The sequence below is a fragment of the Puma concolor genome, chromosome A1 (genome assembly GCF_028749965.1).
Source record: "Puma concolor isolate L17-30 chromosome A1, mPumCon1.1.hap2, whole genome shotgun sequence".
Lineage (NCBI taxonomy): Eukaryota > Metazoa > Chordata > Mammalia > Carnivora > Felidae > Puma > Puma concolor.
The window spans coordinates 97842455-98419170 of record NC_141667.1 but is presented as its reverse complement, the minus strand read 5'-3'; the positions used below and the strand labels follow the sequence as shown (position 1 = coordinate 98419170).

Below are 576716 nucleotides of genomic sequence, written 5' to 3'. Positions count from 1 at the left end.
ACAAAACCACAAAAAAGTAAATGAAGTCCAGTAGGTATATAACTACCAAGCCAAGTAATCTAATAAAAGCCTGATTTTTGATGTATAAACAAATAAACAAACAAATGATCCAGTAGCACACTAAAAAATAAAGACTTGTTTACTGAACTTACATACTTTTAACCACTGTTTAAAAAAAAAACAAAAAAAACCCATGATTTTTGTAAGGTTTAACATACCGCTGCATTCCTACTCTGAAGTAAAGGCTTTGTATTCCGAATTAAAAGTCTATGGTCTGGATCCATAGTATATGACTTCTTCCTTTTGTCAGTCTTTTCCTTCTGGTCATCATCAGAGTCATAGAAATTCTTTTCATCGTCTTCTAAACCGTCTTCCTATAAGAAACAAATAAAAGAAAACTTTCTTTTTACCATCTACTCTAGTATTTTACTGAAGAATATTACTGTTAAAGAGATTTGAAAATACTATGCTACCTGTATAAAAGAAAGGCCTTGCTTTTTATAACAATGTAACTGTCTTTTAGTGCTATAGATAATACTTCTTTCATATTACATAATAATACTTCTTTTATATTACATAGTAAACCTCTGAAAATATTAAATCCTCACAGATATATCTATAGGTGACCAAAGGCAAAACTTGAACATGAGACTCTAACAAAGCTTATAAGATGAGACTACCTAAAACCTGAAAACTATCTCCATGCATTATCAGTCAGTGTATAACTGGATCAAAGGGTCAGAATAAAGAGAAGTGTTTCAACTGCAGCACACATAAAAGAAATCGCAATAAAACTTGACAGGTTAAAAACGAGTGATTAAGTAGCAAGTCTCTGTGTTGTCAGGAAAAACTCTGTTTGATACCTATATATATCCAGAGGTTGATTCTATATTTTTGACTTGTACTTTTAATTTGAATGCATTAGTATCTCTGCCAATAAAATCTGCCTAGAGGCATTTAGTCTTAAAAACAAACAAACAAACAAAAAGCATACAAAGACAATAATATCCACCTCGATCTAATCCAACGATTGTTTACAGGTAATTTCTATTATCACACTTTCTACTGTTGAAAAGATGGGAGCAGATGTACTTTTTCCTATTCCTCTCACTATGTACAACTAGAAACTGGAGATGTTACATATGAAACAAACTTAAGCAGGGAAAGGAAGAGAGAAGAAAGACTAGATATGGACCCCATGACCCAAAGAATGAAACAACAGTAAGTTCCTTGGATTTTCATTTTTAGTCATATATCAAAGAAGCTGAGTGCTAGAGAAGCTGATAACCCAAAAACGCCAAGCACAGATGAAACAAACCCTCCAAAAGCCTACTGTCTGTAGCCAAAGGACCAAAAAAAGAAAATCTAGCACGACAAAATTTTTCAGAAAATAACTGCTCTCGTACAGCTACTGATAGAGGGAAAAAAAAAACTAAGGCCTCATTCCCACCCCTACTGGCAAAGGGTGAGGTGGGAACTTCCCCAGCTGTAATGAGATGCCTCAATCAACCCACTGGGGTGATGTCAGAAAAGGCCTCCACAGCCCAAGACTTTAATCTCCACCAGGAGACAACAAGGCATCCCCAAGGTGTCAATAAAGACAAAGCAGGTTACTTGCATATCTAAGTCCTCCCATCAAGAACAAAGTGACCTCAACCCTCCCTATTGAGCTAGTGTTAAGAAAATACTGAGGACACTCAAGACTTATAGCACCACCACCCAGTGGTAACAAGGACACTACCCAGGAAACATGGGGAACAACGAGGCATTTCTATCCCTCCCCGCCTGAGAGCAATCAGGAGAGAATTAGTAAGCAGCCAGAAATCCCCCATTTACCCACAGTAACAGCGAGTGCAACCTCCCCGAGGTATCAATGGAGGCTGAGTGGGGAACCCGGACTGCTACCATGATTAGCAGTAAGAAGGCGGCACGCACTCCACCTTTCCTTAATGAAATAGTATCAAACAAACCCAGCTAAAACAGAAGATCTGAATAAGATCCAGAATCTCATGATATTCAAAATGTCCAGGTTTCAATAAAAATTATTCATCATTCCAAGAACCAGGAAGATCTCAAACTGGATGAAAAAAGATAACCAGTAGAAGCCAACACTAAAATGATAGGAATATTAGAATGATCTGATTAAAATTCTAAAGCAGCCATCATAAAAATGCTTTAATGAGCAACGAGGAACACTCCTGAAACAAATGAAAAAACAGAAAGTCTTAGCAAAGAGTTAAAATCTGAAGAAACAGAATATATAAAGATCTCACGGTTGGTGAAATCAAGCCCCATGTCGGGCTTTGTGCTGACAGCGTGGAGCCTGCTTGGGATTCTCTCTCTCTCCCTCTCTAAAAATAAATAAGTAAACTTTAAAAAAGAAAAACACAAGAATCAAAATTAAACAATGACTACAATCAAAAGCAGTATTAAGGGAAAAAAGGAACTATCAGTGAACTCAAACATAATGAAATAGAAATGGCCCAATCTGAACAACAGCGAAAAAACAGACTGAGGACAAAGAAAAAAACAAAAACAAAACTTAAAAACAGAACTTTGGGGACCTAGGGAACTATAGCAAAATAACATCTCTTGTCATCTGAATCTTGGAAACAGAAGAAAAAGCGTGGGGCTGAAAAAGTACTCTGAGAAACAATGGCTGTCTGCTTTGGATTCTGTGTCTCCCTCTCTCCACCCCTCCTCTGCACACTGTCTCTGTCTCTCTCAAAGATAAATAAACTTAAAAAACAAAGAAAGAAAGAAAGAAAGAAAGAAAGAAAGAAAGAAAGAAAGAAAGAAAGAAAGAGAGAGAGAAAGAAAGAGAGAGAGAGAGAGAGAGAAAGAAAGAAAGAAAGAAAGAAAGAAAGAAAGAAAGAAAGAAAGAAAGAAAGAAAGGCTGAAAAAGTACTCTAAGAAATAATGGCTGGAAAATTCCTACATTTGGCAAAAGTAGTAAAACGACAGATTGAATAAGGTCAGTAAAGCTTAAGTAAGGCAGATATAAATCCATAACAAGACATATTAAGTCAAACTTCTGAAAACTAAAGACAAAGAGAAAAAATCTGGAAAGCAGTAATATAGAAATGACACTGGAGAGGATGAGGTAATGAATCAGAGTGATTAGCGATAAGGATGAAAATGTCAGATAGGTTTAATAACTACTCAGAGGCTGAAATCAACAGGATGCACTGAGTGAATGTGAAGGAAGAAATAGAAACACTTAATGAGGATGCCCCAAATTCCTAGCTGGGATAACCGAGCAGATCATGATGCTACCAGGTAAGCTAACCTTGTCCAGGAGGGAAACAGTCTCTCTCTTTTTCAAGGCTGCTTGCTATATAAACATCCTTAAAATATAGTCCAAAATAAAACCTACCAATGCTTTTTACTCAGATGAGCTGTAAAAATGAGGAAAACCCATGAAGGACCATCTCCTAGAAATTTCTTTTGTTCATGACTAACCTGCTTCTATTCTTCCAAGTGAATGTTCTTTCTGTAAATTCACAAATTCCCCGCGGCAAAAGAAAATGTATAATTTTTGTGATCTCTAATCATTTTTACTTTAACATGGCAGAACAGTTTTTAAAAATTATATAGTTAAGTAAAGAGTTCCTAAACTTGACACCAAAAGCACAGTCAATAACAGAGAACATTTGGATCTCATCAAAATTAAAAACTCTTGCTCCATGAAAAACCCTCTAAAGAAGAATAAAAAAATTCTAGACCGGCAGAAAATATCTGCAACCACATATATGACAAAGGACTAGTATCCAGAATATAAAGACAACTCCCAAAACTCAACAGTAAGACAAAAACAAAAACAAAAACCCACAATGAATTCAATTTAAAAAGGGGCAAAAGGTATTGTTATGGACTGAACTGTACTTCTCACCCTCCAAATTCACATGTCAAAGACCTCATTCTGGAAGTGACTATACATTAAACTAGGGCCTTTAAAGGAGTAATTAAGTGTAACTGAGACCATTTGGGTGAGACCCTAATCCAATAGGACTGGTATCTTTATAAGAAGACACCAATGGTGGCACAGAGAAAAAACAAATGTGAGTACATAGTAACAGGACAGCCATCTGCAAGCCAAAGAGAGATGCCTCAGTAGAAACCAAATTTGCCAACACCTTGATCTTTAACTTCCAGCCTCCTAGAAGAACTATGAGAATGTGAGAAATAAATGGATTCATCAAGTCACCCAGTCTGGTATTTTGTTATGTCAGATCTAGCAAACTAATACAGACATCAACAAAGAACTCTTTGGAAACAAAAGGAGTTTTTTTTAAATACCCACCTTCAAAAGTAAACTAGAAATTGTAACATTATCTGTACTTCCCTAATGATAAGCACTGCTGAGCATCTTTTCATGTGTCTGTTAACCATCTGGATGTTTTCTTTGGAAAAGTGTCTATTCGTGTCTTCTGCCCATTACTTAACTGAGTTTGCAGGTATGTCGTTTGCAAATATCTTCTCCCATTCCATAGACTGCCTTTTAGTTTTCTTGACTGTTTACTTCACTATTTGAATGCACAATTCAAAATAAACTACTTCAAGTTGACCCTTGAACAACATGGGGTTTAATGACCCACACACAGTTGAAAATCTGAGTATAATTTTTGACTCCCAAAACACGTCACTACCGATAGCCTACTGTTAATTGAAGCCTTATTGATAACATAAACAATCAATTAACATATACTTTGTATATGTATTACATACTGTATTATTACAATAAAGTTAACTATATAAAAGAAAATGTTAAGAAAATCATAAGAAAAAATACACATACAGGACTGAACTACAGTTACTGAAAAATACCTATGTATAATTGACCTGCATGGTTCAACCTGTGTTGTTTGAGAGTCAATTTTACTTCTCTCCCAGTCCTTTAAAAGAGAGGAAAATAAAAAAAAAGAGAGGACTGTAATTGAAATAAGTACTCTTTTTTTTAATTTGCATTTATTTTATGCAGAATTTACTCCTGGCACCTAAGTTTTTGTTTCTTCAGTTTCTTCTGGGGTGTCTTTTTCTTCTGCACAACCTCCTCTTCTGGTGTAGAAACAATCTGATCTTTTATAGTAAATATCATGTCAATGTGGAAGGGACAGCTCATGTATGGGTTAATCTGACCATGAGCCCGGTAAGTTCTATGTTGCATCTTGGGGACTTTGTTCACCTGGATGTGTTCAATGACCAATCTATACCTAAACCCTTAAGCTCAGCAATACTCTCTGCATTTTTAAGCATGTGCAGTAAAAATTATAGCACTCTTTTTAAGCCAGCGACCCTGTGTCCAGCCCCACTATTTTTGGCCTGGGCACACCTACCAACTCCATCATCGTAGTGATGGAATGGCACACATTGCTTCTGTGAAGTGATATTTTTCAGATACTTGGTGGCTTTTTGGATATGCATACCCTTGATGACCTGGGTAGTTTCATGTGTGTTCTTAAAGTGAACACGAAGACTTGAATCTCTTGATCTGCATGACTTTGTAGGGTTTTCTGGGTAAAGTGAATAATTTTCAGTAATCACCTCAGGCCACTTATAGAAAGAGGTGATATACTCTTAAATCAAGGCCAGACTTGAATGACTATTCCTTTATGGAGCTCCAAGCCAAACCAGTTCTGTTAAGTGCATTAGTAAACTAATATAATGATACCCAAATAATCATGTCCTCTAAGCATAAGCACTCACCTACCATCTTTAGTCAACTTTAATCAAACGTTCAAGCTCTACTTGAAATTGATATATGATGAAAATGCTGTATTAACACCCTCTACTACCAAAATCCTCATGCACATAAAAAGCTGCTTTCACTAAGTATTTACTCATTTCATGTCTCCTTCATTATTAATTAACACAGTTTATTAAAGTTCAATTATATTATTTTAATAAAAGACATATTTGCATCGCTTAATTGATAAATGAAGGGCTGATGTTTTTATGAGGTTAATGAACAAGACAGCGCTTCCACACAGAATGGGAACCAATCTCTAATAATTTATATCTGCATCTGTGCTGCTGCTGGCTATATTTTCACCGGTTTTCAATCCATCAGAAGAGACATTAGCCCAAAAAGAATGGAAGCTAGGTGCATACAACCAAAATGGGTATATACTACATCATACCACTTCTCTAACAGTGCTGGCTCTATGACCATGCCAAATCACTTGACCTCTCCTTGTCTTCATTTACTTGTCTATAAAAGGGAATAAAAGAAGTATCTGTCATAAAAGTGTTTATAAAGATTGATTCGTTTAGTGGAGATTATACAAGGCACACAATGCCCTGTGCATATGAAACACTCCAATAGTAGCTATTACCACTGCTTTGGTTAACAAATTTTCTTTCTGGTGGCACTTGGGTGGCTCAGTTGATCAAGCAACTGACTTCAGCTCAGGTCATGATCTCGCGGTTCATGAGTTCAAGCCCCAGACTGGGCTCACTGTTGTCAGCCTAGAGACCCCTTTGCATCCTCTGTGCCCCTGCTCTCTCTGCCCCTCCCCCCACCTCAAAAAACATTTTTTAAATTAAAAAAATAAAATAAAAAGAAATTTTCTTTCTAGAAACCACATAAAAAAAAAACATTAGGGGCGCCTGGGTGGCTCAGTCAGTTAAGCGTCCGACTTCGGCTCAGGTCACGATCTCGCGGTCCGTGAGTTGGAGCCCTGCGTCGGGCTCTGGGCTGATGGCTTGGAGCCTGGAGCCTGCTTCCGATTCTGTGTCTCCCTCTCTCTCTGCTCCTCCCCCATTCATGCTCTGTCTCTCTCGGTCTCAAAAATAAATAAACGTTAAAAAAAATTAAAAAAAAAAAACAACCATTATCCTCAAATCAAATATCCCAACTTGCCAAATATAAAGAAAACTTTATCTCCAAAATTTCCCTCAGAAAAGAAATTGTCTTGTATTTGAGAATTTACAAATATAACATAAAGCTCTTGTGCAATGCTTCATTTTGACCATGATGTACTATTTGGAGAATTCATTACAGTGAAATAACTTTAATCAATGCTAGATATAGATACTTAAAAGAAGTCCCAAATTCTGGTGACAAAAATTTCATCATAAATAAAGTCTTTAAAGATCACTTTTTAAGTTTATTTAAGAGTGAGTGCACATGAGCAGGAGTGGGGCAGAGAAAGACCAAGGGAGAGAGAGAATCCCAAGCAGGCTGCCAGCACACAGCCCAAAGGGTTTAATCTCACGAACCATTAGATCATGACCTGAGCTGAAACCAATTGCAGGATGCTTAACTGACTGAGCCACCTAGGTGCCCCTAAAGATCACTTTTTTAAAACAGGTAATACAGGATTATAGAGTTCTGCTTCTAATAATGGCTGAATAGGCAATATGAAACAAACCCTTCTCGTAAGAACTAGAAAAGCTAGGGTGAAAACATGAAACATATCTGAAGGTACTAACAAGCTAAAAGAACAGGGATGAATTATGTAGGCAAGACCCAGAAGTAGTAAATATAGAAATCCAAATGAGAATTGCAATTGCTTTCCCCTAAAACCATATAAACACATGCTATTACCTAATAGGAGGCTGAGAGGCCTAGAATCTGAGTAGAGTTTTCAGGAGACTCACAAAAATACAGAAACAAAAACTGGACGTCAAGATCCCCCCAAAAGCAAAGTCCTAATAACTCTCCCAACTCTTTAGTTTAAAAGCCTGAGAGTCTTAAAAATTAATTAATTAATTAAAATAAGCTAAATAAATAAATAAACAAATAAAAGCCTGAGAGTCTTTTAGAGAATAAAGATGCTAAAATTAATGCCCAGTTTTTAATTATCACAATCCATAACTGAAATGATAAAGTAAATCAGATTGTTGATACCCTTACCCAGTAATATTCTACAAGCAAACCAAAATTCATCATCTAAAGCTTCAAATTAGTTCAACAATTTTCATAAAGTAAAGAAGGAAAAGGAGGAAGGAAGAAAAGACAATGTCCTTCAGGGTAAAGATTCTGTTTCCATTTCAAAAGGCAAACATGATATTAAGTAAAAAGTGGGGGGGGGGGGTGCGCCTGGGTGGCACAGTCGGTTAAGTGGCTGACTTCGGCTCAGGTCATGATTTCACGGTCCGTGAGTTCAAGCCCCAAGTCGGGCTCTGTGCTGACAGCTCAGAGCTTGGAGCCTGTTTCAGATTCTGTGTCTCTCTCTCTCTGACCCTCCCCCATTCATGCTCTGTCTCTCTCTGTCTCAAAAATAAACGCTAAAAAAAAAAAAAAAAAGTGGGGAAAGAGGGGCTTCTGAAATACATTTGTAATTTCTATTTCTTAATTTCTTTCTTTATTCCCTGATAAAGCCATTTGCTTCTGCCACATGTACATCACATATTTCTACTTCAATAAAAACTTTTAAGGGGCAGCTGGGTGGCTCAGTAGGTTAAATGTTTGACTTAGGCTCAGGTCATGATCTCACAGTTTGTGAGTTCAATCTAGGTAGGACTCTGGGCTGACAGCTCAGAGCCTGAAGCCTGCTTCGGATTCTATATCCCCCTCTTTCTCTGTCCCTCCCCCACTCGCACTGGGTCTGTCTCCTAAGTAAACATTAAAAAAAATACAAACTTTTAAAAATATGCATATAAGAAAAGACACAATGATGTGAATATAAATCAAGAAAAAATATAAAAACAGAGGAGCACCTGGGTGACTCAGATGGTTGAGCATCTGACTCTTGGTTTTGGCTCAGGTCATGATCTCATGGTTCCTGAATTTGAGCCCCGTGTCGGGCTCTGTGCTGACAGCACGGAGCCTGCTTGGAATTCTCTGTCTGTCTCTCTTTCTGCCCCTTCCCTGCTCACACTTGCATTCCCTCTCTCTTCCTCTCTCTCAAAATAAATAAAAAATGTTAAAAATTAAATTAAATAAATAAATAAATAAATAAATAAATAAACAGAGAAGAGAGAAAATGGAGATAATAGACAAAAATGTAACATGGTTATAAAATAACTATGGATAATAAGTTCAAGAAATTGAGTGAATAAGATCGAGAGTCTGAAAAGGAATTCAACACAGTTATCTTTCATAGAAAAATGAAATTCACTTTTTAATATCATTATGACATAAGGTGTTACAACTTCAGCAACTACTTGTAGAGTTAATACAGCAATCTTTTGAAATCTGACTAACTTTACATTTGCCATAATTTCAACAGATCAGAAAGAGGAAAATTTGTGCTTAGAGATAACAGCCCAGATAATAAACTTTAAATATTTCCATGCGTATTTGAAAGCAGTACTTAGAAATATTTTATTTTTTAGTATCTATTTTCAATGAAAAAAATCTTTTCAAAAAAAATAGAAGAGTGGCACTGTTTTGGTTTTTGGGGGGTATAGCTGAAACACAACATCACACTAGTTTCAGGTATGCAATATAGTGATTTGACTATGCTACCCTCGCCACAATTCCAGCTACCATTTGTTACCAATATATCATGATTACAATATCACCAACTATATTCCCTATGCTTTGCCTTTTATTTCCAGGACTTATTCATTCCATAACTGGAAACCTCTATCTCAAGGTCCTCCTAACCCATTTGGTCCATTTTGCCTATCTTCCTTCCTCTCTCCTCCCCTCTGGCAACCATCGATTTGTTCTCTGTATTTATAGGCCAGATTCTACTTTTTCTTTGTTTGTTCATCTGTTTTTTTTTTAGATTCAAATATGAATGCAATCATATAGTATTTGTCTTTCTCAATCTAATTTCACCTATCATAATAACCTATGGTCCATCCATGTTGTCACAAATGAAATGATTTCATCCTTTAAGAGAGTATAGTATTTCTTTTTTTTTTTTTTAATTTTTTTAACGTTTATTTACTACTGAGAGAGAGAGAGAGAGAGAGAGAGAGAGAGAGAGAGACAGAGAGAGAGACAGACAGAGCGTGAGCAGGAGAGGGGTAGAGAGAGGAGGAGACACAGAAGCCGAAGCAGGCTCCAGGCTCTGAGCTGTCAGCACAGAGCCTGACCCGGGGCTTGAACTCACAAACTGCGAGATCATGACCTGAGCCGAAGTCGGTCACCCAACCGACTGAGCCACCCAGGCGCCCTGAGAGTATAGTATTTCTATGTGTGTGTGTATGTACACACACATCCTTGCCCATTCATCTATCAATGAACCCTCAGGTTGCTTCCATGTCTTGGCTATTGTAAATAAAGCTATAACAAACACAGGAGTGCATATAACTTTATGAATTAGTGTTTTCATTCTCCTTGGGCAAATGCCCAGTAATGGAATTATTTGATCATATGGTATTTCTATTTTTTAATTTTTTAGTCAAATTGTTTAATTTTTGTAACTTATTCTTTACCTTCTAATATATTTCTTATCTAAAAACTGACATGAAGCAGTTTATGTAATACATCTACGAATACATTTATGTAATGCATCTGTGAATTTAGAACTAAGTAGAAAGGCCTCTCCTACATAACTGAGGGGGCTATTATGAAGCCTTTAAAAATTATCCTCAAGTCCTTATTCAGAGTATATTATATATATAATGTTAACCATCTTAATAATCTGGTTTTCTGATATACAGATAATTAAAGGTAAAACTTAGAAAGAAAAAAGAAAATATTGTATCTTTCATTCTCTGTCAAGGAACAGGACAACAGAAATGTATTTTTTCAAGTGTTTACATCAATATGATTTAAAAAAAGAGGATTTATTATATATATTATTTCTATTGAGCCTGGAGAAATGCATTACCACAATGGGGTTTCTAATGGATGGTAATTAGATCATTTTATATTGTGGTTTATGTCGGCAATTTTTCAAACCACATGGTCATTGAGTAATTTCACTTTTACTTGAAAAAGTTGCTGAAATGACTTATAAAAAATAGAAACATTTCAAAGAAATCTGACTTATATATAAAAAAAAAATCAATGAACCTTTAAAAACCTGTTCTTTTGCACATTGGGAAAATGGATGGTTCCAAAGTTGAAGAAAGTAAAAAATAATTTAAACAAACAAACTCCCTGAGGCCAAAGCTGAAAAATTTGGGCAACAAAATAAATAATAATAGTATTAGCTTATCACCCACAGAATAAAATAAGTATCTCTATGTCCATAGTTATATAAATAAATAACTAAAAAATACATGAGAAAGAAAAATCAGGTGTTTTTACAGAAGAACAAATAATGCCTTTGCTAATATCAGGTGAATGTGTACTGGAGACTTGAATTGTTATTTCCATAAGAGCACCAAGGTGATGAGCATCTCAAACAACTGACAAAGAATTAAGGATACTTTCCTAAGAAAAACTATTAGGTGACTCAAAAAAAAAAAAAAGCCCTAGTTATCAAGAAGCAAATACATAAAATGTATGTGATAAAATTCATAAAATGAGTATTATAAAGCTGTATCTATAAATGAATTCTACATTTTCCTGAGTTTACAATATGTGTGTGTGTGTGTGTGTATAAAATAAAACTATGTATCACAATAGACTTTCTCTATCTTCCAAAAAAAGTATACATTCAACCTGAACCCTCGCTCAAAAAAAAAAAAAAAAAAACTTTAACTCTCTTTTAGGAGAGTTAGAAGTGGAAAGGGGGATAAAATTAAAACAAGAGTATGATGACTAGATGATGCATACAGGGGTATCCAATGGACTGTTGGCTACCTTTGTGATTCTTAAATTTTTTCATAATTAAAAATTTAAAGTGAGTTTGACTGCATGATCTACTATAAAGCTATAATCAAGTAATATAAAAGTAAAAAGTAATTAAGGCAATCCATTTCTAGTGAAATAGACAGATAAACGTGACTCAACAGAGAACATAAAAATAGACCCACATGCATGTGGGGTCAACTGATATTTGACAAAGGAGAAAAGTCAATACTATGGGGAAAAAGGTAGTCTATTCAACAAATGTTGCTGGAACAACTGAACATTTACATGAAAAAAAAAAAAAAAATGAAGCTAGAACCAAACCTAATACTCCAAAAGCTCATTCAAATAGGTTTACAGGCAATTAGAAACAAAAAACTGTAAAATTCTGAAAGATAACATGCAAACTCTAGATGAACCTGGATACAGTGATGACTTTGAGATAAAACACTAAAAGAAGTAATTCATGAAGGTGGATTTATTTAAAATCAGAAATATATGCTTTGCAAAAGACAATGTCAAGAAAAAGGGAAGACAAATCACAGATCTGGAGAAATACTGGAAAAGACACGTCTGATAAAGGGTTGTTATCCAAAACAGGAAAGGCTTTTTTTATTACTGATTTGTACTTAACATACAATACCATATTTTCAGGTGTATGACATAGTGATTCAATATTTTTACCCTTTACAAAATGATCACCTCATACTACACAAACTTATTACAGTAGAATTGACTACAAACTCTATGCTTATATTACCTCCCCATGACTTATTTTATAATTAGAAGTCTCTACCTCCTAATACCCTTCACCAATTCTATCCATCCCTGAAACTTGCCTCTCTCTGGCAACCACCAGTTTGTTCTATCTATAAGCCTGTTTGTTTTGTTTTGTTTGTTTTGGTTTTTACACTGTATATGTAAATGAAATCATACAGTATTTATCTTTCTCTGTCTGACTTATTTGAACTCAGCATAATACTCCCTAGGTACATTCATGTTATCACAAATGGCAAGGTTTCATTTTTTTATTAAGGCTAATTATTTCACTCGTGTGTGTGTGTGTGTGTAAGAGAGAAAGAGAGAGAGAGAGAGAGAGAGAGAGAGAGAGATCTTTATCCATTCATCCGCTGATCAACACTTTTAGATTGATTCACTTTTAGATTACTTAACTGGCTATTGTAAACAATACTACAATGAACTTAGGGGTGCAGATATAACTTTGAATTAGTGTTTTCATTTTCTTTGGATAAATTTCTCAGAAGAGAAATTTGCTGGAACATATGTTGATTCTACTTTTAATATTTTGAGGAACCTCTACACTGTTTTCCACAGTGGCTGTACCAATTTACATTCCCATTAATAGTACATTAGAGTTTCTTCTTCTGCACTTCCTCACCAACATGTGTTATTTCTTTCTTTTAGATAATGGCCATTCTGACAGGTGTGAATTGGTATCTCATTGTGGTTTTGTTTATATTTCCCTGAGGATCAGTGACAGTGAGTATCTTTTCATGTGCCTGTTAGCCATATGTATCACTCTGGAAAACTCTATCCAGGTCCTCTGTCAATTTTTTAATTGCATTTTGTTTTACTACTGTTGACATGAATTGAGTTCTTCATGTATTTTGGATATCAATACTTTATCAAATATATCATTTGCAAGTATCTTCTCTCATTCAGTTATGTTGCCTTTTCTTTTTGTTGATGGTTTCTTTTACTGTATAAAAGCTTGTTAGTTTGATGTAGTACTTTTTTTTTTTTTTTTTTTTGCTATTGTTGCCCTTAACTGATGAGACACACATCCCAAAATATGGTTGCATCTGATATCAAACTGCATATGTTTTCTTCTAGGAATTTAATGGTTTCAGGTCCTACATTTAAGTCTTTATTCCACTTTGTGCTTATTTTTGTATATGATATAAGAAAGTGACCCAGGTTTTTTTGTTTTTTTTTTGTAGCTGTCCAGTTTTCCCAACACCATTTACTGAAGAGACAGTCTCTTTCCCATTGTAGGTTCTTGCCTCCTTTGTCACGAATTAATAGACCAGGAAAGTGTGGGTTTATTTCTGGGCTGTATTCTGTATCACTGATCGATGTGTCTGTGTTTGTGCCGGTACCATACTGTTTTAATTACTATAGCTTGTATAATAGTTTAAAATCAGGAACCATGATTCCTCCAGCTTTATTCTACATTCTCAAGATTACTTTGGCTACTCAAGGTCTACAGAGGTTCCACACAAATTTTAGGATTATTTGTTCTAGTTCTGTGGGAAATGCCACTGGTATTTTGATAGGAATTGCAATAAATTTGTAGATTGCTTTGGGTAGTTTGGATACTTAACAATATTAATTCTTCCAATCCATGAGCAGAGTATATCTTTACATCTATTTGTGCCATATTCAATTTCTTTCACTAATGTCTTAGACTTTGCAGAGTAGAGGTTGTTCAACTCCTTGATTAAGCGTATTCCCAGGTATTTTATTCTTTTGGATGAATTTGTATATGGGATTGTTGTCTTAATTTCTCTGCTGGCACATTGACAGTGTACAGAAACAACAGATTTCTATATATTAATTTTGTATCCTGGAAGTTTAGTGAATTTATTTATTGCTTCTAACAGTTTTTTGGGAGCCTTTAGGGTTTTCTATCTAATATCAGGTCATTAGCAGTACTGACAGTTTTACCTCTTCCTTTCCAATTTGTATGTCTTTTATTTCTTTTTCTTGCCTGATTGCTGTGGCTAGGACTTTCAATACTATGATGAATAAAAGTGGCAAGAATGGGCATCTTGCCCTTATCATGGAGAAAAAGCTTTCAGATTTTCCCTCGAGTGTGATTTTAGCTGTGGATTTGTCATTTATGGCCTTTATTATATTGAGGTATGCTCCCTCTATACCCACTTAGTTGAGAGTTTTTATCATAAATTGTTCTCGAATATGTTCAAATGCCTTTTCGGCATCTGAGATGATCATATGAATTTTAACCTTTGTTTTACTAATGTGGTATGTATCACAATGATTAATTTGTTAAACCATCCTTGCATCCCTAAAATGAATTCCACTTGGTCATGGTTTTATAAGCCTCTTATATATTGTTGGAATTTAATTTGCTAATATTTTGTAGACGATTTGTGCATCTACATTCAACACAGATACAGCCCCCCCCCCCTTTTTTTGTAGTATCTTTGGTTTTGGTATCACAGTATTTCCGGCCTCATTAAATAAATTTGGTAGTTCTCCTTTCTCTTCAATTTTCTGGAATAAGTTGAGGAGGACAGGTATTAACTCTCTTTTCAATGTTTGGAAGAATTCACCTGTGACATCTTCTGACCTTCTGGACCTAGACTTTTGTGTGTCTTTGATTACCAATTCATTATTTATGATTGATCTATTCTGATTTTTATCTCTTCATGATTCAGTCTTCAAAGATTATTTCTAGGGAAATTCCATTTCTTGTAAGTTGTCTAATTTGTTGGCATATAACTGTTTATAATATTCTCTTGTCATCCTTTGTATATCTGTGGCATAGGTTGTAATTTCTCCCATTTCTAATTTTGCCTATTTGGGCTCTTTTTTTTTCTTCTTGATGAGTCTGGCTAAAGTTTGTTGATTTTTGTTTAATTTTTCAAAGAACATGCTCTTAAGGTCATTGATCTTTTCTATTTTTTTAAAGTCTCTGATTTATTTCAGCTCTTTATTATTTCCTTCCGTTAACTTTGGATGTTGTCCTTATCTAGTTCCTTTAAATGCAGAATGTTTGAAATTTCTTTTTTAATGAGGTAGACCTGTATTACCAAGAACATCCCTCTTAGAACTATTTTTGCTTTGTTCCAAATATTTTGGAATGCTGAGTTTCCATTTCATTTGTCTCAAGGTATTTTTTTATTTGGTCTTTGAATTTTTCAATGACCCGCTGGTTGTTTAGTAGCATGCTGTTTTGTTGCCACATGTTTGTGTTTTTCCCAGTTTTCTTCATGTAATTGATTTCTAGCTTCATACCATTGTGGCCAGAAAAGGTGTTTGTTATGATTAAAATCTTAATTGTATGGAGACTTGTTTTGTGGCTTAGTTTTGATATTAGAGTACTACTACACTAACATTTTTTCATATCAGTTTGCATGGCATATGTTTTTCATCCTTTCACTTTCAGTCTGTATATCTTTAGAGAAGTGAGTTTCTTATAAGCAGCACTCAGAAGGGTCATGTGCTTTTATCTGTTCAGCCACACTATGTCTTTTGAATGGAAAATTTAGTCCATTTACATATAAAGTAATTAGTAACAAGTATGTGCTTATTGCCATTATGCTAATTGTTTTCTGATTTTGCAGTTCCTCTCTGTTCCTTTCTTCTCTTTGAGAATTGTTAAATTGATCACTTTCATTAGTGTTAATATTTACATTCTCTTTTTTCATTTGTGTATCTTTAAGTTTTTTTCTTTGTGGTTACCATGAGATTCCCATATAATTTTTTTTTTTTTTTTTTTTTTTACAGAGGGGAAGGAACAGGGGTAGAGTAAGAAGGAGAGATAGAAAGAATCTTAAGCAGGCTCCACACCCAGCATGGAGCCCAATGCAGGGCTCAATTTCACGAGCATGAGATCATGACCTGAGCTGAAATCAGGAGTCCAAAGTTTAACCTACTGAGCCACCCAGGCACTCCTTCCATATAATAGCTTATGTATGCAAGTCACTTTTGAGAGTAAATTAATGTTGAGCACATTCCAGAGCTTTATATTTTACCACCAGCATTTAAAATTTCTGTTGACACATTTTACATCTTTTTATTTTAGGTATCCCTTAACTAGTTAATGTATCTTTAATTAATTTTACTACTTTGTCTTTTAACCTTTGCACTTACTTTGTGTTTGATCCACAACCATTATTATTTATTTACTTTTTCTGGAGATTCTTACTTTTGTATATTTTATTAGTAATTAGTGCCTTCTCTTTTTACCTCAGAGAAGTTTCTTTAACATTTCTTGTAAGACCAGGTTAGTAGTGATGAAATCCTTTGGCTTTTGCATATTTGGAAAGGTCTTACTCTATCTTTGAATTGTAAGTGATAACCTTATAGAGTTAAAAACATTCTTGGTTGGCAATTTTTCCCTTTCAGCACTTTGGATATGTCAAAACTAGTCCCTTCTGGCCTGTAAAGTTTCTAGTGAAAAATCTCCTTATGGTCTTACAGGGTTTCCTTTATTATAATGTGTTGCTTTTCTCTTGCTGCTTTTACGGTTTTCTCTTTATCTTTAGTTTTCACCATTTTAATTATGTTTCTCAGTGTGTTCATCTTGTTACTCTCTGGGATTCCTGGACCTAGATGTCTCTTTCCTTCCCCAGATGAAAGAAGTTCTCAGGCATAATTTCTTCAAATAATTTTTCTGACTCTTTCCCTCTCTTCTCCTTCTGGGACCCCTATAATGAAAATGTTACTCTGCATGATGTTTTTAGAGATGTCCCATAGGGTATTTTCACTTCTTTTAATTTTTTTTTCATTTTGCTGCTTTGGCTGCTGTTTTGCATTGCTTTGCCTTCTAGCTTGCTGGTCTGTACTTCTCTTTCAACCATTCTGCAGCTGGACCTGTCTAGTGTATTTTTCAGTTAAGTTATAAATTGTTTGGTACTAACATTTTCTATCTTGTTGTTGAAGTTCTCACTGTATTTGTCAATTCTTCTCCAGAGAACAGTGAGCACCTTTATCACCACTGCTTTGAATTATTAATCTGGGGGGCGCCTGGGTGGCGCAGTCGGTTAAGCGTCCGACTTCAGCCAGGTCACGATCTCGCGGTCCGGGAGTTCGAGCCCCGCGTCAGGCTCTGGGCTGATGGCTCAGAGCCTGGAGCCTGTTTCCGATTCTGTGTCTCCCTCTCTCTCTGCCCCTCCCCCGTTCATGCTCTGTCTCTCTCTGTCCCAAAAATAAAAATAAATAAATAAATAAATAAATGAATTATTAATCTGGTAGGTTGCTAATCTCCATATCATTAATGTCTTTTTTCCAGGAATTTACCTTGTTTTTGGTTTGAAACATGTTCCTGTTTCTTCATTTTGCCTTCATTTTGCCATATCTGTTTTTCTATAGGTTAAGGAAAATGGCTATCTCAGTCTGAGGACTGGTCATGTGTATAAACTGTCCCATGTGGATCAGAGATGTAATCGCCATCTGGCGATCAGAGCTAGTCACTCTTACAGGCATCATTTACATAGGCTGCATGTGTCCACTGGCTTTCCACTGATAGGGCTGTGGCTGCTGCACAGGGACGTCAGTGTTGGAAACACTCACTTGACTTGGGGGTGGCTCAGTCACTGTGTAGGGTGAGCAGAGTTCAAGCTGCTAGATCACCCCAGTTACAACTCAGTCTCTACTTGGGGTGAGCAAGGCTAACGGCTTTAGTCTGGCCCAGTTTTGGCTGGAATACTGCACATGAGGGTGGGGGTGAGGATGCTTGCCTGGCACTATTGCACCTTAGGTGCTAATGGGGTGAGCAGAGTGTGGGGTGCCTGCATAGCCTAGTTACAGCCCAGGGTGGACAGAGCATTCCCTCCAATGGTACCTGAGTAGAGGGAGAGCACCAAGAACAATGTCCGTCTGCTCTATCACCAGAAAGTTAAGATGAGATTGCAAAAATATTATCCACTAACACTTCCATCCCCAGATAAAACCCCTGAATTCCTATCTCTCTGGCAGACACTTTAAAATAAGTGGCAGGGTGGCTCAGTCGGTTGTGTCTGACTTTGGCTCAGGTCATGATCTCACGGTTCCTGAGTTCAAGCCCCATATCAGGCTCTGTGCTGACAGCTCAGAGCCTGGAGCTCGCTTCAGATTCTGTGTGTGTCTCTCTCTCTCTGCCCCTTTCCCACACCCCCCTCCCCACTCTGTCTTGAAAATAAATATTAAAAAAAATTTTTTTTAAATAAAATGAGTAAGTGGGTCTCCCTTGTTTGTGGTATGCACTAGCAAACTGTTGCTTTTGCACTTGATCTCAGGGCAGGTATGGTTTGCAACTGAGCCCTCTAAGAGCAACATCTCTCTTCCCTATAGCTCTTTGATCACTACAGTTTTTTTGATTCTTTTGGTCTTAGTCCACATTGATTTTCAAAACCAGATTATTTTGGGGGCTTGTCTTTCTGGTGCCAGCCCCTAGGGCTAGGGTGCCCAAAATGGGATACTCCTCAAGGGAGAATCTCATATATGGGGGACCTTCCTAATTGTGGTGTCACCACATCTGGGACAGGGTCATGGGTGAGGCCATGTCTTGGCCTTCCTATCCATCTTAATATGTGTCTTTTGTCTTTTGTTGTGGAAGTGTTAGACACCCAGTTCTCATGTTCTTTTCAGAGGAAAATGATTCTATTTATAGCTGTAAGTTTGCTGTGTCTGTGAGAAGAGCTGAGTTCAGGATCTTCCTATGCTGCTGCCATCTTCAATCCCCCTAAATAAAAAACTCTTAAAACTCAACAATAAGAGAGCAATCAACTAAAAAAGCAGAAGACCTGAGCAGACAACTCACTAGAGAAGATACATAGATGGAAAATACACATATAAAAATAAGTTTAACATGAAATATAATTAGGGAAATGCAAACTGAAACAATAATGAGATAACACTACACTCCTATTAGAATAACCACAATCCAGAACACTGACCACAATAAATGTTAATGAGGATGTGGAGCAACAGGAACTCTCAATTCATTGCCAGTGGGGATACAAAATGGTACAGCCATAGTGGTACAGCCACTATCAAAGACAATTTGGCAGCTTCTTACAAAATTAAATATATTCCTACCAAATGATCTAATAATCAAGATCCTTGCTTGGTTCATATTCGAATGAGTCCACATAAAAACTCAAACTCAAATGAGTCCAACATAAAAATCACACACACAAAAAGCTGGTTTATACCAGCTTTATTCATAATAACCAATTCTTACAGCAAACAATCCTTCAGCAAGTGGGAAGGATGCATACATTGTGGTACATCCAAACAATGGAACATCAGATGGTACTTAAGAGAAATGAGCTATAGAGCCATGAAAAGATGTGGAGAATTCTTAAATGAGTATTACTAAATGAAAGAAGCCAATCTAGAAAGGCTACACAGTGTATGATTCCAACTATATGACATTCAGGAAAAGCAAAAGTATGGAGATAGTAAAAATTATTGATTGCCAGGTTGGCAGAGGGGAGAGGGACAACTAGGCAGAGGACAGGATTTTTAGGGCAGTGAAACTATTTGCTATAATACTACAATGGTGGAGTCATGTTATACAGAAAATGCAACACCAACAGTCAAAACTAATGTAAACTATAGACTTTGTGTGATAATTGATGTATTAATATACATTCACTAACTGTAATAAATGTACCACCATGGTACAGAATGCTGATAATGGGAAAGGTTGAGTGTATAAAGAAAAAAGGAGTACAAATGACCCTTGAACAACACAAAGCCTGGGGCACTGAACCCTCACACAGTTAAAAATTCCAAGTTTAACTTATGATTCCCCCAAACCTTAATGACTAATTGCCTACTACTAATCAGAAGCCTCATCAATAACATAAAGTCAATCAACACATATTTTGTACATTATATTGCATTATATACTGTATTCTTACAATAAAGTTAGAGAAAAGAAAATGTTATTAAGAAAATCTTAAGGATGACAAAATACATTAACAATATTGTAATTACCAAAAAAAAAAAAAAAAAAAAACAAACAAACATGTACGTAGAACCACGCAGTTCAAACCTGTATTTATCAAGGGTCAACTATATTTGGGAACTCTCTGCATTTTCTGCCCTCTTTTGTTATGAACCTAAAACTGGTCTAAAGAATCGAGGGTAATTTTAAAAAAGAACCAGAGGAGGGAAAAAGAACCAGTGAATTTACTACGTGAACCTCTCTCATATGAAGATAGGTCTCTCTTCATTTTGTATGGACCACACCAAATGGTAATATAAAAACATCAGAATAAAATAATCTTTTCACTCTGGTCTAAAATATTTACTTTCAGTAAAAAGAAATGTTATTAGTTTAAATATTAACTTTATGAAGGCAAAAAATACCTTCTACTCCATAAAGTGTATTTATAAAGGCATAGTTTATACATCTTTAAAGTACTGTGATTGGGGCGCCTGGGTGGCGCAGTCGGTTAAGCGTCCGACTTCAGCCAGGTCACGATCTCGCGCTCCGTGAGTTCGAGCCCCGCGTCAGGCTCTGGGCTGATGGCTCAGAACCTGGAGCCTGTTTCCGAATCTGTGTCTCCCTCTCTCTCTGCCCCTCCCCCGTTCATGCTCTGTCTCTCTCTGTCCCAAAAATAAATAAACGTTGAAAAAAAAAATTAAAAAAAAAAAAAATAAAGTACTGTGATTATTATTACACAGACTCACGGAATAAAGAAAAGTGTAAAATTATACTTAAGTAGCAATACTCTATTTTTTAATCTGACACTCCAAACACAAATGTTCCACAAAAACTGTAATAAGTCAGTGTTTAAACCCACAATTTTTTACTCCGAATATAAGCTTTGATTTTAAGAGATCTTAGGATACGGAGAGACTTGCTCATTTTATCTCAATGGATTTACTACGAAAGAAACACAAACTATGATCTTTATGTCAGTTCATAAGGAATAACAAAATATAAAGAAAAAAATAAAATTGACAAAAGTTAAGAACTGCATAATGTAAAATCTGCTTATATATAAAAATTGATGAAAGAATCAAATATTCCTGAAAAACATCTACTTTTGCAACATGTGACCAGTAACACTGGAATCAGTAGAAATAAAAAGCAACTTCAGCTGAGGTAGTCCATGATGTTAGTAAAGCACTTTCACAAGTATCTTACTGGATCCTTAAAACAACCCCATGAGGTAAGCAAAGCAGGTATTCACCATCTTTTTCACAAGATGAAAGACCTGAGGTACACAAGTTTGTATGAATTTATCAATAATCTCACAGACTGAAAGTGGTGGGGCCAGGATTTTACCTCAGAATCATTATTCTTCATCTTGTCATCTTTCTCTCTTTTATTACCTTGGAATTTACAGTAGTCAAGAAAAAGACACTGAATATATCCACTCGCCTTCTGAATTCAGTGATAGCCTGGAGGGCACTAGCACCATCTAAGATTTGTACCAGGACAAAACAATCTACAATCTGCTGTGGACACAGACTATCACCTCATGTTTAAAAGCTATGCAGGGGAATACAACATGACATTCTCATGCAATCCATGATAGCTGTATTAGTATAGTAACAAAATACCACAGATTGGGTGTCTTAAGCAATGGACATTATCAGTTTTGGAGGCTGGCAAGTCCAAGATCAACATGTTAGCATATTGGGGTTCCTGGTAAGAACCTACTTCCTGCCTTGCAAATGGCTGCCTTCTCATTAGGCCTTCACATGGCAGAGAAAGAAAGCAGCAGCTCATTGGTGTCTCTTTAAGGACACTATTCCCACAGTGAGACCTCCTACCCTCACAACTTCATTTAAACCTAATTATTTCCAGGGGCACCTAGCTGGCTCAGTCAGTAGAGAATGCAACTCTTGATCAGGAATGTAAGTTCAAGCCCCACAATGGGTGTAAGAGACTACTTAAAATAAATAAAATCTGGGGTGCCTAGGTCGCTCAGTCGGTTAAGCATCCGACTTTAGTTCAGGTCATGATCTTGGGGTTCATGGATTCGAGCACCACGTCCGGCTCTGCTGCTGACAGCTCAGAGCCTGGAGACTGCTTCAGATTCTGTGTTTCCCTCTCTCTCTGCCCCACCCCTGCTTGCACTCTGTCCCTCTCTCTCTCTCAAAATTAGTAAAAACATTAATATATATATATATATTTTTTTTTTTTAATAAAATCTTTAAAAAAAATAAAGCTAATTACTTCCCAAGTCCTCACCTCCAAATACCATCACATTAGGGGTTAGGACTTCAACATATGAATTTGGGGGAACACAAACATTCAGTTCAGAGATACTATAGCAATATACTGGTGGTATATCTCTAGGATATTGGGTTAGATGTGCCTAGCAAGACCAGAGCGGGTAGGTGATTAGCAATATCGTACTGGCTTAGTTAAATGAGCTATTCAGTATGGATAGCACGCCTTACCAGAGAAATGCATTCACTACGGAAAAAGGGTCACGTTTAATAAAAGTTTAAATTTAAGATTTTTCTCAAAGGAAAAAAAGAAGTCATCTCCCTCCCCCAAAATTAGGTCTATATAAAACAAACCAGGATATGCATAGTGGTTTGAGACTTTTTTCCTTTCGTGTGGTAAATGCTATGCTCTTCACTTTACATGTTTTATATCACAGCCCAGTGACCACTATGCCACACAGGTGGAAGTGTGGGTTTGAGGACCATTGAACACTGAATCTGCCCCCATACATCACAATTACAGAAACACCTGTGCCCAGTAACTTTCTGTTGAGCCACTATGAAAATTCACAATGTTCAATTGCCCACAGCACTTTTCATTTCTTATGACTAAATGATCAGCTCCAATACATAAGAAACAAGCTTTCTGAATGCAGCAGTTTCCAAACTTTGTTACTACGGAATCTAGATCTATATAAGGCATTTTTTCAAAGTTTTCTGAAATAAAATATACTTGTGACAAATGGGGAACTTAAGTAGGGTTCCAAGACATGAGAAAGAATGGTCCTAATCATCTGAAAACTAACTAATCCCTATCTAATGATGGGGAATAAATATTAATTGCTTTTTTGTTAAGCAGAATACATTTTAGAGTGGTTCTCATTCAATCATAAATTATGAAATAAAATTAAAATCAACCTAAGTAGAACTAATCATGACTCCTCATGTATTCATTCTTTCTTTACCTTAACCCCTGAAATAGAGAAAATACACTAGAGAAGGTAGATGTCTACTGAACTGAAACTGAAAAATGTAATTCTCCTTTACGACAATGAAAAAGAAGAACAGGGTTAGAGCAGAGGTTATGAAGTATTTGTGGACATTTCATGGAGAAGGCAATAAATCAGTAAAGTTTCTGTTTTTTTTTAGTCTTATGGGGAACTCTAAAATGTAAACAGAAAAAAAAAAACTATACCGTAGATAAAGTAAGGTAGATAGGGATCCAGAAAACAACAATTTAAAAACTTTAAAAAGCAAAAAATCTAGGTTATAAAAACTCTTTAAATAGAAAATTTTAAAGGGACCACTTATTTTTCATTAACTCCAAAATATTGATATACCTAAATTAAGTGATATCCTTTGAGTCACTGCTAAAAGTTATGTAAGCAAGTTGTTCTAAAAATAATATATGGATAACCGGTCAAATACAGAGCTAACAGTTAGAAGTGACTGCTTAGTGAGTGGAAAGTGGAGATAAGAAGGGGGAAAAGAATATATTTATTACACAATGCAGCAATTCCACTCTTACAGAAATAAAAACATACGTCTACACAAAGACTTTGTGGCACTGTAGGCAAAGGTTACAGCTTCCTGGGTGTACACAAAAGTTTAGAGTTCAAGCGTAAGTACAATCTATGACTGCCAGAGACAAAGAGATAGATAATTTGTGTGTTTATGTGTTACAAAAATTGTATGTTAAATAAAGAAAAAAAAGAAAAGGAATAATTTATAATATTTACCCACATATATACCATTTCTTTCATTCTTTATTCTCTTCTATAGTTATGAATTACCATCTGTTACCAGTTCTCTTGAACCTAAACAATTTCTTGTAGTATTTCTTATATATTTCCCATGTATGAATTTTTCAATTTTGTTCATCTGAAAATGTATCCATTCCATCTTTATTTTTGAAGATTAGATTTGTTCAATACGGAATTCTTTGTTGACAGTTTTTCCTGTCAATAATTGAAAGATGATATTCTATTGCTTTTTAGATTCCACTGTTTCTGATCAGCAGTTAGCCATATCATTGTTCTTCTATATATAATGCAGTTTATCTCTGTCTCTTTCATTGTTTTCTTTTTCCCTTTTGGTTTCAGAAGTTTGACTATGATGTATAGAAGTGTGACTTTTTACTTGTTTTGTTGGAGAATTTGATAAGTTTCCTGGATCAGTGTGCTTGGATTTTCCCCCTTCAACTAAATTTGAAAATTTTCAGTCTTTATTTCTTCAGGTATTTATTCTGTTTCATTCACATTCTTTACTCTCATTCTGGAACTTCAGTTAGAAGCATTTCATTCTGTTTGATATTATTCCACAAGGCTCTCAGACTCTCCACTTGCTTTTTCTGTTTTTCAGACTGAAAAATTTCTACTGATTTACCTTCAGGATTCTTGACTCTTTTACTGCCTCCTTTCAGCTGTTAAGCCCATCTACTATACTTTTCATTTAATCATTGTATTTTTCAGCCCTATATTTTCCATTTGGTTCTTTCTTTTTTTAACTTAAAAAAAATGTTTATTTATTTATTTTCAGAGAAAGAGAAAGCGAGCAAGTGAGGGGCAGACAGAGGGGGAGAGAGAGAATCTCAGGGCAAAGTCCAATGCGGAGCTCAAACTCAAAAACCCTGAGATCATGATAGGAGCTGAAACCAAGAGCCAGACGCTTACCTGAATGAGCCACCCAGGCGCCCCTCCATTTGGTTCTTTCTTATGAAGTCTTCTGTCCTGTTAAGATTCCTCATGTATTCATTCAACACACCGATGTTGCTTTTAGTATTTTGGCCATAGATATAACTGCTTTTATTTACCTGTAATTGCCTTTTCTTGACTATCCTGAGGTGACTTTCTACTTGACTGTTTTTTCTCTTGAGCAGCAGTTATTCATTTGTTTCTCATGTGCACTGATTTTTTAAACGTACATTCTGGACACGATCAACCACACACTATAAAAGTCTTCCTTACAATGTACTGAATTCTTCTGAAGTATACTGATATTTGTTATAACTAGTGTGCTACTGATCTCAAACTCCAAACTCTGTCTGTCTTAATGTGGCCAGCAAGGGGAATGTCCACTTAGCTTTTTTATCTTCCAGGAGCTGCTTTTTTACTACATCCACTAGAGTCTTTCTCATACATCTCCACTTTATTGTTCAGCCAAGGATTTGGATGCTATTCACATGCATTTCCAGGGGGTTCATCCTTCTGTGGTTCCCACACCCTTCTGGAACTTCCTCCAAAATGTTAGGTATTCTGCCAGTCTTGAAGTCTGTTCTCTGACAGGTGGGTAAGCAAGGCTGTGGCTCTTTCCATTACCATGTGAGTTACAGGAGTGACCTTAGACAAAAACCTGCAAACTCAAAAATCTCACACCTTGAAATTTCAGCCTTTCGTATATAGAATCCTCTCTAGTTTTTTCCTACTTGTGGCTGCCTTACAGTGACTTTAGATAGCTGGTTTTTGCAAAACATTTCTAGAGAGTTAACCCAATCAAGGCATTCTATTAGTAGAAGCTGAAACTCTTAAGTTCATGAGGTACTATATCTCAACTGCAAGTCAAATGTCTTGATGCTTTTTATGTGAAAGTACACCTTTTTCATATACCCCCTCCACATATCAGTTTTCTCATGCCTCCCATTACATCCCATTAGCCAGAAGTGCATTATATGCCCATTCCTAAACCCATCACCTACGAGAGGAATGTAATTATTAACATTAACTAGAGTACATTAGGCTCAAGAGCAACATGGCTTCTTCAAAACTATGCAGGTGCTCAATCTCTGTAGAAAATGTTTGCAGGGAAGATCTTTCAATGGGGGGGTGGCTGTTTGAGACAATTAACAGTGCTGCATTCTCTACACCACCTAGACAACAATACACTGGCAGAATCTGTCTGATGTGACTATTTTAGAACTGTGGAATCTACTGAAGGCTTGCTACTTCCAGGAAGACTTCAATGATTTTAAGATATGTCTCAGACATCTAAAGTCTATACATAGACACAACTAAATGAATCACAGAGTAGAAGAAAACTGGATGTTTCAAATTACATTATTAGTTTACAGAAAAGCATCTTTTCTCAGGTGAATACAGAAACTATTAAGCAGCAAAATCACAAAATTAAATGTAAATAAGTGACTTGTCAGGTGATTCATTATTAATTATATCCACTCCTTTATGCTAGAATAATAAAACTAACACAGAGAAAAATATGAGGAAATGAATGGATGATACAGTCAAGAGACATTACAACAATACAAGTATCTATGGGAGAATATAAAAAAAAAGCTCAGAGAAAAGAGGAAACTTAGCAGACAGATATCAGAGAAGGGCAAAAGAATGAATAACCTTTCTTAACTCCTTAAACTCTAAGTCTCTCCTCCTAAAATTCAGTTGGTACATGTTAAAAGTCATAAAATACTTAAAACTATGAACATTTTGAGACTTCTAGGAAAGGATGGTAAAATAAAGACAGAGAATGCAATCTCTTTTCCCAATATAAAAAATGTGAGGAAAATAAAAATATTAAAACTAGCAAAAAAGAGTCAACTGTAATGGAACAAGTGTCATAATCTATTGGCACAAACTTTTTTTTTTTTAAACAAAGCTTTTTTTAAACAGCAGATTTTAGAAACACATATTCCATGCTTCCTGAGAATGTTCATTAATAACCTTCTCCTCCCCAAATTTAGAAGAAAACAAAGAAGAGTGATTCTTATCTTTTCAATCTAATGGGTGGGTAGGGTGGTGAGGGGGGTTAGTGGTGAAAATAGGTGCTGAAGAGAAGCACACGGCAGAGTAAACAACAAAGCTGGCTCTCCCTGAGAGAAGTGAAGACTCTGGAGCAACACTGCCCAAAAGAAACTTTTATGGTAAAGGAAATGTTTTATATCAGCACCATCTAATAAGTAGGCACTAGCCATGTGCGACTACTGAGCACTTAAAATGTGGCTAATGCATCTGAAAAATTGATTTTCGATTTTAGTTAAAACAGTCACATGTGGCTAGCAGCTACTTTATTGAGCAACAAAGTTCTTGGATGAAGCAATGAATAACAGGAATTAATTTAAAGATCAAGAATATCTTTCCATAGGAATATACTAGGTGGTACGAATACTAATAACGAACATTGAAGAAAATTCCAGAAAAACTGCTCAGGCATTCTAAAAAAACAACTTCAATCTCTGCTGATGCTAAATTTACTACCCCCAAAATTACTCCTTTCCCCAAATGCCCTAAGGCTACCACTAATTATACAAAAAAGAGTATGACATAAAATACACACACCTCAAATTGAAAATTGAGAGGAAGAAACAAACTATCTTTAGGTGTGGGTACAAAACTAAGAAGTCACACTGTGTCAGAATGAATGTCTGTACCAGAGTTTCCCAAGTATTTTCAATATGAAGAGAGCACAATAACTATGCTACATATTCACAGCACACATTAAAAATACAAAAGACAAATCATTCTGGAAAAAAATATTCCCTATGTATCGAAAGTAAATTCTCCAAGAGGTTCTCAAGTTCTTGAACATGAACTCAAGAAAATGGAAGTTCAAAGATGAGATGATAAAACTATATAATAAAGGAAATGTAAGACTGAAACTTGAATAAGTAAAATCCAAAGCGGGTGCCTGGGTGGCTCAGTCAGTTAAGTGACTCTTGATTTCGGCACAGGTCGTGATCTGCTGGTTGATTAGATCAAGCCCAAATTGGCCTCTGTGCTGGCACAGAGCCTGCTTAGGATTCTCTCTGTGACCCTCTCTTGTGGGAGTGCTCTCTCTCTCTCTCTTTCTCAAAATAAATACACAATAAAATAAAACCCAAAGCAGTATCATTATCAAAGTAAACAAAAACTGTTAAAGACAGATAAGATCGCTGAAAATCAGATTACTGACAAAAAGACTTGAGGGGTGCCTGGGTGGCTCAGTCAGTTAAATGTCTGACTTCAGCTCAGGTCATGATCTCACCGTTCACAGGTTTGAGCCTCAGACTGGGCTTTGTGCTGGGCCTACTTCAAATTCTCTGTCTCCCTCTCTCTCTGCCTCTCCATCACTCATGCTCTTACCAAAAAAAAAAAAAAAAAAAAAAAAAAAAAAGACTTGAGAAATACAAATGCAAATAAAAAGACAAACACTGAAGCAATTTTTTTAAAGGTGACAGAGAGTACACAAAGACTGTAAAATAGCATAACTGGTATTTATGAAGCATATAAAAGACAAACGGAGCAAGAAAAAAAAACTTGGAACATCAAAGAAAAGAATTCAAAAAATTCTACAAAATACATGAAGAAGTAAATATGTAGATCAGATAGAATGATCTGCATCAAGAGGCAACTTCACTAATCTTTATAGAATTGGAAAAAAAACAGCTTTCTGGGATACAAACAAAAAAAACAAATCACCTGCAAAGGAAAAAAATCTGTGCCTACAAGGAGAGCTCTCTGAAGAAGAAGAAAAAAAGGTGTGACCCAACAGTATTATATCCAACCAAGATGTCAAGTAAAAAAGTAACAAGACGGGACACATGGGTGGCTCAGATGGCTAAGCTTCCGACTCTTGGTTTAGGCTCAGATGATGATCTTACAGTTGGTGGGCTCAAGACTCACATCCAGCACTGTGCTGCCAGTGTGCAGCCCGCTGGGGATTCTCTCTCCCTCTCTCTCTGCCCCTCCCCTGCTGCTGTGCTCTGTCAAAATAAATAAATAAACTTTAAAAAATTTGTAAAAATTAAAAAATAAAAGTAACATGGCATTTCAAATACATAAGCCCCAAGAGAATACTGATGCCACCAAAAAGGAGTTAATAATGTTACTATACAGAAATAATATCTGCAAAGTCATAATTAAATGAACAATATACAATTATTTAAAAATTCTAATAAAACTATATTGCAAAGATGGAATAGGGACAGAGTGAAACTATGAGATAATATATGACAAGAATGCCAAATCTTCCATTTCTATAATAGGAAGTCATTCATAAATCAAGAAACAGCAATATGTGCGTATTACTAAAAAATATGCATATTACTGAGAAACGGAGAAAGTTAAATACACACGTGTCTAAAAGAATTGGAGGTAGCTAAATCCAGGCATGGGGAAGGGTGGAACAGGAAAATGTTTCTTACAAGCCAGGTGGTATTATGTAATTTACTTTTTTAAAGCACGTACATGTCTACTTGGATAAAGATAAAAATATATTTTTTGTTTTTTTACTTTTTATTTTTTTTGAGTGAGAGCGTGTGTGGGTGCAAGTGGGGGAGAGGCAGAGGGAGACAGAGCATCTCAAGCAAACTCCACACCCAGCATGGAGCCCAATGCAGGGCTGGATCTCACAACCCTGAGATTTATGACCTGAGCCAAAACCAAGAGTCCCACGCTTAACCAACTGAGCCACCCAGGTGCCCTAAAATATTTTTCAAAAGGAAACTTCAGGGGCCCCTGGGTGGCTCAGTCAGTTAAGCGTCCGACTTCGGTTCAAGTCGTGATCTCACGGTCTGTGACTTCGAGCCCCGCGTTGGGCTCTGTGCTGACAGCTCAGAGCCTGGAGCCTGTTTCAGATTCTGTGTCTCCCTCTCTCTCTGACCCTCCCCCGTTCATGCTCTGTCTCTCTCTGTCTCAAAAATAAATAAACATTAAAAAAAAATAAAAAAAATAAAAAAAAGGAAACTTCATAGATTAAAAAATCCAACCAAAAATAAATTATGAACAAGAATAAGGAATCTTTAAGATAAATACTTCATAACTAATGGAGAGAGGGAAACCCCATTTCAATATCTGCTAGTGGTCCACAGTTTCCCAATAAACTGCATATTGAACTCTTTATCAATAGGTGCCTGAAAAAGTGCACAAAAAACTTTTGTATTTGAATTGTACAGCACGGATCCTACCATAACTCCTCCCTACTGTTATTTAAAAATTACGCACAAGAGATTCAAAAATAGTTCATTAGTAAGACACAATACAAAATTTATTTTACAAAGAAAATTAACTTGTAAAGAAAATTAAAACTGAATAAAAAATAATCTCTAACATGTAGGTCCTGGAAGACAGGACATGGTGGACTCTCACAGTACCTTTGTATTTTCAGAAAATTGCCAATCAAGAACTACGTATATGAATTTTGTGTTCGGATTAGTTCTTATTTTACAGCTGTCCCTAAAAAACTTAAGGAATTTATCTCAAAAATACTTTAAACGAAATTCTAAACTGGAACTTTCTTACACCCACCTAAGGTTTTATAATTGAAATACAGATATACTGAGAGAAATAAAAGTAAATTCATCACTCCAAATTTCAAAATGGCATGCATAATGCCACTAGAATTATATTAGCTGGATTCATATGCAAAAAGTAACCGCGAGTACATAAAGTTTGAAGTTCTAAATCATGAAAGTAAAAAAAATTGATAATTCTTGCAAAACTGTCATCTCCTAGAGAAAGTTTAAGGTTAAAGAGCTAAATTCATAAAATTAAAAACCTTTCTCAGGCCCCAGAACCCGAACTTTATTTTGGTTTATAATTAATACCACTAAAGGGTTTTGGGTTTTTTTTAATACTCTTAAAATTTACTTAGTGTTTTATAACATTTATTTTCTAAAATTCATTTTTTCTACAAAAGTAACTTTAGTATTAGAGGTTTACATTTATGCTTCAAGTATTCTCCCATAATAGGCTTGAATGACACAAAGAAAATCTTTAAGTAATTTTATATCCTTGAAAATTATACAAACTTGACCTAGAATAAAAAAAAAAAAAAAACACCTACATGTACTGTAAAGAGTAAGGTAAATTTGAGAAAATAAAAATGCAAATATGCATTTTAGCAGTCTCTTGAATTTATTAACCTAAAAGGTTTAATTTCCATTTTCCTGCATCAGCTTTATTTATAAAATGTCGTGCCCTATAAATACGCTGTTATTTTCTATAGTCAAGCACCCTCTTAACAAATCTTCTCATTAATATGTAAATTTAAAGTCAATCGGTCTTCTCCCTGACAGCCCCATGAATTCCTAGTGCACTGTATAATCGGCTTTGACTTGGCATCCACTATTTATCATCAAAGATGTCAGTTAGAAAAATTATGGAAAATGCACTGCAATTGATATGACTGCAATCTACTTTGTCAACACTTAATTGTTCCTCAAATCATACATTTACATATAAACAGCCTAAATACTGATCTATAATGATGCAAATAAACTAAATTAAAAATCTCTTCTGCCCCGAAGAAGCTTGTTTGTATATGATGTGTTCATCTGAGAACTTATTGACAAAAGCATGTTACATCAGCTCATCTCAAAAAAGGTTTCTACTAATTTTCAATCCCTCAAAAAAAAAAATTTGCTACCTTTCAAGTTTATAAACAAATATTTTAAAAATTCAACAAGAAACATGATTTTTCTCTCTGAAAAGCAAATTTAATTATAGTTGTTAGCTAACTGCAATATCTAAGCACCATGGATTGGGGGGGGGGGGGCGGGGCGGGAAACTTCAAAAATGGCTTCAACCAGGATGCAGTAAACAAAAAGAGAAAGTTATTAAAGTAAGCAAAAAGATACTTTAACTTAAAAGTCAAGGGGCGCCTGGGTGGCGCAGTCGGTTAAGCGCCCGACTTCAGCCAGGTCACGATCTCGCGGTCCGTGAGTTCGAGCCCCGCGTCGGGCTCTGGGCTGATGGCTCAGAGCCTGGAGCCTGTTTCCGATTCTGTGTCTCCCTCTCTCTCTGCCCCTCCCCCGTTCATGCTCTGTCTCTCTCTGTCCCAAAAATAAATAAACGTTGAAAAAAAAAAAATTAAAAGTCATGAGGTAATAGAATACATAGGATATATATCAAAATATAAATCTGATCCAGGCATCAGATTACTCTGTTTATATTTCTGGTTCCACATTTTATAAGCAATATTATCTTCTATGAGTTGTTAAACATTATATGCCTCAGTTTCTTCATCTATAAAATGGGTCTAATAATCGTTACCGTCCTATCTCAAATAAAATACTACAAAGTACAGCAAAATAATAAACTGTTAAATTTAAAGTATCACAGTATTATTTTTCATATATTATCTTAGTATCTGAGAAACCCCTTGATTTTAATAAATTTAGTATTTAAAGGCAGTTTTTTCCTTTAAATAACTTTTAAATTAATCTATAATTTTAGTGAGACCGTTTTCTCATTTGTAAAATCTTTTACTTCAAGACAAATGACTCTTTATATATCATAATATGGTGTTCATATAGCATTTATAGAAGTGACTTCTGCCTGTATGTAAATGGGGATGAGGTGCTAGAATGACCACCTGTATATTCTGCTAATTGCATGGAAAAAAAAAACCACATTCAAGACCTGAAGGTGAAAAGATAAAAAAGGATTTTAACAAGTCAGCAATGACTATGCTAGCATACTGATCCACTTTGTCTTTCTATCCCGTAACATTCTTAGCAGTTCTTTACCGCATGATAGGCTTTCTACAACATGAGAACTGAAAAATGAAAGCAGATATAAATGCAGAATCCTCCTAAGTTTCTTCCAGCTTCATGATTCAGGCTGCCAAATTTTAAAGTTAAAATTACCGTGTACAGTCCTAAAAAGATGGATGCAAGTTAAAGTGTAAGCCATAAACTCTCCAAGGCTACAAGTGCCTGGACTGCTCCCTCAAAAGTTGCTCAGTGAAACAGAATTCTAACAAGCCACAGAGAAAGTCTGAGACGGGTTAACTCAAAGAGTAAGCATGAACATGGTCTAAAATGATGATAACCATTTGAACTTTAATTTTATAAAATGTATCTGTGCTAAAAGTCTAACATCTTGGACAATCCCTTGCTTCTAATACTGCAATAAAGAATGACCCTGTCAAATCTTTCCTGCTGGTACCAAACAGAATACATATGTATACAAAGAGACACAAGCCTGTTATCTTGATTATTTTGGAATCAACTGATACCACTTTAAATTAACAAATAAAGTGAAATATGTTATCCAAAGTAAAATTTATAACCACTACAACAACGGAAATTAAGCAGTTGCCTTTAAGGGGTCAACCAAGAGGTTATGATATGAGAAGGACGACTTCGCTTTTATTTCACCATGTGCCTGACCTCGTTGTACAATTAAAAAAAAAAGTTATGTTTATAGTTACCTAAACCCTTAGAAATCTTCTATTTTTAGTAAGGTTTTCTTCTTGTCTTTTTTTTTTTTTTCTTTAAGCCAAGGAATCTTTCTCAAAGGAAGCCATATTCAAAGCTGTATATGAAGGGCGGACAAAGATGAAGGCTGCTCTGTCTGGAACAGAAGCAAGAACCCAGAGAGCTGCAGAGTCTAGAGCACCACTGTCCCCCCGCCCCCCACCACCACCCCGGGGTCGTTCCTGTGGCAATGTTACAGCATCCTGAGGCCTGAGGTGCACATCTGAAAATGAGTGAATTAAGTCTATTAACCACATAATGTAGAGAAAATGCCAAGGTCAGAATGCAAGTAAGTGGCAAAGGTAAGAAATTACTGAGCCCAGTTTCAATGTACCCAGGACAATGACGGGATTCCATCCCATGTTTGTAATAATTAATGTCCAAAGAATCCACATGTGAAAACACAAGGAATACATATAGCCCCAATTTGTCAAATTATCTGTCAAAAGAGTAAATATATATGGCAGTACAAAATTTAACTTCCTGGCTTTGTAAATAGCTTTAAACATGACTTTTATGTAAAATAACATGAAATATAATTCAAGGAACAGAAACACAAATAGACAAACTACAAAAATAGAGATTTTAAAGTCTGTTACATATTTTTAGAAGATATGGCAAGGAAAGATTTTAACTGTAATTTCTACATAATAACACAGCAAAGGATCATTTGCATACAGATACTGAAAATGATTTGGTGACCGGGAAGTAAAATTTAAAATCTTATCAAAGAATGACAGTGGTTAGATAAGGCAAAATTACTTTATAATAACCTTACAACAGGAAAACAAAATATCTAAAGAGCACTCTGGAAAAGGACCGGCTGAAATCAAACAAGCTATCATTAGCAACAAAATTCTCTCGTCAAAGTTATCATTTACATGAAAGGGCCAAGACTTTTATAGCACTGGCATGTCGTTGCTTAATCCAGCAAAAGTGCCATCAGAAATTTACTTTGCTCAATGATTAATACAATTTATTTTATATAAAAAAGCAATCAATTTAAGAGTCTTATATGGCATGAGACTTTTATATATGAATAACTCAAAACATACTTCAATTTTAAATAACCTAAATACTTTCTTAATATTAAAATTAAGATGGAGTCAGTAATACAGATAGTCTTCTGGATAAAGATACACTTTAAAAATTTTTAAATACTTTTTAGTATGAATAATACTTAGTTACCGTAAAAAGCACTGATGAATATTTTAAACATTTAAACTTCTTTAAACATCTGAAAGTTTAACATGACATCTTAAAGTATGTACTATGAACATTCCTCCATTCTACATACGTTTTCCACTTCCTTTATTTCTTTTTTTTTAAATTTTTTTTTAACGTTTTATTTATTTTTGGGACAGAGAGAGACACAGCATGAACGGGGGAGGGGCAGAGAGAGAGGGAGACACAGAATCAGAAACAGGCTCCAGGCTCTGAGCCATCAGCCCAGAGCCCGACGCGGGGCTTGAACTCACGGACCGCGAGATCGTGACCTGGCTAAAGTCGGACGCTTAACCGACTGCGCCACCCAGGCACCCCTCCACTTCCTTTATTTCTAAATAACAAAAGTGAAATGTAGTAAGCACTCAAGCCCTACGCTTGAGTTTCTATACAAACTATTATGACATAATTGGGGGATTTTTGATCTTTTACTTTTTACACAGTTGATTTTAAAAATCTACTATAGATTTTACTTTTAAAAAAGTATTATACCTTTTTTTAATTTAAATGTAGTTGACACATGTTCCATTAGTTTCAGGTGTACAACATGGAGATTCCACAACTCTACACATTCTGCTGTGCTCACCAGAAGTGTAGCTACCATCTGTCACCATACAACACTATTATGATACTACTGAATATATTCCCTGCGCTGTACCTTTCATCTCCATGACTTATTCATTCCATAATTGGAAGCCTGTACTTCCCACTCCCTTTCACTCATTTTATCCAACCTCCCTCCCACCCACTTCCACCTGCTTTTGAAAAAGACAAAAAAGAAATATCACAAGATGAGAATGAATGTGCTAGTCTTATAATATTTAATGATTTCTTTTTTTAAACAAGCTTAAAACTTACACTTAAATATTAAATATATACACACAGAGATCGCTATTGCAAACTATGCAGTAAAATTTTTTCAATCGTCAATAAAGTAACAAGAAGGTATGTGTCTAGGTAGGTATACCTCTAATGTTAATATGCACAAAGAAAACAACTTCTTTTTAAGGCATATTTAATTATTAATTTTACTAAAATTCTATTAGCTTAAGTGAAAAAAAGGAAAACAAACATTTTAAAATACAAAACTAGGAAAAAGTACTTTAAAGGTCAGTAATATTTACCATTAAAGGCAAGATATTCTCTTAAATTTACATGTGCTAGAAGCACATTACCCACTTGTACGACTGAATCACTTGAGCAGTTGAGACTTGAAGATATGAAAGCAACAAACTGCAAAAAAATCCATGATTTGGCAATATCCCTGAAAACACTGTATCACGCTGCTGCTCCTAACAAGGGCCTCCTGCCAGGTATCATGCTAAAAGTTTATACACTATGTCATTAAAGACAGGTCAATCGGTACCAAAATAACGAAAAATTATCCTTGCATTTATATTTATTTTCTGCTTTCCAAAAGAACATAAGAAAAAAAAGTCCTCCATAAATATGCAGACTTCTATTATCTTACTCCTATACACATTTTTAAAAGCCCATCCATGTTCTTAATCTTCATTAAGTGGAAGATTGTTCAACACTTACCTCTTTCCAAGGACTGACAAACTGTGTACGAGCATATCGAGTTAGCATGTGGATTATGACAACCTGCCCCCACTCTTCTACATCAACTAGTAAATTACAGAGCTTGCGGTAATTCTTGTGAATCAGATCTATTCTATCCGGGCATACTTCTTCAAAAGCCATCACAACACTGCCAGCTACCAGCTAGAAAAGAAAGAAATAGTAACTCATTAAAAAATGTCTTCCTCCCCATCAAAGAGTCTATTTAGGCATTACAGAGATACAATCAGTGTTATGACAATGAATGTTTAAAGAATTCAGTTATTTAATTAACAAAATGATTGTTTAAATAACAAATTTTAAGTGTCACTCACTCAAAGAATTTTTATAGCTATAACATGTCTGAAAAGCTAATACCTTCCTGAAGTATTACAATTAGAGAAGTATCAGTACTACAAATCCAACAATTTTTTTGTCACGTTAAATATCAATGAATTGTTCACACATGGATGGACTCAACATATTTGTCATGTACATTTTTCATTTTTAAGCTAACCTAAATTCCAATCTAAAGATTTATTATTTAGTACATAACATTCAGAAAAATCAAGACAATAACAAAGACCACATCATGTCAGTTTAAAATGAGAATGACAATGAATTCATCTTAAAGTGTTTGAGGAACTTGTAAGTGTTTCTGGTACAAAACACTTTCAAATCTTCAACATTTTAATCCACCTGTTAATTTTTACCAATATATTTACAAAGAAAATACAAAGGCTAAAATTTTATATAACCTATATAACAATGTGTATAAATTGAAATAATATATTACCAACAAAAGACAGCTCCCTCAAAGACCAATTAATGAACCATAAATGCTGTTTTGTAATTGTCATACAAAGTGGTAAAATTAAGATATCTTTGGTATAAAGATACAAGCTAAGCAGAATACATAATATACAAATACTTCTATATATGTACCACTGATATATGTGCAGTTAGCCAAAATGTAATACTGTTGAAAAAATAAATTAATATCATATTCTTTCTAAACACGAGGGATCTTCATTTTAGTGTCTAAAATTTCCCCAATGACTTAAAATAAGCAATTAAATAGAAATGTAACTTACTGAAATGGTACTTTTTGAAAAATATTAGATACAATGATATTCGTATTTTTAGTGTTTGTCCCTCTACTTGGCTGACATTTAGTTTATTAATATGCAACCAACAATACAATTGAAAGAAAACAGCTCAGAATATAGACTTGCTATTATGCTAAACAAGTTTCCAGTCCTGTGGGGATTTTATGAATTACCAATCAGTATAAACGTGAAGCCGCATTTATTGACTCCAGCCCTGCCCATGTACTGGTGCCTGCTGGTCCCAGCATGAATGCACTTCAATCGAAAAAGCAAAGAATTGATTATTTGTGTGAACTAAATAAAAAATGTATTATACATATAATTTCCCATTTGCTATTGATATGGAAAGGATGTTAAGTTCATGTTTTCATCTCCACATTTTGATACTTTCTGCATAAATCACTCTTCAAAAATTATATTCTGTGATAATCATATTTCTAAATGGTTAGAATTAGTATTATTTAAAAATCCCTTAAAAACAACAAAGTTTATGACCTCAAACTATAGAATAACTTAGTATTTGTGAAATAGATCTATCCATGTATATATTTTATATTTAGGCCAATCTTACATTAAGACACACATATGAATTGGTAAAGGATATTAAAGTACAAAAATAAATAATACCGCTTAGAATACAATAGTCAGTGAAATTGAAGCAGCAATCCAACAAAGTTTCAATTAAAGAAATACTATGTAAAATCAAGTTATTTTGCCTAACACTACCAGATTTTTTTCTAAGTGTTTAGTAGACACCAAACAATTAAAAGAAAAATCAGCTACCAAAAGGTATTAAATTTATTACACCAAGAGCTATAGGTACAACATAATTCTGAAGTATTAACAGAAAACATGGAAAAAGAAACTAATTACTTAAGTACAAATAAAGTTTAAGAAAACAAAAATAATTAGGAAGAATATAAAGAAAAGAACCTTCACAAAATAAAGCTGACCATTTTAGATATTTTATCGTATGGATTTAACAAACTGACCCTAGGCTAACCAATGCCAGAATCGATAATTTTGGTCTACTAAATGTTCAATATTCTATAAAACTTCCAGAATTAAAATAAAATGATCTACTCAGATTTTAAAACCAAAAATATTGGTTTCCCAAAAACACACAGTTAATTTCCATTTCACTGTGTCAATAGTAGCTTTTTATATAAGGTGAAAAATAAATCACTCCAACAAAACTAGCAATGAGCTCATCAAATTCAAATGCAGTTTTCCATTTATGTATTTTTTATATTAAAGCTATAAACATGGTTCATTTATCTTCCCTTGGTTGCCACGTTTTTCTGTGCTGTTGCTATGAACTTCAGCCATTAGCTGTGCTCCAAGGTAAACTACATGAACCATCAACAAAAGTGACACCCCATCTATGGAGTTCATATTTTCTCCAGATTATCTATGCTAGTTGACAAGCTGGTAATGAAAAAAATCACACTAAGCAAATGGTTCCTCTAATAACAATAAATTTTCTATAAAATTATGAAGGGTACAAAACGTTTCCTTGCATCTATTTTGTCATGAATTCTAATTAACGTTGCAAAAACCTGAGAGTGCTGGGTCATCACAAGAAGTGCATCAAGGTTTGATTGATAATATGGTATAAGTTGGCCAATGCTGCCAAGATTTTCTTCTCTTAAATTAATGGCCATCCAACCTGCCCTAATCATACAGCCCAAATGATATTCCCCTTCTTATTTCAATTTTCTTGAGGCATGGAAAATGGGAAAGATCAGTCATTTATCTTCTAATAGCTGGATAATAGATCTATCACAATAAAACATCTGCACAAAATCAGAGGTGTGGGGTTTTTTTTTGCCCACTACAGTGAAGCTTTTACCAACATTAAATCAATAACCTATAAAATGGTGTCTTACCCCTATAATTTAGTTATGAACTACCAATATATTCATTAAACATCATTTTGTAAATTAGGGAGAAACTCTGTCATAAAAAATATATATAAACAACTAAGTTTTCCAGTAAGCAATGACCTAATCTGTGTTCTTAAGAAACTCTGTTTTCTATTAGAAAGTTAAATGCTATGAAAAGGATTTCTTTACAATTAACCTGAAAGGAAAAGGAAATAATACCACCCTGCTTTTGAGGTATTCTAAATAAAAGATGTCCACTGCTATGTTTAAATTGTTAAACAAATATGATTTCTACCTTAAAGAAAAACCAGAGAAAGTATTAAAATTTAAAAATGAATTTACAATAGAATATCAGAAAAGGTATATAGTAAAGAAGAAAAGTGTTCAAGATATGTTAAATAGAGAATATAGGATGAAAATAGTAACTCTAGAAATATACAATAAAGAAATAACGTAAAAAACATCTTGTAACTGTTGTAACAAATTGATATTTGTCAGCAGCAATAGCAATGTCAACATGACAATAATAATCCCAAAAAGCTCCTGATGATAACAAATAAATTTTCAAAAATTTGGAAATGTGGAAATAAATCAGACCTAGTTCCCTTAAATGGGAAATTTTTAAACAAAAATTATTTGGAATTCTTACTGTTTTAAATGTCAATACCGATACTAACTTGGGAGAGAGAGGAAATACAGCTGTCTTCCTTCAACAAAGAATTACAAGAAACAAGACTAAGTAATAATAAAGCTAAAATCCCTATACATATGCATAAATACCAGAATATTTTAAACCTTTCTACCACAGAATGTAATCATACAAAGGAAAAAATTATCACAAAATATTCTCAAAACATAATTAATTTAAATAATGGGTAAGCAAGTTAATGGTACCTAGGTAAACATGAATCTCCCATCCCAAAGCCAGAAATATCAAAGATGAAAAACTGTCCTAAGCATAACTTAAAAACAAAGAATCCCCAAACTTCAAATTACATGTAAGTAGAAAAATAAGCCCTAAATGCCAGAGAGTTATCTTTCATGCTTATATCATAAAAACTCATAAAGACCTGTGGCAGTCAGGAAAAAACTGCCCTTACCAAAACAGTAAGAAGTTGGTGGTGAGCCAAAGAAAGAACTAAAATCAATAGGAGGAAGAGAAAGAGTATTCTAAGTGTAAAAATACTATCTAAGATTCCTCATGGATCACAGTGGATTACAAAGTAGAAATTTCAAGGGGGTAGGAGATGGAGGGTAGATTCAATGAGATTGTCTTGGAAAAGAAAAATTTCAAGAAGAAAACAGTTAAAAAAGAGGTAGAGGAAGAGGAATTCCTTAGAAAATGTAAGGTGACAGAAAAAAAGAAATAAGAGGAGGAAATTCAGAAGAACAACAACAAAATCAAAATAACTTTAGGACATACACCCCTTCCTACATGCTTTCCCTCAAAACAGCCATCTAATAAAAAAGCATACTGTGATATTCTGTCAGAAACGGTATTCTTGTGCTAGGAATCTTGCAAACTACCTCAAACTCAAACCACGAACCCTGTCCAAAGAAAATGTAAAGATGTGAGTAATCTACAAGTGTTGAAAACAGAAAATGAAAATCAAAACAATTCAACTGATGAAAATTGCCCACACAAAAAACAACAAAACTAACACAACACTCCAAAATGAAGTACCCTCAACGAAGCATAAGAAGATCAGAAAAATGAACGTAATCAGAAATTCATAAACAGAGAAAAGAAATAAACAAAAGACATCAGGAAGAAATGTAACAGGAGTTGACTGAAACCAGGAAAGAAAGTGAGAGGGGAAGAAAATAATCAGACATGATGATTAAACTGCAAGGTGCCCCTGCAAGAAAACAGCTGAATGAAAATTTAATAAGGGGAATTAAAGAAAAGTAGGAAAAAAAAAAAAAAAAAAAAAACAGTGGTTGAAATGTAAGACAGGCAAAGAAGATCCAACCTATATAAAATTTAAATCCCTGAAGAAATAAAAGTAACAACTAAGCAGAAGTAATATTTAAAACTATAATCTTAAAAAAAACAAAACAACAACAACAACAACAAAAAAAAAACTTTGCCAGAAATAATGTATGTTCTAAACCTACATTTTAAAAACATTCAATGAGTACCAGGAAAAAAAACTAACCCACATCAAATAACCCTGAGACACCATTTAAAACCATTAGGTCTCAAAGATACAGAGGAAATCATCAGGGTGAGCATCTTACTTAACGCAGACACATTACGGACACTTTCCTTTAGACTGAAATAAGACAAGGATGCCCACGATCTCCACTACTACTGAATATTATACTAATACTAGTAAGTACCCAAGTATATAATTACACAAGAGAAATTAATTAGTAATTAGAGTTGGAAAAGAAGAAGTAAAATCACTCTATTAGCAGACATTATATTTTCTAGAATAAACCATGAATAAAATAATTAAATCAAACAATAAAAGAACTTGGTAAAGGAGCAGGATATAAAATTACCATAGAGAAGATCAATAGCCCTTTTTATACACCAATATAACAAGTTCAATGATATAAGGATGAAGCAATTTCAATTTACAATAACATCAAAGAAGACTACATATCAATACAACTCTAAACCAATATTTAACTCAATTAGCAGTCCACATCTCACCACTTCCCACAAAGGCACATGCTAGCAATTCTGAAACACTTTGTCTGCATCTTGGGATGCAACAAGTAACTAAATATATTGTCAATAATGAAAGCCACATTTTTTAATGTTGGAGAAGGAAGCTGAAAAGGCAGGAGGCTAGAAGGAATCCTGGGCTGTTGTACTGGAATTACAGGCATCTGTGTAAACTTTGCCACTTAATACAGATAGAAAAATAGATATAGATGTCCTTTTAATTAAAAACTATATAAACATGTAAGTAACACTTTAGGAAAAAGGAGTGCCTCATATAAGAGACCATCAAAGCCCCCAAAAGATCTGCTCGTGAACACTGAATATGATGTATACCACTTGGGAAGCAAAATACTAAAAATGATAGTAAACCCATAATTACCATCAGCAAAAACGTACCAAATTAATTCCACAACCATTCGACAAATATTAAATACCTACTATGAACAAGTACTCAATGTTTTCTACTATATTTTAGAAATAAATGGTCAGAAATCAATAACCGACTATCTCAAATTTACAAAAAATATATATCCTTTACATTCTTTTTGTGTCATTTATTTCTTACTTGGAATATTTATTTAACCCCCTTTTACAGCACAAGGCACTATAATGAGGGTTTTACATACAACAGCTCTTTCAACACAAATAAAACTTTATACATTAGAAATTACAAGCCACACAAATTTGGGAACTGAAATTTATGAAGGCTTAATACATAGCTACCACGGGGCAGAAGTGTAGGACAAACCCAATTCTGTCTAATTCCAAAGACTGTAATTTCTGGCTGTGGCGTATCTTGTTTGGGAAGACATGCACACATTATATACATTTCATTCATGATTTCATTCCTGGGCCATGCAACAAATTTCTTTTAGTCTATAATGCAAGAGAAATCATGGTAAATTACATTAAAATAAAGGATCTGTTTCTTATAGATCTTACTCTATTCTCCACGGTTTATACCAAATGTCTTGCATATCAAAGAAATAAATGTTTTTATATTATTAATAAAACCAAATTAACCATAATACTGATTTCTAATCTGGGTCCTAGAAGAGAGTAACAAGTATGCCACACCGAAGACCAAAAAAGAGGGGTATCTGGGTGGCACAGTCAGTTGAGTGTCCAGCTCTTGATTTTGGCTCAGGTCATGATCTCACGGCCATGGGATTGAGCCCCACATTGGGCTCCATGTGGAGCCTGATTGGGATTCTCTCTCTCCTCTCTGCCCCTCCACACACTCATGCTCTCTCTCTTCTCTCTCTCTCTCAAATTAAATAAACATTTTTAAATAGGAATCAAATTTCTTTTCTATCTTCATTTATTGGGCAAATCTATACTTGTTTACCTCCTACATTACATCAAACAGTATAGAAGAAATACAATGAAGATTTCTATTACATTATAGACACAAAAAAATGTGCTGGATGGGTTAGGATCCCACTCATAATTTCAAGTAAAATACAGTATTTTCAAAGTACATAGTGGAAAAAAAAAAGTACGTAGTGAAAAACTTACTAAAGAAATTAAAATGTTCAAAAGAATATATTTACTTATAAAAAAAAAGTAGTAAAGGAGGAACAAGGTAAAAAAAGGTAGGATACAAAAAGCAATAAACAGCAGCTATAAATTCAACTATGTTAATAACATTAAATGTAAATGGATGAAACCATGTAATCAAAAGGCACATAGTGTCACAGTGAATTAAAAACTATATGGTGTCTATAGGAGACACATATTAGATTCAAAACTACTAACAGGTTGACAGTAAAAGCAATGAAAAAGATATATAATGTAAACAGCAACCATAAGGAAGCTGAAATGCTATAAATAGACAAAACAGACTTTAAAACAAAAAGTGTTATTAGAAATAGAGAGACATTTATAATGACAAAAGGAAGATTAAAAACAATTATAAATATACATGCACCTAACATCAGGGCTCCTAAATATATTAAACACTGACAGAATTGAAGGAGAAAACAGACAGCTCTACAATAATAGGAGACTTCAATACTTCACTTTAAATAATGGATACAACCACCAGGCAAAAGATCAATCAACAGAAGACGTGAACAACACTATAAACCAATTAGACCTAACATGTATCTACAGAAATACTCCACCCACCAACAGCAGATTATACATTCCTCCCAAGTGCACAATCAACATTTTCCTGGATAAACCATATGCTAAGCCATACAACAATAGCTATATGAGGCTAGTGGCTACTCTATTAGCTGCTATGCACAGATACACATGCTACTTGATGACAGCATCCTAGGACACGCAGAAATCCTTTTCCTTGATAGTGTGAGCTGCGGGGGTGGGTACAGAAGCCTCCATCGAAGATACCAGATCCTCCAGAGGTCGGCTCACAGAACCCATGGGTCATCACTATTATGAGATCTCATTATCACTACACTCAAAGAATAGGAGTGGGGAAAGGAGGAGGAAGAGATACATACATTCACAAAAGATGACAACATTAGCCAGTAAGCTCACTCTTACCAGAAATAAAACAGTCATGCACATATGAAAATGTTTCAGAATATTTTTAAATAGGCTCTATGCCCAGTATGGAGCCCATAGAGTATTTTTTTTTAATATTTAAAATATTTAAAAATACACATTTATAATACTAAAACATACTCCTCTAAAAGAGGTATTTTTTAGTATTTCTTTAATACTTCTTAGTACTTCATTTTAAAACAATTATTTGTTTCCAGCTGATTCAACCTTTAAAAATCCTAATAAATCATCGCTTGAAATAAAAACTTTGGCACTAAAAGCAGTCAACAATTCGGCCACAGATTAAAGAAAGGATTTTTGTTTCCAACTTGTTCTTCTTCAGACTCTGATGATGAAACGTGTAACAAGCTAAAATTCTAAATGTAATACTTCTCTTCATAAAGTCATTTTTTTCCTTCACGGATTTTAAGAAGTCCCATTAATATTTACACCATTTTCAAATCAGTAAGAATAGTTATATCAAATATACAGTACAGTAAAATTATACTATACAAATAAAACACAGTTTTACTGAGGCGCCTGGGTGGCTCAATCAGTTAAACGTCCAACTCTTGATTTCAGATTTCAGCTCAGGTCATGACCTCACGGTTCATGAGATCCAGCCCCACAATGGGCTCTGCACTCAGAGAATGGAGACTGACTGGGATTCGCTCTCTTCCTCTCTCTCTGCCCCTTGCCCACTTGCACACGCATACACACCCTCTCTTTCAAAATAAATGAACTTAAAACACACACACACACAAATTCTACTTTGATATAAAAAAAGATATCACTTACTGTACTTTTATCCTTTAAAAGTTTTTCAATTACTTCAATTAACATTTCCTTCTGCTCTGGGTCAAGGCTAAAACATAAAAAGAAAAGAACACACATTAAAATTTTTCCCTTTAATTCTAATTTTAAATGAAGCTAATCATTTCAAGAATATTAAGAAATTTTTTTAGGGGGGAAGGAGAGCAAGAATTATGTGAAGATAGAAAACAAATCTGAAATAAAATGGGATGTTTTTCTCCCAAATGTGTCCTAATCTTTTTCTTTAAAGTTGCTCATATTGGGGCACCTGGGTGGTTCAGTCGGTTAAGCTTCCGACTCTGTCTCAGGTCATATCTAGCAGTTTGTGAGTTCGAGCCCCAAATCAGGCTCTGTGCTGACAGCTCGGAGCCTGCTTCAGATTCTGTGTCTCCCTCTCTCTCTGCACCTTCCATGCTCACACTCCGTCTCTCTCGCTCAAACATGAATAAACGTTAAAAAAAAAAAATTATAAAGTTGCTCATATTAACTAAATCCAGATACTAATAACATTAAGACAGTATCAAGTTCAGGGGCGCCTAGGTGGCTCAGTCAGTTAAGCCTCCAACTTCAACTCAGATCATGATCTCATGGGTTCGTGAGTTTGAGCCCCACATCAGGCTCTCTGCTGTCAGCTCAGAGCCCGCTTCAGAAACTTTGTCCCCTTCTCTATCTTCCCCTTCCCCACTCATGCTTGCTTTCTCGCTCTCAAAATAAATAAACATTAAAAATAAATAAATATCAAGTTCACTTCTAAAAAACAGTTGGAAAATCTTAAAAATGTAATTACAAGTAGATAAAGTACAAATTCTTTTTTTAACTGAGGGAAAAAAGTTAATAAGACAGTGATCATTGTTGACTATGGATATACTACGGTCAAAAACAAATACAGAGAATTCCCAAATAAGAATTTTGTTATCATTTTAGTTCAGTAATGAACTAAATGTATTACAAAATCTGACATCTAAAACCAAAAACTTTGTATATATGCAAAGGCATATATATATATATATATATACATATATATATGTATACGTATACATATATATATACATATATACATATATATACATATATATGTGTGTATATATACATATATACATGTATATATACATATGTATACATACATATATACATATATACACATATATACACATATATGTATATATATATACACACATGTATATACACACACACATATATAAAAAATTAGGAAATGCCTCCTATTAGTAGCTCTAAGCACTGAAATATTGACAATATAATTTCTTCCTAACATGTAAGTCAAATGTTGTCCATTTACTGAGAAGCTGAAGAATGGGAATATAAAGGTAAATAAGACTGCCTAGCAAAGAAAGTCCCAAACATAAGCATACCACATAACAGAGATATGTATAAGGGATTACAGGAATAACAAGAGCACCAATGGAGGCAGGAGGGTTTCTTATAAAAAGTGACATCTCAGATGAATCTTAACAATTTGACTTTAGAACTAAAGAAAGGAGAAAGTTTTCCAGGTAAAGACTAAACAGATGGTAATAAGATAAAAATATTTTATGTAGAGGACTAATAGCCAGTACCAAGCTACTCAATTCCAGGCAAGGAGAATAAAGGCTGAGGCTGGAGAGGTAAAACAGGGTCCAGTGATGGACTTTTAATCCATCATAGTAAGCTTGGATCTTATTCTGCAAGCATGTAAAAAGAAAAGATGAGTGATAAGTATGATATAACTTCGACAGTTAACTTGAGTTAATGAGTTTTTACTTTTTATACACTTATATAAGTTTATTGCTAACCATTATAATTATCTGAACAAACCTTTTAATTCTTTCAAATGCTAGCTCTGGTCTCCCTTCTCCAAGCAGTCTTTCCTAACCCTACTTCATTACATCTTTACATTATGAAGCCACATAATGTAAGCCTGGAGTGGAGCCTGCTTCAGATTCTTTGTCTCCCTCTCTCTGCCGCTCCCCCACTCGTGCTGTCTCTCTCTCAAATATAAATAAACATTAAAAAATCATGGCCTTTGTGTGCATGTGTGCATCATATGCTAATATCTTATTTAATTATAAATTGCCTTTCATTGGTATCTGTTTTATTTTTTTCATCAAATATGTGTTAATACACCCTCTACCATTTTCATACACCTTACACATATAACCTGACACCAAAACCACAAAATGATCTTGATAAAAGCTTATGGAATCAATGGTAACAGAAATTAATACCAAATTATTACAGATAATAACTCTTTTACTTAAGCAATTTGTTTTCCACAAACATCGAGGCATCATATGATATTTTAATAAATATTATACAAATATGGTATGGTGCTGTATTTCAAAATGAGCATTTTAAAATTCAATAAAATACCTCTAGACAAGAATCAGGCAAGGAAGGGAACATCAGAAAGCAATGGAAAGAAAGATGGAAAAGGTGGAAGAAAGGAGAACAAAGTAAGCTGAAAAGATAATACACATAAGATTCTACCCTATAATGAACAGAAAAAAATCTTAAGTTTCTCATAATTTATGTGTATGTGTACATGACAGACACACTACATAAATGACAATTAAAATTCCATTCAGTTTTAAGTTATAAAATCTATACATTATCACAGGTCCTAACAGGCTCACAAGTAAAAACCAGGATAGGGTCTCTATAACCAAATAAAATTAAAGATGTCTAAAGAATGTGAGGAGAAAAACAGTCACTGGGTTTTGCTTAGTATAAGGACAGACTAATTATAAGGCTAATAAAATAAGCCTCCATGGGCTATAACATTCCATATAACAGTTTTGCTATTATTAACAAAGCACCTACCTGTACAATTTCTGTATTGCATGGGCTGCATTCTTCCTAACATATGGTGATAAATCAGCAGAAGCCTCCTTAATAGCAAGCATCATAATAGGTACAATAATTGGTACTCTAATACTTGACAGAACTCTCAAAGCACTTGCACGGATTAGTTGATTTGGGTCCTAGAAAGAGTGCAAATATATGATCAAAATCTCAAGTTTAGTATTTCAAAGATATCTCTATGACACAGCTAACAGGTGCTCACAGGATTCAATGTAACAACACACATACACACACACACACACACACAAACTATTTAAAGAACCAGTATATGAACACTGGATAAGAAAAAGAGTTAACTAAATGTTTATTTCTTTGAACAAGAAAAGTAATGGTTATAATTCTAGTTGATCATTCATTACTAAACATGTTGGGTTTTTAGAGTTTCACAATGACACAACACTGCAGGCTATAAATTTTCTCTTTAAAAAGTCACAACCCAACTAAGGGTTGATGGGGAGTGGGAGGGAGGGGAGGGTGGGTGATGGGTATTGAGGAGGGCACCTTTTGGGATGAGCACTGGGTGTTGTATGGAAACCAATTTGACAATAAATTTCATATATTGAAAAAAAAAAAAAAAGTCACATCCCGGGGCACCTGGGTGGCTCAGTCGGTTAAGCATCTGACTTCAGCTCAGGTCACGATCTCGCGGTCCTTGAGTTCGAGCCCCGCATCAGGATCTGGGATGATGGCTCAGAGCCTGGAGCCTGCTTCAGATTCTGTGTCTCCCTCTCTCTCTGACCCTCCCCCGTTCATGCTCTGTCTCTGTCTCAAAAATAAATAAACTTAAAAAAAAAAAAAAAGTCACATCCCCTCATTGCACACTTTCAACAATTAGGTATAGTGATGAAGAGTTCTTGGGTGCATGATAAGGATTAGGAAGAACATAAAGGAACATGTAGAAAATGAAACAGAGAGAAAAATCTAGTTGGTTATATACATATTATTTTCTGAGGACACTGAATGGGCAACGTGAGAGGCCTTTCAAGTCTTTCAAAACAATACTGCGCCATTTAGTAAATTACTGGTCCACTTCTTTAAATAACACACCTTCAGCTTTGCACAAATCTTGTAGCTATTTGCTGGCTCACTCTACTATTTACCTTCAGAGCTCGCTGAAAAGTGCTTATGGACAAGAGTGCCAGATCCTGCTGTTCTTCAGCATACCGGACCAGGTAAACATACACTAACTTCTTGATCTGTTAAAAAAAAAAGAAAAGAAAAAAATCACGTAATCCTAGCCAGAATGAAAATTAAAAATTCATTATTTTGTATACCAAATCCATTCTCAATTTTTGTGAAATAAAATAACTGAACCTGGTCATAGCTTATATTGTGATATAAAGATAATATACTGTAGCATGAGGAATGGCAACAGAAAAAACTTGTGAAATAAGCATTTTGATAATCCAATCTATAACAGCAACACGTTGTTCTGTAACAACATTCCAAAAAGTCTTGAGGGTTAACTTACTTCAAGCTTATATACTCCTTGCTTGCTGACCTAAGTCCCTTTGGTCCTGAGATGAACTAACCTACTCTTCTTGAGATCTGCAGATCACCGGCCTTAAGGAGAGAAGGACCAGGCTTTCCCAAAAGAGAAGTCCTGACCATATTTGATGCCAGCAGGTCTGTTTGGGGTCCTGTCGACATACGCCATTCCCCCAGGCACCATCTCCTCCTGCAGACAGCCTACCCCCAACCCCCAAAACCCCACTTAGAACCTTTCCCTTTGAAACCTTCTGGCTTTGCCTGGACAGGAAAGATGGTCTCTGGGACATGAGTCCACCATCTTCCCAGGCTGCTGGCTTCCTGAATAAAGTGACATTTCCTTTCCCACCATCACTTGTCCTTCTACTGATTTTCAAGCAGTGAGCAGGTGAACCTGAGTTCAGAACCAGTTCTCTGTCGGGTAACACTTTCTCTCAAAGGGAATAAAAAAAATCCCTGAGCAAAACTCAGACAAGAATATTAAGGGGCGCCTGGGTGGCTCAGTTGGTTGAGTGTCTGACTCTTGATTTTGGCTCAGGTCATGATCTCATAGTTCATGGAATTGAGCCCCGTGTTGGGTTCTGCGCTGACCTCACAAAACCTGCTTGAGATTCTGTCTCCTTCTCGGTCTGTCCCTCACTGGCTCTCTCTCTCTCTCGCTCTCAAAATAAACAAAAATAAACTTAAACAAGAAAAAGAACATTCTTTAAATGTTATATTAAAATGTAACTGAATTATAAAAGTATTTTCAAAATGAAGGATAAAAATACTAGAAAGAACTTGGATTCTATCCTCCAGCTACATGGTATATATATGAACTTATGTCTCCTCATCAAAAGGTGTTGGAGCCGCAACTCTGATTGTATGGTAATACTCACATTCACATTCCAATATATATTACATGATATTTTCAGCTCAGTAAGAATAAGGTATGACAATACCAATTTAATGTGATAAAAACTCCATAAGACTGGGAGTATCTGACAACTGTTCTAAATGGCAATTTAATCAGTTAAGTCTAAAACAGCATTATGATGAACAGAAAAATTAAATAAAAATTAAAATGTGAGTCGAAATTCATCAACTGCTTCCTTCTGACATAGCTCATACACTATAATCTTCCTTCTGAAATATCTTCAGATACCACTGCCTGAGTAGTTTTTTTATGCATCAGCAGAGTACAGACCTATAAGTTTATGGAATGTTCAAAGAGCACAGGAAATGAGGGGAAGTAACTGGAAATAGCTGGAATTGATGCTAGAAAGGAAAAAGAGTGCTACACCAGGCCATATTTTATGTCATACTAACCAATATGAACTTCTTTAAAGACAACTACTTCCTTCATACTCCACTTTCCTTTGACACAACATAGTTTTGTTTTAAGTAAGCGCTAGGCCCAACGTGGGGCTTGCACTTACAACCCAAAATCAAGAGCCGTGTGCTCTACCAACTAAGCCAGCCAGGCACCCCAACACAGCATAGTTTTGAGTTCCTTCACTATCCTGTTTGCTTTCTTCTGAACTCACTCCAATTTGTCTATATTTCTTTCAGTGTAGAACCCCAAACTACAAATGAAGTTTAAGTAGAACAAACAAGTTAAGGCTACGTTCCATGTAAGGTGCTTCCACTGACACAACTAAATCTTAAAAATAAAAACATACATTTTCTAAAAGTATACTGACTACATTAAGCCATATCTGAGTAAATATCCTGGTGGGGTTTTTCTCTTTTAAAAAGAAATGGTGCTACACACACCATTTTAAGTTGATACCAATCCATTTTTCTATACTATATAGACAGAGTTATAGATGAAAGTAACAAAAAAATTATCTCCAAATACTCTTCAGTGGTGAATGGATCGACAGAGTCCTAAAAACAAAACTAAAACCCTTAAAAAATTAAAACTCAGTGCCCAATGCAGTCCATAATCTGCCCCAAAATTCCTTTCTTTGCAAGCAGGTATTTAAGTTCCTAAGATTACAACATTGCCAAAAGGCAATAAACACTTCCTAGCTGACTGATTTGTAGCATTTTCAATATACCAAATCAACACACAGACACATGTAAGATATTTCCCAAATCCATCTTAGGATGAACATGGGGCTACTTAATGCAGGAACCATTCCTATTCACCTGTATATTCGCAGAACCTATCATAATGGTTGGCATGCAGTAAGAGCTCAATAATTAGCTGAATGAAACATCATAGCCCAGTGGTATACTGAAAAAATTTAAGGCTGTTCTCATTAGATTGCTATATCAGGAATCTAACTTCCACCAGTGGTTATAATTCAAATAGATTCCTAGATAAAACACCAACATACTGTGAGGAAATGACGCATATTAAGAAGATTGTCTCCAAAAGTCTTTAACTTGTAAATTATTGTTTTGCTTTGATAGAGAGCACAAGAGCATAAGCGGGAGAGAGGGGCAGACGGGGAAGGGGAGAAAAGGTGAGAGAGAGAGAGAGAAAGAGAGAGAGAGAGAGAGAAAGAAAAAGAGAAAGAGAAAGAGAGAAAGAGAAAGAGAAAGAGAAAGAGAAAGAGAAAGAGAAAGAGAAAGAGAAAGAGAAAGAGAGAGAGAGAATCTCAAGCAGGTTCCACGCCCAGCAGAGAGCCCGACACGGGACTCAATCCCATGACCCTGGGACCATGACCTGAGCCAAAATCAAGAGTCAGACGTTCAACCGATTAAGCCACCCAGGCACCCCTAACTTGTGGGATTTTTAAAAATTAATCATTTAAAATGTTCTTTCTTCATATTAATTATATTCAGACCCAGTCTACAGTTCTCTGGAAAGTTTTGGAAGAAATAGGTTAGAGTCCACCCATCCCCTCATCTTCCTGTGATTTATTTCTCAGCAACACCTTTATTTACGAAGTAACTGTACAGCCAACTTTTAAAGCTGAATTATGAACTCCAGAATATATCCAGGGGTTTATACTGGCAACACTGAAACATTCAGAACCACAGCTGAGCTAGCAGGCATTGCTGTAATTACTGACTATTGGAGAAGGACTTTTGTGCCTGTTATAGCAAAAAGCATAACAATATTAAATCACAGAAGGTTGCAAAACACCAAATTTGTTCTAGTTCTGTTATAAGAATCAATCAATATTGACCACAAGAGGCCTGTGCACTGACTGGCTGCAGGTGTGCAGAGAAAGCCTAGTTTCCCTGAAACCATTCTGTGACCAGAAATGGGAGTACTTAAAGCTCCGTGACTACACCATTCTCTGATCAGTTACCTCCATTCAATGTTACAACACTCCTTGCTGTAAAGCTAATCATAGCAGAGCCCCAGTAGGCTGGCAGAACACAGGCAGATCTGTTTAATTAGTTTATCAATACTAGTACATCAAACTTCATGAGTTATTGACTAAACCTTTGATTATTTTTGTACTATAACCACTGATTGCTTACTAGGTAACTTTTGGTATCATTTGACATCAAATGGAAGATGACGTACAGCTTAACTGTGTGTCTAAGGCAGCATGTACTTATAAAAATGAAATTTTGCACTTGATAGCAATGAAACATCAGTCAATTCTCTAAACATAAATTTTAAAAAGTTTATGTCAGTTTTCTCACATTAGAGGATTAAGCATGTTTCAAAAAACAACATAATTCAAGAACAAAAGAAACCCAAACAAATACACCAATAATTATGTTTATAGGGACATTTTTGTTGCAGAACATTACACAGTATATGAGAATCTGAGTGTAAAGGGAAGAGATGAACAAATAGGAAAGTTCTATTATAACTACCTGAACAGTACAAACAGTTTTGGATGAACAATAAATAACATAGAATTTTCTGTTTACAAGAAGACTAGAAGTCCAGGGGGAACTAGTTAATTTACTACCAATTTCTAAGGACTTCCTCATTTCTACCCATCTCTAAGTCATAAGAATAGTTATATCAAGGCCAGATACCTCCCAAAGGATAGCTAATACCAGATGTTGATAAGGGGCCAAAGTCACTAAGGGAGAGGAGGAGGAAGAAAGCATCAAGCAGGAAGGATGGCTCTAAAAAGGGGAATGGTCTAAGATGGGTTCTGAAGCCAAGCCACCTGGCTTTGGATTCTGACTGTGAAATATGACCTTGATCTGATAATTTAACCTCTCTGTTACCTTGTCCTCATATATAAAATATGGGAAATGACAGAATCAACCTCACAGAGTTATTTGTGATGATAAAATGAGTTGATAGATGTAAGGTACTAACAACCTCGCACAGAAAGCATCTTTTAATGCTTTCTCTAGCATTTCTCTAGAGACTCTAGTCCTAAAACACTAAGGTAACAGCTCTACCTATATCTCACAATTTTTCTAAGTCAAATCTCAATTTTTTTCAGATACCTGCACTTACATCAGAAGCCATAAAACTACATCAAATTAGAAGCTCAGATAGCATGACCATAATATATCAAAGAGAGTTTAACTCTTGATATTATCAATTCAGAAGTATATAGTAACAAGCATACAAATGTTGTTTAATAAATATCTATTAAATTAATGACAAGTCAAATTTGCAAATACTAGATTACATACATATAGCCTACATTTCTCCTATTTTTTTTTTCAACGTTTTTTTTTTTTTTTTTATTTATTTTTGGGACAGAGAGAGACAGAGCATGAACGGGGGAGGGGCAGAGAGAGAGGGAGACACAGAATTGGAAACAGGCTCCAGGCTCCGAGCCATCAGCCCAGAGCCCGACGCGGGGCTCAAACTCACGGACCGCGAGATCGTGACCTGGCTGAAGTCGGACGCCCAACCGACTGCGCCACCCAGGCGCCCCTACATTTCTCCTATTAATTGGACTCTTAGAAAGAATGGTTTATCAAGTTAATTTAAGTCCAATATTAAATTAATTGTTTTGATTTTAATTTACCCGAGTCAGTCAAATTGATTTTATGATGACTAATCATTTTGGTAGCAAAATTCACCTATTCCAAATATATAATGTATTTATTATCTAATAAAAATTTATGTATTCTTGAATAAGTTTCTAAAAAGGGGTTTGAAGTATATATGTTTAAAACCCTATAATATTTTCTAATAATGTTAAAATGGTGAAGGAAAAATAATTATTTTTATATAAGTAAATGTGTACTCTAGAAATGTATAAAATATACTTCGCTTTATTTTTCCAGATCTTGAATATGTAAATGCAAGATTATTTAAACTAACTTACCTTATACGAGAAAAAACTATTTATTTTTTTTAATTTTTTTTTTTAACGTTTATTTATTTTTGAGACAGAGAGAGACAGAGCATGAATGGGGGAGGGTCAGAGAGAGAGGGAGACACAGAATCTGAAACAGGCTCCAGGCTCTGAGCGGTCAGCACAGAGCCCGACGCGGGGCTCGAACTCATGGACTGTGAGATCCCGACCTGAGCCGAAGTCGGCCGCTTAACCGACTGAGCCACCCAGGCGCCCCGAGAAAAAACTATTTAAATTACTAGTATACTTTATATTAGAGACATAGTAACACCAATTCACTGTCATAGTGTTAAAATAATATCTAAGAGTCCACTTCACGTCAATCTTGTATTTGTATTATACACAAATGAAGTGTGACCTAGCTACTCCTATTGCTGTACTTAAAAAATTCATCATTCTCATCATGATTATTTTATTCACTCTTATTCTTTCCTGTACCTAAGCAATTGTTTCCTTTAAAAAAAAAATGCCCCGTTTTTACAACTAAAAATACTTAAGCATTGACTATAAAGTTGCTAATGGTACATAGCTCACTCAGTATATTCTGGCCGTAAAGCACTAGAAGACACTGCTATAGAAGTCTGATACAGAGACTGGAAAAGATGATGAAAGTTTTCAAGTACGTCACCACTTATAAATTGAAAATTCCACACAGAAAGTAGGGAAAGCTGAGCCTAATGTTTCATTTGATCAATAACATTCCATGTATTTTTAAGGCTTTAGAAACAGTTACAGATTTTGATGAAGCTGTAATTTAGTAATAACTGAGAGACCTGATTTACCCTCCTGCCTTAACCAAATAGAATATCAGGAGCAGGAAATGTAACAATAGTTTCCTATGTTGGACAACAAGCAGTACAGAACTGTGAACCCAGAGAGACGGAAAAGTCAAGCTGAGTACTATCACTAAGCATAAGTCTACCAGCACAGGGGGGCAACTCAAACAGAATTCAGAAGATTCATTGTGCTGAGGAGACAAGAGACGAAAGTTCAGAGGCCAAGGTTGCTCAAATTTGCAGAGCAAAAAAACAAACAGGAGGAAACTTCACAGAGACAGTGAGAGGGAGAGAGAGAGCACACACACACTACAGAGGACCACCATCAAGTCTTAAACGAAGCCCTGACATGCACAAGAAAGAGTGACATAAAACTACCTGAGGCCAGACCAATCAATCAATCAATAACACCAAAAACAAACACAAGAAAAAAGTACACATAAGATATCTTAAAGATCACAAAGAACTAGGATTAGTTCGTGCTCCTACCAGCCAGAGAAAATGTCTCATAAATACACAGACTGTTGAGTAGAATCCCAAGAAGGCATCACTTTAGGAGTGGGATTAAATTAATCTATAAAAATATTTCTGAGCTCCCTAATAAAGCTTAAATGTATGCTTTGAAAGAATCAAATAATTCCACATAACTGTGTGCCACAAACAAAAAAAAGCCAACACAATTTAAAGGAATACAACAAAATCCACCAGCCAGCCACATAAATTTCACAATGTTTAGCATACAATTAATTAAAAAAGTAGGAAAATATGAATCATAACCATGAGAAAAATCAATCTATAGAAAAAGACTCAAGTGATAGAAAGGATAGAAGTAGCAGAGAGGCGCCTGGCTGGCTCACTCAGTAGAGCATGTGACTCTTGATCCTGGGATCATAACCTTGAGCCCCATATTGGGTGGAGAGTTTACTTAAAAGTAAAATCTTAAAAAAAAAAAAAAAAGGAGAAGGGCTTTACAGTAACTATTATAAATATGCTCCATATGCCCAAAGACAGACAAAAATATGACTATGTTGAGGAGAGAATCACAAGATATAGAAGTGATCCAATGAAACATCTAGAGATGAAAAATGTAACAGCTGATTTGATAAATACACTGGAAGAGATGAACAAGTTAGACACAGCAAAAGGTAAGGTCAGTTAAGTATACAGCAATAAAAACTATCAAAATGAAGCACAGAGAGAAAAGACTGGGAAAAAACTGACGATATTATCAGTGACCAGTAGGACAACATCAATTAGTCTGTATGTGTACCAGAAATGCCAAAAGGAGAGAGAAGAGAGAAAATATATTTGTGATAAACTAATGGCTGAAATTTTAAGAAAACTATAACCCACAAATATAAGATGCTCAACAAACCTGAAGCAGAATAAACATGAAAAAAAAAAATATGTCAAGGCATATGGCAGTAAAATTGAAAACCAGTGCTAGAGAGAAAATCTCAAAACCAAGAAGAGGTAAGAAAGACACATTGTACACAATGAAACAGAGATTAACAATGACAGTAAACTTGCAGGACAGAAAACAATGAAATATTTTTTTAATGTTTATTTATTTTTGAGAGAGACAGAGAGCAAACAGGGGAAGAACATAGAGAGAAAGAGAAAGAGAGAGAGAGAGAGAGAGAAAGAGAATCCAAAGCAGGCTCCAGGCTCCGAGCTGTCAGCACAGAGCCTGACACAGGGCTCGAACTACAAACCGTTGAGATCATGAACTGAGCTAAAGTCGGACACCATAACTGACTGAGCCACCCAGGCACCTTGAAATACTTTTTATTTTTTTTTTATTTTTTTTTTCAACGTTTATTTATTTTTGGGACAGAGAGAGACAGAGCATGAACGGGGGAGGGGCAGAGAGAGAGGGAGACACAGAATCGGAAACAGGCTCCAGGCTCTGAGCCATCAGCCCAGAGCCCAACGCGGGGCTCGAACTCAGGGACCGTGAGATCGTGACCTGGTTGAAGTCGGACGCTTAACCGACTGCGCCACCCAGGCGCCCCTGAAATACTTTTTAAATACTGAACAAAGAAGACTGTAAACCTAGAACTGTAAATTTTACTAGGCAAAAATATTTTCAAATTGTAAGCAAAATAAAGACTTTTTAAAACAAAAGCTGAAAGAATTCATTATCAGCAAAACAAAAGAGATGTTAAAGAAAGTCCTCTAGTCATAAGGAAAACGATACCAAATAGGATATTTGGACCTATACAAAGGAATGAAGAGGGCCATAAATGGTAAACATGAGAGAACACATGAAAGACTTTGGGGGAGAGAGGCAGCTCATTTTTATTTTTTATTTTTAATTAAAAAAATTTGTATTTACTTAGGAGCATTCAGAATGTCAACAAAATAGCTGCAACTTTTTTTTTGTTTGTTTGCAATTACAGGGTGGTATTCAGTTAACAAAACAATTATTTCGTATAAGCTGCATCAGAGACAAATGAAGATGAAAAACAACTATCCCCATATAAAATTAATTTATGCTGTGCACTAACAAGGGCCTGCTTTAAATGTCCACACCAATTTACAACCCCCATACTGTACCATATAAGGCTGGTGGCTACTGAAAACACCACTGGGACAGGACTATCTAAAGACACATTCGGTAGTGTGTTCACTATACAAAAAACGACACTGTACAGTTTAAAAGCAAATCTTACACAGCCTTACATTTCAATTTTTTTCTTTAAAAGGAGTGAGTTGTATAAAGGGGTTTAAATGCTTTACAGACAAAAAACAAAAAACTGCTCTCGAACCAACATATTCATCCTCACCATCTTCTTCATCTCCCTCCTCTTCCTCATCCTCTTCATCTTCCTCATCTTCCTTCTCTTCCTTGTTTTTCTTAGCCTTGACGACTCCTGTTTTTGCTTTATCAGACTTTCCTTTAACTCAGTATGCAGCAATATCCTTTTCATATTTTTTCATCAGCTTATTAGAAGCCTTCTTGTCATCTGCAGCAGTGTTAGTCCACATCTCTCCCAGTTTCCCTGCAACATCACCAATGGACAGGCTGGGATGTTTGGAATGTTCTCCTTTGATTTCTGGGCGATTATCAGAACAAAACAAGAAAAAGGCCGAAGGAGGCCTCTTGGGTGCACTGGCATCCTTGAACTTCTTTTAGGAGGGATATCAGTTTTCATTTCTCTTCCGTAATGGGACGTTTCTGCCTTTGCCATGTCTTCAAACTTTCCTTTCTCTTTAGCAGACGTGGTCTACCATCTCTCTGAGCACTTCTTAGAAAACTCTGAGAAGTTGCCTGCAGCAACGGGGTGCTGCTTCTTGCACTCTTCTCGGTAACTTTGCACAAAGAATACATATGATGACATTTTGCCTCTTGGCTTCATAGGGTCTCCTTTGAGACAGCTCATTTTTAAAACTCTTTAATAGATAAGTAAACTGGTAATTTTGGAATAAAATTGTACCAGAACAATCTCCCACAGAAAACTTAAAAAAAAAAAAAAAAAAAAAAGGACATATTACAAAAGCACTGTGGCCCCTGGTGGTGAAACAGCAGCAGAGTGTGGTTAGGAGTATATACTCAAAGGTGACAAGAGAGAGAGTAAATTCCTCATTCCCTTGGCTTTCTGATGAGGCCAAGCGAATACTGGATGAAGTGCAAGTGGAGGCACTGATGGACAAACCACTCTGTCTCTGGCCAAAGGTGCCAAAATATTGAACCTACAAAAATCATGGCCACTGAAGAAAACAGGGGAATCCCAGAAGGGAAAGGGCTGGAGATGGGCTCCTCAAATAGTCTCTATCCACATCTCTGACTAACTCCTGAACCATGCAAGCAGAGAATAGACTCAAAGTAGTTCAGCAGAAGACAAAAAATATGACATGAGACTGACTGAAGCTGCTGCTTAAGAAATAGAATTTACAATTTGAACTCGTCAAGGTAAGCACCTTCAAAATACCACCTGTGATGTAAAAATAAAAGAATACAGAATCTCCATGATAATATAATGGCAAGAACAGAACTCAAAATTGCCCAATGTAAGAGAAACTCAAGAAATGGAATACATACATACACGCATATATATAAATATATATGTATACACACACACACACGAAAATCAACCAAATGTAAGTTTGAGATAAACAAGGTATTGGAACCAGCAGACAATTTTAAAGCCTACTATTACACATATTCTTAATGAAGTAAAAGAAAATGTGCTCTCAATTAGAGAAAAATAAAGCATATCTCAGCAAAGAAAAAGAAAGAACCAAGGTGAAATTCTAAAATGAAAAAATGTTCACTGAATGTACTCAACAATCAGATGGAGATGCCAGAAGAATAAGTGAACCTGAAAAAAGGTGAATAAAAATCCAATGGGAAGCACACAAAGAGATGTAAGAAAACCAACAAAGCTTCACGCACTTCAAACAATATACATGTTGTTGTTTACAATAATACGAGAAGGAGAAGAGAATGGAGCAAAATATTACCTGAAGAAATAATGGCCACTCTTATGTTTATAGCAGCATTACTTACAATAGACAAGATAGGGAAGCAGCCCTAGTGTCCATCAATTGACAAATGAAGAAAGAAGATGTGGTACGCGTACACACACACACACACACACACACACACACACACACACACACAGTGGCTTAGCCAACAAAAAGAATGAAATCTTGGGGCGCCTGGGTGGCTCAGTCGGTTGAACGTCCGACTTCGGCTCATGTCACGATCTCACGGCTTGTGAGTTCAAGCCCTGTGTCCAGCTCTGTACTGACAGCTCAGAGCCTGAAGCCTCTTCAGATTCTCTCCCTCTCTCTCTCTCTCTCTCTCTCTCTCTCTGCCCCTCCCCCCGCTCACACTCTGTCTCTCTCAAATAAACATTTAAAAAAAATTAAAAAGAAAAACAAGTCAGAAACAAAATTCAGAACTCTTTAAAAAAAAAAAAGAATGAAATCTTGCCATTTGCAGTGACATGCGTGGAGCTAGAGAGTATAATGCTAAGTGAAATAAATCAGTCAGAGAAAGACAAATGCTCTACGATTTCACTCATATAGGGAATTTAAGAAACAAAACAAAAGATAAGAGAGAGAGAGAGACAAGACACAGACTCTTAATTATAGAGAACTGGTGGTTACCACAGAGGAAGTGGTTGGGGGGATGGATTAAATAGGTGATGGGGATTGAGGAATGCATTGGTCATGGTGAGCACACAGTAATGCATGCAAGTGTTGAATTATTATATTGTACACTGAAACTAAAAAAGAAGAGAAATAATCACCAAAATTTCCCTAATTTTGATCAAAGGCAGTAATTCACAGATATAAGACATTCAATAGACGCCAGGCCAAATGAACACAAAGAAGCGCAAACCAAGACAACTCAGAGTTAAAGATGAAAAGCAAAACATGAAAGCATCATGAGAAAAATGACAAATTACATAAGTGGTATCAATTACCCAGTTAACAGGGATACTGCATAACGAATCACAGAGGATCTTTAAATCATCTCTAGAGTGCTAAAAGGAAAACAACAACAACAACAACAATAACCCATATAACCCAGAATTCTATGACCAGTGCAAGGATCCTTTAGGAACAGAGGTAAAATGGAAACACTTTCAGAAAAGAGATTTCAGCAGCAGCAGATCTGCACCACAGCAAAAGCCAATGCAAGATTTTAAGGCAGGAAGATAATGATACTGATAGAAATGTGCAACTTTACAATACAAAGAGAACGCTGGAAATAAGTGACAAACACTTTTTTCTGTTTTCTTCTCTTAATTTCTTTATAAATCATGAAAATTTAAAGCAAAAATTGCACTGTCTTGAGACGTTTTTAATCTGACACAAATAAAGCTAAACAAAAGACAGAAGGAATATGGATGTATACGGTTGCAAGATTTCTATATTTTAAGTGAAGAGATACAGTATTAGATAAAACTGACTGCAAAAAGCTACAAATGAATACAGTAGGGTCACCTGGGTGGCTCAATCGGTTAAGTGTACAACTCTTGATTTCGGCTGAGGTCAGGATCTCACGGTTCTCGGCTGAAGGCGCCGAGCCCTGCTTGGGATCCTCTCCTCTCCTCTCTCTTTACCCCTCACAAGCTCGCTCTCTCTCACTCTGTCTCTTTTTTTTTTCAACTTTTTTTTTTTTTTTTTTTTTTTTTGGGACAGAGAGAGACAGAGCATGAACGGGGGAGGGGCAGAGAGGGAGACACAGAATCGGAAACAGGCCCCAGGCTCCGAGCCATCAGCCCAGAGCCCGACGCGGGGCTCGAACTCACGGACCGCGAGATTGTGACCTGGCTGAAGTCGGACGCTTAACCGACTGCGCCACCCAGGCGCCCCTCACTCTGTCTCTTAAAATAAATAAATAAACTTTAAAAAATAAAAATAAATACAATCAACAATTTTAAAAAAAGTGCAAAGTAAACAGGTTAAAAATAAAAACAAGAAAATTTTAAATGGGATTTCCTCCAAAGCAAAGAGAAGAAAGGAAAAAAGAAAACAAAAAAGACAAATAGAAAATAAATAGTATAATAGTACACTCAAATCCAAACATACCAGTAATTACATGAAGTATTAAAATAATAAACAATCCAATTCAAAGGCACAGTTTGACAAAATGGATGGGGAAAAGATGGAACTATGTTCTGGCAATAAGAGATGCACAGGACATTCAAAGACACAGACAGGCTAAAAGCAAATAGTTGGAAAAAAGATATACTGGACAAAGGGATGAGAAGGCTGGAGTGGCAACATGAATAACAAATCAAATAGACTTTAAGACAAAAAGTGTCACCAGAGATAAAGAAGGACCTATTCTAGGGTAAAAGGGTCAAGTCATTACGAAGACACGCAGAGTGAGGCATGATGGGAGTGCTTTAAAATTTATGCAAGAAAATGACTAAATTAAAGGGAGAAATGAACAATTTCAGAATCACGACTGGGAGATTTAAAATCCCCCTCCTAGCCATCAGTGGAACACTAGACAACAGGTAGGTAAAAATAATTTTAAAAATCTAAACACTAACAACCCACATTTAAGTAACACGGTTAGAAATGTATATCCAACAATAGCAGAATACACATTCTCTACACCAACTGCACATGGTATGCACACCAAAATAAACTATGATGATCTATAAACAAGTTCTCATAAATTTTAAGAATGAAATAAAACTAAATATGCTTTAGGACTAAAATGGAAGAATGTTACAAAGCAATTAATAGTAAGATCATTCAGATAACCCTTCCACCCTCAAAATGAGGAAATTAAACAACATACTTCTAAATAATCCATGAGTCAATAAAGAAATCATAAAGTAAAAATATTTTTAACTAAACAATGAAAATCTATAAAATTTAATTTGAAAAATGCAAATGAAACAATGTTTAGAAGAAAATACATAGTATTTTATATTAACCAAAAGTTTTGATCTGCGTTTCCAACTCAAGATATTAAAAAAAGAACCCCACCTTAACTATGTCTTTTGCAAATTCAGGTCCCAATTTCAAAATAATAAAACTATTTAGACTTTTTTTTACATGTAAATAATGCTTCCATTTTCTAAATGACCACTAAGTAACATAGAGATTTATCCCCTTCGTTTTTAAAAGGAAGCATGTTAAAAATAATTCGCTATTTTGACATTCTCTAGATGTTCGAGCAGCTCAATATTGTTAGAACTGTCCTGGTTATTTTTGTTTTCAAGAGGAAAAAAGTCCGCTTTCTTCGGTGCATTTTATACAGGTAAAGGACATTCATATATTTCAGTTTTCGTGTTTTTTCCCACTTCAAGAAAAACATAACCATGTTCATGTTCAAAGACTGACAAAGTAATTGTCAGTAAATTAATTTTTAATATTAAAAAGGAACCCCAGGGGCGCCTGGGTGGCGCAGTCGGTTAAGCGTCCGACTTCGGCCAGGTCACGATCTCGCGGTCCGTGAGTTCGAGCCCCGCGTCAGGCTCTGGGCTGATGGCTCAGAGCCTGGAGCCTGTTTCCGATTCTGTGTCTCCCTCTCTCTCTGCCCCTCCCCCGTTCATGCTCTGTCTCTCTCTGTCCCCAAAATAAATAAACGTTGAAAAAAAAATTAAAAAAAAAAAAAAAAGGAACCCCAAATTATGTATAAATCTGAAGTATAAAAGATAAATACAAAAGTCAATAATCATTTAAAAAATCAATGACATACAAAACAGAAAAAAGTAAATGGATAAAACTAAAAGCTGTTTTTCAAAAGGTCAATACAATTGATAAGCCTCTAATTTGATCAAGAAAAAGAGAAGACAAAAACTACCAAATATCAGGAAGAGTAAATATCACTGCAGAAGGTACAGACATTAAAAAAATACTAAGGGAATATTTTTAACAATTTCATGTTACTAAACTGACAACCCGGATGAGATGGATAAATTTCTTGACTGACAAATTACTAACAGAGATCCAAGAAGAAATAGAAAATCTAAATAGCCCTGTGTTGGGGATCCACCAAGACCATCTTCAGGTTGGATGACTGGCTAGAAGGGTTTATAGCACTCAGAAAAGTTGTCATACTCAGGGTTATGATTCATTACAGCAAAGGAATACATAGTAAGATCAGCAGAAGGAAAAGGTACATGGGGTAAAGTCCAGAGGACACCAGGCACAAGCTTCCAAGAATCCTAACAGTGGAGTCACATAAGACCTGCTTAATTCCTTCAGCAACAATGTATGACAACATGTACAAAATGCCACCAACCAGGGAAACTTGACAAAGAAAGACTATCCAAAGTATTTATTAGGGATCAGTCATGTAGATCCTGTACAACTACACATATTGTCATCACTACGTAGGAGATCAGTAACTAAAGCTCCAGAACAGGAAAAGAAAAAGCAGGTGTTTACCAAAAAGTGATAAAACACTTTTATCAGACAGAACAGTCCAACAGCTCAGTTTGACCAAGCCAGACAACGAGCAGTCATGAAAATGTATCTTTTGGGGGAATGTACGGGGTTTGAGCAACCCAAGTCTGCTGAGTTAACTATTTCCCACAGTGGTTTATACCAAATAAACAATTTGAACTCATAATTTAAAACCTTACTATAAAATAAACTCCAAGCACACTTGACTTCACACTAAGAATAAAATAATACCATATTAGGATAAAATAATTCTACACATACTCTTTGAGACAGCAAAGGAGAAATACATCCCAAACTCATTTTACAAAGCCAGTAGTAACCTGATTACCCTGATATCAAAACAAAAGCCACTGCAAGTAAAATACATATAGACGCAATAACATATAGACGCAAAACTCCTTAATAAAAAGATGGCAAACCAATTCTAACAATATAAAGATTTAACACAAGACGACCATGAGGGACCTACCCCAGGAATAAAAAGGTTTAACTAGTGAAAAATCAATCCTAGTCATTTACCACTATCAAGAGAATAGAGAAAAATCATATAATGTCAAAAGTTACAGAAAAAGCACTTGGAAAAATTCAAAACTCATTTGCTATAAAAACTTTTAGCAAACTATGGGTAGAAAGAACTTCCTCAACATGATTACAGACAGCTGCAAAAAAAAACCTATAGCTAATATCATATTCAAAGATAAAAGGCACAGTGCTTTCTACATGAGAAACAAGGCAAGGGTAACTATTCTCATCACTTTTATTCAATACTGTAATGTACAGTGTACTCAATGTAATATGACAAGAAGAAAAAAGAACAGAAAAGTAAAATTACATTTGTACATGATATGATCCTTTATGTAACAAAGCCTAAGAAATCTATAAAATAGCTATCAGAGCTAATAAGTGAATTTAGCAAAGACACAACACAAGATCAATATACAAAAATCAATTCTTTATGCTAGCAATAACCAATTGGAAAACGAAATTCAAAAGACAATGTTGTTTAAAATAGCCTTCAGGGGTGCCTGGGTGGCTCAGTCGGTTAAGCATCAAACTCTTGATTTGGGCTCAGGTCATGATCTCACAGTTCATGAGCTCAAGTGGCCTCCTCCCCCTGTATCAGGCTCAGCACTGACAGTGTAGAGCCTGCTTAGAATTCTTCTCTCTCTCTCTCTCTCTCTCTCTCTCTCTCTCTCTCTCTCTCTCCTCTCTCTCTCTCTCCCCACCCCTTCATCTCTCTCCACTCCTCCCTCCCTCACACTCTTTCTCAAAATGAATAAACTTAAAAACAAATTTTATATATTTTTTAGGTTTATTTCTTTTGAGAGAGAGAGAGAAGGCACACGCACCAAAGGGGCAGAGAGGTGGTGGGGGGGGGGAGAGAGAGAGAATTACAAGCAGCCTCCACACCATCAACAGAGTCCGATGCGGGGCTGGAACTCACAAACCACGAGATCATGACCTGGGCCAAAATCAAGAGTTGGACACTCAACCAACTGAGCCACCCAGGTGGCCCTCAAAATAAATGAACTTTAAAAAAATAAACAAAACAGCTTTCAAAACTACTAAAAAACAAATTTAAAATACATGCAAAACTTGAATACCAAAACTATAAAATACTGCAAAAGGAAATTATAGAAGACCACATTTGTGGACTGGAAGACTTAATATGGTAAAGACAGCAATTTTCCCCAAATTTGATCTATAAATTCAATGCAAACAAAATCAGTCCTAACAGGCTTTTGAGGAAACTGACACGCTAATTTTAACACTTCCATAAAAAGACAAAAGACCCAGACTAGCCAAAAAAAGGTTAAAAAAACAAAACCAGGCTGGAGTGCTTACACTACCTGACTTCAAGACTTACAACGTGACTATCCAGTAAACAAGGCAGTGTGGTATGGCAAATAGATCAACGGAAAAGAAAAGAGTCCAGAAACATACTTGCACTTACATGATCAAGAATTTTTCACAGAAGTAGCAAGGAAATTCAAGGGGGAAAAGACAGAGTCTTCTTAAAAAGTGATACCAGAACAAATGAATACCCAGAAAAATCAATAAATAAATCTTGAACCTTACTTACCTCACATCACACACAAAGTCTAATTAAAATGTGCTGTGCAAGAAAAAGTTAATAAAGCAGGCCAAAGAATGCTATCCTTAGAAAGTCTGCTTTCAAAGTTGGCACTGACTGGGATCCGGGAACTTGAATTTTAGGGGTATTCCCACAATTCCCTGATAAGGGTGGTTTACAAACAATATGGTTTATGCTCAACATTTGCTTTTTTTTAAGGGAGTTTGGAATTTTGGTACATGCTAGGCAGTTAATGCCTCCATGAACAGCCCCCCAGTAAAAGACTTGGGCACTGAATCACTAATGAGCTCTCCTAGTGGACAACACCTCACACTTTTTGTCACAATTGATGCTGGAGGAATTGATTATCACTGGGAAAATCACTGGAGAAAGATACTTGGAAGCTTGCATCTGGTTTCCTCTTGACTTTACCACAAGCACCTCTTTCAGGGACTGATTTTATTATGTACCTTTCATTGTAATAAATCATAGCTATGAGTATGACTATATCCTAAGTCCTATGAGTCCTCCCAGTGAATCATCGAACCTATGGATCACACACCTATGGACACTGGATCCAAACATGAATCATTGACCTAAATATAATAGCTACAACTATTAAACTTTTAGAACACACCAGGAAAAATCTTTGACATTAGGTTAGACAAAGATCTCTTAAAAAGGTCACCAAAAACCATGAAGTACAACTGAGAAAAAAACAGATAAAATGGACTTTATCAAAATCAAATGTTTGTTTTTTAAAAGATAGTAAGAAAACAAAAAGGCAAGCCACAGACCAAGAGAAAATAAATAATAATAAATAACCATCTATCTGAGAGAAGACTAGAACCAGAATTCTTACGCTTTAATTATAAAACAAAAAAGATATGAACAGACATTTTAGAAGAGATATGACTAACCAACAAATCATGAAAAATGTTCAACGGCACTAAATATAGGAAAATGTAGGGGTGCCTGGGTGGCTCAGTCAGTTAAGTGTCTGACTTCAGATCAGGTCATAAACTCACCGTTGAGTTCAAGACCCACATCGGGCATTGTCAGCAAAGAACCCGCTTTAGATCCTCTGTTTCCCTCTCCCCCAGCCCCCCTCTCAAAAATAAATGAACATTTAAAGGAAAAAAAAAAAAAGAAAATGCAAATACATGCACAATGAAATACCATTATACAGCTACCAAACTGGCTAATGTTAGAGTCTAATAAGGTCAAGTGTTGGAAGGGATGTGAACCAACTGGAACTCCCATACAATTGCTGGTGGGAATGCAAATGATACAGCCACTTTGGAAAACTCTATGACACTATTTCCTAAAAACTATACAGGGGCGTCTGGGTGGTTCAGTTGGTTGAACATCTGGCTCTTGATTTTGGCTCAGGTTATGATGTCACGGTTCGTGGGTTCCAGCAACACAGGGCCTGCTTGGGATCCTCTCTCTCCCTCTCTGGGTACCGCTCCCCTGCTTGCTCTTGCACTTTCTCCCTCTCAAAATAAATTAATAAACTTAAAAAAAAATTAAATATACATTTCCCAGACAATGCAAATTATCTATCCCTAGGTAATTAGAAAAGAAAAAGTTAAAGAAAATTAAAATACAAGAAAAATTAAAAATTAATTTTTACATGACCACATACAGCATTTTATTCAGGTGTATTTCAAAAGGTAAATGTGAAAATTGAAAAAATATCAGATTGCAGCAAAAAAGGAACAAAATGGGAATACATGAAATAGTACAGATGAATCTCAGATTTGAAGGTAAAAGGAGTCAAATTCAGGGCACCTGGGTGGCTCCGTCGATTAAGCATCCAACTTCAGCTCAGGTCAGGATCTCGAGGTTCGGGTTCAAGCCCTGCACCAGGTTCTCTGCTGACAGCTGAGAGCCTGAAGCCTGCTTCAGATTCTGATTCTCCCTCTGCCCTTCCCTCCCTCTCTCTCTCTCTCAAATATGAATGAATGAATGAATGAATGAATGAATGAATGAAAGAAACATTTAAAAAATAAGGACTAAAACTCAAGAGACATCATACTGTACGGTTTAATTTATAAGAAATTCTAAAAATGACAAAACTCGTAACCAAAAGCAGATCAGTGATTGCATGGAGACTCAAAATGGATCACAGCCCTATATATAAAAGTTAAATCTACAAACTGTTAGGAAAAAAGACAAATATAAATCTTCATGACCTTGGATTAAGCATCCATTTCTTAGATATGACACCCAAGGCATAAGGAAACAAAGAAAAAATAGAAGTGGAATTCATGAAAATTTACAATGTCTGTGCTTCAAAGGACACAATCAAGAAGATGAAAAGATAATCCACAGAATGGGAGAAAATATTTGCAAATTTGACAACAGATAAGAATCTAGTATTCAAAATATATAAAGAACTCTAACAATAAACAACAGAAAGAAAACCCAATTATAAAACGGTAAAAAGATCTGAACAGACATTTTTTCAAAGAAGATGCAGAACTGGCCAAGAGACAATCAACAGTTTTTTATTAGAGAAATGTGAATCCAAATTGCAAAAAGCAGTAATGAGATTCCACTTCATACCCTTTAGGATAACTCTAATCTAAAAGACAGTAATTTTTTTTCAAAAAAGAAAAATTAGTATTGGTGAGGATGTGGAGAAATTATAACTCACATACAGTATTGATGGAAATGTAAAATGATGCAGCGCTGTGCAAAAGAGTTTGGCAAGTCCTCAAAAAACCATACAGTAACCATATCACAGTAACCAGAAATATCACTCCAAGGTACACATACGAGAGAAGTGAACACATAGGTACACACACAAACTTGTACAAAGTGTTCAGTACTATTCATGATAGCTAAGAAGTGGAAACAACCGAAATGTCACTGGTGAATGAATACACAAAATTCAGTATGTCCGTACAACGGAGTATTATTCAGCAATAAAGAGAAATGAGGTATTGATGTACACTACAACATGGGTGGACTTCGAAAACATTATGCTAAGTGAAAGAAGCCAGATACAAAAGTCACACCCCGTACAACTTCATTTATATGAAATGCCCAAAAGAGGCAAATCCATAGAGATAGAAAGTAGATTCATAGTTGCCTAGGGCTGGGGGCACAAGGAGTGACTGCAGATGAAAGCAGGATTACTTTTTGAGGCGATAAAAATACAGAAGAAGGAAATGGCAGTGATGGTTGTACAATCTGGTAAATCACTGAATGGCCCACTTGAAAAGTTTATGGCATGTTAACTATATTTCAAAGAAAAATGACTTTTAAAAAGCAAAAATAATAACCATATATTTTTCGGCGATTTTAGCATTATTTAGAAGTAAAATGTATGATAACTTAGGAAAAGGTAGGAAGGAGAAAATGGAAATTTACTGTCATAAGGTTTTCAAAGTATACATGAAAGGTTATAATGTTGATTAAAAGTGAAAAAGTCCCTTATATCCTTAATTTCTATTTCTTATAATCTACCTATCTCTACCTAAAACATCTGCTCTGATGACACTTAGTCCTTGAAAATATTTTTCAGTGAAGACTGCTACTCCTACCAAACTTTCCAGACTCAAAAAGAGAATTAAGCATATTCCTCAAACTGTTGGCAACAGGCAAAGAAGAAGCATGTGTGCTGGCATTTTCATTCTCATGTATATATCACTACTTCCTACTGAGTAAACATGATCCTCCAATCACTACCTACATCAGTTGACAGCGAAATCCATGAGAGATGTGGTCATTAATTCTCTTCATTCCTACCTTCTACTGTTTTGAAATACAAGCCGTTTGCTCAGATCAATCTCTCATCCCCTTCACTGAACTCTTCATCCTACTCATCTTACTCAATGGCTTCTACATTGGCTCATATTTTTCTTTTGCACTCTATCAAAAGTCACGAGTCCATTTGACCCAACATTACCTTTGCCTCAAAGTGCTTTGAATTCCTGATTCAAACACCACGTGTAAACCTACACAGAGACAAGCACTCAAAGGCTCACACTACATCCTGCCTTCTGCTCACCTCCTACTGTACAGAGGCAGGGTATACCATGTTTCAAAAAGAGCCCTAGATTTGGAGTGATAATACTTGGGTTCAAACACTATCCTACTACTGAATGAACTTAGGTCTATTTCAATGGACATGTGCTACCTTTTTTTTTTTAAGTTTATTTATTTATTTTGAGAGAGAGCATGAGTGGGGTAGGAACAAAGAGAGACGGGAGGAGAATCCCAAGCAGGTTCTGCACTGTCAGCATGGTGTCTGACACAAGGCTCAAACTCACTAACCATGAGATCATGACCTGAGTCAAAACCAAGAGTTGGACGCTAACCCAGGTGCCCCTGGATATGTGCTATCCTAATATTAAGTCCCGAGAGCAGAACACCAACTCAACTGGCTTCTACGAATATACAAGTTACCATCATTCAACCAGGTGAATTAATTTCAATTTATTTTTCACATTCCCCATCCAAAAATCCAAATACTGTTTATTCTATTTAAGACTATGAACATTTTACTTAGAGCAAAAGAAATCTAGTGATACTTAAGGATCTTATGTCACATTTCAAAGTAACAAAAAGTATATGATTCTTTTACAACAGAAAGAATTATGAAAATTATGAATCAAAACAATACCTCAATATTTTTACTGGCCACATTCTTCACAACAGCAGGAAACAGTTCAGATGCATTTTTCCCTTTTGCAATCATCTGAAGAATAAAAGTGGAGTATTAGAGTTGAAATCTTTTATAGTCATTTGAAAATAAAACATAAATTCTACATACATTAAATATTTAGAAAATTGAATCAGCAAATAAGCTATGGAATTCACAAGCTGAAGTCTTTTTGAATCATTTTACTTATCCCAATTATCTGTATCAAAGAACAAATAAAGTCTTGAGTATCAATATAAATATACAAATACACAGACACATTAAAGAAGAAATATATAGTAGTTCAAGACATACAATAAAACATTTACAATAGTTTTCTCTGGCTAATGAGGCTGTAAATACTTTAAAAATATTTGTACTGTTCTTTATTTTCCAAGCTCTTATATTAAAGTTATACATTGGCAATGGGGGTGGCAGGGAATAAACGTTATTTTGGACAAACTATTTCCCCCTTGGCTTTCATTTCATAGGTTTCCCTATCTCCAACCATTACATTTCAAAGTTCTCTTCACCAAGTCCTCTCCTCTGCCCGCTAAGTTCTGTATATCACCATCTTTTCAGGCTACACTATTCTACAATCTCTGAAACTCGTAACATTTCATTCACCCTCATGACTTAACTCTCACACTATAGGGATCAATTCCCCAAACTCTAGCCCTAACTCTGGGTCCTAGTTACACTTCTGTAACTGGACATCATTAGATGTCTCCCTCATCTCAAACTTGCTAAAACCAAACTCATTTTTCATGATAAAATAGCATTCATGCTAGAACTTCCTATTTCCACCAATTTTCCCAGATACCAGAAACCACAGATTTATTCTGGTCTCTTCCCACATGTACAGAGTAACTAGGTCCTGTTGTGATCTCTTTGTACTATCACATTAATCCTTTCTCACTGTTACTATCCTAAAATAGGTCAATATCATCGCACAAAGGTCTTTTCCAACAGTCTCCTGCTCCTGTTCATAATGTACCACACTGACAGTTTCACATGCTTAAAACACTACTGTGTACATGTCAGCCCCTCTCAAAGATTTCAAAAGCCCTTGGCTGCCTAAAAGTCCAAACTATTTCACTTAATATTAAATGCCCTCACAATTTACAACATCCCTCTTGAGCACAGCAACAATTACTGTTCTACACCAACACTATTATCAAAGTAAACTGACCCTCTCACTACCAGAACATTCTCTGGCTACTCTATGCCTTATCACACCCCCAAGTCAATTCTTTTTACTTTTCACAATTCTCTAAAATTCTAATCATTCTCCCTCCCTAGAGCCACCCAAAAATACCTGGCCCACATTGTTGTCCAATTCTAATTTCCTCTAAAATTTTTAAACTCACACTCTTCATTTGTGCTGTTTTATTTCTATTTACTGTAGTTTTATGTCTACCTGTATCCCCATTTCCTTCACTCTCATTCTCGGAATATATCTTTATGTCGTTTAATAGTCTACACTTTGGTAGATACAAAATAAAGTTTAACAACAGGATCATTTTCTGGAAAGGGATTCTTCATGAATTATACACCATATCTAAAAACTATCTTAAAAAAGATGGAAGGTATTAGTTTTATAAAATCATGACAAAAGTTTTATTATACACTATGTGATATTTTAAGCATTCAAATCCCAATTAGCAATTTTTCAATAAGATCTTTCTACATAACAGCTTAAAAACACTCCAATATATGCTAATCCTTTCATATTCTGTTTCCTTACCTGTCACATTATGATTTGAATATTCTGTGAAACCTACTGCACATTACAGAAGGTTCACAAATAATGCAGCTAAAACATCTTTATTATGATTTTTACACCTCCCTCAGTTTCCTCACCTGTAAAATGAGGAGAGAGGGAACAAATGTTTTTGGGCCCATGCCTTCAGTTATCCAATGAATACCTGAAGTTGAAGATCCTGTCCTATTATATCCTATTCCAAGGATTCCCTAACTGTTCTACAGGAGGTTATTCAAAAGGATGTTAATACATGAGGGAAGAAAAAAACCCTACAGTCAAGTTCATTCAACAAATGTTTGCTGAAAGGACACTACATGCCAAGAAGTACTGTAGGCCTTGGGGATACACCTTGCCCAGTGGAGCTTACCTTCTAATGCGGGCTAGGAACAATAAACAAATAAATACAATGTGTGAGATGGTAAAATAGAGTACTATGGAAAAAAATAAAGGACTGTATGAGAAATGGAAAGTGCCAGGGTGGCAGTGGTAGCTGCTCTTTTATGTTTTGTTTAGTGTTTTCATAGTATGTATTTCCCATCCTTGTATTTTTAATCTATGTATTTATATTAAAAATGGGTTTCTCCTATAGAACATACAGTTGCATCTTAACATTTTCAACCAATCTGACAATCTCTTTTAGTTGGTGACTTAAGATCACTCATATTTAATAAAATTACTGGTGTCGTTAGATTCAGGTCTACAATTTTTTCTTAAGTTTATTTATATATTTTGAAAGAGACACACCAAGTAGGGGAGGGGCAAAGAGAGAGGGGGGCAGAGGAGCCAAAGCGGGCTCCGTGCTAACAGCACAGGGCTCGATGCAGGGCTCAAACGCACAAACTGTGAGATGATGACCTGAGCCGAAGTCAGACACTCAACCAACTGAGCCACCCAGGTGCCCCCACGTCTCCAATTTTATTATCTGTTTTCTGTTTACTGTGTGTGTTTTGTTTGACTGACCTCTGTCATTCCCATTATTTGGGAACTTGTTAGTATTTGGTATTTTAATGTTTACATTAAACATTAAACATTGATTTTTTGTTTATATCTTCTTGAAGAACGTTTAGTGGTTCTTCTAGGGATTATTAGATGGACAAATTAAGATTCAACAAACCTTTCACAGTCTACTTAGATTTAATATTGTACCAGGTCAAATAAAATGTAGAAACCTTACAACCAGACAGGCCCTTTTAATCCCACCTCCCGCTAGCCTTTATATTATGCTATCCTATATATCTACACCTATTTAAAACCTCTCAGACATGTATAACTTAAGAAGAATAAAATTAGGCCTTTATGCTTGCCAAATACAGTGGACCCTTGAACAATGCAGGGGTTAGGGGTATCAATCCCCTGCAGTTTCGAATATCCATGTAGAACTTTTGACTCCTCCCACAAATTAACTACTAATAACCTACTTTTGAACGGAAACCCTTCAGATAACATAAACAGTTGATTAACATATATTCTGTATGTTACATATACTATATACTGTACTCTTCTTACAATAAACTAGAGAAAATATTAAGAAAATTATGAGAAAAAAAGATCATAAGGAAGAGAAAATACATTTACAGCACAGTACTCTATAACACATATAAGTGGACCCATGAAATTCAAACCTGTGTTGTTCAAGTATCACCTCTATTTTCTTTCAGTACTTTAAAGATGTTCCACTGACTTCTGGCTGCCATGGTTTCTGATGTTATTAAAATCACTGATCCTTGTATGTAATATATCATTGTTTTTCCAGGTACTGTCAAAATTATTTCTTTATTTTTGGTCTTCTACAGTTTAATTGCTGTGTGTTTATGCACGGTTTTCTTTGGGTTTATCCTAATTGGGATTCAGTGAACTTTTCATCTATAAGTTTACATCATTCATTCATTTGGGTAGTTTCCAGCCGTTATTTCTTCAAATATTTTTACTGCCCCAATCTCTCTCCTCCTTTTGGACATATTTGTTAGATCTTTTGATATTATCCAACAAAACCCTGAGGCTATGTTCAGTTCTTTTCCTTTTACTAATCTATTCTTCAAACCAACTAAGTTCTAGTGATCTGTCTTCAACTTCTGGCTCTTTTTTCTCTTATTTTGCTATTGAGTCAATCCAGGATGTATTGTATTTCAGATACGATAAAAAAGATACCAGATTATTTCAGATATGATAGAAATTTCAACAAATTTCTACATGATGTAGTTCACTTAAGATACTTTAGTAAAAAAAACTACCTATTAGTTTCTACCTGGGGAATAAGTGGATATAGGAGAACCCCTTCCTATATGTTGGGGGGATGGCTTTTTACATATTTGAAAATATTTTTTTCCCATTCTGAGGCTTGTCTCATCACAATGTTGTGGTATCATATGATGCACAAAGATTTTAATTTTGATACATCCCCTAATTATCCATTTTTTTCTTTTGTTGCTGACTTTTTGGTTTGTAGCTAAGAAACCTCTGACAAATCTCATGTCATGAAGTTTCTGCCCTATGTTTTCTTCTATAAGTTTTACATTTTTACGTCTAACATTTAGGTCTTTGATTCATTTTGCCTTATTTTATATATAGTATGAGGTAGGGGTCGAAATTCATTTTCTTGCAGGTGGTATCTAGTTTCCCAGCACCATTTGTTGAAGACTATAATTTCACCATTGAACGGTCTTGCACCCTTGTCAAAAATCATTTGACCACATAGTTAAGGGTTTACTTCTGCATGCTCTGTTGGGTATATATGTCTGTCTTTGTGACAGTTCCACGCTGTTTTGATTACTGTAGCTTTGTAATAAGTTTTCAGACCAGCAAGTGTGAGACTTATAAATTTGTGCAAGATTATTTTGGTTATTCAGGATCTATATGAATTTTAGGATAGATTTTCCTTTTTTTGCAAATAATATCACTGGAATTTTTATAGTAATTACACTGAATATATAGATCGCTTTGATACTGACATCTTAAAAGTATTAAGTCTTTTAATCCATGAACATAGGATACCCTTCCATTTATTTGTGTCTTCTCTAATTTCTGTCAGCAACATTTTGCAGCTCTCAAGGTACAAGTCTTTGCCCCCTTAGTTCATTTCTGGTATTGTATTCTTTTTAATGCTACTGTAAATAAGACTATTGTCTTAGTATCTTTCTTGAATTGTTCATTGTCAGGGTATACAGACGCAAGTAACTGTTATGTAATGATTTTGTATATCGCAACTTTGCTCAATACGTTTATTAGTTTTAAAACTTTTCCATAAAATATTTAGTTTTCTATATATGAAATCACGTTGTCTGTGAATAAAGATAATTTTAGTTCTTCCTTTGCAATTTGGGTGCCTTTTATTTCTTTTTCTTGCCTAACTGCTCTGGCTAAAACTTTCAAAAGTATATTGAACAGAAGAGACAAAAGCAGGCATCCTCTTTTTCCTTATTGAAGAAAACCTTTCAGAATTTCACTGCTGACTAGGATGTTAGCTGTGAGTTTTTCATACATGGCCTTTAACATGTTGAGGTAGTTTCCTTCCAGTCCTAGTTTGTTCAGTGCTTTATCATGAGTGTTAAATTTGGCCAAATTCTTTTTCTCTATCAATTGAGATGATCATGTGGGTTCTTCCCCCTTCATTCTGTTAATGTGGTGTATTATTATGATTGATTTTCATGTTGCTCGTGTTTTTTTATAAATAATGAGTAATTATCTAGATCCAAAAATCCACATTAATTTTTTAAACTCAGGGAAAAAAAGAGGAGAAATTGTGTTTTTCTAAACTGTAACTGGCTTCATTTTTCACAGTAACAAAGATGGTTTATTTTAAAAAGTTCAAAATTTCTGATTTTATAAATACTGGTTAATTTACAAGGAAGGAGAGAACAGAGGGAAGGACGGTGGGGAAGGAAGCAAGAAAGGTAGATCTTACAGAGTCTCAGACCCAATTCCAGCTCTTAAAAATCAGCAACCTAGAATAAATGAAGAAATAGAAAATGAACTGATCCTTGATTTATATTCCATAAAGTAACAGTGGAGCAAAATTGACAAAAAACAGGCTAAGGTATTATATTGCTAGTAAAAACTCAGACCTGCTTATGGAACTGGTCCTGATGTCTATCAACATGGCAGAAAAATCTTGGCCCTTTAAGCAATTTCCAACCCAAGAACAACAAGATGCCAGCATCATGCACAAGGTGAATCTTTTAAAGCACACATACAACTGAAACATTTTTGTTAAAGGAAAGAAGAGAGGAATGAACAATGTCTAGAAAAGTTTACACCAAAAATGTTTATCATACATGAACACATTATTAGTTTCTTTTTCTTACATGGATTTTCTCAATTATCCAACAATAATAATGTACCACTTGTATTTAGTTTAAGATCTTTTCAAAAATATTTACAAAAACATATGGAACTTTGAAATTACTTTTACTTTTCTTAAGGTCAGTACTATCCAACCAAATACCCTGTAAGATGAATGGCTATGAAGATCACATACATCAGTAATTTTACCTTGGCATTTTAAGAATCGTATCAAAGAAAGGTTCAGATTTGCTCACTATCCCATAACTACAAAGACAAGTAAACTAATCTGAGAAAAACCTTCAACATTTAACACTTACTAAAAGAAAATATATGAAAGATTCAATACAACACAGATTTCATTACAAATATTCCATTCCTCCAAGGACAACTCATCAGTATTTTAGCTAAAAAACTTATTTCTAAATTCACTATATGAAACAATACATTTCAAAGTCTCCTTAGTTCACCACATTTCACCAAGCCAACATAAAACATGGACATGTGCTATAAACACAAGACAGGTATTTTCCAGAAATATTAAGAAAAATAATGTATGAGTTCTTCAACTTGAGTCTCGCTGTGTGAGAGGTGACCACAAGATTTTGAAGTAGGTGGTTTTTTCCCCCTAGGAATGCTTTGGCATACATGAGACTTTATTCAACATAATAAACACTGGAAACATTACCCCATGATACTAAGTAAGTCTCAGATATTACCAAAGAAAGATAATAAAATAAACTGTGACTACCATCATGGTTTCACACTGGTAGATATTGCTGAAAAAATTCTCTACTGAATCATAGGACTACCTAGTACGAAAGACAGTCAGATGTGCACTGCTAACACTTTGATATATTTGAGAAAAAACTTGGTAAAATACCCATTTAAAATCTTAGCAGAATAAATTTAGAAATGTTTCTAACTATGATGAAAAGAGCTTAAAACTACTCTGCAATTGTATAAAGTGACAAAACCCCATTTTCAGGGCTCAAGGAATATTAACTATAATGAGAAATTTAAATTTTAAAAATTACTTTAAGAAAATATAAGAAACTTTAAAGCCAATACAAAAGTCTAACTGACTGGCTCCAGTGAACTACTTCTAGCCAAAAGATGTTTTGAAATGATACATACTTACATGAACAGAAAATATTTCAAATGTTTGAGTAAGGTTCCACATAGAAATGTAGTGCTACCTAGAAATATTAAAAACTGGACAAAGGTAAGGGGGAACAAATGATTGCTATAATAGCTCAGCGGGAAAAATTCAAAGTAAAATAACTATTAGTTACTTAACAAAAGGGGAAGTTAGTAAAAAATAATTGTTGATTGAAAATTGAAATATATCATTCAATAGCATCAAAAACACAAGATATTTAGAAAAAGTATTAACAAAATAATAGAACTTAAAATGTAACACTATGGGAATGCAAGCTGGTGCAGCCACTCTGGAAAACAGTATGGAGGTTCCTCAAAAAACTAAAAATAGAACTACCCTATGACCTAGCAATTGCACTACGAGGCATTTATCCAAGCCATACAGGTGTGCTGTTTCTAAGGGACACATGCACCCCCGTGTTTACAGCAGAACTATCAACAATAGCCAAAGTATGGAAAGAGCCCAAATGTCCATCGATGGATGAATGGATAAAGAAGATGTAGGGGCGCCTGGGTGGCTCAGTTGGTTAAACGTCCGACTTCAGCTCAGGTCATGATCTTGCAGTCTGTGAGCTCGAGCCCCGCATCAGGCTCTGTGCTGACAGCTCAGAGCCTGGACCCTGCTTCAGATTCTGTGTCCCCCTCTCTCTCTGACCCTCCCCCATCTGTCTCTCTCTGTTTCAAAAATAAATAAACATTAAAAAAAAAAAAAGAATGAAATCTTGCCATTTGCAACTATGTAAATGGAACTTCAGGGTATTATGCTAAGTGAAATTAGTCAGAGAAAGACAAAAATCATATGACTTCACTCATATGAAGACTTTAGGAGACAAACAGATGAACATAAGGGAAGGGAAACAAAAATAATATAAAAACGGGAGGGGGACAAAACAGAAGAGACTCATAAATATGGAGAACAAACTACGGGTTACTGGAGGGGTTGTGGGAGGCGAGATGGGCTACATGGGTAAGGGGCACTAAGGAATCTACTCCTGAAATCACTGTTGCACTATATACTAATTTGGATGTAAATTAAAATAAATAAATAAATAAGTAAAAAATAAATAAATAAAATGTAACAATAAAAACTATAATACGTTGTTGAAAGAAATTAAAGATGACCTGAACAAGTGAAGAAACAGAATCATGATCATGGGTCATACAGCAAAATACTGTAAAAATGTTAATTCTTTCGGGGCACCTGGGTGGCTCAGTTGGTTAAGCGTCTGACTTTGACTCAGGTCATAATCTTGCAGTTCATGGGTTTGAGACCCTCATTGGACTCTGTGCTGACAGATGAAGGCCTGGAGCCTGCTTCAGATTCTGCGTCTCCCTCTCTCACTGCCCCCCTCCCATTTGTGCACTATCTCCCTCTCCCAAAAATAAGTAAAAATTAAAAAAAAAAAAAAAAAAGTTAATTCTCCCAAAATTGATCTACAGAGTTAATCCAATTCCAATACAGATCCCAGTAGGCTTTTTTTTTTTCATATAAAAATTAGTTTAAAACATTTGAAAACAAAATATAAATCTCTTATAACTTCCAAACAATGTAATTTTCTACCCGGAAAATCCAAACTTAGAAACTGAAGAACAGTTAGAGCTAAGAAGAGAGTTAACTGAAAAGACCAGATGCATAACAAAGAAAAGTCACTTATTTTCCTATACACCAGTAATAATTAATATTAAGAATATAATGAAGGGGACCATTCATAATGGCCACCAAGATTTAAAAATACACAAATTAATCTAACAAGGAATAAGGAATGTACAAGATTTCTAGAATAAAAACTACAAAATATAAATACAATGTTACTGAAAGACAAGGAAAGAGGGATGAAAAGAAGAAGGTTAAAATATAAATTCCATATTATCCTTATCAAATTTCAAAAATAATTTTGCTATTGATAGTAATGGAATTTGACAACCAGAAAAAAAAAATGCTTACAATTTTCAGGCCTTTAAATGACAAAAAAAAATCCTTTAGTTAATTAGTATCCCTCTTTGTGGGAAGTCAAAATATTGTTGTACATAATCTTATTTTGTCTTCAAAATGATTAGCTTTTCCTACCTCAGGAGAAATATCTTGATATTAGAGACAGGGAAATAAGAACTCAGAAAAAAGGAATTAAAACTCAAGCTTCTGAATTGTGACACTCCAAACTTCTTCCAAAACATTTTACACAGGCTATACTAAGCAAATATTAAAGGGAAATGGCATGTTTTAATATATTATTTAATACATACTTAAAATAATCACTACGTGTCCATTTTCCAATATTAAAATGATCTACTTTACCTACCCCAACAATCCGTTTCATAGCATCCAATTTAGCAGAATCTTTGTTGCTCTCCAACATTTGCTTTAGATCTTCATTCCTATACAAAAGAAAAGAAAAAAATCCCTATTTCAATCTTGTACATTATAAAGCTATTAAAATATATCATTTCTTAAGAATTAGAAACAATAGGGGCGCCTGGGTGGCGCAGTCGGTTAAGCGTCCGACTTCAGCCAGGTCACGATCTCGCGGTCCGTGAGTTCGAGCCCCGCGTCGGGCTCTGGGCTGATGGCTCAGAGCCTGGAGCCTGTTTCCGATTCTGTGTCTCCCTCTCTCTCTGCCCCTCCCCCGTTCCTGCTCTGTCTCTCTCTGTCCCAAAAATAAATAAACGTTGAAAAAAAAAATTAAAAAAAAAAAAAGAATTAGAAACAATAATGAGCAGGATGCCTGGGTGGCTCACTTGGTAAAGTGTCTGACTCTTGATTTGGGCTCAGGTCAAGATTTCACAGTTTGTGACATCAAGCCCCTGCATCAGGCTCTGTACTGAGCATGGAACCTGCTTGAAATTCTCTCTCCTTCTTCCTCTGCCCCTCCCACACACCTGCTCTCCCTCTCTCTCCTCTCTGTCTCTCTCACTCTCACTCTCTCAAAATAAAATACGTTAGTAGGAGTATGATGTTAAAAGTGATTATGATGAGATCTCAGATGGAAATGAGCAGTTATTGGGAACTGGATGAAAGGTAATCCTTGTCTCAATTTTCTTCCAATGTCATATGAAAAGTGGAAGTTGAAAGTGATGAACTTGGATATTTAGCTAAGGAGATTTCTAAGTAAAGTATTAAAGGCACAGCATGATTTTTCCTTGATGTTTACAGTAAAATGAGAAAGATAAACTAAAGGAACTGTTAAGCAAAAAGAACTAGAATTTGAAGATTTGGAAATTTTTCAGCCTATCCATATTGTAGAGTATTAAGAATGCGTTTTCAGACCTTTTTTCAAAAGTGTGGCTGGAAAATTACTTGATTAAGAGATCACAGGTACCACTCATGAATATAATCAGATGTCATAACAAAAGCCAGGAACAGAAATGGGATTATATATCAGAGACACTGCCAGCTTGGATTAAAAGGGAGAAAAGGAACAAAATGAAGGCAGTCTGTCAGACTTCTGGACTGTAGGACAGGACAACGTGAGGACACAGAGAGAAGGCAGACATCTGTAAGCCAAGGAGAGAGCCCTGAGGAGAAACCAAACATGCCTATAGTCTGACGGTAGACTTCTAGCCTCTAGAAGAGTAAGAATTAAATTTCTGTCAATCAAGCCACTCGGTCTGTGGTATTTTGTTATGGCAGTTGTAGCAAACTAATACAGACGTTGACAAACAATTCACTGAAGGAGACACAGAAATGCCAAAAAGTACATTTAAAGATAATCAACTTCATTAGCTATTAGAGAAATGCAAATTAAAACCACAGCAAAATATCACTACACATGTATCAAAATGGCTCTCATCTAAAATAAAAAGAATAGTAACAACACCTAATGATAGCGATGTCATAGAGGAAATGGACCACTTATATACTGCTGGGGCGGGGGGGTGGGGGGGGAATTTAAAAGGGTTACAGCCACTAGGCAGTTTGGCAGTTTTATAGAACCCTGGAATTCTCATACAACCAAGTGATTTCACTCTTGGGTATTTATCCCCGGGAAATGGAAATTAATACACAAAACCTGCACACAAGGGGTACCTGGGTAGCTCAACTGGTTAAGCATTAAACTTCAGCTCAGGTCATGATCTTGCAGTCTGTGAGTTCAAGCCCTGCTTCCAGCTCTGTGCTGACAGCTCAGAGCCTGGAACCTACTTCAGATCCTGTGTCTCTCCCTCTCTCTCTCCCTCTCTCTCTCTCTCTCTCTCTCTCTTTCTCACTCCGCCCCTCCCCCACTCACACTCTCTCATAAATTAATAAATGTTAAAAAAATTTTTTAACCTGCACAGAAGTATTCACAGCAGCTTTTATTCCTATCAGCCAAAATGGAAACAACACAGATGTCCATCAATGGATGACTATTTCAACAAACCGTGGTACATCCATAGCATGGAATACCACTCAGCAGTAACAATAAACTACTGATACACATGACAACTCTGATTAATCTCCACAGAAATATGCTGAGTGAGAAAAGTTAATTCTAAAAGGTTACATACTGTATGACTCCATTTATATAACACTCTTGAAGATGGCCAACAGGCACATGAAAAGATGCTCAACGTCGCTCCTCATCAGGGAAATACAAATCAAAACCACACTCAGATATCACCTCACGCCAGTCAGAGTGACCAAAATGAACAAATCAGGAGACTATAGATGCTGGAGAGGATGTGGAGAAACGGGAACCCTCTTGCACTGTTGGTGGGAATGCAAACTGGGGCAGCCACTCTGGCAAACAGTGTGGAGGTTCCTCCAAAAATTAAAAATAGACCTACCCTATGACCCAGCAGTAGCACTGCTAGGAATTTACCCAAGGGATAGTTATGCTACGTGAAATAAGTCATACAGAGAAAGACAGATGCCATATGTTTTCACTCTTATGTGGATCCTCAGAAACTTAACAGAGGACCATGGGGGAGGAGAAGGGGGGGAAAAGTTAGGGAGGGAGGCAAACTGTAAGAGACTCTTAAAAACTGAGAACAAACTGAGGGTTGATGGGGGATAGGAGGGAGGGGAAAGTGGGTGATGGGCAATGAGGAGGGCACCTGTTGGTATGAGCACTGGGTGTTGTATGGAAACCAATTTGACAATAAATTTCATATTAAAAAAAATAACAAAATTAGAGAAGTGGAGAAAGATTAGTGGCTGCTGTGGGTTAAGAACAAGAAAGGGAAGGAAGGATATAAAAGGGCAACAAAAGAGATTCCTGCAGTGACGGAGCCATTATGTATCTTTACTATTATGACAACTACACAAGTCACAAAACAGAATAGATCTCTCTCTCTCTCTTTCTCTCTCTCTCTCTTTCACACACACACACACACACACACACACACACACACACAAATAAATACAAGTAAAATTGGGGAATCTGGACACGAACTGGTGTCAACACAGTGTCAACATCCTGGCTGTGATATTATACTATACAGTTTACCATTGAGGAAAACTGGGAACTTTATAGAAGTTAAGCCAATCAAAAATTAAAAGGTAAAAAAAAGAATGGGTGGCCAAGGGGCATCTGGCTGGCTCAGCTGGTGGAGCTCTCACTCTTGGGGTTTTAAGTTTGAACCCCACATTGGGTGAAGAGAGAATTTAAAAACAAAATATTTTTAAAAACAAATGAATGGGTGAAATTATGTGAACAGACATTTCATAAAAGAACAGGAATGCCAGTAAGCCCATGAAAAAATACTTAAGATCGTTAATTATCAGGTAAATGCATATTAAATGAGGTATCACTACACATCCATTAGAACGGCTGAAATTAAGAGACTGACAATAACAAATGTTGTCAAGGCTCTGGAGCAATTAGAACTCTCATGTATTGCTGGTGGGGATGTAAAAAAAAAAAAAAAAAAAAACCACTTTGGAAAAGTTAGGCAATTCTTAAAAATTTAAGAATCGTATGACCTACTCATTCCACTCCCCAGAAAGATAAAAACATATTTCCACATAATGACTTACATGAATATTCACAGCAGCTTTATTCATAATAGTAAAAAACTGGAAAAAATATAAATGTTCATCAGTTAAATGTGACTTAATGGCCAGCCACTGGAATACTACCCAGCAATGAAAACAAATTAATTACTGATACATGCAACAAGGTGGATGAATTCTCAAAATCATTACTCTGAGTGAAAGAAGTCAGACACAAAACAGCATGATTTAAGTCATTTAAAATTATGGAAAATGCAAACTAATCTGTAGAGACTGAAAGCAGAGCAGTGGTATCCTGGGGTCATGGGGTAGAGTGAGAACTGGACAGCAGAGGAACATCAGAAAATTTTATTCCGTAAGATGACAGAAATGTTCTGTATCTTCTTAACTGTGGTGGTGACTGAACAGGTGCATACATCAAAACATCTAATTACAATCTTTAGGGGCACCTGGGTGGCTCAGTGGGTTAAGCGTCCAGCTTCACTTCAGGGCATGATCTCAAGGTCTGCAAGTTCGAGCCCCACATCAGGCTCCGTGCTATCAGCTCAGAGCCTGGACCTTGTTTCGGATTCTCTATCTCCCTCTCTCTCTGTCCCTCCCCTCTCGCTCACTCTCTCTCTCTCTCTCTCTCTTTCTCAAAATAATAAACATTACAAAAATTTTTTTAATTACAATCTTTATATTAACTTATTGTATGCAAATTATATCTCCATGAAGTTGATATTAAAAACTTTCATAATGTTTTATTCACACGTGTAAATAAAATACCGAGTTCTCCAAAGAAACCTACAAGGCATACATCTATTTTGAGAAAAATCACTGAATATTATTTTAGCACATCAAAGGAAAATCCTCTCAACTGACTCTAAGAAACTGACAGGAAACTAAGACTGTACTATTACATATTTTAACTACCTGCAATAGTTATTAGTTTATGGTTAGCAATCTTTCATACTTTTTACAATAAAGTCTGCAGAAAAAAAGAAAGCAAATTTACTCTACATGGCTCCTTCATGAAATAGTTCAAATACCAAAAAGAAAGTATCAGAAGCCCTTTCATCTCATCTTGAGGCTTAAGAGTAGATCAGAAGAGCTTCCTTAACTACAAATAGAAAGCCCGACACAAAATTACTTTAGGTTTTGCATATTTTACAAATTTAAGCCTAACACAGGCAGTAAGCACTTCACAAGAATGATTAATCAGGTGCTATTATAGGCTAAGTTGTGTCCCTTCCAAAATCCTATAAAGTCCTAACCCCAAAGAATGTGGGTATTTGGAAACAGAGCTTTTAAAGAGAAAATGAGGCCAATATGGGTGGGACTTAATCCAACACGGCTGATGTCTTTGTAAAAGCAGATTAGGACACAGACACACAAAGACCAAGGGAGGACGAGGTGAGAACACAGCAAGAAGGTGGCCATCTGCAAGCCAGAGAGAGAGGCCTCAAAACAAATCAAAGTTGCCAACACTTTGATCTTAGACTTCTAGCCTCCAGAAAGTGGGAGAAAATAAATTTCTTTTAAGCCACAGTCTGTGACATTCTGTCACTGCATTATAATATATATATTTTTTAGTATATATATTCTTTCCAAAAAGAGTAGAAGCAATGATATTTATTATGAAAAAAAATTATTGTTCCTTTCCAAGCAGCTCATGAAATTAAATACAATGGGTGATCATTAGTGGGATACAAAAATAATTAAATAATTAAAAAACAGACTTTTCTCTATTAATTACACATACACCTAGAAATATGCTAGTAGAAAAGGCAATATATAAAAACTATATCTGATGATATTCAACTACCAAATATTAAAATACTATATATATTCACCAGAATACATTTAGAATCCCTTCTTTTTTTTTGTTTACTTTCCAGAGCGCGGGGGAGGGGCAGAGAGCGAGGAAGACAGAAAGTCACAAGCAGTTTCTGCACTGACAGCAGACAGCTTGATGTGAGGCTTGAATTCAGGAACCAACCGTGAGATCATGATGACCTGAGTCAAAGCTCGACACTTAACCGACTGAGTCACCCAGGCACCCCTAATCCCTTCTTAAAACTTCTCACTCTTCCACACAGCAAAGGTAACTGAAAAGGGAGAAAAAATAATGGAACCCCGCATGAGGGGTTTTTTCCTTCTACTTTTTGTTAGTTTTCTATTTTACTCAACGACCATGTATATACTTTTATAAATGAAAAATCTAAACCCCTCCCCGCCCCCCAAAAAAGCTTAAAAACCTTATTAGGGGTAAGAAAGCAAACAAACTGAAGTAATTAGATAGGGAATAAATAGAACGAAAATGTGATCACACAAACATGTGCCAAATGAAAAAAGAAAATTCATTCTCTAGTGTCTGTCCCCAAGAGTTTTCCACCATTCTCCACCAGTGTTAGAGAAGTGAGCAATGAAGAATAACAAAATGTCAATTTTTAGGACAACACAAACCCTCAAACCCTCGGAGTAATTTTATTCATGGCCTACTGGAAACTTGGTTTGTTTCTTTTAAGCTTGAGAAGCCAAAGTCCCCTTCCCAGCCATTTTTAGGTAATGACCCACTCTTTCAAATCAAGAAAAAGAAAACAAGATCTCAACATTAAAGCCAAAGATTGCGCTGTTCATGTTTAACATAGTCTTCAACAACAAATATAAGTATCTTTTGTGTTAACATGGGCAGATAGCTAATAGTTTGAGGTTCAGAGAAAAGCCACCAGAAACAAAGCCACAAGCATTGTTTCCACCTGATGTAATATTCAACTTCACAAAGATGTCATGAAAACTATTGAAAATCCTGATATAAATTACAGATTTCTCCTCAAATTCCTCTTTGCTTGTCACCAAAACAGTAGATTTGGGAGTTAATACCATAATACCTCATTTACCCTCAAATATGTACACTTGTACTGAACCACTTTAGGTCTACCTCCTTCCTTATGTGGATTCAAATGAGGCCTATTAATATGTATCACTTACAGCATCAATCTTAGACATTAAGAAATTCTTTTTTCTAAACATTAAAAGAGTTGATTCAAATAACGCTGCATTGGCAGTATTTTCACTGACTGCTGAAAAATCAATGCTAGTTTCAAAAAAAAAATTTTTTTTTTATTTATCTAGTTCTTCACTGATTATTGACCTGTAGCTTTCCAGCTTAGAGAACCAGGATACCAACTTTATTTTTACATAAGTGACATCTTGTGGTGGTAAGTGGTATAACTTTTCCTTTCATGTTCAAAATACGTTTTTTTATAGTTTCAAAGAAAATATGTGACTGGAATTAAAGAAAATCTTATTATTATCAGAAAGTCACTCTCAGCACCAGTAAAAAACATCAACCATAATCAAAAACCAAAATTTTACCCAGTTACATATAAGAACTTAGGAGGTAAAAGAGCTTTTACATAGTATACATTACCTCTTTTCTAAAAAGAAAAAAAAAAAAAAGTCTTTAATCCAGAGGCACCCAGCTGGCTCAGCCAGAAGAGCATGCAACTCTTGATCTCAGGGTCATGAGTCTGAGCCCCATGTTGCGTGCAGAGATCACTAAAAAAATAAATAAACTTTAAAAATACATAAATAAAATTAAAAGTCTATGAGCCACAACTCATTTAAACCTTTCACTCCTTTTAAAAACAACAGAGAGGGGAAAAAATACATCTGTGTAGCATCATACAGTATATCTGTGCTACTGAAAGTGTGATCCAAGAAAATCCAGTCCAACAACCATCACCAATCCACAAATTTTTGTTACTAACGCAGGAGGAGATACGTACAGAAACTGAGAGCAAGCAAAGTTAGAAATCTGACAGAGTAATTTAACAGTATAAAGTCCTATCTTTTGAATATAAAAAAAGGGGGATTTCATTTTACATGCTTTTTTTCATTCCATTTTTCTACTAATTTACTTTCTATTGTATTTCACCGAAGATCCATCCATGGACTGAAAAAAAGGCCCTTCATCTTTCATCAGTTTGCAAGCACTGCAGTATACAATTACCTTCTTTTTCCTCAAAACGCTCACCAAAATTCATGTACCATAAAAAGCAACACCTGAAACAACACATTGAATCCAGGAATGTTGGACTGGAAAACATGATACAGAATAGCAATTTCCAGTTGGAGGTATGTCCTCAAAAGGACAAATTAACATTTTGAGAGGAAGGTGGGCCTTTTTCAAGCCCTGCCAAAAAAATTTTACACAGGCTCCTCTGCATGCTTTAAGAACCACTTAAATGAAAAACGCTTCTACTTTTAAGTGTTACATTGTACACATAAATAGGTATGTAGAAAAAAAAAACGGATGCAAACAATTATCAGAATGTACTTTGTTCTAGGGCTAAGCAGCTAAAGGGATTGGCCTTCATAATACATTTATGTGCAAAATATGAAAGCTTTGGAACTTTCAGTCCAGTTAGGGCTTATATTTCCCTTGGATGACACTCAGATCACTGTACAGTTTTTGGCACAAAGTATTCACTTAATAAATACAAACATAAGTGAAAACAGAAAACTCGACTACCTAATCATCCATCTATTAACCCCCTAAAAACTTTAAGTATAAATTATCCAAGTAAATATGAACTCCTCCTCCTATATTGTTCACAAAATTAAAAAAGGAATAGTCTACAATTGCTACCTCCACTTCTTCAATCCTTGGTAATCTTTTTTTCTCTTATTCCTCCATTAAAACTTCTCTCACAAAGGTAACAAATAACTTGCTAATTTAAAAATCCATGCAAAATTCCATGAATACTTTTAGATTATTCCTCTACATTTAATAAAATTAACCCACTATGCCTCCATCTTAACTCCCCTTTGCCGTTAGATTCTGTACTCTATTCTCATCTGCTTCCCATTTACATTTGTGACACACCAATGGACAAAAAGACCAAAATCCTTGCCCTTGTATAGTTTTCATTCTAATAACCAAAAGAGACAACAAACATAATAAGGGAGTAAATTTTAAGTCATGAGGTGATATGAGGGAAAAAACAGAGCAAAAGAGAAAAGGGAAAGGAGGAGGGAATTTCAAATAGGGTGGTCAGAGTAGGCTAAATAGACATCTCAACAAAGATTTCCAAGTAAAGGAATTAGCCATGCAGATATGGGGGGGGGGGGGGGCAGCAAGGAGGACAAGCCCTGTAGGTAAAAGAGACAATGAAAGGGTACATAACACTAAAGGCTTTGGTGTTTAAATGAAAAAGAGGAACCACTGAAGCGCTTTGAATAAAGTCATGGTCTACTATATGTAACAGAATCATCCTGGCTGTTACGTTTACAATATACTGCTAGGACTTCCAGATCTGCCCATGGTTCTTAAGAAACTAAGTCTGCCACAAGAAAATAACTATAAAGGCTGGAAGAAATAACTAACTTTCTGAAAGCACCGGAGATCAACTAACACGGGCAGGACTTAAAGGGGCCAAAATCCTAGAGAGAAGAGAAGTACACAAAGTGAGCTCTTATTCACACCAGTTTTTTCCCTGAGTATATTTCCCAAACTGCTATTTGGGAGACTAGAATCCAATAAGAAATGACAGTTTTAACAGACTGAGGAGACAAATGTTGAAGTTCGTACCTAATAAAGGGACTGGAACTTGAAGAGCAGAATCCCAGAGGAAAGAACCAGTGAAAAGGTACAAAAATCTCTTAAGGTACTTAGCTATATTTTCACAGGGCAAGATTCCAGGAAATCCAGCAAAAAACAGCAGTTCAGAGGTTAAATACCTGCGTATGGATTCAGCAACTACAAGGTGCTATGAAGAGAAGCTGAATTCAAGCCTCTCCCAAGTACAAAGACCTTGGTAAACATCCCAGCATTTCAATTAAGATCACAGAAGGGCCACAAGAGAAGAGTTAAGGATATACCTTAGTAGTATAAGAAAATTGTGGGGCATTCCAACCGAGTGGAGGCTGGAGGTGTGGGTAGAGAAAGAATTCACCCAAGGCAGAACAAAGGAGATAGAAGTTTGATGAATACATTGCCAGAGAGCAGCAAGCAGGACAGACAGCACAGAAGAGACTGTCTGCCACAAAGTGCTGGTGAGAGGTCAAATTATAGGCCAGAGTGAGGAGGTATGGGAAAGAATCGAATTTTCCCTATTTTGGTAACTGTGCCTGGTTGTAAGTAATCCACTGGTTATTTAGGGTCTATTGGTTATTTATGCTATTTCAAGGTGGGTCACTTAATGAGCTTACATGCAGCTCAGTGGTCACTACAGGACCTTTTACCTTGCTCCATTGATCAAGTCTGTTGCCTACAAGCAGCCGCTACAAAAAAGTGAAATAGACAAGACCTTAAAAAGCTTAAAACTGATCTTACACAAGATCAAAGTGATAGTACTCTATCTGCCTGTCACCCTCTTTGGATGAAGATATCATCTAGAACTTTATCCGTGTTTTTATTCTAAATATCAAGTATATGACTCAAAATTTATGAGACATGCTAAAAACAGGAACAATGACAAAAAAAAATTTTTAAAGAAAATAGAATACAAAACAGATCCGTGGGTAATTCCAATACTATAGTTATCAGATAGACAAAATAACTACAATTAACACAGTCAGGAAAATACAGGAAAAAAATGGACAAAATAGATGGAATGTAGAGAATGTCAACAGTAGAATCTATAAAAGATAATCAGATGGACATTCAGAATTGAAAAATACAATATATGAAATTAAGAACTCACTAGGCTGGTTTAACAGCAGACTATTAATACAGAAGACTGGATTACTGAACTTGAAGGCAGCTCAAGAGAAAAACATACATTTAAAGCACTAAGAACTAAAAGAATAAAAACCATAGAACAGACCATCAGAGACATGTGGGACATAGTCAAAATATCCAACATACCTCTTAAGAGTCACCAAAAAGATGGGGCACCTGGGTGGTTCAGTCAGCTGAGCGACTGACTTCGGCTCAGGTCATGATCTCACAGTTTGTGAGTTTGAGCCCCGTGTCGGGCTCTGTGCTGACAGCTCAGAGCCTGGAGCCTGCTTCTGACTCCGTGTCTCCCCTTCTCTCTGTCCCTCCCCCACTCATGCTCTGTCTCTCTCTGTCTCAGAAATAAACATTAAAAAAAAAAAAGAAGGGTCACCAAAAAGAGAAAGAGAGAGAAAGGAACAAAAGCAATATTTCAAGTGACAATGGCTAAGAATTTTTGCAAACTGAGGAAAGACATAAACCCACATATTTAAAAACCTGATGAAACAGAAAAATAACATAAAACTACACTAAACATAGCATGGTCAAGCTGATGAAAATCAAAGACATTGAGAAAAATCTTAAAAGTATGCAGAGAAAAAAGACATTTCCTTAAGGAAAAGGACAGCATATCCTTTCAGTAAAGGACCAAATGATAAACTTTTTCTTAATTTGTTTTTTTTAAGAGCTTGTTTTATGTATGTACGTATGTATGTATGTATGTATGTATGTATGTATGTATGTATGTATTTAGAGAGGTTACAGTTGAAAGACAGCAGCATGGGGCTTGGGGGGCAAAGGGAGAGAAAAAGAATCTTAAGCAGGCTCCACACCCAGAGTGAGCCCAACAGGCTCACAGTAAGATTATGACCTGAGCCCAAATAGAGAGTCAGGCCTTTAATGGACTAAGTCACCAGGTGCCCCTTTTTCTTTTTAAATAAATTCTACACCACACGTGGGGCTCAAACTCACAACCCAAGATCAAGAGTTGCATACTCTACCAAATGATTCAGCCAGGAACCCCCAGACAATAAATATTTTAAGCATTACAGGCCACACCATCTCTACCATTCTACCATTATACAGTAAAAGCAGTTATAGACAATACATACATAAATGGGCATGGCTAGGTTCTCACAAAACTTTATTTTTTATTAACAGGCAGAAATAGTGTGCCTGTTTATACGTATATGCATATATATGTATATATACGTGTTATATATGGCATTATAACCCCTGCCTTAAAAGGACCAACAATAATACCAATAGCCAGCTTTTCAACAGACATTATAGAGGGCAGAACACAATGGAATAACATCTTTAAAGGGGTGAAAGGGAAAAAAAAAAAAAAGGCCAAAATACAATTCTATACCCACTGAAAATATCTTTCAAAACTGAAGGTGAAATAAAGTGGTTTTCAAACAAATAAAAGCTGAGGATCTGCTACCAGAACATAAAAGGGCATCATTTCAAAAGGAAGACAAATCTAAATTTATACCCAATTTATATGTATTCTAAATTTATAGTGTCCATCTATAAAGCAAAAGCTGACAGAACTAATAGAAGAAAAATACATATCCACACTCATGACTGGCAATTTTAACACACCTCTCAGTAAGTGACAGGACAGACAAAAACTTTACTAAAGATGTCAAAAACCTAAACACCACAACCAACTTAGCCTGACAGGAACAGAACACTATAGAGAATAACTGCAGAATAAGCATTCTTTTCAAGCGCATATAGAATATTTACTAAAATAGACTATATGCTGGATATCAACAAATTTTTAGAAGTCTACAATCATACAGAGTATGTGGTACAGAGTAACAAGAATTCAATAACAGAATAATAACTAGAAAAGGTCCAGATGTTTGGAAAAAATAAGAAACACACTTTGACCTACAGGCCAAAGAAAATGAAATCATTAGGTAAATTAGAAAAAAATTCAAGTGAGTAATCATACTGCAACATTTAACAATTCATGAGATGCAGCTAAAGTAGTATTTAGAAGTAAACTTACATTTCTGAACGCAACTTAAAAGAAGAAAGATTACAAATCAAAATCTAAGTTTCCAGAGTGCCTGCGTGGCTCAGTGTGTTAAGCATCTGACTCTGGATTTCAGCTCAGGTCATGATCTCACCATTAGTGAGACCAGCCCTGTCAGGCTCCGTGCTGGCCATGGAGTCTGCTGGGAATTCTCTCTCTCTCTCTCTTCCCCTGAACCTGTGCTTACTCGCTCTCTCTAACAATTAACTAAATAATTAAAAATAAATAAAAAAATGTAAGTTTCTTTCTCAATAAGAAAAAGTATAGCAAACTAAACTCAAAGAACAAGTAAGAAATAAAGGATAAGAGAAGAATTCAACATAATAGAAAGTAAACTACAACAGAGAAAAATCAACAAAAAACTTAAAGTTAGTATATTTCAAATAGGTTGTATGAAAGCTTCAAGAGATCATTGTGAAGCACCCATCACTGGGCCTCACAAGATCATTTATTCAGTATTCACATGTGCCAGGAATAGTTCAAAATACTGGGAACCCTGACCTCTTGGGACTTACATTTTAAGTGAGAATGCAGGGTGGGTGGGAGTAAGGGGAATGACAGAAATGACAGAAGAAGGAAAGAAGAAGGAATGAGGGAAGAAGGAAGGAAAACAAAGAAAGACCAGAGTAGTACTGAAAAAATTAAAATAGGGTACTATAATAAAGTAAGACTGGGTGATCACAAAAGACTTCCATGGGTAAGTGATGATTTAAGCTGAGGTCTCAAATGATGAGAAGGAGCTAACCAGAGGAACTCTGCAAAGATAATATGGCAGGAATGAACTTGACAAATGAGGACTCAATATAAGGTCTATAAAGGATCTATAAATGAAGGCTATGGTTTTTTTCTCAAGCACTAAACTCCCCACAGACCCACAAAAGGTATACAATACATGTTAGTTCAAAGGATAAATGAATATAGGCCGTATACTAAACATGTTTCTTAGAGGGAAACAGAAAAAACTCCAAACTTTCACGGGAATCTCAAAACAGTTCATGACCCTAATAAAGGTTAAAAACTACGATTACATCTTCCAAGTAAACATCCCATGCATAGGGGCACCTGGGTATCTCAGTGGGCTAAGCACCTGACTTCGGCTCAGGTCATGATCTTGCAGTTTGTGGGTTCGAGCCCCACATCAGGCTCTGCGCTGACAGCTGACAGCCTAGAGCTTGCTTTGCATTCTGTGTCTCCCTCTCTCTCTGCCCCTCCCCAGCTCATGCTCTGTCTCTCTCAAAAATAAATAAACCTTAAAAAATTTTTTTAAACATTCCATGCATGTAGTTTTAAAAACCATGACACCATACATTTACCACCATGTTTGCCAAACTTTTTATCAATGTCCTCAGCTACTTGTTTTCTTAGCAGGCAGCAAAAAGCAAGTTCTCCTATTCCTCAGGATATTAGGAATGTCTTCATGCAGAAGGATGAAACTAGACCACTTTCTCACACCATTCACAAAAATAAACTCAAAATGGATAAAGGACCTGAATGTGAGACAAGAAACCATCAAAACCCTAGAGGAGAAAGCAGGAAAAGACCTCTCTGACCTCAGCCGTAGCAATTTCTTACATGACACATTCCCAAAGACAAGGGAATTAAAAGCAAAAATGGACTACTGGGACCTTATGAAGATAAAAAGCTTCTGCACTGCAAAGGAAACAATCAAAAACAGTAAAAGGCAACCAACGGAATGGGAAAAGATATTTGCAAATGACATATCAGACAAAGGGCTGGTATCCAAAATCTATGGACTCACCAAAACTCCACACCCAAAAAACAAATAATCCAGTGAAGAAATGGGCAGAAAACATGAATAGACACTTCTCTAAAGAAGATATCTAAATAGCCAACAGGCACATGAAAAGATGCTCAATGTCACTCTTCATCAGGGAAATACAAATCAAAACCACACTCAGATATCACCTCACGCCAGTCAGAGTGGCTAAAATGAACAAATCAGGAGACTATAGATGCTGGCGAGGGTGTGGAGAAATAGGAACCCTCTTGCACTGTTGGTGGGAATGCAAACTGGGACAGCCGCTCTGGAAAACAGTATGGAGGTTCCCCCCAAAATTAAAAACAGATCTACCCTATGACCCAGCAATAGCACTGCTAGGAATTTACCCAAGGGATACAGGAGTGCTGATGCATAGGGGCACTTGTACCCCAATGTTTATAGCAGCACTTTCAACAATAGCCAAATTATGGAGAAAGCCTAAATGTCCATCAATTGATGAATGGATAAAGAAGTTGTGGTTTATATATACAGTGGAATACTATGTAGCAATGAGAAAGAATGAAGTATGGCCTTTTGTAGCAACGTGGATGGGACTGGAGAGTGTTATGCTAAGTGAAATAAGTCATATAGAGAAAGACAGATACCATATGTTTTCACTCTTACGTGGATCCTGAGAAACTTAACAGAATACCATGGGGGAGGGAAAGAAAAAAAAAAGAGGTTAGAGAGGGAGGGAGCCAAAACATAAGAGACTCTTAAAAACGGAACAAAATGAGGGTTGTTGGGGGTGGGAGGGAGAGGAGGGTGGGTGATGGGTACTGAGGAGGGCACCTGTTGGGATGAGCACTGGGTGTTGTATGGAAGTCAATTTGACAATAAATTTCATATTTAAAAAAATAAGAATAATAAAAAAATAAAAATAAATAAAAAATAAAATGTGAGGACTCATCCTTAAAGTTTTAAAATCTCAAGGGAACCTGAATGGCTCAGTTAGTTAAGCATCTGACTCTTGGTTTGGACTCAGGCCATGATCTCAGGTTTTGTGAGTTTGAGCCCCGCAATCAGGCTCTGCACTGGCATCAAAGAGCCAGATTAGGACTGACTCTCTCTCTCTCTCTCTCTCTCTCTCTCTGTCTCTTCCACCAGTGCTATCTCTGTCCCTCTCAAAATAAATAAACATTTTTGAAAAATAAAAATAAGAAAATCTCACAGAGCATTGAGCTAGTTGAGTGTATATGTGCTGAGACAAAAAATCGGTTGGCACTGGGTAAAGTTCTGTTTCACTATAAACCAAAAATGCCACTTTCTATAAAAGATTGGGGTGGGGGGAAGATTGGGGGAGTCTCAGAAGCGAGAAAAGAAAAAATAAACACAGAAGGTTTTAAAACTTTTACACTTAAAAACATGCCATAAACTAAGTCCAAAAAATGAGTAATTTTCTTAAAATATGAAGAACCCTTAACTAATCAGTAAGAGTTGATCCAACAGGGAAATGGATAAAAGACATTTAAAAGTATTTACTGAAAGAATAAACCAATAAATATGAGGAAAAAGACTCACTGCAGTCACAATTATGAAGACTCCATGTAATAACATTTTGCCCCTATAAGATTGGCAAATATTATGAAATTGGATGGTACCCAGTATTGGCAAAAGTGCAAGGAAAACAGACTTTACTGTTGGTGGAGGGATAAAACTGGTGCAACCCATCTGGAAGGTAATTCAGCAATATCTATCATAATTTAAAATGTGGTAACCTTTGACCTACAACTCTATTTCTAGGTATTTTTGCTACAAATAGATAAATCCTCATACCTATGCAAAAAATTCTGTTACAGTATTGCTTATACTCAATAAAAAGTGAAATCAATCAAACGCTCTTCAAAATAATTAATTAAATAAAAAGGAATACTAGGAAATACTACACAGTGGTTAAAAACTCTGAAATAGTCTCAGATGCTAATATGGAAAGGCCTCCAAGATGTATTAAAGGAAAAGCAAGATACATTAGAGAACAGTATATATATTATCATTTGGCTTAAAAAAATTTTCTGGAAGGATACCTAAGAACTTTTTCATTGTGGTTATCTCTGGGGGTATAGGAATGAGAGCTATGTATTTTCTACATTACTGACTACCTTGCCATTAACATGCCTTGCATTTATAACATAATTAATTCATTTTAGCTACCTGATAATGGTATTGTTTTCTAGAACCTATCACACCATCTTATTTTAGTATCACAAACTCTCTGTGAAGCATGTGTGGCTTTATTATTCCCATTTGATAAATAAACTGAAGCTCAAAAATGTAAGGACAACATACAAGCAGAAAATCATACACACATAAGAAATTCTAAACTCACACAACTTTTTTTTTTAAATTTTTTTTTTTTTAACGTTTTATTTATTTTTGAGACAGGGAGAGACAGAGCATGAACAGGGGAGGGTCAGAGAGAGGGAGACACAGAATCCGAAACAGGCTCCAGGCTCTGAGCTGTCAGCAGAGCCCGACGCAGGGCTTGAACTCACGGACCGTGAGATCATGACCTGAGCCGAAGTCGGCTGCTTAACCAACTGAGCCACCCAGGCGCCCCATAAACTCACACAACTTTTAACTGTACTACCACAGAACCAGGAAATGGCAAAGCAAGCAATTAATCTTGAGTCTTGTTTTGAAATTCAACATTCTTCCCTTTTACCACCACACTGCTGTCAACTTGTTATAATTCAAGAATTATAAAGTAATATCCTATACATATAAAATCCATAACCTACATTACCATAGTACTTCCTCTCTGATCTACAATCTACCACAAGAAAATTGTATATTTTTTCTCTTAAATTCACAATTTTTATGAAAAGAAAACTGACCATGGAACCCTAATAAACACTCATTCTAACTATTCTCACTAGAAGTCTAAAACATCTGTGATACACTTCCGTATAAGTCAAAATAAATTTTATTTTCACTGACATTACTTTGACTGTATTTGGTTAACTTTATTTCATGTAGATTCATCAGCTCAAAATTAATTAGTATTACAGAATAGCGTATTCCATCCAAACAATTCATCTTTGTTGGCTCTCATGCCTCACTGCTACTGGCATGCCACCACAATAACGGGCATGGTGCCACAGTAACAGATGGGCACAAACACAGATATGCCAAAGAGTCTGTATGTGCATCAAGTTTGGGTATTAGTATTAGATTTTCCTCCAAGAAATTCATAAACTATAGTAGAATAAATATAAGTGTTCTACAACTGTGTTAATAAGATATGCCAACTCAAAGCTAGATTAATTTTTAAATTCTTAAACAAAAAAAAAACCCCACACACACAATTTTCCAAGGCCACAGAAGGCAAGTTTTCCATCTGATGAGCTTGGATCAGCCTTCTGTGTAGGGAATTGAGGAAACCAATATGCAATCTCTACCTTAGATAAGCTTTGTCCCTGAAGCACTTAAAAATCTCAGTAAAAAATTCAGTTTTTAAAAGTCACATGGAAGAGTTACAAGATGTAAAAGTTGCAGAGATCTATTATATGATGGTGTGAATACACTTAACACTACTAAACTGTACACTTAAAAGTGGTTCAGGGGCGCCTGGGTGGCACAGTCAGTTGAATGTCTGACTTCAGCTCAGGTTGTGATCTCACGGTTCGTGGGTTCGAGCCCCGCATTGGGCTCTGTGCTGACAGCTCAGAGCCTGGAGCCTGTTTCAGATTCTGTGTCTCCCTCTCTCTCTGCCCCTGCCTCTCTGCTCTGTCTCTCTCTGCCTCTCAAAAATAATAAAAGAAATGTAAAAAAAAAAAAAAAAAAAGTGGTTCAGATGACAGGGAGCCTGGGTGGCTCAGCTGGTTAAGGGGCCAACTTCAGCTCAGGTCATGATCTCACAGTCTGTGGGTTTGAGCACTGTTTTTTATCAGACTCTGTGCTGACAGCTGAGAGCCTGGAGCTGCTTCAGATTCTGTCTCCCTCTCTCTCTCTGCCCCTCCCCCGCTCACGGGCTCGCTTTCTTTCTCTCTCTCTCAAAAATGAATAAACATTAAAAAAATTTTTTTTAAGTGGTTAAGATGTAAATTTAATGTTATATATTTTTTACAATTTTTTTTAAAAATCATGTTTCCTGATGAAGGCCATGTAAGCCTTGAAACAGAAAAAAAGGGGGCACCTGAGTGGCTCAGTCGGTTAAGCATCTGACTTGCACTCAGGTCATGATCTCGCTGTCTGTGAGTTCGAGCCGTGCATCCAGCTCTATGTTCACAGCTCAGAACCTAGAGCCTGCTTCAGATTCTGTGCCTCCGGCTCTCTCTCTCTCTCTCTCTCCCTCTCTGTCCCTCCCCTGCTTGTGCTCTGTTTCTCTCTCCTAAAAGTAAACATTAAAAAAAACAACAACAAAAAAAGGTCCTACAAATTCCTATTTGACAGGAATAGAATCTAAAAGTGCAAATCACCGAAATTAACATGATTAAATTTTGCCATCTTTTGAAGAGATTGTCATCTATAACTGTCATTTTCAAAAAATTAACTTATTTCCACATGTTACTTTAAAAATTTTTTAAATATAAAACATACTACTGACCAAATTACATTGAATATTTTTATAATTTTTTTACTACATTAATGAAGTTTTAAAATACTAAGAATGTTAAAGAAAGTAAGAAAAAATCATTTGTGGTCATTATCATCCAAAATCATTTGTTAAGAAATGTACAAGTTACCAATATATACAACACTGTGCGCGCGTGTGTGTGTGTGTGTGTGTGTGTGTGTATAAACAAAAACTATCTCTGACTTCCAAGTGAGTAACCACATTTTCTCTTTAAAGAACTGTTCAAGTATCTAATCACCTTGAGAAAACCAATCTGTTATTTTGTAATTGTTGATATCATTAGATAACCAGAAACTATAAGAACTATGTGTTTTTAAATTTATTTACTTTTAATTATCCCTAGCATTTCTACAACATGTACTATTAAATAAGAGTCATCTATTTTGATTTTATTAAAGTACATACAGTGTTTGTAAAAATTCTTATGACTGTTCCCAAAGGTTCTGAGTTCATATATTCAGAAGTGTCCCATACTTCTGGATTTCTAGAATTAGGTAAAATTTCAACAAAAATTCATTTTCAGCATGCCAAATAAAAATATAACAAAAATTACTCTGTTGTCACTATTATTTTATAAATGAATGTAGGAAGGGTACTTGCATTCCTTTGATTACTAGTGTAGCCATTTATATTCCTTTAGTAATCTAATTGTTCACACTATTTGGTGCTAACATTCTTTAGGGGCTATGTTTTCCTTTTTTTCTCATTCCCAAATATTTGGGGGCCAATGTTACATTAACCTTTCCAATAACCACAAACATATCTCAAGAGCAGATTTTTGACAGAATTTGATTCAATCTCATGAAAAGTGCATTTAGTCATAGACAAAATAAATGTATTGCTCTCATGCCATCAAAACATTCTCAAACATCTATCAACAGTTTAATTCAACATCACCAGTGAAAATGTCCTTTCACCTCCCCAAATGTCCTCTCAAGCCTTCCCCATTTCAGTCAACAGTCCCCAAATTCTTCTAGTTAAAACCTGAACCTCGTGATTCCTTCCTCCCTTCAACCAAACCCTGTGAGTAAGACCTATAAATTCCCCCTTTCACAATGTGCTCACAATTTACTTCCTCTTCAAACCCACTTACACCAACAAATTCCAAACTATTATCAAATTACTCTTAGACATTTCTAACCATCTCCATTTTGGTCCCTCTGTCTCCAGTTTCTTTTCTCCAATCTATTCTCCACACAATTCCAGATTAATCTTCCCAAAACACCACTGCAGTAATCACTTGTATTATTCCATTTGACACTAGCAAGTACTAACTTTTTTTCTTAGTGTTAGCATTCTGAAACCTCAACTAGAAATTTTCTAAGGCCCTCTTAGCTCTGGTTTTATGAAATATGTGAATGTAGTATTTTCATCAATAAAATTTAACACATTAAAGCATCAGTTTAAATGAGAACACTGTTATGCAAATAAGTTATTTGCCACATGTTGTAATGATCCTGTTTTGAATTTGTTTCAATATCACTATTTGAAACATGTCAATACATAAGGGGAAGGAAAGGAGTATAAACGAGTCAATACATTTTTAAAGTAGATTTTATGATTTAGCAGACATTGCATCTTAATGTAAGTCACTAATAAAACTGTGTCCTTGGGGGGGGGGGGGGAATAAAAAATGTTTTGCAAACTGATACCTGGATACATGACCAACAGAAAACTGTTTTCAAAGAACAAAGGTACAAGTCCCAAAGTTCCAAAACCAAGGAAGTATGAGGGAATAGCACCCATGAACTCAGATAACATGGGAACTATTTCTCTATTTTGAAAACAAAGATACCCTATAGACAATTACACATATTGGACCATAAGAGAACTTAGAAAAACGGAGAAATAGGGGCACCTGGATGGCTCAGTCAGTTGGGCATCCAACTTGAGCTCAGGTCATGATGTCACAGTTTATGAGTTTGAGCTCCACATCAGGCTCTGCGCTGGGAGTTCAGAGCCTGCTTGGGATTCTCTTTCCTCTCTCTCTTTCTCTCTCTCTCTGCCCCTCCCCCACTGGTGCACTCTCTCTCTCTTGCTCTCTCTCTCTCAAAATAAATAAACTTTAAAAAAAATGAAGCAATAGTACAAGTATGTAGGCATGGAGTCCTGTAAAAATTGAAGATGGGATCCAAAACAAGTGAAAGTACGAGTATATGGATAAGAAAGTAAGAGGATACAAAATTAGATGGGGTGAAGAGGCCATCCATACCCATGGAACACAAGAGTCTTATATGCATTTAGTGCCAATAATCAAGCCAAAAGAGGCCTGGGTTAAGGAGGACCTGGAGATCTCTGCAGCGTGGGGTGTAAGGAAGGAAAAAACGAGGCTCAAAGTCTAGAGACAATGGGTGGTTTTGAACAGAAAGAATTTAGACTTGATTGTCACCAAGGTTTAGCAGGCAGGACAGAAGACGGGACTAGTATGTTACTATGAAGACTGGGAGACTTATGAAATCTTGAGGTATATGGGGTGGATGCCAGAAAGCCATAGAAAATAAAAGTAATATAAAAATATAAGGTGTTACTACTGTTATTATTACTATTATAATGCTGGTTTGTGTCTCCTAACTCAAGAACAGAGGCTAAACAGTGAAGCCACTCAATAAATGTTTGGCAATTATGGTGATGGTGGTATGGAGTAGAAGCATGAATGACAAAAGTAACTGTTAACTCTCCCACAATTACCTAGGTGTATTTACTTATGTATTGCCCTGGTCCCCAACTTGAATTTAAGGGGGATAGTCAATTATTCATAATATGGAGCAACACTTTAAAATTTTACATGGGGATAGGAACGCAAGCTGGTGCAGCCACTCTGGAAAACAGTAAGGAGGTTCCTCAAAAAACTAAAAATAGAACTACCCTACGACCCAGCAATTGCACTACTAGGCATTTATCCAAGGCATTCCGGTGTGCTGTTTCGAAGGGACACATGCACCCCCATGTTAAGAGCAGCACTATCAACAATAGCCAAAGTATGGAAAGAGCCCAAATGTCCATCGATGGATGAATGGATAAAGAAGATGTGGTATATATATACAACGGAGTATTACTCGGCAATCAAAAAGAATGAAATCTTGCCATTTGTAACTACGTGGATGGAACTGGAGGGTATTATGCTAGTGAAATTCGTCAGTGACAGAAAGACAAAAATCACATGACTTCACTCATATGAGGACTTTAAGAGACAAAACAGATGAACATAAGGGAAGGGAAACAAAAATAATATAAAAACAGGGAGGGGGACAAAACAGAAGAGACCCATGAATATGGAGAACAAACTGAGGGCTACGGGAGGGGTTGTGGGAGGGGGGATGGGCTAAATGGGTAAGAGGCACTAAGGAATCTACTCCTGAAATCATTGTTGTACTATATGCTAACTAATTTGGATGTAAATTTAAAAAAAAATAAAAAATAAAACAAGTTAAAAAAATTGTCTATGGGGAAAGGAAAAATAAAGGAATTAAAATAAAAGAGTAAGGCTCAAGTCAAAATGCATGGCACAAAGCTCCATATACCTGCTAGTTATACATCACAAATTGTGTTCTAAGTTTTCTAGCAGTCATTGTATAAAGGAAACAATGATATGCACTGATGATAAAAAATAATAAATTCTTTCTGATACTAAACTCAATACATCCATAGGAAAAAAATCTTCAACCACTGAGTTTACCTACTCCTTTTATCCTTGCTGTTAACATTTGCCAATCCTCTACACAATTAACACATTTTAGCCACTAGGGATTATTCAGAGTGATTTTAACATCCACTTGGAAGCCCATCCAGTGTCCTTCTTTTAGGAATTTCTAAATTCCTTAGCCTAATCTTCTTTGCTGATCTCAGCTCCAGACAACTTTCAGCCATTAAATGACACAGTCAAACCGTAAATCACACCCAAACCTTGTGAATACCTGAAAGTACTCAATCTCTGATGATTATATTATTACAGCTCTCTGATGATTATCCTATCCTTCCAGCACTCTCACTCAGGTATTCGCACAACACCTATACCTTTAACTCCTTAGACACCCTGGTTCCCTGACCTTCTGTTTTTGTCTTCCTATCAGCCCCCTACTACCCTTTGCTTCTTTCCCACTCCAATTTAGATACCATCTTTAATTACTTCCACATCTTTTTTTTACCGATATCCTAAATTTCCTTGCTGAACTGTCATTCATAGCGCCCACCAAGCAAAACTCGATCCCACTACATGAATTGACCATTTTCTTCACATTTATGCAAGGACTGCTGAGAGCTGCTGGAGAATAAGATCAGAGTGTTGACAGTATAAATGAATGGTATCTAACATCCACTAGGCAAGCCCTCAATATCATCCAGCAAGCCTTCCCGGTTTTCTGTCAGGACAACAGGCCTTAACCTATTGTCTACAGCAGCTACTTCAGACTTCTCGAACTTTTACCCCTGCCACTTCCTCTCCCACTCTCATCAGATGATCCAACCATTTTTCCCCTCTCGTTAACAAAACACTATACACTTACCCAGACTGCAAATCCAACCTTTCTTCCTTTTCTCTGTTGTATAGTTCTCTCTCTCTTGTTTCCGAACACCATTCTCTATTGCCGCCTTCCAGTCAGCATTTAAACATTCTCAACTCGGGGCGCCTGGGTGGCGCAGTCGGTTAAGCGTCCGACTTCAGCCAGGTCACGATCTCACGGTCCGTGGGTTCGAGCCCCGCGTCAGGCTCTGGGCTGATAGCTCAGAGCTCAGAGCCTGGAGCCTGTTTCTGATTCTGTGTCTCCCTCTCTCTCTGCCCCTCCCCCGTTCATGCTATGTCTCTCTCTGTCCCAAAAATAAATAAACGTTGAAAAAAAAAAAATTTAAAAAAAAAAAAAAAAACAAAACAAAACAAAAAAACATTCTCAACTCTTCCAACCCTTAAAATAATAGCTCCTTAGATTCCACGTGTCCCTGCAATTCCATCCTCTCTCCTCCCCCTGAAAGCCAAAGATCTTCAGGGAAGTGTAGTCCTTTCCTCACTTCTCACCCTTTTGTCAATCCACTGCAACCTGATTTCCCCTAACACTGTTGTCAGTACCACCACCGAGGTCACCAACAAGTGCCTTATCACGAAATCCACGAAATATTTCCTTTGACTTCGTTTTACTGGACTAATCACCACAGCAGCTCACACTGCTGACCACTTACATCCTTCCTGAACACTCTCTTTCTTTGATTTCTGTTATAGCAAAACATACATAAGTTCCTTTTCTATCAGGAAAAATGAGAAATGAGCTCCTTCTGTAAGAATAGACGTTTTAAAAGTAATAGAATATCCACAAGACTGGAGGTTAAATAAAAAGTTTAAAACAAATACGTTTTTACTCCCTTATAACAATCTATAGTCATTATTCCTAAATCCTTGATATCCACACAGAATTCACCTAGTGCTTATTAACTTCACTTGCTTTTATGTGGTACAAATTAAAGATATTTTATGTAATTTAGTAGTTTTAAATGCTTGTGGATTAGAATTCAAAAAACAATAGTGTGAAGTTTAACAATAATTTGAAATTTAAAATATAAAGCAGTGGTTAATATGAAAACTAATAATGATTCTAAAATTTTAAGTTGAAAAAGTACACTGTATTAAAAACAAAACTTTAAGAAGTTCGGATGACCTTAATGGTGTTAAAAGAGTAACGGTAATTACGTGCTTGTTATGTGTCAGACGCTGCTGACTGTTTACATGTGTTAAATCTTTTAATCCTCACAATAATTTAGAGAGTGTAGGTATGATTATCCTCATCTCCATCTTACAGATAAGGAAACCGAGGGCACAGAATGGTAAACTAACCTGCCCAAATACCACTTATTAACACTATGACAAGTTTTCATACCAAGAGAGAAACTGCAGGGTAGATGCCCTTAAGCATTATGCCACACTGCCTCAACAAACCATAATGGACAATTTATCTGCCATATTCCTCCTACAGAGGTGGCTTTCACTCTTTTTCCATACCTTAAACACAATGCAAAAGCTCTGTCTGTATAATCAACTTTGAGGGTTTCCCCAAACTTCATTCCCTCTTTTTGGTCTTCTAGAGGGGCTTCAATTGCCCCATTTCTTTCAACGTTAATTTTACTAAGATTCCTCCTTGGCCTTCCCTTCACATACCACACACCTTCCCTTCAATGGCTTCCAAAATCATCTACTGATTGTTGATTCCCAAATCTATTCTAGCCTAGGTATCTCTACTGAACGCCACATCCATGTATCTAACTGCTTAAAGGATGCCTAACTATTACCTTAAACTCAACAGGTCCAAACTGGAACTCAACACTTTCCCTCCTCAATCCAAGACTGCTCTATCTTCTGTGTTTTTAATACCATTTACATCGCTGACCAATCCAAACACCCAGTGGAGGCAGAGTGACCTTCCTAAAATGCAAATATCACTCTGTTGCTCCTCTACTTAAAAATCCTTTGGAGCCCCTTACTGTGCAAACCACCAGGACAAAGTCCAAATTCCTGAGCATGGTATGTGAGACCCTTCATAATATGGACGCTGATTACCTATCAATCATCTTTTACCAGTTTCACCTCATTTCCACTCTGTGCTCCAGTCACATAGAACTCTTTCTGGTACCCTACATAAGCCCTAAATCCTTGCCTGTAAACCAGCAGCGTCCAACAGAATATCCTATGATAATGGAAATGTTCTTTATCTGCACTATTGAATATAGTAACTGTTAGTGATGTGGCTAGTGTGACTCAGAAACTGCATTTTAAAATTTTAATTAGATATTTACATTTGGCTAGTGGCTACCGTATTCAACAGCACAGCTGTAAACACATGTATATACTATTCCCTCAACCTAATATACACAGGTGTGTGTGGAAAGCCCTGGTCATTGCCACCATCTAACATCATCAGTATTGATTCTTTTGTTAGATAATTCCCTTTATTTCTGTGATTAATAATTAATAAGGTCCCACTCTACACAAGACACTATTTAAAACCTGAAGTGAAACTAGCTATATAATTTCACTTGTAAACTGCAGCAGTTCATTTTTCTAAAAGTTTACTGCTTCTTTCAAGATAGCGGCTTAATTACAATTTGTCTTAAAAGGACTAGCCTTTAAGAAATGAACAGACTCCATGTATTAGTAAATGAAAAAAAAATCATAATGCTATATTACACTACAAAAGCATACACCTTTGCTTTTAAAATACAGAGCATGCATATATGCAAAAGAAAAAGGACAAGGAAGATCTGTAATATGTTAATTGATTCTCTTTGGGTGTTGAAATTAGGGTTGTTATTTTTTAGCAAACTTGCAATTGCCAAATTTTCTATAAGGAAAAGAGCTAACAGCCCAGTGATTCTCTCCTCTTTGTTACATCATCAATTTTTCCTCCTGTACATCAGACGGTTCCATCACAAAACAAGATAAAATAGTTTTTCCCATTAAAAAAAAAAAATCCTTTGTCTTAACATCCCCTTCCAGGTACCATTCCATTTTTCTGCTCCCCTTATACTTTAATACATACTAATAGCGATTCTTCTCCTTGCTCTCTTAAACCCACTCCAGTCAGGTTTTCAGTCCTACCTCTGCATCTGAACTGCTTGTCAACATCACCAAAATCTTCCACACGTACAAACTCACTTGTCAGTAATCATGTTACTTGACCCTATTGGTACTGTTTGACACAACTGCTCCAGGAATGCCCTGGGGCTTAGTACTCTGACCTTTTCTCTTTCTCCTCAGTGCCTCGTCCAATCCATGGTATTCACTACCATCTAGAACCTGATGACTCAATATATATCACTACTCTGAATCCTCCCTTAAGCTCCAGATTCATTCATCCAACTGCCTATTTAATATCTCCACCTGGATGTCTAATAAGCATCTCAAACTTTACATGCTGAAGCTCTTGATTCCCCTCCCCTTTAAAAACTTCCTCATCACACATCTTGATTTTAGTGGACAGCCAATTCCAAACTTATAGCTACTTAGGAAAAAAACAAAAAAAAAAAACAAAAAAAAACAAAAAAAAAACAAAAACCTTGTATCCATCCTTGATACCTTTTTCTGTCATATACCCAAATCATCAGCAAAATCTCACTGGCTCTACCTTCCAATTTAACCCTTTCTCTCTATTACCACCAATCTGATTTCGTCATCATCTTCGCTTGCCTGGATTACTGCATTAGTCTCCCTGCCAGTCTCCCTGCCTTAAATCTGGAGTCTATTCCTGGTTCAGGAGGCAAAGCGATACATTTAAAAGGTGAGCTGGATCACCTCACTTCTCTGTTCAAAACCCTCCAATAGCTTCCCTTCTCAGTCAGTAAAATCAAAGTTCTTAACAATGATTTACATGGCCCTATGCAATCTGGTTCCTTACGTCTCTGACTCCTCACCTACCGACTTGCCCCCTCCTCTTCACTCACTCTGCTCTAACCATACTGGCCTGTCTGTTGATCCTCACACAGGTCCAAAATTCTCCTACTTCAGGGCCTGGGCAGTTACAATTTCTTCTGATGCAATACTCCCCCCAAGTGTCACTGCTCACTTGCTTCAGGTCTGGGCTCCATTAACAAATTCTCAAGGACATTTTCCTGACCTTGCTATTTCAAACTCCAACCCAATCTCCACCCTAACCGTCTGTCCTCTTTCCCTGCTTTATTTTTCACCACCGCATTCCTTATCACCAAATGACCAACCATACATTGACCTCTTTGATTGTCTTCCATGAAAGCAGGCATTCTGCCCATTACTTAATCCCCAGCATCAAAAACAGTGCCTAGCATACTGAAGCCATTAATATATGTTAATTCAATAAATTACTTCTGTAATTTTTTTTTAGTGAATAAACACTGGACATGAACAAGCAGGTTCCAAGTACCCCACAGACTATAATCTTCTTGATGCATGAAATATAGATGGCACACAACAGGCACTTAATAGTTACTGATGAACTTTTAAATGCCCAATCTGCTCAAAACCTTCCGATTGCTGCTCCTATGATTCAAAGTTAAATCCAAAGCCCCTACACAATCTGGCCCCCTACCTCTTTGCCCTCATAGTACTAATTTCCCCCTCATCCTTCATGACCAAACTCTTAATCGAGGCCTTAACATATTTTGAGAAAATCCATTCCTAGAGTAAAGCTGGGTAAAGTGTAGCTCAGCCTACTTCCAAAACTCATGATTTTGGAATTGGCATTATTCATGAGTCTCTCCCTTGTCCAGCTGCCATGCCACCGCACTCAGCTGAAAGATTAAGGCACTGGCCTTCTAATTAGGTCAGTTCCTATTAGCAACACAAACAATCATCCCATCAATAGCAGACATTGACTATAAATTGTTCATTTCTGTATACCTATGAACTTTTCCCAGCTGATATGCTAAATAAGTCTTCCCTAAATACACAAACCAATGAACGTTACTCATAATCATATGAAATAAAGGAAAATCATTTCCTTCTTGATTATTCTACTTTGGGTGCTTCACTTTAAATTCTGAATTTGGACGACGGGCAATTTGTTTTTGTCAGTAGTTCATTTATATACACAAATGCAATACTGTCAAATTATTTCACTATAATACATTTGTCATTCCATGATCATTTGTAACTTTTGATGCAGTAAAAAAAAGAACATTTCAACCAACCATCTGTCTTCTTTTTCTGTTCTGTTTTAATCATTCATTCTAGTAGTGTTGCTCTAAATTCTAAATACTTTTTAGAAATAAGGGACGCCTGGCTGGTTCAGTTGGTAAAATGTGCGACTCTTGGTCTTGGGGTCATGAGTTAGAGCCCCACACTGGGAGAAGAATTTAAGAAAAAACAAACAAGGGGCACCTGGGTAGCTCAGTCAGCTGAGCATCCTACTCTAGATTTTGGCACAGGTCATGATTTCACAGTTCACAAATTCGAGCCCCTCATCAGGCTCTACACTATGTGTGTAGAGCCTGCTTAGGATTCTCTTTCTCTCTCTGTCTTTGCCCCTCCTATGCTCTCACTCTCTCTCTCTCAAAAATAAATAAATAAATAAAATTAAAAAAAACAAAAACAAAACAGGGGTGCCTGAGTGGCTCAGTCAGTTGAGTGTCAAACTTCAGCCCAGGTCATGATCTCACGGTCCGTGAGTTTGAGCCCCACATCAGGCTCTGTGCTGACAGCTCAGAGCCTGGAACCTGCTTCGGATTCTGTGTGTGTCTCTCTCTCTACCCCTCCCCTGCTCATGCTCGCAGTCTCTCTCTCTCTCAAAAATAAACATTAAAAAAAAAAAAAAAAAAAAACCTGCCTAGAAATAATGCAATATAACACATCTTGGGAGTTAACTGTAAGGCTTGAAATTTAAATATTCCAGATTTTCTCCCTGGATTTCACCAGATCAGTGATCTTAAAATAACATACTCTGTATCAAAGATGAATATTTCGTGGCTGAATATTTATTTTTTATTTATTTTATTTTATTTTTACATTTATTTATTTTTGAGAGTGTGAGGCAGAGCACGAGAAGAGGAGGGGCAGAGAGACAAGGAGACAGAGAAATCGAAGCAGGCTCCAGGCCCTGAGCACTGAGCCCAATGCAGGGCTTGAACCCACAAACCATTAGATCATGACCTGAGACGAAGTCAAACACTTAACTGACTGAGTGTCTTGAGCCACAGATTGAGCCACACAGGCGACCCTTGGCTGAATATTTATTAAGATATATAGTAAAAGTCAGAACTGACTCTCCCCCAAGAAGAACAATAAAATGGAACACTTTTATAATCTGTTGGAAAATAGGAATCTGCTTACAGACACTATTTCATCAATTTTCTTGTACAATGTGGTAAAATTTTACTTGATTTGAAGTATATTTCAAGAATTAAATTATAGGAACCCTATGTACCAGTGAAATGACAATTTTTAACTTGAGTAGTTGGTCTTATAAAACTAGCAATCTTATTGGGGCGCCTGGGTGGCTCAGTCGGTTAAGCGTCCGACTTCAGCTCAGGTCACGCTCTCACGGTCCACGAGTTCAAGCCCCGCGTCGGGCTCTGGGCTGATGGATCAGAGCCTGGAGCCTGCTTCCGATTCTGTGCCTCCCTCTCTTTCTGCCCCTCCCCCGTTCATGCTGTGTCTCTCTCTGTCTCAAAAATAAATAAATGTTAAAAAAAAAACTAGCAATCTTATTCATGTGAAGACAAAAACAACTAGCTCATCTAGCTGGGAATGCACTGCAGATACCATTACACAGTTTCTTCTTCCATTAACTGCCATCTTGGGACACAGGGAATTAACCAAGTCAAAGATCAATAAAACACTGACATTGCCTAGAATTTTATGTGCCCTTTACAAATAAAAAAGGTGAATCCAACTTACACACATAACATGGCAAATATGTTGTTAAAAACAATAATATATTTGGACATATGTCCTTCAAACATAACTGAAGCACAACATCATGCTACAGAAATCATTAGTGGAATCTATTTACATACTTGCAACCCTGGACTTCTGAGCACAAAAGAAAGGAATTAACAATTGGAAGTCTATGCCTCTTCCTAATATGCTGACAAACCAGGGCTCCAACACTTGCAGCATCTCAAACTAAAATATCTGACATATCAAAATTGCAGCATTTCCATTTTGTTCAGTAAAGTACTGTTTACATAAGTAAAGTCTTAAATATCTTTTGGTTAGAAATATCACACTGAAAAGCTGAGAATTATGCAATTTAACATTAATTATATACTCGTATTATTATTAGTTCACTTTTAGCTTTATCTCACCAACTAAATTTGAATTTGTTTTTCAATGTTTATTCATTTTTGAGAGACAGAAACAGAGCGTGTGCAGGGGAGAAGAAGAGAGAAAGGGAGACACAGAATCTGAGGCAGGCTCCAGGCTCCAAGCTGTCAGCATGGAGCCCGACGCATGGCTCAATCCCAGGAACCATGAGATCATGACCTGAGTTGAAGTTGGATGTTTAACCAACTGAGCCATCTAGACGCCCTAAATTCTAAGTGTCTTCAAAGCAAGATAAAGGTCTTATAATTGTTTTGTATCTTTGTGCTGAAAACACGTAAGAATGAACTATACATATGGAATAATCCCTAACGTGCAAATAACTGGCTTGTGTTCTTCAAATGTGCCAAAGTAGCAAAAGACAAAGGTTAAGGAACTATTTTGAAGAGTGGAAGAGAGACAAAAAATTTCTGATTGTGGGGCACATGGGTGGCTCAGTAGGTTAAGTGTCCAACTCTTGATTTCGGTTCAGGTCATGATCTCAAGTTTGTGGGATCAAGGCCCACGCTGGGCTCTGTGCTGAAAGTGTGGAGCATGCTTAGGATTAGGTCTCTCCTCTTCTCTCTCTGCCCCTCCCCCACTCATGCTCGCTCACATTCTCTCTCTCAAAATAATTAAAACACCTCCATGATGTTTCCAAGTCAGTTAGCCCTAACACAGTAAAGATTCAAGCAATGCCATAAAGAAAATGGCTGTTCTGGAACTATATACAATTAATTTCAGGGTGATGCAATAACACATCAATAATGTACAATACAATAAGGATACCAGACCAGGTTTCCTTCTCTATATGGTCCAATGAATCAGTCATGCTTTATTTTTTTTAACTACACTAATCACAGAAACAATAAATATTAGTAGAATCTGAATCATTCAATTGAGTAAAGGATGTGAAAATATTATTAAGAAAAATTGTAAGATAAACACTTTGCTCACAAATTATTCTTTCACATAAAATATACCATCTAATAGTATGTATGTGAAATAGACATTCTTTTATACAATATTCAACAAATATTTGTTGAGTAACTACACAACCGAAAAATACAGGGTGACTTAATGAGATACAATTATTGGTGAGAAATACTAGGACAAGTGAAAACAAAGTAGAGCAAGCTTTGAACAACTGGAACTATAAAAAAGCATTAGGGGCACCTGGGTAGCTCAGTCAACTGAGCATCTGACTCTTGATTTCAGCTCAGGTCATGATCCCAGGGTTGTGGAATCAAGCCCCACATTAGGCTCCATACTGAGCATGGAGCCTGCTTGAGATTTTCTGTCTCTCTCTGCCCCTCTCCCCTGCTCGTGCACTCTCGCTCTCTCAAATAAAAATAAAAAAAGTTTTTTAAAGCATTAAATGAAAAAATAATAAAAATATGATATAATCCCTAATTAAAATTAAATAATATAAATAAAAAATGGAAACAGTCACACAAAAAAGTTTAGAACCTTGTATGAGACACAATGACTCTTTGACGTATGTCCCAAATAATAAGTTACTATTATTACAGCACTGACATCTGGGACCGGTTTATCTTTATTTTTAATAAAGTACACTCAAGAACATCCCTATAAAAAGGTTACTTTTGTTCAGCTGCACTTCCATATGCTTTTTTGAACGAGAGAACAAGTGACAGAGATAAGGTTAGATTTGCTGTAATTACATAGAAACCACAGACCCATGTAATCTTCCTAGGGGACGCCACTAAGAAACACTGATATGAAGGATTAAAATGTTATATATAATCTTCAAGACTGATGTTGTAAAACTGACAATAAATAAAACTTAAGTTAAAAAAATAAGCTAGGCTTTACTCACGCAGTACAAATACAATGATGCAGTACTGACTACGATGTATCACAGGACATAGTATGACTACAGGAATGCATGGCAGCCCATTTGGGGTCTAAATCAGCTCTGTGAATCTAAACAAATGAAAAACCCACCCCCATTTCAACAGAAACTTAAAAATGCTATTTTTTAGTGTGTATGAGGGGGTACTGCATTGCTAAGTTACTAGTTACTATGGTTCTCTCTTATTATTAAACCCAATGGCCTCTTTTCAGGCTTCATTCTATTTATCTTCACTATGTAACTCCTAACATAGGTGACCACTTCCTCTTATTAACTTTCCCCTTAGCTCTGCCACCCCCAGTTTTGTTTTTTTTTTTGTTTGTTTGTTCTTTTAAACCTTCCTCTGGTTTCCCACCCATCAGAGCATGGTCTCTTTCCCTAGTTCCAACCTTAAATGTTGGTATTCCCTCAGTCTATGTCTAAAATGCCTTCTTTTCTAAACAAGAGAAGTTCTCTGGCAGGGGCAGGGGTGATGGAGGAGTCGTTCGCCCATTCCCAAGCTTAATTACTGCCTACAGCTCATAAATATCTATGTCTCATCTGAACATGCACGTTTTTTTGCAACTCTCCTGGTTTCTACATACTTTGCTTGAGGAACTCCCACCTTCCTCCACCTGGCAAAAAAAACTTCCTAGGCTTTAAGAACTAAAATGTCACCACCTCAGTGCAGCTTCCACTAGCTTTTCCAAATACTGTTAATTAATATTCTAGTTTAGAAATCACTTTCAACTCTACCATCTTATGAGAACCTCACAAAATAGGCAAGTATCATCACCTTTCTAGAAAAGAGGATACTGAAGTTTCAAGAGATCAAGCAGGGGCACCTGGGTGGCTCAGATGGGTTAAGTGTGGGACTCTTGATTTCAGGTCAGGTCACACAATCTTACAGTTCGTGAATTTGAGCCCCACATTGGGCTCCGTGCTGTGTGGAGCCTGCTTGGGATTCTCTCTCCCTCTCTCTCTGCCCCTCCCCTGCTTATGCTCTCTTTCTCAAAACAATAAATAAACTTTAAAAAAAAAAAAAAAAATGAAGAGATCAAGCAAAGTGAACAAGGAAACATTACTCCAAGCAGAAAACAGGAACTTAAACCCAGTTCTCACTCCAGGTCCAATGCTCTTTCTAATACACCATGATACTCTCAAAGAAGATTCAGAAATTTAGTAGTTTTACCATCGTTAAGAAAAATACGTCTCCTGTTTCTTTCTAGAAATTGTTTAATCTAGAAATAAAATTATTAAAATTATTTTTTAAGTTTATTTATTTCGGGGAGAAGGGGCAGAGAGAGATGGAGAGAGAATCCCAAGCAGGATCCGCACTGTCACCACAGAGCCCCAATACGGGGCTCAAACACACAAACCATGAGATCATGACCTGAGCTAATACCAAGAGTCAGACACTTGACTACTAAGCCACCCAGGCAGCCCAAAAAATTATTTTTAATTGTACACACACAGCCAAACTGGCTAAGATAAAAGAAGAACTTCTTTAAGATAAAGCAGGAAAATAATTTAGGAAAAAAACTAAGAGCAATAAAAGTTTACAACAATCCCAAAAGAAAGAAATACAGAAAGAAAAAAAAAAAACTTTACATTTTAAATGGAAAAACTGAACATCTTGAAACCAATAATCTACTATACAGTCTTGATTAACCAATAAATGACGTACAGGATCTGCTTTTATAAAATGATCTAAAAGTCCACAATTCTGGTTTTTTTTAAAGGAAGAAAGGCACACACAAAAAATTGATAAATAAGATTAAATTCAGAAAACAAAAATCATCAGTAATTCTGTCACTAGGAAGTGACAGGCATCCCTGAGGTGGTTAGTGAAGGATCAAAGGACACATAAAGCTTTAAGACAAGAGGCCAAAGAACAGATTAGAAGAAGTGGGAGAGGTGGAAATCAACACTTTGCTGCGATTGCAGTAAAGAATGGCTCAGGAGACTCATCAGTGGTAGCTGCATCTAGGAGATGGTGGGTTTAATAAGGAGCAAGACATGTGCACATCTCAAAGTATCCCCCCCATAGAAAGACTACTGGAGAAAAAAAATAGAGGACAACGTTTTTACACTCTGCCTCCAGATGCAAGTCTGAGAACGCCACATCACTATGGGAGTTTTCTAGCCAGAGGTACGTAACACGAATCTAAACATGAGGAAACACCAACAAATCCAAAGTGATTAACATGCTGTAAAATAACTGGCTTGTATTCTTCAAATGTGCCAAAGTAGTGAAAGACAAAGGTTAAGGAACTATTTCAGATTTAAAGGAGATTAAAAGAGATACAACAACTAAATGAAGTGCATGACCCTGGATTGGATCCAGGATCCAATCATGCTGTACTAGACAGAAAAAAAATACTAAAAAAAAAAAAAAGTATTTATTGAGACAAATTATTGAGACAAATGACAACATTCAATTACAGACTACAGACTGTACTGATATTAAATTTCCTCAATATAAAAATATTGTCCTTAAAACAATGAAAAATGTAAAAAAATCATTGTTCTTAAATACATACCAAAGTATTAAGAGTAAAGAGACAGAATGTATACAACCTATTTTTCAATGGATCAAAAACCAAAATATTAACGTATATGTGTGTATGTATGTGGAGAAAGAGAAAAATAAAGCAATGTAGCAAAAAAAAATTTTAAGTGATGACTCTACATAAACGGTAGGTCTTTGTTCTATTCTTGTAACTTTTTTGTAAATCTGAAATTATTTCAAGGTGAACCATCAAAAATTAGAGCAGAGTTGGCAGGTGAATGGATGGAGAGAGTCAAAAGGGGTAACTTCCAGGTATGAAATAAGTCGGTCATGGGATGCTCTGTAAGCTTGGTGACTACAGTCAATAACACTGTATTGCGTATTTATTTTTTTTTTTTTAATTTTTTTTTTCAACGTTTATTTATTTTGGGGACAGAGAGAGACAGAGCATGAACGGGGGAGGGGCAGAGAGAGAGGGAGACACAGAAGCGGAAACAGGCTCCAGGCTCCGAGCCATCAGCCCAGAGCCCGACGCGGGGCTCGAACTCACGGACCGCGAGATCGTGACCTGGCTGAAGTCGGACGCTTAACCGACTGCGCCACCCAGGCGCCCCTGTATTGCGTATTTAAAAGTTACTGAAAATAAATCTTAAAAGTTCTCATCACAAGGAAAAAAGAAAACTGTAACTATGTATAGTGACTGATGTTAACTAGACCTATTGTGGTGATCATTTCTGAATACATACAAATATTGAACCATGAAGTTATATACCTGAAACTAATATCATGTTACATGTCAAGAATACCCCAGTTAAAAAAAAAAAAAAAAAAAAAAGGAGGGGAGGAATAGGATAAGCTTTAAGTTTTTTTACTTAAATTTTGTCATTTGGTTGGGAAAAAAGTCAAAAAATATCACCATTTTAAACAAGAATGTAGGCTGAAGAGAGATTAAAGGAACACTTCCAGAACAGAGGTCTCCTTGCTCATATACAATCCCACTAGGTTTGCAGTTCAATGACCAAAATGTTTCTAATTCCTGGAAACTTCAAGGTAATACATGGCCTACGGCTACTTTTCAAAGTTTTAGACTTTTAATATGTTGTATGCATTCTCTAATAAAAGCACCATAAATGTCATCAAGTGGTAAGTAGTATATAAAGAACTTGAGAGAATGGGCTCTGAGATTAGGCCTGTGTTCAAATTCAGAGTGTAGTGTTCAAGCTCTGTGATCTTGGACAAGTTTTAACCAGTTGCGCTCCAATTTCCTCATCTGCAAAATGGAATCAGTCAAGTATCTGGAAACAAGCCACTGAACTACTAAGGAGGACTGAATAAGATAAATGTAAAACAGTGTGCACAAAAGCACAAGCACTCAATAAATATTAGCTATTTTTACTTTTTCTTCAATGTTTATTTTTGAGAGAGACAGAGACAGAGTGTGAGCAGGGGAGGGGCAGAGAGAAAGGGAGACACGGAATCTGCAGCAGGCTCCAGGCTCGGAGCTGTCAGCACAGAGCCCGAGGAAAGGCTAGAACTCATCAACCTAGACCATGACCTGAGTCAAGTTGGGCGCGTAACCGACTGAGCCACCCAGGCGCCCCTTAGCTTTTTTTATTTTAAATCCAACCCGCTTGGTCACCTCAACAGCACTGGTCACAGTCAAAGCCATACATGGTTGTCCAAACCAGGCCCAAATGTGACAAAATAGGAAGTCAGAAACTCTAAGAGAAAAACATCTTAGATGTTAACAAACCATAAAAGTAAGTTAATCGTAAGCAAATCACATGCAAAGAAGACTGAGGCTGACTTACAGGGTAATTCACCAGCTGAACATTTTGCTAACAGAAGTGTGCAACTGCAACAAGCTCCCCATTAGAACAATCCATCATTCTAAATGCACTGAATGAAAAATGAAGAGAAATTATCTTACCTGAGAACAAGGGGAAAAAAACTGTACTCCACATGCTGTATATAAGATTTCAGTCAGCTTAATACAGTCAAAATGTAAACCCAATTTCAACTACTAGCAACCTTCCAGACTGCCTGTTCTTGTTAGTAAAAATTTAAATTTAAATTATACTCTTCTGACATCTACAAGGCCATCAGCACAGCTACTTTAGCTTAATTTAGCATGAATCTAGTGACAGCCTATTATGTGACCATAGTCTAGTACTGAGACATTAAAAATAAGAGAAATGTAAAAATGATTACAAGAAAATTTAAAGTTACCAGAATTCTGTAAGTTTAAAATCCCTCCCACCAAAAAGTTTGGGGGTGTTTTCCTTCCATTTTTCCGTGGTACTCATTTTTCCTTTTACAAAACTAAATGCACACTGTTTAGTATTTGTCTTTAAAATTCACATTATTTGGGCGCCTGGGTGGCTCAATGAGTTAAGTGTCTGATTTGGACGCGGGTCATGATCTCATGGTTCGTGGGTTCGAGCCCCTGCATCAGGCTCTGTGCTGACAGCTCAGAGCCTGGAGCCTGCTTTGGATTCTGTGCCTCCCCCTCTCTCTTCCCCTCTCCCGCTCATGCTGTCTCTCTGTGTCACTCAAAGATAAGTATTTTAAAAAATTAAAAATAAATAATAAACTCAAACTCGTTATTAATTTGTAAAACCTAAAGATTTGTTCACAGTCATACTTTTCTCTACTTATATGCTTATTACTTTGGTATTGCGGGGTTTTTTTCCCTTGTAATGCAAAGGATATTGTCCAAAAACACGAATGTTCGTATAAAATAGTTTGTCCATTCATAAAGCGCCTAAAACACCTACCTCCACGCTCCTACACTCCAGAGTGAGAGAAGAGTTTCCCATACGCAACAAGCACTCTAACGCGTCCTCTCAACTCCTCAAACACCTTTTTCACAATAACGCCCAATTCTCCCAAATTTGATCCAGCAAATATTAAGTAAGCTAGAAGTGTTTGTTCAAAAATCAGATTCCGGTGCCCCAGAACAGACCAACTTAATGAGAGTCTTGGGGATGAGACCTGAAGCTCTCCAAACGGTTCTTTCCTCGCTAAAGTTTGACAACGACGAGGGACCCCTACACACACTCCAAACTCTCCCCCACAACTCCCACCACTCCCAACTGACTCAACCCCACCCACCAGCGGGAAACGCTACCGCCCGGCTCCCGTGCGGTCTCAAAACGCCCCCACCTTTCCTGGGGTCCAATCCCAAACCCGTGGCCCGCTCCTCCGGGGTCCCCAGCTCCTCATTCCCAGCCCCACACCCCAAACCTTCTTCCTCACTTCTTCAGATCGCTGCTAAAGAGGCCAAAGGCGCCGGAGGGGGAAATGGTCGAGGTCGCCTCCTGACCCAGCTCCGTCGCCTCCCCTCCGCCGGACTGCTCACTGTAAGCGAAGCTGTTGCTGGACATTGCTGCGGTGCTGGCTGGGGTCGGGTTGGTCCTGCCGGGGCTTCTGCCCGAAGAGCTCCTGTCCAGAGGACGCGGAACAAAACTAGTTCGCGAGCGGAGGGGCGCTAGCTAGCGCTTCCGGACTCGTCACGGCTCCCTTAGACGACCTGGCGGCCCACCCCCTGCGCATGCCCAGTGTGCAGGCAGGCCGGAGCCCACCCCTCCCAGGCCTTGACTGGATTTGCCTTCTCCGGGTTTTTGAGGTGGTTGAGTGGCTCCGTCCCAGGCGGTGCGGAAGGGAGTCGGTGGGCGGAACCAGAAGGGCCTCTCGGCTTTTAAAGTTTTTCGGAGAGAAATACCCATTGTATCGAATTTGATCCCTTAAGGAGGTTTCCCCACCCGGGACACTTTTACTTGATTCCTTTAGTAAACCAATAGCTTTCAGATTTCTTCTGAAATGCCATTTAACACACCTGATCAAGTGTCCTAAATGTAAGACGATCGCTTTTCCTTTCGTGGGCTGGTTTCTGCTCCACTTCCTCCTGCCAGCATTGCCTTACTTTCACAGCAGTCCCACGCAAGCCCTTTCCCTGAAGACTGTGCCTTTGAGAATCCATTGAGAAGGGTTCGTTCCAGTGAAAGGTTTGAACGAAAATCCAGGGCCAGCAATTCCCAGGGGCTAAAGGAGCGCTTCCTACTGGCCTCTGACCACCAAAAATAAAATCAAATAGAGCCACCTCGGGCGCCAGGTGTACTGTATTATCTGGACACGTCTTTACTTCTTGCTTTCCCACTGTCAGCACTCTCTAACATCTGCTAGGGAGCTAACGCTGAATGTTGCCTGGCCTCAGAGTAGCACTTGGTAAAGCCTCTTTCTGGCATAAGGTCCCCCCAGGATGCCAGCTCAGAGAGGTTCCAGAGCCTTCCCTACTTTTCCCTATTCTTTTCCCCTCTAAGTTAGCCTTAAGACCCAAAGGCCAGAAACAGTTAGGACCTAGTGAAACACAAATTGGGGCCCAGCCCCTCTAGGAGGAGGGTGGAGCCTGTTCAAGGATCAACTCCTCAAAAGGCCACGCAGAAAATAATGAAATACCAATGCAAACCTGCTAAAATAAAACCTGGAAGACTTAAAAACTCTAAATGTGACAGATAGGAACTCTCATTACTCGCAGGAATGCAAAGTGCTACAACCATTTGGAAGATACTTTGTCAGTTTCTCATAAAATTAAAAATATTCCAACTATATAATTCAGCAATACCAACCCTTGATATTTGCAGGGGTTAAAAATATGCCCACCCCAAAACCTGCACATGGATGCTAATAAAAGCATTATTCATAATTACCAAAACTTGGAAGCAACCCAAATGTCCTTCAGTGGGTGAATGGATGAGTAAACTGTGATCTATCCAGACAATGTAATATTCCTCAGCGCTTCAAAGGATATGAGGTATCAAGCCAAGAAAAGACCTAGAGGAAACTTAAACGCACATTACTAAGAGAAGCATATCTGAAAAGGCAACCTACTATATGATTCCAACTGTATAACATTCTGGAAAAGGCAAATTATGGAGACAGTAAAAAAAAAAAATCAATAGTTGTCAGGAGTTGGAGAAGGGAGAGGGATGAATAAGCAGAGCACAGAGGATTCTTAGGGCGATGAAAATACCCTGTCTGATACCATAATGATGGATACATGTCATTATACATTTGTCCAAGCCCATAGAATATATAACAACGAGGGGCACCTGGGGGCTCAGTGGGTTAAGCATCATAATCTTGATTTGGGCTCAGGTCATTATCTCACAGTGGTGAAAATGAGCCTTGTCTGGCTCCACACCTAGTGGTGTGGGATTCTGTCTCCCTCTGTCTGCCCCTCTTCTGCTCCATACACAGCTCTCTCTCTCTCAAAACAAAAACAAAAACAAAAACAAAAACAACACTATAAAACACCAAGAGTGAACCCAGATGGGAACTATGGACTTTGGGTGATAATGATGTGTCAACGCAAGTCATCAGTTGCACCAAATGTACTACTTTGGTGAGGATGTTCATGATGGAAATGTTACGCATGTGTGGGGGTAAGAGGTGTGGGAAATCTCTGTACTTTCCTCTCCATTTTGCTGTGAACCTTAAAATGCTCCAAATAAAGTCTTAATTTAACAAATGAAAATTAATTTTAAAAAAAAGGTGGCACTGTTACTGTGAAACACCCATGACCAAGACCCAGTCTTTAGGTGGAGAGGAGGAAGCATCCTCCAAACTTCACAGTCTGGTCAAAACTTGACAGGTTTGGGGGCATCTGGGTGGCTTACTTGGTTAAGCATCCGATTTCGGCTCAGGTCATGATCTAGCAGTTCCATGGGTTCGAGCCCCCCATCAGGCTCTGTGCTGACAGCTCTGAGCCTGGAGCCTGCTCAGATTCTGTGTCTCCCCCTCTCTCTGGCCCTCCCCTGCTTGCACTGTCTCTCTTTTCCTCTCAAAAGTAAAGAAACATTAAAAAAAAAACTTGACAGGTTTTGGGGTGCCTGGATAGCTCAGTTGGTAGCTCCAACTCTTGATTTCAGCTCAGGTCATGATCTCATAGTGTGTGAGATCAAGCCCCATGTGGGCTCTGTGCCAACAGCACAGAGTCTATTGGGATCCTCTCTTTTCCTCTCTCTGCCCCTTGCCTGCTCTTTCTCTCTCTCAAAATAAATAAATGAACATTTTTTTTAAGTGACAGGTTTTTATTTCAGCTGTTAAAATGATGAAGTTTATGGGGCGCCTGGGGGGCTCAGTCGGTTGGGCATCCAACTTCGGCTCAGGTCATGATCTGGCGGTTCCTGAGTTTGAGCCCCACCTGGAGCTCTGTGCTGACAGCTCGGAGCCTGGAGCCTATTTCAGATTCCATGTCTCCCTCTCCCTGCCCCTCCCCGACTCATGCTGTGTGTGTGTGTGTGTGTGTGTGTGTGTGTGTGTGTGTGTGTCTCAAAATAAATAAACATTAAAAAAAATTTTTTAATGATGACATTTATTATTTTATTGATGATACTGGTCAATTTATGGAATGTTACCTATTGCTAATTATTCATGATGATGATAATGGTGGTAATAATTACAGATGTACTTAATAGATGGCTTAATATGTACTAAGCATGTAAGTGATTTACATATACAGTATAATTCATTTAATAGTAAAAGAAGCTATCTTTGGTTTCCTTTATCTATAAAATGAGGACACTGATAAATACATACCTTAGAGACTCTCTGGCATATATATCTGGGTGTAGAATATCTTGAATGTAGATTACTGAATAGCCACTTAAAATTCTCTTAATTTATTTAAGAATTTTAGATGGCTCTAATCTCAGAGACAAAGGTTTAAGTTATATAAAATGATCTTGTTGTTCTACTTTTTCTCATATTCCTAATACATTGAATATTTTGATTTGGTCTCAGGTTTTGGAAAAAGGTTAAGTAGCTAGGTAATATGTTTAGCAAGAGAGGCACTGCTGAAGGATGGGTCCACTGGAAATCTCTTCTATTATGCCCCGTGTCTTAGGCTCACTTACAAAGTCAGTAAATATAACGTTCTTTTCTGCCATATTGTTTTCACTGAGAGAACAACAGCCAGATCCAGGTTTGAACCCCAACTACGTCACTAGCTAAGATCTATGTAAGCAGGCAAGTTATTAACCTTTCTGAGACTTAAAGCCTCTAAAATTTATTAATTCTTATTCTTATTTAAAAAAAAACTCTTGGGACACCTGGATGGCTCATTCGGTTAAGCATCCGACTTGCGCTCAGGTCATGATCTCATGGTTCGTGAGTTCGAGCCCCGCGTCGGGCTCTGTGCTGACTGCTCAGAGACTGGAGCCTGCTTTGGATTCTGTGTCTCCCTCTCTCTCTGCTCCTCCCCCGCTACTACTCTCTCAAAAATAAATAAACATTTTTAAAATTTTTAATACTAAATAAATACATACATAAATAAAAATAAATTTATGACTCTTTTTGGGGTGCCTGGGTGGCTCAGTTGGTTGAGCATCTGACTCCTGATTTTGGCGCAGATCATGATCTTACAGTTCGTGAATTCCAGCCCCAAGTCGGGCTGTGTGCTTACAGGGTGGAACCTGCTTGGGATTCTCTCCCTCTCTCTCTGCCCCTCCCCTGCTCGTGTTCTCTCCATCTCTCAAAATAAATTTTAAAAAATAAAAATAAAATTCTTTTTTTAAAAAAGGAAAAGAAAATAATATTTTCAGCATACTGTTCCAGGTAGAAGTTAAACTACCTAACTTCTTTTGTAGTTTTGTCAACTACCTAACTTCTTTTGTAACATTTGGATTTGCCCCTAAATGTTGAAATTATTAAGTGTTGTATACTCACATACTCTCTTAGTCACCAAAAAGTACTCTCTAGGGGCACCTGGGTGGCTCAGTCAGTTGAATATCCAACTTTTGCTCAGGTCATGATCTCATGGTTCATGTGTTTGAGCCCTGCATCGAGCTCTGTGCTGACTGCTCAAAGCCTGGAGCCTGTTTCACATTCTGTGTCTCCCTCTCTCTCTGCCCCTCCCTTGCTCACATGCTGTCTGTCTCTGTCTCTCTCACAAAAATAAGTAAACATTAAAAAAATAAAAATAAAACTACTCTCTAATTGGGGTGCCTAGATGAGCCAGTCAGTTAAGCATCCGGCTCTTGACTTCGGCTCAGGTGGTGATCTCATGGTTTGTGAGATTGAGCCCTGTGTCGGGCTCTGCCCTGGCAGCAAGAAACCTGCTTGGGATTCTCTCTCTCCCTCTGCCCACCCACAATAAATAAATAAGACTTAAAAAAAAACTGTTCTCTGATGATTAAAGCTCTGAAATTATATTTATAGGCAGAGAGGAATCTGAATTTTTATTAATTCCATTAACAAATGCCTATGGAACTTGTCTTGTGCATGGCACATGCTGGAGATCATGCAGGACACACACTTGAGGAAAAGCCAGGCTTTGTCCTCAAAGACATTTTAATAATAATAGAGGAGATAATCCTCCACGTGCGTGTGTCTACTACTACAACACAGGCAGTGATGGTGAAAATATTTAATGTGAATATGTTAAAAGAGACTTAATTTTTCATTTTTTTGAATTATATCATTTAATATCATTTATTCACATCTCATTGTTGTGTTCAATTATTTTATTAGGGGCCAGGCACTCTTTTAAGTGCCATGCATGTTATCAATTCATTCGATCTTCAGAGAATCGTGTGGTAGTTATCACTAGCATCCTCATTTCACAGGTGAAAAAATTGAGGAACTGGGCTTGAGACAAGTTACACAGCTAATAAATAGCAGAGCCTGACTTCAACCCTAGAGCAGACCTCAGAGTCCACACTTCTTTTTTTTTTTTTTTTTTAAGATTATTTACTTTTTTTTTTTATTTTTTTAACGTTTATTTACTACTGAGAGAGAGAGAGACAGAGAGTGAGCAGGAGAGGGGTAGAGAGAGGAGGAGACACAGAAGCTGAAGCAGGCTCCAGGCTCTGAGCCATCAGCACAGAGCCCAATGCGGGGCTCGAACTCACAAACCGCGAGATCATGACTGGAGCCGAAGTCGGTCACCCAACCGACTGAGCCACCCAGGCGCCCCCAGAGTCCACACTTCTAATTCTCTGCTATACCACTTATTCAAATAGTTAATTCTATTTCTTGGCGATTGTGCCATATCAGTATATACAAACATTTTTTCTTTTTTATAGCTGCATAGCATTATATTTTATGGCTATATTATAACTCATTAAACCAGCCCCCTATTGATGAACTTTTGATTTGTTTCTAATCTTTTGCTATTACAAACTATGCTTCCATAAATAATTTGATGTTTATATATTTGTATTATACTGCTACCTGTGAGTCTCTGAAAGGTGAGTCAATAGCTATTACAGGACCCTGAAGTGGCACTGCTCCCATTATTACATCACCTTTGATAGATAACGGGTAGATTAGTAAGTATAGCGAGAGGTGAAAACAAATTGCAAACTGTGTAATAAAAGAAATCACACACAAGACAGTAACATTTGTACGAGATCTTAAAATACGGAAAAGTCAACTTACGCAGGTAAATGAAGTATATATAGACTTCATGGTAGTGAAAAATTGGAGCCATTTTTACAGACATTAGGATGACAGAGTAATTCTATATCTTAAGTGAATGTAGAGTTCTGAATGCTTCAAACCAAACAACATTGTTTTGGAGGAAATCATGAAGTAGGCTCTACAAGAGTCAGACGTAAATCTTCATGATACCATTAAAATGTTCCTAAAGCAGTGACGTACACACTAACGCATTCAAATGTGCTCATGGAGCTGGAGCTACAACGGTTGGGAGAATCACAGATGGAATGATTATAATGGAAGTCAAAAAGCAAAAGGGGATAAAGTAAAACCAAATGGCCTCCAATCAGGTGGCAAATCACTCACTTTTAAATCTTATAGTTCAGATCGGGCCGCCTGGGTGGCTCAGTCGGTTAAGCTTCTGACTTCAACTCAGGTCACAATCTCGCGGTCTGTGAGTTCGAGCCCCAAGTCGGGCTAAAGCAGATGGCTCAGAGCGTGGAGCCTGCTTCTGATTCTGTGTCTCCCTCTCTATCTGCCCCTCCCCCGTTGATGCTCTGTCTCTCTCTGACTCAAAAATAAATAAACGTTAAAAAAATAAAAAAAAAAATAAATTCAGAATTCAACCCAAGGCCCATGTTTGAGGAAACTAATGGAAAATCTACTAGAAGTCATTCAAAAGGCACTGGAAAAGAAAACTGTATTTATAACAGAAAATATTTCAAATCACTTTAAAGTTCAATGTTAGCAGAATAGTTATGAGACAAATGGCAATACAACTTGAGGACATATCAGCCATTGAATGTTATAAAAATAAATACTAATTTTTTTTTTGTTTTGTTTTAGAGAGCAAGAGTACAAGTGGTGGAGAGGGACAGAGGGAGAAAGAGAATCCCAAGCAAGCTCCACACTCAGCACAGAGCCTGATGTGGGGCTTGATCCTGAAACACTGGGATCATGACCTGAGCCAAAATCAAGAGCTGGATGCTCAAGCAAGTGAGCTACTCGGGCATTCCTACTATTTTCTTAACCAAGCCTCTTTTTGTTGCAAGTAAAACAATACCCATCAAACCAACTTAACAAAAAATAAATGAATAAAATAGGATGTGGAGGAAGAGATTTATTGACAAGGGTTGCACTGCCCTCAGTGATGAATGGGTACAAGGACTCACGTGGTACCACTAGGATTTCCTCTTCCATTTCTCAATTCTGCTTTCTGTCTGTGTTGACTTTATTCACCTAAACTGTGGGTAAGCGAAGAACATAACTGCAAGGAGCTTCACGGTACATCACAGTTTAGGAACCCACACAAAGTAGAACCTTTCCTCTAGCAAATTCTCAGAGGAATTTTCTTGCCTAACTTGGGGGTCATGTACCTATCACTGACAGTAAGTATTGTGGCTGTGGAGATGAATTATTATGATGGCTTAGGACTGGGTCAGTTGGTCATACCTTGACAGAAGGAAGGACCCTAGAATCAAATGATTTGGGTAAGGGAGGCAGAGTTCCAGAATGGACCAAGTTCTGCCGATACTACAAGGGGGAGCAGGGATGCTAGGTAGGCAAAAATAATAAATGTCTATGTCATACAACAGCAGTAAAAATGTTTATTACAAAATGTTAACTAAACATAGTAAAATCAAAATTATATCTATGTTGTGATTACAACAGAAAAATTTGAATTCCTGTTTACCTGGAGTAAAAGGAAAGCTCATAAATAAAACAAAAACCACTGCCCAAATAAGAACCATTTGACAGTGGTTCTTGACCACTGAAAATTTGAATTCCTGTTTACCTGGAGTAAAAGGAAAGCTCATAAATAAAACAAAAACCACTGCCCAAATAAGAACCATTTGACAGTGGTTCTTGACCAGAGGCAATTTTGTATCCCTCTATGCTCACCTCCACCCTGGGACATTTGGCAATGTCTGGAGACATTTTTGATTGTCACAAATGGAGAAGTGTTACAAGCATCCAATACTGCTAAACATCCTACAATGCAGCTCCTCACAACAAAGGATTATCTAGCCCAAAATATCAATAATGCTGCTATTGAGAAACCCTGGCAGAAGTGATTTGTCTTCTTTAAAAAGTTCTGTTGTTGTTTACTCAATAGAAGGAAGGAGAAAATGGAAGGAAAAGAAAGGTGGTTATAGAGGAGATGACGAAAGAATCAGGGACACAGGATATTGAAAATCAAGACACCTTATCTCTAGTCCCATCTTTCTAATTAACTGCTGGTGTGACCTTGGCAAATCACAGACTCTTTGAGTTTGTGGTTTCCTCACTGGTGATATAAGGAATCAAGCTAGTTAACTTGCCTCTGAAGTTCTTCCAGCTCAAAAATTCTAACATTTTCTTGGATAGTTAAGGAGACCCAGGAAACAATAATCAAACTTTAATGAGCTGTGTGTTCACAGTAGTTTTAAATCCTGGCATTCCTTGCTTTTATGGACACATCATAGGGTTTCTTCTTTTAATCAGCATTTTTGGTATAAAATGAGTCACACTGGGGCACCTGGATGTGTCAGTCGGTCAAACGTCTGAATCTTGATTTTGGTGCAGGCCATGATCTCATGGTTTTTGATCAAGCCCACATCAGGCTCTGTTCAGGCAGCACGGGGACTGCTTGGTATACTCTCTCCCTCTCTCTCTGCCCCTCCCCCGCTTGCGTGTGCTCTCTCTTTCTCTCAAAATAAATAAACATTTAAAAATATATTAAAATGAATCACATTGCTAAACTAAAGAATTTAGGCCCAATATTTAGGCTCTTTCCCAGGCACTGGCAACAGAAAGCAGTAATACACAGTCCATTTACCAGTGTTCTTTTTTTCAAAATTCTAATTTTTGTATTAAGAAAGAACACATAACTCTGGACTCTTCAAAAAACTCTACGGTATGAGTGTAAAGAGGCAAGCGAACCACTTTCAAATAAAAGAGACTAAAGGGAAAAAGCCAAATGCAATGTGTGAAATTTGATTGGATCCTGGATTTAAAACAAAAACACCAGCCTAAGTGATATCTTTGAGACAATTAGAGAAATGTGAATATGGACTGTATATTACATGATATTATGGAATTAATGTCACCTTTTCAGGTATCGTAATGGTATTGTGGTTATGTAGGATAAAGTCCTTGTTTTTAGGATATGCACACGGGAACATTGATGGGTCAAATGTGATGGTATATGTAACTTACTTTCAAGTGGACCAGCAAAAGCAAGTCTCAAAAGTATATATATATATATATATATATATATATATACACACACACACATATATATATATATACTGTGTGCATGCATATACACAGTAGATACCACATATATACATTTTATATATATATATGGAAAAAATGTGGCAAAATGTTAATATTTGGTGAATCCAGGTAAAGAGTATACATGTATGTATTAACTGTTCTTTCAACTTTTCTAGAAGTTTGAAAATTTATTGTGAAAACAAAAAGAATAAAGAAAAACCACTATACTTAGAATCCCAAGCTTGTAAAAGCTTTTAAAGTTCTAACAAACTTCTTCAATGTACCTAATTGAGAATAGATTGCTGTATGAATTGGAAAGCCTCAAATGACCTGCTTCACCCACATAAACTGCTGATCTGTGGTAGTGCACATTATGTTGTGATACCACTAATATCATTGATAAAGGAAATGAGTTATTAACTTATAATCAAATGTGATTATAAAAGAAATTTGATAGTCACGTAAGGCTTTATTACCAAGTAAACAAAATAAACTAGAAAGATACACTTACGGCATTTTCCTAGGGAAGGCATTTACCCAATAATCCCCATTACTTACTTCCATATGCCCAACTTGGAAGGGACAAAATTATTTTCCCTCACTTTTCTCAAATTCAAGCATTGAAAATCAATGTAAAACATCTCAAGATATCAAGTACTTTTTTATACTAATATAGGATGAGTACTAACGTACACTATATTAGAAAACTTGAACCTTGTACATGATGTCTACATCATGGAAATGTTAAATCGGTTTTCACATATAAAACTGATTTAGAAATACACCAGGGGAGGGGTGCTTGGGTGGCTCAGTCAGTTAAGCCTCTGACTTCAGCTCAGGTCATGATCTCATGGCTGGTGGGTTCGAGCTCCATGTCGGGCTCTGTGCTGACAACTCAGAGCCTGGAGCCTACTTCAGACTCTGTGTCTCCCTCTCTCTCTGCACGTTTCCTGCTCTCTCTTTTTCCCAAAAAATAAATAAACATTAAAAATTTGGAGAAAAAAAAAGAAATACATCAGGAGCATAGAATACATTATAATTTCAGCACTATTTGTCTTCCAGGTTAGTTACGAAGAGAGGAAGGTGAGATACTATGGTCTGCTAAGGCAAGTCCATCATCCTATTCAATAGAGGATTTCTTGAAGCCAAAGACATTGAGACTCTGTCCTCTAGTGTAGCAGCTGGAGCAATAAAGTGCTACAAGTGATAGTCAGACTGCCAGTCACTTTCAGAGAGGGACTTGAACTGCTCTTCCATGTCATCCAAATAAAATGCACAGAGAATTAGTGATCCTCTAGGGATCAATGGATTTCACTCCGTGCAGAAAGGTAACTACTGACACCTGTACCATCTTTCAAAACTTATGTGTATCTCTTAGCAAAGGTAGAAGGTGGAATTTATTTTAACATAACTGAGTCCAATATCACTCCCTTATGTGTCCCCACTGAATGATTCTAATAAATCAGAGGATTAAATAAATTATTTTCAACTAACTTAAACGAACTGGAATGTCTCCATTTAGATTATAAATTTCTCAAGGGCAAGGACTGTATCTTACACCTCTTGATGTCTCTACCTAGCACAGTGCCCTAGAGAGTCAGTAAATGCTATTGGTGATCATGTTTGCAACCATGATGATGTTGATGATAATTTCTTGCAATAAAAATAAAGGAAATTGCTAAATCTATCAGCCCAGTGGAATTTTTGGAAGATAATAAAGTTCTTTATAATTATTTATATTACCTGCATAAGATTCTATTGTTTGAAGAGTTTAGCGAAGGTTATAAAATTTAATTAACTCAAAGAGAGTGAAGAATACTTGAGAAGATTTTATTTTCCTTTCATAATTGCAATCGATATGATAAAATTGTCCTCAAGCAGTCATTCCTGTCACATTAGCATATACGGTTAGTCTGAAGTCCCAAATGATATATTCTCCCGTTGTTCCGTGTTTCTTGACTGTTAAGGTTAATAGAAAGGGCCTGCCTTCATTAGAATAAAATCGTACTAAAAATACAATCTGACCCAATTAGTAAAAGAAGCTTTTGTCTGATATAAGTGATAATTCCAGTTGTAGGCAGCAGAGGTAGTTGTTTTCACAGAAAACACAAGGTACTAATTGTTCATATATACATTTCTCTCCTAATCTTAATTTCAAATGTTAAAATCTTATAAATTACTGATGTTAAGTATCAACATTCCTTCTCTCTCTCCTTTTTTTTTTCTTTCTTCACCAAGTAAGTTTTGCTGTACAGGTCAACATTACCAATTATTTTTTTGTTTATTCAGTTTTTAATTCTCTAACTGAGGTCTTCAATTACTATGACAAGCATAAATATCCCAGGGTGGGCACTATTCTAATTACACCACTATTGAAAATAACTGCCTCTTGTTGCTCTTGTAAGAAGATTTTAAATTAAGTTTAACAAACATTTATTGAATAATCACAATGTACAAAGTACACAAGAGGTTTAAAGCAAGAGTCTGTGGATAATGAATATAAGATAGTCACCTCTGAACACTATTTAACTCCAAATCTTCTCTGCCTTAGGGCCGTAGTGTCCTGAGATAAGACACTAGTGTCAACATTTAAATGGACAAGGCCAAACCATGTTGACCTATTTACTACCTTCTTTCTCCCCCACTAATGTTCTTGCTGGAGCAGGTAGCTCTGCTTAATGCATAATCAGTGGCACTCTGGGTGAATTTTTAAACTATTCTTACCTTCAATATCTCCAACAGTAAAATGAAGATAATCGTATGAACTTTAGAAAATTATAGTGTCAACAAATGAGATGGAATGTGAAAGTATCTCTACGATGACTGGCACCTATAGATGCTCAATAGGTCTTTTTCTCTTTCTAAATGTCTCCCAACAGCACATTTACCAGATTGGAATGTCAACAATTTGGAGCACAAGGGGGGAGGGCAAAGATAAACGATAATGTTAAGCTGATGCCAGCGATAATTTTAGCTGCTACCATTAAGATTCTGACTTTGAAGCTTCAATGCCAGATAATTTATTCTATTTGTTTCCTTTTCCCTTGCTTCTCTCACTCCTCAGTCCCTGCTGTACTCTGAGAATCCCAACATACCAAGTTTCTTTTCCCACTGAGTGCTCTCCTTTTATAAAGTTTAGCTGTTTAAAAAAGTTGGAGATAAAACACAGCAAAGAACACAAACTTGATAAAGGAACAATTTAGATGGGTGCCTTGAGAGCAAACACAGGAATAACAGCAAGAGCAATTTAATATATTTCATTTTTCTGATATGTCGAAAACTGGGCAAGATTCCTAAGAGAAAACAAAGAACTTTAATCACTTTAAGTACGGTAAAAATCGTTTTAAGACATTGCCAAAGAGTCAAAAGATGTGGTCTTGCCCTACTAAACTAGGTTGTATTTGTTTTATCATATCCACGATGAATTGTAACATTTTTACACGTGATAGCAGATACATAAGTATGTGCTATCTTCGTATCTTTGAAGCCGTAGGCAAATCAGTAAGAATAGCCCTTTGTTTTGACTATCTTTAAAGAGAGGGAACAAATAAATAATTCAACCAAAAACTGGTGTCTGTTACACCGATCACGAGTTCAACTAAAAATAAATACAGGGGACCCTCACTGGCTTAGCCAGAAGAGCATATGACTCTTAATCTTGGGGTCAGGAGTTTGAGCCCCATGTTGGATATAGAGGTTACTTAAATAAATACATAAAAACTTAAAAAAATAAATATAGAAAAATTTGTGGAATATACAACATGAAAGGTATATTGGGGCTATATTGGAGAAAACCTATGTCTTGTCATAATTAAAGTAAAAGAATTCTACAAAAATTGAAGTAGCAAGGGTTAATGTAAGTATAAACTTTTGGCATATATTTTTCAAAAACATACTTTCCTGGAATGTTTTTATTCAGTAAATTTTTTTTGTCTAACAAGATAATATTTTACAGTGAAAAACATATGACCTGATTTTATTTTTTCTGCTGAACTCAAGAGAATACAATTAAACCTAACAATTAGTAGAGTTCAGTAATACTAAAATAACTAAATAGTTGAAGTTGTATTGATTAATTATTCACGAAAATGTAATTTTGATGCTAATTTAACATTATTTGGTAAAGGGCTTAATTTCCCGCATAAAAATTATTATTTCCAATTAGAAAGTCTGACTCCAAATAATTTTGAATTTTCTTATGCAGTAGCAAAAAATTACTTGAAATGGCTGGAGGCAGAAATGGAATTACTCTCTGAGCCCAGCAAATCATAACATTTCAATATAGTCTAATGAGTAGAGTGAATCAGTAATGCAGAATCATTGTCAACTATTTCTGCTCTTCTCCCTGGCACTACAGTGAAGCACAGAGATCGGAATATTGAGCATTTCAGGCAAGAGCCAAGGTAATTTAAATTTTTATTGCTACATTTAGTCCTTGGCTTTAAACAAACCAAAAAAAGAACCCTTAAAAAAAGTAATTTACTAAATCATGGTACCAATCAAATCATGAACAATCAAAATTGCAATATTTGGCTTTCCTTAGGTTTCCTTTGTGTTGCTAAGTCATTAGACAAGTCTGACTGACAAGCAGTATTTTGCAGCAAAGAAATTCAAAATGCTCTCTTGGCAAGGCTAAGGATAGGGGTATGTATGGAGACTGAGTCTATCTTCTTATTTTGTAACTAGGATGCCTTTGCTGCATTTCCCTCTTGCTTTACTTGCCTTTGGGATGATTAACATTGGTTCCTAACTCCCAGTCCGCAAGCTAATTAATTTGGTGAGGTTCCAATAAACCCGCTAGGCAGCTTGGGTCAATGGCCATCAAAAATTCTATGATTCCTTAGAGGAGCCATCAGTGAATCAAAATGTTGGTCATCAGGGTAACACACACACACACACTGCAACAGTCCTTTTTAAGCATAGCATAACCTTTGTCTCCAGTTGAAATCTTTTTTTTTAAAACATGTTTTTGGTTTATTAAAAAACTTTATTTATTCAAAAGCAATAAATTCTGTAGAACATAAAACAGGAGTATAAACGCATGTGGAGGAGGGTGGGAAGAGGACAGGGAGGAATCATATAGAGATGATTTTAAGCATTGAAAGAACAGTTAGACAAGATAATGTTGGAGTCTACTCTAGTTTGGGGAATTTAAGATTAATTCTTACCTTAATAAAAATAACCACTATAGTCATCACAATCTCAGAAGAGAAAATTAAATCTGGCTTATGATAAATTAAATCCAATGAAAACACAAAAGTTTTGTCATTGCTTTCACATTCACTTTTTATTCTGTCCTCTTTCATTTTCAGAAATAAATTCATATGAAGCAAATCTATAAAGGAGAGCAGTAGAGTTGAAAATTTCACGGAAAACCAGTAGTTTGACAAGTAAACTCATTGAGTTGAGACAAGTGTGAAACTCATTACAACCTGAATTTCTCACACGTCTCAGTTTCTCCTTCCTTTTAAACTTCCTAATAGAAAAAGTTCAATTCGCATTATTGGCAACTCCACTATTTGCCCTCACTTCCATCAAAAAGTAAATAAATTAGAAATACCTCCTTTTCCACATTTATTTTAATCTAGAATGTTGAGGCCTCTCAGGATTTATTTTATGGTTTCTCAAAAGACCACATCTTGGAAATCTCACTCTTAAATCCATGGGGAATATGTCTATTTCTACTTTATTTGGGCAAGTGAATTGAGAGGGAATGGAGTTTGATTTAATATTTGTTAAATTCTGTAGACTATGCATTAAAACTGTTGGAGAAATAGTAAATACCACAATGAAGTTTTATTTTATTTCATATTGGAAAGTAATGTTGCTGACCATTGTATTATTTGTATATCAATGAAACTGGGAAAAATAAATTTTATAATCTCATCAGCCTTTATCAGTGGTATATTCTTCTTTCTCTGATAAAACAGTTTTGCTAACTTCTTAAGGGCAGAAAAAATGTTTTTTGAAATCATTAAATCGCTAACAAATCACAAATCACAAGTAAAATAATGGTGATTTATTGAGCACCTCTTTTGTGCCAGGTAATTTATATACAGAGCTTTCTGTTATCATCAAACTGCATTTTATTTATGCCTGAGAAATTCAGTGCTTAGGGAGTTTTAGTCACCACTTTTCTAAGGTCACAGGAATAAAAATTTGCAGGTCCTGGATTCGAAGTCTGGTTTCTGTTACTCCATCCAGAACTCTTACCTACTATGTTATACTCCCTACAAAGCATGATGGGGCAGGGTCTGTTTTGCTTACCAAATTATCTATTTTCTCCCTGTTCCTTATTGTAACAGAAACTCCAATTTTAGCTGAACATGTTGCTCTGCTGTTGCTTTTCAGTTTCCCTTGCAGCTAGCTATGAGCGTGTGACAAAAAAGTATACAAAATATGTAATAGGTAATATGAAAACAGTATTTCATAGCACTTCTTCCCCCCTACTCCACCCTTGCTTTACGAAATGTGGGTATGATGCCTGGAACTTTAGCAGCCGTCTTGACTTATCAGATGACCTTGAGGATGGATACCAAAGCTGGAGATGGAAGAGCATACCCTAATGTTCCCTAAGTACATCGTGGAGTTGCCATGCCATTTCTGGTCAGATCAAGAAGTAAACTTTCACCTCCTTGAAGCGAGGTGAATTTAGTCTTAACTCTTAGACATAACACGTCATGCTCACTATCATTTTAGGGAATTAACTTTGATTCCTCCTGACAGTCTCTCTTTTTCATATATAACTGTATTTTTTAACATAAGTAGGCTGTACACCCAACGTAGGGCCCAAACTCATGACCCAAGATCAAGAGTAGCATGCTCTGCCAACTGAGTCAGCCACGTGCAAACCACCCCCACCCCCAACATACTCTTGTGCTGCTTCTCTAATCTCCTTCCTTTAAAATTTTGCTTAAATTCTAACTAGCCTCTAAAGCCTTCCCTCACCACCATTTTATCTATAGAAAATAAGAATTTCAAATAAGTTCCCAGACATTTGTAATTATATTTTTTTTATAGAAAAAAATTTTCATTATAGAACATTTCAGGGTCACCGGGGTGGCTCAGTTGGTTGAGTGTCTGACTACAGCTCAGGTCATGATCTCTCAGTTCGTGGGTTTGAGGACCACATTGGCTCTGTGCTGATAGCTCAGAGTCTAGAGCCTACTTCGGATTCTGTGTCTCCCTCTCTCTCTGCTCCCCTATCCCTGCTCACGCTCTGTCGCTCTCTGTCTCTGTCTCTGTCTCTCTCAAAAATATACATATATATTTTAAAAAGTTAAGAAGTGGTGCCTGGGTGGCTCAGTCGGTTAAATGCCCATTTCTTGGTTTTGGTTCAGGTCATGGCCTCACGGTTTGTGGGTTCGAGCCCGTCATCAGGCACTGCACTGACAGTGTGGAGCCTGCTTGGGATTCTCTTTCACTCTCCCTCTCTCTCTGCTCCTCTTCCACTCTTTCTCTCTCAAAATAAATAAATAAACTTTAAAAAAAAAAAAAAGGAAAATTTCAAACATGTACGAACATGGGATAACGGATGACATTTTTACAAAGGTTGTTACCCTATTAGTCATAAGGGTTGATTGGCTTCATAGACTGAATTTCCCCATGTCACTCTTCCAGGTGCATCGTTCTGCAGTTCTGGGTTTAGATTAAGAGGAAGCCTCTTCTAGATATTTACAAATAGGTAGCTTTAAAATATGTTGGAAATACACTATTGTTTGATCTCTCTCTCTCTCTCTCTCTCTATATATATATATATATATACACACACACACACACACATATTTAAATATTTATATTTTATGGTTGTTAATAGCCATTTTATATGGCTATTATTTTTATGGCTAATAATAAATAATAAATATGATAAATATGATATGATAAATATGACAAATAATAAATACACACACACACACACACACAGCAGATAGTTTAATAGTTCAAAAAAAGTTAGATTAGGTAAAACATTATGGAAATTGGCCCTAGTAAGCCCAGTTAGGTGTGGACCAGTCAAGGCTGAAATGTAAGAATGATATTTTGGAAAATGCTCATGTTAGTAAATAAACAGATGGAGGATGATATTGTCAAGAGACGACAGGGATTATAGTTAAAGACCTGCTTTCAAGTCCTAACTTGGCCACTTCACGTTTCTTGGACTTCATCTTCTCACTAATAAGATGAGAGAGTTGGAATTGGCCATGTTTTATCTCATGATTCTTGTTTGAATCTCTGCAAAGAGCAGTGCCAAACAGCTGATGAACAAACAAAATGTGGCTTATCCATACAATGGAGTATTATTCAGCCATAAAAATAATGAAACCCTGAATCCTATTACAACATGGATGAATCTTGAAAACATAATAGTATGTGAAAGAAGCCAAACACAAAAGGCCACATAAATTATTTGATTCCTTTTATATGAAATGTTCAGAATAGGCAAATCCATAGAGACAGAATATAAATTAGTGGTCATCAGGGTTTAGGGATGGGAGGAATGGGGAATGACTGCTAATGGGTACAGAGTTATTTTAGGGGTGACGACAATGTTCTGGAAATAGATAGTGGTGATGGTTGCATAAACTTGTGATATACTAAAAAATCGCTGAATTAAACACTTTATTTAAAAAAAAATTTTAATGTCTATTTATTTTTGAGAGAGACAAACAGAATTGCGAGCGGGGGAGAGGCAGAGAGAGAGAGACACACACAGAATCCAAGGCAGGCTCCAGGTTCTGAGCTGTCAGCACATAGCCTGTCTTGGGGCTTGACCTCATGAACTGTGAGATCATGACCTGAACCGAAGTCAGACGCTAAACTGACTGAGTCACCCAGGTGCCCCCCAAATTATACACTTTAACATGTTTATAGCACGTGAATTGTATTTCAACTTAAAAAATACTGTACATAAATAATTCCATATTACTACAGGCATTTTTATAAGATAAAATCCCAGAAGTGGAATTGGTAGGTCAATGTCATATGTGTTTTAATTTGTGATTTTTATAGATTTTCATGAATTTTTCTCCTTGTGTTGTACTAGTTTGCACTCCCATCAACATGTATAAGAGGGTTTGTTTCCCCGTAGCCTTGCAACAGACTGTGTTGTCAGACTTTTAGAGTTATATCAAACTAATAGATTTAAAAGTGATATCTTGGTGTAGTTTTAATTTGTTGCCCTCCTATCATAAATGAAGTTGATTGGTTGTATTTGTTTGCTTGTTGCCAATTTCCTACAAGACATATTTAATTCAATGGAAACGCTTCCTTGTACTGCCATGTTTTGCTATGCAGAATCTAATTCTTACGGCAAGAAGGAGTTTGCTCTTTTTCTAACCCTCTCAATCAACCCCAATCTCAGTTCTACCCTACAGTTAAGTATGTAATTATTCAAATTAGCAATGATTCTCTCTGGCAACAAATTGAACCTCTACAGAAAATGAACAAGCTACCATAAAAGGAAAATAAAAGCTGAGTTTTTAGCCTTTGAATCTGAGCTTTTGAAAACCAAACAAAAGGTTGCAGCCTCTCCAAATTACTGATTACATAATAATCTCTGAATCCTGACATCTGATGTTTTTTTCCCCAGGGTTAAACCAATGACTTATAACTCTTTTCTTCTAGCTAGAAAAATAGACCATATAAATACTGTTCGTTCCTTAAATACATGTATTTGCATAGTTCCTTCCATAACTGAAGGTTAATTCTTCTGTGTAATAACGTAATAACTCAGATCACAAATTGTGCTCATTTTGGGGGTAGAAAATGAATTCTGATGAAAATTCTCATGTTGAGATCAGTGGCAAGGCTGCCTTCCAATAACGACTAGCTATATGAATCTTCAATAGCAATACTTTAGCCTCTACAGTATTAAAACAGATATTTTTGGTTCCATACAAATTTTAGAATTTTCTAGCACTGTGAAGAATGCTGGTGTTATTTTGATAGGGATCGCATTGAATATATGCGATTCAATTGGGTTGAATTGGGTTTCTTTGGGTAGTATTGACATTGCTCTGGGTTGTATTGACATTTTAACAATATTTGTTCTTCCAATCCATGAGCATGGAAAGTTTCTCCGCTTCGTATCATCTTCAATTTCTTTCATAAGCCTTCCATAATTTTCAAAGTACAGATCTTTTACATCTTCGGTTAGGTTTATTCCCAGGTAGACCCCAAATAGTCTCCCCCCAAAGTAATGTTGAAAAAGTAGACCAAAGCTGAAGGCATCACAATTCCGGACTTCAAGCTGTATTACAAAGCTGTAATCATCAAGACAGCATGGTACTGCCACAAAAAAAGATACACAAATCAATGGAACAGAATAGAGAACCCAGAAATGGACCCACAAATGTTTGGACAACTAATCTCTGACAAAGCAGGAAAGAACATCTAATGGAAAAAAGACAAGTCTCTTCAGTAAATGGTATCGAGAAAACTGAACACCAACATGAAGATGAATGAAACTGGACGACTTTCTTACACATACACAAAAATAAAGTCAAAATGGAAGAGAGACCTAAATGTAAGACAGGAAACCCTCAAAATCCTAGAGGAGAAACAGGCAGCCTCAGCAACTTCTTACTAGGCATGTCTCTGGAGGCAAGGGAAACAAAAGCAAAAATGAACTTGTGTGACCTCATCAAGATAAAAAACTTCTGCACAGTGAAGGAAACAATCAACAAAACTATAAGGCAACTGACAGAATGGGAGAAGATATTTGCAAATGGAACATCCAATAAAAGGTTAGTATCCAAAATATTTAAAGAACGGACACAACTCAACACAAAAACCAAATAATCCAATTAAAAAATGGGCAGAAGATAAGAACGGACATTTCTCCAAGGAAGACATCCAGATGGTCAGTAGACACATGAAAAGGTGTTCAATATCACTGATCATCAGGGAAACACAAATCAAAACTATGAGATATCACCTCACATCTGTCAGAATGACTAAAATCAAAAACACAAGAAACAATAAGTGTTTGCAAGGGTGTGGAGAAAAAGGAATTGTCTTGCCCTGCTGGCAGGCATGCAGAATGGTGCAGCCACTCTGGAGAACAGTGTGGAGGTTCCTCAAAAAGTTAAAAATAAAACTACACTGTGATTCAGTAATCGCGCTACTGGGTATTTATTCAAAGAATACGAAAACACTAATTCAAAGGTATATATACACCCCAGTGTTTATGGCAACATTATTTACAATAACCAAACTGTGGAAGCAACCTAAGTATCCATTGACAGATGAATAGATAAGGAAGATGTGGTATATATGCAGTGGAATCTTGCCATTTGCAACAATATGGATGGATCTAGAAAGTATAATGCTAAGCTAAATAAACCAGTCAGAGAAAGACAAATACCATGTTTCACTCATATGTGGAATTTAAGAAACAAAACAAAATGAACAAAAAAGGGGGAAAAAAGAGAGAAACCAAAAAACAGACTCTTGACTATAGAGAACAAACTAATGGTTACCTAAGGGGAGGTGGGTGGAGGGATGGGTGAAACAGGTGAAAGGGATTAAGAGTACACTTATCTTGGGGCACCTGGGTGGCTCAGTTGGTTAAGCATCCAACTTCGGCTCGGGTCATGATCTCGTGGTTCACAAGTTTGAGCCCATGACAGGGGCTAGATGTCATTGGAAGGCAGCCTTGCCATTGATCTCAACATGAGAATTTTCATCAGAATTCATTTTCTACCCCCAAAATGAGCATAATTTGTGATCTGACTTATTACGCAGAAGAATTAAGCTTCAGTTATGGAAGGAGCTCAGAGCCTAGAGCCTGCTTCAGATTCTCTCTCTCTCTCTCTCTCTCTCTCTCTCTGCACCTCTCCTGCTCATGATCTGTCTCTCAAAAATAAATAAACATTAAAAAAATTTTTTAAAAAGGGTACATTTATCTTGATGAGCACAGAGTAACATATGGTATTGTTGAATCACTATATTGTACACCTGAAACAAATATAATTATACTAATTATAATATACTATATACTATATTATATAGTATATACTATAATATGCTAATTATAATATACTAATTAATCCAGTATAATTATACTAATTATACTGGATTTAAAATAAAAAGCTAGTAATCACTATATACCAGGCACTGTTGTAAGAGCTTTAGATAAGTTAATTAATTGAATCTCAAAATAACCTCGCAAGGTAGGTACTATTATTACATTCATTTTACAGAACATAGAACCTGAATAACAGTGAGATTAAGTAACTTTCCAAAAATAATTTATAATGTTTAGGTGCTGCACTGTCAGATATGGTAGGCACAAGCCACTGTGGTTATTTAAACTAAAATTAGTTATAAGTAAGAAAAATTCAGTTCCACTTTTGTATTAGCTTTATTGCATTAGTGTACAAAAGCTACATGTGGTTCACAACTGTCATATTCGATAGTGCATATAAAATGGTTCCATCATTACAGGTGGGACCAGCTTTGTGGGTGTGTAACCTGTGCAACTGCACAGGGCCCCAAGCCTCGAAGGCTCCATATTTGGTTTAATGCTTTGCTGTTGCTGTCTTGCTATTATTAACAATTTTGAAACAAGGGGCCCTGCATTTTCTTATGCACCGTGCCTAGCAAATTATATAGTGTGTCCTGATAGCAGAAAATTGTACTGGATAGCACTGCTATGCATCAAAAAAGTAAAGAATACAGACTGTAACTGAAATAGAACTTACTGAAGAAGAAGACTTGAACTTCTCAGTGTGGTCAACAGCTAGCTTCTCAGACTGAAGTGAAAACACTTTTCAGCCTCCCCTCGCCTCAAAGTGCCAACCAGATAAACATCTCCAAATAGGATTTATATTCATATACAGTCTAGTTGAGTCCTGCCCCCTTGGAACTGCCTTTTGAACTGACCAGCATTCTGTCCTTAAAAAAATCTAAATTCAAAATCAGTGAACAAGTTTTCAAGTAGAAATAATACTCTTGTGGGCACAACTATCATTTGAATCCAATCTTCCCATTGCCTGAACCCTCCCAAATAAAGTATCAAGATGAAAGATAAGCCCGTATCCAGATTCATAGTGGCCCCATAATCTGCAACAACTGAAACATGCTGACTTATCTTAACCACAACACCAAACCTTAAAATTTCATTTTCCCATGCCACAAAGTTTTCAGTCTCCCACAAGAGAGGTGGGAATGTTTTATATTTCCCCCTGGTTTAACAAACAAATGCTAAGATTTGTTTTTCACTTAATAGCATAGTAAATAAACTTACTCATTATGGTGACAATAGCTTTAAGAGAAACATGGAGTAACGGATCATAGCAGCTCAGATCTTTCTGAGGTGCTTTCCTTGACTTTTAGGGGTTACAGAACTAACATTTGTCAAAGAGAACACAAGGATTTCCAGATGTAAATCATTGGTGAATTTATCTCAAGGGTTTCTGGGAAATAAGTAATGGAACCAGAATAAGCCAGGTGCCCGGGAGGAAAACTTCAGGACAATAACTGCCAAGATTATAATGAAAACCAAGTGGTAATTAGCTCCACTGGTGAAACTAATTAAGTGACAAAAAAAATACCTTTAGAAAATAAAATTTCAGATGTTTAATATTAAAGCAGTTTTACTACAATTTCAGAATAGCTTTGAGAACATGTAAGTGCAATTTAGAGGATAGTTCTGTCTATAATGGAGTGGGAGAAGTAGCAGTAAATGAAGTAAAAAGCCCATTGAAAGCTGTGTGTAATCCACAAGTCCATCCTTTGTGTTAAGTATGCCAGAAGGTGCTGTGTTTAATGTTATATTTGACTCTTCATAACGTTGTTTCTCCTTCCAAGTTTCTGTGATTGAAAACCATAGTTTTGGGGCGCCTGGGTGGCGCAGTCGGTTAGGCGTCCGACTTCAGCCAGGTCACGATCTCGCGGTCCGTGAGTTCAAGCCCCGCGTCGGGCTCTGGGCTGATGGCTCAGAGCCTGGAGCCTGTTTCCGATTCTGTGTCTCCCTCTCTCTCTGCCCCTCCCCCGTTCATGCTCTGTCTCTCTCTGTCCCAAAAATAAATAAAAAACGTTGAAGAAAAAAAAAATTAAAAAAAAAAAAAAGAAAACCATAGTTTTGGGCTGAAGTTAGCCCAGAATGTTTTTCCCACCAAAATTATTGAAACCTGTGCTATCATTTCTCAACACACACACACACACACACACACACACACACACACACACACAAAGATGTGCCTTATTTTGAAATTATTTTATACTTTCACAACTAAACTTTCCTGGATGGAGACCCTATATCAATATATTTATCCATTTATTCGTTTGTTCATTTGCTCATTCATCCAACACTTGGATGTCCACCTATTCTTTGCCAGGCACTGACCTAGGACTTAGGGTTATAAAAATAGGATAAGGTCCCTGTCATCAAGTAGTTTACAGTCTGGTTGGAGGGGACGCATTTCTAAACAAATGAAGGCCACTATTATCATGGCTTCAGGGTTATAAGTACCTACAGGCTTTGGCGGCGTGTGAGAAAATGGATGGGTATGGTGGGGGGCAGGGAGATGGTAGCTTATAGAAAAGGAATTGCTGGAGCTTTGGTCTTCCTCCCCTTTTGTCATTCTGTTCCCTCTCGCAAAGAGACCATTGCTTCACCTCTTCATCGGGCTTAAACTTGCTCAAAACTTAAAAAAATCACGTACCCATTTTCCTAACCAGTTATACATGAATGCATTTCAATTTTTTTAAATATTAAAATATAAAAATATATAAATAGTGGAAGTCTTTCTCCACCCCGCTCCCCATTACTCTTCTACTTAGAGGTGGCACTTTTAACACATTGCATGTATGTTTCCAGACTGTTTCTGTATGTTTATACATACTCATATATATTTACATTTGCATATACACATGTATATATATATATGTGTGCATATGTAATTATATATCAATGGTAAAATAAATATTGTTTTTCAATTGTTTTCACTTAACAATTTAACACAGGTTTTGTTGTATTACAGTACTTCTGCATCAAAACCCACAAGTTGGGATTATCATATTTATTTAGTTGACCCCCTATGGATAGAAATTTTGTGCTATTTTGTGCCCCCCCCCCCCCCCCCAGCAGCGAGTGAGAGTTCCAGCCTCACCAGCATTAGGTGTTGGTAGTGTTCTGGATTTTGGCCATTCTGGCAGGTACGTCATGGTATCTCAATGGTGTTTTAACTTGCAATTCCCTAGTGACACATGATGTGGATCATCTTTTCATATGCTTATTTGTCATCTGTAGATCTTCCTTGATGAAATATCTGGTAAAATCTTTGGCTCATCTTTAAACTAGAATTCTGGGGGTGCCTGGGTGGCTCATTCAGTTAAGTGTCTGACTCTTGATTTCGGCTCAGGTCATGATCTCATGGTTCCTGAGATCGTTCTGGTGTATGGCTCTGCACTGATGGTGTGGAGCTTGCTTGAGATATTCTCTCTCTCTCTCTCTCTCTCTCTCTCTCTCTCATTCTGCCCACCCCCCTGAACACACTCTCTCTTACTCTCTAAATAAATAAATACATAAACAAACAAACAAACAAACATTAAAAAAATATTTAAACTAGGGGCACCTGGGTGGCTCAGTCAGTTGAGCGTCTGACTTCGGCTCAGGTCATGATCTCACAGTCTGTGAGTTCGAGCCCCGCGTCGGGCTCTGTGCTGACAGCTCAGCCTGTGTGTGTCTCCCTCTCCCTCTCTCGGTGTTTCCCTCTCTCTCTGCTCCTCCCCTGCTCATGCTCTGTCTCTCTCTCTCTTTGTCAAAAATAAATAAACATTAAAAATATATATTTAAACTAGAATTCTGTACCCTGAAAAATTATCCTTCAAAAGTAAAGGAGGGAAAAATGACTTTCACAGACAAACAAAACATTAAGAGAATTTGTTGCCAGTAGACCTGCCTTGCAAGAAATGTTAAAGGAAGAACTTTAGAGAGAAGGAAAATAACAGAGGTCAGAAACTGGGATCTACCAAAAAAAAAAAAAAAAAAAAAAAAAGAAATAGATGAAGGTAAAAGGAAAACATATTTCTTATTTTATGAAGGATGTAAGGTCTATGCCAAAATATTTTTTTAATTTTATTTAATTATTTTTTTGCATGTGGATGACCAGTTCTTCCAGCATCATTTGTTGAAAAGATTATCTTGGGGCGCCTGGGTGGCTCAGTCGGTTAAGCGTCCGACTTTGGCTCAGGTCACGATCTCATGGTCTGTGAGTTTGAGCCCCGCGTCGGGCTCTGGGCTGATGGCTCAGAGCCTGGAGCCTGCTTCCGATTCTGTGTCTCCCTCTCTCTCTGCCCCTCCCCCGTTCATGCTTTGTCTCTCTGTGTCTCAAAAATAAATAAACGTTAAAAAAAAAAAATTAAAAAAAAAAAAAAGAAAAGATTATCTTTTCTCCATAGTATTGCCTTTGCTGTTTGTCACAGATCCTTGACTATATTTATGTGAGCCTATTTCTGGCTCTCTATTCTGTTTCATTGACCTATTTGTCTATTCTTTTGCCAATACCAGGCTGTCTTGATTACTGTAAGTTTATATTAAGTCTTGAAATCAAGTAGTGTCAGTTTTCCAACTTGATCCTTCAACATGGTGTTGACTGAGTTGATAAAATTATAATATATTTAAAGTATACAACATGATGTTATATGTATGCTTGTGGAAGGATTCCCAATTGATGGTGTTGTTGAGTTTTTGCTATGTCCTTACTGATTTTCTTACTGCCAGATATGCCCATTTCTGATAAAGGGGCATTGAAGTCACTGAGTATGATTCACTCCAAATGGATTCATCTATTTCTCCTTGTGGTTCTACCATTTTTTGCCTCATGTAGTTCGATACTCTATTGTTGGGTATCTACATGTTAAGGATTGAATGTCTGTCTTCTTGGAGAATTAACCCCTTTGTAATTATTTAGGTCCCTTCTTTACCCCTAATAACTTTCCTTGCTTTGAATTCTGCCCTGTCTAAAATTAATTTAGCTGTTCCTGCTTTCTTTTCTTTTTGTTTCTTTATTAGCATGGTATATTTTTCTCTATACATTTATTTTTAATCTTTACATGTCTTTTTATTTAAAGTGGGTTTCTGAAAGACAAAAATAGTTAGGTTTTGTTTTTTTCATCCAATCTGACAATCTCTATCTTTTAATTGCTGCATGTAGATCGTTGATCTTCAAAGTGATTTATTGATGTATCTTGATTAATATCTACCATATTTATTACTGTTTACAATTGTTGCCCTTGTTCTTTGTTCCTATTTCTGTCTTTGACTCTTTTTTGTTTTTTTGTGATTTTTTAAAAGGGTTTATTTATTTATTTTGGGGGTGAGGAGAGACAGAGAAAGAGGGGGAGAGAGAGAGAGAGAGAGAGAGTGAGAGAATCCCAAGCAGGCTCCATGCTATCAGCCCAGAGTCCCACGAGGGGCTCTGTCTCACAAAGTGTGAGATTATGACCTGACCTGAAATCAAGAGTCAGATGATCAATCAAATGAGCCACGCAGGCTCCCCTCAGTCATTATCATTTCTAATATTCCTTCTGTTCTTTTATCTTCTTCTCCTTCAATTATTCCAATTATGCATATATTACATCTTTTATTTATTTACTTTTATTTTTTTGATATGGAATTTATTGTCAAATTGGTTTCCATACAACACCCAGTGCTCATCCCAACAGGTACCCTCCTCAATGCCCATCACCCACTTTCCCCTCTCCCCCACCCCCCCATCAACCCTCAGTTTGTTCTCAGTATTTAAGAGCCTCTTATGGTTTGCCTCCTTCCCTCTCTAACTTTTTTCCCCCCTTCCCCTCCCCCCTGGTCTTCTGTTAAGTTTCTCAGGATCCACATAGGAGTGAAAACATATGGTATCTGTCTTTCTCTGCCTGACTTATTTCACTTAGGATAACACTCTCCAGTTCCATCCATGTTGCTACAAAAGGCTATATTTCATTCTTTCCCATTGCCAAGTAGTATTCCATTGTATATATAAACTACATCTTCTTTATCCATTCATCAGTTGATGGACATTTAGGCTCTTTCCATAGTTTGGCCCCTATGCATCAGTACTCCTGTATCCCTTGGGTAAATTCCTAACAGTGTTATTGCTGGGTCATAGGGTAGATCTATTTTTAATTTTTTGAGGAACCTCCACCCTGTTTTCCAGAGCAGCTGCATCAGTTTGCATTCCCACCAGCAGTGCAAGAGGGTTCTCATTTCTCCACATCCTCACCAGCATCTATAGTCTCCTGATTTGTTCATTTTAGCCACTCTGACTGGTGTGAGGTGATATCTGAATGTGGTTTTGATTTGTATTTCCCTGATGAAGAATGACATTGAGCATCTTTTCATGTGCCTGTTGGCTATTTAGATATCTTCTTTAGAGAAGTGTCTATTCATGTTTTCTGCCCATTTCTTCACTGGATTATTTGTTTTTTGGGTGTAGAGTTTTGGTGAGTCCATAGATTTTGGATACTAGCCCTTTGTCCGATATGTCATTTGCAAATATCTTTTCCCATTCCGTTGGTTGCCTTTTAGTTTTGTTGACTGTTTCCTTTGCAGTGCAGAAGCTTTTTATCTTCATGAGGTCCCAATAGTTCATTTTTGCTTTTAATTCCTTTGCCTTTGGATATTACTTTTTTTATACCTGTCCCCCAGTCCTTGGATATTGTGCTCTGTTTTCTCAGTCTTTGTTCCACTTTCTTTTTAGTTTTAGAAGTTTCTATTGATATATTCTCAATCACACAGATTCTTTCCTCAGTTGTGTGCAGTCTACTCATAAACTTATCAAAGGTAGTCTTCATTTCTGTTACAGTGTTTTCGATCTCTAGCTTTTCTGTTTGGTTCTTTCTTAGGATTTCCATTTCTTTGTTTACTGTGCCACTCTATTCTTATTTTATCCATTAGAGCCCTTGGCATATTCATCAGAGCTGTTCTAAATTCCTGGTTTGATAATTCCAACATTCCTGCCATGTTTGGTTCTGATGCTTGCTCTATCCCTTCAAACTGTTTTTTGCCTTTTGGTGTACCTTGACATTTTTTTGATAGTTGGACATGATGTACCTCATAAAAGGAACTGCTGTAAATAGGCCTTTAGTAATACAGTGATAACATGTAGGGGAGAGGAAGCATCCTATAGTCCTAGGATTAGGTTTCTGTCTTTTATTGAGCATATGTCTCTAGGGTGTGAACCTTACAAGTGTTTCTCAGGATTTTTTCTCCCCTTGTAAATGGGACAAGATGGATAGGCTGGGCTAGAGTTGGCTGTTTCCCTTCCTCCAGGTCAGTTAGGATCTGATAATACCCCAGCAGAATAGGGATTAGGGTATGGTTAATTAGTTTCTCCTGAGGGCAGACGTTGCGAAGAAGGACAGAAGGCAGAATGCTCTGGCATTTCAACCTAGTCTTTGCCCCCCTCTATTGCCTCCCCCTCACTCCCCTCCCCCTATCTCTTACCAGAAGCATGAGAGAATTTTTCTCAAATATTCACTGTGAAAACCTGGTTAAGGTCCTGGAGGCAAAAGTAACAAAAGCATGGGCGCTCCCTTACAAGTGAGACTGGAGATTTCAACTCTCAGATTTGTTCACATTGAGTCCCCAGCAATTCTTCAATTACTTTTCCGGTCTTCCTACCCTGGCACTGGTTCCCCTGTCAGTTTCTGCTTGTGAGTCCTGCTCTGGGAAGCCAGGACACCCTAAGTTCTCTAGTCTGTCTCTCCAGTCTTGGGGGCAGTGGTTTTCCCTGTGTCTTCTTCTCTTACGGATCCAGGAAGAATTGTTGATTTTTCAGCATGTTCAGCTTTTCACTTGTTAGGATGGAGGAGCAACCTCCAAGCTCTGTACATGTAGAACTGGAAACCAGAAGTAGACTATTTTAAATAATTTAATATTTTGATTGTCAGATAAGGGGAAAACTCAGTATTTTCATTTTCACTTCCTTGACTTCTTGCGGGATTGAACATCTTTCATATATATTCCTTTGAATTTACTCTTAAAAGATGAGTCAGTGTTCAGCAGAGGGAAAGGTGGGAGCAAAAGCATAGATCTATTAATTGCACAGTGTCAGCATGTCTTAGAGGGACTGAAATTATTTAGTTTAAGGAATGAGAGGGTGGCTTTAAGAAAAACAAGACTCAGAGAAGTAGATAGGTGTCAGGTGACAGAGGCCCTACATGCCAGGTGTTTAGACTTTATCCTGTCCCATTATGGAGAGCCATGGAAAGACTTTAAGCAGGGCTGAAAAAGGCCAAATTTGTTTTTAGAAAAAGTAATCTTTTAGCTGTAAAAAAATGTGCAATGAGGCGAAAACGCACAGATGGAAAGAGGAGAGCAAACTCAGAGAACTGTGGTGCCCCCTGAGGGAGGACAGTTGTCCTGGGCCTGGGGGTGGAGGAGAGGAGGGGCAGACAGGAGACAGATTAGCAAGACAGGAAGCATGGCACCACGTGTGCATTGTCTGTGACAATGGGGAAGCCGGAAGCCAGAACACTGGCAGTTTGCCATGGAGAGCATTGGTATGTGGGACGCCTGAGTGGCTCAATCAGTTGAGCATCGGACTCATGATTTCATCTCAGGTCATGATCCCAGGGTCTTGGGCTGAGCCCCGCGTCCAGCTCCGTGTTGAGCGTGGAGCCTGCTTAAGATTCTCTCTCTCTCCTTCTGCTCCTTTCCCGCTTGTGTTCTCTCTCTCTCTCTTTCTAAAATAAAACATTTTAAAAAGAGTTTTGGTATGAATTATTGTCCAGAAAACTTCTGCTATAGCCAAAAAACCCCAAAAATTACAGAACAGTTCCATCTAAACTACTTAAGTCTAATTTCATTAAGGTTTCTACAGAGATGAACATTTAAAAGAGAATCAGGAAAAAAATGCACATTTACTTGAGAGAGAAGATACTGGTTGAAAAGAGCCGGTAACAAACAAATCTGCAAGGAAGGATAAGAGAAAAATAAGAAGAGAAAATATTTTTTAAATGGATGAAGGAAAGAAAAAGGAGGTGGACAAAATTTTGAATGGAAAACTGAGGGTTTTAAGTTATTTTTACATTTTATTTTACATACATTAACATTATGCTTTGAAAATAATATATTGAAAATTAGAGCATTAATTCGTGGAAGACAGTAGATTCTGAACTACATGTTTCGTGAAATCTCAAAGTGACTGCTAACTGCTGCTAATAACTGTTGTTACATTCTTGTAAGAAGCAAAATTTCCCCACGTAGCACTCTTTTAGCCTCCTGACTTTATTTAACCTGAAAAGAAATCATTATCCCTACTTTATAGAAGCAATCTTAAAGCATCAATAGGTTACTTGTACATGTTACCAGTTAGATATTTGAATGTCTTAGCTACTTACTATTAGTCATTTATTTGATTGCTGGGGTAATTTTCATGGGGGTTCTGAAATGCCCCAACATTCCAGCTCTTTCTTCTCGACTAAGTTTGCGCTCCTCAGAATTTCTTTCTAGACACAGCATGTGTTGCTGCTATTTCCTTAAATTTGTACACACCAGTCCTTAAATAAATAATGATTTATCTTCAAATCAGTGGTACTTTTTTTTTAACACATGTCTGTAAAAACCATCTTTGGTTGAAGGGTTGTGTGTAAAAAACACAATGCTTTGGTATTATCATTTTCATAAAACAGCCATGGAATAAACAAATATTAACATAGAAGGAATCTTTGTGTCCCCCCTCCAAATTCATATGCTGAATTCCAGATGTCCAAGGTTGGTGGTATTAGGAAGTGGGGCCTCTGGGAGGTTCCTTAGGCTGTGATGGAGTAGCCTTCATGAAAAGAATTAGTATTCTAACAAAGAGACACCAAAGAGCTGCCTCACTCCTTCTACCATGTGAGCACACAGCCAGAAGGCGCTGGCTGTGAACCTGGAAGAGGGCCTCACCAGATGACCATGCTGGTGCCTTGAACTTGCACTTTCAGCCTCCAGAACTGTAAAAAATAAATTTTTGTTGTTTATAAGCCACTCAGTTTTTGGTATCTTGTGAGAGCACCCTGAACAATTTAAATTAGCACAAAGATGGGGCACATGGGTGGCTTAGTTGGTTGAGCATCAGACTTCAGCCCAGGTCATTATCTTGCAGTTCCTGAGTTCAAGCCTCACACAGGGCTACCTGCTGTCATGCAGAGCCCACTCTGGATCCTCTGACCCCCCTCTCTGCCCCTCCCCACTTGCACTCTCTCAAAACTAAATAAACATTAAAAAAATAAAATAAATAAGCACAAAGAAAAAAAAATCACCCATATTCCCAACAACCAATCACTATTAACATATTAGCATATTTCCCTCCACATTTAAAAAAGAAAAAATTAGTCTATTCTCATACTTACTGTAAGAATTCCAATAACAGAATGCACACAGTTTAAAAAGTTGAAAAATCACTTCAAATCTGACACCCAGAAATGAGCTTTATTAGCTTTAAATTTTTTTAATGTTTTATTTATTTTTGAGAGAGAGAGAGAAAGAGAAAAAGAAACAGTGTGAGCAGGAGAGGGAAAGGGAGACACAGAATCCGAAGACAGGCTCCGGGCTCTGAGCTAGCTGTCAGCAGAGAGCCCGAAGCGAGGCTCAAACTCACAAACCTGAGCCTGAGCCGAAGTTGGACACTTAACTGATTGAGCCACCCAGGCACCCCATATTAGCTTTAGATTAATATTATTCTACACATCTTTCTAAGTATACACACAGAAGGAATACCTTCTATAAATATGGGATCACACTATATTAAATATATTAAACTTAAACTTATTCGATTTTTAAAAAAATTTTTAATGTTTATTTTAGAGAGAGAGAGAGAGACAGAGTGCAAATAGGGGAGGAGCGGAGAGAGAGGGAGACACAGAATCCGAAGCAGGCTCCAGGCTCTGAGCTGTCTGCCCAGAGCCTGATGTGGGGCTCCAACTCACGAACTGTGAGATCATGACCTGAGCTGAAGTCAGACACTTAACCGACTGAGCCCCCCAGGCGTCCCTTACTTGAAGTTTAAAAAAAATTTTTAAGTAAGCTCTCGGCCCACTGTGGGGCTCAAACTCATGACACCAAAATCAGGAGTTGCTTGCCCTACTGATTGAGCCAGCCAGGCATCCCAATCATTTGAATTTAAAAAAGAGGTCTCCAAAGGTTTGGAGAGAAACTGAAGGAATTGTTGAATTCCAAATAAACATTTCTTTAACACAAGATATATTATTTTCTAAAGGATTCTAAATGCTCTAAAATATTAAAAGGCTGTATTCAGTGTGCTTTTTTAATAACCACATATTTTGATTATATGTATTATCAATGAATCAGTGACTCCCTGCTTTAATAGACGAGAACATCAGCGTCCTCACATTCCCACCCGTCTCTTTGTCCTTCCCTCCATTCAAAATAGTCACCTCCAACTTTGCCATCACAATTTTCATAAATTTTAGCAGGCACAGATAATGTATTAAAGAATCCTTTGTCTATATGTCTTTCATTCTCAAACATGGAAGCAGTTGCTCCTGAAAACTCTCTCCCCCACACTGTCAGTTCCTAACCAAAAATGCCCATACAACTCCACGCCAAAGGCTCTAGACTTCCTTTCCCCTACCCCCAACTCTCTAGTAAGGCCCAAGAGAAAAACAAGTGAGAAGTGAGAAAATGCTTAGAGAATGAACAACACCAGAATCTTACTTAGCTTGTGGAGAGAGAGCAAGAGAACACTGGGAACACTGATGCATTAATAATTATGACTTTTTAGAACACCGGAATTCTCTGGAATGACAGATGTGAACAGTAGAACTCAGATGACACAACTGACTTCTGAGAACTTACTGAGGAAGTCGGGGCAGGAGTTCCAAGGAGAAAAGGGTCAAAAGACAAGAAGTGATGGGAATGGCATCTTTCCCATTGTGAGAGAGCCTGGCAGAGGGGCTGTACCCCCATCTCAGAAGAGTGCAGCCAGTATCTACTCATCTCCGGGCTTCCTACCCATTTAAACAGAAAGCTCAGTATTCAGAGCTAAACATCTGGCTTGACAGCAGGGAACACTCAGTTAATGGTAGTTCAGAGGAATTGCTGTGTTTGCAGCTGTTTCTTCTTGATAAAATAATTGTTGTTTCAAATGGGAAATTATTATGTAGAATTGGAATGGAATGAAAAAGTGGTGTCTTATCACAGCTTGATTTAGTAGTATATAAATAGGTTATGGGAAAGGAAGGTATAACATTAAAAAGTGAGATTACAAATGGTGGATAAACACTGCCTCAAAGAGCAAGAGAGAACAATGCCAGGAAAACACGGCATGTGACTGAAGAGGCACAAGTCACACGTCAAATCAATGACTACACATATTTTTTAACCCTATTTCTTGGAAAACACATACACTTAAGAAATGGTATTTGGTAATCTGCTTTGCCCAGAATGAAAGCTCAGTGATTACTGGAAGGCACAGGAAAGTTGGTAGGAACAGCTATGTGTATGATTTAAAAGTATTTCAAAGGTCTTGTGCCAAGTGTCCAACTATAATTCGTCTGCAACTGACTATTGACGAAAAGAAGAAAGTGTGATGCATCTTTTTTTTTTTTTTGGCCTCTATCTGCAAAAAGTAATTGAGAGAGAACAGATGACTAAGTCCTAGAGCGAGAAGGGGACCTGGGGAACCTGAAAAAGAACAGCAATTGAAATTGAATGAAAGAAACAGAGCCTGGGAAAGAGATTTCAGAACATGCTGCAAGACTGGATACCTGGCAGTGGTAAAGATCCTAAGTGGGCTATATGTAAAACATTCGTAGGTCCTATGTTAAAGGAATAGAACAGGAAGGGTTGAATAAGTGTAGGGTAGCAAGAATTTTAGAACCTGGAAAGCCCAGACATGCAACCTGGGTATAATATAAACTCTTTCCAGGCACAGATGTGGCACTGCTGGAAGGGAGACCATAATTCTCCTTAGGGTCCTTTATCAGGGCCACATTGGACTCAGAGAATTCCTTATGTTGTGTCTCCACCCTGGCACATCACAAAAAGGATCAGAAAGAAGTCATTAGAAGGTCTTGTTCACTCCAATGGATCGTTTGTTTATCCCACTTGCATTTCACTTTGACTTTTGATAAAATTTATCATAAAACAAATCATGGTGTGTGGATTTACTTTTTATAATTCCATTCCCAAACTTGATCTCGTCAGACCTGGCCGTGAGACACCTAAAACCCTCTTCTTATTTTTAACTTGTGATCAATGTAGATTAAAAATACTATACACTCCTTTCTTCATTTGTTAATAGTACTGTTTTACCCTGTTCTTTCTATATTCTGTTGGGTTTCTTGAGATTGCCTTTTTTTCCTCAGTGACAAAATTAATGGAATCATAGGGCTTGGCCTTTAAAAACTGGGATCACTTGTAGCTACTCCCTCTCACTGCATCTGAAAAGAAAAGCAAATAGTATTTTGCAACATAAAACTGTCCTTGCAGAAGTTATTTCCGTCAAAAGAATCTTCTTTTTCTTAAAGGGCCAGAAAGTAAATATTTGAGACTTGTGGTCTTTGTTGCAACTACTTAATTTTGCTACTGCAGCATGTAAGCAGCCAAATGAATGGGCATAGTTGTGTTCCAATAAAACTTTATTTACAAATCAGGAGGTTGGACTGGGCAGTAGTTTGCTGATCCCATTAGCTGCCAACTCCTATTAGACATCTGAACTCCAGAGATTGTTGCTATGGCCTGTGAAAGTAATCTTTAATCCTTAAAAGGTTGTAAACTGGTTGTCTTACTTAATAATGTGTTGCCTAGTAATAAATACTTAAGTTGACATCCCTGTTTTCCAGAAGACATAAATACTTGAGAATTTTCTTTGTTGAACAGAAGAGGATTATTGGCTTTTTCTCTTCTCCCTCATGCATGAAGGTAAAAGAAAATGATTATGTTACAGGTTAGGTTCTCTGGAAGCAAAAGATGAGGTAGAGCTTTGGGAGGAAGTTGTTTCGTAAGGATCAATACTTGTGAAAAGTAGGCAAGGAAACAGGACCTGGCAGAGAGAGAAGTAGAACTACTATACAGGTCCAAAAACTTTGTTGACCATGGCTTGGAACCCTGGAAGAATAGGGCTCCAAGTGGCCAAGTCTATAGCCCTACCTTGCTCAGTCACCAGATGTAGACTGCCCTAAGAAGAGAAAGGCTTCAGGCAAAGCAGCTCTCTGGAAAAAGCGCATAGCTAGAAGCTGTGTGCTGGCTTCCTCCCCACTGCTTAGGCATTAAGTCCTTTCTTGAAGGGGGTCTGGACAGAGAATTCTTCATACTTATCACAGACAGCTAGTTTTTTTTTTTTTAATGTTTATTTATTTAACTAATCTCTACACCTAAATGGGGGCTTGAAATAATGACTCCAAGATCAAGGGTCACATGTTCCTTTGACTTAACCAACCAGGTGTTCCAGGTAGTTTCTTTTTCATTTAAACAAAAAGTCTGAAAACGTATCTCATATGTTAACACCAGTGATGGAATAAGAACAGCCATAAACATAATCCTTTTGATTATGTTTTCACTCTTTATGTGTATAAATATGCCTTTTCCTGTGGGAGAAAAGAGTGTAGGACACAGACATCATAATGAAGAAATATCTGGGCATCTTTTTTTTCCTCCTTTATTTCTTCTTTTACCTTCCCTAACTAGTTATCACTTACCTTCTGTTCTGCCTTCTTCCATTCTACCTCTTACCTTCTGGTTTTTCCATGCTTCATTCACTAACCCCTTAAATTCTACTCAAGGTTGTTGAATAGCTTCATATATAACGCAATGCCTAGGGCTCGTAATGGCAGACAATTTCACACACCACATTCAACGTTTTCTTGTGTTGAACACTATCTATAATACTGCTATGAATATTCATGTACAACTTTTGTGTGAATATATGTTTTCAACAACTATGGTTATATACCTATGAATGGGATTTGCTGGATTATATGGTAACTCTATGTTTAGTCCTTTGAGAAACTGCCAAAATGTTTTCTAAAGAGGCTGTACCATTTTACATTCCTACCAGCAATGCATGAGGGTTCCAATTTCTCCACATCCTTGTAAATGCTTGTTATTGTCCATCTTTTTTCTTACAGTTATCCTAGTGGATCTGAAGTTGTGTCTCATTGTGGTTTTGACTTGCATTGCTTCAATGACTATCGATGAGCATCATGCCTTGTTTCTTTTACTGTATCTTTTTTGAGTTATTTTCTTAGTGGCTGCCCTCTAAGACACTAATTGTAGTAAATGATAATTAGTATCATAACTTGCAACAGTCAAATTTGGGTCAATATCCACTTAATTTTAGGAATAAACAAAAACTTTGCCTCAATATAGCTCCATTCTCTTCCCCCTATTTTGTGTTATTACTGTCTTAGGGATTACATGTCTATGCATAAACCTATAAAGACAATCTTATAATTATTGCTTTATGGAACTGTCTTTTAATTTAAATGGAAGAAGAAAAGCATTACAAACAGAAACATATTTTTATGATCTTTTATATTTGCCTATAATGTTACTGGTGCTCTTTATTTCTTCAGGTGAATTTAAGTTACCCTCTAGTGTCCTTTCATTTCAGCTTGGCTTCCCTTTAGTATTTCTTGTAGAGCAAACCTGCTGATGAAATATTTGCTGTTTCTTTCTTTCTTTCTTTTTTTAATCAGAAATTCTGAGTTTCTCCTCATTTTTGAAGAACAGGTTTGTTGGATATAAAATTCTTGATTGACAGTCTTTTTCTTTCAACACTTTGAATATGTCATCTCACTGCCCTCTGGCCTCCACAGTTTCTGATGAGAAGTCAGTTGTAAATTTTATTGAGTAGTTTTTGTACTTGTGAGTCATTTTTATCTTGCTGCTTTCAGGATTCTCTCTTTATCTTTGGACAATTTCTCTGTGATGTGTCTAGATTTGGATCTCTTCGAGTTTATCCTTTGTTGTACATCTTGGATGTGTAGATTAATGATATTCTTCAAATTTGATTAGGGAATATTATTTCTTTCTCTATGTTTCTTTTGGTTTTTTCCTTTCTTTATGGAAGTTTTATAATGCATTTTTTGGTTTGCTTTATAATATTCTGAAGGTATCTTAGAGTCTGTTCATTTTGGGTGGTGTCTGGCTGGTTTATTTGGAAAAGCATGTGACTCTTGATCTCAGGGTTATGAGTTCAAGCCTCACATTGGGGTAACGATTACTTAAGTAAATAAATAAATAAATAAATAAATAAACTTAAAAAAAGAGGAATCTGGTCATTTTTCTTCATTCTTTTTTCTTTGTATTCCTCAAACCAGATAATCTCAACTGAATGATTCATTCTTTTCAACTCATTCATTCTTCTGCCAGCTCAAATCTTTTGAATCCCTTGAGTATGGTTAATAAAATTTATTTCATTAAAAAATATTGATATATGTGTACCATGTAAGCAGTGAATACTTACTTTTTTCACATGGCCCTGAAATATTTACCAAAAAAAAAAACACAACAGGATTATATTTTAGGTCAAAAAGAAAATATTGTAATTTAATTTATGTAATTAATATTGGCTACATCCTCAGATCACAAAATGCAGTAAAAATTAACCACTTTAAAATTAAAGAACATTTTCTTAAGTAACTTTTGGATCTACCCCCAAAAAAATTAAAGTGGAAGTTAAAGATCATTAGAACATTAATGATAATGAGAATACTACACTGAAAACACATGAGAATGTTTTCTATGTTTAGAAGCAAGTTTTTAAATAAACTAAATATCCGTCTCATGAATCTAGGAACATAAATGCAAAATAAACTTTAAAAATAGAATTAATAGGAGTGCCTGGGTGGTTCAGTTGGCAAACATCCAACTCTTGATTTTGGCTCAGGTCATGATCTCATGGTTCATGGGTTCGAGCCCCACATCAGGCTCTGCACTGACAGCACTGAGTCTGCTTGAGATTCTCGTTCTCCCTCTCTCTCTCTCTCTTTCTCTCAAAATAAATAAACATAAAAAATAGAATTAATAAAAATTACAGATATTAGTGAATTAAAAAAAGAAAAAACAATCTATAAATCCTAAAATGTGCTGTTTAGAAATTATATTTTGTGTTTTTGGTCTTTGAGACCAAAGGACTTATAAAATTGGAATATTTTGGTCAGTGGCTCTTTCATAGACAAACTAGGCCATATAAGACTTTATATAGGCTACACTACTATGATCACTCTCCTTAATGTAATTTTGCATAATATTTAATAGTTTCTACTTGGTAATATTTCTATTTCATTCACACATATGTTGTTTGAATAACCCATATAGTATCAATATGCCTGTATTTTCAGCCATCTCTAGGTGGAGGTGTGTTTATCAGTGATTCTACAGCAGAATGAATTAAATGTTGTCAAGAAAGAATTACTGTTTGACAAAAAAAAACATACATGCTTCTCACTGTAACTGGTATTTCTGGATATTGGACTCTGTAAGACTAACTGAACATCTGGACAACTGAAAGCACCAGAGAATTCAACCAGCCAGGATGCAGCTGAACTATAATCACACACTAGAGTAACTGGTGCCTCAGGGAATTTGTTGAAACTAGAAAACCATTTGACATAGGGGTGAGCAGTTTCTGCATTCTTGGTCAGTGGAATTTGTCCATGAACCTGGAATAACCTTGGTGTGGCTACTGTGGTGATCTTACACAATCATTTTGTTGGAAACAAATGTCTGGCCATTGTTCTCATAGATGTGTTGAACCCAATGTAGATGTGTCTGACTGAAATATTAAATTTTGTTTAGCAATCTAAATTGTGTTAGGTCTTTCTAAAATGATGCCACTACACAGGGGAGGAAATCTTTCTACTAATTCAAAAATAATTTGTTAAAAAAACTTTTTTGAATTTTATTTTAGAGAGAGAGAGTGAGTTGGGGAGAGGGGCAGAGGGAGAGAGAAAGAGAATCTTAAGCAGGCTCCGTGCTCAGCATGGAGCCCGACACATGGTTGATCCCAAAACTCTGGGATCGTAACCTGAGCTGAAATCAAGAATAGGATGCTCAACCAACTAAGCCACACTGGCACCCCCAGAGTAATTGTTTTTGAGAGATGATTACATTTTATTCAGTTATTTCCTCACAGAAAATCACGAGACTGGAGGGGACACATAGGTCTAATTTCTTCCTCTGCGCATGCTGAAAAACGGTGACATAAAACTACACTGGATTATCACAGCCGGCCGCATACTGGATAGTTAACGTCTCCCAGGTGATGCCATTTATAACTGAAAGAGGCAGGGTTTGGAAAGTGCACTGCCAACTACTCACTTATTTTGCATAGGTTATGGAGGCCAAAGTATCTCTGAGGGTGAGGGTGGGGAAATTTCTCCTGAAGAAAATGGTAGACCCATTGTCAATTTTCTGGAGTAAAGATAAGGATGGGCTTGAAATAGGAGAAGGGAGAACTGCGTTCTCTCACTTGAATGATAGCAGTGAGATCTGACTCTGGTAAAGGAGTCTGGTAAAGGACATAGCAGAGATACATAACTGTGGCCGATCAGAAAACATTAGCTACTTGAGACAAAGGCCTGAAGAGGGAGATGGCTGCAGGGGATTCTCAGTACAAGGCAATGGCTGACTGACTCTAGGACCAAAATCTAAAACTCCATTGTAGATTTTTCTTTTATTATGTTCCAATTCTCCTTTAATATTTTCAAGGTTTCGGTAAAATTTTAAGTATTACAGGGCCGTGTTATCCGTGCTGCAGGAGTGTAGGAACAGGCCTGTGTACGTAACTGAAACAAAATAGTGTAGGAATGTAAGTTTCCCCCATTCTGTTCTCTCCCGCTAGTTCAGCTTAGTGGTGGATGTCAGAAAATTGAACGGCCATTCTGGCTGAGTAGAGAGTATTTGTCCCATACCAGGCAATAGCTGAGTGCAAGTGGACACTACTGCACATGAGACAGCTCTTCTACCAATATTCCAAAGGGAGGAAATTGGTTAGGCATTCAGACATATTCTGATAGTTTATAGATGGGACTATCTGGCCAGGAGTTATGTTTGTTCAAGTATGTCAGTCACATAGAGTCGTTCATGTCAGCTAGGATAAACTTGGCAATTAAATTGTAGTACCGTGTGGTACTTTATAATAAGCATGGAAAATTCAGGTGAAGAAATAAATTACCCATGGTTAATAATTAATCATAAAGTATTATAAAATATAGGATTATTATCTTCTTAAAAATGTCTAACATTGAGAAGAATATAAGAGAGGAAAATTGAGTTTATGCCAAAAGAAAACCAGATTCAAAATGAATGCAGCCTGCTTCCCATACGACGTTTTCCCTATTATCTCTTTGATGAGATTGGAAGATTGGAGGAACATGCTGACCATCAAGACGTGGAGTTAAATGTTTATATGTTAAAAAGAAATGTTTGGCATTTCTTTGTTTATGGGCCAAAGGAACAAATTCCTCTTGTTTCCTGGGAAAATTCTAGAGCATTCAAGATTGTTAACCTTGAATTGTTAACCACAGTGTTTTCTATGATTTTTTTTTTTTTTTTTTTTTTGGTGCATTAGGACTCCTCTTCTGGTGGTTAGTAGTCTTAAATGCATGCTGAGGGGATCATTTGCTTACTACAATAGCACTGTGGGAAATTTAGGTTGATTTACAAAGTACTATAGTTCTTTAAAGGCACAAACATTCAAAACATCTAACTGGAGACGGGCAGCAAAGAGGGAAGCACACACATACATACACACATATTTGCTTTCAGCATCAGTTTTATCACAAAAATGATGCAGTTCATTGAAGTGAACTGATTCTATGTATATATAAAATATCTGCAGTGAAATTAGTCAGAGAAAGACAAATGCCACATAATTTCACTCACATGTGGAATTTAAGAAAAAAAAGAACAAAGGAAAAAAAGAGTCAAAAACAAAACAAGCCACCAGACTCTTTTTTTTTTTTTAATTTTTTTTTTCCCAACGTTTATTTATTTTTGGGACAGAGAGAGACAGAGCATGAACGGGGGAGGGGCAGAGAGAGAGGGAGATACAGAATCGGAAACAGGCTCCAGGCTCCGAGCCATCAGCCCAGAGCCTGACGCGGGGCTCGAACTCACGGACCGCGAGATCGTGACCTGGCTGAAGTCGGACGCTTAACCGACTGCGCCACCCAGGCGCCCCCTTTTTTTTTTTTTTTTTTTTTTTTTTTTGCCACCAGACTCTTAAATACAGAGAACAAACTGATAGTTGCAAGAAGGAGGTGGGTGGGAAGATGGGGGAAATAGGTGAAGGGGATCAGAGTACGTTCATCTTGATGAACACTGAGAAATGTATAGAATTGTTGAGTCGTTTTACTGTACACTTGAAACTAAAATAACACTATGTTAATTGTATTGAACAAAAAATCAGATATAACAAACAAAAAGTGAGAGAAAAAATGAGAAACTGTTATTAGGAAGTAGTACGTGGTTTTAGATTGAGGTTGGCCTGAAAATAGACCATTCAGATGCGCGGATGATAATAAATTATATGTAAACGTCAAAAGATAGAATTTCTGTGAATTTTGACACTTGCAGATTCAATTTTGATAGATAGAATATTGCAGGTTGTTTGGACACAATTATGAATTTTACAGGCACCACAACAAATTATATGCATAGTTATACTGCACAGATGTTTTAGTATCTGTGCTACTGAAATGAGCACTATACTATACAGATATTTTAAGGAGTTAGAACAGGGGTTGGCAAACTATGGCCTGAAGACCAGATTATACCATAGCTAATCATTGACATATTATCTATAGGCTTGGAGTTAGTCAAACTGCAAAATTTGAGGGCACAGTCCCCAAGATCGCTATCACTTTTGACACCACTGAAAACTTGGAAGATTCCCAAACCCACCTTCATGTTTGGTAGTTCACTAGAAGGAGTAATAGAACTCACTCATGATTATGGCTTATTACAGGGAAATGATACAGAGTCAAATCAGCCAAAGTAAGAGACACATAGAATACAACTGGGGAAGGTTCCAAAGGCAAACCTTTTGTTGTCCTCTCCCGCGGAGTAATGATTCATTAATCTGTGAGAAGTGCTGTTTGACAGTGTGTGTAGATTGTTACCAATCGGGGAAGATCACCTGAGCTTTGTGTTCAGAGTTTTATTGGATATTCATTCCTTAGGAATAATTGATTGATTGGCTGCCCACATAGTTTAATTCCATCTCCAAATCAACTGACACCATGTGACTCAGAGCCCTCATTCTAAATTTCACAGTTGGTCTGTTGGTGTGACCAGCTTGCACTCTAAACAAACATGCTCCTCTTAGCTATGGCATAGTTCACCTGCCAGAAGCATTTTTGTACCTGTTGATCAAAAATATGTTACAAATTTAAGATACAATTAACGTCAGTGTCAATGTTTAGTCCTAAGACGTTCACCGGCAAAATACACTAGGAAGAAAAAGTATAATATGTAGGGGATCTTCTTGTTAGGGTTGGACTCAAACCTCTGAATGTTGTTTTGTTTGTTTTGCAGTAAGTGAGGTGATTAAATTTTGAAAAAACCAGTGGTAAGGGGGTTACTATATCATCAATAAACTTTTTTTTTTAAATTTTTTTTTTCAACGTTTATTTATTTTTGGGACAGAGAGAGACAGAGCATGAACGGGGGAGGGGCAGAGAGAGAGGGAGACACAGAATCAGAAACAGGCTCCAGGCTCTGAGCCATCAGCCCAGAGCCTGACGCGGGGCTCGAACTCAGGGACCACGAGATCGTGACCTGGCTGAAGTCGGACGCTTAACCGACTGCGCCACCCAGGCGCCCCTATCATCAATAAACTTTTACTGAGGGTCTCTTTTCAGCAAGGTAAGGGTTAGGCACACAGTTTTCTAATCTTTCACATATCGGTTCCAGATCACGAGAGAGAAAAAAGGATTGATAGGCTAAAGCACAGATTCATTTGATTCAAAACAGTTTATTCTAGTCTGTAAAGTCAATTATCTCAATTCTAAGCCCTGTAAAGATTTTGAGTTTTTTATACACATCATTTAAGTCAAACTAAGCCATATTCTTTCTCCTAAACTTATTTTTAAATTGTGAAAGTAATGGATGGCCATTAAATAAACGGAAAGTAAAACAGTCCATTGCTTCATTCATCTTCTGATTTTAGGTTTTAAAAATAAAGTTGTACTTCTACATTTTTTTAAAGATTTTATTTTATTTTTTTTTTAAAGTAACCTTTATGCCTGGTGTGGGGCCCAAACTTACAACCCTGAGATCAGGAGTCACATGCTGTGACTAAACCAGCCAGACTAAACCAGCCAGGCACCCCATACCTCTATTATTTACACTGTAGATATACTGCCTCTTTCCATTCATATATGCTTATTTTTTCATGTTATGTTATTATACATTTTAAAAAGACATTACTTAATGGTTATATAATAATCTGGCATGGATTTAGTTTGTTGATTTAATCATTTGGCTTTAGTTTTCTGTATTTTCTTAATTAATGTTTGTGTTTCTTTGGTGGGGTAAAGCACCAGAATGTTATTCCAAAATTTTTTTTCAAATTTATGCAAACTGATAGGGCATTCCAGAACCTTTCTCCTAACAGATTATCAGTTACTTGTATGATAAAATACATGCATTTTGTGTATTAATGAAATGTACAAATCAAGTCATATACTTTTTTTTTAATGTTTTTATTTTATTTTTGAGAGAGAGAGAGAGAGAGCGAGCGAGCATGGGCAGGGGAGGGGCAGAGAAAGAGGGAGACACAGAATCTGAAGCAGGCTCCAGGCTCCGAGCTGTTGGCATAGAACCTGATATGGGGCTCGAACTCAAACTGTGAGATCAGGACCCAAGCTGAAGTCGGATACCCAACCAACTTAGCCAACCAAGCACCCCAGTTTTTTTTTTTATTTATAATTTTCTTTACCTTAACCAATACTATGACATATTTAATACTATGTCTCATTTGTATGTTTAATGGAGTCGAGTTTCTAGAAATTTTGCATGTGAGGAAGGAACAGATATCAGTGTTGTCTAGTAAGGATCAGTGAAATTTGTCTTGGTTGGTATGGTTTGTTCTGAGATGTGCTCACTGGGTTAAAGGATTAGCTCTTTATGATTCTGCAAACCAGAAGGCATGAAGTATGGTTTTAAAAAAATTTTTTTTTTAATGTTTATTTATTTTGAGAGAGAGAGAGAGAGAACAAGCAGGGGAGGGGCAGAGAGAAGGAAAAAGAGAATCTCAAGCAGGCTCTATGGTGTCAGAGCCAAGACGGAAGTGGGGCTCGATCTCACACACTGTGAGATCATGACCTGACCCTAAATCGAGAATCAGATGCTTAACTGACTGAGCCACCCAGGAGCCTGTGGAGTGTGGTTTGAATTTCAAGTCTGCCTCCTAGCTGGTGGCCTTGGTGCCTCCACCATCTCCACTGGATGTTACGACTTTTCTCTATAGGTTCCATCACGACCTCTCTCTTCTTCCACCCAGAAATATGTAATATTGCCCCCCTGCTGCTCAGCCTAACCCCTTCTCTACACTCTCCCAATATCGGCAAAGTTATTGGTTCTGAAGTGATGAATTTCTTTCCTCACATGAGGTAGAGATATGTTTTTAATTCCTCGCTGTGTTTCTAATGATAATACCTCTCTATTTAGTTTCCTCTCTCTTACAGCTTTCCTGTCCCTAGGAATTTGGCATGACTTTCTGAGGGCTGGACCAGAAGGTAATTAATTGACTGTGTACCTTACACTGTATTCAGAATTATCCTGTCTCTCAGACCTTAGCTCCTGTCCATAGAACAAGTCTGGACTCTCTCACTCCCTCCTTCTGGCTGAACTCTTTTCCCACCAGGCACAATGTCTGTGAGAGGATAAAGGGAGAGTTTTTGTTTCCCAGTGGCTTCAGGGCCTCAAGCCTAGATGGTGGCTGTGAGCATCTCCCACCATCCCTCCCATGATGCCTCGCAGTCCTATTATAGTTGCGCTCTGGTGAGTCTGTCTACAGGTTACCCTGCCTGACATGTTTAGACCTGTCTCAGTTTTCAACCTCTTAACTTGAGCTAATGCTCTGGGACTCTCACTCCATTGATTTAGAAATTATTGGGCTTGATTATTTTTGTGTTAACATTAATTTAAAAAATTTCACATCACTAAATCTCCATTGACTTTATTTTTCAAATTCATTTGTGTACCAAACTACAATTTAATCAAGAAACTGGTCTAATACCCTTGTGCAAATGTGATTAATTTCTTCAGAATCTTGCCTGACAAAGTAGATGCTTTCTGTTATTTAGTGTTTATTTATTTTTGAGAGACAGAGGGTGACAGTGTGAGGTGGGAAGGGGTGGAGAGAGGGGGAGACACAGAATCTGAAGCAAGCTCCAGGCTCTGAGCTGTCAGCATAGAGCCCGACCCAGGGCTCAAACTCATAAGCTGTGAGACCATGACCTAAGCCAAAGTCAGATGCTTAACCCACTGAGCCACTCAGGCGCCCGCCCCTTTGCTTTGACCTTTGATACCATCTCTTGATTAGTGAGGATGCTTTGAGGTAGGAAAATGTCAAGATCACCAGTCTTGGTCCAGGGATATTGGTGTGGTTAAAGATAGAAAGCTTGCTCGCAACACTGGTGGCTTTCAAGTGTCTTGTAACCAAGCTCCTAAGGAGTGCGCCAGGTTCCATGAAAGAGGGGCTGTCAAAATAAAAAGAGAGGGTTGGGGCACCTGGGTGGCTCAGCTGGTTAAGTGTCCAACTTCGGGTTAGGTCATGATCTCGCGGTCCGTGGGTTTGATCCCCACTGTGCTGACAGCTTGGAGCCTGGAGTTTGCTTGGGATTCTGTGAATCCCTCTCTCTCTGCTCAGCCCCTACTCGTGCTCTGTCTCTCTCTGTCAAACATTAAATAAGTAAACATTAAAAAAAATAATAAAAAAAAAGAGAGGGTCAAACGAAAAAGTTGTGATTCATCAAAGCTTTGTAAAAAAACTAAAATCATCTCTAGACTCACTAAAACCTCCCTGTGTAAGGCCCATTCCCCAGCAGAACCCAGTGCCTTGGCTAAGATGTCTAAAGAGCAGGAGATGTGAGCAAGTCTCTACTGGCGTTAATGGGAGGAATAACATCCTCCCTCAGCTCCACAGCCTGAAGCCATGCCAAGAGATGGGCAGAAAGTTTCTGAGGGCACAAACGGAGGGAAAACAACTGTGGCAGCTGCCCCATGGACTGTTCCAAAGAAAGGAGGCATGTGCTGGAGATGGAGAGAGCTCTGGTTCTCAGACTCAGAGACTCATGGATATAGTTAGCCACATCCCTGTCATCTGGTAGTTGGCCATTGGGTTACAGTGGCATACTTAACGAACTGACAAGATTATGTTGCTCCTCTAAAAAAAAGCCCCTCAAACAAACAAAAAAACCAACAAAGAATTCTCTCCTTGGGCAGTATAATAAAGCCTAATGTAGAATGCAACGACAAACAATACAAAACCCCAGATATGAAGCCTCTATTTCACATAATAATTCTTAAAATAACTTTTACATTCATTTCAACTGAGTTCTCATTTTCTCACTTGTGAAATGGAGATAATAATTCTTGCTTCCCAAAGGATTGCTGTATAGGAGAAAATGTGTATTGAGCCTCCAGCATTTCAGTGCCTGACACATGCCAGACATTCAAGAATTTTAACTCTCTCTACTCTCTCTTCCCTCTTTAGACTAGCTATTCCAAATAAAACTGTTTACTTTTTTTTTTTAACTTTCAGCATGAGAGAGGGAGAAAAGAAAGTAAACTTTATTTCTATAAAAACCCGGTAGTCAGATTTGGGGTATTTCTTTTGGGAGATTAGAAAATGGGTTAGGTTGCTGTGATTATTTCCATTCTTATGAGAGTCCCTGAAGACTTAGGCCGAATTTGCAAGTTAAGAATTATAAACTAAAGGAAAAAAAAAAAAAAAAGAATTGTAAACTGTCCTTACTCTGAAAACATTTATGAAATTGCATAGCCATTAGGTAATAACAAGTGTGATTATATAATTTATGGTTCATGGAAAAAAACCCACAAAATTTTTCTGAAAATGTACCTACATAAAAACAACAGGAGTCCTTGTTCTGCTTCTCAGACATAGTGCACAAAGTAGTTACAGGACTGTAACACTTATATTAGTACTTCACTATATTTATATGTTACTATATACACATTACGTATTACTATATATATTACTATGGTTATATATTTTATTATCATTATATAATTTCTATACTATATAACTTATTATATATACTATAACAGTTATTTTAATAGAGTTACATATAATGTAATTCATAAATTACATTATATACTATTTACTACATAATTTGTATATTCTACTCTAATGCAATTTTACTTTATTTTCCTTTCTTTATAGTATTTTAAATATGATCACTGGTAAATGCCTCAATATTTAGGTATATATATATATGTATGTGTATATGTCATATATATATGCGATAACGTCTTTCTGTCTTGAAAATTAAGGGTAATTTCACCAAAATGTTTTCATGCAGACTATTCTAGCCAACAAAATGAACTCTACAGTTAGTTCTTGCATCTCATTGGCCCATGCCACTTAAAACGTTTCTATGATGTCACTGTTCGGAATTCAGAGTTTCAATCCAGAAGGTTATATCACAGTACTTTGTACAACTGTTTATATTATTAAAATGGTTGTTCTTGATCTTATATTTGAGCTTACTCTGAGTAAAGATGTTATGTGGGATTCTTTTTTTACAAGCTAAGAAATGTTAACAATAAACAATCATTTCCTGAATACTTTTTTTTTTTAACAGAATGGTGTGCTAGTCTCTGTGAGTAATGTAAAGATGAAAGTTCTCCCTGACTTCAGAAGCTCACATCATGGAGAGAGATACATTCATTAACTCTAAATATTGAGAGTTACCACATATGCTGAGCACGTACCAAAAACTTTGTACCCATAGGAGAGGGTATGAGTTCTATAACAAAAATATAGACTTGCTTTAGATACTGTGGGAAAGGAAAGACAAATTTTGATTAAGGGTAGCCAGTAAGGATTTGTTCAGGACATATTATTGGAAATTTGCCATGAACGATTGATTGGACTATGATAAGTGAAAACTGAGTAGAAGGACATTCTTGGTAGCAGGGACTATATGTCTATATGTGCATGGGTAGTCATAGGTAAATGCAGACTCAAAATATACATTTATTTTTGTTTATTGTGTTCCTGTACACAATATTTTAATCCAAGAATATTTTAATCCAAGAATATTTTAATCCAAGAATATTTTAATCCAAGAATCCTAGAAGAATTACATCCTATGATGTAATTATCTAAAGGATACTCAGACCATTCAGCCTCTATAACAGCCTATAACCACCTGGGAAAAGGTAATTTAAAGATAGCTGGTTAAGCTGTGGTTGGGTTAGGTGGTGAGTTGGGAGGCAATGAGCTGGATAAAAGGTGGGGTTGTCAGTCTGTGTAAGGGTCTCATTAGGTTACAATCAAGGTATCAGCTGGGCTGTGTTCCTTTTTGGAGACAGAGGGAAGAATCCTTTCCTTGCTCATTTAGGTTGTTGGCAGAATTCACTTCCTTGTGATTTTAAGACTGATGTTTCCATTTTCTTTCTGGCAGCTGAAGGCTGTTCCCAGGTTCTAGAGGCCACACACGTGCCCTGACTCATGATCCCTTTCCTTCATCTTTAAAACCAGCAAGTCTTCTGCATTTACCTTCCACTTTTAAGAACACATTGATTCCATTGGATCCACCTGGATAATCCAGGCTACTCTGTTCATCTCAAGGTCTTCAACTTCAGTCACTTCTGCGAAGTCCCTTTTTGCCATGTAAGATGACATACTCTGAGGTTGCAGGGATTAGAATGTGGACATCTTTAGGCGACTGTTATTTCGCTAACCCCACAGTGCATTTTTTCCCTTTTTTTCGTGTTGTATCGATCTTTAATTTTGTATAAAGACTTCCAATCGCAACACCTAGGGAGCATTTTACCCACTGCTCTGTTTGGCCACCAGTCTCTTTCCTCTCTCTTCAGCAATGGTGAGCAGATACCCTTTCATGGGGAGGAGAAATCCATGGTTTGTTGCCTTTGCCGATAACGAAAGTGTTGGAGAGCCGGGTGGCATCTTTCACATGAAATACATTAAAAGAACCAGGGACGCCTGGGTGGCGCAGTCGGTTAAGCGTCCGACTTCAGCCAGGTCACGATCTCACGGTCCGTGAGTTCGAGCCCCGCGTCAGGCTCTGGGCTGATGGCTCGGAGCCTGGAGCCTGTTTCCGATTCTGTGTCTCCCTCTCTCTCTGCCCCTCCCCCGTTCATGCTCTGTCTCTCTCTGTCCCAAAAATAAATAAACGTTGAAAAAAAAATTTTTAAAAGAACCAGGGTGTCTCTGTTGATGATCACACCAATTCTTCCCAGGTTAGCACCACCAGTCACCATACACAGATTACCCGCGTCAAACTTGATGAAATCAGTAATCTATACAGTCTCTAAATCAATCTGGATAGTGTCATTCACCTTGATGAGTGGATCAGGAGAGCAGAGGGTGCTAGCATCATGGGTGACCAGACGAGGGATTCTTTTGTTTCCATAAAGATCTCTTTCTGCACGGCTTATACTTGGCTTCCTCAGGTGTGATCCAGTGAACAGCAAAGTGACCCTTGGTGTCATAGATCAGGCGGAAATTCTCTCCAGTCTTGTCAATGCTGATGACATCAATGAAACCAGCAGAGTAGGTTATGTTGGTTCGGACCTTGCCATCAATCTTAATAAAATGCTGCATACAGATCTTCTTCATCTCTTGTTAGGGCATGCTTAAGTCTGTTCCTTAGGCAAATGAGAGGGAAACATTGTCTCAACTTATGGGGACCAGTAGATGGACAAGGTGCAAACACACTGGTCAGCTTATCCAGCATCCAGTGCTTTGGAGCTGCTACCTGCTTCAGATGCTTCTTGGGACCACGAGTCATGGCCGAGCTAGGCACCAAAAGAGCAACCTCTCAGTGCTTTTATTCTCCTTGGATACATCCTGGAAATGTAGCCAGTGGCAAAAGAGAGGGCCACATATGCTTCTGTTGGGGTATTGTGGGTATCAGTAGCAACAGTGACAGCAGGAAACCTTGAGACAGGATCCACTGTAAGAGATGATGACTTTCAGTTTTAACCCGTTGGTGAACCCAGGGTCCAATAATCTTTTGAGGTAAGAAATGTAAATTTCTAACTTGACATTTTCTTAACACTTACCAGCTATATGCTAGCCAGTGTAGAAAACGTGGAATTCAGCCTACAACCCCTGTCCAACAGATTCTCAAATTTAATGTGTTAGACTGAGGGAAAAGCATAATGGTGTGCAGCAAAGTTAAGGAAAAAAACCGAGTTAGGGAGGGGTGAGACATTGCCACAGATTAACAAAACGTTATCTTGGGTCCTTTGGACAACTCTATCATTTACCTATGTTCTAGGTCTTTTAGGAAGTTTCTTGGGAACAGATCCTACATTTTTATCTCATTCACTGCTTTATTCTCAACATCTAAAGTGTTGTTTACCACTCACTAGGTGCTGAATTCATACTTGTTGAATGACTACTGTGAAAACTCAGATCAGAGAGGGGAATTGATACAGTAAAGGTCACAAAGCTGGTTTATGGCAGAGCTGGATCTAGAAACTAGTTTTGATTCTTCATTCTTTCTTGTATCAAATTCAGGAGGCAGCTGGAAAGAAAAAATGCAACAAATGAAGCCTCCTGTATGCTGACTTTGTATCTTCCACATAATATTTCTTCTTCCTATATGAAATACCATTAACCAAATCTATCAGTTTAATGTCTGAAATGTGAGTCAAGAGAACTGAGTTCTTGGGGCGCCTGGGTGGCTCAGTCGGTTGAGCGTCGGACTTTGGATCAGGTCATGATCTCGCCGTCCATGAGTTAGAGTTCTGTCGTCGGGCTCTGCGCTGACAGCTCGGAGCCTGGAGCCTGCTTCAGATTCTGTGTCTCCCTCTCTCTTTGCCCCTCCCCCACTCATGCTCTGTTTCTCTCTCTCTCTCTCTCTGTCAAAAATAAATAAACATTAAAAAAAGAGAGAGAGAGAGAACTGAGTTCTGTTCCTAGTTCCTCTATTCACTCCCTTTGTCACTGAGGCAAATTACTTACCCTGTCCAAAATCAGTTTCTTCTTCTGTCATGAGAGAGCTAAGCTTCCTTTCATTTCTCATGTCCTAGGAGTCTAATTTCATGAAAGCTAATCAATAAGCTCACCCACGGATCATATGTCTGAACATCCTGCTATCAGTGTTCCTGGAGTGTGGTCAGCATATCACCTGTATCAGAATCATCCCAGTCCTTTAAATATGCTGAGTTTGTAGGGGCGCCTGGGTGGCGCAGTCGGTTAAGCGTCCGACTTCAGCCAGGTCACGATCTCGCGGTCCGGGAGTTCGAGCCCCGCGTCGGGCTCTGGGCTGATGGCTCAGAGCCTGGAGCCTGTTTCCGATTCTGTGTCTCCCTCTCTCTCTGCCCCTCCCCCATTCATGCTCTGTCTCTCTCTGTCCCAAAAATAAATAAACGTTGAAAAAAAAAAATAAATATGCTGAGTTTGCAATTGTTAAAGAGAATAAATAGTTGCTGATTTGGAGGGATTCCCATTAGGCCATACTTCCCAACTCTTTTCACTTCTATAGATATGGTACACATAAAAAGTGATAATGTTGGGACTCCTGGCTCCCTCAATCAGAGGAGCATGTGACTCTTGATCTTGGGGTCGTGAGTTCAAGCCCCACATTGGGTGTAGAGATTAAATAAATAAAAACTAAAATAAAGTGGTAATATTTATGTGGTATACTGGGGTAAGAAAGCTTAGACTGTCTCTTTGCCAACGCACATTTCACTGAGAAGCTGCCAGAAGTATCACTGAGTGAGAAAACCAAGTTGCAGAAAAATATGTATATGATCCATTTTCAAGATAATGCCAAAACTCTGTATATGTAATATGTCTACATGAATATTATGTTATATTATGTGCATGTAGATATACAATTTTATAAGAATATTGAAAGGATCATACCAGGTTGTTAAAGAAGGGTAAGACAGAAGGGGACACAAAGAATAAAGAGAAAAAAAAGTGAAAACACCAGTATGTATGCTATGAATCCATTTATGCATTTATGTAAAATAATGTATTTGTAGATGAAGACATTTAAAAAATTAAAAATGCAGATCCGTTAAAGCAGAATTTAAAAGATAGGAGATGGGAAGAGGTGGGTGTCTGCATCATTAATAAGTATTCCAAGTGATTCTGTAACAGTCAAGTCTGTAAATCTTTGTATTAGATGCTAATGTCATTAGCTATAAACACAGTGTATTTGGAAATTTCCATCCTGCAATGCAGGCTCAACTGGTACTCACTGTCTTGGAACATAGTAGATGCATAATAAATAGCTGCTGATTTTTTGAGTCATTTGGAGGATAGGTGAAGGGAGCGAGGGCCAAAGTGGTGAGAGAAGCAGGTCATCTGGGCAAGGTCAAGTTCAGGAGAGATGAAGCAAAAAGCATACCAGAACAAATGGGTTGGACCCTCATGCCATTTTCAGACATTCAACCTGTATTTGTTAGGCACTATGTACATGTTAGACACTTTTCTCTATCTCACATAATACCTAAATAATCCTTTACAGATTCAAAGAGATGAAGTGAGTAGCAGTACTATCAGAATTGGAATTTGAACTCAACACATATTTTGAGCACTAAGCTAATGAACCAGACACATGGCAGCTGCTAAGGATATAGGATGGTGATCTCAATCGTTAGCTCTTTTTCATATCTAGAATCATGTCGCTCTACCATGATCATCTCTGTCTCTTGTCACTTATTAGCTGACCTTCCTACTCAGCTGCTTTTCTAAGCAGCTTCTTTTCCTATAATTCAACTTAGCTCTTGCCAAAGAGAGATTATAGTAAATGTGTGTTGTTGTTGTTTTTGTCCATTATCCCTAGCTAGTGTTTTCACAGTGGGGAGAAGTATCATTTCCCAGGTGACTTTGTGTAGTGCAAGGTCCCCCTAAATCTAAAAAGCCTAATTCTAGTGTTTTTTCCAATTCTTAGGCACCTACCAAGTGAGAATAATTCTGGCTCTTGGCCGCTTCATCTGCTAAGTGCTTTTCTGTTAGAGCAGAAAGATTAAAGTGGGGAAAGAGATACTCTCTCACTGAGTTCAGGGGTAGGGTAACAAATGGTACAAAAAATTCTTCTACCCATTTTTCGGTGACCTCATCCCTGGCGTTGGGGAGCATCAGGAAAAAAAAATCAAAGGTGTATATTTTGCGCCTAAATACTTTTAAGTTAAAAAAAAATGCATTTTGTCAACCACTAACATTAACTTGGGGACCTTGATTTCTGAACTCGTGTCACCCTCACCCTCGTCCCCCTTGGTCTCCGGAGAAGTAGCCATTATGCAGATTCCGGAGAATGGGAGCAGCGGCTGGACCAAGCCTGGTACTGTATCTTCCCTCTTTCTCAAACCTCCGCCGAGCCAGTCCGCATCGGTAACGCGAGACTGGTCTCCGTGATTTGTCAGTAACCAAGAGTCGAGGGACCGGAAGACAGGAGGCTGAGATTCCCAGGTGGGGTCGAGTGGGGTGTGTGCCCAGAATTCATTAGCGAGGGCAGGCCCCCCACGAGACGTTATCTTTGGAAACAGTGTGGAGCTTCTACCACTGCCCGCGCTTCTGCAGTCCTGGGCTGGAAGCGTGGTTAAATAGCCGCTCCCTCCCCAGGTATGCAGCCAGCATTCCAGGCTGCCCTCCCAACCTGGGGGAATACTGTCGGTGTCTTTCTTATTCACGAAGTACCACCTCTTTCCCAAGTCACGTTCGATCACAGGGAGCCGATTTTAAATCGATAATAATATAATTAAGTCCAGCCAGACGCATTCCTCGTCAAGACGCAGGAACCTCAGGCAGGCCCACGGTACGTGGAACGGGTCACTCCGCTCCCCGCTCCCGACTCCCTCCGCCCCTAGTCCCTACTCGGTCGTAGCCAAAGCCCGGAACGCTGGATCCCGGCCCGCATGAACGGGACGGCGAACGGGAGCTGCGCCGCCGGCCGGGAGCCCGTGGCACCGGGCATGCTCAGTGGCGCGGCCGGCTGGGTGGCCCCGAGAGCTGCACCCGGATCTGCTCGGCGGCGGCGGCGGCGGCGACGTGAGCGCGCAGGGGGGCGGCGGCCTCGCTTCGTCTCTCTCTCTGCGCCTGGGTCCGGTGGGTGACGCCAAGCGCGAGAGAGATGTCGGATTTCGACAGTAACCCGTTTGCGGACCCGGATCTCAACAACCCTTTCAAGGTGAGCGTGGTCCCCAGCAGTCTCCTGCCGCCTCGACGCGTCGTTGTTTGTGAAAACGACAAGTTCTTTCGCGCCCCCTGAGCCTGCCCCTCGGCTCCCCTCAGCCGCTTAGTTTTGGTGTTCAGGGCCGCCGCAACCCGTTTGGGGGTCGCGCCCAGGCCCTCGCACCCCTCGTTTGGGGGTTGGAGTGGAACATCTTAAGCTCCTTCCCCCGCCGCCCCCTCCGCACATTCCCGACTGGCGAGGGTTTTGCCCTAGTCTGGGAGTGGGCCCGCGCGTCGGGAGGGTTCCTGGATCGTCGCTCGGGAGCGAGGAGAGTAGAGCTCAGGGCAGGTGGAGTTGTCACTTGACAGGCGAGTGTGGCTGTCCGGGCCCGGGTTGGGGCCGGGAGGCGGCGGAAAGGGATCTTCCTCGGGTGGGGTTGTCATGGGGACCCGCGGCGGTGGCGAAGAGCTGCGTGGAGTGATGGCAGAGGTGTAGAGGAGAGGTGAGGGCACCGAGTACGCTGCAATTAGAAAAAAAAAAAAAAAAGGTTGTGATTTTATTTTTTAAACTTGTGTTGCGCCCACGTACCACCAGCGGCGCTGCCATCCCCCTTCGCCCCATTTGGTTGGGGTTGAGGGTACTGATATCAAAGCAGGAGTTAAAAATAAACAAACACACCTGGAAAACAATAGTGCACGTGGACGACCATCTTCCTACCTAACTGCCGTTAGTTAGGTGAACGATGGGATGTTTTCCAAGCTCCTAGTGCGTCACCGGTTCCCTGGGCTGTGTGAGGATTGCATTTCCTACGTGAGCTTCTTTCTTTCTTGGAGTCAACCTTATCAACCCCAGCTTTGGAAGAGCTTGGCACAGAAACGGGCAAATGAAGGAGGCTGAGATGTTGTGTGCTTAAGCGAATGCAACATCTGAGTAAATCCCTATTTAAAAAAAATTCCAATTTTCTTGATGAACTCAGCTGCTTACACGTGTAATTTGTTTCCAACTCTTGGTCGAAGTTCATTAATTTTTCCTGAATATGTGCAATAGTCACCTTAATTTGTAGTCACACAAAACAAGAGAGTAACTTGAATTTGTGGTCACACAAGTGTCGCTTCTGGCTTGAGTTTACATTTTGTTACTTGTGGTTTTATCTCTTATTAAGAATTCTGGAAGGGGGTGGAGCATGTGACTCGATCCCAGGGTTGTGAGTTCGAGCCTCATATTGGGTGTAGAGATTAATTAACCATAGAATCTTAAAAAAAAAAAAAAGTAAAAAAGTCATTTAAGAATATTTTATGCAACTGGCCTGGAACTTTCAGGCTTTAAAGCTGATATGGTTACACTTTAAGGAGAGCCCACCCTCTCAATTTAGTATTTGGTATTACATCATTCCATGTTGTGGAAAATATTGTTCTTTAATCACAGACATTCTGAACAGACATAACTTGCCAAATAGGTGTTATTTAAAAATATTTGGAAGGTATAACATTAAGAACCTATTACCTTTTCCTAATTCAGATAATTCATTGATACTATTTATTCAGCATCTGACAGTTGGGCTGTTTTCTATTTGGTTATTCCATTTCATGGCTCATTTTATATAGCTAATTCTCTTGTTAGGGCAAGACACTTTTCTACTTAGCATAGACTGCTCTTTTGTGACATCTGATGTTGCCATGACACTTTGCTTTTCTGCCATCCGTTACATTGTTGTAGTAATTCTAAACCCAAAAGTAGTTTTCCATACTCATTCATTGTGACATAAAATTATAAACCTTTTTTGTTCCTTATAAGTGGATGCACTCACAGGACAGTGATTATTCATCCATAAAATGCTTCCAAGGGATGGATAATTTAGGCCTAGAGAAGACTTGTTTATGACCATACCCTGTTTTTGGCAACTGTCATAGCACTGTGTATCTGACCCTTTATCTTTCCTTTTGTGTCTAGCTGCCCTTTTTTTTTTTTTTTTTAATGTTTATTTAGTTATTTTTGCGAAATAGATCGTGAGCAGGGAGGGGCAGAGAGAGGGAGACAATCCCAAGTAGGCTCCCTATCGCATCGGTGCAGAGCCTGATGCAGGGCTACAACTCACGAACTGAACTGTGAGATCATGACCTAGGTGGAAACCAATTGTCAGACGAGGCACTCCTGCCCTTCTTAAAGTAAAGGTTTGCCTCTGTAGCTTATTCTTTCTTCTTTCGGTTTACTTTTATGTAAGTGTGATTTTTGAAATAGCTTTTCTGGTCCTCTCTCCTTAAATATAAAAGTTCCTGGATTTATCATTTTAACTTAAGACCATCTTTCTTTTCAGATCTGTTCTAATTTCCAGTATTTCAGTAATCAAAAATTTCATATTTCCAAAATACATGTTTCACATTTGGCAACCATCCTGATTTCTTCTTGGTTAAAAAGCTGTTTGATTTCTATTGCTTTTTCAGTTCTTCATCATTTCTTTTCCTTCACTTTTATGTTAGAAGCACTTGTCATCATCTTCATTTGAACTGTCATGAAAATAATTTGGAGATAATCTCCTTAAATAATGTAACTGTGATGGCTTACAGAATTTTATTAGCTGCTATAAAATTGTTTGCTGGATTCAATTTATTTTTTTGAGCTCCTGCTTGATTCTAGTGGTTGTGATAGGCTCACTGAAAGAATTCATGGAATTTGAGTAGTTTTTATTGCGCATCAAGAAACTTGGAGTAACTGGAAATATGTAGTAATCTGAAAAATAGATTATTACATGGATGTTCCTGAGAATCTACTCTTGTTATAATGTGGATTTAAAGCTATAGAGGAAAAATATTTTTCACATAGTCAACATTTATTGTTTTCTGTCTTCTGTTCAGTTATTCATTTATTCCATAGATAGTGAAGAAATATATATCCTTAAGGCTATTAGTCTAACATGTAGACAGACATGCTTCAGAAGTAAAATAGAGTAAAATAATCACCAGAGATCAATAATTTAATACGGTTCTTGTAAGTCAGTGTAAGTGTATAAGTACCAGAATGAGTTGATTCAAAGGAAAGAAAGATTAATAAGTGGTAAGAAGACCTTCATATCTTTTGATATGCCTTACTATATTAATATGCTAATTGATTGGATTGGAAAACTCACTTTGGAAATAAATTTTTATGTAATTAAAAAAAGTAGAACTTTCAAGTCTGGGAAGGGAAAATCTACAGTGACTTATTGAGATCTCATTCTTCGGACAAAAAAAAAGCCCAGAGATAAGATATTTCACGTATAGCAATCATTCTAATTTCTTCTTGATTAAAAACTCATGATTCTCATTGTTAACTTGCCCATCGTCTTATACCCAGGTGTAGGTGGTGTAGAATTGGCACTAGAATTTAAATCTTACTCTTAGCTGCTGATGGCACTCTCTTTGCTCATTGATTGCGTTTCTGACACCAGATTCTTGTTTTGTATTTGGAGTTTGGACTTGAGGCTCTCATACAGAGACAGCAGAAGGACATATTTAAAGGTTTCTGCTCAAGAGTTTAAAACAACTCAGCATTTGATTCTGGCTTTGTCACTAGCTGTGATACTTTGGAAAATTGCTTACCCTCTTTATACCTCTGTTCTGTGAAATAGGATAATAGGATCTTCTCCATAGGGTTGTTAATAGGATTAGATGAACATATATTTAGTATGTAATAAGTGCTCAATGCATGGTGGCTTTAATTCGTTAATTACTAATAAGTAATAGTAATTCAAGAAATTGCCTTTAAACACATTTAACTATATTCTTAGCTTAGTGATTTAGTGAAGTTGACAGACAATGTTCCATTAGACTATGGTATATAACATATGATTCCACAAGTCTGTATATTATACTATGCTCACCTCAAGTGTAGCTACCATGTGTTACAACACTATTATAATATGATTGTGTTTACATTCTCTATGCTGTACCTCCCTAAGGCTTACTTATTTCATAAAAGTTCATGTTCCTTTACACTCTTTGAGGCTGCTAGTAATGTTTGGCAGGTCACAGTTGAGGAATCATGGCCAAACAGAAGTGGGTTTGCTCTAGGTCACTGCTAGACTAGACCCGGGTTGCCTGAATTCTAGTGCTTTGTCACTTACAAAGGCTTCCCCCCTAAGAAAAGAACTCTATTCGTTTGGGCCTCAAAAATTCTTTCTTACAATAATCTCTTGAAAGTGGGCTACAATTCACCATTCCTTGTGATATTTAAGCTACAGTAATTCTAGTAGTTCTAAGAGTTGAGAACGAGTTGAAAATTGAAAACTTTATTGTTAAAAAGTGACCCGTAATTCAAGGATCCTATCTATTTTGTTTTCATTTATAGTTAGTTGATGTCACTCCTGTCTTATCCATTTAAAATTTATGACTGGATATTGGCTAGCACTAGGAAAGGATTGTGAGGATTTCTTCTGTGATAGTCTAACATTGCTAACTTTATCTTTCAGCTTTAATCTGGGACATAGTGATATTAATTTATGGTCTGTGGTATTTTGTGGTGATGCCAACTGCATAAGTTGGTACTTGATTTTCCTCACGTTGGTACTTTTAAAAAGCATGTACTGAGCTGCTGATTATATTTCATCAAATTAAGATGCATCATTATTTACCATTGTCTCAGTTGCCTATTGCTGTATAACAATCCCAAAATTTAGTGGATTAAAACAACAATTATTTGCTCATCAGTCTGTTATTTGAGCTAGACTTAGTTGGGCAGTTTGTTTTTGAATGTTATTCCCTGGAATCACTTCGTCTCATCACTTATCTGGGGCTGTCACTGGGGGCAGTAATTGGTTCTTTTTTATGTGGCCTTTCTATTAGGAATAGCCTGGGCTTTTTCCATAGTAGTAGTGTTCCAAGAGGGCAAGAGGGGAAGCTAAAGGCTTCTTGAGTCATTTTTCTTCTGCTATATTGTGTTAGTCAAAGAAAACACAAAGCCAGACCAGATTAAAAAAGGAGTGGGAAGGATTACATTAGATTTTACTCCTTGATGGGAGGAGGTGTGTCCCTCTTGATACAGACCTAGGGAGTAAAAAGATATACCCAGCATAAAATGATGAGACAAATACAGGATGACCCCTGTAGACACTCCCATTCAAGTATGGGAGAAGTGGGAGACAGCTAGCAGTTGCTTGTCCCTGGCAAGTCTGAAATCCAGCCAGGCTCATTTGTCGGGGCCCCCTAATTTGGGGGCGATGAGTGTTTCTTGAATAGAGCCTTTTTCTGCTACCTAGAAGTCTTTGCCTAATTGTTGTTTTCTTCTGCTTTTGGTTCCAGTCTCTGATAAGTCCTCTTTTTCTGTAAGAAATGTTTGCAGCTGAGTAGCATTTTCAGTTTGCTTCTTATCCACTAAACGTTGGGAGTCCAGAAGCCTCTTTTCATTGAAATATCTCTGTTTTATATAGTCCAGGCTGGCCCAAATCTCTCTCTTTCTCTCTCTCTCTCTCTTTTTTTAACCAAGATTTAATGTACATTTATTCTTAACATGTGGAACATATAGTATAAAGATTTCATACTGAATAAATGATACTCATTAAGCCAAAAGAAAAAAGGAGGAATTTACTTCAAGTTTTAGCTACATTGTTTGAAATATAAATATGCAGATTTTATCACTAAAAAATCTCAATTGTCTTTCTTCATCAGGAACCTAGAACTTTTTCTGTCTGGCAAGAGATTAAATAGCTGTGTCTCGCTGTGCAGGTCACCAACTTCACTCATCATACTAAAGGGTAGCTGGGAGGGGGACCAAACTGTGGGATCCAAGGGTACATGCAATGTACAATGTCATATATATGTGTGTGTGTGTGTGTGTGTGTATATATATATATACACACACACGCACATACATATGTATATGTATACACACACATATATACACACACATACACACACACAGGTGGCAGTGCAGCTGCTGCCGCTAAAGGTTAAAACCAGTTCTAAGAGGTGATCTCAGGGTTATTCATGCAATCAGGGAGGAGAGAAAGTAGTGTGTTGTAGGTTCACACATGATACTTTGGGTGAAAAGACTTTTCTTTTTTCCTCAATTTTTTTTTTAATGTTTATTTATTTTTGAGAGAGAGACAGAGACAGTGCGAGCAGGGGAGGGGCAGAGAGAGAGACAGAGAGAGAGAGAGAGAGAGAGAGAGAGACAGAATCTGAAGCAGACTCCAGGCTCTGAGCTGTCAGCACAAAGCCTGATGCAGGGCTCTAACCCACAAACTGCGAGACCATGACCTGAGCCGAAGTCAGATGCTTAACTGACCGCCCAGGCGCCTCTCTCCTCAATGTTTAACTAAAAACATTCTTAAAACTGCAGCTTGCTGCTGGCACAGTGTTTTCTCTTGTTTCCATGTGAGACATTATTATTACAGTATGTTTACAGTATCAGGTGTACAGTACATAAAAGGGTCTACACTCCACTGCACAGGCCTCGCTAGTGAATAGGGTCTGTCCACAACTGTGAACTTTCCAGATCCTGGAGGCTGGTCCAAATCTCTTTAACAATTTGTTGTTAATTTTTACCAGGTTCAAACTAGCCCTTAAAACACTTCTGTAATTCATTTTGAGACCATCTTCTTCAGGTAGAGTGTCAGTGCTCTGGATCAGGACTGTTAAGAGATTTAGAAAACATTTTGTCTAGCTTGAGCATCTCCTATGGCTGCTAAAATTTGTCAGGCAGGTACAATGGGAGGCTGTTAGTGTGGGTGGAGTACCTTTTACAAATGCTACATGGCAAAACTAGTATTTGAACATGATTTATTTTGGTCTCAAGGCCTTAAGAATTTTTTAAATTTTAATTTTTTGTTATTTTAGAGAGTGAGAGAAGAATAAGCGTAGGAGAGGGGCAGAGGGAGAGAGAATCTTTAAAAAAAATTTTTTTTAATGTTTTATTTATTTTTGAGACAGAGCATGAGTGGGGTAGGGGCAGAGAGAGAGGGAGACACAGAATCTGAAGCAGGCTCTAGGCTCTGAGCTGTCAGCACAGAGCCCGACATGGCGCACGAACTTATGAACCATGAGATCATGAGCTGAGCCGAAGTTGGACACCCAAGTGACTGAGCCACCCAGGCACCCTGAGGGAGAGAGAATGTTAACTGGGTCCAAACTAAATGTAGGGCCCCATCCCGTCACCATTGGATCATGATCTGAGCTGAAATCAAGAGTCGGGTGTGCAACTGACTGAGCCACCCAGTGCCCTGATCCCATGACTTTAACAATAATCATAATTGAGATGGTGATGGTGAAAACTTTGAAAGTAAAATATTCTTTTGCTGATATGACCAAAGAAAATATTTTTTTGGAGTACAATTAATATTCAGTAGTGTTGAAATGCAGATCCAGGAAATTTTTTTATAAGATATTTTCTTAACATGAATCCCCAGAGTGATACAGTAATTAACAAAATTAGTAATGGGTTCCTAAAAATGAATCGGCAATATTCTGTTCTTGTCCATCCCGCAGGTATTGTGTTCAATTCCAAGTGCATATTTAAAGAGTGGCTTGAACAAAACAGGATGTGCCTAAAGAAGTCAGAATGGCCGTGGGTCTGGAATCAAATCCTAGGAAGAATATTTAAAATTACTGAGTGGGTTTAGTCTACAGAAGGCTAAAAGGACGTGTGAGATAGGTAGTTAAAGTCTTCTATAAATTTGTTTTTGCTTCAGGAAAAAAGTTTAAGGCTAATTGCCAGAGTTTACATGAAGGTAGATTTTTGTCTTAACATGAAGATTTAAAAAAATCTGTTAGAATAGCCTGACAATGCTTTTTTGGTATGGAGTTCACCAGCACTTGAAGGAATTCAGGCAGAATTTGGATGACGTATCAGAGATGCTAAGGTAGAGATTTTTGTGTTGCAAGTGTTTTCTACTTTGAGACCCTGTAATTGTTAGATTTTTGTGCTTTTATGGACCATTTTGTGATTCATAAATTCTCTTCTGTTGTAATCTATTGATGTTGGGATTCAGTCTGATCATCTAAACTAGATAGGAGGCTTTGTATTTTAGGCAGCTGCTATGCTCTGAGCCTCAGGCTCTGCTCAGAGAGCAGCCCTAAGTGGTTGCTTACATATAGATGATCATGTCCTCTGCTGTGTGGCTGTTAAAATGCTGTCCTCAGTTGACTAATCTTAATTGAAGCTACCTGGCCCAAAGAAAGCCATTTTCTAGATGATCAGGAGCAGATAAGATTGCTTGATGCAAAATTTTGCTCCAGCAGGAACAGTGATAGTTCAGTGATGTATGTTTCTCAGGAACATGTACAGAGGAAAAATCATGAAGTCACGGTGGAATAACCATGGAAAGACATGAGGAAAGAGCCAAATTATCTTAAAAAAAAATTTTTTTTTAAGTTTATTCATTTATTGAGAGACAGAGAATCCCAAGCAAGCTCTACAACAGCAGCACTCAGCCCGATGTAGGGCTCAAACTCATGAACCATGAGATCATGACCTGAGCCAAAACCGAGAGTCAGATGCTTAACCCACTGAGCCACGCAGGCACCCCGAGAGCCAAATAACCTTAATCACAAAGCACTGGAGTAGTAATTGTCTAACTAGGGCTTCTGAGGGTCATTTTCTATAATTCCTGTTTCTTAATACAGTTGCTCTTGAACTTTAAGAGATGTAGCTACATTTTGAAGAATTCCAGTCTCTGAAACTTGGCATCCTTCTTTATGTGTGTTTAAAATAGCCTTTCCTCCCCCAGCATTTGAGATGACTTGAGTCTTTTTCTTTCAACCAGAATTGCCAAAAGATAATTGGGAAGTAACATTTTCTTGGCAAAACCATGATAGAATTAAGCCTGTATTTAGATAAAGTACAGATCTAAATGATAGAATACAGGTCTACATGATTTAATTAAACCTGTATCTAGTTTTTGGTGATAGAGTAATGAAAATCCAAATACAAGGAGATATCATTAAATCACAAGGGAGAAATTTTCCAACTTAAGATAGGTGAGGGAAATAAAAGATGATGTGTGGAGGTTGGTTGGATTTGACTGTACCAGATCTCCGTAGCACTTTTCTTCTGTTCATTTGTTCCTACTGAGACAGCCTATACTGTCCAGTAGCTTTTGTCTTCACATTGTAGACAAGTGTTGGAGCCCCCTTCCTTGTGTAAGAACTGCCAGTAAGAATTGTGTATGAACTCTACACTACCTTGTGTATGAACCTGTATGAAGAGAGCAATCCAGTAATCTCTCTGGTATTTGGCTTTGGGTGCTTTTTTTTTTTTTTTTTAAATTTTTTTTTTTTTCCAACGTTTATTTATTTTTGGGACAGAGAGAGACAGAGCATGAACGGGGGAGGGGCAGAGAGAGAGGGAGACACAATCGGAAACAGGCTCCAGGCTCTGAGCCATCAGCCCAGAGCCCGACGCGGGGCTCGAACTCACGGACCGCGAGATCGTGACCTGGCTGAAGTCGGACGCTTAACCGACTGCGCCACCCAGGCACCCCTTGGGTGCTTTTAAGAATTAGTAATGCCAGTTCATCATTTGATGGGAATTTGGGTAATTAGGGACCGTTTGACTGTTGTGAATAATGCTTCTGTAAACATTTGTGCACAAATTTTTGTTTGAACACTAGTTTTAAATTCTTTCGAGTATTTACCGGAAGTGGGGTTGCTGGGTCATATAATAATTATGTGCAATCATTTGAGGAATCGCTAGACTATTTTCCAAATTGGCTGCCCCATTTTATATTGGAACCAGTAGCGTATGAGAGATTTGCTTTATCTCCATTCTTGTCAACACTTGTTATTATCTATTTATGATTCTAGCCATCCTAGTGGGTTTGGAGTATCTTAGTGTGGTTTTGATTTGCATTCCTCTGATGGCTGTATGGTGTCAAGCATATTTTTATGTGCTTTTTGGCCATTTGTGTATGTTTGAAAAAGTATCTGTTCAGGTCCTTTGCCTATTTTTGAATTGGGTTGTCTTTTTTATTATTGAATTATAAGAGCTTTTTATATATTCTGGATACAAGTCTTTTACCCAAGTACAATTGACCCTGGAAGAACACATGTTTGAATTACATGGGTTCATTTACACGTGCATTTTCAATAAATATAGTATGCTACCATAAATGTTTTCTTACTATGATTTTTGTAATAACGTTTTCTTTTCTCTAGCTTTAAGAATATAATATATAATGCATATAATGCACAAAATGTGTATCAGTTGACTATTACTAGTAGGGCTTCTGGGCAACAGTAGGCTGTTAGTTTTTGGAGTCAAAAGTTACATGCTTGGGGCTCCTAGGTGGCTCAGTCGGTTGAGCGTCCGACTTCAGCCCAGGTCATGATCTCGCGGTCTGTGAGTTCGAGCCCCGCATCAGGCTCTGTGCTGACAGCTCGGAGCCCGGAGCCTGTTTCAGATTCTGTATCTCCCTCTCTGTCTGACCCTCTGTCTCTCTCTGTCTCTCTCTGTCTCAAAAATAAGTAAACATTAAAAAAAAAAGTTATATGCTGATTTTCTATTGCCCTGGTGGCGGGGAGAGGGGGGCAGCCCCCCTAACTCCCAGTGGTGTTCACAGTCAACTCTATGTGATTTATAAATACTTTCTCCTTTTTGTCAGTTGTCTTTTTACTTTCTTGTTAATGTCCTTCAAAGCACAAAAGTTAATAAATTTTTATTAAGTCCAAATTATCTTTATTTTGTATCTTTTGTTTTGATATTATATCTAAGAATCCTTTGCCAAATCAGAGGTAATGAAGCTTTGTCTGTATGTTTTCTCCTAAGGTGTTTATAGTTTTAGCTCTTACATTTAGGTTTGTGATTCATTTTGAGTTAATTTTTGTATATAGTGTGAGGTAAGATCGAACTCAGTTCTTTTGAATGTGGATATCCACTTGTTCCAATACCATTTGTTGAACAGACTGTTCTTTTCCCATGGAATGATCTTGGCACCCTCTTAAAAAATCTCTGTATTTTTTCTTAATCTTTGTTCTTGTAAAAGAAATATATTTTATCTAAAAAGCCCTTCTCTTTCATGCAAATGGCTCCCAAGCTGAGTATCCCTAGAGTATGTATATTAGCTTGCCTGGTTTCCATAATTGCCACGGCTAGTGTTGCAATTGCTTATGCCTGTGCTTGCATCAGTACATTTTTATAAAAATGTAATAATGGGTTTTATACTTGTTTTTAGAATGCAGTTATGAACACATTATCAATATGACTAACCTGATAACTTTTCCTTAAAAGAAACTTCCATTTATTTTACAGATTATAGGTGAATTACTGAATATATTTTTGCAGACAAGCAAAAATATTAGAATCTCTTTAATAAAGCAATGAATGCATATGATAAAGTGCATTTTGTTTGAGTACTGGTGAGATCAAACTAGAAAGAAAGGATTTGGCATAGTTATACACTGATAACTTTGACTTGATAATAGAAGAAATCAGACATTTAAATGCAAGTGATTTAGTATTAAAAGTTTGTGCTTCACAAACACAGTCAAAATAGTGCATATTGTAGAGACAGTGTATACAAAAATACTGGAAGTTTCCACTTTCTCCAAGTGGCAGAGTTGGATACAAGCTATTGGTAGTCGTTTTACTGATGGGAATCTTCCAGTGGTGGTTAGAACGCTTAGGTGGTGATTTGGAATACTGGAATACGTATAGAAAGTGGTGAGATACGTATAGAAAGTGGTGAGAAATGAAAGTGGGAGGAAAAGAGCGTCAGGAATATTGGCCAGTGATGGCCAAGGGTGGTATTCTAGCACAGTTTTACCACCATTCGCAATTTTCCTGAAGGTGTTGATGCTTGTTGCAGGTTGATTAAGTCTGTCTTGTGGTTTTATTTATGGCCTAGCATGCTTAATTTTTGGCATCTCAAATAGTCATAAATTTTAGTGAATTGCTTACAAGTCATTGGCATATTGTAAAAATGCAAATTAACGTATTCCCCAAGGTTAAAAGAAATGTATCACATATTTTTTTCTATCTGATTAAAAAAATTTTTTTAATGGAAATGTTTGTATTTGACTCTCAGGGGAACTTAATCACCATTTATCATGGAATTTATAAGAAAACGTTTTATGAACTATATACATTACAGACAGGCATTTCTGTGCTCCTAGCCTGGTGGTAGGGAGGTTAGAGGAAGGATTAAATGAAGTTTGCAGAGGTTTGTCTGTAATTGTAGCGAGGAGTAGGTAAAAGGGTGGCTCTGGTATCAGGCTGTCTAGGTTTGCTTCTCTACCTCCTACGTGAGTGACCTTAGGCACATTACTGAATTTTTCTGCCATTAGTATTTGTTGTTTTTTTATATTTCTTAAAGGAATTTTTCTTTTGAATCAAGGCAAAGATGGGAAGCTCTTAAAATAACAGATAAAGGAAATAATGGTGCAAGATTATCTTTGGTTACAACATATGATTATTCTTTATTTTATCCCTAAATTGCCTATATTTTCTCAGACTCTAATTTTTATTAACTTTTAAAGTTTTTAGTGTTAACAGAAATAGTAACAAAAACAAAACATACAAATTACTGGTTGTCTTACAAAGCTTAGGGATTTTAGAAGCTGTTCTAGATCACATCTTGAACTGAGGGTAATAAGGAAAGCACATTGTATTTTTATGATGCAAGTTTTTTTAAATGTTGGAAGGTTGTGCCCTTGGTTGTTTAATGTTGACAATCGTTGGAAAGGACATCTGGTATTTAAAAAAAAAACACATTAGAGTTTAATAGTTTTTAAATTTTATGATTACTTTTCAGACTCATGGGAAACTACCAGGAGATGAATCCTTGATGTCACCATTGGAATTCTGAACATCCCCCCCACCCCCAGCCCTGCCCCTCGCCCGGACCCCGGGAAATTGTTGTACAGAATTTCTGGATTTGGTGGTGCTTTGATTTTAAGTACTGACCTGGGGAGTTTAGCCACCAGGTTAACAAGAGTAGGATATTTCATCAGATTTTGTTTCACAAGAAAGTGTTCAAAGATACATTTACTCTCAGATAGAAAAACTCCTTTTAAAAGTTGACTGCTTAAGGGGTGCCTGGGTGGCTCAGTCGTTTAAGCGTCCGTCTTTGGTTCAGGTCATGCATGATCTCATGGCTGGTGAGTTCGAGCCCTGCATGGGACTCTGTGCTTACAGCTCAGAGCTTGGAGCCCTCTTTGGGTCTGTGTCTCCCTCTTTCTCTCTGCCCCTCCCTGGCTCATGCTCTTTCTCCTTCAAAAATAAACAAACATTAAAAGGTGACTGCTTATAACATGAGAAAAAAACTAAGGCCTTCTAGAATTTGTTCATAGGTCTCTGGTTGTCACGTTTAGTGGTAATTGCTCTGGTAATTGCCGTATTTAATGTGTTAAGGGAGAATGACCGAAAACCCATTAATCTGGGTGGAGAACTGTGTATGATACAACAAACTTCTGCACAAAAATATCTTGACAGTTGAGTGAAAATGGAGGGATATTTATGTGGCAAGACTCTGCTGTTTTCTGATCCCTAGAGTATCAATTCAGTGGCTTTTTCATTAGGGGTCCAAGGTGATTGAACTTGCAGGTCAGTTGACAGACATATGACCAATTATTTTCCTGTTCTTCATTATTACCCTTTTTCCTTTTGTATCTCTAGGCTTAAGTGTGTTAATGTTGGGGAACATAGCTCTATTAGCTATCCAGTTTCTCAAATATCAGAAGAACTTTTGGTGATTCAGTATAATAAGAAACTCTGGTGTCATTATGGTCCCTGATAGCTAATATCCCTGCCCCATTCCTCCTTACTTCTTTCGTAATGAGTATTTCTCTCTAATGAGTGATGTGGTATTTAGATTTTGAAGACTTAGATATTTATGGCTGGTTGGCAACATTTCTTCTAAGAAATACTACACTGGATTATCTTTTTAAAAAACAGCTTTGATGGGGTGCCTGGGTGGCTCAGTCATTTAGTGTCTGACTTCGGCTCAGGTCATGATCTCACAGCTCCTGAGTTTGAGCCCTGCTTTGACAGCCCAGAGCCTAGAGCCTACTTCAGATTCTGTGTCGACTTCCTTCTCTGCCTCCCCTGCTTGTGACAGATATGTGTTCTGTCTCAAAAATAAACATTAAAAAAAAAAGCTTTGAGACGTACAGTAATTCATAATACTGCACAGTTTACCAACTTAAAGTGTATAATATAGTGATTTTTAGTATATTTGCAGTTGTGCAGTCATCACTATCAATTTTAGAAACTTCCCATCACCCCAAAAAGAAACCCTATTAGCTGTCATTCTTCATTTAGCACTCATTCCCTATTTCCTCCCAACTCCTGTAGCCCTAGGCAGCCACTAATATGCTTTCTGGGCATTTCATACAAGTGGAATCATGCAATATGTAGTCTTTGATGATTGACACCTTTCACATAGTGTAATGTATTCAAGGTTCGTCCATACTATAGCATGTATCAGGACTTCATGTGGTTGTATTACCAAATAACAATTTTAATTCATGGATATATATTTTATTTGCATATCATTTGGTAAAAATGTGGGTTATTTCCACTTTTTGGCTCTTGGGAATAGTGCTGCTATGAATATTTGTGTACAGATTTTTGTGTGGACACATGCCTTCATTCCCTTGGATATATACCTAGGAGTGGAACTGTTAGGTCATTTATTAACTTCCACAATGGCTGTACCATTTTATATTCCCACCAGCAGATCAGTTTTTTTTTTCCTACCCTTGCCAACACTTACCTGTCTTCTAGTTTGTAGCCATTCTAGTAGATGTGAAGTGGTATCTCATTAAATCTGCTAAGGTGTGATTGCTTCAGTTGTTGTAATATGCTAAGTACTGATCTGGGTTCACGAAATTAGTTTGGGAGTTGGTTTTAGGTTTGAGTAAGACTGTCTTGACTTGTAACGATAATGAGAACCAGTTTTTAAAAGTCATGATTTATTGAATAATTCGTAGTAATTATTAAGCACTTCTTTCGATCTCCTATAAAAGATTTGCTAAATACATGTTTCAGAGTCTAGCTCAGATTTTTAATGGCTTCTTATAGTTCCTTTTCTTTTTTTTTAAATATTTGGGACATTTAGAAACTAGTAATTCTCTAGGTAAGTGAAATTCTCACTATTTATTAAACTCATATGATTATAGTAGCTCTGAGACGTATCAAGTAGGAAAAAAATATATAACTCTATGAAGGTAGGGCCTCTCCTAGCCTCTAGCTTGGGACTTGTTTAATCAAGTTTCCTAGTCTAGTGTATAATATTGATTGGATTAAGCAGAGTTCTTGAAGAGTGTTTTAATTAAGTTTTGCTGGAGCAATGCCATGTTTAATTCAGTCTTTTTCTTTAGAGGAGTTACTGTTTTAAACATAAATTTGTATTCTTTATTACATTTTCTTCTAAGAACTCAATCTTTGGGGTCAGATTTGAATTTGAATCCTACCATGTCACTTATTAGCTCTATGACTTTGGGCAAAAGACATTAAAGATTTGTGAGCTAGTATTCTCAGCAGTGAAAGAAAGGATACAGAAGTTAAGTCATAGGGTTGTTCTGAGAATTATATGACATAATTAAAGAGTGCACTATTGTGCTAAAATAGATGAATTCTCTTTCTTTCCTTGAATCTGTCTTTGCTTTAGCCTACCTAAGTTTCTCATAGACATGCCTGATAGAATTAAAAATGTGCATTTTCTTCTAAATGTTCTTAATATTCAAATTAGTGTGTTCTGCTATATCATGAAAAAAGGCATGAGGTAAGTGAAAAAATGTAGTAAAAGTCTATTACTATGTTATATGAAAACATTGGATTGGGAAGCTTTCTGATCAGGTCTTTTGTCATCTTTTGCAATTTTGAAAAACAGGAGAAATTTAGCTTTAGGTCTCAGTTTCTTATTTTCCTTTTGGCTGAAGCAATTGAATTTGCACAAATGGATGAAAGTGAAATTATAAGCCAGTCTTGAATACATTGTTAGGCTTCAATCAGACCTGTCTAGTGGAAATAAAAATTGTGCCACATTGTAATTTAAAATTAGCTAGGGGTGCCTGGGTGGCTCATTTGGTTAAGCATCTGACTCTTGATTTCTGCTCGAGTCATGATCTCTCGGTTCATGGGATTGGGTCCCACATGGGGTTCTGTGCTGAAAGCATGCAGTCTGCTTGGGATTCTCTCTCTCTCTCTCTCTCTCTCTCTCTCTCTCAAAATAAATAAATAAACTTTAAAAAATTATCTAGTAGCCATATGGAAAAAACAGATGAAACTAATTTTAATATTTTATTTTACTCCTTATATACAAAATACCCTTTTAACAACATTACTATAAAAGTTATTAATGACCTATATTTATGTTGTTTTGTGACAAATCTTTGAAATCAGAAACATGCTGTGTTTTACACTTCCAGCATATTTCACTTTGGATTAGTAAACATTTCAAGAGCCATGTATACTAGTAATCAATAAATGTTTATACTTAAAAAAACTTTCTCTTACACCAGATTTTATTTAAATTTAGTTAATGGCAGTAAACTGTATTTACATCGTTTTATTGAACCCAAAATAACAGAGAACACTGATTCTACCTGTTCTCTTTTTAAATCATGGAGATGTGTCAGGTTACCTCAGGTGATGGGGCTTTATTGTAAGAATTTTTGTGGGAGGGAAGGTAGCCCAACACAGTCCATCTTTGCAATTGTAATGAAATGGTCTCTGGGGGCTAAAAATGTGTTTCCTCAAATCGCCCCCCTGCCCTTCACCTCTCACCCATTAAGCAGTAAGTCATTTTCATGTGAAATCAGTATTTATAAAACAGATAAAATTGTGCTGTACTGGTTCAAGTGAAGGTTAGGGGACTGATCTCTGCTAACTTCTTCGCCCTCTTGTGCTTCTCTCATTCTTCTCTGAGGATCTTCTTAACAGTGAAAACTCCTGTAACACCAAGTCATTCCTCACCAACCAGAATAGCAGTAACTCTGTTGGCCCTCTTTTTGCTTTGGTGACACATTAGCAACCTTGGTAATTGTCTTTCCCCTCATATTTTGTACCTGCTGCTCCCTTTTCTGGTCATCTTATTAGCTTCTGTTTGTCTTTCTGCCATGACTAGTGTCAGCCTCTTCTGCTTGTAATTACCAATCATAATGTCTCCTCTTCAAGTAGCTCAAGATATAAGATCTAATTGATTAGCATTATCCAATATAGAGTCACTTCTGTTGGGGTCTACCAGACTTCCTCATGTCGAATTCTAAAAATTGTCACAGAGGCCAATTCCTCATCCTTTAACACATAGGGAAGATAACAGGGTCACTTGACACAAAGGTTGGGCAAAGAATGTCTGGTTGCTTTCCTCAGAAGACAGCTGTAGGTGTTTTTTGGCCTATTCGTTATATATATTTTGCTATGCATTCTTAATATCTCCGTTAATCATAAACAGAAAGCTTGTTTCTTCCTTACTTATTGGTAGTGGTAATGATAACAATCTTGGCTATCAGTATTTTCCATGTACAGGAACAGTATTAAACATTTTATATATAGTAGTTCATGAGCTACAGATATGTTTTACTGTTGAAGGAACGGAGTCACATTGAAATATGAATCGCCTTGTTGAAAGTTTATAGCTTTTCATTAGCAGAACTCGGATATGAATACAGGCAGTCAGCTTTCCAGATGGTAAAGACTTAAAAATATATAGCCTAACATTTCAGAGCTGTGACTGATCAGGACAATCATCTATCAAAAATTTCCCCTATTTTACAGATAAGAAAATTGGCAGTTTAGGTGTCTTGCATAAGTTCACAGAGTCTAGTCATTGCCAGGAGTTTCTTTTTTTTTTTTTAAATTTTTTAACGTTTATTTATTTTTGAGACAGAGAGAGACAGAGCATGAACGGGGGAGGGGCAGAGAGAGAGGGAGACACAGAATCGGAAGCAGGCTCCAGGCTCTGAGCCATCAGCCCAGAGCCTGACGCGGGGCTCGAACTCACGGGCTGTGAGATCGTGACCTGAGCCGAAGTCAGACACTTAGCCAACTGAGCCACCCAGGCGCCCCAGGAGTTTCTAAATCCTAGACAAGTACTCTGTTACAGAACAAGTACCTAAGATACGTGAGATTTTGAACGTTAATCTTGAAACTCAAACCTGTTAAGTGTTAGCAGATATAATAAGTGGATACCTAATATATGGTTATACACAGTCATCCATGTAGGCTATTTTCATGTTAGACTATTTAGCTTGAGAATGGTACAAAGAATAAGCAGGATACTGAGGTTGATTCTCAAGAATCTAGCTGAAGGTGAACGTACTTTCTGCCACATTAGAATCTTCCTGAGAGGTTATGTGTGGAGTGATGGAGAACTGCCCAATTTAATGCATAGTGGATGAAATCATTTGAAATATAATGAAGGTACACTACCTTAGAGGATTTGGTAAAGAAATCTGAATTAAAGATATAAAAAAGCTAATTATGCTAGTTTTGAAATCTTATTCTCGTTGAAAAACATTTTTATAATGCATCTTGATTTTTAATGAAATATGGCTATGAAGTTAAATGGTGTGTGGAGAGTTTAGTAGAATAGCCTTGGCTTAACTAAATTTATGTAATTTAATATTTATGGATAGTCAGATCCAAATAGGATATTTAAATTCTAAAGAATGTCTACACTTCTTGGAAGTTAATAAAACATAGAAGTGTAGTATATTATTTTAAGTCAGTAAAAGGAGGCTCTCTCAGATTGTTTTCCTTGTTAGAAATGCAAATTCTTAGACACTATCTGAGACATCAAGGTACATTTAGAATGGGGTTCAGTAATCTGGGTTTTAACAAGCCCTCCAGGTGATTCCAGTCTGTACTGAGTTTGACAACCACTGTAGTAGAGGCAACCAAGTTAGCACTTGAAACAGTTTGATTTTGTTGTGTTGAAAAGAAAGCACATTTTCCTGCCAAAGGTTTGAAATCATTAATAAACAATGAACTCAACCTGTGTCTTTCTTGATAAAGTTGTGGGTGTGGTAAATTTTATTTTTAGCATATATTTTCTCTCAGATATACACTAAACGCCCTTCAGGAAGTTTCTTGACCTTTTTCAAAGTCATAGCTTCTTTCTCTGAGAAATAGAATAGTACCATCCATCAGGGAGGATCATAACAAGGATTGGAAGTAATAAGTGCTAGACATGTAGAGGCTTTAAAAGATTATTCATTATTAAAACTTCAGCTCTGTTGTTTTCTTCTAGTTCAGAAGACTACAACTTCCGTAACACTATCTACATTTATTAAAACTAATTTGAAAGGTTAATTAAGAATTCAGAGGTAATAGTTCTTTAGCTTCCTAAATCTTGGCAAATCTGGTACATGTTCTACTGCTTTGTCACCTAATACTTAAGGAGAAATTCCAGACCAACTAGAAGTGAACTCCGTTAACTTGACACAATGATTTTGTTAAACTGCCAATTAACTCAGCCTGGATTTAATCTCTTCTAGAATCTAGAAGAAAACCAAGTACATTTTCATTATTGGAGTTAAAAGTAGAAAATTGGAAGAATGATTTCATTCGTCTCTTTGGAGCTAAGTTATACCTTACGTAGGATTTGTGAATTTTAGGACACTTGATAATTGGCCATGTGTATTTAGAAAATGAGAGTTGGGACTCATTGGACTCCTTGTACCTCTAGCATTGAAAGAATGACATTGATGGCATGAAAGTTGGCTAAACAGGATCTATCTTTCTGACTCTATACTTCCAGTTTTTTTTTTTTAAATTATGTAATATTTTCCTGGTTCCAAAGTAAAAACCGTAAAACGAGGTACATTCAGCGAAGTCTGGCTTCCAAGCCTATGGTCTCTTATCACTCTTCATCTGCTGATAATCATTCATATTAGTAGCTTTTGGCTTCTTCATCTTACTAATAAATTTTATTTACTGGGGCACCTGAGTGGTTCAGTTAGTTGAATGTCTGACTTCAGCTTGGGTCATGATCTCCCAGTTTGTGAGTTCGAGCTCCACATTGGGCTGGCTACTGTCCACGCAGAGCCTGCTTTGGATCCTCTGTCTCCCTCTCTCTCTGACCTTCCCCTGCTTGTACTCTCTTTCTTTCTCAAAAATACAAATAAGCATTTAAATAAGTAAAATTTTACTTGTTTTTTATGTAAAAAAAGTTTTTTTAAGTTTAATTAAGTAATCTCCACCCAACATGGCTCTCATACTCAATGACACAGAGATGAAGAGTTGCATGCTCTTCCGACTGGGCCAGCCAGGTGCCCTGGTTTTTTCATCTTGCTCAAAATTTAAGTAAACACATTAATTTTTTTTCTTGAAATATAAGGTAACATCTTAGTTTTACATGTTAATTTTTTTCTTTCAATAAGAGGCAACATTTTAGTTATATTGTTTTGCACTTTTTCATTCATTCCATAGCAGCATATAGATTTCCTTGTACCATTATACAGCTGTGTAATACTTAACTCCATAGTACTTTATCATGTCCATGTCCCGTAGTTGATTCAACTTTATTCTATTGGTAGACATTTAGGTTGCTTCTGGTCTTTTGCTATTACAAATAGTATTTTGCCCTTTGGAATAAATTCCTAGAAGTGAGATCATGGGTCAGAGTAAAAATGTAGATGTAATTTTGCTAGCTATTGCCAACTGTCCTTCCATTAGAGGTTGTAACAATTTCTGTACCCATTAATAATATATGAGAATTCTTATTTTCTTACACCTTTGTCATTAGAGTATGTCAGACTTGTAGATTTTTTCTACTCTGATAGGTGAAAAATGATTAGGTCAGGGTAGTTTTAATTAGTATTTTTCTTAGGAGTGAGATAAAATATTTTTACACTTAAATTTTTGAACCAGCTTCATATTTATGCACATTTTTTTTCAGAAAGTGTTTCTTGGTTATTACTGTTGATTCTATCCCGAAGCATTACTCTTTTTTTTTTTAAATTTTTTTTTTCAACGTTTTTTATTTATTTTTGGGACAGAGAGAAACAGAGCATGAATGGGGGAGGGGCAGAGAGAGAGAGGGAGACACAGCATCGGAAACAGGCTCCAGGCTCCGAGCCATCAGCCCAGAGCCCGACGCGGGGCTCGAACTCACAGACCGCGAGATCGTGACCTGGCTGAAGTCGGACGCTTAACCGACTGCGCCACCCAGGCGCCCCCCGAAGCATTACTCTTTAAAAATTTTTTAAAATTCATTTTCTTTATTTTGGAGAGGCAGAGAGACAGAGCGTGAGTGGGGGAGGGGCAGAGAGAGAGGGAGACAGAATCTGAAGCAGACTCCTTCAGATGTCCTTCAGACAGCTCAGAAGCTGTCATCACAGAGCCGGATGCAGGGCCTGAACTCATGAACTGTGAGATCATGATGTGAGCTGAAGTCAGACGCTCAACCGACTGAGCCACCCAGGCGCGCCTTGAAGCATTAGTCTGTAGATTTTTTTTTCTCTTTGGGGGTGGTAATAATACTCAAACAGTATTACCAGGCACATATGATTAAATTAAAAAACACCTATTTGTGGTTTTTGTATGCAAAGAAGTGACAGTCTAATTTGGGAAAGGGGAATTGTATGAAGATCATCATGATTCAGTGAAATAAATGATGATGGAGATGAATACCAAGCTCTGAGAAAGCACTAAGCGTATGTTGTACTGACTTGGGTATCAGGGATTTTATTAGTTAGCATGTGAAGTGTTTTTTTGAGTCTTTAAGGAAGAGGAGAATGCTAGGTTGACCCAACCTGGAAGAGTATTTCAACCACAGGAAGCAATGCCAAGGAAGAGTATGGTGTGGAGAATTCCCAGGTCACCAGGTTTTGTGGGTAGGGATGAGGGGAATGCATCGAGACTGCATCTGGACCATTAGGATTTGCTAAGTCTCCACTTGTTGACCCTAAACCCATTTTTTTCAAAAAAAATTTTTTTACTTTTTTAAGTAATCCATACACCCAATGTGGGGCTCATACTCAGAACTCTGAGATCAAAAGTTGCTTGCTGCGCTGACTGAACCAGCCACTCACCCTCCTAAACCCTCTTCTGAATTAAGGTAACCACAGCAGTGCCAAACTGAAAATTTTGATTAAAATATTCATGTGTCTTTTTTCTCACTTTTTTCCCTGAAGCACACACTCTTTTTTGATAATCTTCCTGCTTCTCACATTTTTGAGTAAACTTGGGAGGACAACCCTGGGAAATAGAGTGATTTCAACCCCTCCTTCCTTTTTTATTGTTGAACAAGCATAGTTTTTTTATTTTTTGTCTGTGCCATACTTTTAATTTATCCTTACCACTTTTTGCCAAGTTCAAGGCTCCTTATGCAATATCTTGTTTGATTTGGTGGGGAGTGAAGGACCTGGCAAGAGGAAGGTCCTTCAGAGAGAATAGATGAGTCTGGCTGGAAAGGTAGTTCGGGACTAGGTTAGATGGTCAGAAGTCTTTTATCTCATTTTGAGGAATTTATATTTTGTCTTGGTGGAGAGAGAGCCTCTAAAGAATCTGAAATGGATTAGGAATAGAGGAGGGGAATGACAAGATCAGCTTTTCCTTTTTGACAGGTAACTTTGATGACTGTGTTGAGAAAGATGGATTGGAAAAAGTACAGTATAGACAAGAGAGCAGTGGTTCCCCAACCAGCGGCAAGTAGCATCATCTGGGAACTTGTTAGAAATACAGATTCTCAGGCCCCTTCTCAGAACTCTAGAGGTCGGTTGCAGCAATCTGTTTTGATTCTGATGCATGCCAAAGTTTGGAATTAGGGATGGAAAGGCCAATGAGGCTGTATTACAGTTTGCAAATGCCTTTCACATTAATTATGCAGTTGGTTTTTGTTGAGATGTTTATTATGTTTGTGTCTTAAATTCACAAGAGAAGTAGATTAACTAATATTTTGGGACTTATTTGGAAGCCTAACATGAAAAGATTTGAAAAGTTGGGATAGTTTGGTGATGTATTTGGAAAAGGAGAAACAGGACAAAGTAAACTATAGTCAAGTGAAAATATTGGAGCAGAATAAAACATGTAAATGGTGCTTAATCTTGAATGCTATAGATGTTGCCTGTACATGACATTGACTTGTAATGTGGTACTTATATCTGCAGTAGGGAAAACTGATGGAAGATAACTTTAAAAATATGGGAACTGTGGAACCTAAAGGAAGGGATGGTGGGTTTACCCAAGGTTTGCTAAGGTGCTCTTGTGCAGTCACCTCCACATAGCTATTTTCATTCTTTATATAATAGCCAGCACTGATTTGCATCTAACCCAGTTTTTTCATTGAGAGTGTGAGGGCTGAGGGTATAAATTTCAACCTTGTTGGGATGAGAGTGAGGAAATGTGATAATCTTTTTATTTTCCTGTTAGCTTCACTGGGTGACCAGAAATACAGATGGAATAAATGCTTTGTAAATATCAAAATTGTGCCTTAAAGGATAAGTAATCTTTTATTCTCCTTTGAATTTTATTCCAGGACCCATCAGTTACACAAGTGACAAGAAATGTTCCACCAGGACTTGATGAATATAATCCATTCTCGGATTCTAGAACAGTAAGACTGTCTTAATTGGACTACTTTTGAATGTTAAAATTGAAATTAAATAGGAATTATATTTCAATTATGATTTCTAGTTGATTGGTTAAACTTGTGTAAAATAAACTTAGTATTTTATTTATAATTTAGAAAGTTAAAAATCTTTTTATTTTTTTTTTTAAATTATTTTTTTTTTCAACGTTTATTTTTTGGGACAGAGAGAGACAGAGCATGAATGGGGGAGGGGCAGAGAGAGAGGGAGACACAGAATCGGAAACAGGCTCCAGGCTCTGAGCCATCAGCCCAGAGCCCGACGCGGGGCTCGAACTCACGGACCGCGAGATCGTGACCTGGCTGAAGTCGGACGCTTAACCGACTGCGCCACCCAGGCGCCCCTAAAAATTTTTTTAAACAGGAAGAAATATCGGTAATGGTCCTAGTGGAATACTACAAATTTTCTTTTATGTTCTGCAGTGCTGATGATCCCTCTAATCAGAAAATCTTACGACAGTACTTTAAATAGGAGAGAGAAGTGTTCCTTGGTATAAATGTTGTCTTCATGGTAATGTAGGGGTGATGTTTTCTTATAAAATAAAGAAAATCTACTCTCTGGTAGACTAGAATTATCTGGAACTTTACTGGGCTTAGGAACATGTTTTTCTCCTCAAAATTTAGTCTTAATTTATGTAGGGGTATGAAAAAGAATCCATAATAAACAGAGGTTCTCCAACCTGGATGCATATGAGAAGCACCTGGGGAGGTTTATTACACTTTTCATTAGGGCCCTACACTCTTACAGTTAGGGCACTTGTGTTTTTTGTTGTAGCTGTTATGGTGATTTTATTCTGAACCAGTTTTGAGAACTATTGAGGTAGGTTTTGTTGAGAATTCTTCCCCAGAATTTCTCTGGCAGATAATTTGTTTCCTGTATTTTGAGTCTTTAGTTTAATTCTGACACTCAAGAGGTCTCTTGTTTTAGACCCTGTTGACTTTTGAAATGTTAGTCATCCTGTTGAAGATCTTGCAATTCTTCAGTTGTATGCTTGGATTTACATATAAATATAATGATTCTTACTTGATCATCTCTTCCTGATGTGTGTTTACATAGTCTGCAGAATAATTGCCGAAGATATTGCAGGTTTTACTTAGAAATATGTTTAAGATTGGGGTGCCTGGGTGGGTCAGTTGGTTAAGTGTCTGACTTGGGCTCAGGTCATGATCTTGCAGTCTGTAAGTTTGAGCCCCGTGTTGTGCTCTGTACTGACAGCTCAGAGCCTGGAGCCTGCTTCAGATTCTGTGTCTCTGTCTCTCTTTGTCTGTGCTCCTCCCCTGCTCGTGCTCTGTCTCTCTCAAAAATGAATAAACATTAAAAAAAAAAAAAGAAAAAGAAATACATTCAAGATGTATTATATTAACATTTTAGTTCTAGAAGAGCTTTGTACAAAGTAAAAGCATTAAAATAAGAATGAACTTTCATGTTCCACTTTATTTCAAAGCTCTCATTTAACATTGCTTATGTGCAGCAACTGCAGTCCAGCCTGGGATTACTAAAGTGTTCACTGGGCGAGTAAATTTCAGATTGAACCATTTGAGACAGCCAGTAAGTTCACCAGTTTGGACATGTAAAAATGGCAATTTAAAATGATTCAACCCTATAGTAAATTAGTGCTGTGAATGTATGTGCATTTGGTTGTAGTTGAAAGAGAAGAAGAGAGGTGGTATATTTTATTCCACCATATGTAGTCTTTTTAATATGATTTCTGGGGGGTGGAAATGGGAACAAGACTTGTTAAAATATGCTGGTAAAGAATGAAAAGAAGTTTTCATACAATTTTTTGGAAGATTTTACTAGTAAGAAGTATATTAAGCTTTTTAAAAGTAGCAGCTTTAGGGGCACCTGGGTGGCTCAGTCGGTTGAGCGTCCGACTTCGGCTCAGGTCATGATCTCACAGTTCATGAGTTTGAGCCCCGCATCGGGCTCTGTGCTGACAACTCAGAGCCTGGAGCCTGCTTCCGATTCTGTGTCTCCCTCTGTCTCTGCCCCTCCCCTGTTCATGCTCTGTCTCTCTCTGTCTCAAAAATAAATAAAATTTAAAAAAAATTAAAAAAAAATAAAAGTAGCAGCTTTAGATTGTTCATATCAGTGGTATTTGTACTCTTTACCAAGTTGCCTACTTTGTGCCATGTGTGTTACCTATATTACTGAATTCCTATAACATTCAAAATGGCTATTTTAAGTTTCCATTTTACTGATAAGGAATGTGAGACCCAGGTCATCCAGATAGCAAGTGGCAGAACTGGCTTAACTAACTCAACTGTTTTCCATACAGCTTTTGCCCTTTCCATTTTGCTAGTTCTGTCTTTAGAGATAGATGGAAGGATAGAAGGTACAGTACTGGTCTCTGAAAAATTTTTCACCTAATTGGAATTTAAAACAGTTACATGAAGATATATCCAGAAAAAATAAAACATAAACGTGTAAATTATAGTTTGAAATGTAGTTTTTACAGTGAAGGAAAGGTTTTCTTAAAGAGAATAGTCTCAGGGAGAGGTAGGCAACACTACCTATTTAAAATATAAGCTATGTAAAATGGAACACTTCTCAGTGGCACCTGGGTGACTCACTGGGTTGAGCATCCAACTCTTGATTTTGGCTCAAGTCATGAGCCTAGGGTTGTGGGATCAGCCCTGTATTGGGCTCAATGCTGGGGCTGGAGCCTGCTTGAGATTCTCTCTCACTCTGTCTCTCTAGCTTCCTCCCTCCCTCTCCCCTACTTACGCTTTCTCTATCTCTAAAAAAAAAAAAAGAAAAAGAAAAAGGAAATACTTCTCATGGTAACTAACTAGAATTTAAATACAAATTTGAAAAATAAAAAAATAAAGATAAGTCCCACTTAAAAAAAAAAAACTCTTAGTTTGATGAGCAGTGATAAAGTGTCAGAAACGGGGAAAATTATTAGGTAAATTATTTTAACATGCATTTCCACTGAATTTTTACATGGTTGGAAACATTGTTGAAGTAATGAAAAAATTAAAAATTCCTTGTTTTTCTGTAAGTACAGTATCAGAAACTTTTTTTTTTAAATGGTTGTGACTATTTTCCAAAACAGATTAGATGTATTTGGATAATTGATTTAAGTGATATGTTAGAACTCGGTCCAGATACTCTTTTGTTAATTGGTAGTATTTATATTTATTTTTTTAAAAATTTGTGAAAATAAAGCTTCTAAATTGTTGCCTAAGGGTGTGGTGAATTAAATGAGGTCAAGAGAGAAGATCCATTAGCAGAATGAATGTGTAACCTATAAGATTTAGAAAGTCTTGATTTTTTGTTTGGGGGAAAATTTTTTTTTTTAACATTTATTCAGTTTTGAGAGAGAGAGAGACAGAGTGTGAGCAGGAGAGGGGCAGAGAGATAGGGAGACACGCAATGTGAGGCAGGCTCCAGGCTCTGAGTGGCCAGTACAGAGCCTGACATGGGGGCTGAGGGGCTGGAACTCAGGGATCCCAAGATCATGACCTGAGCCTAAGTCCAATGCTTAATCACCTGAGCCACCCAGGTGCCCCTGTTTTTTGTTTTTTAATTATGTTTCTTTTTATATTTAGTTTTGTGTTTGAATGGAAACTAAGGTATTTAATGAAGGCAACAATTAAATATTTTAACAATAATTTACATATTCAGTTTATATTATATATTGAGAGAAAGCAATTGTCCCAAGACACATTACAATACTGACAGGGCCAGTATGCTGGCAGTAGGATAGAAGGCTATTGAGCACTTGAAATTTGGCTAGTCTGAATTGAAATGTGCTATAAAAATGAGATAGAAAATAATTTTTTGTTTGAACTCAAAATGTATTTTCCTACTGAAAATGATGTTGAACTTGGTGGGGTAGGTTCCCTGGCCTACCTTCTAAAAACTTAATGCATAAAATACTAGAAAAATTGGCTCATCATTGAGAACTGGTATGCCTTTATGGGGAATGCTTTCCTTTTAAATAAGGTAATGGTTCAAAATGCCTATGCAGCTTGATTCTCACTGGTTTCAACAGCGGGTAATGACATTGATGGCTTTAAATAGAATTTCTTCTGGTAGGTATTGAAATACAGGAATTAGGGACACCTGTGTGTGTGGGGGGGACAAGTGTGGTGCTACTGATAGAAATCCTTGGTCACATATCTCAGGGCCTAGTTTACTGTCTTTCCTTCGGGGATAGATTGCTTCGTTTCCTTTCTGTTTTGCTAGTTGTTGCCATATATGACTTCTGTTACATAAAACAGCAGGATCTGTACCTTCTGGCAGAAGGAAGAACCAAGAGAAGAAAATTCCAAGTACGGGCATGCCTACATTTTTTCTTAAAGGTTATCTTAAAACATTTTTTTTTTTAATGTTTATTTTTTAGAGAGAGAGGGAGAGAACAAGTGAGTGGGGAGGGGGAGAAAGAGAGGGAGACACAGAATTTGAAGCAGGTTCCAGGCTGTGAGCTGTCAGCACAGAGCCTGACATGGGCTGGAACTCACGAACTGCAAGATCATGACCTGAGCTGAAGTCAGATGCTTAACTAACTGAGCCACCCAGGTGCCCCTCTTTATTTTTTTTGGTTTTGAAGTAAGTTCTATGCCAATGTGGGCTTGAACTCATCATGGCCCAGACATGAAGAGTCGCATGCTCTACTGACTGAGGCAGCCAGGCATCCCTGGCATGCCTACATTTTTGAGCATAAGGAAGATGGATAATTGGTTTATGTAATAACTCCCTCTGTGGTAATTCTGGACAGTGGGTAGACTGAGACTCTTAACACTTGGATTCTAAACTAGGCCTTACCACTAATTGGTGACTTTAGGCAACCACTTAACTTCTTTGGACAGCTTTTTTTTTTTTTTTTTTAACGTGTAACAGTGGAAGTAGATGGGAAGATGTTGAGATAAATAGCTTCTAATACTAGTTTCTCTTTTGAAAATGGATGAAACTCTTAGCTCAGGAACTAACTGAATATAATTGTACACCGTAGTTTACCTGTCTTTAATACTGCAGAAGCATTTTCTATACTGTAATAATTGTATTTTCTCTTGCTGTGTGTTTCTTTTCATATCTTTTCCTTTCTCCTTTGCATCTCATTGTCTTTCTTGCAGCTCATTACCTGTCTCTTGCGGAACCAATCTTCTTTGTTTCTATTCTCATTTAATGATAACTGTTGCTTTGTATCCTCAGTGTCATTGGCTAGAAATATTTGCATTCTCTTTGGCTCAAATAACGTCTTTTCCTATTGCTATTTGCCAAATCCAGTCACTTACATCTCCAGGAGATAGTACCTGTCTCTTCTTTTCATTCCTACTAAACTGTCCTAATTCAAGTACTCATGTGAAATAATACAGTGGCCTATCTACTTACCTGTCTCCAGTTTCTCTCCTCTCCACTTAAATTCCACATTTAGTCCTTATAATCATTCCCTTGTCTTTCCTTCTCTACCTTACTTTGACATAGTCTCTTGGCTAAAACCCAAGTGTTGGTTAAATCCAATTCTTGCTACTACTTTCTGCCCCTACCCTAGCAGCTAAATATGACTGGAGAAAGCATCCCATAGGGTCTCATTTTCAGTTACTGACCAGGTCTAAATGGCACTGAATATTCTAGTCATATAACTGTCCACTCTTATCTTCCTCTCTTGTCATCCCTTTTTTTTTTAAAAGTTTATTTTTGATAAAGAAAGACAGAGAGAGAGAGAGAGAGAGAGAGAGAGAGAATCCCAAGCAGACTTTGTGCTGACAGAATTGTCTTGGTTGTGGCTTGAACTCCTCAATTGTGAGATCATGACCTGAGCTGAAATGAAGACCCGGACACTTAACCGACTGAGCCACCCAGGCACCACTCTTTCCTCATCCTTAAAATCTCTTCCCCATGCCCACTCTTAGGTGATGACCTTGCTTATTTCACTGAGAAAGTCGAAGCAGTCAGTAGAGAACGTCCATAGACCCCCACCATCGCATCTACCTACCTACCAGCATTTATACCCATATACGCTGCCTGCCTGTTACTTACAGATGAGCTAGCTATTTGTGCTTCTCTTTGATTCCATTCCTTCTACTTGTGTGCTGGATTCCATGCACTCTCACTTTAGAACTTTGCTAAAATGTCCTCTCTTACATTGTTAGTTTTTTCCTTCTGGATCATTCATATCTTCATAAAAACGTGTTTTCTCCCATCTGGGAAAAAGACATATATTTATTTACTTGAACAGCTTTATTGAGATATAATTAATATGCCCACTTAAAATATATAATTAACTTTTCTGGTGTAGTCATAGTTGAAAACCATTATCAGATTCTAATTTCAGAATATTTTTGTTCTACCCCCAAAAGTCGGACGCTTCAGCATTCACTTCACATAGCACTTTCCTCTCTAGCCCCAGGCGACTTCTAATTTACTGTCACTATATATTTGCCTTTTCTGGACATTTCATATAAACAGAATCATGCAGCATGTGGTCTTTTGTGACTTGTTTCTTTTACTTAGCATAATATTTTCAAGGTTCAACTACGTTGGTGTCATGTATCATCAGTACTTTATTCCCCTTTCCTTTTTTGATTTTTTATACCACATTTTATTTAGCCATTCATGAGTTGATGGGCAGTTAGGTTGTTCCCAATGTTTGGCTGCTGCAAACTTTTTTTGTGTACTACTTTTTGTGTGGTTGTGTTTTCCTTCCTTTTGTGTATATATCTAGGAGTGGAATTGTAGGGTCATATGGTAACAATGTGTTTAACATATTGAGGAGCTACCAACTTGTTTGCCAAAGTGGTTGTACCATTTACATTCTCATCTGTAATGTGTGAGGGTTCCAGTTTCTCCACATCCTTGCCAACACTGGTTATTGTGACTTTTTGCTTGTAGCCATCCTAGTGGATATGAAGTAATCTCTCCTTGTGATTTTAATTTGTGTTTCCCTGATGGCTAATGATGTGCACGTATTTTTTTCATGTGTTTTTTGACTATTTGTGTATTTTCTTTGGAGATGTGTCTAGATTTTTTTCCTGTATTTAAATGGGTTGTCTTTTTAATATCAAATTGTGAGAGTTTGTGAAATAGTCTGGATATAAGTCCCTTATCAAATATGTGATTTACAAACATTTTCTCTCATTCTGTGGGATGTCTTTTTGCTTTATTGATAGTGTTCTTTGCATAGAAGTTTTAAATTTTTTAAAAATTAAAAAAACTTAAATGTTTTATTTATTTTTGGGAGAGTGTGAGCAGGGTGGGGGGCGGACAGAGGATCCAAAGTGGACTCCGCAATGACAGCAGCAAGCCTAATGCTGGGCTCGAACTCACAAACCGTGAGATCATGACCCAACCCAAAATCAGTGACTTAACCAGCTGAGCCACCCAGGTGCCCCAGAAGTTTTTTTATTTTTTTTATTTTATAATGTTTATTCATTTTTGAGAAAGAGAGAGACAGAGTGCGAGCAGGGGAGGAGCAGAGAGAGAGAGAGAGACACAGAATCTGAAGCAGGCTCCAGGCTCTGAGCTGTCAGCACGGAGCTGGCTGCGGGGCTCGAAGTCGACCGTGAGATCATGACCTGAGCTGACATCGGACGTTCAATCGACCGAGTCACCCAGGTGCCCCACAGGCGCCCCAGAAGTTTTAAATTTTGATGCCACATTTGTCTATTTTTTTTCCTTTGGTTGTTTTTGGTGTCCTAAGAAACCGTCATCGAAGTTACGGTCCTAAATAATTACTCCTATGTTTTCTTCTAGGAATTGTATCATTTTATTTTATTTATTTTTATTTAATTAATTTATTTTTTTTTTTTTAGTTTACATACAAGTTAGTTAGCATATAGTGCAACAATGATTTCAGGAGTAGATTTCTTTAATGCTCTTTACGCATTTAGCCCATCCCCCCCCCCCCACAACCCCTCCAGTAACACTGTGTTTGTTCTCCATGTTTGAGAGTCTCTTATGTTTTGTCCCCCTCTCTGTTTTTATATTATTTTTGCTTTCCTTTTCTTATGTTCACCTGTTTTATATAAGAATTGTGTCATTTTAAGTGCTTACATTTAGGTTTATGATTGGTTTTGAGTTAATTTTTGTGTATGCTCTGATGTAGTTTTCCAATCCCATTATTTTCCATTGGATATCCACTTGTTCCAGCACTGTTTGTTGAAAAAACTATTCTTTTCTATTGGATTGTCTTGGCACTCAGTTTGAAAATCAGTTGATAATAAATGTAGGGGCTTATTTTTGGATTCTATTCTGATCTCTGTGGCTGTCCTTATTCCAGTAGCACACTGTCTTCATTACTGTAACTCTGTAACAAAACTTTACCTTAATTTCATTTCCCTGTCTTGTATATTTATGGCATCTCCTTCCTTGCAAAACTTTCTCTGCTCCCCATTGCTGCAAAAGTCCTGTGAAGAATTTGTGTACTTGTTTTATTTTCTCCATCCTTTCTCCTGAAAGATACTTCAACGAGGGTTTTGCTTCTAAAACTCCACCAAAATGCGCTTGTCAGAGTAGCCAGTGACTTCCACATTGGTAATCCAGTGGTAAATTTTCAGTCTTTTTTTTTTTTTAAATGTTTATTTATTTTGAGATTGGAAGAGAGAAAGAAAACAAGCTGAGGAACAGAGAGAGAGAGAGAGATGGAGGGAGAGAATCCGAAGCAGGACCCGTGCTGTCAGCACAGAGCCTGACATGGGGCTCAAACTCACAAACTGCGAGATCATGACCTGAGCCGAAATCAAGAGTCAGACGCTCAACTGAGCCACCCAGGTGCCCCTAAATTTTCAGTCTTAACCTTAATCATCAATGCTGATAGTTGATCACTATCTCATTCTTAGGACATTTTCTTCATTTGGCTGTCAGAGCAGTTGAATTTTTCCTTCTCTGTCTTCTTTGATGGTTTCTCTTCTTTCCTGCTTCACCTGCATTATTGGAGGGCACCTGGAATTAGGCTTTGCTTCTCTCTTCATCTGTGCTCATTCAGATGGTGATTTCATCCAGTGTTACAGGTTTAAGTACTGTCTCCATGCTGATGACTTCCAAATTTACATCTCCAGTGCAAACTTCTGTTCTGAAAACTAGATTCATATATTTAGCTGCCTACTAGACATGTCTACCTGAATGTCTTAGAAGTTGCAGATTTAGGGGGATGAAAACTGAACTGAGTCCCTTAGATGTAAACCTGCTAATTTTCAGTCTTTCTCCTCTCTGTCCTATTAGTTGCTTAGACCAAAACTTTGGTGGTATTTCACTATTTGCATTTCCTTCTATCTCCCATCATTCTGTCAGGAAATCCTGTTGGCTCTCCCTTAATGATTTGTCCAGATCTGATCCCTTTTCTTCACAGCCACCACCTGGCTTGAGCTGTGATCATCCTTTGCCTGGATTACTGCAGTGCTGTTTTCCTAACTACTGTCTCTTCTTCCACTTTTGCCATGTTTCAGTTCATTTTCAACTCAGTAGTCAGAATGATACCTTAAGGTTGATCATTTCAGTCTCCTATTAAGAACTCTTTCCTAGCTTTTAATTTTCTTTGGAGTAAAACCAAAAGTCCTTAAAGTAGCCTACAGTCTGGTTCCTGACACCTCTCTCTTCTTTATCTCCTCACACTCTTTCCCTTATGTATTCCTATATCCAGCACACTGGTCTTTGTCATCTAGGCCAGGTATTCTGCTCACTTTGTGTTCGCTATGCCTTCTGTGTGAGATGGTCTTCCCCCAGATACCTGCAAGGTTGACTTCTTAACTTTCATTAATTGTTTACTCACAGGTGGCTTCCCTGACCACCTTTGTAAAATTAAATCTCCACTCAACCTTTATTCGTGACACCTTTACCCTGTTTTTTGTTGTTCTTGTTCCATAAAATTTACTGCTGAGATACTTTATAATGTGTTTATTATGTATATTGTTTATCTTGCATTGCTAGCATGTAAACTCCAGGAGAGTAGGGATGTTTACCTATTTTGTTCATTAATGTATCTTATGTGTCTGTAACTATTGGACATTGTAGTTGATCAGTAAATATTTGATCAATGTATATACAGATATGTATGGCCACACCTCTCTTCTTTTAGGTAACTTTATCTGCTTTGAAACTCTCATCCTTGGATATTCCTTCCTTTCTTCTTATTGAGGATCTCTTCCCCCAAGTATTCAAATCTTTAAATGCCTTGTTTTAAAATGTTACCTATTGTGATAAAATTATTTCTATTTGTCCCGAGTCTGACATGAATGTGTATAATTTTCACCACTGTTTTTAACAAGAAACTCTGTGTTAAATTTTTTATTGATGTTTTTAATTTAATTTTGAGACCGAGCACGAGTGGGGGAAGGGCAGAGAAAGAGGGAGACACAGAATCCGAAGCAGGCTCCAGGCTCGGAGCTGTCAGCACAGAGTCTGACGTGGGGCCCGAACCCATGAACCGTGACATCATGACCTGAGCCAAAGTTGGATGCTTAGGCTCACTGAGCATCCTGACTGAGCCCCCTAGGCATCCCAAGAGAATCTGTGTTAAGTATAACCACAGTCAGTTCTTGTCTTCTCAGAGACTAAAAAAGTCAATGGAAGCCGCAAAAGTTGTAGGTTTCTTTTGGCAATGTCTTAACCTTTGTTGCCTTAGAGAAGAGTTTTCAAATTTCAGGATGTCTAAAACTCACCTTGAGGAGCTTGTTTAAAAATGCAAATCTTTCTCATCCCCCTGAGTTTTTGAATCTATGTGTCTACAGCAGAGCCAGAGTCTGCATTTTCAGTAAGTACCAGGGGTTTCTGATGCAGGGGATCTATAAAGATATTAAGAACCATTGCTTTAGGAGCGCCTGGGTAGCTCAGTTGGTTAAGTGTCTGCCTTTGGCTCAGGTCATGATCTCGAAGTTCATAAGTTTGAGCCCCACATCAGGCTCTCAGCTGTCAGTGCAGAACCTGCTTCGCATCCTCTGTCCCTATCTCTCTTTGCCCCTCCCTTGTTCGTGCACTCTCTCTCTCTCTCTCTCTTGCTTCCTCTCAAAAATAAATAAACATAAAAAAAATGCCATTGCTTTAGACCTTGAGTAAACTTAGGAACTTTACTGGCTCACAGGTGGAAAGAAAGAGCAGGAAAAAACAAAGGGGTTTAGAATGTGTTTAGAATGTGTTTAGAATGTGGAAGAAAACCAGAAAGGCTAACATATGTTTATTTGTGCATGAGAAAGAGAAGTCATGTACCAATGCCTTGAAGGGAAGGGGTGGGGCAGAGAGAGATAGAGAGAGAGAGAGAGAATGCCAAGCAGTCTCTGAAGGGTCAGCACAGAGCCCAATGTGGGGCTCCAGCCCACGAACCACGAGATCGGGACCTGAGGTGAGATCAAGAGTTGGAGGTTGAGCCGACTGAACCATCCAGGTGCCCTGACTATTAATAATTGTTAATTATTAATATATATGATAAAATTTTAATAATTATAGTTCTTAATAATGGAGTGCCTTTGTAATTTTTATTCCAGAGAGCTCATTATGTTATAGAATAATTTCTCCGCCATTGAATTGCCATCATTGTTATAATGTTCTTTTTTTTTATTTTTAAAAAATTTTTTTTTTTTCAACGTTTATTTATTTTTGGGACAGACAGAGACAGAGCATGAACGGGGGAGGGGCAGAGAGAGAGGGAGACACAGAATCGGAAACAGGCTCCAGGCTCTGAGCCATCAGCCCAGAGCCCGACGCGGGGCTTGAACTCACGGACCGCGAGATCGTGACCTGGCTGAAGTCGGACGCTTAACTGACTGCGCCACCCAGGCGCCCCTCATTGTTATAATGTTCTTAATGCTTTTGAGCTAAAATATATTTTCCTATAATTTTTATCTGTTGGTTCCAGTTGAGTTCTCTAGAGCCACACACAGCAGGCAAATAGGACAATATGAACGGATCTTGGGGGCGTTATGCTACATGAGATAAGTCGGGCAGAGAAAGACAAATACTGTGTCATCTCCCTTATATGTGGAAACTTTAACAAAAGCAAAAACAGTCTTAAAGAAAAGGAGAACAGATAAGTGGATGCCGGAGGTGGAAGGTGGGAAGTGGGTGAGATGGGTGAAGAGAGTCAGAAGGTACAAATGTCCAGTTATTTATAAATAAGTCATGATGATATAATGTATAGCACGTTGACTATAGTTAATGATACTGTATACATATTTGAAAGTTGCTAAGAGGGGCACCTGGGTGGCTCAGTTGGTTAAGCGTCCAACTTTGGCTTAAGTCATGATCTCATGGTTTGTGTGTTTGAGCCCCACATCTGGCTCTCTGCTGTGTCAGTACATAGCCTGCTTCAGATCTTATGTCCCCCTCTCTTTCTGCCCTTTCCCCACTTGCTCTCTTTCTCAGTCTCTCTCAAAATAAATAAATATACTTAAAAAAAGATGCTAAAAGCATAGATATTAAAACTTCTCACCACAAGAAAAAAGGTTTTGTAACAATGTATGGGGATAGATGTTAACTAGACTTATTTTGGTGGTCATTTTTGCATTGTGTACAAATAGTGATTGAATCATTGTGGTATACCTGAGACTAATATAAATGTTATGTCAATTATACCTTAATTAAAATATTATAACCCCTTAACTTTCACAGGTATTTTAAACTACAGTCTATTTCTAACTTGGAAATTTCATTCACCATGAGAGAAGGATATACAGTCTTGTTATCCCAGACTTTTTCTTTTGTTTATTTATTTTTAGTGAGAGAGAGAAAATGCGAATGGGGAAGGGGTATCCCAATCAGAGAGAGAATCCCAGTCAGGCTCTGCACTGTCACTCAGCTTGGCTTGGAGCTTGAACTCAGGAACTGTGAGATCATGACCTGAGCCAAAAACAGGGGTCCTATTTGTAACTTATTGAGCCACCTAGGTGCCCCCAGACTTTGTTTTTGATTCTGCCCCAAGATTGCTGTCCTGTTCTCCTGGCTTGTCATTTATTACCAGAGCAATGGCTAACACAGTTTCAGGATTGTCAGAACGAGAAGAGCTAATCTTACTCTGGTACATCCAGTTGCAGATACATCTGTATTTCCTACAGATAAATTGACTTTGCTTCTTCATCTGGAGTTTTGATGAGTATAAAATGATGATCATATATCCAGAGGTGTCCAGTGAGGCAGGAAGATATTTCTTCTTGAATTTCAAACTTTGTTTCTGGTATCATTTTTCCTGTTCTTAAAGTAAGTTTCTTTAGTGAGTGTTTATTGGTAGTACCTGTTTTAGTATTTCTCGTTATTTGCACTTTGCTTCTCAAAAACTGATCATAGCAGATTTAGAAGTCCGCATTGACAATTACTTTCTCTAATCAATTTGGCACATTTTACTTGGGCTTCCATTGTAGCTGTTGGTAAGTTAGCTCTGAGTCTTATTGATGTTCCTTTGTTTAGGTATTGTGGTTTTTTTTTTTTTTTTGATGTTTTTAAGATCTCTTGTTTTTAATGTTTGTTCTTTCACTGTGATGTATCTCTGTTAATTTTTTAAAGATGCGATTTGAGTTTTTCAGTCTGAGAATTAGTGTCCTCACAGTCTGTTTGAATATTGACTCCTCTCCTTCATTTTCTGTTTTCTTCCTCTGGAGCTCTTAGTTGTTGGACCTTCTCACTTTATTGTCAGCTCTCTTAACCTTTCATATTTTTCATTTTTTAGGATTTCTCTACTGCATTCTGCACAGTTTCTTTAGACGCTCTTCTCTTTCTCTAGTTATCTCTTCATCTTTGTGTAGTGTGTTGTTTGACTTACCTTTTTATTTTTTCTAATTTCTTATGCTTATTTATAAGAGTGAGAAAGAGAGAGAGGCAGAGGGGAGAGAGAGAATCCTTAGCAGGCTCTGCACTGTCAGCACTGTGGGGCTTGAACTCACAAACTGAGATTATAACCTGAGCCGAAGTCAAGAGTCCGTGCCGCCCAGGCCACCTTTGTGTGACTTATCTTTAAAATTTTATGGTTTCAGTTATTTCATTTTTCATTACTAGAAGTTCCATTTGTATTTTAAGATGATGATTGTTGCTTAGTCATACTTTGATTACCCTCTTTTATTTCTTTAGTAAACAATGTATTTTATATTTTTGATAATTCTAACATTTTATTAGATATTTGATAATTTGAATATCTTAGGTTTTATGTTGTCATTTGTACATCTGTGGATCCTTGCTCATGATGGCTTGTTACCTTCTGTGTAAGTCATGAGGCACAGTTACTTTGTGAAAAATTCTTTGAAGGCTGGTTTAAAATTTTTTTTTAATGTTTATTTATTTTTGAGACAAAGACCGAGCATGAGCAGGGGAGGGGCAGAGAGAGAGGGAGACACAGAATCCAAAGCAGGCTCCAGGCTCTGAGCTTTTAGCACATAGCCTGACGCAGGGCTCGAACCCACAGACCATGAGATACTGACCTAAGCCAAAGTCAGACGCTTAACCGACTGAGCCACCCAGGTGCCCCTAAAGGCTGGTTCTAAAGTGTGTTCCTCTGCTTTTGCCAGGTCCCTGAGGTCACTGCCAACCTTGCGATGAAAATCTTAGCTTGTATTATTTTTTGTATGTGGTTAGTGTGACTTCTGGCCCCAACTCTGTGAGTTGGTAGCTTTATGACTAGGAATTCTCAGGGAAGATTTCTATTTTTCCCCCTTGTTTATCCACAGTCAAGGGCAAAACAGGCAAGTATTGCTGCTATTTACTTCTCTCATGCTGCTATTTTTCTAACCAGTGGGATTTCCTGGCCTTCGAGGAGCTTAGTCGTGTATTTAAAATATTATTTAAATAAATTCGATCCAGGATTTTGGTTATTAGGTATTGGGGGTTTCCTTGTTGTGTGTGGTCTGCTGTGTTGCCAGAAATGGAAGTCCTTTCTTTTTTTAGTTGGATAAATTTCACATAAAACATTTTGTAAGTTTAAGATGTATAGCCCTGTTGCTATGATATATTTATATATCGTAATATGGTTGCCTTTGTAGCCATATGCATCAAATAACATACAGTACAGTGTTATTGTCTTTACTGTATTGTCTGTAATATACTGTACATTAGATCTCTATGGCTTATTTACTGCTTGTTAGAAGTTTGTACTCTTGGAGCACCTGGTTGGCTCAGTTGGTTAAGTGTCTGACTTTTGATTTTGGCTCAGGTCATGATCTCACAGTCATGGGATTGAGCCCCATTTGACATTATGCTGGGCGTGGAGCCTGGTTGGAATTCTCTCTCACGCTCTCACTCTCCCCCTCTCTCTCTGCCCCTCCCCTGCTAATAGACACATGTGTACTCTTGCTTTCTCTCAAAATAAATAACCTGTGTGGCTTTTTGGATTCTACATGTAAGTGATATCATATAGTACTTGTTATTCTCTGACTTACCTCACTTAGAATAGTATGCTCAAGATTCTTCCATGTTGTTGCCAAATGGCTGAATATCCTCCTTTTTCATGGCCGAGCAATATTCCATCATGTATATGTACCACATCTTTTTTATTGATTCATCCATTGATGGGCATTTGGGTTGTTTCTATATATTGGCTATTGATTGTGAATAATGCTGTGATAAACATGATAATGTATGTATCTTGTTGAAATGCTGTCTTCATTTTCTTTGGGCATGTACACAGGGTGGAATTGCTAGATTGTATGGAAGATTTATTTTCATTTTTGGGGGGAACCTCCACATTATTTTCCATAGAAGTTGAAATAATTTAATTTACATTCCCACCAACAGAGTATAAGTGGCTCCTTTTTACCACATCCTCACTAGCAGGTATTATCTCCTGTCTTCTTGATAGCCATTCTGATAGATGTGAAGCGCTTATCTCATTGTGCTCTGGACTTGCATTTTACTGGCTTTTAGTGATGTTGAGCATCATCTCATGTGCCTGTTTGCCTTTAGATGTTGTTTTTGGAAAAAATGTCTTTTTTTGTTCTTGACATTAAAAAAAAAATTTTTTTAATGTTTATTTATTTTTGAGACAATGCGAGAGACAGAGTGCAAGCAGCAGAGGGGCAGACAGAGAGAGACACAGAATCTGAAGTGGGCTTCAGACAGAGGGAGACACAGAATCTGAGCTGTGAGCTCAGAGCCTGATGCAGGGCTCAAACTCACGAACCATGGGATCATGACCTGAGCCAAAGTCAGACGCTTAACTGACTGAGCCACTCAGGCGCTCCTGTTCTTGACATTTTAAAATCAGAAGTCTGTATGTATTTTGGATATTAATCCCTTATTTGCTAAATGGTTTGAGAATTTTTTCTCCCATTCTGAAAGGTTGTCTTCACTTTTTCTTTTGCTGCGGTCTTTTGAGTTTGATGTGGTCCCATTTATTGATTTTTTTTTCCTTTTGTCGTTTGTGTTTTTGACAGAGTGCACAAAAAATTATTGCCAACCAGTATTAATGAGCTTCTTCTGTACTTCTGGGAGTTTTATGATATTGGGTCTTATGTTTAAGTCTTTGATCCATTTTTAATTTGTGAGTTTTGTGAGATGGGGGACCACCTTCATTCTTCTGCGTATGTTTCTGCAATTTGCCCAGCATCATTTGTTGAAGAGACTATCCTTTCCCCAGTGAGTGTTCTTGGCTGCCTTTGAATGTTAGTTGACCACATATGCTGGGATTTAATTTTGGTTTCTTTATTCTGTTTCATTGGTGTATGTGTCTGTTTTTGTGCCAGAACCATACTGTTTTTATTACTCAGGCTTTATAGTATAGTTTGAAATCAGGAAGTGTGATGTGATACCTCTGGCTTTTTTCCTCAGGATGGCTTTGGCTATTAGAGGTCTTAGGTGGTTCCATACAAATTGTAGTATTTTTTTTTCTCTTTCTGTGAAGAATGCCTTTGGTATTTTGATGCCGATTATGTTGAATCTGTGGATGGCTTTAGGTAGTATGGCAGTGTTTACAAAGTGGACTCTTCCAATCATGTACATATAGTGTCTTTCCACTCATTTGTGTCTTTTTTGATTTCTTTCAGCAAAGTGTTCTCATTTTTGTTGTACAGATCTTTCATTTATTTGGTTAAATTTATTCCCAAGTATTTTTTTAACCTTAAATTCACATTTATTTAAAAATGCCAACTTTTAAAAATTAAGTTCTTTTTAATTTTAATTCCAGTATAGTTAATAATACAGTGTTATATTTGTTTCAGGTGTACAATATAGTAATTCAGTAATTCTAAACATTGCTCAATGCTCTGTACTCCTTATGATGTCTACTCTTAAATCTCTAAAACTTAATTCAAGTATTTCATTGTTTTTTTTTTTAAACGTTTATTTTTGAGAGACAGAGAGAGACAGAGAATGAGCAGGGGAGGGACAGAGAGAGAGGGAGACACAGAATCTGAAGCAGGCTCCAGGCTCTAAGATGTCAGCACAGAGCCTGACGCGGGGCTCGAACCCACGAACCATGAAATCATGACCTGAGCTGAAGTCAGTTGCGTAACTGACTGAGCCAGGCAGGCGCCCCAAGTATTTTATTGTTTTTGATGATTTTGTGAATGGAATGGTTTTCTTTTTCCAGTACTTCATCACTAATGTAAAATAATGGAACTGATTTCTATATCTTGATTTTGTATCTTGTCACATTATAGAAATTATTAATTCCAACAGTTTTAGACTTTTTAGGGTTTTCTGTATGTAAGATCATATCAACAAAAAATGATAATTTTAATTCTTCCTTTCCAATTTGATGCCTTTTGCAGAAATGGAAGTCTTGAGTAGATGGTTTCATTAGTTTTGTTTTTAGTATATGTGCAGAGGTGAAAAGTTGAAATAGAATTAGGAACCATCATCAGAATAGGTCTTTAAAAATCATGACTGGATCAGAGTGACCAAAATGAACAAATCAGGAGACTATAGATGCTGGAGAGGATGTGGAGAAACAGGAACCCTCTTGCACTGTTGGTGGGAGTGCAAACTGGTGCAGCCGCTCTGGAAAACAGTGTGGAGGTTCCTCAAAAAATTAAAAATAGACCTACCCTATGACCCAGCAGTAGCACTGCTAGGAATTTACCCAAGGGATACAGGAGTACTGAGGCATAGGGGCACTTGTACCCCAATGTTTATAGCAGCACTCTCAACAATAGCCAAATTACGGAAAGAGCCTAAATGTCCATCAACTGATGAATGGATAAAGAAATTGTGGTTTATATACACAATAGAGTACTACGTGGCAATGAGAAAGAATGAAATATGGCCCTTTGTAGCAACGTGGATGGAACTGGAGAGTGTTATGCTAAGTGAAATAAGCCATACAGAGAAAGACAGATACCATATGTGTTCACTTTTATGTGGATCCTGAGAAACTTAACAGGAACCCATGGGGGAGGGGAAGGAAAAAAAAAAAAAAGAGGTTAGAGTGGGAGAGAGCCAAAGCATAAGAGACTTTTAAAAACGGAGAACAAACTGAGGGCTGATGGGGGTGGGGGGAGGGGAGGGTGGGTGATGGGTATTGAAGAGGGAATCTTTTGGGATGAGCACTGGGTGTTGTATGGAAACCAATTTGACAATAAATTTCATATATTTAAAAAGAAAAAAAAATAAAAATCATGACTGGAGTTGTATCTGGATTGAGGTAGCTAATTCAGAAATTTGGGCTGAAAAAAATACTGGGTCCCAGAGCTGGATAGAGATCTAGCTAACATCTACAAATTTGAAGAAGTTACCAGGATAATAGCTATTTGCTTAATATAACTGCTGTTACAGATTTGTGCCTCTTCAACATTTTTCACTGTTGCCCGCCATAAGCAACTGTGACCTCACATATATCAGAGTACTGCTCTAACACATCTTTCATCTTTATTTTAGGAATTGATTGTATTTAATGCTTCATTTGTTATTTAAAGCAATAAAGAATTTATAGTAAGTTTTCAACTGGGTGAGTTTTTGGATAATTCCTTGTGTGTTTTTTTTCTGAAGTGTGTTGCCAGACTAACTTTGTCAGTCATTTATATGGTCATTGTTATGTTGTATCTACTTATTAATCCAAGAGAGTGAGACTTCAGGGCCATCCTTTTCTAGTTGGAGAACAGTTAAGATTGATTAGCTTCAGTTTTTCTGCCTATTTATATGAGATATTGGAGTGAGGGGAACAAACTATTGGAACAGAGAACTTACAATTCTTTTAATAAGAAAAGATGATAGTGGAGATAAAAAATACAAGAAAAATCTTTTGATCTCACTATCCAGAAATAATCACTATTAATATTTTGACATATTTTATTACATTTTTAGATTAAAGTTGACATAGTTTTATAACTTCCATCACTTATTGGTACAAACTTTTCCAGTTATATTAAATACTCTTTCAGAACTTTTAAATGCATAAAATGCTCTCTTCTGGATAAAATAACTTACCTATTTTTTTTATTTTGGACATTTGGATTATTGCTAACTTTTTGCTTTTGTAAATAATGCTATAGTGAGCATTCTTGGCAAACACATTTGTGCATATCTTGGATTATTCCTTAAGATATTTTTTAAGACTACCTATTTGCGAGTAATAAAGTATAAATACTTCTATGGTTCTTGTACGTAATGCTAAGTTATGCTCCAGGATTATTATATGAACTAGTTTATACTCCTCTATTATCAGTGAGTGAGAATACCCATTTTACCACATCTTTTCCAAAATGGGATAATCTTATGGTAATAATGACCTAAAAAATAATTAGATGAGGTTTACTTTTTTGATTACTAATGAGGTTAACATTTTTAATATTTGTTTATTTTTTTTTTTAATTTTTTTTTTCAACGTTTATTTATTTTTGGGACAGAGAGAGACAGAGCATGAACTGGGGAGGGGCAGAGAGAGAGGGAGACACAGAATCGGAAACAGGCTCCAGGCTCTGAGCCGTCAGCCCAGAGCCCGACGCGGGGCTGGAACTCCCGGACCGCGAGATCGTGACCTGGCTGAAGTCGGACGCTTAACCGACTGCGCCACCCAGGCGCCCAATATTTGTTTATTTTTTAAATGTATTCTGGAACCTGCTTGATAAGGGTGTTCTAAATTTTTAAACATTTTTATTTTTTTTATTTTGGGAGAGAGAGACAGAGAGAGAGAGAGAGAGAGAGAGAGAGCGAGCATGAGCAGGGGAGGGGCACAGAAAGAGGGAGGCACAGAATCTGAAGCAGGCTCTAGGCTCTGAGCTATCCGCACAGAGCCTGTTGTGGGGCTTGAACTCTTAAATGGTGAGACCGTGACCTGAGCCGAAGTGGGATGCTCAACCGACTGAGCCACCCATGCACCCCTATAAGGGCTTTTTAAAATGTATTTTTCCTCAGTAACATGTGGATCTATTTTTTTGATTTGTATATGATGAAATGTATTAACCAATTGATGGTTATATGTGTTATTAGCTTTTGCTTTTTAATCTTGGTTATAAAATACTTTATATCATCAAACTTCTAAATATATACCTTTTCATTATGATTTCTCTCCCCTCATCCCTTTTAAATGTTTAGAATACCTTTCCTCAACCCATGATCCAGTAGTCACCTATATTCTGTGTACTGTATTGTGTACTGGTGTCTTTATAGTTAAAAAAAAAAATCCATTTGGGATTTATTCTGGTGAGATACAGAGAAGTGATTTCCACCCCCTGCCCTAAACATTTAAATAACTGTCTCAGCATGATTTTGATGATCTTTACTACTCCCATTGTTTTGAAATGCTATCTTGGTTATATGCTGCTATCGTGTATATACTGGAATTTGAAATTTTGTTAATTCAGACTTCATGTTTTTCTATCTTATGGTTTGGGAAATAGGCCACTGTTTTTGTAGTTCTTTATTACTAGTGAGTTTGAACCATTGACTGTTTTATTGACCATCCCTGTTTTCTTAGTTGTGTTGCCTGTTCAGGTCTTTTCCTCATATTTCTATTAGTAGTTGGTAGTTACATCAATTTGTAGAAATTCTTTATGTATTTGGAATAGCATTATATATGCATTATAACCACTTTTCCCTAGACTCTGATTTGAAGTTTCACTTGATGTTAAGTTTGAATATATAGGTTTCCCCCACTATTCAAAAGTAGAACATACTGAAACCTTTTTTGAGCCAAAATGGCATAAAGTGAAGGGTATCCCTTGCTTTCCAAAACTTTATGTTATACCACTTTACTTTTACAAAAGACATACATTAGTATCTGTAATCGCTAATCAGGAGAAATCCGATTTTGTTCTATTTTGTGAAAAAAGCTATCACTGTACAACAGAGGCTTTTTGAAGTGGTGTAAAGTTAGCTTTCAGAAAGTGAGGATACCTGTAGTTGAACTATCCATCTTTATTGTGTGTGTGTGTGTTTTAATCTTAACAAGGTCTTAGCATTTACTGTGTTCCAAGCACTGTTTGAGGCACTTGACATTCATCCTAGGCAAAATACACAGAGATTTCTGGAGTTTACATTTGAGAAGCTCTTATGTACCCTAGGTTCATAAAAATATTCACTTTTTTTTTTTCCTTAAAAGTGTGTAGGTTTTGCTTTTTCACTTTTTAGTTCATCCACCTGGAATTTATTTTTGTATAGTATGAAGTAGGAAGTCTAGTTTATTCCATGTGGGTAGCCAGTTTTCCTAGCATCATTTATTGACTAATAACATTGTTTCTCCACTGTCTTATAGGGTCACATCTGTTGGATATCAAGTTTCTGCATTTGTGTGGATTTATTTCTGTGTCCTTTGTGTTTATTTTTATATTTCTGTGTCTTTGGCACCTGTACCACCCTCTTAGTTACTATATCCTTATAATAAGCCTTGATACCATAGATCTGCCCTGTTCTTCCACAAAATTGTTTGACCTATTCTTAGCCCTTGGCTTTTTCATATGCATTTTAGAATCAGCTGTATGCCGCAGTTATTTCTTTGATTGTGCCTGTGTTCTTTTTTCAGGGCTGCTACTTGTTGTGTCAGGGTAAAATCCTGGTGCATTGGTGGTGTCTTCTGGGTTTAATAGTTGTGATATTTGAACTTCCTTTGCAGCTGCTTGCTTGCTTTATCATCTTCTCTTTTCGTTCTGTCTTCCTTTTCCTGTGGCCACTTAAAAGAGTATTTTAAAAATACATTTTTGGGGCGCCTGGGTGGCGCAGTCGGTTAAGCGTCCGACTTCAGCCAGGTCACGATCTCGCGGTCCGTGAGTTGGAGCCCCACGTCAGGCTCTGGGCTGATGGCTCAGAGCCTGGAGCCTGTTTCCGATTCTGTGTCTCCCTCTCTCTCTGCCCCTCCCCCGTTCATGCTCTGTCTCTCTCTGTCCCAAAAATAAATAAACGTTGAAAAAAAAAAATTAAAAAAAAAAATACATTTTTAACTTCAAAAAGTATATTATCGCGGGGGGGGTAACAAATTATAGAAGAGTGTATAAATAAAGCAAAAGGTTCAAGTCCCTCTAATAGCAGTTTGCTGAGAGTTTCCAGTTATTTTTCTGGGTATGTACAAAGCATTGTTTATAAAAGCAAAAAAAAAAAAAAATGGTCATATGCATTTTATTTCATTTAATATTTAAAAGGCAGTCTTCTTTAGTTCTGACTCCTTCCTTTTGATGGCTGCGTGGTATTTTTATACAGTAATTTAACCAATTCCCTTTTGGTGGACTTGTAAGTATCTATTTGCTTTTTGATCTTTGTAGCTATTTTCAAATACTGCTAGTCCCCATTGGCAAAGCAGAGGTTGTATGGTTTATTTTCCATCTCCCTAATGCCTCCACTTTCTTTTCAAAGGGTATTAGTGAAGTTGTATCAAAAGCTCTTCTATTGACTTTTTAAGAAGTCATTCTATTTTTTTCATCATAGGGTATTCTTTAATCTCCATCCCTGATATCACCCATCCCCCGACTCACCTCCCCTCTGATGACTGTTAGTTTGCTCTGTATGTTTAAGAATGTGTTTCCTGCTTGTCTTTCTCTATTTTTTCCTTTGCTCATTTGTTTCTTAAATTATACATAGGAGTGAAACCATAAGGTATTTATTTGTCTGTCTCTGACTTATTTCACTCAGCATTGTACCCTAGCTCTATTCATGTTGTTGGAAATGGCAAAATGTCATTCTTTTTTATAGCTGAATAATATTCCAATGTATATACATATACCACATCTTTATTCATTCACCTATCAATGGACACTTGGGCTGCTTCCATAATTTGGATATTGTAAATAATGCTTCTGTAAACATAGTGTTGCATATATTCCTTTGAATTAGTCTTTTTGTATTTTTGGGTAAATACCCAGTAGTGAGATTCCTGGACTGTAGGTTAGCTCTATTTTTAATTTTTTTAGTAACCTCCATATATATGGTTTTCCACGATGGCTGTACACATTTGTATTCCTACCAGCAGTGCAAGAGGGTTCCTTTTTCTCCACATCGTTGCCAAGACTTGTTTCTTGTGTTTTTTATTTTAGCCATTCTGATCTGTGTGAAGTGATACCTTACTGTAGTTTCAATTTGCATTTCCCTCCCTGATGAGTGATGTTGAGCACCTTTTCATGTGTCTTTTGGCCATCTGGGTGTCTTTTTTTGTAGAAATGTCTGTTCATATCTTCCGTCCATTTTTTTTTCTCTTTTTTTTTTTTTTAATTTTTTTTTAACATTTACTTATTTTTGAGACAGAGAGAGACAGAGCGTGAATGGGGGAGGGGCAGAGAGAGAGAGGGAGACACAGAATCGGAAGCAGGCTCCAGGCTCTGAGCCATCAGCCCAGAGCCCGACGCGGGGCTCGAACTCACGGACCACGAGATCGTGACCTGAGCCGAAGTCGGACGCTCAACCGACTGAGCCACCCAGGCGCCCCCTTCCGTCCATTTTTAAATTGCATTATTTGTGGGGTTTTTTGTTTGGAGTTGTATAAGTTTGTTATATATTTTGGGTGCTAACTCTTTATTAGATGTGTCATTTGCAGATATCCCATTACATAGGTTGCTTTTTAGTTTTGTTGATTGTTTCCTTTGCTGTGCAGAGGCTATTGATTTATTTATTTTTTGCTTTTATTTGCCTTGCCTCAGGAGACCTATCTAGAAAAATATTGCTGCAGCCAATATTAGAGTGATTACTACCTGTGCCCTCTTCTAGGATTTTTATGGTTTCAGGTCTCACATAAGGTATTTAATCCATTTTGAGTTTAGTTTTGTGTATGGTGAAAGAAAGTGGTCCAGTTTCATTCTTTGGCATGTGGCTGTCCAGGTTTCCCAACACAATTTGTTGAAGAGACTTTATAATCGTTCCTCCTTTGTTAGAGGGTACTTGACCATATAATTGTGGGTTTATTTCTGGATTTTCTGTTTTATTCTGTTGATCTATGTATCTGTTTTTATGCCAGTCCTATACTGTTTTAATTACTACCACTTTGTAATGCAACTTGAAATTTGGGATTGTGATTAACTCCAGTTTTGTTTTTCATTTTTAAGATGGCTTTGGCTATTTGAGGTCTGTATAGTTCCATACAAATTTTAGGATTGTTTGGGTTCTGTGAAAAATGCTGTTGGTATTTTGCTAAGGATTGCATTGAATGTGTAGATTGCTTTGGGTAGTTAAAACATTTTAACAATGTTTGTTTTCCCAGTCCATGAGCATGAAACGTCTTTCCATTTCTTTGTGTTGTCTTCACTTTCTTTCATCAGTGTTTTAATGTTTTTAGAGTACAGGTTTTTACCTCTTTGGTTAGGTTTATTCCTAAGTATCTTATTATTTTTGGTGTGTTGTAAGTGAGATTGTTTTCTTAATTTCTCTTTCTGCTATTTCATTATTATGGTATAGAAATGCAACAGATTTCTGTGTATTGATATTTGTATTCTGCAGCTTGACTAAATTCTTTGGTTAGTTATAGCAGTTTTTTGGTGGAGTCTTTAGGGTTTTCTATATAGGGTATCATGTCTTCTGCAAATAGTGAAAGCTTTACTTTTTCCTTACCAATTGGATACCTTTTATTTCTTTTTGTTGTCGATTGCTGTGACTAGGACTTCCCATACTATGTTGAATAAAAGTGGTGAGAGTAGACATCATTGTCTTGTTTGTGATGTTTGGGGGAAAACTTCTCAGTTTTTCCCCATTGAGTATAATGTTAGCTGTGGGCTTTTAGTATAAGACCTTTATTATGTTGAGGTATGTTCCTTCTAGACCTCCCTTGTTGAGGGCTTTTATCGTGAATGTATATTGTACTTTGTCAAATGCTTTTTCTGCATCTATTGAGATGATCATTTTTTTATCCTTTTTTTTTAATGATGCGATGTATCACATAGATTGATTTTTTAATATTGAGCTACTGTTGCATCCTGAGAATAAATCCCAGTTGATCATGGTGTATAACTTTTTAAGTAAATTGTTGGATTTGATTTGCTAAAATTTTGTTGAAGATTTTTGCATCTGTATTCATCAGAGATACTGGCTTAAAGTTCTCTTTTTAGTGGTGCCTTTATCTGGTTTTGGTATCAGGGATACTGGCCTTCTAGAATGAATTTGAAAGTCTTCCTTTTGTATTTTTTCAAATAGTTTGAGAAGAATGGGTATTAACACTTCTTTAAATTCACCTGTGAAATCACCTGGTCCTGGATTTTGGTTTTGTGGGAATTTTTTTGATTACTGATTGAATTTCATTGCTGGTGATTGGTCTGTTCAAATTTTCTTTTTTTTTAAAGTTATTTTGTGTGTGAGAGAGAGAAAGTGTGTGCATGTACAAGTGAGGGAAGGGGCAGAGAAAGGAGGCAGGAGAGAATCCCAAGTAGGCTCCCCATTTGTCAGTGCAAGCCCGATATGGGGCTCATTCTGAGATCATGACCTGAGTCGAAATCACCAGTTGGTTGCTTAGCTGACAGAGACACCCAGGTGCCCGGTCTATTCAAATTTTCTATTTCTTGCTGCTTTAGCTTTGGTAGGTTATATGTTTCTAGGAATTTATGCATTTAAGTTGTCCAGTTTGTTGGCATGTAGGTTTTCATAATAGTCTGTCATGATTGTATTTCTGTGGTGTTTGTTGATATTTCTCCTCTTAGTAATTTTATTTGGGTTCTCTCTCTTTTTTGTAAAGAGTCTTCCTTCTATTACTTTTGTAAGTTTCTATATCTTTATTTCTTGTTTAATCTTTATTATTTCCTTCCTTTTGCTGTGGTTGAGTTTTTTTTTTTTTTTTTTTTTTTTTTTTTTTCTGGCTCCTTAGGTGTAAAGTTAGGTTGTTTGAGATTCTTTTTGCTTCTTAAGGTACGCCAGTATTACTATAAACTTTCCCCTTAGAAGCACTTTTGCTGCATCCCAAAGATTTTAGACCTTTGTGCTTTCATTTTCTTTAGTTTCCATGTATGTTTTTATTTCTTTTTTGCTTTCTTGGTTGACCTGTTCATTGTTTAATAGCATGTTATTTAAGCCCCATGTTTTTGTGCTCTTTCCAGATTTTTTTCTTGGGGCTGATTTGTAGTTTAATAGTGTTGTGGTCAGAAAAGATGAAGCATGGTATGACTTTCATTTTTTTTAAATTTGTTGAGAGTTTTTTTGGTGGGCTAATATGTAATCTCTTCTGGAGAATGTTCCATGTGCACTTGAAAAGAATGTGTAGTCTGCTGTTTTAAGGTGGAGTGTTCTGAATATGTTTGTTAAATTCATACGGTCCAGTGTATCATTCAAAGCCACTGTTTTCCTTTTTGATTTTCTGTGTTGATGATCTGTCCATTGATGCGCTTGGGGTGTAGAAGTCCTCTACTATTACCATATTGTATTACTATTAATTGTTCCTTCATGTTTGTTGTTAACTGTTTTATGTATTTGGATGCCTCCATGTTGGGTGCATAAATATTTATAATTATATTTTCTTGGATTGTCCACCTCATTATTACTTAGGGCACTTTTTTGTCTCTTGTTGCAGTCTTTGTTTTAAAGTCTCTTGTCCGACATAAGTATTTCTACCCTGGCTTTCTTTGTCATCCATTTGCATGATAAATGTTTCTCTGTCTACTCTGCAGGTGGCTTTTGGTCTGAAATGAGTCTCTTGTAAGCACCATATAGATGGGTATTGTTTTTATATCCACTCTGTCACCCTATCCATGCTCTTTGATTAGAGCATTTAGTCCATTTACATTCTAAGTAATTATTGATAGGTATTTATTGCCATTCTTAAATTTATTTTCTGGTTGTTACTATAGATTTTCTTTGATTCTTTCTTCTCTTGGGTGTCTTTCATGGTTTGTTGGCTTTTTTAGTGATATAGTTGGATACCCCTCTCTATTCTTGCATGTTTATTACTGGATTGTGATTTGTCATTATCATCGCGGTTGTATATGACATTTTCTACATATAGCAGTCTATATTAAGTTGATCACTGCTTAAGTTTAAACCTATTTTTTATTCCTCTCCCTCCCACCTTTCAGGTATATATTGTCACATTTTTCATCCTTTTATTTTATGAATCCCTTGACTGATTTTTACAGAAATACTTATTTTTACTGTTTTTGTGCTTTTTATTTTTCATATTCTCATTTAGGGTCTTTCCTTTCCACTCAAAGAGTCCTCTTTAAGATTTCTTGTAGGGCTGGTTTAATAGTCTTTTTGTCTGAGAAACTCTATTTTTATTTTAAGTAGGCTTCACACCCAACATGGAGCCTAATGCAGGGCTTGAACTCATGACCCCAAGATCAAGACCTGAGCTGAGATCAGGAGTCAGACGCTTGACTGACTCCTCCACCAGGTACCCTTGTTGGAGAAACTCTGTGTCTCTTTCGATTCTGAATAGTAGCCTTTCTGGATAGAGTATTCTTGGCTGCAGATTTTTCCCTTTTAGCACTTTGAATATATCATGCAACTTCCTTCTGGCCTGCAGAGTTGCTGCTGAAAAATTTGCTTAAAGCCTATGGGGTTTCCCTTGTATGAAACTGTCTTTTCTCTGGCTGCTTTAAAATTTTTTTCTTTATCCCTACCTTTTGCCATTTTAATTACTATGTGTCTTGGTGTGGACCTCTTTGGTTTCATTTTTTTTTGGGGGGGGGTGGATCTCTGTGCCTCCTGGATTTGCATATATGTTTCCTTCCCCAGATAAGGGAAGTTTTCAGTTATTATTTCTTCAGATACATTTTCTTCCCTCTTACCTCTCTCTTCTTCTGAGATCCCTATAATGTGGATGTTATTAGGCTTGATGGAGTTGCTGAGTTCCCTAATAATGTACTCAATTAACATAATTTTCTTTCCTCTCCTTTGCTCAGCTTGATTACTTTCTATTACTCTATCTTCTAGGTCATTAATTCATTTGTCTGCCTCATCTAGCCTACTATTCTATCCAAGTGTATTTTTAGTTTCATTTATTGTGTTCTATATTTTTGTTTAATTTTTTGTAATGTTTATTTATTTTGGAGACAGAGACACAGAGCACAAGTGGGGGAAGGGCAGAGAATGAGGGAAACACAGAATCCAAAGCAGGCTCCAGGCTCTGAGCTGTCAGCACAGAACCTGACAACAGGGCTTGAACCCATGAACCGTGAGAGCTGAGGTCGACACTTAACTGACAGCCACCTAGGCGCCCCTCATTTATTGTATTCTTGATCTCAGGTTCTTTTTTATGTCTGGTTAAGGGTCTCACTGATATCTCCACTCTTCTCCAGTCCAGTAAGTATCTTTATGATCATTACCTTAAATTCTCTATCAGACATAGTACTTACATCCATTTTGCTTTGATCTCTTGCTGTGGTTTGGTCCTGTTCTTTCATTTGGGAGATATTTCTCTGTCTTCTTATTTTGTTTGACTTTGTGTAGCTGTTCCTGTGTGTTGGGAAGTCAGCTACTTCTCTTGCTCTTAGCGATAACAACCTTATGAAAAAGAGGTCCTGTAGTGCCCTGTAGTACAGTGTCCCCTGTTTCCCAGGGCCTGGTGCTTCAGGGCTTGTTTGCTCTGTGTTTTGTTTGTGCTCTGCTGTTGAATCTTGGTTTCTTTTTCCTTCAGTCCAGTTGTTGATGCTGTCTTTACTTCTTATGAGTAGCAAGGTGTGCAGTGGTCTTGTTGTGAAATTACACTGCTGCTGGAAATGAGGTCCTGCGCAACAGGTGGTTTAGAACATGTGTTATTGGCAGAGTTTGCACCATGCCTGTGGGGGAGGGGTCTTGTAGCACCAGCACTCAGGAGCATGACTAGGAAGCGCTGATCTGCTGAAGCATACGTGGCGGGGCTTGGCATAAGCAAGTTAGGTAGCATGAATCTACACAGTGCTGGTTTCCACAGATGGCCGTTGTTTATGCTGGGGGACAGGGGAGGAAAATGGCACCTGCTAGCTCCTTTGTTCCTGGAGGGGTCTCCCCGTGATCCTTGTCTCTCCAGGCCATGTTCTGAGATGAGCAAATCACTGTATCTTGTCTGCCCCTGGCATTTTTCAAATTGCTGGTTCTGCACTGCATCTGCATGGCTGTTTTTCGTGCCGTCTTTCTTAAGGCAGGGACTCTGTCTCCTAATGCCTGAGCCCAGCATGCCGAGTTTTTAAATTCTAGGTTTTAAGTCCTGTTGGTTTTAAGAACTAATGAAATTTCAAAGGCAAATATGGAGATTTGTCCTCCCTGTTGGCAGCCTCCCTAGTGTGAAAGTCTGTTTTCTGCTCTTCTCTGCGCCACTGGCTCCTTCTCCACTGTGGCTGGCTGCCATCCCTTTTGCTCCCAGGCTGTGTCTTCACGCTTTATACCTTCTTAGATGTGGCCTCTTCCCTGCCTTTAGTTGTGGAGTTTGTTCTGCCAGTCCTTGGGTTGTTTCCTGGGTTGTTTCTACTGATAGTGTGATCTGGTTATATCTGTGGGAGGATCCAAACTTTGGGTCCTCTTACTCTGACTTCTTCCCAGCCAATCTCTCCTATTTACTTTTTAGGGCCCTGGCAAATAGCTTTCTTTGGTTGAAAGAGTTAACAATTACCCTTGGTGTAAATTATTCAGTTTAGTGCTATCTGTATTTTACTAAAAAATACTTAAATGTTTTTTTGTTTTGTTTTGTGTTTATGTAAAAACACATAAAAACACGTGTAAAAAACACATGTGGTATTCTGGAGGGGAGAGTGTGGTTTAGTGGTAAAGGTAGCAGTCAGGTTGAAGAATTGAGGAATGAGTGAATTTGAGAAAATGGGAGATGGAGAGCCTAAGTAGTACTTTACCATACACTAGAGGAGGAAGAGAGGAGTTCTTGGCATTTCGAGTTTTGTTGGTGTTAGGCCTTTTGAAAGATGTTAAAGTTGAATACCTGTCTTACATAATTTGTCCTTTTCTTAACGTTCCTAGCCTCCACCAGGCACTGTGAAAATGCCCAATGTACCTAGTACACAACCAGCAATAATGAAACCAACAGAGGAACATCCAGCCTATACACAGATTGCAAAGGTTAGTTCATGTTACAGTGTAAATTTGTATTGGAAATTAAAGTATCAGTAACATCTTCAGAGCAAAAGAATTCTTTATATGTTGCCTTATTTAATTTTAACTTTCTTTTCAATATGTGTGAGCTAGTAACATTTGCTTTATTCTGTTATTACCAGTTACTGAATTCATAGATCTTCTTGGTGTACAGTTTGTTTAGGGAAAGTTTTATTGCCTCTGGTTTCGTTTTTTAATGCCTAGTACTATTATAGTACCGATGATACTATAATTGGAAGTATAATGTTGTATAGTATAGTATAATGATACTATAATTGGAGGTATAATGTTGGAAGAGAGTTACCATGGCTAAGCAAAGGACAGTGATTGGAAGCAGCAGGTGGCAAAAATATGAGAATAAAGGAGACAAATAGGATACCTCATTTTACATAAAAGCAGATGGAGTTACAAACCAGACTTTCTTAATCATATCCTTCTTTCATCTCATTGTCTTTTAAAATAGAAGATGTTATACATATTCTTGCATTGGAAACTGAATGTACCATTTAAGCAATTCTTAAGAGGCAATTCAGTTGTCATTTTTTCCATTTTTTTTCCAGTTCCCTTTGTTCTTCATTCTCATTTAGGCACAGAGGTCACCTTAATTTTATTTTCCCAATTACCTTAGGACTCTGACTAATCTTATTGAGAGAATTTTGTCCTGTCCTAATGTGTCCCACATTCTCACTGATGGTTTTCATAACCAAAAGACCCAAAATGAGCCAAGTATCTCCATAATATTTTCTGAAACTATAACCTTGAGCGAATTACTGTATTTTGGAAGAGCATTTGAATTAAGTTTCTAGCATTGTACAGTTGTACTCTTGATCTTGGGGTTGTGATTTTAAGCCCAATGTTGGGTGTAGATATTACTAAAAAAAATAATAAATAAACTTAAAATTTTCTAAGATTGTAGAGGGAGAGATAGTAGATAGCATAGCAGTGTTACAACTCTAAAAACCTATTCATGTGTTGATTTTTATTATTACTATTTTTTAAGGAACATGCCTTGGCCCAAGCTGAACTTCTTAAGCGCCAAGAAGAACTAGAAAGAAAAGCAGCAGAATTAGATCGTCGAGAACGAGAAATGCAAAATCTCAGTCAACATGGTAGTATCCAAAGAAGTTTGAAATGAAAATAACTTAAACACTTTAAATAATGCTTGTGCTAGCTCTAAGTCCTTTGGTTTGTGGATAAAGCCATGCCCTATTTTCCTGTTGTAGCAAGATCAGAAAGCAGATTTCCTACTTGTTGCTTTGTAGCTTTCTGATATTGGCTGATTTACATAGTCTTTTGATTAAAACACTGTTAGCCTTATAACACAGAAAGTGAATGTGAATATGATAATTTTGGGTTTTAGCCAGGAGCCTGATTCTGTACTTGGGCCCTTGTTGAGTCTGTTGAAGTTTTGTAAGTACCTGGAAGTGTGCCCTAAATTTGACTCTTAACTTCTTGTTTAGTCAGTCCAGTTTCGAATTATCTGCCCCAGTCCTCACAAGTATAACTTATCTGTCAAATTGTGTTTAAAAAATGTTTGGTGTGGGGCTCAGTTGGTTAAGTGTTGGTCTTTGGCTCAGGTCATGATCTCGTGATTCGTGGGTTTGAGCCCCACGTTGGGCTTTGTGCTGACAGCTCAGAGCCTGGAGCCTGCTTCGGATTCTCTGTCTCCTTCTCTGTCTGCCCCTCCCTGCTCATGCTCTGTCTCTCAAAAATAAATAGATGTTAAAAAAAATTTTTTTTAAATGTCTGCTGTGACTCTGGGAAGCATTGGGGTTCTCCATGATGCCAAGGAAGTAAGTGATGAATTGATCATTTGCTGTGAAATCTAGACTGTGAGTATCAAAAGCCACTTCAAGGGAATATCTTAGGGAAAGATAGCAGTGTCTGCTTAAGAAGGGTTGAAGAGCTAGACAGATCATTGGTATTATGTCTAGGATAGTGATAGAATAACAGGGCTAGGTCAACAACAATATACTGAACTATCTCTTCCTTATCTTAGAATGTGTAACCCTAAGTCCGGAAAGACAGTGTAAGCTTTCACTCATATGTGGAATTTAAGAAACAAAACCAGTAATCATAGGGGTAAAAAAAGAGAGGAAAACGAAGGAACAGGCTCAACTGTGGAGAACAAACTGATGATTACCAGAGGGGAGGTAGAGGAGGGGATGGGTTGGGTATGTGGTGGGGATTAAGGAGTGCACTTGTGATCAGCACCGGGTGTTGTTTGGAAGTGTTAAACCACCTAATTGTACACCTGAAACTAATACTACACTGTATGTTAACTCACAAATTTAAATAAAAACTAAAAATATAGTGGTCTTGGAATATCAAAAAAAAAAATTGTAAGTCTAGGACCTTGTGAGGACACATTCATCCTTGGCCGTTTTGTTGATGGCAACATTAGAGATAATATCTATAAAATGAGAAACTAAAGGTTTATTTGAGATCAGTGTATCTGAAATACCTGTAATAAAATCTGTCCTTTGTCCTTGGTATTGACTAATACAAGTTATTTCTATGAGAGCTATTTTAGTAAAGATAGTCAAAAAGAGTGGGAAATTAAAAGTTAGACTTGGCAGTGTGCTTTACATGTAAGTACTTACCATCTATTAACTCGTTTAATTATCATTGTTATTCCCTGAAGGGTGGTATAATTGATATTCTATTGTTATTTCTACTCTGAAATTTATGAAGAAACATAAGATTTTATAGATGTAGAAAGTCTTTAGAAGTTTAAGGTGCCCAAGACCCCCTAGCCAGTAAGTGACTAGGCACTTATGTTTTTGGATCCTAGTTCTTCTATTACTATTCACTGCTGCTCTCAACTAGTATGAGACTTGTATGAGAAATGTATACGAAATTGGAAAAAAATTAGGAACAGTGCAGACAAGTTGGGAAGAATAAGACATAGGTCATTCTTTTTTTCCACTGTAAAATTTTCTTAGTCTATATAAAGTGTATAAAATCTAATGTTCACAAATTATGGCATATAATATCTAAAATGAGAAGTGGCCTTTAGGTGCTATTTTTACCTTCTGTTGTTAATGTTTTGACTTCTTGCTTTAATTTTTTTTTTTTATTCCTCCCACCACTTCCCAAGCCCTATTTTCAATTTCATTTCTTTATATAGACATATTTTCCCTCCTCATAGCTTGAATTTGTTTTTCCTCTAGGTTTTTGAAGGTGCTATATAATTCCTGAGCTTCCTTTTCTTGACTGTTTCATGTTTTCTCCTAGTTCCGTGGTTTTCTTACATGTATGTTTTGAATGTTACTTTTTCATACTTCGAGATTTCTAGATTTGATTCTTTAGCAGTAGTGAATCTTGTGTTTCTTCATGGAGTTAATAGTAGAAAACTCAAAAAAAAAATAGTAGAAAACTCAAAAGATTCAGAAGCTGGTCTTCCTTCTCCACATGGGCTAGGAATTATATTCAAAGACTTAAGATGCTGAGGAGGAAATTGTAGATCTTTAAAAACTGCATGGACTTCACATGAGAGCCAGACTCTTAGGATTTTGAAATAAGTCTGTTTTTAGGGTAGAGTCACAGTGTATGTCTTGGGGCTCGTTTTGTTTCTTGTGTCAACTGTACATAAATGGTTCCTGCTAAATGCTATATGACACTGGAAAAGTATTTTACCATCTAATGTTTTCTAAAGTGGTACTTTGTGAACTTTTTTTAAAGAAGATTTTATTTTTAAGTGATCTCTACACCTAATGCTGGACTTGAACCCACAACCCTAGATCAAGAGTCAGGTGCTCTACTGACTGAGCCAGCCAGGTGCCCCTACTCTGGGGAAATTTTTAAAAATGCAAAGCTTGGCTTTCAAAGTTGTATGAATAGAGGATTGTAGAGATGTAGTATTAGATCTGTAAAACATTTATTAAAAGAACAGATAATTTTCTTTATTATGAAACTAAAGAGTCACACATATTTGTCCTAATGTAAATTTTATTTTTAATTTGCAGGCAGAAAAAATAATTGGCCACCTCTTCCTGGCAATTTTCCTGTGGGACCTTGTTTTTATCAGGATTTTTCTGTAGACATTCCTGTAGAATTCCAGAAGACAGTAAAGATTATGTACTACTTATGGATGTGTGAGTATACAATAATTATTTATTTGTTCAACAGAGTTCATGTTTTATTGTCAAAAACTACCTTTTTTGGAATTTGTATTTTAAGGATATTATTATAAACAGGTCTTTTTCTATAGCTCTTAATTTTCAGAGTGGAACACACTTAGATACCTCAAAATTGCAATTTATGTGACATTCTAAGCTAAGGAGAACTGGCATTCTTTTGAGGAAAGGACTTCTCTGTCACATATATAGTATTTCTTGAGGTAAAAGGAATAGGTGCAAAATACTATATAGATAATATTTGTTTTAGAAAATTATGTCTACTATTTTTATACAAATGAAGGCCATTTAAAAATTCTGTTGAAGCGTTAGGACTATTTTTAAAAGGGCCTTAAAGTATTAGAATATTAGAATTTTTCTTAGAGCTTTGAGCACAGTTTAGTTTTCATTTTTAGGTGGGTATAAGCACTTTTATTATTGGAAGTACCTAGTTAATGTAGGATATTTTACTGAATAGAACATTAGGACATAGGTTTTAGGCTGTGATGCTTGCATAGCTTTGAGTATAACTACAACTTATGGAATACTCAAAATGTCAAGCTGTTAACAATTTGTTCTGTGTACACAGAATTCCCACTTAATCTGTTTCACTTTTATTCCAAACGTTAGTCTAAGCCCCATTTAATACTATGTTAGTAGGACAGGTATAGCTGTCATGAACTTTCACCTGCCTAACTGTTGGGTTAATGGATAATTTGTAGTGTACATTCTTGATGGAGGAAATTTATGTGTTAGTATGTTATTAGGGAACTTTTTTCCCCCTCCCCTAAATAAACGAGACCATTTTCCTCAAAATCTTTAGGAGCATTCTTCACATAGGTGAAGTTGCTTTGGACTGTGAGTAGCGGTTTCTTACGGATACTACCTTCTTAACTCTTAGTTTCTCTTTGAAATCTCGTTGTTGTAGTATCTTTTGCTAAATCCCCAGTGTCCATAGTATTATATACTTTTAATACTAAAGGTTTTGGTTTTGTATGTGTATGTATAAACAGATCATGTATTTTATTTATTTAATATATAATATATGCATTTATTTAATAATTAGTTTTTGGGGCGCCTGGGTGGTGCAGTCGGTTAAGCGTCCGACTTCAGCCAGGTCACGATCTCGCGGTCCGTGAGTTCGAGCCCCGCATCAGGCTCTGGGCTGATGGCTCAGAGCCTGGAGCCTGTTTCCGATTCTGTGTCTCCCTCTCTCTCTGCTCCTCCCCCGTTCATGCTCTGTCTCTCTCTGTCCCAAAAATAAATAAACATTGAAAAAAAAAATAATAATTAGTTTTTAATGGGCAGACATTGGCCTAGCATTTTTAGGTATAGGTTCTATGACTTAGTGGAAAAACATAGTTTGGATGGGAGAGGTGGGGGTTGGAAGAATATTCTGCAAGGAATTTGGTAAATAGAGATTGAATGGGAAAGGTGATTAATTTTAACTGAGTGGCTAACTAAAGTGCTAGTTGTTTAGAGTTAGGCGTGTTTTGTTTTATAAATTTATCACTTTCTGAGGTTTTTAGAAGTAATACAGTATCTCTTAATCCTGTTGAGCTGACAGATCTCTTAACTTTATTTAAAGAGGACTCATTATATGAAGAAGCATCTAGAAACATCTAGTACCAGCTCAGTAATCTTTTTAGATTTCATAGAATGGAGGTACTTTTAATAAGCTATTTTCAAGTAGTGTCAACCTGTTAATGATTTCAAGAGTTGACTAGTGCTTTCACACTGTAGTAGTAATGATAATGAAAGAGAACATTTATTGAGGATTTATTTGTGCCAGGAACACTGCAAATCACTTTGTATACATGATGTTATTAACTCCTAACTATACTGTGAAACAGGTACTGTATTATCTAGTTTTATGGATAAGGAAACCAAAGCTTGGAGAATTTGAGTAACTTGTTCAAGATTACACAGAAATTAGGGTGGCAGTTGGATAGCTTGATTCTAGAGTCCAGAATATAGAATTCAATGTTATGCCACCTACAAAGTACCAAAATGAAGACGTAATTCACATTTTAAACCCAAATAAGATGAAGATATACTTTGAAAGGTTCTTTTCTTGAAACAAATAATTTTACTCTATAAAGGTATTGAAGCAATTAGAATGATCACATGAAATGAATCTTAACCTTTTTGAGTATATTCTTGAATTAAAAAAAAGGAAAACAAGTCCTTCATTTTTTTTTTTTAATTTATTTATTTTTGAGAGAAACAAATATGGTGTGAGCGGGGGAGGGCAGATAGAGAGGGAGACAGAATCCCAAGCAGGCTCTATGCTTATCAGCACAGAGCCTGATGTGGGGCTTGAACTCATGAAACCAAGAGATCATGAGCTGAGCCAAAACCAAGAATCAGACGCTGAACCAACTGAGCCACCCAGGTGCCTCATCAAGCCTTTTAAAGTTCAGTTAGTGAAGATAATTATCCTGTTTAAAAGCTGTTTATGTTAGGTGTCTATGTTGTAAGGCAGAGCTTATCAAGAAGTGTATTGTTGGGGCACCTGGGTGGCTCAGTTGGTTTAGTGTCTGACTTCAGCTCAGGTCGTGAACTCCCAATTCATGAGTTTGAGCCCCATGTCAGGGTCTGTGCTAACCCTCCAGGTTAGGGCCTGGAGCCTGCTTCACATTCTCTGTCTCCCTCTCTCTCTGCTCCTCCCCTGTTCGTTCTCTCTCTCTCTCTCTCTCTCTCTCAAAAATAAACATTAAAAAAATATATATTGTAGTGATAGTTGTAAATTTAGGTCCACCAATAGAAGATTTGAGTGCTTAATAAAGCATATAGAAATAATGTATGAAGTAGAGTCATTCAACTTGGAAATCATGTAAAGAAAATGCCCAAAAAGCTTCTTTAAATGTTACCTGTACACCTGGAATTCACCAAGTGGATTGGAATGGGATTGAAATTAGGAATATAGAATCATGTATTTCACATTGCCTTGCCTTTCTATATATTTTCGTGATCACTGTATAAGTGGACTGATTGTTTAGTAAGTAGGCCTGAACATTTTACTTTATTTTGGGATACAAATAAGTGATTTATTTATCATGGTTTTTGGTTACTATGAAACATTCAGAAAAAAATTTTAATAGATTGCCAAAAATTAAATTATATTTGATCTATATTTGGAAGAATTTTTATGAACTTTAAATACACATATCCATATTGTTTCTTTCTTTAAGTGAATTAGGAGATGAAACTTTAAAAATTATTTCTCTTAAGATTGAAATTTAAAGTGTTGTGAATATTTCAAACTTTTCTTAGGCAGTTGGATGCTCTTTAGTGTTAAAAATAATAATTTTCCGTTTCATGGTATTTTAAAATCTGCTTTTAAGCCATTGACAGAACAGCTTTTATTTTGAACCAAAAGGTCTTGAGTAAATTTATAAGTAAGCTAGCTTTTCTGAGTTAGAAATCCTAATGGTAATAAAGTTAATTTTGAATAGTTTTCTCTGTGTAATAGAGCAGAGTGGAGGCTTTTTTTTCTTTATTTATTTTGAGAGAGAGAGTGTGAGCGAGGGAGAGACAGAAAGAGGGAGAGAGAGCATCCCAGCTAGGCTTCACATTCAGCGCAGAGCCCGACGTGGAGCTTGATCCCATGAACCATGAGATCATGACCTGAGCCGATATCAAGAGTGGAACACCTAAATGACCGAGCCAACCAGGTGTCCCTGGAATTTAATTTTTATTTATTTACTTATTTATTTAATGTTTAAAAATCATTGTTTAAATGTGTAATTTTGAGAGAGAGTAAGCCAGCCAGCAGTGCTCATTTGTGTGTGGAGGAGGGCCAGAGAGAGAGGATAAGAGAATCCCAAGGAGGCTCTGTGCTGTTAGTGCAGAGCTCAAAGCAGGGCTGGATCTCTTGAACCCGTGAGATCATGACCTGAGCAGAAATCAAGAGTTGGACGCTTAACTGACTAAGCCATCCAAGCGCCCCTATAATGGAATTAGAAATGTGGAAGAGCTCCTGTTTATCTTCAGATGAGAAATGGAAACAGAGGTTGATTAGCTCATTAGTTTATCTCTATAACCTAGGTGTCTTTACTTTTCTGCTAGCCCTCTTACTGTAGAGTTTGTGTATTTATCTAGTTGTTAAGGCAAATTCAGAGGCATACCAGGATGTATGTTTTTATCTTGTTTTATTAATATGTTTAAAAAAAACATTTAAAAGATTTTAAAGTTTTTATTGTAAGTTGAGATTTTCATATTTAGATTTACTAGCTTATTTTTTAGTGTTTGTTTATTTTGAGAGTCAGAACTCGAGTGGAGGAGGGGCAGAGAGAGAAGGAGAGAGGGAGAATCCCAAGAAGGTTCCACAGGGTTCAGTGTGCAGAGAGAGTGAGGCACAGGGCTCCAGCTCACAAACTGTGAGATCATGACCTGAGCCACGATCAAGAGTCAGATGCTTAACTGACTGAGCTATTCAGCCACCCCTCGTTTATTTTTAATTCAAGTAGTAGCGTGTTGGCATATTTTTGTTGTATTGGTAGTTTACACTGAACATTATTTTAACTTTTGAAAAAAATGTATTTCCTTTAATGCAGCCTGTGAATAAATTTTTTAAATCCTTTTAAAAAGTTACTAATTATAACGGGTAAATGTAGTTCTTTAGGATCAAAGCATAGTTACATGATACTCACACTCTTTGGTTTAGGTCTGTCAGGAAATGTAATTTTTAACAACATATAAAAAGAGTTTTCCATTGACTGTGTTGAGTAAAAGAAAGGTCTGCCACAGCAGCTGAAATGCATTATGGTATACCTTTAAAAATTTTTTTAAATCCTCTACCAAAACATCATTTTTACCCCAGCACTTGGAAAAATGGATAATTCTATGAAGATGAATAATCCTTAGAAATCGACTATATAGTCCCTGATATTACTACTGTATTAGTGTTTTCAATTCAGTGATTCTAATGAATTTTATTGCTTGAAAATTTTATAACGAGATTGCACAGGGCACTTGTCAAGTTTTCATTCTTTTGTCTACTCTGGGAGGAGTCTGCAGCCCCACTGTGTAAAAATGTAATTCTTAGTGTAGTAGGATCTTTTTCCTCCCAAGACCTGGTTCTTTTCCTGGCAAGGCCTTGAATCAGCAGACACAGCACATGGTTCCTTCTCAAGGAAGAATCCCATAAGGCACTGCTTCTCTTGTAATGGCCCATTAGGAGAGGGACAAAAGAATTTTTAGGACTTTTTATCCTGTGTATACTGTTTGCAAATCAAAAGTGTAAGAAACAGCAATGTTTTGAAAAATACTAAATGGAAACATGGGGTAGAATACAATTTGCTCTTGGAAGAATTTTTTCACTTACAATTTTTGTTGAATTAATTAATAAATGGAATGTAAACATTTTTCTATTTTGTTTTTTGATTCCACAGTCCACGCTGTAACACTGTTTCTAAATATCTTCGGATGCTTGGCTTGGTTTTGTGTTGATCCTACAAGAGGGGTTGATTTTGGATTGAGTATCCTGTGGTTCTTGCTTTTTACTCCTTGTTCATTTGTCTGTTGGTACAGACCACTTTACGGAGCTTTCAGGTAAAATGTGTGTATTTTAAAATATACTCTTTAAAACTTGTGAAGTAAATAGTTTGTAATTAACCTTACATATTTTGAGAAGGCAAATTGACACGTTTTCATTAAAATTTTTATTGTATAACATACATTCAGATAAGTCCATATATAACATGCCTCTGTAGTCATTAGGTTTTGTGAATCACAAAATACCATTCATTTCTCCCACTTGAGAAAAAGATCAATCATGAAAATAAATGCAGGATAAATAAGAGTAGTCTTATATCTCAACATTTGTATTCTATTCCGTATGATACATGTGACTTTAAGGAAGATTTTGCTCTTTGTTTCCCCTTCAAAAAAAAAAAAACACAAGTGGTGATTTACAGTCTGATTCTTAAATGAACCTATGTAAGGTCAGTATACATGGGATATTTAAAGTAAGTCACTTTCACCTAGTAAGTGAAATTTTACCGAACAAGGTAATTATTTTTTCTGTGTAAATTCATTTCAGCTTTTCAAAAGGCAGCCACATTTGAAAACAATTAAGATTATAAGATTAAGTATAATATTTTGCATGATATATTTTAATTAATGGTTAGGATTAACGTTTCCAAAATGCTTGTTCTATGAGGTGTTCATAGGTGTTGCTGAAAAAGGGACTCATTAGCTTAAGTTTGGAAAAACTGGAAAATAAAATTTATTCATTTTGGATTTCTTAGATTCTTTTAAGAGCCTAGTGTGGTTTGTGATTTGACTATGAAACCATTATTATTATTATTTTTTTTTTTTGTGGAACACCTTGTTGAACTATTGCTTTAAGAAATAAACACTGGGAAGTGCTGATTTAGATAAACGTTCTGTATGAGTCCATATACTCAATCATTTATCAACTTATTTTTGAGTAAACTTGTTTGTAAGTAATGAACCTTTTTCAGCTCTCAAGAATGAGGGTTGGCATTATTAGGAAATATGTATATATTGTGCAGTTATTAGGAAAATGTATGTATTGTGCAGATGTTATACTGGAGAAATTGGGGGGCCGCATTCAGTTGTTTTTTGTTTTTTGTTTTCCATTTTAACATAGAATTTCTTTGATTAACCAGAGTGTGTATTCCTTCTGCATGGAATTAGAAACACAGACATGTAAACAGATGGGGGTGAAAAAACAACCCAGAAGGAAAAGGGAGAAGATGAGGGAATTTGGAGAGAAAGGGGATTATTTAACAGAAAACTAAAATGGTTAAAAATGGAATGAAAGGAAGAAAATAGATGGAAGGAGGAAAAGGAGGAAAGAATCTTTGGATACATTGGAATATGGGAGCTTGGTTAAATGGGGAGAGGTGACCCCTCTGGATGTCGGTTGGGGAGGGAAAAAAAAAAGAAACTGTTTACTCTTTCCATGATATAGGAAGAGAGTTACTGTTGCTCTCTTCCTTGTTACCTAAGCCTGGCTCACAAGGTTTTTTAATTTTTTGACATCTGGCTTTGGCTTCTGCCAGCCTACTTCCATCACATTACTAAGGTATTTGTAATGATGCTGGTGGGTAGGAATGGAATTGTCTTTGAGACTTTAAAAGTGATGTGAGACTAATGACTTTGGATTTTAAACCTTCTATGATTAATGTAGCCAAAGCAAACTACTAAAAGTTAGCTTTCTGCCTTTTATTACTTGAAGTCATTTGGTTCCTTTTCTTTGCTTTCTTTGCTAGTTTGAAGTAAAAATGCTTTGTGGAATATTTTTACTTCTGTCATTACTAATCTGTAGGTTAAGTTCTTAGCTGCATCTCAGTCCTTTAGAGTTTATTCCACATATGTTAATTATCTAGGTTTTATGTTCAGAGCAGAACTGAGAGGAATAATACTTAATAGGGAAAGTTGAGATGAAAGTATTTTGAATCATTAGGATACCTTCTCAGTATGTAACTTTGGCATTTCTTTCATCCAGATTGCCAAGTGTTTCTGAGCCAAAGTCTTTCCTGCAGTTTCTGACAGATCTTTCCTTTAAATGTGAAAATCTCAAACCCAGATACATTAGATATGATTACTGATATTAAATATATGGCTTTAAATAGACTTTACCTTTCACATAAATGCTTTGAGATCAGTTTTGACAGGGATTATTGCCTTTGAGAAAGGGCAGAGTCAATATGCAAGTGTTTCATATTTTGTTTCAAGACTGATTAAGAAATGAAAACAAGCATCTGAGCATATTATGTAGGTCTATAGAAAATGGGTAACTAATAGTTTTTAGGCCAAGCTCAAATGTTTTTCAAAAGAAGATGTTATTGAAAGCTTTTAGTTTTCATTAATCAGACTCTAAAGTGAAGCTAATGTGCTTTTTAAAAGTTTTCAAGTTTTACTCTTCACTGGCTAATCATATTTTTGCCTCTTCTGCCATAAAATTATTTAAATATCTACTGAATTTTATTCCTTTAGGTTTCTCTAGAAGTGAAGAAAAGAATAGCAGTATGAAAAATATGTCAGGGACTGATTTTAGAATAAACCAGTCATTATAGGCATACAAGTTAGGGGGCATTAGGTTTGAGAATGTGACCAGATTTATTTTTAAGTTGTGCAGTGAATTGATTTTTTTCATGTAGACGATGGTAACTCTAAGTATTGAGAGTAACTGTTAGCTTTGTGGTGGAGTGCTAAAAATAACTAGAGGACATATCAGGAAGTCTTTATATCTAGAATGCAATAGAAATGTTGTCCCTTACTCAGTTGGAGTTGGATTTTTAATTGCCATTTGTGGTTTATCTCTTTTGCTTCCCTGTTGACTCACAGAGTAAAAGTAAATAATTCAGTATCTCAAGAAATTTCTTTTTTTTTTTTTTTTAATTTTTTTTTCAACGTTTATTTATTTTTGGGACAGAGAGAGAGCATGAACGGGGGAGGGGCAGAGAGAGAGGGAGACACAGAATCGGAAACAGGCTCCAGGCTCTGAGCCATCAGCCCAGAGCCTGACATGGCTCAGAGCCTGACGCGGGGCTCGAACTCCCGGACCGCGAGATCGTGACCTGGCTGAAGTCGGACGCTTGACCGACTGCGCCACCCAGGCGCCCCAAGAAATTTCTTTATAAAGGTTAACAATTAAGTTTGTTATCAAGAATTTGTTGTAATTTGTTTAATAATACAATGGCTGAGTATATTAACTCTGAGAAGAAAAATATAATTGTTTTAACTGAATTATAAAATGCCTTTAGGTTGAATTAAAGTATTTGATGATACTCTTAAAGCCCAATGGAAAATTTAAATCTGCATTTAAGTGATTATATCCAGTAATCACATATAATAAATTATACTGATAATTACATATAATTTTAAAATGTGATAAAGGTAGACTCTACTTAGCAACAGTCATCATTTAATTGGTTATTATGCTTGAGAAGTTGGTTTTCCAGTGTCATCTGAGCTTCTGTTTCAGTATTTCATTTTCAGGCTCATTATTGAATTCACTGGATTCTTTCAGAGAGCTATTTATATTAAAATACATAACATTTTCCAACTGCTTTACAGTCATGAAATATCCTAAGGTTAAATAAATCATCCCTTGAACATTGGCCATATACTAAGCTGAAGATAATAAAGAAGACATGCTACTTTGCCCCTAGAAATGTATAATATAAATGATTTAAAGGTAGGCTTTTCTGAAACTTTGGCTACAAAATTTATATATAAAAATTGGATGATATTCAATACCCCCCCAAATACTTGAATTCTAAAGGAATTTAATACTGGTGACATACCTTATGATATATCTCAACATATAAGATCAGGTAATTTCAAGTTAGTCTTCTTCGATTACCTTTTCGAGGATTTAAGTTTTTAATAGATATTTTTGTCTGAAACTGGGGGAAAAAAACCAACAACCCTGCTTTTATTGGCATCATTGGAATAGAATGTTCATGAAAAAGATGGTTTTCAAACTGTATAAAATATTATTCTGTATGACTTATCTTAGTTTTCCACTAAGAAGCTAGTTTTACTGATATGCTTATAGGACTTAGTCCTTCCATAAGGTTATCCTTCTGCCTGAATCTGAAGGACAGTGTAGAGAAGTCTCAAATATATTTGCTTTTAAAAGTTAAGTTTATTAGCTGTCAGAATTAAATCTAGAATTATCATTTACATATTAAAAAGATTGTAACTTTGTTTTTAATTTTAGGCTTCCACAAATGACTAAGCATTATGTAAATACTTTAAAATATTAGGTTATTATTAATGAGGCAGTGTTTTGTTGAAAAACTTAATTACTGGAAACAGACTGAGAAGGGTGAGGATCCTGGCATCTCCAGTTAAAAGTTGTGAGCTCCTAGGAAAATGCAGTAAAATCTTAGTACCTCAGTTTATGGAATGTAAACACGGGATGATATTTGCAGAGTTGATAAGATGATTAGAAGTAATACTTGCAAAATATTAGATTTACAGGTTGTCAACAAATGGTGGCTGGAATTAATGTTTTACTTTTGTGTTTTGTTTGATTTTATCATTTACTTTTGATCTGTAAAACTGTTATTTGTTATAAATCATCTTTCACTGCTTTTAGTTCATTGTCCTCTGGTGCCCTAGTCTGAGCTAAAGGAAATAATAATTGACACTAAGATGTGTGTAGAAAGTATGACAATCTAGTCTTTTAATTAGGAGTTTTTTGTCTTATGACTGATTTATATCTGCCATATATTTTTATGTACTACTTACTATATAAAACATATTTGTTATATCCCTTTTTCTTTCTTTGCCTTTTAGATTAATAAATTCTTTTTTGGGGGGGGGGAGGGGAGAAAGAGCACATCCGTGTGAGCAAGGGAGGGTCTTAGGAAGAGGGATAGAGAGAATCTTAAGCAGCCTCAGTGACCATCATGAAGCCCCACAAGGGGCTCAATCTCACAAACGAGATCATGATCTGAGCTGAAATCAAGAATTGGATGCTTAACCAACTGAGCCACTCAGGCACCCCAATAAGTTCTATTTTTTTTAATTTATATTTTTTCTCTGTGGTTCATTTGTTTATATATAAGTCTACTGGCAATGAATTCCCTCAGATCTTTTTTTTGTGTGTGATTCAAAACATGTTCATTTCCACTTCATTGAGGTATAATTGACAAAATTATAATACATTTAAAATGTACAGTGTGATGTTGTGATAGTCCTATGTTGTGAGACAGTTCCCACAATTGGATGAACACGTCCATCACCTCAAATATTTACCTTTTTTTTCCCCCAAACGTCTATTTTTGAGAGAGAGGGAGAGAGAGCATGAGTGGGGAATGAGTAGAGAGTGAGGGAGACACAGAATCTGAAGCTGGCTCCATGCTCTGAGCTATCAGCACAGAGCCTGACACGGGGCTCAAACTCATAAATCGTGACATCATGACCTGAGCTGAAGTCGGACACTTAACTGACTGAGCCACCCAGGCGCCCCTGCCCGCCCCTTTCTTTTTGATGAGAACTCCTAAGATCTACTTTCCCAACAAATTTCAATTATACAGTATAGTATCATCAACTACAGTCATTATATTCTACTTTAGATCCTCAGATCTTAGTGATTTTATAGCTGAAAGTTTGTACCTTTTAATCAACATCTGCCCATTTCCCTCATCCCCTGGCAACCACCATTGTACTGTGTTTCTATGAGTTCAACTTTTTTTTTTTTTTTCTGATTCCACGTGTAAGTGATATCGTTCGTTATTTATCATTCTCTGTCTGGCTTATTTCACTTAGCATAATGTTCTCCATAATGCATACAGTTATAAATGACAGGATTTCCGTCTAAGGCTGAGTACTGTTCCACTGTATATAAACCATTCTTCCATCGATGGACATTTAGGTGGTTTCCATTCCTTGGCTATTGTGAATAGTGCTGCGATGAACATAGGATTACATGTGTTTCTTTGAGATAATGACTGTGTTATCTTTTGATAACTGCCTCGAAATGGATTTGCTAGATTGTACAGTAGTTCTATTTTTAATTTGTTGAGGAATCTCCATGTTGTTTTCCATGGTGGTTGCATCAGTATACATTCCCACCAACAGTGCACAGCTGTATATCCTTGTCAACACTTATTTCTTATCTTTTTGATAATAGCCTTTTTAACAGGTTAGAGGTGGTAAATGATTTTGGCTTTGATTTGCATTTCTCTGATGATTAGTGATGTTGAGCACCTTCTCATCTACCTGTTAACTATCTGTGTGTCTTCTGTGGAAAAATGTCTATTCAGATCTTATGCTCATTTTTCTTAATTGGATTTTTCTTTTGCTATTGAATTGTATCAGTTCTTTTTGTATTTTGGATATTAATATTTTACAAGATAAATTATTTCCAAATATTTTCTCCCATCCATTAGGTTTCCTTCACTATGCAGAAGCTTTGTATTTGATGTAGTTCCACTTGTTGAATTTTTCTTTTGTTATTTTTGGTTTTAGTGTAAAATCCAAAACATCACCAGGAATGGTGTCAAGGGGCTTACCACCTATGTTTTCTTTTATGAGTTTTATGGTTTCAAGTGATTCATTTAAGTCTTAAATCAGTTTTCAGTTCATTTTTGTATATGGTGTAAAATAGTGGTCTCATTTTATTCTTTTGCATGTGGCTGTCCAGTTTTTCCAACACCATTTATTGAACCCTGTTATACGCCATTGTTTGTATTTGGCTCCTTTGTGTGGTACGTTAACTTACGTTAATACATATATGTATTTGGGTTTGTTTCTGGGCTATTTTGTTCCATTAATCTCTGTGTTTGTAGGTCACTGCTATACTCTGGATTAGTATAGCTTTGTAATTAGGAATTGTGATGCTTGCAGCTTGGTCCTTCTTTCTCAAGATTGCTGTGGTGATTCATAGTCTTTTATGGTTCAGTACAAATTTTAGGATTGTTCTATTTTTGTGAAAAATGCCACAATATTGATGGGGATTTTGTGGAATCTGTAGATTGCTTTGAACAGTGTGGACATTTTGACGTTATTAATTTTTCCAGTGTACAAGCATGATGTATCTTTCCATTTATTTGTGGTGGTGTCAGTTTCTTTAATCAATCTCTTAAAGTTTTCAGTGTGAGGGTCTTTCACTTTCTAGGTTAAATTTATTCCTAGGTATCTTATCTTTTTGATGCAATTTTAAATAAGATTTTCTTAATTTCTCTGATTTTTCTTAATTTCTCTTTCTGGTACTTTGTTATTAGTGTATGGAAACACAGATTTTTGTATACTGATTTTGTATCCTATAACTTGACTGAATTTATTCGAACAGTTTTTCAGTTGAGTCTGTAAGGGTATTCTATATATCAAATCATGTAATCTGCAAATGGTGATAGATTTATTTCTTCCTTCTATTTTGGGTGCCTCTGATTTCTTTTTCTTGCTTAACTTCTTTGACTAGAACTTCTAATACTATGTTGAAGAAAAGTAGCAAGGGTAGGCATCCCTGTCTTGTTAATTTTAGAGGAAAGGCTTTCAGCTTTTCCCTACTGAATATGATGTTAGCTGTGGGCTTGTTATATGTGACCTTTATTATATTGAGGTTATGTTCACTTTATATCCACTTTGTTGAGAATTTTAATCATACACGTATGTTGAATTTTATGAAATACTTTTTCTGTACCAGTTAAGATGATCATACGATTTTAATCTTTCATTTTGTTAACATGGTATATCACTTTGTTTTTGTTGTTGTTTTTAATATTTATTTTTTTTCAATTTTTATTTTATTTTCCTTTTTTTTTCAGGAATAGAATTTAGTGATTCATTACTTACATATAACACCCAGTGCTCATCCCAACAAGTGCCCTCCTTAGTGCTCATCACCCATTTAGTTCATCCCCCCACCAACACCTGTCCAGCAACCTTCAGTTTGTTCTGTTTTAAGAGTCTTTTATGGTTTGTCTTTCTCTCTGTTTTTATATTATTTTTGCTTCCCTTCCCTATGTTTATCTGTTTTTTTCTTAAATTCCACATATGAATGAAATCATATATTTGTCTTTATCTGACTTATTTCGCTTAGCGTAATACACTCTAGTTCCATCCACATTGTTGCAAATATATATATATATATGTATACACACACACACACACACATATATACACACACACGCATACACACCACATTTTAATGCATTCGTCAGTCGATGGACATTTGGGCTCTTGCCATACTTTGGCTACTGTTGATAGTCCTGCTCTAAACATCGGGGTGCATGTGCCCCTTTGAATCAGTATTTTCGTATCCTTTAGATAAGTACCTAGCAGTGTAGTCGTTGGGTCAGAGAGTAGTTCTATTTTTCACTTTTTGAGGAACCTCCATACTGTTTTCCACAGTGGCTGCACCAGTTTGCATTCCCACCAGCAGTGCAAAAGGGTTCCTCTTTCTCTGCATCTTCACCAATATCTTTTGTTTCCTGAGTTGTTCATTCTAGCCATTCTGACAGGTGTGAGGTAGTATCTTACTGTGGTTTTGACTTGTATTTCCCTGATGATGAGTAATGATGAGCATCATGTGTCAATTAGCCATCTGGATGTCTTCTTTGGAAAAGTGTCTATTCATGTCTTTTGCCCATTTATTCACTGGATTATTTGTTTTTTGGGTGTTGAGTTTGAGAAGTTCTTTATAGATTTTGGATACTAACCTTTTATCTGACATGTCATTTGCAAATACATTCTCCCATTCTGTCGGTTTCTTTTCAGTTTTGTTGATTGTTTCGTTCACTGTACAGAAGCTTTTTATCTTGGTGAGGTCTCAATAGTTCATTTTTGCTTTTATTTCCCTTGCCTCTGGGGACATGTCAAGTAAGAAGTTGCTGTGGCTGAGGTCAAAAAGGTTGTTGCCTTGTTTCTCGTCTAGGATATTTTTGGCTTCCTGTGTTACATTTAGTCCTTTCATCCATTTTGAGTTTATTTTTCTGTATGGTATAAGAAAGTGGTCCGGGTTCATTCTTCTGCTTGTTGCTGTTCAGTTTTCCCCATACCATTTGCTGAAGAGACTGTCGTTTTTCCATTGGATATTCTTTCTTGCTTTGTCAAAAATTAGTTGGCCATACGTTTGTGGGTCCATTTCTGGGTTCCCTCTTCTGTTCCATTGATCTGTGTGTCTGTTTGTGCCAGTACCATGCTGTCTTGATGAGTACAGCTTTGTAATACAGCTTGAAGTCTGGGATTGTGATGTCTCCAGTTTTGGTTTTCTTTTTCAACATTACTTTGGCAATTCATGGTCTTTTATGGTTCCATACAAATTTTAGAATTGTTTATTTTAGCTCTGTGAAGAATGCTGGTGTTATATTGATCAGGATTGCATTGAATAGGTAGGTTGCTTTGGGTAGTATCGACATTTTAGCAATATTTGTTCTTCCGATCCATGAGCATTTCTTTTTGTCTTCTTCAATTTCTTTCATAAGCTTTCTATCGTTTTCAGTGTATACATCTTTTACGTCTTTGTTAGGTTTATTCCTAGGTATTTTAAAAGGTTTTCAGTGCAGTTATAAATGGGATCAATTCCTTGATTTCTCTTTCTGTTTGATTATTGGTGTATAGAAATGCAACTCATTTCTATACATTGATTTTATATCCTGTGACTTTGCTGAATTCATGTATCAATTCTAACAGTTTTTTGGTGGAGTCTTTTTTATCATGTCGTCTGTGAGGAGTGAAAGTTTGACTTCCTCCTTCCTGATTGGGATGCCCTTTATTTCTTTTTGTTGTCTGATTTCTGTGGCTAAGACTTCCGGTACTATGTTGAATAACAGTGGTAAGAGTGGACATCCCTGTCAGGTTTCTGACCTTAGGGGGAAAGCTCTCCATTTTTCCCCATTGAGGATGATATTAGCTGTGGGTTTTTTATATATGGCCTTTATGATCTTGAGGTATATTTCTTATATCCCTACTTTCTTGAGGGTTTTTGTCAAGAAAGGTTGCTGTATTTGGTCATTTGCTTTTCTGAATCTATAGAAAGGATCATGTGGTTCTTATCCTTTCTTTTATTAATGTGATGTATCACTTTGATTTGCAGATATTGAACCAACCCTTCATCCCAGGACTAAATCCCATTTGATGGTGGTGAATAATTCTTTTAATGTATTGTTGGACCTGGTTTGCTAGTATTTTGTTGAAAATTTTTGCATCCATGTTCATCAGGGAAATTGGTCTGTAGTTCTCCTTTTTGTTGGAGTCTTTGGTTTTGGAATCAAGGTAATGCTAACCTCATAGGATGAGTTTGGAAGTTTTCCTTCCATTTTTGTTTTCTTGGAACAGCTTCTAAAGAAGCTGGTTTCTTGTTTGTTGGGAGATATTTGATTACTGATTCAGTTTCTTTACCGGTTATGGGTCTGTTCAGATTTTCTACTTCTTCCTGTTTTAGTTTTTGGTAGTTTGTATGTTTTTAGGAATTTGTCCATTTTTTCCCAGATGCCCAATTTGTTGGCATATAATTGTTCACAATATTCTTTTAGTATTGTTTGTATTTCTGTAGTGTTGGTTGTGATCCCTCCTCTTTCATTTGTTATTTTATGTATTTGGGTCCTGTCCTTTTTCTTTTTGATCAGTCTGGCTAGGGATTTATCAATTTTGTTAATTCTTTCAAAGAACAAGGCTTCTGGTTTCGTTGATCTGTTTTGTTTTTTTAATTTCAGTATCATTATTTTCTAATCTTTATTATTTCCCTTCCGTTGGTGGTTTTGGGCTTTATTTGTTGTTCTCTTTCTAGCTTCTTTAGGTGTAAGGCCAGGTTGTGCATTTGAGGCCTTTCTTCATTCTTTAGAAAGGCCTGGATTGCTATATACTTCCCTCTTATGACTGCCTTTGATGCATCCCAGAGGTTTTGGACTGTTGTGTTTTCATTTTTATTGGCTTCCATGTACTTTTGAATTTTCTCTTTAATTTCTTGGTTAACCCATTTGTTCTTTAGTCGGATGTTGTTATTTATTTATTTTTTTTAGTTTTTTTTGTTACTGATTTTATTTATCTTTGAGACAGAGAGAAAGCACGAGCTAGGGAGGGGCACAGAGAGAGGGAGATAGATCCAATGTGGGCTCTGTGCTGACAGCAGAGAGCCTGATGCAGGGCTCAAACTCACAAACCATGAGATCATGACCAGAGCTGAAATGGGACGCTTAGCCAACTGAGTGACCCAGGCACCCCAGTAGGATGATCTTTAATCTCCAAGTACTCATGGTCTTTCCAATTTTTTTCTTGTGGTTGATTTCAAGTTTTATAGCATTATGGTCTGAAAATATGCATGGTATGATCTTGATCTTTTTGTACTTGTTGAGGGCTGATTTGTGATGCAGTATGTTATCTCTTCTGGAGAATGTCCCGTGTGCACTAGAGAAGAATGTGTATTCTGCTTTAGGATGAAATGTTTTGAATATATCCGTTAAGTCCACCTGGTCCAGTGTATCATTCAAAGCGATTGTTTCCTTGTTGATTTTCTGTTTAGATGATCTATCCATTGTTGCAAGTGGGGTGTTGAAGTCCCCTACTATTATGATATTATTATCGATGAGTTTCTTTATATTTGTGATTAATTGTTTTATACATTTGGGTGCTCTCTAGTTGGGGGCGTAAATATTTACAATTGTTAGATCTTCTTGATAGATAGACCCCTTAATTGTGATATAATGCCCTTTATCTGCTGTTACACTTTTTATTTCAAAATCTAGTTTGTCTGATATAAATATGGCTACTCCAGCTTTCTTTTTTTTTTTTTTTTTTAATTTTTTTTTTCAACGTTTATTTATTTTTGGGATAGAGAGAGACAGAGCATGAACGGGGGAGGGGCAGAGAGAGAGGGAGACACAGAATTGGAAACAGGCTCCAGGCTCTGAGCCATCAGCCTAGAGCCTGACGTGGGGCTCGAACTCACGGACCGCGAGATCGTGACCTGGCTGAAGTCGGACGCTTAACCGACTGCGCCACCCAGGCGCCCCTACTCCAGCTTTCTTTTGATGTCCATTAGCATGATAGATGGTTCTCCATCCCATTAGTTTCAATCTGCAGGTGTCTTTAGGTCTAAAATGAGACCCTCGTAGGCAGCATATAGTTGAGTCTTGGCTTTTTTGTTTGTTTGTTTGTTTGTTTTTTTAAATGGTACCATTCTGGTACCATCTCTCTCTTCTGGGGCATTTAGTTAATTTACACTTAGAGTGATAATTGAAAGATATTCAGTGGCATTGTGTTGCCTGTAGAGTTGGTGTTTCTGGTGATGCTCTCTGGTCCTTTCTAGTCTTTGTTGCTTTTGGTCTTTTTTGTTTTGTTTTGTCTTTTCTCCACTCAAAGAGTCCCCCCCTTAAAATTTTTTGCAGGGCTGGTTTAGTGGTCACGAACTCCTTTAGTTTTTGTTTGTCTGGGAAGCTATTTATTTATTTATTTATCTCCTTCTATTTTGTTGTTTGTTTTTTTTTTTAATTTTTTTTTTAAGGTTTATTTATTTTTGAGACAGAGAGAGACAGAGCATGAACAGGGGAGGGGCAGAGAGAGAGGGAGACACAGAATCTGAAACAGGCTCCAGGCTCTGAGCTGTCAGCACAGAGCCTGACGCGGGGCTCAAACTCACGGACTGTGAGATCATGACCTGAGCTGAAGTCAGACGCTTAACCGACCAAGCCACCCAGGTGCCCCTCCTTCTATTTTGAATGACAGCCTTGCTGGGTAAAGAATTCTTGGCTGCATATTTTTGTGATTCAGCATGTTGAATATATCCTGCCACTCCTTACTGGCCTGCCAGGTTTCTGTGGATAGATCTGCTGCAAACCTGATCTGACTTACCTTGTAGTTAAGGTCTTTTTTTTTCCCTTGCTTTCATAATTCTTCCCTTCCATGTTTTTTTGTGAATTTGACTAGGTGATGGTCAGTTTCTGTTGAATCTAATGGGAGTTCTCTAAGTTTCTCAGATTTTGATGTCTGTCTTCTTCCCCACGTTAGGAAGATTTGCAGCTATAATTTGCTCACATAAACCTTCTGCCCTTTTTCTCTCTCTTCATCTTCTGGGACTCCTGTGATTCAGATGTTATTCCTTTTTAATAAGTCACTGAGTTCTCCAAGTGTTGTGTCATGATCTCTTGCCTTTGTTTCCCTCTTTTTTTCTGTTTCATTGTTCTCCATAATTTTATCTTTTGTTTTGTTGATTTGCTCTTCTGCGTTGTCCATCCTTGCTGTTATGGCATACGTTCAAGATTGTATCTCAGCGATACCATTTTTAACTTGAGCCTGACTAGATTTTACTTCTTTTATTTCCACAGAAAGGTATTCTCTAGTGTCTTACATGCTTTTTCAACCCCACCTAGTATTCTTATAATTGTGGTTTTAAATTCTAGTTCAGATATCTTATATCTGTGTTGATTACATCGTTGGCTGTGATTTCTTCTTGCTCGTTCTTTTGGGATGAATTCGTCCATCTGGAGGAAGAAAAATTAATAAAATAAAAAGATAAAAATTAAAAAATTAAAAAAAAGAAAAAATTAAAGGAACCTAGATCTTAGGTTTGTTTTGGTCTGCTTGTTGAAAGAAGCTTGATAGAATAGAGAAAAAAGGGAAAGGAAAGAAAAAGTTTAAAGATTAAAAAAATTTTAATAAAATAGATGAAAATTTTTTTTAGAATTAAAAAAAAATTAAAGAAAAAAGAATTTGCTTTTTCTGTATCCAAGAAAGAGAAAGAAAAGAAAGAAAAAAGAAAACAATTTAAGCAAAAACAGAAGCAAAGAAAACAAATAAGTGAACCAGCAAACAGAATGAAACCTGAATCAAGTTAGATCTGGTTTCCCCTAGAACTGAAACTTAGAAGCACTCTGTAGCCCATACACTAAACAGGATTTGTGCTGGTCTTCTGGGGGATATTCTTGGAAGGTGCATTTGGGCAGGACTTGGTGTAATAGCTCCCTTCTCCATGAGGTGGTGCTGCTTAGCTTACCTGGGTGGATCGGTCTGCATGTACACATGCATGTGTACAGTAGAGGTGGAAATGGCTTCCCCCAGCTCCCTAGTCTCACTGACCCCCGATCAGGCACCCTTTTTTTGTTTTAGGTCTCTGTCCTCTCCCTGCCTCTCTCTACCTTGTCCTTGTCCAAGCTGTGCACCTGGCACCTCCCTCCAAAGTTTTATCTCACATAGGTTGTGTTTCAAAACTCCACACTTCAGAGACTCTTGTGGCTTGGACCCACACCAGCTCTCTGGGGGAGGATCTTGTTGAGCAATGGCTGGGTGCCAGCTTGCCCCAGAAACCATTCTTGCGATTTTACATTGGGCGAGGAGAGTTGCAGAGGATCAGAGATTATGGTGCAACACCACACAGTGGGCACTGGGTTTTGCCACACTCTGAGGTTTTTTTTTTTAATTTTTTTTTTTACATTTATTTATTTTTGAGAAACAGAGTGAGACAAAGCATGAGCAGGGGAGGGGCAGAGAGAGGAGACACAGAATCTGAAGCAGGCTCCAGGCTCTGAGCAAGCAGTCAGCACAGAGCCCGACATGGGGCTCGAACCCACGAACCGTGAGATCATGACCTGAGCCGAAGTCAGACGCTCAACTGACTGAGCCACCTAAGCACCCCCACACTCTGAGGTTTTTTTGCCCCAATACCAGCAAATGTGATACTCTCTGGGGTCTGATGGGACATTTGTCTGCAGGGAGGGTGTATGGCCACTACCAGATGCACTCCAAGCAGGGGAAACACCTCTTCCTGTGTGGCACACAGACCTCTCAGACCACTACCTGCTCCTGGGGATTTGCCCTACTTCTTCACCAGAGCACCGCCAGGCACTGAGCTCTGAACCTTCAGATGCTGTGCTCCACTGTTTATAGGATCCTGATGGCATTGAAACCCTCTCCTTTGTCCTTGTCAATGTTTTTGAGCAAGAACCACATTTTCTTTGATCAGTCCCCTATGAGTATTTTCACTCTTTCTTTCTCTCCAGCTACTTTCAGCTGGAGTGCTTTTCTTGCATGATCCCAATGCGTCATACTCTCCCCCTTTCTCTATCCTCTCTCCACAAAAATGGCTCCCTACCTTCCTCGGCTTTTCTCTCTTCCAGTTCACCTCTCCACACCATGTCCCTCCCAAATTCTGTAGCTCAGGTTATGCAGATTGTTGGGTTTATCCTCAGATCATTTCCTAGGTGTTCAAAATGGTTTGGTGCTGATCTAGTTCTGTTTCAGGGACAAGACAAGGTCAGAGTCTCCATGCTGTTCTGCCATCAACTCCTCTGGTATATCACTTTGATATGTGGATGTCAGACCATCCTTGCATCCCTGGAATAAATCTCATTTGATCATGGTGTATGATCCTTTTCATGTATAGTTGAATTTAGTGTGCTATTTTTTATTAAGGATTTTTGCCCTTGTGTTCATCAGGGATATTGGTCTATATTTTCTTGTAGTGTACTTGTATTATAGTGTATTTATTGTAATGTACCTGTACTTGGGTATCAGGGTAATCTTGGCCTTATAAAATGAGTTTCAAAGTATTTCCTTCTCTTCCATGTTTTGGGAAGAGTTTGAGAAGGATTGGTATTAATTCTTCTTCAAATGTTTGTTAGAATTCACCAGTGAAGCCATGTTGTCCTAGAGTTTTGTTTGTTGGGAGGTTTTTGATTCCTAATTCACCCTCTTTATCAGATTTTCTCTTTCTTCATGATTCGGATTTGGTAGGTTGTATATTTCTAGGAATTTATTTATTCTGTGTTATTTAATTTGTTGGAGTATAAACTCATGTATTCTTAGTTTCTTTCAAGTTTACTGTGTACACTTAAATCTTGTAAATAATAATAAAATTAATAGTTTTTCCCCTGGTGAAATTCTCTTGATGTGTTTATGTGCACACTTCAGTATCTAGATCACTTTGTGGGGTCTATTGGTAGTGTGTATTTTTTTCCCTTGGCTTTCAGTCAGATGGTGCTACCTATTGGCATATTTAAGTGAGACTTAATTGGATCTGGACATGGTGAATAAAGAATTGTGGAGGCTTCTGATGATGTTCAGTTTCAGAGAAATTCCACCCTTTATTTTACTTAACAGAGTAGAAATCAAAGGCTGAGCAGATTGAATGCTGAGTTGCAGTTACGTGTAATTTCTATCTCTGATTTTCCCCTGGTCCTAGAGATTAATCCTCTAAGGTTTCAAATTGAGGGCCTGGTATTTTCACTAGAACTTCTCCCCCAGCAAGTCCTGGACTCAAACAGTGTAAGCCTGTTACCTCTGGAGGGGAGAAGGGAGGGAGGGCAACATCCTCTCAGAGCATCCATAGTGTTAAAATTATTTCATCATGTTATTATTTTGCAAGTATACAATGGAGTTTTTCAGAAGCTGCATGATATGGTATTGGAGGTAGCTTGAATGCAGAAGCAGAGAATGCAGCTATCTTCATTTAAGCCACATAGGAAACAGGTTTTCAAAAATACAAAGTAATGCTGATCTTTTCATTATTTGGGGTGAGGGGAATAGTTTTCACACAAAAAAAGTTATTTAAAAATGAATTAAATCTTTTATTTCTCAATTTTCATTCCTAATTTGGTAAATCAATTACTATAGCAAAATAAAAAATTCCTGGTGATCCTCAACAAAAAAGAGGTCTTGATATCAAAAGCTTGAGAATTGCTGTTCTTTTTTTTTTTTCTTTTTAAACTAGGCCCCACACCCAAAGTGGGGCCCCAGCTCAAGACCCTGAGATCAAGAATCACATGTTCTACTGACTGATCCAGCTAGGAGCCTGGAGAATTGCTGTTCTAATCCTTTCATCCTTAGGGAACAGTACAGGAAGGTGTACTCTGCTTTTAGGGGTTTTGCTTAGCTTTTTAGCTTGTGTGTGTGGCACATGTTTTAGGAGAGAAGTTGGGTGCACGGTCGGGCCAGTTTTATGCTTCTCACGGCTCATCAGTATTTTGTTACATTGTATCTTTAGTTTTGTATCTCTAGTTCTGTGAGACTGCAGAAGTTTTGTTGGTTTGTCTGTTCCCTGGCAGCAGGCCTCTGTGCAGGCAGAGTCTGGATATTGAGCCTCTTAGATTGTGCATTCAGAGAAAATGTGGCTTTTAAAATGTCTCTTTACATTTTTGTAATTCTCTTCTACTCCAGAATCATGGTCTCTCTATTCCTGGATGCTTCAGCAGTTCTTTAATGGATTTAAATGGTGGTGGTTTTTGTTCATTTATCCTGCTGTTCTAATTGTTCTCAGTAAGGATATGGTTGACACTAGCTATTTTGAATAAACACATTCAGAAGTTTAAAAAGAATATTCGTAATTACTACAATCACAATAAATGACGTTTGCATTTTTTAAAGTTCTCCTACAATGGAAGCAGAGCTGTTATGCTTTAATTTTGAAGATAATTTTGAAAATAATAATTTTGGCATTTCCTTGATACCAAGGAATATGTGAAACCTAAAATATTAGACATAATAATGAAACGTCTGTGAACTGTGAACCCATTGCTCAATGTAAGAAATAGAACATTATCAGTAATGCGGAAACTCTCGCTTGATCCCATTTCCCTTTTTCCATAGGTAATCAAACTGAAGTTAAGATAACTTTGCTCATTTTTCTACCTATAATTGTTTTTACTATATGTATATGTGTTCCCAAACCACCTTTTTTTTTTTTTTTTTTTTTAATTTTTTTTTTTTTCAACATTTTTTTATTTATTTTTGGGACAGAGAGAGACAGAGCATGAACGGGGGAGGGGCAGAGAGAGAGGGAGACACAGAATCGGAAACAGGCTCCAGGCTCCGAGCCATCAGCCCAGAGCCTGACGCGGGGCTCGAACTCACGGACCGCGAGATCGTGACCTGGCTGAAGCCGGACGCTTAACCGACTGCGCCACCCAGGCGCCCCCCCAAACCACCTTTATTAAGCTTATGGAGAATACTTTTTTCAAGTAATTTATAGTTTTATCTAAGTGATAAATTTTTCCTTTGAAGTTACATATATAATAAAAAAAAATTTAAGGATTTTTTTTTTTTTTGTAAAATAAATAATGCTACCCTCTTTCTCCCAGTAGTTGTTGTTCCTGACTTATATTTTTGACAATTGTCTCTGTATTTAAAAGTAATAATCGTAGGGGTGCCTGCGTGGCTTAGTTGGTTAAGCAGCCAACTTTAGCTCAGGTCATGATCTCGTGGTTCACGAGTTTGAGCCCCGCATCGGGCCCTGTGCTGACAGTTCAGAGCCTGGAGCCTGCTTTGGATTCTGTGTCTGCCTCTCTCTCTGCCCCTCCCCTGCTCATGCTCTGTCTCTTTCTCTCTCTCTTAAAAATGAATAATAAAACATTAAAAAGTAATCATATACTACCATTTCTTGGTATTTATAGCTTTATTGAGATATATTTTACATACCATAAAATTCACCCATTCAGTGGTTCAGTTCATTGATTTTGAGTAGGTTTTATAGAGTTGTGCAACCATCACCATGATCATTTTTAAAACTTTTTTCATCCCCCTAAAATTTTTCCTGGATCTCATTTGTAATCAATCTGCATTCCTACTCCTTAGCTCTAGGCAACCACTGATCTGTTGTCTGTCTCTGACATTTCTGTTCTCTGGATATTTCTTGGAAATGGAATCAGAATATGTAGCCATTTCCTGTATTCTTTTACTTTGAGTAGTGTTTTTGAGGTTCATCAAGCTTCAAAATGTGTAAGTGATTTCTTTCTTTTTAACTACTGAATAGTTTTCCATTCATGGACTACTACTATGGATGGTATTCATTCATACCAATTTTTTTTTGTCCATTCATGGACAGTTTGGCTTCTTTTCAGTGTTTAACTTTATGGATAATGTTAACATTTGTGGTAAGTCTTTGTGTGGACATGTTTTCATTTTTCTTAGGTTGATTGAGATGGCATTAGTGAGTTGTAGCTTTTACTTACCATGGTTAAGTTTTTAAGAAACTGCTAAACCTTCTTCCAAAGTGTTTGTACCATTTTACATTTTTACCACAATGTTGTTTGGAAGTTCTAGTTTCTCTACATCTTCATTAACACTTTATGTTATTTGTCTTTGATTATAGCCATTCTAGTGGGTGTGTAAGTATTGTGTTTTTTTAAAAAAATGTTTACTTATTTAGAGAGAGAGAGCACAAGTGGGGTAGGGGCAGAGAGAGGGGGAGGAATGGAATCCTAAGCAGACTCCACGCTGTTAGCACAGAGCCAGACACAGGGCTTGATACCACAAACCGCGAGATTATGACTTGAGCTGAAATCAAGAGCTGGATGCTTAACAGACTGAGCTACCCAGGCACTCCCCTGTTGTTACTTTAATTTGGATTTTTCTAGTTACTAATGTTTTTGGCCACCTTTTTATTCATTTACTATTTGTGTGTTGTCTTTGGTGAAATGTCTGTTCAAGTTCATTGCCTTCACTATTAAGTTTCAGCAGTTTCTGTTTTGTTATATATTCTTTTTTACAAGTTATAGATTATGGATACAAGACCTTGATATGATTTGCAGATATCTTCTAGTCTGTGGCTTTTTAGTGGTATATTAGGGATCAGAAAAACTTTCCATTTTAATGTAGTTTATCACTCTTTTCCTTTCTTTTTGTTCTCTTAGTGTCTTGCCTAAGAACTCTTGGCATAATCCAAGATTATGAAGATTTTCTTTGTTTTCTTCTAGATGATTCTAGTTTTTATCTGTTATATGATCCATTTTTGAGTTAATTTTTTATTATGTGGACTAAGTATTTAAATTTGTCTTTTTACATGCGGATATCCAAATATCAGCACTATTTTTTAAAGCAGTTATCTGTACTAAATAGCTTTTGCACTTTTGATGGACCTGTCTCATTGTATTCTTTGGCATTTTATAAAAATCCATTGACCATAAAATTAAGGATTTATTTTTGGACTCAGTTCTGATCCATTGAACTATGAGTCTATCTTTACACCAGTATCCCATTCTTGATTAACATTGCTTTATGATGTTAGTCCTCCAATTTTTTTTTTTTTCAGAATTATTTTGGCTATGTAAGATTCTTTTTATTACTTGGTCTAAATTTTGTAATCATTGTAACCATTTTTGTAAAAAATGAATGTACCTCTTGGGATTTTGATAGAGATTGAGTTAAATTTGTAGGCCAGTTTGGGGAGAATTGGTATCTTAACAATATTGAGTTTTGTGAGCACTTGAGTGGCTTAGTCACTTAAGCATCCAACTTTGGCTCAGGTCATGATTTAACAGTTCGTGAGTTCAAGCCCCACATTGGGCTCTGTGCTATTAGGACAGAGCCCACTTCGGATCCTCTGAACTCCTCCACTCTTGCACCTCCCTCCCCTCAAAAATTAATAAACATTAAAAAATAGTGAGTTTTGTAATTCACGAATATGGGATATTTCTCCATTTATTTAGATAGTATTAATTTCTTTCAGTATTCTTCCATTTTAATTATCCAAGTGTTGCACTTATTTTGGTGAATTTATTCCTAACTCCTTTGTTTTTTTAATATCATTTTGAGTGGAATTATTTTGTTAATTTTTTCTTTGGATTGTTTGTTGCAAGTAGTTGGAAGTACAGTGGGCTTTTGTATATTGATCTTGTATCTTTCTACCTTGCTAAACTCACTCAAGTCTAGTAGTTTGTGTGGGAGTGTTTACATGCACGCATGCACAAACATTGCATCTTTCTTTACAAACTGGTTATCTATAATCAATCTACCTTTCTTCCTTTTGTTGATTATACTTCTAGTAAAATTGGAATAAAAATAGAAAGAGTGACATCTATGCTTTGTTCCCCCTTTATGGGAGGATGCATTCATCATTAAGGATGATGTTAGCTCCAGAGTTTTTGCACTTGCTTTTTATTGGTTTGAAGAACCTCTCCTTTATTTCTGGTTTATTAAGAGTTTTTAGTCATGAATGGTGTATTTTCCCAGATGCTTTTTCTGTGTCTGCTTTTCTGTGTCCTGTGGTTTTTTTCACTTTATTCCATTGATATGGTGAGTTACACTGCTTTTTAGATATTAAACCAACCTTCTATTTGTGGGATAAATCTCATTTATTCCTGTGAGTCCTTTCTGACAGCTGTCATGAAGGTGTGGATTTTCATGCCTTAATTTACCTTGGTTGAAATGTCATTCCAGGAGAGTTGAGGGAAGAGAGCAGTTCCAGATGAGAGTGCTACAGACTCATGGTGTTCTGAACCAAAGTTCAGTAGTTTTTTGAATAAAACTTTATCAATTTTATATGTCAGGGTATTGAAATGGTTTTTAGTTTTATCCAGTTTTTAAAAATCTTTATTTTTTGAGGAGAGGATTTGTTGACTTTGTCACTTTGTCATGCTAGAAGTGAATTTCTATTTCTTGATTGAGTTTCATGTGTCCTACACTCATTTCCTGCTGTTCATGATGATACCTGAAGTTTCCATAGCTTGTGTGGCCCCTCCTTACAACTCCCCACACACGCCCTTTCTCTCCACAGTCCTTCCATTACTTGTAAGATAATTTTAGGTAGGTTAGTATTTGAAGTTCCTTGTTTACTACTATGTAAATATGTTTATAATTGGACTTTTTTTTGGTACAACTACCATTACTGCAGTAAATACTTGGCTTGTTTTGGTCTCTTCTTTTTACACACACACACACACACACACACACACACACACACACCCTTATACACCCTTTTGCTGAATCTTTGCATACTCCCTGGCATAACTGGAAAACTATGATTAAATATGAAGGTGATCTGTTTCTTTTTTTTTTTTTTTTTTTTTTTAATTTTTTTCAACGTTTATTTATTTTTGGGACAGAGAGAGACAGAGCATGAACGGGGGAGGGGCAGAGAGAGAGGGAGACACAGAATCGGAAACAGGCTCCAGGCTCTGAGCCATCAGCCCAGAGCCCGACGCGGGGCTCAAACTCACGGATCGCGAGATCGTGACCTGGCTGAAGTCGGACGCTCAACCGACTGCGCCACCCAGGCGCCCCTGATCTGTTTCTTTAATCTAGAGACTCAGATCCTTAATTTCTGGGAAAACTTACTGTTTTTTTTTATTATTTCTTTGCTTTCTGTTTTCTTTGCATTCTTTTTAATAAAAAACCTTGTTGATCAGATATTGGAACTCTTGAGGAAAATTAACATTCTAATCTTTTTTCTTGTGTTGTTCATCCTTTTGTTTTATTATGCTTTCTAGAAAATTTCCTAAACTCTTTGCTAAGAATCAGGATGACATTAATCTTCTGAATACCACCACAAATCTAGAAGACAGTCGAGTATTGCTTTCAATTTGAAGGAAATACAATTTCTAACCTAGAATTCTATACTCAAACTATCAAATTAAATGTCAGATAGATGGTCAAACGAATTTCACAAAGTGTACCTTTCCTGTATAATTTCTCAGTATTCTCCTAGAATAGATGAGCACTGCCAAAAATGAGAAAGTAAACTATGAAAAAGAAAACATGGGGTCCATAAACCAGGACTTCTAATACAAGAGAGATGTCCAGTTTATTTCCAGGATAGTGTTGAAGAGAGGTCTCAATATGACATGTTGGTGGCCATCCCAGAGGTTTATAAGTTTCAATTTGAACAGATTAGAAGATTTTAAGAGAAACATTTTCAAGAAGATAAGATTGATAGAATTTCTAATGAATTTGAAAGATAGTTCAATATGTATGTATTCATGTATATAATGAATATATAAACATAGTTGCTAACTCTAAGAAATTGAGAATGGCTGTGCAGAGTAGCACATTTAGTTATAGTATACTTCTTGTTTCAGCTTTGAATAACATTTACATAGTTACAAAAAGTGAGCAGTTCTAACAGACCAAAATTATAGCTATATTTGGAAGGTCAGGGAAAACTAAGTGTCTGTGTGCAAGGTGGGGCTAGAAGTAGGGGAGAAGAATTTAAAGGAAAGTGAAATCCTTATTTCTAGAGTAGTAAATTGCTATTTAATGTTAAAATGAAAAATTGAGAAAGTAATAATCCAAGCATACTACTCCAGGTTATGGAGATAAGTGGTATCCAAATAATCAGAATAAAAAATGGTTACATCTGAGGAATGGCAATGGATGGTGGAAGGATTGTGGGGGCTGTTGGAACATAACTTGTTTTTTGAAACAACTGTCTAGAGCTATTTGACTCTTTCAACTATTACACATACAACCTCAAATTATAAAAAAAAAAAAAAAAACCCAAAACTTAAAAAAAAAACATACTATGAAGTGAATTGGAAGTTCTTTGAGTGTGAACAGGGCCTTTCGGTAGCCTTCATAGAGTAGGATGATACAGCCAAACCATTCTCTTTGTGTGCTGCCTGTGTTGGTGGTGGTTTTTTCTCTTAGAGGGTTTATTTTCCTCAGAAACAAATGTTTCAGAGTGGTTTTTTACTCTCCCACATGAGATTAACCTGGCTTCTGTTATCAGGGTTGTGTGAAAAGGAGACTGGGTACCCTGTTGATATTCAGACTATGAATATTCACTTAATTTCTGTTTTCAGTATGAATGTGCTTCTCTGTTCTGGTGTCTTGGTTTGGGAATCCCTGTGGTTCGGTTTCTCCAGAGAGTAAGTGTCCCGTCTTTTGCCTTGGTTATAGAATGGCGTTTGCCCTTAGGGAATGGGAGCAAGAATCTGAGGTCACATGGCTTCTTTGTATAGACTTTCAGCCAGTCTTCATGTTTTGCTTGCGTGTTGCTTTGCAGACATAGTTCGTGTTTCTAATTTTTGAGATTTTCTAAGGTTTGAGCTGTTTTCACACAGTTTGTTTCATAACTTTGTCTGTTGACTTGGATTTCAGTTTTGTCTGTGGAATCAGTTACTAATTGCTAATCTCTTTTCCAGCTTAAAAAATTTTGTTACTGTCATCTTCTTTGTTTTGTCCCTGTCGTTTTATACACAAGATTAAAAAAATATATCCAGGAACAAAATTACTTACTGTCATTTTAGTGGTACTTTGGAAGAGAGTAGAGGTATACTTGTAGGTTTAACTGGATATCGAGGTATACTTTATTTTTAATTTTTTATTAATATATTTTATTTTTTTTAGAGCAGTTTTAAGTTTATAACCAATTTGGGAGTATGGTACAGAGAATTCCCATATAACTCTTGCTCTCACATGTTCATAGCTCTCTCTTTTACCTGTATCACCGCTAGAATGGTACATTTGTTAAAATTTCTGGACCTATATTGATGCATGATTATCACTCAAAGACTGTATTTTATATTAGGGTTTATTCTTGATGTTGCACATTTTAGAAATTTGAACAAATATAATGACATGTATCCACCGTTACAGTTTCATACATAATAGTTTCTCTGCCATAAAAATCCTGTGTGTTTGGCCTTTCATCCCACCCTATCCACTAACCCCTGGCAACTACTGATCTTTTTATTATCTCCATAGTTCTGCCTTCTCCAGAAAGTTCTCTTGTTGGAGTCACACAGTATGTAGCCTTTTCACATTTGCTTCTTTTACTTAGAAGAAACTTAATGCACATTTTTATGTCTTTTCATGGCTTGATAATTCATTTCTTTTTAGTGTGCTGTAAGATTCCTTTTTTTGGATTGGGGCACCTGGATGGCTCATCTGGTTGAGTGTCAGAGTCGGCTTTGGCTCTGGTCATGATCTCATGGTTCATGAGTTTGGGCCCTGCATTGGGCTCTGTGCTGTCAGCATGGGGCCTGCTTGGGATTCTCTGTCTTCTCTCTGCCCTTCCCCCTGCTCACACAGACGTGTACTCTCTCTAAATAAATCAGTAAACTTAAGGGGCGCCTGGGTGGCGCAGTCGGTTAAGCGTCCGACTTCAGCCAGGTCACGATCTCGCGGTCCGTGAGTTTGAGCCCCGCGTCAGGCTCTGGGCTGATGGCTCGGAGCCTGGAGCCTGTTTCCGATTCTCTGTCTCCCTCTCTCTCTGACCCTCCCCCGTTCATGCTCTGTCTCTCTCTGTCCCAAAAAAAATGAATAAACATTGAAAAAAAAAATTTAAATAAATCAATAAACTTAAAACATATCAAAGATTCCTTTGGATGTACCACAGTTCGTTTATTCATTCAGTTACAGAAGGACATCTTAGTAGGTTCTAAGTTTTTGGCCATTGTTAATAAAACTGCTGTCAACATCTGTGTGCAGTTTTTGTGTGGGGATACGTTTTCAACTCCTTCAAGTACGAAATCACTGGAAAAAGTTAGGAATAAGTGACTTCTGGACAGTATTAACTCTTCTGTCCATGAACATGGAATATATATTTATTTATTTCCTTGATTTCTTTTATAGAGTTTTGTATTTTTCCTCCGATAGATCTTATACATGTGTTGTTAGATTTATACCTGCATATTTCATTTGTTTGGGTGGTGTTGTAAATGGGATTGTGTTTTTAATTTCAAATTCCACTTGTTCATTGCGGCTATGTAGTGGTGCAGTTGATTTTTGTATGTTAACATCATGTCCTGCAACTTTGCATTAATTGCTTATAAATTCAAGGAGGTTTTGTTTATTCTTTCATATTTTCTGTATAGATGATCTGCAAACAAAGATGGTTTAATTCCTTCTTTCTCAGTCTTTATACCTTTTGTTTGTTTTTCTTGTCTCACTGCATAAACTTGGACTTCCGGTTTGATTTTGACAGGCTGTGGTGAGAGTTTTCTTGCCTCCTTCCTCATCTTTAGAGGGAAAGCTTCCCAGTTTCCCATCATGAAGTGTGATGTTAGCTATAGGTTTTTGTAGATGAGATCTATCAAATTAGTGAAGGTCTCCCTCCATTCCTGGTTTACTGAGCGTTTATATCATGAAGGATTTTAGATTTTGGATGTTGGATTTTGTCAAATGCTTTTTCTCAATCTGTTGATTCCCAGAGTCTACAGTATGCATTTACAATTAATCTATATCCACTTTCTAAAAAAAAAAAAAAAAAAGTTTATTTTTGAGAGACAGAGAGGCAGAGAGAGAGATGGAGACAGAGGATCTGAAGTGGGCTCCGTGCTGAGATCCAGAGAGCCCAGTGAGGTGCCTGAACTCATGAACTGTGAGATCATGACCTGAACCAAAGTCCAATGCCTAACAGACTGAGCCACCCAGGTGCCCCCATATCCACTTTTAAGTAACAGTGTACCACTTCGTGGGTAGCGTGAGTACCTTATAATATCAAAATAATCCTAATTCCTCCCTCAACTTTTTATCATTGCTGTCCTTCTTGACATTTATACATAAGCATATATATACACCAAGATAAGCATTTTTCATTCATTTACTAGTTCTTTGATGCCCTTCCTTTCTTTATGTGGATATGTTTTACTGACCTATATTATTTGCCTTCTCTCCGAAGAACTTCATTTACCATTTCTTGCAAAGCAGGTCTACTAGCAATGAATACCTTTGATTTTTGTTTGTTGTCTTATGTCTTTTTTTCCTCCTTCACTTTTGAGGAGTAATTTAATGAGGTTCAGAATGCCAGGTTGGTGGCTTTTTTACTCTCAAGACTAAATATTTTACTGAACTATTCTACTTGTTTGAATGGTTTCTGAGGAGATGTTGGATATAATTATTATCTTTGCTTCTCTATAGCTAAGGTGTTTTTCCTCTTAGCTTTTTTGAGAACTTTTTTTTCATCTTTGATTTTTTTGTGGTTTGAATATAATTTGCCTAGATATAATTCTGTTTGGTGTTCTCTGAGCTTCCTGGGTCTATTATTTGGTAATGGGCATTAATTTGGGGAAAATTCTTATAATTATTTCTAATATTCTGTTTCTTTCTCTCTTCCTCTGGTATTACTGTTTTACATATGTTACAACTTTTGTAGTTGTCCCACAGTCCCTGGATATTCTTTATTTTTTATTAAGTCTTTTTCTTTTTGCTTTTAATTTTTGGAGAATTAATGTTAAGATATCCTCAAACTCTCATTCTTTCCTCAACCATGTCCAGTCTAATAATAAGCCCTACAAATGCAGTCTTCATTTCTACTACAGTGGTTTAGATCTCAAGCATTTCTGCTTGTTTCTTTGTTAGACTTTCCATCTCTCTGCTTACATTGTTAGTTTCATTTTGTCTGCTCTCCACTTTATGTGTTAGAGCACTAAGCATATTAATCATTGTTGTGAGATTTCTGCTCTGGCAATTACAGTGTCCCAGCCATATCTGACTCTGGTCTGATGCTTGCTCTCTCTTCACACAGTATTTTTTTGCATTTTAGTATACTTGCTAATTTTTACTTCCTAGCTAGATGGGATGTACTAGGTAAAAGAAACTGCTGTAAATTTTGCCTTTAGTAATATGACTTAAAGTTGTCGGGGAGGGGAGGGAAAGTATTCTTTAATCCTAAGATTAGGTCTTTGTCTTTTTGTGAGCCTATGCCTCTGGACTGTGAATTTGATCAATGTTTCTTAGGCCCCCTACCCACTTAGATGGGACAGTTGGCATATGTCCCTTTCATAATGAGGTTTAGATTCTAGTAAAGCCCTCTGGAGATTAGGCTCTAGTTAGTTTCTCCTATGGGCAGACCTTGTTAAGATAAGCAGAGTGCTCTGGAGCACACTGTTCCTTTTCTCCTCTTTCTGCCACAAGCATGAGGGGATCCCCACCCCACCGTATTCACTGTGAGAACCAGGTTGAGCTGTTGGTAAAACATATATGTCAGGCTCCCCCATGACTAGGTCTCCCTAGAAATTTTAACTCTAAGAGCTTTTTGCTCTGAGCCTCCAACAATTCATCAATTATAGTTCAGATTTTTCTACCCTGGCACTGCTTCCTGCAGAGGTTTTTGCTCCTGTAACTTTTGATTTTCTGTTTTCACCCATATCTCCAATTTTGGGGTAGCAGTTTGCCCTGTGATCTCACTTTTCTTTGGGATTTAAGAAGAGTTGCTGATTTTTCAGTTTAGCCTTTTACTTGTTAGGATGGCTATTTCTAACCTTCTTGAAAGTATACTTATTAAAAGTAAGCTGTCTAGGGGCACCTGGGTGGCTCAGTCGGTTAAGCATAGGACTTTGGTTCAGGTCATGCTCTCATGTTTCATGCATTCAAGTCCTGCATCAGGCTCTGTGTTGACAGCTTGGAGCCTGGAACCTGCTTCAGATTCTGTTTGTCTCCCTCTCTCTCTGTGTCCTCCCCCCACTCATGCTCTGTCTCTGTCTCTCAAAAATAAACATTGAAAAAAAATTAAAAAAAAAAAAAAAGGAAGCTGTCTCTGGACAAGACAGGGTTTTTTTTGTCTGTTTCCCCCATGGTTAATATCCAAGGGTATATTAGCCTTTTATGTTGGACTGTTTTGCTCATTGAAATTAGAAATTAACTGTAATTGAACTGTAACATCATTTTAACATCTTGAAAGACATTTTAATAGAGAATGAATGAGAAAGTTTAATTTTTTCTCTAAACAGATACTTTAAGCATGAGAACATATTCAAAGCTCAGGAATTGATATAGTTTATTTATATGCTGTTTAAATGAAAGTCTTTCAGTTAAATGCTGCCTTTTGTAATTACTTTTTCTTTTCTTTTGTTTTTTAATGTTTATTTATTTTTGAAAGAGACAGAGACAGAATGCAAGTGGGTTTAGAGGCAGAGAGAGAGGGAGACACAGAATCCAAAGCAGGCTCCAAGGCCCATGCTGTCAGCACAGAGCCCAACACGGGAGTCGAACTCATGTGCTGTGAGATCATGACCTGAGCCAAAGTCGGACACCAACTGAGCCACCCAGGCTCCCCTGTAATTACTCTTTTTCATCTTCTCTGTTTATATAACCAGAGAAAGAGAGAATTTTTTTTTCTATTTAAAGAATATTTTGTTAAGTTTTTATTCAAATTCCAGTTAACATACAGTGTAATATTAGTTTTAGGTGTATAATATAATGGTTCAACACTTGCATACATCACCCTGTGTTCCTCACAAGTGAACTCCTTAATCCCCATCACCTATTTCACCCATTCCCCCACCTATCTTCCCTCTGGCAACTTTGTTCTTTCCAGTTAAGAGTCTGTTTCTTGGTTTCCTACTCACCCCCCTTTGCTTGTTTTGTTTCTTAAATAACGCATGAGTGAAATCATACGGTATTTGTCTTTCTCTGACTGACTTATTTCACTTAGCACTATACTCACTAGCTCCTTCCATGTTGTTGCAAGATTTCATTCTTTTTTGATAGCTAAGTAAAATTTCATTATAAATATGTACCACATCTTCCTTAGCCATTCATCAATTGATGGTTACTTGAGCTGTTTCCATAATTTGGCTATTGAAGGTAATGCTACTGTAAACTTTAGGGTGCATATATCCCTTTGAATTAGTGTTTTAGTATTTTTTTGGTAAACAGTAGTGTAATTGCTGGATCGTACAGTAGTCCTGTTTTTAATTTTTTGAGGAACCTCCATACCGTTTCCCACAGTGGCTGAACCAGTTTGCATTCCCACCAACAGTGCAAGAGGGTTCCTCTATCTCCACATTCTTGTCAACACCTATTGTTTCTTGTGTTGTTGATTTTAGCCATTCTGACATGTGTGAGGTGATACCTCATTGTAGTTTTAACTGGAATTTCCCTGATAAGTGATGTTGAGCATCTTTTCGTGTGTCTTTTGGCCATCTGCAAGGAGAACCTACTGTTTATCGTATTTTCTTACATGTGTATGTATATATGGTATAGAGTCTATAAGTTAGATCTAGTACTTGATATTGTTTAATATTTACTATCTTTTGAATGGGTCTTCAAGTTGCTGAGATTTTTCAGTTAGGCCTTCATACTGAATAGGGTTCCTGTGTTCCTTTCTACTTTGTTATATTTACATTATCACTTAATTTGTGGTGAATCCAGGTACTTCAGTGATCTTCACTTATTCTCTTTATTTTAGAATAGTTACTAATAATGTTGATTTCTTTTTTTATATATATATTTATTTTTGAGAGAGAGACAGACAGACAAAGCATGAGCAGGGGAAGGACAGAGACAGAGGGAGACACAGAATCCAAAGCAGGCTCCAGGCTCTGAGTTGTCAGCACGGAGCCTGACGTGGGGCTTGAACTCATGAACCGTGACATCATGACCTGAGCCGAAGTCGAATGCTCAACAGACTGAGCTACCTAGGCACCCCTCTTTATTTCTTGAATAGCTTTTTACCCCAAGTAATTAATGTTGAGAATGTGGAGAAGAAAAGCGGCCTATTACTTTTTATGCAGCTTATTTCGTAATAGTTTTCCTGAGAGTGATGTAAAAACCATTTCCAGAAGCTTAAGGATATTTCTCTGTAACTATAATGTGTGAAGTTGATTTTCTTAATTTTTAACCAGAATGATATACCACATAGTAGAATTTTAAAACTCTGAAACACCCGCTTTTGTGTGCACCTGAAAGAATGTATCTTCTGCTAAGTTGGAAAGAATGTTGTGTAAATATCTATGTGGTCATATCGGTTGATAGTGGTGTTCAGGTCTTCTGTAACCATACTGATTTTTTTGTCTACTTGTTTTATCAGTTCCTGAGAGAGATAGGTTGAAATTTCTGACTTGATGGGTTTTTCTGGTTCTTTTAATTCTATCAGTTTTTGCTGCATGTAGGTTGATACTATCTTGTTAGGTAGAAACAGATTTGTGATGTTTTCTTTGTGTTTTGACTTCTTTATCATTACTAACGTTCCTCTTTATCCCTGGTAATAATACTTCTGTAATCTATTTTATATGATAATATTATAACCACACCCCAGCTTTCTTTTGATTCGTGTTTGCCTGTTACATATTTTTTGGTTCTTTTGTTTTTAACCTTTTAGTGTGTTTACATTTAAAGTAGCTCTTTTTGGTAGATAACATATAGTTGGTTCTTGGTGTTGCAATCAAGTTGACAATATCTTTTAGTTTGTTTATGTTATTTACATATATTGATCTGGTTGGATTAAAATCTGTTTTTTTATGAGCTGTTTTCTATTCCAACTATTCTTTGTTTCTTTTTCATTCTTGCCTTCTTCTGGATTAATTATTTTGAGTGTGTTGAGGAACTTGTTTGACTGCTGTCATGTCTTTTTCTCTGCCGTATCTGTTTGGTTATTTCCTATAGTTTCCTAAGCGGAAGCCTTTTGCCACTGCATTTTGGTTTTAATTTGAGAGATACAGTTCTTTCTTAGACTTGAGACTTACTCTTTTGGTATTTAAGTTATTCTTTAAAAAGTTTATTTAAATAAACTTTAACAGTTTTCTTTAAACTATCTGTAAATTTTTCTTTTTTTTATTGTTCTTTCAATAGGTTATTCTTTTCAAGGCAAATTGGTTGCGAAGATAACCTATGGTACTGTTTGACATAATTGCACTTTGCAGTAAATCGATATAATTGATCCTTGAACGATGCCCTAACACCCTGCACAGTTGAAAATCTGTGTATAACTCTGACTTTGCAGAACTTAACTACTAATAGCCTGTTGACTAAAAGCCTTACTGGTAACGTAAACATTGAATGAACAGTTATTTTGTATGTTATATATATTATATACTATATTCTTACAATGAAGTAAGCTAGAAAAGAGAAACTTACTAAGAAAATCACAAGGAAAATACGTTTCCTGTATTTATTGATACCATAAGTTTGCATTGTCTGTTTATAAGGTGAATCATCTATCAGTTATCTATATCAATATTATCTTATATGATACAAAATACTCTAGATATTATATGTATAACACTAGACATCAAACATGAAAATAGTTGAAAAGGAAATTCATATTTATTTATAAGTATAATGATTCATGCATTAATAATGAAGAAGCAGCAGTTTAGTTGCTTTTTGATAACCTAGTCTATACACTAATGAACTCAAAACTTTTATGGCATATTACAGATATATTCCTAATAATGTATTAGAAATATTATTTATTTATGTATTTTTAAGTTTATTTTGAGAGAGAGAGTGCATGCAAGTAGGGGAGGGGCTGAGAGAGAGAATTCCAAGCAGGGTCTACACTCCCAGCACAAAGCTCGACATGGGGCTTAAACTCACAAACTGTGAGATCATGACCTGAGCCGAAATCAAGAGTCATATGTTTAACTGAATGAGCTACCCAGGTGCCCCTGAAAATACTATAGTGAAAAAACAAAAACACTTACTTACCTCTGATGATAGGGTGATAAGCAGTTTCCCGTTACAAGAGAGACATAATGTATATATGATATAATAATTTTTTGAAAGCAGAGTTACAAAAAAACAGTTAGAAATCCAACATGTTAGTAATGTTATAGTAAATATCACTCACCTTACACCTGGGTAAGAATAGGCTTTCTGCTTCCATACAAGTCTTGCACATGATGTTTTATATGATGACTACTCAGGTGAGGATGACACAGAATGTCTCATACAGTTCTTACTGTATAGTTACTAGATTTCTACATGAAGACACATACACAACAGGTAAGTTGATTAACTATATGGCATGATGATTGTTTATAATCACTTGTTAAATGGAAGTAGACCATCATAAAGGTCTTTGTCCTTGTCATCTTCATGTTGAGAAAACTGTGAGGAAGAGGAGCAAGAGGAGGGATTGGTCTTGCTGTCTCAGGTGTGGCAGAGGTGGAAGGAGAGGCAGGAACATAGTGTAACTTTATGGAAATCTATTGTCCATTCTGTCTGATTTATTTTGCTTTTCATTTTTCTAAAAATGTTTGTATTGTACCAGTCCTTCTTCCACTGTATGCTTTGGTTTTTAGTGCTTGTGTCCAAGAAGGGTCCATATCATAAAAGAAGTCAAAAGCAGCCTTGAATAATCAGAACCCTTTTGTCAGATTTCTAATGTTAGTATGTTTTCTCACGCTGTTTGTTCTCTGTCTTCTTCCTCATCATCGGGCACTGATTTGGAAGCACTCATGTCCGTTAATTCCTCTGGTGTAGTGATATCTTACACCTCTTAAATTTCTCCAAGATCCATATCCATATGTTGAAATCATTCCCCTCCCTCCCTGCCTTTTCTTTCTTTCTGTTTCGTTTCATTTCATTTCTTTTCCCTTTTCTTTTCTTATCTCTTCTCTTCTCTTCTCTTCTCTTCTCTTCTCTTCTCTTCTCTTCTCTTCTCTTCTCTTTCTGCCATTATCACAATCTCTTGTATGATTTCCTTGATTGGCTCTGTCATAAGTCCTGAGAAGTCATGTACAACATCTAGACGCAGTCTTCTTTAGCAGGAATTTATTATTTCAGGCTGGATAGCTCTCATGGCATTTTGTTTACAACAGTGGCACCTTTAGCAGTGTAAATCTTGCAGACTTTCATGATGATCTGTCTGTTGGGGTTCTCCTCCATTGCACCAACAATACTTTGATAGAGTACTATGTGTAATGAGCCTTAAAGGTCCTTATGATTCCCTGATATAGAGGCTGAATTAGAGACATTGCATTTGGGGGCATAGTAGACCACTTCGACGCCTTTGGTGTTCAGGTCATAGGAATCCGGGTGGCCAGGGACATTGTCCAGTATCAGAGGAACTTCTATAGGCAGTCCCTTACTGGCAAGGTACTTACTTACTTCAGGGACAAAACATCAATAAAACCAATTCAGAAAAAGGGTTCTCATTGTCCAGGCCTTCTTGTTGTATAGCCAAAGGACTGGTGGCTGGTGTTTATCCTGTCCCTTCAAGGATTAGAGGTTAGAAGCTTAAAAGATAAGGGCAGTCCTGATTATAAACCTGCCTGTATTTGCGCAAAACAGTCGAGTTAGCCTGTCCCTTCCTGCCTTAAATACTGGTGCTCACTTCTCTTCCCTGCTAATAAATGACCTTTGTGGCATTTTTTTTTTTTTTTTTTTTTTTTACTTTAATAGGGCACCTCATCTGCCTTAAACACATCTTTGGGCAAGTATGTTTTCTTCTCAATGATTTTCTTAATGGCATCTGGGAACTCAACTGCTGTCTCTTGGTTGGCAGAAGCTGCTTTCTCCTGTTGTCTTGACATTTTTTAAGCCAAACCTTTGTGTAAAACTATCAAACCATGCTTTTCTAGTGTTAAATTCTCCAGCTTTAGATCCTTTACTTTGCTTTTGCTTTAAAGTTTTCCTTTTATTACAGCAATCTTGGCTCCCACATAAATGCTGCATTTTCAATACAAGATTAAAAGGTATTTAGCAAAAAATGTAAGACTTTTGTCACCTGTTACTATCACTGCAGTGATAACTTCATGAATTTCCTTTTCTTGGAATGGTCCTTATACTGGATTCATTGATCTTAAGATGGTGGGCAGTTGTAGTTGCACACCTCAGCCTATGGTACATATCAGGCATTTCAACTTTTTCCTGTAATGCTGTGACTTTTCTCTGTTCTTGGGAGCACTTCCAGCATCACTAGAGGAAGTTTGTATGGGTCCCATCGTGTTATTCAGGGTTCACTGTATTGTACTAAACATGATAAAAAATAAGCAAGAACTGTGGGAGACCACTCTTATGGTAATTCTGAATGTATTACAGTTTGTTTTATGCAGTTATGATTTAATACTGCATCTTTATACTTGTCTATGTGTCTCTTGACTGTAAATGGTATCATGTAGAAAGTATTTATATATATATAATCGTGATGACTCTTTAAAAATTTTTTTAATGTTTATTTATTTATGAGACAGAGCAGGGGAGGGGCAGAGAGAGAGGGAGAGAGGATCTGAAGTGGGTTCTGTGCCAACAGCAGTGAGCCCAGCGCAGGGCTGAAACCCATGAACTGAACCGTGAGATCATGACCTGAGCTGAAGTCAGTCACTTCGGTACCCTCTGAACCACCCAGGCATCCCGTGATAACTTTTTATAACAGATGTATATATTTTTGTTGTAGTAAATGATAAAATAAACAAGTATCTACATATACAGTTATGATCACGACATAACTTTTTCTTTGATGTTTCTAGGCTCCTTGTTTTCAAACTGTTGCAGATCTACAAAAAAAATTTCCAATATGTTTATTGAAAAAAAAGCATGTATAAGTGGACCTATGTAGTTCCAACCTGTGTTGTTCAAGGGTCAAATGTACTTTCAGGTGTACCTTTCTTATATACCAGCTGAAGTGCATAAGGTGGTGTTAGTTGCAGAATTTTAAAATCCCTCACACTTTAAAATAATTGAGGTTTGCAGTAAATACGGAAATAAGGTAGATGGGACAAAGGTTTTTAAAATATCTTTTAATCAGTTAATTCTAGATTTTTTATTTCTTTAGCTGGTTATTTTGCACTCATCTGATATTAGCAGAAAATACAAATAGGCTGAGTAGCATTGTTCCTTGAATGGCAAAACCAGGTAAGAAACATTTGTATATGGTATAGTTAAGAGTTAGTTTTAGGTGTCTGGCTGCCTGGGTGGCTCAGTTGGTTGAGCATCCAACTCTTGATTTCAGCTCAGGTCATGATTACAGGATTGTAGAATCAAGCCCTTCATCAGGCTCCACTCTGAGCATGGAGCCTACTTGAGATTCTGTCTCTCTTTCTCTCTCTCTCTCTCTCTCTCTCTCTCCCCCTCTCCCACTCTGCCCCTATACCTCGCTTGTGCTCTTTCTCAAAAATAAACATCTAAAAAATTTTTTTTTAAGTTTATTTATTTTGAGAGAGAGCAAGAGAGAGAGAGAGCACACACAAGTATGAGCCAGGGGAGGGACGGAGAAAGAGAGCCAAGCAGGCTCCATGTTGTCAGCACAGAGCCCAATGCAGGGCTCGATCTCACAAACCATGAGATCATGACCTGAGCCAAAGTTGGACTCTTAACTGATTGAGCCACCCAGGCGCCCCTCAGAATAAATAAACGTTTAAAAAAATTGTTTAAATGGTTGACTACTGACTGATTTTCGTTACTTATGCTTTCTAAATTGAATGGCAATTCAGATGTGAGATTTCATTCGTTAGGAAAATTTTTGTTTAATCAAGTGAAAGTTTTGTTTAATTTCAATCCTTATTTTCTGATTTGCTGCACAATAGTATTTTGTTCTTTGTATCCTCCTTGACTCTTCTTAAAAGAGAGTGTTTTAGAGAACTGAAATTATCACAAATGAAAAGAAAATATGTAATCTCACGTTATATAGAAAACACTGCAGTGAGCATTTGAAGTTAATTTAATTTAGACATTCACATCCTGTTGATTGATAATTGGCTTTCTTGGGCAAAATGGAATTGAAATAATAGCCTACAGATAGATTTATCACATGGTTAAAAACATTAACTTCACAAATAGGTCTCAGCATTTCTGTTACCAGCTCTGTATTTGGACCATTTAACTTCTCTAAATCTGTTTATTCATCAGTAAAAGGGAGTCAATTTTTAAAAATTTTTTAAAATGTTTATTTTTGAGAGAGAGACAGAGCACAAGCTGGGGAGGGGCAGAGAGAGAGAGGGGGAGACAGAATCTGAAGCAGGCTCCAGGCTCTGAGCTGTTTTGTACAGAGCCTGATGCAGGGCTTGAACCCACAAATTGTGAGAACATGACATGAGCTGAAGTCAGATGCTTAACCGACTGAGCCACCCAGGTGCCCCAAAAGGGAGTCAGTATTGTTGCCTACCTCACAGTGGGTATTGTAAAAATGAAATGGCTAATTCATGTGTTTGCCATGGTCACTGACACATAATTTTCAATCAATGTTAACTTTTATTACAAAATATAGACTCAGTTAAGTGTAAAGGATATAGACCTTGAACCTCAGGTCTAGGTTTAAAATTGTTTAAGTTTAAAATTTCATTACTGGGGGGCCTTCTGGGTGGTTCGTTGGTTAAACGTTCGACTCTTGATTTCGGTTCGAGTCACGATTTCATGGTTTGTGAGATCAAGCCCTGTGTTGGGCTCTATGCTGAGACAGTGTAGAGCCTGCTTGGTTTTCTTTCTATTCCTTTCCCTCTCCCTTTTTCTGTCCCTTCCCTGTTCTCTCTCTCTCTCTCTCTCTCTCTCTCTCTCACACACACACACACACACACACACGTGCGCTCTCTAAAAATAAATCAGTAAAAAAAATTTTTTATTACATGCAAACTTTTTATTTCCTTCTGCTTTTGGAAAAGCATAGACAGGAGGAAGACAGAGTGTAGGGATCTAGGGTCTCTTTCATCCCAGTGTTATGCTTTTTCATTTAGACTAATCTAGTGAATGATTTTTAAATGGTTTTTATGTCACAGACTCCATTATGAATATAAAAATTTTGAGTCCTTTTTTTAAAGAAAAATATATATGCAAAATTTTATGCACAATTTGGGTGGGTTTTGTGCTCCTTCCTTTTAAAGCTTACCTGTGGAGCACCTGTTCAAAAAGAATTGATTTCAGCACAAAATTATTAGAGTGAAAATGGGGTTGATTTCTAGAGTGTTGCATTCCAAAGTAACAGTAATTAAGACCACGAAAGTAGCTGTACTTTGTAGGTTCTATTTTATTCTAATGTTATGACTTCAGCAAGAATCTCACGTATTACTTTGTTCTCTTAATAGTAATGAAGTTACCCACCATGTCCCAGAAATGCTCAAGATCTTATCAGAGGCCAGATATCACTTGTGTGAGCACAATATTCTATGAACAAAACAATTTTAGTGCAGTTTTGTACTAGTGTAGTAGAGGTACCAACAGGTAACACTTATTGATGACTTAGAATGTGCCTCCATATTCCCTGTTAAGCCCTTTATATTCATTTCATCTATTTAAAAGTAGATTCCACTGTTACTCCCATTTTGTAAATAGAAAATCTCAGATTTAGGTTTCGATTTTCTTGAAACTATACAACTTTGAGTCGGAGATTCTGGATTTAAGCCCAAGTCTGTCTCTAAAGCTACATGCTCTTAGTTACCATGCCAAGTTACTGAAGACAAAACATTTGGTATTTTACTTAACTTTGTGCTGCCTTATCATGGTTAAATGTGAAATTTCCATTAGCTCTTTTGAAATAATGACCTACCTTGTCTTCTCTGCCTCTTCAAACCATAGTTAATATCGCTGATACTGATATATAGTATGAAATAAACTTTATATAAGATTATATAAATCTGTTTTCTGAGAATCTAATATGAAAATTTTGGGGAGGACTTTTTTGTTAAAAGGTGTGTTATAACTTGGCAGTATACTATTTGAAGACATTAAACCAAAACCAGCTGGCTTGAGATTTGGTTTTCCAATAGATTTTAATCTGGAAGAGCTCAGATGGCAAGTAGCAGAAAGCTTTTATTGTTTATTTATTTATTTATACTGATGAGGAAATAGATTACATAGGTGGGTTTATTGTGAATAAATATAATTACTTACATAAATACTTGATTGTAAACTGAGGCAGATTACAGTTTAAAACCACTTAGCTTAAATCAGTTAATAGTGGTTTTCTAACTAACTGTATTTGTACTCTCATCTTCTTTGGCTTAAAGTGGCTGTATACAAGCTTTGTTATTTAAACATTTTGTTTACTAATCTTTTCATGTATACAAGACCCACTGCTTTTGGTTCTGGATACCAATAGAAGTCTTTATGCAGCCCGATGATGTTTTACTTGCTGGACTTTTTCTGATTTTGGCTCAGGTACAGCCGTCTACCTGGGTGTCTTGTGGCATTTACACATTTCTTCAGCCTTAGCTGACTTTTCCTTCAAACATCTCAAATGAACTTGATATTCATGTGATGATTGTATTGCTCAAGTTTGTTAATTTACACTTTATAGCGTTTTCCACTATTTGGTGTATAGGGAGTTATTTATATTTAATATACTTTTTAACATTGTGATTAGCTCACTTTTTTGCATTTTTGATAATTTTTAGGCTTTTGGCAGGGAATGTATAACCCATGTTGTAAAACTGTTTTCACAGTAGAGTCAGATTCACATGCTCTTATATCATGTTGATATAATGGCCTATATTTTCAGTGACTGCTTGTATGTTGAAAATGAGGCAACATTTTTAAAATTTGAATTGGACTAACTTTGCATTTGTAATAATTTGAATAGATTATAGAGAAACCACTCTTGGGCACTCTTGGAGGTAAGAGTTCAGATAGTTAAGTGCTGGTATATGGAGTTTATATCTCAGAGAAATTTGGCCATTTGAATGTCTTTGGTGAAGTGGCTGTTCATGTCTTCTTCCTATTTCTTCACTGGATTATTTGTTTGTGTGTGTGTGTGTGGGTGTGTTGAGTTCGATAAGTACTTTATAGTTTTCGGATACTAACCCTTTATCTGATATGTCATTTGCAAATATCTTCTCCCATTCTGTCGGTTGCCTTTTAGTTTCGTTGATTGTATCCTTCGCTGTGTAGAAGCTTTTTATTTTGATGAGGTCCCAATAGTTAATTTTTGCTTTTGTTTCCCTTGCCTCCAGAGACATGTTGAGTAAGAAGTTGGTGCAGCTGAGGTCAAAGAGGTTTTTGCCTGCTTTATCCTAAAGGATTTTAATGGCTGCCTGTCTTACATTTAAGTCTTTCATCCATTTTGAGTTTATTTTTGTGTATGGTGTAAGAAAGTGGTCCAGGTTCATTCTTCTGCATGTCGCTGTCCAGTTTTCCCAGCAGCATTTGTTGAAGAGACTGTCTTTATTCCATTGGATATTCTTTCCTGCTTTGTCAAAGATTAGTTGACCCCATAGCTGTGGGTCCATTTCTAGGCTTTCTATTCTGTTCCTTTGATCTGTGTGTCTTTGTTGTGCCACTACCATACTGTCTTGATCATTACAGTTTTGTGATACAGCTTGAAGTGCAGAATTGTGATGCCTCCCACTTTGCCTTTCTTTTTCAACATTATGTTGACTTTTCTAGTTCCTTAAAAATTTTAGAATTGTTTGTTCTAGCTCTGTGAAAAATGCTGTTATTATTTTGATATAGATTGCAAAAACAGCATTTTTAAAAGTTTATTTTGAGAGAGAGTGAGAGAGAGAGAGAGAGAGAGAGAGAACATGTGCAGTGTTGTAGACTCTAAGTCTAAAGTTCTCTTTTGGCCAGCAAAAGAGTAGATGCAGGATTAAAGCAATAGATGGCTAATGTCTGGGAAAAGACACGAGCCCCGAATAAGGGTCCTTGCCTTGTATTTATTCAGATCAGAAAGCTTACAAATGTGATGGGCGTGTACAAAGAGACAAAGAAACTGGGAATATCAACTTGGGGACGTGAGGGAAGAGGGATTTTTTTTGAAGATATATGGTGTTGGGGTTTGGGTCTATATAAAACAAAATCCTGGCACCGGGCAGATGGGCAGATGATTGTTAACAGCAGACAGGAGGCGCCGTGTCTGTTTAACGTAGCTATCCTAGGGGATGAGACAGATAGGGGGAATAACCTCAGGATTAATAAGGCACCTTTTCTTTTGTTAACCATGTCTGCTCTGGGCTGCGTTGCTTGCAGTGTAGTTAGTGGTCCATAGTCCAGTTCACCAATTTACCTAACTTGGCCTTATCCTCCTGTGAAAGCAGCTTTTCTGCTATAGTACTTGGGGGTGCTTCCACCCTGAATTGGGGTGCTTCCACCCTGAATATCTAATCTCGTTTATTTCATATACCTATGTATTAGGCACCTTTGCGCCTGTTCCTGTTTAGGGTCTTTGCCCCTCCCTGTCTGTTCTGGGGGATCTGCACCCCCTTTCTATTTCGGGGTGCCTTTGTACCTCCCTATTCCTGGCTCCTTGTACCTCCCTATTCTTGGGGTGGCTTTGCACCCCCCAATTCTTGGGGTGGCAATCTGGTTTACCCAAACTCGGGTGTGAGCATTTTATGGCTTTGTATTTTTTTATGCCTTGTTAACCCATTGATGTAAGCCTGTAATATAACCCATTGATGTAAGTGTAATATATTACTGGTAGAATTACTGTGAAAGTGGAACGATTTGATTTAAATCTAATATAGAAAACATTAGTCATAAACTACTAAAATCTGCTTTTTTGTGTGCTTTGGAGAAATGACTGATTCTAGAACAGGGAAAATACAACATGAGCAGAGATTAAGTGCTTAAGCAAACAGATTCTGAAAGGCTAAAGCTGGAATAATTTTAGCAACAAAATGATAGTGTTTAATTTTAACCCAAAGAGTAGAAAAATATCCATGAGTCCATACAGATATAAACAAATGGAGCTGAAAGGACAGATCTTTCTTACAGAATTTGAAATCATAAATGTGGATTCTCCTCTTTCTAAGCAGTAGTGCTTAATTGTCCTCTCTTTGAATGGGGAGTAGACTTAGTGACTCACCTTTTTTTAATTTTTTTAAAAAAATTTATTAATTTTTGAGAAACAGAGAGTGAGTGGGGGAGGGGCAGAGAAAGAGAGAGGGAGACACAGAATTGGAAGCAGGCTCCAGACTCTGAGCTGTCAGTACAGAGCCCGTTGCGTGTCTCGGACTCCTGAACTGTGAGGTCATAACCTGAGCTGAAGTTGGACGCTTAACCGACTGAGCCACCCAGGCGCCCCCGACTTAATGACCCATCTTAAAAGCTGAGTACATGTGTGCTGGGCAGAAAAGAGGACTATATTGAGCATTTTAGACACAGTATAAATAAAAGCATTGACATAGCAAGACATGTTCTTCAGTTTATTTTATGAAGACAGAGATATGCTTGGTTACATTATTTGGACTTCATCCTGTAGTCGGTGGTTCAAACATTGGAAGATATAATCATCACCTAGGAAGCTTTCCTGTAAACACAGTTTTACAATATGACATGGAGGTGGATCTTGAAATAAGATACTGAGAAGCAATCTAGGTTAGAGAAAGAGGTCAGATGCCATTAAAAAAACAAAGAGAGACTTGAGAAAGTTCATTGGAAATTCATAGGTTGGTCATGACTTTGAAGTACCTTTGGAGGAATACGTTACGAGAGGCCATGTTGCAGTGGATTGAGAAGTGAATAGGAATGGGGTCTGTAAAATGAACAAGTCAGGAGATGATAGATGTTGGAGAGGATGTGGAGAAATGGGAACCCTCTTGCACTGTTGGTGGGAATGAAAACTGGTGCAGCCACTCTGGAAAACAGTGTGGAGGTTCCTCAAAAAATTAAAAATAGATCTACCTTGTGACCCAACAATAGCACTGCTAGGAATTTACCCAAGGGATAAGGAGTGCTGAGGCACAGGGGCACTTGTACCCCAGTGTTTATAGGAGCACTTTCATCAATAGCCAAATTATGGAAAGAGCCTAAATGCCCATCAACTGATGAATGGATAAAGAAGTTGTGGTTTATATATACAATGGAATACTACTTGTCAATGAGAAAGAATGAAATATGGGCTTTTGTAGCAACGTGGATGGAACTAGGGAGTATTATGCGAAGTGAAATAAGGTAGAGAAGGACAGATACCATATGTTTTCATTCATATGTGGATCCTGAGAAACTTAACAGAAGACCATGGGGGAGGGGAAGAGGGGAAAAAAATAAAAGTTACAGAGAGGGAAGGAGGCAAACCATAAGAGACTCTTAAATACTGAGAACATACTGAGACTCTTAAAACTGAGGGTTGGGGGGGGTGGGGGAGAGAGGAAAGTGGGTGATGGGCATTGAGGAGGACACCTGTTGGGATGAGCACTGGGTGTTGTATGGAAACCAATTTGACAATAAATTATATATATATATATATATATATATAGGAATGGGATGTGTAGAGGAAATCAAGACTTATTATTGGTGAGAAGGAGGGAGATCAAGGAGGTGGAAGTTAAGCAGGGAAGACAGGGCTAAAGGAAGGCTATTTGAAGATGAAAACTCTGTGTTTATACACTGGGAAGATCCTAGTGGAAGAAGTGAAGACACTTAGGAAACAAGATGAGTAACTACTGAAGTAGAATGCTCCAGAGGAATAGAGTGATGGACTAAATATTTTTATGCAAGTGTCGATTTCGACATGAGTGATACTGCCTCCTCATAGATAAGCAGTAAGAAAGGTTGGTGGCATCTATAAACTTGGAACGTCATTGTATTGAGCAGGAAGTTGAGGTTTATTTCTGTGGCTTCTGGTTTTGTCTTTGATGAGGGAAACGGAGTTTTATGCTGGTACTGAGTAAGTTGAAATGTTAAGGACCTTGAAATATGTGTTTAGGCATTGGAATGGTCACTGTGATAAAAAGAGAATGGAGTCAATTTGCGACAGTTGAAAATGTTACCAAACAAATCAAATAAAGTAATATGTTAAAAAGGTAGTGTATCATGATCAAGTGGATAGAGCTTTTCAAGGAATTCATGGTTGGTTTGACATTAAATAATTTACCATACTATAAACTGAAATAGAAAAATCATAAGATTATCTTAATTGATGTTAAAATACAACTTGAAAAAATTCAACACTCAATCACTCGGGATGAAAACAAGGCATCTATGAAAAATTATAACAGTTAACACCATACTTAATGCTCAAAGACTATATGCTTCTACCTAAGGTGAAGAACAGGATAAAGATGTTCATTTTCAACACTTCCATAAAACACTGTAGTGGAAATCCTGGCCAGTATAAACAGGCAAGAAAAAGAAAGAAAAGGCATCTAGATTAGGAAGGAAGAAGTAAAACTATTTGCAGATCTCTTGTTCATCTATATAGAAAATATAATAGGAGAAGTATACCTTGTTAATAGTTTGGAAGATTTGATGTTACTGTGATTTGATTTCTCTCAAAATGGATCTGTAGATGCAATGCAATTCCAGTAAAAATCCCAGCAGGTTGTTTTTATGGAATTGAACAGGTGATTCTGAAAGGTATAGAGAAATATAAAAGCCTAGAATGACAAAAACAACTTTGAAAAAGGGCAATAAGTTTGGATAGCTAACATCACTTAATTTGAAGACTTAATCGAAAACCACCATAATCATAAGTGTGATACTGACATAAAGGAAGGCAGGTAGAACAGTAGGACAGAACAGTGTCCAGAAATAAACCCACCCATATATAGATTACTGATTTTTCAAAAAGATAAAATGGTAATGTAGTTCTGAAAGGATAGTCTTTTAAAGAAATGCTGTGTAAATAAGAAAAAACTTGGGGCGCCTGGGTGGCGCAGTCGGTTAGGCGTCCGACTTCAGCCAGGTCACGATCTCACAGTCTGTGAGTTCGAGCCCCGTGTCGGGCGCTGGGCTGATGGCTCAGAGCCTGGAGCCTGTTTCCGATTCTGTGTCTCCCTCTCTCTCTGCCCCCTCCCCCATTCATGCTCTGTCTCTCTCTGTCCCAAAAATAAATAAACGTTGAAAAAAAAAATTAAAAAAAAAAATAAGAAAAAACTTTAATCCATACCTCATACTATATTTTAAAAAATTAATTCAAAAGGGAACATAAGCTTAAATGCAAAACTGAAAGTATAAAACCTTCAGAGAAAAAAAAAACTCTTGTGTTTTTGGCTTTGTCAAAGATTTCTCAGATAAAACAGTAATTTCAAGATCCATAAAAGAACTAACTCATAAATTAGAGTTCATAAAAAGGCAAAACTTCTGCTCTTTAAAAGACACCCTACAGGGGCGCCTGGGTGGCGCAGTCGGTTAAGCTTCCGACTTCAGCCAGGTCACGATCTCGCGGTCCGTGAGTTCAAGCCCCGCGTCGGGCTCTGGGCTGATGGCTCAGAGCCTGGAGCCTGTTTCCGATTCTGTGTCTCCCTCTCTCTCTGCCCCTCCCCCGTTCATGCTCTGTCTCTCTCTGTCTCAAAAATAAATAAACGTTGAAAAAAAAAAAAAATAAAAGACACCCTACAAAGAATGAAAAGACAAGCCAGAGACGGAGAAAATCCTGCCAGACATTTATCTGATAAGTGAGTGGTATGTCCAAACTCATAAAACCTAACAATAAGAGGAAAAGACAGTTAAAACCTTGAAAAAAGATGTGAACAGTCCATGACAGAAGTTAGATGTATGGATGGCAAAAAGCGGATGAAAAAGTGCTCAACAACATTAGCTATTAGAAAATGCAAATTCAAACTACATGAGATAGCATTATATACCTATAAGATTGACTAAAATTTAAAGGGTTGACTATACCAAGTGTTGGTGAGATGTGTGGAAGAACTGGAATACTCATACAGTGCCACTGTGACTATAAAACGGAATAACCTCTCTGGAAAACAGTTTGGCAATTTGTTAAAAAGTTAAAACATATACCTTTTAGGTGACCTATCTGTTCTACTTTTAGATAGTTACCCAAGAGAAAAGGAACTTTACGTTCATGTGAAGATTTATACATGAATGTTAATACCAGCTTTATTTGTCATAGTAAAAAACTAGATTTAACTTAAAAGTCCATCAGTAGTTGAATGAATAAACAAACTGTGGTCTATACAGTGGAATACTACTCAGTGAAGAGTAATGAACTCGATACATGCAACAACACAAATGAATCTCAGAATAATTGGGTGGAGTAAAAGAAAGCAGACAAAAAAGTATATTCTGTATGATCCCATTTATGTAAAATTAAAATTGTAAAATATGAAAACTGTAGTGACAGTAAACAGTGAGTGAAATGAAGACGGAGAGATTATCCAGGTGCACAAGGAGACTTTTGGAAAATACTCATTATTTTGTTGATGTAGATTTGTGGGTATATCATATGTCAAACTTTATCAAAATGTGTATTTAAAGTATTTGCTGTTTGTTGTGTAATTATAACTCAAACTGTTTAATAATTGAAAAGAAAACAAAATTTTTTTGCCATGATGTTTGTGGTACAGTTGAAAAGTGAAAGGACCAAAAATGAGGTTGGAGTTACAGTGTCATCATTGAGTATTGGAAAAATACATTATTCCAATTATTTATGTACATTATTATGGTAGCCTTTAGTGGTTGCCAGTGGTATTTTTAAAAATATTTTTATTTCTTAATGTTTAAATGTCTTTCTTCATGTGAATATAAAAGTACTGAGAAAAATGACATTTTCCTCTTTTTTCTCTTCTCTCCTCCCCCCCCCCTTTTTTTTAAAGGAGTGACAGTTCATTCAGATTCTTTGTATTCTTCTTCGTCTATATTTGTCAGTTTGCTGTTCATGTACTCCAGGCTGCAGGATTTCATAATTGGGGCAACTGGTAAGCCGTTTACTTTAATTACTCTAGTTTTAATCTGTTTGTGTAGTACCTCTATATAATTTTTGGCTTCCTAAAAATAGTTAACATAGAAAAGCCAGATTATCTAAAGTAAAAATAGTAAAAAATGCAATTTAAAAAATGTCTAAGGCATAACCTTTGGGCAAACCATTCTATATGAAAATTAGGTTGCCATCTTTTTATTTTTTTTCAAGAAACAAACTTTTTTTTTTTTAAGTTTATTTATTTAGAGAGTGAGCAGGGAAGGGGGGGAGAGAGAGGGAGGGAGGGAGGGAGGGAGGGAGGGAGGGAGGGAGAACTCCAAGTAGGCTCTACACTGTTAGCTTGGAGTCCATTGTGGGGGTCAAACCCACAAACTGTTGGAACATGACCTGAGCCGAAACCAAGAGCTGGATGCTTAACTGACTGAGCCACCCAGGCGCCCCTAGGTTGCCATTTTTAAAAACAGCATATTGTATCTAGTTTAAATGAAATGTATATATAACAGGTACTAAAAGGAAGAGTAAAAAGACTGAGGAGTGGTCAGAGCTGGGCCAAGGATTGTGGAGGGGAGAGGAAAGAACTTGTAGGATTTAAAGGAAAAGAATACCTGTTATGTGTAAAGCACTGTTTTAGGTATATAAACATATATTTCCATACAAACACATGCATGTGAACACTTGTCTTTGAAAAATGGTATCACTGCAATGCTCACTTTGGGAGACCCTCAGAAACTGAAACTATTTGGACTCAAGCTAGGAGATAATAGCAAATTTGTATCTGTGTTCATACACTTTGGAACAATCATTCCTTGAATGAAAAAGTGGGTAGAAGAGTACACATCTCTAAAATTATCCCTCCCTCTCTTGTATTTTAATTGAGTTACATACAGTTGAGTTCTTATAAACAACACCATATACAAGACAGTTTTGCTGCACTGTACATAAACTAAAATAAGCATGTAGCTGGAGTGAATTGAGGACTTAAGTTTAGTGTGCTACCACCAAATCAGAATAGAGACTGGCAATCAGACAATTATCGGTAGCTTTGTGGATCTCCTAATGGGCATGTATACAGGTAGAGAATTTTTATGGATACCTTAAATCAGTTCTTGAAAAACGTAGCATTTGTTATCATTTCTTTTTTTTTATTATTTTTTTATTTTTTTAATTTTTTTTTTCAACGTTTATTTTATTTTTGGGACAGAGAGAGACAGAGCATGAATGGGGGAGGGGCAGAGAGAGGGAGACACAGAATCGGAAACAGGCTCCAGGCTCTGAGCCATCAGCCCAGAGCCTGACGCGGGGCTCAAACTCACGGACCGCAAGATCGTGACCTGGCTGAAGTCGGACGCTTAACCGACTGCGCCACCCAGGCGCCCCATGTTATCATTTCTAATAGTGTGTTTAGTCTTTGGCATATGAGGGAAAGAAAATGTTCTTAAATGTTTAATTAAAAAATACATTGTTTATGTTAACAACACAAGTTTTTTAATTTTATGAAATTGAAGTAATTTGTTTAGTTTTTTTCAGCACAGATTCAGAAGAAAGTGTTAAAATTGAGCATAACAGAATGTGTAGTGGCTACATAGCACAGGAGACTGATAGGAAGGGGCCATACCAGATGACCCGTTTGAAGATCAACCTCATGTGATCCAGCAACTTTTTAAAAAATTAAACTGTTTATTTTGAGATAATTGCAGATTCACACAATTAGAAGAAATAAAATTCTATACCAAATTTTCCCAAGGGTAACATCTTGCAAAGTCATGGTATAATTTCGAAACAAGAATCTTGACAGTCATAAGTAGAGATAACATTTCCATCACCAGAGAATCCCTCATGTTGCCCTTTTGTAGCACATTAATTTCCCTCCTGCCCTCATCCACTTATTAACCCCAGCTATCACTAATGTGTTGTTCGTTTCTGTAATTTTGCCATTTTAAGAATGTTATTTAAATGGGGTCACTTGGGTGGCTCAGTGGTTAGGTGCCTGGCTCTTGATCTCAGCTCAGGTCTTGATCTCGGGGTTGTGAGTTCAAGCCCTGCATTGGGCTCCATGCTAGGCATGAAGCCCACTTAAAAAAAAAAAAAAAAAAAAAAAAAAAGTTGTATAAATGGCATCATGGGATAAGTAACTTTTGTCTTTTTGTGCTCAGCATAGTTCTCTGGAGATTCATCTGGGTTATTGTGTGTATCAGTGGCCATAGTTCTTTCTTTTTTATTCCTCAGTAAAACTCTGGATGTACCGCAGTTTGTTTATCCGTTCACCAGTGAAGGACTAGACTTTTCTCATTTTAGGCTATTATAAATAAAGCCTCTACAAACATTTGTGAACAGGTTTTATGTGAACATCTGTTTTCATTTCTCTGTGATAAATATCCAAGAGTATAATTGTTGGTTCATATGGAAGTTTCATGTTTAGTGATCTTTTTAAGAAACTAACAGACTGTTTTTCAGGATGACTGTACCATTTTACATTGCCACCAACAATGTATGAGTTACTCAGCTTCCACATTCTGGCCAGCATTTAGTGTTGTCACTTTTTAAAATTTTAGCTGTTTTGATAGCTGGATAGTGATATCTCACTGAGGTTATAAGTTGTATTTCTCTGGTGACTCATGATGTTGAACATCTTTTCATGTGATCTTCCCCCCTCTTTATAGCCTCTTGATGAAACATCCTTTCATGTGTTTTGCCCATTTTCTAATTGAATTTTTTTTCTAACTGTTGAACTTTGAAAGTTCTTCATATATTCTGCATGCTAATCATTAGTTGGATATATGGTTTACAAATATTTTTTTCCATAACTAAGCAGAATTTAAAATGAACTTAAAGTAATAATGAATGCCTATACTTAAAAAGTAAAATCTGGTGGTACACACTTTAGGCTCTGGCATTTTCTATTGGGTTTGAATTTAGACTATGCCATTTATTAGCTATATGACTGAGAAAGTTACTGAATATCTCTGATTCAGTTGCTTATGTGTATAATAAGGATTTAAAACAACATCTATCTATGGGGTGCCTGGGTGGCCCAGTCGGTTAAGTATCCGACTTCAGCTCAGGTCATGATCTTATGTTTTGTGAGTTCGAGCCCTGCGTCGGGCTCTGTGCTGACAGCTCAGAGACTGAAGCCTGTTTCAGGTTCTCTGTGTCCCTCTCTGTCTGCTCCTCCTCCACTAATGCTTTGTCTCTCAAAAATAAATAAATGTTTAAAAAAAACACTTTTTTTTTAAATAGCATCTAAGGGAATTGTTGTGAGAATTAAAAGAGTTAACATGAAGAATTTGAACATTGTGTGGCTTATAAGTGCTGAATATGTGTTGGTCCTTATTTTTTAAAAACCCGGCATTAATTTATTTGTCTAATTATACTCTTTTTTAAAAAAATTACTTGTTAGTGGTTGGATTTCATCCCTTACTGGTCTCAACCAAAGTATTCCTGTTGGAATTATGATGATCATCATAGCAGCACTTTTCACAGCATCAGCGGTCATCTCACTAGTTATGTTTAAAAAGGTAAGTGACATTTTACATCTGTAAATTTTTATAGTTAATCTTATGTGCAGTTCTCATTTTCCCATTTTGCTTATTATTTTTTTTAATGTTTATTTGATTTTGAGAGAGAGAGAGATGAGAAAGAGAGAGAGTGTGAATCAGGGAGGAGCAGAGAGGGAGACAGAATCCAAAGCAGGCTCCAGGCTCTGAGCTGTCAGCACAAAGCCCCATGAGGGGCTCGAACTCACAAATCATTAGATTGTGACCTGAGCCGAAGTTGGATGCTTAATGACTGAGACACCTAGGTGCCCCTCCCATTTTGCTCCTAATTCAGTGTAACCTCAAGCCATTTTGTTCTTCTTGTTACAAGTGTGCTCTCTGAGCATTACAATTAGAAGTTATGGATAGGTAATATTGCCTCACGTTTTTAACTTACTCTAAAAAGGGAATATTTTAAAATCCTGTTATTACTTAGGGCTTCTTTCATGAAGAGTCAGCCTCATTTTGAAAATTTGGAATTGGGGTGCCTGGGTGGCTCAGTTGGTTAAGCATCTGACTTCAGCTCAGGTCATGATCTTGTGGTTCATGGGTTCGAGCCCTGTGTCAGGCTCTGTGCTGACAGCTCAGAGCCTGGAGTCTGCTTGGGATTCTGTGTCTCCCTCTCTCTCTCCCCCTCTCCTGCTTGTGCTCTGTCTCTCTTAATCTCTCAAAATTGAATAAATGTTAATTTTTTTTTAATTTGGAATTAAAAAAATACATATTCTGATTTCTTTTTTTGAATATAAAGCATATTTGCCTAATTGATAAATAGAAGTAAAAAAGTGTGGAAAGTGCATTTTGTTTGTATTTGAAATTGAAAGACATGAAATTATGAGTATAAAGTAAGCTGATGATGGGTTTGGGCTGGGTTATAACATGAATTTTATTTTCGTGATTGTCCAATTATCTTAGCTATACTTCTTTCTGTAAAATTCCCATGGCTATTTTCATAGCCTTAAAAAAATTATTACATAGAGAAATCAAAGTTATGATTTGTTATATAAAGTTATATATATATATATATATAACTTATATATAAAGTTATATAAGGTTTTATTGTATCTTATATATTTTTGATATCCTATGTGTGTCCAAACATGTAGATTGTACATCATATAGAGACCCTGGGAATAACACTTATGTTTTAAGATGATAAAGAACTTTTTGGGGAGTCTCATTTTAAAGAAGATAATTCCTTAGAACTGTTTTTTCTTAATTTTTTACTGTCTGGTAACTTAAGAAAATGTACAAGGAAAATAGAAATAACTAACTTAAGAAATAACTAATTTAAGAACACTTTTGCACTCTTGGGGCGCCTGAGCGTCCAGCTTCAGCTCAGGAGGTCATGATCTTGCGTTTGTGGGTTGGAGCCCCACATCAGGTTCTGTGCCGACAGCTCAGAGCCCAGAGCCTGCTTTGGATTCTCTGTCTCCCTTTGTCTCTACCTCTCCCCTACTTGCACTCTGTCTCTCTCTCTCTCTTTCTCAAAAATAAAATTTAAAAAGTTAAAAAAAAAAACCACTTTGCACTCTTGAAATATTTTGCACATTTGCCTTTTATCCTTTTCAAAACCCTGAAGACTAGGCTGTGTTCTTTCTGTCCATATTTTGCTACTCATTTTCTCTCTTAAAAGCTGTTACTTGTTTTCTGAACTGGTCACACGTACTATTGAATATTGAAACTCAGCTTTCCAAAGTTAATAAATCACGTATCCTTTTTGCAGTTATCTTTTTCCTTGAACTCTGCAGCTTTCTACGCTGCAGGTGGCCCCTCTTCCTCAGTCTGTGTAATTGTGTTCTGATTCTCTTGCCTTTGACCTATTCTTTCTCCTTCATTCCTTTGTCCAGCTCCTAAGTACATGTGTACTTAAATGCAGTCAGCTCTCTGCTCTTTGTGCTCTATAATCTTTGTCCTTGTAAATTTCAGTCTCTCCAATTTTGGGGGTCCTTTCTCTTCTCTATTCTGGGTGACCTAGAATCTTGGAGTTGGAAGACATAATGCTTTGCATAAAAATTTAGTTGCTTCCTCAGGTGACTGTTTAGAACTCCCATTGATTGGTATCATCATGTCACAGTAATGTTTCTTCTCAGAACTAGCTCTTCTTCCAGAAGCTCTGATTCATAATCAAGAAAAATTTATTAAGACCACATATTATATGATTTCATTTACCATTAAGTGTCCAAAACAGGCAAATCTATAGAGATATAAAGTAGATTTGTGGTTGCCTGAGGTTGGGGGTAGGGTGGAGAGGGATTGCTGATGGTTATGAAAGTTCTTTTTGGGGTGATGAAAATTTCTAAAATTAGATTGATAGATGATCTATTCACAACACTATAAATACTAAAAACCATTAAGTTCTATCCTTTAAAAGGGTAAATTGTATATTATGCAAATTTTATCTCAGTAGAGCTGTTTTAAAAAATGAATATTTATTAAGTACCTACTGTAAATTAGGTGGTACTAAGTATTTTCTCCTATGATTCCGTTAAAATTTATGTCAACACTTTGACTGCTTTTGTCAGTGCTTTCATTACTTTTTTAGTCCCTATCCTCGATAACTTTCTAAGTATCTTTTCCATCCTTTTCTTCCTTTTCATTCCCAGTCTCAGCTAGCCCAGAAATGTTTTGCAGGTCACCACCCCTCACTTCCCCCATCTTCCTTCAGTTACTATGTGAATCTAAAAAAAACCCACCCAAACAACTCTGAAGATTTTTAAAGTGGACTTGGATTGGGGAATGGGATTTTGATGGTTGTGGGAACTAGGGCTAGTAGTGACCTTATACTGCTCCTGGATCCACACTTGCTTCTCTAGTGGAAGACCCATGTCTTAAGGATTGTGTCATCCTTAATTTTCTTGGGAACTTACTGTAGGTGTTACTCACTATGGCATCTGGGTACAAGCCACTCTGTATATCTTATAATGCACATACTCTGGGTACCCAGCTTGTTAGAGTTCCTCCAGGGTGAATGTGGCTTCTAGCCTTGGAATTAGAGGAGCAAGAGCTTTGGAACCATACAATTCAGGTTGAAATTCTGGTGCCTTGACTTCAAGGCGTGTGAGCTGAGGCAGCCTTCTCTAACCACTCAGTCTCAGTGTCATCACCTGTACTCTAAGCTCCTCAGGGGCAGAGGCCTAGTCTGTGTGCTTTCAGGTTTTTTTGGTCACATCTGGAACAGTGACTGGCAGTGATATATGGTGGGCACTCAGAGTATTTGTTGAATGAAGGAAGGAATGGGAATAATAACTACTTCCATAGGGTTGGAGTGAGGATTAAGTGAAACAGTGAACATAAGCTGCCCAGCACAGGGCTTCTTCAGCCAAAATTAACGACTTTTTCTGGTCTTCTTGACCCCTTTATCAGTTTATATGCAGGGTGGTCTGGTTTAGTGTCTACTTTTGTTTAGTAGGTGCCTGTATCAATCTAAAAGGATTTGGCTTATGTGGTTGTGGGAGCTTGCTGAATTAGTCCGAAATCCATAGAGTGGGCAGGCAGGAAGGGTTGGAAAATCTGAAGCAGAAGATGAAGCTCCAGTGCCAGGTGAGATTTCCTCAAAGAAACCTCAGTTCTTTTCTTAAAGCCTTTCAACTGATTTGATCAGGCCTACCAGGTCAAATACTATTCTCCTTTTCTTAAAGACAACTGATTAATAATCACACCCCCCAAAATACCTTCACAGCAACATCTAGATTAGGGTTTTATTAATAACTGAAGACTATAGCCTAGCCCAGAAACCTGACCATCACAACATCTCTTTGGACATTTCCTTTATTATTGCAGATGCTTTATAAAACTAGAAATGTAGTAAGTTTAAAATACAGTAAATACAGTAATGGATTTTGGGGTATGTTGCAGGTTCTATTCATTTTTTAAACAACCATTTATGATCATGTGTTATGTGCCAAGTGCTGCACTGTGTATGAGCTCAAGGAGCCCACATTTTGGTGTGAAGGATAAACAAGTGAGTGGGTACCAAAATTCGGTGATTTAGTGGCTGTTTTGGGGGCAAGTACAGGGATCACAGAGGAGAGATACCTAATTAAGTTTTGGAGGTATTTTAAAGTAGTGGGGTCTTGTAAAGTGTTTCCTTGGCTGAGATATTATGATTAGCAAGAGTTATCTAAGTAAAAGAATAGGGAGAAGGAAGAGCGTAAATAGGTACCAGGTAACAGGGATACCATTTTCATATCTAGTTGCAGGAAATAACATGACATAGGGAATTAAAAGTAGCTCAGAATGGATGGAAAATCAACTTGGTGCATGAGTTGGACAGGGAGAAATGTGCGGTGTTGTTGGTGGAGGACAGGAAAAGATGAGACTACGTACATAAGTTTAGTTAGATTTTGCAGGGTCTTGTAAAGTAGGAAAACTTAATAGGTTTGGATCTTTCCCACTGAGTGGTGGTGAGCCATAGAAGTGGTTTAAAGAGGAAAGTAAAAGAATTGATGAATTGATCAATTTGAGCTTTAGAAAGATTTGTAATTTGTGTGGTGGGGACATGGTACTTGGAGAAATGAAGACAGGGAGGCAGGATAGGAAGCAGGTTAGTAATGGTGGCCAGAACTAAGGAAGCAGCAGCGTGAAGTAACTGAACTCAAGGGAATATGCACGTAGTGATTGATTGGACCTGGCCCCAGAAGCCGAGGATGAGGGAAGGCTCAAGAATGACACCCAGGTTTTTAGATGGTGGGTCATTCAGAAAGAGAGTACAGGAAGAAGAACAGATATATGGGCATTGGGGTGCCTGGCTGTCTCAGTTCATAGAGCATGTGACTCTTAATCTCAAGGTTGTGAGTTCAAGCCCCACATTGGGTATGGGGCCTACTTAAATAAAAACACATTATGTGAAAAAGATACATGGGCATCAAGTTGTTTTCAGCTTTAAATCCAGAGAATTTAAAATGATGCTGGGGCATCAAAATATAAATACATGGTAGGCTTTTGGATCTATAAGTTGGAAGCAAAGGAAAGAGCTTTAGGCTGGATTTCTAGACTTGGGAACTATTGACTTCTTGACGTAAATGAATCCTAGAAAATGGGTATGGAATAAGATGAGTGTAGAACACTACCAACACTTAGAAATCTGCTGAAGAAAGAATGTGGAGGGAATTTTAACAATGGTTGCAGTGGGGTGTGTGGTACAGATGATTAATATGGTTGGAGTGGGAGGAAGTGTTTATTCTACAGCTGCTGTTAAACTGACTCCTGTGTACAGCTCTCGTAAGTGTTTGACCTACAGCTTTCTCCCCGGGAACACAGTTCTTTAAGATCCAGTGCATTAAAGGAAAAGTTGTAGAGTTGTGCTGATTGTATGCCAGGCATTGAAAAGAAATGGCTCCTTCCCAAATAAGTGTATTAGTATGGGAAATGTGTAGCATATAGGTTGACTTTTTTGTTGTTGTTACTCATGGGTAAAGAAGTTACCAGTTTACACTTTTTATGTGTGTCCACTGTCAGTCAATGCAATATAAGTTCCTAAACTTCTCTGAATCTCATATTCTTGTGAAATAGGAATTAAGATGAGATGATTTTCTGAATGGTTTTATGAAGTACAATAAATGGGGATAATAAAAGCTAAACTGTAATTTGAGCTCAGATTTCATACTTGTAGTAACAAGGATTTCTCTTACTTTGGGTAGAAATTGAGATCCAATAAAAACACTTGATTTGGGGGGCACCTGGGTAGCTTACGCGGTTAAACATCCAACTCTTTCAGCTCAGGTCATGATCTCATTGTGGGTTCAAGCCCCACATAGGGCTCTGTGCTTACAGTGTAGAGCCTGCTTGAGATCCTCTCTCTCTTCTCTTTCTCTGCCTCTCACCCCCTCATGCTTTCTCACTTTCTCTCTCTAAATAAAAAACAAAACAAACAAAACGCTTAGTTTTAAATTTTCTCTTCCACACTTGGACAAAACTGGCTGTTTCCTTTGTGTGTATGTAGCCATAGTTGCTAACCACTAGGGGTCAGGCTCCTCATAAACAGTTAATGCCCTCCAAGTCATTGATGCACAACATTTGACTCTAGAATTGTTGCATTTTATTATGCTATTCTGTGTTTCCAGCCCCAGCTAAACGTGCTCTGTGGTATATATTTATTTCAGTTGAATACAGTTTTGAGAATTTGGTTGGCGATCTGAAGTCTTGCATAATTGGAGTAGGTAATAATTGCTGTATCAAGTGCCCACTATGAGTGCTATGGTATCTTTGTTTCCTTGTAGTGTCATTTTATAATTGAAATTTAAAAAAATTGAAATGCAAGAATATCTGTCATTTCAAAGATAAGGGAATAGTTCAGTTCTTAACTTTTAGAGATTTCTTTAATTTTCTCTTAGGTTGTTTCTAAAAGGTATTTTTTTAAGGTCTTTTCTCTGTAGTAAATAAATGGAATTGAGTAATAGTTTTGGACTAAGGGGGAGGTGTTTTCAGTGGGTCAAATAATAATAAATGAATGAGTCACAGGACACTGTATATCAGGGGAATCCAAAATTTTCCTTCTTTTAATTGGTATAAGAACTAGAATGGCTTAGTATGGAAGAGATAAATAGATGATACATAATTTGTACTCCTTTTGGGACCTAGTTATAAATGACTATTTTTCCCATAAAATTTAAGAAACTGTTCATAGACATTTGTGTTCACATTAATAAACTAATTACTAACAGTGATTTTTAAAGCATTTCAAAAGCAATTTAGAATAAATTTCGCTTTAAAAAAAAAAAGTTTCCCTAAATGCTTGAATTGTTTTTAAAAATGCCAGTATATCTATTCTGAAAAAACTTCTCTGTGAGAGTATATAATTCGGGTATATGATCCAAAGTGGAGATGATGATGGTGATGATAATAATAATAATAATTATTGGTGTTTTATAGTAAATGCTCTATGAACATACCCAGTTATATTTAATAATGGTCTTAGGTTAAAAATGATGATTTCATTTTCTTTGAAAACATTGCTATTGTTCACCCCTCCTTTTTTTTTTTGCTTCCTTTTTAATTTTTTTTGTTTTATTTGGATCTAGGACAGAATGCTGATAATTTAATGTACTTTTTTTTTTTAAATAGTCACATTTAGGTATACTTCTTTTGCCTTCTCTCTGCCTCTTTCTCTGAATCATCCAAGACTATAATTTTTCCTGATTAAAAATCCATTTCAGATGATTGACATGGCCTATTTTCTTTTTCTTTTTCTCCTTCTCCTCCTCCTCCTCCTCGTCCTCCTCCTCCTCCTCCTCCTCCTTCTTCTCCTCCTCCTTCTCCTCCTCCTCATCCTCCTCCTCCTCCTCATCCTCCTCCTCCTCCTCCTCCTCCTCCTCCTTCTCCTCCTCCTCATCCTCATCCTCCTCCTCCTCCTTCTCCTCCTCCTCCTCCTTCTCCTCCTCCTCCTTCTCCTCCTCCTCCTCCTCCTTCTCCTCCTCCTTCTCCTCCTCCTCCTCCTCCTCCTCCTCCTCCTCCTCCTCCTCCTCCTCCTCCTTCTCCTCCTTCTCCTCCTTCTCCTCCTTCTCCTCCTTCTCCTCCTTCTCCTCCTCCTCTTCCTTCTTCTCCTCCTCCTCCTCCTCCTCCTCCTTTTTCTTTTTCTTTTTCTTTTTCTTTTTCTTTTTCTTTTTCTTTTTCTTTTTCTTTTTCTTTTTCTTTTTCTTTTTCTTTTTCTTTTTCTTTTTCTTTTCGAGAGGAGAGTGAACATGTGCATGTGCAAGCAGGGAGAGGGAGAGAGAGAATCTTAAGCAGACTCCACACTCTGCGGAGCCTGAGGTGGCGCTCAATCTCATGACCATGAGATCATGACCAGGTGAAATCAATCAAGAGTCAGATGCTTAACCAACTAGGCCACCCAGGTGCCCCAAGAATAATAATATTTGTTAAACAGTATGTTGGGGACATTGAAATTTTTTCTGCTCTAAATACTTTTTATTTTTTTTTATTAACTGAATTATAGCAGTAGACAGTACTATATTGGTTTTAGATGTACAACATTGTGATTTGACATTTATAAATTACATCATGAAATAATTTCCATAAGTATAGTTACCATCTGTCACCATTCAAGGCTACACAATATTATTGACTGTATTCCCTATACTGTACTTTACATCCCTGTGACTTATTTATTTTGTACCTGGAAGTTTGTACCTCTTAATCCCCTTCCCCTATTTTGCCCATCCCTCCACTTCTGTATCCCCACCCCCAGCAGCCATCAGTTTGTGCTCTGTATTTATGAGTCTCTTTCAGGTTTTTTTTTGTTGTTGTTTGCTCATTTGTTTTTTAGAGTTTGCATATAAGTGACATCATGTGGTATTTGTCTTCCTCTGACTTATTTCACTTAGCATAATACCTCCTAGGTCTGTCCATGTTATTGCAAATGGCAAGATGTCATTCTTTTTTTTTTTTTTTTTGGCTGAGTAATAGTGCATTGTGTATGTGTATGTATGTGTGTGTATATAGATATATACACATTATCTTCTTCTTTATCCATTCATCTTTCAGCAGACACTCAAATTTCTTCTTTATGTTGCCTAACATAAATAATGCTGCAAGAAACATAAGCGTGTGTATTTCTTTTCAAATTAGTGTTTTTGTTTTCCTTGGAAAAACCCAGAAATGGAGTGACTATATCATATGGTACTTCTATTTTTACTTTCTTGAGAAACTTCCATACTGTTTTCCCATAGTTGCTACACCAATTTACATACACACAAACAGTGCAGGAAGGTTCCCCCTTCCTCACATTTTTGCCAACACTTGTTATTTCTTGTCTTTTTGATGGTAGCTATTTTGACTGGTTTGAGGTGATACTTCATTGTGGTTTTGATTTCCATTTCCCTGACGATTAGTGATATTGAGAGCATCTTTTCACGTGGATTTTGGCCATCTTTGTGTTGTCTTTGGGAAAGGGTCTATTTAGGTTCTTCTGCCCATTTTTTAATTGGATTGTTTCTTTGGTGTTGAGTTGTATTGATTCTTTATGTATTTTGGATCTTAATCCCTTATCATAGATAATTTGCAGATATGTTCTCCCATTCAGTAGGTTTCCTTTTCATTTTACTCGTGGTTTCCTTCACTGTGTGGAAAAAGCTTTTTAGTTGGATGTAGTCCTAATTGTTTTGTTTTTGCTTTTGTTGCACTTGATTAAGGGGACATATCCAAAAAAATATTGCTAAGGTTAATGTCCATGAGTTTACTTCCTGTGTTTTCTTTCACAAGTTTATGCCTTCAGGTCTTAGGTTATGTGTTTAATCCATTTTGAATTTATTTTTGTATGTGGTGTAAGAAAGTGGTCCACTTTTATTTTTTTTTGCATGTAGCTGTTCAGTTTTGCCAACACTATCAAAGAGACTGGTCTTTTCCCCTGTGTAAATTCTTGCCTCCTTTGTCACAGATTAATTAACCATGTAAACATGGGACTATTTTGGGGCTTTGTGTGGTGTTCCATTATTCAGTGTTTCTTTTTGTGCCAGTACCATACTGTTTTGATTACTATAGTTTTGTAGTATAGTTTGAAATACGGAATTGTGATGCTTGTGATAGCTCTGTTTTTCTTTTTCAAGATTGCTTCGGTATTTGGGGTCTTTTGTAGTTCTGTACAGATTTTAGGATTATCTTAATTCTGCAAAAAATACTATTGGTATTGAATCTTTAGATTGCTTTGGATAGGTTCAACATTTTAACAATATTCTTTGAATCCATGAACATGGTATATCTTTCCATTTGTATCAGCTTATTTCATCATTGTCTTAAAGTTTTCACTAGATGGGTCTTTCACCTCTTTGGTTAAACTTATTTCTAGGTATTTTTTCTTCTTCTTTGATGTCACTATAAATAAGATTGTATTCTTAATTTCTCTTTCTGCTAGTTTATTATTAGTGTAGAGAAATGCAACACATTTCCATAATTAATTGCAATTCATTTAGTCTAACAGTTTTTGGTGGCGTCTTTAGGGTTTTCTGTATATATTATGTTATCTGCAAATAGTGACAGAGTTACTTCCTCCTTAATAATGTGGATACCTTTTATTTCTTTTTCTTGCCTGATTTTTGTGGCTAGGACTTCGAGTACTATGTTGAATAAAAAAAGCAAGAGTGGACATCCTTTCTTGTACCTTAGAGGAAAAGCTTTCAGCTTTTCACCCCTAAGTATGTTAGCTGTGTGTTTGTCATATATGGCCTTTGTTATGTTGAGGTAACATAACATGTTATGTTCCCTCTATATCCTATTTCTTGAGAGTTTTTGTCATGGAAGGATGTTGAATTTTGTAAAGTGGTTTCTCTGCATCTATTGAGATGATCATGTGATTTTTATCTTCATTTTGCTAATCTGGTATATTGTGTTGATTGATTTGCGGTTATTGAACCATCTCTCATCTCTGGAATAAATTTCACCTGGTCATGGTGAATGATCCTTTAATATATTACTGAATTTGGTTTGCTAAATTTTTTTTTAGGATTTTTGCATCTGTGTTCATTAGGATTAGTGACCTGTAATTTTCTATTTTTGTAGTACCTTTGGTTTTGATATCAGACTAATGCTGGCCTCATAGAATGAATTTGGAAACATTTCTTCTCTTCAACTTTTTGGGTTAGTTTGAGAAGAATAGGCATTAGCTCTTCTTTAAATATTTGGTAGAATTCCCTTGTGAAGCCATCTAGTCCTCAGCTTTTGTTTATTGGGAGTTTTTTTTTTTTTTTTTTTTTTTTTAATTACTGATTCAGTTTCATTGCTAGTAATCAGTCTGATGAGATTTTCTATTTCTTCCTGATTTTGTCTCGGATGACTGTATGTTTTTAGGAATTTATCCATTTTCATTTAGATAGTCCAATTTGTTGGCATATAATTTTTCATAGTAGTCTCTTGTAATCCTTTGTATTTCTGTGGTTGTAATTTGTCCTCTTTTATTTCTGATTTTATTTATTTGAGCCCTCTTTTTTGCTTGATAGGTCTGGTAAAGATTTTATCATTTGTATTTATCTTTGCAAAGAACCAGTTCTGAGTTTCCTTAATTTATTTTTGTCTATTTCCAATCTGATCTGTATTATTTCTTTTATTATTTCTACTAACTTTGGGCTTTATTTTTTAGTGCCTTTAGGTGTAAGATTAGATTGAGACTTTTCTTGTTTCCTTGAGGTGGGCTTTTCTTAGATCTTCTTTTGCTTTGTCTCAAAGATGTTGAACTGTTGGTTTCCATTTTCATTTGTGTGAATGTATTTTTTTAATTTTCTCTCATTTCTTTGTTGACCCATTGGTTGGTTGGTAGCATGTTGTTTAGCCTTGATGTATTTGTGTGGTGTTTTTTTTCCAGTTTTTTTTTTTTTTTTTTTGTAATTGATTTACAGTTTAATACCATTGTGGATCAGAAAAGATACTTGATAGAATTTCAGTCTTCTTAAATTTATTGAAGCTTGTTTTATGGCCGAATATATGATCTGTCCTGGAGAATATTCTGTGTGTACTCAAAAAGAACGTGTGGTCTGCTGTTTTTGGATGCAGTGTTCTGTGTATATATCTGTTAAGTATATCTAGCCTGATGTGTCCTTCAAAGCTACTGCTTCCTTGATTGATTTTCTGCCTGAGTGATCTATTGATGTAAGTGGTATGTTAAAGTTCCCTAGTATGTTCACTTGTAAACTGGCCTGTGAAGGTAATTGCAAACTAAGCAATTTTCTTTGTAACATAGGTACAGTGTGTTAGATTAGTAGTGTACCTCTTTGGTAACTTTTTTTTTTTTTAATAGGATAATTGTGAGCCATTTGTTTAAATGGCTAAAAAAATAAAAGAAAAAATAAACAAGTAATTATTCAGTGGCTTTTACTGCAAGTTATCATGTCTTTTTTTTTTTTTTTAAGTAAGCTTTACACCCACTGTGTCACTTGAACTCATGACCCCAAGGTCAAAAGTTGCATGCTCTACTGACTAAGCCAGCCACGTACCCCAGCAAGTCACTATATCTTATAGGTGATATAATAATGAGTAGAAATTAGCTCTTCCCCTAAAGGAACCAAAAGCACATGGGGTATAAGACATGTAGATAACTCCTACAAAAGAAAAGGCACACTAGACATCCCTAAAAGATGTACTGGAGGTGCTCACAACAGGGAGAGTCACAGTTAGATCAAGCAGAAAGAGGACAGTGGTATTTGAGATAGGCTGCAGAGGATGAACAGGATTTCAATAGTGTGAAAAGAGAGTATTAATTCAAGAGGTGACAGAAGGGGTATCTGACCCAGATCTATGGGCAGTTCACAGATGGTTTATAGGAAATGTTTAATTGAAAACATTAGGCTAAGAGATCCCTAAGTTTTTAAAAAAAACTCACAAGAATAAAAATTTCAAAAATTTGTTTTTCCCAGGTTTTAAAAAAAGTTAGTGATTTTTATGTAACAGGCAACTTATATTAATAAAAACATTTCTTGAAATCATATTCTCTAAGCTTTAATGGAAATATATGTTTGGATTATTTTGTTTAAAGTACCATGAGCCTTTAATTTCCATAGTATACAATTTGTTGTGTCATATACCACCACAGTATACACTAACATATGTTTGAAGATACATTAAGAAAGCAAGATACCCTTCTGGAGTTGCATCTCGGCTGTGACTCTTCTCCAGATACTTAAAAATTAATTTTAATTTTTACTAGAGTAACACATTTACATAACTCTCATTTTATCCTTAGGAAAAATGTGAGAGATAGGACAACAAATATTCTTGTTTCATGGGAAGTAAACTTGAGGTTTTGAGTGGTGACCAGCCTGGTAGAAAGCAGTGGAATCAGTAGATAGCAAATCTACTGTTCTTTCTGTGTTACTCCTAGAACTAAATATTTAGGTTGATGTTCTCATAACTAGAAGAGATAGAAAGTATTTAAGTTGTTTAGTTTTTTTTAATTGTAATATTTTACCTTAAAGTTTTGTCCATGATGTTGTAAGGAATGTGAGCTATCAATAGATAACACTATGAAACATAGCAGGAAATTGATGAGTTTTTTGAGATGGTAATCCTTAGAATTAGCCTGTCATGTTGCTGGAGCACTGGTAAAAAGAATCCCCGTTTTCACATGGTTTTATAATGGATTTCATACAGTATTTGAGCATTATGCACTGAGTACGCATGTGTAGTCTCTTCCCTCTAGGTGGCTCTCTGAGTCTATATAGATTTGGACTACTGAGAAGTGTATGTTGTTCCTACCTTTATTTTGCCTTCCTGCTCTGTGGGGCTGTGCGTGACATTTTTAAGTAATTAAATATGAAGTCCATGAATACGTAACATCAGGCACTCAATTTAAAACAAATTTGGAAAAGGAAATAACAAAGCAAGTTAGAACAAACATTTGTTGATTATATGCTCATAAACTTGGGGGGAAGGGAGAAGACACAAGTGAATCTGTAATTATATTGTATGATGACAGAGTCTAGTAAGTAGCCAAGGTTTATTAGATTTCTATCATAAACTTCATTTTCTTGGTCCTAATTATATGTATTCATTGCTTTGAGATAATTTTCTTGAACATAGGAGTAGTAATTTATCTGTATCTTTAATTAAGTTCCAAAGAAAAATTGGTTTTAAAAAGGGAATAAAGGGGCGCCTGGGTGGCGCAGTCGGTTAAGCGTCCGACTTCAGCCAGGTCACGATCTCGCGGTCCGTGAGTTCGAGCCCCGCGTCAGGCTCTGGGCTGATGGCTCGGAGCCTGGAGCCTGTTTCCGATTCTGTGTCTCCCTCTCTCTCTGCCCCTCCCCCGTTCATGCTCTGTCTCTCTCTGTCCCCAAAATAAATAAAAAACGTTGAAAAAAAAAATTTAAAAAGGGAATAAAAATAATTACTTATGATTCTGAAAATTCCCAACATGAAGAAATGGTTTTGAACACGTTGGCCAAAATTACAACAGTAAATGATCATGTAATAGAATGACGTTTCACAGACTCTGCGAATGTGAAGATTAATTTTTCAGATCCCTTGATGTTTATAAGTGAGGATCAACAATTTTGTTTGGAACCATTTTTGTCTGTCATAATAGTAAATTTGAATAATGCATAAAGATTATCTCTTGGAGAGAAAGAAATGAATACAAAAGAGGTAAAATACAGTGTTCAGTTAACCAACACATGAAAAAGTCATTTTCTCATCATTCTCTCAAAATATTAAAGGAATTAAATTATGATAGTGCTATAGTATGAGAAGAAAACAATTTTAGGGTTTGCCTAAAGTGTACTTGTCAGCGCTCTCATTTTCTTCCTGACCCTTTTACACCTTGTTCCACTGTAATATGACATTTGCTTTCATCACTGTGTCAGAAGAATTCAGGGCTGCCTGGGTATTTTTATCTCCTACCCGGAGCAGCTCTTCATTCCTTAACATGGCTTTCTTCCCTTGGCATCTGTGAAAAAGTCCCTGGCTTTTCCCATTCCTCTCTTTAATTGTTCCTTATTGTCGTGGGTACCTCTTAAATATTGGTATCTTAACAGACTTTGATATTTGACTCTTTCCTTTTTTCTCCATGGACCATTTCATTTATGTCAGAGTTGCAGTTACCATTTATGTGCCATTGCTTTTCAAGTCCATGTCCCTAGCCTATTCCTCTTTTGAACTCCAAATCAAATCTTCACCTGCCTGCTGCCTGCTGTGCTAGGTATGAATGTTTTGAACTTAGTGTCTCCTTTCCCCTCTAAACCAACCTATCTTACCTCTTCTCTGTCTTCTTGAAACAGTTTCCCAGTATCCAAGTTTGACTTGAAAGTCTTTGACTCATTCAAAGAAAGTTCCCTTTCTTTCTCTTCCTCCCTCCCCCCAAGTGTGTAGACATGTAATAAATAAATATTCTAATTTGCTTTATTTCCTTTCCCAAATGTATATAAATTGGCTGATGTTATGTATTGTTGCACTTTGTAGTTTATGCATCTCGTAACATATGCTAATAGAGTGTTTTTGAACCTTTCTCTTGAAAAGAAGTCCCAAAGATTTAAGTGATAAATCAGTATGGGCAGACACTTTCCAGAAGTTTTTCCTTTCCCAAAATTTCTCAGAAGTAAATCCTTTAGGACTTGACCATACACAAAAAGTAAAATGGTACACAGAGTGAAAGAGGACAGCAAAAGTATCTTTAAGGACCTATGTATTCCTTGGTATATTAAATGATGAAATGATAATCATTTGATTATAATAGGGGTAGTGGTGTATATGTAGCCAACATGAAAATTGATAAGGCATTACTCTGAATTGTCTAAGGTGGTAAGTTAATGTATTAATGTCTGAATGTCTCTTGTTATGTTTAAACCATTCTCTGTAATATCTTAAAAAGTAGGTATAGCAGGAAAAATAGCTTTTTGCATTTGGTTAAGAAGTTTTAAAAATTATTGTTGGTTTGCATAAGCATAACTATCTCTTCTGCATTGGGAGTAAAGTGGAAGACAATGTTAGGAAAATATTTAAATACAGTATTGTATGTCACTGTGGTGGCTGATATTCTTGACCTTAGGAATCATGGCTAGAATCTAGTCCTTTTATGTCTGGGTAATGTCAAGATTAATTGAAGAGTTGCTGAAAATGAGTGTGTAGATTACCACTTAACTTGTCCCACTTTTTTGTGCCTCCGTAGGTACATGGACTATACCGCACAACAGGTGCTAGTTTTGAGAAGGCCCAACAAGAATTTGCAACAGGTGTGATGTCCAACAAAACTGTCCAGACTGCAGCTGCAAATGCAGCTTCAAGTGCAGCAACTAGTGCGGCTCAGAACGCTTTCAAGGGTAACCAGATGTAGAGAACCCTCCAACAGTACACTGGTACCTTCTGACTGTACTTTTTCTCCAGTTACTGTACTCTATAAATATTTTTATGTTCAAAACACAGTACACACAGCATGTATATTTCCTGTTCACTTGTGCATGGGCTAAAACCAGAAAAACTTCCTTGTCTTATTTGCCTATTAGTTTCTTAATATTTTGGTGCCCCTTGCAGAAAAAAATATCACATGCTAAATAAATATTCTCCATATTTTTTGGGGGATGAATGTTCAGCAAATTATTTCAGTGGTGACACACTGAAATTAATATGGTACTTATGATTAAAAATGCATTTAGTACTAGCTGCAGTCATTCTTTCAAAAATCTTAGACTTAAGGATTACATATTGGAACATTAAAGCGATGCTTCATTCCATTTTCCCCATTTATACTGAAAGAAATAGGCCATCAGGGACTTAGGGATTTTAAAATTGGCTTGCTTTTTAGCAGTTTTAGTCACCAGTGAAGAGCCTGTGTGCATTTCGTAGTAGATGATGTAAATTTTATCCTTTTCTTTTTGTTTTATTTTTATAGAGTAGTTGATATTTTCATACCAATCTCTGATCTTGCATGGGCACCACATTTCTTAAAAGAATTAGTATTTTGGCTTTTGCACTGCTTATGGTTGTAGGATTGCAGAGTTGCTGGTAGAATCAAAGAAGAGATTTTCTGCAATAGTTTCTGTTAAATAAAAATTTATTGGGATGCAATATGAGAACATAATATGCAGTGCATCATCCAAAAAAGGGTAGATAATCAGTGGAATAGAATGTAGTGATGATAATACTGTTTTTTGTTTTTGTTTTTTAATTTTCAGTATCCGTATCATAGTAGAATATTACTGTATGGAAACTTTGGTATATTCTTGTGGTTACTCATTTTAATTGAACTGAGATTGTGTTTGGCAGCTCTTTTTTGGGGAGTGTGTGTGTATAATTTTTAACAGAGGTATTAAAGTCTAGACTAACTCCTTGTCCAAAAAGAACATACAGTATTTCAGGGATTTTTCTTTTAGCCTCTCATCTGTAGTGGGATTAAAAAGAAAAAGATGCTGTTGTTTCACATATACTTGAATTCCTAATGCACCTCAGTCTTTGAACTTTTGACACAGACTGAATACATTAAAATTTTTCAGCAATAGAAAAAAATGAAACATAAAACTTGCACCAAGCAAGAAAATACAAATACAGTTAAATGCATTAATTGTGACTATGACCATGTTGAAATTGTTACTATGCAGCTTAGGAGTTCATTCTTAGAGTATACTTGATTTGAAACTTTGAATCATTTTTAATACTGATTTAATGACTCAAAGACCTTTGAAAGTCATTATACTGTGTTTTGGAAGTCATTAGCTAATTTAAGATTACAGAATAATCAGTAATGATCTATTCAACTTGATTTTAAGTAAGGATAGTCTATTGGGTTAAATTATTTGAGACTGCAGATCTTTTTTAAAAATAAGAATCAGATAGGTATAAATAGTTAAATCACTTGCATTCTTTTCCCCAAATCTGGAGGTAAATGAATTTCATACTGAGGGTGGGATGATGAGTTCTCACTATTTATAAGGGAAGCTTTGCGTGATAATAGATAACATGGATCCATCTAGATGGTGTTTACATTTGATTTATTTGGGGATTTATTGAAATAATATACTTGGAAGATATTTCTTTTATTATGATTAAAATAGGTTTCAGAAAATGAATTTAAAACTGTTTTTATGAATATTTCTGATTAGTAATAATCTCCCTACTTTGTCAAACAAATAAGCCAGTTCAAGTTCTTTAGATTCTATAATCTTACTGAAAATCTATTTTATCACAGTGTGCTTTACTGAGTGTGTATTTTACAAACATTCAAAACATTAACCACAAAATACAAGAGGAGCTCTTATATTTATCATTAATTTATATCTCAAGTCCATTTCTTTTTTTCTTTTAACTACAAATGAATATAGAGACTTGAAAAATACTGACATACTTCCCTTTAAGAATAGGAATTATCTCTATTTTGTAGAAATCCCCAAAGGTAGCATTGTTAAATAGCAAATAATTAAAACCAACAGTACCTTTTTTGTGTGTAGATGGGGAGAATGTTTTAAGATCCAGTTACTTGGGTTAATACAAGCTTATGAGAGAAAATTGTTTTTTAAAAACCTAAATGTGGATTAAAATGATGGCAATACTAACGGTTTGATAAGGTATAGGGATTTTAAATTCTTAGATTCTCTATTCTCCTAACAATAGTTGGTAAATGGTCACATTTTCCAGCAAAAGATTGGCATTTGTTAATGTATTATATTTAATACTAATGTGACCCACCCAGTATCACAGTCATGAAATGGTCTTCATGTTGTAAGCATTCATGTCATTTTTCAGTTTGCAATATTAAGTTGTGGCTGTTTTCCTTCAAACTAAAATTTGAACACTGGAAAATCCTTGCTCAGTGATTTGTAATTTGGGACTTGGATTATTTATCTAGGGATGTTTGTATATTTTGTCAGTGAGTAATATTGCGCTGCCATCATGATGAGTGTCATGGTTCTATATAAATGCCCTCCATCTGTCCCTCTAATGTTGCATGTTTTCAGTGGTTTGGAAGTTTTGTATATTTATTGTATTAACACAGAGTGTCATAAAATAAAATGCTGTTTACTGGATGTTAGTTTGTCTAATTTTAAACATTATATTAGCATTTCAGAGGTAGAGATTATGCTGTCAGTTTAATGTATATAGATATTTCACATTTGATTTTTAAAGAATCTCTGTAATTCTAACATGTGCTGAAAAAATAAATAACATAAAAGACTTTGTTAAAAACTCTCAGCAACACAAAATGACCATTTTTCTGTTGCATTAGAACTTTTAGGTGGTGGAACATGAACTTCACTCATATTTTGATCACTCTAAGGTCAAAATACACACACTGTCTAGAAGTTAGTAAGATTCAAAATGGAAACCCTGTTTTGTGGCTCAGGTTTTTCCTTGTAGGTTAAAATGGATGCCTCTGTACTAGTATTGTATTGATTAGATTGAACTTGTGTTCTGTTTCCTAACCTAGCTACCTTTGTTTTATGTGCCGATGAAAGTACCTATTTGTGTATTGTTGGATTTTTCACTTGGTTATCTAAGGAGGATGTAAAAATCTAAAATGTTCATGGTGAATCTTATTCTGAGAAATACATGTTAAAATAGGAACAGCATTTTCAATTTTCTGGGTGTTACCTAAAAAGTGAGTTTGGATTTTCATTGGATATACTGTCTTCTATAAATCTTGTTGAGATAATATATAGTTCATGTTTTAGAGGGGATTTATGTTAAATTGAGTTTATTTTCTGTAATTTATTTGTACTAGCATAATGCTTTCACAGTTACTGCTGTATCTTTTTCTGAAAATGCTGACATAATAGCATTTAATTTTATATCTTTATTGGTGAAAATCTATGTTTAGACTGTTTATATATAGAGTTTGTTATAGTTTTGCATATATTTTCCCCTGTTAGAATTACCATGGCTGTCAGACACCATTGCACACTGTATTTCCTTCCATTTTTCCCTTAAGGAATATGTTTAGAGGGATTTTTTGATTCCATGTAATTAAGACCTTTTCAAGTTAAATAAAAATGGTTAATGTAAAAATAATTGATGGTTAAAAATAAAAAATGCCTTACTTTGATAGATTTTCAAGTACCACAGTATAAATTTATGTAGGGTAGAATGTTTTAAAACACTAGAGTTGTTTTAAATACTTGTTTATTAAACTACAAATTTATATCTTAGTGTCTAAATATTATGGAAGTGAAGTATTTCCACTAGAACTTGAGGATACATTTTACCAAACAGCATGCTTTTTGTATTGATGGGTGTTTTAAAACCTCATTAGGGCTTTGTCATAGTATATAGAGAGCTAGAAAGAAATCTATAGAAATTTGCTAAGCCAGACATTGCCACTAATCTATACAAGGTAGATAGATTTATTCAATTTAAAGTTTCTGGGAAAATGAGGAAAGACTCTTCTCTAGTGTTCTTACCCTTCCTGAGGTTTCATATTTACAGTTTAACTTTGTGGTTTTGGTAAGAAAAAGCCTTTAACCTATAGAATTTTCACTAGCACTGTTTATGTTTTCAAATGGCAAGGAGATAGGAGCCACCAGGTAGCAATGTAGTGAGTGTTAAATTTTATGTTGATCTAAATCTTGATTTATTTTTCAGCTTATATCTTTCTGGGCTTATATGGCTGATGGTGTAGTTAAAACTTTCCTGCCACTAAAACCATTTTATCTTTTCTCTAATAGGACAGAAAATAGTTAATCTTCTCCAACCTAATGATGTTTTGTATACTCAAGACAGAATTACTCTAAATATTTTCTCTACATTTAAACAGTTATACTTTGTAGAATCATAGCATGCAAATTTTATTTTTTAATTCTTATATGTAATCTTAGAATTCCTTCAAGACTCATTTAGTATTTTGTAGGCCAGTGATTCTCAAGATAAATCATAGTTGTGAGTAGTTGTTACTGTTGGTAGCTTATAATATTCTTCAGCTGTTTCTTCAGCCAAAAATCACTCTTTTATCTGGTCATCACAGTAGTTCCTGCAATATTATAGTCTACACAAAAACTCAGTCCACTGGGCACACACATTCCTACTCAAAGTAGTTTTTTCTAGTTTGTTTTTTCTAGTAGTTTGTGCCTCCTACTCAAAGTAGTTTTTTCTACTAGTTTTTTCTAGTTTGAAAGTCTTATATACCTATTAGAGAACAATTAGAAAACATGGAAAATGATAAATGAGAAAAAAAATCTGTGTTTCTATCATCTAGGAATATCACTGCTAATGTTTTATTGTATTTTCCACTTTTTCTATCCATGCATATATTTATATAGAATTAAGGGATATAAACAGTGTGGGTTTTTTAATCCTATGTTCCCTCTTTTAGCATTATATCATAATGGTCTGATAGTTTAGCTTCTAAAATAAACTTTTTTAATTTATAAAATAAATACACATTTCAGTAGAAATTACAGAAAATATTTATAAAGCAAAAGATAAAGTTGCTCATAATTTTATACCAATAAACATTAAAATTTGGTTTATATGTTTCTATTAATTTTTGAGGAAGACACCTTTTATCCTGAAATTAAAAAATAAGTTTTTCTTTCAACCTTCTTGGGTGGTTCAGTTGGTTAATTTACAGGTATTTTGCTTTTGATGCCTTTGCTTTTGGAGTCATATCCAAAACATCATTACCAAGGTCAGTGTCAAGGAACTTACCACCTATGTTTGTTTCTAGGGATTTTATGGTTTCAGGTCTTACATTCAGTTCTTTAATCCATTTTAAGTTAATTTTGGTGTATGGTATAAAATAATGGTCCAGTTTCATTCTTTTGCATGTGGCTGTCCAGTTTTCCCAGCACCATTTATTGAAGAGACTGTTCTTTTCCCCATTTATATTTTTTAATCCTTTGTCATAGATTAATTGATCATGTATGTGTGGGTTTATTTCTGGGCTCTTTCTTTTTATGCTAATATAATGTTTTGATTATTATAGCTTTGTAATATAACTTGAAATCGGGGAGTGTGATGCCTCCAGTTTTGTCCTTTCTCAAGTTTGCTTTGGTTGCCCAGAGTCTTTTGTGGTTCCATACAGATTTTAGTATCATTTATTTTATTTCTGTGAAAAATGCCATTGGAATTTTGAAATGGTTTGCATTCAATCTGTAGATGGCTTTGAGTAGTATAGACATTTTAACATTATTCTTCTGTGAGCAGAGAATGTCTTTCCATCTGTTTGTGTCATCTTTATTTTCTTGAATCAGTGTCTTACAGTTTTTAGTCTGTGGGTCTTTTACCTTGGTTAAATTTATTCCTAGATATTTTATTCTTTTTGATACAATTGTAGATGGGATTATTAATTTCTCTTTCTGATAGATCATTTTTAGTGTGTAGAAATACAACAGATCTTTTGTATATTAATTTCATATCCTGAAATTTTACTGATTTCATTTATTCTAACATTTTTAAAATAAAGTCTTCAAGCTCTTCTATATATAAAATCATGTCATCTACAGATAGTGGCAGTTATATTTCTTTCCAATTTGGATGTCTTTGTTAATTTTTTACTTGCCTCCTTGCTCTTGATAAGATTTCCAATACTGTTTTGAATAAAAATGGTGAGAGTGGGCATCCTTCTCATGTTCCTGTTTCACCGCTGAGTATGATGTTAGCTCTGGGCTTGTCTATTTTCACCTTGTCCATATATCACCATTACGAAAGAGGGTATGTTCCCTCTATACTCACTCTGTGGAGAGTTTTTGTTGTAAATACATGTTGAATTTTCAAAATGCTATTTTCTGCATCTATTGAGATGATGATATGATTTTTATCATTCATTTTGTTAACGTAGTATATGAAATTGATTTGCAGATGTTGAACCATCTTGCATCCCTGGAATAAATCCTACGTGATCATGGTATATGGTTCTTTTAATGTATTGTTAAATTTGGTTTCCTAATATTTTTTGACAACTTTTGCATTTATGCTCATCAGGGATATTGTCCTGTAATTTTCTTTTCTTGGGGTGTCGTTAGCTGATATTGGTTAGGGTAATATTGGCCTCATAAAATGATTGGAAGCATTCTCTCCTCTTCAGTTTTTTTAGAAGACTTTGAGAATTATTGGTATTAATTCCTTGAATGTTTGGTAGAATTCACCCTTAAAGCCATCTGGTCCTAGACTTTTATTTGTTGGAGGTTTTGATTTTTGATTCAGTCCTCTTACTAGTAATCAGTCTGTTCAGATTCTTTATATTTTCATGATTCAGTCCTAGAAGACTGTATGTCACTAGGAATTTATCCATTTCTTCTATGTTGTCCCTTTTATTTGCATATAATTAATTATAAGTCTCAACATCCTTCATGTTTCTCAGGTATCTTTGTAAAATCTGATTTTATTTATCTGAGCCGTCTTTTTTCTTTGATAAGTCTAGCTAAAGGTGTTAAGATTATGTTTATCTTTTCTTTTTTTTTTTTTTTTTCAACGTTTATTTATTTTTGGGATAGAGAGAGACAGAGCATGAACGGGGGAGGGGCAGAGAGAGAGGGAGATACAGAATCGGAAACAGGCTCCAGGCTCCGAGCCATCAGCCCAGAGCCTGACGCGGGGCTCGAACTCACGGACCGCGAGATCGTGACCTGGCTGAAGTCGGACGCTTAACCGACTGCGCCACCCAGGCGCCCCATATGTTTATCTTTTCAAAGAACCAGTTCTTAGTTCCATTGATCTTTTTCTGTTGTTTTTAGTTTATTTCATTTTTATTCTCTGATCTGTTACTTTTTTCCTTCTACTAATTTTGGGCTTTTTTTTCTTTTTCTAATTTCTTGCAGTGTGAAGTTAGATAGTTTGAGATTTTTCTTATTTCTTAAGGTAGGCCTGTATTGCTATGATCCCTCTTAGAACTATTTTTGCTGCATCTCATAAATTTTGGTATGTTGTGTTTGCATTTTTGTTTGAGGTATTTTTATTTCTCCTTTGATTACTTTATCGACCCACATTGGTTGTTCACAGTTGCACAGTGTTTAATCTGCACATTTTCCAGTTTTATTCTTGTAATTGGTTTCTAGTTCTGTATCATTATGGTTGGAAAAGATGCTTGATATGATTTGTTCTCTTAAATTTATTAAGAATTGTTTTTGTGACTTTACATGTGATCTGTCCTGGAGAATGTTTCATGTGCACTTGAGAAGAATGTGTTTGCTGCTGCTTTTGGATGGCATGCTCTGTTTATATTTAGTAAGTCCATCTGATCTAATATGTCATTCCAGGCCAATGTTACTTATTAATTTTCTGTCTGGATGATCTGTTTGTTGATGTCCTACTATAATGTCCTTCTATTACCTCATTGTATTGCTTTGTCTCCCTTTTCCTTTCGGGCTGTTAATACTTGCTTTATGTGTTTAGTTGCTTCTATGTTGGGTGTATAAATACTTATAAATATTATGTTGTCTTGTTGGATTGACCCTTTTATCATTATGTAATGCCCTTCTTTGTCTTTTTTACTGTCTTTATTTTAAAGTATTTTGTCTCATATAAGTATTACTATGCCAGTTCTCTTTTGGTATATTTTTGCGTGGAAGATCTTATCATTTCATTTCCAATCTATATGTGCCCGTACATCTGAAGTGAATCTTTTGTAGACAGCAAAAAGTTGGGTTTTGTTTTCTTTTATCCATTCAAACCACTCTGTGTCTTTTGATTAGAGAATTTAGTCCATTTACATTTAAAGTAATTATTGATAGTTATTAACTTATTGCTGTTTTGTTCATTGTTTTCAGCTGCTCATATGTTATTTTTCTAAGTCCTGTTGTTCCTTTATGTTCTCATTTTCAGGTTTTTGTGTTAATAATTTATCAAGGAATCTATTGTTCCTAAGTTTGGGGGCCTAGTCTTTTGTTCTTTCTTTAGGGCAAATTGCTGGGTCAAAACATAAGCGTTTTCTTTTTTAACTCCACCTCCAATGTGGGGCTCGAACTTAAGACTCCAAGATCAAGAGTCACATTCTCTACCAACTGAACCAGCCGGGTCCTCAAAACTTAAGCATATTTTTAAAGGCCTTTGTTGTGCATTGCCAAATTGCTCCAGAAAATTTTATCAATTTATATCCTGTCAGTATTGCATGAAACTGCCTTTTTTAAAAAAAAAATTTTTTAATGTTTTTTATTTATTCTTGAGAAAGAGCACGAACAGGGGAGAGGCAGAGTGAGAGAGGGACACAGAATCAGAAGCAGGCTCCAGACTCCGAGCTGTCAGCACAGAGCCCAATGCAGGGCTTGAACTCACAAGCCATGAGATAATGACCTGAGCTGAAGTCGGATGCTTCACCGACTGAGCCACCCAGGTGCCCCTGAAATGGTCTCTTTATCCACACTCTGCCAAATTGGATGTTCTTTTCTAAAGTCTTTGCCACCAGTAGGTTTTACAGGTTTGTTCTTTTAGATTCTCACTGTCGACAGATAATGGCTTATTCAACACTAACCTGTTTGTTTTTTGGTTTTGCTAAATAGGAGTGACCATGTATCCTGAATCTACAGAGAAATCTTCCACTTCCTGAAAGCACTAAGATAAGGATAATTAGGATGGAAAAAGCATTGGTGGCCTCAGGTAGCAAATCCATTGAGGCTCTCTAGGTAAAATTAGATTGGTTTTAACAAGTTATGTTATTCTTCAAAATTTTTTCATCTAATAACTTTTATTTAGTGAGGACTTTATACCAGAGAGTATACTAAATGCTTTACATACATCACTTAATCCTCACACCAGACCTATGATGTAATTTCTATTACTGGCTGCATTTTTATAGATGAGTAGAAAATTATCTCAGTCACTCAGTGAGTGGTGGTGAAGGGGCAGCTAGACCTGTGTCTCCTCACTCCTGTTACATATGGGATCTTTGCCCCATGGTACCACTTCTTTCCAACTTTGTTCCCTTTCCATTTTTTCACATTAATATCCATAATTCATATCCATCCTTTAGGGATAGGACTCTAGGAAAAAAACAATCCACAACCAAGAAAAAAATTACAGCATGTACTTTTGAAGTCTCCACATCAAGGCCTGGCTCTGTGATGTGTGGGTGAGTACCTGCTGTACCATTACCAAATGGTCTTTGGCATTTGTGTTTATGTTTGGAGAAACTTTAGCTGAGGTCAAATCCTTATTAGGTTAACTATGAAGAAAACGGGCTTTTTAAGCTAATAATAATAGCTGCTTATCCTGGATGAGAGGTTGTTTATAACAAAATAAGAACTATGAAACCACTATTTGTATTACCGCTGTCATATACCTAATTAACTTTTAGTGGCCGTTTTCAGGATTGAGTGAATTGAGACATGTGGTGTCCTCTTCAAAGGTATGAAAAACTACCAGTTCTTTCTCTGAAAAGGGAGGAGATAGCAGTTTTTGTCAGTTGTCAGCTTACGGTCTTTTTGGAATGGTACTTGGAAGTTATTCTGAGACTTACCTACACAGAGATGTTGGTGTTCCCCCACGGTTTGTATTGGCCTTCTTTTCACCATGTACCTTCGAGGTGAAGGAATCTACAGCTGTTTGAGAATATATAGACTTGGGTGTCAAAACTGTCTTTGAGCCTTGGCTTTGCCACTTTGTAGCTTTTTAACCTAAATTATTTAACTTAAGTTGCTTGAGTAACAACTTATCTGTAACATGAGAATAATTTTCTTTTCATTGAGTTTTGATGAATAAATGAATTATATTAAGTGCTTAAGACAGTACATGCACAGAGAAACTGCACAGCAATTAAGAACTTTTATATTCCATCGTGTGTATTGATGACTTCCAGATCTCCTTGTATAACTTGGTCTTCTCTCCATATCCTTTTCCGGACCGCACACAGGACTTCTCCACTGGCAGCCTAAGCTGAACCCTCCCACCTTTACTGTTTCTGCTCCTCTTGGATTTCTAATCTTGGCGACAGCATCACTTTTCACCCAGTGCCCAATTTAAATAGGAAGTCACTCTGGACTCTCTCTTCCTCTCTTTCCACACCCCCTCCCACTTCTGACTAGTCACCAAGCTGTCCATTTTTTTTCCAGAACCTATCTAATTCATCTTACAGTTTTCACCATCACCTGCCTTAATTCAGGCTTTGTTCTCTTGCGGATAGGTCAAAGTGGTATCCCCCTTGGACACTTGGTTGACTGCTGGCCTATAAATGTTAGATTTTTCTGTATATTTTACTATAAAAAGCCAAAGAGCTGCACATATCTACATGTTATTTGGTTGACTTTTCCTTCCCATGTGGTTTTACTGCTTCCTCTTATTTATGCTTTTATCTACATCCTGTATTCCTCAGCAAAATGAGCAGTTTACAATTTAAAGACTTATCTTGTAGAACTCTATGTGGTGAGGAAGAAGCTGCAAGGAAGAAGATAGTAGTAGGGACAGCAATTGCATGGCCCCAGCCAAATGATTAAGCAGCTGACATGGACTCTGAAATAAAGACAGTTACTGGTCTTGCTGCTTTGAAGAGGAGGCTAAAAGTTTGCTTTGATGTTGTTTTTATCCTTTAGTGTTGCAGAGTTGAAAAGATGGTGAATTATTGGAAATTCCTGAAAACACTCACTTAAAAATAAATGTCCAAGATAGTCATGACTGTTCTTAAGTAGTTTTAATGTTAAGCAAAGACTTTAAGGAGAGCTAGGAGTAAGCTGAATGTAGTGTTCAGAGAGATCAATCCTGAGAAGCTGATCCAGTAGCACTAGGTAAAAACTAAGGATGAAATGGGAAGCAATTATGAGGATTCTCCAGCTTCTGCTGGCATGTAAAGTCAGGGTCCTTTCTCTTTTGGATTAAAGATGTGATAGTTGAAAAAGCAACCAAAAATTTCCAATTTTGCTTGAGATATTTAGATAACTTGTTTGGAATATTTTTTCTTGAGTGATTCGAATAGTTTTGTCAGCTTTTAATTTTTACTTCTATCAGAAACCTAGCAGGTTTCAGGTATGTTTAGAAGCCAAAGCATAAATGTTGTTTCATCTGTTATGGGTCCTCAATCAGAAAAGAAATAGCCATTTTTGTTTATTCTGTCAGATAAGTGCTTCATGGGATATGGAGAGTTGAATCAGAGTTTATGAAATAGATTGTGTCATCTTTCATTAATAAATTAGAATTCTCCTTCTTGATAAGGCTTGTTATGGGCAGGATTACCTTCAAGAAATGTGGATGTGGAACTGTTCCACAACTGGCTTTTCATATTGGAAGAGACGGTGCCCTTCATCTGACTTTCTTCCTTGTCATTATTACACATATTTCTTTGTAAAGCCTTTGTAATACTTAGAAGCATTTTCATATTTCTTAAATTTACTATAAAATTTAAGGTATTTGTATAGTATTTGAGAGTCCCCCCCCCCATTTATATTGATGCTTCTCCAAGGAAGAAATGTGTACTTAATATTAAAGTTAAAGCTAACCTAAGGTAGGGATATATATGTTACTAGTGAATGGAATAAAGTACCTGAATATTTTTTCCTGTTGTTAATATTACATATAAATTAGGGTTTATCATAAAATTTGACTGGTATATGTTTTCTTGAGAAACTTGTATATATCCCATTGAAACCAATAGACTTAAACTTGAAAAGAATCAGGATGAGTTTCGAAAATCTGGTTTAATTAAGATCTGGGGAGGGGAGGGCATTGTGAAATACATATGCACAGGAACCTAATCAATGCTAGACAGACAATGTATTAGTTTACAATACAATAGGATAACCACAAATTTGAAGGCTCAAATTGAGTCCATTAGCGGTAAATACAATTTTCTATTTGGCTCAAGTGGCTACTGAATATCAAGTGATGCTGAGTTCCTCCAAAGCACCTAATGAACCCCCAGCCTTGGAAGGAGTTTCACCACAGTCTCAGAAGAAATCCCAGTCATGCCTTTAACTCTTTTGGCCCTTGGGAGTCATTGCTGCCCCAGTACAAATACAGGCCAGGGATTTCTAGTGGCCACATGTTATTGCACAGAGAGGTCTGTTCTAAGCCAGACTCTTATGGCTACAAAGGTGTGAGAGCAGCCCTTAAATAGTGGTCTAGCATTAACATGGTCTATCAAAGCGTGTTAAGAAATAGCTCCTTAGTGATTATGTACCAGCTACTAGTTATCACACTAACAGAAAAGGCAACATGGCAGCTTCACATTTCACATGAAAGACTAGCATTCACTGGGCCTGGTGCTGGCTTAATTTTCACGTAAATCTAGTGATTATTTTAATTTAGACCCAGGAATAAATGATTGCATACCAGTCTTATCTTCACATCGGTTTGTGTAGCATTTAAATTGTTACGGGTTAATGACTAGGCCATGAAGGCAAAAAATGTTTACCTCTCCTTTGCCAAAACAGAAACAATCCCTGTTCTGACTCCTGTCCAGTTTCCAAAAAAAACAAAACATACATACACCTTTGTTATTGCACATCTTTCACACAGACTTGTGTATGTATAATATACATATATATTTTTTAAATATGCTACACATAAAAAAAGACTATGGCACTTTACATGTTTAACAAAGATCATTACACCACAGAGGTTTGAAAACTATACAAAAACCCTTACACAATGAATGTAACATTGTTGAATTAGCACACAGGTTTAAAAAAATCCACAGAATCCAAGGCAGATATTTCTGCCTTCTTGGAGTTCATTGAGAAGCCCAGCCCATCACAAAACTTTAAGCGCTGATGCAGGCAAAAATAAATAAGACTTTTCTGGTAGTAGTAATGGTCCAGGTGTATTAGACTTTGAGACTGAGGTGATGAGGTGATTGATATTAATTACCAAAGTGTGGGTCAACACATTCCTCATATTCAGTGGTTTTTAAACAGCTGTACAGTTTTGGTGTAGACTAGCATGATTTTAATGGTCCATTTTCCCCAAAGCCTAGCTAATGGACTGAAGGTTTAAAAGGCCCAACATTACTTCTTACTCTGTCTCTGCTAGAGAAATTCCATCTCTGATTACTCAGTCAGCATTTAAGTAGTTTTTAGTGGTTTGGGGTTATGTGTGTGTGCATGTGTTTTGTTTTCTGTAGCATTCAGACTGATGGAGTAGAACACTGGCCAAGTAAGGTTTACACTTGTGACTGCTGTTATCAGGGTGTTCCAGATATACATCACCACCTAAGCCGAAGAGCAATCAGACAGTAAAGATGATGGACATGCTCAGAGGAGTGTCAGGGCTTAGGACTTGAACTTGTCTGTAAGAAGGAAAGTTAGAGTATAAAATTAGTGTTAGGGAATTAGGAAATGCGTTCTCTATTTTTTACAGCATAAAATAGAGTGAATCTTCTGATAAAAGGAATTTTTTTTTTTTTTAATGAAAATTACTGCTCAGGTTTAAAAAGTAGTTACTATGGGCATTGAGGCTTGGTGAGAGCATATAAATGCACAGTCAGGGACAGGAGCCCTGTCCATTGGCTGCCGTAACCTATTTCTGTGTGGTGTTTGATAGGATTGTTTCCTGAGGCTGTACCGAGGGCTGCTATGAGGATACCTATTTACCCCTTCTCTTTTCAAAAGAAGTCCTAGGACTGCATCTTGCTTATTTTGAACTTTGGTGGAACACTGGTGAACTCATTAAGGCCGGGTTCTACACCACCACCCCTCCTGCCCTTAGCTTTTAATTTGTGTGATAGGATGATTTGTGGTATAGACCAGAGGCCAGAAGGGAATAAAACTTCAGTCACTCCATTGCATCTATGTATAAAGCAGTTATTTGTTTTGCACCAAGGCATGGTTTTAGAGTCAGCCTCAAGATGATTCACTGGGGCAAGGTCGTAAAATCTGAATCAGGGTTCTATGCCTGATGGCACTTAGAATACAATACCTTACACAGAGCAGGTACAGAGTAAATTATTTAAGCTTTCAAAACAAAGCAAGCTGTCACGTGAGCAGATTCATAAGCCCAAATAGACCTATCCTTTTAATTCTTCCAGAAATCTCACAGGTCCAACTCCACTTGCTTAAATTTCTGTATCATTCTGCAGTTCTGAAGCTTGGGGCAATACCCAACTGGGTTCTTGCCACTGAGATCATTCCAAAGTAAATTTAAAGTGATGGCTAATACCATTTTTCTCAATCCATTTTATTGGCAACTTACAGAAACTAGATTAAAGTCTCCTGAATCCTTTTTAATAGTGGTGTTCCATTATTTTTGTAAACAGTTATAGGCAGGTGCTTTAGGCTTGGTTTCGCTCTCATTTTTGTATTAACTTTCTACTCTGTGCATTTTTGGGTATGAAGCCTTTGATGCAAATTACCCATTGCAGTAATTTTAATGTTATTTTAGTCTGCTTTCAGGATCAATACCAGTAACTGGAGAAACTTGACTTAGATGACTAGCTCCGTTTTTCCTGCAAAGAATGTCATTCAGTTGCTGCTGGGGTTGGAAATACAGCTGACTACCACATGGTTACCAGTGGGAAGAGGTCTCCCCACAAGTGCTGAGATTCTGGCAAGTTCTTCCACTGTACATCTGAATGAGCCACAGCTGGCCTAGAGATCTCTGTTCCTGGAATGAGGAAACAGGGTGAGGTTTCCTTTGGCAGTCAAAGCTCAATCCTAACCCTAGGAGAAAAACATGTGATCTCCATTGGAAGAGGAGACTGGGCCAGTACTGGTGCTAGCCTGACTGCTGGGAAGTGGAATGGGTTTGTCTTCACTAGCAGGATTTTCTTCTTTATTCTTATGATCATACAAGTCCTTACTCTTTCCTTAGTCAAATTTCTAAAATCTTGGAATTACAGTTCAATAGATCTACCTTACTCTGGAATTCAGCCTAGAATAAGTTCCATAACAGCATTCCACACTGACCTGCTCACCCCTCGGTCAGCTAATTAAGAGGCAGTGTCTTGTATGCCCTTGAGCACACATCCCTATCCCCAGTAAGTATGCAGTCTTCATTTTTAGTCTCTGAGAAAACTTGGAAGAACTAGGAGGAGACAAAAACACCAACCCCCAAACCTCATTCTGAGGCAGAGATGCTCACAGGCATGCAGCCTTGTGGCAGAAACACATCTCAAAATAGCCTGAAAATCTAGCTCACAATCTCCTCTGTTACCAGAAGAACTGTGGCCTTAATGGTTTAGGTCATTATCCTTTGTTGAGCCTTGGGGAAGATGGAGTCAGACAGACTTGTCAACTTGTGTCAGGCTTCATGCAGTATTTTTATATTCCATCTCTGACATTTTGCACTGTGGTCCTCGAGTGCCATCACTTAGCTGATTGTTGCCTCTCATTGGTCCTGTTAAGGCTCAAGGCTGTGGAATGTAGGCTTTGGTAGATAAAGGCTAGTTCTTCACTTGACTCAGATGATGAAACCAGAGGGGTGCTGTTTCACAAGGTTACATGGGCAGAAAGTGGCATTTGTGTCTCTTTCAAACTAAAGGAGGCATATAAGGCTTTTCCCCTCTTCAATTTCTTCCTGTACTTTGTCACTGGAGGTTGCAATTTCTGCTTGTGCGGAGAAGACAGCACAGATGAAGGTGAGGACTGTGCCTCCGATGGCGGTGTAAAAGGCCCAGCCCAAGGAGCAGTCTCCGGGTTTGTAGGCCGATGCATAGTGTCCACAGTAGCCTATGGCCTTCTGGCAGCCCCAGCCAGCAGGGTAGAGTATCAAACCCAGAATAAGGAACAGTCCTACAGGGCAGAAGAGAAGACAGGTGAGAACCTCCCCTGGCTTTACGGTATAAAGTGAATAACTGTACAGATAGGTTGTAATTGTTACTGATTTCCCTGCTTTGGGCAATGGCATCTGTTTTGCAATATCAAGTGTCAGGGACTATTTTACGCAACTAATCCGACCTGATCGAGAAATCTCATCCCTTTCTTAGAAATATTTTTAGCCTCTTTTATACATACTGGAATGTGAACTCAGTAATTTCTAGAAAAGCAAATCAAACTTGTTCTTTTTTCTTCCCACAAAGCTCTTATAGCACTGAGCATTTTCCTATAGGTCTAAGGCAGACATTGGCAAACTAAGGCCCACAAGTGAAATGCGGACTTGGTTCTATAAATAAAGTTTTATTGGAACATACCCTGTGACCATTCATTTTATGGACTTTGCCTGTGGCTGCTTTGGTGCTGGAACAGCAGAGTAAGTAATTTCTACAGACCCTAGGGCGAGAAAGATCTAAAATATTTATTTACTGTCTGGAATTTTGCAGGAAAAGTTTGCCAGCCCCTGTCCTAAGGAAATTCGCACAGAACCATGGTTAAATTGCAAGAGACCAGATCTTAACCTGAATTAAAGCCTATGAGGAGTCTTTTTGTTGGCATTCACCAACAACCGACTGCATACCCAAGTCAGAGATTTCTATACTTATATAAGCATTTAGAAACACACCGCAGGGGCTCCTGGGTGGCTCAGTTGGTTGAGGGTCTGACTTCGGCTCAGGTCCTGATCTTGCAGTTCGTGAGTTCGAGCCCTGCAGCGGGCTCTGTGCTGACAGCTCAGAGCCTGGAGCCTGCTTTGGATTCTGTGTCTCCCTCTCTCTGCCCCTTTCCCACTCATGCTCTGTCTCTCTCTGCCTCTCAGAAAATGAATAAACATTAAAAAAAATTTTTTTTAATTAAAAAAAAAAACACTGCAAACTTCAGAATTGTTTTGTCTGAATTCTTTTAGAATGCTTTTAAATGAATTTGGCCCTGAGTAGACACTAATAAGCTCTGTTGCCACTTTGCTGACCCCACCACCCTATCATTAAATGTCCATTTTTCTGTTCCTTTATGGCTTCACTGCTATGTAACTGAGAGTTCTCTTGCCAGCTCTAGGAGTTGAGGACTAAGGCAAAGCAAGTGAGACAAAGTGTAAGGAGACCATCACTTTCAGGGGTCTGCCCTGTAGGAGAGAGTGAGTGCATTGCCTGTCCCCCTCTAGCCCTGGCTGCCAGTCCCACACCAGAAGCTGCTCATAAGGAAGTCCAGAACCTGAAATGACAAAGGCAACAGAGGGCCCCAAATCTTACCTAATGAAACTTTCTCGGTAGAAAGAATGCCGCAAGAGGATGGCTTTATTTTATGTGGCAGGAGAAAAAAAGTTTTCTCTGCAAAATGACACCTGTATAATCAAGATGGCTAATTTATATCCCCCAAAAGCCTTTTCAGATACCTTGCAGTGGCAATTCTATCCTCCTCATTTAATCTTGGTTCTAAATTCTGTCTTCCTACCTTTACTGAAATTCTCTGGGTTTACCACACCAAAGCTTCCAAGTCATTACAGCAACTTTCCCACAAAAAAGAACGTGACTGAACCTGTGGTAGTATTAGGTTTGAACAAGATCAAGGGCTGTGTTTCAAACCACACATCACAACTTTCATAGTTCTGTCTTCATCCTATGATGACATCTTCTCACCAAGCATGGCATTTCATGTCTGATATTGGATCTGACCATCCCTGCTTCCCTAATTAATTCCATTGTTCTACTCTGGAGGCCTTAGAGGACTTTCTAGCAGGGATGGAATAGAGGGAACTGGTTCCTCTGTTCACTGTCTGAAGAAGGGTGCTTCAAAAATGAAGTCTTTCCAACCCTGCAACCCTTTATTTCTCCATAGGTCAGAGTGTTAGAAAGTAGGTAGAGAAATGCCCTCCACAGTCAGATGCGTAAGTGAAAGGAGCTAATTCCCCCAAGGATAAGGCCAGGCCACCAGTGAAGAATGTGTTGGTACTCTAGAATATGCAAGGTCTTAGCAAAGACTCGGTAAATTAAGAGGTAGGTCAGTTAATAGTTACAAGCTCTGAGTTCAGGGTATGATAGAGGTTTGAACCCAAGCTTTTGCCATTTAAGACTGGTGCCCTTAGAAAAAAAATCTCTTTTGTCTGATTATGATTCCTCACCTGTAAAACGGCTAATCCTTAACTCATAAAATAGTTGTGAATGTTAAAAGCACCTAAAAAATACTTTCCATGTCCCTAATAGTAATGGCAGTACCAAAACTGGAACAGACTAACAGCTGACAATAGGTGAAAGCCTTTGGCAGATCCCTAAAGTTCACCAGTTATGAATAAGCAAATCCGTTCAATTTTGAGGGTATATTTTGAAAGGTGTAGTAATTGGGTGGGGAGGAGGGGAGAACCCAAGCTACAACTTAATAACCTTGGAAGAATATATATACTCTTCTCCATCGGAACATACTTTACTCAGCTGGGGAGATCTAAAATTACTGAGCAAATTCTTTTGTATTTCAAAGGGCCTATGATAAAGCTTGATTAATCTCCATCTCGTTCCCTAGGAAACTTCACCCAAGGAACATGGAACTTTGGTAGTCTCCACCCACAGGTACTAAGTTACCACCCTGGAAATGGTGAGGGACCATGGCTGAGACTTCTGCAAGGATTCAGAGACTCTCTGGCATGGAGGCTCTATGGTCAAGCTCTAGGCAAGGGAGCCTAATTAGCTGCTTGTCCCTATAAAAGACCCAAGTGTTCATATTTAAATTGTGGCTCTGATTAAATATTAATTATGTATATCATTTTATTATTGGGCTTACGCCGCATAAGTAATGTTTTTTAATATGATCAAGACAGAAAGCATAGAGTTTGCCTTTACACAGGGATGGAGTTGGTTTTAGGACATAAAAAATACCTTACTTTGGCTATTTCAGATCCTTGTGGGAAATAGGCAGTTTCAAAATAATTAAATAATAGTCTTTATTTTAATATCAGATCCCTCTTCACCAAGCAGTCACATTCACTCCAACACTGCTCCTTAGTGCTTCTAGCTGTTCCCCCTTTCTAATAGCTCAGCTAAGGTTCTAGAAGTGCGTCAGCCCAGCTTAAAATCCTGTGGCAGCTACTGGCCAATTTGTGAATAAGGACAGCAGGGAGGCTTTTCTTAACATAGAAGGGTGCCATGCTTATGAGTTTGTCCAAAGCCTCAGCTTGAATATTTATAAGCCCACAGGGCAGTCCATGTGGGAGGGTAAAAAAAGTGGGCCCTGGTATTTCTGCAAGCCCCGGTGGGTGCCATCTGTGCTGAAACCACAGGCTGCCACCCAGGGCAGCCAGCCTAGACAAACACAAGAGGGCCTTAACCAGATTCTCAGAGGGGGGAAATGGCTACCATGTACCTTGCCGTGGCTTTTGGGATCTCTCCTCTCAACACTCATCAGAGTGGTTACTAGCACAGTTAATGCCATGAAAATGCAAGACCTACATCTCATTGAGAGAAAGGAAACAGTGGGCCTTTGGGTAAGCAAAAAAAAAAAAAAAAAAAGTCCCATTTTTCTTCTTTCTGGTATTTACACACAGGCTCTCTACCAAAGGAATTCCAGAAAGTTTAATGATTCAGGTGGCCCTCTCCAGTGACTGCCACGCTTAGTCCCTACCTTACAATGTCCTAACTCCACTGCTCTCAGGCCCAGTGCATCTTATGAGCAGCCTGGGCCCTAACAAGCATTCCTTAGCACTGAAACACCACTCTAACAGATTTTTTTTGCTTGTTAATAAAAGTGAGAAACAGATCCATTAGGGTTCCCCATCTCAGAGTAAAATCCAGCTTTATCTTTTCTCTCTTTGGCCTTCAAGGCCCTGTCATCCAGCTCCCTATTACCTGTTCAAACTGACCCCTGCCTGCCTTTGTAACCCTGTGCTCTCTGCTCCAGCCTCAGCAGCCAGAGGGCTTTTTCACGGACATCCAGCCATGCTCAGGCCTTTGCACTTGCTATTCCTCTTCCCAGCAGTGTCTTCCTTCCAGATGGCTTTTAGGCTACAGATGCCACCGTGTTGGTGTGGCCTTCCATTCCAATCTATTTAAAATCCCAACCCTGTATCTCCCCACTGTCCTTGCTTTATTTCTCCTTAGCATTTATGATTACTAACATAGAATATATTACTTTGAATCATATGAAACTTTCAATATTTGACCATTTGTGACCTACAAAAATGGACATAAAATGTAGTTCAACCTACTGTTTTACTTTGTTTCCATCTCCATCCTAGACTTTAAACTCCACTAGGGCAGGGACTTTTGTATTATGTGGTTAAGCACTATGAAGCCAGGACTCAGAACAGTGCTGGGAACATAGTTAAACCTGTAATAAAATATCTGTAAACCATGGTGCATCCCGTGAAAACCATTTAAAAAAACTTGACACATACCAGTCAATAAGAATAAAATGTGCCAGCAGGAAAGGAAATGACGACTCTTGGTTTTTGGTTTATCCTGTCACACTGTCCTGTTGCAGGTCTGTGAATCCCAGTGTTTAGAAGCAAACTTAAGCCCTGACCTTCAAAATAGGCTTAATGATACCAGCTAATGAGACAGAATTAAAGTCTTAAACAGGCACGTCAGACAACAGGCAGAAGAATATAGTAAGACCTACCAAGTCTGCTGCATATTGGGAATGGTTCTTCTGGTCCTCAATTTGGAGTATACCACCCAGGGGCACTCAGCTTGGTTGTGGGTTATAGCTAGAGACCAAATGGCAGGTGAAGTGTGCTCTGGAGTGAGTTTAACATAAGAGCCATGCCAGAAAATGGTCTGATCTTCCTCTGCCGCTATTAAAAAAGTAGTTTCTGGGGCGCCTGGGTGGCGCAGTCGGTTAAGCGTCCGACTTCAGCCAGGTCACGATCTCGCGGTCTGTGAGTTCGAGCCCCGCGTCGGGCTCTGGGCTGATGGCTCAGAGCCTGGAGCCTGTTTCCGATTCTGTGTCTCCCTCTCTCTCTGCCCCTCCCCCGTTCATGCTCTGTCTCTCTCTGTCCCAAAAATAAAAAAAATAAACGTTAAAAAAAAAAAAAAAAAGTAGTTTCTGAAGTTAGGTCAGCCCGTAGTTGTCTCTGGGGTCTATCACCTTGCCCTAAAGCATTACTGTTTGGGGAGAGGGGTGATAGAGAAAGGGACTAGGCCAGTGGGCCTTTGCTTTTCTTCTGACTGGCATATCTCCCCATGTGCCTGGTTGAGCAGTGATTGGCCCAGCTGGGAGGAAGAAAAGCAGGGAGAATGATACTGCCCAGCGACCAAAGAAAACAGCTAGCACTGAAAGAGACAGGAAGTCACTCAGAGGGCTGATAACCTCTGCCATGGCTCAACTTGTTAGAACGGTACCCAAGAAGGTACCATTTTCTACAACTTTAAAAGATATCCTCATCTCTGTACCCCATCTTGTCTCTTGCTAGCAGCCTCCCAGTTTGTTGCCCCAAGAGGATTAGAAGATGCCAGCATCTGCTCATCATGGGATCACCTGGGGATGACTTAACTTTGGGGAAGAAAAAAAAAGAAAAGAAACTGGTGGTTAGTTACTTGGACTACCCAAGACGCCACCACAGGCCGGAGACAGAGCCCTGACAAGCCCAGTGAGGCCAACCACACGGTGTCTTGGTGTCTTGTATCACATGAGCTATCACGATGCGATGCCCACCACGCCCCTCTGCTGTTTTAGTAATATCTACCCCTACCTGGATGGAGCTTTCAGATTCAACCCTGGATTCCCAGCTGTGTGATCTTGCTGCATAGGAGTTTTCAGTCTCTGTGGTCAACCTAAATATGTGGTTTGGATTTAACTCAAATAATTAAACTACATGAGCTCTAAGAGGATAGGAGCTATGTCTTATTACAGCATTTTCAGTGCCTAAAATCTAGGAGGTTCTAAAAAAAAAAAAAAACATGAATGAAATGCACCAAGAAGAGTAAAGTCCTCACCCTCTTGCTTTGTGACCCACATTCATTGACTGTGATTAGACCAACCACAGAGTTGTATATCTTATGTAATTTTTGGACTACTGCCCTGGAATCAAATAATGATAGCAAATGTACATTTTAAGGAAATCCTTTAGGTGGGAAGACGAACATCTCCATAATCCTGCCAAGCCCCCAAATTTAGAAAGACTAGGAGTTGCTGAATATAATAAATAATACTTTACTTGAGCTGAAGATGACTACCTCACATTTTATGAGATGCCAGGAATGGGGGAGCCCAGTCTGAACCATAGCTCTTTAGTCTGTGGAGGAAGTGAAGAAAGTCTCCATGCTGTTTCAGTCTCTCCTTGGCTGTTAGAGCATCGCCTCCTTCCCTCAAGATCAACCACACAATTGTCACTCTTTCACCACCAGCTGGCCAAGGGTATGGACTCAAGGTTTCTTGTCTTTTGTGGGTCACCCACCATTTTTGTGGAAGAAAGCCATTTTTCCTGGGCTGAAAACATCAGAACCAAAGGCTGGCTCCTCCTCTACAGAAAAACAAGTGGGTCTTTGGGCATCACGTTCCTACCTCCTCTTCAGACAGGCTTCCAGACAAAACTGCCAAGACAGGCTAGACCTTAGTTTGCAAAGCAATTTTCTAAGGACAGGAAGAAAAGAAGGCCATCTGTTACTGCTACTGTCAACCTGTAGCGAGGCCCCCAGCGAGGGACACAACAGTGAACCTCCACTACATTGTAATCAAGAAGCTCATTCTAAAGCTATGAAATATCCTAATGTCTCTGGAGAGTGAGCATACAGCAGATAGTTGACAGTAGGCTTACTACCTTTAGATAAATTTGGGTTCCAATTAGGTAAGTCACGGGGAGTGTGTGCTGAGTATATACCATGTACTTGTCCTGCTGCCCGACACAGTCCAGAGGCCACAGCAGGGGTAGAGGACTGGGGTCATGTAGGGTTTCATAGGCTTTAAATGCTTTTAGGCCAGTAATCCTCAAGGAATCTGGTCACACCACACATATCACCATTCCCTGAACAAGGGGCCTTATATTCCTGCTGACCCCTTGGGTAGTCATCTACCTGGAAATATCCCCTGTCCCCCAATTCAGATGTCCCCTCCATGTGAAACATGTGTCATCACTTCCTGCCAGAATGGTATTCTCTGTGTGCTTTCACTACCCTGTGCATATTCCTCCTCAGCTCTTTATCACATTGTTATTTTTGTATATTTATTCAACAGCTATTTACTGAGTTCTCTCCTCAGTGCCAGTCATTATACTCAGCCCTCAGGATACAGCAGTACCCTGGTAGGACTCTGAGCCCCTTGAGGGCAGAAAATTTTATTTCTTAGTATACATCACAATTTTGTCTTAGCGTTTACCACAAACCTGATGGGTGTGTCACAGTTAACTTTGGATAACAGAGGTCAAGAGTTCAATTTACTTCTTTGAAATAGCCACTGACTCTTCTAGGAACACAGCTGGGGACCCCTTTCAGGTCTACCCTGTGACTCAGAGGTCTGAGATGTGGACGTAGCTTAGCCTGGCTCCAGGTTTTGTGGACCCAGCTCAGTTCACCACAGCATAATGCCAGGAGGCTGCCCCTGACACCACACCCCTACACCTCATTCCCTTTCTCCAAGGCAGCCATCTCTCTAGTAAGAAGCAAGGCAAGTAAGACCAGAGAATGACTGACTGGCTTCTAGTATCCCAGCCCCATTCTAGGACACCGTTCAGAGAGCATTCCAGGCTTATGGGGAACTCCAATCAACAAGTTCAAAAAGTACCGACAGTAAAGGATTAAAGCAAAACAGTCCTTGCAAGAATTTTAGCTCATCTGCCATGTTGGCTTTTTCTCCTTAGCATCCTTTGCTGTTCTTAACTTTCCAATATCTTAACTCTAGAGTGCCCGGGGCTCAATCCTTTGTCCTCTTCTCTGTATTCTCCTCATTGATCACACTTGGTCCCATGGCTTTAAATACTCTAGGCTCTCATCTCCAGATGTGCATATCCAATTGTCTACCTGATCTCTACTTGGATGTCTAACAAGGTACTTGAAAATTATGTGCAACCCTAACTCTTGTCCCTCGCCACTTCACAAGCTTATCTTTGCTCTGTGGACTTCATACCTGCAAATAGGAGTTCAGTTCTTATACCTGCTCAGGCCAAAAACCTTAGCATCATTGTTGACTCTGCTCTTTCTCTCAGAGTCCACAGCTCTCTATCAGCAAGGCCTATGAGCCTTCCTTCTAACTGTTCTCTGGGCCTGGAAAGCTCCTTCTCCTGATTACCCATAGGGCTGACTCCTTTATCTCCTTTTAAGTCTTTAAATCTGTTCTCCCTGAATTCTATGCTGACTAGCCTATTTCATATTAGAATTTGTCCTCTTATCATCCCAGCATACCTAACCTTTCTTACCCTGGCTACACCTTTTTTTCTTCTGTAGCATCCATCACCTTTTAATATACTAAATAATTTATTTGGTTTACTGTGTCTCTGCCATCTTCAGTGTAAATTGCATGAAGAGAAAGAACTTAGGTTATTCTTTATCCCAATTGACTAGAACAATGTAAGACATATAAAAGGTGCTCAGTAAATATTTGTGGGATGGATGAAAAGACAGTGCTGTGATGCAGATGTCACATCTTAAAGAAAACTAATATACTTGACAAGTTTTTTAAATGGTTGGAAGAAAAGCTTCAGTCAATAACGTGGATCTCTGGTGTTGGTAACTCTGGCCAACACAACAGCCATACTTACTAATGAAACCCACACAAGGTCCAAACCACGGTACTGGCCTTTTACTTGACTGCAGGCAAGGAAACCCTCCTTTCTAGCTATAGAAAATGATGTTCTTTGGGAGAACACAAAGAAAAGGGTATTAAGCCAATTAAATGTAACAGATTATCAGTTATCTAGCAGTTAGCCTTAGTTTAGCCTCAAAACTCTGAAACTGTTTCCAACAATGGCTGGCTGCAGTGAGGACAGCTAAAAAGACAGCGAAGCTGTGGCTGACTTGTGGGAACTTTCCAAGACACCAGAGGGGAGGGAATCAGTGCAGGGATAAACCTGGGGAAGTTCAGGGAAAATGGCAGGTGACAGAAGGCAGAGGGATACAAGGGTAAATGAAGGAGGTGGACCATGGCAGTTTGCAAAGAGGTAAGGGTGGTACCTAGAAGCAGCATAAGTCTGGAGAATGTAAAGACAGACAGAAGGTGCCAGAATTGAAGGCAGAGAACACAGAACTGCTCTTTAGCCCAGGAAAAGACTCCCCCCAGCCCCCACCTCATCAGCAGCCCAGAAGGCAGGGTCACATGTTAGCATCTGATGTGTGTGGTGTGCATTCCAGGAGAGGAATACCATGTTGAGTTATTTACCTCTAAGTATGGAACCATCATGTGGTACAACAACTGATGTACAGGGTGATTTACAACAAACCTAGGGATGCTGGTTAACATTTACCTGGATGTTTAGCTCTCTCTTCTGTCTAAATTTGAATTCTTCCCCAAATCATCTTTCATGCTGACAGTCGGAAGTCATTTTGGCCATCCTTAATGGCTATTTGTAGGTCATCAACTGTTACTAGGTGAAGACACTTCTCTTTTACAGTACCCCAAGGCAAACATACATCATGAAGAAGGCACACTGTATCAGACCATCTCCAGTTCCCACCCATTGAATCTGTCATCAAGCTATTCTTTTTTTTAAACAATTTTTTTAATGTTTATTTATTTTTGAGAGAGAGACAGAGTGTGAGCAGGGGAGGGTCACAGAATTAGGGATACAGAATCTGAAGCAGGCTCCAGGCTCTGAGTTGTCACCACAGAGCCTCATGCGGGGCTTGAACCCACGAACCATGAGATCATGACCTGAGCCGAAGTCAGACGCTCCACCAGCTGAGCCACCCAGGAGCCCCTGTCATCAAGCTATTCTTATCCCAATCATCATGGTATGAACCTGTATACTTCTCATGTGCAGGGGTTGTGCGAGACATTTCTGTACTGATTGCTGTCAGTAACGATACAAGGCTTCGCTAGGTTCTCTCTACTGTTTTAAGAAAGAAGAAAAGTAAGTTCGTTGTTGTTTTTAAATTTTAGAGCATTTGAGCAAGGGAGAGGGGCAGAGGGAGAGAGCAAGAGAATCTTAAGGAGGCTCCACACTCAGCATGGAGCCTGACCTGTGGCTGGATCCCACGACCCTGGGATTGTGACATGGCCTGAAATCAAGACTGAGCCACCCAGGTGCCCCGAAGTGTACTTTTTATTTAACAATTTTAGCTATGAAATTTTAAGGTGCAAGTATAGGGTTAACCAACTATCTGGAAAACTATCTAGAACAAGGGTAGTAAAAAAGAGAAGTCTTAACTCTAACATAATGTGCATTTGTCCCATAAAAGAACAGTATTGATTTTGGCTCAGATGGACTCCCATTCAATTGTAAACTTGTTAACAGCCCTAAGGAGTGTGGTCCCTTTTCCTTGGCTTCTGTGTCTCCATCCCTATCCCAAATCCACACTCAGTCCTTAAGCCATTTTCCTCTACACATGCTGTGTTCTTGACCCAAATTCACAAGTTGTTTCTTATTCCTGTTTTCTTTCTAGTCTTAACATCTTTTCCAGAACCTTTTGGAAAGGTCTTCTATGGCAAAATAGTAGATTCAAAGTAAAGATGACAAGGAGCTAAAGCTATAAACACCCTCCCCATTTTACACATTCACAACTATAACTAAAGTTGGAAGTTTATACGGATGATTAGAACTTTTTAATAGGGCAACCAGGGGCACCTGGTTGGCTCAATCGCCTAAGGGTCCGACTTCAGCTCAGGTCATGATCTCACGGGGTCATGGGTTTGAGCCCTGCATTGGGCTCTGGGCTGCCAGTGCAGAGCCTGCTTGGGATTCTCTCTGTCTCCCTCTCTCTGCCCCTTCCCCATGTGTGCTCTCTCTCTCTCTCTCTCAAACATAAATAAACTTAAAAAAAAAAAAAATGACAGTGACAAGCATTAATGCTCATTGAGCACTATAATGTGCCAGGCACTGGTGAAGCATTTTAACTCATTTAGTCCTTCTAACAATCTTCGGAGGTTGGCACTATTATCATTTGATGGATGAGGAAACGGAAGCATGTGGGGTTAAATTAAGTAGGGTTACACAGGTAATGAGTGGTGGCCCTGGGACTCCAATCCAGGCAATATGGCTCCAGAGTCCACTCCTGAGCCCTCGTGCTAGACTACTGCTGCTGCTTCACTGCAAACCAGAGATTAGCTTCTGAAACAAAAGCATGTGTCCAGCTGAAGAGGGGAGACTCGTATGGCTGGCTTCCTTACACCTACAAGAGGTTAGAGAGCAGATGATGAGGAACACTTATCAAGTGAGAGAACCACAGGAGTGTTGTGAGGGGGTGGTGGGGAGAGGGAGACTGCACCAAAAGGTGAGGACAGGCTGGTTTGCTAACCGTACAGCAAGACAACCAAAAGGTAAAGAAGTTCCATCCACAGGACTTTCTCTTCCATTACAGTCTGAGTATCACCAACCTCCTTACTGCCATATAGATGTCACCTGGGAATGCTGTCCCTGGCCAGAGAAGCTTCTAGGAGGAAAACCTAGTGACCAAGTGAGAACAATTTCAAGTCTGTGGTGATGTCCTCTTCTGAAGGTGTGGAACACCTGTGTGAGAAAACTGCAAGCAAAACATAAACCCCATTGGACTAGAGGGGAAAATGTAAGCCATACAATCCATACACATTTTTGTCTTTGCTCCGAGATTCTGTATGATTGGAGACCATCTAAAACTGCACATCCACCCAGAACAATGTCATCCACAAGAAAACATCTCCTACGTTCTTCCCAGGACAGCCGATTAGACAAAACACAGCACCTAGAGCATTCTCAGCCCCCAAATTACATCCTCCTCCAGCAGGTCAGCCACTGTTTAACCATCTCACCCCCTTCAGGTGGCTTTTCTTAATCCATAGAATATGGCTGATGATCTTTGTCTCTCTTGACCTCCTCCTCCTCCATCATTGTGCCATTGTCTCTGCATCATAGGCTTAAGCTAACCATGTGTTGGTGAGAAATCTGCTTGTCTTGGTGTCTACAGGACCGGGATATTGCCCTCAATCTTAGGCATCAGGCTCTCATAAAATCTTGCTTAGCACAAGTGCAAACACCAGGATGGTGGCTCCCAGGACCCTTCTTTCCACCCAAGGAGAGTTTTGCTCCCATGCCTCCCAAGTTCCAAAGCTAACTAGCAATGTATTCCAGCCTGCTTGACTTCTCAGATGCCAGGCCACTATCCTCAGTTCCAAAATGTCAAGTTAGCCATTCAGAGTCAGGAATATTTGAATAGTATTTATAAACAAGTAATTAAGTATTAGTTATAAGGCAAATCAAAGATTTCTGCCCAAGAACTGCCACCTTTGGTTAACCTATACCTTTGAAATCACTTTGGCCATTAAGGTTTTTCAAGTTCTCAATGAAAATTTATTCAAAAGCCAAAACAGAATTTGGTTTTGGTGCTTGCTGGTTCTGAAATGATTCTTTAGTTCTCCAGGTGATGGCTCCATTAATTATTTATGCCTTGTCTGGGCGGGCAGAGGTCATGTCAGGATGGGGCTCAGTAGCACTGGTAAACACTTTACTCATTCTCAAGTATCTAGAAACTTATAGCTGTGCTAGTACAGATCATAACACAGATCATGTTTTTATCAGTGAACATACATTTACTGAGGCCCATTCTGAGTAGTAGAACTAGAACTGTGAAAAAGACACAATCTACACCCTTTAACATTCTTGAAGAGTGTTGCCCACACTTCTGGACCTCACACACTAGTACAATAGCCAGAAAAGTTACTGGAAGGCCAATATTTTTATTTTGCCAATATAAGGACACTGAAAATAACCACAATCTTCTTTCCTCATCATTGCATAAAAGAAAGGATATTTTAACACAAAAACAGTGAAGGATGTAATCTGACAATGAAGGACAGTTCTATAAATTGAATACATGCAGCTCTAAGAAATCTTACTACACTGTCCTTATCTTTCTCGTTTTTGCTGTGCACCTTTTGCAGTGGAAACCTTCGCACAGAGTGGACCAGGATTCACTCAAAGGCAGTAACTGCTGGGCAAGAGGCCCATCTGAGGAGAGGGAAGGGAGGTGGAGAGGGTCCTGTGTCAGGCTGGGGACACCTTTCTAAAAAGCAAGTTAATAGGTTCAAGAGTAAAGAGGCTCTTTCAAATTCTCTTTGGAATCCAAAATCTAAAATTGTTTTTACTGCACTGAATTTTAAAATGTCAGGAGTTTATGGACAAGCCAGACTAGGCTCAACTCTTATATTTAATAACTCTGCTTTGATAGCCAGGTCAGGAACTGGAGGTCAAAGTGTTCACGGGTAATGAAAGGGTTTTTGACTGATGACCACAGTGTCTTTGTAATGCAGATTATGTCTACATGTCATCTTCCTACAGGATTAATAACATTAGAGGTTTTTCACCAAGATTTTCTGAAGGGAAGGAGAAGAAAAGGATCAGGTGTCAATTTTTTTAAAAAGGTCTATTAAGACTCCCACCATCTCCCAGAAGGGTCTAGTACGGTACTTGTCTCCTACTAAAAACACTCCCATGGAATTATAATTAGCAAGAAAAATACTTTTCCCGGGTGGGGGGTGGACAGCGGATGACAGAGCAACATAAAGGGAATTCTTTGGAAGACCATCAGAGCATAGTTGTCACAAAGAGGCTTTACAACCAAGGCCCCAGAGGAAGTTTCTGTTATAATTACTCAGAATTAATGACCACCAATTAAGAATTGTCTGATGCCCTTAGAATATATGGAGAAACAATCTATAAGAAAGATGCACTTTCCCTCATGTTGAACCCTCCTTGAAGTCTTTCTCAGCAATGATTCATATTTATATGCAAATTACTTCACCAGTTTCTAAAGCCTTAACTCTTAAAATGCATCCTAACAAACACAGGTAAAGAAGAATTTACTCAGATTATTCCTTCCTGTGAATTACTGATACAGTTTTACTTTCATTCTAAGTGAGAAGCTATTTTTTAAACTATTTACATGCAACTGGGAAAACTTTATGAAATATTTTCTTGATAAATTATTCATCCAACATGCAGGATTAAGAAAGAGCTCCTGTTTGGGGCACCTGGGTGGCTCAGTCAGTTGAGCCTCTGACTCTTGGTTTAGGCTCAAGTCATAATCCCAGGGTCATGGCATCACCCCCGGCCCCGCCCTCCCTCCCTGAACATGGAGCCTGCTTGATATACTCTCTCTCCCTCTGCCCCTCTCCCCTGCTTGCACATTCTGTCTCTCTTTAAAAAAAAAAAAAAAAAGGAAAAAAAAAGTTCCTGTTTGACTATAACCAAATTACACTGATCATTCAAAATAAACTTCCAAAATAAAATGCAGTGTATAGCAGAGTAAAAGACACTTTAAAAAATGTTGAGCTATGAAATTTTTAGGATAATAAGTAAATCTCTTGCCTGCTAAAGGTCTTAGGGTCCAGATCACGTTAAATAATTCCTAGAGGGAAGCACACATCATCTTTTCAACACTAGGGCCCTGAGGTTAGCCTCAAAACTCTCAACACATAGCAACTGTGCGTTTTGTGTTAAAGTTTTTAATACTGGCTTCATGTCCTATGTTTATTTGAGATTTCATTGGTACTGGGGGCTGTCTTTTAAAAAAGAGACTGATTCCTGGACATTTAATAACACTACTGGAGAGACTGTATACAGTAACTGAGCTCATAAATAATGGCTGACTATGCCATAGCACAGCATCAGAGGAGATGCAGATTACTTTTCAAGTGGCAATGCAGCCTAGAAAACCATCATTGCATTAAGCTCTTAAAACAGAGTACCTGAACTGCTCATGTAAATATTCAGAGCCATACTTAACGTGATTATTAATGGAATTTGAACATACAGCATCCATGCCTCATGATAATTTACATCTGTAATTAAGTGGTTGCCATGGCAAACGGCTTTCCACATTTTATATATGCATATCAATTGCTATATCTGAATTTTAAGAGAATTTGCAATTTTCTTCCAGACCTTCCAAGTGATTTTGTTTTAACTTTTTTTAATGTTTACTTATTTTTGAGAGAGACAGAGAGGAGCACAAGCAGTGGAGGGGCAGAGAGAAAGGGAGACAGAATCTGAAGCAGGCTCCAGGTTCTGAGCTGTCAGCACAGAGCCCGATGTGAGGCTTGAACCCACGAGCCATGAGATCATGACCTGAGCTGAAGTCGGATGCTCAATCGACTGAGCCACCCAGGTGCCCCTATTTCCATCTCATTCTTAAGATTTCAGCTAAGATGTTGTTTTCCCTGGGAAGCCATCCCTGACTCAAAAACCTCTCAGTGTTAACAGTGCTTCAAATTTGCCTGTTTTCCCATTATGTACTCGGGCAGGATCCTATATATTCTTCAAAAACAGATCCCAGTTCCTAGATTTATTCAAATTAGGTGTCTGCTTGGTCCACTTGCTTTTAGGGAATAGTTTTGTTTTTGTTTTTTTTTTTTTTTTGGTCTTTTTTTTTGCTTGTTTTCTGTATCTAACAATATGGTTGAGTTCTCTGTTCCCTTTACACACACACACACATTTTGCTTATCTAGGGTACAGTTTGTAAAACAAAGACTAATATGGCTGGGGATCAGAAACTCAAAAAACTGTAGACCTGGTCTTTGCACTTACTAGGCATCCCATAAAAGCTCCTTGAATTGAAATTTAATTCTACCCTGCTGTAGAACATTTCTGCATTCTTCAGTTTTCACCAAGGGATTACCAGAGATTGATGAATGAGTACATATGTCATAATCGATGGTTTTCTTAAATTGTTTCAGACATAGAGCTGCTAGACCCAACCTCTGGCACTTTCTGTCTGGAGAGCCAGAATGGAGAGCCTCCTTTTGATGGCCAGAAGCTTCCAGTGCCTTGTTCTAAGAAGGAAAAGCAGGGGATGCTTCCTCTATTTTCCTCATGCCTTTTCTTTGAGGTTATTCTGAAGTTGGATAATCAGGGTCACACTACTTTCGTGGAGAAAGCCAAGTTAATTTTTCAGGTGTGAAACTACGGGACAAGGTCTCTGTGAGAGCCAGGAATCGCTTCCCCTCTCCCTATGCTTTCTAAGTCCCCGTTCTTATTTTTCTCCTCTCCAATGGCTGATCTTTTTGGCCCAGAAGTGAATGGGTAGAGCACGGGATAAGTCAGAATAGATGCTGAGATTGGGGTGAGTCATGGTTATCTTCTTGATGCTAAGGTTACTGTTCACCCTGTGAAAAATAACCGTGGGAATACCAAATCCTAGCTAATGATCATGGTCTATTTTAGATGCCTATCCATACTTGCACATCCATTCTGATTTACGACAAAGCAGTTCCACAAGCAGCAAAGGTAAAACCTCTCCTTGTCTGCTCTCACCGATTCTTCTTTTACTCCTTTCCCTTTTTTCATATCGTCCTCCTTCATCCTCAGTCACTGCTCATTTCCCAGAAAGCTGAGCCTGCACCCCCCAGGTGCTGAGCCATGGCGACAGAGAGCGACTCCCATGAGCACACCCTCTGTGCCAAGCCCAGCGCAGGCAGAGGTCAGCCCCACAGCCATCTATCTGGTCAGACTGGTGGGGCAGCTTGCCGAGGCGATCCTCTAGGACTGAAATGGATGTAGAAAGACAGAGGGCTACGGGAGTACAGAGCGTGAGGGCCGACCAGACACAAAGGAGCAAACAAGCAGATGAGGGAAGACTGAAAAGACAGCAGGCAGCCAGGCCCCGCAGCTCATGTGCTAGTCCAACCCTCACGGCGACGCCAGTGGAACGGTCCAAGCCAGTGCAAGTGAGCCAAATCCTGAGCTCATTTTAATGGCTTCTGTCCCAAACCTGAGTCACTGGGGATTCCATGGACTTCCAAGAGAGCCCTCCATGCGTTTCTAAAAACAAACCGCTCGATGCTGTCATGGAAAACCTGGATCTTTGCGTTCTATGGTTTCATTATGGATTACATCCAGGTCACAACCTAAGGAAGAGAAGCTGGCAGCAACGACCCTGCCGGCTGCGTGCCCAGCCTTTGTAATCAATCCCAGAGGACGAGGGCCTGATGTGTGCTGCTGGCTCTGCCAAACAAGCCCTCACCTAGGGACACGCAGTCGACCTGTGAGTTACTCTGTGGGGGGAGCCTGCAAAGGCACCTGCAGTCAAGGCTCCATTGCTCGAAGTGGACGCCAGAAAGGGAAGGAACTACAGACTGTGTGTGTCTGCGGGAAGAGGAGAAGTTCTTGGTTTTCCTGTCAATTCAACTGCTATCTCCTGCTTAAAAAGAAAAAAGAAGAAAAAAAAAGCCCCAAGAACACCCGTAGTCACACCAATGCCGCAGGACTGCTCTACACGCTCTTCAGCCCTGATACAGGCAGGCTAGGAACGGGCCAGGGAGCGGCCCTACACGACACGGTCATGTTTGACTGCGAGAGAACAAGGTCAATTCTGAGGACTAAAGTAAAGACCACTATTCCTTAAGACGCAGCATTTCTAGGGGGCACCTCGGTGGCTCAGTTGGTTTTAAGCGTCCGACTCTTGGTTTCGGCTCAGGTCATGATCTCACGGTTCGTGGGTTCAAGCCCCACTTCAGGCTCTGTGCTGGCAGCGCAGAGCCTGCTTGGGATTCTCTTTTTCTCCCTCTCTCTCTGCCCCCTCCACACTGCGTCTCTCTCAATCTCAAAATAAAATAAATAAAAGAATACTTAAAAAAAAAAAAAGGCAGCATTTCTAGGAAACATAAAAAAATACTAAAACCTGCCAAGAAAGCAGACACACTTTAGTAGCCAAAGAACTACCACTTATTATTTACCGTGTGCCAACTGTGCTTAAGCCTTTCTTCTCATATGTTATCTAATTTCATCCACAAAACAACCCTGAGGGTTGTACTACTATTATACCCATTTTATAAGTGAGAAAAAAGGTTTAGAGAATGAGGTACATCACTACACATTTCACAGCCACTGTAAGGGAGGTCAGGACTGACCCAGGAGCAGGTGAGGCTTGACGTCTAATCGCTGCTGGGACTGGAAAACTGAACACCAAGGGCATCTGTGCATAGGGATTTCGGAGGTGTCAGATTGGTGCCCACCAGTAGGCTAGACCTTGAAGGCAAATCCTGTATCTGGGTTAACTTAATAGTCAATATGTGTATTTGATTGTTATTTTTAAGTAAATGAGATTTTGAGATTTCCACTGAGACAGCAAATTCTTTCACACCCACTTCTAAGTTCAAAATATCCAGATTTTGATGATTTATGTTACACTTTCTATAGGCAATGAGGCCACACAAACCTAAGGCCCGTTTATTCTTTAAAATTAGTCGTAACAAAGGAACACGCTTACAACAGCTTGTCATTTTTCTTCTAGTTCTATTTTACGAAAGTGTCACTTTTGCCAAAATGAAAGTTGTAAGGACAAACACGGTGTGAGTCGATTTCCCAAGAATGCTTCTGTTGCCCTGGCAACAGCTCCTTTCTCACCGTTTGTTCCAACATCACATAGATCCAGGGCTGAGAAACGGGTTGTGGGGAGGGGAAAGACTGATGCTCACAGCTGCAACAAGTCCTTGGCTGAGGCTGGGGCTGGGGCTGAGCAGATGCTATCACATACTGGCTGACGGGAGAGAAAGCAAGTCAGCGGTTTCAGACACGGGGTGGGGGGGGGGGGGCAACTTTCTCAGCTGTAGATTTAAGGACCATGGCTGCCGTGGATGCCGCCTTGAACTACCTGGTAGAGACCTCCACGAGGAAGGGAAGAGCCCACTGAGCATCCCTTACAGATGTGCCGCCTGCCCCGAAACATGAGTCGCCTGCGGAGTGCTTGGTCCATCTTCCCCATGATTTCTGCTCCAAGAGGGGCGCTGCCATGCTGGCAGGAGAAAACAAACTACTTCCTGTACTTCAGTTCTTAGCCTTAGATCGGTAGGCCCTGGAGAGGTAGTCTGACTACACAGAAATCCCGGCCGCTTGCCAATTCCAATTTTTAAGTAATTTCAGACTTTCTGGGGTGCTCTGTGTATGCACGGGGAACATAAGCGATAAAGATGGGGAGAAAGTTCTCTTAGAAAATCTAGACTTTGGGAATTGGACAGGTGACAAACAGACTAGCACCTCAGGTATGCTCCTACTTCCTTCTTCTCAACCATCCTTCCCAGAGGCCTGACACAGCCAGAAAGAGAAAAGTCAGGAGTAGTTAACTGGAGTGTATGAATAATACCTAAGATACGTACTGGTCTTTGTGCCAAAATGAATCTTCTTGCCATCTATGTGAAATAGCAAACAAGAGCACCAAAAGATGTGTTGGACCAACCCTCATTCTTAGAGATCAAATTTGCTGGACTAACACCTTATTAAAAACTGCACGTAAACAGTAAGACTGAAAGGGTATCTACAGGTTGCTTCTGAATGAGTGTAAAAGACAGCTTGTGGTGTTACTCCCTCCCCCCCTCCAAGAGGCCCCACTCGTACTATAAATGGCCACTGATTTGCTAGAAGGCACTAAGTTTCTCAGGATGAAAAGCATTCTTAGGAATGATAAGCCAGGAGTTTTGCCTGCATACCAGTGCTTCGATAAAATTCAGAGTAAAGGCATGAATCATCAAGGATGAGGAAGCACAACATAGTAAGGAAAATTTACGCAGAAATCCACTTCTCTGGTCGACCAGGGCGCTTAGCCAGGATTAATGAATTGTGTATGCTGCCTTCCCTTCATCTACATGTTTATTCTGGCTTTTCAAAAGCCTTCGGTAAGAGTTCTCAGCCAAAGTTTTAAGATATACACGGCATATATGCACATGTGTGCACTGCCTGAGGCACTGTGTGTCCCACGGCAGTAAAGGAGGGGCATTTCTCCGACAAGAAAAGATGAATCTGATTTAACATTTCTGGGAGGTAAAACACCAAGCTGAAGGGGATGAACTGCAGATTCCAGAAGTGAATCAAAAAGGGGATAATGAGCTTCACAGAATCAAAAATCGAAGATAAGGTCATATTTTCCAATCTCCCTATTTTTTTGTTAAAACTTTTAATGTCTATTTATTTTTGAGAGAGAAAGAGAGAGAGAAAGCATGAGAGGGAGAGGGACAGAGACACAGAATTCGGAACAGGCTCCCAGCTCTGAGCTATCAGCACTGAGCCCACCGCGGGGCTCGAACTCACAAGCTGTGAGATCATGACCTGAGCCAAGCTGGCTGCTTAACCAACTGAGCCACCCAGGCACCCTGCAATCTCCCTGATTTTGAGAAGAGGAATGCAAAAGTCCAGCAAGGTGGCACACTGATCTCAAGCAAAACTGAGAATCAGAATCCTGGTCTCCCAAATTCTGTGAGTGCGTAGAAGTGCCTGAGTCATTCGTGGTAAGGCTATTCCTCTCAGATCAAGAGATGAAGGCCTTGAGGGTATCCCCCAATGCAGGCAGATCAGGACTGGGGAGCAGGTCGTCTATTTATTTCTCTAGGCCCCTTATCTACCAACCTCCACACACACATATATATGTGGGCTCCTCTAAGATAGGAGAAACAGAAAACATGAACTTATCAGTTGTTTGGAACCTAACTGTTGTCTGATCTGCTGATTTGGAAGCCAGCCCTGCTGAGCTCAATTAGGCAGACTAGAGTTAATTCAGTTGGGGTCTGCTTCTTTACAGGCCTGGACACCAGGCTCCATGTTTCTCTTCACCGTCCAAGAGTCCCACATACAAAGCTTTAGGATTTGCTGGGGGATGAGTCACCTGTGCACTTCAGTTAGGGTTGCAGGTGGATTACTGTTCTCCTGTTAGAGATCAGATTAAAAAATTCTTTGGTTGTAATCGTTCAAAAAGTGATTTTTTCCCCCTAAAAAGTCAAAGCACGACTCTATTCCTTTAGTTCCTCGAGGATGTCTACAAACTGCCCCATCTGTGTCTACGTGTGTGTATTTCTGCCAACCAGAACAAAGCCCTTGAGCCTAGACAGACAGACTGATTGACACCCTCTCTGTTCAGGATCCACCTTTCAAACCCTTACGGGAAAGGCTATGAAAGTGCTAGTGGGCATTGAAGTTTTCTCGCAGCTCACAGCTGCCCCTCTGGGATCACTTTTCTTTCCACCAGTTTCTAACAAGCTCATTAGTGAGAAATTCCCTGAAAGTGGAACACTTAGTTTGTATTTTCTGATCCGAATGCAGAGAACGTTCTGTCAGGCTCCAGGAGACAGACAATTTAAACCAGAACATTATTAAACACAGAGCAGCTGATACTAATTCCTTCCCAGCCTGCAGCTTCTCCTCCTAAAGCTGAAATCACCCTGCGGTTGGGGATGGGGCTGGGCGGGTGGCAGGACCAGGCTCACTGCCTTGGAACGAACGCCCCACACTCACATTCCTTCCCAGCACAGAGCGCCTGCTGCAGGTGGGCCTCTCACACCATGTTTCCAAAAGGGGATGCACTGATGTGGAAAGCATGCTTTTAATTTAACGGGAAAAGCAAAAAACCAGGAGAAGTTACTCAAACAAAATCCAACGGCTTAGAACCCAAGGAAATAAGCAATGAAGAAATACGTGAAATAAAGAACAGGGGACAGTGTAACAGGGAAACGGGAGGGATGAGGGGAGCACATGTTGCGCGGGAACACTCTTTACACAGCAAATCTGGACAGAAGCCGGTCTTCAAAACGGGCAGGAAAGGAATGCGGCAGGGGGTGCGCGGCACATGCGATGCCGGGTGCCTGGGTCCCCTCCCTCTTCCCTGCACGCTTACCTGCGATTCCTTGCAGCAGCCCGCAGACGTTGAAAATACTTTTCTTCATGATGCTCTGCACACACATGGTGAAGACGGACACCAAGGCCACCGTGCAGAGAATGAAGATGCCCACGGCCAAGAAAATAGCCGTGGCCTGCCAGAAGCCACTGGCGATCTCGCCGAAGTTCTCTGCGTAGGGCCCGCACAGCGTCTCCCGCTGCACGTGCTGCACGCCCGGGTTGCGGATGCAGCGGGCATAGATGCCCAAGGTCGGGTGGTAGGGCTCCGACGAGCCTCCGCTCTGGTCGTCGGGCGCGGCGCCGCTGCGACTCTTGGCTTTTCCAATCAGCCAGTCGGCGCTCATGAAGGCGATGAGCTCTGCAAAAGCCACCACAATACTCAGGAGGGTCCAGAGCATCGAGCGACAGGTGACAATAACATGACACATATTGATGTTCCAGGCGGAAAAGTCAGGAGTCCACGGGGTGAATAATAAAAGCAGGCCGGGGTGGGGGGAAGGAGGCTCAGGCGGCCGCAGAAGGAAGTCGCTGCTCCGGGCGCTCACTCCCACAGCCTGGGGCTCCCTCTGGCCGGCCTGTGGCAGCGCGGGCCGGGGCCGTCATGCTGCCATGTCAGAGCTCCGAGCGCGGCCTCACCTACGGGAGGGAAGGGAGGAGGGGGGTTAGCAGCGCCCAGGCTCCGCCCCGCGGCGGCGCCGCCAGCAGACTCGCGGGTCCCGGAGCCCCAGTGCGCTGGCCAAGAGGCTGCTCCCGCGCGGCCGCCCTTCCCCGCCCTCCCGGCCGGTGCCGCCACTCCGACCTCCATCCTCCGACAGAACCAGCTGTGGCCGATCCGGGGCCGGAGCCGCCGTTCGCAGCGCACTTAACTGGTTTTCTTTGTTTCCAGTCGTCCCTTCCCGTGCTCTCGCACTGCGCTGGTTCCCTTATCGCCGGGCAGCACAACTCCAGGCCAGTGCCCGTTCCCGCACCCACCCCAGGCGCACCCTTTGGCACAGGAGCTCATGCCCGAGCTGCTGCACCCTTGGGATGTGTGGCTCCTGCTCCATCATCTCTCACTCGAAAACGTCAAACGGCAGGGAGATCCAGCAACAACTAGATGGGACTTCCAGTCAACCTTGCCAACAGACTGGCTATGTTTTTTAAGAGCTTACGGGACCCTCTGCCTGCTGTCTTGGTACTAAATGAGCTAAGTTTTGACAAACTTGCACCAAAAGATTTTGGTTAAAGATAGAGAGTAGCAACACCCACTTGTATTGCTGGGAATCAAATTAGTAGCACAGACACAAGAGTATCAGCTTCATAGGTGCATGAGGATACAAAAGAAAACAATGCTCTGAAAAATTACAAAACACTGCTCCCCAAACTTATTTTTATTCATTTCTCACAGGGTGATTTCTGGACCAAAAAAACTACACTAATTAAAACTCAAGAAGAGGAAAAGAAAACCTTGAAGAGTTCATGACTTAGTCATTTGGGGAAATTATTCAAAACAGAGGCATGAATGACCACTGACTAAGTGTCATTACCACTGAGTGGACTTGTTGACAACAGAAACTTGCGTATGAAGAATGTGTTCCTTGAACTGTCCCGATTCATCCCATGCGCCTCTGCCTGAGCTTTGATTCACCCCAGGTCTGCAACTCAACATGCCCATTGTTTCTGGTCTCACAAGGGCTCATTCTGTTCCCAGGGACAAATGGCTTCATAACCAGAGGGCTTTGCTCTAACAGCTCAAATCTCTTTCAGAGGGGCCTGAACCCTGAAACAGGGGTACAGTGCTCATCGGCAGCCCCATCTGCTACCCCTTCTCCAAGGTCAGAAAGAATCGCACAGTTCACATCTGACATCTGGGTGCAAGGCTCTGTTCTGAGTGATGACATCTTATTAACTGAGGTCACGTCAACTGCACAAGAACCACAAAGAGCCCTCTGGCATGCTGGCAGTGGGGTGGGGCCAGGAGATGTTGAAGAGGAAGGCAAGTGGGGAAAGAAGGAAGCCCAGAGTCAAAGCTTCAAAGCTTCTACACCATGCTGGTTGACAAGGTGTAGCGACAGAGAACTACTTATCTCATAAAACACAGTACATTTAAAAATCCTCAGGTCGGGGCGCCTGGGTGGCGCAGTCGGTTAAGCGTCCGACTTCAGCCAGGTCACGATCTCGCGGTCCGTGAGTTCGAGCCCCGCGTCGGGCTCTGGGCTGATGGCTCAGAGCCTGGAGCCTGTTTCCGATTCTGTGTCTCCCTCTCTCTCTGCCCCTCCCCCGTTCATGCTCTGTCTCTCTCTGTCCCAAAAATAAATAAATGTTGAAAAAAAAAATTTAAAAATCCTCAGGTCATTACAGTTACACAAGATGCTGTTTGGGGAAATTACCTAGCACAGTACTAAAAACACAGGCCATTAATGACTGTCAGTGTGTGTGTGTGTGTGTGTGTGTGTGTGTGTGTGTGTGTGTGTGTGTGTGTGTGTGTGTGTGTGTGTGTGTGTGTGTGTGTGTGTGTGTGTGTGTGTGTGTGTGTGTGTAACGCAGCTCTCCTGAGTGCTGGGGAAGGGAGAAGTGCGTTTCACCCCAAAAGTTTTGGAGTCCATCAGGTCTGGGTTCCAAAAACAGCCCCACAACCAACTGGCCATGTGGACGCCTAGTTCTCAGAGCTGCAGCTTTCCTCACCTACATGGAAACAGTAAGGTATCCCGCTTCGAGAAACTATCAAGAATCTGTTAGACCTCAGGGTCTGGCAGAATAAACACTCACTAAATAGCAACTCCTTTCCCTTAGAAGCCTTTCCTCCAACATGGAGAACACTGATCAGATAACAATTTAACTGCTGGAAGTGCCCTGCCCATCACAGAAACTTGGCTATTTACACACAATCAAAGATTAAGCACAGGCTATTTAGAGACGGAGGGAGGAGGTCACTCGTGTCAGCCTCCACGGTGGGCTTCTTGGGAGGGTCCTAGTCTTCCTACTTCCCCACTGCCTACCCTGCTGCCAAACTCAACTGTGAAATAAATTAGCATGAGGCCAGAAGCAGAATCTACTCCCACTCGTTGATCTCACCCCCACTCGACCCCAAATACCACCACAGAGAAATGCCTTTTGAGAAAAGAGTTACCAACACAAAAAAGCTTTGGGGGAGATTGTTTAGAATGAAACAATCATTGTGAATGAGAACAAGAAACAAGCCCCCGATGACTCCCGGAGGCCCCATGAGCTGCACCCACCTGCCCACCCGCCAGGCTCACAGATGCTTTGAATCAACAGGTGGAAAGCCAGCCCATGAGGAGAAGACGAGGCTTCTACAAAGTCTTTCCATTTGATTAGACAACTAGCTCACTGATGTGCCAGCTGATCTCAATCCCTGCTCCTCTTCTGTTGAATGGGAAAATTTCAATGTGAATATAAAACCTCTATGTGTTTGTCCTCTTGCAGAGCCTCAGGACTCTGCTGCAACCTCTCAGGTGACCTGGATTGTAATGAACGTGCCAAATGTCCACTGTGCTGGTCAGCAAACTTGGCTCAGAGTCAGGCCCGCAATCAGACTGCTATTTCTGAAGAGAAAGCATGTGAAACTTTGGGAGAACAGAAAGCGGCACATTGAGGCTTAGCAAACAGTCCACGCCACATTTAGGGCGGAATTATTTAGGGAGCCATGTGCTTAAGTTCACAAAACATAGTTCTCTGTCCATCCATGCCACAACAATCCCCTATCTACTGCACCAAATTCTCACACCCATGCCAGCGTGGCTGGAATGAGGCTTTTATTCTTCTGTTTGGAATAGGGAGATAACATGCTTTGGTCTCTCCAGCCAAGTTTGCTAATTACTACTATAAGTAGAATAGCCATGCTACGCACGGCTGACTGACTGGCTTTCCTGTGCATCCCAGAAAAGTCCTCAGGTCGATGTCACAACGGACAATCTGGAAAGGCATCAAGTCTGTGCTCTGTACAGCGTCCCAGTTTGGTCATGTCACATGTGCAAGGACAGGCACCTGCTGGGACAAAATCCACAGCAAAGGGGAAACAGATCCTCCTCGTAGATCTTGTTAACTGTCGGGATTCCAGCACAGAGCTCCTCAATATGCTATCCACTGCTATTCCCTGTAATCCCTGCTTCTCCAAAACTCACTTAATTGACATTCCATGTAAAAGTCTTCTCTCCATAGGCCACTAAGTACATTTCCACTCCAGGACGGCTGAGTTTACCATCATTTCCCTGATGGTCATGGATAATCTGGACGGTCCTCTGACTTTCTGAAAATGATGCTATGATTATCACAAAGGCCCACAGAGTAAAGCCTCTTAGCAAGCAATAAGAAGAAAATAAAAACAACCAAAAAGAGAATCCTGCAGAAACCTACAGTAACCTGCAGCAATATTACAGTCAGAATGCAGAGCAAGGGGAAACTGATTAATGGTTTGGCTATGGGAGTCACATAATATATATATTATAATATATACACACAGCCCTCATATTTATAAACTTTTTCAATTTTTTTTTTTTTTTTTTTTTTTTGAGAGAGCATGAGTAGGGGCAGGGAGGCGGGGACAGAGAGAGGAGAGAGAGAATCCCAAGCAGGCTCTGCACTGTCAGCACAGAGCCCAATATGGGGCCCGATCTCACAAATCATGAGATCATGATGCAAGCCAAGATCAAGAGTCAGACACTTAACCAACTGAGCCACCCAGGTGCCTCAAAGCCCTCATCTTTAAAACAAGGATGAAGTTAGTAAGCCGAGCCCAGCTGGGTTTGTCCCTTCCACCACAGGGTCCTCTCTTTCGCAGCTTCCTGCTGTCAGTAAGAAGGGAAGAAGGTACGGGTGAAGCAAGATCGCCCTGGGCCGGCTGGTCAGGAAACCACAACAGAAACGAAGGAGCCGAGGGAAAGGACTTCACAGCGAGGCTCACATCACCAGAGCATGCCCCCGTTACTAGAGCAGCAAAGGCCAGGACAGAGTTTTGCTTGTTCACCTTGCTTCTTCACCCTGGTTCTCTTTTGCTACTTTATTATGGAAATCGTCAAACAGAGATACAAGCTGAAAAGAACAGACTATGAACATTCAGATTCAACGCCAGTATACAGCCTCACTCTACCACTCGGCCTTTTTCTTCCTGAGCCATGTGAAAACAAGCCACAGATATCTTGACACTTGAACCCTAAACACTGTAATACACTTCCTAAAAATAAAGACATTTTCCTACAAAACCACAATAAAATTAACACACCCCAAAAAACTGACAATACCTCCCTTATATCCAAAGCCTAGTGCACACTCAAATTTCCCTATCCTGCCCCATTTTTTACAGCTGTTTTCTTAAAACCATGACTCAGTCAAGACTCATGCGCTGCATTTGGCTTTGTGTCTGTAGTTTCTTTTAGTAAAAAATAGTCCTTTCACCTCTAACCCTGTTTGCATTTTTTCCCTTGACGCTGACTTTTTTTTTTTTTTGAGGATACCGGGCCATTTGTATTCTAGAATACTCAACAATGTAGATTTGTCTATATCCTCATGCTGTCATTTAAAGTTGTTCTCTACCCCTGCTCTATAGAAACGAGGTTAAATCTAAAGGCTAGTTTAGAATCCCCTTAAATATTTTGGTGAGACTTCTTTGTAGGTGATGCCGTATTTGTTATTCCTGCTATATCACATTTGGGAGGAACAATACTGAGCTATACCTCAGAATCAGAATAATTTTATACATAAATGGACATACATGAATATGTATGTGTGTGTGTGTATCTTTATACACATACATATATAGAAAGCAAGACAGACAGGGGCGCCTGGGTGGCTCAGTCACTTAGGTGTCCGACTCTTGGTGTCGGCTCAGGTCGTGATCTTGCGGTTTCATGAGTTTGAGTCCCACAGTGGGCTTCTCACTGGCGGTGCGGGGCCTGCTTGGTGTTCTCTGTCTCCCTCTCTCTCTCTGCCCTCCCCCCCACTTTTGCGGTCTCTGTCTCTCTCAAAATAATTTAAAAAATAAACTTTAAAAAAAAAGACAGACACACAACATACCCAGGGTCCTCTCTGGCCCTGAACAACCAGAATTCTGATGAGGAAGCACGCAAAAGGCTGGCTGGGTGAGCTCTGTATGTTTCAAAGAGCTCCTTGGGTGAGTTCTGAAGCCACTGCTGAGAAGCCCTGTCTTAAAAAATGCCATCCCAGCCATCCCAGAAGCTTAAAGCTCTTTACCGAAGGGATTTTACTTCTAAGAAATATTTGCTGTATTTCTTTGAAATGGAACCACATTTTATATACTACTTATGAAAACACAGAAATACCTGCAAACCTGGGGAGTAAGACACAACTCTGAAGAGCCCTTTCCAGGAGGATTGACTTGAGCCAACAGAGCCTGGGTTTTGCGTGAAAGAAGGAGGGGGCATCTTTCCTCTAACTTCAGAGCCCTCCCTCTCAAAAAGGACAGATCTGGGCTCCCTGAAGCTTCCCTCCGGCCTTGCTCTCTTCCTACCACCCCTGCCCTCAGCCAGTCTGGAGGGAGCATCAGGTGCTGGCAATGCCAGGTTGAGCAGAGGCCACTAAACTGTGAGAGTGTCTTAAGAGCTTTGTACACGGACTCAAGATCCAATCTCAGCTCTGCCACTAAATAGCTGTGTGTCCTGGGGCAGGCTATTTAGATTTAACCTCCGCCAGCCTCAGTTTCCTCATCTGCAAAAAAAGAAAGCAACATCTTCTTCCAAAGGCGGCCATGAGGATTAAAGGAGATGGCATATGGAGAATAATCAGCATATCTTCCCGTTCATTGTGCTTAGCATACGTTAGCTATTATTAATCATTGTCATGTGATTAAATGATAACACATCATCATATGAATCACATGATCATATGACTACATAATAAATTTACTACAGTGACCCATGTGACCCAAAGAATCAATACACTTCCGAGCAGATTGTATTTTGCTCCCACGTCACTGGTGGTTTCTCTGGCAATATGGTCTCCATCCCAGTGTCTTCTGGAAGCCTAAGAGGATTAGGTGAGTAGAGTTTCTGTGCTTTTGCCTTCCATAAGTTGGAAAGTCCCTCTAGGGACTGCCTCTTGGGTGGTCCCTGGATCACCTTCCACCTCCTAGAGGGAGATGTAGGCCACCTGTTTTAAAAACCCTAAGTTCCTGATCCCCACACACTGAATCAAACTTTCTGGAGGTGTTACCAGAAACTGTGTTTGTAACAACCCCCCAGGTGATTCTTTACACAGTAAAGTCTAAGACTCCATTGGGAGGAAGCCTTGCACTCGGTGAGGTCGCTGGTATCTTGGAGCTGGGGAAGGGGCCAAAGAGAAGAGGTCAGGAAGAGCTTGGCCTGGCTCATTAGGATAGAGCCAGATGACCTGTCCTTGGCACAGCTCATGGCGTCACAGACATCTCTGGAACAATGATTCTACAGGGACAGAAGCTGCTTCCCCGTTCACATGTTGTCCAATGGTCCTTGCATTCACAGCGCGAATGAGCTCAAACATTCAGGACCTTCTCTTCAGAGCACAAAAGCAGCTCGCAGAATGGATGGATAGTGCCAGTACAAAAAGATCAGCACTTGGCATGACTTAAAAAAAACAGTTGGGGGCACCTGGGTGGCTCAGTCAGTTAAGTGTCCAACTTTGGCTCACGTCATGATCTCATGGTCCATGAGTCTGAGCCCCACATCGGGCTCTGTGCTATCAGTGCAGAGCCTGCTTCGGATCCTCTGTCCCCCTGTCTCTCTGCCCCTCCCCCACTGGTTCTGTCTCTTTCTCGCTCTCGCTCTTGCTCTCAAAAATAAAATAAAATAAACTTAAAAAAAAAAGTCAGCTACCAAAGGAGGTTTTGCAAACTCTCATTTGCCCTGGCCGCCCCCTCAAAAACACAGATTAGGGAAATGTAAACATCTTGACAATATTTAAGAAGAGGGCCCAAATGCTCTAAGAGTTCTATTGTTCTTGGAGTTACAGTCTCAACACGCTCAAATCCTCCAGGATATTGCCACCCTCCTTTCCTCACTACCTCCTCCAGCTCAGCTCTGACCCCACTGGGAAAAGTCACACTGTGCTTCTCAACAGGGACGATTTTGCTCCCTCCCCCTTGCAGACGGCACGTGGTAATGTCTGGAGACATTCTAAGGTGGTCACAACGTGGGGCGGGGGGGGGGGGGGGCGGTGGGCACGAATGTGTGCCGCTGGCATGTTGTGGGCCAAAGATGCTGCTAACCAGCCTGCGGTGCACAGGCCAGCCCCACAAAAGGGGCAATGTCAGCAGTGTTAACAGTGAGAATCCTTTTCTAGAGGCTTCCTGCATATAGAACAACGGTTACATTTGGAGGCACAACATGACACAGATTGCTAATGCCTGTAGTATTTACAAAGGTCTATTCTAATGAGTAAGCCATGTTCTACAATCTGGATGGGCAGTCACAGTATTAACTACCTTACTTAATTTTTGGCTGTTTTTCTGAATTTTTGTTTAAGGTCCATGCGAGTCTGTGTGCCCAAGATGGCAAGCTGACAGGACATGGATTCCAACTTGCCAGAGGGAACACACTCAGGGACAGTGCCCTTGACCCTGCCTCTCCTGGGGCCCTGACAGTTTGTTTGGACCACATACAAAAGCCAGCTATTGTTGTCAGTCAGCTCTATTCTGCAAATTGCAAAATAGGGCGCCCAGGTTATTAAGAGCAGGAGGCCGTTTGCTGCTTTCTTTACCTCCCTGAAGGTCTCGGACTACCTCAGAAAACTTTCAGTTTGACCACATGGCCCTAACTTGTGTCAAATCCCCCTCGTCCAGAGTCGGGCTGTCCACTCAGCCCATGCTCAGGTGGCCACTCCAAATGCCAGGAAATCTCAAGGAACTTCCCAAGAAGCCCTGGGTAGTGTTCAAACATTCCAGTTACTACCTGACCCCACCCTGGCTTCCTCTACAAGCCGCCTTCCTCTCCAGCTGGACCTCTCAGCAGCCTCCGCTGCCTGAGGGACCCCCCCAGGGCAGCAAGGACCCCGCCCCTCCAAAAGCAACTGAACAAGCCTTTTTTTTTTTTTCCTAGGCTTGGAGCACCCAGTGATCTCTTGCTTACTGTCAAGCTTGCCCCTTAATTCCCTGCTCCTGGCCAGTCACACAGTTCCTTCTTGATGCCCGCTCTCGCTCCTCTGTATCCAGTCCATCTGCTTGCCAAGCACCCATTTCTAGAGATGGACTTTTACACTTTTTCCCTGAGGTGTCAGAACCCACAGGGAGCTGGTCTACTTGCCTCGTCCTATTTTCTAGATGATCTATTCTTTAAGATTTCTGAAGTCCACCAAACTTATTTCGTAACTTTTTCCTTGCACAAACCTCATCATCTAAAAAGTTTTAGAAGCCAAGTCTTTCCATACTTGTCTTCTACTCTATCAAACAGGAGGGAATGAAGAACCAATCTCATGAAGTCTGTTCTAGCTCACATCCTATAAGCCAGGGGCCATATGTTTATGCCCTGAACATACTGTGGGGTCCAAATGTTTTTGATTTGTTTCAATGGAATTAGAACTTGAATTTCAAGAGTTGCCTTTTTATGTCACTATGGTACATAATTTTAAACTGAAGGTGTTTTTCAAGATCATAATGAATTCTGTGACAACAGGCAAAATATAAGTCTTAAAGTGAGTCTCGTTAGTTTTTTCACGATCAATGAGAAAGTAGAGTGTTTTAATGGAGAAAAGTAACAAAGTTTGGAGAACAGAAAGCTCAGGAGAACTTATACATAAAAATCAAGATATATAACTTCCTTCTTCCTGAACGCCCAATGAACACGAGAGACTCCAAGTGCCCTCTGTTTAAGTGCCTCAACTCTGAGAATAAATAACCCTTAGGGAACAGGCTTCTGGCTTGTCTAAGTGGACAGCTGGACAGCTTCTCCCAGCACTGGGGAGCACAGGCATTCATTCTTATAGCAACTGCAGGCTTTCTAGTCCTTTCCATACACAGGCTGAAAGAATCACTGCTGTTCACAAGACACAATGCCATCGGCCAGGTTCCCTTCCAACAGCTTAAGAAAAACCAAACATGATAAATGGAGAGGATTATGCCATCTGTTACTTCTGAGTCTCTCACACAAACTCATAAACCAGCAGAAACCCCAAGAATCAACTAGAACAAGAGTCTCATTCTGACCAGAAGCTTCTGTGAAAGCTTTTGTGGAAGACTGTATTATTCCCTCAAACATACTGTCTCTCCTTGCAGGAGGGTTCTATTTTTCTACCCTGTAGACATCAAGCCCGACTACAGGACTGGCTTCAGCCAATGTGAGAAGTGACATGGGCCACTTCTAAGCAGAAGAGTTCATGAGCCAGTGCCTTATTCTCCAGCTCCCTTATGTCTCCCACGAGATCAAAAAGATCCCAGACAGAGGCCGCCCCATCGGCCTGGGTCCCTGACAACACGAAGCGGGGGCCCCTGATCCCTGATAAACATGCAGTGTGGGCAAAAAAACCAAACGTGTTACTGCCGGTGCTGAGACTGTAGGGTCACAGCACAACCTGACCTCTTCCAACGGCAGTGCTCCCGCTGGGATCCGAGCGCCTGCCTGTCCTGACTCTCTTTGGCACCAGGTTAAATTCTACTTCACCATCCTCTACCACACACGTGCCAAACAACTTTCTGAGATTAAACAATGATAAATGAGAAACGTTAAAGCTTGGCAACTATCTCAGAAGTACTCACTGTACAATTCAGTGAGGTAAGCTGCTACAATACAGATCTTCCTCTCAATATATTTATCTTAGGGTTAATAAATGGAAGTACTAAGACAGAAGAAAAATTCCCTTTTGAATAAATGCAGACACAAAGTGACTCAGAGGGCCAGCTTGAAGAATCGCTTCCACATCAGGCGCTTCTCTGAGGTCTCTCACCCCAGAGCCCTGACTCACTTGGAGCTGCCTCAGCTTTCCCTTCTCTGCTTCTATTTCTTCCACCCTTGGGGTAGCTCCAGCCATCTTCCACTGCCTCTGGCTGGGACCACAGCTAGGAAGTCTGCTCCCTTAGCACAGGGGACCTCTGACCTTTGCCTGAGGGGGAAGGCTGGGCCATAGCAGCATTTTTTTTTTTTTAATGTTTACTTATTTTGAGAGAGAAAGAGAAAATGAATGAATGGATTAATGAATGAGTCCCAAGTAGGTTTCACGCTCAGTGCAGGAGACCCTTGCAGGACAAGCTGGTACCAGATGTCGGCACAAAACCAAGGTGAGGGCTGCCCACAGGCCTGTCTGCAACATGCGTCAGGGCAGGTCTTTGCAAGGAACTGGAAACCATAGGGTTGGAGTGAGTGTATCAACTGACAGAGGGGACAAGAGACCCTTGAGGGCACTGGGCGGGGCAGGACTCAGACCCTGAGCTTCTGGCTGTGGAACAAGAAGTAATGGCCACCCAGAAGGCAGGACAGCCAAAGGGGAGAGAGGGCAAAGTCAGTGATGCACGAGGTGGAAGCAGTGAGCCACAGGGCGACAGCCATGACCATACTTTAAATTCTTTCAGGTAATCTCTACCATGAGAATCAGAATATTCCCTCTAGGAATATGGTCACTTCAGAGATAGCAGCTGGGTGCAAACTGGTGGTTTCCAGGAGGAAGACTTTCAACAACTCATGAGAATATCTGTCACTTTAAAAATGAAGTTGTGGGGCTCCTGGGTGGCTCAGTCGGTTAAGCGTCTGACTCTTGATCTCAGGGTCATGAGTTCAAGCCCCACGCTGGGCTCTGTGCTGGGTGTGAAGCCTACTTAAAAAAAAAAAAAAAAAAAACAAAGCTCTTGTTTTAGTTTAGGTATTGTCTCTTTGTGAACCAAGTCTTTTTTTGTTGTTCTTAACAGCAATATGGTATCGTTTTATGAACTCAGTAAATAGTGCTAGACATAAACGTTAATCTGGAAACAGTCACTGGTAGTTAAAAAACAGCAAAAAAAGTTTTCCTTTCCTTGCACCCCCACTGGCCCTGAAAATCTCACCCATCAGTGTTATTGACACAAGAAAACAGGAGAGGTTAATGTTCAAGCCGGGCCTCGGTGCCAAGGTTCCACCAGCCGCTAAGCAGGTGATGGGTGTGAGCAGAAGTGCCGTAGAAACCTCATCCTAGAGGCCAAGGGGACAGGCCAGCTACATGACTCAGAGGAGAGGTTCCCACCTGCTGGTGCAACCTTCACCCAGGAACTTCCCAAAGGGCACAGGGCAGGAGCAGCTCACCACGGCAGCAAACTTCACCCAGAATCCCCTTGAAACAAGCACAGCACAAAGCTGCCAGCTGCCGTCCACTCTGCTTGCAGAGCTCTCTGTGGAGTGATGTATTTCTAAATACCCACTAAAGGTTATTATTGGTGAACCGGGCCTAAAGATGCAAGACAACCCATATCTTTAGAAACCAAGAGGCTAATAATTTTGGATTTACCCTGAGACGAAGACATTACTCACCCTCTTTTCAAACCTTTTATACTCTCACGGAAGTCACTTCTGTTTCTAACCAATATTGCTAAGCAGTAGAATTTTACCTTTTGTCATGTTTACTTATTTATTTTCAGAGAGAGAGAGAGAGAGAGAGAGACACCATGTGAGCAAAAGTGAGTGGGGGAGGGACAGAGAGGGAGAGAGAGAATCCCAAGCAGGCTCTATCCTCAGTGCAGAGCCCAATGTGGGGCTTGATCCCACAACCATCATAGGAACTGAGCCCAAATCAAGAGTCAGATGCTTAACGGACTGAGCCACCCAGGCGCCCCGGCGGTAGAATTTTAAAAAGTTTTTGAATGAGGTAAAGAAAAGGGCCAAAATCTGTTGTAGAGTATACTCCTATTTCTTTTTTTTTTTTTTTTTTTTTTTAATTTTTTTTTTTTTCAACGTTTATTTATTTTTGGGACAGAGAGAGACAGAGCATGAACGGGGGAGGGGCACAGAGAGAGGGAGACACAGAATCGGAAACAGGCTCCAGGCTCCAAGCCATCAGCCCAGAGCCCGACGCGGGGCTCGAACTCCCGGACCGCGAGATCGTGACCTGGCTGAAGTCGGACGCTTAACCGACTGTGCCACCCAGGCGCCCCGAGTATACTCCTATTTCTAAGGGCAACCCTGAAATGTTCAAACTCGTTTTTTTATTACTTTGCTCACATCGATACTGGCTTTTTGCAACTGAAGACACAACCTGCCGCCTACAGTCTGAGCCACCCTGTCCTGTGTGCACACACTTCCTGAATGCCAGTGGGCTCGGAGAAGGAACTGACATCAGCCTAAAGCTTTATGCACCGAACACACATGCAATAAAGAATAGAAAGTACAAGGTGGGTGTTCACAAACATGGCTCTTTATAACTCCATGTATCAGAAATCTCCCCTCTCTAGAGCCTTCCTCCTCTTGTCCGTTTAAGACCTATGAATTATACTGTGTGATCAGGAATGTGCACACACGTACATATTTGTAACATTGGATTTTTTTAAACATCTAAAAAATCAGCAAGACAGATTTGCATACTGCCTCCACATCCAGGTCATTAAACACTATCCATTTCACTGATTTCATAGCCAGCCATCAAGCTATCCAGCATTTGTCAACGTTCCCTAATGAGAATGCCAAATTCAAAACCATAAGCAGGTTTAAACTGTCTTCATTTATTAACTAGAGGAATTCCCCAGATATTTAGAATTCAAACTGTTTTGAAAACAGATGGGCTTAAGCGTAGCTCCCAAAGGGATGCGCGCTCTTCGAGGAAAAGTGTGCTCAATATACAGCTGCCAGCAACTTCTGATAGTTGCAAAGACAGAGAAGTCCTCAAATGCAGGCAACAGCCTCGGCCTGTATTACCGAACTGGCCCAGTGACGGAGGAACGCGCCCGCCGCGGCGGTCCGATGAGCTTCCCGCACTGCAGCCTAGATGGAGTCAATGCAGACTCAAAGTTCCAGATGGTCAGAGAAAACCCCCTGTTTTGGAAGTCTGAACCCTTGTACTTGATCATATGATCTAGTACTTTCTTTCTGGAAACAGGGATTTATTGTTACGGTTTCTAACAATAGCAAGGCACAGTGAACAGAGATAAAGTTCAACTGGATGTCTCAGAAAAGAGAGAATGTGTCAGAGGGGCAGGCTGCTTAAAAACAAAGGGAAAAGTGCTCTTCTATGAGAAGAGACGCCCCAACCCTCTGTTCCCAGCTTCTCCCCTGTAAGGGCTGATAGACAAGGTTGGCAAAGAGGAAGCCTGTCCTGGTTTACACACATCCAGTGCTGTGGGCTCCAAGTGCCACACTGGGCTCCTGCCACCCTCCTCCCCAGCACGTGCCCGCTGGAGTGTATGACTCACTGAGAACCCACATGGCTCGGTAAGAGAAAGGTGCTAGGCAAGAAAGCCTGGGGGAATCCGTGGGGGAAAAAAAAATTAACTGTATCTGGCTGGGTAAGAAAATGGAGCTTCCCTGAGAAGTCGGAACATACCTCACAGAGGGCGTGAGAACAAACAGACTTCCTGACAGCACGCCATTTCCCACAGCCCCGATCACCGCCAGCCTCACGAGATGATACCCACATATGGCAGAGAAAGTTCTTTTCTTTGCATGTGAAACGCCAAGCTCTTCCATGAGCAGGGTGGCTGATAATTCTGGGTTCCAACATAAAATATGGGCTGGACAGGGCTTGGGGGAGGGTCTCTCAGGCTTCCTCACAGGATGAGGGTGGGCTCGAGAGTCAGCATCTCAAAGTTCCTACAACACAGGCTGCTCCACCCGACTAGACCACTGAGCTCCCCAGAAAGGCAGCACCAGGGGGCGATTCAGTGTGGAGTCAGCCTGCCTGGATTTGAATCCTGGTTCTGCTACTTCCTAGATGGTGACTTTGGCACAGACCTGCCTCTGTGCTTCAGTTCCTGTGTCTGTAAACTGGGGTACCAATACAACCTACCACGCAGGCTTTTTGTAAGGATCTACTAAGTTAAAATAAATAACAAGCTTAGAAGAGTGCTTGGCACATGGTAAGTGTTCCAGGCACTGGCCTACCCTCCCTGGAACAGGCTCCAGCCTCCCCATCCCCCCCGATGGGGGTTTTGCACCCAAATGGTCCCTTTTGAGGTTGTGCCTGAGGCATTCCTTTTGCCATTTAGATCTCCTTGTTCTAAGGCCCACCTGGCATGTGGTGGTTTCCCTCACCTTCAAATACCAGTCTTTTCCATGTGGGAGTCCTAAGCAGGAAGGATGCAAAATGGAGCTGGGTCTACATTCAATGCTGTCACCCTGGCCATGGACCAGCTCTGTGTCTTTGGACAATGAAGTTCACTTCTCTGAAGTGGGGGTGATCAAAGTATCTACCTCACAGGCTGTCACACAGGATTACAGAACCTGTCCACGTGAAGTAAAGTTTAACTATAAGTACTCATTAGGGGGTAGGAAGCATTACTTTTATCACCAGTCAACATTTTTTCTGCTCTCAAAAGGCTGTTTGTCTCCACATGGCCGCAAAAAATCACCTTCCTGTATCAGTAACTCTCTACAGACGGAAGTTTGTCCAATGGCAAAGTAATACGTGGGAAAAAAGCACTTGATGGGAAGCCTGGAAAACATGGGTGCCGCTCTAGGCTCTTGCCCAACTGACATATGACAGCACAGCTCACTTTAACTGTTATGGCTTCGATGTCTCAGCCACAAAGTGACAGGGATGGGTCTGCGGATCACCACTGTCACTTCTGGTGCCAAAAGTCAGTCATTTCAAGCATAAGACCACCTCTTACTGCCTTCTCCCAGACCAGGGGCTCCCCTGGAGCAGGCGGCCCCACGTCCTACTTTTCTGGAGCGGGAGGCCTGCAAGGGAGGGCAGAGGGGAGGCCCTGCAGGTTATGAGGAATGCCAAACACAGTGGCTGAAAGGTGGCCGAAGAGTGGCGTCTGGGTGGCTCAGTCGGTTAAGCATCCAACTTCGGCTCAGGTCATAATCTCACAGTTCGTGAGTTCGAGCCCCACGCCGGGCTCTGTGCTGACACCTCAGAGCCTGGAGCCTGCTTCAGATTCTGTGTCTCCCTGTCTTCCTGCCCCTCCCATGCTTGCACTCTAAGAAATAAATAAACATTAAAAAACAAAAAGGCAGCAGAAGAGAAGGTCACATCTGATCACAGCACTGGGGTTGTGGGGTCTGGGGGTCACGCCCTTGGGCAGTGCACAGGGACATTGTCCAAGGACCATGGTTAGAGGGCTTGAGCTAGATTAGTTCCCTCTTCCCATCATCTTCTTGTTTTCTGCCTGGGGTGGGGCAACCCAGCTCTGACCTTTCATTTCCAGCTCCAGGATGTCTCTTATTCTTGGAAACAAAGCAGAGCAGTACCCCCCACTCGAGTCTTTGGGCTAACAGCTACAAATGAGGCCCCCTCCTGTCCTTGGCCTCAGAGATGAACCCTGAAATTGGAGAACCCTTACTCAGTTCTGAAAATTCAAAGTCATAAAAAGTGCCCTTCCTTTTTTCCCCCCAAATTTTATTTATTATGAGAGAGAGAGAGCCTGAGTGTGCAAACGGGGAAGAGGCAGAGAGAGAGGAAGAGAGAATTCCAAGCAGGCTCCACACTGTCAGCACAGAGCCCAAAATAGGGCTCAATTCCACAATCAGGAGATCATGACCTGAGCCAATACTGAGTTGGAGGCCTAACCAACTGAGCCACCCAGGCACCCAAAGCCTCCTTCCTTTCTTAAATACTTTTGCTTCCTGTCCTAGACAAGTAAAATGCTTGATCATGAAGAATTTCACAGCCATATGCCAGAGGACATGATAGAATACAAAGTTTTAATCATTTTAAAGTATTTATATGTTGATTTCTTATGTGTTTTACAAAGGGTACCAGCTGATTCACAGATGCTCCTTAGTATGAATTCTCCAGATGGAGAAGCCAGCAATAAGAGATGCTCCTTTTTAAGGCGTTTAGTTTCAGGCAGGAGTCAAAAGTCATATCCCTTTTATTCCAAAACATAAACCGTATGAAACTGTCCTATAAAATTAATGTTTGCTACTGTTTATTCTCTATTCTTTGGTGAATTATTAAAGTCAGCCAGTGCAATTCTCTGCTCAGTTATAAACGGCCCCAGAAGGCTGATTTGCATCCATCCAGGGGCACTTATTTCTGATAAGTACTCTTATTAATGATCTAATAAAATGTCTTGTTTTGTTATGATCAACCAAGTGATTCAAATGATGTTTAAAAATTCAGCACTCCAACCCGACAGGCTGGCGATGAAGCTGCTGAACCCACATTAATCTAAAGTGATTTCCAATTTTCTTTGGCATTATCAGTGAGATCATGGATGGATGAAAAAAAATTGTTTTTTTGAATTTTGGTCCCAATGATGTCAAAGGCAATATTTTATCAAGGTTCAGTAAAATCGATCTGATTAGAAACCACAGACAGCAAAGGCCAGGGGGAGGCCAGCGGGGAGAGGTGCTGGTAAGACACATCATCTGGTGGTCAAACACACACATCCTAAACTGGCAGGCAGGCTCCAGGTGTGGGCAGTGAAAATAAAGCTATGTCAACAACAAGAACAACACTCACGAACGCGTCCACGTTCACCCCTCTTAACTTCCTGAACTTTGTTCCAAATGCCCTTTAGCGGAGGTGGCAATTCATAAAAGCAAGTGCTGAACCCTATCAGGCATCTGTGATGAAGAAGGAATAAAAATGCCCATATGTAAGGCCAGCTACGTGCAGGTGCTAATATGCTGATAAATGAGTTGTGCACATGCACAGAAACACCTCCCACCCCGACTGAGAAAGCCAGGGCCCAGATGCTGTACGGACACAAGGAATGAATTTCTGAGGTAATCGTAAAACTGCCCTATCCTGCAAAAACAACTCTTCTTTTTCCTGGGCCCCAGAATATCTGATTTCTTTGTTTTCTTCTGCTCTCATCTCGTTAAACCCCACCGTTCTTTGAAAATAATGCTCATTAAATCTGTGCTAAAAACAAAGCACGTAAGGAGTCTTAGGCTGCCAGCTCCCCAAACTGACGAAGTCATAGTCAGGTGCATTATTTACCTTTATCTATCACTGGGATTAGCAACCAAGCACTCAAGTTCTCAAGAGATACGGTAAGACAGTTCCCTCTAGAAACAAATACCTTGTTCAAGACTGACTGTCCAAGGCACGTAGAGCAATCCACTGGGTCACGGAGGGAGGAGAGGAGACACAAAGACGCTCACTGCCCTCAAGTGGAATCAAGAAACAGACAATAGAGACTCAGGCCACTGAGGAGCAGGAGCTGAGAACTCAGAAGGTGGGTCAGGGAGGGGGCACTACTGGAGGGGGGAGAATCTTGACTACGATAAGGTCTTACAGGAAGATAATGACCGGGAAGTAAATCGAAGGGAGAGCTGCAGCTGGTGGAAAAGGTCAGGGGGTTTTTCTGCTTCTGTTGGATAACCCGAGATGCGTGCATAAAAACACTTCTTAAAGGAAGGCTGAATGGGTGGATCCTGCCGACACCCCTTACGTTGTGAGAAAAACAGAAGTAGCTGATCACCCTCTGGGGTTTTTGGTGTATCCAAGTAGAAATGGTGGCTGAGAGGGAGAATAAGATTTAATCCTATATAATATGATGAATTTTAAACAAACTAATTAAAATTGACCCATGTTCTAACAGACCCTCTTCCCCATTCAAATGCATTTGGTCACTGACAATTATTTGTGAACTTTTTATAATTATTTCAAGGAACTAGGATGAACTTTTTTTTTTTTAATTTATTTTTGAGAGAGAGCACAAGTTGGGGAGGGGCAGAGAGAGAGGGAGACACAGAATCTGAAGCAGGTTCCAGGCTCTGAGCTATCAGCACAGAGCCTAATGGGGGGGGCTAGAACTCATGAACCATGAGATCATGACCTGAGCTGAAAATGGACGCTGAACTGACTGAACCATCCAGGCGCCCCATTATGATGAACTTTAAGCGAGTCTGGGTTTCTCATCCAAATTCTATCAAGAAAGAAGCTCCTAGAACACATCAGGTTGAGGCAGCTTTAAGAGACAAACATGTTCTGTTTGGCCTCAAGCTCATTCTGGTTTTGGAGCTAGAGGGGGGTATACCCGGCAGGTCTGCGTTGCCTTCATCCACTTCTGCTCCAGAGGATGGTACCCTCTGGTCCTGAAACACTGGTGCAAGCGGGACTCGATCATTCAAAGAAGCAGCGTGCATGTGACAGAATAAGTGCGTGTTTATATTTGGCTCAGGAAAAAAAATAAAAGACCACATTACTGGAAGAGTTTGTAAATATCAGTGTGATTCCAAAAACAAATCTGCAACCCTTTTTGCAAGCTGTCCCTTCCTGCTAAATTCTCCAGTAGCTCCTGACCACGTGGGACATTTTCAGGAGACGAAGAAGGGGGCTTCAGTGGATATGATTGAGAAAAGTACAAGCTTTCCATCTTATGTAAGAAAGACAACTTAATTAGGGACAAGGGTACCCCAATTTCCTCATCAGAAAGAAAGAAAAGCTGCAGCAGTCTGCATGGTAGTGGCCATTCCTCAGAAGCCATGTACCAAATCCAGGCACCAAGGGGTGAACTGATCTCATTTCTGGGTGAAAGATCATATTCACATACCATCAGCATTAACCTACATCTGTTCCCCATGCCTGGATCTGAGGCAGGGCTGGGACACCAAAATGATGAGTCCTCGTCCTCAAAGCACACACAGGTTCGTGGGGCGACAGGTGAGTCAGCAGGTGGGCACACTGACTTGTCAGTAAAGATGGGGCGCCCTGTTCACCTGGAGGCAGGTGAGGCCACGGGGAACAAGTGCTCAGCACACACCTTGCTCACATGGGCACTGTCCCATGAAGCAAAGGTGGTGCAGGCAGGAATGTGACAGGGAAAGACAGCAGGAGCCATCAAGGGAGGGGCGGGACATCTTTGGGATTTTGAACTTTGCCCAACACATTTTCAAGAATGGTCTGCAGAATGATTTCAGTCTAAAAGTGACAAAATCAGGTTTGCATTTTGGAAGATCACCTCTAGGATACCTGCAAGGGTTAGCCATGTAACAGGAAGGAGTACAAGTGCCCTGAGTATGTCTGTGTATACACTTTGCACACATGCAAGCAGAGGTACACACAGGATCTGTGGAGAGCTGGCGATCCCCAGGACCGTTCAAAGGGGGCAGCTGAACCCTATATCTGGGAGACTGCTGCCAAGAAGCCAGGCAGAGCCCGGGCTTCAGTGACATGGCAGGGAGGGGGAACAAGGCCTTTAGGATGCTCTTGCGGTGATCCAGGTGAGAAAAGGTAAGAGTCTGAGTTACTGCCGGGGGAGGGGCAGGTTTGAGAGGGACAGTAAGACTCCGACCCTAACTGAACATGGAGGCTGTTGAGGAATCCAGGATGACTCTCCAGTTTCTGTCTAACCACCTGAATGCTTCCATTCCCTGGAGGAAATGGAAGGAAGAACAAACAAGTGGAGGGAAATCATGTGTCTAGTTTGGGTCAGGAGGAACTTGAGATCTCTGTGGATGTGCACCAGGCACTGGGATGTAGGAGCTCCCAGAGTAAGGAGCAGCAGGGGTTTGAATGACTCTCCAAAGGTGAGGGTATGGAATAAGAGGACAGCAGGGCCAGGTAAGTGCCCTGAGGATCCGAGAAAACTGCCAGAGAAACAAGCAGCAGTCCAAGGGGGAAGAATGAGGAGACCATGTGTCCTGGAAAGTATGATGGAGAGAGATGGGAGGGAGTGGCCACTCATGTTCTACAAAACAAACATTTGATCCTAAAAAGCAGTAAAGAGATTCCTGAGCAGGAACTAAAGTGGGTCCCACTGTGGTCTGAGATACACTTCAGAATGTCACGCATTGCATTTTAGCTACATCCTCAATTTGCCAGCCCCAAGCATTTAATTAAATGAGAAAAAAAAAAAAAAAAAAAAAGGTCCCAAGGAGTAATCTATCGGAGAAGTCATTACAATAAACAGGCAGTTAGCACAAGGTCAAGATGAGGAAGAATGTGAACAATACAGTGCTGTAGATGCTGCTGGGGGGCGTGGGGAGCAGGGCTGGAGGGAAGGAAATGAGCTGGACAATGCACAGATGTCTACGTTTTCGCTGCCAGGAGTTCAGACAAACAGGAAGACCTTAAACTTCTCCAACTGGGAGCGCTCCGTTTTGCCTGATGAGCAGAGGGGCTGAGCACATGACTGGAACACAAAAACAGACGGTTGTGATTAAGGCCGTTGCAGAACGTATATGCAGCCTCGTTCACACAGAAACTCCAGCCTGGCTCACCCTGCGTCCAGACCATGTTCCCTCAGCCTGTGGTCCTCTTCTCCAGGCTGGTCCATAGGGTTTGGGGGTGCATGGCCTGTGAAGTCAGAAGAGCCGCACCCACTCACGGGACCAAAAAGGCCAACACACTAAATTTCACAATTTAAAAATTCCCTGCTGCTATCTCACAGAGAACCTATGTGCACTGAGACTGTTAAGTGGGACCCAAGGAAAAATGTCTAGCATAATCATCCACGGGACTTGCCCTGTTCCAATAACCATATCACAGCAGAGGATTAGGAATTGTTAGAAATCCTTTGCACTTCACAACTTGGGAATTTTATGAAATATTTTTTTCTTGTAAACAGTTATATATTTTTCTCCCTATTGAGTACCTATGCAAGCAAGGGGTATTTCTTGAAGTAAGGGATGTTTCAGAACATCACTTGGAAGGGGCCCCTTACCTGTTAAACATAAATGCTCTGCTGTAACTAATAATAGGGTTTCTTAAGCTTCGTACCTTTAACATTGGGGTTGGAGAATTCTCTGTTCTGAGGGGCTGTCCTGCAAGTCAGAGGGTGTTAGCAGCATCTCCAGCCTCTTCCCACTATATGCCAGTAGCAGTCCCCCAGTTGTGACAATGAAAAATGTCTTTCGAGGGGCGCCTGGGTGGCCCAGTAAGTTGGACATCTGACTTCAGCTCAGGTCATGATCTTACGGTTCATGAGTTCGAGCCCCGCATCAAGCTCTGTGCTGACAGCTCAGAGCCTGGAGCCTGCTGTGGATTTCTGTGTCTCCTTCTCTCTCTGCTCCTCCCCCACTCGTACTCTTTCTCTCTCCATTTAAAAAATTAAAAAAGAAAAGAAAAGAAAAGTGTCTTGATACTTCCAAATGCCCTTCAGGGACAGTTTTGCTCAAAAAGGTACCCACTGTGGTTAAGGACACAGGACCTAGATTAAGGTGAGCTTCAAGCCCTGGCTGTGGGACATACTAGCAGAATAAAGTTGGGCAAGTAATGGCCTCCCTGTGCCTCAATTTCTCCAGCTATAAAATGGGGGATAATACTGCCCACTTCATAGGGTTGAGATGAAGATTAAATGAGATGTACATGTAAAATGCTTTGCACCGAGCCCGGCACATCCTACACATTCAGTAAATGAAAGCGAAGACAGTGGTTAAAGAAGAGTTGTAGACCTGTGACTCGGGAAGACAGGATGGAGGAGCATGCTGCTCATTTGGCCATAAGGTAAGAACAAACCCCCCAGAGAGCTCATGTCTAAACAGTCTGTATAAGGGCACGTATGGCCAATATGCTAGAAACACAACCACTTATTAATATTAACCTTGATGGAAATCAAGCTGCTTTAATCCCTTTGGGGATGAAAGGGAGGAGAATAGAGAAAAGAAATGAAATAGAAAAATTGCTGTATACCAGAGAAAAATAACCAGACACAAAGTGGACAAGGTAAAATTCACACTTCTTAAAAACTACTTCGGCCACAAATTAGAGCAAACATGCTGAATTTGGAGACTGAGAGAAGCCTCCCTCGGCCGCTGGCACCCCAGCCCACCCCCACCACCTACACACACACACACACACACACACACACACACACACACACACACACAGAAAGAACACAAGAGCACCTCTCCTGCTCAGCCGGTGGGGCTTGTGATTCATTCCCTCACAGCCTGGCTTTGCATGGGAGATCAGAACACAAGCACAGAGTGAACCAACATCCAAGCCTTCTTGGACTTGGACAGAGACTTTATCCAGTAGCTGGAGTCTGAAAGAAGCTGTTTCAAACAGTCATCTGACTCGCAGACAATGCAACACTAAACTGGAGATCTTTCCTAATTAGCCATTCAAAAACACAACCAAGCCTTTGTGAGCCAAAGCCTGGAAGTATGTGGCAAAATAACCTCTTCGGTGTCTTTTTTCTGACCTTGCTTTACATGTATCTCAATAACATGCAGTTGTCTATTATGTCACTCAAGTGCACCATATTTTTCTTTTTTCATTAAAGTAAACGAAATAACCCAGAATAGCAGGAGGCTTGTGCCCAGCATGTAAGGATGCACACGTTAACATTCAACAAAGTGCCCACACATCTATCATCCACGCCTAAGTCTTGTCCACTCAAAACCACAGTGGAGGCGAGTGATTTTTCACCCTGATCTCCTATTATGTTGTCGTCACTTGAATGCGCTCTAAGAACCAGATGAGGAAAACAAGACAACCCTCCGTTCTTTCCTGAAGGAAGGCCATGCAGCGCCCTCTATTTGACCCCGACATCAAATCAAAGACATTACGTGACATTTACATTCCAGGGTAATTTGTGTAAGATTAAGACTTCTACAGCAGAGCTTAAAAAGTGAAAAGTTTGACATAAATAAAGTCCCCCGCACCTAGGAGAAGTCAGACACTAGAATAACAGGCAACAGATATATGGTTAACTTAAAATATCCTAAACCATTGTGACAAACTCCCGAAAGTTGAATGGTAAACTCACTGTGTCAGAATTAATTTGGGAATCGGTTAGCCCTGCTTGAAGAACTGGATTTCCCCAGCCAACATTCTGTCAAGTCACCGTTTCCATAGTTGGTTGCTGTCAGCGTTCCATCTGAGTAACCAAATGTTCCTCTCCTGCCTTGGCTGGGAGGACTAACATGGGGCCAGACGCCTTGGAGACCGAAAAACAAACGGACCCAGTTACTATGTTTTAAACTCAGTTCTGTCTGGAAATCAGGAAGCAAGACTCAGAAGATCAAGCTTCAGGGAAGCTCTGAATGCTGATGAGATTCTTTTCTCAAAAGCCCAGATGAGAAGTCATCAAGAGCTTAGAAGGGAAGAAGGCTAACAAATGGCAACATGGACTGCCTCCCAGAAGGCCCAGTCCGCCTCCACTGCTTGGGATACTTTTCAATTCAAAAGGATCAGGAATTTGGATCAGCATCCTGCTTCATTTCCACCTGACCGTCTTGTGTTTCCAAATTTTATACACCAAGTCTCTGCCTAAAAGCCGATCTAGGTAGCCACTGTACTTCTAGTGGAGCTAAGGAACAGAGGGTTTTAGATTTTACTTCATTCACATGGAAAGGAGGGGAAAATATCGTGACTTTTCAAATGTCCTTATCACAACAGTCCTTCCCATCAAAAGAGGAACGGAGAAATGTCATTCAATGGGAAAAATCAGCTATCTGTCCTCTATTCCCTCCCACCCTAGCTTTATTTATTCACATACACGATGTTCACGGAGTTCCCGGGATAAGAACGTGAAGTCGGCAACACATCCAGCTGAGTCCTGGAAACAGTAAGCAATGGACGTGAGCTGGGATGATGAAGAATAACATCCAATATCCACCAACCTCAATGTTTCCTTTCTCTTGTTTCTCAGTTCTGATAACTGTTTTTTCATTTTCTGAAACTGACAGCCACTTCGGGACTTTTCATTCGTTACAACTGATCTCTAAACCACAACCTTCTGCCTAAAACTGGATCTCTCTTTAGGGTAGCTGTGCTCCCCAAAACAGAAAATCCTGAAATGTCTGAACCAAGGCACTTCACGTGGGAAGTCGCCCATGGAACTGTGTCTGCTGGGGGCTTTGGAGTTAAAAATACACCTATCAGACAGACTGCCCTAACAACTCTGTTTGCACACTTCCTACTTTACGCTCTCAGACTGTCCTGAGCTCTGCTTGTTGACTCACAGCCACGTTTGTGCATGTGCTGCAGAATATGCTTATGCAGCAATAGCTAACAGTGATGGTGCCCTATACAGGCCTTACCAAGGCCCATGCTGCCCAATGGCGCTATGCTGCGTACCATGCGTGCACTGTTGCTGAACTCCCTCACAGTTTCCAGATAGGTGCTGTTCTCTTGCTTCACAGATGAGGACACTGAGCTAAGGGCCTTTTAAGCAAATCAATGAATACAGAGCATTCCCTCCAACATCCAAGATACAGCATCCACATTCAAAAGATGCTAATAGGGGTGCCTGGGTGGCTTAGTCGGTTGAGCGTCCAACTTAGGCTCAGGTCATGATCTCGCGGTTCGTGAGTTTGAGCCCCATGTCGGGCTCTGTGCTGACAGCTCAGAGCCTGGAGCCTGCTTCGGATTCTGTGTGTGTGCGTGTGTGTGTGCGTGCATGCGTGTGTGTGTGTGTGTGTGTGTGTGTGTGTGTCCCTACCCCACTTGTGCTCTCACTCTCTCTCTCTCAAAAGTAAATAAACATTTTTTAAAAAGATACTAATGAATCGCAAAAACAAAGTACTTCTATTTTAACCAGTGTAACCTTAAAATAATCTGAAATACTATTTTAGAAACTTGTTCTTCAACAGGACACAAACAACCACATGTTAATTAGCAGAGCCCTGTCAAAGTCGAGCACCTTCATACCTTAAAGTTACATGTTCACCCATACCAAAAAAAAAAAAAAAAAAAAAAAATTTACCCATACCAACACCTGGAATCCTGTAAGAACCAAAGTACTTTTCCTGGTGATCTCATTTTACTGCTTCAGCCTTCCTGTGAAAGATTGAAAAGAACTGATAAACTATAGCACTTTCCCCTGAAGCATGAAGCTTTCACACTGCCTCTGGAAAGCATTTTGTGGTCTGCAGGCAACAGGGCTTCATCCAGGATGGAGCCCAGCCATGCATCAAGGCCGGCACCGAGCTGGGTGATAAAATGCTCACAGGTTTAAACATAGAAAGCATTACACAAGAAGACAGGTGAAAGGATTTGTGAAACAGGTCACTGAATGTTTGAAATAGTATATATTTGCAAGAAGGGAAACCATCTGACAGACTGAATCATGAATTTGTGCAATGCAAGAATTTATAAAAGCACCAGGGTATGAATCATAGCCACAAAATGATTTTGTAACACTCTTGTAAAAATCCACCCCATAAATGCAAGAGCTCTTCCAAAAGCACTTGTCTTTCTGTTTTAGGTTTGACTCATTTAATGATTTGCAAAGATAATTTATAAAATTTACGTGAGATATGATTTCTGGAAACTAGAAGACGAAAGGGAGCAAAATAAACTAAACCCCAGTACAGCAGACTGTTTGGACGCCATTTTGTCTACACCAGAAGTATTACCAAAAAGAGAGATTATCATGTTTTTCCTTCTGATGATATACTAAGTCAAACCCTAAGATCCAATAAGCACCTTTAGTAATTGCTCAAGAGCACTCCAATTCATAGCTAAACACCATCAACAGGAACTTTTCTAAAATTACGGATACTTTTGTCATGAAATTTTAAATGGGCTTCTCTGAAATGCCATGTGATATTACCCCCAGATTTTAAACTCTATGATCAAATTACATCATTAGGATTTAAAAACATCAAATTAACTGTTTTGGTTTTACGTATACAGGTGGCTTTAGTCTACTGTTTCTCCAATACTCCTTTGTGGAGAAGGCCTTAACCACTAAGGTCCACATGAAACCAACCTGAACGATAAATGGTCATTCTGAGAAGTACGTCTACACATGGAACGGAGAGTTGGAGAGTTTCATCCTGATATGATATCTTCATGAATTTCTCTCCTGATAAGGACCCATCATTTAGCGAAATCATGTGCCCAGTGTTCTAGAGAAACTGGTAAGATGTTGAGTCAGTGGTTCTGCTAAGAAGTTCCAACTCCAGGGTTGTTGACTCTGAATCTATTGGGCCAGACATCATTAATCACTTTTACAACACAAACGCCAGACTGACCACAACACTCACACGGACTCATCCTTGGTCACCAACAGCACCTAACCCTTCTGAGAATTCCAGAGGCAGAAACAAAGATGTTACTTCTAGGTGACACCCAAAGGACCAGGGTTATTTCTGAGCAGTTCCTGTGTGATGGGAATAATGCCCCCACAGCCCTGCCTTCCAGGGGTATCCCCCCAACCCCAAGTTGACTCATTTCACAACCACCAATGGGTTAAGTACTTGAATAAGTAACAGGTAAGTTTTCCCCAACAGAAGCTTCCAGGTTCCTACCCAATATCCATCCTCCTCTCCTTCACTAGGAAAACTTACAGCCAGAACTGAGGTAAGGAAAGTAAGATACTCACCTTGAGCACAGAATTTAAGGGGATGCCAAAACCCGATGAATTATGACAAATAACATCTTAATATACAATCATGCAAAAAAAAATCAACATAATTTAAAACTCCACAATGAACCAAAATAAAATTTTAAATAAATACCAGGTCAGCATTACCAATTATTCCTTTTACCTCAGGCTCAAATATAGCACTGCAGCATTGTATTAAAACACCATTTATCTTAATTACTGGGTTTTTGGTGTTCCCTTAAATTGTGCACAAAGGTAAGTGCCGTACTTGCCTCACCTTACTCCTGGCCCTGAAAGAAATTCTATCCACCCTTTGCAGATAGGGTGACCAATGAGATTTAAATAGACGAGATGGGGAGAGGTTTCTGGGAAAGCTAAAGGACGTGGCTCTGTCACACACACACACATACACACAAAAGTAACTATGTTAAGTGGGGGATGTGTTAACTAACCCAGTGGTGGGAATTCTTTCAAATCATCGCATCATAACCTTAAGTTTGTTACAATTTTATTTGTCAATTATACCTCGATGAAGCTGGGCGGGGGGAGGGGGGGTAGAAAACAAAACAAACAAACAAAAAAAACCTGATAAAAAGCAAAGGACCTGACTCAGCTTTGATACCGGCCTTTCCCCTTTGGGGAAAGTGACCTTAAAGGCTCCAATGGGGCCATCAAGAACGAAATGTCTTGCTGTGCGACAAGAAGACAATGTCATGAAGCTATCATCGTAGTCAGTCTTTCTCAGGATTCTTTATTACCTGAAAACAACACAGTTCTTAGTTTGTTTCAAGCACTGTAAGTGGGTCTCAGTTAACTGATAAACACAGTTCTTAACTAGGAATACTTAAAAAAAAAAAAGGCTAATCACAGTGATAAAGCCATCACCTTCACTTAAACGGGATTGTTCTGAAGCGATACCACAAACATCTCAGATACTTCTCTTTCATCTTATTAATTAAAACCCCAATGTTTCCACCCAAATGATTCTAGTGTCAGTTTACCATCATGAAGGGCACATTGCTGGCCTCCCAAGGAACCAAAGAGGCAAAGGTGAGGGAAGGGTATGGATTGGAATCATGAGCAGGGGCTCCGGTGCCAGCCTGGCCACACTCCTACCTGCCGCGTGCTGACAAGTAGACATGTTGGCCAAGCCAATGGTGCCAAAAGAGCCCGATTCTGGTGTGGACCGGGCAGCGTACCAAGTGACTTCAGAGGCTCCTCTCCTGACCTCTCCTCTACTGGGTCTACTTATAGCCTTACCAACGAGGTCCGGTAGACTGAAATCCTCTGCTGCTTTGGCACGTTCGGGATTCACTGGTCAACCGCAGCAAACAATTAACCTAGGTTTAGCTCAGTGCAATCACCTTTCAAAAACCAACATTTTAGAAGGCACCTTTCACATTCCGGGTATCGATCTCCCCACCAAAAAGTAACACCTCCGTATGGAAGATGTACCAGGGAGCACTGGACATTAAGCCTTGACATATTTTTTATTTTTTAAACAGATGAAGCTTTGTTCCATCAGGTATGGCAGTAATTCAAACCATACGAACAAACTGTTGCCTGGTGACATTCCTTAGAAGACTTGTGACATACATACGTGAGAATAAATCAGAAGAAAAATAAGTATTAGTTTGTAAATGTACTGCTAACACTGTGAGAGCAGGGGTGGGAGGTGTGGGGCCCCAGGGGTGGGTGGGGAGGAAGGTAAGTAAAAGCGTGTAACTTTTCAATCTCCCTCAACAAAGGAAATGGTGGGGGGAAAGCTCTCTCTGGCTAGGAGGATGTCAGTGCTGGAACTGAAGGCTCCTATTCCAAGGTCAGAGCCCCCTTTTCAGCAGAAGAAAAGAAAAGAAAGTGTCATTTACATTTCTCCCTGCTTGTATGGGTTGTTAAGTAATAAGCCCTGTGCCAAAACCTTAATCTGCAGGATCAGCTCTGAAAAGAGGAAGAGATTTCTGCCAAGCATTTATCAACACCTAAAATTGTTTCTTTTCATTCCTAGAACTGAAGCTGCTTTATTAAATTTATAAACCTGAGGTCCACTACTCCCCTCCAAACCTGCAGGCACTACCTCAGATTATATGCCATGGCTCTAAGAAAGTGGGGAAACACCACACCAAAGAGGCTGCCGAACAAAGACTGGGGGCCCCTGAGCGGCCCCCGGCCCTGTGGGGTGTGGACGTCCCCACTCCAGCCGGGAGTCTGGATGGGGCGACTGACAAGGCAGAAGAGCAGTGCCCAGATGGCGCCCTAGGAAGAAGAAGGGGTGCAGCGGTGACCAGACCCCCTGTGGTGCTAGACGCTGGCGGAAGAAGGGATGGGAAATGGCACGGGCCGCCAGGTTTCCAAAAGGGAGCTCTGGGAGACCTGGAATCCCTCTTAGAGGAAAAGCAGAAGAAGCCCCTTGGGGCCAAAGGCTAAAAGAACAGGCAAGGGCAGCTTGGCGGGCCTGGACAGGGCAGTGTGCTGGGAGCCACAGACAGAAACAGGAGGTCAGTGGGAGTCACACAGGTGCAGAGAAGGGAGTACTGAAGGGAGCAGTAAACTGGGAGTCCAGCAAAACACGGGTCCCCTTCCAGTATGGCCCCTAACCAGCTGTGTGTCCCTGGGCAGATTGCTTTGCTCTTCCGGGGCGGGGCTCTACGGACTCCTGCATAAATGAGGCTGTTAGAAAGCAAACGGTCAAAGGACCTTCTGGACTCTAACGTCCATGACTCAGTGACTCCCTGTCCTCAAGCCTCACCCATCCCTGGTGCTGACTCATTCATGTTGTGACTGCTGGGTTTTCTTTCTTCCTGACCATCCTTTGGTTTCAAAGCAAAATAGGAACGTAAAGGCAGAGCGCCAGATGTGGGGTCAATCTTCCCTACTTCCCGCGTTACTGAACTGGCTGCAGATCCTTGGGGGAGCAGTGGCCTAAGCTTTGGTCCCCAGGGCACCACTGAAGCCCTATCAGGCCTTTGCTGTCCCTGCTTGGCTCTGGCAAAACTCCCCGTTCCTGCCAACCTGTGACGGGGGAGTTGGGGGCCGTGACGAGGCCCAGCAATTTCACTTGGACAAACACTGCCAAAATCACAAAGCCGCCTCAACTTAAGCTTTTCGAATCTTGGAATATTATTTTTTGCCCGGTACTGTAAGTCCACGGCAAAACTTTAAAGCTTTAATAGCATTTTTGCTTCAAGTTGAACAAGTTTGCTGGAATGCAGGAAGAAAACCCCTCGACTTCTTAGGAATAACTGGGAAGAAACCCCATTTTCCAGTGTCCTAGGACTGCTCCCCATTACATTTCAGTTCTCTGTATCGCACAAAAGGAAATGAGGCTTCCTCTGAACCTTTGCACACACCACAGGTAAGACATAAAGGAGTGGTTCTACCAAGGAATCAGAGACAGCCCTGACTTGGAACACTACACTTAGCCTCCAAGGGCACCGGCGCCCCCAGCCTTCCAATGAACTCTGACCCTGATTGAATCACTGTGGGGGGAACCAGAGATCAAGATAATACTCAAAAAACCCTCTCTGCTGCAGAGATACCCCTCCCCATCTCAGTCGGCTCCTGCTTGTCTCATTGCCCCAGGTGCCCACAAAGGGGAGAGGGCAATTGAGAAGGGTAAACACCTAGTAGGACCCCTTCCCCACCAGAGCCAAGAGCTGGTATAGCAGGGGGAGAAAAGCCATCCACAGGGGCTCCTCCCAGCCAGCCCCCTTGTCTGGGTCCCCAATCAGCCTGCGAATTCCCAGTCCCACCCACTCGCTAATGCCTTCCAAGCCCTGGAGCCCCGTGTATGGGAAGTGAGGAAAGTCTAGTGCTTGCTCCCCTGCCAAGCCTGGCTGGGGCCGTCTGTGGAACTCCCATATACACTAACCACAAGCACATCATGACTTCTGGCCATGGACTCCCTGACTACAGTTCCTTACCCCAGGGCGGGTCGGCTATGGGCCCTTCCACAGACCTGACCACACCATTTCCACATGACAATGGGCTGTGGATTCTGACTCAAACCGCTAACAATCTAGAATACAATCAAAATCACAAGCTGGAGTTTACTGGCCTCAGAGTTTTAATAATCACACTGGCTGATCATGCCTTTGGAAGAGACAGGCATTCTCCCTCAGAGAAGTGCAAGTCAACCAAAAGACCCATGCAAAGGGAGCTCACCGGACTTCCCTCTATGAAGATCCCCCCAGTCATGGCTTCTGGCTTCTGCAGCCAGATTTCACCACATTTCCTCAGGGGCCCGTGCCAAGAAGACCAATGCCACAGACTGAAAATAGCCCAGGCACCAGATGTGATCACATGGGGAGTGGGGGTGGCCCAAAAGAGCATGCGGGATGAACTCCCATAGGCGGTGGGGGGTGGGGTGGGGGGCTGTCAGTATTCAAGTGGAACCTGGCTAGGGCTCTGCCAACTCTTGTTACTTCTATTGTTCAGTCAGCCAGATGCCACAACAAAAAGACGACCCTCCAGGGAAGTCTTTCAAGGAGACAGAAGAGTACGGTTTCCTCCTTGCCTCTATAAGAGACCCCAGCAGCTTACAGAGTCAGCCCAAGTTTCCCCCCCAGTATCAACCAGGGCCTATCATTCTTGTTCTCCTACAGACAGGATAAGAACCCTAACTTCTCCAGGAATGGTTTTATTCCTCTGCCACCATGCAAACTACACATATGCTCGTGAAGGCTTTAAAATTATCAAAATGACTTTCACCTTATGGCTTTTTAAAATATATATATACATATTTGTTTAATGTTTATTTATTTTTGAGAGAGAGAGAGACAGACACAGCATGAGCAGGGGAGGGGCGGAGAGAGAGGGAGACACAGAATCCGAAGCAGGCTCCAGGCTCTGAGCTGTCAGCACAGAGCCCGACATGGGGCTCGAACTCACGAGCTGTGAGATCATGACCTGAGCCGAAGTCGGACGCTCAACCGACTGAGCCACCCAGGCACCCCTCACCTTACGGCTTTCAATGTCTGGGCTATTCTTTTGCCCTTACGATTTTGGTAAAGTTTGCTCCATTGTTTTAAAAAAGTCTCCGTACACATCAACCAGCACAGATTTGCGCTTTGCTGAGTTAGTCGTTACATCTATAGTGGTCAGTTTGCCCAACCATACGCATTTGTTACCAGGACAATTATAATATGCAACACTTTTAATCTTGTTGTTATGTTAAACGTCCTCAGCACGACCAGGCAAGGGAAACATTATCAGTATGACCAGAAGCAGCTATCAAAGTACTTGCCTTTTTTTTTTTTTAAAGCTTAGGCCAAAGACAAGATGATAAAAGTGGAGTGGGGTAATTCCTCTGTCTGTGTGCCTTCACCCTTCCTCTGAGGCCTGAAGACCACAGTGGACTCTAACCCTTTACCGCTCAAAGTATGTTGCCTGGAACAGCAGCATGGGCATGGCTCTGGAACTTGCGAGAAATGCAGAATCTCAGACTTCCTGAATCAGAATCTGTAGTTAACATTCGCAGCCGCAGCAAAGCATAACAAGCACTGCTCTGAGGCCTTTCTCCTCCCACCTTCACGCCCCTCTACCCATCCTCTACTTGAACGTCTAATTTGGCCTCAGATCTGAGACCAGCCCATGCTCCCTGGAGGTCACTGAAGCTTTTCCAAGGGGCCCAGTCACCATGGCAACCCCACTCTGCAGACATCCCACACACCTGGCTGCACCCTGCCCAGCTGGCCTCCTCCGATGACCTGTCTGGGATGGTTAGAGATGTGCAAGGCATTCTGTCCCCCAAAAATGTTTATTCATGAGGAAAAAGATCTATTTTTAGGTGTCAACGGCCAGCCCATCCTGGCTCACCCAGTCCCTCTCCTCCCACTTGTCCAATTAGAAAGATCATATTGTTTCCTGGCATACGGTTCCAAGGGCATTGAACACAGGCAGGGGACATGGAGAGGGCTCCAAGAACAGCTCTTAGTGAATGGAAACAAGATGATTTCTGCTCAAAGCAATTTCCTCAGCACCCACCCTTTCCTCCCACCATGGACCCCATGCTGACGGGACGCCAAGGCCACGTGGAAGTAACAGGACACCAACATATGCAAGACATATTTTTTTTATCCTCTAAATACAGCAGAAAAATAGAGAGCCCATCAGTTAACTCTTTTTCTTTCAACCCACCCAAGTTGAAACCTTAATAGTCTAATCCCAATTTCCCAGATGATAGAGAGGTGAATCCAAGTTTTTCTTGCATGGAGGAGTGTGCCCAAGAAGGAAGGATGCAAAGTCAAAAGCTGCTGACTAGCTGTGTTCTCAAATTCTGACTTTTTAGGGGATCTGGAAGTGACCATCAGCAGCTGATCCACCTTGATATCTGGGTGTGCTACAGGCCCAGCCAGCGTGTCAGGCCATGTGCCTTTTCTTTGCTCACAGTAGGTGGCACTAATTCATCACAGTGCTTTTTGCCACTGAGCCTAGATACTGTCTTAGAATCCTTTTCTGCCGAGTCCCTATTCCTGAAGAATCCCAAAACCCACCCCAGAATTCCTCACCCAGGCTGTACATTTGAACAGGACCCCAGGTGAACTGCATGCACACGGAAGTTTGAGAAGGGCTGGCGTGGGCTCACAAAGTGAGATGTACTTGCCTGGTCTCTTGTCTTGGGGGGGTCCAACTTGTATGTTCCTATTTCTATTCCAACTTTTTCAGAGGCTTGAAAACCTGGCAGCTTCTATACAATAGCTGACCCATCAATTAAAAAAAAAAAAATTAGTAGCATTCAAAGATTGAAAGACAATGTAAAAATCTAGATTTCTGGCTTTTTTGGGGGGAGGAAAAGAACCCATACACCTGGCAATACTGGGCTTACATTTCCACATGACAGAGATGACTAAAGAAGTGGCCCGTCTTTTTAGAAAGGGCATAAATTTTGGGGCACCTGGATGGCTCAGTCAGTTAAGTGTCTGACTTTGGCTCAGGTCATGATCTCGCAGTCTGTGAGTTTGAGCCCCGCGTCGGGCTCTGTGCTGACAGCTCAGAGCCTGGAGCCTGCTTTGGATTCTGTGTCTCCCTCTCTCTCTGCCCCTCCCCGCTCACACTCTGTCTCTCTCTCCTTCAAAAATAAACATAAAAAAAAAAAAAAAAGAAAAGGCATGAATTCCTTAGTTTACCTCAGTCTCCACTACTCCACATTGCTACACAGCACAGCAGCCTACATGACTCCTTCCTGCTGCCTACCTAAATGTGTGACTGTGGAGGCACAGTGGAGGCTATAATGTTTCCCAAATCAGTAAGAACAGTTGCCCGTAGCGTTAACCTTCCCTTCAACCCTTCTCACTAATTCGGAAGGTAAGCAGCCACATCTGCACTGGCACTTTCCCCATCACATCCCTGTGTGGGCAAAGGAGCCCAGCCGTGGGAGCCACGTCTTCCTATAGTCCTGTCCTGTTTGAGATCCAAGGGTCGCCTGAGGTCTGCAACCCCACACCACATAGCCTCTCCATTGCCGAGCGCCCAGCACCAAGCACACGCCGGGAAACACAGTCCTCGACAGCATGAGCCATAGGTCTGCAGCCTAGTTCAAATTCCTGGCTCTGCCACTCAGGAGCGGTGTGATGACCCTAGGCAGACGCTCTGAGCCTGTTCCCTGCTCTGCGAAATCAGGGAAAGCACTTCATCACTATTCCACTGAGTTACTGAGGGAAACAAACAAAATACTGTGTAGTGTATCTATGCACTCAATAAGGGTGGTTACTGCTATCGTTAGACACAGTTGGTGCTCAACAAACATTTGTTAAGCCATGGACCTTCCCATCACCTTTGACTATCCTACCCCCCAGAGAACCAGAGAGCTTTCAAACCCTCCATGCTGTCACCTAGGGTGGGAAAGAGGCACTGGAGTCGTCCCTGGACAGCCTGCCCCCATCAGCCTCTGAGGATGCGGGCTGCTGGGACAGAGACCTGAAGCCGCACAGCTATGCTGGGCACGGTCCTTATCCCTGCTCACAACATCCGCTCAAACCAGCCAACTTTTTACTTTTTTTTTTTTTTAAGTCATTAACATTTCCATATGCCTCCCTTTGAAGTTAAGATATATTTTTTAATTCCATTCCAACCCATATAAATCTCTCCCTTCTCAGATCTCTAAATGCACTGGGTTAGGACCACACATTTTAGCATCTAACGCTCTCTCAGTATTTCATACAGACCCCATGACTCTTCAGAAAAAGTCTAAGTGGCCTCTAAAGGTGATTTAGCACAATGTGTGGCAAGCAGAAGGTATTTCTTAAAGTACACATATGTACATACGCGTATACAACAATTCCCTTCTCAGCATAACAATAAATGTTTTTGCATTTAGTTTGCAACAGCAAAGTGCTAAGCAATGTAACAAAACACATGCCATGCCCATTAATACCCATTCCCTTGTGTGCGAAGAGACATGTTTCATGTTAACTAAACTATGAAATGGAATCCTTCCAGTTTTCTTTGGTAATGTTTGAATGTATAATAAATGAAAAGGGACTGAATTAGGTCACTGCCTTGTTTGTTTCCTTAAAAAGCGACTGGTGATGATCTCTGGGCTGCAGCATTTTATCTGCCAACGCTGCAAAATTGGCGGAAAAAACATATGTGTTTCCAAAAACAATGGTTTCATGCTAGTTCCTCCTTTCAGTTCTAAAGTATCCATCACTGATTTCAAGAGGCCACAGACCTTGGTCTCGGCTGTCCTTTTCAGGAACCACAACGGCCTCCCATTCACAGCCTGCAGAAGGCAGTGGGCCTGGTGGTCACTAGAAGGCACTGGCTGGGAGAGAACCACAATGGTCATTTTTAGCCTCCCCAAGTAATGGGGAGGAAGTAGAGGTGTTTGGGACCATTCCCGGCATTTATCCAAGCATCCTGTTACTGCTGCCACACCACGACCAGCTGTGACTCCTAGGTGGCACATCAAAACAGCTACAAAATTCACTGTTTTAATGGCAGTCCTAGATGACAGTTCCTCCTCCATGGGGCAGACAATGGTCTCATTGAAGCGGCTCTCCGGGGTGGATGTGGAGCGATGTGTTTGTCTGAACAAACCTCACAGTCCTGCCAGGCAGCTGTCACCTTGCTATGGGGCACATGGACAGTTGTCATCTCCCCCCCACACCACTGCCCTTAGCAATAAGGAAACCTGAATGTGTCTTTGTGAGGAGGGAGTGCTGACCTCTAGCATTGCCATGAAAGGATTCTGAGCAGAGCCTGAGGTCTCCAAGAGGGAAAATGCAGGAACATTAGCACTAAGAATAGAGGAACAGAAAACCCCTTACCCCCCACTGAGAGGGCGTGTGCCCCTTTATTAACTGCTTGACATATCACCAGTGAGTGGCAGCCACACATATACATACACGTATACGACACCTCTATCCATCACCCCCACCTCAGCCCCGACCTGCACGGCACTCACTCTGCACACAGATGCTAACCCAGCTGCTTTGAAAATTGTCTAACGGGACTTTTCAGTTGGCTGGTGGTAAAGGTGGGAGAGAGGAAACATTTGGGGAACTGGAGGGGATGGGAAAAAGTGGGAAGGGCAGCTTCTAAGCATCTACTGACAACAAGATATGAACACACTTGGGGCGCCTGGGTGGCGCAGTCGGTTAAGCGTCCGACTTCAGCCAGGTCACGATCTCACGGTCTGTGAGTTCGAGCCCCGCGTCAGGCTCTGGGCTGATGGCTCAGAGCCTGGAGCCTGTTTCCGATTCTGTGTCTCCCTCTCTCTCTGCCCCTCCCCCGTTCATGCTCTGTCTCTCTCTGTCCCAAAAATAAATAAACGTTGAAAAAAAAAAAAATTAAAAAAAAAAAAAAATGTATGAACACACTGACTGAAGGCCCAAAGGCCTTGTGAGCGCTTCCTTTGTAGTTTCTTGCCCAAGTACCCGCAGCGCAGCCGGGAGATGTGGGCGTCCACCGAAGGATGCTACAAAGCTCTTATTGCAACTGTGATTGCTGCTTATAGAAACCATTTCTCGGGGCGCCTGGGTGGCTCAGTCAGTTAAGCGTCCGACTTCAGCCCGCGTCACGATCTCACGGTCCGTGAGTTCGAGCCCCGCGTCGGGCTCTGGGCTGACGGCTCAGAGCCTGGAGCCTGTTTCTGATTCTGTGTCTCCCTCTCTCTCTGCCCCTCCCCCATTCATGCTCTGTCTCTCTCTGTCTCAAAAATAAATAAACGTTAAAAAAAAAAAAAGAAACCATTTCTCATTTACTGTTGCACAGAGAACACAGAAGCAGACTGTCACAACCCATTGGACTCCTGGCTGGGCCAGTCACAAAGGCCTCAGGAGAGGGGGGAGGGTCCCTTTCATAAACTCTCGTACTAAGGCCAGCCTGACACCTGATAAATCTGTTACTGAAACAGATCCTGGGGACCCAGTAACACTCAGCGTGGGGGGAATAAAGAATAAACCCATAAAGGAAAACTGTGCTGCAAAACCTACACAAAAGAGAACTTTCAGTTCAGACTTGCACCCCAGGAACATGGTAATAATTAAAGCAGCACCAAGTACCCGGTACCTATTTAGATGAGGACTGTCATGAACTTGTGCCTACCTGGCCTACAAATGACAGAAGGCTTAACCACTAAGGTTAAATTAAACTAAAAGAAAAAAAAATCATCCCCATTTTTAAAATGCATTTCTATAGCAGAAATAACATTAGTATGCTCTGATTTGAATTACGACAAAGGTTCACTTTAAGGGGGAAGCCATTTGTAATTCCAGAATCCTTAAGTTACAGAAATTTAATAGCTCCGTGACCTTTGGATATTTTTAAAAAACCATTGTAGTTATTAAGCTTTTGTCCAACTACCTCTACATCCTTGGGAAATAAATTCTCCAGCATTGTGTGTGATGGCTCTGATTTGCCATCAGGAAAAGCAAAGTTAACAATCTCTACTGAGCCTCACATTACTCCAGAGCACGCTTTCTCCAGAAGGGTCCCTTGAGAGGCTCAGGTTTCTGAATGGCAAACGCTGCTGTGAGCCCAGCGGGATGATCTTTACGGAGCTGCCAAACCCACTTGCCTTTGTCCCTCTGTGGAATCTGCCAGCAAAGGGAGCTTGTGAATTGCTTCCTGGGACTTTCAAGAATCACCCTGCTGGGCTCCTCTTTGCTACGGCCCCTGTGTGTGTCCTGGGAGGTGCGGAACACAACTCAGCCTTCCCCGCTGCTCTCAGACCTCCAGTCAAGCAGGTGGCCTGCCGGTGCCCACCCCGATGCTGTTGTCTCCTTACCCCTTCACACCCCACAGGCCGACTTCCCGTGTGGCCTTCAAGGTCTAGCTCCCATGGCATCTCTTCCACAGAAGCCTTTCCCTTTAGACCACCTGCCTCCACTGAATGGGATCCAGCCTTTATCTGTACCCCTTCAATGGCACAACACTTTCTATAGCAGGGGGGGTTTCAGACAACACCTTTTCTCCCTTACTGGACAGCCCCACACACTTCTTGAGCTCCAAATCCTCACCCGACTCCCCGTCCCAAGCCAGCAGGGATGCACGCTCAGTGCCTACTCAGTAAGCACCTAAGGGAACTTCCCCAGAGCTCTGTTTCTGCCTGTAGGGAGGGCGGCAGGGGTCCACAGACCTTGCCGGAGCAGGCGCTGGGATGGCAGTCTCCCATCCTTCATGCTAAGGCTCTCCAGATTTCCCACCTTCCTTCGCTGCCCCTCGGACAAGGCAGCACACAGCAGGATGGTCATGGCCACAGCCTTGTCCCTAACACAATCCGCAGCCTCAGGCCTGGCCTTCCAGACACAAGGGGAGAAAAAGCGCCTTTCCTCAGCCAGAAAGCCATCCTCAGGTACACACAGCTGGAGGCCTGAAAGAGGGAGATCTGCACGGTGCCAACAAGGATAAAATATCCGCAGCATCAGGCCAAGGCATAAAAGCCACTGCTATATGTGCACCGAGGACAGAAAAGGTGACTGCGGGAGGGGGCAGTCTGTCACAGGCTTTGATTGTGTCTTGCAATTCCAGGCCGGAACGCTAGAGGGCAGACCCAACTCCAGCGGGCCAGGTGGGCTGCAAGCACTCTCTGGCCTGGGTCTTGAGAAGACCACACGGCTGACCGATCCGGGACCAGGCTGAGGAGGCCTGAGGGCGGCTGAGGAAAATCACTGACCACTCGCCAGTGCTGGGGTAGCAATGAGAGGGAGACACTTGACTTCCCAACGGAGAGTATCCTGTCCTTGGCTCTGCAGCTCCTTGGGTGGCTCTCTTCTAGACATTGTGCGATTCCCTTACTTCAAGCCCCCAGCCTGTGAGAGCCTCACTGCCCAGCCTGCTGTGGACAGCAAACTCCAGAGGGCAGGGACCATGTGTGTCTCCCCTACTCACCATCACAACCTCACACAGCATCTGGTGCACACAACAGGCGTCCAACAATGACCTGTTGAATGACACCTCAGCGGTAAAACAACTGATTTTTGGTTTGGAATCATGAGAGGTAGCACACTTTGAACACAGAGTACAAACAGCAAATGAGCCTCTCCACTCCAGGATTTATGTAGTAAGGGTCAGGGTGGGCATATAAAATCTCCAAATCAAAATCGAAAGGTGCCTTCTTAGGGGGCTACCATTTCTCAGAAAAAAAATTAGCCAGGAAAACCTCTGTTGTGATTTTTGTCATTAGGATGAATACGTATTATTTCTCTGAATCCCCAAGTCACTGATGTGTACAGATTCAGGGAGGACCCACAGTTCCAATGACGACAGCAGTTTGTTTTTTTAAATTTTTTTTTAACGTTTTTATTTATTTTTGAGACAGAGAGAGATACAGCATGAACGGGGGAGGGGCAGAGAGAGAGGGAAACACAGAATCGGAAGCAGGTTCCAGGCTCTGAGCCGTCAGCCCAGAGCCCAACGCGGGGCTCAAACTCATGGACTGCGAGATCGTGACCGGAGCTGAAGTCGGATGCTTAACCGACTGAGCCACCCAGGCACCCCGATGACAGCAGTTTTAAAGCAGCTTGTTCTCATGAGATCGGGCCACAGTGATGGGAAAGCCCACGGCAGAAAAGTGTGCCAGTAAGTCCTAGACCATTTTCTGGCATGTACACACACACACACACACACACACACACACACACACACACACACACACACACCAGAACATGAAAACAAAGACACAACCACTGAAGTGACTATTCCAGCAAGCGTACAACTAACGGCCTCTTCATCTGCTTTTCAGTAACTGGGTCAGAATCTGAACTTGTCTCTCTTGCCTTCCTTTTTCTAAAAGAAAACATTCCCTGACCAAAATATGGAATTCATCTGTATTGTAATCCCAAGTGGAGAGCAGACTCATTTCCTCTTGATCTGTGTCTCACTCACGCCTACTCACTCTTGTTTCTCATGGACAATGAATGGAAACACTCCCCTGTAGGAATCTCAGCCGCCCTCTTTGAAACAGATGTTTTGGAAACCCCTGACAAGCTGCCTGTCACTGCGAGGCAGATCACACACTTTCACAGCCAGTCGGGTCCAATGCCTCTGCACACCCCGCTCCGACATGAGCTGCAAGACCTCAGATATCTGTTCCATGAGATCAGTTCTAGAACTCTGCAGGTTAGCAACTCTTCCTTCAGGTCCCCTTTCACCAACATTCCCCATCAGGAGGCTACTTCTAAGGCCCTACTTCAGCAAAGTCATTGTCACGGGCTACAGAATCTAGGGTGGGGCTTCTCGGGAATGTCTCTGTAAGGATCTAGTATGGTCAAACCCTTCAATGAAAACATTACTTTCAGGAAGTGAGCCAGGCACTTGGGAAAGAAAATGAACTTTTGTAAGCCACCAGGGCACTGTTCATAAATTTCTGCTAGGCAAACAGGGCCCTCGTGGCTTTAAAGAGTTATTGTTCAATACTTCCTAAGCACCCACATAAGTTCATGTTTCTCCCTGAGGGCCTCGCTTGCTCCAGGAGAGAAATGCACTACAAGTTTTCGTCTTGCTTAAAATTGGTGTGCTGCATGGAGGCAGATCATTCGAGCCACCTGGATGTGCTGTGAAATAGTTTCTCAAACAGTTCCAGCTTTTCCAAATGCACCTATAAAAACAAAACTAAATGCCCGTTAAATTCACTCTTTAGGGGACCTACTTTGCTCCAACAGAGTCAACTGACCAGAGAGAAGTTTCAGCAGAATCGAACACACTTGCTCGAACAATCTGGTTATTGGCCACCACAAGGAGTAAGGTCATGCACGTGTGGAAGGCCTTGAATTAAGCCAAAAGCAGACCGCCCCCCCCCCCCCCCCCCCCGCAAAAGAGACACCTCCTTACCCAGCTTTTGCTAAAAGGATGAACTGGAGAAACTAAGAAATCTGAGAAAAGCACCCAGTATTTAAAAACTGAAAACCGGTGAAATGTTATTCCCCTCTGCCTTAGTAATGGGCTTTGTCAGGTCTGATTTCTACTGCACCAATAAAACTTTGCATGACTGTCTGTGAGCCATTAAATCCAGGCACAAACATACTTATGGAGCTACACACGTCTGCTTAGTATTAGTACACACTATTAGCTCCTTTTCTCTACATTCTTTTTTCTATCAAAGAGGATTATTTGCATGTAGAACTAAATTTCCACTCTCTATGGAGTAAACTTTGAATAGAACGCCCCACAGATGGAATTGTGATAAGAAAGACGTTTTCTCACACTAGGTATCCTGAGGCACTCCATTCACCAAACCCATTAGGAGGGGGAAAAATATCCCTACATGCATACACATACACACACACAAAGAGAAAGACAATACAGTAGAATATTTAAGGAGATGAACTCTACCCTAAGGAACCCATCCCCAGTTCCACCACTTTATCAGCTGTGTCACCTTGGGCAAATTCATCTCTGAGCCTCAGCTTCCCCATGTGTGAAATGGGGATAACAGGACCTACGTTTCCTAGCACAGATGACGCATGTTGAGGCACGGTGTCCAGCAAATGGAAAGCTCTCAATAAACGGTTGCTTTTATCACGTGATTCTTACTCACCTCAACTCCAGGACTCGCCTGTGCTTACTTAAGAACAACACAATGTGCAGTCACCTACACTTATGACCAGAACTAGCCTCTTGTTCACCTTGCCACTTAGAGGTCACAGTCCGCATGTTCTGTTTATACTGATGAAGGGTTCCCTGATGACATAGTAGTTACCCAGAAATATCTATTTGTTTAGTTCTTTGCCTTTGCTGCTTCCAAACGTCTGTGGATTGATCTATGTGGATCCCAGAAATGTAATCGTTATTTGCTTGGCTAAAGAGGCTTCTCTCTCTGTTTGTTTTTACTAGAAGTCAGTCCTCTGAACCTGTGGTTTGCAAACTTTCTTTCTGAGCATGGAACACTATTTATCAAACAGAATCTGACACACAACCCCAGTTGTGTATATGAAACAGATAAAAGCAGAGTCATGCTGCTGATAAAATCAGGGGTTGACAAGGGCCACCTTGCTGCCATGACCACCATCACCTCCAGGGAGCCCCTAGAATGCCCCTACATATACTGTAGCACTCTGTGGAAGACGCTCAGAAAAACACGCATCTAAACCACTCTTCTGATTTGGATCACAGGCCACGTGGCCTGAACTTGAGTCTCATTGGTGAGCTCCTGCCGTTCATCTCCTAGCTCCGTCAGGAACAACAAACTCGGAGACCCACAAAACCACGATCTCTTGCTTACTCAACGTTCCAAACATGGCCGTGGTCGGTGCAGATACACAGATTCTTATTGTCTTTGTTTTACTGACTGTACACTGAGTTACAGCAACTCCCCAGAAGAACTGCCTTAGGACTCCAGTGTGCACATGGACGTGCCAACCAGTATGCACCATGTCTGGTATCGTTATTACTGGGTTCTGGAGGAGCCGTGTTCCACTTACAGTTTTTTGCACCCTTTAGCCCATGACATACAAACCAAGGTCAATCCAGTCTAGCAAGGACTCAAAAGAATGTTTGAAAAATCTTCAGTAAACATGCCACTCTCATGGTAAAATACACACCTTTAGAGTACTTATGAAGTACCACAACACGAAATGTTACAGGGACGAAAATATCAGGGAGAAATTCAGCGTAGGGGACTCAGAATGCCGAAGCAGCTGGAGAAAGTCATCACTTCAGAAAGCGCCAAGACCAGGAAGCAGGCCCCTCCTCCTCAGCCCCCTTGCTGCTCAGCGGAAGCAAGACAGAGATTTAACTGTGGGAAGGCAAGAGGTAGAGGGAGACTTGCTCAGGGTGGTCTGAGGGAGACTGGCCAGGAGTGATGGGGCTGGAGCCAACCAACAATAGATCCCAACCAATAGTGAGGGAAATATTTCCTCCACAGAAAAAGCCACTCCATCTCCCAAGGGGGCGGCTGGAAGACTCCCAGCCTGAGTCATTCGGAAACATATTTTACAAACCACTCCAGAGTATCCCGGGGGGGGATGATCAGGCCATGACGGAGGAAGAGGCTTCATGACCAAGTGGGTCTTTTCCAGCTCCAACTCCCATGATTCCCAGAACCTTCTGCTTCTTCCCAACTCACTGTGGCCAGCATGGCTATAGCATGACTGTCACAATCCTCCCATGTGAGCACGTTAAGGCCCGAGCCTAGCTACTGAGGTGGCTCTGCCTGAGGCCTCCCAGCTGCAGTAATGAGCCTCCAGTCCTGGCTACCATGTAAATGGCCCCACCTGGCCCCAGGGCACTAAAAACCTGGTGAATGTAGTACCTAGAGGACTACAGCTACCAGACCCGGGGGCACTCAGCAATCAGGCCTCAGTGAGGGACACCTCCCGGGGCCTCTCACATTTCCACATCTCAGTGGGGCCTTCTGACATCTGCTAATCAGATTTGCTCCTAGGAGCCGGTAGTAATTAAACCTGCCGTATGGCTGGAACGCTGGCAAGGTCTCATATCCCCGCAGCTGGCCGGCGAGTGGAACAGATGGGCCGCATCCGAAGCTGTGTCTGCTTGAATCTAATCATGAGGCTGAAAAAATGAGCCCTAAGTGACCCTGGTCACCTCAGAGATAGCTGTCAGACAGGCCTCGGGAACATGTCACTGACAGCAGGGGAGAAGGCTGTAAGTCCTCCATCAGTTCCTCTAACGTTCTTCCAGAGGCAGTGTTAGCACCACCCGCACTGGGTCACTCACGCCGGGCCTGGAGGCCATTTTCTGGTGCCATTAATCATGTGCCAAACACATTTTTTTCTTGTTAACTATTCACTCGACTCGGGTTTCTAGAAAATCCCTGTCCGTAAATTTCATTTGCAGCTAGGAAAGCCTCACAGAAAGTATCTGATTAGATAAACACCCACATTTTTTGTCTTGTTTCAGTTCTTAGTTGGGTGCTACTGCTCACGTCACAGTATCTCTGTTAACGACTGCTGTGTAACAAAGCTTCTCAAAATTCAGTGGCTTAAAACAGTGATTTCTCATGTCCCACAATTCCACGTGTTGGCTAGGCAGCTCCCTCCGTTGGTTTTGTCCAGGCTCACTGCTCTCAGCTGGGTCAGCTAGGCTGGGACACCCACTAAGGCTTCATTCATACATCTGGTGGTTAATACTGCCTGCCAATGGGGGCAGGTCTCCTCCACATGCCTCTCTCTCATCCTCATGTGGGGAGGACTAGCTTCCTTACATGAAAGTCCCAAGGCAGAGTCCCAAAAGGGCAAAAGCAGAAGCTGCCAGACCTCTCGAGGTCTAAGCTCTGGAACTCACATAATACTTGCGCTGCATCGATCATGCCAAGAGAGCCAGAAGGCCCGTCCAGGCTCAAGGAGTAGGGAAATAGGGCTGCAGTTCTGGATGAGAAGAGCAAAAAAGGATCTGTGACGGTTTCACATCTACCACATGTCCACATCTCCCCCAGTGTGTCAGAGTGACATGAGTTCTGAGCAATGATCACAGGCGCTCTTACACCAAAGGGGTCTCGGGACAAACGCCAAATCCTATATCCCACTTTTGAAAGGCTGCTATGCACATTAGCAGGTTAATGTCTCTGAAAAGTGACACAGTAAAAATAAATCCTGTTTCATAATGAACAGGTTATTTTTTTTTTTTTAAGTTTTTATTTATTTTGAGGGAGACAGAGACAGCCCAGAGACGGGCAGGGAGAGAGAGAGAATCCCAAGCAGACTCCGCACTGCCAGAGCAGAGCCCAACACGGGGCTCGAACCCACAAACTGTGAGATGGTGACCTGATCCTAAACCAAGAGTCAGACACTTAACCGACTGAGCCACCCAGGTGCCCTTAAACAAGTAAGTTTAAAGAAGCCAAAGAAGACTACTTTCCCATAACGCTATTTTGGAAAGCTTGACCATAAATTCTGAATTTTAGGAATAGTTCTTGTTTCACATGCTTTGCTCTTGATGACCTGTGAAACAAGCCAGAAATGTCACATCTTCTAATATGGAAGTGGTACACAGTACCATGAGTACTGAGTTGGGGTTATAAAACTAAAAGTCATCACAGTTATCTGTTAGGTAATTAGAGGTGAGGAAACTTCCACTCAAAATCATCTTGATTAGCCATAGAAAACCTTCCTAAAAGTTGTATGCACAAAGGTGTGGAGGCTTTTTCTTCACTTTTTGAGCATTGATATTAGTCTTGTTTCCTACAGAATGGACATGAACATTCACTATGACTAAATTTCACAAGTTTAAAAACTCAGTGAAAACAGCATAACCAATAGCAGAGCGGGAGGCCAAAGGCTATTCTTCCACAGAAGCTGATTAACCACTAATGAACAACTCTATCTCTTATCTGCCCATTGGTCACCAACCCGTATCCTCTCATAAATTTGTACCCTCCCATACAAGTTTCTGTTCAACTAGAAAGAAAAAGCTCATTCATCCTCAAGAGGTTCTCCACTGGCAGCTTTCAACAGTGATAATATGGAAAAAAATGATCCAGTGCTCTGGTCATGAGACCATAATGGTTCTAACAGTGAGTGAAGACTCACATGGGCCGGGCCAAGTCAAATCACGGTTTAGAGCTGCTGAGACGTGTGCGCTCAAAAGACCAGGAACGACAAGAGCAGTCTTCTCAAATTCAAGGACCAGACCCCCCGCACAGTCCCTGCCCATGGAGTAGAGTACAGTGCACAGTGAAGGCACAGTGCAATGCTGGATACTACACATAAAACTGAAAAAATATCCTATTTACCTTTGTATTTTCTCTTGTATTGGGGAGAGGGACTCACAAGGAGTAGAGAGAATAATCTATGCATCTGGCTACTGGAACAGTTTCTTAGAACTGATTATTCTTACATTCATTCACTAAAGGACAGTGATTCACCCAAAGATATACAGCTGTCAGGAGTCAGTTTACTACACTGGATTCAAGACATCTCCATCTTTCTTTCTTTGGCATTGAAAACTTTTAAGTCTTTATCTTCTGCTGTGAAATCATCGGGGAAAACATCTCCTGGAAGCCTGAATGCCATTTCCAAGGATGGGATAAAAGTGGATCTACAGAGAAACAGGGGAATTCCATGGGAAAAAAACCACCCCATGAGTGATGAAAGAGGAAGCAGAAATTCCTACGGGAGAAAGAATCGTGAGCACACTGGTCAGCCTAAGAAATAAACAAGGTGACTGGCTGAGGGAGTTCTCTACAGCACAGCCACTGGGGGGGGGGGGGGGGGGGGGCCTTTTTGAGAGTGGATGAACTACATGCAATTTTGAATTTAAGCAGCAAGAGGTCAGCCCAAGGATCCGGTGAGATAGTAATGGACCAACTTCCTCTGGGATCCTAGAGATGTGTGTGGGAGTCAGTTTTAGCTCCTGCTCCCAATTCACCCTGAGAAACAGTCCCAGGACCTAGACACCATATCGAGTGGGCTTTCCCTCTACCAAGGTAGCTAGCTACTCCATTAGAACCAAAAGACAAAAATAACAACTAAAGGTATTCAGCTGCTTATTGTAATATGGGAGAAAACCCGCGGCCAGCTTACAACTGGCTTCCCTTTCTCAACCCAACTGGTTTCCCTCTCATTCTAAGAGCAGATGCGCTCCTGAAGCATGGCCAAAAGCACCACCACACTCTTTCTAGGACACAACTAGAGCAGAGAAGGGAGGAAATTAGGAAAAAATAAACACAAAGAATTCTATATTCTATTATGTACAGCTAGATATTTCCAGAAATGTAGAACACTTCAGCTTGTTGGAGTGATAGAAAATACATGGCAAAAAGAGGCTAAGTAGTGTATATATACTTGTATAATAATGATTACCTGCATGAAGATTGTTGATTTCCCCTTCGACAAGGCACTCACAGGCCATACAGGATCACTGATCAGCCACTGAGCACAAAATGTTGGTTGCACTACCAAAAAGGCTTCATCTGTGGAACTTTGAACCCCACACAGGTTGCAAAAGCTCCATTCATCACCCTAAGTTATTTCTATGATAGCAGGATGTTGGCTGGGAAAAAATGAAATGGACAGAAATGATTTGGCTGTAAATGCCATCTGCCGTCTGACGGTGTGGGAGAGACCGTAAAGGCAGTGGCAAGGCCCTTGGGACTTTGACCAGCTGACTTCTTCTGCCTGTATTTCCAGGCTCACGGATTTCTCACTCCGTCATGTACTGCACACAGCCCCAGCAACCACTCCCTGCTCCCTGACCACACACCATATTCCTAGCCCCCTTGCCTCTGTCCACACTCATCCCCATTTGGATGCCATTCTCTGCCTTCATCCCTTAGTGAAACCTAGTCATCTATAAGGCCCAAGTCAAATGTCACAGCTCTGGGATGCCCTCTCCGAATGGCAGAATTAGTTGTTCCTTCCTCTGTCCCCAATAGAATCAGTTCATCACTGAAGCAGTGACTTCTCTGCTTGTCTTCTCATGGCTGGATTGGGAACTCTTGAAGGACAGGGACACTCTCCTACTCTTCACTGCTTCACCATCACACAATAGGTCCGAATGACTAGGTATCTGGTGGCTTCAAGATCTTATGCACTCATCCTCTAAATGACACTCAAGAACAGCCAGCAGGATATTAGAGTGTATTTTCCATTTTAAGATGCATCCTCAAGACTGCTGTGTAACAGAGAGGAATAAAAAAATAATAGAGAAGGGCTCTTTTTAAGGTGCACTAACGGCTTGGACGCCACCTTCTTTCCTTCCCCAGGAATTTCCCAAAGTAATGTAGATGGCTCTGTTCAGACTTGGCTGGCTACAGATTTCCGTCAGAATTTTGTTTTCTTCCAGATCTGAGTGCATGGAAAAAAAATCGTAATTTCCTTGTGGGCCTGGTTATAATTCTATAGGCTGATTAGCAATGAGCAAACCTCAGGCCTGTACAATCCAGCTGTTCCATTTGTTACTGTAATGGCCGTTCCGTGTTTGTTACTGAGGCACAATATGTCATTTTAGGAACAACACCTAGACGCCTCTCCAAGACTGACCCTACAATCTCTTCCCCGTTTCAGTTTCAATGGTATCAAATTCTCAGTATTTTAAATTCACTTCAACATCTACCAGACACTGATGTAATTTACACTCTACTAGCAGTCTCTGTATGTGCTTTGTTTCTGACCACCTGAGACGTCCCCCTCAAGTGAACTTGTCTATCAATGTTAAAAGTACTAAAGCAGGGGTGCCTGGGTGGCTCAGTCGGTTGAGCATCCGACTTCGGCTCAAGTCATGATCTCACGGTCTGTGGGTTTGAGCCCCGCGTCGGGCTCTGTGCTGACAGCTCAGAGCCTGGAGTCTGCTTCGATCCTGTATCTCCCTCTCTCTCTGCCTCTCACCCACTCTCACTTTGTCTCAGTCTGTCTCTCAAAAATAAAAAAATGTAAAAAAATTGAAAAAAAAAAATTTTTAAATACTAAAGCAGTATACTCAGTAGGCACCATCAGTGCCCCGTGTTTATCCCTCAGCTCCCTGTTCCCACACGTGCTTACAGCAAGCACCCATGATAACCACCCAAGCACAGAGCAGGATTTAACTGCTGGCCTCAAGAGCAGTCAGTGACGGATGTGAGGTGGAGACGGCCAATCCCAGCTGGCTGGCCCCTCCGATGGTCTGGTTCTGAAGAATGCCTCCTAGAATTCACCAGGGATTCAGCCCCAGGTGCCCACAGCAGTATCTTGTTCAAGGTCATCCCTTTATTACCCTCCTTCTCATCCCTAGTTCACATACCTATTCCCTTAATGATGCTTTCCAGGATTACCTCCCTAACAACCTTGAATCCTGTCACAGAATCTGGTCTGGGGGAAGTCAATCTAAAGAAAAAATACCAACACTGAAGCAACCTGATACCAATAAAGGAAGGCAGACCACAGGGACACCCCACCTTCAAGTGTAGTAAATATTCACAGTAAATAAAACACTGTCATGGCATATTTGTGCTGAAGAACCTTTCCGTGTCATAGTCATAATAAGCCTGACAGCCTCAGGAAGCGAAGAGAGCGATCTTAAATCTCTGGGAATTAGTGTGTTATATGTGTTCTAAAAACGGATTGGATTTCAGTGGCTGTTTCCAACTTCCATGGCATTAAATTTCCTTTTATTCTTCCCGGCACCATATTTCCAATAAGCCCTGAAAAAACACACCCCTGGGGAAGGATATTTTGCTATCTTAATAAAGTCTTTCAATCCTTAGGAGACAATTCACCATATTTCATTCTCAAAAATATTAATTTTACTCCTCCAAAGAATCTTATGAAAATATTTGTATTTCTTGCCTGAGTTCCCTGGGAGGTGAAGTTGAAAAGCTAGCTAATACAGGATAATTCCAATATTACAAAAAAATAATACATATTGCAATATGGAAATACTTAATATCCAAAGAAAAAATGTCAAGCCCTCAAATCAAAAGCCTTTTAGCTGGAAAGTAATGTCCAGAGGCTCTCATTTGACTAATATGTATTACATATTATGTGAGGCATACTTTGCTTTAAAACAAATAAGTAGGTACAGAATTCAAGTTTCTACAAAAGGTAAATTCATGGATAAGGATTCACTTTACATTAAAAATTCACAAATATTCCATTAAAATACCATGCCTTGCAAAATACCAATTTTATTTTAGAGAAGCCTGATTAATTTTTATTTTAAATAATATATAACATAATATTTAAAATATACATTTACCTTTTAAGACCATATCTAATTGGAAAACCACACATTCACTGCTTCTAGGAGTCCAGCCTGGACCAGGGGCAGGAAGAACAGGGGTGCAGATGAAGCATTATGAAGGAGGTAGAACAGACAGGTCTTCATAGAACCCATGGGATGTGGGCAATGAGGGAAAGAGGGATCTCAAGATGCTGCCCCGGTGTCTGGTTTGGTGGATGGACTGGATGTCTTTAGTAGGAGCGAGAATTCAGGCCACAGAGCCAGTCAGAGAGAAGGAATAGGGTCATTTTGGGGCATGACGTATTGTAAATGCCAGTGGGACACCAAGGGCGGATCTACCGTGAGTAGGTGGCTATACGGGCCTGCAGCCTGGAGCAGTTATTTGGTCTGGGGAGATCTGGCCCATGAGTGGCAGTTGAAGTCATGGGGTGGGCTACGTAATTTGGAGAATGCAAGGAGAAGAAGGAAAGAAGTGGGGAGACGACTTCCTGGAAACAATGATAAGGAAGAGGTAAAGGAAGTCAGCCAAGCGGTCTGAGAAGAAATGCTGGAGGGAAGCAGGTACAAATCACTTCATGGGTCGGTGAATACTCTATTATAAGCCAGCATTTTGTGTTTATTGTTATTATTCTGTCAACATGAGCTACACCACATGTACCCTGGACAGGCAGAGGGGAAGGAGAAGTACCAGGGTAGGAGGCAGGGTGATGACTGGAGTGCCCACAAAGTCTGGTGCTCACTGGCTAGAGCTGACTTTCCAGATGCTAACAGTCACAACCAAGTACTCACACGAGAACCTCCAGGTATGTTCTCTTCAACAATTCCACACCTGATTTTACCTCAAATACAGGACAATTTTGTATGCAATTAACCATAACTGAGATGACAGTATGTGCAAAGTTATGCATCTCAATAAACCTTTCTAGGAAAATGGGTCAACATCATAAACATCACAAGTCACAAATGACAATTTCACCTGAAAAGAAGGACATAATCACAAAAAAGAAAATACAAGCAGGTACTGTGTTCCTGAAAAACATCCAACTTCATTAGTAATAAAAATGGTAAAAATTAAAATGAGGTGCCATTCTTACTTTCTAAACTGGCAAAAATTTGGGTCCTTAGGGATCCTTACAGTGGGCTTAAAACAAGCACTGTCTTTTACTGCCACTGACAGCCCAACTTTCTGGAACACATTTTTAAAACCGAACAAATGTCTATAAAAGGACATTCAAGGTTTATATTCAAGGATTTTAAAAAACCAGAAAACCTAAATATTAAAAATAAAAGGTTACAATGATTTAAATATATACCACAGATACAATATTCAACCAGTGAAATACTTTCTTTTAACAAGAAACTTCTAATGATACAAGGAAATGAATATAACATCATATTAAACAAAAAAGTGACTGCAAAGTTGTATACAGAGTAAGCACTCAACTATGTAAAGAAAAGAACATACAAAAAGCGATGCGCCTGGGTGGCTCAGTCAGTTAAGCATCCTTGATCATGATCTCACAGTTCAAGCCCCACGGTGGGCTCTGTGCTGACAACGCGGAGCCTGCTTAGGATTCTCTCTCTGCTCCTCCCTCCACCCCTCTCTCAAAATAAATAAATAAACTTCAAAAAAAAAAAAAATGTACAAAAAGAGACACTCTTAGGAGCCTGGCCAGTAGATTGGAAGTGGTGACTTCCAAGGAGACTGATTTTTTTCTCCTGAATGTGTACACTTTCCTGTATGAACCTGGATTATTTTGATAATTGGGAGAAAACACAGATCCACATCTTTTGGCAATTCTAGTCCGGCAATAATAGTTAGCACATAAGGGTTGCTGCCTGGCTTCAAAAGTACACAAGGCACTAGGGAAGACTGAGGTGTGACCTTTGGGCAGCTGAAGAACTACCTTTGCTTTGAGATGTGCAGATAATATAAATATGCAAGCATAAAACATACAATATCACAGCAGCTAAACAAAAATACAACTCCTGGACGTCTGCCCAAGTGACCTTCTCTACAACTACCCTTATACCAAAATGCCTGATGGTTACCAGAATGTACCTGGTGTAGGGTGTAAATGGTCAAGAAGATGGGTACCCTGACAATAAACAATGATGGGAAGTCCATGAAAGCAGCTGACCACCATGCTAGGCCGGCTGTGTCTTGCCAGTCCACAGCTAGTCCATGAATAGGAGAAAAATGGATTGAACTTCAACTGAAACAGGGATGCAATTTGGGAATGAAGCAGGAAGAGAGAACTGTGGTGATGAGGCAACCAGAGTGGGACCAGCTCTTTCAGATTAGTCACACTAGATTTCTAAAGTGAATTCTCATATTTGCCTTCATTACATGAAAGAGATGACCTAAGCTGTGAGTTAATGACAGGAAGAGCTCATTTCCTAACACAACTTGGCCGCATATACATATTAATTTGGATCAGAATCAGGTACACTTCTAAGTTCATCTGAGCTTGCCAATTAGCTCTTAAGAGTTTTTCACAGGCTGTTCTGGGCCAGTAACAGAAGGCACAGAGACTAGGGGTCAATCCCATCTTTACAGGTTGCCTGGCACCCTAACTCTAGATATGTGATGAGTGGCTAGCCTGTGGTTCAGAGGAGGCTGGTGTCTTAAAAGACAGTATCGATGTATGACTGGCACTTCCCGTAGGCATGAGAGCACAAGGAAAGGAAATGATTACAAAAACTTTATTTTGGCTTTTGAATTAATCCAAAAGGGAATGTAGATTAAATCAATATTTAATTCAAAAGAAGCCAGTTTCTGTTAGGAAATCATGATGAAATTTCAAAGAGCAGAGAGGGTGTTTATGGGGGCAGGATCTCAGAACTTCACAGCTACTACTGCCTTCTTTAGTGGTCAGCAGGGGTTGCTGTGGTTTGACATGGGAAATGATAAAAATATATACAGCTATGACTTACCTACGTTAACAAGCTTCATGTAAAAGCACACACATATTGTACAGTAACAGTGAAGGAGACACCTCTAGACCATCGCAGTATATATTCATTCAGATGAGGTGAGTTCAACCCTTTCCTTTCAAGGAGAAATTTACAAAATGGATCAATAAGGTGAAAAAGCTTTCTACTTAAGGATCATGGCATTTCTTTGTGTAGCTGGAGTGATAAGAGGACTACCAGTTGGAACCAAATCTACTTGATGGAGGAGCTTTTTAGAGCCTCTTTCACAGACTTTAGCATTTGATCACAACAAAACTACCTGTTTGTTGATGTGAGATCCAGAACATCCTTGTGGACTTATCCCATCAGATGGAGGACCTGAATTCTCCATGGAATAATCCACCAGACAGATGACCAGAATTCACAAGAAGATGGATGCTCTCGCCACATCAGCACCGAGAAGAGTTCCTTTCCACACAGGGAAGCATTAACCCCCTGCTTCACCTAATCCCCCTCAACAGGTGACTTTTTCTACTTTTCAGAAGAAGTTAGGCCAGTACACCAGAATACTCTTCCTATCTATTCCTTGGACTTAAAGCTTATTTATGGTAACTCTCCTATCCAGAGAGCCACCCCAGCTCCTATCCAAAGCTAACCAGATAGATACCCACCCCCTGGGACTGCGCTCCATTCAGTTTAGCTGCAGCCTCGCCCACCCGACCCTCTGAAGCCTCGCTTTCCACCCTCATTGTTTCTTGCCAGTGACCCCTTCCTACCTGGTTTCCTAGCCTCTGTCCAATCTGCTAAGCTGGTGTCTTCCTAATGTTTAACCTCACTTCCCTACTTAAAAGTACCTTTGTGGCTTCCCAAATTATAAATGGGTCAAAATGCCACAACCCCTTATAAATTGGAAGTTATACATCAGCCCACATTCACTCCTCCATTTGCCCGACATTTACCGAGCACATAACCTATAACAGACATTAGGCTGGGCAGCCCATAATGTGCTTGAAGTAGAGATTTCTTCAGAGAATGTTACAGACTCAGCTCTATGGTCTAAGCACAGACATTTACCTCCCATCCATCAACCGATATTCACCAAGCACCTACTATGCATTAGATAATGTACTGGGCACTGAAGATATAATAAAAGACTCACACCAGTCCTCAAAAGTTCACAGTCTACCAAGGAAAGCAACTTTTCAGTCTGTCCTTGCTCAGAAGAATCCTCAGGACTCTCTTGTCAAACAGGCACAGGTCTAGCCAAAACTTATCAGAAAAAAAGGGAAGCCGTCAACATTCACGTAACAAAAGCAGAAAAAGAACTGCTTTCATTTTCAGTCTTCAATATATCTAATTATTTTGATTTGTTTTTTTTGAAATCTTGAAAATCACAATCTTATTTCTACTTTGTTTTATCATTTTCCTTTCCAGACACCATTTATTTAGTCTAATTTATCCTCAGTAAAGGAAGAAAGCTATTTCATCCTCTCCTGTAAAGTGCTTCCAAACTACCGGTGGAAATGAATTCTATACTCTACCACTGGAACTTAAAAGTCTCAGTGTCATAACAGTTAAATTCTATGCAAGGAAAAGCCACTCTTTGGTGGCTAGAGGTTCATTATAAAATGTATAATGGCTTCTATTTAATACAGAAATATCAATCCTGCTTAATTCCTGGGTGGAACAGCATTGGAAAGTAAACCTTCTCATTCATTCACTCCGCCTGGAAAAGTATGAGGATGGCAATGTATTTGCCATGTTTATCACACAAAGGAATGTGCTGTCACAGATCAAGTACACACAATGCAAGATTTAGACACAGAAAGTGGCTGGTGTTTGTTGACACCAACTACACAGGAGCAGAATCAGAGAGAGCTCGGGAAACCTCACCACCATCACCTTGTGAGCCAGCCATCATGATTCTGAGTCAAACACTCTTCCCCCACCTCTTAGAATACACTTAAGTGTCACCCAGGGCATGAATGAGAAGGAAACACACTGATAACCCTGCTTACATTACCTTCTCATGTTTCATACAGACACTGGTGACAACTAAGCATGGAGCCAGCAATCACTCCCTTGAAAATATATCTCTGTATTTCTGGTGCCACAGTAAGAAGAGAATGCTCATTCATGTAGGTGGTTAAAAGTCATTTTTTTCATGGATGACGGTTCCTAAACTGATCTCTCTTGGGCATATCAAAATGTGACCCTGGGAACATGGTACCTGCATCAAATGTCAAAGTTAACAATCATCAAAGAAGCAGAACTTTCAGCTGAAAAGCAGTGTTTGGGTTCCTATCCTGGTGGAACAGTGGTGAGTACCTCCCTTGGCACATTTCCTAAGAAAGCGAGGGGAAAGGTCTACAGCAAAGATATCAGAATTGAGCCTTGGGCTGTATAACATAAGGTTCAGGCAACACATCAGAGATGTGCCTTTTCTTTTCTTTTTTTTTCCCAACTTTGAATATTTAAAAATACCCCTCTTAACTGCAGACTGTGAAAAAAACTTTAAAAGAATTAAAAAAAAAAAAAACCACTTTCATACTCCTCACAACCTACTGGAAAAAACTAATTTATTTAATAAATTAGAAATTACCCTGTTCTTGGGGCACCTGGGTGGCTCAGTCTGTTAAGTATCCGACTCTTGATTTCTGCTCAGGTCATGATCTCGCAGTTCATGAGATCCAGCTCAGCGTATGGCTCTGTGTTGATAGAGCAGGGCCTGTTTAGGATTCTCTCTCCCTCTCCTTCTGTCCCTACCCCACACTCACTCTTTCTCTCTCTCTCTCTCTCTCTCTCTCTCTCTCTCAAAATAAATAAACATTAAAAAAAAAATTACCCTGTTCTTTCAAGGATCTTATAGAGTATTGTTGTCCAATGGTAGTATTATGTGAGCCATGTACAGCATTTAAAAATTTTAGTAAAGGAGCACCTGGGTGGCTCAGTTGGTTGAGCATCTGACTTGAGCTCAGATCATGATCTCAGGGTTCATGAGTTCAAGCCCCATGCTGGGCTGTGGGCTGACAGCACAGAGCCTGCTTTGAATTCTCTGTATCCCTCTTTCTCTGCCACTCCCCCACTCATGCTATCTCTCAAAAATAAATAAACATTAAATATTTTTTTAATTTTAGTAGAAACATTTAAAAAGAAGAAATTGATTTTAATAATGTATTTAATTCTACATATCCAAAACATTATCATTTCAACACATAATCAATGCAAAAAATATTAAAAATATTTTACATCCTTTTTCCTTAACACTAACACTTCAAAATCTGCTGTGTATTTTGCACTTAAAGCACATCTCAATTCAGGTACTAAGTTTTCAGCAGAAATACTTGATCTGATTAAACTATGTAAAATGTACAGATGAAAAAATAAATCTGCATGCCCGAATGATCCCAAACATACTTAAATGTTTTCCAACAACTTAATTAACCATCAGTTCTAAATTTTCAATGAACTAAGATGAAATAAAATCAAAAATTCCATGCCTCAGTCGCACTAGCCATAATTCAAGTGCTCAAGAGAATGGCTACCATAACAGGCAGTGCAAACCTAGAGCTTTCACTTTGCTCTTTGGTCAATTCCATCAAGAACTCCCCCAGATGGGGAAAGATGCATTCACTCATGAACAGAAAACTGAAGAAGACTAGCACACTTCTGATGAGGGAATCCCACACCGCAGGATAAGATCACTCTCAGTTTATTCAGGAAAAAGATGATCCTTCCTGGTCTAAATAACATAAGATGATATAAAAGGCAGCTCCTTAAGTCAAAGTTCAAACTCACGAGATTCTAAAACCATGCAAATGTTTTCGAGTCAGATTGTCCACCTCCCTTCTTGTGTCCTGGCGAATTTATGAGCATATTTATTGAGATTCACTGGGTGCTAGTTCCATATGTCTCACTCTACACAGAGTACATCATTTAATCTTGCAGCAATCCTGTGAGACAGGTGAGAGCCAGAGAGGGTGTTAATGACTTGTTCAAGGTCATACACCTCATTATAAGGTGTAGAGCTGGGAATCAAGCCCAGAAAGTCTGACTAGATTTTTTTTAAAGCCTGCCCGCTAGAAACCTTCTAATACCAACCAATACCCTAAATTCACACTTTTCAAATATTTCTCACAATTCTCACAGAGTAAGCAGGGCAGAACAGAGGAAGTATAACTTGCGTCTCTACCAGTGAGGCAAGGAGGTACATGGCAGAGCAGTTCCTCCATCCCGTGTCCGGAGTTCCTTCCAAGGTTCCTGATGTCAGGAAGCCAGGTGGGGGATACTTGTTGCCTGCTCTTATACCACACAGCCTATCTTTGCCTCTCTGAATCTTCCAAACCACTCTGGGAGGAAGGGATATCCACACATAAAGAGATGGGAGATCCATCGGGTAAAGGAACATGCCTTAGGTCACATAGCCAACTGGCACCACATTTGGGGTCCCAACCTGGGTTTGTGTCCAGCAAAGATGGAGCCTCAGCCTAGGACCGCCTGATGATGAGGCTCTCCCCAGACCACAAGGACTCTTTGCTCAAGAGAAACCTTTCACCAAGTGGATATAATGTGAGTAGTCACATTGCTCTGTAATTCACATGCTGTTACTTCAGGAAGGCTACTGTTATGTCTGACTTCATAAAGTTTTATTGTATTTGTATGGGATGAATTCACAATTAAAAAAAAAAAAAAGAGACACAGAAGGTGAGTTTTATCTGGCTAAATCTTCAGAAAGGGGGATTTCAAGGGTGAACATGACTTAGCTTCTGAAGGCACTGGTAGAATGGCATTGGTTTTTCCCCAGAGCTGGATTAAACAGGCCATCCTGGCAGTGATCTAGGGCGACAACCCACAATGGGAGACTAAATCACCACTGGAATACATGGGAAATATGGAGCCACTTAACTCAGGGGTTCACATGTGACTCTCCTCATATAATGGACAAAATGACAATTGGACCTGTTTCCACTCAAATAGACAGTGCCTGGGAGGGGAAATAAACACACTCCTCACTGGCACAGACCCGTCTCTGTTGAGAACATTTCCCCTCAAAGAACTGTGTGAGTGAAAACAGGCCTCACTACCAACCCCAATATCACCTGGCTGACAGCATCTAGAAGTCTAGACCTGAACAATACATGGTAGAGTGTTATTATTAACCAAGTTTTAAACAGGCTTCTGAAAATCACATGTTCAGAAAATCACATGTAATAAATCCCTTATTTTCAACACAGAGGAAAAGATACATATTTTTATTAAAAGTCTTTATTAATAGAAAATCAGTTTCACCTATTCCTAGTAAATAAATATGGGACAGATATTTAAAGATTATCAGTTTGGTAAGGTGCCAATGATTAACCTTCACAGGACACCCACCCATCTTGGGTCAGCCCTAGCTTTCCCATGAGAACTTTGCTCAAATAATTTCATAATTCACAAGTGTTTACAGTTCCCATTAAAAAAAAAAAAAAAAAAAAAAGGACAACCCAAGCTTCCTAATCTAACCCAAGCAGTAGTAACTGTTAGAACAATTCAATAACATTTGAGAAATCAACAGTTTAATTCATGGTATAAGAGCAATTTTTCCTTCCCCAGAATCTGTAACCTAAAAAAAAAAAATCACCTTTCCACAAATGAGATGGTGTCTGTGAACGTATTCTATGGACTCCCTGCATACAGCAGACCCTCCCGGATGGGGTGTCAATGGGTCCCACATCCAAACCACATCCTGGCTCCCTTGGCATGAGCCACATCCTCAAGTTCATAACAAGGTCCTTAGAGGACCAGGTTGAATACCGTCTCCCTTTAAGAAGCAGTGGTGGATCAAAGTCTTTTAAGATAATTATGTAATTGATTTTCCTGAATGCATACTGTAGGAGATTACTTAACCCCTGGTAACTATTACTAATATTTTCTAAAAGTAACTTTTATAAACCAGAATCTATAGACTTAAGCACAAGTCACCTATTAGTCAACTGTTTTCAACTTTTATTTAGGCAGTTCCCCTACCAGAGCTGTCATCAGTAAAAAAAAATTGGGTAATTTGAATTGGTCATCTCTACTTCCCCTTTCACAGAGAAATGGTAACAACTGGTAACGTGGCCCAAAGAAAACTCAAAAGGAAAGACAACTTAAAGTCACCTGAGCCCATCATAAAGAATTCTGAAATTTGTTTATGAATAGTGACAGAACAAAGGTGTCAGAATGGAAACATGGAAATTATAGCATTAAATTTAATACCATTTTGAAACTTTACAGGGTCTTTTATAACATTTGTGTCTATTCATCCAAGAGGTATTTCTAACAACAACAAAAACATAAAACAAACAAAAACTAGTGTTTACCATTCAAGTCCACAAGTTTGACACACTGAACCTGTTTCAAGAAGTAATTTGCTATCCAGCTGGAAAGTATATCCAAGGAATCATCATAATAAGGGTATCTGATTTCAACCACTTACCTATTATATCTGTAGGAATGCTGGTAAGTCTCAATGATCAACTTCAGAAAAATGCCACCTGGAGAAACAAAGTGAAAAAAACTTGGATTTTTTTTTTAATTTTTTTTTTCAACGTTTATTTATTTTTGGGACAGAGAGAGACAGAGCATGAACAGGGGAGGGGCAGAGAGAGAGGGAGACACAGAATCGGAAACAGGCTCCAGGCTCTGAGCCATCCGCCCAGAGCCCGACGCGGGGCTCGAACTCACGGAGCGCGAGATCGTGACCTGGCTGAAGTCGGACGCTTAACCGACTGCGCCACCCAGGCGCCCCGATTTTTTTTTTTAAACATAAAGAAGATTTAGCATACAATTTTACGTCTCATTAAAATATGTGATGTTTTAAATATTGGCCCCCAGGCAGGAGACAGTTCAACCTGCATTAGAACGTAGTCACCCATTCTTGGAAACACTGATATACTAACACAAGGTCCAAACCAGAACAAATGAGAACAGTGGGGAAGGTACAGCCCATGAATATGGACATTACTGCATCCTTTCTTTTCCTCTCACAAGGACATCAATTTGAAGGTACTGCATCCTTGAGGGCACTTTATGAACAGCCATAAAAGGTTCAAATAATTCTGAAACAAATTAAGGAATGAAATATAAAATTGTAAATGAGGAAACTACCCTGGAAGTATTCTATATCCTTTTCAGTTACTCTGTTAACTTTTTTTAAAAGGCAAACTCACAAGGATGTCCAAAACTGGAGAAAGGGAAAAATGGTCATTACAACTCTAACACAGTAAATAAAGGAGTCAAGAAATAAGAATTTCTTCAGTGATTAGTTTATTTAGAAATCAAGTATTCCTTTTGGTGTTCTCAAAGTCTTGTGGTAACCCTAGAAAATTATAAGCCTATTAATATATTCACAAAGAATCCAAAAATATCTATTCAGCAAGGCTTTGAAATATTAAATATCAATGAAACAAATTTCTAATGTAAAATATCACAGTTATCATTTGGTCATTTTACATGATCAGTTACATCATGCTGACATTATGTATCATATGTTGATATGTAAGATCAGCACAATGTGACATCAGATTATAACCTGTCCAGACAGGCAGTATTTCCATTGACAGATGAAAAAACTAACAATGAAAGAAACACAGAAACTTCGCCAGCATCACATACACCCAGGGTTTCCAAATTGCAATCCTTTCATCCTACCGTGCAGCCCCTTGAAAACACCTTCTACCCTAACACCTGCTAATCTACTCACCACCTCCCCAGACAGAAACCTGACATTCCGTAACACAAACACTCTGGAAAAGAAACCAACTAGCAGATAAAATGAACTTGTGCTTTTTGTATGCTTAAAAATAATTTCTTCACTTCAAAATGGTTAGCCTAATCATGCTATTTAGGAACTGTAATGTAACACTGTATAGCAGTAAACATTTAGAAATAAAGGGTTTAGAGTTCAAGAAATGGTAAGTACACAAACAGGATAAGACAGGTGAAACAAAATATTTGACAGCCTCAATTCTATTGATAAACAGAAAAGCAGGAAAAATCTTCGTGTCCATTTTCTATCATCAAACTTTCAAATATTCCATCATCAAATTTTGATAATGGAGTGTATAATATCAGGCTAAAATTTTCCACATTTATACCCAGATAACTAGTTTAACAGTAGCAGCATCAGTATTAATCTAAACGGGACCTGAGGTTGAAAAGCCAGCAAGCGGCTCAAAGGCTCCTCCATCTACATCCGTCATTCTAGTTCAATAACAAATTTGAAGATAGTGAACAATGGTCATTAGGTTCCACTTTATAAAACATAAATACACAGAAGAATTCTAAACTCACAAGGTCTTTGTTATAATAGCTTAGGGGAGTTATGATTTTTCTAAATGGTTCTTTATAAGTTAATTACTAGCTAAATTCCAAGCATTTCCCACAATTTAATTTCACCCCTTCAGGGAAAGTCACAGGAAGTCATGATCAGTATTTTTATCTGAAAACTGCTTCTGTGAAATAAGCCGCTAAGATTATTACAAATGGATCTGTTGTGATGGAGCTCTTGATCAACATTTCATTACCCCTCAAAGCTGAATCAGCACAGTTCAAAATCAAAGATAACATTTAAAAAATCTTTTGTTCGATACAACACAAGGAAAACTCTAGACAGTTAGGACAGATCTCCAGCCTCTAACAGTAATAGAGAAGGCAGGGTCATATCCTGACTCCCACCTAAAGCTTTCTAAACTCACACTGCCAGTAAAACGCATTTCCTAGAATAAATAAATTTGGTCTGAAGCTCTGAAGAAAAAACGCATTTGAGAATAAGTTTTCAGTATCACGATTAACCTTTTCTGACAACAAAGTCCTATCTTGTAAAATCACCAAAATGACAAGATAACATGTGACAATAGGGCATTATGTTATTTTTATTTTCTAAAAATGTTATTTTATAACTTCGGTAGACTAACAATATACTAAGTCATAGAGCCCTCAAAAGTTCACAAAAAAATAATTACTGTATGAGGCATGAACTTTCAGGCACTGTTGTACATCCTTGGTGGGAATTAACTCACTTCTCACAAAAACCCTGAAGTAGGTACTAATATTATCCCACTTTAAAGACGAAGAAGCAGGCACAGAGAAGTTTAAAGAACTCTCTGAAAGTTACACGGCTTGTAAGAAGTGAAGATTCAAGTCTGTGCAAAGGAACACACTTACTCCTAACAGCTGAATTATACAGGCAGGGCAAAATAAATTTAGCCCCATTTTAAATTTGAGGGAAATGAAACTCTGAGGAATAAAGACTGACTTCCCCCCAAACCACACCGCCAGTCAGCAACAGGGTCAAGAAGAGAACCCGGGGCATCCAACTCCAGCGTCAGCGCTATTTTTTTTTTTTTTTTATTTGCTTGTTTTTGTTTTAAATTCTGTTAATCAACATGTAACTCAGGGCACCTGGGTGGCTCAGTCGGTTAAGTGTCCGACTTGGGCTCAGGTCATGATCTCACAGTGTGCAAGTTCGAGCCGTGCATCGGGCTCTGTGCTGACAGCTCGGAGCCTGGAGCCTGACTCAGAGTCTGTGTCTCCCTCTCTCTCCCCTCCCCTACTCATATTCTGTCTCTTTCTCTCTCTCAAAAATAAATAAACGTTAACAAAACAAAACAAAAACATGTAACTTAATGAAGACAGCGTTTTCTGCCTTTAATCTCTGAGAAGACACTTCAAGGTCCTCCCAAGGGCCGCGGCCACTATAAGAACATCTAGTGTAGTGCGTACAGAGGTGTAATCATGCTGTCATTTCGCCGGTTTCCATTTCTCTTTGTGCAATTATGTTTTCGCTTGCTGGTTAATAAACACAGAGGAGCTTATAAAAAGCAGAAATATAAGTCTTTATTATTATCATTCGTTCATCTTCATTTTTATAGATCAGTAGTCTCCTTGACCATTGCAATTATTTATAACCCAAGAAAGGCAGGCATTATTTACTTACCAAGTATCCTAAATGAAATTAAAACCATCGTTCTTTTTGCACATTAAAGAGTTAAAAAGTTTTTCCTTCCCATCCATCTCCATTTGGGTTGCGTGCCCTTCATGCCCTTCTGTTCCACTTCCGGAGATCAGGGGGAGAAACAATAGCTGCCTTTAGGGCCTGAGCACAGCACCCACGTGATAGGCACCAGCTCTTATTTACTGAAATGAATTGAACCGCCAAAAACAGGAAGCAGAGTTGTAAGACCCCTTTCTCAGTTATAAATTTTCTGTGACTTGAAATGTGCTGATTTGAGTTGTTTCATGTAACTCTGTAAAACTAGAACCAACAAGTGTAATTTATATTGGAAGTTATAGGGATAAATTTCAGCTCAACTGAAGAAAGAGTGTCATAATAAACAGAGCTGCCACGCAGAGGACCAGGTTGCCTCTGGGGTGGGTTAAGAGGCAGCAGCTCATGATCACAAAAGCCAACGAAGGGGAAAGAATCATTCCATGAACCACGCAATAATAGTTCCCTACACCCATCCTTGGCGAGAACAGGAGTTCCCACGGCAGAGGACTAGAGAAGTTAAATGATACTTGACAACTCATTTTCTCATGTGACCCACACGATGAGCAGAAGGCAGTTGGAGTGAGGGTGCGGGGCAGACGTCATTTATTATTCCTACTTTACAGACTAGGAATTTGAACCACTTACGCTAAGTCACACAATTAGTAAATGCTAGGTCCTTGCAACATGGTGCTTTTCAACCATCATACTTAGTCATCAAGGACGAGGGCAAGGAAGGGACCCTAAAGACCTGAAGCATGGAAATGAAACCAAAGGAGATGTGCTAAAAGCAAAATATGGTAAGAGCCCCATTATTCTTACAAACTACTCTATCTCCATCTAAGAAGTACTCTGGAGTTTTTAGTAGACAACTCCCTAGGCTCTGCTTTACTTGTATCGACTAAAGGAGTAATTGTCCAAATCCTACTTCACAACGCTCTGTTGATACCCTATATGCTTGTATATGGTTCACATTTTAAGGGGAGTCGGTGGCAGCCTAACAGACACGAAGAGCAGGGTCCCGTTTCTGCATCCAAAGCATAAAATGTTGTTCAAAGACAGGTCCAGGAGAACCTCACACTTACGTCTGACAACGGGAGTTTAAGAGAAATGGGTCAGTCACTGAAGACTGCTGAACCTTGCAAGATTTTTTAAGGAAAGACATGAGCGTGTCAAATTTCACAAACCTGTCTACAAGCAGAGAGAGTGGCAGGTCGCCAAAGGCTGGACTGTGTTAACTCATGTGAAAGGCTGGGAACTTGAGCCTCTACAATGCCCGCCCTGCCACTCAGCCGCACAGTGAATGACTGAAGTTCAAGTTTCTAGAGACCTCACAGTCTATAAGCCAAATGTTGTTAATCACAGAAACTTCCTTTCGCTCTTAAGGAAGGAGAAACTACTTGATTCAAAAATCACATCAACATGAGGCTGTTAAAGGGTAAGTTTTTAAATATCTGAAAACAACAGAGGAACCTACCAGTGTGCCAGAAACAAGTCTGACTCAATTATACTGCCTTTTAACACATCAGGTTTGGGCACCATGTTCATTCACATAATTGTTAGCCTTTCCCCAACATTTAGTGATAAATCTACTGGACCAGAAGCTCCCTGAGACTACACCTTACTCTAGCTTACTCCTTTACGTATCTCCTGCACTTAGCACACTGCATGGCACAGAGTAGACATTCCATAAATGTTTACTAAATAAATAAATGGATTATTTCCTACAGATAGAAAAGGCAGGATAGGGGGAAGAAAGAAATACGGGTTTGACAAGATGGAGAAAATCATCACAAAGATGACAGCAGGAGATCCAGGAGGAGAAAGTACTAGAGACAAAGGATGAGTTGGCAGGCATGGAAGGCAGTGGTTACCCTGACCACACAGGGGGAGTCCTCAAGTGGGGTGTGTTTCAAAATACCAAGGTCTAGACCAACCTCCATGATATCCTTGGAATACAAGTGGTGGAAGAGGGTGACCAGGGCAAGTATGTATAAAGAGTCCTTTAGTGATTCTCAGAAATACTCTTCCAAATGACAACTACTCTTAATATTCTTGGTCTTCTGTTTTTTAACCTTGAATACAGCTATGTGATCATTTTGCAAGACAGAAACACTTGTGAATATTGTCGAGCACTGGCAACGGGCAAGCCTCATCAAATACCTCAAGCACTTGTTTGAGAATAAGTCATTGAAGATGGACAGACAAAGGTCATTAAGAGGCAGACAGGGGAGTGCAGCAGGCTCAGAGGGCATGCCAAGGCTAACGGGCAGCCATTCAGGTAGCGTGGTCCAAAAGCGCAGACAAGCCCTTTCTCTGTGTGACATTTCCTAGCAGTCTGCATTCCAAATCTGGGCATAAACTTGAGATAATAACAGACCAAGATTTCTGAAAAACATGCCAAGATTTAAACTAGAAATAAACAATGTCTACATATTAAAAACATTTCCAAAGAGGGTAATATGGACACACTCAGGTGAGAGCATATATACAGCAAGTAGAGACACTGTTCCCAGGCTGGCCATCAATTATAATCCTCTTAAAGTCTAGGAATGAGCCCTTCTGGCCCGTGGAAAGACACCAAGACCCTTGCATAGCATCACTTTCACACAGGTGAAATTCACTGAGGGGGCAAGGCTGTTACACCATCAAAACAGGCTAACTCACCATTCTGGAAACGTCTTTCCTTTAAAGGATTTGAAATCTCCTGCAAAAGAAGGCAAGAAATCCGAGAGTCTCTGCATCCAAGCAACGCTGATTCTAGTGATAAAAGACAGTGTGCTTTTGGAGGCCCGGCTCCCATATCGAAAGTATTTATCCTTTTCATTACCTTGCATATGCTAAAAGCATTTATCTGTCCATTACTTTATCCACCCCTTATCAAAAATTATCTCTTGGGCACCCAATCCCTGCCAAGCACCAGGGTGACCAGAACAAACGAGGCGTGATTTGCTACTCCCAAGAGAAGTACTGTCTCTCCTGCACCCTCAGCAGTCCTCTGCCTCGGTGCCGGGTCCCAAGGGTCCACGGGTCCCAAGACAAGGTCCCAAGACCCACGAAGCGTCTGGCAGCCATCGTGTATACCACAACATACGCGGGTCACTGCTATCTCTTCCAGGTGCACTTACATCGTCAGTTTCAAGTCTACATAACCAAAGGCTTTGAGCTTTTCTAAAACCTTGACATTAGCGAGCAAGGAACAGGATTTTGGTGAAGCAGAGCCAGAGAAGAGGAAGATTCGCTCATCCCTTGGAGGGTTCAGAAGGCCTGTGTCATCTCAATAGGAGTGAGAACGACTTCTGAATACATTTCAGAGGAATAAAATCACTTCAGAGGAATAAAATCACTTCAAACTATGTGAAGACAGTATGGCGAAGCTTTTGCCACTTGCCAAGGGAAGACTTTCAAGAAATTTGTAAAATCTCTGTAGCATAACCAAACAAAGCGTACATGAACCCTTGGTAAACATTTTTATAAAACTCATGAATTACTGCTAAGTCTTGTTCAGTAATGAAGAGTGTGATTTATCAATAAAAATAAACCCCAGAACACCTCACCAGTGGAACCCTGTAACGAGGCCTGCTTCCTACAAGCACTACCCGACAAGGGAGTCCAAGCACAACCACTGCTTTCCAGGGAGGGAGGTGATGAGGTGCATACTTACTCATGAAATCTCCCAGAATAGCTCTCTTACCTAAGCAAAGGAACGTACACACCAAAAAGACACACAATGATTTAGTTTTAAAGAATAAAAATTATCATACATAACAGAGATCTCATCACTAAATCACTGCATTTATAAAGTACTCCAAGTAAAACTTAAAATGGTTGGGGAACAAATTCTCTAACAAATTAGAGAAAATGAAGGGGCAAATGCAGTGAAACCAAAATAATACCAAAGCTGCGTGTGGAAGATGGCAGCGCTTTCCTGGAGGGTCCCTGCTGCACATTCAGCCCATTCCTAATGGGCACCCTGACCAAGGGTGACTCCAGAGCCCACAGTCCCTCATTAGAAGGGCCACAGCATGTCCTTCCTGTCCCTCCCTCCAGATACCCCATCCTCACCCTGGTGGACACCAGCCTTCCCTCCCTGAGGCTTTCAAGTATGACAGTCTTCTTGTGACACAACACAACAGAGATTTTTCAAAACACAAAAATGACTAATCTTCTAGCCAAGATGGCAGAGGCTTCTGTAACAGCTCTCAGAACCAGAACCTGCCATGATTGTCTTTATAATCAGAAAGGAAGGACACAGGATAAGGGGGATGTGAGGAAGCAATGCTCTCAGGGAGGCAGCACCTGGGAAGGAGAGAAAGGGGAAAGCCTAACCTTCTTTCTCCCATCTTTCCCTTCTCAAGGACAGCATTTAAAGTCCCACTAATGGAATCTGACTTCTTAGAACACACCCGATCCCAGCTCACTTATCCTAGGGATTTGCTGACCACTCTCCTTCACAAGACTTCACAAGTCACAAGTCACAAGTCTCCTTCACAAGTCACAAGTCACTGTGATCCCTCATTATGTGGCCTGCTTTGACCCCAAATCTGACGTCGTGTCCTCCAAACTTCAGTGTCGAGGCTCCAGGGCCTCTGCCTGTGACCGTTTGCCTCTACGTCTTCCCCATCTCCATACATGAAAATCCGCTCAAGACCCAACTCAAGTGCCATCTTCTCTGAAGTTTTCTCTAAAGTTACTCTTGCCTTTGCCCTCTTCCCACTCCTCCGTTCTCTGAGCTCATGCAGACCTCTGGGCATGGTTCTATGTCACACCCAGCATACTAGATAGTAATTATTTGCTTGTCTGCCTCCCTGTTCCAAGCCCATCCACCCAACTGCTAACATTTATAAATGGTGTCTTAGGCAACATTATAAAAATGGCCATGACTCAGTCCTTCACTAGGAAAGACTAACAAGGGCACCTGGGTGGCTCAGTTGGTTAAGCATCTGACTCTTGGTTTCAGCTCAGGTCACGATCTCACAGTTTCATGGGTTCAAGCCCCTTCTCAGGCTCTGCACTGACAGTAATGAGCCTGCTTGGGATTCTCTCTCTCCCTCTCCGTCCGCCCCTTCCCAGCTCATACCATCTCTTTCTCTCTCTCAAAATAAATAAACTTAAAAAAAAAAAAAAAAAAAAAAAAAAACAGAGGGTGAGGCAGGACCTCCCCAAATCACAGATATTCATATGCTTTGTCCCCTCATCTCATTCAAGTCTCTGTTCAAAGGTCACCTCCTTCTCTGATCACCCTACATAAAAAAAGCACAACACACATCCTCTCAGTCTGCAGCACTGTCTGCCATCCTCACCTGGCCTTATTTTTCTCCATAGCTCTCCCCACTGCCTAACAGCCATCCACAGAGACAGAAGGATAATAGAGATATATCTAGATTTACAGATAGAAACGTTGTTTTTTAAGTTAGTTGTTTGTCCACTAGAATATTAGCTCCATTAAGATAAGACCTTTATTTATTTTCCTTTTTTTTTTTTTTTAAGGTTTATTTTTCACAGAGTGAAAGTGAAGGAGGGGTGGAGAGAGATGGGGACAGAGGATCCAAAGCAGGCTCTGACATGACAGCAGTGAGCCCCACGCGGGGCTCAAACTCACAAACTGGGAGATCATGACCTGAGCCAAAGTCAGACCCTCAACCGGGACTGAGCCACCCAGGCGCCCCTAAGACAAGACCTTTAATGTGCTTTAGTTTGTGCTATATAGATCCCTAATTTCTGGAGTAGCACTTGAGACCGTGAGTTCTCAGTGAGTATCAATTGGTGAACACATGCGTGGGCAGATGATAATGTCTTGACCAAAACAGGAAACCAAGGGAAAAAAGGAGATCAGGTGAGGATATGGAAAAAAATTTGCTCATTGAGGCTTGAAGGTCCTAGTTGGGCAAACAGGGAAGGGAGATTCAAGCAGGCATGGTGGGGAACTGAGGTAAGATTAGTGCAGGTGATATAGTTTGGGGAATTGGCATCATATAGGAGGTGATTGGAGCCATAGGTAACGGTGAGATTACCTTGAGAAAACCATGTGCAGTGAGTAAGGGAAGAGCTGGCTATTAAAAGCCTCTACCTCATAGGGATGTGTGTACTTGTAATGAAGGAATGGGTGTTTGTGAAATTCCCAATCTCTCCATCTCTTCAAGGCTTAGCCAAATTACACAGCAGATGCTCAATAAATACTTACTGAATATATGAACGCTTTTAAGACTGATAAAGACCATTTTTAGTGCCACCTTAGCCTAGAGCATTTGGGCATAACGTGGATTAGAGAACTGTATGTTTACACAGGCTGTGTTTTCCTTTTGGAGGACTTCGAGTTACTCCAGTATGATTGAAGATGAAGAGATTCTCCAGCATTACCTAGAGCATGAAATAACGCTGTCTTCCTTTTTTTTTTTTTTAATTTTTTTTTAACATTTATTTATTTTTGAGACAGAGAGAGACAGAGCATGAATGGGGGAGGGTCAGAGAGAGGGAGACACAGAATCTGAAGCAGGTTCCAGGCTCTGAGCTGTCAGCACAGAGCCTGACACGGGGCACGAACTCACGGACCGCGAGATCATGACCTGAGCCGAAGTCGGCCGCTTAACCGACTGAGCCACCCAGACGCCCCACGCTGTCTTCCTTTTTATTATCTAGTGGGGCAAAGACAACAGGCAGGAACACTATTACCAGAAATGGGGTATGAAAGGCAAAAACTCATTGCTACAAGGTCCGTGAACATGAATGTCTACCATGGTGCAAGCACTGTAGTTACAGATTTAGACCTACATCCACAAGGAGGGCGGGAAAAAAAAAACTTGCTGCCACAGACTAAAGAGTAGTGACAATGTGGCATTTGTGCTAAACTCAAAGGATGAGTTAAATGTAAAGGTCCAATTTCAAGAAAGAAGAAAACAATCACTGGTTGGATTACGTGGTTTGCTTTTAAGTTTGTGGCTAACTATAGCTTAACTAAAAATAAGCACCCAAAGTCCATGATGGGAAGACAAACGTCACTATGAGTGGCCCATTCAGAAGAGTTAGTCAAGGAGGCAAAGTCCAACACCAATAGCAACCAACCACTGAAGCAACTGGGCCAAATGCCTGCTGTAAGCGATGTCGGGTCTTTCCATGGAGGGACCCTGAGGGTTCCACTGGTCAGGGCAGAGGAGGAAGCGAGCAGAATTCTCCCCCAGCTACAACCAGAGTATCTCTGCTTTTGCCTCTTTTTCTTTTCTAAACTGGAACTCTACGGAAAATTGGGTTTGAAGAAAGCACTCACTGTTACAACAAACATTTTTTTTTTTAATTTTTTTTTTTCAACGTTTTTATTTATTTTTGGGACAGAGAGAGACAGAGCATGAATGGGGGAGGGGCAGAGAGAGAGGGAGACACAGAATCGGAAACAGGCTCCAGGCTCCGAGCCATCAGCCCAGAGCCCGACGCGGGGCTCGAACTCACGGACCGCGAGATCGTGACCTGGCTGAAGTCGGACGCTTAACCGACTGCGCCACCCAGGCGCCCCACAACAAACATTTTGAAAGCCACTGACCTGGCAAAAATTAATTCTGGGGATAAAAAGCAACAAAAGTTTTAAAATTCTAATGTTTATACCCATTTTCACAATTGGCTCATTAAGAGTATGTTAATGGTGATCATGGTGGGGGTCGTTTGTGCAGTGATTAAGAGATGCGTAAGTTTTCTAATTCTGTAATGTTTGAATTCTGTAGAATCAAAATGAACACTTCTCTCACCAAAAAAAAAAAAAAAAAAAGTGTTTGAGATACTTTATTCCAGACTACTTGTCTTTCCTATTGTTCATAGAAAACAAGTTATAACTAAATTTAATTGCTTCCTGAGGCAAAACTGAAATCCTTTGGCTTCATACATTGCTGTGTTTGTGCTAAGAAACAAGAGAAAATGTTCCATATTTAATTAATAGTAAACACCTATTCACATAGCACCATTCTCTAGGGGAATTATATGCATTGGAATAATATTTTTTCCCCAACCTCTGTAAGATGCCTATTCCTTTACAGATGCAAATCAAAGGTTTCAAATTTTTATTAAAAAACTGTGTTTAAATGAAGAAATGAGAACAAGTAGAGGAAACGGATGATGATCTTAAGAACTTAAAAGTGAATTTCTCTTCTAATGGAGTTTCTCCCAGTTTCCAAAAAGGAGGACAGTATATTCACGTCGAGAACCATGGAGCACTATTTCAATACTCTCTACTCTAACTTAGCACAGGGAGTTTTGTCTTCAGACCGGAGAGACCCACAAACGGCAGGCACTGAGACTCTGGCTCACAGCGAATATTTCACATTTTCCTTTTAGCTGTTAAATATGCAAGCTGGGGGCCCTCTAGCCACCAACATGAATGCCAAGCTGTCCACTACCAGGACAAAGGCCCTACGAGGTCCCAGGAGGAAAAGCTGAGTCCGGATATCCTTCCACACTCTAACCCTCCCTGGGACCCATGGTATACATGTGAGAGGCAGCTGGTCGAGGTTAAAAGTACAGTCTGGCCACACAGCCCCGCCTAGCTAACTGGCCCACAGAGCAACTGAACCCTGACCTTGGCCTCACCATCCCCATTCTCTAACCAAATGTGTTAACTGGCTGCAGATTCTTGAACTATGTCTCAGAGGCGTTCCCAAACTAACACGCGCACACACATACACACGCAAATATACAAGTGATAGGACATAATTTTCTCTAGTGAGGAAAAATGGTTTTATTTATTAAGAGCTAACCACTTAGTAGCAAATTTGACTACAATCAACGGTAAACAAGAACCTACAATGGTTTAAATCCCTTTCTCCACAAGACTCTTCTGTGTTAGAGGGTTGGAGATGCCTCACTGAAATCTCTGGAAAACATTTTCTTGAGGCAATTCTGCTGATGCATCAATTTTGGTTCCCAAGATTTCATCTGCATGAACTGAGGACTATTCATGCTAGAACAGGATGACTCTTCCTTCAGCCAGGCCTTCTGCTCTGGCTGTGTGCAATCCTTAGTCACCAAAATGCTACCACCTCGATGCTTTCTATGAGTAACTCAGAACTACCTAGGGCAGGAAGGACATCAGAGATGATCTAGCACAAAGCCATCATTTCACCAAAGCAGTCCAGAGATGTGAAGTGACAAAGTATTGGTGGCAGCCTGGGAACAGCAAATGAGGCCCTCCCTCCTAATCCCGTGTTCCTGTCAGGGGATTAAAAACCAGATTCCTTAGGACCGCCCCCCCAGGGTGGGGGAGGGGGTGTGTTCAGATGTGCCTCAGAAACCGTGGGGCAGGAGGTGGCTGGGGGTTAATTCCCCAGAACGGCTACAGTTTCATAAGGGTTAAACACAAAATTTTATATGAAAGAAAGGGTTTTACTATAAATAAACAAACAACTTGAAAACCACCACATGGCAGAACTAACTTCAGATAAAAGGAAAGTTAAAAGAGAGAAAGAACTAAAAACATAGGATCTTATTTTAATGAATGTGTCCTTTCTTAAACAGAACAAGGAAAGAAAACAGTACTAAAACCAAATGTTATAGCTTAGAGTTCTCTACTTTACTTTTGCCTGCCCAAGAAAATAAAATAAACAAACAAACAAAAAAACAAAAAAGACAAAGAGAAGAAAAACAAGGGGAGATATTTTAGTTTCTAGCTCCCTGGGAAAGTCTTAAATCCATATTGCACTGACTACACAATTTCAGGAAATAGAGTCACAAAGGACATTAACTTCCTAATTTAAATTCCTAAGCTAAATCCTTACTAAAAAAGAATTGAAAAAAGAAGAATTTTCATAAACTGTGCAAAAAAAAAAAATCCATATTCTGCTCTCCTGCTTTCAATGTCCTAAATAAACAAGTCCTTCTTACAGGTGTTCATAAGCCCTCAAACTGTGTCTCTTTAAGGTCAGTAGGCAGGAGGGAAACTGGTTTGTCACTATGTGGTAGGCTAGAGCTGGATACAATTTGCCGAAGGAGGAGAAAGCCCTGGGGATACTGGAAATCCAACAAGTCACCAAGAACTATGCTCGCTGTGGTTTGGCATTCCACAAAGAATCTTTCCTTTGACTTTTTAATTTTTGTCATTCTAGACTCATACTGGATCCAGATGATTTAAAAATCTTGCTTCAGACCATCTTCTTAACTCTCTACAGTTAATAGCTTCCAATGACATTGTACCAAGCAACCTCTTTGCATTTTATAGGCATTTTAAAGCCAGCAAACTAATCATTTAGTAATGCAATAATTCTTTACAGGAAGTGTCCTCACACTAAGCACAGTTCTTTGGGGAGTTTGTTAATACGCTCAGTCAAGTCAGCTCTGCTTAAGCCAAGTATCCTCTTCAGTGCTATCCTCTGAAAAGATCGAATGTCACTTATAACTGCTCTTACTTCCTCCCTCCCACTCACTCCTCTAAGTTTCCACAGGCAACATTAGCACAATGCAAATGAGAGACACAGCCATTTCTAAGCACCAGGAGCTCAACACATTTTTAAGAAGCTAAAAGATAAGGTGGCAAAGTACTGACTTTCCTTATGCTCTACGGATATATGAATATTAACACAAGTTGTTCTATAAACTTGGAACGCTGCAGGAGGCCATCTTGGTTAGATTCCAAGCAGCCTTACTGAAGTGACCTAATTTTTATGTTCTACTTTTGAAGACCTCCAGGACAGAAATTCCACAATCTCCATTGGTAGCCTGACTTGTGGTTTAATTTCCTTCAGAGTCAAAGGGGACTGGTTCTCTCAACTTTTTTAAAAAAGTGAAACAAGAACTAAACTCTTGTGAAAGATGTCATTTGAACCCTGAAATTCATAAATGGAACAACACAAAGGTGAACAACTGAGAATTAGGTTATAGGCTAAAGCACAGGGTGAAACGTCCCCAGGTACTAAAGCCGGTCACGCTGTTCTTTCCTGCCCAGATGAGTGCCTCCCATATGTCTGCATTCACGACTCACGTTCACAAGTTTACGAAATGATGCTACAGAGCACCTGGGTGGTTCAGTTGGTTCACTGTCTGGCTCTTGATTCCGTCTCAGGTCATGATCTCACAGTCATGAGATCAAGCCCTGAATCGGGCTCTGTGCTGGTCGTGGAGCCTGCTTAAGAGTCTCTCTCCCTCTGGGGCACCTGGGTGGCTCAGTCGGTTAAGTGTCCAACTTCAGCTAAGGTCATTATCTCACGGTTCATGAGTTCGGGCCCCATCGGGCTCCTGCTGACAGCTCAGAGCCTGGAGCCTGCTTCGGGATTCTGTGTCCCCCTCCCTTTCTGCCCCTCCCCTGCTCGTGCCCTGTCTCTCTCTCAAAAATAAACAAACATCAAAAAAAAAAAAAAAAAAAAAGTCTCTCTCCTTCTGCCCCACTAATGCTTACACTATCTCTCTCTCAAAAAAAAAAAAAAAATTGTACAAAAACAAGTAACTCTACAGTATGGAATTGTTGAATCACTATATAGTACACCTGAAATTAATCTAACACTGTATGCTAGATTAAAATTTAAAAAAAGAAAAAAAAAAAAAAAAAAGAAAAAAGAAATGAGTACAGTTCCTGGAAGGAAACTAGCTCATGTGCAAGAAAGAAGTATTTCCTAGTCACTGGGGAAAATCTTTCCCAGGCCTTCCACACTTCCCAAATGAGAAGCAATTGTGTTTTTTGGTTTCCTTTTCCTTTTCTATTTTTCTAAGAATCCCCAAAGCAGTATCATACTCAGGTTTCCTAAAAATTTTTTTAAGGTGAACTTTCCACTGAACTACACTCCTTGAAACAAGTCTTCTGGAGATTTTGCCCTTGGCCTCCTGGAATTTTTCAATGAAATTCAAAAGAGATGTTTACCTGACCCCAAATGTTATCCTAATGAAGACTCTGTTTTTAATTCCTTGAACTCTTCTCTTTCTCTTTTCTTGTCATGCCCTCTGGGAAATAAAGACACATACAGATGTTGGCTTGACCTCAACTGGCAAACACCAAGTTAATAGAGTTCTAATAGTTTCTCAAGAACTTGGACAACATCACAAAGATTAATTACGCCTCCTTCTCTGGCATGGTCCTTCATACTTCACCTTTTTAGAAGATCAATGTAAAGACATAAAATGCTAGCACTCTATCTTTGTGACAAAAACAAGATGCCAATCACTGGAAGAATAAAAGGATTATTATGGGTTTCTCAAAAGCAATGAGAGAGCAGAAAAAACAAAACAAAACAAAACAAAACAAAACCTGTGACCTACAGGGTAGGAAGGAGGAGGAGTTAAAACCATTTTCTGCCAATTAAAGAGTCCAAATGAGGCTGACTGTGGGCTCTCTCTGGCAGGTGGCATCGTAGAAATGTAGAAATTGGGCACCTACAGCTAGGGTTTAGTTGATAATTTCCTTTTCTTGCAAGAAGGAAGGTTCCCGGCATAGAGATTTGGCAATTCCATTTCCAACAGTCACATTTACCCCTGCTTAGGAGTGGCTTGGCTTATTACACATAAATACACAGCCAAGTCAGATGTATTTCAGAGACTTCTTCCCCCACCTTTCCTGGCACTTACCTCTACCAACACATCAAAGGGTGAGATTGATGGCTTCATTTTACTGCCAAGTTTCTCTGAGAAGTATCTTCCAGAAATGATTTAGGTATGAGGCTTCTGACACCATTTCACTCTACTCCATCTCAAACTCTTGGTTCCCAGGAGCCTATCTGCTCCTAACTACCTGCGTTGTAATAAGGCAAAACTACCATACGGATCCATCAACAACGCACCAAGTTCAGCTCTCTGCCACCTAAGGACTGTAATCCAGTAGCAGGGACAGTGCCAATTCACAAATAGCTTCATTTCAAGTAGATCCTTCTAAGCAAGGTGGTATAATAGTGAACACTAACTAAAAGCCAGTGCAAACGTGAAGTTTACTTCCTCCACCTTTTTGAATCTGACTCCACAAAGGAGATGAAAATTGCCCTCATGCAAAGGAAAAAGGCCTTCGTGTGGCCTGTGAAGTGCCCTGAGTTCAGTGGTTTGCCATTTGTTACGGCCTGGTTGTTTCCCTGCACTGCAGGTCGAACCAGTGCAACCACCTGGAGCCATGGCTGGAATCTTCTCAGATTTGAGGACCAAGACAAGTATAAAGATGAAGTTACACAAATGCCCACCATAAATGAGTAGTTTCTACTGTTGACTGGCTGGACTGATTGCTCTTTAGCATCTCATTTAATACAAATTTCATTTATATCCTAGCTCAGTATATCCAATCAAGGACTTCAATGGGGATCTCTAGGTGACGAAAAAAACCCACACAAATCACTGGAGTTTCCTCATCTACAGGAATGAGAAGCAAGATGTTGGAGGATGGTGATGGCGGAGGATATATATCTACAATGGAATACTAGCAGTAAAAGGGAATAAGTAAGCAAATAAACAAATATCTTCAACCTGTTTATTTCATCCAGCTCAACTCACACTGGTTACTTTTTTATCCCTGGGCCACTCTGCATAAACACGAGCCCCAGAATTAAGAACAAGGAAATTTATTTTGTTCCCATTCCATTCAGAGTTTCATTGACTAAGTTTAATATTAATGGCTTAGGGGTTTTTTTTTTTTGCTTGTCTGTTTTTGTTTTTGTGTGATAGTGTGTTTCTGAGTGATAGTTTTAAAAATGTTTTTTCTTCTAGATGCTAAATGAAGGATCTTTAGTCTTAGTTTATGTGGAAACCATCTGGCCTAAATGATGATTTGAAGCTCTCGGCAAGCAGCTGATTTCAAGGGCATTGTATATGGAATAGGCAATCTAAGCTCAAGAACATGGTAGCTGGGGAGGGAAGGAGCTAACTGGTCTAGGATTTTCATAAAATTTAGATTAAAACTGACAAAGTTAGAAGAGAAGCATCCTCTAGTCTTTCAAGTTCCCCATGAGTAAGAAAAGACACAAGGATGAAAAACTTACCAAGAAACGTAAGGAAAAGAGCAAGAACATCTATTGGTAAGTACTTCCCATTACACTGAAAATGAGGGAAGTGGGGAGACCCGAGCTTTTGGGTCCTCGTGTGGGCCTGTCTCTACCAGTTTCTAGGAAATGAGATGAGATGATACTTGCCAAGTCCCGGAGAAGTGATGTGGAGGAACATAAAGTCCCTCTTTGGTTCTCCTTGGGATGAAAATATCCCATCCATATGAAGATTATGAAGATCCATAAATCTTCAAAGGATGAATTAAAAGATTAGCTCTGGACAGAGGCTATGAGTGCCATCGGCCCCAGGAAGGCATGGGGGTCAGCAGGCACCACAGGCCCAGCCATCTCCATTGCTGCATGAGGCAGAAGAATCTTCAAAGTTTAAACTGGGGTATGTGGAATGAATGGGAAATAGATGATAAAAGAAGTTCAATAGCTGTTCTCCGTGGAAACTAGCCCCCAGGAAGCTATCATGGGCGTGTGTAACATGGGAAGGTCAAGAGGGGATGTTCAGCCTGAAAACAGCCCAGCCACGCATGGGTCCACAGAGAATTTTCTGCAGTCAAAACCTTAAGAGCACTGAGAACCTTAGCAGTAACAACAATCTTTCTTCTCTTCACTATCATGCAAAGACTGAGGCCTTGCTAGGTGCCATGGAGCTACACACTTAGTATTTATTGCCATGAGTGCTGACTCAAAGGGGCACATGCACCCCAACGCTTATAGCAGCACAATCAACAATAGCCAAATTATGGAAAGAGCCAAATGTGCATCGACAGATGAATGGATAAAGAAGATGTGATATATATCTACAATGGAATACTACTTGGCAATGAAAAATTAAATCTTGCCATCTGTGACAACATGGATGAAACTGGAGGGTATTATGTTAAGTGAAGTCAGTCAAAGACAGACAGATATCACATGATTTCACTCATGTGTGGAACTTGAGAAACTTAACAGATAGGGGAAGAGAAGGAAAAATAAGATAAAAACAGGGAGGCAAACCATAAGGGACTCTTAAATACACAGAACAAACTGAGGGTTGATGGGGGTGGGGAAAACGGGTGATGGGCATTAAGAAGGGCACTTGTTGGGATGAGCATTGGGTGTTATATGTAAGTGATAAATAAATAAATAAATAAATAAATAAATAAATAAGAGACAGAGAGACAGAGAGAGAGAGCACTTATCTCCATGGAACACCCACAACAATTACATTAGACAAGCCATTAACTCCATTATATAGATGGGGACACTGGGAGTTAGGGTGGGATGGGTCAAGTACCTTGCCCAAGGTCATACAGCCAACAAGTAGCACAGACCCTTCTCACACTACCTCCCAGTGGTCAAAAAGGCAAGGCAACACCAGAGCTGAAAGTGGGAGGAATGGTAAGGCCATTTTTATCCAATGCTTTTCCGTCTCTAAAGGACTTGAGGAGGAAGAACAGCACCAATTCTGGAGTTCAGATTCTTGCGTTAAAACCAGCTTCACCATTTGCAATTTGGGGATGTAAAGATCCCATGGGTGGCCAGTAACTGCCCATTTTATTCTCCTTTCCCGGGAGCAAGTTACTCCAACCTCTAAGAACTTCTGCCCTCATCTCTACCATGGAATCGCCATCATGTAATCTCACTAGGCAACTGTTAAGGATTCAGTGAGATGGTTGTATGATGATAAGGCAGTCCACAAAGACTAACTGCTGCTATTCCATTTGATTTTCACGTTGTCTTCTTTGCAGAAAGCACTATGCCATCTCGATTTCCAGAAGCACGGTGTGGAGTACAGAGCAGTGGCACCCGTGTCTCACTAACACAGCAACTGAAGCCCAGCACATGGAGCCATCATACAGCCGTGTTGTCCTGCCATCCATCTTCTGCTCCTTCCTCCACCCTTTATCTCAGTCACCACAAAACCTCACAGGCTCAGGCAACTGGGTCTGTAAAGAGAACTACACTCAGCACAGTGAAGTGTCCCCACAGTGGTCCCATGCAAGGCTGGGACTCACTCCTGCTCCCCCACCCTGACAGGAGGTATACATATCAAATAAAATACCAGCATAAATTTCTGGACTTTATAGGAAAAAAAGAGTTGCTCCTTAAATTTTGTCCCACTACTCAATTTAGGGTCCTCTGTTTAATGATACAGTATAAGCTCTGTTTTCTAGCAATTATTTGAAAAGCTCTGGAAAAGGGCATTTCAGTATAACAAGAACTAGAATTTTTTTTTCATTTTTTAATGTTTATTTATTTTGTGAGAGAGTGAGCGAGTGTGGGAGAGGGACAGAGAGAGAGGAAGACAGAGAATCCAAAGCAGGCTCCATGCTGTCAATGCAAAGCCCAATGCAGGGCTCGAACCCACAAACCCTGAGATCATGACCAGAGCCAGAGCTGGACGCTCAACCGACTGAGCCACCCAGGTGCCCTTAGAATTTTATTTTTATACATACCAAGACTTGGAATATTCTTTTTAATTATTTCTGCTGCCTAATGAAGGTTTAATGGATTTTTAAACTCAGTAAGCATATTTCTTTACTGGAGGTGGGAAGAAACCTAGTAGTTATTGCTTCAGAAAGAACAACTGTTAGATGACTATCACTACTCCTATCATTCCAATCTTGTCCTTCATTAGTAATACCAAAGGCATTTCTTACAGTCATTAAAGCCTTTGCCATATGAATGGTGAAAAACAGGTATGAAACAAGGCAAGTCTAAAAACTTTGCTAATGTTAAAATATCTGTTGCACAGCCAATTAAAGTTGGGTCATAGAGACTCACATTTTCCACAATCTATCTGCTGGCACTGTTGATGTCTGTTGGCAAAGAAGCCGATCAGGCCCATCTTACTAAATAGGACAACCAAAGCCTATGTTAGACACTGCACGCTAGCTGTTAGGGAAGAATTTCACTGCTTTTAAGGGCCTGTGGGCAAACAATAAATGATACAAGAGGAAAAGACCACCAGGAAATGCCGACACCTCCAACCTCTGCTTTTGTCTCTGCATCCCACACCTCTTGGACACAGGGACTCGGGTCTGAATCCTAAATATCCTATACTCACATGTAAGCCATTATGAGTAGCTGTTCTTGAAATTTAATTCCACATCTGCTCCTCTGCAGCCTTTAGAAATCTTATAAATTTCTCTGACAACTGTTTGCAAAGGCCATAATCACAGGCATCTGTAACTGGATCCCCAGCTACAGGGCAAAAACACCACATAATTCCAGCAGGCTTTTGGCCCAACCTTATTTGGTTTCTTGTCTCTCTTGCTCTCTTTAAAATTGCGCTGAGCCTTCAATTTGCAGAGAGAGCTGATTAGCACTGGAAGAAGGAGGCCCAGGTACTCTGCACCATCCCTAACACACAGACGTGAACAAATCCTCATCATCTCCTGTTTGGTTGTGGCTGCTCAGGCACGTTTAGAAAGAGGCCTCAAGACTGTGGCAGGAGACCGTGTGAGCAAACAGCAAGTGGGGGTCCCTGGATCACTTTGGTTCCTCCCCGGTGGCTCCAAACTCCCAAAGGGAGGCATGAGGATGCACGATGGCTCCAAGTAGCCTAGAAAATAGATGCATTAGGACTTTTCCAACTCCTGCATTTGGGTCGCTCAGAAGCTGTGTGGCTCTGGGGCTGGATCTGCCCTTTCTAATTATAGTTGGCCACTGGCATGACATGTGGTCTTAAGCAACACAATGAACTTCCCTGTGCCTGTTATGGATTTAAAAATTTTAATAGCATCCACTTCTTAACGGGATTCGTGTACTGTTCTAATCTTTTATTCTAGAAACACTCACAAGAATCAGGTGGGACAAGTTCTCTCACCAATTCAGCCACATACTGACTCAGTAACCCTGGGCAAGCCACCTCCCCTCTTGGAAACCTCGGTTTTCTATCCCAATTTCTAGCCATCTCTTATTTTTTATGAGGAACACGTGTAACAAGGTAAACAGAAGTGTTCCTCAGAGAACGACGGGTAACATCAAGGATTATTATGTCATCCTTACGATCTTCAAAAACTCCATTCCACGGTTAAGAGCCCTAGAGCCAGACAAGCAGGGTTAACACAAGTTATTTAACTACTCTCGCCTCAATTTTCTCATCTTTAAAAAGTGGGGGTGAGGAGCACCTGGGTGGCTCAGTCAGTTAAGCGTCTGACTTTGGCTCTGGTCACGATGTCACAGTTCAAGCCCGGCATCTGGCTCTCTACTGTCAGTCCAGAGTCTGCTTTGGACCCTCTGTCCCCCCTCTCTGCCCCTCTCCCACTCGTTTTCTCTCTCCTCTTTCTCAAAATAAATTAAAAAAAAATTAAAATGGGGGCGCCTGGGTGGTTCAGTTGGTTGAGCGTCCGACTTCGGCTCAGGTCATGATCTCATGGTCTGTGAGTTCGAGCCCCGCATCGGGCTCTGTGCTGACAGCTCAGAGCCTGGAGCCTGCTTGCCATTCTGTGTCTCCCTCTCTCTCTGACCCTCTCCTGCTCATGCTCTGTCTCTCTCTCTCTGTCAAAAATAAATAAACATTTAAAAAAAATTAAAATAGTGCCTAATATTAGGCACCTTTATCCTGTAATTAACCTACTCTCATTATCCTGTAATTAACCCTTTCTTTCTTTTTTTTAAGTGTGTTTATTTTTGAGAGTGAGAGAGAATGCATGAGCAGGGGAGGGGAAGAGAGGGTGTAGAGGAGAGAATCCCAAGCAGGCTCTGCATTGTCAGTGCAGAGCCCAACATAGGGCTCCCACGACTTGTGACATCATGACCTGAGCTGAAATGAAGAGTCGGGAGCTTAACCAAATGAGCCACCCAGGCACCCCTAACCCTGCTTTCTTTCTTGTTTCACCAGGCACCTTTCAAAGTAAATTGTCTTTTTCAAGGCATCAACTTCAGTGTGCAACGGAGAAATTAATCGTTGTTACATACATAATCTCCTATGCAACCAACACATGAGGCATATTTTATTATCCCCTTTCTGCGTGAAGCTCAGAAAGGTCAAGCAGCTACTAGGTGGCAGCCAGGATTCAAAGGCAGGCAAACAACCCAGGCTATGCTTTCCATTGCCTTGTTTCCATTAGATATGAAGTGGGAGAATAAAAAAAGTCTCCCTCAAAATGAGAAAGTCACCTAATTTATATAATCAGTGTGGTTCAAAGTCTATTGTTATGAAACAGCTTTTGATTTGGACTTAAGAGTCAAGACTCAGCTCAAAGGGCATTCTTCTTGCCTTCGCTCTCCTGTTCCTCCTTAACCTGCACCCCTGTGAGCAGTGAGAGGAGCAGGGGCCTCTGCTGCACATCCCAGCCTGTGTGGACCTGGGCAGAGCTCTTGTCACCCAGCAGCACACCGGCTGGTTTGTGTCTGTCTTCCTCCAACAGACCACAGGCTGGTTCCCTGAGGCCCAGCGCCTCTTGTTGACCTCCCGTTAACCCAAGGCCCCACCGGATGCCCAGCTCAGGGCAGAGGACAGCACTGTCGGCTCAATGAATGCATGAATGCTGTCCATCTATGTTATCCTTGCTGCACTGAGGACTGATGTGACAATTAAGAGAGGTTAAAAGGGCCCAGAATCAAACCTTGCCACTGCAGAGTATGATCTGTGTAGTACAGAAGACTACATCATACAAAGAGCATTTCATAAGCCTATGTAATTAGAAAGACATCTAACTGTAAAGCATATTTATACCATTATGAAACTTGGCTTGTCATGACTACTATGAAATATTCTTGTCTCAAACACAAAGGCACATAACGTTCACACACATGGCTGGACTATAACTGGTGCCTGGTTATACTTTTTTGGGGGGAGTCGTCCAAGAAAACCCAATCAGTAATAACCAAAACATGGGCAATAGGCTTAAAGGTATGTTGTAATGAAAAATTACCTTTGGATCATTATGTTTCCTACTGAAAAGTACCAGGCAAGAGAATAGATACAAACTTAGATAAAGGCATTAAGTGATTATATTAGTAAAATGAACTCCAAGTTCTTTATACTATGCTTACAGCCAGAAAGTCAATTGGTCTCTCCTCTTGGTTTTTTATTTTTAGTAACTATACTGAGTCCATTTTTTTCCTTCTCATTTTGTGCATTTTTTTCCACTTTATAAGTGGATCTTCCTCTTGGAAATGTTGAGAATCAGAGAGGCATACAACTGCCTCTCGAAACTTCAGTGAAAAACTGTTGAATAATTGTTTTTAAAACCTCTATGATGTTTCCTCATGGATTTAATAAAGATCAATGTGCTTTTGTTAGAGAGTATTTTACATGGAATATGTTAATATTTCATTAAACACTCATACAAAACCTAGAAATAGTTACATCTACGCTGGGACACTTAATCTTACCAAAATTAAGTAGAACAGAAGTTTATAATACCCCTAGAATGACTGTATACAAATGGATAATGCCGATTATGCCTTATGTAACCACAGTCAGTGCTAGGGAGATTTCCTATTCTCTCACGCCTTTAATTCCACTTAGAGATCTTTGGCTCTTTATACCTGGGGTTCATGCTACTTCTGAGAAAATCAAACTCTTTACTAGTAAAAATTAACCAAGCTATTTCTTGGTGTGAACCTAGTAACACATTTAATTTGCTATTGTGTGGTAGAAGAGGGAAAAGAGATTTTCTATTTTTCATAAAATCTCCTCAGACGTAGTCCCTGTCCATATAGAAAGCCGTGCTACAGAAGTAAAACACCCAGGACTCATATGCGTATAAATTTATACAGGAGAATTAAGATGAGGACATAACCTTAAATGACCAGTTTATCTGTTCCCATGACCAAGCAACAAATGAAATGCAAAGAACAAGGAGAAGTAGTTGACCTACAGAGCCCTAACATTTTTCCCTCGGCAGCTTTTGAAACAGTTTATAGTTTCTTTATCTTTATTAGGACATTCTCCCTCATCAAATTAATGAGTCACTAAACAAAAGGCTTACTGAAACGTTTAAATTTAGGAACAAACTCTCTGTTGGAGCTTGAGCAGACAAGACGAGCCATACTTTGCCACTGCTTTTCAATAAAATCATCTAGAAAAAGCCAGGCAGAAGAGTTGGGATGGAAACATGGGATGACCACATGGAAAATTCAAAGTGAATCCTGAGACCAATGCGAAGAAAATATATGCCTTCCTTTCTGCCCCATCATCCTTAATATTGTCATCTCCACCTTCCTATCTTTATGGAGCTCCTTCTTTTTGACAGCTATTAAACAAGACATTCTTTTGGAATAATTTGCATTGCTAAAACCATTTGGGTTCAGCTTGTTAGCTGAGGTAACAAAAACATAACTAGGCACATTTAAAACATGGGCAGAAGATAATAAAGGGCAACACATCCCTCCATCCAATTTTCTCACGGTTCCATCTGGGTGCGTGCAACTGGCCGAACATGAGGTGAATGGGGTGGATGACTGAGAGCCAGCACAGGGCCGCTGGGAAGGATGCGCTGTAGGCTACATCTGGAAAGCTTCTGAAAAGAAATGGTTCCTCTCAAATCATTTCCGGTTGGCGGTCTTTTCACAGTGGTCAAGAACACCTATTCTTGAATTAGCAAACAGTACGATGTTCTTATTAACAAGCAACACAGACCTACAGTTAGAGATCAAAGGGAAGTTAGAGAGTTCCACCCAGGAGCTCTGCAAAGACCAGAAGGACTCACGGGTGGCACTTGGTGCCAGCAGCTCAGGAAGGACAGGGCACCACCTCCCAGAAGAAGCCTCTGAGCCTAGCGCCCGTTCCTCTGTCTGAAAGACAGTGGTGATTCCACAGAGGAAGAGCTGACCTGCGTCTGTCTCCTGCGTGGCTGAAATTTCCCAGGGTAAACTACATAAACCCTCCGCTCCGTGGGGGCAGCGAGTTCCACAGTTACCTACTGAACTGGCCCTTTCGGAACATCCTTCGGTTTCATTGCTTCTCATTTCTTCTACACCAAGTTCTGCCTGATCACTCCTCATATCAGTGAAACGCCCCGGTACATATATAACTAGATAATCAGCTGAATTGCTCCTGGTGATCCAGGTCGTCGTTCTTACTGAATTAAAAAAAAAAAAAAAAAAAATCAGAGCTGTACAGAGGTCCCTTTACCCCAACAGTCACAAGAGACTCTACTCCTGAATCCCTAAGGTCCCGTCAGAACAAAAACCAATGGTGATATACACACAGTCACAGTGGCATCAGTCACAATAACCAAAAAGTAGAGGCAACTCAAGTCCCCATTAACAGATGAGTTGGGTAAACAGCACGTGGCACACACAATGGAATAATGTGAAACCTTATAAAGGAAGGATATTCTGACACAAGCTACAATATGGATGAACCCTGAAACATGACACTAAGTGAAACAAGCCAGCCATAAAAGAACAAGTACTGTACAATTCCTCTTACATGAGGCTCCTAGAGTAGTGACATTCACAGAGAGAGAAAGCAGAAGGGTGGCTGCCGGGAGGGGAATAGGGAATAACTATTTAATGGATACAGAATTTTAATTCTGCAAGACAAAGGAAAAAAAGATCTGGAGATGGATGGTGGTGATGGATGCACAACAATGTGAATGTACTTAATGGCATTGAACTACATGCTTAAAAATGTAAACATGGGCAATTTTATGTTATGTGTGTTTTACAACAATTAACACAAAAAGCAACACAAAAACCAACAGGCCGTTTCTACATCTGGTTTTGGCAATTTGTGCACAGCCTCCAACACTGAAGCTTTCTGGGTGGCGGCAGTCACTCACCGCGGCAGCACTGGGTCACTATCTGCACAGCGCTAAGGAGTGGGGTGGGGAGTGGGCAGGACCGCGCTCCTGGGGAGTCCTCTCCCAGGCAGCTGGACCTCTGCACCAGGAATGCCTGACTCACTTCCCTTCCCTGAAATCAGAAGGGAAACACTTCATGCCCTGAAGCGGGATGGGTGACAAGCCCTTCAGCCTCCCTGACTTAAAGAAGGGGAGAGAGAACTCAGAAAGGCCAGAGCACAGGCCCTAAGACCCCTAATGCTGTCTTTCCACCTTGTGGTTTTCTGCCTCCCCCAGGTACTTCTCCCTTCACCTTCACACTCCAGTAATATATCACTTGCATGATACAAAGCTTTTTTAAAAAACTGCTCTACAAGGTCCTCACAGACCTGATCCGTGCCTCCAGAAGGTCGTAATTTATGATATACCCTTGTGGCCACACCAGCTGAAACATATGGACAACAGGCTGGGACACTAAATCAATGTTTGAACCGGCAATGATATATTCAAAACACATGCGGTAGAGGTGGAGGACATGCACATTTTGAGGAGAACAGGCAAGCAGACCAGAGACCGGACAGACCGGGTATGTGCAGAAGAACCTGGGAGCTACGCCCACAGCCTAGGGGGTAAAGACTGGACAGTGTATGGGAGAGGCCTCACTCCCAAAGCGGCAGGTGACGCCAGTCCCGCCCTACTCCAAAGCATTCCCATAGGCAGACCCAGGGCACCTTGCTTGTTGCGGCAAGAAAGAGGAGATGGAGAAGACATCTCATGCCCATCAGTTTTCGCAATAATATACAAAAATAGCGAATACTTGCATAGTCATCATTACGAGCCATTCTTCTAACACTTCATAGATACTTATTTCAACCTCACAAACACAGGTACTGTCTTATCCACTGATGGGAAAAAAACAAGACATAAAAAGGTAAGGAACTTGCCCAAGGTCTCAGAGCTACTAAGTGTGGGAGTCAGACAGCTGTCCTTGTTCTTCACCATTATGCTATCCAGCTTCTCTGAAAGAAGGGCTATTTACGTATCAATAGACAAGTAGAGAGGCTGAATGACATTCAGCACTATGTAGCATGACCTTGTTTTCAGGGAGAAAGGCAGTAGAGCTTTGTGTAGACACATCCTCCAAGTCAAGCTGATGTAAATAGCTTTTATAGCTCTTACTAGCCGTGTGGTCATGGGCATGTTAATTAACCTCTCTGAGTATTGACTACCCACTGCATCTAATATATGCCACCTAGTAGATCTGTGAGGATTAAACGGAGTTCCTGGCACATATTCAATAGACAGAAGCTATTACGGACTCAGCTCAAAGTTTTCAAAACAAGCATGTGACAGGGGCACCTGGCTGGTTCAGTCAGTAGAGCATGAGACTCTTGATCTTGAGGTTGTGAGTTTGAGCCCCAACATGGGTAGACAGATAACTTAAAAATACAATGTAAAAAAAAAAAAAAAAGCATCTGACAGTCACCATCTAACAAACTAATCAAAATTCTATAAAAAAGCAATGACTTAGTCTAAACTGGCATGTAATAGTTGGTTCATAGCCACAGCCCTACAAATCTTGAACAGTTCCTTTACCATAGTGTTTGGGGAGAGAGTTGAGAATTTTTCCTAAGAGTTCCCCTGGGATATAAGAACCAAGACACGAGAAAAAGAAAGGACACAAATTTAAGTTAGCAAAATATTTTACTTAAAAACATAGTATTAAAGATTTTTAAAAATGACATTTTATAATAGTCTTTGATTCTAGAAAGCCTACTTTCTAGAAAGTATAATTATCAAACCCCATATTAGAAAATGAACAGCCTCCAGTGACCTATGAAACAATATAAATTGGCTCGTCCCATCTTAAACTTCAGAGAGAAACTACCTGAGGACGTTAACCTTCTGTATGGCTGTGAGCACCGGGTTCTCGCCCTCAGAATGGGGCCAGGGGACTGGTACCTGGCTGGCCTATCCTCAGGGTGCACAGCTATCTCTCAGTGACCAGGATAGAGAGTTTCATACCCAGCCTCTTCAGAGCTCACATACAAGAATATAAAAAGAAAAAAAAAAAAGTGGCAATGCCTCTAAACATGCACCGGTGGACGTTCCCAGGACTGCTTCAACCCAGGATCTGAAGTAAAACAAGTTGACAAGCCATGTGCCGACACCCCACCTCCAGTCAGGGCACAGGGATTCTCCTTCCTGGAGACAAACGTATTTTTACAACACGCTTTTCTATTTTCCTTACAGATTGCTTCAACTATAACAGCACAATCCAAACATCTGAAATAATGAGTCACCTATTGGCTTGCATCCGAAGCAGCAGGTCAAATGCAGTTTAAGCCACGTCAGTGCTTAAAAGCAACCCTAGCACAGTGAGTGGATTCGCATGCCCTTTCTCCCATGGTACCTGATGGCTCAGTAACAAGAGGCGTGATGAGCAGTCCTGGCTGTTCAGGAGGGCATCAGGAGAGCCCATGGTGCCCCTTCCTTCCGAAACTGCCCCTCTTTAGAGGGGATTCGCAACAAAGAAAAGCCAGAAGAGAAAGGGGGGTTTAAATTAACAGTAATGGTATTAAGTAGTGTCACTCTTATTTGTGGATTTAAGTCAATTTGTTCTTGATTAATAAAGTTGAGACACTGTTTTATTAGAAAAAAGGTAGCACTCTCAGTTCCCCAGCTATTCTCAACTAAACTGAAGAAACAGATTACAAGAGCTGTCGTAAATTACAAGCAACTTCATATGACACCCAAATGATCCTTTTTTCCCCCTCCCTTATGATATCATTATAACATCTACCATTGAAGCTAAGCACATTATTAACTGAAATTTGAATTGAAAAGAGGCACAGCTACAAGATGACTTCTCAAGAAAGTTGTAATGAGGGAGGGTTCTCATTCTAAAAGGCTGAACTTCCAAGGAACACGTAGTTCCACATCATCTCATAGGAGAGAAGCAGCCACTTGGAGGAAGACCTCTCAGAGAGAAAAAATGAATGAGTGAATAAATGTCAAATAAATGAGTGAGGCATGTAGGCATGAATGAATGATTGATTGTACATTTCAATAAAGTAACTCTGGGATTGCAAAGTTCCAAGAGTACTTTTCATGAGTCTCCCAATGCCCAATTTTCCCTACACATAAATTGGTTTTACCTCCTCTAAAATATACCGGAAATGTGATAGAGAGAAGCACAGTAAAAGTGACTGGTCTTCCTTGGCCGATCCTTGTGATTCTTATCTAATCACTCCAATTCTGCTTAGGGATGAAGGTATCACGTGCCTTCCTGAAACTGTCTACTACAGCTATGTTCCAAAGTCAGGCCCCCGGAACCACAATCACTCAGAATCCAGCTAGGTTCCGGGAAGGAGAAAGGGGCCCTGAGCAGGGAAATGTTGTCCAAATCCCAACAATACCCCATCATATTCTGATGTTGATAGAATACAATTTATAAATAAACATCCAGAAAAGACCAATTTCTCCTTTTATGATAACAATGACAGTTTCATCTGCTCTTTCAAGTTTCTGCCTTCTCCCAATTAAACCACAAAAGTTGAGTGACTAAGTTGCCCATGTCCAAAGTCTGTAAATTCATATAAAAATCAAAATTCAAACATTTAAAAACAAATTCAATCTGTAAGTTTTGATTAAATAAATCACAAATATTTAACACACCAAATGTGTTCTTTTCATGAGCAAATTACCAAGCCCAGTTCTCAGCCCTTGTTCTATATCAGAATCACCTGTGAGACGTGAAAAAGTCACAGATGATCCCGTACCATGCCCCAGAGACCAAGTAGGATGATCCAGTTCTGCCCTCCAGAGATCAAGTAGAATGATCCACTACTATCCCCCAGATATCAAGTATGATGATTTAGGACCGCCTCCCAGAGATTAAGTATGATCATGCAGTACTGCTCTCCAGAGATCAGGTGGGCTGTGGTGTAGTGGATAGGCCCCGGGCAAGGAGCCAGGCAATAACTTTCTAAGCGTGGCTTTTCACTTCCTGCGTAACCTTGGGGACAGCACATGTCTTCCATGTGCTTCCTCAATTCTAACATGGAAGCACTGTATTAAATACCAATCAGAGTATCTTCTAGCCTAACACATATAAATTTAAAATTTTTTCTCCCAATCCCAGAGTTTTTTCCCACTTTGGACACTTACAACTCTTAATACCAGACACAAGCAAGGAAAGGTGGAGACAAATGTGCCAACCGCATCTCAGGGTAGATGAGCAGACTGATTCAACAGTGTGGAGGGATTTGTGTGGGAAAGTGAGGAACTGGTAGGGTAGATTAGGGAAGACCATGGACAGGAGGCTTGGCAAGTTACAAAACCCTAAGATCCCCAATCCTTCCTTCCTTTTTCCTTTTAAGAAGCGAAATTAAAGCTGGGAAGGAGACAGAAGTGAAGTAAGGGACACGACATTAGTTTAAGGCCATTCCAGGGAGATCTGCCAAATGTACATTATGTGCATTACAGGAATAAGATGATTAAAGTGAAGAGCAACAAGCTCCCTGAACTCAAGGGATTAGTGATGGTATTCACTGGCCCTCAAACTACATATGCATTAGCATCACCAGGCAAGCTTGTTAAAAAAATGCAGGTGTCTGGGTGCCATCGACTCATCCCAAATATAATAAATCAGAATTTCTAGCATACAGAACCTAGAAATGTTTTTGTTGTTCACCAAAATTTGACAACCACAAACTAACAACAAAAGCCAATTTTTAGATAATACAGTTAATACAGGCCCCTTAAGGCAACTCTGACTTGGTTACAGAGAACAAAAACAGATTAAGACGCAGGTCCCCAGACCGTGTGCCAAGGTGCCCTGGAGAGCCAGAGGGAGCTTACAGGAAGGTGGAGGGCATTCCAATTTCTCAGAGAAAACATAGTGAAGTGTTGTTCAAGTTAATTCACAGATTGCATTACATTCCTTTTGATGACATCATTCATATATTTGTGAAAAGGAGTGTGTGTGTGTGTGTGTGTGTGTGTGTGTGTGTGTGTCTGTGTGTGTGTGTTTTGCAATTCCTGTGATAAAAACCCAAGTGTCATTTGAAAATCAATATGGAGCAGGAAATGAGCATGAGATGTCTAATGTAATTCCAAGGTCTGAGAAGCTGTGCAATGTCCAACAAGTAGACACATTATCAGTAAATAATAGTGGTTATTTAAGAATGAAATAAATTTTAAAGTTTTAAGAGAAAAGTATATGTTTTTTACAAGTTTATAAGTCTTACTTTTTCAAATGGAAACTCAATTATTAGGACATAAATACTAATTGGTTTGTGCTTAACTGCTTAATAAAAACTGTCAGGTATTTCTTTTAAAAACAATTATCAAGACACTTAGAGCACCACAAAGAGAGAAAATCTGGAAACTTCTGGGTCAAGGCAATTTTACAATGAGATTTTTTTCACCGCACAACTTAATTCACTTGCTCAAAACACATTTAACGTTGCATTCTGACAGAAAAAGCATTCTGGAGGAGTTCCAGAATAGTGCTTTCCCAAGTATTCTTAAATGAGAACAATGATAATCATGAATGTCTATCCACTGACAAGCCAGTAACTTCGTGAATTATTTTCTTCCATGTTATATTCCAAATAACATTTCAAAGTAAAACGACAATAAATTATCTTGTTTTCACAGTAAGCATCATTACATTTGTGCAAAGCCTTCAAACAGGAGACAGTCCCATGAATTTCACAAAATTGGAACATACAGACCCATTGGATAATCTAAGCAGTTATGCCTAGTTTTTCAAGCAACGAGTCACAGGAAATGCTGAGCTTGCAATAACTATTGGTATCGTACTACTCTCCTTTTGGCACAGCAGTACTATTTATTTTGTTATACTACACCATTCCTTTGTCCTCCCAAGTGCTATGGATATGGTTTTATTTCTTCAATTAATGCGAATTGCGTTTTGAGACTCCCATGATGTCCACAGATAAAAACTTTCCAAGAATGAAAAGCCAAGGCTAAACTCTCTTCCTAGTAGATAGAACTTCTTCATTAAGAAGAGACCATATGTCTACATACTGGCTCTACCTGCCAGTTCAAAGATACAACGAATGACAAATGTCAAAGCTTACCGCCTAGCCTTGGGATCCTGTCTGCTGGTGACTTGGCATAGGTAATGGCACAATGGTAAGCACTTCTTAACCCTCAAATTGAGATTTTTCAAATTATCCCCCAAATTATTAGCAGTTTCTGGAGTTCTCTTTAGAAAATGCCTGAAGGGACACCTCGCTTGGTTCAGTCGGTAGAGCGTGTGACTCTTGATTTTGGGGTTGTAGGTTTGAGCCCCACATTGGGTGCAGAGATTACATAGAAATAAAATCTTAAGGGGAGCCTGGGTGGCTCAGTTGGTTGAGCATCTGACTCTTGACTTCAGCTTAGGTCATGACCCCAGGATCACGGGATAGAGCCCCACATCAGGCTCTGTGCTGAGGGTGCAGTCTGCTTAGGATTCTCTCTCTCTCTCTAGCTCTCTCTCAAAAGAAAAAAAATTATTTTTTCAATAAATCTTTAAAAAATGCCTGAAAACACATAATTTCTGAAGTGGCTGTTCAGAGTCAAGTATCTGACCAAAAGGAAATTTTATATAACTAAGCAAATCTTAATTGTGACCCTTAACGATCTTTCACTCAGATGAATAAGGAGGAAGCAATACACTCTTCAGAAAGAGAAGCTTCCTAGGGAAATGCACATCAAATAATGGGAACGTTTTCGTGTGTGAAAAGTATACTGAAAGACTAACGATGATAGCATTGTACTTACTACATTCCTAGGTAGTTTTGAAAATTTCAAGGTGAGGTTTTTCACTTTAAGATGAGCCTTCCAAGTCAAAAACGTACAGAGATATTCTTGTCAAGTGAGCAGACCAGATACCAGTTCTAACAAAGCCCTGTTATTTCATGTTGCTCTCTCAGCATATGGCCATAGCAAAGTTTCACATTAAGAGTTAATCAGTAAGCTCTTCAGTGTGGAGCCGGGGCTCATGAGAAGAGAAGTTAAAATTATGACCAGGGTCAAAAGATAATTTATCTACTTTCTGAGTTTCAAAAATCAAACATAAAGCCTTCAGAGAAATAAATGACTAGTGAATGCAAGCAGACAATATACTTACCCCTCAGAGAGATGTTACTAACAAAATACTCTGAAGGTGGTAACTAAAGTAAATGTTCTGGCTGAGAGAATACTTTCCACAGTGGAAAATCAAGAGCAGACCACCAGGACAACACTCCATTTTAGTCTGTGTCTGAAATCAAGTTAGCCGTTTAAAGAAAAAAAAAAAAATTGACTGAAACTCGGAAAACGCTAAAAAGTAAAAGGAAATCACATTTAAATTTGCCCAACACTTGATGAGCAGGTTTGCCATTTGCCAGACCTCCATGTAAGAGTGACCCTGCAGGCCAGGAGGGCACTCATGTCTGAAAGATCAAGTAACAACAGACAGAGGAGCCTCAGAGGAAAAACTGTGAAGACACAATGAAGCAGAACAACTCCTACCATTTGGTCTGGTGGTGAAAGGCAAAATGAGGTGTCATCGCGGATGATAAATATTTGGACCCTTGACTTCTTTGTGAGGGTAAGGTAACAGAACAAATGCCTTTTCTGGAAGGACTGATGTGGTTTGCCTTGAGATTTATGAAGGTGAGATGATTCTACCATGTTCACAAAGCCACCATTGAGAAATGAGGTCTCAGGGCAGAAGGTCCCAAGAGTGTAGAGTCATGGAGTATTCCCCGAATCCTCCGCCCAGAGTAAGTGCCCACTAGCCATGCAAATTATTCTTAGGTTTGCATATGAATTAATACTCATACTGAAGGATCCCTGTGAGCTAGGCAGATTTCCCAAGAAATGTTGGTTCTTCAAGAACAAACAGATAAGAACAAAACTTAACAAGAATATCAGACATCTCTATGTAGCAAACCTATACCACCAATCAATTCAACAGCACTAGAAGGAAAAAAACAATGGGGCGCCTGGGTGGCTCAGTCGATTAAGCGTCTGACTTCGGCTCAGGTCATGATCTCACGGTTCGTGGGTTCGAGCCCCACGTCGGGCTCTGTGCTGACAGCTCGGAACCCGGAGCCTGCTTCTGATTCTGATTCTGTGTCTCCGTCTCTCTCTGCCCCTCTCCTGCTCATGCTGTCTCTCTCTGTTTCTCAAAAATAAATGTAGAAAAAAAGTTTTTTTAATTCAAAAAAAAATTCAAAAAAAAAAAAAGAAGGAAAAAAAAAAAACAGAACAAAACAAAACAAACCTTCCAACCCTCACAAGCACTCCCCAGGGTCCAGGGTTGGCTGCATTCTCACCAGGCCACTTGCTAACCTGCCAGGGAAAGAAGAGAAGCTGGAGGCCTGGAGAGGGGTGTGGGGTGCTCCTTCTCTGACCTGTCAGTCTCCTCCCCAAGAGTCATTTTCCTCTGAGCCTCAGTTCATCCGGCAGATGTAGACCATCTCCTCCCTAGCTAAACACTGCTGAACAATTGTAAATGTGGCTGGACCTCAATATGAAATAGTCAGGGAGTGAGGAAGTTTAACTCCTTAGAACCAAAAAATTAAAAACTGTTTTTAAAATATATATTAATGTTGAAAACACACACACAGACATATACTCACACACATTTAGACTCATCTCTAAAAACCACTGATGAAATATGGTACCACATTTAAAAGAGGTTCCACTGAAATTTCCAGAAAAGGAAGAGAGAGAATGACAAATCCTTGATCCCAAAATACACACATGGTTAACAGGGACAATGATGGCAATGAAGAAGGGAAATAAGAAAAAAAAAAAATTAAGGCCCACATGATGTTGATGCTTCTTTGATTTCTTAAAATTAGGTGGTTGTAAGGTAGAGAGATTTCTATTAATGTCACAGGAAAGGAAAAGGTGCAACATTTTCTTACAATACCCAAACAACTTAAAATTTTTATACACGAGCTTCTCTAAAGGCATCTTCTGCAAGCTAAGTAAAGATAGGACTGGAAGGAACACATCCTTCTCAAATTCTTTTATCATCCAAACAAAAAATATGACACCAGAAAGAAAATGATATGTTTGTTACAGAGATGGTTGATATTCTTATTTGTTTGTTCTTATTTGTTTGTTCTTAAAGAACAAACATCTGCCTGGGGCAGGGGTGCCTAAGTCACAGAAACCAATTACCAGTATCCATTCATATACAAACTCAAGAATGAGCACATTGCAAGAACTGACCCCAGGTAGAAGGCTAACCCGGAATTCAGTTGATACACCCAAGAAGCATCCTAGAGCCCAAGGACTTTGGCAACAACCTGCCAACACTACATAAACCCAACTTAGAGGCCTGCTGCCACAGCCCCAGCCCCCCAGTCAGAGCAAATCACAGCAGATGTCATGCACGGAGTACTGAGTATTAGCCAGGCCCAGGCCATGTAATGGCCTCACAGCACAGTAAAGCATTTAGCTCAACACCACCCACAACAAGGCAGGTGTTATTATGTGCACATTATAAAGCTGGAACCTGAGGCTCGGGAAAGCAACAGATGTGAACCCATGCCTGGCTAAACTACACAGGCTGTGCTCTTAACCACTACACTAATTTATTGATTGGCCAATAGCATGCAAAGTCTCACTTGTTGGTCTCTTGCCAGTGAAAAGTTTTCAGACCTCAGAGACAATTCCTTTTCCTTGCAGCCATTTCCCCCCACTTTTTAAATTGTTTTTAATTTTTTTTTATTTTAGAGAGAGAATGTGTGTGAACAGGGGAGTGGGGCAGAGGGAAAGAAAATCTCAAGCAGGCTGCATGCCCAGCGCAGAGCTCGATACAGGGCTCAATCCCATGACCGTGGGATCATGACTTGAGCTGAAATCAAAATCAGGGTTGATGCCACAACCCGGGGATCATGACCTGAGCCAAAATCAAGAGTTGGACCCTTAACCGACTGAGCCACTCAGACGTCCCTCCCCTTTCTTACAGCATTTCTTCAGAGGACCCTTGAATCAAAGGAGAACCAACAACACGGAACAAGAGCAACAAAAGAGGTCATACTCTTTACCAAGGATTTCTCTCTAGGGAAATATATTCCCAAGAAGGACCCCAAGGTGAAGACAGGGGGAAGCAATCTGCTTAAAGATGCTTACAGGAGGATTATTCATGCCAGTCTCAAACTGAAAAGAGTTCGAATGCCCGAATATGGGGCTAGTGGAGCACATGATGACACATAAAATGATTAATACTAAATGGGCTATTCAAAATGAGGATGTAGTTAATGCAGCTATATGGAATGTGAAATTACAATAACGCTAAATATTTTAAGTGCAATAATATGTACCCACCACTGAAAACCATAAAACAGTCCCACGGAGATACAATTTCAGAACTAAATCAGAGAATGATATAAATGAGAATTCAACTGGCTATAGTTTGTTATGGTAGTTCAAATCTGCTGAAGAAACACAAAGTATAGAAAGTCAAAATGGAGACCAATAATAGGTTGCTATGTAATCAAAGAAACCTGTATTCATGCCAACATCACATGCATACTCTGATCAGAGAAATTAATTTTTTTTAAGATTTTTATTTTTAAGTAATCTCTACACCCAAGGTGGGGCTTCAGTCCAAGAGATTAAGAGTTGCACGCTCCATCCAATGAGCCAGCCAGACATCCCTAATTTCTTAATTTGTGTTATTAAAATACCTGTCTGCCCTATAGCTTCTTGAAAACTGGCTTTAAAATAAAGTCAACAGTATCCCTGGAGAGAAAGGAGGTATGAGATTCTATATTAGTGCTGCTCAGGAAACAGTTCCTTTAATCCTTTTTGTTTATGCTAGTCTTTGCATTTATGAACTCTCTAAATCCCTTCTTACTTAAACCATAGCACTAAGCCTAGGATTACAGATGCAGTGAACTTTCTGATAGAATGTACTTAACTTTATGTCTGAGCAATGTGTTTACAACAGTTTTGTACTTGGATAATTTGCTGAATGAACATCTACAAAATAATGGTGTCTGAAAATTCATCTTTTAAAATGTGTTCTATCAGAAAATATGACAGGAGGTTTCCATTACTTCCAGTAAAGAAAAGGTTATCCAGCCCCCTGTAAACTTTGTGTATATTAATGGGCTCTGAAGCCAGGTAACAAAAGCCATGACTTGGCTAAGGCTTAAATTATGGTTTAAACATTATTAGGAAAAGGAGTTTAATGAAAAGTGTTTCAACTAACTGTTGATTAGCTGACAAAATCAGACATTCTACAAGACAACCAGACAAGCAATGCAACTTCCAAATCTGGCAGGCATTCAGAGGAAAAAAGCACTGATACATTGCCCAGCCTCTGAAGAAGAGGACATGTGTCTTTCCAGGAAATAGATGGCACCACAGGGTCATCAGCCATTCCAATAACTTGTTTCATGGGCCACTTCTCCATGCCACAGGCTGTCAATCCTTCCTTCTACCATCCTTCAAAATACTCACCAGGATTTTTAGGATCTTTTATATCATCATTACCACCACCATGGCCATGACACTACTGATATTGGATAGAATTCAGACACGTCACCTTACAATACACCTAGCTCCTACAATAAGGAAAAATCACAGAAAAGGCAGTGCCTTTATGATTCTGTTTTAAGGTATCAATTTTAACTAAATCATCCTTATGAACCCACTTTCTCCTTTGATCTGTCACAAATTTACCTCAGGAATCAAGACACGACAATCTGTGTAAGAGCTGCTTTTGTATTAATCAGTTCCACATCTTAGAATTCCCCAGAGTTTAATATAATGGAAAAATTCATCATTTCTGCATACTACTGTCAGCAGGCAATATTACTTACCTCACATTCACAATCTGGTTTGAGGTCCTTCCAAAGTTTTCACATTTACTATTTAGCCCTCAAAATCCCCATAAACAATGAAATCTCTTTAAGCAGTCACATGTGATAACACATTTAAAAAATTAACATCTCCAATATGAGCTCTGATAAAATAATAACAAAATTAAGCAGGTGTCACCAACAAAAATTCTGGTCTAAAATGCATAACTTAATTTAACTTCACCAATATTTACCGAATGCCTACTATACCCTGCCCTAGACAATGTGCTCCCGAGTCAGGCTTCTTAGGGGGAACAAAACTCCATAAAACAAAAAATTTAACAACCTTATGTATGGCCCTAAACATTAAAGACAAACAAAAACAAAAACAAAGTGTGGTCCATTAAATACAAAAGTCTGGCGACCATGGATTTAAAAAATTTTTATGGCACCTTTATTCTCCCTATGCCTAAGCAACCATCTGGTTTCAGATGAGCATCTCTGGAAGAGGCCACCAGGGACCAGGCTGTGAATTACTGCTCAGAGCTATTTAATGTACAAGACAGAAATGTATTAAATGGCAATGAAGTAGTAATTACAAAATGGTTCCCCAGTGGCTCAAAGAGTCAGTAATTAACTACCACTTAATACACACTAAGATTGTGAGTTATTAAATGACACTAAAGGAACAGTTCATTAAATGGTACCTTAGTGTCCTGAAAGAGTCATTTCCATACAACTCAGCACCAGCATGATTAGACACTGGGGAATCCCACTGTTTGCTGGAAAACAATGTTAATTGCCACACAGTACCAACTCCAGCCTGGAATCCCAGCATTTAGTTGGATGGATGAGCAAGCACTTCATTCTGTGTCCCCTCCCAGAAGTCCTTGGCACTGATTCAGGCTGTAGCCTGAGTACAGGGTGTGGCAAGATGGCAGCCTCACTGAGTCAATTATAGCCTTGTCTCCTGTACCAATCCACACCCAAAGTTGTGGTATATCTTCTCACACAGGTTTATATTTTGCTATTCTGACATGAACGAAGGATATTTAAAAGTAAGTCATGATCAGGGCACCTAGGTGGGTCATTGAGTTAATGACCCACTGAGCTTGATTTCGGCTCAGTTCATGATCTCATGGTTCATGCGTTTGGGCCCTGCGTTGGGCTCCATGCTAGGGTTCCAGAGGCTGCTTGGGGTTCTCTCAACTCTCTCTCTGTCACTCCTCTGCTCACACACGCACACTCTCTCTCTCTCTCTCTCTCTTTCTGTCTCTCAAGATAAATAAACTAACTTAAAAAAATAAAATAAAAATAAAAATAAGTTATGATCTAATTACAAATAAGATTTGCCGTATTTACTCTGACAACCTCCTTTAAAAATTTTTTTTTTTTCAATGTTTATTTATTTTTGGGACAGAGAGAGACAGAGCATGAATGGGGGAGGGGCAGAGAGAGAGGGAGACACAGAATCGGAAACAGGCTCCAGGCTCTGAGCCATCAGCCCAGAGCCCGACGCGGGGCTCGAACTCACGGAGCGCGAGATCGTGACCTGGGTGAAGTCGGACGCTTAACCGACTGCGCCACCCAGGCGCCCCTTGACAACCTCCTTTAAAATGTCTTTTTTTGTATATCCTATTTTCTTTCCTCCTCTTGGTTCCCACCTCTCATTCCCGTTGTATTCTAAGTTAGTTTCTTCCCTAACCATTCCTTATATCCAGTCTTTTAATGATCCCAGTCTTTTAATCAAAACTGTACATGAAGAGTCCATCCCCTCTAGAAGGCTTTACCTGATGAGGAGACAAGACATTGAAAAACTCTTCCAAACTACTTTAAAATCATCCCTTCAAATTCCAAATAACTTTACCAAGAAAACTAAGTTGGTGCTTTTTCTCCTAAGCTAAACTGCCTACATCTTGTTATTCCAACAGTCTCAACATACAAATCTACCTTTCGTAGATCTACGTAACACCCAGACAAAGGGAGCACATAATGAATGTTAAACATTGAATCACTCTGACCTGTAAAAGAACACACACTACAAAAGCTTTTTAAGATGATATATGATAGCCTTATCATTAGATGAACTCAAGAAAGCGTGAAAGAAAGATAAGCAATTAACCAATGAACTGGTCAAAGTTTCAGGTGACACCAGAGGATGGACAGATGAGATCAAGGAGATAAAGTTCAAAGAGGTAGAACAACAGGTCATCAATCACACGGATCTGGGAAAACTTTCACAGACTGAAACAAATGGGGAAAACATTCTAGAAGAAACTAGAGATGGTCATGAAAGCAGTGTTTCCACAGTAGAAATGTTAGAATACTCACCTAAAGATTATACCTTCAAATAAGAATTTAAGAGTTATTTTTTAAAAATCCCTATCCAATTACAAAGTGGTATTTGTTACTTTTATTGTCAAAAGCTGTCTTTAACAAAGTTTTAGGAGTAATATGAAAGTACAGACCATGAAAGACTGCTCACAATAAAGACCTAAAGGGGACAATGGTTTTAATTGCATAACCTCTAATGTGATGATTAACTGCTATCAGAATTGCAAGAAGACATAACTGTGTAAGAGCGTAGGACAGGTGGCTCCAAATGTACCACGATGGCATACTGATTATTTTGAATTGAAGCTACTTGGGAAATAGCCAGTCAAGGACACTCAGATCCCTCCTCTGTCCCCCTGAAAGCAGGAAATGAATCTCCCTTATGAAAAGTACCCTCCCCACACTAAGAAGTAAAAAGACATTCTTATCAGCAGAGATAGGAACTTTAAAGCTGAGAAAACTAGAGAATCAAACTTTGTTACTTTTTTTTACTCATCTAGTATCTCAGTCTAAATTCCACTTGGAACATTTTATTAATTAAAGCTTCCAAACACCTGTTTTCTTTATCCTGTCAATTCCCCACCAATTTACTGTCTCTTTGTCTTAAAGGTATAAGAAGGGCCTGCCTTTGGTCACTTGCTTGGTTCTCAATTTCATTATTGGGCTTCTGGGTACACATAATAAAACTTGGATTTTTTTCTCCTGTTAATCTGTCTCATGTAAACTTAATTCTTAGTCCAGCTAAAAGAAGCTTCTAACCTGAGGAAAATTTCTTCCTCCCATTCAACTGCATACAAGAATGATGTAGGGGAAAATACACACTGGATATACATTTTGGTTTTTAGCCAGTGAAGCTACAAAATTAATCATTAAACCTCCCTCCATTAGTTATCCAAAGTCCACTTGCCAAGAAAAAAAAGTAGCAAAAGAGTTCGAGAAAATTAACCATTTAAAATACATTAAAAGAACAGCATTAAAGAAGTCAGCAACATGTTTTCATTCATTTAGGACAATAAAAAATGATTCAACATTTCTGTAGTTTGTCAGCCTGAGTGAAAATCCAAAATAATTATTATATTGTGACTCGGCAGTCTAGTGAGAGAATTAGATTAGTACAAGGGTGTTTAATGAAGCATTATTCAAAACAGGGAAAATATTTCATCTTTAAGAGATTGGTCAAATAAATCACAGCACGTTCATACAATGGAATATATTTCAGATATTAAAAAGGAGGGGTCTAAATTGACTTGGAAAGACTACCACAATCTACTGTGAAGAAAAAAACAAACCAACGCCCTATAATACAATCTTATATATTTAAGGTTGTGAGTGTGCATATGTGCATGATGATCATAAAAAAATAAAGGGCAATAATTATCTTTTAGAAGGTAGGTACTTGGTATGATTTTCCCTTTACCTGTACTTTTACATGTTGTTTAAACTTTCCATAATTAGCATTTCTTTAAACAACAGAAGAAAAAACACACACACAACTGAAAATTTAGCTTCTTTCTTTATACTGGGGGTGGGGTCATTGATACATCTATTTTTTAAAAAACAATACTCTTCTGGAGAGAATAACAGTCATGCTTTATTTACAGGATGATAATTCACTGTCCATATATCAGAAGCTCCAGAAAGGAAATCACCTGATCCTCAGGCTGGTGAAGCACCTGCCTTGGCTAATAGTTCCCAGCACAAGTGGATTCAACTACTCAGACTGCCCCATCAGAGCTGGCAGTGACTCCCAGGGGAGGCCACTGAGGCCACTGGACCACCTGCTCATCAGCACAGGCTCACCTTCCTACTCTGGGACTTCGTGAGAGGCAGGGTAGGATGGTGGGTCCTGGTTCAGGAAATACCAGCTAGGCCTCTGTACTCAGCCCATGGCACTGAGCAGGGAATTGCTAAATGCAACTTCACCAAAAGAGAGTGGGAGAAAAGAAAAGACCAGATGCCTGAGGCCTGTTCCATTTTTCCAAGAGATGCAGCCGAAAGGCCACTGGGGAAGACAGTCTGGTAAGATCAGTATGCATGCCCACCAAACAATGGCAAGACTCCACCAAGGAGCCAAGGGTTCCTTGGCTCCTCTAAACTACCAGTTAATAGGTCCAGAAGAGGCCCACTGTGGATCCAGAACTGCAGTATGAGCTGGAGGTGGGAGGACAGTACAGAGCAGGGCAAGATCACTGTGGGGTAAGGAGCTCAGCCTGGGCCTGGAATTCTGTTCCTTGTCAGTCTCTGCACCCAGACAGGGTAAGAATCGCCATGTGACCCTGGCCCGTGGTTCTTCTGGGCTTCCTTCTCAATGACTGACATACCAGAGCCTGAGGTGGTGAGGAGTTGAGCCTTGAGCCCCAGGAAGCCATGACAGAGGCTTGGTGCAAAAGCATTTCAGGCAGGGAAAATGCACACACGGAGGGCCCTGAAAAGGGCAGGAGGTCGGTGGCTAAGGACCAGAAAGACAAGTGTCAGGGCTGGAGCTGAGGAGCACAGGGACAGCTAGAGGAGGGGCTGGAGAAGTTGGCAGGAAGGCATCCTGACAAGGAATTTGGATTTTATCCTGGTGCAACAAGAGAAGGATGGAGGATTTCAAGCAGGATGCAAATGTAGTCAAATTTATAGCCTAATTTACATTTTTAAAGTTTATTTATGTTGAGAGAGAGGGAGAGAGAGAGACCACGAAGGTGGGGCAGAGAGAGAGGGAGAGAATCCCAAGCAGGCTCCGTGCTGTCAGCCTGAGTCCAACACAAGGGCTCGATCCCACCAACCTCGATGCCACCAACCGAGAGACCATGACCTGAGCCAAAATCAAGAGTCAAACACCTAACCCACTGAGCCACCCAGGTGCCCCTAATTTACATTCTTAATAATCCTGACAGCTGTTGTGTGTGTATCACAGATCATGTAGGTCATCAAACTTTTCAAATTTTACTGAAAATCTATTGTTAAGGGATGCCTGGGTGGCTCAGTCGGTTAAGTGGCTGACTTCGGCTCAGAGCATGATCTCACAGTCCGTGAGTTCGAGCCCCGCATCGGGCTCTGTGCTGACAGCTTGGAGCCTGGAGCCTGTTTCAGATTCTCTGTCTCCTTCTCTCTGACCCTCCCCCATTCATGCTCTGTCTCTCTCTGTCTCAAAAATAAATAAACGTTAAAAAAAAGAAAATCTATTGTTAAAACTCAGAATGTATTGAGGCCACAAAGCACAGCCTTTTCCTAATCCATTTTCCCCACAGGTGGTACAGATAAGCTCCTAGAACGCACACTAGCACACTCTTTAAAAACCAACAGTACATTGTAAGGCGGTCCCTTCTAGGGAATGTATTTCTCTCCGAAAAAACAAAACAACAATTTCAATGTTGGGGTGTTTCTCCTCCAAAAGGCAGGACAGAAGAGAACTGTAAGACAGAAAAAATATACAGTTGACCCTTGAACAACCTGGGGGTTAGAGGTGCCGACCCCTGCACAGTTAAAAAATCCACGTATAACTTGTGAATCCCCAAAACCTGACTATTAGTAGTAGCCGACCCTTAACGCGAAGCCTCACTGATGACAGAGTCAACACATTATTTCGCATTATATGTATTATACACCGTATTCTTACAATAAAGTAAGCTAGAGAAAAGAAAATGTTATTAAGAAAATCATAAGGAAAAGAGATACATTTATAATACTGTACTGTGTTGACTGAAAAAAAAAAATCCACATATTAAGTGGACCCAGCCATTCAAAACCAGGTGGTTCAAAGGTCAACTGTATTGTTTTATAGCAAAGGATTGTGCTTTCATAAGATGTTTTGTTACCAATTACTGCAAAGTTAGCCGTTCATTGACTGGAGCACATCCTACTATTTCCTTACTATTCAAACTCTGATACCGTGAAAACATTTCCTCTCAGATTAAGGAGATTTTTTTTAACTAGTTCAATAATGATACGGAAATAGAGAAATCACCCCCGTCTTATGCAAAGCTTTCCCCTTAAAAAGTAAAAACAGGAAAATAGCCCCTAAAGCAAATGGTAAGTAGCAGAGTATGATTTGCACCTTTTAGAACTGGAATGCCATTGTAAAATCACTCTACAAAACTCGTGAAAGTATGACTACCATTTATCTCGAGCCTTCCATTGAGTAGTTAAAGTGCTTTACAAATATCATCCTCATAATAACCCCATAAAGAGAGGAGAGTTTGCCATAAAAGTTCATTGGGCGTGAAAACTTGGCTCAGTTATTCAACAGCTTGATCCAAAAGTAATTATTAAAATTAATTTTTAACAGCAACAAAAATAATTTGGCTGCAAGAGTAAACTAATAAGCAGTCAACTACCTACCCATGGAACGTTTCATCTACACAAAGGCTGCATTCGTTGCCCCAGTACCTGGAATTACTTCTACGAAACCAGCTCCTGTAAATCGCAATAGCCCACAGGCTTGATGTCAGGGACAGTCTTGAAAGCAGCAGTCTCCATTTCATAGTAGCACTTGGTCCTACATTTACAGCGCCCTGAAGTCTGGCACCAAATGAGCTGGGGAGATGGTGATTTCCTAATGAATTAAGGCTGAGCGAAAGCACCATCCTTCATGGTGCCTGTGGGATAGACCGTTAATTGCTCAAGGACATACAGACTCATCCCAGCCTCTCCTATGCAGCAAGCTTGGCCATGTGCACACCGGCAATCCTGAGGGCCTTCTGGCAGATAAAACACCAAAAGGGAGGGGTAGCTCTGTGGAGCCAGCAGTCGTGCGCAGATGTACCCACTGGTGCAAAAAGTGCCAATTGCCATAAGCCCTTTCCCAGCTTCTGAGGAGCAGAGGCCATAGGAATGAGAACAAGTCCATGGCAAGTACAACTTAGAGGCCAGGCCTCTTTTGCCAGCCTTCGACCACCATTGTGTGCTATTTCTCTCTTCAGCCATGGGCAAGCTTCCCTGATGAGAAATGAATTTGCAGCATGAAGGCAGCTGGTTCTGTAAGCTAGATTCTCTAAGATCCTGGCTCTTAAATTCAGGATTTTTTTTTTTTTTTATGTTTATTTATTTCTGAGACAGAGAGAGACAGAGCATGGGCAGGGGAGGGGCAGAGAGAGAGGGAAACGCAGAATCCAAAGCAGGTTCCAGGCTCTGAGCTGTCAGCACACAACCCGACGCGGGGCTCGAACCCACAGACGGTGAGATCATGACCTGAGCCGAAGTCGGTCGCTCAACCGACTGAGCCACCCAGGCGCCGCTAAATTCAGGATTATCCCATGCACCCTAGACATGACTAGAAGTCACTAGGCAAGGAAACTTCCCCAGACTCTTCACAGCATGGCATGGTGAAAAAAGGATTCACAACCCTCCTTTGCTACCTACTAATTGTGTCATTTACACAAGTGACTTATATTCACTGAGCCTCTGTCTCATCTGTAAAATGGGTCTAATACTGCACAGGGAGGTTGTGAAATGTAAATATGCTAATGAATGTGCAATGCATTACACATTCAATGCATACAACAGATGCCAATTATTACTCTCTTCTGTTGGCATGAAGTCAACCTCCTCCTATTTTTAGTGAGTTCCATTCTTCCGTGCTTGTATCTTTCGAATTTTTTAATCCATTCAAAATGGACTACCCATATCTACTTCATACTAACAGAAAGGCCAGGGTGGTGATTTAAAACTGGGTTTAGATCAAACAGAGCTGTGGTCAGAAACCCAGCTCCACTACTTCCTGGTTGTATGATCTTGGGAAAGTTTATGGAACCTGTGATGCCGTTTCACCAGGTACATGGTGGGACATTAACATCACAGTTAATGGCTTACTGGGAACATACCTGCAGGGAGTAAACGGCTGTCTTTGTAGACAACCCTGGTCGGTATCCTCCCTGGGGCCTTGGACACCCTAAGCAAATGCCACTTAATAACAACACTTTCTTTGCTTGGTCACCGGGCACCAGATGGTAGCCCACTATCGTTGCCGAGCAGACCTTAGAAATAACGCTTGCTGACTGATGTTGATTTCGGTGCCCATGCTATGTTTGTAACATTAGTGGATAACAGGGGTTAGCTCTAAGTTTCAAGAGCCTTTATGGGTAAAATATGCCTGAACAGTCCTGGCCCTGAATCTGGTCTGGTCACCCTCAATGCCCCTGGGCAGACTGGCCTGGTTTGCCTGGGCACTTGCAGTAGAATCAGGACCATTTCTAGCTGGCCCCTTAGGAACAGGATCCAACAGAGAAATGCTACTGGAACAACCGTATCCATCTTTTTTTTTTTTTAACTTTATTTATTTTGAGAGACCGAGAGAGAGAGAGAGAAAGAGCAGGGGAGGGGGCAGAGGGAGGGAGAGGGAGAGGGAGAGAATCCCAAGCAGGCTCCGTGCTGTCAGTGCAGAGGCCAGCGTGGGGCTTGAACCCACGAACAGCAAGATCATATCCTGAGCCAAAATCAGGAGTTGGGAGCTTAACCTACTGAGCCACCCAGGTGCCCCATTATAACCATCTTCTTTGGCCAGGGAATCTATTCACATCTCCACTGGGTCTCAGGACAGTGGGAGATAGCAAGAAAGCCCCTCCTTCCCATACTCTGAGCATCTAAGTGTCTGAGTAAAGCCCACTCATCTTATAGAGAAAGAACCTACTTCCAAAGTCCATCTCTAAAATTAGAAAAGCAGTCCTAAATCAGACTGTTGTAAGTGCTCCTCACACTGTCTGGCACACAAACTTACTGTTTTCTATTGCAAGACTCTACCCATTTTATTAGAAGTCTCTATGAAGTATTCTAAAATTATTGTTATATTTGAGCTTAAAATCTATAAATATAAAATACTTCTAGATTTATAAAAATAAAATGGGAATATCAATATAGCTCATGTTTAGAAAAAGGAAAAAAAAGACTAAAAGATTCAGACATAGGAAGAAGGTTCTTGGAACCTTATGGAATAATACTCTTTTACCAAAAGATATAATCATTGAACATACTTAAAATAAGCCAAGTATTATTGTAATCTATTTGATTGTCACAAAAACCTTTAAGCCATTATTGACCACAATTCACAGATGAAGGGACTGAAGCAAAGAAACTTTAAGTAACTTCCCAAAGATCACCCAGCTGGTAAATGTTAGAGTTGGTTTCAAATCCCAGTAGTCTAACTCCAAAGCCTGGGCTTTTAACCACTCTACACTTAGTCACAGTTTACAAATCAAAGTTCAAGACTCTTTCTCCATTCCAATTTGCAGAAGACCCTATGCTTTCCATCTACAATGCGGGGAGTATTAACATTTCAGGAGTGATTCCCATGCAGGCATTTAGGATTCCCCATCGCTATTCTCTTAAAGCCTTAGGGCAGTCTAACCTCCCTCCCAGATCCAAACACCCCCTGTAAATGGAGGAGAAAGGGGGAGAGGACAGAAGGCAACCAGGCTCCAATTGAGAACGATTATAGTAAACAGAAAAGGAAATCAAAAGGACATCAAGAAAATTTAAACAAGCAGGATGCCTGGGTTACTCAGTCAGCTGAGTGTCATACTTTGGCTCAGGTCATGACCTCATGGTTTATGGGTTTGAGCCCCACATCAAGCTCTGTGCTAACAGCTCAGAGCCTGGAGCCTGCTTCAGATTCTGCATCTCCCTCTCTTGTTCTGCCCCTCCCCTGCTTGTGCTCTCTTACTCTCTCAAAAATAAATAAAATGACCATGGAAAAAAATTTTTAACGGGGGCACTTTGGTGGCTCAGTCAGTTAAGCATCTGACTGCTGCTCAGATCATGATCTTGCAGTTCATGGGTTCGAGCCCCACAACAGGATCTGTGCTGACAGCTCAGAGCTGGGAACCTGCTTTGGATTCTGTCTCCCTCTCCTTCTTCCCTCACCCCATCATGCTTTCTCTCTCTCTCTCTCTCTCTCTCTCTCAAAAAATGAATAAACATTTAAAAAAATTTTTAATAAAAGATGAAAAAACGAAATAAAAAAGAAAATTTAAACCAGAAATGCTAACAAGATAAAGAAATGAGAGACAAAAGGAAGACACACACCAAATTTCCTTCCTTTTCCTGCACTGTTCAACTGGTAATTAGACTAAAAACAATCCAAACTTTTGAAAAGTCATCAAGACTCAGCAGCTAATAGAAAATTGCTTTCTAAAAACAAATCCATATATGGTAGGCATTCTTAATCTGTTCTTTTGTAAACTCTAAGCCCAAGATTTCAAATTAACTTATGACCTGCCAGACAATCTTCAATCTACAAATCTGACCTCTTGACGGGGGCATGGTGAAAAGCCCTCAACTGTGTTCAGCCTAATTTAAAAGAACTCAGACTGTCCCAGAATAAAGATTGAATTTGGATTCAAAACCTGATTGCTACAATTAGTAAGAATCTATATCCTAGGGCTCCTGGGCAGTTCAGTCAGTTGAGAGTGCGACTCTTGATTTCGGTTCAGGTCGTGATCTCATGGTCATGAGACAGAGCCGGGTATCTAGCTCTGCATGTGGAGCCTGCTTGGGATTTTCTCTCCCCCTCTGCACTTCACCCCTGCTCTCGCTCTCGCTCTTTCTTGCTCACTCTCTCTCTCTCTCTCTCTGAAATAAAAAAAGTTACGAGGCACCTGGGTGGCTCAGTCAGTTAAGTGTCCGACTTCAGCTCAGGTCATGATCTCACGGCTTGTGACTTTAAGCCCTGCATCAGGCTCTGTGCTGGCAGCTTGGAGCCTGGAGCCTGCTTCGGATTCTGTGTCTCCCTCGCTCTCTGCCCCTCCCCCACTTACACTCTGTCTCTCTCTCTCTCTCTCAAAAATAAATAAAGATTAAAAAAAAATTTTTTTTTAATGAAGTTAAAAAAAGAAAAGAACCTATATTCTGACAAGGGGACCACTCATTTGGCTTCAAAAATATAGACTGCTAAGGTCAAGGTGATAGATACACAACAAACACAACACCCATACTCCTTCCTCAGGCTGCCCTCCCTTCTCTACCAATGTGGTGTCACTCTGGAGAGACCAGCCAAAGGCAGCTCCCCTAGCTGACTAGAGAGAGGTTTATGTTTGCAAAGCTGGGGCTTGGATGTAGGATTTGAAGTGCCCTATGGTGCTCGTGCTCCTCAGACCCGTAGCACCTACAAAAGAGTTACAGTGCCCCACCACCTACTCACCCCTCCTCTTCTTGCCCTCCCTCTTCATTCTGCCCTCTACTCCTCTCTTCCCCTTTCTTCAATCCCTGGGCAGATCCAACCCTCTCTCCCCAGGCTTCCTTTGTAACAATGGATTGCTTCTGAGGACACTTTACACAGAAACCACAGAGCCAGAAAAGGGTTTTGCCAAGAATTCCAAAGCAGTCACATCCAGATTTCAGAAAACCATGCCAGGAGATGTTCAGCTCCCCTAATCCCTTGGTCTGTGTGCTGACATGTCCCAGAGAGAAAAGGAAAGGCTGCTACAAGGGATGCAGGATGAGGGTGACAGAAACAGCTCACCCTCAGGAAGTCCCGTTTACCCTCACAGTCCTTCACAGCCTTTGCGGAAGATAACCACAGCTCTCCTTGCAGGATCACAGCCAATAATGCCTCATATTAATTAGCCTGACCCTCCTCACTGATGTTAGCATTAACAGTGACATCCCTGGAGGTCCACACCCCCACAACCTGGACTTGTTTGCACTCTGGCACCAATCTGCAAAAAGGCAGCTTCTTCTGCCCGCCTGCCCTAACTCAGGAGAAGCCATCCCTGATGCTGACTTCCTTGAAGCACACCCTGGCTTCTGGGAGAGCTCCTGATGCAGGCCTCAAAATCTGAAGTGTCACGAGTCTCCTCTAATGTTGGTCACTGTGTTATTTCCAGGCTTTCCTAGAAGTGTAACTTCACATTTACAAGGACACTATTAGTTCTCTCATAGGATGCATTCAAATGATTGTGTATCTCTCCTCCCTAACCAGCTAAACATAAGGGATATTCTGTTATATACCCAAGGTGTGATTTTTACAACCTATACTTTAATGCTGTTCATCTCTAGGAAAAGATACCTTTTAGAGTGCCTCCAACCCCAGGACAGGATTTAGGACACACTGATCTAATCTTCTAAGAACCGCAAAGCTCTGCCAAAAGTGTACACTTCAGGGAGGGCCCCAAGAGTCATTGGGTCTTGGCACATCAGAGCAATAATCCGGAATAAGGCACCAAATGAAGGCAAGGACTATGACCCTAATATCCAGGTTAAACCAGAGCAACTTCACGTCTAGTTAATAGTTACTATTAAGCAATACTTATTAAAATTAAAACATCTGTTAACAATTTAGTAGACTATGCCAGAGAGGTATTAAAGTCAGTCAGCAGAATGAGGCAAAAACATGGTCATAATTCCCCTGAAAAAGTTCTTCAAGAAGACCAATAAACCATATCTCAAGAAGCTCCTAGAACAAGTTTTCAGTAGAGCACTAGGTGAAATGGTTGATGTGATTTTTTTTTTCTTTTCTTTTTATTTATGTTTAGTTATTTTTGAGAGAGAGTGCAAGCAGGGGAGGGGCAGAGAGAGAAGGGGACAGAAGATCCAAATCGGGCTCCACACAGACAGCAACGAGGCCAATGCAGGGCTCAAACTCACGAACCACAATATCATGACCAGAGCCGAAGTAGGACATTCACTCAACCGACTGAGCCACCCAGGAGCACCTGATCTGTTTTTATAGGAGTCTTTTAAAACAACAACTTTTTAGGGGTCACCTGGGTGGCTCAGTCAGTTGAGCGTTGGACTTCGGTTCTGGTCATGATCTCATGGTTCGTGAGTTCGAGCCCCGCATCGGGCCCACTGCTGTCAGCGTGGAGCCTGATTTGGATCCTCCGGCCCCCCTCTCTCTCTGCCCCTCCCCTGCTTATGCTGTCTCTCAAAAGTAAATAAACATTAAATGAATAAGTGAATGAATAATTAATTAATTAATTAATTTTTGAAAACAGTTTTTTATAGTGTCTCACATTTCACGGGTTAGGAATTTGGGCAAAAGGAACAGTTGGATGATGCTTCTGTTCCACGGGGCAAGTCAGAGGTGGCATGCAGTGGCCAGATGGGCCAGTCTACAGGATCGAGGTGGCTTTGTTCACATTTCAGTGGGAATGGATGGGAGGCTGGGTTCAGCCGAGATGGTCCACCGCCATCACCTGCCACAATGGCCACAGAGCAGACTTCTTAAATGGCAGCTCATGGCTTGAAAAGCAGTCTTCCCACAAACAAGGCAGGAACTGCATGGCCTTCCACGACCTAGGGTCGGAAGTCACACGATGACAATTTTTGTCATACCCTCCTGGTCAAGTGGTGACAAACCCACCCAGATTCGAGGAGGTACAACTTGTTTTAAAATCCAGAACTTTCCCAGCCATATTGTATAACGTATATTTCAAAGACTTTGAAGTAAAGGTAACTTGCACCGAGCCTTGAACATATACATTCAGAATTGCTTGTTTCAAGGGCTGAGCCTGACAAAAAAGAAACAGAGTGACAGCTTTTAAAAAAAAAAAAACTGGTCAAAAACAGCAGGGAAATTGGCCGATTAGAAATTGGCCATGAGCCCTACTGTTACCAAGAAATTCTGAGCTGACAAGGCAAAGAGTTGTGTAACGGAACCGATCACTCTTCTTTGTACAGCTTTGGCCTTTAGAAATTTCCAGGAGATATTTCACTGGGGTTGCCTTCCCTTGAGGAGTAAGTAAATCCCTAATGCTTTCCACTCATCATCTCTTAGTCATCCCTTGCAGTTTACCCTCACTATTTTATTTTCTCTTACTCACTCATAGTCAATAAGGCAAGATGATGTGTGAGAGGACTTTGAGCCAAGATCACCTGGGTGAACAACCAAATGAAAACACCTCCTAGCACACTCAGTCCAAGGCAGTGGTTCTAGCCAAGATGGTTTGGCCCTCCCTGCCCCCATCCCAGCACAACTGGCAATGTCTAGGGGTGGGAGTTCTGACATCTAGTCACCAGAGGCCAGGGACCCTTCCTCAACATCCTACAATGCACAGCCCGGCCCCGCAACAAAGAACTATTCCACACAAAACGTCAAGAGTGCCAACCCTGCTACCGTCAGTAGCTGTGCAACCCTGCTCGAAGGCACACACTCTGAGCAGACTGTTAAGCAGACGTTAGAGTCACCATCATCTCTCCGTTTCTGAACCACGCACATACAATAATCGACTTTCTCACAAGCGCTAGGAGTTATCTCAATTTTAAAAAGAAGTCTCCCAAGCCTGAAAATCCTAATTCTCAGGAAACCATTCTTTAATTTTTAAAAGTTACTTTTAATTTAGACGATCTAGTCATTCGGAAACACCAAAGACAGACCAGAAAACAAACGTCAAAGGATTCAGTACTCAGTAACTTGCTCGGTTCTTTTGTTTCTTGAGATAATGAGCTGAAATGTTTGTGCAAGGGCAGAAGCAGACCCAGTCACAAATTAGCAGCCACTCTTTCAGTACCAGCACCTGTGCAGTACAGGAGGGTCCTGTACATCTGTCATCTCCCAGCAGCGACGCAGACATGGCCTAAGCTGGCCAAACACACCCTCACCCTCAGCCACCCGCCCCTCCGACAACGCAGATACCTGCCTGCATGTCCCGTGGAGTCACCATCCTCCCTGCAGTCATGCTCCCTCGCATGCCTTGCTCTGTTTGTGGCTCTCATACTCTGGTTTATACTTACAAATCAAAAGCTGTCAACCTACCAGACGGAAACCACCATTTATAAACTCTTATGGTCACCTTTAGGGAACTCCTGATGGTCATTTTTATTGGGTTTCGTCCACCACAAATGTGTAAAGCTACTTCCTATTTCAAACGTTAATTGCTATTTTCCTCTCCAAACAAGGTCTCAATGACACCGATACATGGCACATAAAACCACAAGTCCCTCAGTGAAATAAATTACACTGTTGGGTTAGTGCAAACTGCGGCACCGGACTATTAGCAGGCCAGGCCCGTTAACAGCGTGCGACGTGTTGCCACTCTCCCAGGACAAACATAAACACTTTCTGAAGAATTTTTGGCTTTGCATCCTTCTTTCCAACTAACATTTTACTCCAGGAGGCCGAATCGTAGCTGCCCCACAGAGCAGATCGTCACTGAGCAAGGGCCCTCACCCAGTAGGTATTCCTCCCAACAAACACAGACTCTCAAACAAAGCTGCCACAGGGCTCATTTAATTTCAAAATGACTATTAATTTTACCTCATGTCAAATACACACTCTAGAACTCCTTTGATCCTAAAGGCAAAGGACGCCCTGGGAAAAGCCCGTTTATGAAAGGTATCGGCCACGGACAAAGGGTAAACACAGGCCCTGAGCTGTCGGAAACTTGGTCCACAGCAGGCTTTGATATGGAAACAGCAGCACTCCCCACCCCCACCCCCCATTACACTCACTACAGGCCTCAAAATAACATCAGCTACAAAAATGCTTTGAGCACCTCAGCTGAGGGGGGCAACAATTCAAGAAGAAATTTCAGAAATCACTGGATTACTCAGGTCAACTTGCTCCCATTGTAGTAGGAGTGATGATTACCACTTACTGTGCTCTAGGTATGCCTTACAAAAGTGATCTCAGTTAATTCTCCTAACAAGTATCCCCATTTTACAGAGAAGGAAGCTAAGCCTTGAAAGAGAAGTGACTTGCCTAAGGTCTTAGAGCCTGGGTACCCAGAGCAGAGACTGAACCCAAGCTTCCTTGATACTAGGCGGGGTCTTCCCTACCACAGAACCCATCCAAATACCAGAAACACTCAGTCCAGCCCTAGCCCCAGCGGCAAAATGGGGCTGGAAAGGGCTGTCTCCCAAGCATTCTCTTTCCCAAGAGCCTGATAATAATGTTTATCATTACTCTAATATTTATTAATTGGTAAAACACTTAATCAGACTGCACAATCACCAAACAAAATCCAATCCTGTATATTTAATCATTACCATTTTTAGGCTACAGAAAATGCATGGTCTTTAGGTTCAGGGTGAGCTGGGCTGCTTGTGAGGTACAACTGGGCTCCAGTAAGGACCACAAAACAAGGACCAAGGTATCTTTGGGACCTGGCCAGACTGGAGGAAAAACTTGGTCCTCTCATGAAGACCCTAGAGTTCAGGCATTACAGAGGCTGATTAAACTGGGGTGGAGATCAGGGATTTAATCCCGGTTCTCAGGAAAGAGCACAGCAGGGGAAGTGATCAGCTAGAGAAAACACAGAAGGAATAAATGCAAGAGAAGACAGATGGAGCACATTAAAGATTTCTCCAAATTTTACAACTCTCTGAATTGTAAAAACAAGAGCAAGATACTTGCAAAATAACCACAAACTTTGATTCTTACACTCCTATTCTCCATAAAACTATACTTACATGATTTATACCTTTTTTGGGGGGGAGCAATTAATGAGTGTATATATACTATTTCACTGCACAATAAAAAATCATGAATACGAACCAATCTTCTAACTTATTAACATTACATTTTTACAGTAAGTTGGAATCCTACGAATACACAATTCTATCACATCTGAGCATTTAATTTTAAAAATATGAACAGTATTATATAAAGTTCCATTAACTTTTCTTCTGCCACTGTGGTTACAGACCCCCATAGATGGCTAGAAAAAGAAAAAGAAAAAAAAAAAAAGATAAGGAGAGGGGCACCTGGGTGGCCAGTCGGGTAACCATCCAGCTTTGGCTCAGGTCATGATCTCAAGGTCTGAGTTGGAGCCCCACATCAGGCTCTGCACTGAGAGCAAGCACAGGGCCCACTTCGGATCCTTTGTCTCCTCTCTCCCTCCCGTGCTGGTTTTCTCTCTCTCTCAAAATAAATTAAAAACTTGAAAGAAAGAAAGAAAGAAAGAAAGAAAGAAAGAAAGAAAGAAAGAAAGAAAGAAAGAAAGAAAGAAAGAAAGAAAGAAAGAAAGAAAGAAAAGATAAGGAGAACTACACAAATGAAACTATGCTACATGCAGTAAAATAAGTAAAGAGGTAAAAAGTGTGCCTTCATGAAGAAGCAATGCTAAAACACTTTTCCACTAAAAGGTCTGCTTCCTAAATTACCCTTCACAAATGCTCAAGGCTCACACCCCACCTTTGTTTATACTTGTAATAATCCTGAAGAGAGGGGCGCCTGGGTGGTTCAGTTAAGCACCTGACTCTTGATTTCCTCCACTCAGGTCATGATCTCACAGATCTGATAATGCAGAGCCTGCTTGAGATTCTCTCTTTCTTTCTCTCTCTGCCCCTCCCTCCCTCTCTCCCTCTTTCTCTCCCTCTCAAAAATAAATAAATAAACATTAAAAAAAAAAAAAAAAGAATCCTAAAGAGAATAATCAGGTTTTCCCCACATGTAAATGATTTCAAGAAACTAGATATTCCCCAAAAGCTGTTTTTGTCAACACATATGCAGTCTTAAAAATTGAATTTGTTTCTAATTTGCATGGTTTTGCACACAGAATATTTTCAGTTCAAGTAAAACATTCACTGTTCATTTCCAAAGCATCATGCTAGCTCTGCACAATAGGACCAGCTCACAAATAACTACATCAGTGCCAAAGAATAGCCCCCATGGGAAATTCAAACACCAGACTATGAGGGCACTACCAGAGAATCACTTCTCAGGGCCTGGTTTTTATACACACACACACAAAAGTAATGATTAATGCCACTGGACAAGATTAAGCTTGCTCTTTTTATTGAAGCTCTAATAGTCCAGCCAATGGTAATCATTCTTCTTCCCGCTACAGAGACCTGGTCAGACCCACCTCTGGCCTGCAGAATGCCTGCCCACTTTGGATCAATAAGCCCTGTGATCCTTAATACGGAACAGAAGCTGCTAACCCAGCTGATTCTTTCTGTACTCATCAATCAGGGTCAGACTACAGCTTGTCTTATGACCCACCGGGAGATGGGATGTCTGCTGCATAGTCCCTGGAAAGAAGCAGGAGACATCATATGAAGTCAATGAAGCAGCAGAAGTCAGGTGAACTAGAGAAAGGACCAATAGGGAGGAAGAATTTCCAGAAGAAACAGGGTTCTCTCCCAGAGGTGGCACAGAAAATTCCACATGAAAGTGGTCAGTTGCCAGGGGTTCCAGAGGAAGCACACTCAACTCTGGACGTTAAGGTCGTGTGGTAGAGCCCAAAGGTCAATTTAAAGAGATACATACACGTCCATCCAGGCTGGGAAGATAGGGGGATGGGTAGATAGACCAGGTTCATTGGGTAGATGAAACTCACCAAGTAGCAAACAATAACATGTCCTTACTCAATATTTGTGAATTTAAACAAAAATCTTGACCTTATAATCTCTTTGGCAACTTTTAGAAAACAAAAAAAAAATTTTTTTTTAATTAAGTAAACTCTACTCCCAACGTAGGGCTCGAACTCACAATCCTGAGATCAAGCGTGCTCTACTGACTGAGCCAGCCAGGTGCCCCCTCTCTGGCCACTCTTAATCTTGAAATAACCTCCTTTAATGATTCTAAATGTTAGAACTCCACATAATGGTAAATCTTATTTCGTGGGTTAACTGGGAAGTTAAACAAGGGAGAGAAATTAACAGCAACGCCTTGCCTCATGGGCCTGACAGCAATGGCATGGCTTACCTGGTGGGTTTCTAAGTACTAAGTACACTGCAGTGACCTCATTTACTTGCTTGAGCCCAGTGACAGAAGCCACTGCTGCAATTTTCAAAATGAGCTTGGGTGGTGACAGAGACCCCGATTTGCTGGCTAATGGGGCCTGGCAGTAGAGAGAACAGAGTCCTCCTCCCATCCCTGAAACGCTCAAGCACATCCTGACCTCCAGTCACACCACAGCGTCTCGTACACATGCACCTCCACAAATAGACTCAAAGTTCCATGAGCCCCAGGTAGTACGTCCCTCTGAAAGTGAAGGCACTGGGCCACAGAAGGAGGGGTGGCTCCCAGCTGCGGGTACTATGCGTGGGTGGAAGAACAAGTTCAGACCTGTCTGTTCCATGGCTGTGTCGATCCCCCTGGGGAACCTGCGAGGGGGAACATCACCTCTCCACAGCCCAGGCCCTACCCAGCTCCACCAGGCACCGGTCACACACACAACAACGTGGCAGTCCTGCCTCCCCCCCACCCCTAAGCCTGAGAAGGCCTCTCTCCCCCTCAACTTCACCACCAACCTTAAGGAATCAGTTTAATCTCACCACGTCTCAATTTTTTCATCGACATGTAATCACAATCAACTACATAAAAGTTACTTGGCACCACTTCTTACACTTTTTTCAGCCTATAAAAATACCTCAAAGATACACCTCAAACACCTCCACTGGACTAGGAGTCAGAAGTCCTATCTTCATTTATATCAGTCATTCACCCGACAAGGGCATATTAAACACCTACGACCTGCAAGGAACAAGAGTTATGAAGGTGAACAAGCATGACAGTCTGGAGTCCCTGCCCTCATGGGGTTTTGGTCAAGTTATCTGGTGCCTCTAATTGAAATCAAAGCCTTGGATAAGCTCTTTTAAGTCCCTTCCAGCTCTTCTATCCCCTCCCTCTCTGCTTTAGCGCCAAGAGGAGAATGAAGCATTCTGGAATGTTCTGCTTTCCTGAACAGATGCTATTTTTATTCCACGTACATATAGCTCAGGCTGCAGACGTGTGACTTATCTCCATTCTGCCAAGTAAAAACGACTCGTTTTCATCCCAGAGTTTCATTAGACTACGTGGAGCCCTACTCTAGAAGGCCCAGTGGCATGCACACCTCAGGCTCCTTGGCACAGGGACCCTCACTGCCCCATTTCTTCCACATGGAGGAAATCTGGTTCCTTCAGATCAAAACGACATAAAAACAGGAGCTGGGCTGCCAAGGCTTCCTCACATGTTGCCTGGATTTGTTTATTTCTTCTTCATCAACTCACATCATTTCTGACACTGCACTTCAACTTCCTGGACACAGCCACGGAGAAAAGCTTTTAAGAGGCACTGAAGTGCAGCCAACTTCTGATTAGCCGCAGTCATGAAGGAAAGGAACAGCACCCGGCCAAGGCAGGAGGACTCTTGCCTCTAAGGACCACAGGGCAAAGATTCTTGAATAGAATATGGAGAAACATTAGTGAAACAAGTGAAATGCCCCCTACCCACCAGAAACATTCCCCTCAGCTAACATTTCAGGAAAACACTTGGCTGGAGTTTTACTTTCTGGAAGTTCCCAAGAGCCCCACATCTACCAGAAAGGGAGGGGTGTACACTTTCCATTATCAACAGACAGGGGGAAACATCAGCTCCTGAATCAATGGGGGAATCGATTTTGGTAAGAACTACACAAAAGGAATCTAGGATTAAAGGCACTTAACAGTGGTTAAGGTTAATAGAAGTGCTCTTTTGCTCAGAGCTAAGTTCACAAATATTAAGCAGAAATGTATGCAGTACAGGGAGGGAGAAACTAGAGAGAAGAAAATAAGACCACGAATGAAGATAGACGTGGGAAAAGCTGGGCCTCAGAAATAAACTATCAAGAGGCAAGACTTGATGTCACTGTCCCTCCTGATCATATGCAGAGGCTTTCCAGAAGTTACTCAATGCTTTGTGACTGCTTCAGATAGACAAATAGCCCTTCCCACCCTCCCTTCTTCAATCTCCCCCAATTCCCACCTCGTCTTGTCCAGCCCACCCTGGTCACTTTTCTCCCCTTCAGAAAAAAACCAGGCTGCCTTGAGGGATGGTGCCAGCTGGTGGCTGGTGTGGAGAACTATCTATTAACCACTACTTTTCTCTCCCTTCTCTTGGAAGAATCTGGATCATTCTCCTCCTCCTCTTTCCTCTGTGCCTTCAATAATAATCACAGAGAACTTAATTTGAAAGTTGAAAGTCCCCGGAGAGAGAATCCCGGCTCCCCTACTTCCCTCCTGGGGAACCTAGAACAAGTCCCAGAACCTCTGCCTTACTCCCTTCTCTGCAAACATGGATGGGAATAGCCACCTACCGAGTGAGGCTTTCGGAAGCAGCGGACGGGAACATACACTAGGAACAGAACGGGACGAAGCAAACAGAAGGCACAGCTTCCACTTTTACGCCAACTCTCCTCCATAAGATTGAACACTTTGAACACTGCTCAGCTCAAAGGAATGTCATGACCATCATGCTCCAAATAAATCACATCAACAGGTGACAGGCAAGCCTTCCTCAGAAGTAAAAGATATGATGCCAATTCTAACAGACCTCTCGTCTGGTGGATTTCTTTATTTTCAGTGTGGATGACACACTGGCAGAGTGGTATGTTGGGACACGCATCAGCTGTCCTGAGTCACTAACTCTCATCACTCAGAGCAGGAGAAACTATGTTCCTGATCACGGTGCCCGGAATGGTGTCTGTGCCTCCCCAGGCCGTCCCCCGGTGCCAAGGAAATCCAGCTGTCAGGCCCCTGAAGGGGAAAGGTCAGCACCCACGAGGCTCTGCTCATCCCCAAATGCCATCTCACCGTGATAAAGGTCTCAAAGGGGCTAATGAAATTATCTCCTCTGCCTTTTATTCCTCAGTAACAACCACAAAATTAGATGAAATGACCCCCTGCTCCTCTAATTTAAGGCCTATTTTATTACCTTCAACCCCAATTCTCTTTTAAATGGATGTAAGTCCCTGAAGACCCACAAGCCAATGAGATTAGTAACTGACAGCCCCTTCCTCCAGGCCTGTTCTCCAGAGGGCGCTTCTCCTTCCCCCAGGGTGGGGTCACAATCAGTTCAATCTTCATGCTTCAGAGACATCCCCTTTGAACAGGATCAACTGTTTCTCCAGCCCTCAAAGGAGCAGCGGGCCCCTTCTCACTCGGAGCATTAACGTCAGCTCAGCCAGTAAGGCGAAGGCAAAAAGGAGGAGGTCAGCACAGTTAATTGTCCACCAGGCTCAGATGCAGGCCCCCTCAAACCAGCACCTTGGGAGGGCTGATCACCCCCATAAAATGTGAAGTGCACTTTGAACCCAGGAACAAGGAGAATGAGAACTATTTGCCCCAGCCTGCTGGGCTTCAATGGGAGCTTCAGCTGTTTGTTTTCTTTTTCAGCTCGTAACCATCAAGGGTAGGAGGATACTCTGCAGTCACCCCAGGCAGGGAGGCAAGCACCATGGCCTGCCCATCAGGAAAGAAAAGAGAAGAAAGATAAGCATCAGTGGAGGTGGTCTAAAGGGAGCCAAACAGGGCGGCCACCAGCTTTGAAGAAGGAACCTGAGAGAACAGGATTCCGGAAGCCTCAGAAACCGCTTAATGTAAGAAATGCTTCATAGAGAAAAGGAATCATTTAAAATGCAGAATATTTATTCTTCGTCATTAAAAGAGATGAAAGGGGAAATCTTTTCACTCTCTTTTGCCTCTTTGGAAAAGTTACTTTTATTAACTAGTTATCTGAAGGCCTCCTTCCAACTCAGGTCCATAATTGTAAAAAGATGCTAAGAAACAGGAAATAGCCATTTCTTAACTGAAAGGGGACATGAGAGTGACCAAAACAATAGTCCTTTCATAAAGCAAGGTCCAAGATATTCCATTTACAAGCAAGTTTTCCTGGAAACAAGTACTTATAAGTTATCTTTGAAATCAACAACAAGCTTCTACACTGGATAAGACAGACCAGCCCACATATCACAGCTCAGAAGTGACCTGATCAAAGTAAAAAGTGGCTCCTAAGTGATGCACTGATTGTGCCCTGGAAATGGAAAAAAGCAAACTCTTCCCATAAATGTCAATGCCTGGGTGCAGCTTTACCATGAACCTCAAAAGCCTATTTTGGAGACTTGGCTGCTTCTTTCAGAAGAAGAAACGATAAAGGCTTCACCTGAGAAAACCAAAGACACCCGGTGGGGTTGGGAGGGGGATGTGCCATTTACTTTTTGCATGTGTCTATAACCAGCTACAGACTGGGTTCCCAGACACTTCGGCAATAAAGGAAATGGTCAGTCAGAGACCAGCAAGCTAATGACACTGGAGTCTGAGACCAGCAGAACAGTCGCTATGCCCGCTAGTTGCCTTCGCTCTGATGGCTCCCAAATGTCTACTGTGGACACTAGGGGCCCAGGCTGGACAGTGTCTTTGGATCAAGGCCAGCGCTCCAAAACAGCCATCTTAACCACACACACACACACACACCCTGATACACAAATTCTACAGGTGGGGTGCTAGCAGGCTCATCTTTAGAAACAGTAACCATTCCATGAAAGAACACCACAGCGTAAGTCCAAAACACAAAGTTTGGAAGCTCTAGGAAAATCCAAGAACTGTAGCACTTCTTGGGCTAGTCCAAATGATGTGGGGTAGTCAAGATTCAACCAGAGAAGGCAGTGAAGTTTGCCTGAATGCACACCTATGTGTGAGAACCCCATATGGAGGAGGACAGCTGAATAACTTGACCTACCACATTTTTTTCTAACCAGATTAGAATTGTATTGTAAAACAAGAGTCACTCCGAGAATCACATCTCCCAGAAGCTCAATGCGTTACCAGTTCTTACCAATCTGTAAGCACTCCTCATGCATTTGGCAGCATAAAAACTAGACACACAACAACCACCTTGCATTCGGGTTCTGCAGGAATGGTGCAAAACAGTCAACAGTCAAATTTCAAAACCTACTATAAAGCTAAAACTCCTCATATTTTAACACGTGGGCTTTTAAACTGCAATTAATTTCCTTAATTTATTTTTCAAATATGGCAGACAAACTGGCTTACATGGAGACTGGAAATTCCTGAGCAAAGCTGAAGTCCTCACTCTACCCAAGCCCTAGGAAATTTTAAGAACACGAGTAGGGTTAACTGAGAGTCACATTTCTTGTACTGCTTTGTCTTTCACTAAATTCTCCCATATGGCTGTACAACTGGGGCTCGGCACCAGGTAAAAGAAACCACAGTTATGTGATTGCTTTTACGTGGATTTATTGGCCAGTACCTCTACTAGGAATGCAGAAACCAGAAGACAACTTCTTTCTCTTTGCTTTAGTGCCGCACACACCCAACCAAAGCAGCTAGAAAGGTTGAACAATGAGCAGTGTTAATGTAGAACAGGATAGGAAGGCAAGAGTAAAGACTCAATACCATATTCTCCTAGATGAAGACCCAGGCCCCATTCTGGCTTCAATATTCAGTGAGCCACCACCCTGGGGGTTGCTAATCCCAACCCACAGGATGAAGCCAATCAGTGCACCTCTCAAAGAACCCAATGACCTGAGAAGTCTGGGGAGGATTGAGGTGCACTGATTTAAAAGCTTTTCATTAAAGGGGCGCCTGGATGGATCAGTTGGCCGACCATCTGACTCTTGATTTCGGCTCAGGTCACGATCCCAAGGTTATGAGATCAAGCCCCACACTGGCCTCCACACTGAGCATGGAGCCTGCTTTGGATTTTCTTTTTCTTTCTTCCTTCCTTCCTTCCTTCCTTCCTTCCTTCCTTCCTTCCTTCCTTCCTTCCTTCCTTCCTTCCTTTCTCTCCCTTCCCCTTCCCTCCCTCCCCCTCCCTGTTCTCCTTCTGCCCCTCTCCTCTACCCCCTCTCTTTCTAAAATTAAAAAAAAAAATTTTTAAGCTTTTTGTAAAATTATTTAAACCTGAACTGTGTTTTAAAACAAATGGTCAGGGGCGCCTGGGTGGCGCAGTCGGTTAAGCGTCCGACTTCAGCCAGGTCACGATCTCGCGGTCCGTGAGTTCGAGCCCCGCATCAGGCTCTGGGCTGATGGCTCAGAGCCTGGAGCCTGTTTCCGATTCTGTGTCTCCCTCTCTCTCTGCCCCTCCCCCGTTCATGCTCTGTCTCTCTCTGTCCCAAAAATAAATAAAACAAATGGTCAAACCACTCAGAAATATTTTCATTGCCTCCAGGTTATATATTGGGAAAGTCTGTTGACTGCTCCCTTGCTGCCTATACATTTAGACACATGTCCAGCCCTAGAGCTGACCAGGGCTCCCAGGGTCCCGGTGACAATGGTCTCTCCAAGAGCAAACTCAGAGCTGCAGGTTGTCATTTAGCACATTAGTGCTTCATGACCTACATCACTTATTACTCCATAGAAAGACAATGACACGAAAACTCCTGACTTTTTATCCCTTTCATTAGGGGGAAGAGTCTAAACTCCTACTAATTTAATATATTAGGGTAAATTCTCAATTATGCATGTTTATATGAGCAAACAGGCACAGAATTAATCCAAAAGAGCAATTTACATATCATTTCATTGGCTTAGAAATACATCATGATTTTTTTTTTTGTGGCTGTGCCTTAGCTGAGCTTACTAGGGGTTGTTGTTTTTTTGTTTGTTTTTTGTTTTGTTTTGTCAGACATATTTATTCATTTACTGAAAGTCTGTTTCATGCCAGAAAATATGCTAGATGGGAGACTACAGCCAAGGAACTCACAGACTAGAAGAAAAAAATGCACACAAACACTTAAGTAAAGCTCATATAGCAAGCAAGTGTGCTGTCTGAGCAGAAAAGCAGTGACTGGTTGTGCTGTAAAGGTGAGGAAAAGGCTATGCTCCAAGAAGCCTCTTCCTGATGCAGTTTGATAAATAACAAAAGAAATTCGGACTGGGTCTTAAATGAAGAAAAAGAATTTAAAAAATATTGTTTAATGTTTATTTTTGAGACAGAGTGTATGTGAGCAGGGGAGGGGCAGAGAGAGAGACACAGAATCTGAAGCAGGCTCCAGGCTCCGAGCTGTCAGCACAGAGCCTGACGCGGGCCTCAAACTCACAGACCGCGAGATCATTACCTGAGCCGAAGTTGGGCGCTCAACCGACTGAGCCACCTAGGCACCCCTAGAAAAAGAATTAAGCACCAGCTTACATGGATGGGAGAAGGGAGCCCTGCACACAGAAAAGAATGTTGGGTGGTGAAAAGGCCAGCAACACCCAGGAGAAAGCCAGCCAAGTAAACACCTTCACCCCATAAACTCTCAACAGGGGTGGGGACCACCTCACACCTTTCCTCATTTAAGGATTTTCTTGTTATTGAATGAGAACTCTGGGAGATACCAGGGTGCATCATCATGACTAGAGTTTTCCTACAACCCACCTAAGCATGAGGAGCAGGTCCCAAGAACTAACCCCTTACCTGTATGATGAGTGCGCTTTAACGAGATGCAAAAACCACAAGCCAGCTGTGAATTCAAGAGTCTGCTTCCCAGTTTACCTAAAAAACAACAGGAAAGGACCATTTTTGTTAATTTGGAATAGCCAGTCTTTTAATGCTCCCAGGAAAGGTCTGCAGACCATGCCTGGGGCTCTTGGTCTCAAAGCAGGAAGCCTGGCTAGGGGGTCAGGTTGAAGAGACCTGAATGAGAATCCCAGGGTTGTAACTCAGTGACAGGGTAACTGAACTGTAAGCCAGGTACTTAACCTACCTTTGCCTCAGTTTCCTCCCCTGCAGTATCTACCTCACAGAACCACCATGACAAGCCTGGGATCACATGAATGATCATGTGATGGGCTTGCAGCCCCTCCACAGAGACAGAGAAATAAACAGGCAGTAATCAGGACCTTGATGCAGCCGATATAAGCCAAAGTGAGAAAACTGCGAGGTGATGTGAAACCTTTACAGAAGCCCTAACTGGTTCCAGAGGGGTCAACGGAAGCTCACCAGAGCAAGTGATAGCTAAGCTGAGGTCTGACAAGCAGGAGATGTCAGACTAAGAGGACAAGCAAACAGCATACCAGGGAAAGCCACCAGCAAAATGGGATGCCCTGAAATGGGATGTGAGTTCATAAAAGAGTGAATTTAGTGGGGCGCCTGGGTGGCTCAGTCGGTTAAGTGCCCGACTCTTCATTTCAGCTTAGGTGATGATCTCTCGGTTCGTGAGCTTGAGGCCCACACTGGGCTCTGGGCTGACAGTGCGGAGCCTGCTTGGGATCTCTCTCTCCCTCTCTCTCAAAATAAATAAATAAACTTACAAAAAAAAAAAAAAGAAAAGAAAGAGGTTAGTGACCACTGGAGTATTTCAGAGGCCAAGACGGAGGCTGGCAAGAGACAAAGCTATAAAGGTAGAGAATCACAAAAGGCTTTGCAGCCATTTTAGGACTTTGGACTTTATCTTAAGACCAACGGCAAGCCCATGAAGGATCTTATATAGGAAAGCAACGTGGTCCAGGAAGTTTTCTGCAACACCTGAGACAAGAAGGTCTTAGATGGAGGCAATGAGAGCCCTAATCAGCAACTCCAAATGCCACATCCCTGGTCTGTGTGGAAAGAGCCAATAGAGAAGGCTCTAGGGCCAGGGCCCCTGTGGCACTCCAATGAACCACTGCTTCTGAAATACTGGCTCTTCCAGCACCGGGCAATTCCCCACAGGTAGACACGCCATCAGGAGTGGAGTCTGCTTGTCCCAACACACCCTCCAGAAGGTCAAGGAGTGCCTAGTGTCACAGTGGTTCTCAAAGCGTGGTCCCCAGACCAGCAGTATCAGCATCAACTGTGAATGTGCTAGAAATGCAAATTCTCAGCCCACTGCAGACCTAGCAACTCAGAATCTTTGAGGATGGGAGTAATGTGTTATTAAAAGCCCTCCAAGTGATCTGGATGCTCCCTTAAGGCAGTGGCACCAAACGCGGGCAGTGCCAGGACAGGGGCTGGGGAGGGTACAGAGCACAGAGCTGGCCTGGCCTATGACCCACAATGTCCATTTTTGTTTACAAGAAAACACACAACTCCGTTGAGGCTTGGAATCCCCCCTAGCCCTGCAGACTGATGGGTAGAGAGCCCAGAACCCACCGCTGGGGTGGGGATATGGTGCTGCAGGAGGATTTTGTTTCCTGAAGACGTGCCCCATCCCCTTCTACAGCCTCCATTTGCTTCAGGGCAGGAAAATGAACTCCAGCTTCAGGCAAGTGGACACATACTTCTCTTTTTTATTCATTCATTCATCTTTTTAAAATATGGATTGCTTCACAGATGTGTGTGTCGTCCTTGCACAGGGGCCGTGCTAATCTCTGTATCGTCCCAATGTTACTTTAAGTGCCCAGGAGCCATAACGTAATTCAGGATGAGAATAGCTCAGCTCAGCTGCCTCTCTAAGTATCTATTGTCTCCATAGAAGAAAGAAAAAATTATCCCTCCCACCCCCCAACAAAAAGGATATTTCTGTAAAGAGCAGACAAATCCTCACATTCTTATGTTTCTATAGTTCTTGCTTTGCTTAACAAAAGGGGGGGAAATGGGGTCCAAAACATAAAAACAGGGGCACCTGGAAGGCCCAGCCAGTTAAGTGTCCAACTTTAGCTCAGGTCATGATACCACAAGTTTGTGGGTTCGGGCCCTGAGTTGGGCTCTGTGCTGATACCTCAGAGCTTGCAGCCTGCTTCAGATTCCGTGTCTCCCTCCCCCGCTCACACTCTGTCTCTGTCTCTCTCTCTCAAAAATAAATAGACTTAAAAAAATTTTTTTTTTTTAATAAAAACAGTATTCAGATCGGGGCACCTGGGTGGCTCAGTCGGTTGAGCATCCAACTTCAGCTCAGGTCATGATCTTACATCTCTTGAGTTCGAGCCCCACATCAGTCCCTGCGCTAACAGCCTAGAGCCTGCTTCGGATTCTGTGTCTCCCTCTCTCTGCCCCTTCCCTGCTCACGCTCTGTTGCTCTGTCTCTCTCTCTAAAATAAATAAACATTAAAAAAAATTAAAGGGGCGCCTGGGTGGATCAGCCAGTTGGGCATCTGACTTCAGCTCAGGCCATCATCTCATGGTTCAGGAGCTCGAGCCCCGCATTGGGTTCTGGGCTGATAGCTCAGAGCCGGGAGCCTATTTCAGATTCTGTGTATCCCTCTCTCTCTGCCCCTCCCCCACTCATGCTCGCGCACACTCGCTCTCTCTCTCTCAAAAAAAATAAACATTAAAAAAAATTTGTTTAATGAAAAAAAAAAAAACAGTGTTCAGATCAACACAGATCATAGCCATATACTGCATACCCCAACCACACTCAGCTTCCAGAGTCTGCCCCTCTTGCCAACATCACAAAGAGGGTGGCTGGGCTGCAAGATCCCATAACAATCAAGCAAATACTTGTGGTCCAGGGGAACAAGCAATGCTGCAGAGATCCCTAGCACCTTCCCTATACTACAGCCTCCACCTGCAAACCCCGGCTCTCCAGCCTCCCCACTCACTCTGTGCATGTGGAACCCACAACTGTAAAGGCTTCATACATGTCCTGCATGGTCTATGTCTCCTGCACTGCACACATAGCTACCCACATTAAGGTAACGGCTCTTGGGGCACCTGGGCGGCTCAGTCAGTTGAGTGTCCAACTTCAGCTCAGGTCATGATCTCACTGTTCGCGGGTTCGAGCCCCGCATCGGTCTCTGCACTGACGGTGTGGAGCCTACTTGGGATTCTCTCTGTCTTTCCCTCTCTCTCTGCCCCTGCCCCCTCTGTTGCTGGCGTGCTCTCTCTCTCTCTCTCTCTCTCTCTCTCTTTCTGAAAAATAAATAAAATTTTAAAAATAAATAAAGATAATGACTCTTCTACAGCCTCTCTTATCAGACTGTCAGCTCCCTGGGGGGCTTAATAAGCTTGTGTTGATTAAATGACTGAACACACAGACATACAGACTCACCTAGAATAAGAATTTCAGGCCTGGATTCATCCCTTAACTGTCTCTAGCCCAAACAGGTAAAATGACTTGTCCAAGGTCACAGAGCAAGCTAATGATCACACTACAGGAGTCAGTATAGATGGTTCTCAGTGCTTTCTGACTTTCACAGGCTGTGTGTTCCCACCTTTCCTGGGTACCAGGAAACCAGTACCCCTTGAAGACAAAGGTATTTTGTTTGTAATAGGATGTATTCATTTTTTGTGTGCTTTATTTCAAGACCCTAAGAGCATGAAGGAACATCTTGTGAATCTCAGAATCAGGGGCACCAAGCCCAATCTAAAGACAGAGCAGGGGCTCTAGGAGAAGCAGGGGCAGGAAATGGCTGTGGGTGAGAGTGTGGGTCAGTCTTCGTAGAAGTTCCCAGAGTTCTGGTCCTGAGATGTACTTCTGTGTAACTTCTCTATTAGTTCAGGCTTACTCAGACAGCGGGGGTAAGATAATCTCCCAACCCATCATTATACTTTTCTGAAAACACACTGTATCACTCAAACAAGCTTTGGCTTTGGTAAGAGGGTATCTAAGTTCAGAGTTCACCCAGGAGCTATGAACTGTTCTTTGCAGACATGACAAGAAGGCATGCATTACAGCACACTTTCTAGGTGGCATGGAGTCTCAGAAGAATCAAGCCCTTCTCAAAACAGACTGGGAAAAAGCCCCTCAGTAGAGGAAGGGAGGTCTCTCCTACTGGCCAAGTTCACCTGTTGAGTAGGCACAGAACAGTATCATATCCTGAGCTTTGTTCTCAAAATTAAACAGACTGTTTAAAGACAGCAAAATAACCCCAAGTACAACTGGGATGTTTAATCTTAATTTCCTTATGTAGATCACCTGGCTTTTCATTACAACTGGTCAAGTATATGGGAAATAGCCCCATTCGATAGAAATATGCCACACACATCATCAAGGCTATTCAAGTCCCTACAACACAGTATGTGTGCGCACACGCAAAGTAAAGAGGGACTAGTTTTGCCTCGGGCCCTTCTAGGTAGCCTGGCTCCTGGTGAGCTGGCCTGCGTGCCTGCTGCCTCTAGCTATCCTCTGTGGCACTGCCCTCCTTGTCCAGTGCCCACACTCCACCCCATTAAAGTCAGAGTCCCCTCTCTCATTCCCTGACCTTAGCTGCTTTTGAGAAGCATGTTAAGAAATTATTCCTGTTAAGGTATAAATAAAAAATATGCTACCTGTCCTATACAGATCCTTATGTGTTGAATTAAGAGTTGTTTAAAGAGAAGTGTTTGGACCAAATTTCTCTAATGATAGAATTTTAGGCAAAACAGTTAAGTGAATTCCACTTTCCTTTTTTTTTAATTTTAATTTTTAATAGATCAAGAAGTTCATCACTCCCATGCAGCAGTTCCTAGGGGCTTTCATGCTGTCATACATGATTCCAGAAATACCACGAATCTTCTTAATCTCAGTGACCGTCTTTAACACCAACGACAAGAATCTCTCTGCCAGATGGTGCAGGTGTACCAATCAGGAAATCACTAGTAATAAAGGCTCAAATAGCCTCAGATCTCGGGCATGAAGGCTGCTTCTAATGTGCGTTCTGATGGAAATGTAACGGTGTCCAAATCACCAGGCAAGAAACCCTTTTCCACACCCTTCCAATCTCATCACACAGACCATTTCCTACTTCATCTGTTTCACAAACTGACTTGGCCTCTTGCGTGGGGCTGAGATGGACCCTGCATTTGCAGAAAGGGGAGGTTAATGTTGATATAATGATACAGAAAGCCCAACTCCTCAACCTGTCAGTTCACCTGGATCAGAACCAAACTGGTCTGTGGAGGATGAAGGGCCCCTCCTCATCCATTTCTGGTCAGCATTTACTTAGAAAGGGGACACTCATTATCCCCAGCTGTCTGTCTAAACCAAAGTGGGAGAGGGTGTGGGAAAAGTCAGCTGCAGGACATTCCTAAGACTTCTCCGTAGAGGCCCAAAGCTTAAAGCCTAGAATTTCCAAGCATGCCCAAAAGCACTTAATAGTCAGTGTCTGTAAAACCTTCCTAAAAATAACAGCTTCACAGAACTGAGCTCTTACGCTGTTGAAAAAGGACTCTCTGCTTCGGTTCCACCCAAGATAAGGGCCTCTGTAAGAATAAAAGCATGTGTCAAGATAAAAATTAAAGTGATCCCACAGGGAGAGAAACCAGTTCTCCGCAACCAAGTACCCAAGAGGGCAAGAAAAGAACTTGTAAGGGCATCCATCCCCCAGACATGGTCAACATCACAGGCTCAGATAGATGGGTTTCTAAACTGATGTTTCTTTACACTGGTGTTTCTAGAACCTGCCTGACCATAAGAACTACCTGGAAGCTTTGTTTAAAAGCTATAGATCCCCAGGATCTACTCCAGCCTTATAAACTCAAAACCTCAGGGGAGAGGTCTGAGAACATCTATATATTCTAGCCAGCTAGCCCAGCAGAATATCAAGCAAGTTTCATAAAAAATGCTCCAAATAAAGTAAGAGGTAACTTTTTACAAAACCCTGTAATTACATTAACTGCAGTTACAGGGCCTATGAGAAAATGCAGGTTTAATTAAAGAAAGGTAAAGCCTTCTTTATCTAGTTAAAATTATGGAATATACTCAACATGCAGTGAGGAAATCAATTTAACTAAAACTTGGCAAAAACAAAACCTGCCCTTTAGCTTAATCGTATCTCACCTAAGAGACCCTCCAGAATGTCCCTACCCTAAGGACTATGGGGAAACACTGTGCAGCTGCTCCTGGTGGCCATTATGGGTCCTAAGGACAGTGACTAGGCTCAGGGCCCTTGGTCTCATCCCAATAGAGGCCAGCCCTAGGTAGCAGGCAACCAATTCTAAGTCAGACCCCACAGATGCCTCCTGGTTATCAGACTGTACAGGTTTTAGCGTCCAGCTGACTAGTCCATAGTCTTATCCACGACCCACCTTTGTGTGAGCCTGGCTACATGGAACCAGCAGCACGAGCATGGCAGGAAGCTTGCTAGAAATACAGAATCCCAGGCCCCACGTGGGCCTGCTGAATCCAAATCTACATCTTAACAAGGTCCCAGGTCATTCTTGCACACACTGAAATTTGAGTGTTTTACCCCCACCTGTGGAACACCCAGGTCATCAGCCCACCCGCTTATGCTCCAGACTCTCAGAGGCCTTCTGCCCTCACACTCTTGTCAGTCTTGGTTTGTCTTGGGACCAAACCACCATCAACAGGGTCCAATGACTAATCTGACAATCCAAAGCCTGACTTTTCAGTAGTTAGAGAGAGGCAGTAAGTACTGATCATCTCTTACATTCTGAAATAGGGAGCCCATTACCATAAATCAATAGAGACAATCCAAAGTCAAACAATACCACGGAATGCTGGCTCTCTTGGTTCCAACACAGTGTTAATGAGGGCAAGGTCACAAGCATGATTAGCTTCCTCTGTATCTTGGCACTGACTCCAACCCTCTAACCTCTGGCCGCCTACAAAGGCTGACACACCCCTGGTTACAAAGAAGACTCAGAAGAATGACATGGGGAGGTCTAACAGAGCAGTACCAGTAAATAACTCAAAGAACTTCAATGACTGATGAGCAGAATGTGTCGAGGAACACAACAGGCAGCCCAGAGGGATGGCTGACATGGCAGATGACCAGGTCAGAATTCAGAATTATCTGGACAGAAACAGGAATTCCCATGGTCAAGATTTAAAAAAAATCAAACACACATACATAAGCAAGAGGAATCTAACATGATGGCACTTCTCATTTTAAAATGTTTTAAGGGGCGCCTGGGTGGCTCAGTCGGTTAAGCGTCCGACTTCAGCTCAGGTCACGATCTCGTGGTCCGTGAGTTCGAGCCCCGCGTCGGGCTCTGGGCTGATGGCTCAGAGCCTGGAGCCTGCTTCCCATTCTGTGTCTCCCTCTCTCTCTGCCCCACCCCCGTTCATGCTCTCTGTCTCAAAAATAAACGTTAAAAAAAAAATTTTTTTTAAATAATAAATAAAAAAAATAAAATGTTTTAAAACATGCCAGTTGTGTTGACTAATACACCTGCTGAGAAAGCTAACCAATTTACTGGTGTTAGGGTCCACCAGTCTGGTTTCCAGACCAAGGAAGTAGTGGTCCCTCTGCAGCATAGCTGATAAGACTATCCTAAACAGGCCCCCAGCCACCTGTTCACACAGATGAACACACAACCTATCACACTTTTTCATCACCACTACCAATTGTGTTCTTATAATAAAGTGTGGGCTCCTTACCGGGCTATAGCTCTTTTAGACCCTGAGTTATAGTTTAAACATTCCACACATCAGCTTAGCTCCTTCGAAGCTGTCGTTTCTTTACTAATAGAGAAAAGAACTATAGGCCTAAGCACCATCTCGAAAAAACACATAAACAGACAGGACAACCTAAGCACACTCATTTACCGAAAGGATTCAGATCAAAAAGACCTACCATCGCCTGTTTAAGCCAGCACACTACGCTACCTAGTACAGCATAAATCCATGCAGAATTAGTAATTAGGCCAGTAAATTATGAGCTTCTAGTACAGAAGAACCTTGAAAGGACTACTATAAAAATGAGCAAATGACAGAGTAGGTATCTGTTTAGACATACTTCTATGTGGGATCATCATCTAGGAATAGACAGCCATTACAAAAATTGGATGTGATTTTAGACTGTTTTTAAAGATGTGACCCATGTTTTTTTTAAGTCTGTATTGAATACCCAAGTAATAGTCATTTATAAAGACAAAAACACTGCTTACTGGTACAGCTTGCAGTTCCCAGACTATCCATTATTTTTAATTCCAGAATATTCGGTCTCTACAAGCAAGAGGAAAAAAAAAAAAAAAGGAGTTGAAAATTGTTAAGAGGTTAATTTGTCCTCAATATGTATGTGCTATGCACCACTTACCTAAAGATTAAACAACCCTACTGTCCATGCAGTTACAACCATCCTTAAACAACTGGCTAACTGCCTGAAAACTGGAAAACAACATGTGAAATCCAGCCCAACTGCAGCCTGTCCCAGGAGAAGGGAAGCTTGAACCCCAGGTGCCCTTGACAGCACAGCTCAGTGTGGAAAGAAAGAAAATGCTGAACGAAAGAATCAGTAGAGGAAAAAGAGCCCCTCTAATTTTCCAGGCATGTGCAGGGGTTGCTGCTAAAGGGATATTTAAGATCTCACTGTTGGTTTGGGTTGTACCGAACATTGAAACAATTTTTAAAAAGAAAGAAACCCAACATGTCAGTATAGCACATATTTAATTCAGTACTTATCAGATTTGATTCAAGACTTATCAGACAGCCATTTACACACCTAGATGTATAAGTGAAACACCTCTCAAATCACATTTACAATGTTTATAAAAACGTACAAAATATACACTAAGGAGTCGGCTTCTGTATAGTTCTGAGAGAGCTGTCCCACTCTGGCTGTGGATCACAGCACCTAATCACGGTTGTTTGTATTCCCTAGCCTCCCAGTATGAGCAACTACAATTATAGCAAATACGAATTTTAATTCTTTTTAAAGACAAAAACCTCCTTTACAATGGATGCACCACAGATGTAAGGAGAGGTACGGTGTTGTGGCGAACATGTTTACACACACACACACACACACACACACACACACACACACAGACCCACCAACTCTTTTCCTCTGGTTTTAAAAGTAACAAGCTATTGGGGCGCCTGGATGCCTCAGTTGGTTAAGCATCTGACTCGTGATTTCAGCTCAGGCCATGATCTCATAGTTGTGAGATCAAGCCCCACATCAGGCTCTGCACTGGGCATGAGGCCTGCTTGAGATTCTCCATTTCCCCACACCCCTCTGCCCCTTCCCCACTCTCTCTCAAAATAAATCAATACACGTTAAAAAAATTAATAAAAAAGTAACTGCTATTTACAGAAAATCTGAAAACATTACAGAAAACAGAAAAATAAAGAAAATAACTAGTCACTTGTAATCACCAGACCAAGGCGAACAGTTAAAATTTTAGTCTACATCCTTCGAGTCTGTCTACGGCTACCAGCTTTCCTTCCGACGGCACCCCAGTTAAGCAGGCAAGGGTGAGGGGAGATGTTCTTGGTCATTACACAGACTGACAATCATTAGTCACCCCCACTGGCCTTACCCTAGATCCACAGCCGTAAGGGGAGTAATAGCTGCGCACAAATCAAATAGCATGCTTGCAATTTAACAAGCATTCACTGGGGACTGTTTTGCACACTTTTAATTATTTCACAAATGAATGAAATTCATACTAACAGCAATAGCCCTGGAGGGCCATATGGTAACTTCAAAAAAAGAAGATGGATAAGCCTCTCCTTCGTGGACATGAAAACAAAAGTTAGTTCTCACAATATAAGGTCTCATGGCACCTATGGATTTGGAGGCTTCTCCTTGTCTTGTAGACAGCCGCCTCCTCCCCGTGTCTTCTCACAGGGGCTGGGAAAGCCTGACCACCCTCTCTAAGGGGAGAAAATTAGTGTTAGGGAGAAAATTAGTGTTGGGGAGAAAGGGTGTATGGAGCATTTGGAAATAAAGACCTGGGAACCCCAAGTGTGTGTGGAGCTCCCTACCAGTAATCCAGGGATGCCTGCAAGTCTGTGCACTTATAGGATGAGAGATATTCAGCCCGTAATCAAATATCCTTAGTTCCACAAACAGGGAGTGCTTTAAAAGGCCACATATTCACTGTTATAACATCCTAGCTTCATATATTAGCCTAGGCTGCAAATCCTCAATGTATTACTCGTAAGTTGCCAAAAGCCAGGAAACCTGGTGACGTCATTGAACCATTCTCTGTACATACAGAAGACACAAGGAAAGAACTGCTTTTACGGCTAATGTCACCTCAGTAATTGTTAAACTTTGTTTGCAATGAACCCGCTGAAACCCTCAATATTCTTCATTCAAATACTATAATTGACTACAGAATTCAGTACTTATTATTTTAGAAACCATGTGAAGAGTTTTAAAAGCGAGTTTGGATGTGATGTCCTAAATGGAACCGCAACAATTCACCCAAGTAAACACCTCTGTAGTCTTACTCAATTTTGATGAAAGTATTTTTTAAATAGGGTCCAAAACACCACTTAATCAACAAATGTAGTATCAAATCAAAATCAGAACCTACAGGGGCGCCTGGGTGGCGCAGTCGGTTAAGCGTCCGGCTTCAGCCAGGTCACGATCTCACGGTCTGTGAGTTCGAGCCCCGCGTCAGGCTCTGGGCTGATGGCTCAGAGCCTGGAGCCTGTTTCCGATTCTGTGTCTCCCTCTCACTCTGCCCCTCCTCCGTTCATGCTCTGTCTCTCTCTGTCCCAAAAATAAATAAACGTTGAAAAAAATTAAAAAAAAAAAATCAGAACCTACAGGAGGAAAACTCAAATACACTGAGGTTCTTCCTTCTTACCTGGCAAATCTCAAAGTCAAAGTTGGGAACTTCTCTTGACCTAGCTGACGATATTACAGTTTAACTAAGAAAACACACAGATAACACACCTCTATGTTCAGTACTTTCTAGATGTGCACAAAACTACTTTACTTCCTCAGCAAGTAAAGGTCATCTTACATTTTCTTAAACACAACACATACCTGTGTAATAATCGGTCCAAGCTGCTATAACAAAATACCAGAGAATGGATAATTTAAACAGTATTTATTTCTCACTGTTCTAGAGGCTGGGAGTCCAAGGTCAAGGCACTGTGAGATTTGGTTCCTGATGAGAACCCTCTTACAGGTTTGCAATGACAGCCTCCTCTCTGTGGTGGAGAGAGAGCTGATGTGCTCTCATCTCTCTTTCTCTTTGGGTAAGGACACTACTCCCACCAGGGAGGTCCAGATTCACGACCTCATCCAAATCTAATCACCTCCCAAAGACCCCACCTCCAAATACCACCACACTGGGGGTTAGGGTTTCCACATATGAACTTGGGGAAGAACATGGTCTATAACATATGTGTGTATGTGTGTGTCTGTGTGTGTCTGTGTTGGGGGAGTGGTAATCAATTTCACCAGTTATACATCCTAGCTACTTAAGTATGTTCACAGCCATTCTACATATATTCCTTTCAATGATCCCAGTTCAAAGTAACATAAACAGATATCACCAGGTCTGTAAAATAACAGTGAGAGACTGGTCATTTAAGGCCAAGATCAGAGGTTTAATTATCCCAGTGAGGCCTGTTGCAAGGATAAAAGAGAAAAATTCAGTTACAAGTATACAGATCACTCCCATCCTGAGCACTGTTTAGTAAATCTCAACAATCCAGGCAACTACTTGCCACTACTATAAAAACAACTCCATCTTTCATCTCTACTCCAGACTCTCTTCCTGCCCGTGTTTTCAGCTCTCTGCTGGACATCTCTCCCTGGAAGGCTCACAGTTCTGTTCGGGATCCAACTGAACTCATTACTCCGTACCATCTCCTCAAATTGAAGTTCCCCACAGTTGTTCACCTCAGTGAATGGTGCCATGACCACACCAGTCACCCTGGACTCCCTCTTGGTGTCCACAACTGAGAGAAGACCCGGGAAGGGTAAGCAATCTCTCCCAACCTCTCCCTCTCCAAGTCCCTCAAGGATTCCCACACTAGCCTCTCAAGCTCAACTTCTGTCCCCACTCTGGTCTCCTTGTCACCCAACCCACCTCATGGCCACCAAGTTCTTTCTAAAGCACTACAAAACAAGTCATTTACCTGCTGCAAATTCTCTTTCAGCCAGCTTTAGAGACGAAGTTCAGGTTCCTCAGCTCAGCTCCCAAACCCAGCACCCTCAGGTACTTCCGTCTTGACCTTGCCTCCATACACACGACTACTATCAGAGCCCTACCTGCCTTATACCTTTGCCAGCCTTCTAGACTCCAAACGTGTGATTATTACTGCATCATGTATTAATGTCTTTTTAAAAGTAATAAAAAAGAAAACCAGGAACCAAGTATCCTCTCTTCCTTTTCCTCCTTCAGCCACGCCTTATACAGCAAGAGAGAGTGAGGTGTCTCAAGTGCCACACCAGATTCTTCCCTGGACACACCTGGGTTTTACAGGGTGATGACCAGAAGTGACCTTTAATTCCTTGCCTTTCTAAGGCTCAGAAATCTCACCTTTGAGAAAAGCTCTTTGTTTTCATGGCATGTTGGCTGATGGTTCTCCTCACCCACTACCCAAATGGACACAGACTTGTATTAAGCACAGAAGAAATAGTCTCTTTCTCCCTTATCCTGAGGGAGAACCCATAAGCCCGGCTGCCCCCATCACTACCCGCAGCCAGGTCCCTTCCCTCTGAGCAGGCTGGTTTGTGGAAGGCAAGCACGCCCAGTGCTCTGCTTTCCCAGTACAGGCTGTCTGAAATCATAAAAGGAGTTTCCCGGGTTGATGGAGGTCGTTTGCACATGGAGTTTGCTTCTCCAACTAGCACGCATGCACTGGGAAGGAGGAAGCCCGCTCTTGGTTCTCGCTATGTCACCAGAGGCCAGAACAGAGCCCAGCCCATGGGACAGGCTTCATGGATATTTGCTGAATGACAGGATAAAACACTGGGTGAATGACCAAACAGGCGGTCCTCCTAAGTTAGAAGAGCAGTATACAGTATAGTTGCCCTGCTCAAGAACTAGCGTTTTGCTAAGAATGCCTTTTGTTCACTTAGCCGTTAGATACAACCTCAATAAAAACTGGCCAGTGTATCCTTAATCCCAAAACATGCCTTAACCATTGCTTTTTGGAACAAATTCTAAAGATTGGATATTCACTGTTTGTATCTTTCCAAGAGCAGTATGCATTGAGTAAAATGTTGCTTTTAGGATTCCCAAAGAGGCACGCACCTTGCCCACTGCTGGTTTGTTTTTTTTGTTTTTGTTCTCTCAAACATGGACCAGAAACCTGAGAACCTGCCAGCACAGAGTCAGTGAGGCCTGCAGTTGCACACCCACACCTGTGCTCTTGCCCTCAGAGCCAAACACAGCCTGTGCTACACTCTCCAGAACTGGAGTCCCAGAGAAGGCTGACCACCATGGGCCAAAAGGATACGGCAGGTAAGTTCTAGAAAGATCAAGTGTTTCTGCCTGTGGGCTGCCCGAGGCAGGGGTACAGCCTCAGCTCAGGGTCTGCCTGAGGCAGCCACAGCTTCCTCTAAATCAGGTATCCATTCCAGCTCTTTGAATGGCACTGCTTTTTCCAGGGCATTTGAAATACTTGACAACCATCATTAACGTTTTCTGAGCACTTAGCAGGAGGCACCACCTAAATCCTATGCAAAAGTAATCCTAGTTAATCTTCAAGGTTAGTCTTTGACTTGCACTCTTACTGCCACCAATTTATAGATACAGAAACCAAGGCTGAGAGAAATTAAATAACTTGTCCAAGGTTCAGATAGTAAGTGGCACCTCTAGGAAGTCAACAGTACCAGTCTGGGTCCTCCTAGGGTTTAGCCTCCTCCTTTGTCAATTTAAAGAAGCTGTATACAATGTTCATTAAAAAAGACTATATACTTTTCATACATTGTTTCTCTGTCTTCTCCTTTGGAATTTTCCTTCCTGCCCTGCCTACTCTGTGCAGTGAAATCTCTTTCTTTAATTCATCACTCTACACATCTTTGTAAGCAGGTTCCATCAATTTTGAGCCCATCTACATGCATGAACAGTACACATTACTTTTTCCAGAAGGGATCGCTTTGCTCTCATCCACAAAGAGCCTTTTTCCTAACTAAAGACAAATTACTGGTTCGTGTATCATGATTCAAATTATATTTGAGAATGTTCATTTACAGTGTAATTATTCTTCCTAATTGGACTGCTCCAAAGACAAATGATTCTCCCTCTCCACCCCCACCATCTCCTGCAACACACCGTGTCTTCTTTCCTGGCATTTTATAAAATGTTTGCTGCACCCTTTGCAAACCACAACCAGACACACTACCTGCTCTCTGTGTGACCACTTGGAAAAATAGCATTATAACATAATAGTGGTATGACTTCAAACCCCTCAAATATTTCACCAGCATGAGATTTCTGACACAGATTAATAACAAGCCTATCACAGTATGACAGCAAAAAGAAATGGTCATCTTGGGTTTTATTTCTTTTCTCTGTCTTCAAGACATTTAATCTCCCTACTAGCATGTGCTCCCTATCTCCTAAATTTGAAAAGAAGTCGTTTTTTAAAGAACAACAGGAGGAAAGAATCAGAAACACGCAGGAAAGGGCAACGCCAAAGAAATTAGCATCGATCCTGGCTTAAACCTGGCGGGGGTGGAGCTCTCAAGCTCCAGAGGGAAGCAAAAGCAACGTGCCCATGATAAACGGTCCTTCGAACTTGGTTACTCAGGTTTAACTCTCTGGGACCGGGCTCTAACAGTTCCCTTCCCCTTCCCCCTCACATCTCTCCTCCCTCTGGCTCAAACCCACTCTGGTCCGCAGGGGCTGCTTTGCGATTTCCAACAGAAGTTCTACTTTCACATGTGGGTCACCGATGGCAACCTCCACGCACGCACACAATCACAGAGAGAAAACGGGAAATACAGGAAATGGTCCGGGGCGAGGGGGGGGTGGGGGGGGAGTGAAGATGGGGGTGGAGGATAAGACTTTGTCTTCACTCTCATTACTCCCACTGAAACGGCTCGCGGACTCCCCTGAAACTCAGGACGCTCCTGGATTAAGATAAAAGTTGAACGGGATCGAAGAAAAACCCTTTTGCTGTTCTGAATTCAAAGAACACCAGACCACTGAATGGAAGGGAAAAAGCGGGGGGGGGGGGGGGGGGGGGGACTCTGAGCCTAAAAACATCCCGAAACAAGTACACAGTCTCCTCCAGTTCTTTACCCCATCTCATGGGCTCAACCCACCCAATCCCAGATGTAGTCTTCCCCACTACACGCCCACCTCCTCCAGCAGGCACCCCAAATCACTGCGCTGCCCACAAAAATGCAGCCCAGATCTGAAAAGCAGCTGACGTCTGTGGCCGGCGTGACCCACACGCCACACACCAGGCCCCAAGCGGGCGACCAGCGGGCAACCAGCCAGCGACCCCCACCCCCCGAGGCGCGGTACCAGGCGCGCAGTGCCCGGCGCCGAGCTGCGCCCAAGATCCGTGCGCCCTGGGTGCCCGCGGGAACGGCCGGACGAAGCCCGTCGGTGGCGGCGGGAGAGGTCGGCTCACGCCGGCTTCCCGGCAAGTCGCCGTTCCAGGCACAATTTTTCCACCTCTGCTGCCGGCAGCCGCGGCGGTGAGAGCAGAAACAGCCGATCCCTGCCATTCCCAGCCCCCGACACCCGTCCCAGTCCCGGGGACGATCCTCTTCCCTCCCGGCGGGTTCCGGGAGCGCGGGAGCGCGGTTCCCGCGCCAGCCGCCGCGCACATAGCCCCGGCTCCGCCGGCCGCGACGGTTCCGCCAGCGCCCGGGCTGGGTACCCCCTCGCCGGCGCCGCCCGGCCCCACCTGGCCGGGGCTGCGGGCTCTCCCTCCTGCAGCACGCGCGGGGCCCGGCGACTCCAACTCACCCGGCCCGGCTCTGCGTCTCCGGCCCCGAGCTCTCAGCCTTCCCCCGCCGGGGCTTTCCGTTACGCCTCCTCGCAGCCAGCCGCTCCGGGAGGGAGGAGGCGGCGGGAGGAGCGGGCGAGGGAGGGGAGGGGAGAGGAGAGGGTCCCCGGGTGGGGGAGGAGGCGAGGCGAGAGTGCCGAACTCGGCCGCCGCCGGCGGGGCTAGCGAGGAGGAAGGAGAGAGAGGGGCGGGGGCAGAGAAAGAAAGAGGCCGCCGAGCCTCCCTGCCCAGCACCCGGCCCCGCGCCGCAGCCCAGTCACCCTCGCCGCCCGGGTCCCGCTCTCGGGCCGGGCGTCCGGGGGGAGGGGTCGGGGCCCGGGGCTCTCCCGGCGCGGCGCGCGGGCGGGGCGGGGCGGCCGGGGGCTAGGCGGGGGCGGTGGCGGGCCGACGAGGCCCGGCCTCCGGAGGGGAGTGTCCTGCGGGGCCCGGGAGGCTGTTGGCGAAAGGGGATCCCCGGGAGGAGGGGCAGAGGCCCCGGGGCCTGGGAGCGGGTCACTGCGCCCGCCGGGTGGCGGCGGCGGCGGCGCCTCCTGGAATCCTGCGGGGGACCCCGGGGCCGCGGCGGGGAGCCTTCGGGGGGCAGTTTCGGGAAACCGTCTCAGGAGCGCCGGCAATGAGCACGGCGCAGGCGGGGAGCTGCAAAGTCGGAGTCGAGGGTGATAGGCCGGACGCCTTCCGCGGATCGCCGGCCCTGGAGTGCCCAAAGCAGTTCCCCAGGCCGGGGCGGGGAGAGGGAAAACGTCCGTCCGGTGATCCCCGGGGATCCAAAGCGGGAGGGTGGGTTGGGGCTGCCTGGACCCCCATCCTCACCTTCCTCTCCCGGAGAGGAGGCTCCAGGAATACGTTTCTTTGCCCTGTGATTTTGTAGGTGAGGAAACTGCAAGCCGTCACAAAGAATAATTGTACATAGATAGCTTGGGTTTTGAAACATTCTCCTCTGCCCAAAATACGCTCTCAGGATGAATTCCTAAGTCACTTTAGCCGACAGTCTGAAAAGGCATCCTTGTTGGAGAGGGGACTGATTCCCCTCTGCCACCCCAGAGTGGCACCAAAAACTACAGTTAAATGGCCACGAATTAAGGTGGCAATATTTCTTGTGATTTAAACTTGGGGACGTGGCCGGGCACACCCTTCTTGTCTTTTTTTCCTGTCAGACTTGCTCCTGTCCCCAACTTCTCTGCCTCTGGTCTGGGATACCTGTATCCACCAGTCGCCTGAACTCAGACCCTACCAGTCAATCTGGAACCTCTCTTTCAATGCCGTAGCCGCTCCCACTGGATTCTGCATTTTAAGGTCTTCCCACTTGCCCTGTCCTTTCCAAGTCCAAGTCCACCTTCCTGCTTCTGGCTGTTCGGGGGCCTTAATGATCTCAGCGGCCTTGCCCCCCTTACTTGCTCTGAACCTCTTTGCAGGGGCATCCATCTGCACATGCCCACAGGGTAATGGTTCTAGAGCACTGCTCAGGCAGGCCACTTCCTGTTTGAAAAGCTCTCCGGAGGCACTTCGCCACAGAAAATCCTGAATTTAAACCTCTTGTGTTCAAACCCGTCCACTTACCCACTCCTCAGAGCCTCACTTGCCAGCTGGGACTCCTTCCCTCCTCCCAGAAGGTTCCATACTGTATCCACTTGGGAGTTGCTGATGTTCTTGCCAGAAATGGAGTGCTCTCTTTTATCTTCTCCCACAGCTAAATCCTACTTATCTTCATTGAACTTGAAGTTTGTACTACATTTCTTCTATAAAAGGATGTGTGTGTTCTTCCCATTTTGTGAAATCATATGCTAGAAATAACAAGGCTTATGGGGAAAATAGGGTTAGCAACAAACGAGCCCAAATCTATGTAACATTGCAACTAGAACACTAACAAAACAGTAACGGATCCAAAAAACATACTAGCAGAGTTTATGGCCGTGTTAAATTCCTAATAAATATTACAGTAAATATATAGGACTTTACCTTTAAAAAAGGATGCAGGTAACTGATGAAGAGATTGGAAGGAGAGTTGTTTGAGGCTGTTCAATTAGGAAGAGAAGCACAAAACCTAAACATAAGAGGTGAATTCCCCCCCTGACAATAAGCCCTCCCAAATTAGAACTCATGGCGAGAGCAAAATCCAAAAGAAAGAACACAAGGTGAATGGGCATCAGCCATAGCACTGTGTATTCTCCACAACTGGCGGTCTGCTGTGTTTTTGCTTGTAGCTGCTGTTACTTGGTAGTGCGAAATAGTAAAGCGCTGGGAACAATTGCTTGTGAACCAACACAACCACCCCAGTTTATTAATATCCTTTCCCTACATATCAATCACGAATGAGTTCGTTTGTGTTACATATATTCTCATTACAGAAACAGGCTGGTAATGGAGGAGACTGGACTTAATTCTACGTTTAGAAATTAGAATGTACTTCATTCCACACATCTATCGAGCACCTTACCATGTGCCAGGAACCGTTTCAGGCACAGAAGGTGCCTCAATGAACCAAGAGAAGCACAAACATGTCCGCCCTCATGGACTCTGCTGAGTACCTAAACGTGGCATCACAGGGTGGTATTACATACTTCATATGTGTGTAATTTAAATTAGTGCCTCGTCTACATCTCAATCTCTCTGAAGCCTAGAGTTGAGCTTTATGTTTTTGTATCTTTCTGAATGGCTGACACAGTAAATACCTACTGGGACATGTAAATTAGGAAGTCTACGCTCATTTTATGCCTTGAATTCACAGGAGAATCGCCTGAGTGATCAGAAAGTAAAGTTTTCTCAGAACTGTGTTTGTTGCGATTTGGGTTAAAATTTCCCCCCATATAGGATCATTTGGATCTGAAGAGTAGAAAAATGACACTTGATGAGAAGGAGAAAATTAACAATGGGAAAGGGAGGGACAACAGAGGAAAGAGATGCTACAAGATCCAGTTCAAGAAGAAAGTACTTCAGTTTTCTGGAAAAGTAGCTGGAGAAAGAGGGATAATAAGAGGAACTTTGAGATACTGTGAATGCTGCTTCTTTCATGTGCTCCAGCCACATGTTCAAGAAACACTTGATGGGAGACGAGTGAGGAAGAAATTAGAAGAAATTAAAGGGTACCTGAAGAGTTTGGTCAAATGACAAGGAGGCCTTAGAAGAAAATAATTATGAGCCACTAGATAGGTCACAAGGTAAAATTATAGTGGTGCCTGGCTAAAATGTTGTGATTCTGAACTTACTTGCCTGTACAAATCACTCATTTCTCTGAACATTATACTCCACCTAATGTAACTTGCATCAACAGGGCTAGGTATTTTTCATGTGCGAACATTTTGTATCCTATTCTGAGTGTGAATCTGCTTGGAATGCAAATAAAATCTGCACTTACAACAGACAGATTTGATATATTTTCATGATTGTCAGCATACTGAATATAGATTAACTTTAAATTTTCCTATTCATCTTCATAAAAACTACCCTCTCAAATCCACCTCCCCCGTGTTTTAGAGATTGATATTTCCTAAACCATGATCTAGATACACACTCAGAAATCAATGTCTTTTGAAGATCACCTGAAAGATGAAATGATTTAAGCAGAGAATCTCTTCAAGGAAACTAGCAAAATTGCAGTTCACCAAACTGAGATCCTGTGAAAAGTCACAGTCTCTTAAAAACCATCACTATGCGTTTTTACCCATGAATCTAATCATACAAAGAAGTCATCTGAAATTCTAAGAATCCATTTTCCTTGACAAATATGGATGGAGAAAAGGCAGTTTTGAGCACAAAGACTTGAAAAGCTCTCCTGATTAAAAAGGGCTCTGGCCAATTAAAACCAGTGCTCTCATCCACGTGAGACAGAGTGGTCTTTTTGGCTACAGAAATTGGCTTGGCCAAAGTATCCAATGGACTCAGCCATATCATATTTAATTTTCTGCTTCTAACTGGCGGTTTTTAACTCAAAGGTGAACATGCGCTCGTAAATACTAAAGAAATTTCCCCATTTGTACTGAAATCTCATTACCAAGATGCTAGGCTATTTGTTGAATGAGGATAGCAAAATGTCTCCAAGTGAGAACAAATATTACAGATGCAAATCAGCTCGTAGGATTTTTCAGTAACTGCATTACAGGAGGGCAGTAGGACCAAGTCAGATATAAAGGGCCAAGAGCTCCTGGTAAAGAAAATCTCAATGATTTGTAGAAAACACTTCCTTAATTTTCACACATGTATTGAGGACACCGTCCACACAGGAGCCAAAGGAAAACATGGTTCTAAAAATACACTGTGGCTAAGTCATAAAAGAAAAGAGCACACAGAGCTTTGGGCATTTGCTGTCTTCTGACAAAACTAAAAGTTGTTGGCCACTTTTGTCTTCAAACCACAGCCTCTACCTTGCAGCCTTCCTTTTTTCTGTAAGTGACACAAGGGTTTTAATTTGTCATTGACTTCTCTTAAAGAAGTACTCTGCTTTCCTGCCTATAGTTCCAAAACTTGATTCCACATGACTAGCAAAACTCAGCTCAAGAAGGTGCTCTGTTCATTTCCTCCTATTATGTCACTGCTACCATAAACAAATCCATCTGGCCCTCATCCAATTGAGATTACCCCTGAAGTGAGGTGGAAATTTCCATACAGTGAGAATGTTCAACTGCAATATTACTTCATACGTTGCATGTAAATTCAGCAACATTCTTAGCTGCTCAATAACATGCAACTGGTAAATTAAATTCATTCCAAATATTCACCTGCAGACATTTTCCTGGATTACAAACTTTCCTCTGAAGAGGTACAAAATACAAAGAAGCTTGGGGGATTAGCTGTCTTATGGTGTTCATGACAGGCATAAAACCACCCAATGAAAGCATGCTTTAGCCTTTTATTACAACAATGCTGTACATCTGGTCCCTGACTTGTGCTTTATCTTTTCTATTATGAATTATCTGTTGCTCTCAAAACCTCTAAGAGGTAAGATTTTACAATTAGGCTCATTAGTACCTACAATAAAATTTGGAACGTTCTCAGTGTTATTCAGTAGCAATGCTGAGATGAGATTTTGAGGAAACCACTGCTGTTTTTTGCAGTGAAGAGGATGCTTGTCCCTAATCTGGACCAGACTGAAAAACCCAATCTCCAAGCTGAAAACCTTGCCTTGAAGGAAAACTTTTCCTTTCCTCTCTTTCAGTTGTCTTCTGAAAACAGGAAGTGCAACATGTATATCTATAAAACTAGCAATTGCTGGATACCCTATTTTCACACAGTGCTAGAGTTAGAAGATGCATTATTTTCTATTGGTAATATAATTATTAAGTATTATTGACCATAACATGTATTCTGCCTATCTCCATATGGCCCTGGGGTTACTTGATATTAAAAACAATAGAAGGCAAGGGGTGCCTGGGCGGCTCAGTTGGTGAAGCATCCGATTCTTGGTTTCAGCTCAGGTCATGATCTCACAGTTTGTGAGTTCGAACCCACTCACTTAGGATTCTCTCTCCCTTTCTCTCTACCCCTCCCCTGCACTCTCACTCTCTCTCTCTCTCTCTCTCCCTAAATAAACTTAAAAAAAAAATAGAAGGCAATAAGTTCTCTTACCAGTCTTGACTTACCACATTTGAGCATTAAATTTAGCTCTGGGCTTCCCAGAGCCAAGGCAAGAATGACATACAATGAATAATACAGTTCTCATGGTCTGGTAAAAGAATCAGAGTTGTTCTTCAAGTTAGACAAACTTTTTCCTGGCATTAACTTCTAAGAGGAATTGAATCATGGGAATCCTTACATAAGAGCCACTGGGCAATCTAAACATCTGGGTGCAGCATCTTCACTGAGACAAAGCAGTAGACTCGTGCCCTGCAGAGCAGAGAGGGTAAAAAGTTCACAAGAAATGACAGAATTGTCTAGACTGTGTTTCTGTCATGGCTGAAACCGCATTATCTAAACTGAACTCTCTAGATCCTGAGACCCAAAGGATACTGTCCCTGCCCTCCATTAAAAAAAAAAAATTAAGGGGCGCCTGGGTGGCTCAGTCGGTTAAGCGGCCGACTTCGGCTCAGGTCACGATCTCACACTCCGTGAGTTCGAGCCCCGCGTCGGGCTCTGTGCTGACCGCTCGGAGCCTGGAGCCTGTTTCAGATTCTGTGTCTCCCTCTCTCTGACCCTCCCCCATTCATGCTCTGTCTCTCTCTGTCTCAAAAATAAATAAAAGTTAAAAAAAATTTAAAAAAAAATTAAAATTAAAATAATAATGAAAAAATGTAAAAGCTTTGTATTAAATGAATTTTGCAAAAAAAAATGCCATTACTTCACTGACTTCGCAAATCTTTCTCAGTTATAAACCTTCTATTATTTCACATAGAATGCATTTGACAGCTGTGACCTGTGTTCATTTCAGAACAACCTTGGGAAGGTTTTCAATGAAAAAAGAATTAAGGACAAGGCCAACCCACACAACTAAGACTCGTTCTAGTTTTTCTTCCAACTAAATGGCATTGTGCTATGCTAATTATACAAAATAATGTTCAATCATTTTGAGTCATATAAATGAAACTAACATTAGCTGTGAAATTAAAGTGAGCCAATAAACTAGTTTTCATCGTTGAAAAATGATTTCTCTAAATATCTTGTGAAATGCTGCTTTTAGACAATGGTCTCAAAATAGTATATATATTAGTATAAGTATAATATAAGTACCTCTTTAATTTTCTGGAGTGTCATGAGAAAAATGTTTGATATTAATGAATTCAAGTACCTCTACTGCCTTCAGATGCAGTTTGTGTTCACTAAGCATGCAGTAATAAAAGCTCCTTGTTATGAAAGATCATGGACTTTGGATTCCTAGGGACTGTGTATAAATACCACTTCCTTCTCCATTGGTTAAAAAAGGATCATAAGCAAGTTACTTTACTTTCACGAACTTTACTTTTCTTGCCTTTTAAATATTTAAAAAAAAAATTTTTTTTTTGTTTTAAGTAGGTTCCACTCCCAATATGGGGCTTGAACTCATGATCCTGAGATCAAGAGTCACATGCTCCACCCACTGAGCCAGCAAAGCACCCCTATTTTTCTTGTTTTTAAGTGAGGATAATGCTACCTATTGCATGGAATTATTATGACTTTACATGATTGTTATTACAATGTGTGTGAAGGTTTCTACCAAAATGCCTAACATATAATAGGTGCCCAACAGATGTTTATTCCCTCCCCTTGACATCCATATTCCTGCAAAAAGAATTTTCTCCAAGTTAAAGAGGCCACTCTTCCAATTTGCCTATTACACAGTTTTCCTATACTGTTTTTTTTTTTTTTTTTTAATTTTTTTTTCAATGTTTATTTATTTTTGGGACAGAGAGAGACAGAGCATGAACGGGGGAGGGGCAGAGAGAGAGGGAGACACAGAATCCGAAACAGGCTCCAGGCTCTGAGCCATCAGCCCAGAGCCCGACGCGGGGCGCGAACCCACGGACCGCGAGATCGTGACCTGGCTGAAGTCGGTCGCTTAACCGACTGCGCCACCCAGGTGCCCCGTTTTTTTTTTGTTTTTTTTTTTTTTTAATGACATGAGAATCAAAACACTGTGGTACTGGTATAAGCATAGATGGCATAAAATGGAAAGTCCAGAATAAACTCACATTTATGGTCAACTGATTTTCAACAAGGGTGCCAAGACATTTCAGTGGGGGAAAGAATAGTTTTTTCAACAAATGGTGCTGGGACAACTGGATATACACTTGCAAAAGAATTAATAGAACCCCTACCTCACAACATAGAGAAAATTTGCTCAAAGTGGATTGAGACCTAAATATAAGAGTTAAAACTATAAAACTCCTAGAACACAGAGGAGTAACTCTTCATGACCTTGGGTAAGTCAGTAATTTCTTAGATATGATACCAAAATCATAATTAACAAAAAAAAAAAATACATACATTGTACTTCATAAAAACTAAAAACTTTTGTATGATAAGAGGACACCATCAAGAAAGTAGGAGAAAAACACAGAACTGGTTAAAATATTTGCAAAACATGTATCTGATTAGGCACCTTATCCAGAATATATAAAGAACTCTTACAAGTCAGTAATAAAAAGACAATTCAATTAAAAAATGGACAAAGGATCTGAATATTTTCCCAAAGAATATATACAAATGGCCAATTAGCACCTGAAAAGATGCTCACCATCATTAGTGATCAGGGAAATGCAAACCAGGAAATGCAAAACCATACTACACGCGCCAGTATGACTCAAATAAAGAAGCCAGGAGCAAAAGAGCACAAATTGTATGATTCCATATATAGGAAATGTCTAAAATATGCAAATCTGTAGGGAAACAGAAAATAGTTTAGTGTTGCCTAGGGCTGGGGTGGAGGTTGGGGGTAGGAGGAAGTGAGCAGTGACTACTAACGGGTATGGATTTCTTTTGGGGGCCCCAAATATGTTCATAAAATTAGATTGTGGTGATGGTTACACAGCTCTGTGAATACACACTGAAAACTACTGAACTATACACTTGAGACGAGTGAATTTTATGGTATGTGAAATATATCTCAATTTATAAAAAGAAATTAAGAAAAAGGTGATAGGAGAAATGATTGTACTGTCAACAACCAGGAATTATTTTGGCAAACATTTGCTTACTATGTGTAAGGAGGATACAAAGATGATGAAGCATGGGCTTTATACTCAAAGAACTTAAAATCTAGTGAATGGATATAGTTCAATGAGGATCAATGCATATTTTTTTAAGTTTATTTATTTTGAGAGAGAGAGTGGGAGAGAGAGAGAGACAGAATGCACAGGGGAGGGACAGAGAGAAAGAGAGAGAGAGAGTCCCAAGCAGGCTCCAGGCTGTCAGCACAGAGCCTGAGGTGGGGCTCAAACTCATGAACCCCAAGATCATGACCTGAGCTGAAACCAAGGGTTGGATGGTTAGGGGCTCCTGGGTGACTCAGTCGGTTAAGCATCCAACATGATCTCGTATCTTGTGGGTTCAAGCCCTGTGTCAAGGTCTGTGCTGACAGCTCAGAGCCTGGAGCCTGCTTCCTAGTCTGTTTCTCCCTCTCTCCCTGCCCCTTTCCTGATCACACTCTGTCTTCTTCTCTCTCTCAAAAATAAAACAAAAAATATTAAAAAATTATTTAAAAAAAAAAAGAGTTGGACACTTAACCGATCGAGCCACACAGGCACCCCAAGATCAATGCATATTTTGATCACCAGTGGAACCACAATTAAATAAATAACTGGAATGCACAGTGTTCATCTAATACACACTGCTGAGCACCATGCTAAGCCTGGGGATATAAAGTTTGCACGTTCTAACCCTCTATAGGCACCCAGCCTTTTGGAGTGATAGAGAACCGTCTCGGTAAAAATGCCATGCTAAAGGTAAGAGCAGGTGCCAAAGAAGCTCATCAGTATTGAAAAACAGTTGGAGAAGGAGAAGAGCATTACAGGAGGTCTTCTGGGGGTGATGACATTGCTTTCAGGAGGGAGCAGGAGTTCATAACGTGAAAAGTAGAAGGCAATCCACTCAGATAAAGGAGACTGCATGCACAAAGGCCCTGAAGACCAGCAAGCACAAGGCTGAAGAACACACACAGAAGAAAAGCAAGAGATGAGAAGACACTGACTGGGGAGTGGGAGTGGGGGACTCCTATGAGTCCCACTATGAAGTTTAACCCGAGGTCTCCAGGAAGCCGCTAAAAGTTTTCAATCCCAGGATGGTCCAGTCTTGTTGTAGGTTGCTCCGCCTGGAATGGAACTGGGTAAGAGGAGAGGAACTGGATGAGAACAAGACCAGAAGTGGAGAGACCACGCTTCCAGGAGAGTGGGGATGAGGACCTCTATCAGGGCTGATGGTGGGCTCACAGCACCAGCTGGGTGGTCAGTGAAGGAAAACAAGTCAAGGATGGCCTCCAGGTTTCCAGGCCGGGTGGTACATGGCAGGCTGTGTCATCCACAGAGGTAATAAACATGTCATAAGAGATGGATTCCAGTGGAGGTGTGGTAAATGTGAGGTGCCCCTCATATGAGTATGTTAGAAGGTGGGGGAGGAACAGTAAAGCATCCCCCAAACTGAGAAGGCACTCTGAGGCCAGAAAACAAATCAGGTGACTCTGTCCAGTTTACACAGAGTTTTAATCAGGGTAACTTACTTGGGGTGGGGGGGCGCGGTAGGCAGACTGGGCAGAGGACAATCGACAGGAGCTGCATAGTTATTCTCTAAAAAGTCTGGACCTTAGTCTAGATTTTACAGAGCGAGGGGACACACATAAGGGCATTGTCATGAAATCAGAGGGTTTGCATGTACCTAACTGACAGCTAACCTTTAATCAGATTTCGTGGCACTACCTGTGTGTCAGGAAGGGGAAAACCATCCTATCTCTAACAGATTCCCAGGAGGCCAAAATAAGCCTCCCCCCATTCCTGGCCTTAATGGGTATTTGTAAGGTATGCATGTATATTAATCTTCAGAACACGCAGCTGCAAGAGAGGTCATCAAGTAAACACAAACAAGATGGAGGGCCACAGATGGAATCAGGACTCCTACAGAGTGCAAAGTTGTCGTAGGCCACGGATAGGCAGAACTGGAGCTTCCCTCCTGGAAACATTAAAGACCAGGATCAAATCCTTCCCTTCGCCACCAGATTGTGGAGTCGGGTCCTGTTATACCTTCCTCAGTACCCGAGTCAAGGGCAAGCCTTCAGGCACTAGAAGACACCAATTTCTCTCTCAATCACTCAGACCATACCAACAATTAGGCCTGATAAATCTCACCATACTAAATGCATTCTAACCAAAGGAAATATTGTTAACAGGCTGTGGGAAACATTCCCTCAAGAGACTTCACCGTCCAGGTTCTGATGGAGGCTGGGAGACTCTCTAGACATTTATCCAAGTTGGGTTGAATCAAATATCATTGTCATTTATTTTGGGAACATGTGAAATGCACCAGTTGTCTAAACTGGCTTTCCTGATAGGCATCATCTTACTAATTAGTTCCACAACTTAATAACAAAAAGAAATTTCCCCTTATTTCAAGTTGTTCTTTTGCACTTCTGCATACGACTACTTCAGGAGCCTCCATGACTTTATAAACCAGGTAAGGCCTTCACATCCAAATGGAAGTATTGATTCTCAAGTCAAAATAAAGTTTCAGCGCAACTCATAATGCATTTATTGATTGCTGATGGGATCAAAATTAACATGAAAAAATAATCAGTAAAACCATCCTAAAAATAAAGCCGCATCAGAAACAATCTCTGTGTCTTGTAATGTGGGACTCTGTCAGTGCATAGTTCCCTTAGAAACCTGAACTTTCTTTGACCTGGCAGAAAGTAGCCATTTCAGCATAGGATGAAAGACAATATGATATGCCTGTTGAAAAGTAAACAATCGTTCAAAGTGCATTTTAACCTCAGAGCCCTCAAAAGAAAAAGCAACTACCATGTTTACTGATAACACAAAAGGAATTCAGGAGAAACATTTCAAACTTAGAAAACAAATTGTTAAATCTCTCTTACCCTTTGTCTGAAACTGGCTGTGGTCCAGAAGCATAGATTCTTTCTCTCAGCCCAGCACACTTCCCAAAGCTTCTACGTTCATGACATTGTAAGTGAAGGAAATCTGCCAAAGCCTGAACGTAACAGTGCCAACAACCTGCTAACATTTAAAAAATTTTTTTAAACATTTATTTATTTTTGAGAGACAGAACATGAGTGGGGGAGGGGCAGAGAGAGGGAGAGAGACAGACAGACAGACAGAATCCAAAGCAGGCTCCAGGCTCTGAGCTGTCAGTATAGAGCCCGATGTGGGACTCTGAACCCATGAACTAGGAGATCATGACCTGAGCCGAAGTCAGACACTCAACAGACTGACCCACCCAGGCGCCCCACCTGCTAATATTTTAATGTAAGAGACTGTGCATTTATTGTGTCCTTCAGGGAACTACCTTGAGAAAATCTCTCATTTTTCAACATTGTAAAATCAAGCCATTTAATAATGTTTGTTTATATGCATAAGTTGAATTTTAATAAATTTATACTCTTATTATACTTTTTATAACCCAAGTCTCTCAAATCTTATGAAAATTATTAGCAATAGTATATGGCATCTTACAAAGTATAAATGGCAGCTATGGTGATTCAATTATTATCTCAGGCCATTCTAGGTAGTGGTGAATGAGAGAATTAAATGTTGGTTTCTATTTTTGTGTTTATTGTCCAAGTCCTAAGCAAGCCCAGGATTTAATTGTAGGCCATTTTTCTAATAAAGAACCTAACCAAACATTCTATGTGGCAGTTGGATGGTATGAAAATGCTTTTAGAAGATTCATTTCTAACTTTTATTTTATTTGTATCTTGAGAGAACTTATGTTAGACTATATCTCTCATTAAGACAAACTCATGATGGAATCATTTGCTGAGTGGGGAGTTCCAGCACAAACCAAGTGTCTAATGACCCAAGTCTTACTCTTCAGTTAATATCTTGTGACCAATTTATAGGAACCTCTCAAGCAGAAGAGTAAGTTGAACCCTTACCTCACACCATATAAAACAACTCAGAATGGATACAAGACCTAATGTAAGAGCTGAAACTATAAGACTCGTAGAAGAAAACTTGGGAGCAGATCTTCATGAACTTAGATTTGGCGATGGATTATTAACTACGGCACCCACAAGAAACAAACAAAAGATAAATCACACTTTATCAAAATTTAAAACACTTGTGCATCAGAGTACACTATGAAGAAAGTAAAAAGACAACTCACAGAAGGGGAGAAAATATTTGCAAATCATATATCTAATAAGGCTTTAGTATCCAAAACATAAAAATAATTCTTTTAACTCAGTAACAAAAAGACAACCCAAATCAAAATGGGCAAAGGATCTGAATAAACATTTCTCCAAAGAAGACATACAAATGGCCAATAAGCACATAAAAAGATATTCAACATCATTAGTCATTAGGAAAAGGCAAATCAAAACCATAAAGAGATACCACTTTACACCCACTAGGATGGTTATAATTTAAAAAAAAAAAAAAAAAGAAGGAAAACAACAAGTGCTGCCAAGGATACAGAGAAATTGGAATCCTCCTACACTGCTGGCAGGAATGTAAAATGAGGCAGTTGCTTGAGAAAACAGTTTGGCAGTTTCTCAAAAAGTTAAACATAGGGTTAAAACACGACCCAACAATTCCACTCCTATGTATCTACCTGAGAGAACTGCAAACAGGTGTCCAAACAAAAACTTGTTCAGGAATGTTTATAGCAGTTTTGTTAGTCAAAAAGTAAAAAATAAACCAAATGTCCAAGCTAAACGTGGTATATTCATATAGCGTGATATTATTAAGCCATAAAAAGGAATGAAATACTGATACATGCTACAGTATAGATACACGTCAAAAACATTAGGCTAAATGAAAGAAGCCAGACACAAAAGGTCACGGAGGAGTCCAGTTATATGAGATGCCCAGAGTAGACAAATCTATAGAGACAGAAAGCAGATTAGTGGTCACTAGGGGCTTGGGGAGGGGAAAATGGTGAATGATTGCCAATGGGTATGGGATTTCTTTTTGGAGGTGATGAAAATGTCCTGAAATCAGTGGTGGTGGTGGTTGCACAACCTTGTGAATGTACTACGCAAGCCACGGGACAGTAAACTTTAAAACAGTTAAAATGCTGAGTTTTGTGTTTTGTGAATTTTATCTCAAATAAAAAAGCATATTTTCTGAAACCAAAAAGTACTGAGTGGGAAGAGTAACATTGTTTTATAATTTTGCAAATCTTTTTTTTTTACTTATGACCTAGTAGAAAAGAGTTGGGTGCTCATACTTGCTTCTGCATTCGAACTGTTACAAAGTTGTTTTGTTGAAGTAAAGGAAGAAAAGCCAGCCTCACATAGACATATAGCTGGAAGAGGAGACTTTAATAGCTTTCTAGATAATAGTGGCTATTGATTCTTCTCTGATATGATGCTAAAATTCAACAAACAGATTTTTAGAGGTTAATTGTGATGTGGAATCTGAAAACAAATCTATCAGCTTTTCATGTTCTATTATATTAAAACCCACTGGTTTATCTTGCAAAGTAAAAAAGTAGAAGGGTAAGAGGAAAGGATGGTAAGGTTTCTTTCTTTGTATGTATATAACCCCGATTTAATTTCGATAAAGACAATGCGGAAAAGGATAAAGATAACATTCAAAGTTATTAGCAAATGATTAGCAATGGAGTTGTTCGGCTTTAAGGAACATTTTACGCTGAGTGAAAGGGAGAGACGTACTTTTAGTCCACACATGGTAAGCGCCTTTGTATATGCCAGGATTTTGGCTGGGTGGTAGGAGCAGGACTCAGGAAGGAGTTGGTAGGAAATGTACAGCATACCTCCATTTACTTCAAAAGTCTTCCCAGCCAGGCTGAGTTCAGGCTGCTTTGCCCAGCCAGGGTGGTGAAAGAGAGCAGACCTCACAGCCCAGCCACCAGCACCAGAATGCAGACTTCTCTGGGCAAGGCAGAGGTGCCCGTGTCACTGAGCCAGCAACACAGTAGGTGCTCAAAACTCCCTGTGGGGGTTGCCTGGGTGGTGGCTCAGTCGGTTAAGTGACCGACTTTGGCTCAGGTCATGTTCTCACGGTGCGGTTTGTGAGTTTGAGCCCCGTGTCGGGCTCTCGGCTGTCAGCATGGAGCCTGCTGGGATCCTCTGTCCTCTCTCTGCCCCTCCCCCACTCATTCTCGCTCTCTCTCTCTCAAAGATAAACATTAAAAAAAAGAAGAAAGAAAGAAAGAAGAAATGTACACCAGTAGAAAGATTTTTCTTTATTGTTGCTTGGCAAACATTTTTTAACATCTTTTTTGAAAAACTGTAAGCTCATTGATTTCATCATTTTTAAATGTTTATTTGATTTGAGAGAGAGAGAGCTGGACGGGCAGAGAGAGGGAGAGAGAGAATCTCAAGCAGGTTCCACGCTGTCAGCACAGAACCCCATGAAGGGCTCAATCCCAAGAATGGTGAGATCATGACCTGAGCCGAAATCAAGAGTCAGATGCTTAACCCACTGAGCCACCCAGGCACCCCTGGTTTCATCATTTTTGTGCATCTTTTACATCACTGAGATCATACTGTAGATAGCCCTGTAGCTTTTTTTCCCCCACTTAACACCACAACCTAAGCATTTCCTCATGTTAGTAAAAATTCTGTCTGTTCCAATTTTAATCCTGTTTAAGCAAGGCCTATTTCTGTGCTTGCTGGTGACCATCCCAGAGTGCACATCCCATTAGAGAATCCCCAACGGTTTCCATACAGCTCTGTTAAGAACCCCAAATATTTCAATAATCATTTTTTTAAAAACTTTTCTTTTTTTTTTTAATTTTTGAATTTTACTTAAATCCAAGTTAGTTAGCATATAGTGGAATACTGAGTTCAGGAGTAGAATTTAGTGATTCATCACTTATGTAGAACACAGAGTGCTCATCCCAACAAGTGTCCTCCTTAATGCCCATCACCCATTTAGCCCATCCCCCCACCCACCTCCCGAACAGCAACCCTCAGTTTGTTCTCTGTATTTAAGAGTCTCTTATTGTTTGCCTCTCTCTGTTTTTATCTTCTATTTCCTTCTCTTCCCCTGTGTTCATCTGTTTAAAAACCCTAATTTTCTATCATACCAATTGCCCTACATTGCTGTTTAATGATACCTTCTGCCACCAGCCTGAGAAGGCCTAGGCAGGCCAAGTAAAGGAGACCCTAGGATTCTCAGGGGAAGCAGCTAGACCACTTTTCTAGGTTCAGACCCAGCCATGGCCACATAATACTGTGATCTCAGACAAATTATTTAATCTTTTTGTACTTCAGTTTTCTCATAAGTAAAAGGAGGAAAATGATAATAATAGCTCCTGCCTCATAGGATTATTGTCAGTGGGTACATGCAGGGGCTTATAACAATGTTTGGTGGGTGGGGGTGTGGGGGAGATGGTGTTTAAAGAGACAAACTCACAGCCAGTAAATAAGTCCTGGAGATCTAATGCACAGCATAGTGATTATGGAGAACAATATAATATTATAAATTTCAGTATTGCTAAAAGACTAAATCTTAATGGTTCCCAACACACACGCGCACACAGAGGAGATAATTACGCGACATTGATAGAAGTGTTAGCTAAGCTAACTTACACAATGTTATATGTCAATTTTATCTCAGTAAAATAAAAGAAACAATGCTTGACAGGTAATACATGTTAAGCGTTCCCATTATTATTAACTAGACTCAGACAGCCCTGGGTTGAAAGCCCTTATTTTCCACTTGCCCCCAAGTCTCAGTGTTCAACTTCTCTCTCTGCTTTGTTTTCCTGCCCTCTAAATCTGTATTCTAATACCTATATCACAGAGTTGACATTTAAATGAGCTCAGTGCAGAGCAGCTAGAGAGCTTGCTCACGGTGGGGACACAGGAAACAGGTATTATGTCTCAGGCCTCTGGTACAAGTCCCCACCCCCAACACCATAGAGCAGGTGTTTAGCTGAGGAGAGAGATTTGGGGACGGTTTTCAGGGGAAGAAGAAGGCACAAGGCTGGCATTCGGTAATTTCCTTCTTACCACCCCCAGATCACTGACTGATGAGGCCTCAGGAGTCTCCACTACCCAGAGACCCACCCATCAAGGGAGAGGGATGCCCCTGGGTCAACAGACTGTTTTCTTAATTTGTTTCTAATCAAGTGTTCTGTTGGAGGACTTTTCCAGCTGTGGTAGGGTGGGAATGTTTCAATAAATGTGTTATCAGAAAGATCTAGTTCCTCTGTTTAAAAAATATCTATCACTTGTGGGATCACAGAAATGGAAGGCTTTGTGATGAAACAGGCACCCCAGCAAGTTCCCAAACAGAAGGCTCCTTTGCAGGGTTTTCTTTGGGTGACTTTTCAAAGGCTCCTGCCTGGCTGGCCGCCCCAGGCTAGTCCTCAGAATGCAGGACTCCAGCAGGAAAACACCCGGTTCTCAGCAGACACGGTCCCTGACAGTCTATCCCTCCCTTAGGCTTCCTTTACTGCAGCCTAGCACATGTGAAAGTGCCCAACTACTTAGGCAATTAGGTAAGAGAATAAAGGAATCAATTAATATGTAAGTCTGCCACTCACCTAATTCATAAGTGATGAAAACATGGCTCAAGAAGTTGATCTGTCTCTCTCTAAGCAGGCCTCCTTCCTCTGCCTCCAATCTCTCACTTCCTCTTCCAACTCCACCTTGGGAGAGTTCCTTTTCTGCATTTCACTGACTTCCAGTCCCTTAGCCACATCTGCTGTCTCTCCTCTAATACCCTCAGACCCTGGAGATTCCACCTATCTGCCTGGGCCAGAGGGTACCCTCTCTCCAGTTGAAAGCTGTCTCCTCAAGCCCTTGAGATGCAGCTTGTATGCAGTTCCTCTCCATCATCATGGACTTTCACTCTCAGAACCCTGCTCTTGGCTCACCTGGACTGAAATGAGTTCCTGTGGTCACACAGCTTATCTTTGTTTGTGGATATAAGGGGTTAGAAGACTCACTGTTGTCCCCACATCCTGCCTTGGATCCCCAGCATTGGTTTTCTTCTATCACATGCTCCCTATCTAGTTTTGGTCATACCTGCCAAGGCAAAGGACTATGCTGGTGGCCAGAGAATAGTAGGTTGTAAGCCTTGGCTTCACTGCCAAAGAGCTTCTGATCTAACTTAGGGCCAAATAAGACTACAAGCCTTAGGTGCCAGTGAGTGTACTCATAATCGCAAGCAGGAAGGACTTTCTTCCCTGGCAAGGGTCAGGGAAGGCTTCCCAGGAGAGGTGAGATTTGAATTGAACACTAATAGATTAGGCAGGCCAGTGGTTCTCAATGCAAAGAAATATATGCTCTCTGGGCTGTAGCCCCAGAGTTGTGACACACAGGTCTGGGGTAGGGTATTGTTGCTGAATAATTCTTCCTCTTCCTCCTCCTCCTCCTCCTCCTCTTCTTCTTCTTCTTCTTCTTCTTCTTCTTCTTCTTCTTCTTCTTCTTCCTCTTCTCCTCCTCCTCCTCCTCCCCCTCCTCCTCCTTCTTCTTTTTCTTCTTCTTCTTCTTCTTCCTCTTTTTTCTTCCTCTTCTTCTCCTTCTCCTCCTCCTCTTCCCCCTCCTCCTCCTCCTCCTCCTTCTTATTCTTTTTTACGTTTCATGGGTGACTGACTTAGGTGATCAGTGTTGAAAATTGTCGGTTTTGGTGAGGCTGAGAGAATTAAGGCATATCAGATAGAAGAAACAGCTAAAGAGGAAAGAGACCAAAGAGGAAAGGCAGGAAAACACAGAGCTTTTATTCGGGGCAGGACAGGCAAGAAATAGATTCATTTAGCAGGTAGTTATTAGTGCTTGAAAGGCAGCTCAGAAGTTTAGATTCTATACTTGAAACAATGGGGAACCATTGACGGTTTTTGAGGGAGGGGTGTCTTAGGAGATACGAAAATGTTTCTACAGCAAGCAGTTGCTCTGCCTAGAATTCTCTCTCTTCTCAGACTTGAAAGAGGCACACTACTTTCCTGTGTCCTGGTCTTTTTTGCAACTGCAAGTCAAGCTAAACCTCGATGTCATGTTGAATCCTGTCCCAGGATGATTGGCAGTGATTATATGCATTGCTTTATTCCCATGCCTTCCAAAAGACAGTCATAAAAATGAGTCTGATGTTGCATTTCCCAAAATTTCAGCCAGGTGATCATGTCTACGGAGAGGTAGTTTTCACAGACGTGCAGGTAAAGATGATAGAAAATAAAGAAAGGACCAATTTAAGAGATGGAGCAAAGGAAGAAATGTAGGACTTGGAATGCAGAACAGGCAATCAGGATGGCAAATAAGAATTTCTTAAGAAAATAAGGCTATGTGATTTACAGAGTAGCTGCCTTCAAAGACCCGAAGGCTATCACATGATAGAAGCACTAGGCTTGTTGTGTATATTGCTAAGTTTCCTAAGAAGTCAACGATGGCGAATGTTCAAACAGGTCATGGAGGCTAAGTTATAACATCATGGTGTTCCAGGTTCTATGAAGTGCTTAAATGTATAGAGTTAGCCATTACTCTCAGTAAACCAAGACTGTAACAACAGCACTGCTTATAATAATAACATCTTTCATTTGTATAATGTCAGCCATTAAATTTCTTTTGAATGCTGCACAAAACCTGGCATGATTTTGGGCTGTATGAAAAAAACTGCTGATGAAAAATATATTACTTAGGGCTTCTGCCCTTCTTTAGCCTGGTGGCCCGAATGAACAAATACATTATCCAAAAGAAAATACATGTTATACTTACAGAACATAGTCCTTTTCCCTCTAAAGATTACAAATGTCTTTTTCAAGTCCTGCCCACTATTACTGAGGATGTATGCTAGTGCTCTATTCTCTCTGGGGTAAAAAGCACCCCCTAGGGACAAGTTAGATGCTCGACTATATCCATGAGCTCTGCAAGAAATCCTGATAAATAAGACCTTTAGCAGTAAATGATATAACACAAAAATAGGAAAAGGGCAGCTTGATAGCCAGGCTACCAAAATATATGTAGAATTCTCATTAGGAGAATGCTGGGGAAAAGGTATTCACTGTATTAAGAATAAGAAAACAGTCTTGGGCACTTGGGTGGCTTAGTCGGTGAAGTGTCTGACTTGATTTTGGCTCAGGTCATGATCTCATGGTTCGTGGGATCGACTCATGGTTTCTAGATTCCAGCCCCACATCCAGCTCCACACTAACAGCATCGAGCCTGCTTGGGATTCTCTCTCTCCCTCTCTCTGCCCCTTCCCTGCTCATGCGTGCGCGCTCTCTAAATAAATAAATAAATAAATAAATAAATAAATAAATAAATAAACTTTAGGGGGAAAAAAGAAAAAAATAGTCTTAACTTTAATAATGATGTCAAGAATGACCCTCAGGAGGATGTAATAAAATATTTTCTCTGAACAATACAGTTCTTTTCCTGAGATGAGTGTTAAACTGGGCCCCTATGAGCACCATGAGGGCAGGTGCATCGTTGTCATTGTTTCTACAATTGCCATCACTGCACCCTGGGATCAAGCACAGTGCCTGGCTCATGATAGGCACTCACTGAGCTTTTAATTAAAGAAAGGATGGATAGATTTGATTACCTATTGCCTAAAAGTATTGCATAGGTTATTTTTTATTTATGAAAGTAAAGGAGTAGCCAAAAAGAAAACCACCAATCCCCCCACGTAATACGCAGTTTGGCAAATAAAGAACCTTGGATCACAGAGAAGCGCTGTGAGGAGGCAATCACTGGAAATTGTGTAGACTTGGAAAAGGACCAGAAATGTTCAGGCAGATCCTAAGTTCAGCCTGTACAAGATTAGAGCAATAAATTGAGTGTATTTATCATTTAAATGAACAACAAATGGGAATGTGAGATAAGCTGACATTCAAACTCACTAAACTTTGTATTTACAGAACAAACACTTCGCAAATGGCCCCAAGGTTACAGTTCTTTTAAATTTTTCACATTATTGCTCTAAGATGTGGTGGGCCTGAAAGACCACAATGGTGTGACAATTGTGCCAAAAAGCAAGCAACGTAAATACCCAGGAAAGGAGAACATTACCTTTTTCTCTCCCTGGTTGGGGGTTTGAGAGAACCAGTATTTTTAAAAAGATAAAAAATTGGAAAGGAAACTTTCTAAAAAGAAGGACATTGGTAGAAAGAAAAGCATAAGTGAAAACTGTATAATACTTGGGAAAAGAAGAAAAGGGGTTGAGGACAAGCAAAGGAAAAGAAAACATGAGTACAAGTCAGGATTCTAGGACCTTGTGAGTATAAGAAGAGGGCCTCTGAAGCTCTATTTGCAAGGATAGTAAACACATAGCCACACAGCAGAGGTCTCTGAGAAGCCTTGAAATTTGAAGATACATAATCTCTAAGTCTGTGAAGACAACATGGGGTTTTATGTTGACATTGTGACAACAAGCCAGACTTCCTATGAATCCCTTCTTCTCTCAAGGAGAACTGTTTCCAAACAGACACAACCCAATTATGAGTACACCTTAGAAAGCTGTGCATGGTGGGGGGGGGGGGGGGATGGGGGATGGCAGCTGGGTGGCTCAGTCGGTTGGGCGATCTCGCAGTAAGTGAGTTCGAGCCCCGCGTCGGGCTCTGTGCTGACAGCTCAGAGCCTGGAGCCTGTTTCAGATTCTGTGTCTCTATCTCTCTCTGCTCCTCTCCCACTTGCACTCTGTCTCTCTCTCTGTCAAAGATAAATAAACATTAAAAAATAAAAAAAAAAAAATAAAAAAAAAGAAAGCTGTGCATGGGTTACATGGTCATAGCCAACCTTGTCACCTCCACCAAAATCCTTCTTCCCATCAACTCCAGATAGCAGCCAAACTAAATGGCAGAGATGACAAGCGTGGATAATAGCTTTTCCTCTGTTCCTTCCCCACCACTTCCTTTATCTCCTCAATTTTAATCTTGCCCATGAGTCCTTTTTCACCTCCGTTTCCACCATTCACAGAACATTGACTTTCACCTCAGGCAACTTATATTCCATACAGACTTACCAAACATAAGACACCAGCATCATCAGTCTCTAAAGAACCTGAAGCAGCCCAGAAAGTCCCTCCGGAAGCTCCACAAAAATCTCCATTGGTTCCTTGCTGCATACTCCAACGTTTATCATAAATGAACACCACTGCTTTTTCTGTTATTATTTTTCTGTCTTGTTTAGATACAGGCATGTTACTTGCTAATGCTCTTCATTCCAATTACATCTTAGCTATCTTTTAAGTGAAATACCCTTTCTGAAAGTTGACCACGGCGCAGAGATAGGGCCTGGTGAAATGGCGCGTTGGGTCACATCTGGCTCTTTTGCTTCAGTGGGCATCGGGAGTGTCAAGCCTGGCCCAAGATTGCCTCCCTGATCATGTGTCCAAAATACACTCCTAGCCAGAGTCTCTGTTCAAACTCTTGACGATCCAAATGGTAGAGCCCTGTTGTGGCTTTACTTCTTTCAAATGTGAAGGCTTGAACTATAAGCTCTCCATCCCTGGTGGAGAGACAGGGCCAGGAGGGGAGGCAAGTTCTATAAGGAGGGGATATGAGGGGGATAAAGAGTGGCATCTTTTCTACGATTCCCTACAGTGTCCCACTCTATCATGGTCCACCTGAGTAATGAGTAAATTCTTGCTTCTCTCAACCTCAGGCTCTTAACTTTAATAATTAATGCAAGTATCCATCAAACTAGTTATGAAACAGATTCTGTGAGAATTAGCATCTCATTTTCCAGCCTCTGGTATTCTATAAAAAGACGAATTCTGGGAACACCTTTGGGAATAAGTCCTTTCAGGTTTACACAGGGCAAAGGAGCTTGATATAAGGGCAGAGCAAAGTCCTGTGCATACTGCCTTCTAGGTTTAATCACTCAGAACAGGCCTCAGGAAAACATTCAGAGTGGTGAGGTTTCTATGCCCCTCTTTGAGACTTCTCTCCCACCTCCTAGCAAGTTATTATGACTTTAGTTTGCATAGCACTTTACAGTTTAGCAACATTTTGATATAAATTATCTCATGGACACGCCAAGACAGGCGAAGATACTGGGGATGATTCAGCTGCTATTTATACAGTAATGACTGTGTGTCAGGCCCAGCGGAGACAAGATGATCAATAATGCAGTTCCTACCTTCAAGGAGGCCAGTAGAGAACACTCACCACCAGCAAGAATTGACGACACAGCCCTAGACTATCAGGGCCCATAGAAGAGCCAATGATCCAATAATAGAAAAGCTTTCTGCAAGAGCTGTTACCTGATCTTTAGAGAACTGGGTTAATAAAGCAACAAGAGCCACAGGAAGAGTGTTCTAGATGCCCCAACCTATTCATATTTGACCACTTAAAGAGGAAATCTATGAACTCGAATAAATATCTAATTGTGGGGTTTCAGACCTTATAAGAAAGCCCAAGGAGGTACGTGGAACAGGTAATGTGTGGGGAAGTTTGGGCTCAGCTATATCATCCCCTAGTCCCTAGACTGAATGTGCCTCTTCCAGGAAGCCATACCAGCATCTAGGATGTTCCTGTAAAGTAGGCCTGTCTACAAACTATAGCCTCTTCCCCAAAGACAGACACAGAGTAACTCTCCCTAACTCTTCTCCTTAATACAAAGATACCCGTATAGGTAGGTCACATATACCACGTGGAGAGTAGCCCTTCTGGAAGCAACAACCAGGAAAATGATGTCAGAGCTTTTCAACCACAAAATGTAGTCTAACACATTCAAGCACCAACAAGTGTTACCATTTATTGTTTGTGGTTAGAGGTTGAGTCCAGGACAACTTTTCCTGCGTCTTCACATCTCCCTGGAAAGGAAGAGATACTCTTGAGTCCCCCATATGTCCCCTCAAACAGTGGTCCAAAAGTAGCTAATACCTGAAGGCAGCAAACAAATCTCCATAATTTTGTCCCAAGAGACCAGTCCAGCATCTCCAGGGGTTGTCGGGCATTACCACCACAGTGTACCTTCGATTTTTCTCACGGTTGGACACAATAACATCATGTAAATGTTTTGAAGAAGGATTAAACATCACTTCTGGTCATGCTGACCCTCCTTTTTAAAAATGTCTGGGATAGCAAAATGGGTGAGATAAGTGTAAAATAATTTTAAAAGATGCCATTTCTAGAAACGGCATGGAACTGCTTCCTTGTGTGGCCTGTGAGGTGGCCAGGGGTCTGCAGGCTGTCCTGGATCCAGGCCTAGGAAGTGACTCAGAGGTGGCAAAGCAGCGATGTTGTTGGAGAAATCCTGGGGCTGGTTTGGGAATGGCACCTACTTGATGATGATATAAATTCTGGTCTTGTGCACATATTGTTTTGCAAAATCCAGGCATGAGATCATTTGGCCTGAATGTTTGCTCTGAGGGTTTCTCACAGACAAACACAGTTATCTGAATTGAGTTAGGCCAGGGGAAAGGCATTTGGGGGATTATCTGATTGTGCATGTGGACCTTTAAACGTTTCTCAGTTGGGCTTAAGACCAAAGATTTTATATTTGTTTTCTAGAGGGCCCACAGAGGAGGAGCCCACAGATTTCTAATCATGTAATATTTTCCTACTACTTTATGGAGAAGAACTGAAACACTCTCTCCAATCATGGACGAGGAGACAGAACAGCCGCCACTATTCTTTCGGGCAGCATTTATTTGATTAGATGGCTGAGCGTTTCTGTTTGTTTTTTGTTTTAGACTTTTCAGAAGAAGAGCCTCTGAGATCGCCCATCATTTTACGTAGGATTTTCTATCTCAAGTCAGAGGTCGTGAATAACTGCAGTTTTAGATCAGCAACACTGCATCTTTCCAGAAGAAAACACATCACTGCACTGTTTCTGACCACTGGCATCAGAATTGTTCCCCAGGGAAACCAGTTAAAGAGAAGATTCCTGGACTCCTCTCCAGAGATCCCTACTCACCAGGTCTGGGTCGGGCCCTGGAATCTGCAGGTAGACTTGTGATCCACTGAACTTGCGAGTGCTAGATAAAGTGGTCATTTTCTGTCTCTCCCACATCCTTTGCTTGATTTTGCTCAAAGGAATGTATGATGTAATATAAAAATTATATGTGTAAATACAAAATGCAAAAATATAAATATAATCTTAAAACTATTTAAAAATGTAATATAGCTAAGACTAAAATGTTAGCATTCATCAGAAAGGTAGGGGATATTTGGCCTTTCAACGGTGTGGAATACCAAAAGGCAACAAAAACCCTGAGGTCTAATTGGTTATCATTCCTTGAGCAGAGAGAGAGGAACAGGTGTCCTAAAGGCAGACCTGCAGGGCAGGGGGGGAAAGGAGATGATGTCCAACAAAGGGAGGCTTGTGAAGGCAGCCAGATAGGATAGGTTTTACCTGTTCTTTCATCTGCAAAATGTTCAGAATCAACTTCTGTAATGAAGAGGCTTGCTTACGAAGGAGGACAGACTCAGACTCAGAAAAAGAATATTCTTTATTTTTGAGAGAGAGCAAGTGGGGAGGGACAGAGAGGAGGGGACAGAGGATCTGAAGCAGGCTCTGCACTGACAGCAGAGAGCCCGATGTGGGGCTCAAACCTATGAACCATGAGATCATGACACTTAACTGATGAGTCACTCAGGCACCCCAGAAGCTGAATATTTTTTGTAATTTTTAAAATTTATTTTAATTTTGAGACAGAGAGAAAGAGAGAGAGTGAGCGCATGAGCGGGGAAGGGTCAGAGAGAGAGGGAGACACAGGATCGGAAGCAGGCTCCAGGCTCTGAGCTGCCAGCCCAGAGCCCCATGTGGGGCTCGAACTCACCAACAGAGAGATCATGACCTGAGCCCAAGTCAGCACTTAACCGACTGAGCCACTCAGGCGCCCCTGTATATTCTTAATTAAGGAGGAAGATATGAGCAAATTTTATGAAACTCTGCAAGCATAGCTAGGGAAAGAATGTGCACCCCAAAACTCAGAACACCAGAGATGGGGAATACCCACTGAAGATTGAAAAATGTTTTAGGTGTATATAAAAGCAATAATGACTAACACAACTGGCCGTAAATGTAAGGCATATTATCGCAAGAGCTAGTCTGGGTTAGAACTATCAACAAATTTAAGAAATATTAGGAAATTTAGGGATTAAAGACCTTCATCAGATTATTAAGGAAATCAGTTCTATTTCAGATGCATGCCCCAAATTTTGAGGTCGATTTCCTTGGAAGGGAATTGAGGTATTTCAGCCATTTTCCTTGGCATCGTAATCAAAATATAATGTTATTAGAGTTTCCGTGTCCTTAGTTCTTTGGGGGTTTGTAGCTGTTACTTGCTAGTAGCCATATACAAGGACTTCACCTTCAGTTCTCTTTCTCCTGCTTACTAGCTCTGACATTGTGGGCAAGTTATTTTACCTTTCTGGTCTTTGGTCTTCTCATCTTCAAAATTAAATATAAATAAATGTAATACCTAGCTTGGAATTATCATGAGAATGAACTGTGATCCTGTATGAATGTAACTGCCCGGAGGTGGACAAGTGCTTAGTGAATGCTTTGGACTCATGGCATTTCAGGCTGGGTTCTGAGTAAACAGTATGTTCTACGTGTCTGCCCACACAAATAATTTCAGTTTATGCTGTACATATCAGCATGTCCACACTAAAAATGTATGGACGGGGTACCTGGGTGCCTCAGTCGGTTGAGCATCTGACTTCAGTTCAGGTCATGATCTCACAGTCAGTGAGTTGAGCCCTGCGTAGGGCTCTGTGCTGACAGCTCAGAGCCTGGAGCCTGCTTTCAATTCTGTCTCTCTCTCTCTGTCTCTAACCCTCCCCTGCTCATGCGCTCGCTCTCTCTCTCTCTCTCTCTCTCTCTCTCAGAAATAAATAATAAACATTAAAAAAATTAAAAAAATAAACATACATGGAAAAGATAATGTATGAACACATTCATCCATTAGCAAATTCAAAACACAACTCATTTATTCCTGAGTTTTAAAAACTCAGGTTCATGATAAATGTTCTTTTATTTAGCAGAAAAGTGACTTATTAAATGAGAAATGCTAAATGCCTACGTTTGAGAGTCCACCTCAACTAGATAAGCCTGAGGGTCAGTTGTGTCAACGCTGTGTCAAAGGCCGCCTTCTCTAACTCTTCTTTGGAAGCAGACCTTTTTCCAAAGACAGGACCAGACCCTGCAGGTCCAGGTCCTGAGAAAAGACGTGACGTAGAAGCTTAGGCTGAGTGTCTGGCTGTACTCATGCCATGGAAGGCATAATTAATTCTTTTCCATTCTGAAGACACATAGCCTCTCTGTCCCCAAATGCAACACTGTACTTTATATTCTATTCCCCCACAAGGTTCCAATGGAAAGCTAAATAACGTACATTTCTATGAAAACTTTCCCGGTGCTGTCAAAAATTCCATTGCACAAAAAGATTTTTTCATTCAATTCATAGGGGCTCCAAAAGGATTGCAAGTAACATATTCAAACTCAAGTGTCCTCTGAGCAAGTGAAAGGAGATGTTCAGATGCATGGACAAATCATTTTCCTGCAGCTTCTGAAATACCGTGGTGAATTCAGCATGTTAACCTGCTGTAGGGTGTGAAAGGTGTCAGGTGTGTGTTCTACCCTGGAAGTACATTAGTGCTGGTTGGAGACCAACAGAGTAGTTTGGTCTCCTTGGTACCAATTTCTTACATCTTTTATTTTCGTAGCACTTGGTTGCAATCTTTCCCAGCTATTAGTTTATTCTTTCCCCTGTAATGTAAGGAAAAGGACGTTTTATAAAGGATACCATGACCTGAAACTTTCCAACTCAATCTCTGATAAAAGTTCTCTTCGGGGCACCTGGGTGGCTCAGTGAGTTGAGTGTCTGACTTCGGCTCAGACCATGATCTCCCCATTCATGAGTTCCAGCCCTGCATCAGGTTCGCTGCTGTCAGGGCAGAGCCGGCTTCGGATCCTCTGTCCCCGTTTCCCTCTGCCCCTCCCCCACTTGCGCCCTCTCTCTCAAATAAATAAATGTTAAAAAAAAAAAAAAGTTCTTTTCTAAAACTTTTACTGGTGGCAAATATGCCCATAACACTTTGCAGTTTACAGTGTTCAGTTTTCCTGAGCTTCACATCAAACCTATGAGAGAGGCACGGTAAGAATTCCTACCCCTGTTTTACAGATTAGGAAACTGAGGTCAGCAGGTTTAGAAAGGAGGCAAAAAGACTTGTGGGTGGTCACTCCAAATAACTACAGATACCTTTTTCAGTGATAAAACATCCTTTCCAGTTTCCTGTGGCTTTCTTGAGTTCTAAATTATTATGCAGAAGAAACCCCAAGGAAGCAAAGTCTGTAGTATATATATTCTCATATGGTGAAACCCTACTACAGCATACTTTTCCAAAGAACGTACTTAGGATTATGAGTACAGATGATCCTTGAACAACATGGGTTTCACCTGTGTGGGTCTGCTTATATGCAGGTTTTTTTTTCAGTAAATGTACATACAGTGCTGCGAATGTATTTTCTCTTCCTTAGGATTTAAAAAAAAAATTTTTTTTTTAATGTTTATTTATTTTTGAGACAGAGAGAGACACAGCATGAGCAGGGAAGGGGCAGAGAGAGAGAGAGGGAGACACAGAATGTGAAGCAGGCTCCAGGCTCTGGGCTGTCAGCACAGAGCCTGACGCGGGGCTCAAACTCACGAACTGTGAGATCGTGACCTGAGCCGAAGTAGGACGCTTAACCGACTGAGCCATCCAGGCACCCCTCCTTAGGATTTTCTTAACAACATTCTTTTTGCTAGCCTATTTTATTGTAAGAATACAGCATATAGCACACATAACATACAAAATATGTGTTAACCAACTGTTTATATTATCAGCAAGGCTTCTGGTCAAGAGCAGAAGTGGTTATATTTGGGGCAGTTAAAAGTTATACATGGATTTTTGACTGCGTGGGGCTGGTGGGGGGGGGTTGTTCTGCAGACCTATCTCTGTGTTGTTCAAGGGTCAAGTGTAATTTATACTAATCATTTACTACATGCCAGGTTCTGTATTAAGCACTTGACAGGTTTTATCTCAATTGATCCTCACAACATGCCTAAGCAGAGGCACCATTATGATCACCATTTCACAATTGGGAGAAATGGGCTTAGAGAGATGTAGTGACTTTTCCTGAATTACAGAAGCAATACTGTCAACTTGGTCACTCCAGCACTCCTAAACAATGCTTTATACAAAGCTAATTCTCTGTCTGTGCTGATGACACAAAATCAAGGTCAATTCAATTCAAAGATGAATAGTCATTGTGAAAAACTCCGGTACTACATTGCTGACATAAATGCGAAAGGCAGAGCCACTTTGAAAAATAGCTGGTCAATGAAAGTAAACATACACTTAGCATATAACAACCCCACTCCTAGATATTTAACCAAAAGAAATGAAAATGGGAATCTTCAGAGAAGAATTAGTCATAATAGCCCCAAACTGGAAACAACCCAGACGTCTGTTAACTGGTGAGTGGATACCTTGTGGACGTCCACACAGTGGAATACTACGCGGCAAGGGAGAGGAAAGCCTACCGATAGATGCAGCGGTGTTGAACGTATCTCAGAAGCATTATGCTACATGAAAGAAGCCGGACACAAAAAGCTCCGTTCTGTGTGATTACTTTTACATGGAACTTTAGAAAGCTTGAAACTATACTGACAGAAAACAAATCAGTGCTTGGGGGTTGGGGTCGTTGGGGCTGGGAAAGGCAGAGGGAATGGACTCAAAAGGGATTCAGGGAACATTTGAGGTAATGGAAATATTCTGCATCTTGATGGTTATAGCGGTCATGTGAATTTATGCATTTGCCAAAACTTATCCAACATTCTACTTTAAAAGGGTGGTTTTATTGTGTGTAAATTACACCTCAGTTTGTCTTACTTAAACGCAAATCTAGCATTAAAAATAGGCCCAGCTCTGCCCCTGCTGCTTTCCAAAATTATTTGATTATGGGCTGCTGTCACAGCAGGGTTATAGCAAGGTCATCACGGCATTTTTGTTCACTCATAAAGCAGCAACTAGCTTTCAACTCCCCTCATCCCTTTAGAAGAATACTACAACTCTCTTAATCTCTTCTTTTCGCAAATATTCTATGCATTCCCCTCAACGAAGAGCCAGGGCTACAGTTCAAAGCCAAAGCTATCTGCTGAAGACTTCTCTCTTGCTTGGAGAAGGTCAGCGTTTCTGTTCCTTGTAGCCTTCAACTGATTGGATAAGTCTCACCCATTTTGGAGAGAATCTACTTAAAGTCCATTGATTAATTGATTGATTTTTTAGAAAGAGTGCAAGTGGGCAAGAGAGGCCAAGGGAGAGGTGAGAATCTTTTAAAAAAAATTTTTTTTTAATGTTTATTTATTTTTGGCAGAGAGAGACAGAGCATGAGTGGGGGAGAGGCAGAGAGAGAGGGAGACACAGAATCGAAAGCAGGCTTCAGGCTCTGAGCTGTCAGCACAGAGCCCGACACAGGGCTCGAACTCACAGACTGCGATACCACGACCTGAGCCGAAGTCTGACGCTCAACCGACTGAGTCACCCAGGTGTCCCAAGAGGGAGAATCTTAAGCTGGTCCACAGTCACCACAGACCCCAACGCTGGACTTGATCCCATGACCCTGCAATCATGACCCAACCCGAAATCAAGAGTTGGATGCACAACCGACTGAGCCACCCATGCATCCCTTAAGTACAGTGATACAAAAGTTAGTTTCATTGAAGGGACACCTGGCTGGCTCAATCAGTGGAGTGTGCAACTCTTGATCTCAGGGTTGGGAATTCAAGTCCCCCAGGGGGTGTAGAGATGACTTAAAAAATATAATCTTTAAATAAATAAATACATAAATAAATATTAATCTCATCCCAAAACACCCTCATAGAAATATCCACAACAACGGTGGACTATGTATCTGAGCACTGTGACCCAGCCAAGATGACACAAAAAAATAACACAAACACAAAATTAATCACAGTCTTCCTTTAGCTCTGTTCCTACTCCAATTTTTTTTTAATTTTTTTTAACGTTTTTTATTTATTTTTGAGACAGAGAGAGACAGAGCATGAATGGGGGAGGGGCAGAGAGAGAAGGAGACACAGAATTGGAAGCAGGCTCCAGGCTCTGAGCCATCAGCCCAGAGCCCGACGCAGGGCTCGAACTCACGGACTGTGAGATCGTGACCTGAGCCGAAGTCGGATGCTTAACCGACTGAGCCACCCAGGCGCCCCTAATTTTTAAAGACAAGGAATAAAATTTCTGGCAACGAACTCCTCAAAACAGTGTTTTCCAAATTTGGGTGATGATGATAATCCCTTGGAGAGGCTGATTAAAATTTCAGTTCCCCACCCCCTGCAGATTTTGCCTTAGGAGGTCTGGGGTGGGGTCTAGGACGCTGTGGTTTAAATAAACTCCCCAGGGATTATGATCAGGAAAATTTGGGTAATGACATTGTAAAACAAACCTACTTGTAACCAAGGTGCCGGGCTCTCTGGGGGGATTTATATGGGTATTTGCTCAGTGTCAATCCTTTCACTTGAAGCTGCTTTAATAGCACACAACAAAGTCTACTTCGGATCTCCTTTATTAAGCAATTAATCCTGCCCAGGACTCAGCCGAGTCTCTTCCTGAGGAAACTCCATTAAGAGTGGTGTAACATCAGGGGCTGAGGTACTAGAAGCTCCCAGCTTACCCAGACCCACCTGGGCCCTTCACAAAGGTGGGGTTGGGCCAGACCCTCAGTCATTCTCTGGGCAGCGACTTCTAACCACACGCTAAAGAGATCTAGTGTTTGCCCTTTTATGAGGCTAAGCCAGTGGTCCTACAGTGCCATACAGGGGAAAAGAACTTAGATACTGAAGGGAGAAGTACAGTTAATGCCTTTAAAACAGATATGGATCTTCTTTTTATTTATTTATTTTTTTTAAAGAAAGCTCTAGCCTGGAGTGGAAACATCAGATAAATATCTTGAAATAGCTGCAGAGAGCTCATGTGGAAGAGAGGTTGGCTTTGCCCTCTGTGCTCCTGAGAGAGAAAAAATTGTCCAAGCGGGTGAAAGCTATGGAGAGGGGGGTATTATGGGCTGGACAAAAGGAAGAATGAATAGGAAGAATGAGGACTTATAGCCAGATAGGCTCGTATGCACTTGCTGGCCCTGCTGCTCACCAGGTATGGGATCTCGGGCAAGCAATTAATCTCTCTGAGTTTTCTGAATTGCAAAAAGGGAATAATAACACTTCCAGGGCTGTGGTGGGGATTACATGCGATGTTTGTTACGCTCTCAGCAGAGAGTTGGGCCCATAATTGGCACTCAATAAGCCACAGATGATAAAAATAAGAATAGCTAAAGCTGCGAAGGGTGAAGAGGTTGCCTAAAGGAGGAGTAAATTCCCATCCCCAGAGGAGCCCAAGCCTGGTTACAACCCTTCTTTATGGGGAGTGAGGGATGACAGGGAGTGGGGGCTCTGAACATGGTGTGAGTGGTTGGGATGGACCACTGTTGACACCCTTTCCACCTTGAGCAATTTTACGGTTCATACAACAGGTAGAGAACACAGTCTTGTGCTTGCAGAAAGATCGTTCTTTTGCTTTTAGTGAAAAAACATCGTCTCTCTCTAGGCAGCCAACCCTTAGCCTTTGAGTTTAAGGATCTGAGGGCTTATGATTTTTTTTTTTTTTTTTTTTTTGCTGGGAAGTTATGACTTCACACCATGTTTGCTTCTATTCCACCCTTAATACCAAAGCTTGGAATATGAATCACAAAACAAAGTGATGGCAGATGACATTCCAAACTAGCAAGGAAAATAACTGGAGTCTTGACAGACATGCACAATGCATAAAGAACACCATGTTTCATCCAGGACAATTAAGGAAACAATATTATCTAAGAGTCATGGGAGGCCGGGATGACTATTAAAAATAGAACCTGGAAGTGCGGTTTTCCCTCAATGTGTTACAAGGATGCTCAAATCTTCACAACAATTGTAATAAAGGTAAAGAGAAATGAAAACCCCTGTGTCTTTCCCCCTCTCCCACCCCGCAGGCAGCTACCTCCTTCCCCGCACTGCCTAGTCTGGAAATTAGATGTTTATTCTCTGGAAATTTGAATGTAAAGAGCCCCTCATTCTGGGATACCAGCGCATTTTAGATCTTAGGAGAAGATGGGTGGGAGATGCTCTACTGAAAACAGGGAGGTTGAATAAAAATCTTTCTACTAACTGAAGAGTCCCTCAGCCCCTTTCCTTCCTGGCTTTCAAAACAGTGGTAGCCAGGATCATAGCACACAGAAGACTGGAGTCTTCATCTTTGAAAAAAACTTAAAGATTCCAATGAAAACTCCTGCAGATCCTGACCTTTTAGGACCCCCTCCCCATTGAAAGGCCAGCTTACCACTTGATCACCTTAAAGCACAAGCTACCAGTCATACATCTTTTAATGTGCTGTATGTATGATGTGTTGCTCTTAAATTTGATCATTCAACTAGGGATCCAGATATTTGAGGAAAACCTTTTGCGTGAAGGACAGAGAATATAACATACAAGAACATGGGAGAAAACAGAACATGGAGGAAAACAAGATAATGTAGAGAGATTTAAAATTTTTCTTAAAAAAATTTTTTTTAACATTTATTTATTTTTGAGAGACAGAGCACGAGCAGGGGAGGGGCAAAGAGAGAGGGGGTATACAGAATCCGATGCAGGCTCCAGGCTCTGAGCTGTCAGCACACAGCCTGATGCGGGGCTTGAACCCACGGACTGTGAAATCATGACCTGAGCCGAAGTCAGATGCTTAACCAATGGCACCACCCAGACACCGCACCCCCCCCCCCCCCCGCCAAATTTCTAATATCCTCAAAGAAATGGGAGAAGATACTGTGTCTATGAAACAAGAAATGGATATTACAAAGCAACAATTTGAGAATAGAAAAAATGCTTTCGGAAATTTTAGTCGTGGTAGCTGAAGTTAAGAATTCAATGGAAAGATTGGATGATAAACTGAGAATATGGCAAGCTGCCAGGGAAACAGGTGACAGAGTAAGAATAGTTACCTCTGGGAATGAGACTGGAGCAGAGGGTGGAGGGGCGCTGCTTTCCTTCACAGGTCTTGTAAGGCAATTTGACTTTAGCTCTGTGCGTGCATAAAAATATAAATGAATGTGGGGCGCCTGGCTGGCTCAGTCAGTTGAGCGTCTGTCTGACTCTTGATCTTGGCTCAGGTCATGATCTCATAGTTCAGTGAGATGGAGCCCCAAGCCTTGAGCTCTGCGCTGACAGTATGGAGCCCGCTTGTGATTCTTTCTCCTTCTCTGTCCCTCCCCCGCTCTCATGCTCTCTCTCTCTCAAAATAAATAAATAAACATTAAAAAAAATAAATGAACAGGGGCGCCTGGTGGGCTCAGTCGGTTGAGTGTCCGACTTCAGCTCAGGTCATGATCTCACGGTTCGTGCGTTCGACCACGTTGGGCTCTGTGCCGACAGCTCGGAGACTGGATGGAGCCTGCTTTGGATCCTGTGCCTCCCTCTCTCTCTGCCCCTCCCCTGCTCACGCTCTGTCTTTGTCTCTCTCAAAAGTAAAAAAAAAAAAAAAAAAAAAAAAAAAAAAAATTTTAAATAAATGAATTTACGAAAAGAAAGAAAACGCCCAGGCAAGAAGTGGAAAGCTCATCAGTAGGCATTGGTTCCTAGAGGCAATTTGCAGAAATACCAAGGGAAGAATGGCCTGAAATTGCCCTCATCTCAGGGCTGCAAGATCCCTCCATTACGATCCTCTGGTCCTTGTGTATCGTAAGCTGGGAGTCCCTACGGGTGAGTCTGTTCTCCATTTACTTTCCCTCCCCATCAAAGTTGAAATGTCCTGGCCTGGTGCAGGCAATATTACTGATCCTGGCTGGAATTTGCGTATGGGAAGAGACGAGAAAAACAAAGAATTATTATTGACCAGCTGGCTAGGGAGATTCCAAATATGAAACAAAAGAAGGAGAGGAAACACATCAAGTTCAATGGGCTGCTTTTCTCAGAGAATATTTTCAACCTTCTGCCTGGTGGTCGGTGTCTGTGATAAAGGACAGCAAGGCAGGCTTGGGCAGAGATTAAAAAGCAGGCCATGGAGGAGGAAAGTGGCAGCAGGTCAGGATGAGGAAGAAACCCTGTGTGTTTGCTCCCTATGCTGACGAACAGCCTGTGGGAGGAAGCGTGGGTGGGTGTGTGCTCAAATAAAGCGTGGTGAAGGGGGCTAGAGGAAGGTCATGTACACACAGCAGACAGGGAGAGGTGAGTGAAAGCCATCTTAAATGACAGCTCTCAGAAACAGAGATGGGGTACATGGTGATGATGCTGAACAATGGTGGGTGCTCTGATTTGGAACTTTTTTGGAACTGCTTCAGCACTCTTGAAGGATGATTCAGGGAAAACCAAAGGTGCTGTTCAGCAGTCACAGCTTTTCCTATAAAAGTTTAAAGAACATTTTTTTTTTACTTTAACTTCGTGAATTTACTTATAGGTTCATAGGAAGTTGCAAAGATAGAACAGAGAGATCCCATGTTCTGTTTACCCAGTTGCCCCTAATGGTTATGTAAATACATACAAGACCCAGAATATTCCATCACCACAAATATCTCCTTCTTACTACCTGTTTACGGCCACACCCACCACTTCTCTTCCTCCTGCCCTATTATAGTTGCACTTACCACCCTTTTCCTCCACCATCCCTAATCCCTCGCAACCACTAATATCTTCTCCATCTCTTTCATTTTGTCATTTCAAGAATGTAATACAAGTAGATTCATACAATACGTGACCTTGTGTGATGGGCTTTTTTCACTTGGCATAACGTCTTGGAGGTCCATCCAAGTTTTTGCCTGTATCAATAATTGTGCACAATAGTTTGACTGCTCACATACCAAAGGACATATTTGTTGTTTCCAGTTTTGGGCTATTGCAAATAAAGCTGCTGTGAACACTGTGTCCAGGTTTTGTGTGCAAAAACGTTTTCATCTCTCTGGGATAAAGTCCCAGGAGTGCAATTGCTAGCTTGTATGGCATGAGTATGTTTAGTTTTGGAAGAAACTGCCACCCTATTTTCTAGAGTGACAGTAACATTTGACAATTCCACCTGCTGTGTATGAAAGATCCACTATGTCCACATCCTCACTAGCAGCTGGCATTGCGTTATTTCTTTTTTGAAAGATCAGGGGCATCCTGCTACCTTCCTTTTTCACCCTTTAAGTAAAAAAGGAAAAAATTCAGGATTATATATAGGTGTGTATATGTGTGTGGATGGGTTTTATATAAGTTCAAAGCATACTAAGACAAACGCCTATGAACACATCACCCGATTTAAAAACTAGAGCGTATCAAACCCAATTCTACCCTCCGCTTCCCCCACCCAGAGAGCAATCACTCTTGACGGTGTAAACCAGTTCTCTGGGGGAAAGGCTCTGACTTACAGGGCTTGTCGATTTCTGGGGAGTAAATACTCCCACATGACTGACTTCAAGCTACCAATCTGAGGTGACAGAGTGTGGAGCTGGGAAGAGATGTGCGTAATCAGCTCTTACAAGATAGTAGAAACCGGTTCCAGCACCGCTGATCCTGAACTTAGTATTTATCATCCTAGGAGGAAGTGACTATTGAACAACGTGGGGGTTTAGGGGCACCCACCCTCACACAGTCAAAAACCCACAAATAACCTTTGACTCCTCCGAAACTTAACTACACATAGCCTACTGTTGACTGGAAGCTTTACCAAAAATGTAAACATATTTTGTTGTGATATGTATTATATACCACATTCTTTTTTTTTTTTTAATTTTTTTAATGTTTATTTATTTTTGAAAGAGAGAGACAGAGTGTAAACAGGGGAGGAGCAGAGAGAGAGGGAGACAGAATAAGAAGCAGGCTCCAGGCTCCGAGCTGTCAGCATAGAGCCAGACATGGGGCTTGAACTCACAAACCGTGAGATCATGACCTGAGCCGAAGTCAGATACTTAACCGACTGAGCCACCCAGGCACCCCTTTTATATGCCATGTTCTTACAATAAAGTAAGCTACATAGAAGAAAAAGCTATTAAGAAAATCATAAGGAAGAGAAAATAGTGGTAGGCTTAATAACAGACCCCAAAGAGATCCTATCTCAGGAACCTGTGAATGTTACCTTATATGACAAAGACAGCAGATGTGGTTAAATTAAGAATTTTGAGAGGGGAGATTATCTTGGATTATCCAAGTGGGCCTAAATATAATCCATAGGAAATGGAGGCAGAGGGAGACTTGACTACAGAGGAGGAGAAAGCAATGTGACCACGGAGGCTCAGACACCAGAGTGATGTGGCCAAGGAATGTTGGCAGCCACGAGAAGCTGGAAATGCAGGGAAGGGATTCTTTCCTAGGAAGGGAGCACAGCCCTTCTGACACCTTGATATTGGCCCAGTGAAACTTATTTCAGACTTTGGGCCTCTAGAACTGTGAGAGAATGATTCGTGTCATTTTAAGTCACCAAGTTTGTGATGCTTTGTTACAGCAGCCACAGGAAACTAATGCACAGACACCTTGCTTTGTACATATGTGCTACTAAACTACCTACCTAAAAGGTTCATTTAGCTAGATTTTGTCTTTATAAAATTGCTATGTTATTATAGCAATTAGCAATCCTTCTATATAGAAGGATTCTGGGAGCTGCTACTTTTTTTTGCTCAACATTGTTTCTAAGACTCATCCATTTTCTTGCACACCATAATTCATTGAGTCTTACTGCTGGGTAATATTCCATTATGTACTTATTCTTTGTCAGTGGATTTTTGTAGGTTTCCTTTATCAGATTAAAGAAAACTGTTTTTCCCCCCAAACTAAGTTTATACCCAGATGCCATATTTCCCATGTTCTCTCACTTCAAATATTGAGTCAGATAAAAATTGTGGAAAGTGAGTTGAAATAAATGTTTTAAGATTATGGGATTCCAAATACTCCACCAAGAGTAAATGTGAGTGAAATTTCCTCATCAGGAGGGAGGGAAACCTGGGTAAGGTAAATTGGGATGAGTTGTGCACTGGGTTTCTCTTCAGCCCCCTGCAGATGCACTCAAACACCTGCTCCCCACCCCCTTACTGTGATTAGTGAGGAATCAGGGCCTCTCTGCTCAAGGAAGAGGCAGATGTGGCTAAAAGGACCACTTGAGACACAGTGACTCATCAATGTGAGACTGACCCATTACCTGAAAATCAAGAATAAACAAGATGACCTCAAAAAGACTTCTGACTTCTAGTTAGACACAGGACTCCTACTTCTCCTTAATATCCAGGAAGGTAAAAGGCATGAATGAATCTGAAAGAACTAAGGATGACTCAGCCTGGGATGAAATGGGTGGGTGTCCCTGAGACATTTTCTCCTTCTCCCTGCAAAGGTTTGCCCTGGACAAAAATCTTGCTTGACTCGCAGGTGAGTCAGCTCACAAACCTGTGGGTCATTATCCTGCCTCTTACTATTCAGCCACCTGTCTCTTCACCCCTCACCATATTTGTGAGCTCTTTCCTCAGCTGCCACTAAAGCCATGCTCTTTCCTGAGAATCACAGAATTTATTGATGATTTCGGGGCGTTGGGGGGACATGGAAGGCGGTCTCATTTTGCACCACAGCCCAAGCAACTGAGAAATCCGTTTTTCAAATCAATGCCCTCTGAAGTTTTCACCCAAGATTGCTGAGTCATTTCCAATGTAATTTCTGCACTGCTGAGAAATGCAGGTGCATTTCTTATTTTGATATATTTCCTCTTCCTTGGAGCATCATCACTAATTCCTAAACAGTTTATATGGAGAAACAGCTCCTCACTTCTCCAGAAGCAGAGACACTCATGGGGATGACCTTAGTAAGGGAAGACACTTGGCCAGGCAGGTCAGCCTGGCAGGATCCAGGTAGGCAAGCGGCAAGCACCTTGGGTCCTGGACAAAAGCTTCCTCTTGGCACCATCTCGGGGGCTGGGGGATGGGCTGAGCTCATCCCTTACTGTCTTCCTTCCTACATATTTACAGGCAACTGTCAACTGCTTAGCATCTAGTTCTCCAGCCTGAGAATGACTTCAGTTTTTCCTTTCACTCTTTTCCACTGCTTGTCCTTTGGCCACTAATTTCTCACGTGCTATCTTCCAGAAACTGGGTAAAAATCTGGCCCTTATCAATTAGGGACGATCTAGTACAGTCTGTATGCAACCACCTCCTATTTATGAGTTATTCAGCAGCCTTCCTCTCCAGAGCCTGGTGAGAGATTTTACCTAGACAGAGCACATCCAGACTATATTCAGATCTTCTGATTCTCCATCCAAAGTTCTCTTTCCATTACACCGTATCCTATTTTTTAGAATTGAAATTGAAGACGTCGGTGGTTCAGTAGGACACTCAACAGGTCACTCCTGGCTCTTGTTGTCATGATAGGCAGATGGTAACTCTGAAGGTCTTTGCCAACAGTCGGCAGTAGTCTTTATTTCCATAATCAAAGACAGAGATGATAAATTCACTTGCAAGTCCGTGTCTAATGCCTTTAGGAGCAACGCTAAGGTTGGCTGTGTTGCCAAATGCTCCCGACATTCCTAGATCTATTCAAAATCAATGGTTCTTTTTGCAAAGCACCAAGGCAAACACCAAACGATCCAAAATCAATAAAAAATGATAGACAGGGAAATAGGACTGGGTAGTACAAAGGATAAAGAAATAATAAAGCCAAAGGTTATGCAGTGATTGCTTTCTAATTTGTCTTTATAAAAAGGAAAAAGAATCAAATGAAAAACTGGCAAGTTGCAGAGTGAAAATGTCAGAAACGTTTTACATTCAAAGGCTTTGCCACACACTGTCTTGCACAATGTTAGAGGAAGCAAGGTTGACATGGAGAATATTTTCACAAGTCTGAGCCAGCCAGGAAGCCAGGGAAAAATGCTCTCAAATTTGGGAAAATTACAGGCCTGCTATTTGACATTAGTTGGGGAAAAACATCAAACTTCAGAACTTATTCTGAGAACTTGAACAAGAGAAGTACTTCAAGCCCTGTGTTTGGCCCAGAGGAGGGTGGATCCCACTAGAACTTGGAAGCACTACTGGTGGAGGCCTTTAGGGATGCCCTTGCCAAAGGGGGATGGATGAGTGGGCTCACATTTATGTAAACTATCTCCTAATTGTGCCTGGAGAACAAAGAGAACCTGACTCAGGACTGGGGCCTGGGAAGAACACATGAGTTAGCTTGGAGAGCCAGATCCCCGTCTTAGGTCTGGGCCCAGCAACACAGTTAAATCTAGAAAAAACAAGCTTACTATTTTGAAATAGAAAAGTGACGAGAGCACAATTTATTTATTTTTCTGAAAGTAAAACATGTTATCAAAATACAATAAGCCAACCTGTGTGGTACTGACACACGAATAGTCAAAAACTTCAATGAGATAGACTTGAAGGTCCAGAAATAGGTCCAAATACAAACCAGTGGTAGCAGTGGTCCTAAAAAGCGGGCTCTCAGAATGGGAGTCTGGAGTGTGGTGGGGATACCCCCAGGCACGCAGTAGCATTGCAGTCACAGACTCTCACCTGTACAGGTAGAAGGTAAATGCGGGGTTATGTGACAGCTAGGACACTAAATGAAGCGGGGGTGAGAATTACAAAGACTGGGGAGCTCGTCTGATTTAAACTCTCTGGAAGCCATAAAAACCAATGATTCAGGTTAGCTAACTATCAACTGAAGGTATGACATGAAAGCTAGAAGGTCTCCAGCAGTCACAGAGTAGAATGTGCTCAATTGGTCCGGGGATCTAATTGTAACAGTGGCAAAGGAGCCAAGGAATTAATTCACAGCTTCAACAAATTTCTTGTATCAAATTCAAGGTAGAAAAAGGGTAAGACCCTGAGATTTGGATGGGGATGTATGGGTGGATGAGCCTGAGAAGCAAGAATCTTTGTGTTCCTCTGAACCCTCTCTCCTAGAGGAGAGAACAAAGTGCCCTTGCTGAGAGACAGTACCGAAGCCCCACTTGATATCTATGTTCCTCAATATTATTTCTCTTAGTGTCTTCAGAGAATAATAAAGATGTGGTCTCAGTAGCCTGAGTAGAAAACACAGATACTTCTCCAGGAATAAAAATCATAGACACCAAAGATGTTGTGAGACTTTGTTCATATGTACCAGTAAGAGCCAAGGATCACATGAGGATGTGGATATAAAAAGAAGCAGTTAGGGGAGAAGGTGAAATCATTAGCAATGGCAGATTATAAGGCTGGATGGGGGAATTAACTGATAAAGGAGCCCTCTCCCATGGTTTGGACATCACGGAAAGGATACCCAGGAATGATCCTAAGACATTGTAATAACTGTTCCTTGAAGTTTAGCTCAAACAATGGCCACAGGAAATGAAGTAAAAATGCTGGAACTGCTTTGGCATTGTGTTGATGAAGGGGTCAGAAAGCTCAGGTCTGTGGGAATATTAGAAGAGATTTGTTGTTCAAGACCATAGAAGCCACCGGTGTCCTGTATTCCTCAGGAAGGCAGAGGGAGTGTTCCCTTCACTAAGACAATGAGGATTACAGGTGAAGGAGGCACTGACATCCTAGAGAAGTTTGATGGTAGCTGTCCTTGGTAGGGACCAGGGCTGACAGTAGGAGATCCTGTCCTGGAAGTAGGCTCCCTAGTATCAATGGAAATGACAGAATGCCGAAAGAGACTAAATGGTAGCAGATAACAATCAGAACAAAGAAGGCAGAATGATCTTAATGAACAGCGAGTCCAGGGCAACAAACAGGTTGCTTTGACCAACAGAGAGGGATCTACAGCAATGGCTAATAGATCCTGGCGTTAACCAGGAGCAAGGCACATGGATAGCCTGCTAGGATATTACTTAACTTGTGAAGAATCATGAAGGGTTTGGAATCTGGCCCTAATTGCAGACTAACAAAGTAGTCTACCATATTTTCATGGATGCTGGCAGGAGACATGAGACTCTTGAGTCAGAGACAAAGAATTGTATTGCTCACAGCATACAAGCAGCATGAGCACTGGTGTCTCTTGCCCCCACACCCCACAGGGGCAATGCTGAGGGACGCAGGTGAATGTTGCACGTACACCAAATGGTTTTGTGTCACAAATGAGAAACCCTGAGCTTGGGAAACTTGGATCTTTTATAAAGGGACTAAGCACATTTGCCTGACTTTTGCTCTGGAGGGAGATATCTCCCCTCTGCTGTTTGCTCCACAGGGAGCCCCTATCTCTATCTTCCAAGGCTATTTGCTATACAAACATACTTGAAAATATAATTAGGAGCAAATGGCAGTTAGTGCCTCTGCTCACAAGACATGAAGAAAAGGAGAGATCCATGGAGAATCATTTCCCAACACTTACCAAAACAATAAAAAAACAAAGAAGAAACAACTTTGTAGCAAACACTTTTTGTTATAAACACTCCAAGGAAAAGATCTTGCTCTAGATCATTCATGGGGACAAAGAACTGACTTTGTTGGCTATAACTCATCACTCTGTTGGGATTGCTGTCATGGAAGTTCACTCTCTCGGTGGAGTTAGCCTAATACCAGGTGAGTCCAGGATGAGGGTGATATTTGCGACACTCCCTGACCCAACATCCTCTCACTAAAGAGGCAGTCTATTTGCCTACTCCTTGACTCCGGGCTTGACTCTGCGACTTACTTTGCCTAGCGGGATGTTAGCAACATCTTGCAGAGGATAGAATAGCTCCCATGATTCCAGTCTCTCTCTTGTGTTCCTCCACATGGCAGGAGCACATGCCTGGGCTAGCCTTCTGAAGGATGGGCGGGGTGTGCAGCCAAGCTGAGTCACCTCGCCAACCGACCAACAGCCAGCCAACAACACCCCAGTGGAGCTGCCTGGCTGACCACCCCGGACATGTCAGCACAACAAACGGCCACTGGTATATGTCACAGAGGTTCTGTGGTTATTTATGATGCATGATTATTGTGGTAAGAGATCAATGGTGGCACTAATACGTAAGGATACGTAAGGAAGATATATAAAGGATGACCAAGGCAGATATATAAGGAAGACTATTCTTCTTCTTTGTGCCACAGTTGCACAGTTGGAACCTGGATGGAAGGAAGAATACAAGTAGTGGGTTTAGCAATAATAACACCGCACACTCACCCCATACATCGAAGCAAAGAAGACTAGGTGGAAACGGACCCGCATCTCCCCTACTACCTGAGGGTTGACTGTACCAACAGGAAGAAAGTACGTGGTGTGGAGCCCGGATAAAAGGGGGCCAGGAAGCAAGATGATGCCAGGTTTATTGAAGGCCATGCTAGGGAGGAAGAACCTGGCCTGAGGGTGGGCATTTTGGGGGTCATAGGCTTCTCCACACCTGGCTGAGACCCCTCAGAGGGCTGATCCTATACTTATGGCTTCCTTCCCTCCTGCATGAGGGAAAATGCACACTGGTTCCTTGGATTTGCTTTTTCTGACCCTGTGGGTGAGCATCTCATCTGGTTCTTCCTATGCCAGCAACTCGATACCCTGGAGGCAAGCCCCGTGGCAGGGGGCCTGTGGGTTTGTCCTGGCTCTTCTCCAGGACTCTCTGTTGAGACTCCATGCCTTCGGGCAGCTTTCAGCAATTAATTCAGCCCCAGACAATGGATCCTACCCCCCCCCCCCCCAATCAGGGTAGAAGATCCTGCATGGAGTCACATGCTTGCTGGCATTCTGAGTAAAAGTACTTCACAGGGCCAGCTTTGGAGGTAGAGCATTTACTGCAGGGTGGGGCTTAGAAATTCAGCCAGGGCAGGAAATGCTGAGCTCCTGCAAAACTGCTCTGATTTGTGACTAGTGTCACACTGCAGCACAAACTGACGATGACCCTGTCTAGACCCTGCTGGACGCGGAAGGGATTGGGGCAAGTTCAGATTTTCTGTAAATTCTATGTGTATGGACCAGAGCTCAAGATAACGGTCTGGTCAGCAAAATGAGAACTCAGCCTTTGGTCGTTATCCACTCAGCCTGGGGCCTAGGAGAAGGTGCCTCTTCCTCTTCTAGAACCAAGACACCTGTTGGTTCATGGCAGCCCTCCTGGTATGGACATGTCCACTAGCAGCACCAAACCTATCCCCAGCTCTGGCGGGGCACATTCTCCCAGCTTCTAGCACCACTCTGGCAGCCATGCAGATACTCGCTTTTAAACCCTCATCCTGGCTCCCCTTGGGACCCGCTCAGAGCCCTTGGCAAAGCTCAGGAGCTCCTGCCCTGTCAAGAGTTCAGCTGGCCTTGCACTGTGTATAAACAGGAACTCTTGAGGTTCCAAGGGGGCACCTTCTTCAAGCAATAAAGGCACTTAACAAGCACTGCAGTAAAAGACACTGAACCAGAAAAGTAAACTTTCACAGAGGGGTGACTGCGTTAATGGAGTTGACCGGTCATTAGTACTAACCCTCTAGCTGTAATGATTTGCACAGATGACCTTCCAAAGAAATATAAAAGCAGGCCTTCCAAAGCGGAGCAGAGCACCAGAATTTGGAGAGTGAAGCCCACAGGTAGGAAGCTCCAGGTACTTACTGAAGGGAATGAAAGAGAAAAAGAATCTCACTAAAACTCTAGGAGGAGTTGAAGGGAAATAAACTGTGGAAGGAAAAGGGAACAAAAGCAAATAGAAGTAAGGTCATCTCTGACAGGGGAGAATGCTTGTGGAGCAGACCAGGAAGGCCAAGTGTGTATTGTTAGTAGGTGATTTCCCAGCAGCAACAGCGGCAACAGCCAGCAAGCAGCACAGGGGAAAAGGTAAACAGGACGTTGGAGTGAACTGGAAGACGGTACAATATTAGAGGAAGTGCTCTTATTCCCATGTAAGGTTTCGGTTAGAATCTCATTTAGGCTTTATTAGCCTGAAGAAAGTTGACACATTTTAAGCCTTTCTCCCATGTTGAAAATTCCTAAAATGCCCTTCAAAAAAGTCACATCTGGGAAAAAAAAAAAAAAAAGAGAGAGAGGTTAGAGTGGGAGAGAGCCAAAGCATAAGAGACTCTTAAAAACTGAGAACAGGGGCGCCTGGGTGGCGCAGTCGGTTAAGCGTCCGACTTCAGCCAGGTCACGATCTCGCGGTCCGTGAGTTCGAGCCCCGCGTCGGGCTCTGGGCTGATGGCTCAGAGCCTGGAGCCTGTTTCCGAATCTGTGTCTCCCTCTCTCTCTGCCCCTCCCCTGTTCATGCTCTGTCTCTCTCTGTCCCAAAAAATAAATAAATGTTGAAAAAAAAAATTTAAAAAAAAATTTTAAAAAAAATAAAAAAATAAAAAAAAAACTGAGAACAAACTGAGGGTTGATGGGGGGTGGGAGGGAGGAGAGGGTGGATGATGGGTATTGAGGAGGGCACCTTTTGGCATGAGCACTGGGTGTTGTATGGAAACCAATTTGACAAATAATTAATTTATAAATAAATAAATAAATAAACAAATAAATAAGTCACATCTGGGGTGCTTGGGTGGCTCATCGGTTAAGCGTCTGACTTCAGCTCTGGTCGTGATCTCACAGCCTGTGTTGGTCTCTGTGCTGACAGTGCAGAGCCTGCTTGGGATTCTGTGTCCCCTTCTTTCTCTCTGCCCCTCCCCCACTTGCTCTCTCTCTCTCTCAAAATAAATAAATATACTTAAAAAAAAAAGTCACATCCATCACACTTGCAAATGAACCACAAAAAAGAAAAAAAATACCAAAAATGGAAACAAATACCATTACGATTTCGAAAGATGGAGTTGCAATCTCTCTAATGCCAGATTTTTTATTTGATAATAAATGTAAAACTTAGGGGAAAAATAGGGGTGCCTGGGGGGCTCACTTGGTTAACCACCTGACTTCGGCTCAGGTCATGATCTCGTGGCTTAGTGGGTTCAAACCCCATATTGGGCTCTGCACTGATAGCACAGAGCCTGCTTGGGATTCTCTCTCTGACTCCCTCTTTCTCTGCCCTCCCCCACTCACGCTTTCTCTCTCTCTCTCTTTCTCAAGAATAACTAAATAGGGGCGCCTGAGTGGCTCAGTCGGTTAAGCCGCCTACTTCGGCTCAGGTCATGATCTCGCGGTCCGTGAGTTCAAGCCCCGCGTCGGGCTCTGTGCTGACAGCTCAGAGCCTGGAGCCTGTTTCAGATTCTGTGTCTCCCTCTCTCTGACCCTCCCCCGTTCATGCTCTGTCTCTCTCTGTCTCAAAAATAAATAAACGTTAAAAAAAAAATTAAAAAAAAACCTAAATAAACCTTAAAAAAAAAGTTAAAAAAAAAAAAAACTTAGGGGAAAAAATATTCATTCCCTTTGGCCACAATAATGGCAAAGGCTGGTCTGATTTTTTCCACACATTTTGGAGAGAGGGCCAGTTTGCAAAGAACTAAGAGTGCAAGGAGCTCTTCTGTGGCATTTACTGCCTGCTAAGCACTATTCTCAATGGTTTACGTGGATTAACGCTTTAAATCCTAACACCAGTTACACGTGGCAGCTACTGTTATTATTTCCTCTTTACGGATGCCGAAAGCCCAAGCACAGAGAGATTCAGTGACTCAATCAGGCTGACACAACTAGTAAATAGCGAAGCTGGGATTTGAACCCAGGTAGTCTGGTTTGACAGTCTGAACTTTCAAATGGTGCTGCTAGCAACAAGGCTCTGGAAGCACAGTTGTGTCTGACAGGAGAGAATGGACTTCAAATGGATGTAGCAGTGAATTATCAGATCACAAGTGAGACTGCAGCACAGGGTGCACTTAAAGGTGATTTTAAAGGATCCCAAATATTTTATCTTCTTTTGCGGGGGTGGGGGGGGGGGGCGCGTGAGCAGGGAGGGGCAGGGGGGAGGGAGAGAAAGAGAGAGAGACAGAGAGACAGAGAGACAGAAATGCCCCCCAAGCAGTCTCCATGCTCAGCGAGGTTGGGCTTCCATCCTATGACACTGGGATCAAGACCTGGGCCAAAATCAAGAGTCTGATGATCCACGGACTGAGCCACCCAGGCGTCCCCTAGTGTTTTATATTAAAGCCTAAAGAGTTAACCTTTCTCAGTTTAATTTTCTCTAAACCTATCTTCCTTCTGAGGTGAGACAGACCCCCGTGCATACTTCCTTCTAGAAATGAGAGTCGCCTCAGTGCGTTAGGCTTAGATCAGCTATTTCTGGAGCAACTGTGAAGTTGCTGTGAAAGAGCAAGGAGCCATCATTACAGCAGACGAAATAAGAGTTTGGAGAAGAAACCAAACTGGATCAGAAAATCACAAGTTTTGGGCAATCATTTTCATCTTTTTAATCCTCCCCTCACCACCTTGATTGTGAAAGATTTATTTCAGTTCCATTAAAGAGCAATTTCCAGAACGAGGGGTCTGAGTGGCTCAGTCAGTTAAGCATCCTAATCTTGGTTTCCGCTCAGGTCATGATCTTGATCTCACAGTTGGTGGGTTTGAGCCCCTCTGGCTTTGTTCTGATAGCCAGAGCCTGCTTGAGATTCTCTCTCTCCCTTCTCTCTGTCCTTCCCCCGCTTGTGCTCTCTCTCCAAATAAACTTAAAAAAAAATTTTTTTTTCAACGTTTTTATTTATTTTTGGGACAGAGAGAGACAGAGCATGAACGGGGGAGGGGCAGAGAGAGAGAGGGAGACACAGAATCAGAAACAGGCTCCAGGCTCCGAGCCATCAGCCCAGAGCCTGACGCGGGGCTCGAACTCACGGACCGCGAGATCGTGACCTGGCTGAAGTCGGACGCTTAACCGACTGCGCCACCCAGGCGCCCCCCAAAAAATTTTTTTTAATAGAGCAATTTCCAGACCAAAAGCTGTGGATTGATGAACTGCCACGGAGTCAAATTTACTCCTACCCCTGTTTTGTGGAACTCCTCGGTGCCTCTGGCCTGCATGGAGATCCCAGGCCATCCCCGGGCCCATCTGGAAATGCACGTTGCAAGGGAGCCGGTCTTAAAACCGGTTTACTATCAACATTTTCACCCTGTAACCTTAAACCCAGCAATGAAATAAAAAACAGCATGTTTGTATGATTTCCACCATATTAGAAACAAAATCTGATGACTACCCAGCCCAGAGTTAAGGAAAACGAAATTCATAGTCTTGAACGCATTAAGATGCTTACTGAAAATCTTATCCCACGCATTAAATAATCACTGGTCACAAACTGTAATTCAGAGTTATTATTTCCTTAAGACCTATAACTACAACCTAAGTTCTTTGGATGGTAATTTTGATGTGTGTGAATGTCTTTGATCAGTTTTGTAAATCCCTCCACCATCTGAAAAGCAATTTTAGTTGATGTGATTATGTGTTAAGAAGCACTGTTTAACTGCTCTTAGAAATTTTGTCCTAATGCCCTTGTCTCAGACTTCTCTAAGAGATACTTTGTAATCCTTTAGGGGGAATGGATTTCTATTGGTGGTTACTTTTTTTTTTTTTTTTTCCCCCAAACGGTACAGATGCTAATGAAGATTTGCTGGTTACCTGTTTAAAGAAAATCATTAAGGCATTTTAAAGTGTCTTTATAGGCCTGGTACCCGGTGCTTTCTTTCATAGGCTTGGAGAGAGAGGAGACCAATGCCAATAAGTAACAGATGAAAAATTCTATGAAGCATATTTGCTAATATTAACAGCATTTTTCTGAATGTTGTTTATTATGTAAACTAAAGGGCTGTTGTTCTACAGTGAAAAGGAGCAGATAAGCCAATCACTATGGAAAATGGGTTTCTAAATGGTTTGTAAAATAAAATGTTATTCTATTAATATGTTTTATACATTCATTATAGGAGATAATGAAAATACTAAAAAAGTTTAAAGAAAACAGTAAAATCCCTCATAATCTCACCTCCCAGAGGAAAAAATATTAACATTTATCTCACTTTTCTACGCATATCCCACACGTATTTTTAACATCTGTTTTTGTGATCCGGCTTTGCTCAGGTTTTTTCCCTTTCCTCAATGATCAAGGCGTGGTGAGAGGTCAAGCTGGTCCCTAAGGCTTATTCCTTCCCTGGATGAGTTCATTCCTAGCAAGGTCTTCACAGCCTCATTCAGCCTTCTGACAGACATACCCCGGGCCGTGACAGAAAAGCCCAGGCATTTCTGCATTTTAGCTTGGACCCAGCCTGGGCCATCTGTCCCTACATTTAGTGTGAAGAATGAGAACTATGGCAGCCGCCTTCTTATGGTGGGAGGGTGGTCACAGTGGGAAGGGGCACTGTGGCTCTGTGCAGTTCTAGGGGATGAGGCTGGGACTGATGGGAAATGGAATGGTCTTACTTGAAAAGCATTAGGTTTTCTGCCCTTGGTTACAGTCACTTGTCAGGATGGTTGTGGGATGTAGAGGAAGTGGAGCAGAGACACCTGATGACAGTGTGCTTTCCGGAGGCTCTGAGACTCCACTTGTCTCCAGGGTTGACCTTCTCTCTCCGCATCAACATCTTGAACATGGCTATAGCCACAGGGCTCACAATGGTGTGTGGTACATTGTCGGTGCTCAGTATTTGTTCGAAGAAATAAATGAATGCCTCAGTGAACCTGACTGCTGTGATTACTCCTTTGCCCTCCGTTCTGGAGACTGTGTACAAACAACTAGGCTGGAATTTTGCACAGGCTTTGATGGAAAGGATGAACTGCTGGCTTCTTAGCTCACAGAATGACCCATTCTCTGTTGTTTCTTGGGAAGACCCAGGGTCTGGGTTTTCACACAGTGGTATGTGGAATGGACTGGGAGACAGCCAATTTGGGCTTCTTCATCTACCAAACAAAACAAACCCAAACATTTGATGTGATGGATGGAATCCCCAAATGGATGATTTCACTCACTTTTTTAAACAATGCTGTGAGACCACTGGCCTCCTGCAGGCTTTCTCTTGGTGGGGGGTGAGGGAGGAGTAGTGGGCTGCAACGGGGGAGCAATTACAAGTGCGAAAGGATTAAAAAGACAGGCAATTACTTTAAACTAGCAAACACCCTTTTCAGGGATCCAATGTTACAGACAACCCAGACCGACAATACAGAGATCTAAAACTAAGTATTGCTATGTTTTTGTAACGTGAGGAACCGATGTCTTTTTTAAACCTCTGTACTTGGGGCGCCTGGGTGGCGCAGTCGGTTAAGCGTCCGACTTCAGCCAGGTCACGATCTCGCGGTCCGTGGGTTCGAGCCCCGCGTCGGGCTCTGGGCTGATGGCTCGGAGCCTGGAGCCTGCTTCTGATTCTGTGTCTCCCTCTCTCTCTGCCCCTCCCCTGTTCATGCTCTGTCTCTCTCTGTCCCAAAAATAAATAAACGTTGAAAAAAAAAAAAATTTAAACCTCTGTACCAAATGACACTTTAGGACTTCATCATATTAATATTTTCTGGCCTGCTTGAGTGAATACAAACAGCAGTCCCATAAGCAGAGAGCAACTCACATACAGATTCGAAGCGAAGGCTTTAGAAATTATATATCTCAGTTAATTCTACGTTGAGGAGTGGAGAGGAAACCATCAGCCAGGAGTGAAGGTCTGTTTTTTGCTTTGTCATGTGCACGTGGGGATGCCTGGGAATCTCCACAGAGCTGTGGTCAGAGAAGCTTTCAATTTGAAAGAGTGATAAGGGATGGGTGTTTCTTAGAGGTGGCCTCGGGGTGATGCAGGTAACTGGAAATACCTTTCTCCACCCTACACAAGAATGCCGAAGGTCAACCTACTCGCCCCCTTCATTCACACCAGTGTGGTTTACAGAGACTGAACAACATGAGTGGGCACATTCTCAGGGTTTTTAGGGAACACATTGTATCTTGAGGCATTTCATCTGTAGAACCTGTTTAGGTAGGATACTGTTGGATCTTTACTCAGGGCAAATAAAAACTTCTTTGTGCTGCTTGAGCGAGAAAATATGTCCGGTGTTCCCTTCCGGAACTGGCAGTTACCACAATATACACTGGCTTTGGACCAGTTTGGACACAGGTGAGTTCAACCAGACATACAACCACCAACTAGTTGTGTAGAGATAGCACTTTCTAGACTAACATGTCAATTACCGGTATTTACTGACTAGGCAAATAATGTTATACCCCCTCAGCAACACATCCAGTAGCCAGAGGGAATGTTACAGGGCAGTAATTTTGAATCTGGCTAGGAAAATAGCCCACAATAATTGGGCAGGAGGGATATGCACAGCATGACTTTAGCCCTGGGACTAAATCTGATCTGCTGTCAGGAAGGAGGCTTGAGGCTTCAGTACTCTTCCTGGACTCCTTGCCTGGCCCCCAGAACTAGACCGCCATCAGTCCTACTTAGCCTCCTCCTTCCCTAGTAACTAGACCTGCCCCAATCAGGCTGTGCCTGCCAACCTTTCCTTTTTTTTTTCCTCAGTATTTTTCCAAGCTGAGGGACTAAATGAAAATGTAGAGGGGCACCTGGGTGGCTCAGTTGGTTAAACATCCAACTTTTGATTTCAGCTCAGGTCATGATCTCACGCTTCATGGGTTGCAGCCCTGGACTGGACTCTACACTGACAGGGCAGAGCCTCTCTCCCTCTCTCTGCCCCTCCCACATGCTCTCTCTGCCTCAAAATAAATAAATAAATTTTTAAAAAAGTGTACAGCGATTGTCTTCGTGATCTCTCTGAGGCTGGTTAGCTCAGCCCTCCCCCTTCATTTGAGTGAGTTCTATGGAAGCTTACTTCTCTATTCTAGTAAGGCTACAATATACTAACCCCCACTGCCCCATCTTCTGCTCTCACCCTTGATAAACACTTCTCTGTCCCCCTCAAAGATTCCTAAGAAATTGTTCTTTTATAAAAGGTTTGCCAGGGTGAGGGGAGGGAGGGAGTTAGGGGTGGGGTAAGGAGGCAGGGGAGTTACATCACTCACACACAGAATTGCACTTAGAAAAGTCCTCTAGGGGCGCCTGGGTGGCTCAGTGGGTTAAGCTTCTGACTTTGATTCAGGTCATGATCTTATGGTTCATGGGTTCGAGCCCTGCGTCGAGCTCTGTCCTGACAGCTCAGAGCCTGGAGCCTGCTTCAGATTCTGTGTCTTCCTCTTTCTCTCTCTGCCCCTCCTCTGCTCGTGCTCTGTGCCCCTCTCTCTCAAAAATGAATAAACATTAAAAAAAAAAAGTCCCCTAGATGTGCCTCTTTTCCCCTAAATCTCTGCCTTTGTATGCTTCTCCCTCAGCTTCAGTATCCCATCCTTCCTCTTCACCTCAAATTTCCCATCACATGCACCTCACCCCTTTGCTTATGCCAACTAATTGGCTCTTGGACTGGCAGAAGATGACTTTGGGGTCCAAAAACAAGAACTCCCCCAGATACCAGGCTCCTCCTGGTGGAGAAAATTTTAAGTATCAGGCCATTTTTTTCTGTTTTCTCTTTTCTTCCATCACCTGCACCACCTCATCTAGCCAACCTGCACATCCCCTCCTTTGAGTCCCCATGCCAAGCCCACATCTCTGATAGTGGCAGCTTCTCTTTGTGCCACACCAATTTCTGGAGTGAGCTCAAGTCCACAAATAGACACCTACTGATGCAAGTTAACACAGCCCCTCTGTTCTGACTCAAAGCTTTCAGTGACCCCCACACAGGGCCAGCTTCATGGGTGTGAAGCCTGTGTGGTGGCACAGGGTCCCATGTTTAGAAGGGCCCTGATATTGGGGCACCTGGGTGGTTCAGGGAGTTGAGATTCTGACTCTTGATTTGAGCTCAGGTCATGATCCCAGGATCATGGGATCGAGGCCTATACTGGGCTCCACACTGAATGTGGAGCCTGCTCAGGATTCTCTCTCTCTCTCTCTCTCTCTCTCTCTCTCTCTCTCGGTCTCTCTCTCTCCTGCCCCTATCCCCTGCATGCACTCTCTCTCTTTCAGAAGAAGGAGGGGGGGCCTGACATGGTTTAATGCTCTGCTGTCACCATGATGAAATTCTTAATATGTATGCGCAGGGGGCCCCACATTTTTATTTTGTACTGGGCTGTGAAAATTAGGTAGCCGTTCAGCCCACACATGACCTTCACAGAAAATCTCACTTTGGGGGTGACTGTGTGGCTCAGTTGGTTAAGCAATCAACTTTGGCTGAGCCATGATCTCACGGTTCATTAGTTCGAGCCCCACATTGGGTGAACTTGAGCCTCACTTCTGGTGAGCATGAGCCCCACTGGGATTCTCTCTCCCTATCTCTCTCCCTTTCTCTCTACCCCCCACTCACTTGCACCCTCTCTCTCTCTCTCTCTCTTTCAAAAAAAAAAAAAAAATCTCCCTTCCTTCAAAGCAGTTTCTCCACGAACCTTAACCTCCAGGCCAATCTGCCTTGCCCAACCTGGCCCCCACTCGCCATGGCATGCTGTGCCTGGAGAGGGCAGTTGTGTAGATGGAGATAGTGGGGTCCCTCTTTCACTCTAAAGAAGCCATGGAAACCAGGATTCCTGGCAAAGAGTTGAGGGGGAGAAGGCACGGAGGTCTGAGGACGGAAGAAGAGCCTCTGCAAAAGTATCCACCTCGCCCACGTGTTAATTCTAGAGATTATACCAGAAGAGAGAATTCCTCTGTGGTAAAGTCCTTTCCATCTGTTTTAAAGATAAGAATTTTCCTCAGAGGGTCAACACCCCACATGATTGTTCTCTACCACGCTGTGAACAAGCTGTTGTAAGCTGATCACCGGTGGAGGTCTTGGCACAGGAAAAGATTTGAAGAGGAAATGAGGGTACTTTTGTGACTTGGAAGAGAGTGACTCACAAAGGAGCAATCTGAATGAGGCCTGACACAGTGGACACCAGGGCAGGAAAGTCAAAAGAAGGAGAACCGGGTGGAGGCAGAAAGCTGCTGAAGAAATATTTCTTCTACTTCACAAGTGTGCTGGACTCGGAGTGCCTGGGTGGCCCCAGTCGGTTGAGCCTCTGACTTCGGCTCAGATGGTGATCTCACGGTTTGTGGGTTCGAGCCTGCATTGAGCTCTGTGCTGACCGCTTGGAGCCTGGAGCCTGCTTCAGATTCTGTATCTCCCTCTCTCTACCCTCCTCCACTTGCACTCTGCCTCTCTCTCTCGAAAATAAATAAACATTAAAAAAATTTTTTTTAAAAACCCACACACACAAATAGCAAAACACAAGTGTGCTAGATTCAGAACAAAAGCTTTCCTTCCCAGCCTCTCCTGACAGGGCTATATTAATTTCCTATGGCTGCCATTTTTTTTTTTTTCCCAATAACAAATTACCATAGCCTAGGTGGCTTAAATCAGCAGAAACGTACTCTCTTACAGTTCTGCAGACTAGAAGTCCGAAATCAAGGTGCTAGCAAGGTTCGTTCTTTCCAGAGGCCCTCAGGGAGAATCTGTTTCATGCCTGTCTCCTAGCTTTTGGTCACTACCTGCAATCTTTAGTTTTTCGTGGCTTGTGAATGCATCATTCCAATCCTCGCCTCCACCTACATGGCGTCCTCTCCTCTGTGTCTCTGTGTGTCAAATCTTCCCCTTTTTCTCACAGAGACACCAGTTACTAGATTTAAGGCCCAGTCTAAATGCAGGATGATTTCATCTAGAGAACCTTAAGTAATCATACTTCCAAAGAGCCTATTCCCAATAGTCAACAATATGGAATTACATACTTCAAAATTACTAACAGACTACATTTTAAATATTCTCACCACACACACAAAAAAAATGATAGTTATGTGAGGTGATAGAAGTATTAACCAAAGCCATGGTGGCAATCATATGGCAATATATAAATGTATCAAATCAACATGTTAGAACCTTAAACTTTAAGAAATAACTTACTTTCACAAAAGGTCACATTCAAAGGTATAGAGGTTAGGATTTGTATACGTCTTTTTGGAGCTACAATTCAATACATGACAGGGTCTTCACATTTTCAGTTTGTTTGCTTCGTATTCATGCTTTTCTTGAATTTTGAGCTTTGCTTTTTCCCTGGATAGGAATCGCAAAATCCTAAGACTGATTATTAAATAATAACAGCAAAGCCTCAATAAATCCAAGAATTTTATAAGTATGGACCACAAGAGATTCTGCAGTATCTCCCAGATCCCAGGAAAATGGAGAAAGAGTAATAGCAAAATGCCTTTGATCCCTTCAGTAGGAAAGTTTCAATATGAGCCAAGTCCTAGGCTTAAAATTTTGTTGTGCATTAGTCACAACATAGAAACGTGTGTTTACAGTCCTGGAACTGAAATGGAAAAGTAACAAAAATGTGCTTCTAGGAGACTTCATTAGACTTATTTGTTTGTGGGAAATCATGTAAAAGCCCAACACAATATTTGTGAATAAAACCTCTAATGACTGAATCCTATCTGCTACTCCCTTCTATGCTTTTAGGAAAAAATTGCTTTTCTGCAAATTATACCAAAACACCACCACAGATGAACAATCAGAAATAATGCATGACTCCTAGTCACTAAAGAGAGATTCCATTACCCTGAGAGATCTGGCATACTAAAATTATTAAAAGAGGAAAACAATCTTATAAAAAGTTAGGGTTTTTTTCTTCTCATTAATCTTCAGCACCCTGGTTCAGTTCTATTCAAGCATTGTCATGGCTTGGATCAAGGCCATAGAATATTCTGCAGGTTTGAGATTGAAATTCATCCCTCCGAATGCCAATTTTCTTTTTAGGATGCCAGGTTACCTCCCATTTCCTTCTTTTATGTGCAGAAAAATCCCAAACACCCCAGGGTGTCATCCTAATCACATTTAATGACTGGTAATATCACCATGCAATTAACTTAAGGAATTGTTTTCACGGATCACTTCTCGGCCTTTTGGCTAAGATCAAGTGTAGGAATTGTTTTCATGGAAAAGTAAACTAGAAGGAATAACCCAGAACATCATGAAAATGATAAATAAGGGGAAGTAGACTACCAGGTATTAAAATACATCACGTGGCTACGATTCCTAAAACTGTGGGGAGAAAAAAATGAACTCTTGCCAGAGCTGGAGCTGCCCGATAGCCACCAGACTGAGCAGCTGGGGTCCAGACAGCAGTCCCCAGATCTGCTACATCCTCAACCAGGACCGCATGGGCAAGATGCACCTGGCCACATGGTACATGCAGTTCGATGACGATGAGGAACGGGTTGAATGAGGAGGTGCACGCGTAACCACCGTGCGAGATCAATCACACCAACCTGGTGGAGGTCTGCATTTCTAGATCACTTCCCAATGCTAGGCAATCCACAACTTCGTGGAGGTCTTAAAGGAGTATTTCCAAAATGTCTGTGAACTGGACCTGGTGTTCAACTTCTACAACGTTTACACGGTTGTGGACAAGGTGTTCCTGGCTGGCAAGATCCCAGAGACCAGCCAGCAGATGGTGAAACAGCTGCAGATGCTCCACTCCTTGGGGAGAGAGAGGGCAGCCAACCCCTCCACCCTGGCCACTGGCTCCCTGCTCACCCCCTTTCCAGGTGAGGGCCACCCTGGTGCCCTCCTCAGCTGCCCAGGAGGAAGGCACCAGCTGGGCCTGGGCCACTGGGGAGAAGACTGCACCCCACTGCCTCTGGGCACAGCCTCGGGCAGAAGCCACCTCGTGGGCACTGAGTAACCATGCAGTTGTTGGGTGACATTGTGAGTGCATGTGTGGAGCCCCCAATAAATCTGTGGTCCCATCAAAGACACATGGAACTATCACATAAACACCCACATGAATGAATGGGACAGAAGAACGAGACAAAAATGAGACAAATCTCATGAATGTGACATGACATAGGTAACATTTTAAGTCAACTGGATACCTTTTGGAAAAAAGGACATTTGAATCCCTTCTTCACAACTTAAAGTAAAAATACTAATCTAATACTAAAAATGCATCAAAGGGAAACATGTAAAAAAACAAAGCAAGCTAAGTAGCCCTATCAACAATAGCCCAAGTATTGAAAGAGCCCAAATGTCCATTGACAGATGAATGGATAAAGAAGATATGGTATATAATATATACATATACACACACACACACACACACATACCTACAGTGAAGTATTACTCGGTGAGCAAAAAGGATGAAATCTTGCCATTTGCAACTACATGGATGGAACTGGAGGGTATTATGCTAAGTGAAATTAGAGAAAGACACGTATCATATGACTTCACTTGTATGAGGAATTTAAGATAGAAACCAGATGAACATAAGGGAAGGGAAGCAAAAATAATATAAAAATAGGGAGGGAGGGGCGCCTGGGTGGCGCAGTCGGTTAAGCGTCCGACTTCAGCCAGGTCACGATCTCGCGGTCCGTGAGTTTGAGCCCCGCGTCGGGCTCTGGGCTGATGGCTCAGAGCCTGGAGCCTGTTTCTGATTCTGTGTCTCCCTCTCTCTCTGCCCCTCCCCCGTTCATGCTCTGTCTCTCTCTGTCCCAAAAAAATAAATAAACGTTAAAAAAAATTTTTTTAAAAATAAAAAAAAAAAAAAAAAACAGGGAGGGGGACAAAACATAAGAGACTCTTAAATACAGAGAACAAACTGAGGGTTACTGGAGGGGTTGTGGATGGGGGGGTGGACTAAAGGTCCACCCTTTAGTGGGCATTAGGGAGGACACTTGTTGGGATGAGTGCTGGGTATTATACATAGGGGATGAATCACTGGAATCTACTCCTGAAATCATTATAGCATTATATGCTAACTAACTTGGATATAAATTTAAAAATAAATAAATAATAAATTAAAAAAAAAAAAGCAAGCTAAACACACATACACAGGAGTAGAGAACATGAAAAAACTTTTATAATTTCAGAGTGATACAGGCCTTTCCAAGCATGACAGAAAATACAGAAGGCTAAAAGACAAATTTCACTACAGAAAAATACATTTTTTCATGAAAAAGCTATCATAAACAAAGTCAAATGGTGAATAAACTGAGATAATGTTCACAACTCACATCACAGACAAAAGATTGGTTAACCCTTCACACATTGAGTTAACTGATAGAAAAATGGGTGAAAACCAATAGAAAACCAACAGAAAAATGAGCAAAGGCTATAAAGACAATTAGCCAAAGAAAAAGCAGACCGCAAAATATATTTACCTCACTTATAATAAGAGGAATGTAAGTTAAAAGTATAATCTCACTACATTCAGAAAGAAGTTTATTTTATTTTAATGTTTATTTATTTTGGGGAGGGGTAGAAGGAAAGACAGAGAGGGGGACAGAGGATCCAAAGCAGGCTCCTCACTGACAGTAGAGAGCCAGACCTGGAGCTTGAACACATGAACTTTGAGATCATGACCGGAGCTGAAGTCAGACACTCAAGTGAATGAGCCACTCAGGCGACTCAGAAAGAAGTTTATTTTGAAATAGAAAGCCATGCTTTACTCGTCAGACTGGCAAGGTACAGAGCTTGAACGTATATTCAATATATTCTTTGTACAAGGTGAATGACACTCTTCCCATCAAGATGGAGCTCTCTCCTCTGCACCTCCTCCCCTTGCCTCTGGATGGGCTTGTTATTCTTCAGAAGAATGGTGTGTAGAAGGGATGTCATGTGACGTGTAAGCAGGGCCAGGACCAAGGTGAGGCAAGAAATATGCCAGGTCCCAAAATGTAAGAAAGCACTCATCCTCAGGGCACCTGGGTGGCTCAGTCAGTTAAACATTTGACTTCGGTCCAGGTCATGATCTCCCAGTTCGTGAGTGCTGCCCCGGGGCTGGGCTCTGTGCTGACAGCCCTGAGCCTGGAGCCTGCTTCAGATTCTGTGTCTCCCTCTCTCTGCCCCTCCCCCTCCTCCACTCATGCTCTCTCTCTCTCTCAAAAATAAATAAACATTCAAAAAAAAGAAAGAAAGAAAGAAAGAAAGAAAGCACTCGTTCTCAATGTTGTGCCAATGCAGGGTCAGCCTTAAAAAAAGAATGCCTCCTTAAATTCTATGCCCTGGGCACCTATCTTGCCTCTTGTTTCCCAAGAAGTCTGGCCACCCTGATGCCACCAGGCTAGAGTAACTATGTGGAAAGACCACAAAAGGGTAGAAAGAGACATTTCAGTGGACCCAGCAATTTCATTGCCCAACGATTTGGCTCCACCCAGTCCCACACCAGACACAGGACTGAGGAAGTCTTCAAAATGACGCCAGCCCCCGCTGCCATCTGAACATAACCTTCTGAAGGATCCCAAACCAGAACAACCCAGCTAAGTCATTCCTCGGCTGGACCCACAGAAACTGAAAGAAATTATTATTGTTGTTTTTTTTTCTTTTTTAATTTTTTTTTTTCAACGTTTATTTATTTTTGGGACAGAGAGAGACAGAGCATGAATGGGGGAGGGGCAGAGAGAGAGGGAGACACAGAATCGGAAACAGGCTCCAGCCTGAGCCATCAGGCTCAGCCATCAGCCCAGAGCCTGACGCGGGGCTCGAACTCCCGGACAGCGAGATCGTGACCTGGCTGAAGTCGGACGCTTAACCGACTGCGCCACCCAGGCGCCCCTATTATTGTTGTTTGAAGCCACTAAGTTTTGGGGTGATTTGTTATGCAGTAATAGTTACAGATTTCATAGATAATATAGGCACTCTTAGTGTTGGCTGGTGGTAGATTAAATTGGTACATCCTCTTTGGAGATGAGCACTCTACTAATGTTTGATCAAAATAATACATACACAGGACTTTTGCCCAGACATCCCACTTTTATAAGTTTCCCAACAGGGGTGCCTGTGTGTCTCAGTTGGTTGAGCGTCAGACTTCGGCTCAAGTCATGATCTCACCGCTCGTGAGTTCCAGCCCCGCGTCAGGCTCTGTGCTGACAGCTCGGAGCCTGGAGGCTGCTTCGGATTCTGTGTCTCCCTCTCTCTCTGCCCCAACCCACTCGCGTTCTGTCTCTGTCTCTCTCAAAAATAAATAAACATTAAAAAAAAAAAGAAGTTTCCCAACAAATCCATTCACACAGATGCAAAGTCATACATGAACAACACATTTATCTCAGTATTATTTTAATAGAAATGATTGGAAATAACCTAAAAGGCTATTAATTTGGGCATGTTTAAGCCAAATGTAACATTCAATAAAATATTGTTCAGTCCAACAAACGTGATTGTTCACATGATGGCATGAAAAAAAATCTCCAGTGTAATTTCTAAGCAAAACAGTAACAGAATAGGGGCGCCTGGGTGGCGCAGTCGGTTAAGCGTCCGACTTCAGCCAGGTCACGATCTCGCGGTCCGTGAGTTCGAGCCCCGCATCAGGCTCTGGGCTGATGGCTCGGAGCCTGGAGCCTGTTTCCGATTCTGTGTCTCCCTCTCTCTCTGCTCCTCCCCCGTTCATGCTCTGTCTCTCTCTGTCCCAAAAATAAATAAACGTTGAAAAAAAAAATTAAAAAAAAACAGTAACAGAATAGTAAGGCGCAATGCAATGTGTAAAGTGGCAGTTGCAAAAGAGGAAGAAGTATATCTGTTGATAATTGCATGAATATGCACAGATTATCTTTGCGAATTTCACAGGAAACTGTCACACCCATTCCCTGGAGAAAAGAACTGATGGCTGACAGACAAGAGTGGGAGGGCAAAGGTTTACTATATACCCTTTAATGTCTTTTAATTTTATTCCAGTGAACATATTACCGAATCATAAGTAAATAAAATTAACTTAATAAAAAGAAAAGACATTTCTGACAGTTCTTGAACACTGTCGATGTTTTTAGATATTGGTGCTGGATCTTCAGAGTGAGGTACATGTAGCCCTGAGCATCAGGAAGATTTTCTTTCAGGGTGTATATTTGTGGGTTAGAGGCTAAGGGAATCAGTTTCCAGATTTATGAACACAGGGGCTCTTGCCTGAAATTCATTTGCCTGGGAAAGTCCCTTGCCTGGCTGGTTCTACTTTTCTCACTTCCTCTCTTCTAGCCTTTTTTCTCTCACTTTTGACAAAAGGCAGGAATACTTCCCACCTGTCCTGTACTGCATTCTGGGTGTTGCTCCAGAGAGGAAAGACCCCAGGGATTCCAAACTAGGGAACAGTTCAAAATATTGGCATTGCTTTTGAGAAAGTGAACAACTTTAAAGATTGGGAAATAAATTCTTTAGTAAGTCCAATTCTTGCAAAAGCTAGTTTCCAAGTTTTTACTTTCCAAAAAGGTGAAAGTGAACCTATTGTCAGCTGATAGCATATTAAAAATTATTTTTGAGGGGCACCTGGGTGGTTCAGTCAGCTGAGCATCTGACTCTTGATTTCTGCTCAGGTCGTGATCCCAGGGTGGTGGGACCAAGCCCTGTGTAGGGCTCCACACTGAGCGTGGAGCCTGCTTAAGATTCTCTCTCTGTCTCTCTCTCCCACCACCCCTCTTGCTCACTCGCACTCTTATTCTCTAAAATAAAAAAATTTTAAAATAAATTTTTTTTCAACGTTTTTATTTATTTTTGGGACAGAGAGAGACAGAGCATGAACGGGGGAGGGGCAGAGAGAGAGGGAGACACAGAATCGGAAACAGGCTCCAGGCTCTGAGCCATCAGCCCAGAGCCCGACGCGGGGCTCGAACTCACGGACCGCGAGATCGTGACCTGGCTGAAGTCGGACGCCCAACCGACTGCGCCACCCAGGCGCCCCTAAAATAAAAAAAATTTTAAAAATGTATTTTGATAACAGATTACTGGCTCATTTTTTACCTATAACTCTGGACTTCAGAGAAATGAATGACGTTGCTAGAAGAAAAGTCCTTTCATTGCTTATTTATATAAATAATGCTCCTCAGCACTGACGTTTGAAAAATAAAAAAGGTAATACAATTGATACAATAAATTATACTCAGCCAAAAATAACTGAACTTGCTTAAAAACCAAAGCAGCCCCATCCATCTTACTAAGTGATATATTTCCAGTGAAATTTTACTTTCATGGTTAATGATTATAGTTGGTGAAAACAATTATAGTGACAGGACCACCTTAAGTTTTCTTTCTTTTTTTACCCTTAGAGCTTTACAGTCACAAGAATTTTTTTCTAATTTCAATTTGTTCATATACTTTTGTTGAAATATGATAGGATAATTAAAAAAAAAAGATTTTCAAGCATATAGACATCAGAAGTGAAATTCTTTGGGGGGCGTATAATGAAATTAGCCTAATGTAAAAAGGAAACAATGTAAAATCTCTATGTACTAAAGAATAATTTTTTTTAATTTAGAGCGTGCGCATGTATGCACACACATGTGAGCAGGGAAGGGGCAGAGAGACAGGGACCGAGTATCAGAAGCTCCGAAGAGGGCTCTGTGCTGACAGCAGACAGCCTGACGTAGGGCTTGAATGCACAAAACACAGGATCATGACCTTAGCCAATCACAAACCGTGAGATCAAGACCTGAACCAAAATTTGATGCTTAACCGAGTGAGCCACCCAGGAGACCCAGAGACACTGGCATCTTCTTAACTTTGCTTTGATAGCTCTGCGGTCTCTTTTTCTCAACCTAGATGTGCCTTCCAGCTTTGCTCAAATTCATTCAGCAGCAAGCAGAGTTACCACATAACTTCTTTTTCAAATTAGCATACCTTTGAAAGGGGGTGGGGGTAAGTACATGAATTAATAATTATGCTAGAGAAACAGACAGACACCAGAACGATCCGGGACATATGGTCACCATAGCTACAGGGCTCCTGGTGAAGGGGAAGGAAGGAGAATGCTGCTCAAAATGTTGGGTTGGACATCGGGACTGTTAGAGCAGTGGATAGATCAGGGAGATCTGGCCCGGAATTGAGTGATAAGGCCTAAATGAGAGGAAAAAATGTATAGATAATTAATGTCTGTTGTGTTGCTTTGGTCTAACATCCAAACTACCTGCATGCAAAATCAGCAGCTATTCACTGGATGTAATTCAGGGAGTCCAAAAAAATCCAGAAATACACATATGTGACCAATGACTTCTACAGTAACTGACAGCCCCCAAACTAGTTATTGCTTAGGCCTTCTGGACACTAGTTCATTTTTCTGGGGTGGTATAACTTGGTGGGAATATCATAAAGGCATCCTTCTTTATCTTACAAGGAAGAATGATGATAACATGGGTCACAGGACAGGTAAGTTTTGAAGTGGGGACTAGAGCTGACATAGTAAAAGATCCAGAACATAAGCACTGAACAAAGTTTGTTGGGAGGAGGCAGCTATGGCCTCTGGAACAGGCATGCAGTATGGCACAATCACCCTTCCTACAACCTCATTTAACCCTTCCTACAACCACATAAGTGGGCATAGTCTTCCCTGCTTTACTCAGGATGTTATGCCCAGATGGTCTGTAACCCCTCTGAAATTTCTTTGAAAGATAATTACAGGACATAGATTGTGCCAGAAATCAAAAGAATAACATCTTGTGTTCACACAGTTCTCTGTGTTGACAAATGCTTTCACATGCATTATGTTGTAACAGGGAGAAACGTGGCATGTCTGACTCCATATTGCTTCTATTTCCCCTGCTGCTGTGACCTATAGCTTAAGGAACTTTTGATTAGCCCTGCACGTAGGTATGTTAATCATGGAAGGAATTTTGCTTACAGATGAGATTTGCCAGAAACTGCTTTTGTACCTGAAACCTACCTGACATGAGGAGATAAGGAAGTACAAACTTTTTTACCTGAAACCTACCTCACTCGAGGAGATAAGGAAGGACAGCCATGACTATGTTATGTTTAAGATTTACAGGAACGGCATGACCAGATTCCTGTATGCAAAGATCCACGGACCAAAGATAAGGTTACATGCCCTTCCTCAGGTGTCTACAGCCATCAGTTACTTTTTGACTCCAACCCCCTTGTGCCTCCCCCTCTTCCTAACATAAAAGCAGCTCCAATTCCATGCTGTGGGGGGCTGGATCTTTGGGACACTAGTCTGCCATATCCTCAGTGTGCTGCCTTTCTGAGTCAAGTGCTTTCCTTGACTCCATATTGCATCCCGACTTATGGCGAGCAGACCAGCTGAGACTCTGTCAGAATTTGATCCAGACTTGGTAAGAGCCTCATGGAAATGACTGGCTAAATATCATGAGGATTGCTTTACAATGAACACAACTGAGACCCATACTTCATGTGTCCTGACTTTGGGTTTAGTGGGTTGGTGCTTTTCCTATAGGCTACAGAGCTCTATGCAGTTTATGAGATCAGTCCTGACAAATTTCCTTGGTCTTCTAAGAAGGATAATTGGATCCCTTCAGTCATGCATATTGAGAAAATATTCACTTACAATTGGACCAACATGCAATCTACCAAGGCCTCTAGGTTCCTAAAAACCTGATTCCTGCCCATCCTAGGGTGCCCTCCTTTCTGGTCTTTGATGATAGCAAATCCTTGCACTGGTTATTCCCTCTGCCTGCACTTCCTTCTCCCCAGATCTTTACATGACTGACTTATTCACATGCCTCAGGCCAAGGCTGATTGCTTTAGACTCTCCTTTACCCTCTTATCTGAAGTGGCCTTCTTGATTACTCTCTCTCTCATCATCCTGCTATTTCCTGGGATGCACAGCACAACCTACAATTCTCTTGCCTATTTATTATGTACTTTCGTCATGTTTTCTCCACTAGAACAGAAGTCCCATGAGGCAAAGACCAAGTCTGACTTTTAATTGCTCTATTCCCAGGGCTGATACTTAGGACCTACTCAACAAATGCAATGCCATTTCATGAATAAAAATGAATAAGCAACTTCAACTGAGGATGCTTGACCTAGGTCTGTGGCCTACGGGCATTTCTCCCACGGATAACAAGAGTTCATTCAGGAAAGCTATAATCAGTCACCCACCCACCTGTGACGGAAGCCATTGCCATTATCTACTTGAAAGGATCTTCTAATCTGCAGGCCTCAGGAAAGGGAGTATCAAGAACATATTGGGCAAATTTGTCACATCCAAATTCTCCGATCTATGTATAAAGTGCTTGATTTTTAAAAAAAGCAAATCCCATATGCTCTCATCCAATAGCAAAGTTTTGAGGAATCATAGCATATAGGATTATTTAATTGAAAATTATATCAAGCAAAAAAAACACTCTTTAATCTGTTTTGACAAAATGCCGAGCTCAAGCCTGGGAATTATTCAATCACAAGAGATTCCTGAGGCTCCAGGGCACATAATCCGAGAGCAACGTCACTGGACTCTGGTCATCTCAGACCTTAAATGCCGTTGCTTGTTTAATAAAAAAGAAAAAAAATGGACTTTTCCTGCTATCTTCTAACCATGATGCTGGTTCCTTTAAAGCAATGATTTGTCAGGATTCTGGCACAAGATAGTAATCAGAGGGGAAGGAGATAAAAACTCTATGGAAAGGAGGAAAAATCTTAGAAATACAGAATAGAAAAAAATTCAAGACTAATTTTTTTTTCAAAGGCCAAAACATTTTCAGATTTCCCCTAGCAGAACAGAGGCCAATCCAGAATTTATGTAATTCTACATTAATATATTTTTACCCTGTGAGCATATATCCAAAATAAATAAAAAATTACAATTGAAGACGGGAAATGGAGAAAGATCTCCTAACAGCTTACTTTATATCATAATAAAAAACCTAAAAATTCTCAAATTGTCATTATAATTTTGCAATTTCCCTCATAGACGCTAAAGTAGGGAAAGTAATTTTTATACTCTAATATTGGTATAGAAATGGAATATATCACCCTGGAAGCAAGATATACATTTTTAGCCCTAGTTATATAATGGTGTAATGTCATTAAGTAGATTCTGTAACTCATTTTTTTTAATAACTTAGATTTTAGTAATGATAGACTTATCAATTTAAACCAATCTACCCACTGAGGAAAATTAGAGGAATTTTTCAGCAGAATATTAGAAATGTCTGTCTGAAGACATCTGAGAACTCTCAAGATAGTAACGAATCCCCAGGCTGGAGGATAGAGGTACAAGGAGGTGACCCAACATGTGGAGATGATTTTTTCCTGGGGACTTTTGCCAACTCTGAAAGAAGAGGTTGAGAGGCTATAAGTTGCTTTTGACAGCCATATTGGGCTAGGCACCCCACCAAGGGGATCTCTGGTGAGCTACAAATTGAGACCCTGAGGGATCACTCTAGGAAAAAGGGTGGATTAGGTTTATAAAGCTTTATAAAGATTAAATCTCTACTTCAAATGACCTCATCTCTAAAGTTGAATTGAGATAATCCAAACTGGTTATGTTCCTCTCTGGAGGGAAATGTCATCCTAGGCCTAAAATTAATTTTACAAACAATGTTGAAAATACAACATTAGGCACCCAATAAAAAATAACAAGGTAAGTGATGAGATAAGGCAACATGAACATAAATCAATCAATCAAACAAACCCAGAAAAAAACCAAACAACCACAAAACAGACCCATAAGAGCTTCAGATACGCAAATTAGCAGTAAAAGTCTTATTTAACTGTTCACTATGCCCAAGGAGATAAATGAAAAGATGGGTAATTTTGATAAGAACTAGAAACTATACAAGTAAACAAATGAAAATTGTAGAACTGAAAGAAGATAACTGAAATTAACTTAGTGGATGAGTTTAACACAGATGAAGAGAGAAGTGGTGAAATGGAAGATAGGTCAGAGGAAATAATTCATTTATTCATAAATAAATCATGTAGAGATAGATTAATGGACAATATCTAATCTAGGATAAGTAAAAGAGGATATAATAAGAAGATATCACATACTTGAGAAAGAGAGAATAAAGTAAAATTCATTTACCATGATGAAATTATGGTAAGAATTTTCTAAAGCTGATCAAGATATTGAGCCATATATTCAACAAATCTTAACCAATTTCAAACAAATCTTTAAAAAAGAAAAGAGGAAACCATATCTAGTCATATTACAGTAAAACTTCCAAAACTAAAGACAAAGAATAATGTTGAACAGATGCTGATTATAATACAAACATTCAAAGGAGCAAAAATGAGACAGAAAACTGATTTTAACAGAAGCAATATAAAACAAAAGACAATGGAGTATTATCTTTTAAAAGCTGAAAAAATAACTGTAAATGTACTAGAATGAATGGGACACACATCTTTAGACAAAATCGGATAGAATTTGTCACTAACAGACTTAAACTAAAGGGCATTATTCAGGCAGAAGGAAAAAGACTCCAGATGAAAGCTTGAAGATTCAGGAGAAGTCAGGGGTGGGAGGAATTTAATTTAACTAAATAATGACCTTATCACACAATAAAAATTAGAATATACAACCACAATGTCAGGTAAAAGTGGGGGGAATAAATGGAATTAAAATACTCTAAGATCCTTACATTGTTTAGGAAGAAGATAAAAATAACAATCACATTAGACTTATGACGAGTTCGTTTATTATCTACATGCAAAGGAGGATATAACTTCTTTTTTTTTTTTAATGTTTATTTATTTTTTAGACAGAGACAGAGCGTGAACAGGGGAGGGGCAGAGAGAGAGAGGGAGACACAGAATCTGAAACAGGCTCCAGGCTCTGAGCTGTCAGCACAGAGCCCAAAGCAGGGCTCAAACCCACAAACTGTGAGATGATGACCTGAGCTGAAGTCAGACGCTTAGCTGACTGAGCCACCCAGGCACTCCAGCAGGATATAACTGCTAAGCTAGAGGAGGGGAAAAAATAAAATAATAATAATTCAAAAAATTCAAAGTAAAAACAAAGAAAGGAGACAAAAAAAAAAAAAAAAAAAAAAAGAATGTAGACCAGGGTAACAATAAGTTACTTAATTCAATAAGATTATAAACCCCAACATAGTAATCATATATACTGCAATGAGACAAAGTCAAATATCTTCAAACTGACATACAAAATTATGTTTTTAAGAATCATCTATATCTCTATATGAATACAAAAATGTTGGAAGTAAAGAGATGGATAAAGAAATACAATATAAATACCAATGAAAAGAAAGTGAGTATGGCTATGTTAATATCAGATCCAGTAAACTATATCTGTAAAGAAGGACAGAATGATAAAACTTGCATTAGGAAATTTATAATGTGACCATTATAAATTAATATCCATTTCAAAAATATAGCTTCAAAATAATATAAAGCAGAAGTTGGCAGAAACTTAGGGGAAAATAGACAAAAATACTTTAGGAGGAGTTTTTATTAACATACTTTGCTGACAGAACAAACAAAATCAGTAAGAACACAGAGGACTGCAGCAAAATGATCAAGAAATAACATGAGAAGGTCGCCTGTGTGGCTCTGCTGGTTAAGCATCCGACTTCAGCTCAAATCATCATCTCACGGTTCATGGGTTTGAGCCCCACGTCAAGCTCTGTGCTGACAACTCAGAACCTAAAGCCTGCTTCAGATTCTGTCTCTGCGTCTCTCTGCCCCTCCCCCACTCACTCTCACTCTCTCCCAAAATAAACATTAAAAAAAAAAAAGAAACAGCATGAGAGAACATGGGGCATTCAACAACTTCAGAGCATATATTGTTTTAAAGCATATGTGGAAAAATTGATCATATATTGTGTCACAAAGCAAATTTCAACACATTTCCAAGGATTGAAGTCATACAGCATATACTTTCTGACCACATTGCAATTGAAAAGAAATCAGTTGGGGCGCCTGGATGGCTCAGTCGATTGAGCGTCCAACTTTGGCTCAGGTCATGATCTCACGGTCTGTGAGTTCGAGCCCCGGGTCGGGCTCTGTGCTGACAGCTCGGAGCCTGGAGCCCATTTCAGATTCTGTGTCTCCCTCTCTCTCTGCCCCTCCCCTGTTCATGCTCTGTCTCTCTCTGTCTCAAAAATAAGTAAACATTAAAAAAAATTTTTTTTTTTAAAAGAAATCAGTCATAAAAATATACTAGAAAACCTTCATATATATGGAGATAAAGAAATAAGTTTCTAAATAATCCCTTGCTCAAATAAGAAATAACAATGGAAATTAGAGTTCCGGACTTCATGCTGTATTACAAAGCTGTAATCATCAACATAGTGTGGTACTGGCACAAAAATAGACACTCAGATCAGTGGAATAGAATAGAGAACTCAGAAATGGACCCACAAACGTATGGCCAACTCATCTTTCACAAAGCAGGAAAGAATACCTGATGGAAAAAAAGACAGTCTCTTCAGCAAGTGGTGCTGGGAAAACTGGACAGCAACATGCAAAAGAATGAACCTGGACCATTTTCTTATACCACACACAAAAATAAACTCAAAATGAATGAAAGACCTAAACAAGACAGGAAGCCATCAAAATCCTATAGGAGAAAACAGGCAACAACCTCTTTGACCTTGGGCACAGCAACTTCTTACTTACTATGTCTATGGAGGCAAGGGAAACAAAAGCAAAAATGAATTATTGGGACTTCATCAAGATGAAAAGCTTCTGCACAACAAGGGAAACAATCAGCAAAATTAAAGGCAACTGATGGAATGGAAGAAGATATTTGCAAACAACATAGCAGACAAAGGGTTAGTATCCAAAATCTATAAAGAACTTATCAAACTCAATGCCCAAAAACCAAATAATCTAGTGAAGAAATGGGCAAAATACATGAATAGACACTTTTCCAAAGAAGACATCCAGATGGCTAACAGACACATGAAAAGATGCTCAACATTACTTATCATCAGGGAAATACAAGCCAAACCACAATGAGATACCACCACACACCTGTCAGAATGGGTAATATTAACAACTCAGGCAATAACGGATGTTGGCAAGGATATGGAGCAAGAGGAACCCTTTTGCACTACTGGTGGGAATGCAAACTGGTACAACCACTCTGGAAAACAGTATGGAGTTTCCTCAAAAAACTAAAAATAGAACTACCCTACGACCCAGCAATTTCACTACTAGGTATTTATCTAAAGGATACAGGAGTGCTTATTCAAAGGTGCACATGCACCCCAATGTTTATAGCAGCACTATTAACCAAAGTATGGAAAGAGCCGAAATGTCCATCAACTGATGAATAAAGAAGATATGGTGTGTATGTGTGTGTGTGTGTGCATACACACACACACACGATGGAATATCAGTCAGTGATCAAAAAGAACGAAATCTTGTCATTTGCAACAATGTGGATGGAATTAGAGTGTATTATGCTAAGCGAAATAAGTCAGTGAAAGACAAGTATCATATGATTTTACGCGTATGTGGAATGTAAGATACAAAACAGATACATAGGGCAAGGGAAGCAAAAATAAGATAAAAATAGAGAGGGAAACAAACCATAAGAGACCCTTAAATACAGAGAACTGAGGGGTGCTGGAGGGGAGGTGGCTGGGGAGATGGGCTAAATGGGTGATGGGCCTTAAGGAGGGCACTTGTTGGGATGAGCACTGGGTATTATATATAAGCGATGAATCACTACATTCTATCCCTGAAATAATTATTACACTATATGCTAACTAACTTGGATCTAAATGTAAAAAATACCTAAAATGAGAAAAAAATATTTTAGATGGCATGAAATGAATATAAGTGATATACATTAAAACATGGGGGCAATTTCCTGATTGTAAAATGTTGGATTTTGTCTATTGACTTCCTACTATGGAAGAGCTAGATTTAACTTTTCAAAACCTTCTCATGCTCCCCCCACAAAAATATATCCTTCCTTTCCCACTTCACACCTTCCCACATAATTATAGCACACTTTGATTCAATTAATATTCACTATTTATTATTTTCACTGAGTAATATTTTTCACAAAATATGAATGGGGTAGATGTTGCCTTTCAGGCAGACCACTCTCTACTTCTCATCTACATTAATGACTTCCCTTTGCCATCCCTAAAACTCCTCACTCCAGCGACCAGTGACATCATGGATCAGTGAAGTAGCTCAAAATCTCCAAAAGCTTGAACTACTGGCAACTCAAGATGGAAAGAGATGCGCTTGCATATTGCAAATGGCAAGAGCAAAGCTAAGGAATGCACAAAGGAAATAGTACTTAAAAATAATTTAAAAAGAGTAGATGCTCTCAGAGAGGAAGAGCGTAGCTTTTTCATTTTGGCTTACTGTAAGAATGCAGAGCAAGAGTCAAGCATTCTGAATGATTTTATTACAGGGGAAAAATAAAAGGTCCAACTGTCTTGTTATTTTCCTTTTTTCAATACCTAAAAATAAGCAAACTAATAAAAAGAGAAGAGAGAGAAAGAGGGGGAAAAAAGGGGCAGTTTCCAGGATACAAATCCATTGCTTAAAGAATGTTCTCTCTGATACAAACATGTGCTTATGAATGTGAGTAGGTGGTGTGCCTTCTGCTGTGACCCCAGGAGACACCCTCTCTATGCACGAAGTGCAGGGAATGGTGTATAAAGAAAAGAAAGGGAGCGGTGCCTGGGTGGCTGAGTTCATTGAGTGTCTGACTTGGGCTCAGGTCATGATCTCAATGGTTCATGAGTTCAAGCCCCAAGTCAGGCTCTGTGCTGACCCCTCAGAGCCTGGAGCCTGCTTCATATTCTGTGTTTCCCTCTCTCTCTGCCCCTCCTTCCCTCCCTCTCTCTCTCTTAAAAACAAACATTAAAATATAATACTAATACTAATACTAATAATAATAAAGTAAAGAAAGGGAAAGAACACTTCTCACAGCCAGAGCAGGTGGGGAGGCAGAGACTAATTGTCTTCAGGAAGGGAACTGAAGCAAGATGAACAAGGTTTTAGTGTCCTGAGCTCCAGTTGGAAGCCATGTGCATTTGCCAACAGAAGCAGTGGGATTCTATAGAACATGTGGGATATAGTCTCGGATCAGGATGAGAGAAGAAAACACAGATATAACCTATAAAAAATAAGAGTTAGAGTCGTATTTTTTTCCTGTTAAAAAATATAGGTTTCGGGGCGCCTGGGTGGCGCAGTCGGTTAAGCGTCCAACTTCAGCCAGGTCACGATCTCGCGGCCCGTGAGTTCGAGCCCCGCGTCAGGCTCTGGGCTGATGGCTCAGAGCCTGGAGCCTGTTTCCGATTCTGTGTCTCCCTCTCTCTCTGCCCCTCCCCCGTTCATGCTCTGTCTCTCTCTGTCCCAAAAGTAAATAAAAAACGTTGAAAAAAAAATTTAAAAAAAAATATATAGGTTTCTCTTTATTTATTTTGAGAGAGAGAGATGTGAGGGAGGGGCAGAGAGAGAAGGAGAGAGAGAATCCCAAGCAGGATCCATGTTGTCAACATAGAATCCATCATTGGGCTTGATCTAATGATCCTGATATCACCACCTGGGCTGATATCATCAGTCACTTAACCGACTGAGCCACCCAGGAGCCCCACAAAATATATAGGTTTCTATGGAAGCGCTGGAAACCTCACCACTATTTTTTTTTAATTATTATTAATTCAACAGATATTTACAGAACACCTACTGAGTACCCAGGGCTGAGTGAAAGCTGGAGAGTTTCTCAAAATGAACTTAGAGTTCAATAGGGAATACAGACACAAGAAGGCAACTACAACAGTGTAATAAGGCTAAAATTGGGTGGATTTAGGTATTACAAAGATCCCGAGAGAGGTCATCCCCAGTGCAGCCTGGGTGGATGGATAGAGGCTTCCAGAAACTGTCATCTAAGGTCACATCTGAAACATACGGATCTGTGACACTGTAACTGTGTGAAAATGTTATAAATCCAAACTTCAGACTTAACTACTTTATCAGACCTGCTTGGCATGTAAATTTCAGATTACTTGTATGCTATTTCTTTCTAAAACAGACATAGAAGTCAATCATACTCATTGTTGCTAAGACCTTTTTCCCCAATTGTCTTAAGCCCGAAGCCCTTTCTGTTGCTTTCCTTTCCAGATCACCACCTAAAAAGGTCCCAATCCACTCATCTGCTTTGCCCTACTTCTTTCTGACCCATTATGCACTGTTGCCTCAAAATATTACTTGGGAATTAAAGGAGAGTTGCTGGTGGGAAAGTTGCTGGTGGGAAAGGATGTCTTTTTAGAACTGGCTCTCCGAAAACACCATCAAAAGGTAACTGGCCACATCCAGCTTTTGATCAAATTTTAATGATCGCACTGGTATAAACCACTTTCTGTTCCTGATCCATTTCCCAGGGTCTTTCCTGCAATTAATCACCAGCTGAATGGACTCTGGGGCTCCAGGCCAAAGTGAAAATGCTCCAAGGCTCGGTCTCAACAGTTTGTATGGGAACATTACAGAGCACTTTTTATTAGCTCTGACTCACCCTGGGCTGTCTCCACAGCCTGAAGTAAGGCTGCCTGTTACCTTTGTTTCCTCCAGTTTCCATGAATACCATCCCAAAGGGCTCTGAAAGCTTCTAACACAGGCTTCCTCTGTTTTTTGATCCTTCCCTTGGAAATCCATGGTAGGTCCCTCTTAGCTCTTGCTTTTGAGATGACATGGCATTCTCTTGATCACCTGCCTCCATGCGGCACCACTTCCCCTCAGGGGTGACACTGCGATGACCAAAACATTGTAGCTGCCTCTAGAAGCAGCCTCTTGGATTTGGGATTCGAACCTTGTTAGGAGCAAGGCAGTTAACTGAGCTCCCTGTAAGTTGGCTGGACAAATGAAGTGAGGCAGAAAACAGAATTAATTTTCTAAAATAGTTGGGAGAGAAATAAATAAATAAATAATAGCAACCTAGCATTGGGCCACCTGAGTGGTGGAGTCAGTTAAGCGTCTGACTCTTGATTGCGGCTTGGGTCATGATCTCACAATGGTGGGATCAAGCCCCGCATTGGACTCTGGGCTGACATCGTAGAGCCTGCTTAGGATCCTCTCTCTCCCTTTCTCTCTGTCCCCCTCTGCCACTCGTGCTCTTACCTTCTCTCTCAAAATAAATGAATAGACTTCAAAAAAATAAAAAGCAACCTAACTTCAATTTTCCAGATATTTTCAGTAAAAGAATTTTAGCCCAAATGATTAGGAGAACTGCCTGCAGTTCACACTGTATGTGTGGACACAGCCTTGGGCAGTCCAAACCCATCCCCCCCTCCCGGTTCCCCACCTGGCCCCTATCCAGGTATCTCAAACCTGCACACACTTTTATAGGTGTGCAGAAGGCCTTCTTGGTTCCATTTATCCTTATAGTCCAAGTAGAGGAGAGAATCATTTAGACTTCTTTTTCTTTTCCAAGCAAAGCTTGTACTTGGTCACGGCTGGAAACTGTAACAAGCACAAAGGAAGAAATCAGGTTCCAGCCACAGCTACTAGGGGAACCAGCAAATTAATTACTCACAGAGATGCTCCAAGCAAGTTGTTAAAGAGCCAGGTAACGTTTGCAGATCAGCTTAAGTGCAGGTAGGCTGTCCTTAGCTGAGGCCCAGTTCCTCCCACGTGTCTGGGCAGTCCAGAGGGTGGGGTAAGAGGCAGGGGAAAGGGCAGTGGGGAATTTTGTATCCTTGGCAGCCCATGTGCTGAGGTCATGAACGAGCTCCACTCAGGCTTCCCTGCCATGCCGGTCTAAGGGGTGGTCTCTCACACTCACACTTGACCAGCTACACAGCACAGCCCTGCTCCTGGCCTCTGCCAAAGTGTTTATTAGGAGCCTTGACTTCTTGGAAGACTAAATAGCTAGAACTTTTATAATTAAAGACTTCATTAGTTTCCTACTGCAAATTTCCATGGCTAATGGGACTTGGGTCTGTATTATTTATAGCATTGGAAGGCACACCATCCATCCATCAATCTTGGCTATCCTCTTACACCCAGGTGCCCACCGTATACCTTGCCCCATGAGTCTGTCCGCAGAACAGAAGGTAGTCAATGCCAGAGTTAACAAGAAAAAGACTCCCAGGGTCTCCACATTGGTCTGCATAAATTTGTTCTGTGGCCAAAACCAGGCCGGGAAATGTAGCAAGTCCAACACCCATTTATCATCCTTTAATTGGCTTCTATTCTGAGCTCATCCCACAGTGAATGAGGCATTCCAGAGATAGAGCTGGACCTTCTCCGCGGCTTGTCTTTCAGGACTGTCACCAGCAAGTGTTTTAGACGCTCTCTGGGGCAGAGGAATGGCACTTAGAGAAAAGGGGCTGAGCGATGTGCTCAGAGTTGCCAAAGGAAGCTGGCAGAATAGGACTGTGAGACCAGTACATGTTTCCTAGAAAGAGTCATTTTGTGGCCTAATTTGAGGAAAAGCTTTCTTTCCTAATTCCTACAGAATGAGAGACTACTACTAAAACAGCTAATATTTGAGGGCTACCTTTTGTCAGGAAATATTCTGAGTACTTTATATGCATTATCTCACCTACAGTGGCTTTCCAGCAAACTCTGTTTTTCCTCTCTGTCAAGAGTTGTAGCTGGAACATGGCCGTCCATCCTGGAACTACATTTCCCAGCCTGCTTGGGGCCAGGTGAGGTTGAGTGTCTACACCTTCTCAAATGGAAGGTGAGCGCGAGGATGCTACACTCAAGCTGGAGCCTTTAGGGAATAGTCTGCCTCCTCCATGCCTTCTCCCCTTTCCTGTTGGTTGACAAAAAAATGTAATGGTTTTAAAATCCATGAGTTGCTATCAGACTTGTTGCCTAAGCCGCCGACAACCCAGAGCACCTGTCATAGATGGTTTCGTGACAGAGATAGAAATGGCCTGTTTCTTAGCTCATCACATTTTAAGGATCTTTATTAAAAAGCTTATGTTGGGGCGCCTGGGTGGCGCAGTCGGTTAAGCGTCCGACTTCAGCCGGGTCACGATCTCGCGGTCCGTGAGTTTGAGCCCCGCGTCAGGCTCTGGGCTGATGGCTCAGAGCCTGGAGCCTGTTTCCGATTCTGGGTCTCCCTCTCTCTCTGCCCCTCCCCCATTCATGCTCTGTCTCTCTCTGTCCCAAAAAATAAATAAACGTTGAAAAAAAAAAAATTAAAAAAAAAAAAAGCTTATGTCACTCTAACATACTTTGCAACAACTCTCCAAGGCAAATTTTTTTTAATTAACCTCGTCATTAATTAATAAAATCGCAGCTCTGACAAGTTAGGTGGTTTGTCTGAAGTCATACGGTTAATAATTAACAGCACTGGAATTCAAATCCATGTTTCCTGACAATCTATGAAGATAGAGGTCAGAATAGAGTTCCTTCCGGAAGAGGGCATTGAATGAAAGGGTGCACAAGGGAGACTCCCCCCACCCTGCCTTTTCTTTTCTCTTTTCTTTTCTTTTCTTTTCCTTTTCTCTTCTTTTCTTTTGGAGAAACATGCTTGGATTAGTAATTCACATTGAGATAACATTTTATCATTATACAAAGCACTTTCACACACTTAGCTCATTTAATCCTCACATATACCTTGGACTCTGTACGGATGAAGAAGCTGAGGTTTGGACAAGTTCTAGGTCTTGAACACGGTTAATAGGAACCAGATCTAGGCTTTGAATGTAGGTCTTCACTCCAAATCCTGTACCCAATCCATTACATGCACGCTGAAGCAACTTGCAACTCTTTCAGGTATAAATTGCAAAAGCCAACTCATACTAGTTTAAACAAAAACCAAACAGCCCCTCTAATCACCACAACCATACACACCCCTACCCTGTCATTTGCTTCACTGATGGGGCACAAAGTAGAACTGGCCAGCGTAGCGTGGCTGTCATCACGCTTCTCGTTCTCTCACTCTGCCCGTAGGGTTCCTCCACGTGGCTAGAGGAAAACGTGGCCAAAGCGTCCAAGATTAGCAACCCCTTGAGAAAACTCAGTTCTTGCCTACTGCTTTCATATTTCCAAGTCCTAGACATAGACCCTGATTGGGCTGGCTTGGGCCAATTGCCTTCCTCATGGACCGAGTTGAAGCCAGGGAGATGGGGCAAGATACTGTGATGGCCTGTCCCACTAGAACCATATGGAATGGGTAGCAGGACAGGAACAATTACCCATAGGAAGTGGAGACTGTGGATGCTGATGTCAAAATCAGGAAGGGATACTGGATGAACAGATCCATCATACGCATACCCTGCATTATAGAAAGGATTTCCTGTAGAACTGGCAGCAGCATCCCTTAATTTTGAAAGTGTGTGTGTGTGTCCCCATGGGCCCAACTGCTGGTCACAGACCTGAACTTCACGTTGTCCTGGGCCAAGAAAGCAAGCAGTCAGAGCTGCCCAGCCCGGTGGAGACCCTTCGTCTCTATTCTGGCATGTGGCCTAACAACTTGTGACACACTTTGAAGACTCCAGACACCTCTGTTCCAGGCATTGCATTTGCTTCTAAATTTTAAGTAAAAAAAAAAAAAAAAGTTAAACCCACAGTAAAACATAATTTTTACATTGGTTTTGTACACCGGCACACAAAATGTAGCCAAAAATATTTCTTGAAAAACATCTACTACCTATCCTTATCCTGGGTGTTGCACTCTGATATATTCTATTCAATTTTACTTCCGTTTTTAAAAACTGCAGGGCATAACTGACTACAATGACTTCACGACAGGTTGCGACCATTGGAGAGTACACAGTCCGACCATTCTGTGCACTGCCTCCAGTGCATCATCAGTTTGAACGGTGAGCACCTTCCCACCAAATGCTTCAAAAACCTTTTGTTTCAGGACTCCAGCCCAGGAGGGTACGAACTTGCTACGTTGGGTAGGCGGGTCCTGGGCCTAACATCATCTCTCTGCTTCCTCATGAGGCATCTCTGAGTTAGAATGGACACTTTCTCATACAGGCCCTGCTTCAGGCCTCCAGCAGTGAGATGCTCACTGCCTGCTGCTTTTGCTGAATTATTAAAAAGTTCTTTAACTTTGGGTCTGGGTTCTGGAGTTAGACCTAGGTTCAAATCCTAAACCTGACACTTAACCAACTGTGTGACTTTGAGCAAACATTTCATGCTCTCTGTGCCTCAGTTATCTCGTCTACCAAGGGAGGATGGTGGTATTTACTCAATAGGCTGTTGTGAGAGTAAACGAGATAGTATCTACAAAGCACTTAGTGAGCAGTAAGAATTCAACAATCCACATTATCCTATTCTAGATTCCATGTCAGTGAATGCTGAAAACCATTGGTTCTCTTCAACATGGATTTGTCTCCTTAACATTTTATTATAAACAATTTCAAACACACAGAAAAGTTGAGAATTGTATAGTGAACATCCATATACCTACCACCTAGATTCCATAATTAGCACTTTGCTATATATCTTTTATTATATAGTTATCTCTTATCCACCCATCAATCCATTTTTAAAATACATTTTATTTATTTTTTAAGATATTTACTTTTTTATTTATTCTTGAGAGAGAGAGAGCACAAGAGAGCTCTCTTGGGAGAGGGGGAGAGAGAGGGAGACACAGAATCCGAAGCAGGCTCCAGGCTCTGAGCGGTCAGCATAGAACCAGACACACAGGGCTCAAACCCACAAACCATGGAATCATGACCTGAGCTGAAGTTGGATGCTTAACCAACTGACGACCCAGGTGCCCGTACTTATTTATTTTTTAAAGTTTATTTATTTATTTTGAGGCGGTGGGGGGAGAGGGAGAGGGTGAGGGAGAGAGAGAGGGAACACGAGCAGGGGAGGAGCAGAGAAAGAGAGGGAGAAAGAGAATCCCAAGCAGGCTCCATGCTGTCAGCACAGAGCCTGAGGCAGGACTGGAACCCATGAACCACAAGATCATGACCTGAGCTGAAATCTGAGCTGTCAGCACAGAACCCAACACATGGCTTGAACCCACAACTGTGGAATCATGACCTGAGCTGAAGTTGGATGCTTAACCAACTGAGCCACTCAGGTGCCCCAGACATCAGTACTTTTTACAATGCATGTCGTTATCTAGTTTTTTTAAAGGTAAAATTTGCATTTGGTGAATTATACAAACCTTAAGTATACCATGAATGCATCTATCTTGGACACTTAATTCTATGTCCTTGGCCTCTGTTGTCATAGATACTGCTCTGCCATAGGTCCTCCTCTTCCAGGTAGGGGTGGGGTGGTAGGGGAACACACAGGAGGGGAGGGGCCCATCTAGAGGCCATTCATCCTTTGAGGTCCAGCAAGGTCCTGCTCCTCTGGGAGATCCAGACTGAGCTGATGTTCTAGTAACTGTGCACATCACCACTTCATAGATCCAAGAGAGGTGAAGATGTCATTTAATTTATGTGGTGTGGAAAGTCCTTTTGCAGTATCCTTAACAAATGATATTCAGTCTCTCTTTGCATGCCTCCAGCATCCGCACTAGGTTGGCTCTCCCAACTCAGTTCTTTTTATTGATGGGCTGGAATTTTTCTTCCCATAACTGCCAAATTCTTCCTTCAGAACACAGATTCAAGATCCCTGTAAAAATAGGAAGCCTCATTTCTCATTTGCCCTATATTTTCTCTCAGTTTCTCTAGGTTTTTCTATTCTTCCTCATTTGGCACTTTATCACATCCTGCCTTGAATTGTTCACTAATGTTTCATATCTTCTGTCTCCTTAATGAAGTTTCCTGAGGGCAAGGACCACATCTAAGGCTTCCTTCCATATGCCAGTTTGAAACACTGCCCTCCTAGAAGGTGCTCAACGCATGGGTGTGATTGACGTAGAGAAAAATAAGAATATTACAGGTGTCAGATATAAATGTAACTGATCTTTGGGTGCCAACAACTTAATGAGCTTTAGTCTTTTCAATATATTTGAACATCATGAGCAAGAAAGTTTGTATATCACCCCGTCTATATTGTGTAGAGGAAACAGCCTTGGAATATAACACCTTAATGAAGATCCTTGATTAATGAAGCTACAAATAAAAACACTGGTCCACTAACTCTGTTGTCAAAGTTGGGCTGCCTGAGCCGCCATGACTGTATACTGTGGATTATTAGGATCATAATTTTGGAGAAGAAAACCTTGCTGTTCAAGAATCTTCTCTGAAATGTCCATCCCAAGGCCAGGGCTGGGGAAACCATATTTCAGTCCAGGGCACATTCAAAGGGTTTTCTGGTATGAAGTTTCTTCAAATCCCCCAGACCCATCTTCCAAACAAAATCTCCCTGTTTCCCATAAAGGGTCCTGGTTTTTGGTGGATCATGTAAATGAAGATAGTCCAGTTCCATCCAGGTCTTATCCACTCACTTTCTTCCCAATTCATTCACGGGAAACCCAACTTGAAATGTCTCTATAAACTTTCTTTCATTCCATAAACGCCTCCATTTGGGGCAAGTAAGTACTCTGTTGACTCAGCTGGTTTCCATTTTTTCCGGTTGTGTTTGCAGAAAAGAGAACGGAGCTAATTTTTACCAAACCTTCTCCTCTCTGCTTCTCATGAGACCAAAAGTTAGCCAGATGCCAAATAATCATTCTAACAACATAACTGTGTTCCTGCCCTGTACATTTTTCTTTTCTTCCAAAATTAAGGGACCCCCCCCCCGTTACCCACCACCAAACCCATGATCATGTATAGATTTCACAAGAGGCAAGAGCTGTTGACACCACCCAGATGGGGCCTGAGGCACTGGTTCTTCCCTGGACATGGAGAGCACTTTCAGAGAGCACAGAGAATTGGTGTAGAAGCTTCCGATATACTTGTGATGACTCATGCCCACTGGGAGCTTAGTAAATGTAAAATAAGTCTATGCAGATTTTTAAAGGCACATCATGCTAGCAGCATGATGGCACTCAAAAGGGCTTCTCTGGGGAGACATCTTAAAATAAGAGCAACTTAGGATCTCAAGGTTTTGGGATAAATATGTCTTGTTCACTCCTGCTGTAAACCCACACGTCGTATATGGTCCCATGATAAGCATAGGAGTTACCTACTATTACAGTGACTGTTCTCCAGAGAGGCTGGGCCTTGTCTGGTGGAGGTGCTGAGAGGGAGTTCCTGAAAAAGCCGAGAACAAGAAGGCCAGAGCAAGCATGTCCAGCTGCCTGGGGTGCATCAGGGGAAGCCTGGGGAAGCTCAGTTCTGTGTTCGGTGCACTTAACATGGTGCCCAGAACAAGTACAAAAAACCCACTGGGTTGACTGCAGAAATGGATGGACAGGAAAAGAAGGGATAGGAGATGATGGGGAGAGGCCAGGACAATCTTCTGAATTGTCCTGGGTAATCAGGACAGTTTCCCTGAGCAGAAATAGCATTCAGGCTTGTATTTAATTGCTTGCTTGGTGCATGGATGGTGAGTCTATTTGGTTTACATGAAAGTACGGCACCAAATAAAACAGCTGCCTTCAAAACAGGATGGTTTTGCCTTCTGGAGCTGACTTATTAATGCTAGCAGTTTCTCCTTCACTTGGGAGCAAAAAGATCTGCCCCTTGTGTGTACAAGTCAAAGCTAACCTGTGTCAACTTTTTTTCAACCTATGACTTCTAACCATGCTATTAATTCACAATGTCAAAAGGCTCTTCTTTTGCACTGAACAGGTTAAAGATACTTAGCACAGAGTTGGATACTGGATCTACATTTTAAAAATATCTCAGAGCACCTGGGTGGCTGAGTGGTTGAGCTTCTGACTCTTGATTTTGGCTTGGGTCATGGTTTGTGGGTTCTAGCCCCACATTGGGATCCACACTGACAGTGTAAAGCCTGCTGGGGTTCTCTCTGTCCTTCTCTCTCTGCCCCTCTCTTGCTCGCTTGCTCTTTCAAAATAAATAAACTTGAAACTTTAAAAAAAATCTTTTATCTCAGCTAGAAGAGCTTTATTTTAATAGTCGCAGCACTGCCTGAAGGACTGATAAACTATGACCATTAAATTATGAACCTTTTAAATGATCTTTAAATGGCCATAAAAAACCCCAAATACATTACAATGTATAACACAAATATGTTATATATACCTAAATAAATGTTTTTCTTGAAACCATCTTTTTACTCAAATGATGCCATTATTGCTAGAAATTCAGAATCTCTCTTTCAAAGTAGCCTTCAGATAAATCAGCACATAAAACAACAACTAGCATAAAAGCAAAACCATGTCACCTGACTTGAGGGTCCCAGGTTTGCTTCTTTGAGCCAATGCAATTTTCTGTCTTTCACATTTTTTGCAACTTTGTCCCAGCCCATCTCCCCTCTTTCACATCATGAACTAATAACTAAGAGATCCCAACAGATGTGTTTTAATAGTGCTGAGAATGGAAATGTCCAGCAAAAAGACAGAGCAGCCAACTGCAGCCTGTAATCTCAGAGACCAAGGGGCATGGCCACTGACCCAAATCTATAAAGGTTGTAACAAATGTAGTGGGGGTGCCTGGAGGGCTCAGTCAGTTAAGCGTTCGACTTTTGATTTCAGCTCAGGTCATGATCTCACGCTTCATGGGGTCAAGGCCCACTTCGGGCTCTGTGCTGACAGTGCAGAGCCTGCTTGGGATTCTGTCTCTGCCTCTCCCCTGCTTGTGTCCTCTCTTTCAAAATAAATAAATAAATAAACTTAAAAAAAAAAAAAAAAAAAAGAAGAAGAAATGTAAGTGGTTAACTGGCCAAAGTGTCCTCAACTCAAATCAAGTTGAACCTCCATTAAGCCAGAGAATATTCCTTGATTATAGCCAAGAGGTACCACCATGCATCCAATGCAGACCTTGGTTTGGTCAAAATCCTTTTCTGCAACAAGCCAGAAATGAGCACTGACCAGCCATGCTGGAGCTGGTTGCCACTGGATGTTGGGGAAGTTTGAGGCTCAGAGGTAAGGTAAAAAAGAACCAATTGTTGTTTGAATCCCCTCAATGGAAGCAGCTTTAAGAGAGACTTACGAGAGTTGTCTTGGGCCAGTATTTAGGGAAGATTAATTTGTGAGAGTTCTAGTTGTGTGGAGCTATAGGAGAGAACACCAGCTCAGGTAGCCAAGGGTAATAAAGAACCTGGGGTGTGTCAAGATTTGGAACTAGCCAGAAAACCTGGTTGGCTTGTTTTGATTATTAAACATTTATGTGAATGTTTTAAAACCATAAAATGCTTTTGTTGATATGTTATTACCCACCATGAAAGCAAACAAGCTTCAACCTTTCCGTCCTCCCAGTTATCACTTAGGCACATTCACCCCTATCTCCTTTGCTCTTTGCTCTTTCCTTATCTGTTCCTGTTCTTATCCATCCCAGGCTAATAACCCATGCAACATCTGTTCTCTTCTAAATCCATTCCTTCCTGCTTCCTGAGTTCCTGTTCCACCCATTATGCCCCACCCATTCACCTAGTCAATCTCTCTCTCCCTCTTCCCCAGCATCATTCAAATATGCTCTAAGATCTCCTAACAAAGGGAGAAATGCTCTCTCATGCCATTCCATGCTTAGAGGTACTTCTTGTTTCTCACACTATCATGGTTTTTGTTTGTTTGCTTATAGTCAGCCTTCTGGAAAGGGAACACTCTACTCACCACCTCCAATCGCTTACATCCCATTCATACTCGAGCTCACAGCAAGTCTGGTTCCTGAATCCATCACTTCACTGAAATTGGTTTTGTCAAGTGACTACCTCCACCAAATCCAATGGACATCCCCCCCCCCCCCCCATTAATCCACTTTCTCGACTCGCTTCCCTCAGTGTCTATGGGAACACACTCTCCTAGTGTTTCTCCCATTTTTCCCAACTGTTCCATTTCATCTTTCTTCCTCCACTCATTCCTCAAACATTGGGGATCGTTCTTGGCCTCTAAGGGCACTGATATTTCTTCAGCTCTTAGGAGGAAGCTCATTGACAAACAGTTAGTTCACAGTCAAGGCCCTATCTTGAGCCAAAGGGTCTGGAGTTGGTGCTTTCTCCCTCTTTTGGGGGGCTCTTATCTTCCAGATATCTGGTTTAGTGAGTCAGCCTGTGGCCACTTGCTGCTGGGAAAGCACATCTTATAAAGGCACAGTTTCACCAACAATGCTCTAGACACCAAAATGAACCCCTTTTTGTTTCCTTACCCTTTTTTTCATCATGCCTTTTCTAGGATTCACCTTTCTGCTGTATAAAAAGGATAAGACAGAGCAGAGACTTGCATCTGGGTTTATGAAGACACGTGGCCATTCAGTCTGTTGGATCTTAGATGTGTCCACTGCAGGCCAGAGAATCTGTGGCTTCATGAGTTAGACCCAGCACACCAGGGCCAGGGGCCAGTCCCTGAAGGCAGGGGCTAAAGCCATCAAACATCAAACCTGCATAGGTAGGTTCTTTATAAACTTATCTGTCCCAGAGTCCCAGAACAGGATTTAGGGGCTGAGGTCCATCTTTATCTCACGATTTGTAGCCATAGCCTTTTTCTTCTCTATATACACTTGTCCTGAGAGATCTGACCTACCCACAGGGATCCAAATATTGCATGTGGGTGATGATGCCAAATGACCATCTCTAACACAGAGACAGGGTTCCTGACCTTCAGGCCCATATCTAATTACAGGATCAACACATCTAAAAGTTAATTCATTAGCAGCCCCCAAACGCCTCCCTTCATTTCCTTCTCCCCATTCTGTCTTTACCTGCCTCCCCCCTCCCTTTCTGTATGGTTAGATGCTACTTCTTCATAAAAATGAGCCAAACCAAGATATCACTTCACTGGAAGGTTTCCCTGGCCCCTAAGATTGGGTTGGCCTTCCACTATGTTCGTACAGTGACCTGCACTTTCCCAATATGAAATTGCATTATAACCACTTGTTCCCTTTCCAGTGTTCCTACTACAATGCATTCTTCCAGCGCAGGAATGCTATCTTGGATGTGAAAGTCCAAGAATAAGTACACAGGTAAAATGGAAAAACTGTCCTGTTGCAGATTGAAACACTAGCCTTCCTCAAACACAAGCCATCAGTTTATTGAGCTAGCTGAATTTGTAACATTGTTTTTCCTCCACCATTGCCTTCAAATGAACTCTGTGTCTCCTTTATTACTCTTTAGTGATTTCTCCAGGCTGAGTCCAAAACTTCAGTCTCATTCAGGTACTAGAACATTCCTATCTGGGGATATTAAAAGCTCCAATCTAAACCCACACTTGAGTCTCATATCTGGTTTAGTTCCTTTCCACTATTCAGCCTAGCTCTTACATAAGTGTTAAGAGTCTCCAGTGGGGAAGGTGGTATGTCTGTTCTTTCATTCTTCCAGATTTGCCTTTTTCACTTACGGCCCCCCCACCGCCCGCCCAGCCTCCCAGTCTCCCAGTCTTCTTCAGGATCCACTAGGGATGAGAAAAATGAGAGGAATTGATGAGGCCATTATGTTCAACAGGTGCAGTTTGTGGCTATCGCCTGAGGGCCTGAAGTCTTCTTCATTCCAAGCCCAACTCTTTTATAGGGCATGCTAGGACTTTTGAGATGCCCTCCACTACTCCCACCACCGAGTCTTCCCACAGTGCACCACAAGTGATGCACTATCTGGCTGATCTGGGTCTCTCTCTGCTGAGACCCTTGCAAGGCAGCTCTCTGGCTATCACTTGGCCCATGGGAATCAATTCACTCTTAGCCTTCCAAAATCAAGAGTTGGATGCCTAACTGACTGAGCCACCCAGGTACCCTCACTCTTAACCTTCCAAATGGCAGAATCACATCTTGCTATCCCTGCTGCCCTCTCTCACCTTACCCCACCACCCAGCTCCAGCTGGCTGGCTGCACTCACAGCTCCCTGAGAGCCAGGTGCCAGGCCTCATGCCCCCAGACTCCAAGAGACACATGGTAACTTCTCCCAAGACACTTCCATTCTCCGCTGTGGTAACAGTGCTCCACAGTCTGAAATGTTTTTGCCACTCAACAAGCTTCTGTCCACAGAGTAAGAGACCAGTTTGTCTCCTCTTCTTGCACGACCTGTCTCCCAAGCCTGAGGCTCTCTTGCCCCCACTCTTTGCTTCCTTTGGGTGAAGGATTCCCCTTTCCAGCGGGGAGCAGAGGAAAAAGCAAAGCTGGCATGTCTTACAAATTCCCTTCAAAGCACTTTCTCTCCTGAACCTCTAGTCTTTCCTTAGCAAGTCCTGTGGGATTTCTTTAGCAACTTCAGAACGTGGGGGTCCTTATCACCACCGACTTCAGCTTTAAAGCTGTGGCCAACACCTGCGACAACAGGAAAAGTGCCATCGCACATCCTGTCAGCTGTTGCCTCTGCTTAAAACATTCTTTCTCCTTCCTTGAACCTGCCTTCAGCCTCACATCACTGCCCCATCAACTTCATCTAAAATACCATAGTCAATAGTGAGAAAAAAAGGGTTCTACTGGAACTTTATCTTCAAACAAAACAAAAACATCACAAAAACATATTCTGTCTCTTTTATAAAATGGATGTTGTATGATTGTACACTAATTCGTAGAATGAAAAAAGAAAGTTCTTTTTTTTTTTTTTGGCATTAGCTGTTTGATAAAATTATAAGACAGCACAGTATGTCTTCCTCCATTTTACATTCAAGGACAGGAAGATAAAGAGGAATAATTTTGCAAAAAAATATTCAAGAGTTTCATCGGTTTCCTGAGGGCCCCTCTTCGGCCTTTGATATTCAAATCACCTTCCTTTGAAGAGCCTGATGTGTCAGTTTCCTTGTCAATTTTCCCTCCTCTGCTAACTGAGCTAGTTCCTCTGCCAGATCCTTCTTTGTTAAGTTTACCCATGAGCGAGTAATTCTCCAACTTCACTGCCCACTTCCTGAAAGTGCATTTGATTTGCATCTTATTTCTGCATATGCACAACATTGGAAACAGCTGGAGGATGGCTGGCCAGGAGGATGAAGCAGCTGGCTAGGAAGGAGGCTGCTTTAATTAGGATCAAGGTACTTGCATATGGACACATTTTATGAGTGCTAAATTCCCCAGTCACCACTGGGTTGTAACAACTTTTGCTTTCCCTTGCCACCTTATGACTTTGGGCTTAGATACTGAACTGTGGGATAACCAGGGGTCTCTGCCAGCCCCCAGGAAGGAGTCGTACCTTAAGTGCTTCTTAGCTAAGATTAGGAGGCAGGGACTGATTGGAGCCAGTGGAGAGCTCACAGGAGACACGGATGGTCAGGGCTGAGGATGGCTAGGCCGAGCCGCAGAACCAGGAAAGGATTGGAAGGGTCTGAGAGAAGGTAAGGGAGCTCCACGACCATTTTGGCTTCTGTGACCAAATGGGTGAGGCTCAGCCCTGAGATGGCACAGAAACTATCCAGTTTGGCAAGACAGCTTTTCAGTCCTGAGCCATCAACAGGACTGTAAGCATCTTTATAAGATAGCAGACTACTTAGCAGCACCAAGGGAAAGCCTGGAGCTTCAAGTCATAATTTGCAAAATGGCTCCCCTCTCTAGCCAAACACTTCAAGAAAGGGCTTTTTCCTAAATCTGCTGCCTCCCACCCAGTACTTGGCCTCTATAGCTGAGGCTCTGCCAGCAGAAGTCCTTCTGGGTCCACTATGTGTAAAAGCAGAATATTCAACCTAATGTCCTGTTTTGACTTAAGACCATTCCCCAGTCTTGGTGGCACAGAGGAAGGAGGGAAGCCATCACCGGTCCTTTCCATAAGCACTTCCTGAACTAGGAAGGAAGCAGGGAGACAGAAAGGAGAATGGGACTGGGTGGAGGGGCACAGTGGGCATCTGAGATGGTGCCCAGAGGTTGCTGCCTCTGGTATCCACAGCCTTGAGTAACCTCCTCCCCTAACGTGGGCTGGATTTAGTGCCTGGCTTCTAACACATAGAATATGGCAGACATAATGGGTGTCATTTCTGAGAGATTAGTTATGAATGGCTGTGCCTTCCATCATGGTACTCACGCTCTCTCTTGAATCCTACTCACCCTCCTCCAAATCAAGCCTTCAGCTGAGATGCCCACCCCACGAGAGCCTTTAGTCAGAGCCACCCAGCTAAGATGGACTCAGATTCCTGATCCTTAGAAACTGGAGGAGGTTCTATTTTTTGTTGACCGTTAGCATGATAGGTGGTTCTCCATCCCCTTATTTTCAATCTGAAGGTGTCTTTCAGTCTAAAGTGGGTCTCTTGTAAACAGCATATAGATGGATCTTTTTTCTTATTCATTCTGTTACCCGATATCTTTTGATTGGAGCATTGAGTCCATTGACGTTTAGAGCGAGCACTGAAAGATATGAATTTATTGCCTTTTTGATGCTTGTAGAGTTGGAGGAGGTTCTATTTTTTTGTCTCCAGATGTAATTTTGTGATAATTTGTTACACAGCAATAAACAATGCACAGGGCAGGGGGGATTGTGTAGGGGTTGTTTCCCTGAATTCTGAGTCCAGGTGAGAGGAAAATATCAGAATCTCCAAACAGTCTTCATTACCATGGAAGACACCTGTGATCCTGGGCCCCAGGAGTTTGATTTTTTTAAGAAATGGCTCTCTAGCTTCCATTGCGACAGTCAGGTCAAGGGACTTACGTGTAAATCAAATGGCTCTGCTCTTCCTGTCATGGTCTCCCAGCTCTATTTGGTGCTACTACCTTAACTAACTGTGGGCTCCTTGAATGGAAAGACCATGGCTTATTTATGTTAGTTACCTGCCGGGCCAGATGTTGGCATACATAGGAGATGCTTAACAAATGTGAATATATGTGGTCTTAAATACGTTTGTGCCTTACACTTTTCACCAAGATTCATGCTATCCTCGTCTGCACCTAGGGGACCAAGCTTACACCTCTATTGTCCCCAACCCCTGCCTTTAAAAATGTGTTCAACTCCACTTTCCTGAAGGAGACCACTGGTTTATTTCCACTGTCTCTACACCAAAAAAACCACTCCCACTCCCACTCCCACCCTGTGGAAGGAAGAAAGCCTGAGTAAATATGGATCGATAACAAAAGAGCATCAGGAAATAGGCCATCTGCCCTTTCCAGCTAGCCTTTGGCATTTGCAAGGCTAATCTCAGCACCAAATGTAAGCTATGAAGCCAGTTTTCTGCAGGGAAAGCCACACATGGAAAAGCATTTGTAATACAGCTTGAACAAATGAAAGGAGGAAAATCTTAGGGAAGGATTGGAAGATGAAGGAGGAAAATCTGAGTCTGTCCAAATCTGAGGCCATAAAAAGTGTTTGAAGCCATCAGCTGGTATCTTGGAGGAGATCCCAGGATAAACAAAACCTGCCTGCGGAGTCTGGATAGTGTAATGTTCACCCTGATTTGAGGAAGGCGCTGAAGTCCTTCCAGCTGATACAGACAAAGCCTTTGAAGATAGCCAACATTCCAGACACAGAGCAGGCCACAGGGCGAGGTTACCATCAGGCTGGGTACACAGGGTCTGCAGGTCGGGTGGAAACCGGGGCTGCAGGTCAGGAACAAGGACCAGAATTTGAAATCAGGGACGAGAATGGCGTCCTAAAACTAAAAGATGATTGAGTCCTATGAATTCAACGAAAGGAACATTCATTCAACTCCTATTGTCTAAGTGTCAAGCACGGCTCCGCGAGACAAAAATATTCCATTAAACACATCAGACATGAGACTTCCGCCTGGTGGGGAGACAGACGTTTCTACACGAATAACAACTCAGTGTGATGTCCACTCTCATAGGAAAACATTCCGGTTCAGCTGCACTAAGGAAAGCTTCCCGAGGGAAGGAACCGTTGATGTTTAGACCCAAGGAGGAGCTAGGTAGTCCAGAAAAGTGTAAAAGGAACTGTGTGAAGGGATGAGCCTGTGTTAAGGCCCAGAATCACCAGAGGGCTGGCAGTTGGAAGATTTGACAGAAGGGCAGAAAGTGAGATGAAACCATCAGGATTATTCACACTAAAAAGAAAAGGCTACAAGTGGAACGAAAGTTTTCAATCATAAGTTGTTTACACAGAGGACGCTCACTGACCTGCCCCACTGAGTCTCACTCGGGGGGGAAAGGGGCTTCAGGAAACCCACTCAGGTGGGTCAGTCCATGTATAAGAGCCTGAAGGTACAACAGCACTGTCACCAGGGAGAGACAGGTGGTCCTCAGAACTTCTCTCGTGTGTGGGGTGGGGTGGGATCAACCCCAGGGGAATGCTTCTGAAGAAGCAAGCGGTTGTTCCACGGACTCTCAGGGTGAGTCTGTTACCCGCAGGGCTTTCGTGTTGCCAAGTGCGCGTGCAGGTTGGGACCAGGCTTGCTGATTTTGGGATCACAGGCGAGTCCTGGGGTAACTGCCAGAGGCCTTCCCTCTCCACCCCGCCCCCCACCACGGTACCCCCATTCCCATATTAAAAGAACATCACTTTGAAGGACCACCATTTTTTTGCGTTTCTCACAAGTGTCAGTTTGACTCTGTCTGTAAGAAAGGAGAAGGATCTTGCCCGTTCTTTCTCCTCTTCTTTCCTTTTCCCTGCCTGCCGACAACGTCCCAAAGACTGAGCATAAAGCAGAGACAGCTGAGCACTCCAAATGCACCACCTGCGGGAGGCATTAGCAGCTCTAGCTGAGATGGTGGCTGCAGTGGGAACTAACACCCCCTTTTAGCTGGGGCTCCCGTTCCACCCCTCCCGCTCCTGCTCCCTCTGGGCCGAACCAGTAGAATTGGGGAGGAAGGACGGTGATCAGGATGCTCAAAAAAGAGCCATAGGGGCCAATAAAAATATGGAAAAGTCCAATCTCCTGGTACTGAACGAAACACAAAATCATGTAACATTTTAAAGGCTGTCAAGCCAATTGAATGATAATAAGGACTAGTGAAAGTAAGGGCAAGTTCTAGTCATTGAAAGTTACACGTAAAAAAGGGGAGCGATTAATGGCACCACCTTCTTACTTCTCTGTTCCACCATCCCTGTGCAAAGACAGGCCGTTTCTCCCCTACTGGGGAAGGATTAGCTACCCCCTGGCATGGCTGCACTTGGTGACTAGGTGGGCTTGCAGCAGGGACAGGAGAGGGAAATCACTGTGGTGGCTTATCCTGAAAGCCAGCAGATGCCCTTCAGTGGCCCAGCCCATGTGCAGCACCAGACCAGACACCCCAGACCTGCGTGAGAAGCAGGGCATTCTCTCTCGCTGACATTTATCCTTCTAACCAGTAATTGGTAAGAGGAGTTGTGGGCATAATTCCTTACGGCCTAGCCACATAACTTGTTACTTAAAGCAACAATGTTTAGCTAACTACAGAAATCAAAGCATTTCTTAAACTAAGAGAAGCCAAGAAAAAGCCTGGGTCCTGTTCACCAATACAGAGCTCTCTAATTTATAAAATTTTATTTATTTTTTAAAAACTTTTGTTGATGGGGGCGCCTGGGTGGCCCAGTTGGTTAAGCACCTGACTTAGGCTCAGGTGGTGATCTCATGGTTTATGGGTTCGAGCCCTGTGTCGGGTTCTGTGCTGACTGCTCAGAGCCTGGAACCTTTTTTGGATTCTGTGTCTCCTCCTCTCTTTGCCCCTCCCCTGCCCACACTCTGTCTGTCTCTCTCTCCCTCAAAATAAATAAACATTAAATTTTTTAAAAAAATTTTGTTGATGTTTACTTATTTTGAGGACAGAAACACAGAGCACAAGCAAGGGAGGAGCAGAGAGAGAGAGGGAGACAGAGAATCTGAAACAGGCTCCAGGCTCCGAGCTGTCAGCACAGAGGTCAATGTGGGGCTTGAACTCACGAACCACAAGATCATGACCTGAGCCGAAGTCGGACGCTTAACTAACTGAGCCACCCAGGTGCCCCTAATTTATAACATTTTAAACCAAAACATAGTACAGTATTTGAATCTAAACATAGTCATTATTTGTCCCATTTCAAGGAGAGACCCTCACAAAGGCAATATTCCTCATAGCCTCTCGATCATTTTGTTTCATCCCAATCCCCCCCAGAGAGAAATCATTACAAATGGAACTTTAAGAAATACCAGTGTATCTGAATTGTTACTCTTCATCTCAGAGCCTTAAACACAGAGGGAGAATGAGGTCCTATTGACCTTATATAAAAGAGAGTAGTCCATGCTGCTGGTAGAAACCACCTCCAGAATTCAGCAAGATGGGAACTGATTGTAACCAAAGATGAAAGACTGGTTGATGCTGGCTGGTCATAGAACAAGATAGAACATTAGATTCTATTTTCCATGCATCAGAAGCTGCAGTGCTCTTTAAGAACTAACCTGTCAACCTCGCATCCCTTCCTCACATCAGCACTGTGCTGGGGGTAACCTCTGTGCGTTCGCTGGGACGATGGTTACCAGCCTCCGTCACCTCCGTGTGGAAATGCGGCTTTCCTATGAAATGTATATAAAACATTCATAAACTTCCTTTCCAGGCTGAATAGTTCAAGCTCCTTTCAAATGTGTTTTATTTTCTAAGCCTCCGTTTAGTGTTTTATCCCCCTACTTTCATACCTCTGTAGCTGTGGTTAATTCTTGGCTAAACTGTTGCACTGGCCTCCTCACCGGCTTCCCTGCCCTCTGCTCATCCCAGGCCCTCTGCCAGCCTGAAGGCTCCCCAAGTCCTGAGCTGTAAGAACAGGACTTCCTACAATTGCTCCTCTGTCCTTAAAGTGCAAGACAAAGGGAAGGGAAGGCAGGCAGGGCTGGAGGTTGCTAGGGAGCGTAGTAGTCAGCAGGGGCTTTTTAAGAGCAATCTGGGCTCCTGATCCCAATTCTACTGGCTGTATGACTTCCCGCAAGGTAATTTTTAAATTGGAAAAACCTTTACCTAAGGATTAGGTATTATTGCGTGGAGTTTGGTAGCCACTGCAAAAGTCAAATGTGTCTGCTGTATAGAATGTCCTCAATAAAGGTTAATTCCTTGCCCTGCCTCTACAATTGGCAAAATATGGCATACTTCATGGGCTAAATTACAGTATCCAAACGGGCTGTGTGAATTTGGGCCAGACGATGCCACGTGGGCACCCAGGGGATGTGAAGTGGCTGGTAGGGCAGAGCAGGCATTTCTAAGCATTTGTGACACTGAGTCTCCCTCCCGGGCTTTGTGACCAGAGGCCAGAGATTATAGTCCTGGAAATGAAGGCTCAAGGAACTTCTTAGCTCAAGAAACGTCTGTGTTGTCTTTTTCCCTCTTCTCAATGTTTATTTCTTCCTAATATTTCATCTCTGTATGTCGCATCTCCACCAACTTGTTTATTGACTTTCTTGGCTTCTTCCTTTGCTGGATCCTCTGTGACTTTTCTACTGTATTGCAGAGGATGTGTATATTGGTTTCATTTTGTGTTTATACATTAACTCATTTAGAATGCTTCCCTTGCTTCGGGGTCTCCAGGCACACGAGCAAAACAAACTGTCAGAAGCCAAGTGCAGCTGAGATCCTTCTTGGAGGAAAGGGCAAATGCAGGGGACAGTAACAATTCAGGAAGTTACCAGTCACCGTGGAGTGGCACTCAGCACCCCCACTGGGCCTGGGCACACACATGCCTGCCCTCAGGGAGTTTCCCTGTCTCCACACCAGTGTTGCCAAGTCACAGACCTGGCATTGATGACCTTGCATCACGTAGTGAAGAAGTTATTCACTCTTCAGTTATTCAGTGCTTTCCCTCAAGCCAGAAATAGTTCCAAGCTCGGGTTTAAGAACAATTTGTATTCATCGTATGTATTTGTATGATTACCAATGACACTAGTTTTCTCTTTACCATAGTCATAAAAAAGCATCACTTTACATTACTTATTTTAGTAAAGAGTGTACATTTGAGAAGAAGCACCATGTTACGACTCCCAGCAGTGGAAGGCCTTATGTGAGTTACAGAGTCTTGGGCGGGGCCTCGAGGAGCTTTGGGGTTTCCTGGGGTGTCCTCCTGGCCTGGCTGAAGCCGCTTTTGGGGGGAAAGGAATAGGTGGACCTCAGTGACAGGACACATGCAGGTCCCAGGGAGACAGGCCCGTCTCCTTGTCCTGAAGTCCTGGATGTGGGAGCCACATCTTTCCACTCCCTGTATGTATTAAGCCCAAACACTTTCATTTAAGCTTTAGCTTAAGAACCAAGAAAACCCAGCATACTCTTGTGAAGAGTAACACTTTTCAAATCAGCCAGCTATTTCTCTAACAGATCCAGAGGATCCTCTAATCAAAGGCTTTCATTTTAAAAATAGCTTATTCAGAAAGCACTCACTGCTTTCATGGGTATATAGATACAAAGCAAAAATTACACAGCAGGTGCCTGCTTGCTGGTTTGATTGGTTGGTCAACATCCCACGTGTGTGGAGGCCCACACCTCTTGAGGCCTGTGGAGAAGATGGGGTGCAGAGAAAGAGAGATAATGTGTGTGTGTGTGTGTGTGTGTGTGTGTGTGTGTGTGTGTGTGAAATCATGTTCCTTTGGAGTGAAAACCTGGGAAGATCTATACCTCATTAGTGGGATTAAAATGAAGAGTTCCAAAAGAGGTGATATTTCATTTATCTGACATCTTGAATCTCCAGTGAAGGCTCAGCTGGGCACAGTGGGATTTGAAAACCCATCTGGGAGTTGGGCCACCTAATTACTCTCTTAAAGGGGTTTAAAAGGTTAATGGTGGCTATATGTTGGTGGCTGCTTTATGGGTTAATTTTCTTTATGTGTTTTCTGTATTTTCCAAAAATGATTACAGTGATATATGCTTTTATTGTCAGAAAAATAATAAAGGTTATTAAATGAAATATCCTAAGCTCAATGATTTGTTACTTGGGCAAATTAGTTTGAGAATTAAATTGCCCTTCCAGTTTCCTGATAGTCACAAAGCCCTGAAGTCAGGCCCCAGGCAGAATAAATCACCTGCTCTGCTTCGTGCCATCCGGTGGGTGGCTCCCATGGCAACGGGGCAAAGGTGAAAGAGATGTTGTAGGCACCCCTACAGCCGTTCAAACCTACCTGCTCTCGGCGATCAATAAAGATGTCCAGGTGAGCATTCTGGTCTTTGGACAGCCTGAAAATGAACTAGTCTGCATATGCTGTGGCTATTCTCCACTTGGACAAAAAATTAGATTTTAAAGTTTAAGTGGTGACTGAGAAAGATGGTAACTACTTCAATATGTTTAGCATTGGCTGGAATGTTCTTAAAAACTGTTTAGTTGGAAAGAACTTGGTACAACAGAATTGGGTGGTAAGCCTCTTGGGGCAGAGGACCCCCCTGCCTTTTCATTCCTATCATTTCCTCGTCTTTGCACCTCTCCCCCAGCACCAACACATGGGTGAGTGTGAATCCTTCAGGAAGGCCAGCGTAGCGAAATCTCAATTTACAAACCCCAAATCAATGTATTCAAGTTTTGTAAAAATAAACCCCTAAATTTGTGTTTATGAAAGGAATCACAAAAAGGCTTCTTTTTTTTATTAAATTTTTTTTTCAACGTTTATTTATTTTTTTGGGGACAGAGAGAGACAGAGCATGAACGGGGGGAGGGGCAGAGAGAGAGGGAGACACAGAATCGGAAACAGGCTCCAGGCTCCGAGCCATCAGCCCAGAGCCCGACGCGGGGCTCGAAATCACGGACCGTGAGATCGTGACCTGGCTGAAGTCGGACGCTTAACCGACTGCGCCATCCAGGCGCCCCGCAAAAAAAAAAGCTTCTTTAAATAGTACATATCTTTGCAGCATTTAAAATGTTTTGTTTATAATTGTTTGATGTTTCCAAGCCCATTTGGGTAACATATGAGATAAGTATGTACTCTAAGGGCAGGTGTTTTTTATTTTATTTTTTTATTATTTTTATTTTTATTTTTATTTTTTTCAATATATGAAATTTATTGTCAAATTGGTTTCCATACAACACCCAGTGCTCATCCCAAAAGGTGCCCTCCTCAATACCCATCACCCACCCTCCCCTCCCTCCCACCCCCCATCAACCCTCAGTTTGTTCTCAGTTTTTAACAGTCTCTTATGCTTTGGCTCTCTCCCACTCTAACCTCTTTTTTTTTTTCCTTCCCCTCCCCCATGGGTTTCTGTTAAGTTTCTCAGGATCCACATAAGAGTGAAACCATATGGTATCTGTCTTTCTCTGTATGGCTTATTTCACTTAGCATCACACTCTCCAGTTCCATCCACGTTGCTACAAAGGGCCATATTTCATTCTTTCTCATTGCCATGTAGTACTCCATTGTGTATATAAACCACAATTTCTTTATCCATTCATCAGTTGATGGACATTTAGGCTCTTTCCATAATTTGGCTATTGTTGAGAGTGCTGCTATAAACATTGGGGTACAAGTGAAGGGCAGGTGTTTTTTAATGAGAGAGAGAGAGAGGAGAGAGAGAGAGCTGTAACATACAAAGTACAAAACTTGAATATACTTCTTAGTGATTTTTTACATATGTATACACCCATTAACAGACCAGGATATAAAGCATTTTCTGAACCCCAAAAGGTTTCATCATGCCCCTTCCCAGTCTATATTCCTTCCCCTCAAGGAAAGAATTTTGTTGACTTCTACCACCATCCATTACTTTTGTCTTACATGGAAGATTCATCTATAAGAGAACTAAAAGTGCAGTTACTAAAGTAGGTGGAAGGATCTAGACCCCATCTCTCTCTCGATACATATATATCTCATACAATTTGCCATTTCAAACAATTTTAAGCATACAATTTAATGGTGTTAATTACATTCACATTGTTGGGCAATCATCACCACTATTTCTAAAACTTTTACATCACCCCAAAAGGAACTCTATTCGTTGAACAATGGCTGCCACTATTCCTTCCTCTAGCTTCTGGAAACTTCTAATCTACTTTCTGTCTCTGTTAATTTGCCGATTCTTGACATTTCATGTAAGTGGAATCACACAAGACCTACTCTTCTGTGTCTGTAGCATGTATCATGTAGCATGTATCATATAGCATGTATCAGAACTCCATTCCTTTTTATGACTGAATAATATTCCATTATGTGGATATAGCACATTTTGTTCATCCATTTGTTTGTTGATCAACACTTGGGTTATTTCTCTGGTGTGCTTTTTATTCATTTTTATTTTTTATTATTACTATTTTTTTTAACACATGTATTTTTTGAGACAGAAAAGACACAGTGTGAGTGGGAGAGGGGCAGAGAGCGGGAGACACAAAATCTGAAGCGGACTCCAGGCTCTGAGCTGTCAGCACACAGCCTGGTGTGGGGCTGGAACCCATGCATTATGAGACTGTGACCTGAGCCAAGGTTGGGCGCTTAATTGGCTAAGCTACCCAGGCATCCCTCTGGTATACTTTTTAAAAAGACAAAATAATTCTTTTCATTTTCTTGATTTAAGTAACTATATGTCTGGATAAAGGTTAGATATTTTTAAAATGTAAGGGGTGAAACCAAA

At 40.0% G+C, this 576716-nt stretch overlaps 3 protein-coding genes, 2 long non-coding RNA genes and 4 pseudogenes across 15 annotated transcripts in view; 3 read left to right on the top strand and 6 right to left on the bottom strand.

The window, feature by feature from the left end:
• Window positions 1–119375, bottom strand: part of AP3B1 (adaptor related protein complex 3 subunit beta 1) — a 267105-nt gene extending 147730 nt beyond the window's left edge. For 2 of the 5 annotated variants that reach the window (XR_015248393.1, XM_086698262.1), the window contains exons 1-8: window positions 119084–119375; window positions 80969–81044; window positions 71447–71521; window positions 49456–49551; window positions 48314–48474; window positions 45482–45548; window positions 36483–36665; window positions 219–374 (exon numbers count right to left, since the gene is read on the bottom strand). Coding sequence is in view for 4 of the 5 variants with exons in the window: in XM_086698262.1 (XP_086554388.1) it covers window positions 219–374; window positions 36483–36665; window positions 45482–45548; window positions 48314–48474; window positions 49456–49551; window positions 71447–71521; window positions 80969–81044; window positions 119084–119211 (942 nt within the window). In the remaining variant the exon portion in view is untranslated. Of the gene's footprint in view, window positions 1–218; window positions 375–36482; window positions 36666–45481; window positions 45549–48313; window positions 48475–49455; window positions 49552–71446; window positions 71522–77130; window positions 77171–77290; window positions 78543–80968; window positions 81045–119083 lie in introns of those variants that run through there. The other 3 variants (XM_086698234.1, XM_086698245.1, XM_086698253.1) reach the window with 3 other exon arrangements.
• LOC147584323 (high mobility group protein B1 pseudogene) lies at window positions 57866–59930 on the bottom strand (annotated as a pseudogene).
• Window positions 119376–161817: 42442 nt separating the features above from the next.
• On the bottom strand, window positions 161818–169533 carry LOC112861367 (small ribosomal subunit protein eS4, X isoform-like; annotated as a pseudogene).
• Window positions 169534–173647: 4114 nt separating this feature from the next.
• SCAMP1 (secretory carrier membrane protein 1) lies at window positions 173648–305008 on the top strand. Of its 2 annotated transcripts, XM_025924299.2 has the most exons (9): window positions 173656–173845; window positions 197220–197297; window positions 227464–227562; window positions 228596–228704; window positions 231564–231692; window positions 237110–237269; window positions 282944–283045; window positions 286445–286562; window positions 302161–305008. In XM_025924299.2, exons 1-9 carry the CDS (start codon window positions 173789–173791, stop codon window positions 302323–302325), a joined length of 1017 nt encoding a protein of 338 aa, XP_025780084.1. In that variant the 5' UTR covers window positions 173656–173788; the 3' UTR covers window positions 302326–305008. The 2 variants fall into 2 exon arrangements, with proteins under 2 accessions (XP_025780085.1, XP_025780084.1); XM_025924300.2 differs by lacking the exon at window positions 197220–197297 and having other exon boundaries at window positions 173648–173845.
• LOC147584322 (uncharacterized) lies at window positions 173832–174682 on the bottom strand. The gene is made up of 2 exons (XR_015248389.1): window positions 174509–174682; window positions 173832–174350 (listed from the first exon to the last, which is right to left on the bottom strand). It is a non-coding gene; the product is annotated as an uncharacterized LOC147584322 (long non-coding RNA).
• Window positions 237276–241014, top strand: LOC147584321 (uncharacterized). Its single transcript, XR_015248391.1, has 2 exons — window positions 237276–240054; window positions 240308–241014. It is a non-coding gene; the product is annotated as an uncharacterized LOC147584321 (long non-coding RNA).
• A 9506-nt stretch (window positions 305009–314514) lies between the features above and the next one.
• LHFPL2 (LHFPL tetraspan subfamily member 2) lies at window positions 314515–480585 on the bottom strand. 6 transcript variants are annotated; one of them, XM_086698165.1, is made up of 5 exons: window positions 480447–480585; window positions 464442–464519; window positions 400046–400103; window positions 340342–340979; window positions 314515–318562 (listed from the first exon to the last, which is right to left on the bottom strand). In XM_086698165.1, the coding sequence occupies exons 4-5, from the start codon at window positions 340769–340771 to the stop codon at window positions 318306–318308; spliced, it is 687 nt and encodes a 228-aa protein (XP_086554291.1). In that variant the 5' UTR covers window positions 340772–340979; window positions 400046–400103; window positions 464442–464519; window positions 480447–480585; the 3' UTR covers window positions 314515–318305. The 6 variants fall into 6 exon arrangements, with proteins under 6 accessions (XP_086554291.1, XP_086554301.1, XP_086554308.1 ...); XM_086698175.1 differs by having other exon boundaries at window positions 480385–480544; XM_086698182.1 differs by lacking the exon at window positions 464442–464519 and having other exon boundaries at window positions 480447–480573.
• Window positions 466253–466352, bottom strand: LOC112861807 (U6 spliceosomal RNA; annotated as a pseudogene).
• A 55240-nt stretch (window positions 480586–535825) lies between the features above and the next one.
• On the top strand, window positions 535826–536452 carry LOC112860573 (AP-2 complex subunit sigma pseudogene; annotated as a pseudogene).
• Window positions 536453–576716: the final 40264 nt, after the last annotated feature.

Bases quoted from the DNA above. Each gene is read 5' to 3' on its own strand.
- SCAMP1 (XM_025924299.2), top strand. From the start codon at position 173,789: ATGTCGGATTTCGACAGTAACCCGTTTGCGGACCCGGATCTCAACAAC. The intron at 197,298-227,463 runs GTAAGACTGTCT...TAACGTTCCTAG, and splicing joins CATTCTCGGATTCTAGAACA to CCTCCACCAGGCACTGTGAA. The intron at 286,563-302,160 runs GTAAGTGACATT...GTGCCTCCGTAG, and splicing joins CACTAGTTATGTTTAAAAAG to GTACATGGACTATACCGCAC.
- LHFPL2 (XM_086698165.1), bottom strand. From the start codon at position 340,771: ATGTGTCATGTTATTGTCACCTGTCGCTCGATGCTCTGGACCCTCCTG. The intron at 318,563-340,341 runs GTAAGCGTGCAG...TCTGCCCTGTAG, and splicing joins GCTGCTGCAAGGAATCGCAG to GACTGTTCCTTATTCTGGGT.